At 42.5% G+C, this 576,716-nt stretch overlaps 3 protein-coding genes and 1 long non-coding RNA gene across 7 annotated transcripts; 2 read left to right on the plus strand and 2 right to left on the minus strand.

The window, feature by feature from the left end:
• Positions 1-26,773: 26,773 nt before the first annotated feature.
• On the minus strand, positions 26,774-60,688 carry FUCA2 (alpha-L-fucosidase 2). Its single transcript, XM_089668640.1, has 7 exons — positions 60,435-60,688; positions 45,888-46,075; positions 42,519-42,858; positions 40,021-40,231; positions 37,012-37,202; positions 30,689-30,794; positions 26,774-27,337 (listed from the first exon to the last, which is right to left on the minus strand). Exons 1-7 carry the CDS (start codon positions 60,632-60,634, stop codon positions 27,182-27,184), a joined length of 1,392 nt encoding a protein of 463 aa, XP_089524766.1. The 5' UTR covers positions 60,635-60,688; the 3' UTR covers positions 26,774-27,181.
• Positions 60,689-79,168: 18,480 nt separating this feature from the next.
• Positions 79,169-81,859, minus strand: LOC149469832 (uncharacterized). Its single transcript, XM_089668526.1, has 2 exons — positions 80,265-81,859; positions 79,169-79,562 (listed from the first exon to the last, which is right to left on the minus strand). Exons 1-2 carry the CDS (start codon positions 81,857-81,859, stop codon positions 79,169-79,171), a joined length of 1,989 nt encoding a protein of 662 aa, XP_089524652.1.
• A 73,333-nt stretch (positions 81,860-155,192) lies between these two features.
• PHACTR2 (phosphatase and actin regulator 2) lies at positions 155,193-414,413 on the plus strand. Of its 4 annotated transcripts, none has more exons than XM_089668643.1 (14): positions 155,193-155,455; positions 332,515-332,682; positions 348,793-348,873; positions 350,523-350,672; positions 359,759-359,962; positions 363,256-363,450; positions 364,643-365,132; positions 376,045-376,235; positions 379,924-380,080; positions 385,981-386,036; positions 390,095-390,156; positions 395,140-395,277; positions 400,365-400,441; positions 403,538-414,413. In XM_089668643.1, the coding sequence occupies exons 1-14, from the start codon at positions 155,443-155,445 to the stop codon at positions 403,551-403,553; spliced, it is 1,998 nt and encodes a 665-aa protein (XP_089524769.1). In that variant the 5' UTR covers positions 155,193-155,442; the 3' UTR covers positions 403,554-414,413. The 4 variants fall into 4 exon arrangements, with proteins under 4 accessions (XP_089524769.1, XP_089524771.1, XP_089524768.1 ...); XM_089668645.1 differs by lacking the exon at positions 155,193-155,455 and adding an exon at positions 156,424-156,555; XM_089668642.1 differs by lacking the exon at positions 155,193-155,455 and adding an exon at positions 232,503-232,719.
• A 148,509-nt stretch (positions 414,414-562,922) lies between these two features.
• On the plus strand, positions 562,923-567,863 carry LOC149469834 (uncharacterized). The gene is made up of 3 exons (XR_016311513.1): positions 562,923-563,069; positions 567,440-567,505; positions 567,749-567,863. It is a non-coding gene; the product is annotated as an uncharacterized LOC149469834 (long non-coding RNA).
• Positions 567,864-576,716: the final 8,853 nt, after the last annotated feature.

Consider the following 576,716-nt stretch of genomic DNA (forward strand, 5'->3'; position numbering starts at 1 on the left):
ATCCCTGGTCCAACGAGCTAATAAGTGTCTGAAGTATGGCAGGGAAAGCTTGATGTCCCGTGCATTGTGACGAACATCTACTAGAGGAGGTGGATTAAGGTTGTCATACACATGGCATGTGAAAACCAGAGTATACCTGTAAGGACTAGCAAGTGTAAAATTCATGCTGTTCCAGGCTATAAGCCAGTTATCACACCCACAATGTACTGTAGTCCTGGTATAGTGGTGCTATCAGTATTGGTGGCAAACTAGGATTTTACTGTATGTATAAACTCTAATCCTCTACTAAATTGTTCTGGAGGAAAAGGCTAAACATCCGAGTTAACTAAGAACTGTATCCACAGCAAGGGTACATGACCTATCTAGTTTGATTACTTTTAATGGATTATAGACACAAGTAATGCTTATACACTATATTATTGGCGATCGACAATTTTACACCTACACCTTTTTAAATCTACTATATGGAGACAATGGTCAATCCAATCCCAGCGTGACTGAATGCAGAATTGGCCTCTTGGCAATCCAAAGATTCGATTTGAATTCCTAATGATCCAGTTACAGTATATGTAGCCTAATAATTTAGGACTTGTTTACAAATGCGACAAGGACTGCTGGCCCTCTGAAAAGCTATCTGCACTTGGATTGCTTTTCAGAGGCATTTGACAGGCATTGAAGAGGTGATATTTCACCTCCTCACCACCTGTTTTAACCCATAAATGCTACAGTGCCAAACATGCACATGGTTGGGGGCAGATGTAGCACGGCCCTATTTACTTGAATAGGTCGTGCTGGGCTGGCAGTAGTGCCCACCAAACATGATAGGGGGTTTAATTGTTCCTACAAAGTAATGCATCATGGTTGCAGCATGTGTACACCCCTGGCCACTTCCTTTTGAAGTTTAAGGGGGATTGATTGGGGGAACTGACTTCAGCGATTTCTAACTAACGGACCGTGTTAATTTCTACGTCAAATTTCCATCTAATTTTAGTCATAGTCTTTTGACTAAAATGCCAATTGTTTTAGTTTTAGTCCTGTTTTAGACGACTAAAATCACCAGTACAATTTAATTGACTAAAATGAAATTGGTTTAGTTAAATTGTAATTTAAGCATTTCTCTAGGATTTCCAAACTCATTATATACTCCTGGAGTAAAAATCTAACATGGTATTAGTTATGGTACTAAGGTTTGAACATGCCCTTCAGACACAGATTTAGCTGTTATATAAAGTATTTATAAGTAAAACCAAGTTTCGGTACAAGAAACGCCCCTCCCACACATTTTCGTTCCTTGACAAAAATTGAAATTGATTTTTGGCTTAGTTTTCGGCAATTGACAAAAGTTCGAATCGATTTTCGTCACTGAAAATATGCCGCTGATAAAAATTATACGAAATTAACTAAATTTACACTGCTCACTAATTCAGAATAGTTATGCATAAAAGTATATATAAACACTTGTCTTCTTATTTGTTTAAAGACTTAGAATTATAGTAATAGATTCAGCATGACAGCCAGGCAGCTATCATTTTGCACACTGAATCAGCAAAGGTACTTTACACATCTGTCTCAGAAAAGATTTATTTCAAAAATCTGGCTGCTGATTCTTTCTTTCTAATCCTGTATTTGAAGTATGTTTTTGGACGACTTTGTAGAAAAACTATAGTGCATATTCCTGTCCTGTTCTACAGGGTTTCTCTCTTTTCTTGTCCATTTCTTTCTTTGTAACAGGTTTCTGCAATGTTATAGGAGGCAAATTCCTATTAAGAGTATGCTGGAATCAAGTACAAAGAATATAGAGAAAAAAGTGCTGCGCTAACAAAATAAAAATGTTCAACTCAATATGTACATGGTGTAATAAATAAATGGCGTCCTTAAAAAAGAAAAAAGAACACAGGAATATAAACCGTATCCAGTGTATAATACAAGCACACAATAGGATCCTTCAGGATTGAGAGTGGGGGAAGGGTCCAGTAAACATGTCACATTTGCTAGCCCCTTTCCTGAATGAACACAATGAGTGATCGGTAGCGATAGCATAAGTAAACTTTGTTTTCTTTTGGGGCCCTGGCAGGTTGGCTGTATGGGGCCCCGTGGTTTCTAACATCAGCCCTGCATACACCCTAAAATCTGACCATAATATGAGGTATGCTCTGTGTAAGTTTATTACAAAGCTAATTTTGTTTCCAGGAAGCCCACAGAATCATACATGGCAACAGTATATAAAATTAGTTTATTTTAGTGCGCAGCTCATGTGGATATGTGGTTATGCTTTGTACTTTAACGGTAAAGGTCTTATGTGCTGCCACACAAAACAAATACAAACCTACACTAAAAATAAGAAACGAAAAAAAGACGAAGCAGCAAGCACCCGTCTATGTGTTCCTCCACTAAATGAATATAAAGAAAATAGTGTTGCGCTAACAAACAAAATAAAAATGTTCAACTCAATACATATATGGTGTAATAAATAAATACAGTCATGGCCGAAATTGTTGGCACCCTTGATATTTCTCCAGGAAATCATGTATTTCTCACGAAACGTATTGCATTAACACATGTTTTGCTATACACATGTTTATTCCCTTTGTGTGTATTGGGACAAAACAAAAAAAGGGAGGAAAGAAAGCAAATTCGACATAATGTCACACAAACCTCCAAAAATGGGCTGGACAAAAGTATTGGCACCCTTTCACAACTGCGGATAAATAAGAATGTTACAAGCATGTGATGCTCCTGTAAACTCACCTGGGGCAAGTAACAGGTGTGGGCAATATAGAAATCACACCTGAAAGCAGATAAAAAGGAGAGACGTTCACTTAACCTTTGCATTGTGTGTCTGTCTGTGCCACACTAAGCATGGACAACAGAAAGAGGAGACGAGAACTGTCTGAGGACCTGAGAACCAAAATTGTGGCAAAATATCAACAATCTCAAGGTTACAAGTCCATCTCCAGAGAACTAGATTTGCCTTTGTCCACAGTGCGCAACATTATCAAGAAGTTTGCAACCCATGGCACTGTAGCTAATCTCCCTGGTCGTGGACGGATGAGGAAAATTGATGAAAGATTGCAACGCAGAATAGTCCGGATGGTGGATAAGCAGCCCCAAACATGTTCCAAAGACATTCAAGCTGTCCTGCAGGCTCAGGGAGCATCAGTGTCAGCGCGAACTATCCGTCGACATTTAAATGAAATGAAACGCTATGGCAGGAGACCCAGGAGGACCCCACTGCTGACACAGAGACATAAAAAAGCAAGACTACAGTTTGCCAAAATGTACTTGAGTAAGCCAAAAGCCTTCTGGGAAAACGTCTTGTGGACAGATGAGACCAAGATAGAGCTTTTCGGTAAAGCACATCATTCTACTGTTTACCGAAAACGGAATGAGGCCTACAAAGAACAAAACACAGTACCTACGGTAAAATATGGTGGAGGTTCAATGATGTTTTGGGGTTGTTTTGCTGCCTCTGGCACTGGGTGCCTTGACTGTGTGCAAGGCATCATGAAATCTGAGGATTACCAAAGGATTTTGGGTCGCACTGTAGGGCCCAGTGTCAGAAAGCTGGGTTTGCGTCCAAGATCCTGGGTCTTCCAGCAGGACAATGACCCCAAACATACGTCAAAAAGCACTCAGAAATGGATGGCAAAGAAGCGCTGGAGAGTTCTGAAGTGGCCAGCAATGAGCCCAGATCTAAATCCCATTGAACACCTGTGGAGAGATCTTAAAATTGCTGTTGGGAAAAGGTGTCCTTCCAATAAGAGAGACCTGGAGCTGTTTGCAAAGGAAGAGTGGTCCAAAATTCCGGGTGAGAGGTGTCAGAAGCTTATTGATGGTTATAGGAAGCGACTGATTTCAGTTATGTTTTCCAAAGGGTGTGCAACCAAATATTAAGTTAAGGGTGCCAATACTTTTGTCCAGCCCATTTTTGGGGTTTTGTGTGACATTATGTCATATTTGCTTTTCTGCCTCTGTTTTATATTTGTTCCAATACATACAAAGGGAATAAACATGTGTATAGCAAAACATGTGTTAATGCAATACCTTTTTTGTGTGAAATACTTGATTTTCAGGAAAAATATCAAGGGTGCCAACAATTTCGGCCATGACTGTAGTGTCCTTGAAAAAGCAAACAGGAATATAAACAGTACACAGTGTATAATACACTATGATAACTGGTGTAAATGAGGTCCACAGAAATGAAACAAACCCGACATAGGGTATATACCGTAATGGACTAATAACCTAAACAATATAGAAAAAACACAGTGGATCATATAAATATTTTGAAATTCATTAACATGAATAAAGTACAATGTGACAGTCCAAATAAGGTGAATAGCAAAGGGTAAATAGTTCTGTGACTTCTCCTTTAACTAGTTGCCGAGCGCAGATAGCCGAATGACAGCTGCACTGTGGCCGGCCAGTTCTGGGAGGGCGTCATATGACGTCCTCCCAGAACACGCTCTCCTGCAAGGCCTCGGGGGTGCGCACCCGGCGATCTCCATGATCGCTGTGTCCTATAACACGCTGATCACCGGGAAATGCAATTGCCGGTTCTCGGCTGTCCTACGGACACAGCTGATCACGAGATGTGGTAAAAGGCCAATCACAGCAGCCTTTTACCAATGACACGCTGATCACCGGGAAATGCAATTGCCAGTTCTGTCAGAGCGTGAGGAAAGTACTGCTGAGAACCAGTAGTTGTCAGAGCACGGATCGGCACCGATCATCAGTGCCCTTATGATCAGTGCCTGTATGATCGGTGCCCAGTAGTGCCGCCCACCTGTGCACAGCAGTGTCGTCCACCTGTGCCACCCACCTGAGCCCAGCAGTGCTGCCCACCTGTGCCCATCAGTGCTGCCAGGCAGTACCGACTATCAGTGCCGCCTATCCGTGCCACTTCATTAGTGCTGCCTATCAGTGCAGCCTCATCAACGCACATCAGGGAAGGAGAAAAATTACCTATTTACAACATTTTATAATAGAAGCAAAGAAACTTTTTTTTTTTTTTTGCTCTTTTTTTTGTTTATAGTGCAAAAAGTAAAATACCCAGCACAAGTAAATACCACCAAAAGAAAGCTCTATTTGTGAGAAAAAAATGATAAAAATTTCATATGGGTACAGTGTTGCATGACCGCACAATTGTCATTCAAAGTGCGACAGCATTGAAAGCTGAAAATAGGCCTGGTAAGGGAGGGGGTATAAGTGCCGGGTAGGCAAGTGGTTAATATGCACGTGTGAAATCCAGCACCATCAGGCATGCACGCTCACCTGACCAATTGACCCACATCACATAGGTCAAAACATCAACACTCCAAGAAACTCCTTTTCCTGGATGTATCCTGGTCACTGGGAGCTCCACATCAGCGGTATCAGTACAGAAGGTATCATGTATAGATAAACAAGAAAGAGGGGCTCCCATAGTGCAGTAAAGGTAATTTTTATTAAAAAACATTAGAAACAAAAGAAATGCATTCACAAGGGAAAAGGGCTACAAACGCCCTCAAACAGCATGGTTTTCTTATAGACAAACATGGCGGCTATCATAGCCGTAACCAGAAATGATGTCATCACGCTTCCGTCCGATGCGTTGCGTCACGCATCACGTGACTTCATCAGGGATAAGAAGCAGGTGAGTAATACATCCATTTATATTAACCTGGTAACCAAGGTGACAACTAATTCCGGACTGTCGCCATTAGACTGGGGCCCCAAGCAACAACAGCAAAATAACATAAGACACATAAATAAAGAATACAGCAATAAGATATTCCAAACCTCAATATTACTCAGTGAATATATATGCATCCTAAGAACGCCATACTAAAAAGGCACTAGATATAAAACTATATATTAAAAAAAGTTGATGGATAAAAGGAAAAAGGACCCTCTGCTGATGGAAATGAGTCCTCATGAATAACGATCCACATAAAGGAGGACTCTCCATCCTAGATAAATATACACATTCTAATAGGGGCAGCAAGGGATAAGCCCAATCCCATATACACATCCCTCCTAAAAAATATATACATAATGAAGAAAATATGTTGTATATAAATAAAAGGGGACATAAATATGAAATAAAATCAGAGTATAAATTGGAAAATAAGTAAAAATAAATAAAAAGTATATGAAGGAAGCCCTACATAACAAACGCCTACATAAGCACAGGAGGGGCTAGAAATCACTAATAAAACAGTTAATATCAAACTCAACATTGCGACCAGAAGGTACTAAAGTCTGCATCTCATATATTCACCTCGATTCAGCTTGACTAAGGGCCTTAACTTTATTCCCTCCTCTCCAATGAGGGTGATATTTCTCAGTCCACCAGAAAATAAGACCTGAAGGATCCTGATTATGATATATTGCAAAATGCTTGGAAATACCATGTTTGGTAAAGCCCTTTTTAATACTCTGTACGTGTTCTCTTAATCGTTTCCACAAAGGTCTCTTAGTTCTGCCAATATACTGAATTCCGTAGGCACACTGAAGAGCGTACACAACATCCCTCAGTTCTGCATGTAGTTCAATCTTTAATTTGATATTGAATTCCAGTTGCATGTGATGTAAAACTGACTCTATTAGTATTCAGTCCCCTTGTGGCTGAACACGCATAGTAGCGTTTACAGGGGAAAAAAAACTTTTTGTTCGAAGAAGGCTAAGTGATGCTTTTTTAGGGGTTCAATCACATTCCTAGAAATCCTATGTCTACGTGTGGGCGCTTTTCTATAGATACATTTTGGATGGTTAGGTAGGAGATCCTTCAAATGTCTATCTGCTTTGAGGATTGGCCAATAATTCGTAAAGATCTCAATCTTCCTGTAAGGAAACATTAAAATCCAATATAAGGGGTATTTGGTCATTCATTTGTTCCTTTTTTTTTTGCATTATGTTCATTAGCTTCATCCTGTCGTAATTAGCAACCTCTTTAATCTTCCGATGAATGAAGAATTCTTCGTATCTCCTCTGTATAAACCAATGACTAATAGTCTCAGCCTGTGATCATAATCCACTCTCTTGGTACAATTCCTTCGTAAACAAGTGAATTGACCCTTTGGTATATTCATAAGCCATGACTGGTGATGACAGCTATCATGCGGGATATAATTATTCCGATCTACTATTTTAAAATGTGTTTTGGTCATAAATCTATTCCCTTTTAAACTTGTCTCCAAATCAAGAAAATTGATTCTCTCACTAACATATATCCAGGTCGATCGAATACCTCTCTCATTGGAATTTAAAGTGTGGAGGAATAATTCTAAACTCTCCTTACTCCTCAGATAATCATAATATCAATAAATCGTTTGAACAGTTTCAACTCTTTAGGTCTATCATGATAAATCACTTCCTCCTCCCACTGAGACATAAAAAGATTAGCTATACTAGGGGCAAAACGAGTTCCCATTACTATCCCCTTATTTTGTTTGAAAATCTGATGGCCATGCCAAAAATAGTTATGCGTCAGTCAAAATTCCAAACATTTTGATAAATAATTTATCTGTGTGCAATGAAGGCCACTCCGATCCCTCATTGCCCAGTTCATAACACCCAATGCCTCCTTATGTCCAATAATAGTATATAATGAGGACACATCGGTTGTAGCTAACAGTAAAGGTCCCTCATTCATCGGCGTACCTTCTAGTATTTGGATAAGATGTTTGGTGTCCCTCAGATAAGATTTGGTTTTCTGTGCAAGAGTTAAAAATCTATGCAAACGTGAAATTCTGCATGAAACCTGCATGCCCAAGTTTTTCGTCACCGGTAATGATCCTCAACATGAAGGACGGGTCATCCACGGTATGTTGACAGAATTCTTGGCAGACTTCGATGCGGTCATCCTTCTGCTTCTGGCTCAGAAGCCTGGGGATTAACTTGGCAGCAACACAACACATGTTTAAATCACACATGAGAATTGCCTAGACCAGGGGTGGGCAACTGTGGCCCTCCAGCTGTTGTAGAACTACAAGTCCCATGAGGCATTGTAAAACTGACAGTTACAAGCATGACTCCCAGAGGCAGAGGCATGATGGGACTTGTAGTTCACCAACAGCTGGAGGGCAACAGTTGTCCACCCCTGGCCTAGACTGTTTAGTATGACCGACATCGGCAGCAATGTCGTGGATTGTTCTACGACCATCATGCAAAAGTTTCCAAATGGTTTCAACATTTTCAGGAGTTGAGCTTATTGAAGGTCTTCCTGATCTAGTTTTCTTCTATTGATGCTCTTAAAGCGCGTGCTACTCAAACAACTCATTGCAGCATCGTCGCATACTTGCCAAATCTTGTCAAACGTCTCTGTGGCAGATTTGCCCAGTTTCACACAGAATTTCAGGTTTGTTCTTTGTTCTAACTTGCTGTCCAGGATGAAATAGCAGACAAGGTAACTCGTGATCAGAATAGCGCCAGCTGCATAACTCCCGATGTACACAGGAAGATATCTTTTGACACACTGACTTATGAAGGTCGGTGTTCCCTGTGATTGTGCATGCAGCCTAGTGCTGCCATCTATTGGTGTGTTACAAAACTAGTCTTGAAACTTTTTGATACCACCTCATAAAAAACAGCCAATATGTTGCTAGGGTTCAAAGGTTTCCCCCTTTTTCCGGGCTACAAAATAGATGTGAAGGCATATGAATATCTGTATTCTTTCATTTAAAGCTGGGATATATCATCCTCCGTATAAAAATGTATAATCATCTAAATACAAATATCATGACAAAATTCATAAAAGCTTATACGTATATATTCATGTATACATATATAATATAAAGATCGTGGAAAAAATCCATTAGAAAGGAAAAGAATGTTCAACTGTAACCAATTTTGAAGATAATAAAAAGTGATTATTGTTTTAAAATGGATAAAATAAATTGTTTTCATATAAAATGCTTTTCAAAAATATCTATGATAACACCATAATAAAATACATTATGAATGAATGAAATCAGTGTTAGCTGTGCACCTAGAATACTGAATGTTATCTTTATGTACCCGAGAGAATGTGATTGATGCAAAGGGAACTTTAACAAGGAACTCTATGTGTATAGAAAATACAAAATGGAGTCTACAAAGCATAACTCTAAGCAAGGACCACTTGCTCCATTTTCCTCTTTTTGCCAAATCCTGGACAATGGAAACTAAAATAATTCCTTTTTGAACATGGTAAAACAATTGACAGCTGAGCAATAATATAGTGCACTAGACTCTAGCATGGGGTGCACACCGGCCATTTTTTCAGATTACGCAGGCTGTACGGACTTGTGCTGATCTTTTTTGGGCACCTTTAACATGTTTCATGTTACACCCAATTTAGAGTGTAGCGTGAAATATGGTAGCATCCTTTAGCCCCCAAGCAATCCCCCCCCCCCAATTTTTTCTTTTGTATTCGGTACAGCTATGTATGCTCTACCCACACAGTTGATCATTCATTTACAGAGATCTGTGAATAGAAAGAATACAAGTCCCATCTGCCAACACAAATCCATGGCAGATCTCAATTAACCTAAGTCCTGTGACATCACTGCTCTGTAGCTGAATGTTTTATTCCTCCAGCTCCATAACAGAAGCTCTGTACCACCATATGCTCCTACAGACCTAGGACTGGGGAAAGTGTCTCCAAAAACCTGTGCATTGCAGCTGCAATACTCTGCAGGCTTTAATGCAAAAATGTAATAAATGCTAAGGACTTATTAATGCTAAGGAGCGATCTTAAGGCCAAAAGCAAATTTTCATTATATTGCAGCTTAGCAGTTCTTAGATGTGATGGTTGTATTAGTTTTCTTTTTTTAGGATTTCTTTCCTTTAATTTAACCAGACCAGTGTAAGCCAGCAACAGTGTTCTTGATTGTAGCCACACTAGTCCCCAGTGTCACCAGACCAGTGTAAGCCAGCAACAGTGTTCCTGATCACCACCACACAAGTCCTAGTGTCACCAGACCAGGATAAGCTAGCAACAGTGTTCCTGATCACCACTACAAAAGTCCCAGTGTCACCAGACCAGTGTAAGCCAGAAACAGTGTTTCTGACTGCTAGCACACCAGCCCTAGTGTTGCCAGAGCAGTGAAGGCCAGAAGCAGTGTTCCTGATCACTGCCACAGTAGTCCTAGTTTCACCAGACCAGTGCAGTGAACAACAGTGTCCCAGATTACCGTCACACCAGAGCAGTGTTGTCTCTGCCTGCCATCTGTACTGACCCTTGCCTGTTCATTTATCACTTTTCTGCCTGCTGCCTGGACCGATCCTTTGCCTATATGCTGACCATGTCTCTGCCTGCCCTCTAAACTGACCCATCCAGCCATCCCCTCCAGACAGCTGCACTCCTGAAACCACAAGAACTCTTTTATTCTTTTTTTCTTGAGCCTCCTGTACCTCCTTCAATAAAAAAGTCTCACGCATGGTATTGCCATACTCGAGAGGAGTAGCAGAATGTGTTTTAGGGTGAAATTGCTGTGTGTGAGAAATCTTATTAACCGCTTCCTGTCCGCCCTATAGCAGTAACACTGCTACAGGGCGGCATGGGTGTGCAAAATCATGTATATATATGTGATTTTGCGTTTCCAGGTGAGGGGCGCGCATGAGTCATGTACGTGCCCTACCCTATTTGCGGCCTCAGTTGTCAATCACCGGGTCCCGGCCGGTGATTACTCACCGGCAACTGGTGATCGAGGAGCATTACTGACGGAGGGAGAGAACTGTAAGTAAACAATACAGTTAATTCCCCTGTCAGCTCCTGCACACTGCTATGAATGACTTTGCATAGCAGAGCCATGCAAAGCAGTGTGCTTACAGTGAAGCACACACACAGCACACAGTAAAACAGCACACAGTTAACCCTTTGATAGCCCCACATGTTAACTTCTTCCTGCCCAGTGTCATTAGTACAGTGCCAGTTCTTTTTATTAGCATTGATCACTGTATTGGTGTCACTGGGGATGTCAGTGACACCAAATCATTTCCCCCCAGTGTCAGAATGCCCGCCGCAGTCCCGCTATAAGTCGCTGATCGCTGCCATTACTAGTAAAAAATTTTAAAAATTAAAAATCCCAGTATATATACCGCCATTTGTAAACGCTATACCTTTCACATAAACCAATTAATTTACACGTATTGGGATTTTTTTTTTAGCAAAGACATGTAGTAGAATACATTTTGGCCTAAATGTATTACGAAATTAGATTTTATAATTTTTTTTACTGGACATGTTAAATAGTAAAAAGTCAAAAATATTGTTTTTTTTCTCAAAATTGTCAGCACAAATAATTAAAACCGCACAGGCAATAAAATACCACCAAAAGAAATCTCTGTTTGTGTGAAAAAAAAAAGATATACGTTTTATTGGGGTGCAGCGTTGTATGACCGCGCAATTGTCAGTTAAAGTAACGCAGCGCCATAAGGCAAAAAATGGCCTGGTCAGGAAGGGGGGTAAATCTTCTAGAGGGCAAGTGGTTAAATTGACTACGTTGTGTTAATTCATTTTCATTTTCTTTTCACATTTTCTAAAAATTGGTAGCAAAAAAAAAAATTAGGTGTTCAAAAGACTCACCAGAAAGCATGAAGGTGCTCCTTGGATCTGGGGCTTCTCTATGTGGTTTCACACAGTGAAAATGTCTCACACTCACGTAGCACATTGTGTTTTGTGGTGTCATTTTAAGTATGCCCCTGCTGTGTGTTACAAATATCTTGCTAAGTGACAACTTTGTGTACAAAAATACATTTTAATTTTCTTTATTACATTTTCCAAAAACGTGGCAAAAAATGACATTTTCAAAAGAGTCACTATGCCTTTCAGGAAATACCTTGGGGTGTTTGCTTTTTTAAAATGTGGTCATTTTGTGGGTGTTTTTTCTGTCCCGGCAATTCAGGGTCCCAACAAATATGATTTTGGTTGTCAGAAAATGAGATGGATAATTTACACTTCTTGAAAGCCTAACAGTGCTGCTTGGATTTTGGGCCCATCTATGCATCTAGGCTGTGAAAAGTCCCACATATGTGGTATCCTCATACTTGGGAAGAGTAGCAGAATGTGTTTTGGAGTGTGACAAAAAAAATTACAGGTTCAAAAAACTCACCATGCCTCTTGCTAAATACCTTGGTCTTTCTGCTTTCCAAAAAGGAGGTATTATTATTATTATACAGGATTTATATATAGCGCCAACAGTTTGCTCAGCGCTTTACAATATAACGGGAAACAATACAGCAACAATACAGTTCAATACAAGAGGGTTAGGAGGGCCCTGCTCCTTGGAGCTTACAATCTAAGGGGGAGGGGCTAGTGGTACAAAAGGTAATAACTATGAGCGATGGACTGGTAGGAGGAATAGAAGATTCCATTGTTAGCAGAGGGCAGGATATGCTTCCCTGAAGAGATAGGTTTTCCGAGATTGCCTAAAAGTGAGCAGAGTAGGCAATAGTCTGATAAATTGGGGTAGAGAGTAAACAGTGAGTGAGTTACTGGGTGGAGGTGGAGAAAGTAGAGAGTTAAAAGTAGAGAAGAGACGACGAGGACTGGATGACAAGGTATTGATGAGAGTGACAAAGTAGGCTTGTTTGGCAGCATGGAGGGAGGAATTGTAGGTTAAGAAAGCAGATTTATATAGGGAGAATGCTTGCTGAGATTTGGTTTTACGTCACAATTGCTCCAATGCACGGCTATGTCACTTAAGATTTCTGGTGTTGTCAGTCTGCCACGGTTGTAATGGTCGGGCCTGATACTTTGTGTACTTAGGGGAGCAAGTGAATCTAATGTGGATGAAAGTGAACTGTTGTAGACAGCAGTGGCCAGGTCAGGGCAGGACAGGGGAGAGATTCTGTCATAGAGGAGGTCAGTTGCAGAGTGGAAAAGTGAAGGCTTAAAGTTGTGAAGGTTTTTGCGGGTAATTGTTTTCTTCTTGGTGGGATAGGTGTTTGAAGACAGGGACACTGTGAAGGTGATGAGATTGTGATCAGAGAGAGGAAAGGGGGTATTTGTGAGGTTATATGGAGTGCAAACATGGGAAAAAACAAGATCTAATGTTTTCCTATCAAAGTGAATGGAGGACTGTGTCCATTGTGTTAAGGCAAAAGATGAGGTTAGGTTGTAGAGTTGGGATGTAGCCGAGTTGTTCACATTAATGGGGATGTTAAGATCTCCAAGAATGATAGTGGGCATTTCAGAGGAGAGAAAGTAGGGTAGCCAGGTAGAGAAATCATCAAGAAAGCGGGACACCGGTCCAGGAGGCCAATAGATCACTGCAATCCTCAGAGAAATGTGAGAAAACAGCCGAATGCAGTGAGTCTTGAAAGAAGAGAAAGAGGGTTAGCGAGGGTTAGGGAAGACTTGAAAGGTGCTCAGTGGGGATAGAAGCAAACCAACTCCACCACCTTTCCGACCACTGGGTCTGGGTGAGTGGCTCCAGAGAAGGCCTCCATAGGAAAGTGCTGCCGGAGAAGCAGAATCTGATGCTTGAAGCCAGGTTTCTGTAATTGCTAGTAGGTTCAGGGAGCGGTAGACAAAAAGGTCATGGACTGAGGTGAGCTTATTACAGACAAAGCATTCCAGAGTGCACATTAAAAAGGGAGGGTGTTTTTTAGGAGCACAGTATGTATGTATGTATACCACAGTTTGTAGACTCTATAACTTTCACAAAGACTAAATAATACAATGATTTTTTTTGTTACCAAAGAAATGTAACATTACATGTTGGCCCAAATGTATGAAGGAAGATAATTTATTTGTAAAGTTTTCAGTCTTTAATAGTAAAAATTAAAAACCCAGCTGGTCAGGTATCATTTTATTGCATTGCAACCTCAAGCAGTTGTAGTCACTGTAGAATGGTTCTTAAATACCAATGTATGTAATCTTTTATTTAATATCCACATTTTGCTTTATTGATTTAGAATTTTTACATCTGTTATTTTTTCTTTGACAAATTCAATACATATACTGTACGTTGAAACGAAAAAGTAAAAAACCCAGATGTTAACAAATACCACCAAAAGACAGCTCTATCTGTCTAAAGAAAATGATAGAAAAATTAATTTGGATATAGTGTTGCACGACTGAGTAATTGTCATTCAAAGTGTGACAGTACTAAGAACTGAAAAATGGTCTAGACTCGAGGGGGGTGAAACAGTCTGGTCTTCAAGTGGTTAAAATATCGTGTGCTTTTTTGATACTTCGTCCTAAATTCCCCATGCCCATGTTTTTTTTTCATGTTACCGAATTGTACATACGGATATGGTGCAATTATCCTATGATGGCTGATCAAGCAGCACTGAATATTTATTTAGCCTTTGTTGAAAAAGTATGAATTATTCAATGTATTTCAGATGAATTTAGAAAGGATTTAAATGGGCCCACTAGTTCCTATGTTGTATGAAATGATCATAAATATGATTGATGGTCTGGCAGCTTAGACAATTAGAAATGCCACCTCTAAAACACCTGATTATAGCAGTTGTCTTTGAAACTGTCCAGTTTCTACTGTCAAAATTAATTTTACCGAAAGGTGGGACGGTCTTTGAGGCTTTAGAATTTGTTGGCAACTCCTTTTAAAGAAGATAAGTAATGAGTAGAAATGAGTGGGTACCAATGCTTTTGAGAAAATGTTCTTCATCATTCTATGTTGTCCATTATCCACTTTACCTCCGGAATGTTTTACCCCCTTCATGACCAGACCATTTTTTGCTATTTAACACTGTGATACTTTAACTGGTAATTGTGTGGTCATGCATTGCTGTACCCAAGCAATGCTATAAAACATCAGTAAATAAAATCGAATTTCTTCATAAATTTAGGCCAAAATGTATTCTGATACGTCTTTGGGTAAAAAAAATAAAATAAATGTACATTGATTGGCTTGTGTGAAACTTATAGTGTCTACAAACTGTGGTATATATACTGGAATATTTATATGTTTGTATTCTAGCAATAGTGGTGATCAGTGCAGCAGGCAATCTGACACCAGTGACATTAATACAGTGATCATCGATAATACTATGCTGTACACTGTCACTGTCTTAATGACACTGGCTGGGAAGGGGTTAACATGTCAGGGTTATCAAGGGGTTAAGTGTGTGTTTAACAAGTGTTTATGTGTGTATTATGTGCTGCTCTTTACTAAATATCTGTTTGTTCCTTCTCCCTGCTTTGCAGGGAGAGGAAACAAACAGATCAATTATTCCCTATGTACAAAGCCTTGTGTGTTTGTCAGCACAGGGCTCTGGGCTGTGATTGGATATAGCTAATCAGCAGGTGTCAGCCATGAATCATTGGCTGAAACCTGTTGACAAAATCCCACTGTGTCCAATCACAGAAGGAGATGGCCGGAACCCTAAAGACTCTACTAAGGTACAGGTACATGATTGTGCCTTTACGATCCGCCCGTCCGCAGTAAAAAGCGGATGGGCTGTTGGCAAGCGGTTATACTGGGTATATAAAAAAAAATGGAGGTATCTTATGTTGTTTTTAGTAGACACATCTCCTAAGATAGTTTACATGTTCCTTTCATAGCTCCCTTCACTAACTCCACTGGGTAATTCTTGCTGATAAAATGTTCTCTGACTATTTCTACTAGATCAATGTAGTCTATATGTAATGTGCAGTTCCTCCTTAGTATTTTAACTTGGCTGTAAGGTACATTATGTAGGTACAATTTGTAATAGCAGCTGACAAAAAAACTATTTAGACAGCTGCTGGTGAACTAGAACCATATTCATGCCTTAAAACGCGAAACCCTTAATTAGGAGAGGTCAGCACTATCTCATATAGGAAAAACAGAGCACTAGGGGTGGTACACTAAAATGTACTAAGGTCTCCTTTTGATTATTGTAATAATCTATTAAAATAAGGGATGTAGGGGCCAGGCCTGGCGTGGCTGACCACATGTCTCAAACCTTTTCAGATTTAGCAGGGCAGTTCCTATGTAAGAATACAAGATTTTCTTTGGATGGTATCATTTACTTGTGTTCTCCACTCAGTCATTGGGTGTGGAGACATCCATTTTTGGGTGATAAGCTTACAGGCCTGAAAAAGGACCCTAACAATTGGTGTAACAGTGTTTTCAGGCAAAGAAGACTCCTCTAGCATACTCAAAAGATACCAGGGTCTTACATTAAGTGGCACAGATAGATCAAAAAGCTGCGAGGAGATGCCTGGGGTGCGGGAGTCACTACGCTGTGATGTCAACGCGTTTCGCTCACTGAGTAACGTGAGCTTCTTCAGGATGCTGCGGCCATGCTATGGAGAACTTATATAGAGACCGATTTGTCACTGTAAACATTAAGTTCCCTGGGTGCCAAGGATTCGAGTCTAAATATCCACTCCTTCTCCTTTTGCAGGATTGTATCAAAATCCCCCCCCCGTTAAAGGAGAAGGAGTGGATATTTAGACTCGGATTGTTAGCACCCAGGGAACTTAATGTTAATTTACAGTGACAAATCGGTCTCTATATAAGTTCTCCATATCATGACCGCAGCATCCTGAAGAAGCTCATGTTACTCAGTGAGCGAAACGCGTTGACATCACAGCGTAGTGACTCCCGCACCCCAGGCATCTCCTCGCAGCTTTGTGATCTATCTGTGCCACACCGGACACGCCATCGCAATCTCATGCAGACCCACATTCCCATGGATTACTATATGGCATGCCACGCCATCCATACCACACAGTGGGAGGACATCGACTGATTCCAGTGACAGTGCTTGGAGGGGTGAGCGGATGACACTTGGACCAGGTTGTTATTACATTGGGGAGCTCCCATGAGACTCTGATTGCTCTGCTGAGCCCTACTTACCTGATGTCCTTACTCTGTCTGCTTGTATGCGCTGAACAGTATGGCCAAATGCCTATACTTACACACTTTCTGGTCACTGTATCCCTGATAGCTGTGCTCAGGATATCACCACTGCTCTGTTGCCCACTGTGTGACATTAGCTTGTCACTTAACTTGGGGATCATCCCTCATGGGATTATATGGGTCAGCATTGATTGTAATTGATCCTTTGGAGGACTCGTGGACTGTCTTAATGAACACTTTGACCTATATTTAGTATTTTCTTGGCCTTAATTGATGGACTATCACGTCTACTATTATTCCTCTATACTGTAGACCGTCTTTACCTTAGATTGATCTAATTGCACCAGCTCACTATTGGGCCTCATGGCCCCTGTTTAATTAATCTCCATATTTGTGTGTTCCATGTGAGTGGAGAGTATGCCTGTGTGCCCGGGCGGGTGTTTTTATTACATGGCAACGCTGTCATACTGTTTTATTGTGTAGGGTGGAGGGGTTTTTTGCTTTTTTGATATTTGGTACATGTTTCTCAATAAATACAATGGTTTTTAACCTGCAGACTTGTTCTCTTGGGGACTTCTTTCCTTGTGGGTTCATTATTGATACGTAACCTCGCCATAGGTTTGCTATATAAAAGGCAAATTCATGCTAAATATTTAGGGCCAATGCCAAAGGTGGAAAGTACTGCCCATAAGTACTCCCATTCCACACTATCAAATGATTTATGGGCATCCAGGGAGAGAATGGCTCTGGCACCATCTGCAGGTAACTGTATATTCAGAAAAAGTCAACGGATCTTCATGGCAGTTGCCCTAGTTTGATTGATCTGTGTGAATCAGAGTGGAAATACAGTTGGATAACCGATTTGGCAGAAACCTTGCCAAACTCTTGATATCAGAGGTGAGGATATAGGTGGTAGGATTTTGGTAATAAGGGGTCTTTACGCAGTTTTGGAAGCACAACTATTGTAGCTTCACTCAAGGTCTGGAAGTGTATGAGATTCAAAAGCTGTTTCCAGCATCTCTAAAAAGTTCAGGTAGAAGTTTTAGATTAATTTTAGTGGTATGTGCCATTTTTGAGCCTTTATCATCATCAGTTATATTTAGGGTACATTGTTACTGTATATAATTTTTTACATTTTCCTGCATTGTGAATGATCTAGTTCTCTTCTGTGTTTCTTTAGTATATTCATCTATAATATACATTGTTGCAATAGAGATTTAGTTATTCAGCAGTATTAGTGCAAACATTACATATTTATTACAGACACAATTCAGTTTCAGTTATATAAGAATCTCCATTATCAATGTTAAAAGTTATCCTCTGCGTTTGTGTATCCACCTACAAAATATATATTGTTGCAGTAGACATTTCAGCGGCACTCAATGCAAATATCATCTATCTATGTCAAACCGTAATCTCTTTCAGTTATTTATGGAACTCCATTATCAATCCCAAAGGGTTATTTATGTTTTTGTTTTAGGCTATTGCTAAGATAACGGATCTAGCACACTATATTATTGCTCATCTGCCATTTGTTGCACTATAGAGTTCAAATAGGCACCATTTGTTCAGTTTCCATGTATCTGCAATTCATTTTTGTTTTAATGAATTCACATTGTATTTCATTATAGTATTATCATGGGTATTTTAAAAAATATATTTTATCCATTTTAAAGTACAGTGGACATTGCTTACCTTCAGTGTAATGTGCCCCTGCTGTCTTCTTATTCAGTAGTAATCTTCGTTCTTCAATGGTTAGAACTGAGGAGCTGTCTCAGGTACTCATCGAGAGTGTAGGACTATATTAGCCCTTTCTGTTCAGCTCCTCCATTCGTACAAGCCATACTACAGCTGTGTCATTTATAGAATCTATAGTATGTGTTCTATGAATGGAAGAGTTGAGCTGGAAGGGCAGGCATAGTCAGGCACTCGTGATGAATGCCTGTGTAATCTCCTCAGTTCTTTTAGCCCCCACCCACAGCAGAAGATTACAGCATCTTGGGGGAACGTCAGAGGAGGGCGATAACTACTGAACCAGAAGACAACAGCACAAGATATATCTCACACTGAAGTTCCCTTTGGGCTGATTTTAGATTTCTTGTTGTTTAGGTAAACTTAGACTTGAACCGTTTGCTGCCTACAGTAGTTGTACTACAAGCGTGCGGCAGCTCTAGGCCAAATGACTATAACATACCTGGTGATGGAGGCCAATGGAGAGAGGGCTTCCCTTGCAGCTAAGTTCTAGACTCCCCTGAGAGTGGGACAGTGGGAGTCTTGCCCAAAGTAGCACAGGTCACCTGTAGGAGTGCTGGTTGGTGGTCCACTCAGAAGCACAGCTGGTGCACGGAGATAGGTCTGCAGATAGGAGGCGCCTGTACGTGGTATGCAAGCCCTTTTGGGAATTGGATGTTTACTGGGTAGTTGGTTCAAGCCAAGGTACCAGGTGGGAATCAGAGTGGTCTTAGTCAGATGGCATAGCCGAGGTCATTCACAGAGGAGCGAGAGAGAGCATATCTGTAAGCCAAGCTGAGGTCAGATCAGGGGTAAATCAGAGTAGACAGGTCCAGGAGCAAGCCGAGTCGGTAACAGGAAATCACAAGTCAGAATCACAGGAAACAGGAACCAGGTCCGCGCGTCTATCCGTAGACGCCAATCCAACTGAGTAGCGAGCAGGATAAGGTTCTCCAAGGAGGAGGGAGCTTCCACCCTAGCTAACTCGTCCTTGAGGGACTTGGACAGACCGAGGTGGAACTGGTACTTCAATGTTGCATCGTTTCAACCGGTGTCTGCTGACCATTTACGGAACTCCACTATGTAGTCCTCCACAGGCCGCCGACCCTGTAGTAGAGCATGGAGGGCGGACTCAGCAGTGGAGGTCCTCTGGGGATCGTTGTAGAGGGCAGCCATGGCTTCAAAGAATTCACTCACTGAATTAAGTGCTGGGCTCTTTTGTTCCAGAAGACCATGTGCCCAAGACTGAGGTTCTTCAGACGAGAGAGATGATGAACCCGACCTTGACGGCTTCCAGAGAAAAGGTCCTGGGTTGCAGAGCAAAATATAGTTCACTATATTTATGCATATGCATTTTTGAAAGCTCTGAACTTACGTCGATCCCCGTGAAAATGTTCAGGAGTAGGAACTCTGGGTTCCAGAGGTGGTAACGCTATAGCAGGAGTGGTGGCAGGAGACTGACTGGCATGTGCGGCTACTGGATTGGAACTGGCGAAGGGATCCTGGTCCGTGGAAGTAGAGAGGGAGTGAAGATGCCCTTCTAGCTGGAAGTGTCCTTGCTGTAGATCCTTCACTGCTTGGGTAAGTGCTGTCATCTGTTGGCACAGGGCCTCTAGTGCGGAAGCGCCTCTCTCGGCCTCGGATATACTGGCTGGATGATACTATCACGTACATGGTGATGGAGGCCAATGGAGAGAAGGCTTCCCTTGCGACTAAGTTCCAGACTACCCTGAGAGTGGGACAGCGGGAGTCTGGCCCAAAGTTGCACAGGTCGCCTGTGGGAGTGCTGGTTGGTGGTCCACTCAGAAGCACAGCTGGTGCACGGAGATAGGTCTGCAGACAGGAGGCGCCTGTGCATGGTAGGGTAGCCAATCAGCCTCTAGCTTCAGCTTGTTTATTTAAGCTTTAGCAATCAAACCTGCAAGCTCATTGGTTTCTAAGCAGACCTGCACCAGATTTTGCACAGTTTTAGTATCTCAACCCCTATAACTTTTGCACCAACCACTTAACATACACCGTGTGCTCAATTATTAGGCAAGTGAGTATTTTGACCAAATGATCATGTTCTATGCCTATTGTCCAATTCCAAGCTGTATAAACTTGAATGCTTATTGGATTTAAGCATATTAGGTGATGTGTATTTGTGTAATGAGGGAGGGTGTGGCCTAAGGAGATCAACACCCTATATCAAGGTGTGAAAAATTATTAGGGAGCTTCTTTTCCTCATGCAAAATAGGCCAAAAAAGAGATTTAACTGACTTTGAAAAGCAAACAATTGTAAAAAGTCTTTCAGATGGATGCAGCACTATTGAAATTGCTAAGATATTGGGGCGTGATCACAGAACCATCAAACATTTTGTTGCAAATAGTCAACAGGGTAGCAAGAAACGTGTTGAGAAAAAAAGATGCAATTTAACTGCCAAAGATTTGCAAAGAATCAAACATGAAGCTACCAGGAACCCATTATCCTCCAGCACTGTCCAGAAGTGCAACCTACCTGGAGTGCCCAAAAGTACAAGGTGTTCAGTGCTCAGAGAGGTGGCCAAAGTAAGAAAGGCTGAAACCCGACCACCACTGAACAATACACATAAGTTGAAATGTCAAGACTGGGCCAAGAAATATCTGAAGACAGATTTTTAAAAAGTTTTATGGACTGATGAGATAAGTGACTCTTGATGGATCAGATGGATGGGCCTGTGGCTGGATCAGTAATGGGCACAGAGCTCTACTTCGACTTAGATGCCAGCAAGGTGGAGGTGGGGTACTGGTATGAGCTGGTATTATTAACCATTAGCCGCCCGGCCAATGGCTGTTTGGCGGCCGCAAAAGCGCTTTAGCTTTCCGGGAGCACGCCATTTTGCGTGCTCCCGCACATGCGCAGTTCGCGCAGTTGCAGAGCCGCGCATCGACGCAATCTGTCACCAGCTGTGTACCTCGGACACGGCCGGTGACAGATCTGAGTACTGGCCCCCGTTGCTGGTACCATGTGACCTGCTGTGACCAATCACAGCAGGTCACATGACAGTTGTATACAATGTATATATACGAAAAATGCAGCGCTATTAATATATCATGAATGGTAATGATGAGACACAGTCCAATAAAAGGTGCTCGTTGATTCCCGGTGCAAATGATAGGAATGCACACTAACCAGAAGCGTATAGGTAATACGCATGTGAATAAATATCCTGAAGATTCCCCTCTCCTTTCTGGTCTGATCACGGGAATAGCTGGAAAGAATGAAGATCAAGCGCCCTCGTGTGGTGGAGATGTGGTCCAGCAGGTCAGAGAAATCTCTACCAAGATATAGTTCCCCCTCTCAGGAGCTGACACAGGAATCACTCGGGGCTGTAAAGGTTGAAGAAGCTCCTCGCAGGAGACACAGGAATTAAATCCCTCCTGAGTATTCGGTTCTGAGAGGCTGGAAGGAGCTAGAGCCGGAGGAGAGGCGCTGTGTATCGGTGAGTGGTGTCTTCTGTCAGGACAGCCTCAGCCATGAGCCGGCCACACTGTATGTACGTGAGCTAGGCCAGCTCATGGCTTAGGCTGTCCTGACAGAAGACACCACTCACCGATACACAGCGCCTCTCCTCCGGCTCTAGCCTCAAGAAATTAGATTGGCTGTCAGTACTTCAGGATTGATCAATATTCAGATCTATACCATAGTTTGTGAACTCTATAACTTTCCTACAAACTAAATAATACATCCTAATTTGGGTTATTTTCACCAAAGACATGTAGCAGAACACATCTTGGCCTAAATTTATGAAGAACAATTATTTATTTGTAAACTTTTATAACAGAAACAAAGAAAAACGTGTTTTTTTTTCAAAATTTTTGGTCTTTTTTTGTTAATTTAGCAAAAAATAAAAACCCCAGTGGTGATTAAATACCACCAAAAGAAAGCTCTAGTTGTGTGAAGAAAATGATAAAATTTTAGTTTGGGTACAATGTTGTATGACCGTGCAATTGTCATTCAAAGTGTGAGAGCGCTGAAACATGAAAAATGGCCTGGGCAGGAAGGTGTAAAATTGCCCGGTATTGAAATGGTTAAAGCTGAGCTAGGTGGACCTTTTTGGGTTGAAGATGGACTCAGAATCAACTCCCAAACCTACTGCTAGTTTTTAAAAGACATTTTCTTCAAGAAGTGGTACAGGAAAAAGCCTGCATTTTTCAAGAAGACCATGATATTTATGCAGGAAAATGCTCCATCGCATGCATCAAAGTACTCCACTGCATGCCTAGCCAGTAAAGGCCTTAAAGTTGAAAGTACAATGACAATGGCCCCCTTCAGGATTGAGGTTTATTAACATTTTGGATTGACAGAGAATACTGCAGTTGTTCAATAATTCAACTAATCCTCAAACATACAACTTCCCTAATAATTGTGCACATTGTACACTTATTGGCATTTCTTTTACCAAAGACATGTAGCAGAATACATTTTGGCCTAAGTTTATGAAAAAATGGATTTTTTTAATATTTTATTGAATATATTTTATAACACAAGTATTGTTTCTGTATATTTTTTTTTCTAAATTTTCAGTTTTTTTTCATTTATATCACAAAAAATAAAAACCCAGTGGTGATCAAATACCACCAAAAGAAAGCTCTATTCATGTAAAAAAAAAAGATAAAAATGTAATTTGTGTACAGTGTTACATGACCACACAATTACCAGTTAAAGTAGCGTACTGCCTAATAGCAAAAAATGCTCTGGCCATGAAGGGGGTAAAACCTTCTGGAGCTCAAGTGATCAAACAATAATCACTTTTTATCAGTATTATTAGTTACAGTTGACTGCTCTCTTCTGATTTATTAAATGTCATTATTTTTATATTTATACATGAGTTTATATAAGCTTTTCTGAATTTTTTGTGATACTTGTATGTAGATGTTTATACAATTATATTGAAGCTAAAAGATCCCAGATTTAAATGAACAAATACAGCCATTCATACAGTATCTGTTCATATCAGTTTTGTAGCCCCGAGGGAGACCTTTTAGCCCCCTAGATCTGCTATTTTATTATTTATGAACAGTACTAATATTAAATGTTTCTGGACTCTCCAGACTGTTGATGCTCTCATAAGACTTTATACAAGCACATCTTCAAACCTGCAGGGCCCCCCCTACCCCTTTGAGGAACCCCACATTTTTGTCAACAGTGCCCTCATCAAAACCATTGTGCCCTATTAAATTCTAACCAGTCTTCTGATAATTCAAATCCAGCAACTCATATCTATATGTTCCAGGTTTTTATTGATGTCTGTGTTCCCCTTACAGAGATTAACCCTCTCTAGTTGTCCTGATCACCAATGTCACAGTGAGTAAAAGTAAGGGTAAATCCAAAGTTTGGGTTGCTACTGGAAAAGGAATAGATTGGAAACCTTCCTACAGTGACACTTGTTTTCCTGACAACTATCTAAGAAGGGAATTTCTCTACACCTGTAAGCTATCCTCCCAATTCCTGTTATGTCTACATGACAGAAAGTAAAAGGGAAATTTCCCTAATCTATTCAAAAGGAAAGTGTTGTCTTTAGATATACTTTAATTCAAGTAACCTCAAATTCTAAGTTTTTATAGATGCCTCTTACCTATAACAATGCCTCTTAAATATAAAACAATCATTCACTGAGCACTTTTGCTAAAGCCCAATTCAATCAAAACTTTTTGGCCTCTAAATCTGAAGACTCTTTAGCATGAAGGGACACCCCCACTTTCCAAAGTGTGGGGATATCTGTTGGCCTATGTTCTGGCCCCTGTCCTAGTGTTACTATGCTACCAGGGTGTTCCCATTGTGGAATACCTAGATGTCCTCTATTGAAGGGAATAGTCAATCCAAATACTGACCAACAATGTAGTGCAGACAGTCGAGACCTTAAAAAGGTTTGGTTGGGTCCTGAACCTTCAGAAATCTGCACTGGAACAGACATCGCTTTGAATATTTGGGTCTTGTCTTAGACAAAGCTCCAGTGTGAGTTTTTCTTCCTCAAGAAATACTTACTCTCCGCTCTTAGATTCTACAGTCCAGGAGCCATCCAAATTGGTAATTATGCACAAGAGTTATTAGTTTTATAGTAGCCTCGTTCAAGGCAGTTCCATTTGCCTAGTTCCACTTCAGATCCCTACAACAAAACATTCTGTCATCGTGGGACAAATTGATTCAGTCTCTGAACAAATCGATTTGCCTGACACTGAAGCAAGCTTATCTCTGGTCTGGTGGCTCAGGCATCTAGCTGTGTACTCAGCAAAATCCTTACTGCCGTTGTCTTGGAAGATTCTAACAATGGATGTCAGCCTGTGAAGGGCTGGGTGAAGAGTTTTGGACACCCTGTCAGCTAAGGGTATGTGGTTGCCAGTGAAGTCTTGTATCCCAATCAACATTCCAGATCTCTGAACAATTTTGTCAGATCAGGGTTTAGTTGGATAAAGTCACAGCAAATCTCATCTGCCAATTAATATTCCAGAGCTGAGCCATTTTGTTGTCCCTGCAATGCTGGGCACTCTGTCTAAAGGGCCATCTAATCAGGTTTCAGTCCAACAATGCCACAGCTGTGGAGTAGCTTAACCATCAAGCAGAATCCAGAAATATGGCTGTGGCAAGAGAGGTACAAAGTATTCTACCCTGGGCAGAACTCCACATTAAAGCGGTGTCTGCTGTTCACATACAAAAGATTGCTAGTCCCCCATTCATTGGTCAGGATTTTTGTGCAAGGTGTCTCATGTTGTTCTTTCTGTATAGCTTCCTGTGGTTCCTTGGTTATTTAACCTTGTTCTGTTGACTGTTCAAAAACCACCATTTGGACTTATCAGGGATTTTCCTCTGTCCACTCTCACTCACAATGTTTCATTCCTTGTAGCTATCACCTTTGAGTGTGTGTGAGCTGCACTCTCCTAAATCTGTGTTTCTTGAGCTTTTAGGCATCAAGTGATTTTCTCATACTTTCATACATCGTGGCTATCTGGTCCACACTTTCTCTAAGTTTTACCAGGTGGATGTTCAGGCCTCAACTGATGTAAGTTTCAGGAACAAGGTCCCTCAGGCAGCTCTTTTAGCTGCAGGCTACCTCTGCTTTATGGTTTTCTTTTTTTTATATGGACCTGTTATTGAGCTGTTATGGTTGCCCACTCCTCAGCTGGACTGCTTTTTGATGGCAAAAAAAAAAATCTCTGAATACTGAATTCTGTTTCACTTAACCACTTGCCCTCCTGAGGATTTACCCCCAATCCTGACCAAGCCATTTTTTTCGTTATGGCACTGCGTTTTGTAACTGACAATTGCGCGGTCATGCTGTGCACAGCCATCCAGAGCAGTGTGCCTGAGCCGACTGGGAGGAGGACTGTTAGTAAACAAAGCAGCCCTCCTCCCCATCGGAGATCCTTGGTAATCACCGGGCACCAGCAGGTAATCACCGGTTGGGACCTGGTGATTGACAGTCGCCACCGCAGGTAGGGCACGCGTGCCCCCCTACCCGGAAATGCAAAATCACATATATATATACCTGATTTTGCACACCCCTGCCACAGTATATCTGCTATAGGGTGGCAGGGATGTGGTTAATGAACAAGAAGGAAAACAAGATTTTTGTGATCCATTCCTAAACACTGCTTTTCTACAAAACTGAAGCATGATGGGAGTGGGTGAGGCTATACCTGGATGGCCAACTTTTTTTTTTTTTTGTCAGTATTTAAATTGTGTAGAGATCAGTATAACCCAATTGTTTTTGAAGATTGAATTCTGTATCCCTTAATGAACGTCAGGAAAAATTTACAGTAAAAAACACAAATCTTGTTTAACAAACATGTTTACTAAACTTCAGATGGAGATCTATGAGAGTTTGAAAATGTTTACTTACTGGTTCTAGGTTATCTTATATAACTATTTTGGTGGCAATTAATAAAGATAGAACACTAACTTGTCCACCAAACTACCACTTCCTGCAATTGCAGTATATAGCTATAAGAAGGTACTATGACAGAAATAGATTTATCCATCAGCAATCCCTTTCATGAAAATTAGGCTTGTACAGGTCATGTCTGATAATTTTTTTCATACAAAAATATCAATCAGAGGTTCCTGTGATCATGCTTGTTATGTTATATAAGCTTCCTAATGAAGCTGAACAGCAGCCATAGGTCAATCATAAGCAGAATGTCAAATGGAGTCATTTAGACCAGCAAATGGATGCAGAAGAAAGAAGGAACAGTTCTGTAATACAATGGCTGGCTTTTTTAAACAAACTGCAATTATTCAGTTAGTATTTTAAGGTTACTTTATTGTAAATACATAAAATACCTTTTTTTTTTTAAAGTCCGTTTTATTCATTTTGCTAACAAAGTAGTATTTGTTTTTTAAATCAGATATTTTTCATTAGAAACCAAGCAGGTATTTATACAATTTTGCATACAAAACTAATACAGCGGCCAAATAGGTGCAGGTTAAAAAAAGAAAATTAAAAAAAACCACAGTCTTAAGTAGCATGATCATAAGGCAAATTCTTCATTATGAAAAAGTAAATCCCACTTCCTTTGGAAAAATCAGAAGACCCGATGCAGCATCATAAAATCTTAACTTTTTTTATTCCTGAATTGTAACTGCACAAGTGGAGTGCATTTATTTTAGCTGGTTTAAACATGTACAGTTCTTCCAGCTGTGTCCACAGCTATGTGGCTTTTACTACAATTTCATTCAGTTTGGATATCTTGAGAGCCCATCCCCAAGGAGGAGTTGCAGGTCCAAGTCTGGGTAAAATGACAATCATTCCTTGCCTTCCAAGCGCTACCCATTCAAGTTGTTTTTCATACCCTAGCAAGTAAACCTGAAAAGAAAAAAACATTTTAATGTACATCAGTTTACTAGACCAATCCTAATTTGTCCATCAAAAAACCTCAGAAACACATGAAAAAAATCAAAATGACCAAATAAATAACATCTTTGTCATCATTAAGTGATGATTGGTAGTTACTGGAGGTCACATGTTTTCTGTCAAAATTAAAGCTCCAGTCTGCAGCTAAACGCCTATCCAAGGTTTTTCAAGCCTCAGATAGGCTTCTGGCTGCAGACTGGAGCTTCAATTTTGACAGAAAAAATGTGACCTCCAGTAACTACCATTCATCACTTAATGATGCAGTTTCCGCAAGAAAACAGTAACCAGACCACCTAAAGGCCATAATACAAGCCTTTTAAGGTGGAAACATCCTCTTTTGAGCTATTTTTGTCCGGTGGTGAAGAAGTATTAGGGAGCTGTTCCTGTATACTGAGAAGGTCCTGTGAGTGAGGTCTGGAGTTATGCCTTGTATGCTGTCTGTGTGCCAGATGATTCCTATTCCTTGCCTGAACCCAGATGACCACAGAGGATATTATATACACATGCGCAATAATATTGAGCTTCTGGTGAGTGCAATCACACTACTGATCCTTATCACGGAAGTCACGTGCACGGATTTCACAGAAAAATTGGACTGTTACGTTTTTTCCAGATTTTATTGATTATATGTCATAATTTCAGCAATTATACACAGAAGTCACGATGGTTTTATAAGTGACTATTTATTACGTCAACTCATGATGGTACACTTGATTTATATTGTTATCACTTTAGCGCAATATAGCGCTCACACTTGATGCGTCAGTCACTTTATGAATTTTCAGCGCTGCATTATTTATCAATTTCAGAATAATGTTCCTCAACATAAAATTGCAAACACTTTAAATATATAATATCAAAAGATCCTGAGAACCTGGAGAAATCCCTGTGTGTCTGGGACAAGAGTGAAATGTAATATTGGATGCCCACAACCTTTGGGGCCTCATATGGCATTACATTAAAAAAAACAGGCATGATTCTGTGATAGACATTACTACATGGGTTCAGGAATATTTTAAAAAATCTCTGTGACTCAAATGTCTATGAACACAGTTCTCGGTGCCATCCAAAAATGCAAGGTAAAGCTCTATCATGCAAAGAAGAAGACACATCTGAACATGATCCAGAAATGGCACCATCTTCTCTGGGCCAAAGATCATTTAAAATGATCTGTTGCACAGTGGAAAACTGTTCAGAATTTGACATTCCTTTTTTGCAACCATGGGTGCCACGTCCTCCATACTAAAGAGGAGAGGGACCTTTCGGCTTTTATTCAGGCACTCAGTTCAAAACTTGCATCTCTGATGAAATGGGAGTGCATCAGTGCATATGGAATGGATAGAGTACATTATCAATGCTGAAAAATATATCCAAGTCTTGGAGCAGCATATGCTCCTATCCAGACAACATCTTTTCAGGGAAGACCGTGGATATTTCACCAGGACAATGCTAAACCATATATTACACCTAAGACAACAGCATGCCTTTGTAGTAGAAGAGTCCAGGTGATTAACTGGCCTGCCTACAGTCCAGACCTTTCACCAATCTAAAATATTTTGGTGCATCTTGAAAGGAGAAATACAACAAAGATGACCCAGGACTGGTGAGCAGTTAAAATCCTATATCAGACAAGAATGGGACAACAATCCTCTTTTCAATTTCCATGAACTGGTCTCCTCAGTTCCCAAATGTTTACAGAGTGTTGTTAAAAGAAGAGGGAATGCTACACCGTGATAAACATGGCCCTGTCCCACCTTTTTTTGTGACATGTTGCTGCCAGAAATTTCTAAATTACCTTATTTTTATGTAAAATGGTATCCTCTCAATTTTAAATATAAAAATTTTAAAATAACAGGTTTTCTATGTTCTCGTGAATAAAATATAGGACTATGAGATTTGCAAATCACTGCATTCTGTTTTTATGTAGATTTTACACAGAGTCACAGCTTTTTAGGAATTGGGATTGTAGTAGATGCACTTTTGGTAGTAATTACAACCTTATTCTGTGTTGATGGGAATCTATCAGCTTTCACTGGACACTCCATTTTTTCCCCCATTCCTCTTTGTAAAACTGCTCAGGCTCTATCAGGATGCATGTGGATAGTATTCAAAACAGTCCAGCTACCAATTCCCCAGATCTCCAGAACAAACATTGTTGTTTTAAGTACAGTAACTGTAGTTGTGGCTTTAGGCTTGAGGTCATTGTCACATTTTCTTCCTCCACTCAGGATTCTTTTAGTCAGAATCAAACTTTCTTAAAAGGTTTCTTTGTATTTTGCTGCATTCCTTTCACACTAACAAATCAAAGCTAAACCTGGAAGTGCTGTCAGTGCTTACCAACGCGTTGCGTCATGATCCACGTGACTTTAGGACCCTGAAGAAGTCACGTGCATCGTGACACAACGCGTCGGTACACACCGACAGCACTTCCGGGATGCGGTGACGCAGTTTCCGCCATGGGCGCCATTGTGGAGCTGCATATCAGCATCAAACCCATGATATGGGAATAAGGCATTTTTATGCATTTTTAATGAGAGTGGGCAATTGGCTTTGGTTGTTTTATATTAATAAAGGCAGGATAATACTATGGAGCATTTTTTGTTTTCATTAATATCCTGCTATGATCACCCATATCTGAGTATCCCTGAGTCTGGAGAAGGTCCAGAAGTGCTAAGCGCGGGGTCCTAAGTGTTCCAGTCCTGAGGAGAGTCATCTGGAGTACACGTGGGTTACCCACACAGTGTTTTGGCCCTAAGGGTCTAAAGCAAGGAGGTGAGGAGCCAATTTGGCCATTTATGGATCTTTCTGCACACCGTGTGGCACTGTGATCACCCCACGTGGCTTGCTGTGTTCTATGTAGTGACCACCGAGTTTGGAATCGACATATTATGGACTTTCACACAGCATGAACTGTTCTATTTGAGCACTTGCACATCAATAATATATGTCACCATGTATTCCCCTTTTATGGGGACTTGTTATGCATGTGTGTAGTGGTTCAGTTAATATTGTCTTTATGGTCTCTAGCTGAATAGTGAATACTGATTAGCATTGTATTATGCATGTCCCTTAGTCAATATTAGCGCTTCACTATTTTACTTTTGTTGTTTTTTCATCCACCTTGTGGTTAAGGCAAGTGTGAGCTGCTTAGTAGTAGGACATCCATTATAGTGCAGGAGGTCTCTCCAAAAATTCCAAGGGGTTGAATACTTTTTATAGGCACTGTAGCTAATGTTTTCACTGAAGAAAAAAAATAAACAAGTGAAACCCACATTACATACATTGTTGAAACAAGCTACTAACCTCTGTTAGTTCAGAAGCCTTGGGTTCTCCTAGTATAATATTCCGGTTGGTGGGCCACTTCAAAAATACAGCAAACACAGCTTGTTCTTTAGGCTTGCATGTATACCTGTTGGGCACAATTTCCTATTAATATGATGTATATTTTCATTTACCCTATTATAAAAGTGGTTATCAATTTACTCTTTATATGGGGCCTCAAGTACAGCTCCTGACATGACAAAGGGCTGCACATAAAAATCAGAGATTGTAATCCTAGAGAAACCTGGCAGAGATTGCAGACAGGCAACAGGAGATGGTCAGAGACTACAGAAATGCTATAAGAGATGGTGACAGGCTATAGGAATTGTTGGAAACTAAAGACATGTGTCTGCTGTCCATGACAGTCTTTTGAAGCATGAAACTGCTAGAGATCACTGCTCTACAATTTAATGCGTCCACATTTATACTCCACATAACACACAACTACTTGTGCCACATTTGTTAATACACTCTTAAAGATCCACTATAATGGAAAATAGGTAAAAAGGATGGACAGCACAGAAAAAGTAAGAGCATGAAACACTGTAAAACAAACCATTTAACTACTATAATGCCATGTAAAGAATACTCACTTCACTGGCTACTGTGAACCAAAACACTGTAAAAGGTCTACAGGGGCCCCAATGGTTACACAGTAAATGCCAATCAGCCACAAGTTGAAACTGCATCAAGGGTGAGGGTCAGCCAGCTGCCCTTTCTCTGTGTGTATTATATACATGATTTTTTTTGTGAAGAACAGCCCAGCAGGATTGTATTCAGGGAAGAAGAGAAGATGGCTTCAAGGAACACTTACTGCTGGGTTGGAGTAGAGAGAAGATGGTATCTAATGGGTTTAAATAGCAGTTTCTGAAGTATGAAAAGAGCCAAATTCAGATCCCACAGAGTCAAAGGGTGAGTTACATCAGGGATTCCCTGTACAAGGGTTTTGATCATGGAATGAGAAACCAAAAAACTCTCTGAAACAAGAAAGAAAAGAAAACTGACCTCCAATAGTGCGAAGGGCCAAACACTGCTCATTGTAGGAAGGGGAGGATTCACCCCACACAGAAACTCCTAGGATGGAAGCCACGAGACTTACACTAAAGTGACGTATACCTTCCATTTTTTACACAGCAGAGCTGAAGACAGGAAGTCAATCCTCCTAATTCGCTAGCAAATATCTAAAATTCAGTTGTAGTAGGAAGGGTTATCCTGGGCTGCCCTACAGTTTTTTAGTTGCTAGTGCCCAATCCTTCTATAGGTGGCTATAGCCCAAAAGACAGTGAAGAGACAGTGAATAGATTGAAACAACCTTTTTGTATTCTCTAAATCTTATGCCTGGAGATTTTGTAGAGCTTTGGGTGGAATACCGAAACCCTCATTTGCGGATCCACATCTTACCAGGTAGCCGAAATTTATTTGTCTCAGATTTGCAGAAGCCTTTATATATGTACACTGACTGATGCTCAGGTATCTCTCCCTCTATCTGCTGTGGAACCCTGATGCAAGGTGAAAAGGCTGAGTGCAAACAAAACACTGAAAAAGGAACAAGTGTTGCCTGTGTCAGGAACCTGTTGAGGGCCCCCTGGTAGTCAGGAACTGAGCGGAGTTTAGTTAGTAGCTTGGATAAGCAGATGTTTTGTTTTATTTATGCTATGGACTTACTGTAAAAACCCATCCTTCATTTAAACTGTTTGCCAGCTGCCTGACTGAATAAAGTGCAGAACAAACAGATCTTAGGAGTCCCATGCACAGTTTACCACTGCCAACTCTTACTGAGCCTATGCGCCTTACTACACACATTTATATTAATGGATTGTAAACTAGAAAATGTTTTTATGCTTCTCTATCAGTTCACTAAAACTACCTCCACAGTCCGTGCTCCATGCAAGGAATCCTGCTAATTAACTGCTCAGAAAATCATGATAGGATTTTAAACTGTTCTCTAGCAAGAAAGCTTTCTCTAACTGCAAGTTACACAGTAAGTCTACAATCCTGGGTGTGGGAGTGTGGGCTTTGGGGATAGGCTTTACAGACTGCTAAAATCAAACAATCAGCAATACTGGATGCAGCATCTGAGTTGCCCACTTGTACATGCTGAGGTGTCCCCAGAATGTGAACCGCTGGTCTAGGTTATCTCTTTATCAAGCAGTCAAAGTATGCAGTATACATGTGTGAGGTAGAGTGTGAAACCGGAAACAAATATTTCCTATCTACATATAAGGTTTTATTCATCAAAAATTTGATTGCTATAGCATAGTCGACTTCTTCCATTTTCACACTTGAAATTGAAAACAAAGGAAAAAAAACAAGCTCTTGAAAATTTGGTAAATACACATTGATAAACAATGTCTTATAACATACTAACACCACCTTAATCAAGTTACACTCCTTCCATGTTGAACTATGTAGGGTAGAATGACAGACAGAAATAGTATTGCTGTATATAATTTTATATACCATAAAAAAGGGACCAAAAATGTAATGTAAAGCAGGTAAATATGAACTACTGACTGGCATGTGGAGCAACAGGCTCCTTTTCACAAAGGCTCTTGGTTTATTTCCTTCATGAAAACATTTTTTTTTTTTTTTTTTTTTTTTTTAGAGAACCCAAAAGCTCAAGCTGAAAATGTACACACATAAGTGGTTAGTGGATGAGTGAACAGAAAATGGGACACATTCCTCTATCCAAAGTTTCAATCAGACAAAGTTGGGGTTATTTACGAAAACTGGAGAGTGCAAAATCTGGTGCAGCTCTGCATAGAAACCAAGCAGCTTTCAGGCTTTATTGTCAAAGCTTAATTGAACAAGCTGAAGTTAGAAGCTGATTGGCTACCATACACAGCTGCACCAGTTTTAGTAAATCTACCCCAGTGTGTCTCAAGGCAAGTTGCTTCTGTGGTGCTATCTCATTAACTTAAGCCATGGTGTTCTAGAAATTGTTTGTCATAGATTGTATTCAGGTAGTAAAAATAAAAATACAAACAGTTTAAAACTCGTGAACTTAAAAAAAAAAAAAAAAAAAAAAAAAAACCCCACACACCACAAAACTAACCCAAAACCAAGCAAAAGGCCTCCTTGGACCTATGTACTATGGTAATGTGTGTTTATTGTTTTGACACAGAGTAACACATGGCACTTTGTCCAGTGCCATTTATATAGAATGGCACCCTAACACACAACTGTAGAAGGTGCTAAAAGACTTGTTACAGCAAACCACAATGCAAATTACATGCATTGCAATGCTCTGTTTTAGGCCTCATTCATATTGGATGTAACTATTTGGCCAGCCATGCAAAGGGCCAGTTTTGCATGGGATGAACAGGTGTTCTGAGTATCTGCATACAGGTAGTCTCATTCATGTCTATTAGGATGCAGCAGCTACTGCCCCGGTCCCAATTTGGCAGCCTGTGTTGCATCTGATATAAAAATATGTCTGTTTTGTTTGATTTGTTTTTTGTTTATTTTGATTTATTATGATTTGTTTCTCAGACATGAAAGGATCTGTTTGTTTGTCATAGAAACAGAAGTCAGGTTACTTTTGAATGTTTAAGTGGACTTCTCAAAAAATGCCTTGGTAACAATTATACAAGCTGTCTTCTACATCAATGTGAACTTAGATACCATTGTTGTATGTTGGGCTCTTCTATTCCACGTTTAAATTATGTAACTGAAATCAACAAGTCAAGTTAATCAAAGGTTAATAGCTTGACCTTCTGACACACATGACCTATGGCATGTATGATACAACAGTTCCATCTAGGAGGTCAAATTGGGGAAGGATTCTCCCATTGAAACAGAGTATTCTGAAAGGAGAAAACACCCTATGTGGATGGTAAAAATTTCCAAATAAAAGCCAACAACAAAGGCTGAAAAGCAGGACTCTATGATGACTGAACATCGGAGGACTCTATGATGACGCAACACCAAGGAAGATCTGCCAGAACCTGAAGATGCTTTTAGCCCAATCTCCTGCAACAGTTTTAGAGCAAGCCTGGGGTCTAAGTTGCCTATGGAGAGTGTGAAGCCTCTAGAAGTAACTTTTACTATTGTAATCACAGAACATAATTTTGCTAGGAAGTAGGTAGCATTTTGTGTGTTTTATGTATATCTGCCAGTTTTGTATTTTATTCCTAAATTTGTAATTGTTTCAATGAATTTTGTTTAGTAAAAGCACATTAATATACCACAGAGGTCTATGCTTCTTAGCTTTTAAACACAAAGTAACCTTAACTAGACACCAAAGCAAAACACAACTGTGTGTGTGGGTGTCCCTGAACACAGTATTCATTCATGGACACGCTCCAGCATGGCTGTTAAACTAGAGCCAACAGCTGTGTCTGTGAAACCATTATGGCCCAATAGACATGAATGGAACTAGTATTTACCAAAACATATTCAAGCTATAGTTATAGAATGGATATGGGCTGAAAGTGCACACTCTCAGGTTTAATTTGAGGGTATGTACATCCAAATTGGAGAAAGGGTTTAGGAATTACAGCTCTTAAAAATAGCCATCCCCCTTTTTCAAGGGACCAAAAGTAATTGGAATTAAATTAAAAGCTGTTTCATGGCCAGGTGTGGGCTACTCCTTTGTTATTTCTTCACGAATTAAGCAGGTAAAAGGTCTAGAGTTGAGTCTAAGTTTGGTATTTGCATTTGGAATCTATTGCTGTGAACCTACATCATGTGTTCAAAGGAGCTGTCGATGCAAGTGAAACAAGCCATTGTAAGGCTTCAAATACTAAACAAATCCATCAGAGAGATAGCCGCAACATTAGGAGTGGCCAAATCAATAGTTTTGTACATTCTGAGGAAAGAAGAACACACTGGTGAGCTCAGCAACATAAAGCATGGATGTTCACAGAAGACAACAGTGGTGTAGGATCGCAGGATCCTTTCTAAAGAAAAACCCATTCACAACATCCAGACAAGTTAAGGACACTGTCCAGGAGGTGGGCATATCATTGTCAAAGTCTACAATCAAGAGAAGACTTCACGAAAGCAAATACCGAGGGTCCACCACAAGGTGCAAACCATTCATAAGCCTGAAGAATAGAAAAGCCAGATTAGACTTTGCCGAAAAAAAATCTAAAAAAGCCAGACCAGTTTTGGAAAAGCATTCTTTGGACGGATGAAACTAAGATTAATCGGTACCAGAATGATGGGAAGAAAAAAATGTGGAGAAGGCTTGGACAGCTCATGATCCAAAGCACACAACATCTGTAAAACATGGTGGAGGAAGTGTGATGGCATGGGCATGGATGGCTTTCAGTGATACTGGGTCATTGGTGTTTATTGATGATGTGACAGAAGACAGAAGCAGCGGGATGAATTCTGCAGTGTTTAGAGATATACTGTCAGCCCAGATTCAGCCAAATGCAGCAAAGTTGTTTAGACGGCACTTCACAGTACAGATGGACAATGATCCAAAACACACTGCAAAAGCAACCCCGGAGCTTTTGAAGGAAAAGAAGTGGAATATTTTGAAATGGTCAAGTCAATCACCTGATCTCAACCCAATTGAGCATGCATTTCACTTGCTGAAGGCAAAGCTAAAGGCAGAAAGAACCACAAACAAAGAACAACTGAAGACAGCTGCAGTTCGAGCCTGGCAAAGCATGAGAAAGGAGGAAACCCAGTCTTTGGTAATGTCCATGGTTTCCAGACTTCAGGCAGTCATTGCCAGTAAAGGATTCTCAACAAAATATTAAAAATGAACATTTTATTTATGATTATATTCATTGTCCAATTCCATTTGAGCCCCTGAAAATGGAGGGACTGTGTATAAAAATGGTTGCAGTTCCTAAAATTTGTACTTGATATTTATGTTCAACTCCTTGAATTAAAGCTGAAAGTCTGCACTTCAAATTTATTTGGATTGTTTCATTTTAATTTATTCTGGTGGCATACAGAGCCGAAAGTATGAAAATTGTGCATGTGTCCAAATAAATACGGACCTAACTGTATATATTAAAGTAAGCTGTATATAATAGAACCCAATAAACTGAAAAAGTCAGGAATGCTGCATGTGTTTAAACTTAACCACCTTAATAGCTATATTACTGCTTAGCCATTAAAAAAAAATACATGCATTGTTATTGGATAAAGCATATAACTGTTCTGTGGATAAACTTTTATCCAGTTTGCACAATACAGTTTCTTAGCAATGGGGAAAAGAGAATCTATTTAGGAAACAAACAAGGAAAAAAAACCACACCACACAAAGACATGCACCACTCTTAACAGAACAAATATATAAGAGGTTTGTTGTACTGATTTATGTAATGTGTTCTCATTCTCACCAGACTCCTGGAGTCACTGAATCATTTTGTGCTTTCCAAGGCTTTGTGCTGTAAATAGCTTCTCCATTTACTTCAAGCCATTTACCCATCTGCATCAAGCGCTCCTCGAATACTACAGGGATTCGACCATCATGCGTAGGACCAATGTTCATCAGCATATTCCCACCACAAGATACAGTTTCAACTAACTCCTAGAAAGTGAGAAAAACAGTTATTAAACACCAGTATACTACTACATAGTGACACATACATGCCAGCACAAAAAGTTATATTATCAAATCCAGCATTTCCAAAGCTGAAAAAGAACAAAAACTGTTAGTAGTGTAGGGAGTGCTGGGTTCAGTTCCCATCTACCCTTTTGTTCTCCCTGTTTTTGCAAAAAATTTTTTTTTTTTTGCTAGCTCCAGGGTAATCCCCGATAGGTTACCTGGCCTTATCATACTCACCCTCAAGTGAATGTGTGTGCCTTATTATTGCGTTATTAAATTCTAAACTCCTCTGGGTCAGTAAGTAATTTCAAGGCTTCAATTGCTGTTGCCATTAGAAAACATTAAAAACACTGTTCAAAAAAATTAAAGGAACACTTTGAAAACACCTAGCAGATCTCAATGGGGAAAATATCATGCTGGATATCTATACTGATATGGACTGGGTAATGTGTTAGGAACGTAAGGATGTCCTAACGTTTGATGGAAATGAAACATCAATTTACAGAGGACTGAATTCAAACACAACCCAAAAATCAAAGTAAAAAAATGATGCTGCAGGCTAGTCCATTTCGCTGAAATTTCATTGCAGCAACTCAAAATGGTACTCAGCAGTTTGTATGGCCCCCATGTGCTTGTATGCATGGCTGACAATGTAGGGGCATGTTCCTAATGAGACGAAGGATGGTGTCCTGGACCAGGGCATCACTGAGCTCCTGAACAGTCTGAGGTGCAACCTGGTGGCGTTGGATGGACCGAAACATGATATCCAAGAGGCGTCCTATTGGATTTAGGTCAGGCAAGAGTGGGGGCCATTCAATGGTATCAATTCCTTCATCCTCCAGGAACTGTCTGCATACTCACAACATGAGGCCAGGCATATTTGTGCACCAGGAGGAACCCAGGACCCACTGCAGCAACATAGGGTCTGACAATGGGTCCAAGGATTTCATCCCCATACCTAATGGCAGTCAAGGTGCCATTGTCTAGCCTGTAGAGGTTTGTATGTCCCTCCATGGATAAGCTTCCCCAGACCATCACTAAGCCACCACCAAAATGGTCATGCTGAACGATATTACAGGCAGCACAACGTTCACCACGGCTTCTCCAGACCCTTTCACGTCTGTTACAAATGCCAATCAAGCTCTATGGTGCAGGCCAATGAGCACATGGCCCACTAAAGGACGTTGGGCCCTCAGGCCACCCTCATAAAGTCTGTTTCTGATTGTTTGGTCAGAGACATTCACAGCAGTGGCCTGCTGGAGGTCATTTTGTAGGGCTCTGGCAGTGCTCATCCTGTTCCTCCTTGCAAAATGAGCAGATAACAGTCCTGTTGATGGGTTAAGGACCTTCTACGACCCTGTACAGCTCTCCTAGAGTAACTGCCTGTCTCCTGTAATCTCTCCCATGCTCTTGAGACTGTGCTGGGAGACACAGCAAACCTTCTGGCAATGGCACATATTGATGTGCTATCCTGGAGGAGTTGGACTGCCTGTGCAACCTCTGTAGGGTCCAGGTATCGCCTTATGCTACCAGTAGTGACACTGACCCTAGCCAAATGCAAAACTAGTGAAAAACAGTCAGAAAAGATGAGTAGGGAAAAAAGTGTCAGTGGCGTCCACCTGAAAAACCATTCCTGTTTTGGGGGTCGTCTCATTGTTGCCCATCTAGTGCACCTGTTGTTAATTTTATTTAAACACCAAAGCAGGTGAAACTTATTAACATACCCCTCTGCTACTAACTGACCAAATCAATAGCCCAAGAGTTTAATTGACTTGATACTATACTCTGATTAAAAAGTGTTCCTTTAAATTTTTTTGAACGGTGTATTTATAAGTGCCTTTAAAATAAAAGTGTGTATCTTAAACCCTCTTTATCTTGGAGACAGAAAATAAGATGAAATCTCTTAAACAAGAGAAGTTTCCTTTTGAGATAGCTGTCACTAGAACAGGCATCCCAAGTTTTCCCCTCATTCTATGTCTGGTGATGTTAAAAAAAAAAATGTTTAATCTTCCCATCACTTTCTGCCCTGGTGGCAGCAGTCATCATGACAAACATGTATCTGGTGAAGGTGGGCATGGATTCTAACGCTTCCATGTGCCATCCAAAAACTTAAAAATTTATATTTTGCTATAGATACACTTTGGGGTTGATATGCTAAAGACAAATAGTCTGTACACTGCAAGTGCAGTTGCTCTAGATGTGAGGGCAAGCGATACTGATTTCGATCATCCAATCACTTGCAAGTAAAAATGCCATTTTTTAAAATTTGCCTTGCATGTGATTGAGTATTCTTTGCAAAGTAAGGCTTTACCTCATTTACCAAGCTCTGGGGCAAGTGCACTGTATTTCTGCCTGTAGTAAATCAACCCCTTTGTCTTATTGTTCTTTTATGTAACACACAAGCCTCTGTTCTCCTAATGCACGCAGTATTTTATAACTGTACATTACTTGTTAATTTACAGATCAAACTTCACAGCATGTGCGATATAGTAGTGAGGGTTTTTTGTAGGAAAAGACAATTAGGTTTCCTACCCAAAATATCTTCTGGCTAAATTTCTGTGAGGCGTCTATTGAGTCAAGCAGAAAAATGAGTTGCTTGAATTGGTGATAAATAACTACTTATGAAAAGTAACAGCTTTCTATAATTAAATGTTTGTTTCATGTGTAGAAAATAATAATTCCACCTTGGTGTACTATTTGTGATGTGAAAATTAGGAGACAAAATAACCAACACTTGTAATATAACTTGTGACTTTGTAAACTGACCCCACAGAGTTGCAGAAGGTTTGTGAGAACCCACCTGTACCAGCTCTTCAATGGTCAGCATTTCAGAGATTAAAGCATTCCTCCTGTATCCCCAGGAACGTTTGTCAATGGTCATGCAGTTCTCCCATTTGTGAGGTAGCAGATGCCCAGGATTGTAACGATCACTACATGTGTAAAAACCACCATGTTTACAAATGCAGTCATATCCCCATCGGTCATTAGTTACAATGATGTCCCGAACTGGGCTAAATTATTAAAAAAAAAAACCGAAAAAAAAAAGGAAATATGGTTAAGAAATGCTCTGTGGTCAGTCACAACAGAAGACTAACCAGCTATAATAAACATGGTAATGTGTATTGCAGTATAAACACTCTTCAATATTCAGTGACTGATCGTGATTTTTTTTTGGATGCCTGGGGTTGTTCCTTCAAAAGTGTGTAACTTTGATCATTCAGTGCAAGGTGACAGGTATTCTTGAAAGCCAATTCCCCCAACCACTGACCTTCACTATGCTCACCAGGTTCTCTTTTTATCCGCTGGAGCCCTTGCAAATACTCAGACTTTCTGGGTTATCTTCTCCCACTCTGGCTGAAATGCGTTAGAAGGTCTGTTATGTTAGATTTTAACCTGATGTGCCAATAAATTGATATAGTATATGTATGGAAGATCCTGTGGTGCCAACCTTTTTTGACAGACATGTTACTGGATGGCGTACAGGGGCAATAGTTTGAGCACTGGTGTTCCTCATCTGTCGGATTGGGTGAGGGGGTAGAGTGCAGCCGATTTCAATATTAATCATGGAAAGCAGCTACCTCATGCTGAAGCGGCAACAGAGGGAGGATTGTGTGCCCATGACAGCCCAACTAGTGATGCAGCATTTAATTACCCAGAGTGTTAACCTTTTTTGTGGAAACTAAAGGAAAAAAGGGTTAATGATGGTGTTCAATGTACCAATAATGTAGTTGTTCCTGGTGCTCAGTGCACTCATTTTAGTGTCTTCAGAGACTGAGTCACAATAGAGAATGTGCCATGGCTCTGGACCTGGACAGTACTCTGTGGCGAATTAACACAGTACCCTAATTGAAAATATAGTGCCGCTCCAAGCTCCACTAACTCAGATACCCAGTGATTCAACAGCTCCACAGGGCTCATCTTGCCCGACTGTCAGGAACATACAAAGGAAAAGTGGAAGTGCACACGGAAAGCCACTCAATTTTAAATATGACAGGAAGGCTTTAGCTCCATCCCCACACCACTGAGCCATGCCCCGCTAACACATATCACCCATCTGGGCATGATCATAGAGGCCTACAGTTAAAGCGTTACTAAACCCAGGACCCTGCATTCACTATATCTGGTCTCCCACAGTACACAGAACATGGAAGTGCAATTATTTTAGTAAATATAAATTGCTAAATAGCTTTTCTCATCAGCAGTTAGAGCAGTCTTGTGACTTCAGCAGAGCACTGGTTAAAACTTGTAGAAGGTGTTTTCTTTCTGATCTAGGAGGATGTGAAACCTCTGACCCTCTATTTGGACAGTGCTGATTGGCCCTGTGCTGATCATATGCACCCTCCCAAGAAAAAAAACAAAAAAACCTCTCTAGCAATACACACCAAACTGAGCATGTGCATGTGTCCACAGGTTCAGTCTGTATCCGGAGGTCATTTCAACAAGAGGAGGGGCAAAGAAGAAAGGATCAAACATCCTTTTTACACAATGCAGAGTATGTTTTACTGCATATACAGACTGATTTTACTGTTGTGGGTTCAGTAACACTTTAAGCCCATTATGGGTGAAAGGCAATTGGGGGTTTTGGTTCTTTAGTATATTACTAATTAACACAGTACACAAAGATCTGAAAAGCTCTAAAAGCAGAGCCCAATGCTCACAGATCACATTCAAAGCAGGCCCCGCAATCCTGTGTCCCTTAATGAACTAGAAAGAAAAGATTTTTTTTTTGCACCCTTACTCATGGCACAACTTGGTATCAATTCCTACACAGCAATGTGAAAACTCGTACAGGAGTTTTCACACAATTGGTTCTTACACAATCTGGATATAATGACATTATGCCTCCTTTCCTGGTTAGCTGGAACTTTTTTTCCTCAACTGGAAAAAAAAAAAGATTTCAGCATATGGGGAAATGTGGGACAAAGGAAGGGAACATGAAAGGAAGTAAAGTGGATATTTGTACAGAATTTCACAGCTAATATAGAGGTATTATGAGAGATCTGTGACATGAGAAAATGTGCAATGAAGAGCCAACAGCAGCCCATATGCACAGGTATAGTTAGATGTGATAGCAAGAGGAATGCAGATGTAAACCAAATTACCAAAATCGCATATGAGCTATATCTGCAGCTTTCATTATCTTTATGATACTGCCATGAAGGTCCTGGAGTGGCAGTGCATGAGCACAACTGGAACACAGTAGTTTTCCAGTTGTGCTCATGCACTGGCACTCTAACATGGGCTCTTTAAAACTCACAACAGTTTTTCACTGCATGTTTTAAATAATGGTTATCATACCTTTCATTATAGAGCCAAGCCAAAAAAACAGTACTGTTCCAGTATGTGTCTGGGGCATCACCATCTCCATCTGACCACAGAATTTCTGGCTTGTATTTCATCACAATTTCATACAGTTCAGGCAAGGACTTTGCATTTGGAAAAGTGCTTGTTTTAAAAGAATTGGATTTATCAGAAAGGAAGAGAGGGTTGAACCACTCAAATAGAGAGTGATAGAGTCCAAAATGCAAGTCTGTGGTATTCCTGATGGCCTCAGCCAGCTCTCCAACAAGGTCCCGCTTTGATCCCACATCCACAGAATTCCAGTTCCATGAAAATTTAGATCCCCACAAAGTGTATCCTAGATAGTGAGATAAAAGCATGTAAATGACTGTCTCTAAAGCCAAACAGGGTAAAATAGATCATTTTTACAAATGTATGAGTATGCATTAATGTAGGATTGCCTTTGTCTCACCCCATACAATGAGCTTAGGGTATAGAATGTCAACATCTGTTAGGTATGCCCATGGATATGGTTGCTAAATCTTTATGGTGTCCTTTTATCATGCAGTGGTAAATGACCGCTGCTCAGTTCTCCGGCATTCTCGGAGAAAAGTTCTCCTCTGAATGCCTTTTTATGAAGCGGTGTAGATCAGTTCTCCAAATGAAGGGAGAAGCGATCTACAAATGCTGGAAAACAGCTGATTTTACTACAATATCGCGAGATTACAGTAAGAGATCAGTCAAACAATGTTTACCAAGCAGCTGTAAATTATCGCTGCTTCATTTGCGGTTCCTCCGATTCTCCACCACTGGGCAGGAGAATCTGGAAGGAAAAAACACAGATCGCCAGGGAAGGGCTGACATCGCTCCTTCATACACTGGCCATCTGTGTGCTGAAATGATCAGTGGAGAACATGTTCTCCCCTGATCATCTCTGTTTCCTAAACCTCAAATGATCGGAGATCAGCAACGATCCTCAGGATCACCGCTGATCTCTGTTTCATAAAAGGACACATATAGCTGCATTCATAACTCTGTGTGAGAATGCCGTTTGTTTTTTTAATGCAATTCCAACATGCCTTACCATTCATCCCTATAGAAAGTGCATTTTGCTGGAAACTTCAACAAGCAGGATTTTGTTTAATACACTGCAATGTATCAAAATGCAGAGGCAACCTTACCTTGCCTTTTTCACATGGGCCTGGGTAGCTGTAAGCAGCAGCTGGTCCACAGTTAGTAGGTGATTGGGAGTTGATATGCTGCCTCCCGAGTGCCTACTTAACCATTTGAATACCGGGCAATTTTACACCTTCCTGCCCAGGCCATTTTTCAGGTTTCAGCGCTCTCACACTTTGAATGACAATTGCACAGTCATACAACATTGTACCCAAACTAAAATGTTATCATTTTCTTCACACAACTAGAGCTTTCTTTTGGTGGTATTTAATCACCACCAGGGTTTTTATTTTTTGCTAAATTATCGGAAAAAGACCGAACATTTTGAAAAAAAAACACGTTTTTCTTTGTTTCTGTTATAAAAGTTTGCAAATAAATAATTGTTCTTCATAAATTTAGGCAAAGATGTATTCTGCTACGTCTTTGGTGAAAATAACCCAAATTAGGATGTATTTTTTAGTTTGTAGGAAAGTTATAGAGTTCACAAACTATGGTATAGATCTGAATATTGATCAATCCTGAAGTACTGACGGCCAATCTAATTTCTTGAGGTCCAAGAATGTCAGAACAGTACAGATATCCCCCAAATGACCCCTTTTTGCAGAGTAGACAGTCCAACGTACTTCATAAGAGGCATGGCGAGTTTTCTGAAGTTGTATTTTTTTGTCATAATTTTTCGGAAAATGAAAAAAATGCAAAAAATTATTTTCACTATTTTTTTTTTTTACATACTGTCACCAGTGAAGTACAGCGTCTTCATATAACTGGCATGGCGGTGATCAGGGACACTGACTGGTGACAGTATGAAAAAAATATATATATATTATTTTTTTTTTAATTATTTTTAATTTTTTTATTACATTTTATTTTTTTTTTAAGATTTTTTTTTTCATATTTCCCTATGTCCAAAGTAGTACAAGGTTACCATAGTAACATTGTACTACTTTGGGGAAGTGATCAGTATTTTTTTTTTTTTGTAACACAATTTGCTTATAGCAAAGAATTACTTTGCTATAAGCAAGCATTTACTTGAATGACATCGATTAATTCAGGGTTTTTTTTTTTTTGTGCTTAGCTGTGATTTGGCCACAGCTAATCACATGGCATGTGCATGTGATCGCTGTGACCATTCACAGCTAGACAGTAGTATACAATGGATGGCATGGATTAAGCCATCCATTGTATACAACTGTCATGTGACCTGCTGTGATTGGTCACAGCAGGTCACATGGTACAGGCAACGGGGCCGATACTCAGATCTGTCATCGGCCGTGTCCGAGGTACACGTCCAGTGACAGATCGCGCCGCTGTGCGGCTCTGCAGGAGTGCAAACTGCGCATGTGCGGGAGGACGCCATTTGGCGTCCAACCCGGAAATGCAGTACATTTTGCCGGCCGCCTTTTGGCTATCGTCCGGGCGTGTACTGGTTAAAGATGAATTTCATGCTTAAGCCCCATTCAGTATGCAGGCGATATGCCTACCAAAAATATGACATCCTTTTTTTTTTCCTGTATACTGTAGCTTTGCACTTGTGGCAATGTGTATACGGCTGTCTGGCAGCTGTTGCCTGGCTTTGACAGACAGCTAGAGCACTCCTCAACCCCCTGTTATTGCTGCCTGACTGTGCCCACGTTTAAGTAATCGACTTCCATTTAAAAGATGTCGGAGTTCCTCTCCAGGTGATTTTGACCCTCTTTTAGGCTGCAGCAAGTGGCTTTTGCACTCCTACTCACTATAGGGAGCACAGGAACACAGTGCACAACAAGCCAGAACCAAGCCAAACCATAGAAACTACTGGTGAAATGTCCTTTGCCCTATGCCTGCCTTTTTTTGGGCACAGCTTCCAGAATTCAGTCCCCTTTAAGAAAGCAAACAAGAATCCGTAATTGTTTTAAGACAGCTAGAACTGTATACAATAAATATGTTTTTGATATAAATAATTTCACTGTATGCATATAGATATGTGCGTTTCCATCCACATGCCATAGACAGACATTCTGGTAGGTTGATTGGCTCCTATCTAAATTGGTTAGGGACCTTTAATTATTGTAAGCTTCTTGAGGGCAGGGACTGATGTGAGTATACAATATGTTTATGTAAAGCACTGCATAAATTGACAGCGCTATACAAATACCTGTTATAAATAAAATAAATATGTAGGTGCATTGTAAATAAATGCGAATAACAAACAAAATGTATCCTCAGATTTACCTTCATGGTGTTTTGAAGTAAGAACAACATACTTGGCACCTGATGCCTTTAATGTATTTGCCCACTGCTGTGGCTCATAAAACTCTGCTGTGAACTGGGGCCCGAAATCTTCATAACGAAAGCCAGGTGGATAATTTTTAGTCATAAAATTAACATAAGGCTGCGACTTTGATCCCTGCCAATACCACCTAAAAAAGATGAAAAGCAAAAAATAGAAAATTACTTTTTGTACTTAAAATTTTGACGTGCTTGATCAGATATTAACATATAAAATAGAGATGCATTATAATGAAAAACCAAAAAATATACAGTTGTGGCCAAAATTATTCAACCCCCACTGAAATTGAGTGTTTTGGCCAGTTTGACATTGCTTTTGATCATTCAGTCATCTTGCTTACATTTACATTAAAGAGGCACTTGTAGGTCAGACAAATATAACATAACAGTTATAATGAAATAACCACAAATGTCTTTTCTGTGCTCACAGCATTATCAGTTTTATTCAACCCCCAAGTGACATTCAATCTTAGTACTTAGTACAGCATCCTTTTACAGTTATAACAGCTTTTAAACGTGAAGCATAGCTTGACACAAGTGTCTTGCAGCGATCTACGGGTATCTTCGCCCATTCTTCATGGGCAAAGGCCTCCAGTTCAGTCACATTCTTAGGCTTGCGCACTGCAACTGCTTTCTTTAAGTCCCACCAGAGGTTCTCAATCGGATTTAAGTCTGGTGACTGCGATGGCCACTCCAAAATGTTCCAGCCTTTCCTCTGCAACCATGCTCTAGTGGACTTGGAGGTATGCTTGGGATCATTGTCCTGTTGAAAGGTCCAACGTCTCCCAAGCCTCAGGTGTGTGACGGACTGCATCACGTTTCCATCCAATATCTCCTGGTACTGAAGAGAATTCATGGTACCTTGCACACGCTGAAGCTTCCCTGTACCTGCAGAAGCAAAACAGCCCCAAAGCATGATTGACCCTCCACCATGCTTCACAGTAGGCAAGGTGTTCTTTTCATCATAGGCCTTGTTCTTCCTCCTCCAAACATAGCGTTGATCCATGGGCCCAAACAGTTCTAATTTTGTTTCATCAGTCCACAGAACACTATCCCACAACTTTTGTGGTTTGTCCACATGGCTTTTGGCATACTGCAGTCGACTCTTCTTATTCTTTGGAGACAGCAAGGGGGTACGCCTGGGAGTTCTGGCACGGAGGCCTTCATTACGCAGTGTGCGTCTTATTGTCTGGGCTGAAACTTCTGTACCCACATCTGACAAATCTTTTCTCAGTTCCTCAGCAGTCACACGGGGACTTCTCTCCACTCTACGCTTCAGGTAGCGCACAGCAGTCGAAGTCAGCATCTTCTTTCTGCCACGACCAGGTAGCGTTTCAACAGTGCCCTTTGCCTTGAATTTGCGAATGATGCTTCCTAAGGTGTCTCTTGGTATGTTTAACATCTTTGCAATCTTCTTATAGCCATTGCCCTTCCTGTGAAGAGAAATCACCTCTTCTCTTGTCTTCCTGGACCATTCTCTTGCCTTCACCATGTTTGTAACCACACCAGTAAATGTCTAGAAGGAGCTGAGTATCACAGTCATTTTAAAGCTGCCTAATTGGTGCTTATTATGCTTGATTGCTGCTCGGTGACATCCACAGGTGTTTTCAATACCTGATGGAAAGCACCTGTATGAACCTCTGTTCTTCAGAGTGGTAGTCTTTAAGGGGTTGAATAATTGTGGCAATGAAGAAACCACATAAGAACCATTTACTACTGTATTACATAAACAATTGATGTCATTTTAGTTGCATTTGGGTAGTTACAACGTCCTTGTAGGATTTGATTCTGAATACAATTCCAAATGTACACTATAGTCCCTAAACCCCTTTACAGCATTGGGGGTTGAATAATTTTGGCCACAACTGTAGTATATGGGATCTGAAAACAAACATTTAAAAGGCTAGGCTATTTTGAAATACTATTAGGCGTATCCTGCATAAAATGTATTTCCTTTTATAGAGACGATGTTTTCATATTCCTTTCTCAACAAAAATCCCTTTGATCTACTTCATTGACTAAGATGCTGGACCACAACACACATATTTCATAACACATAAAGTGATATTAAAGGCTACATTTTTTTTGTGTAAAGATGAACGCTGCTCAGACTAACTCCCAGTCAGAAGAACAGTGTGTAATGAGTGGCCTCATCTGTCACTCGGGCTTAATAAAAAAAAGATGGTTTATGTACCTGCTCTGTGCAATGGTATTGCACAGAGCGGTCCCTTAACTCCAATTCCAGCGCAGTCCAATTGCTTCTAAGCAAGTCCATAGACACACACAGCTCCACTAAACCACAATCCCCTGCTCCCACCTCACATGACTTTTACTGACAGCAGCAGGAGCCAATGGCTTTGCAGCCCTCAGCATCTCCTGTGAGTTCAGAAAGAGGAGAGCATGCTGAGACTGGGACGCTGTTGAATCGCTGAGAGTAATCGGGTGTTTAGGTATGGGGGAAGGGGAACAGTTAATGGGGCTTTTCTTTTTCCTCTAAAGTGGTTGTAAACTTCAGACATGAAGTATGAACAAAGCATATCCCTCTATATTTACTTGTCTCAATTAAGAGCACTTAGTCTTCATGCACACTGGACATTTTTACAGCTGCTGTTTTTGGCTTTTGGAATTTTTTTCTACATTCAGTAAACCCCCCAGCATGTTATCCTATGTTTCCATTCACACATAGACTGTAATCAGTGTTTTTTGGCAGGAGCGTTTTTTGGCTGGAAAAAAAACCCCCAGAAAAAAACCCTAGTTTCTAGAGGAGTTTTTTAACGCTGAAAAACGCGGCAAACCAGCATTTTTGGATTTTTTGGACAAAACTAAAAAAATTTTTTTGGTCAAAAATAAAAGCTAAGAAACGAAAATGTGAAAAAAAGCGGCTAAACAGTAATGCAAAAACGCTAAAAAACTCACATTATTAACGTGACTCTACACAGCAAACATTACCAGCGTTATTAAACGCCAAGTGTGCTTGGAGTCTAAATGTCAATTGTCTGCTGCTTTGTTCCTCTGCTATCAGCATGAATCACTTCTCACAAGGGGGGGTCCCTTCCCTCCCATCAGCTCTCAGAACTCCTCACTAAGCTCTGTAGAGTGTAACTTCAGCTCTTCGCCCCGTTTTCTGAATTCTCAGACAAGCTTTGTAAATTCTGGTTTTTGCACGGATGTAGAGAAGAGAAGAGTGCAGATGGACAGGTACAATTGAAGTAGGAGGATTTGTATCACCTGTGGCCAGTCATTTCACTGGGTATATGTAAAGGTTTACAACCACTTTAATGCAGAGAATGCATTAAGGTAAAAAAACAGATTGAAATTAGAATCACATAAACATGCTACTACAGGTTCTTAACTTGTTACAATGCATGATCTGAATGTGGACAATTAAGTACAAGATCCAGCACCCCCCCCCCCCTCCCCCCACTAAATGAAATCTGTAATTATTCCAAGAGGATCAAAGGACAAAGTAAACCAAGTAATTCAGGATTTTTATGACTGTAGTCACGTGAAAATGGTGCTGTCATTCTCCCTTGCAATACCAGTTCAAACCTGACAATTACTTAATTGTTCCACTAACTTCAACCAATAAGTTCCTCCTTACACTTCATGGTGGACAGATCTCAGAACTCCAAGGCAAGAGTTGACATGCTCCGATACAATTTCACACTTACACTTGAAAGAGCTATTGAGGGAAGTGGTACGAAAGGTTTCCATACTGCTAGAGCACTTCACATGTCTGTTTGCTGATTTACTGTATCTCCAGCTATTGTGTAACTCACAAAGTTGTTTGTGCGCTTTCTGCATTGCACAATAGCCGGTAAATAGAAAATATAGTGAAAATGAAGAATCCAAATGGAAACGATTACAAAACCCTATATCAAAATGCACACCCTCAATGGACATGGCTCAGTGTTACAAAAGTAATAAGCACTGGTGGCTTCAATCACTGGTCTCCACCAAGGATTTTGACTTAATCACCACTTTTGTCATTTCAGGATAAAGACAACAACAGACACATCATCTACTGTGACATTTTAGGCAATTAACTAGTTCCAGTCCGGGCAAATTCTGACATTCCTCTCCAACACGTAAAATCTGCATTTTCTGCTAGAAAACTACTTAGAACCCTCAAACATTTTATATATATCAGGGCTTGAAAATTCCACTTGTCAGCTCGCCAAATGCGAGGGAAAATTCCTTTCTGGCTAGAACAGTAATGCCCTGCACATTTGTTGATGGAGCGGGTGGCTTGCAATGCGATCCCCAGGCCCTGGGGATCGATTTTCATTCCACTTGCGCTCCAAGTCTCGTGTTGAAGCTGACTTCTGGTTTCCGACTTCTGGCTTCTTCTTCGGCACCGCCATTACACTGGCAGCGCCGCTGAGGGGACAGGTGCAGGAGAGGTCCGCTCCCCTCCGCTGAGGGAGACACGAGGAGAGGCCCGCTCTCCACCACCGTGGGGTACACGTGAAGAAGAGACCCGCCAATGGTGCACATCCCTACACCATCATGGACTCTTTAATTACATAAGCTTCAAGGGGGCGTGATTGGGGGCGGGGTTGGAGGCGGACTTGGGCAAGGTTTGGTGGGACAACTGGTGGAGAGTAAGGTTTTTGCCTGGCTAGTAGATCTAGACTTGAAATTTTAAGCGCTGATGTATATATATATATTTTTTTTTTTTTTAATTTATTTATTTTTTAAGCAACGGCCCTAGAGAATAAAATGGTGGGTGTTGTTATGTTACACAATATTTAAGCCATGTTTTTTTTTTTTCAATACACTTTAATGAATTTTAATGCACACATACACAATTGGCCATTTTTTGTGTTACAGTGTTGCATTATTTAACTGACAATTGCACGGTCATGCAATGCTACATCCAAATTAAATTTACGCTCTTTTTTTTTCCGCACAGATAGAGCTTTCTTTCGGTGGCATTTGACCACCTGTGTTAATTTTTTGCGCTATAAACAAAAAAGACAATTTTGTGTAAAAAAACTATATTTTTAACTTTTTGCTATTAAACATGTCCAATAAAAAAATTTTAAAAATCTAATTTCGTCATAAACTGCGGCAGCCATTCTGATACTGGGGGGGAACTGACTTGAAGTCACTGACATCCCCAGTGACACCAATAATGGCACTGGGCAGAAGGGGTTAAAATCTGGGGCAATCAAACAGTTAACTGTGTGCTGTGTGTGTTTTACTATGGGGCTGGGTGTGTGCTTTCCACTGTAAGCACACTGCTTTGTATGGCTCTGCTATTCTGCCATACAAAGCAGTGTGCATGAGCTGACAGAGGAGAGAACTGTATTGTTTACATACAGTTCTCTCCACCCATCGGTATTACTTGGCGATCACCAGGTGTTGGCAAGTAATCGCTGGCCGGGATCTGGTGATTGGCAGCCGAGGCCATTAATGGTGGCGCAGGTAGGGCACCCTACCTGGAAATGCAAAAGCCCACCCCTGTTGCTCTGTAGCAGTATTTCTGCTATAAGGCGGTGTAAAGTGGTTAAAGATTTGGTATTTAGGTGTGAATCACTTAGTGTTTAGCTGCTCTTGTAAAGCTTGGTACACATGTACAGGTTTTTTTTTTGTTCAACCCAGCGGGCTAGAAAAAAAAAAAAATTAAAAAAAGCCAGATCACTCTACTAACACAAGTGATGTTAGTTCACTCAAATAATTACCGCGCTCTAATACTAACAAAAAGTGCAAAGTGAAAATAAATATATAATATATGATGTCTGATATAAATAAATAATAAAATTAAAAATAAATTAATATAGTGATGACCTAATAACAAATCACTGAATGTGCAATCCTCATGCAAATGTGCAAATGTTCCATATATAAACCACAGAGAAATTCATAATGAGATTACTAAAAAATATAAATAATGTATATAATTAATGATGTGATTAATAAAAAATATAAATAATTAATATAAATAATATATAATGTAGAAATGCAACGATACTGTCCCCAAAGTGACTGTACAAATGGATATCCAGCCAAGGTAGATGTACTCTCCTTCAGTATAAAGATAAGACCTTTGCAATAGTGCTGTGAGCCTGTGTAGCTGCAGGGCTGTGAGGGAACTCCCTCCTTTAATCCACTCCTTAGTCCTCTGTCTTTATATTCCTCGTATATCTCATGCAAAAGAGAAATAAAAAATATGGTGCCTTATCCCAGAGGTAAAAAACAGCTTTAATGTGCTTCCATAATGCACTCACATGTAATACAATTAATTTGCGCTTTGAATATGCCAATATCCCTGGCTTGCAGTTTAAAACAATGCGGAGGGTGTGTGACACATCATCCCCCGGACGAAGCTACGAAATCCCTGTAGCGCAACGTGTTGGGGAGGGGCAGTGACGTCACCGCGCATTCCATTCACTATACGGCGAGTATTGAAGGTGTGTGGACATCACTATATTAATTTATTTTTAATTTTATTATTTATTTATATAAAAGATATCATTTATTATATATTTATTTTCACTTTGCACTTTTTGTTAGTATTAGAGCGCGGTAATTAATTAATTATTTGATTGTTGTTAAACGCACATTTTATGAGAGTGGGCAAATTAACCAGCGATCTAATACACATTTGTTAGTATACCTCAGTGGCTCACAAGTTAATTAGTAATTTTTATTGATGTTAGTTCACTGATCTCCCCACCCCCCACTTGAACACACTGATCAACACTTACAGCCGTTTAGATGCTGATTTTCCAGCATTTCCAGCATGTCCCGTGGACAAAAGCCAGTTGTTAGACAGGCTCCTGTCTGAAAGATAGCCGTACACACTGACCTAACCTCAGCTGGTTTAACAAGATATTCAGCCCGTAGGTACAAAGCCTTAAGTCCCGTACACACGATCAGAAAATCGTACAAAAAATACCACTTTCAAAGCAATCGTACGATAATCTGATTGTTCGTACACAGCAATCATTCAAAATTACTCAAAAGGGACAAGCATGAAAATATTTGGCGTACGACACCAGATCGTACGATTTTCGTTTCACCAGTACAGTTTTCATCTGAAAACACAATATAAATACATTACAATACATTATATCACGTATAAATTTTTATTCTGTCGTATGAGAATTTCTGTAACTTTAGTAGCCTCTTCACTTTTGATGTGAGACTAGCATGCAAAAGAAACCAAAAAAAAAAAAACAAATGATCAGCACAGTGGCTAAATGGTTAGCACTTTCGCCTGGCAGTACGAGGGTCATTGGTTCGAATCCCAGCGACGGCACCACCTGCCTGGAGTTTGCATGTTCTCCCTGTGACTGCGTGGGTTTCCTCCGGGTACTCCGGTTTCCTCCCACACTCCAAAGACATGCTGGTAGGTTGGATCCTGTCTAAATTGGCCCTAGTATGTGTATGTATGAATGTGAGTTAGGGACCTTAGATTGTACACCCCTTGAGGGTTAGGGACTGATGTGAATGTACAATATATATGTGAAGTGCTGCGTAAACTGACGGCGCTATATAAGTACCTGAAATTAATGATCATTTGTCAGATATTCTCAACGTGTGTAGGCTGCAGGGTTTAACTCCTTGGCGCTGAGTGTACGCAAACATGCATCCTCTCAGCAGCTGGGCCTTGGCATGGAGGGGCTACATATTTGTGTGCCCAATGTAAACAAAACGTGCTGAGAGCACGCACCTAGCGCGCTCCCGGCACCTCACAGAAACCTCCACCCAAAAATAAACAATTTATCCTACTCCTGGTGTTCATGGTGACACCATATATGTGTATTATCATTTGCTGTTTGTATCCATAAAAAGGGCATAGAAACAACAGTGCACATTTTGCTTTTTTTTAATCTTACCGAAACGCATTAACAACAAATATATATATATTTTTTTTTTAATCTACCTAAAACATCCCTGATACTATCCTGCATCAAGCCCCATTGTAGCTATTTTATTACTATTTATTTTACACAGATTTTTTTGTCTACATTCTTCTTTGGCTAGAAGAAAAAGATACAATGTATCTTTTTCTCCATTTGGATGAGAAAGTACAGGGGTGGGTTTCAGGGCCAATTCCTACTATGTTGCGGTGACAGATGTTTTATCACACTGTAAAATGTCTGTCACTGCAGAGATACACAGGAAACGATTGTTTCCTATGTGTCCTAATCACGCTGCAGTGTGCTGCGATAATACAGTCAGGTCCATAAATATTGGGACATCTACACAATTCTAACATTTTTGGCTCTATACACCATCACAATGGATTTGAAATGAAATGAACAAGATGCACTTTAACTGCAGACTGTCAGCTTTAATTTGAGGGTATTTACATCCAAATCAGGTGAACGGTGTAGGAATTACAACAGTTTGCATATGTGCCTCCCACTTGTTAAGGACCAAAAGTAATGGGACAGAATAATAATCATAAATCAAACTTTCACTTTTTAATACTTGGTTGCAAATCCTTTGCAGTCAATTACAGCCTGAAGTCTGGAATGCAGAGACATCACCAGACGCTGGGTTTCATCCCTGGTGATGCTCTGCCAGGTCTCTACTGCAACTGTCTTCAGTTCCTGCTTGTTCTTGGGGCATTTTCCCTTCAGTTTTGTCTTCAGCAAGTGAAATGCATGCTCAATCGGATTCAGGTCAGGTGATTGACTTGGCCATTGCAGAACATTCCACTTCTTTCCCTTAAAAAACTCTTTGGTTGCTTTTGCAGTATGCTTTGGGTCATTGTCCATCTGCACTGTGAAGCGGCGTCCAATGTGTTCTGAAGCATTTGGCTGAATATGAGCAGATAATATTGCCCGAAACACTTCAGAATTCATCCTGCTGCTTTTGTCAGCAGTCACATCATCAATAAATACAAGAGAACCAGTTCCATTGGCAGCCATACATGCCCACGCCATGACACTACCACCACCATGCTTCACTGATGAGGTGGTATACTTAGGATCATGAGCAGTTCCTTTCCTTCTCCATACTCTTCTCTTCCCATCACTCTGGTACAAGTTGATCTTGGTCTCATCTGTCCATAGGATGTTGTTCCAGAACTGTGAAGGCTTTTTTAGATGTCGTTTGGCAAACTCTAATCTGGCCTTCCTGTTTTTGAGGCTCACCAATGGTTTACAGCTTGTGGTGAACCCTCTGTATTCACTCTGGTGAAGTCTTCTCTTGATTGTTGACTTTGACACACATACACCTACCTCCTGGAGAGTGTTCTTGATCTGGCCAACTGTTGTGAAGGGTGTTTTCTTCACCACAGAAAGAATTCTTCGGTAATCCACCACAGTTGTTTTCCGTGGTCTTCCGAGTCTTTTGGTGTTGCTGAGCTCACCGGTGCGTTCCTTCTTTTTAAGAATGTTCCAGACAGTTGTTTTGGCCACGCCTAATGTTTTTGCTATCTCTCTGATGGGTTTGTTTTGTTTTTTCAGCCTAATGATGGCTTGCTTCACTGATAGTGACAGCTCTTTGGCTCTCATCTTGAGAGTTGACAGCAACAGATTCCAAATGCAAATAGCACACTTGAAATGAACTCTGGACCTTTTTTCTGCTCATTGTAATTGGGATAATGAGGGAATAACACACACCTGGCCATGGAACAGCTGAGAAGCCAATTGTCCCATTACTTTTGGTCCCTTAACAATTGGGAGGCACATATGCAAACTGTTGTAATTCCTACACCGTTTACCTGATTTGGATGTAAATACCCTCAAATTAAAGCTGGCAGTCTGCAGTTAAAGCACATCTTGTTCGTTTCATTTCAAATCCATTGTGGTGGTGTATAGAGCCAAAAATGTTAGAATTGTGTCGATGTCCCAATATTTATGGACCTGACTGTATGTAGACATGCTGCATTTTATCGCAGTGGAATGGCCCAAATCACACTCCAATGTCTGGAAGCACATCACGCTGCCAGACATTGCAGTGAATGAAGTATATGTTTTGTACACTTCAAATAAACTTCATAAAAAAACAATTAAAAAAAAAGAGGCAGTGCGCAGAATTGCACACCACAATGTCCCGCAGAGCAGCTGGCAGCGCAGAGCAGCTGGAGCAGTGAATCGTTCTAGCTGCTCTGCAATTTGACAACTGCATATTGTGAAGTCACACTTAAGGCACAGTCACATGAACTTTTGTCTCTGAAGAGCAATCTGTATTTGGATCTCTCTTCAGAGAGCATTTAACATGTGGTGAGAAGGTGTTGTATAATCGCCTTACCTCCTAGTTTTAACCCCATGATCCCTGCTCTGCTGTTCCTCAGTCACTTGTGTGACCAAGCCCTTGCGGAGTTATCACTGTGATAGTCAAGCACAGGCTATCACAGCAATCATGTGATCAGGAGCCAGTCTTCCCAGTTCCCAATCATTACTACAAAACCCCTGGAGTTGGTGACAGCTTGATGTCTGTGCTGGAAGCATGCTTTGGAGCACACACATTGGTGAGCACATATGCAGCTGCTCAGAAGGCTCACCTCCTTGACTCCGCATATGTGTTACGCCAGCATCACCAGGTAAAATGGAACCTTGGGAATATGAAATAAACTACCCTTACGTTGAGGCTCCCCCCGACCCCCACAATACTTAAATTTTGCCTTGGGTAAAAGCACATTTAAATACCATATCTCTTAGGCTATGTTCACACTAGCTCTGTCAGCAGGAGTCAGACAGGCGTTTTGGGAATTGTTTTTAATGCTTCCCAAACGCCTCTGAAAATTCTGCACATGGCAGCACACAGTGCTGTTCACATGGAAGCGTTAGCGTCGCCTCAGAATGGACGCCTCTGGACGAGTCAGGAGGAGTTGAAGCCTCCCATTCAAATCTATGGTGCCGCTCCGCAAACGCCTGGCCGGCATTTTGACATGGTTGCAAGGTGTTTGTGGAACGATAATACCATTTAAACTTCATTATAGGCGTTTGTGGTGTGGTTTTAACGCTTGGCAACCGCCTATCAACCTCCTCAAAACCACACATAGGGCATTTTGGGAACGTTTGCGGAGCGTTAAAAACGCTTCACAAATGCCTGTCTAATGCCTGTCAAACACTATAGGGGCGTTTGGCAAGAGTTAGAAATAAAGTCAAGTGTGAACGAGCCCTTACTCCTCCGGCAGCCTCTCGTCTTCTTTCCGATGCCCCAGGTTATGGGCAGGCCCTTGACGTCCTCCTAATGCAGGATAGAGGATGTCACAGATGTGACCACCAGACCGTGTGCCAGAGAGAAGAGCCAAACTTCTGCAATTCTTCCTCAGGTGAGAAAAGTAGCAGTGGGTACGTTAGAAAAACTTTGAAAAGTGGTAGAGGAGGATGATGAGCAGAGCTTTCACTTTTAAGTGAAATTCCTCTTTAAATGGACCCAGGGGTGGGTGGACATACAGTGGATATAAAAAGTCTACACACCCCTTTTAAAATGTCAGGTTTCTATGATGTAAAAAAAATGAGACAAAGATAAATCATTCCAGAACTTTTTCCACCTTTAATGTGACCTATAAACTGTACAACTCAGTTGAACAACAAAGTGAAATCTTTTAGGTGGAGGGAAGTAAAAATAAAAAACTAAAATAACATGGTTGCATAAGTGTGCACACTCTTAAATACTTTGTTGAAGCACCTTTTGATTTGATTCCAGCACTCAGTCTTTTTGGGTATGAGTCTATCAGCATGGCACATCTTCACTTGGCAATATTTGCCCACTCTTCCTTGCAAAAACACTCCAAATCTGTCAGATTGCGAGGAGATCTCCTGTGCACAGCCCTCTTCAGATCACCCCACAGATTTTCAATCAGATTCAGGTCTGGGCTCTGGCTGGACCATTCCAAAACTTTCATCTTCTTCTGGTGACGCCATTCCTTTGTTGATTTGGATGTATGCTTTGAGTTGTTGTCATGCTGAAAGATGAAGTTCCTCTTCATGTTCAGCTTTATAGCAGAAGCTTGAAGGTTTTGTGCCAATAGTGACTGATATTTGGAACTGTTCAGAATTCCCTCTACCTTGACTAATGCAGGCCATAGATGGGTCGAAAATCGGCCAAAAATAAAATCGGCCGATTTTCGGATCGTTAGTGGGCTATTTGTTCGGCCGTTTTTCTGTATTTTGGCAGATTTTTTTTATCGGTAAAGTTGGAAAAAAAAATCGGCCGATTTTCACGGCAATGATGGGCAAATCAGCCGATTTTTACCGATAAAAAATCTGCGCATGAGCAGTGACCTGCAAGAGGAAGACAAAAAGAAGAAAAAGAAGAAGAGGAAGAAGAAGAGGATGAAGAAGAAGAAGAAGAGGATGATGATGAAGATGAAGAAGAGGAGGAGGAGGATGAAGAAGAAGGATGATGATGAAGAAGAGGAGGAGGAGGAGGAGGATGAAGAAGAAGAAGAAGAGGATGAGGATGATGATGAAGAGGAGGATGATGATGACGAAGAAGAGGAGGATGATGAAGATGAAGAAGAGGAGGATGATGAAGAAGAAGGATGATGATGATGAAGAAGAGGATGAGGATGATGATGAAGAAGAAGAAGAGGATGATGATGAAGAAGAGGATGATGAAGAAGAAGAGGATGCGGATGATGATGAAGAAGAGGATGAGGATGATGAAGAAGAACAGGATGATGATGATGATGATGAAGAAGAAGAACAGGATGATGATGAAGAAGAAGAAGAGGATGATGATGATGATGAAGAAGAAGAAGAGGATGATGATGAAGAAGAAGAAGAGGATGATGATGATGAAGAAGAAGAGGATGATGATGATGATGATGATGATGATGATGAAGAAGAAGAAGAGGAAGAAGAAGAAGAAGGATGAAAAATAAGAGGAATTCCAGTCCTGCAAAAAGTGTCCCTGCAGAGAGCTCCGCTATTTCTTTGACAGTTCTTTGACAGTTCCTTGACATTTACAGCGGTTGCAACATTGTATCTATTTGTTTCCGAATAAAAACATCTGTACCCTAAATGGATACAAATAGATACATTGTTGCAACCTCTGTAAATGTCAAAGAACTGTCAAAGAAATAGCAGAGCTCTCTGCAGGGACACTTTTTGCCGGCTGTAGACGGGATGAAAATCGGCCGTTTTTTTTCTACCATTGCTGGTAACGTCGGCCGCTTGAACGACCGATTTTTCGTTTTTTAAAAGAAAAATCGGCCGTTTTTCTCCCCGTCTATGGCCTGCATAAGGCCCCAGTTCCAGCTGAAGAAAAACAGCATCAAAGCATGATGCTGCCACCACCATGCTTCACTGTGGGTATGGTGTTCTTTTGGTGATGTGCAGTGTTGTTTTTGCGCCAAACATATCTTATGGAATTATGGCCAAAACGTTCAGCCTTGGTTTCATCAGACCATAACACATTTACCAACATGCTTTTGGGAGACTTCAGATGTGTTTTTGCAAAATTTAGCCAGGCTTGGATAATTTCTTGGTAAGAAAAGACTTCCATCTTGCCACTCTACCCCATAGCCCAGACATATGAAGAATGCAGGAGATTGTTGTTACATGTACCACACAGCCAGTACTTGCCACATATTCCTGCAGCTTCTTTAATGTTGTTGTAGGCCTCTTGGCTTCCTCCCAGACCAGTTTTCTTCTCGTTTTTTCATCAATTTTGGAGGGACGTCCAGTTCTTGGTAATGTCACCGCTGCGCCATATTTTCTCCACTTGATGATGACTGTCTTCACTGTGTTCCATGGTATATCTAATGCCTTGGAAATTCTTTTGTACCCTTCTCCTTTTAACAATGAGATCCCTCTGATGCTTTGGAAGCTCTCTGCGGACCATAGCTTTTGCTGTAGGATGCGACTAAGAAAATGTCAGGAAAGACCTACTAGAACAGCTGAACTTAATTTGGGGTTAATCAGAGGCACTTTAAATGATGGCAGATGTGTACTGACTCCTATTTAATGTGAATGTGATTGTTTAATTCTGTACAGTTACATCCCCAGTTATAAGAGGGTGTGCACACTTATGCAACCACATTATTTTAGTTTTTTATGTTTACTTCCCCCCCTAAAAGATTTCAGTTTGTTTTTCCATTGAGCTGTACAATTTATAGGTCACATTAAAGGTGGGAAAAGTACAGAAATTATTTATTTTTGTACATCACAGAAACCAGACATTTTAACAGGGGTGTGTAGACTTTTTACATCCACTGTAGGTGGACGTGGGCCAATTTACACATTTTGATCTGTTTTTTTTACCTAAGAATGCACAGAGGGACCAACTAGTGCAATGGGAGCTCCACCACAAGAGTTGTCTTTTCATATTTCCAGGGTTCAGCTTTAACAATGGAGTAGGGGGGGGGGGTTCAGGGCAGGAAGGGTGCAGAAAGGTGAAGATGGTCTTCCAAACAAACTCATGTCTGAGACTCCCCTTCAGTATGATCTTCAGTAGGACTTCCTGCTACACAAACAGGTGGAATTTGCTCTCAGGTAAGATAATCTGAACCCCGATTTCCTGATCCTGTGACTGTAGTGGTCAGAGCCCCACACTCCCTCCCAATACACTCACCAGAACCACTCGCTTCCGAAGCTGGGCACAGAAAACACCCCCCAATGGATGAAGATCCCGAACTTAACGTCATCGAACCAGTCCGGGATGGGTCTGGAATCCACAGACTCCCACGTGGGCTCATACTTGACTCCAGCCCACCCGAGCTGTGCCCCCAGGAGGAGTATAAAGGCGGCCTGTAGAGGGAGCGCTCCTTCCATTGCCGACCCCCGGACAGCCGGCGTCTGGCTTCTTCCTGGACGGTCACATGACACGGAGAGGGGGCGTGCTGATCACTCATCGCTAGACTCTCCCCAGTGTACGGATCACAGCGCAGCTTTCCACACGCAGAGCTCTGTACAGGACGGCTGACCGCTACTACGCATGTACTGGTGCCCAGACAATTGTAATATTGCTAGGCGTTGGTCGGAACTTTGATATCTTGGCTATGTGTTTGTTGGTTTAGTGAGCTTCCTTCTAGTAATCCCACTTGGGTGACATACCTTAGTGCTCAGTTCATGTGTGGACCCAAGGCTAAAGGAAGTTTCCTTTCTGTTCCTCCCAGGGCCAGGTCACACCACAAAAATGCAGACCTGTTCTTGATGTGTTCATGAATGCATATTTTTCATGCATTTTTGATATGTTCCGATGCATTTTTGTTGCATTTCTAGATGCATTCCCGATGCTTTTTTTCATTGTCCTGGGGTCCAGTGAGTTTCCGATGCAGAAAAAGAAACCACATTGGACTGCATATGGCGTGAGCTGGCCCTTAGGGCAGGTTCACACTATGCCCTGATATGAATAATAAAATAGTGCAGCGCTTAGGAAACCAAAAACTGAAAAAAATGAAATGCACATCAAATAATGGAGATTCTTATAAATAGTCTGTATAGTATTAATTGTGCCAGGTGACTGGTAATCAACGGTGGTGCTCCGTGGAAAATAGCAGAAATGCGTACTCACCAGAAAGTAAATAAAAGCGGTGTATATCATATCCCGAGGATCCTCATCAGGAAGAAAAGGGTCTGGTCAGAATGGGTAATCCTCCCTCCGGGTTGCATTCAGAACTCGCCCAAAAGATGAACCAGATCCAGGTAACCAGAGGTCTCCTAATGTGGGATGGATGGAAGGAGCTGCCTGTTTACAGGGGGCCTTCCTCCTCTTGGTGCCTGGATCGTGACAATGGGCTCTGCAAATAAAACTCCTTTCAAAGAGTCAGGGAAGGACGCCCATAGTGTAGTAATGTTGAATAATAGCTTTATTATAGACAAGGTAGTGGTATGCAAACATAATAATAAAAGGTCATCAAAGTATAGAGAGTGAACTAACCCTAGGCAATTCAAATATGGCCGCCAGGCCTCCATGTGGCTCCGGCGGCATAGCGTCACGACGTCCGGGCTCCTGACATGAATTGCACAGGAACGCTTTGTGGGTTCCTGTGTGATTCATATGTGGTGCAATTTCATGCCCGTTCATTGGAATGGGATGAAATCGCACTGTGCTAAAAGTAGTACATGCACTACTTTTTTTAAATACATGACATGATACTTTGTACCACGCGGTTTGGTGCGGGCTACATTTGCAACCTGCGTTTGGGGTGTTGTTAACTTTACCTGACCCCCGAAGCAGATCGCATTGCAATCGGAATGCGGTGCGGGAAGCCGCAGGGGAATGTGGCTCTCCCGCACCGCGTTCTGGTATAAACAAGCCTCGGGAAGCCGCAGGGGAACGTGGCTCTCCTGCGCCGCGTTCTGGTATGAACAAGCCACGGGAAGCCGCAGGGGAATGTGGCTCTTTCGCACCGCGTTCTGGTATGGGGAAGCCGCAGGGGAACGTGGCTCTCCCACACTGCGTTCTGGTATGAACAAGCCTCGGGAAACGCAGGGGAACATGGGTCTCCCGCACCGCGTTCTGGTATGAAGAAGCCTGGTGTCAGGGCTCCCAGGTATGACCAGAGATGTGTGACTGATGCAGGGAAACGCAGACTTCAGAAATGTGATAAACAATATAATTTATTAACACTAACCATACAAACATAAACGCAGTGCAATACTAAACATAATACAGTGCAAACAAACCAAACCAACCACCCACAGATAACAGTACATACAAGCAAGCGTCGTCAGGCAGGCCGGGTCAATATCAATTGGGCAGGTAGGTACGGGGGGAGCAAGCAGAGAATGGTCGGGGTCACAGGCCAGGTTCAGCAGGTAGCAAGCAGCGAGGTACAGAGGGTCAGACAGAGGGGTGGTCAGGGTCACAAGCCAGGATCAGAGCAGGAGAAGTCAGCAGCAGTTCAGATCAGGGTCAGCAAAGGAACAGAAACAGGATGCAGGACAGATACAGGGCCCAGGACAAACACAACACCAAGGCAGAGTCTGCAAGTCTGGCCATCCCTTAAATACCCCAGTATCATCAGTTCCAGGTGTTAGCTGGCTGAAAGGTTGAGTCTCTGATTGCTGGGAGCACCCGCTGGCCAGCCCTGGTACTGCAGATCAAAAGGCAGGTGAGTCCCACCATTGCTGGCCAGTCCATTCCTAACAGTACCCCCCCCTCAAGGAGCGGCCTCAGGACGCTCCAAACAGTCCTAGCTGGGCAAAATGTTCCACCGCCCGGGTCTGGCAACTGGCGGGATAGCAAAGACTGGCACACCGGGCAGGACTCCGGGCAGCGGCACACCGGGCTGGACTCCGGGCAGCGGCACATCGAGCAGAGGCACTCCGGGCAGAGGCACACCGGGCAGAGGCACATCGGGCAGGACTCCGGGCAGAGGCACATCGGGCAGGACTCCGGGCAGAGGCACATCGGGCAGGACTCCGGGCAGAGGCACATCGGGCAGGACTCCGGGCAGAGGCACATCGGGCAGGACTCCGGGCAGAGGCACATCGGGCAGGACTCCGGGCAGAGGCACATCGGGCAGGACTCCGGGCAGAGGCACATCGGGCAGGACTCCGGGCAGAGGCACATCGGATTACCAGGCGAAGCAGCAGGCAGCGGGCCACCAGGCGGAGCAGCAGGCACCGGGCCCCCGGGCGGGGCGACAGGCACCGGGCCCCCGGGCGGGGCGACAGGCACCGGGCCCCCGGGCGGGGCGGCAGGCACCGGGCCCCCGGGCGGGGCGGCAGGCACCGGGCCCCCGGGCGGGGCGGCAGGCACCGGGCCCCCGGGCGGGGCGGCAGGCACCGGGCCCCCGGGCGGGGCGGCAGGCACCGGGCCCCCGGGCGGGGCGGCAGGCACCGTGCCCCCGGGCGGGGCGACAGGCATCGTGCCCCCGGGCGGAGCGGCGGGCGCCGGACCCCCAGGCGGAGCGACAGGTCTCGGGCCCTCAGGCGGAGCGGCGGGCGCCGGACCCCCAGGCGGAGCGACAGGTCTCGGGCCCTCAGGCGGAGCGGCGGGCGCCGGACCCCCAGGAGGAGCGACAGGTCTCGGGCCCTCAGGCGGAGCGGCGGGCGCCGGACCCCCAGGTGGAGCGACAGGTCTCGGGCCCTCAGGCGGAGCGGCGGGCGCCGGACCCCCAGGCGGAGCGACAGGTCTCGGGCCCATAGGCGGAGCGGCGGGCGCCGGACCCCCAGGAGGAGCGACAGGTCTCGGGCCCTCAGGCGGAGCGGCGGGCGCCGGACCCCCAGATGGAGCGACAGGTCTCGGGCCCTCAGGCGGAGCGGCGGGCGCCGGACCCCCAGGTGGAGCGACAGGTCTCGGGCCCTCAGGCGGAGCGGCGGGCGCCGGACCCCCAGATAGAGCGACAGGTCTCGGGCCCTCAGGCGGAGCGGCGGGCGCCGGACCCCCAGGTGGAGCGACAGGTCTCGGGCCCTCAGGCGGAGCGACAGGTCTCGGGCCCCCAGGCGGGGCGGCGGGCGCCGGATCCCCAGGCGGAGCGGCGGGCGCTGGACCCCCAAGCGGAGCAACAGGTCTCGGGCCCCCAGGCGGAGCGGCGGGCACCGAGTCACCAGGCACGACAGTGGGCTCCGAGTCAACTGGTATGACCGCAGGCACTGGGTCAGACATTGTATGGTCTGGCTGGACAGCGGGCATCGGGTCACCAGGCATCAGGTCATTTGGCTCGACAGCGGGCACCGCGTCATCTGGCAAGGCAGTGGGCTCCGAGTCAACTGGTATGACCGCGGGCACTGGGTCAGACATTGGATCGTCTGACCGGACAGCGGGCATCGGGTCACCAGGCATCAGGTCATTTGGCTCGACCGCGGGCACCGCGTCATCTGGCAAGGCAGTGGGCTCCGAGTCAACTGGTATGACCGCAGGCACTGGGTCAGACATTGTATGGTCTGGCTGGACAGTGGGCATCGGGTCACCAGTCATCAGGTCATTTGGCTCGACAGCGGGCACCGCGTCATCTGGCAAGGCAGTGGGCCTCAAGTCAACTGGTATGACCGCGGGCACTGGGTCAGACATTGGATCGTCTGACTGGACAGCGGGCACTGGGTCACCAGGCATCAGGTCATTTGGCTCGACAGCGGGCACCGCGTCATCCGGCAAGGCAGTGGGCTCCGAGTCAACTGGTATGACCGCGGGCACTGGGTCAGACATTGGATCGTCTGACTGGACAGCGGGCACTGGGTCACCAGGCATCAGGTCATTTGGCTCGACAGCGGGCACCGCGTCATCTGGCAAGGCAGTGGGCACCGGGTCACCAGGCATTGGATCGTCTGGCTCGACAGCGGGCATCGGGTCACCAGGTATGACAGCGGGCACTGGGTCACCAGGCATCAGGTCATTTGGCTTGCCAGCGGGCACCGCGTCATCTGGCAAGGCAGTGGGCACCGGGTCACCAGGTATGACAGCGGGCTCTGAGTCAATTGGCACGACAGCGGGCACTGGATCAGGTACCGGATCATCTGGATCAACAGCGGGCATCGAGTCAACTGGCCTAATAGGATCGTCGGGCTGGATCAGTTCATCAGGCTGAATGCAGGCATCAGGCTGAATGCAGGCTTCAGGCTGAGGAGAGGCATCCGGCTGAGGAGAGGCATCCGGCTGAGGAGAGGCATCCGGCTGAAGAGAGGCATCCGGCTGAAGAGAGGCATCCGGCTGAAGAGAGGCATCCGGCTGAAGAGAGGCATCAGGCCGAGTAGAGGCTTCAGGCTGAGTAGAGGCTTCAGGCCGAGTCACGGAAGGCAGGCTCACCGGTTTGGATACTGGCAGGATGGTATTGGTTGGAAAGAATTTTCGCTTTTTTCTGGTTTTAACTACTGGAGCACTGCAAGTAAACGCAGGTCTGCAAACGAATGGAGCAGCTGGAGACAGAGAAAAACTGGAGGATGGAACAGGAGAGGGAGCAGTTGCTACAGAGGGCTCTTTTACAGGGTTAAAGGCAGGATAGGTGCAGCGAGTGGGAACAGGGTACTGACATGCGGTAGATAGCAGGGCAGGAGGAGCTGTTGGGAATGCAGGAGTAGAGTTAGAAGCAGGACTGGGTCTTTGTAAGCTGACTGAGGCTGGGTGCAACAAATCTGTCCATGTCTGCAGTAGGGGTTGAACAAAGCTGAGCTTACACAAAGTCTGTCTGGTCAATGACTGCACTGCGTTGATACAATCTCTTAGTGTCTGTGGTGAACATGTGGAATAACGCTCCAAAAGGTAACCCACATCATCCTCTAATAACCACACCAGGGACTCTACCTGGTCTGCACTAAATGGTGGCAAAAATTCATCCCTGCATTCGGGGGAACCAGATGAAACCAACTCAGCACAAACCTCAATCAATGGCTGCACCTCAGAGAACACTGTGCCCTGATCTACTAGAACATGAGCGAGCCGTATACATTCTAGCAATTCATCCCGGGTATACTCCTTCAGAGTTTGATAAGCATACTCCCTGTCATCAAACACTAGCAGATATAAATACTCAACCTCATCAAGATCCATCCTTCCCATCAACAAGCCAAGATGGCTTCCCTGTGCAGCCACTTCTGGTCAGGATTGGCCTTGGTGTAATGTCAGGGCTCCCAGGTATGACCAGAGATGTGTGACTGATGCAGGGAAACGCAGACTTCAGAAATGTGATAAACAATATAATTTATTAACACTAACCATACAAACATAAACGCAGTGCAATACTAAACATAATACAGTGCAAACAAACCAAACCAACCACCCACAGATAACAGTACATACAAGCAAGCGTCGTCAGGCAGGCCGGGTCAATATCAATTGGGCAGGTAGGTACGGGGGGAGCAAGCAGAGAATGGTCGGGGTCACAGGCCAGGTTCAGCAGGTAGCAAGCAGCGAGGTACAGAGGGTCAGACAGAGGGGTGGTCAGGGTCACAAGCCAGGATCAGAGCAGGAGAAGTCAGCAGCAGTTCAGATCAGGGTCAGCAAAGGAACAGAAACAGGATGCAGGACAGATACAGGGCCCAGGACAAACACAACACCAAGGCAGAGTCTGCAAGTCTGGCCATCCCTTAAATACCCCAGTATCATCAGTTCCAGGTGTTAGCTGGCTGAAAGGTTGAGTCTCTGATTGCTGGGAGCACCCGCTGGCCAGCCCTGGTACTGCAGATCAAAAGGCAGGTGAGTCCCACCATTGCTGGCCAGTCCATTCCTAACACCTGGGGAAGACGCAGGGGAACTTGGCTCTTTCGCACCGCGTTCTGGTATGGACAAGCCTCGGGAAGCCGCAGGGGAACGTGGCTCTCCCGCACTGTGTTCTGGTATGAACAAGCCTCGGGAAACGCAGGGGAACGTGGCTCTCCCGCGCCGCGTTCTGGTATGAACAAGCCTCGGGAAGCCGCAGGGGAACGTGGCTCTCCCGCGCCGCGTTCTGGTATGAACAAGCCTTGGGAAGCCGCAGGGGAACGTGGCTCTCCCACGCCGCGTTCTGGTATGAACAAGCCTCGGGAAGCCACAGGGGAACATGGCTCTCCCGCACTGCGTTCTGGTATGAACAAGCCTCGGAAAAAAACAGGGGAACATGGATCTCCCGCACCGCGTTCTGGTATGAATAAGTGTTGCTAAAGGCAGAATTTTTTTTTCAACCACTTGCCCTCCAGAGGATTTACCCCCCATCCTGACCAGGCCATTTTTTGGCACTGCGTTAGTTTAACTGACAATTGTGCAGTCATGCAATGGTGTACATAAATGAAATTTATGTCCTTTTTTTTCCTTTTTCCATTCTTTTGGTGGTATTTGATTATCTCTATTTATTTTTTGCGCTATAAACAAAAAGGTTTGTTTTGAACAAACAATTTTGGAAAAAAAAGCGATATTTTTGACTTTTTGCTATAGAGCATATCCAATAAAAAAAAATTTAAAATAAAGTTTCTTCAAAAATTTAGGCCAAAATGTATTCTGCTGCATGCCTTTGCTAAAATAAACCCCAACATGTGTACATTAACTGGTTTACACAAAAGTTAAGGCGGTATATATACTGGAATTTTTATTTGTATTTTTGTTATACTAGTAATGGCGGTGATCAGCGACTTATGGCGGGACTGTGGCGGGCATTCTGACACACTGGGGGGGAACTAACGGCCCCTGACATCTCACTAATACAGTGATCAGTGCTAATAAAAAGCATTGACTGTACTAATGGCACTGGGCAGGAAGGGGTTAACATCTGGGCTAATCAAAGGATTAACTGTGTTGTGCTTACACTGTGTGATGTTTTTACTAGGGAGACTGCTGTTCGCTGACAGGAGAGAGATCTGTGTTGTTTACACAGAGATCTCCCCTCTCATCTTTAGTGGCAAACACCAAGTGCCGGCCAAGAAATGCCGGCCGGGACTCAGTGATTGACATCTGCTGCAACCAATGGCAGCGCAGGTAAGGCGGAACTGCACAATCATGTATATTATACGTGATTTTGTGCAGAGCGGTCACCCTGTAGTAGTATATCTTCTATAGGACAGTAGGCAAGTTGTTAATTAAAATTACGTGTTCTACTCACCTGCTCTGTGCAGTGGTTTTGCAGTCACCCTGATTCTTCTCGGGTTCCCTGCCAGTGCTCCTGGCTCCTCCTCTTCTTTGTATGTCTCCATAGCAAGCCATTTACTATGGGGACAAATGATGCATGTTTGCGCCATGCTCCTTAGACACACACAGCAGGATTTATGCCCCACCCCCCCATTTTCTCTTCATCGCACTTGATTGACAGCAGCAAGAACCAATGGCTCCTGCTGCTGTTCGAGTTCCTGTGTGAAGAGGAAGCGAGAAGAGAATCACCTGTGCACAGTGCTGATCTCTTCTCCCCTTTCTTTCCCTTCACACAGGGAAGGGGGAGCACAGGAAACTTTAAAAATGTTTCTTTTTTACCTTAATGCAAGCAATGCATTAAGGTAAAAAATGTTTTTAGGTTTAATATCACTTTAAAGTGGAACTGAACCCTCATCCTTTTCAGCCAAGGATGCTGACATCTTAAAGTTGAACTTCACTCTCTCAATCTACAAGGACACTTTTTAATCCTTATGCTGCTAGCATTAGTAAATGGGGGAGTATAATATTTTTATTTGTTTTAAACTTTTTTTTAACATTTCATCTACTTCTTGGTTTCCATGCCTAGCCAAATGATGTCATGCATCCCAGGAGTCTTCAGGGGAGGGGAGGAAGTGTTTTCTCAGCTAAACACACCCTCCTGTGTGCATTTCTGAGCTAAGGGGGGTATTTGGGGACGATTTATGTTGGGGGTGGTGATTTGGGGGATGGGATATGTAGTTGGAGAGGGGATTTAGGGGAGAGGATTTTTACTATGAGGGGGGATTTGGGGGAAGGATTCGTACTAGGAGGGGGGATTTTGGGGGAAGGATTTGTACTAGGAGGGGGGATTTTGGGGGAAGGATTTGTACTAGGAGGGGGGATTTGGGGAGGAGGATTTGCACAGGGAGAGGGGATTTAGGGGAGAGGATTTGTACTAGGATGGGGGATTTGGGGGAGGATTTGTACTAGGAGGGGGGATTTTGGGGGAAGGATTTGTACTAGGAGGGGGGATTTTGGGGGAAGGATTTGTACTAGGAGGGGGGATTTTGGGGGAAGGATTTGTACTAGGAGGGGGGATTTTGGGGGAAGGATTTGTACTAGGAGGGGGGATTTGGGGAGGAGGATTTGCACAGGGAGAGGGGATTTAGGGGAGAGGATTTGTACTAGGAGGGGGGATTTGGGGGAAGGATTCGTACTAGGAGGGGGGATTTTGGGGGGAAGGATTTGTACTAGGAGGGGGGATTTTGGGGGGAGGGATTTGTACTAGGAGGAGGGATTTTGGGGAAGGATTTGTACTAGGAGGGGGGATTTGGGGGAAGCATTTGTACTAGGAGGGGGGATTTGGGGGAAGGATTTGTACTAGGAGGGATTTTGGGGGGAAGAATTTGTACTAGGAGGGGGGATTTTGGGGGGAAGGATTTGTACTAGGAGGGGGGATTTTGGGGGGAAGGATTTGTACTAGGAGGGGGCATTTTGGGGGAGGATTTGTACTAGGAGGGGGCATTTTGGGGGAGGATTTGTACTAGGAGGGGGGATTTTGGGGAAGGGTTTGTACTAGGAGGGGGGATTTAGGGTAGGAGAATTTGTACAGGGAGAGGGGATTTAGGGGAGAGGATTTGTACTAGAAGGGAGGATTTGGGGGAAAATTTATACTAAAAGGGGGAATTTTGGAGGAGAATTCACGCTAGGAGTGGGGATTTGGGGAAGGATTTATGCTAGGAAAGGGAATATGGGCGAGACAAATTGTTCTAGGAGCAGGGATTTGTGAGAGGATTTGTGCTATAAAGTGGAGATTTTGTGGAAGGATTTGCGCTAGGTGTGGAGATTTGGGGGAGAGGATTTGTGCTGGATTTTGGGGGGGAAAGGTTTGTACTAGCATTTCTGTTGAGACATGTTGCTCATACATTGGGAAAGGGGGGTGCTCAGTTCGTCACCTTTGCCGTGGGCGCTAAATGACCTTGTCCCAACACTGCCCACACTATACTCAAGGCACTCAAGAGATCTCCTCCACCCCACATAACACATAGCTGAAATCAAACTCCCTTACAGACACAGCCTTGATCTGCACAATGTGTAGCTGGCTGCTGTGTTGCAGTTCTGACCTGTGAAATTTCCTGACTGGATTGGCAGTAGCCAGTTGCACACTGTGTGGTGGGATACCGATCTCAGTTGTGTTGTGTGGGGATAAGGAGATATCTTGAGTGCCCTGCCAGCAGTGACCCTGTCATCAACTCTGCTGACCATGGTCTTCTACCCTGCTGACTCTTGTCCTCTGAACTGCTGACCCCTATCCTTTGTCCTGCTGACCCCTGTCCTCTACCTTGTTAACCCACTATATTGTGGAATAGACTCCCTCAAGAGTTGTTTCTGGCCAGCTCAGTGGATTGCTTCAAAAAAGGCCTGGATTCTTTTAGATACACAGAATATAACTGGTTACTAACATTTATAGGTAAAGTTGATCCAGGGAATATCTGATTGCCTCTTGGGGGATCAAGAAGGAATTTTTTTCCCTGCAGGAGCAAATTGGATCGTGCTTTGCTGGGTTTTTTTTCTTGCCTTCCTCTGGATCAACTGTGGGTATAGGATTGTAACTTTTTTTTTTTTTTCTATGGTTGAACTGGATGGAAGTTTGTCTTTTTTTCATTTGGATTAACTATGTAACTATACACTGCTCTATAAACCAATGGCTTCTATGCACTACCCTATAAAAATGCCAACCCTATCCTCTGCCCTACTAACCCTCTGTACACTGCCCTCCTGACTCTTGGGGCTCATGTACACTGCAGCTGATAAACTCACGTTTAGGAGCTGTTCAGCGTTTTTTCAGCAGCCCCTGAACCCTATGTGTCCATGTACACATTATCGTTTAAAGGCATTTGAGTTTAGTCGTTTTTTGAATGCCCTGCCAGGTGGCCTTAATGACTCACTCCACCAGACACCTTTTCCCACCCTTGGATGTTAATGAGCAACTCACGCCTAAGCTATTCTCAGAACATACTGCTGTCTCTGCTTCTACTCTCTGTATTTCTCTGAAACAGTCTGCAATAAATAATAATTTGCCACTTTTCAGTGCATTCTGGGCATTTGGGAGGTTCTCCTGTGCTTATCTTTAAAAAATGCTTCTAAACGCGTTATGCAAACGCAGCCAAACCGAAGTTTAACCTACATTTTCCAGCAGTCAGTTTCCATCGTTCAGAAGTGTCCCGTGTACACGGGGCCTTATACACTGCCCTATTAATCTCGCAACCTTTGCCCCCCTCCCACTTTTTTTTTTTACTGCTCCCCAAAATCAGACAGGCTAGATCCGGCACTGCTACCCCCTTTACTGGCCTCTTCCCTGCGATTGGGGAACCTAATAAAGATGCCACCAGCGACTTCAGTTTCCCTGATCACAGTGAGAGGAACTGAGATTGTAAGCTCGAAAGAGCAGGGCCCTTGACCCCCTCATGTTTTGTTTTGTTACTGTATTGTCTCATGTACTGTCCCCCACTATAATGTACAGCGCTGAGCAAACCTTTTAGCTCTATATAAATACTGTATAATAATAATAATCTTGTTCCTCCCACTGTATGACTGGGAAGTGACAGGATTTCATCACTTCGGTTTTTGTGTTTACAAGTCATTTCTGGAATGTGTACCAGCAGATCAATACAATCTCAGTTTTATCTGCTGCGTTGGAGGATCTGTCATGGCTCATGCTATCACAAGTGATGTTTCCTTGTGAGAGCAATAAAAGTGATTTAAAATGTAAAAGTACTGTCTACAAATTAAAATAAATGTGTTATATATTTCTTTTTTTAAAGCACCCCGTTCCCTTGTGTTTGCATGCAAAGGCGAATGTACGCGCATAGATAAACCGTGATCAAGCCACACATGTGAGTTATCACCGCAAACAGAGGAAGAGCAATAACTCTAGCACCAGACCTCTTGTGTAAATCTAAAGTGATAATTCATCTTTTTATATTTTACAAACAAATTGGGTATTACATTGTGTTTGTGAGCAGTAAAATTTATTGCAGCGTACTTTTTATTTTTTTTTAAAGTGTATATTTTCAGAAAAATGTCCGTTTGAAAAACCTCTGCGCAAATACCTCATGACATAAAAATTTGCAACTCCCACCATTTTATTCTCTAGGGCCTCTGCTTAAAAAATATTAACATTTGGAGGTTCTAAGTAATTTTCGAGCAAAAGAAATCCTGATTTATACATGGAGGAGAGGAATGTCAGAATTAGCCTGGGGGTCAAGTTGTTAACCTCTGCTTTATTTTGCAGAAGGAAGTATGAAGAATAGTTCACTTCCCCTATTGCACAGCATAAACCGTCTAATTCAACAAAGAGCAAAATGGGCTTACCCCTAGTAGTCATTCAAAATTAATCTTTCATTGATTTAAATGCATTAAAATAATCTGATTAATTATTTAGTTCTGCTCTGTATCATACAGCTCTCTTCACTTCTTTATTAAATAAGCCTTGTAATTTGCAATATTTGTTGGCTTTAGATGATATTAGTGATGAGAAAATCTCTCGGCAGAGCATGAGATATGCCTTGTTGGTTGGACACCAGCAATCCACTTGGCATTTCAAAAACTAGCAAAAGGGTCCCTTTGAACCTCTTATTAGTTCTCTCAGGGTGCCAGGGTCAGAAATTTACTGGAGTCTTGCTGACACGGGGTGAATGGGATCATGTTGTTGTATTCCCTGCTCCCTTTGAAGTTATTGGCCTCATAGGAACGTACTCTGTGTCCTCATTTAGTCCTTATTTAGATGGTGTGTTGGCTTTACAACAATAATAAATCAAGCTGGTTTCCCAAGAGCAGACTGGGATGTGTAGGCTACTTAGTGATTGGCAACAGACATCTGCTTCCTGTAAATTGGCCCAATCATGTGCAAACTGATTCAGTCAACCAATCCACTCATTGCTATTGAGGATACAGTATTGCAGCGTTCTGTTAACCAATCCTCTTGTAATGTTCTGCTATCAAAGAATTATCAAACCTCAGAAAAGAAAAAACCTAGGTAATGGCAGATGTGTATAATTAACTGGAGATTGAAGGATTTATGAATATAAAAGCAATTTCACCATCACTGACAGTTCACAAAATGTTACAGGCTTATTGGTTCCTTTATTTTATGGTTGCCCTTTATATTAATCCAATTGAAAGAGCAGCTGTTGCAGAGTTGTTTGCATCTACATTTTGTGCATTATGATAGATGTATTGGGTGTGCATTTAAAAAAAATGAGGTCTTTCCAGCATAGCCCAAAGTTATTCTGGGTGCGGAATCATAATGGCAAAAGAGTATTTTCTGACAATTTTGAATAAGTAATTTTTTTTTCAAAGAGTTTAATGGCTTTGGACTACTGATATTAAAATTGTACATACATATAATGTATGTACAGTTCTAAACCTATGTTTATACATCTAGATCTTACATAAAACAGTTGTTCCAAGGTCAGCCCAAGGTTGTTTGAGCACAAAAACTGGCAGTGGAGTATATAGGGAAGCAATTTTTTTTCTATTCTCAACAGGTAACCACGGCATTCAAGTGGCCAAATTATTTAATGTGTAGTGGGCATACATAAGTAAATAGTAACACACATAGAGTTAAGTTTCCAGGCTGACCCAAAATGGTGTTCGTATAAAGGTTAACAAGATAACATTTCCTGCAAAATGAATATCTCTATTTCACAATATTTTTATTACATTAAACTAATCCTTATATTTTAAGGAGGTGACAAGCTTCATTGTTGCTTCAAAACTGCTTCTCTCCTCTACAAATCTATGGATTTACAAAGGCAGCTTTAGGCAGGTCAACTGAACAATCCCAGAAGTATCTCAAACTGTTGTCAAATGTAAGCTGCCTTTGCCCATTAAAGCTCATGACTCGTTCCTCACTTTCAGTCCCAGTGGCAGTAGTCACCAGGACAAATAGAGTTAATCTCCCCAGCAGAAACACAGACAGCAATAAAAAACCTGAAAGCTGTTCTAACCCATCACTACTCTATACAAAAAAAAAAAATAGGAATGAGTTATTGGGTGTTAGCCTTAACAAGGAGAACAGAAAAGTTATGTAACATAACTCTTCTACACTGTCTCTTATATTCCTTGGCTGGCTTAAAGATATTCTAAAGTCTCGTTTTCTTTCCCAAAAAAAAAAAAAAAGTTAAACTTACCTGTTCTGTGCAAGGATATTGCACAGAGGTATTTTACCTCATTTTCTGGGGTCCCCCATCAGCGCTTTGTGTGTCACATGCACGCATGTGTGCCCCCATAACAAGCAGCTTGCTTTGGGGGTACACATGCGTGCATGCGACACGCAGAGTGGCTTGACCCTGCTCCCTCCTCACAGGATTTGATTGAAAGCAACAGGAGCCAATGGCTGCCTGTGAGAGCAGGAAGAGAGACCTGGAAATTAAAAGATCCATACAGGACCCAGATACAGTCAGGTCCATAAATATTGGGACATCAACACAATCCTAACATATTTCCTAACAGTTGTTTTGGCCACGCCTAATGTTTTTGCTATCTCTCTGATGGGTTTGTTTTGTTTTTTCAGCCTAATGATGGTTTGCTTCACTGATAGTGACAGCTCTTTGGATCTCATCTTGAGAGTTGACAGCAACAGATTCCAAATGCAAATAGCACACTTGAAATGAACTCTGGACCTTTTATCTGCTCATTGTAATTGGGATAATGAGGGAATAACACACACCTGGCCATGGAACAGCTGAGAAGCCAATTGTCCCATTACTTTTGGTCCCTTAACAAGTGAGAGGCACATATGCAAACTGTTGTAATTCCTACACCGTTCACCTGATTTGGATGTAAATACCCTCAAATTAAAGCTGACAGTCTGCAGTTAAAGCACATCTTGTTCGTTTCATTTCAAATCCATTGTGGTGGTGTATAGAGCCAAAAATGTTAGGATTGTGTCGATGTCCCAATATTTATGGACCTGACTATGTATTGGGTTGGGGGGGGACAAATAGTGGACGGTTCTTTATTCTAATGCAGGTTTTGTGTTGAAGTGATATTAAAGGTAATTAAAAAACAAACATGGTATATTTACCGGCCCTGTTCAGAGGTTTTGCATAGAGCAGCTATGATCTTCCACTTCTTGGGTCCCTCGCTGGTACTCCTGGCCCCTACCTCCTGTCCAGTGCCCCCGCAATGGGGCTCAGGTATTAGGAGGGCTGAGGGGGGAAGCTGCACACAGAAGTTTTTTTTTATTTTCATGCGTAGAGTGCCTGAAGGTCAAAAATCCTTAAGCCTTTAAAGCTGATTCACACGTGCGGTGTGGATTGAAGCTCAGGTTTCACAGCTAATTGACACAGTAGTTGTTTAGTGGTTCATGTTAAATTTACATCAGGTTCAGGACAGGATTAGCTCTGGATCTTATCCTGTTCACACGTGCTGTTTAGAAATGGTTTCCCTAGAAGGCAATAGCCTGTAATCCACATTCCACACCTGAACCTGAAGGCACTGCTCAGAAATCATACTTGACGCTTTTTCAAACTGCACTGAATCTGCACCGCCGGTGCACCAGACAAATGTGAACAGGCACCAATGTTTTTCCACATGTCATGCTGGTTGGATGCGGTTCAAACTGCATCCAATCCGCATATTTGCGAATCAGCACTTAAAACCACTTTGTGTCTCGTGGCTGTGAGGCACAGACCTTGACTGTAGGTCTGTCCCCATCGCTCTCTTCCCAGGACTGCCCTGATCTCTGCAGATTTGCCAAGAAAAACCAGTGAACCTCTTGTGACGATCACGTCGTCAGACCCCAGCCCTTCTCACCAAACTTGTGACCGAAGAACTAGCCAATCTAAAACCGTGCTGTCACGTGCGTAACAATGCCACGCCCAGCTTCACTCTGCACAAAGATTTTCCAGCTAATGGACCACAATCTGTGTATCTGCAGCTTGGGAGCGATTATTACGGGGTCAGGTTAATTACGCAATTAACCCTTCACACTGCCACCACCTCCTTTTTGTCCAGAGAAAGAGGAAACTCGGCAACATCAGCAATAACACTGATGTTTGAATAATCGTCTGTATACCACTGTCACCGCAGGCAGGTTATACAGAGGTTTAAACACACAGTAGCGCTCTTCAGAGACTGGGGTTCTTAGTTTGCATTAAAGAGCTTTAGAAACAGTTCAACACTGAGAGCAATAACACAGCAAAGAAATAACAGAAAGAAGTGTAGAGGAATAAAGTACTTGCCGTCAGCCTTGGTTTAAGCAGCTTTCAAGTGACAGAGCAAAAGAGCTTTTATCTCCCAAAGTTGGTTCCGATGTTACAAAGCATAATTTTCAACTTAGCTCAACTCAGCTTAGCCTAACTCCAAGCATAACAGCCTTTTTCTAGGATCTCAGCAGGGTGTCTCCCTGAAGCAGAGAACCAATCGTCTCATTTGGGGAGGGAGTTGTAGGCAGGGAGCTCTGACCAAAGCCCTCACAAATTATACTATGGTCCATAACTTACTCTCAGGGCATTTAGCAGCCTTGCCACTAGTAGATTAATACACAGAATCATCTGCTGAACGTCTAGATATGAAATATGACATACCTGCTGGGATGGTTTAGGAGATATCATTTTCTGCTCTCCTGTTGATGCCAGCTAGGGCATGTTATATATCAGACTTGTATTAACGAGACTGATCTGAATATATGCCTGGTTTTTATGTACGTCTTTCATAGTCCAAGATATGTAATCATAGGGGAAAGGGGATGTTTAAATGTGAGTCTGTTTTACGACTACCTGGAATGTCTGAGCTCAGTGAAGGACTTGGTTTATGGTTTTACCATCCCTTTCCAAGCAAGATTCTGCAGACATACGGGGGCCAGGCTAATTCGGGTTTATAACCATGACTCCTTCCCAATGAGTTTGCTGCCTTTGATCTCTGCATCAAACAGACCACATGCCTCTCAACAGAGAGGGAGGGGGGATTTTGAGGAAGCTGATTTGGGAGTAGAAAATGATACAAGATGGAGGCCTTTGCCAAAATGGAGGTTCGCATCCATCTTTGTGTGCACGATTGCTACACCTCCTCCCTCAGGTGGTTGCATGGGAGGGAACTGCAATTTCCCTCCTGACGCAACCGACTTCTGCTGGCTCGACCTGTCTCGATAACCCATCAGCATTGCCATGGGTGCTGCCCTTCTTATGCTGTATGGTGTAATCGTATTGCTGAAGAATTAGGCTCCACCGAAGTACAGTAGTTTGCCATTCTCCCCAGCAACACAATTTAACCAGCTCATAGGATTGTGATCAGTGATCACTGTGAAGTGCCGCCCATAAAGGTACATTTGCAACTTTTGGAGAGCCCACATGATCGCAAGACACTCCTTTTCAATCGTGGCATATGCTACCTCCCTGGGAAGCAGCTTCCAGCTCAGGTAGAGGATGGATGTTCCTCTCCTGCACCATCCACCTGGCTCAGGACTGCACCCAATCCATATGCAGAGGCATCCGTCTGCACCAGGAAACTGTGGGTGAAGTCTGGAGCCTGTAGCACAGGGGCGCTGGCCAGCGCCTCCTTCAAGGCCTTCTCACAATCGGGTGTCCAAGACACCACCTTGGGTAGTGTCTTCTTGGTCAGGTCAGTCAAAGGTTTCGCCAGGCTACTATAGTTACATACAAACTTCCTATAGTAACCGGTTGTCCCCAGGAATGACATGACCTGTTTTTTGGTTTGCAGGGTAGGCCAGGCCAGGTTGGCCTCCACCTTCCCTGTTTCGGGCCTCAGGGTGCCTCCTCCTACCTGGTGTCCCAAATACTGGACATCTTTCATGCTTATCTGACACTTACGGGGTTTGACAGTCAGATTGGCGGCTGTCAGTTTGTCCAGAACCTGTGAAAGATGCACTAGATGTTCTTCCCAGGTGGGGCTGAACACGGTGATGTCGTCCAGGTAGGCAACTGCAAATGGTTCCAGCCCCTCCAAGTTAATTCATGACTCTCCTGGAAGGTAGCTGGGGCATTCTTCATCCCAAAGGGCATGACTGTGAATTCGAACAAGCCGAATGGGGTGTTGAAGGGAGACTTTTCCCGGGCCTCAGGTGCCAGAGGAATTTGCCAGTACCCCCTGCTCAGATTCATGATTGTGATATAGCGGACAGCCGCCAGCCTATCCAACAATTCATCGATCCGTGGCATGGGGTAGGCATCTGCAGTGGTGATGGCGTCCAATTTCCGGTAGTCCACACAGAACCTGGTCGTCTGGTCCTTTTTGGGGACCAAGACTACAGGGGATGCCCAGGCACTGTGGGACTTCTGAATCACCCCCAACTGCAGCATTTCCTCAACCTCCTTTTTCATATCAGCCAGCACCTCCAAAGAAATGCGGTAGGCTGATTGTTTAACAGGAGGATGGGCCCCTGTGTCCACTTTGTGGGCAGCGAGGTGTGCTCTTCCAGTCTTCCCAATAAACCTACTCCCATATACTGCCAGCACTCTCTCCAGCCAAGGTACCTGAGAGAGTGCTGGCAGTATATGGGAGTAGGTTTATTGGGAAGACTGGAAGAGCACACCTCGCTGCCCACAAAGTGGACACAGGGGCCCATCCTCCTGTTAAACAATCAGCCTACCGCATTTCTTTGGAGGTGCTGGCTGATATGAAAAAGGAGGTTGAGGAAATGCTGCAGTTGGGGGTGATGCTGCAGCTTTGGGGGTAAGGTGGGGGTTGATCGGGAGGGCTGAATCTACTTCCCTAATGTCAGCGTGTAGGTCTAGGAGGGGGTCAGCCTCCTGGCTGCAGACTGGCATGACATAGGCCGTACGCTCATGGTGGGCTTTGATCATGTTAACATGGAAGGCCTTCTACCGCCTGCTCCCTTCCCCCAACCTGTCCAGATAGGTAACATTGTTCAGGCGCTGGGTGATGGAGTACGGGCCATCCCAGGCAGCCTGAAGTTTGTTCTGCCACAAGGGGAGCAGAACATACACCTGCTGACCAACGTTGTATGTCCACTCCCTGGCATTGCGGTCATACCAACGCTTCTGCCTGGTCTGGGCCTGGGCCATATTTTCCCGTACCATCCCCACCAGCGTCTCCATTTTATCCCTGAATTTTATCACGTAATCCACCACAGAGACCTCAGGGTCAACAATTTTGCCCTCCCAGGTCTCACGGATTAGGTCCAGAGGCCCTCTCACCCTCCGCCCATACAGAAGTTCAAAGGGCGAAAACCCGGTGGACTCCTGAGGCACCTCTCTGTAAGCGAATAGCAGATGAGGCAGATATCATTCCCAGTCCTTTCCTTGGGATTCCACAAAGGTGCGCAACATTTGTTTCAAGGTGCCAACATTCGCACAAGCCATTTGTGGATGGTAAGGACTGGCCATGATGTGTGTCATCTGTATCTTCTGACAGAGAACTTTCATCAGGTCTGACACAAACTGGGGTCCTTGATCGCTAATGAACTCGGCTGGAAACCCCACTCTGGTGAAGATCCTCAGCAGAGTATCCGTAACCTTGTCCGCCTGGAGGGAGGAGAGAGCCACAGCTTTGGGATACCGGGCGGCATAGTCAACCACTGTCAGGATATAACTTTTGCCTGAGCTGCTAGGGATGGCTAGAGGCCCCATGATGTCTACTGCCACCCTCATCAATCACAGGCAGAAGTTGTAATGGGGCCCTGTGCACATCTCCTGCCTTGCCAACTCGCTGGCAGGTAACACAGGAACGACAGTAATCAGCTATGTCAGAGAGGATGGTAGGCCAGAAAAATTTGTGAACCAATCGGGCTCTGGTCTTAGTGATCCCGAGGTGCCCTGCTAAAGGAATTTCATGAACTACTTTCAGCAGCTGTCCCCTAAATGGATTAGGCACAACAAGCTGTCTCCTACCAATGTCAGCCCCACTTCCCTCGGTGGGCAAGCCCTCCCTATACAGCCTTCTCTATTCCCAGTAGACCTTTTGTTTGTCTTTCTCTGCAGGTGGGCGATTAGCCAGACTTCTGAGCTGCTCCAGGGTCTGGTCTGTCTGCAGTGCTGCCTCAAAGGTGGAACCACAAGAGCCAGCGGTTCTATAGCAAACAATGACAGCTGCTGAGACTCGATGGAGGCAGAGTCCACTGTGTCAGAACAAGGGGAGGGGTCAGAGATATCCTCCTGCTGTTCCGAGACCAGAGCCTGTGTCTCAGCTGCCCTTGCAGCACTGCGGGTGACCACTAATATTGGTAATGCATCATTAGTATCATCATGACCATCATCATTGACAGTATCAACATTATCATCATCATTATCAACAGTTAAGTTTATAACATCAATGACACAGGAGTTCATTACCTCCCCCTTCAAGGGGTCTCCTCTCCTTCTCCAGGCACTGGAGAATTCTGCAACCCCACTCCACTCCCAACCTCCTCCCTCTGTCCATCCATAGGTTGCCCAGATATTACCCCAACATCTGCACACAGTACATTGGTATGGTCCAGAGAGTTCCAGGGGGGCATCTGGGGCATCCTTAGCAGGTGCATAGTAAGAGATAAGAGTGCCCAGATCAGCACCCAGTAGAACGGCTGTGGGGATTTCATCCGAGTCTCCCACCTCCCTCATCCCCCTCCCTGCACCCCAATCGATGAACACATAGGCACAGGGTATGCGGGAATGGGTTCCCGGCACTCCGATGAGGGTAAGGAACTTCTCTGGGATGATGTCCTTGTCCTCTATCACCTCTGGTCGAACTAAGGTGACTTCCACTCTGGTGTCACGGAAACCAGTTACGGTCCGGTTGCCGGCTATGACTGGCTGTAGGTTGGTGCTGGTTCCCCGAGGTTTACCACTGGCCAACAGCACGGAGGAAGAGTTGCAGGCCAGTTGGCCCGGTGATGTCATCTTCTTCTGCTCAGGACACTGCATCCTGAGATGTCCGGTTTTCCCACAGGTGAAACATCTGTGATTGTCAGTCAGGAATGGCTTGGCCCCAAGTGCTGCAGGTGTTGGGTGAGGGGGAGCTTGACTCACCGGCGTAGGAGGGGTTGCTATGGGCAATTTCCCTCTTTTCCAGCCATTTGGAGGAGCCTTGCGAGGGTCAGACACCCGCGTGTGGACATAGGTATCTGTCAGATCGGCTGCAGCTTTGGCAGATGCTGGCTCTCTTTCTAAGACAAACTGTCTGACGTATGCAGGGCAGATATGCAGGAGCTGATCTTGTATCATGAGATCCTCCAAAGACTTGTAGGAGTCAGCTTTCAGTCCTTTAGCCCACTGCCGGAATGTGGTGCGTAAGTGACTCGCCACATCCGTGTAAGATTCCCCAGGTCCCTTTTGCAAGGACCTAAACCACTTGCGGTACACTTCCGGGGTCATCTGGTACTTCCGGACGATGGCATCTTTTAAAGCTTCATAATCATTGTCCTGCCCCTCTGGCAATTCAACAAACGCATCCAGGGCCTTGCCTCGTAGCCCTGGTGTCAGGTACTGAGCCCATTGTGCTTGGGGCAGATGGTACTGATGGCAAGTTTTTTCAAATAACAGTAAATACATGTCAATGTCACTATCTTTTTCCATCACTGGAAATTTGGCTGCTGTGACCACGGCCAGAGAGGCGTCCCTATGCTCTAGGGATCCGAGGTTCTGAACCTGTCGCTGCTGCTGGAGCCTAACCATTTCCAGCTCGTGCCGACGATCAGCTTCTCTCTCAGCCTGGCATTCCCCTCTGGCAGCCTCTCTTTCAGCCTGGCATTCCTCTCTCTCAGCCTGGCATTCCGCAGCTTCTTTGTCAGCCTAGTGTTCAAGGAACCGCAGTTATGCCATAGGCTCCGTCTCCTTGATGCGTTCCATGGCTTCCTGCATCTGAGGAGAGTTTCTGCTGGCTACAGGCACTCCGGTGCTGGCCTGCTCGGGCGGTGGTGTGAAGTTAACATTCGGTGATACTCCAGTCTCTGTATGCCCATCCTGCGAGGCCGTCTTTGAGCCACTGGGATCGGAGGTAGCGGGAACCCCTTCATGGTCAAGTTCCCCCGAGTTCTGGTATGCTTGGCTATCATGCTCCTATAGGTCATTAATCAAATCTTTGTGAGTTTTGCAACCGACGTCAATGCCTCGTGAGGTACATTCCGTACTCAAATAACTTTTGCTCATTTTCCTGTATTCTGCATCAGCAGGCATAATTGCAAGCAAAGATAGAATAGAAAGTAGAAAAAGGAAGGAGCTGTTGCTATATGTATATGTGTGTGTGTGTAAAAAAAAAAAAAAAAAAAAAAAATATATATATATATATATATATATATATATATATAAAATATGCACCACTTGTTTCTAAGGACTGTTTCCACAAAGGTCACACTCCTTCAGTGCAGAGCTAATTCCTAACAATGCACTGAAGCTCTAATGCAGAACTATCCCACGTACACTGCCAGCCAATATGTGACGATCACGGTGTCAGACCCCAGCCCTTCTCACCAAACTCCTGACCGAAGGACTAGCCAATCTAAAACTGCGCTGTCACGTGCGTAACAATGTCACGCTCAGCTGCACTCTGCACAAAGATTTTCAAGCTAAAGGACCACAATCTGTGTATCTTCAGCCTGGGAGCGATTGTTACTGGGTCAGCTTAATTACGCAATTAACCCTTCACACTGCCACCACCTCCTTTTTGAGCAGAGAAAGAGGAAACTCGGCAATATCAACAATAACACTATGATGTTTGAATAATCGTCTGTATCCACTGTCACCGCAGGCAGGTTATACAGAGGTTTAAACACACACAGTAGCACTCTTCAGAGACAGGGTTCTTAGTTTGCATTAAAGAGCTTTAGAAACAGTTCAACACTTTCAGAAAGTAAGATTTATTGCTAAAAGGTCAAAAGGGTGCAATAAAAATATTTACAGAAAAAAGATGTAGCGCATATATATATATATATATATATATATATATATATACAGAGAGCAATAACACAGCAAAGAGAAAACAGAAGTTTAGAGGGATAATGTACTTGCCGTCAGCCTTGTTTTAAGCAGCTTTCAAGTGTCAAAGCTAAAGGACTTTTATCTCCCAAAGTTGGTTCTGATGTTACAAGGGAGAATCTTCAACTTAGCTCAACTCAGCTTAGCCTAACTCCAAGCATAACAGCCTTTTTCTAGGATCTCAGCAGGGTGTCTCCCTGAAGCAGAGAATCAATCGCCTCATTTGGGGAGGGAGTTGTAGGCAGGGAGCTCAGGCTCTGACCAAAGCCCTCACAAATTATACTATGGTCCATAACTTACTCTCGGTGCATTTAGCAGCCTTGCCACTAGTAGATTAATACTGAACGTCTAGATATGAAATATGGCATACCTGCTGGGATGGTTTAGGAGATATCATTTTCTGCTCTCCTGTTGATGCCAGCTAGGGGATGTAATATATCAGACGACTTGTATTAACAAGACCGATCTGAATATATGCCTGGTTTTTATGTACGTCTTTCGTAGTCCATGATATGTAATCATAAGGGAAAAGGGGATGTTTAAATGTGAGTCCGTTTTACGACTACCTGGAATGTCTTTGAGCTCAGTGAAGGACTTGGTTTGTGGTTTTACCATCCCTTTCCAAGCAAGAGTCTGGAGACATATGGGGGCCAGGCTAATTGGCTAATCTCTGTCACTCAACAGAGAGGGAGGGGGGATTTTGAGGAAGTTGATTTGGGAGCAGAAAATGATACAAGATGGAGGCCTTTGCCAAAATGGAGGTTTGCATCCATCTTTGTGTGCACGATTGCTACACCTCTCTTCCTCTAACTGCAAGGATTTGTGGGCATTGAAGTACACAGAATATTAGCCTCCTTTTAAGAGGAGGGAGTGGGAAAAAATTTAGAGCCTGCTTTACACAGATCCTGGGGGGGGAGGGGGTCGAGATCTGACAAGACATATTCCACTCTCCCCTACTACAGCACAGCCGCTGATTCCATAACACACAGTCTTGATCTTCACAGCAGTAGGGAAGAAAGAAAGCCTGTAGTGTGTCAAAGATTATAGATTGTCCAACAGTTGTTGGGTTAAGGAGTATGTAAACCCTTACCTTCTAAAACAACCCATTCAGTTTAAAACAGAAATGAAAGGTAAACAATTTGTGTATAAATACAAAAAACATTATAAATACCCTTTTTTGCCCCTTTTTGATAAGTGATCATGTAGCCTCTGTTCTTACAGCACAGAGAGGTGAGGGAGGAGAAACAGCAGGACACTGGTCCTCTCAATGACAGTCTGTGGGGGGGGGGGCAATGCTAGCAGAAGTTTGATCATTGGAGGAGTGCACACTAAGTTCTCAGCACAGCTAGAGACCTGACCACACTGTCCTCTCATGCCTAATGTAGACAATTTTTAATAGGAAAGTAGAGTGATTGGAAGGAACACCAGGGATTTCACACATATGAAAAAGAATCCTGTTCTCTTTATATTACTTCATTTAAGGCACATATCCGGAATATGAACATGAATTGTTTGGTTTACATATTATTTAACCACTTTCTGACTGTGGTATAGCCAAAAGACAGCTACAGTGCGATCAACTAGTTCTGGGAAGGCATCCATGGATATCCTCCCAGAACCACACACCCCTGCGCGCACACTGGGGCATGCACTGTGCGCGATCTGTGATCGCTGTGTCTTTTCGACACAGCTGATCACATGTCCAAGCAGGGGGCCAAGCAGGGCCACCTTTTACATGTGACCACATGTAAACAGGAAATGCTGGTTTTCGTCAGTCCTCTCCTCACATTGACAGCGCTTTCTCGGGGGGGGGGGGGGGGGGGCATCTACACTGATCATCTGTGCACTGATGATCAGTGTAGCCCATCAGTGCCCATCTGTGCTGGCTATCAGTGCCTCCTCAGTGATGCCTGTCAGTGTCTCTTCTTTAGTGCAGCCTCATTGGTGCACATCAGTGATGGAGAAAAATCACTTATTTACAAAACTTTTTAACAGAAACTAAGAAAAACTTTTTTTTCCAACATTTTTGGTCTTTTGTTTAGCAAAAAATAAAAACCCCAGTGGTGATCAAATACCACCAGAAGAAAGCTCTGTCTCAAAAAATTATAAAAATTTAGTTTGACAATTGTGCAGTCATTCAACACTGTACCCTGCAACAGCACTAAAAATTGGCCTGGGCAGTAAGGGGGTAAAAGTGCCCAGTAGGCAAGTGGTTAAATGACAATTTGATCTGCAGGTAGCCATCACAGGGTACTTCTCTGCTTAGATGCCCTGGACATTTAAACCTACCAACTTTTGCAGAGCCATGTACTTCAATTGCTCATTGTAGAACTCTTGGGTCGGTAAAGTCACTTGAGCACCCGAGTTGAGGAGAGCTCTTGTGTAGATCTCTTCATCCCCTTTCCCTTACATTCACGATTGTAATGGCCTACACCTCCACAATTGTTACAGACCACTGAGTCTGTAGAGTGCTCATGAAGCTCTTAAGCCCTCAGTGATTCTCTGTTTCTGAGCCGCAGAAATGTCCTATTCATTCAAGGCTTTTATGGCTTGCTCCAGCAATTCCTCAAAACCTTCTTCAATGGTAGGCACTGGTTACAGTAGTTGCCTCAAAAGACACTCAGCTTTTGGTATCCGGATCAAGTGTTTATTGGGCTACTATTATGACACTTTGCCACAAACTCTCCCAGAGCAGCAATAAATTTGGGCCCTATCATGGCCCCTGGTGCTGACATTAGGGCAGATTAGCCTCTTGGAAGCAGACAGGAATTCCCCTTATCCACTCTAGTACGACATGGGTGAAAGAGGTGGCTTGATTTGCTCTCATGCCCAGTATGTATACTTTTTGGTCAGAAGCTAGCGCAGTTGTGACTTGATGGATCTGCTCTTCTGTCCAGGTACTCTTGAGGATTTCGACCACCACACCTGACTTCTGATTGGCTATTTTCCTTCTCACACCACTGGGTTGTGGCAGAAGGATCCATGTTGACTGTCTTTGGCTCATAGTCTTGGTAACTTGCTTGCACAAAAGAGGTATCCTGGACGAGCCCCGCAGGAGCCACTGATGAGGATGGGTCCTCTGCTCTGCAACGACTCTCTAAACTGCTCGGTTCCCACTAACACATGCTCATATACTAAAGACCATTTGCACCTGTGGATTTAAGGGTTAGCAGGCCACCACTAAGAATGCACAGGGAAGAGGCCACAAGAGCATGGCAGTAAATCAACTGACTGTATCAAGGAGAGGATTTGACAAGACACATCCCATCTCTCCCATGCTACAGCACAGCCACCAATTCCACAACACACAGAGTCTTGATCGCTGTTCAGCGGTAGGCGGGAGATAAAGAAAGCCAGCAGACAGATGAAAGGAGAGGCCCCCCCCCATGACTGTTCATAGCAGGAGAGAAATCGGCTGCCCAGCTATAGGTGTATATTAATTCATCCCTCCCCCATCAACAAATAGTCAAAAATCAGTTAAGAGACAGGAGCACAAGTGACTGGAAGCTAGGATACCAATTAAACTATTATTCTCTGGTTAATAATGTATTTGACACTCATATGGTTCCTGAATGAAACAGACAGCTAAAAAGGTGAAAGAATGGGGTAGGTTTGCATAGAAAACAATAGAACAAAATTATTATGGCTATCATAATTCAGAGAAAAGCAGTGATGAAACTAGAACATTGAATTTGATAGTTGAAAGATGAATCCACATTAGTTGCTTGGGGACACTGAATTTTGCCTTGTTGCATAGTCAAATATGCATATATTCATTTGTATGCTTTTAATACAGTAAACATTTTGGAAATGCAGGAACCTACATGAAGATTTACCACAACACCGTTTTTTAAAATTCACTTTACATCTAAGTTGTTCAACATGATTTTAAAGCAGTTTGACCTTTGTGGAGGAAATTGCTTTCACACATTCAGTGTCAATCACCAAAAACTAGACTGCTCTTAACTTCCTGGGGAAGAAAAAGATGTGCCAGCGAACTAGGACAAGATGTTCTGCTTTACAGCCTCTCAAAGCTTCAGTTATAATAGAAGGAAACTTGCAAAAAAAAGTGATGGCATAAATTATTCAATTAACCGTATTTCAGAGGTGCTGAGCTTGTATTAAGGCGTTACAGCAAGTGTTAAAATGTTGTACTTAATTTTCAGCGTCAAAGTACTTTTGTAGTAGATGGAAGGTGCATGGAGCAGGCTTTTCTATAGAAAGGATAAGGAATTAAGTACTTCTTTTTCTCTTTCTCCACTTTTTAGCGAGTCTGTTAAAGTGGTAGTAAACAACAAAAAAAATCTAAAAAACTTCTCCCTAGTATGCACAGCATACTAGCACGTTATGAGACTTACCTGAAAATGAAGCCTCCAGCAGAGTGCTGTCATGACTCCCCAAGGCTTCCATCTTCACCCGATCTTAATTCCGAGTTTGTGGGCAGTGGCCGAGCCACAATGACATCACTCACGCACATGCGTGCAGAAGTTTTGGCCGCGGAACACTCTCTCAATGGACAGAATGCCAATCATTGAGAGTGCAGTGTGCATGATCCGGTGAAAAAGGTGCATGTTTAGGAGATATTTACAGTACCTACATGCAAGTCTTCTTAACCTCTTGCCAACTGCACTATTGCCAAATGACAGCTACAGTGCGGTTGTCCAGTTCTGGGAGGGCATCATATGGCATCCTCGCAGAACACGCCCTCCTGCACTGCCCCAATAGCGTGCACCCGGTTTTCTCTGTGTCTTATGGACACATCGGATCATTTCAAGAGGTAGAAGGCCAATCACAGTGGCCTTTTACCACGTAATCAGCTGTGTCCAATGACACAGCAGATCACCAACTAAATACAGTTGCTAGTTGCAGCACTTTCCTCACGCTGTCACAGCACGCTGTCATAGAACAGATCGGCACAGATGATTAAATACCACCAAAAGAAAGGTCTATTTGTGTAAAAAAATATATAAAAATGTCATATGGGTACAGTGTTGTATGACCCCGCAATTGTCATCCAAAGTGTTACAGCGCTGAAAGCTGAAAACTGGCCTGGGCACGAAGGGGGTAAAAGCAGTGGTGTATTTAGGTTTTGTGCTGCCTTAGGCAACACTACAATCGTCTGCCCCCATGGAAATGACAAACACCCCCCCTTCCCCCTCCCAAGGAGAGAGCCTGACATTGACCAACAACACCCCTGCCCACTACCTGGAAGAACCTTCCACTATGCCCCTCCAGGTGATAGAAAGACACCCATCTTCACAGCTCCGGACATCCCAGGGAATGGAAGTCAGGCATACACCATTAATCAGCCCGCAGCCTCTCTCGGATCCCACCTGGTTCCCATAGTGCGCATGTCCCTTCTTCCATCCCTTCTTCTGGGGGAGGTGGGGCCCCCTGAAGACTGCCGCCCTAGGCAAGTGCCTTGTTTGCCTTGTGGTAAATACGGCTTACTTGTAGTAAAACGTAAAAATAGGGTTAACTTCCACTATGAAGGAAACCTGTATTGAAAAACATACAGTGTCTTGAAAACGTATTCATACCAGGGGCGTATCTACCATGAGGCAAACAATGCGTTTTTTGCCTAGGGCGGCAATTTTTAGGGGGACCGAACCGCCCCCTGGAAGAAGGGACTTTTTGAGCAGTGGCAGACAGCAGGAAGATCGATGTGGTGGGGAGTGGGGGAGGGTAGTTGCAGAGCAATGGTCATGTATCTCTCCCTCCAGCAGCTGATGAGCCAGGACCACGGGACAGCCTGGAGCAGGGAGAGGAGAAGTGGCGGAGATGAAAGAGTTCGGAGGAGGTGAGCTGTGTTGTGTTCTGTGGGCTCTCCCTCCTGTCATCCATCCAGCACATGATACACTGATGGATCGTATGAGACTGTACACACCTCCCCCCCTTCCTACTGCTCAGAGATCAGCAGCCATTGGAGGAGGTGTGTGTGTGTGGGGGGGGGGGTAATCATACTGTGTGTGTGCAGTCCCATATGATCTGAGAGGGAGGGGGGAAAGAGAGGGAAGCGAGAGATTGAGGGGGGGAGAGAGAGAGGGAGAAAGATGGGAGAGAGAGAGAGTGGGGAGAGGAGAGAGAGAGAGGGGGAAGAGAAAGAAAGGGAGAGAGAGAGAATCATATATACATACACACACTTATTGAACTCTCTCATTGGGGAGAAGGGGGGGGGGCGCAAAATGTTTGTGTTGCCTAGGGCAGCACAAAATCTAAATACGCCACTGATTCATACCCCTTGAAATTTTTCACATTTTGTCATGTTACAACCAAAAACGTAAATGATAAATGGTTTTCAACAGTTTTTACAAATAAATATCTGAAAAGTGTGGCATTTATATTCAGCCCCCCTGAGTCAATACTTTGTAGAACCATCTTTTGCAGCAATTACAGCTGCAAATCTTTTTGGGGATGTCTCTACCAATTTTGCATATCTAGAGTGAAACTTTTGCCCATTCTTCTTTGCAAAATAGCCCAAGCTCTTTTAGATTGGATGGAGAGAGACTATAAACAGCAATTTTCAAGTCTTGCCACAGATTCCCAATTGAATTTAAGCCTGGACTTTGACTGGGCCATTCTAACACATGAATATGCTTTGATCAAACTATTCCATTGTAGCTCTGGCTGTATGTTTAGGGTCGTTGTCCTGCTGGAAAGTGAACCCCCACCCCAGTCTCAAGTCGTTTGAAGACTCCAACTTGTTTTCTTCTAAGATCGCCCTGTATTTGGCTCCATACATATTCCCATCAACTCTGATCAGCTTCCCTGTCCCTGCTGAAGAAAAGCATCCCCACAACATGATGCTGCCACCGCCATGTTTCACAGTGGGGATGGTATGTTCAGGGTGATGTGCAGTGTTAATTTTCCTCCACATAGCATTTTGTTTTTAGGCCAAAAAGTTAAATTTTGGCCTCAGCTGACCAGAGCACCTTCTTCCACATGTTTGCTGTGACCCCCCCCCCCATTGCAAACTGCATATGGGACTTTCTTTCAACAATGGCTTTCTTCTTGCCACTCTTCCATAAAGACCAGATTTGTGGAGTGCACGACTAATAGTTGTCCTGTGGACAGATTCTCCCACCTGAGCTGTGGATCTCTGCATCTCCTCCAGAGTTACCATGGGCCTCTTGGCTGCTTCTCAGAATGCTCTCCTTGCCTGGCCTGTCAGTTTAGGTGGACGGCCATGTCTTGTGCCATACTCTTTCCATTTTCAGAAGATGGATTGGACAGTGCTCCATGAGATGTTCAAAGCTTGGGATATTTGTTTATAACCTAACCCTGCTTTAAACTTCTCCACAACTTTATCTCTGACCTGCCTGATGTGTTCCTTGACCTTCATGATGCTGTTTGTTCACTAATGTTCTCTAATTGGTTCCACTAGATTTTAGTTAGGGGTATCAGAGTAAAGGGGGCTGAATACAAATGCACGCCAGACTTTTCAGATATTTATTTGTAAAAATTCTGAAAACCATTTATCATTTTCCTTCCACTTCACAATTATGTGCCACTTTGTGTTGGCCTGTCACATAAAATCCCAATAAAATACATTTACGTTTTTGGTTGTAACATGACAAAATGTGGAAAAGTTCAAGGGGTATGAATACTTTTTCAAGGCACTGTTTCCTGGGTATAGTTATGGGCATCTTGAAAAATGCTAATTGTCAGATGGTTTCAACCCTTTGACTCACTGGCCTGGAATAAGCATGCAGCAAGAGAAGTCAGTATGAAGACAGAACACCCATCAGTTCAAGTTTCCTTTAAGCTAAATAATTAAATAAGTAACAGAATAGGAAAATATAGGACTAGGTTATCAAGCTCAGTGTTGCATTGCTCAAAATTAGACAGTGATGTTTTTATAGGTGCACCCTTAGCAAATGTATGTATATGCACAAAACCCTCTGGTAATCAAGTACAGAGCGGAGCATCTGTTCCTAAAGCCACTTTCCATATATTTTCTGGTATATTTTATGGAGATATGGTCTATAACTTTTACAATAGAGTTTTTAAATCCTTTGCAGTCAGATTGGCATAAAATCATACAAAGGAAAGTGAAGGTTTTTACAACAGACAGACATTTTTTTTTCTTTGCCAGAAACTGCAAATGAGAAAATGTGTGTCTGAATGTACATGGAATCTATGACAAAAAAAAATACTGCTTCTACAAAATGTTGATAGAAATGATAGGCTTCTATGTTTTTGTGCAATGTTCCTTTATGCAGCTTATTTCACCTTGCTCATTGCCTGTACAATGTCTGAACATACAATCCTATTTTCCCTATTCATCAATTCACTGCTTTTAATGTGGTAGTTCCAGTGTGACATATACAGTGAATAGTTAAGTTTCATGAGCAATGGGCCTGAACAATTTACCTACCATCATGGTGAAGAGCCTTAGCTCCAAACTGTCCCTTGTTTGGAAGGAATATCCTTTGTTGTAGCCAAATCACTATGTACCTCTTGCCTCCTCCGTCTCTCTTTTTGGTCTGATGCAGACTGCTATAAAAAATGTAGTATAAAACTACCAGAAGTGATATACTGCACTAAGCTTTCTTCTAAATTATTAAATATGTCAATTTGAAAAGCCATTTTAAACGATCTGGCAAAGTTTGTGTTAAGTTGGGAGACGTATGTAAATAGCACTTGACATCACTCCTGTATTGATTAGCTGGTCTTTCTGCTTTCCCAAACTAGTAGTTTGGCAACTTTGGCAGTTGACAGAAGGGTTGGTAATTCCTTTTGGAGTTTTGGCTTTATGTGAGCTCCTGTTGGTTCACTTATGAGATGAAGAGGTTTACATAGGCTCTTCATTTGATTTTGCAGAACTACACTGAGATGGTAGTAACACCTATATTTTGAATTACTTGTATCTTTCCAATGGACTTGGGAAACATTGGTCCTGCACATAAATTTTGGCTGTTTAAAGTGTTACAAAACCCAGGACCCTGCATTCACTATATCTATCTGGTCTCCCACAGTACACAGAACATGGATGTGTAATTATTTTAGTATATAAACTGCTAAATACCTTTTCTCATCAACAGTTAGAGCAGCTTTGTGACTTCTATCAGTGTCCAGCAAAGCACATGTTAAAGCTTGTAAGAGTTTTTTCTTTCTGATGTTGTGGGATGCAGAACCCCTGACCTCTGTCTGGACAGCACTACTGATTGGCCCTGTGCTGATCACATGCACTCTCCCAAGAAAAAAAAAAACCCTCTATAGCAATACACACCAAACTGAGCATGTGCAGAGTGACTCCACATGGTATGTCTTATCAGGAGATAAGAGGGGATTAACCCCTTAGGTTCCACAGTGAGTATAACAACCATGCTTTACTGCATATACAGACTGATTTTACTGTTGTGGATTTAGTAACACTTTAAATTCAAGGACTACTTTTTTGTGTGGCAAATCGATGGCATTCTTCATGGGTCTATTTGTCATTTGGGAGTGCTAAGGATAGTAAAAGTGGCACAGGTAATATGTCCACGCCTGGTCTGGATTTTACAGTCATCTCTATTTCATGTGCCAAGAGACTAGGGCACTAAAGTTGGAATTAGAAAGGTAGTAAAAGCTACAGTATGTAAAGATATCCATGACTTCCTTGTAACATTGGTAAACCTAATAGAAGATTATATTATTTTATTTATGCAGCTGTATACGCCTCTTCATACACCTGTACAATCTTTCTGTAACGATATATCATTTTTATTATTAGACCTGTCTGTAAAGTACTGAAGTTTTTTTTTTTTTTTGCACGACTGACAAATGAGATACGTACAGTGTATCTAAATCTATATCCAGCCTTTAACATTGTTGCTATAGTGACCTTAAACACATACAGCTACAATATCTGGATCTAGTTCAGTTTTTATTAAATGTACCGTACACCAGTAGGCTCTAACATAAAATTCTGGTTGCCTAGCAACTGGGAATTATATATTTTTCATTACTGTTTATATTGGCTGGCATTTAGTACATCCCTTTTGCACTGATCCCAAGAATGTCAAATTGTTCTAGATCCTTACTTCTTATGTACAGAAATACAACTGTGTACTGTATTAATACCTGTAATTAAGAAGGTCCATTTGCCATGCAATGTATTTCATTTTACTTGTATTATTATTATTACCATCTGCATGTATTTTTCAATTCTGTCAATGAATAACTTTGGAACGTGGGTGCAAATTTAGTTGAATCAGATATTTAGCAAAAGAATACTTGTAGGAAAATCATATTAAATAATTTAAGTGAAAAACATAGATGGAATTCACATATAATCATAACAATTTTAGGAATGCTATGTTTACTTGGATATCTGTATAAGTTTAGCCATTTATAAATGATTGTAATCCTTCCAAAGTCCAAATATGGTAGCCCCTAATTTGTTAAAGCATTGCCTGTTAGAAATACAGTACATCATGCCATAGCACTCTCTATAAACTGCCTTTATAAAATGTGTTTGTGTGCTATAATGGGTAAACAGAAAACCGCTGTCATCTGTGGCAACCAACCAGAATGATTAATTTGGTTATCTAACCTCAGTAAAATAAAATGTGTTTGATCACTCTGGTTTGCCACATTTTGCCCTGTTGAGTAAGCCTAATCCTATCCACAGCTTTTGACTAATGATTTATGTTGGTGTATTGTGTACTTGAGGCAGCTAGAAATGAGTGGGTAGGGCCTTCTCCTCCTCTTCCTATTCTGTAAAAAGCCAGACTGAATCTAATCTTGAAGCTTTACTGACAAAACAGGGTGGGTGAAACTACTGGGAAAACCAAATGTGAAATACATACAATCAATGTATGAAACATACAAACACAATGAAATAATTAGGCTGCAGATGGCAATAACTCCATGCTCACCAGTGATGCTGCCTGTAGGGGATGTACGTTCAGTCCACAACATGCTGCAGAGAATTATGGTTGGTTTCTTTTACTCCCTAAAATGCAGTCTGCGCTCCCATGATGCATCTGTTTCCTTTTCATAGAATGAAGGATGACGGGAGCTTTTATTAACTAAACAGTTTTGGTTTCTAGCAAACAGTAAATTTATTCTGGGCTTTTGGTCAAATTCAGTATTGCAGGGAGAACACCTAATACATCTTTCTGCTGAAGGCAGAACAAGTATACACCATTCTTAGATACAAAATGGTACCAAACATGTGGCAATAAAATAGTAACATATATTATTTGCTTGCCCTAATCATTCACCGTTTTAAACTGTATGGTGGGGTTGTTAGACAGATGTGATTAGTACTTTCTAACCACCAACCAGTAAAAGAGTTCTTGATTTATACTTTGTAACACTGTAACCTGTGGTGTGCTTGTACAATTTGTCATGAAAATGACCATTGTCGAAACTATGCATTCAATATCCCCAACCCCCTACTTAAAGGCTGTCGTGGTGGTGGTTGGAATGGGTGCTCGGGTGAGCTCCAGTTTATCCTTTTTCTCTTCATCTTTCTTTTTTCTTCTGGCTTCCCTCTCCTTATTGATGATTCTCTGATTGCTCTTCATTGGATAAAGGTCATTTTGTATAAATTCATGAGATCCATTCCCATGTGGTTGAGCTCGTTCGCAACTCTCAACTTCCGTAAACAATACTGATGATATCTTTGACCTATGTTTTGATTTGTTTATACATGCAAACATCCCTCATCCAATGTTTCTTTCATGTTTTTCTGATGCTCATCCCACCTGTGGTACTTTGAAAAACTTTATTAAAAATATTGAAACAGAAAATTAACATTGCCAACATATTTTCTTTTATATATTTTGGGGTAATCCATAGAATTTTTCATGTAATGGGTTATATCATTGAATCAAAACTAAATCAAGGTATATGCAGTATGTGGCAGTTTTACAAGGGACAAACGCTTTGTGCCATTGTGCTGGGGTAGTGCATTGTGAATGGCACCACAATGTATCTTCCTAATGCATTTGCATTGCACAGCACCACAATGTGTGGTAGTGCACTACTGTGTACTGCAGTGCTCCGTGCTAGTTAAACTTGCTGCAGAAGTGATTTTTTTTTTTGTCCATGTTGGCACAATAGGTAGCCTATTCAGATGCATAGGCTGCCTTTAATGCAAAGCATGTTAACCACTTGACCTCCAGAGGATTTACCCCCTTTAATGACCAGGCCTCTTTTTGCTACTTGGCGCTGCACTAATTCAAATGATAATTGCGCGGTCATGCAATGCTGCACCCAAACTAAATTTACGTCCTTTTTTCACACAAATATAGCTTTCTTTCGGTGGTATTTGATCACCTGTGCGCTTTTTATTTTTCACGCTATAAACAAAAAAGGCCAAAAATTTTGAAGAAAAACAATATTTTTTACTTTCAGCTATAAAAAATATATAGTAAACTCAAAGTTGGTTATAAATTTAGGCCAAAATGTATTCTGCTACATGTTTTTGGTAAAAAAAAAAATCCCAATAAGTGTATATTGATTGCTTTGTGTGAAAGTTATAGCGTCTACAAACTATGGTATAGATACTGCAATTTATGCCATTTTTTTGCTATACAGCGCTGCGCTAGTTTAACGGACAATTGCGCGGTCATGCAATACGGTACATAGATAAAATTTACATCCTTTTTTCCCCACAAATTGAGCTTTCTTTTGGTGGTATTTGATCGCCTGTGCGGTTTTTATTTTTTGCGCTATTAAAAAAAAGGCTGACAATTTTGAGGAAAAAAACTATATTTTGGACTTTTTGCTATAAAACATGTCCAGTAAAAAAAATTTAAAAATCAAATGTAGTCATAAATTTCTGCCAAAATGCATTCTGCGACATGTCTTTGCTAAAAAAAAAAACCCAATACGTGTAAATTAATTGGTTTACGTGAAAGTTATAGCGTTTACAAATGGCAGGAAAGATACTAGGATTTTTCGTTTCTTTTCATACTAATAATGGCGGCGATCAGCGACTTATGGCGGCGATCAGCGACTTATGGCGGGACTGCGGGACTGTGGCGGACATTCTGACATTGGGGGGTACAGACTTGGGGTCACTGACATCCCCAGTGACACCAATACAGTGATCAGTGCAAAAAAAACCACTGACACTGTACTAATGGCACTGGGGAGGAATGGGTTAACTTTATTTTTCAGGGAAGGGTTATTTGTGTGAGGGGGAGTGTTTTACTAGGGGGTGGGGGGTGTGCTGGATGGGGACAGGCTGATCGGGAGAGAGAAACTCTTCTGTCCCGATCAGCTTGTCCTCGAGCTGTCAGGGAAGTGACAGAAAGCACAGCTACTGCAGCTGTGCTCTCTGTCACTGATTGCCGCTGATCACCGGCAGATAGCCGGTAAGGACCGGCTGTGACCCGGCGACTGACATCCACGGCTGTGGTCGGCGGGACAGGTAGGACGGCGGCGCGCCTCACGCATGCCCCCTACCTGTTTACAAAACACACATTTTAAAATGTGGTTTTGCCTGCCCGTACCGCCCTGCCGCCGTATTTATACAGTGGCTGGCCGGCATGTGGTTAATGTGCGACAAAACATCCATAAATTACAGGCACTATAACAGTTGTAATGTGCGTGGTTAGCAATGGTAACATTTCAAATGATGTATCATATTATTTGACTTGCTGGTAACATTGGTTGAAGAGCATAGCACAGTGGGTAAATGGTTAGCATTTCCACCTGGCAGTACTAGGGTTGTTGGTTCAAATCCCAGCCACGGCACCACCTGCCTGGAGTTTGCATGTTCTCCCTGTGCCTGTGTGGGATTCCTCCAGGTACTCCAATTTCCTCCCACACTCCAAAGACATGCTGGTAGGTTACTTGGCTCCTGTCTAAATTGGCCCTAGTATGTGTATGTATGAATGTGAGTTAGGGACCTTAGATTGTACACCCCTTGAGGGTTAGAGACTGATGTGAATGTACAATATATATGTAAAGCGCAAAGTAAATTGACGGCACTATACAAGTACTTATAATTAATAATAATAGTATTGTAGCTGAAACTCAACATTTACAACAGACTCCATATTTTAAGAAACTACTTCACACAAAATGTATTTCTCCATCTGGTTAGGCATGTTTTCACCCTATCCAAAATGGCAGTAAGGAGATATCATCCATTCTATCCACGCAAAGTTACAGGTTTGATTTTGTCCTCTTCCACCAGCAGCACATAAACATCTTTTCTTCACTCCCCCACTGCTCCATTCTGCGTAAGAAGCAAATAAAATTACCAGAACGTCCAAATATGAAGGAGCATGGTACATCACTCTCAAAGCTGGGTTAACAGTGCCAAGCACCCAGCACTGAAAGTTAATTTACTAATTTAGTCATATATTAAGTTTGTGACTTAAACATAAAATAATATCAATAAAACACCAGGAAGGGCAAAGGTACTACCTTATGTATAAATTAATGTGTATTTAAAAGATTTAAGATTTTTTTAGTTCTAGGTTAAGTCCCGCATAATTAATCTACTTTAGACGAGTCTGTTTTGTGGTTATTAAATAAAGAATAGTTCAGGCAGGGATGTGGTTACTTCCTGTTCTTCGGCTATGAGCTGCATGTTATTTGTGCACTGTGTCTTGGTATTTGATGTCTTTTACTGTGATAATGTGTTTGTAGCCTTCTCCACTGGCCCAGGATAATGACATATTTCTCTATTAATGAGGACCGTAATGAACTACTGGAAAACACTGATACTTGCTTACCAAAGACAGCAAGTTGGAAATCCAAGGCAAGACGAGTAATGGTGACACCAGGCATGCAACGGTGGAGTCCAGAATTGTCACCAATTATGTATCATGATAGTTCCTTCCAGGATCTCTTTACTAGAGCTCGGTCTAAAAGTGACACTTCTTCATTTGCACAAGTCAAACTGCTGAGGGTTAGAGTTGCTGGATCAGGTAAAAACAAACGTATTAATTAATTTCTGCAGTTTCTTGTAATGCTTATACTGTATTAGGCATTAATCAGAAGAGAAGGGATGAGATATGACCGTGGGAAACAAAAAACCTCAGTCAAACCTTGGTACTTGTTAATGCTTTTCCATAGTATAGTGGTGTGGTCACATGATCCTATTTAAACTTCTCCTTTATCCTTGCCCTCATCATTGAACTGTTTGCTGTGTAATAATAATGTTAAATCCTCAGTATGTATTGACAATATTAATATTACACATATTCAGTTTTGCAACAAAAGAAAGGGGCAAATAGATGGAGTCTTACTATTTATGGTGAGCAAACTGATTTGCAAACTAGATACACCTGCTAATTTGTTTATTCTACTGCACATATATTTGTCTGGTTTGCAGAGTCATTCTATTTATTGATAACAACTGCCTGGATTCCTAAAATGTAATTTACGGAAGATCAGATAGAAGGTCATGCAAATATTCAGAATTAAAAATAACATAGAAAGCAATGAATCAGCTAAGCAGATCCATTTTTTTTATCCATTTTCCTATTCAATCGCCTATGAGGCAGTTTAAACTACCTTTGTTGTTTACCCCAGAATTCTAAAGCATCCACTGGAACAGGAGACTGTGAATAATTATGGTACTTCTCTGGTAGGCAGTGAGTCCAAACTCCTCCATGTTATAAAACTGCAGCCTCCACCAAGTCTTCAGCATTCAAACCTTCGGGAGTGTCAAATGTTTGCATCGCCCACTAAAATATGTGGTTCCTCTCTCCACCCTCCACATTACTGCTGAATCCAGTAGTGGCAGGGATCTGTGAAATGGACCACACCAGGGCCAGGGCCAGAGCATGCAGGTACTTGACACTCCCAAAAGTGTCAAATGTTGAAGGTTTTACCAAAGACTGCAGCTCTAGGAGGTCAGAGCTGTTCAAACTTGCCACCCAACAGAAATGTAAGTATTCACAGTCTTCTGTTACCGTAAACTCTTCTTTACAGTTCTCAGGGGAAGTTACAGTCATTCAACTCACACCAATCTGACACATTTCATGCAAGTATGGTTGCAGTAGAGAGAGTCTCCTGTAAACCTGGAAGTATGTGGTGGTTATGTTTATTTATTGAAACCAGTTATCTGTCATCAAAAAGTTACCACAAGTGGTAATACGTATGACTTGTTAGGGTTGCAAAGCTATGGTTGATTTTTTTGACACTTGAAAACTTCAATCAAAAGATAATTAAAAAAATATAAAAATTATTCTATTAGTATATCACCTGCAAAGTGTTTCTTGACTGTTAGGCAACGGCATTTCTAATAAAAAAAACCTAGTTGAAATAAGCTTCAGTAATTTAAGAATTTATAGTGTTTTGTGAAAGATTTTAGTAATAAGCTATTAATCTCCACTGAATATCTCATGGAGTATCTGTCTTTGTGCTGGGAGCGTACCGGGGGGTCTCACTGGGAGCCTGTACTAACAATCAGGATCTGGAACTCCTGGTTCCGGGTCATCTGATTGCTGTGATAGCCTCTGATTGGCTATTACAGTGTGATCAGTCACTGTGAAGCCTGTCCCCATATTTTCTCTCTCTCTGAATGGAGGAAAGAGATACGTTGTATCTCTCACTCCTTGAAGAGAGAAAAAATTTGTTTAAAAAATAGTATTAATAATATTAGAAAGAATAAAATTTTAAAAAATGCCTAGCTCAAAGTTTGAGCTGGATCAGTGCAAGGGTTAGCGTTCGGGTCAAGTAAATGTCAAAGGTCAAGGGCAGGGTAAAATGTCAGGGTCCTTTTTTTTATTTTTGTTAAATTTGTATCAGTGTCCGTTTAATGTCAGTGTGTTTTAGGTAGGATAAAAAAAAGCAAAAATGTGCACTATTGTTCCTGGGCTGTAGTACAGGTACATACAACAACTAACATACACATATGTGGTATTGTTGTTATCATCACGAGTGGGAGAATTTATTTTAGGTTGTGTTTTGGTGGTAGGTTATGGTAGTAGCAAGAAATATACAGCTAAATTAAAAAAAAAATTACTATTTTGGGTCAGTATTCCTTTGATAATGAAAACAAAAATCAGGAGATAACCATAACCATTTACCACCAAATTAAAGCCCAATGTGTCTTGAAATAATAAGGTATAATCCAATGGATGCACAAAGTAGTTGTGATGATATGCACAAATTTACTAACACATGTTAAGGTTGCAAAATTGTGCTTAGGCAATAACATTTATTTTACCCTTAGGCAGGAAGGGGTCAATTAAGGAAGGTGATAAGCTCTTTTTAAAGCTGAGGTCCAGCCAAATAACTGAATACATAAATGACACAATATATGGGTGGTATTTACATTTGCAATAGGATTTGTATTTGTGTCCATCTAGTCCTGATATTTACACAGCCCTGCCTGGCAACAAAGCCAGGTTTATGGCATCACTTACTGCCAATATAAGTTCAACAGTACAACTAGGTCATCTCCATGCTGCAGACTGTGAATGGCTAATGAAGGAGCAGCAGCTTATTCCACTGCTCATTGTACATGCAGGGCATCGGTGTTCGCTTTGTATCTTTTAAGGTTGCTTTGCAGTAAACAATACACAACATAGAGTATTGCAAAATATACATACAATATACACATGCACAAGCTACCTATCCTTCTTAGCAAATGAGCATGGACAATGTATGTGATAGGGATGCACTAAAGTAATGGTTTCCAAACTGCGGCCCTGGGGACAGATGTGGCTCTTTGCTTGTCTTTTTCCAGCCCTTGGAGCCTCCCATGGATACAACACACTATTCTGCAACTGATACCAACAATGGGACACCATTTCTCCCACTGACAGCAATGATGGGACACTATTGCTCCCACGGATACTAATGATGGCGCACTATTCCTCCCACTAACATCAATGATGGAGCACTATTCCTCTCACGAATACCAATGATGGGGCACAATTTCTCACACTGACACCAATGTTGGCACACTATTCCTCCCACCAATATCAATGATACCAATGATGGGGCACTATTCCTCTCACGAATACCAATGATGGGGCACTATTCCTCTCATTTCTCCTACCGATGCCAGAAAAATCTCCACTCCCGCTGGCCACAGTCCAGCCCCCCCCCTAAAGTCTGAAGAACAATAAACTGGCCCTTTCTTTAGAAAGTTTGGAGACCCCTACACTAAACAGTTATTTAAGTTGAGTTGTAGCTTTAGTGTCTTCCCCAGGTGAAGATCTTTCCTTGCACAGACATTCTTTGGTCTTATGGAGTCCCCATCTTTCTTTTTTATGGAGTAGTTTTTCATCTACCCAGAATCACTTCCTGACTACTCCTTGCTTCTCAGAATCCTTAAAAAAATGAGTTTAGCTTCAGCACATGGCTGTGTTCTAGTTCTTTGTTCTCTCCCCCTAGTTCCTGCCACATCACTTTCTGTTCTATGAGCTCCATGAAACCAGTCAAATGGGGAATTAGCATATACAGTTGCAAGAAAAAGTATGTGAACCCCTTGGGATTACATGGAGTTTTGCATGAATTGGGCATAAAATGTGCTCTGAACGTCATCTAAGTCACAACAATAGAAGAACACAGTCTGCTGAACATAATACTACACAAACATTAGATGTTGCCATGGTTTAATTGCACATAACATGTAAACATTCACAGTGCAGGGAGGAAAAAGTATGTGACCCTTTGGACTTAATAACTGGTTGACCCTCCTTTTGGCAGCAATAACCTCAACCAAACGTTTCCTGTAGTTGCAGATCCGACCTGCACAACGATCTGGAGTAATTTTGGACCACTCCTCTTCACAAAACTGTTTCAGTGTAGCAATATTCTTGGGATAAAAGAAAAATAAGAAAGTGAGCGCTTTCACAACAGCAGCCAATGCACCCAAGGCAATCACAGCAAAACCTTCGAAAATACACAGAAAATATGAAAGGTGCGACGCTGATAGATATGACATAAGATCTATAAACCCATATATGTCTCAGATGATCTGAAAGCACACTGTGATGTATAACAGAAATAGTGACCAATATTTAAGATGAATAAGTAGTAATGTCCAGGCGAATAAACGCAGGATCTTGCATAGAAACTAGTAAGCCCAGGATCAAACGGTAAAATTGCGCACTCACCGGACACGCTATATAAAAGTGCATAAGTAGTATGACCCCTGGAAATCACTCATCAAGCGGGTACAGTGGGTATCCGGGAGCAGGCGATCTTGGTAAAATGGACAACATCCAGATCCAGAGATCCTCTTTAGATTAGGTGAATAATGGACGAGGAACTCCCTCCGGTGGCCAAAATAGGTAAGATGTCCTAAAAATTAGTTAGCTCCAGGTAGGAGCCAAAAAAACCTCATAGTGTAGTAAGTGAGTAAAATCAAGAACATTTATTCCAAAATAGTATAAGACAGGGCAGAAAACACTGAACCAGTGAATGATAAAAGTTGTGTGACTGACCAAAAGTAATATGGCCGCCGGGCCTCCTCGTGGCTCCGGGCAGCTAAGATGTCACGCTCTGCTGGCTCCTCCTAAATATTCTTGGGATGTCTGCTGTGAATCGCTCTCTTAAGGTCATGCCACAGCATTTCAATCGAGTTGAGGTCAGGACTCTGACTGGGCCACTCCAGAAGGCGTATTCTGTGCTGTTGCAGCCATTGCTTTGTTGAATTACTTGTATGCTTTCGGTCATTGTCCTGTTGCATCACCCATCCTCTGCGGAGCTTCAGTTGGCGGACAGATGGTCGTACGTTTTCCTGCAAAATGTCTTGATAAACTCTGGAATTCATTTTCCCATCAATGACAACAATCCGTCCAGGCCCTGAGGCAGCAAAGCAGCCCCAAACCATGATGCTCCCTCCGCCATGTTTTACAGTGGGGATGAGGTTTTGATGTTGGTGTGCTGTGCCTTTTTTTCTCCACACATAGTGTTGTGTGTCCTTCCCAAACAACTCAATCTTGGTTTCATCTGTCCACAGTATATTTTGCCAGTAGTGCTGTGGAACATCCAGGTGCTCTTTTGCAAACTTCAAACGTGCTGCAATATTCTTATTGGACAGCAATGGCTTCCTCCGTGGTGTCCTCCCATGTACTCCATTCTTGTTTAATGTTTTCCTTATTGTAGATGTGTCAACAAAAATGTTAGCATGTGCCAGAGATTTCTGTAGGTCTTTAGCTGACACTCTGGGATTCTTCTTTACCTCACGCAGCATTCTGCGCTGTGCTCTTGCAGTCATTTTTACAGGACGACCACGCCTAGGGAGAGTAGCAACAGTGCTAAACTTTCTCCATTTGTAGACAGTCTGTCTTACCGTGGACACATGAACATCAACGCTTTTGGAGATACGTTTGTAACTCTTTCCAGCTTCATGCAAGTCAACAATTCTTGATCGTAGGTCTTCTGAGAGCTCTTTTTTGTGAGGCATGGTTCACATCAGACAGTGCTTCTTGAAACCAGTAAACCCAAAACAGGTGTGTGTTTTTTAAGGGCAGGACAGCTGTCAGCAACACATCCAATATCATCACACTGATTGGAGTCAAGGTTGGCTCACTCCTGGCTCCAATTAGCTCTGGGAGAAGCCATTAAGCTAGGGCCTCACATACTTTTTCTTCTCTGCACTGTGAATGTTTACATGTTATGGGCAATTAAACCATGGCAACATCTAATGTTTGTGTAGTATTATGTTCAGCAGACTGTGTGTAAGGGACCACCAGGCGGTACCACTAGCACTCCACTGGCCAGGCGTCCCCAGCGCACGGTATCTAAGCCCCAGGGTACGTGTTCACCAGAGCCCCTGATGGTGGGGATGGACTTGAAGTACCCCGAGACCAGGTCGTAGCTACTGAGCACGCCTGTCAGTGGTAGCGGTATTCGCCAGGGGCTCCCGCAGGGAAGAGCCTGATGTGAGGAGGTCGGGTGATCCCGTCGGGATGGATGGATGGATGGCTGAGCAAGTGCGGGGTCAAACGGGCCGGGTCGGTAACAGTGGGGACGGAGCAGTACAAGGCAGCGGGCAGAGAGTAGTCGGGTCACACGCCAGGTCAGCAACGGAAGGTCAGATCCAAACGGGGGCATTCAGGAGAGAGGTCAGGCAAAGCAAGGGTCTGGGCAGGAGAAGGCAACAAGGTCAGGTACAATCCGGGTCAATAACTTACTTAGAACAGGTTCGCAGATACAGGATACAAGGAAAGACCAGAAGGCACTGAATGACAGCTCAGGGCCGTTTAAATATCCCGCCCTGCGCTGCCATTGGTGCCACGCGCGCGCCCGCGGTCCCTACTGCGCATGCGCAAACTCCCTCGCCGCGGACGGCCAGGTCTCAGTGCCCGCATTCTGACACGGGGCAGTGCACTGCGCCTGCGCCGAGCTCATCGTAGCGGGGATTCCTGACATTGCCCCCCCCCTACGGGCAACCTCTGGGTGCCCACCCGATCTCTCCACCACGGGTGATCACGAAGGAACCTCCGGACAAGTCGGGGTGCATGGACATTATGGGCTGATTCCCATGAATTATCCTCAGGGCCATAGCCCTTCCATTTAATAAAAAATTGGGTCTGACCCCCCCTCCTTCGGCACTTCAGGATTGTTTCCACCTCAAATTCTTCTTCTCCTTCGACCGTTATGGCCTCCGGAGGTCGAGATTCTCGTTCTGGGAAGGCATCAGGGATTACTGGTTTCAGCAAGGACACATGGAAGACCGGGTGTATCTTGAGTGTGTCAGGGAGGACAAGTTCGTATGCCACCTCATTGACCGCCCGCTTTATGCAAAAGGGGCCTATGAACTTTGGTCCTAATTTCTTTGATGGACATAGCATTTTCAAGTTCGTTGTTGCCAACCACACTTTATCCCCGGGCTGCAGCACCAGGTCCCCTCTTCGTCTTTTGTTAAACGCCTTCTTGTAGTCCTCCTGGGCCCGAGCAATAGCCTCCTGTAGTATCTTATTGTTGGAGGAGAAGAAAGCTAGCGTGTCCTGTGTCGCTGGAACTGGGCATTCAGGAACCAAGTCAGGGAGAAAGACAGGGTGAAATCCGTAGTTTGAAAAAAACGGTGATTGCCCTGTTGCGGAATGGTTGGCGTTGTTGTACGCGAACTCCGCCAGGGGTAGGAGTGGTAGCCAATTATCCTGTAGGAAGGATGTGTAGCAACGCAGGTACTGTTCTAGGGTCTGGTTGGTCCTCTCGGTCTGTCCATTGGTCTGGGGGTGGAACGCAGAGGAGAGGGATAATTTGATATCCAAGGCCTTACACAGTGCCCTCCAAAATTTAGACGTGAATTGGACCCCTCGATCCGAGACGATGTCCTCCGGGATTCCATGTAGTCTTACAACTTCCTGGATAAAAATTTGCGCAGTCTCGGCTGCTGACGGAGTCTTCTTTAACGGTAAAAAGTGAGCCATTTTTGATAACCGATCAATGACTACGAGGATCGCGGTGTGGTCTTGAGACGGGGGGAGCTCGACTATAAACTCCATTGCGATCCTTTGCCAAGGTCGCTCGGGGATCGGCAAGGGCCGCAGCAGCCCCCAGGCCTTGTTCCTCGATGGCTTGTTCTTCTGACAGATGGTGCAAGATTTTACGTAGAGCCTGCAATCCTTGGCCATGTTTGGCCACCAAAAGGAACGTTGGAGAAGTTCCAGGGTCTTCGCTGGGCCAAAGTGTCCCGCCATTGGATGGTCATGACACTGCCCCAAGACAAGGGTTCGGACCTCTTCGGGTACCATGATCAATCCTTCCTTCCAGAGGAGTCCCCCCTTGTTTTGGAGGGGTACCCCAGCTGGGGTCACTGTGGTCGTGGATGCATCCATTAGTTTGGACCGAAGGTCAGTTTGGAGAGCCAAGAAATTCCCTGAGGACAGAATAGTATCAGGTACCGGTTCTTCTTTGGAGTCTTCGAACATGCGTGATAGCGCATCGGGTTTTGTATTTTTGGACCCAGGCCTGTAAGTGATATGGAATATGAATCTGGAGAAAAACAGTGCCCATCTTGCCTGCCGCGGACGTAACCGTTTGGCAGTCCTCAGGTACTCGAGATTTTTATGATCAGTGAAGATCAAGATGGGGTGTGAGGCCCCTTCCAGCAAGTACCTCCATTCTTCCAGTGCAGTTTTGATGGCTAACAACTCCCGATCACCAATATCGTAGTTCTTCTCGGCTGGGGTGAGCTTCCTTGAGAAGAACGCTATGGGGTGGAGTAATTCTTTGGTGCCTTTTCTCTGGGACAGGATGGAACCCACCGCATTCTCAGATGCGTCTACCTCCAGTATGTAGGGCAGGGAAGCGTCTGGATGGCCCAAAATGGGTGCCGTGGTAAATAGTTTTTTCAAGGCCTCAAAGGCTTCCTGAGCCTCCGGCGTCCATCTGAAGCGGGTTCCAAGTTTGGTTGGCTGAGTTATGGGGGAGACCAGACCCGAGAAGTTCCTAATGAATTTCCGATAGAAATTCGCAAAGCCTATAAAGCGCTGGATGCCCTTTTTGTCTGTGGGCACAGGCCAATCCAAAATTGCAGAGACCTTCTGAGGGTCCATTGCGATTCCCGTGGTGGAGATAATCAACCCCAGAAACACAATGCTGGACTGCTCGAAACTGCACTTATCTGCTTTGGCGTATAACCCATGCTGGCGCAATCGACCCAATACCTTTGTCACGTGTATTCTGTGATCCTCCAGAGAGGATGAGAAGATCAGTATATCGTCTAGGTAAACTATTACAAAAACGTCAAGGTAATCCCGGAAAATGTCGTTTACAAAATGTTGGAATGTGGCTGGGGCATTGCACAGTCCAAATGGCATTACCAGATATTCGAAATGCCCAAACCGGGTACGAAATGCTGTCTTCCACTCATCCCCTTCCCTTATGCGAACCAAGTTGTAGGCCCCCCTGAGATCTAGTTTAGTAAATATTGCCGCAGCCTTCAGGCTCTGAAATAATTCGGGTACCAATGGCAGTGGGTAACGATTTTTAATCGTGACTCTGTTCAGTTCACGATAGTCAATGCAGGGTCGCAGAGATTTGTCTTTTTTCTCTACAAAGAAGATCCCCGGTCCGGCTGGTGAAGTAGAGGCACGGATAAACCCCTTCTGGAGACTGTCCTCTATGTATTCCTTCAGGGCCCCCAATTCTAGCTCAGACAGGGGAAAAATCCGTCCAAAAGGGATCTCGGAGCCGGGCAACAGATCAATTGGACAGTCATACGGGCGGTGCGGGGGCAAGGTGTCTGCCCCCCGCTTACTGAATACATCTAAGAATTCGTGGTATGCTGCGGGAATAACCTGTTTCAGGTCGGAGTCTCCCTCGGAGCACAGGAGGACCTGGGGGGCTGCAGAGCCCACAGTGTGACAGTGTTCCTGACAATACGGGGATGGAAACAAGATAGACCCGGTTTCCCAGTCAATTTGGGGGTTATGGGCCCGCAACCAAGGGAGTCCCAAAATGACTGGAAAAAGAGGTGACGCAATGGCATCTAGGCGGAGGAATTCCCGATGCTGGTTAGCAATGGTAGTGGCGATAGGGGGAGTTTCCTGGTTAACTACTCCTGACTTTATCTGGGAGCCATCTGCCAGAAATATGTTAAAGCCCCGCTTTCTGGGCTGGAGGGGAATCCCCTGCTGATGAGCAAAATCTAAATCCAGGAAACAACTGCATGCCCCTGAATCAACTATGGCCGTCACCTCCACGGTCCTTTCTGGAAGCTGAAAGGAGAGGGGCACCACTAAGTATTGGGACGGACTGACCTTGCCAATAGCCAGAGAAGAAAAAGAGGTGCACTTACTCATTTTCTGAGGGCAGGATCGTACCATATGATCGGCTTCACCGCAGTAGAAGCAGAGGTTCAGAGAGCGTCTCCGCTGGCGTTCTTCTGGCGATAATTTAGGCCGAGCCAGGCCTAGTTGCATTGGTTCCTGCGCATCTCCTGGAAGTGGGTTCCGGATCTTTGTTCTGGTTTGTTGGCTGGGGCCTGGAATTGGACCCCATGCATTTCCGTGACCCTGGCCGGACCTCTCCAACCTGCGTTCCCGCAGTCTACGGTCTATTTGAATCGTCAGGGCTATTAGGTCTTCTAGTGACTCGGGAACCCCCACTCGGGCCAGCTCATCCTTCAAGGGCTCTGACAGACCCATACGGAACTGGTGTCGCAACGCGAACTCGTTCCAGCGTGTGTCCCCCATCCAACACCTAATTTCAGAGGCGTATTCTTCTGCCGCCCGGCGGCCCTGTCGAAGCGTGGATAACGTTGCTTCAGCAGAGGCTGCCCGCTGTGGATCATCATAAAGGATGGCCATAGCTTCAAAAAAAAACGCTGACCGTTCCCAGGTGAGGGTCATGGTTTGCCCTTAACCGATGGGCCCAATCTTGGGGTTCACCCTGCAATAGTGAAATTAAAAATCCCACTTTCACTGATTCCGTTAGGAAGGTGCGGGGTTGCAATTCAAAGAACAGGAGGCAGGAATCCCGAAAAGACCTGAAGCGTGTCCGGCCCCGTGAAAACGCTCAGGTAATGGTACTCGGGGTTCAACCCTCGGTAGAGGAGCAGAGGCCCCTGAAGCTGGCCCCAGAGCTTCTTCTACCGGGAGAGCGGAAACAGGGGCCTGTGGAGCAGGGCCAGATGCAGAGCGGGTCTGGAAACGGTTTTCCAGGTGCGTGCATTTGTCCTGCAAGGTTGCCACAGCCTGTGTCAGGGCTGATAGGTGCCTGCAAATATCTCCCAGCGGGGCTGACCCTCCTCCAGGCTCAGTCATGGCCTTCTGGTACTGTAAGGGACCACCAGGCGGTACCACTAGCACTCCACTGGCCAGGCGTCCCCAGCGCACGGTATCTAAGCCCCAGGGTACGTGTTCACCAGAGCCCCTGATGGTGGGGATGGACTTGAAGTACCCCGAGACCAGGTCGTAGCTACTGAGCACGCCTGTCAGTGGTAGCGGTATTCGCCAGGGGCTCCCGCAGGGAAGAGCCTGATGTGAGGAGGTCGGGTGATCCCGTCGGGATGGATGGATGGATGGCTGAGCAAGTGCGGGGTCAAACGGGCCGGGTCGGTAACAGTGGGGACGGAGCAGTACAAGGCAGCGGGCAGAGAGTAGTCGGGTCACACGCCAGGTCAGCAACGGAAGGTCAGATCCAAACGGGGGCATTCAGGAGAGAGGTCAGGCAAAGCAAGGGTCTGGGCAGGAGAAGGCAACAAGGTCAGGTACAATCCGGGTCAATAACTTACTTAGAACAGGTTCGCAGATACAGGATACAAGGAAAGACCAGAAGGCACTGAATGACAGCTCAGGGCCGTTTAAATATCCCGCCCTGCGCTGCCATTGGTGCCACGCGCGCGCCCGCGGTCCCTACTGCGCATGCGCGAACTCCCTCGCCGCGGACGGCCAGGTCTCAGTGCCCGCATTCTGACACGGGGCAGTGCACTGCGCCTGCGCCGAGCTCGTCGTAGCGGGGATTCCTGACACTGTGTTCTTCTATTGTTGTGACTTAGATGACATTCAGAGCACATTTTATGCCCAATTCATGCAAAACTCCACGTAATCCCAAGGGGTTCACATACTTTTTTTTTGTAACTGTAAATAGAGGAAGCCACTTTATTAGGTACACCTGTTCCATTGCTTAGTAACACAAATTGCTAATCAGCCTGATTTGCTGATATGGCAGCAACTCAATGTATTTAGGCATGTAGACGTGGTGAAGACGACTTGCTGAAGTTCAAACTGAGCATAAGAATGAGTAAGAAAGGGGATTTAAGTGATTTTGAACTGGCATGGTTGTTGGTACCAGACAGGCTGGTCTGAGTATTTCAAAAACTGCTGATCTACTGGGATTTTCACACACAACCATTTCGAGCGTTTACAAAGAATGCTTCAAAAGAGAGAAAATATCCAGTGAGCGGCAGTAGTGTGGATGAAATGCCTTGTTGAGGTCATAGGTCAGAGGAGAATGGGCAGACTGATTGCTGCAACATTCAGATGGTAGGGTCAGAATTTGATGTAAATAACATGAAAGCATGGATCCATCCTGCCTTGTGTCAATGGTTTAGGCTGCTGGTGGTGGTGTAATAGTGTGGGGGAGATTTTCTTGACACCAGCAATATGTACCTAATTACTGTAAGTGGCTGGTGAATGTATTTATGCTATAACAAATCCCTACAATAGCCATAGCAATACAATCAGAATAGCACCTAATGCTGATCCTACCTCTCTTAGGGGTCAATTCACTAAAGGTCACCACATGTGATAACACTGTCACATGACTCATTTGCATAAATAAATGCATGCGGTAAAAAAATGTCCAATTCACAAAAAAAAAAAAGATTTAGCGTATTTAATGCAAAATTAAAAGTGTGTCGGTAAATACCGCAAAAAAAAAAAAAATGTGGTAAGCTGTTAAGTCCAATTCACAAACAGAACAGAAAGTTAAAAAAATGTGATATTTACCATCAGGGTTTTGCTGGTGGCATCACATGCAGTATTTTTTCAGATGCAGCGAGGGGGTCCCCGCCCAACCCCTAGGGGTATGGTATGGATATTAAGGGGAGAAATTTTAAGAAAAAATGGCGTGGGGGCCCCCGCAGATCCATACCAGACCCAAAATCCCTTAGCATTGTGAGGGGGCCCGCATGCCTTTTTTTTTTTTTCTCATTTTGGTGTGAGGTTCCCCCAAAAGCCATACCAGAGCGTTTTTTGTTTATTTTGGTGTGGGGTTGTTCTTTAACCACCTCCCGTCCATCCCATGTATTTAAACAGCCATACGGTGGCAGTGCAGGGTTGGGTGGCCGTTTATAAACGGCCTCCCCGCACCCTGCTTGTGCCCGCTCCCCAGTGGAACACCGATCGTCGGACGGGACCTCTGTGCGAGGTCCCTGTAGCAATCGTGCACACAGAGACGGATGCGGCCCTCCATTTTGTTAAGAATTTTCCATGTTGTACCATTTCTCACTTATGGGCCATAATATACAGGTGAAACTCGAAAAATTAGAATATCGTGCAAAAGTTCATTTATTTCAGTAATGCAACTTAAAAGGTGAAAATAATATATGAGATAGACTCATTACATGCAAAGCAAGATAGTTCAAGCCGTGATTTGTCATAAATGTGATGATTATGGCTTACAGCTCATGAAAACCCCAAATCCACAAGCTCAGAAAATTTGAATATTGTGAAAAGGTGTAATATTCTAGGTTAAAAGTGTCCCACTTTAATCAGCTAATTATGCCATAACACCTGCAAAGGGTTCCTGAGCCTTTAAATGGTCTCTCAGTCTGGTTCAGTAGGTATCACAATCATGGGAAAGACTGCTGACCTGACAGTTGTGCAGAAAACCATCAGTGACACCCTCCATAAGGAGGGAAAGCCTCAAAAGGTAATTGCAAAAGACGTTGGATGTTCCCAAAGTGCTGTATCAAAGCACATTAATAGAAAGTTATGTGGAAGGGAAAAGTGTGGAAGAAAAAGGTGCACAAGCAGCAGGGATGACCGAAGCCTGAAGAGGATTGTCAGTAAAAGGCCATTCAAAAGTGTTGGGAAATTTCACAAGGAGTGGACTGAGGCTGGAGTCAGTGCATCAAGAGCCACCACACACAGACGGATCCTGGACATGGGATTCAAATGTCGTATTCCTCCTGAACAACAAACAACATCAGAAGCGTCTTACCTGAGCTAAAGAAAAACAGACCTTGTCCGTTGCTCAGTGGTCCAAAGTCCTCTTTTCTGATGAGAGCAACTTCTGCATGTCATTTGGAAACTCGGTCAGTAGGGGGTCCCATGAGATGATCCTGGTACCTTTTTTCATAGGCTTTTTTGAGTTTGGGCAAGGACACAGGGGCCCCATGATCCCCTATTGCCCGGGGGCCCCATGAGTTGTCAGTCTGCCCCTGATAGTAAGCAAGATGCCACTTCTGACATCATTGCTTACTACATTTGAAATCTGTGAATGATCACATTGGTCACATGGTACAAGGCTATTCACAACAGCCTTGTACCATGTGACAAGCTGTGACCAATCACAGCTCACACAGTCGTTCTCAATGGCTGCAAGAATGCAGCAAGAGAAAAGGAGAAATTATTGCTTTTACAGCCTTTATGGGTGTAAAAGCAATCAGGGAAAAAAAAAAAAATCTTCATCACCCCCACAAATAGTACAGTGTCACCATGGTGACACTGTACTGCTAGGGTGACAGTATGTAAAAAAAACACACATAAATAATAATATAAAAAAAATTTAAAAAGTTTAAATATTATAATTTTGGTTATAAACTAATTTCGGTTATTTTCTTTTTTACTAAAAATATAACGGAGTAAATAGTGGCCAAGATTTATGATGAAATACTATTTATTTGCAAAATTTTATAAGAAAAACACTTTTTTTCAAAATTTTTGGACTTTTCATTTACATAGCAAAAAAAATAAAAATCCCAGTAATGAATAAATACCACCAAAATAAAGCTTTATCTGTCTCACAAAAATGCTAAAAAATTCATATGGGTACAGTGTTGCATGACCGCGCAATTGTCATTCAAAGTGTGATAGCACTGAAAGCTGAAAATTGGCCTGGACAGGAAGGGGGTAAAAGTGTCTGGACTGGAAGTGGTTAAAATCCATACCAGACTCAAAGGTCCTGGTACGGATTGGGGGGGGTGCAGCCCCACACTGTTTTTTCATCATTTGTAATTGTTGGCATGTTATGTTTACATTAAGCTGTCAGTGGGACACCAGTTGACAGCTGATGAGTCATCCATTGTTAAGGATGTGGCTGCTGGCATCTTTAACAACCAGCTACCATGCGATAATTACCACAATAACGATGTTTTACTGCATTAATTATTTACCGCAAAATTCTTAGTGAATTAAAAATTTGCAAAAAAGTTACAGCATGTGTTATTTTACCGCAGTTTTTCAGTCGTTATTTAACTCTTAGTGAATTGACCCCTTAGTCTGAGTGTTGCTGTGCAGGCGATTGAAGGAGACAAATACCAAAGTAAAATTTGGATATCTGCATTGGTTGCATTTTTAAATACATTTAATTACTAATATTTATTATAAAACCAGAATAATTGGTGATTTACATATGTAACTGGAGCTGAGATTTTAAGATAATAAAACAGTATTAAATCAACACTTATTACATTCTCATATATTGACTTCATTACCTTCAATTCAACTTCAAGATTTCACCTCTAATGGAGTATAATTGCATATTTTATGCACACTGCAAGTTGGCGCTAAACAGATGGGTATAGTGTTCTCAGTTTAAAGCATATATATTATCCCATGTGTAATAAAGAATGTGCTTTTAATTCTAATGGTATTTGCTTTAGAAAGAAGTCAATAGGTTTTAAAACTAATAGTGCATGAAGACATTAGATTTTTGTATGTACTTGGCGTAACTGCAATATAATTGTCTTTCTGTCCTAAACACATATAAAAACTGTGGATGGACCCCACATCTATGAAATATAACTATAACTATTGCTCATGATGACTTTTCTGCTGCAGGTCAGTTTACAAGATTATTAGGACTTATTAGACTCTCAGAATGTGCTCTTATTTCCTGTTGTTTTAGCATGGGAAACATGTTAACAACAATCAGGCTTTTTTGTGGTCAAATAGATAACAAAAACAAAGCCTTCTTATTTAACAAAGTGTAATGTATTCCCACTGAGCCCACATTTCCAGTTTTTATTGCAGTGTTTTCCTTAACCACTTCAGTCCTCATACCCTTAATGGAACAAAGCGGTTTTTACATTTCAGCTTTAAGCCCAAATGAGCCCATTGAGTCAGAGATAGATTTAAGTAATACAAACTTTTTTTTTTTTAATCCTTTTTTGGAAAAATATGCCTTTCTCTTGGCAATATTTTAGTGGAATAATTGTTTTTATCGTTACAATCCATAGATAAAAAAAAGTTATAAAATGTAAATTAAAAAAAAAACTCTTTTTTTTTCTACTTTCCTTAGTGTTGTTGTTAAAACATTTGGCATATTTATAAAATTATACATGTGACACTGCAGGTGAATCCTCTTGGTACATTTGTTTAAAATTACAAGGAATGATTAACCACCTGTGAATGTTTGGTGAATGTACAGCTTTATAAATATTCCCCTATTGCTATTAGAAATACATTTATTCTATTTTCTTTGTTTATGATAAATTATGTTTTTTTTTTTTTGTGTTTTGTTTTTTTACAAAGCATGGTGACATTATCTACAAATGAAATAAAGCATTTTTTTTTAATTGGGCTGGTTCTTTAGGAAATCTGTTTTTAAAAAATTAAGGAACAAAAAAATCAGTAGTTACTTGGGGCTACTTAGGGCTAATAATGGTTAATTAGAAATACGTTTTATTTTTTAAATAACCTCAAAGGTTACCCCTTATGAATGAACCAGGGTAATTGCAATGACATTACGCTAAGATGGTGGGGGATTATGATTAATGACCCTGACAGAGCCATTATATGGGTTTTAGTACATGTATGATGAGTTTAAAGAATTTTCATATAATAAAGTTTATTCTTTTTTACATTAATGTATGCGTGGTATAGTTTAAGCTGCATTAAAGTCCCAAGGGGGGATTTTCTCGTTGAATTAATGTAGTTTGGGGATGAACAGCCGATATTCTAATTTATGTTTTCTTGTTGGGTAATTACAAGAAGATCGGGGCATCCCACGCATGCTTTAAGCAATACTATTAACTTTTTGTAGGGAGTATGTAGTTCACCTGAAGTCTACAAATGACAGATTTAAGCTGAACTCCAAGCAAACTATAAAATACAAAATTTAAATACCTATAAAGCCCATTTCAGTTTTTTCAGGCGGACCTGATTGGGCCCTCCATTCACCCTTGTGGACCAGCAGATGTATACGGTCTTTTGTCTGTTTCCACCCGCCTACCTCCAATCCGATCCGGTCTGCTAGAAAAAAAAATGGAAGGGGATCTGTCTGGTGGTGATAGGTTTAGGCCTCTCTGTAAACGCAAGGTTTATTGGATCTTTCATTTGCGTTCCAGAAGGGTTAAAACTATGAGTGGCACCTTTCACATTTTCATGAATAAACAAGGGGTCTGTTAGTGTTATCTGGAGGATGTGTTGGTTTGTACCCTTGTATGGTGGCTTGATACATAACACAATAATGCATCTCAGTTTGAACACTTTTATTAACAGACTTTATTGTACTGATATTTGTCTATATCACACCACACTTGCTTGATTTATTAAGTTTTGTATCACATCTGTGTTTTGTTCAGACAAGGAGATGTCCTTCTTTATCCACCTGTACCATTTCTCCTTTATCCAATGGTACAGTTTCTGTATAGTGGCACTGTTTTTTTTTAATCTTTTATTCATAATTTGTTTTTGTTTGTTTTTGAATTTTTAGGTATTTTGTTTCATTTAACATATTTTGTCATTTCCAAATGGTCACATAATTTTTATAGATCAACATTGGTTGTCTGCCGTGCTGTGGATGACTTGTTGGCTACATAGCCTGTAAGAGAAGGAAAGGACATCATGTGTATTTCTCATATTGTGACATTATGTGAGGGTGTCCTGCTGTAGTTTGCTGACTGTCTCCTTCCCTGTGCTCTCCTGTATGGTCATCCAGCAGTTTCTGCTGGATCTGTGTTGGCCGGTGACAGGTTGGAGGAGATTTGTTTGGATTTTTCTACTTGTGATTTAGAGCTGTTTTTTGATTTATGTGTTATATGACATGTTAGTATGAGAAGGAAAATAATGTAGATTCTCTCTAGTGCAGTTGGAGTGCATTTCTAATTGAATTATTAGCTAATTGATTAACTGTTCAGTTGCTGAACCATGCTTACTTGTGTCATGCATGTATATATAAATTGTATGTGTATATGAGGTTTGAGTAAGCGCTGAATTTAACGTGAAATGCTTCACTTTATTATGTTCCTGTCATACCTGTGATGTAATTTTAAAGTGTTACTAAACCCACTACAGTAAAATCGGTCTGTATATGCAGTAAAGCATGCTTCTTATACTAACTGTGGAACCTAAGGGGTTAATCCTCTGCATTGTGTAAAAAGGATCTTTGAGTCTGCCTTCTCTGATCCTCCCCTTCTTCTACTGTCTCCAATATATCTTCTGACAGAGCCTTGTGGGCAAGCTGCACATGCTCAGTTTGGCATGTATTGCTAGAAAGTGTTTTTTTTTTTTTTTTTGGAGAGTGCATGTGATCAACACAGGGCCAATCAGCACTGTCCAGACAGAGGGTCAGGGGTCCTCATTGGGGAGAATGAAAACTCCTCCAATAAGCTTTAACCAGTGCTCTGCTGGACACTGATAGAAGTCACAAGACTGCTCTAACTGCTGATGTGAAAAGGTATTTAGCAGTTTATATTTACTAAAATAATTGTGTTTCCATGTTGTGTGTTCTGTGGGAGACCAGATATAGTGAATTATGGGTCCTGGGTTTAGTAACACTTTAATGCTTCAATAAAGATACCAAGGAGTGCAGTAATATTCCGGATTTGTGTATGTTACTGGACAGTAGAGTCTGTTTACACCTGCTGGCCCATAGAGCAGAGTGAGCTTTGTGTGTGTCCGTTCTGCATAAACTGAGTGGACATGGGCCTGTCATTCACTTACTTTCTTCTGCTCAGAAGAGGATCAGTGGGCAGACCTGATAATCATAACTGAGTCCTCCCCGTGTGAAAGGGGCCTAAGGGTCCAAAGGTCCATTTGCCAAAGATTTGTTTTTCTGTCCAATTACTCCTGACATTTACAGACCCCTGATAGACAGCTTTGACATTTCCTTGTTGTGCTTCAGCAACACTATTAGGTCAGCCCCCTGACTCCCACCTGTTCCTGGATAGGAAAGGAGCAGCAACAGGCTGATTAGGTAATTTCTCTGATCTCCTCTGCTGGCAGCATGTTTCTTGCCAACGCAGGATATTTTACAGCCCCCCTTCTTCCACCAGCATGTAGAGGTCACCAGAAGGTAATAGGCAGCAGCACTGGATGCTGTTTATTGGCAATTTTTTTTTTTTTTATCATGATTACTGTTATGCTAATGAAGATTCCCCACTCCTGTTTTCTTGTTGTTTGAGTTGCTGTGGATTAACCCGGGTCCCCTCTGGAAGCTGCAGGACTCTCCTGTCACGGATTCCGAGTGAAATCTACATCTTGTTGTACACTTTTGTTGGTTTGTGGATTTACTTTCATTCTTTGCTCTGACTCAAATGTTATTTGTGATCCCAATTTAGTAACTTTTTCCAGTGGGGCTATCTGCTATACTTCAACGGAACACAGTCTAAACTGGCCATACACTGTGTGAATTTTGTAAGGAACTGGATAGAATGCACTTTGTGGGTGGCCCTGTTGACCACCTCATACATGACATCATTTGAGTGAAAATCAAAGGAGCCAGAAAGCACACTCAGAACCGAACAGGGACTGCATCTAATCAGATGCAGCAGCCATTCTAGGATTCTGACAGCCACAGCCTGCTGTACAAGTTTTCTTCTTTTTTGGCTTTTTTTCTTATATTTTCATCTTTTGTTCCATTATTTTCATATAGTGATTCAACCAGTAAGTTTGTTTTTAAACTTCCCAGCAAGTTTGACTGTTAACGCAAATCATTTACCACTGGGGAGCTTACAATGATCAGTTTTTTACTAATTTATGTAAAACCAAAAATGCTGCTGTAACTGCTTAAAAAGTGTTAGCTACAGTTTGTTATTATTTGTTAGTCAAGTCCAGTCAAATTTGCTAGTGCATCCAATACTTCCCTCCCCACACTAAAATTGCAATTCCAGTCAAAGCATAGTCTAAACCTGCTTCCACTCCCATTCGAAGCCTATTTTATTTAGATTTATTTATCTATCCTGAAAAAGAAAAGATGCCTATACATATCTATGCTGAAGTCACTCTGGTCCAGGTACATGATTGGGTCCCTGCACCGGCTTCAGTGTGGCGGATGGACAGCTGTCAAAAGGATGCTCCATGGTAAGTTTATGGTGGATGTCATCGTATAAGCTCAGCAGTCATTGTCTGTGATCTCTCTTGTACAGTGAAGCCGGAACTGGAGAGATCATGTGACCGGACCTGAAGGACTTCAAAATAGGTAAGTATAGGCATTTTTCCTTTTACACAGTAGATAGAATAGGCTTAGAATATGGGTGGGAGTAAATTTAAACTTAGCTAGGTTTTGAGATGGTAAGCTGCAAAATGTAAAATGTTTGCTTTTGGGTTTAGATACTCTTTAATTGCTGGGAAAACAAAGATGTGCGCAGGAATGCACTGATTTTAGTCTGTTGTGTGACTTATGAACTTTGCAGTCTAAGGCTTCTCTCATACGGGAACTGTCAGGTGGCAAACCAGGCATGAGGTGCATTTACAAATTGCCTCAGTCAGCTATCAAATCAAGGCAAAGGCTCTCAAACAATCCCATACACATTGTCATGGCCACAAAGCTGCCATCATGCCCTATAGAGCTGAATGGGGCTGCAACACAACCACAATGCATTCGTGTCCAATGTACATGGTTAAGGCATGGTCAACATGCTAATGATATTTTTAAATAAAACCATTCTCTATTCATAACATACCTTTTTTTAAACCCCCATATCTCTGTGCTTCTCTATGTGGTATAGGCTAGAGGAAGAGGCCAGCAGGGTGCTGTACATATTTTCCTGAAAACCTTTCAGCACCAGCCTCAGTACTCTTCTAAAGAGAACTCAGCCCTGATAAAAGCAGCGGGCTGGCTTTTGGAAGGAGGTATGCAATTGTGCCTATGTATAATGCTTAGCCTTCATAATTAAAAGGACTGAAATCCAATAAATAAAAGAGAGTTAGATGATGCTGGACATCCTCAAGCCCAGAAATAAGGTGGACTCTATCTGACTTGCGATAGCAAGTCTGATTTAAGCATTTTCAGTACAGGACCCTTAAAGCCTGTGTCAGTATTGAATGTGCTAAGGACCTGGTATCTATCATCAGTTCACCACTCTTGAGCGCAGGGGAGTTTTGTTTTTCTAGTCTCCATGTCCAAGGCTAGAGCTAGGCTGGAGTTCAGCATTGATGCCCAATGGAACCCTTGTAATGGTATTACTGTAGTGCAAACAGGCTACATATACAGTAGTTATTATGTCTCTTTTTGGCTTTTTAAGCTTCTATGTGCTGCAGAAAACCCTGTGTGATGGTAGCGCTAGAAGTATCCTATTCTGACTCTCACAAACAAGCAGTAGCTCAGATATCCGAAACTATATAGTTCAGGCGCTAAAATGTAACAATATGCTATATATCATAAGTAAATAGTCTGTAGTCCATATGTCCAGTGTATTTCTCTCAGCACAGCTGAAGTATAATCATTAAAGACTGAGTTTATTGGTTAGTAAACTGGTGGTAGAAGTAACCGGCAGGTCATAACCAGATACAAGAAGAAGGCTTTTCCTGCAGTGTGTCCCAAACTTTGTATATGCCATCAGTACAAATTATATAGCTCAAGCAGTGTCCAAGTACCATAAAATAAGGGAGAGAGAGCCTAGTGCATTACCTGGGAAGTAACTTTATTGATTCAAAGTAGATGTGTACACGCAAACAACTGTAGTAACAAAGGCATATCAAAATCCAAAGCGACCTGGTCACCAAGTTAACTCCCAAATGCGAGAGGGCCCTCCAAATGGCTTGCGTGTTTCCAAGGGCAACCCCCTCTTCTTCAGAGCCAATACTGAGCCAATATATTTTCCCCAACCCTTAAAGGGCAGCAAAGCCTGTGCCAGCATTAGATGTACTAAGGACCTGATATTCATCTATCACCAGTTCACCACTCTTGAGCACGGGGGAGTTTTGTTTTCCTAGTCTCCATAGTACCATATGTATTATTGAAAGATAAGCCAAATTTACCTACACTGCTGTAGTACTTTTTTTTATCTATACTAGTTGTGCATCCTTAGGCTTGGATAGAAACCTAAAGACAAATTCACCTTTTTTTACCACAGTGTGAGATACATTCTTCGTGTATACATACTTATGTACACATCCCCCCAGTAAATCTATTTATTACTAGAGCTACACATATCACCCTTGAATTGATTGTAAAGCATTACGTTTTTTTTTTCATTAAAATGATAAACATGTCATACTTTCCTTTTTCTGTGCAATGGTTTTGCACAGAGCAGCCCTGATCCTCCTCTTCTGGCGTCCCTGGTGCTCCTGGCTCCTCCCTCAAACAAAGTGCTACTGAGGAAACCACTTCCTATGGGGGCACTCATACAGGCTCAATCCCGAGCCATGCTGTGTGCCTGAATAGCGCCCCTGCTCTCTGCTCACAGGTTTTGACTGACAGTAGCAGGAGCAAATGGTTCCCGCTACTCTCAGCCAAGCCTGTGAGACAAAGGAGATGGGAGAAGAGCTGCTACAGACCTAGATTGAAATCAGGCTGAGGTGAGTATTTAGGGGAGGCAGGGGGAAGCTACTATTTAAAGGTTTGATGCAGAGAAAAATATTTTTTGAGAGTCTATTAGTTTTTTTATTGTGTGTAATCTATCATTGTCTGTCCCTAGCCAAGAGGGGGCCATCACTAGTTCTGCTTTATGTAGCTATCACCAGTTCAGTCGGAAGCCTTCAATAGACTTGCAACCAGCAGCTGTATATGTGAAGCAGTATGTATATTATTCTAAGCTATGAGTCAGATATTGCCTTTTCTTTATATAGATCTGAACAGTGTGCATGGAGCTACTAAAAGCCAGCTACCAATTGTTCATGTTCCTTTATCCTTGATGACTGGTTATTCTGACACTTGGTTATGAACTTCCTGCTGGGCACATTAACACCCACTCTATGGATGTCAACCTTCCAGCATCTACACTCACTGCTCCTTTCAGCCTTCAGCATTCTATCACAGCAAGTGATTCAGGGTAACATGTAATTGTATATTTCTCACATATTTAAATGGAATTCTTTAAATTTGCCTTAAAAGGTTGCTGGTACAAAAATTCCAGAAACAGTGCAAAGGTCAGAATGAAACCATCCTCAATCATTCAGTGGAAATGGTTAGATCAGAGACAAAATTATTGAACTGGTATAAATGGAAAGTGAAACATCCTAAAGTTGAATAAGCCTGGGTTCACACATGTGCAATGCAATTTCCAAGTCCGTTTTCAGTACAAATGTCCAAAGTAGTTGTTCAGGGTTCATCTGGGGTAGATGCAAAATTTTCAAGAGTGGTTAGGAGCGGACGGCTGCTGGCGTCCTTAACCATAGCTGGTTGTTAAGGAGTATGCTGGCAAGCCGGTGCCATGTCTTTGACAACCGATGACTTGTCAGCTGACTATAAACAAAGGAATTGCTGCCAATAAAAATTGAGAAAAGAACAGCTTTTGGGTCTCCCTAAATCCATACCAGGCCCTTTGGGTCTGGTATGGGTTTTAAGGGGAGCCCCACATCAAAATTATAAAAAAAACGCGTGGGTGGTGGCAGTGGCTTTCATTGTGATTGACATTGGATTTACTTTGGAGGACTTTGTTTTGTACATTTTTAACCACTTGCCCTCCAGAGGATTTACCCCCCTTCCTGACCAGGCCAATTTTTGCAATACGGTGCTGCTTTACTTTAACTGACAAGTGCACGGTCATGCAACGCTGCACCCAAATGAAATTTATGTCCTTTTTTCTCCAAAAATAGAGCTTTCTTTCGGTGATATTCGATCGCCTGTGAATTTTTTAATTTTTGCGCTATAAACAAAGACCAACAATTTTGAAAATAAAAACTATATTTTTGACTTTTTGCTATTAACCTGTGCAGTAAAAAAAATTTAAAAAATCAAATGCTTTGCTAAAAAAAATCCCAATACGTGTAAATTAATTGGTTTACATGAAAGTTATAGCATTTACAAAAGGCAGTGTATATATACTGGAATTTTTTTTAAAAAACGTTTTGGATGGTGACAATCAGCGACTTATAGCGGAACTGCAATGGGCATTCTGACACTGGAACCCCCCCAAGTTGAGAGCATGTGGCTCCCCCCCCCCCTTCCTGACCTGCCAAGCTGTATGCTTGGATTTGGGTCTGGTATAGCTTTTGGGGGGGACCAGTGCCATTCTTTTTACATTTTTGGTGTGGTGTTCCCCTTAAAATCCATACCAGACCCGAAGGCCCTGGTATGGATTAGGGGGGGGGGGAATTCCTGTTGTTTTTGCAGGCAATTATTTTGTTTACATTCAGCTGTTAGCAGATTAGTCATCAGTTGTTATAACTAGCTATAATGCAGGAGAGGAAAGAGAAATAGAAAAAAACAGCCTACAATCGTGTTCACAACTGATGACGTGTGAATTAGAAACATTCCCATACTAGTCAATGAGCCTGTAATTCGCACCAGATACTCACCGCAGTGCTCAAAAAACGGACAGGACTCTTGTACAATTCGCACTGAGGAAGCGCCGGATAAATGTGAACAACCATAATAGAAACCAATGTTATTTCACATGTCATACAAATCGGAAGCGGTTCAAACAGATCCAATTCACATATGAACCGGATCTAATGCAGATTTGAACTACACGCTTTGCAGTGTTTGATCTGTATAACAGAAGGGTATATTATATTATATATCCACTTAAAATGTGAAAGATTTTACTCCTTTCATGACTAGAGCATTTTTGCTATTAAGCACTGCTTTAATTGGCAAGTGCTCAGTAATGCAATACTGTGAATTGTTGCGATATAAATGAAAAAAGACCAAAACTTTTGAAAAAAAACAGTATTTTCTACTTTCTGTTATAAAACAAATCCAATAAAATCAAATTTCATCATAAATGTAGGCCAAAATGTATTCTACTACATGTCTATGGTAAAAAATCCCAATAAGTGTATATTAATTACCTTGCGTGAAAGTTATAGCGTCTACAAACTATGGTATATATTTTAAAATTGATCAGTTCTGATGTGCTTATGGTCTATCTCAGTTCTTGAAGCCCTAAAATGCCAGGACAGTACAAATTCCTCCCAAATGACCCCTTTTTGGAAAGTAGACAGTCTGAGACATTTAGTAGAAGGCATGGCGAGTTTTGCAAAGTTGTAATTTTTTTGAAAATTAGGAAATTTATAAAAACATTTTTTAAAAAATTTTATTTTACATACTGTCACCAGTGCAGTACAGCATCATCATGTGATTAATGTGGTGGTGATCAGGGACGGAGTGGTGGCAGTATGTTAAAAAAAATTATCATAATTTTCAATACATTATTTAAACTTTTATTTTTTCATTTTTTAACATACTTTCATCAGAGTAGTTCAGTTTCGCCATAGTAACACTGTACTACTCTGACGGGGTGAACATGCTTTTGTATTCCAAATAAAGTGCCTTGAAACACAATCCCACCTGAAGCATGGATTTTTAATCAATTCCATCTCTGTGTTCTTCATCACCAACCACACCACCTGCTCACCAATAAATTTTGACCTATACTGGTAAATAGGTCAAACTGCGCCTTGCCCTTTAATTATGGCTTCAGATCTCCTTGGGATTCTCCAAATGTAATAATTGATCTATTCTATGTAAATAGACCTCCAGATCTCACAGATACACCAGCCAGCCACCATTAATCCATATTGCTCAGAAGATACAAAAAGCCATCATCGTGCAGTATACTTAGGTACCACACACTTTATTGGCCATAAAACAATAAAAATCAAAGAAAATGTACTCACAAATACACAGGGCCGGCTCTAGACCATTTTGCACCCCAGGCAAAAGCAGCTACTTGCAACCCCCCCCCCCCAAAAAAAAAAATAGAACTTCAAAATTGTTAGCCTGTGCAGGGATGATTTCCCACCTCCTAGCCAACGTTAGCTACATGTGGAGGAAGTGATATTGCACACAGCACATTTTAATGGATTATTTCCACCTGACAGCCTGTCATATTTACGCACACTCAATGAGATGCTTCCTGTTAGTTTTTATTGACAGTTGTGATTGAGGGACATGAATGGTTGAGGGATGGTAAAAGTGTGGCTCAGCTGCACATGTTTAATGTCCCTCAAACACAAGTGTAAATAGGAACTAACAGGAAGCTGTGCTTACTGTTAATTCTGTGCTTAAGTGATCGTCATCATTATCATGATGATCATCACACAGTACAGAAGGTGCTGTATGTCTGTGTGTATACAGTGCATGTCTGTGCCTCAAAAATCAGAAATTGTGAGCTTGCTTGTGCACTGGGGTTTCATTGCTGCCTGTGTCCTTGGTCACCTCTCTGTTGAATCACCTCCTGCCACCAAGCTACAGCCTCGCCTACCGACCTCCTCAGCCTGCGCACAAGATTAAAAAATTAGTCTCTTTCTCTGCTTCTCAACTCCTGGGCCCCTCTGGTGAACTGATGGAGTCCAGGGAAAATATAATTAGTGTTACAACAGGGCTGGCTGTACTGCCCTAACAGTGGCCCTGGGCTTGGCTGTGCCCTAGGTGGCTGCCTAGTATGCCTAGTGGTAGCACCAGCCCTGCAAATTCAGTGCACAACTATCCTGTGCACTGAGAATAGTTTGCCACTTTAAAAGTACATTGGCCTCTTAAGACATAATATCAGCATCATCTCCACATAAAAAAGAACCTCACCTCCAGTTTCTGGGTAGACCGTGATGACGTCACGTAGTTCTGCCCCGGATGCATTTTGCCACGCCCATGTGGTTTACTCTTGGGGAAAAAACAGATGGGTACTTGCAGTAACTGCAGTGGATGGTGTAGTGCAAAATCACAGTAGAAAGATGAGACTTCAATAGCACTTGATGCAATTTTCATCAGGCAAGGTGACATGACCATAGTGAATCACTATGTCGCCTTGAGGAAGGGACCCTGCACACCCCTGTGCACACTTTGACTATAGCTGACTTATGTGATGTTTCACTAATAAACGTGTGAAAATTGTAACAGAGTGCTGGGCAGTTTTTTTTTTGTGTAATAAATAAATTCATCTTCTAGCTTTTAACCTTTTCTTTCCTGTTTCAAATCAATGATGGAGCCGACTTCACACACAGCATGCAATTAGACTAATGGCCAATGTCACATCTGTAAGTCTGGCTTGACCTTGTTCCATCCATTGTTCAAATAAGAACAAGCAGTCTCTGAAGACATCAAAAGTCAACAGAAAATTCTGTCTGTTTTTTTCACTCCATACTTCCCCCGCTGAGCACATTTATTATATGACGATAGCCCTGTTTGTTTCCTCCAAATCAGCACTTGTTTGAATCGAAGTATGAATTAGGGAAGACCGGGTTAAATTCAAGGAAAATAGATACTACAGCTCTGCCTGCCAGTGCACTCCAATCAATAGGGTGCCAGATTACATTACTAATTATTCTTCTAGTTTTTGATTCTAGGTTTACTAATGAAAAGTGGACAAATGTTCACCCTCTTTTCCCCTAGCTTTAGCATGCTTTGTGTGGTTAAAAGAGTTCTATAGTTATTGCATACACTTTTTTTTTATAACATCAGCATTGCAATAGCAATACAAACAATAGTTATTTTTGAAAAGCAAATACAAGTTTACTGGAAAAGAAAAACTCCTTTCATGTAGTAAGTTCTACCTGTCTGCTGGCCACCTCTTTCCACAACTTCCTGTTCATTCCATGCTTTGTAGCTTCTCCTTTGCTCATTCCTATGGTTTACTTCAATTTATAATGACTACATATCCAATGGTACCTTGCTGTCTGCAAGTAGTGATTCCTGTACTGACTCCGCCTCCTGAAACTCTTCCTTTCAGCACCTCTTTAGTAAAGAAGGCAGGATCTGTGAAATATGTAACACGGCATTGGCTACTCACAGGACATAGTGACTACGTGTCACAGAATTCAAGGAAGTAAGTATGTTGGATTTTTCACAAAGTAAGTTTTAAAACTTTAAGATTGCCCAGATTAATTGAGATAGGCTAGAAATATTTGAAATACAAGGTGGAAATGAATATATGAGTTTTACATTTTGAAAATAGATATGCTCTAAGATTCTGTTTGTTGTGCAAGTTGGTTGGTAAGTTGAGCTGAGAGTTCTTCTTTTTATTGTTTGACATGCGTTGCCCTTCCATGTGCTTCTTGCTGTGAAGGCCAGTTATAGATTGGGGCAGTGGCCACTTGTTTGTACTGTTGACTTGTTGGTGAGGGGGTGCACTGTACACATTGGCTGCCATTGTACTACATGCTGGGTCTCCAGTGAACCCCTGTGCCTTTAAGGAGGGGTGGGCTCCCTCAGGCTCACCTGCCCTCAGTCTATCCATTAAGTACATGTGCCTCTACTATGGAGGCTCTCAAAATTTGTAGTGTTAGAAACTACAGAATATTGGGATGCCATGACGAGGCTCTCCATCTAACGCATGTATTTGCAAATGTGTGCTAACTAAACCCCTGTTTTTAACGCAAACTGTTGGACAAGACAATTTGGCTTGTTGTGCAAGCTGGTCAGAAAGTTGATCTGGAAATTTTTCTTTTTATTGTTTGACATGCGTCGCCCTTCCATGTGCTCCTTTCTGTGAAGGCCAGTTATAGATTGGGGCAGTGGCCATGTGTTTGTACTGTTAAATTGTTGATGAGGGGGCGCACTGGACACCTTGGCTGCCATTGTGCTATATGCTGGGTGTCCAGTGCTCTCCTTTACCTTTTAAGTAGGGGTGGGCTCCCTCAGACTCACCTGCCCTCAGTCTATTAATTATGATGCATGTGCTTCCACTAAGGAGGCTCTAAAAGTTTATAGTGTTAGGAACTGCCAAATAATGGGGTGCCAGGAAGAGGCTCTGCAGCTTACGCATGTCTTTGCTAATATGCGCTAACTAAACCCCTGTTTTTAATGCAATCTGTTGGACAGGACCATTTGGTTTGTTGTGCAAGCTGGTTGGTAAGTTGAGCTGGGAATTTTTCTTTTCTATTGTTTGACGTACATTGCCCTTCCATATGCTCCTTGCTATGAAGGCCAGTTATACATTGGGGCAGTGGCCATTTGTTTGAACTATGCTCTAAGATTTGTTTGATGTTATTGGTGTACTACTTGGTCAATCCTTCAGAATTGGCCAATAGAAGGAGCTAGAGGCTACGAGCACGTAGCCTGACTTTCCCACATCTGTGCTCTTCCTCCCCACTGACCCTATTCCTGTGATGTCACATCCTGCCGGAGTGTTCCATGCTGGTTACTAGGCTCCTTCCTGCACAAACGCTGCTGGAACGACTCTACAACACCACCATTCTGAAGGACTGACCATCTCCATTAGCCCAGCTGCTATTGCTCCAACCACCAGTGGCGCCTGCAGGATGTTTTGAGGATTGGTTATCTCTCATATACACAGATGAGCTTGTTTTATTACTTCCTTTGTGAGTGGTTTTAATCCTTTGCTATTAAATACATTGTTATTACTACACTCAGACGGGCGCCTTCTGTCTCTTTTCTTCTGACCCTGCATACAGAGCTGGCTTGCTCAGAGGATGGCTGCCGTCTTTTTTTGCTAAAAAGATTCCAGGCAAATTGCCTGAGAGACTCTTATAAGGACTTATTGTACATCTATGCATTTACATACCCTGTTTTAGTACTTGTATGCCAATATTACCATTATCATCTTTTACTTCTTACTTTATAAATTTTATCATTTTTATCATTTTCACCCTTACACTACTTTACTCCTGTGGGCCAGAGTTACTCGTTTTTTACTATATGGAAGCAGAACAAAACAGTTGGATCACTGAAGTATAAACCCGGCCATGCTGGCTTCTAGCCATGTTTAGTCCATGGTAGATCTTCTATTGGATTAGCAGTACATCAGTACTTGGGCATTTAAAGTGGTTGTAAAAATCAGACATTAAATATGAACAAAGCATATCCATTATAGTGTGTACTTGTTTCAATTAAGAGCACTAAGTGCCATTTCCTTCTGCTGCTTTTTTCCTCTGCTATCCGCATGAGTCACTTCTGACTAGTTTTCATGTCACCAAGAGAAAAATGGTGACGGGGAGGGATCTCCAGCAGAGTGACAGCCTCAACTCTGTTCCTATATGCTGTGTGGAGGGGGGGGTGTCTCTTACTTCCAATCAACTCTCAGAGCTCTCCTCACTGAACTCTGCAGTGTGTAACTTCAGCTCTACACCCCTTTTTTTCTGAATTCTTAGACAAACGTTATGAATTTAACACTTTGAACTGATGTAGAGAAGAAGAGAAGACCACAGATAAACAGGTACAGCTTATATAGGAGGATGTGTTTCTTTTCTCAGTATCACCTGAGGCCAGCCACTTCACTGAGCATATGTAAGGTCTTACAACCACTTTAAGCTAAATGCCACATTCAGTGTCAGATATTGTGTTCTGGGCACTGAGCTGATAAAGACAACCTTGACTTCCTCTATACTTCCTCTAATGTAGCTGATAACATGAATACATGAATCATCAGTTGCCTTCAAACACTTTTTTATTATTTTAACATGCAACTCTGGAGCAGGGGCAGACTGACCGTTTGGAAACTCGGGCACTGCCTGAGGGTCCAGGGTCAGTAGGGGGCCCCATGAGATGCCCCTGGTACCTTTTTTCATAGGCTTTTTTGAGTTTGGGCAAGGACACAGGGGCCCCATGATCCTCTATTGCCCGGGGTCCCCATGAGTTGTCAGTCCGCCCCTGCTCTGGAGCCCTGATTTTAACTTTGAGAGCTCATTCACTCCAATGCCAATATGTCATAGCCACCTGAAAATTCAGACATGCACCAACTTTGGCACACTGCATGATATACTAATGCATTACGCTGTATTGTAGTGTTCTGGAAAGCAAGTTCATTGGGAAGAAGCGCTGAAGTTCCATGCACAATGTACCAACACATGTAACATGCATTACCAGAATGCCCCGTTGTTAATGGGCCCTTAGTAAGAATTATGTGCTGCTTTGCCACCTACTGCCTCCTGCAAATTCATATTGGAGACTAAAGCTGCCCATACACTGTTGGCTTTTTTTAACCCCACTAGTGGACTGAATTGAAAACAAAAAACAGATTTCTCAATCCACAAAATCAAAGTTGATGAAGGAATCTCCTTCACCAGGACATTGTATTTTGACTGGCTGCAGCCATTGATAGATAAAAACTTTCCAGCATGTCTCTTTAATAGAAGTCGATTAAACAATCAACTTCTGTTAAGCTGGGGAGCCCACACACTCCCACAAACATTGTATGGCCAGCTTAAAGAATTCCAGGTATGGTATATTTTGCTATAGCTTGGACCGATGTAACTACTAGGTGGTATTAAAGAGTTTTGAGACTTGTTTTGTAACATGCCAACAGCTGGCAGCACAAGGCTGCACGCACAGTCACCCGGAGCAATGACTTAAGTCAGTGTGCCAAAAGACATCACCCTGTGTACATCGGGAGCTGTGCAACTGGTGCTATTGTGGCCATGTGCGTTACCACGTCTGCTATTTCATCATGGATGGCAAATTAGAACAAAGAGCAAACATGAAATTCTGCGTGAAACTCGTACAGCCAAATTTTGTCGCCAGTAATGATCCTCGGCATGAAGGATGAGTCATCCATGCCACGCTGACTGTGTTCTTGGCAGTATATGATAGGTGCAGCGCTAAAAATAATGAACCTAATAAAACAAGTATATTGCAGCAATTCCAGTTCATAAACAGGTCAAAGAAGTGATAAAAGTGCTCTTTAAGGTGCTTGCTTCCTAGAGACCGGTGACTGTGCAATAATGATAGAAAATGCGCACTCACCGGATGCGCATATATGATGCACCTGTATCAGTAACTCCAAAGAACATCAGAGCAAGCCAGGAATGGGGATGTCTTCCCACTAAGGGGTGGGTTATCATCAAAGGGATCACAAGGTTCTTGAATGGTGATCCACATATGCCAGAGTTCCCCCAAGGGGTTAAACGGGTGCTGCTCCCTGGATGGGAGATCCCCTCTCTGGATTAAAGATGGCCGGGTGTCTGAAAATTGAAACTCCCCCGGGGAGTTAAAATAGGGACATACCCATAGTGTAGTAAGATTATAAAATAATTTTATTCCAGTAATGATAAAATTGATGCTTCGAGATATGTAACATAAAAGCATGTGTACAGGACTAACCGTCCGAATTCTAAGATGGCTGCTGGAGCTCCATGTTGCTCCGGCGGCGTGACATCATGGCGTGATGTGGCTCCTCCTAATGCATTTCATGCGCAGGCACGTCTTCAGAGGGAAGCCGCCAATCTTGGCAGACTGACGCAGTTTTCCTTCTGCTCCCTGGGTCAGCAGCCTGGGGACAAACTTGGCAGCAACATTGCACATGTTCAAATTACACATGAGAATTGCCTGGACTGTTCCGTATGACACACCGACAATGGCAGCAATGGTGTGGATTGTTCTTTGACGATCATCATGCACAAGTGTTTTTGACATTTTCTCTGTCCTCGGGCCCCTTCTCTTCTCCATCTACACCTCCTCCCTTGGCCAACTCATACACTCTCACGGCTTCAACTACCACCTCTATGTGACGACACACAAATCTATCTCTCAACCCCCCACCTCACCCCCTCGGTCTCCGCCCGAATCACACACCTACTGAGCGACATATCAGACTGGATGTCGCTCCACTTCCTTAAACTGAACCTCTCCAAAACCGAGTTTCTTGTCTTCCCCCCAGCCCGGACACCACCCCCCATTGACTTCTCCGTCACATCCAACAACACCACCATCAAACCCGCCCCGCAGGCCAGAGTACTTGGTCTCATTCTGGACTCCAACCTATCCTTCCAGCCCCAAGTCCAATCTTTAACAAACTCGTGCAGACTCCACCTCCGCAACATTGCCAAAATCCGCACGTTCCTAACCCCAGAAACCACTAAACAGCTCATCCACTCCCTCATCATATCACGACTCGACTACTGCAACTCCCTCCTCACTGGCCTGCCTCGCCGCTGGCTATCCCCACTTCAGTTGATCCTGAATACGGCTGCCAGACTCATTCACCTTTCCAACCGCTCCGTTTCCGCCACCCCCCTCTGCCAATGCCTCCACTGGCTTCCGATTGCGCAATGGATCAAATTCAAAATCCTAACACTGACGTACAAAGCTGTCCACCATACTGCCCGTACTACATCACTGACCTAATATCCAAGTACTGCCCAGCACACACACTCCGCTCCTCACAAGACCTCCTTCTCTCTAGTTCCCTGGTCTCCTCCTCCCATGCCCGCCTCCAGGACTTCTCCAGGGTGTCTCCCATCCTCTGGAACTCCCTTCCCCAACCCATCAGATTATCACCTACTCTCCTCTCCTTTAGGCGCACCCTGAAAACCCACCTCTTCAGGGAAGCCTACCCCACCCCCTGCTAACCTGCCGACCTCCTCCACTCTTCCTACCACTCCATCCCCCACAGCTATCTCCTCCTGTGCCACCATCCCCTCCCTCCTAGATTGTAAGCTTGAAAGAGCAGGGCCCTCAATCCCCTCATGTTTTGCATTGTATTGGTATTGTTCTGTCACATGTTCTGTCCCCCTTTGTAATGTACAGCGCTGAGCGAACCATTGGCGCTTTATAAATACTGTATAATAATAATAATAATTGAACAATAATAGATTGTGGGAGGCAAGTGCTCAATGAACCCTTTTGTTGGAAACATTGTAGCATTAAACTATTTTAAAAGGGTACAAATTAGCATTAGGAATAGCTGCACTTTGAAGGTCTGTGAGTTTGTTGTCTCCTTCTGTTTAATTATCCCCATCTCTGCAAAAGTCATGTAACTTCCTTACAATTCATAATGCAAATTCTGCCTATGATGCATCTCCTTTGTATAAATAAATACAAAGGGAAATTAAAACAAAAGCGTGGAATCAATGGCATGTTTGTCAACCCATGATTAAAGTACATTTGGTGCATTTTATTACATCTGAATGAGCTTTTTAAATATACTGTATTCTCCTTTTTTCATGATGCACACAATTTAGCACTCCAACAGCGTGAAATGATAATTACATCTCCCTGTGGTGCAGCAATCAAATAACGTAATGTATTAAGGCATGCATTATCACAAGATAGACAAATCCAATGATGCCGTCACTGGTAATATGCAATTGTGGACAAGCAATTTGACAGGTCCTATGATTTACAAAATGACAAAGGTACAAAGAGGAGCAAGCTTCATTTGTGAATGTTTTCAGATCAAACACCCTTATGTTTTTACATTCACATGTTTTTTTTAAGAAACAGTTCCTTGCTGCCTGCCTAAGCTGAACGTTTTTCTCAGTCAACGTGTAATGCCTTTTGATAAGGTATGTAAATGATGAATACTGCAGGTATTAATAACAATGAAAACATGGAATAGCATACCTGTCTCTATAGAACCTGGACTATAGATTCATATAAGAAGTTACTTCATGTTGAAAGCCATGAGCTTTATAAATCATTAAAGTGGTTCTAAAGGCTGGAGGTTTTTTTTTTTTTTAACACATTCTATGCATGAAGGTAAAAAACCTGAGTTCAGCATCCCCCCCATCCCCCCTTATACTGACCTGAGCCTGATCTCAATCCAGTGCTGTGTATAAGAGCAGCAGCTCTTTCCCCACTTGTTGGCTCAGAGACAGCAGCTAGAACCATTGGCTCCTGCTTCTGTCAATCACAGCCAGTGAGGAAAAAGTGGGGGTTGGGGCTGAGCTGCGCTCTGTGTGTCTATAGACACACAGAACCAGCTCAGGACTAAGACTGCAGGAGTGCCCCCATAGCAAGAAGCTTGCTATGAAAGCATTTGGTGGGGGTGGGAGGAGTCAGGAGCACCAGCGGGAGAACCGAGAAGAGCTGCAATGTGCAAAACCACTGCACAGAGCAGGTAAATATACCACGTTTGTTATAACATGCATGATAACAAAAATATATAGCTTTACAATCACTTCAAAGCACGACTCCAGGTTTTGTTTAAAAATAAACCTATCATTTATTTACCTATAGATAGTGGAATGCTCACACTTTTTGTTAAGTATTTTGTGTTATCCTGATTTAATTTTCCTTTGATTATTAAAATTATAATTTTAAAAAAAAGATAGTGAGTGCCCATTCTTATAATATTTTGCCTTGGGCCCACTTGTGCCTTAAAATTATTGTAAACCCTTACCTTGTAAAACAACCCATTCAGTTTAACATAGAAATGAAAGGCAAAACATTTGCATATACAGTGCCTTGAAAAAGTATTCATACCCCTTGAAGTTTTATGTGATAGACCAGGAGTCTCCAAATTTCTAAACAAAGGGCCAGTTTACTGGCTTTCAGACTTTAGTGAGGCAGACTGTGGCCATTGGGAGGAGAAATTGTCCTGTGCCAGTAAACATTGCATCTTTGGCATTAGGGTGAGGAATAGTGCCCTATTCTTGGTGTAAGTTGGAGAAGTAGTGCCTCATCGTTGGTGTCAGTGGGTAGAATAGTGCTCCTTTGTCAGTGTCAGTGGGAGGAATAGTGCTCCTTTGTCAGTGTCAGTGGGAGGAATAGTGCCTCATGGTTTGTTTCAGTGAGAGGAATAGTGCCCAATTATTGGTGTAAATGGGAGGAATAGTGCCTGTTGTTGATGTTAGTAGCAGGCCCCAAGGGCTGGATAAGGACAAGCAAAGGGCCGCATCTGGCCCCCGGGCCGTAGTTTGGAGACCACTGTGATAGACCAACACAAAGTGGCCCATAATTGTGACATGGAAGGAAAATTCAAAATGTTTTTTGCAAACAAATATAGTGTGGTGTGCATTTGTATTCAGCCCCCTGAGTCAATACTTTGTAGATCCAGCTTTCACTGCAATTACAGCTGCAAGTCTTTTTGTCTCTACCAGCTTTGCACATCTAAAGTGACATTTTTGCCCATTTTTCTTTGCAAAATAGCTCAAGCTCTGTCAGATTGGACGGAGAGCATCTGTGAATAGCATTTTTCAAGTCTTGCCACAGATTCTCAATTGGATTTATGTCTGGACTTTGAATGGGCCATTCTAACACATGTAACAATAAAAAATGTGCACCACAGGAAAAACCAAAAGAAACCAAAAATATAGAAACATATATGAGTGTGATTATGGCTGCTGCAGTCTTCAAAATGTGTCTAACTTCCACATAAATGTGTATATAGACTGTGCTGCCAAAAATGTGAACCAAAATTACTTAAAGCGGAGTTCCAGTGAAAATAAAAAAAATAAAAGTCAGCAGCTACAAAAACTGTAGCTGTCACTTACAAAAATGGACATTTACCTGTCCCTTGATCCCGCGGTGTGTCTCCTGCAGCCCTTTTCATTGGCCACCCTGTGTTCCCGTTGCCGGCATTTTCAGAGTGGGCACCCAGCTGTGACATCCTCTGGCTTCACAGCCGGATGCTCACTGTGCATGCACTTTGTGAATGGTCCCATAGTCTTCTGGGACCTGTCACTTGTCCCAGAAGACTACATGGAGGGAGAGGTGAGGACAACTTCCATTTCCAATCGCATAGGTGATCGTAGTAGACAAGGTAGCCGATACCTGTCAATTTTGGGTATCCGCTCCCCAAAGGTGCCAATCCTAAACGGGGAGTGGGGGACCAGTCCTTAAGGAGTAACTTCTCCTTTTGGGTGGAGCTCCACTTTAACAATTTGCCACATGTGAAAATGCAAAAAATTGAAAAATTATATAAATGTACAACACAAGAAAATAAATATAATGTCCAATGTATCAGTAAGTCGCATTCAAATAGTAGTTGCTTGAAAGTCAAAACATAGGTGAACAGGTGCTGGTGCCATTAGTAACAGAAAAACAGGTGACACCAGGGCAGGAACACCGGGGCTTTCACACAAAGGAAACAATACCAAGAGAGCAGGATAATTTTTCATACAAGTACATGGTGCAGCAGGCACATATCAGGAATATGAAATGTTGGGTTTACAAGAGGCTCAAATAGACATTAGATTTCTGTTTGCACTATGTAAGTAAAGTCTATAGCAGGGGCAGACTGACAGCTCATGGGGCCCCCGGGCAATAGGGGATCATGGGGCCCCTGTGTCCTTGCCCAAACTCAAAAAAGCCTATGAAAAAGGTACCAGGGGCATCTCATGGGGCCCCCTACTAACCCCGGGCCCTCGGGCACTGCCCGAGTTTCCAAATGGTCAGTCCCCCCCTGGTCTATAGTATATAGTTCTATAAAATAACAATATATATTTTTTTTATTCAAGTATATGCTTCCATGGGGGCACAGTTTCACTAGCATTCTGGTGGGCATACCCTTGGCATCATTATCTTTGAAATCGCTATTGATGTCTATATAGTAGATTTCCTTGGTACATTTATTTTCTTTGCTATTATTTCTAAAAAACATAAAGACATAAGGCATTGATAGCAAGATAAAACTAACCTTGAAGATTACCTGTAACTGCTGCATTTGTTGTTCAACACACAGGTCAAAATCGTAAATGCCCAGCATATGATACCAGTGACAGCAAACAGAAACTTCAACCTGGCTGCATTAGAATTTTAGATTTTTATTATTATTATACAGTATTTATAAAGCGCCAATAGTTCGCTCAGCGCTGTACATTACAAAGGGGGACAGAACATGTGACAGAACAATACCAATCCAATGCAAAACATGAGGGGATTGAGGGCCCTGCTCTTTCGAGCTTACAATCTAGAAGGGAGGGGATGGTGGCACAGGAGGAGATAGCTGTGGGGGATGGAGTGGTAGGAAGAGTGGAGGAGTTCGGCAAGTTAGCAGGGGGTGGGGTAGGCTTCCCTGAAGAGGTGGGTTTTCAGGGTGCGCCTAAAGGAGAGGAGAGTAGGTGATAATCTGATGGGTTGGGGAAGGGAGTTCCAGAGGATGGGTGACACCCTGGAGAAGTCCTGGAGGTGGGCATGGGAGGAGGAGACCAGGGAACTAGAGAGAAGGAGGTCTTGTGAGGAGCGGAGTGTGCATGCTGGGCGGTACTTGGATATTAGGTCAGTGATGTAGTTCGGGGCAGTATGGTGGACAGCTTTGTACGTCAGCAATAGGATTTTGAATTTGATCCGTTGCGCAATCGGAAGCCAGTGGAGGGATTGGCAGAGGGGGGTAGCGGAGATGGAGCAGTTGGAAAGGTGAATGAGTCTGGCAGCCGTATTCAGGATCAACTGAAGTGGGGATAGCCAGCGGCGAGGCAGGCCAGTGAGGAGGGAGTTGCAGTAGTCGAGTCGTGATATGATGAGGGAGTGGATGAGCTGTTTAGTGGTTTCTGGAGTTAGGAACGTGCGGATTTTGGCGATGTTGCGGAGGTGGAGTCTGCACGAGTTTGTTAAAGATTGGACTTGGGGCTGGAAGTATAGGTTGGAGTCCAGAATGACACCAAGTACTCTGGCCTGCAGGGCGGGTTTGATGGTAGCGTTGTTGGATGTGATGGAGAAGTCAATGGGGGGGGGGGTGTCCGGGCTGGGGGGAAGACAAGAAACTCGGTTTTGGAGAGGTTCAGTTTAAGGAAGTGGAGCGACATCCAGTCTGATATGTCGCTCAGCAGGTGTGTGATTCGGGCAGAGACCGAGTGGGTGAGGTGGGGGGTTGAGAGATAGATTTGTGTGTCGTCGGCATAGAGGTGGTAGTTGAAGCCGTGAGAGTGTATGAGTTGGCCAAGGGAGGAGGTGTAGATGGAGAAGAGAAGGGGCCCGAGGACAGAGCCTTGAGGGACCCCAACAGAGAGGGGGAGTGAGAGGGAGGTGGTAGCATTATAGGTAACGCTGAAAGAGCGTTGTGACAGGTAGGATGAGAGCCAGGAGAGAGCAGAATCTCTGAGGCCGAGGGAGTGTAGTTTTTTGAGGAGGAGGGGGTGGTCAACTGTGTCGAAGGCCGCAGAGAGGTCAAGGAGTAGGAGCACTGAATAGTGGCCATTAGCTTTGGCGGTTAGCAGGTCATTGGAGAATTTGAGTAAGGCAGTTTCGGTGGAGTGTAGGGGACGGAAGCCAGACTGTAGATTTTTACATTTTTAAAAAGGGCTTTATGTTACTTTGAACCACAGAGACTTCCTGCAATTGAAGCTGGTTTTCATGTGTGCCCTGGTAAGCCAGGTTTCTCAGGTTTGCTCTTTCCATTGCTCATGTAAAAATGTGTGTATAGTTTCATTATTTGCAATGGGGCCACACAGCAACGTTTTCCACTCTTGTTTATCTATTTAATAGCAATTGCCTCACTAAAAAAATCCCCTGTGTTATTCTAAGACTAAGAATCTAAGTTGTTAGGAGTTCATTCACATGGGGTGCAATATGACATGCGGGCGAAGGTCCCTGAACGCACACAGGGTGAGTTCAGGGCCCTGCATCTGTATAACATGTTGGGATAGCGGCTTTGTCCAGGCACCCATGTGTCCAAGTAGATTTCTATGGACTGCCAGTACGAAGATGCATGCCACACCTACCAAGAAAAAATGGACCTGCATGGGGCACACTTTCTAGCTACTTTCAGAAATTTGTTAAGCATACCCATCCCCTAAACTATCTATGTGTGCATTTATTTCAAAATAATTTGCTCTTGCTGCTTGGATAAAACCTTATGTACACCCAGTAGAGGGGTCCACTTTCATTCCTAGCAGCAACACTTGACACTGATCGTAATCGATGAAAATATTTATTTATTTTTATTGGAAAATAACAAACATGCTATACTTACCTGCTGTGTAATGGCTTTGCACAGAGAATGCATGAAGGTAAAAAAAACCTTGAGCCTTTACAACCACTTTAATTCTTTAGCCTCCTGACCTTTTTTCTATTAGCATAACCTTAAACACATTAGCCTTAGCCTAAATCAGAAAGCCCTACTCCAGGCTGATACATTTACAGTGGGGTCCTCCCAACAATGCATGGGTTAAATGCTCATATGGAGGAAAGGAATAAGCACAAATACTTACTACTTTCCTTGCTCCTGCAGGCTTCCTCCTTGCCATACAACCAGTTCCCCAAAGCACCTTGACTTCACTGCCCAGCTGGTTTTAGCTCTCTGACATGAGCACCAGCAGTCCTGCCCACATCCCGGGAGTATTAGACAGTGTAGTAAGGTATAAAGTTAGTATTTGTAATTTTTAATTATTTTCCCTCCCGTGAAATGAAGATTTAATCCATGCAGGGTGCAAGGTGGCTCTTACTGGTAAATCAAACTGCAGCTTGGAGTGGGGCTTTAACCATGCAAGTGTTTCAGAACACCATTTATTCCGTGTTTTATTGCACGCTGCAATGTCAAGGGTATAATGGATATATTGCCACCATGTCCCCAGTAGCTTAACATCTAACAAATACTTCTACACTACAAAGAGGATGAACTAAACCTGATAGAACTTTTAAGATGTGTGATCTCTCAAAGAAATAGTTACTTGCACATATATTAAAGCGATACTAAAGGCTTAAAGCGGAGATCCACCCAAAAAGGGGAAGTTCCGCTTTTAAGGACTGCTTCCCCGCTCTCCATTAAGGATTAGCACCTTTGGGGGGCGGGAGGGGAGCGGGTATCTAAATTTGACAGGTACCCGCTCCCATTTCCGGCCCGATTGCCTAGGCGAACGGAAACGGAAGGTGTCCTCTCTCCCTCCCTTCCTGTAGTCTTTTGGGACACGTGACAGGTCCCAGAAGACTACAGGACCATTCATGAAGTACAGTGCTACTTGCGCATGCGCAGTGGGTACCCGGCTGTGAAGCCGCAAGCTATCACAGTCGGGTGCCCACTCTGAAGATGCCTGCCTCCTGGAATCCAGGACGGCTGGTGAAACGGGTATTGGTGTCACTGGGGATGTTAGTGAGACCAAGTCCGTTCCCCCCAGTGTCAGAATGTCCGCCACAGTCTCATTAATTGCCACCATTACTAGTAAAACTAAAACTAAAATTCCAGTATATATATTTGTAAACGCTATAATTTTCACGTAAACCAATAATTTAATTTGGATTTTTTATAGCAAAGACATCGCAGAATACTTTTTGGCCTAAATTTATTACGAAATGTGAATTTTTTACTTTTTTTTACTGGACATGTTTAATAGCAAAAAGCCAAAAATATTGTTTTTTTTTTTCTCAAAATTGTCGATCTTTTTTTTTTTTTTTTTTTGTGATAGAAATGAAAAAAGGCTGACAATTTTGAAAAAAACATTTATTTCTACTTTCTGTTATAAAACATATACAATAAAATCTAATGTTTTTAGGCCAAAATGTATTCTGCTTCATGTCTTTAGTAAAAAAAAAATCCCAATGAGTGTACATTAATTGGTTTGCGTGAAAGTTATAGTGTCTACAATCTATGGTATATTTATTTGAAAATTGATCAGTTCTGATCTCATTTCTTGAGGCCCTTAAATACCAGGACAGTACGAATTTCCCCCAAATTATCCCTTTTTGGAAAACAGACAGTTTGAGGCATTTGGTAAGAGGCATGGCAAGTTTTTTTGAAGTAATGCTTTGTCATAATTTTTTTGAAATTGAAGAAAATGAATAAAATTTGTTTGTTTTTTCCACAATTTTTTTTAAATACTGTCACAGTGCAGTACAGCGTCATCATATGACTGGTGTGGCGATGATCAGGGACACTGATTTCTTTCTTTAATTTTTACTGCTTTATTTACTGTTACAATGAAGATCATTGTAACACCAAAGTTTTCAACTCTGAATGTGTTACATTAATGACAGCTGTGACCTCTAGTGATCTGTGATTGGCTACATGGTACAGGTCGCAGCGATTGGCCTAGGTACCATGTGACAGCTGTGGGCCAATCACAGCCTAATAAAAACATGTTATGAATTAATTCATTCATAACAGCTTTTTTGACACTGTGACATGTGATCGCATAGCGAGAGAACTGGATACTTTTTTGTACTAGTACATGGTACATCAGGCACATATCAGGAATATGAAATGTTGTTTTTTTTAAACTATAATACAGGATACAGAAGGCGTAATATAGAAACATAAAAGTATAGAAAAGCGACAGTAGAAAAAGGACCATTCAGTCTTCCCTTTTTTATTTATTGTATTTTTGTTTTGTATTTTTTTTCTTTAGCTTTTTTTGTCTGAGTGTAGATCTATGTTTGTCCCAAGCATGTTTGAAACAACTTACTGTTGACTGACTCATGACCTCTGCTGGAAGTCTATTCCAAGCATCAACTACCCTTTCAATAAAATATTACTTTATAAGATCAGTTATGAACTTTCCTCCTGTTAGTGTGACGTGTCCTCATGGTCTTGATTTTGGTTTCTCTTAAACCTTATTCACCCCCTTGATGTATGTAAATGTTTCCCCTTTCCCCTCTTTCCTCCAGACTGTACATATTAAGTTCCTGATGTCTGACCTGATATGTTTTATCCCTCAGATCTTTCACAATTTTTGTTACCAGTTTCTAGACTTGTTCTATCTTATCAAAATCTTTTTGTAAGTGAGGTCTCCAGAACTGGACATAGTATTCTAAATGAGGTCTAACTAAAGATCTATATAGGGGAATCAGGACCTCCTTCATCTTGCTGGTGACCCCTCTAACGATACATCCTAGAATTCTATTTGCTTTCCCGCTGCCTGGCCACAGTGTTTGTTCATTTTGCAATCATCAGAAACAAGTACACCAAATCTTTCTTTCTCTAGAGCTGGCCAACACTGTGCCTCCAATGTTGTACTCTTTCAAGGGATTATTTTTTTCTAGGTACATTATTTACATTTAGAAACATTGAACTGCAGTTTCCACTGCTTTGATCAATCTTCCAGCAATGCCAATCATGTTCCATGTTACAGACACCTCCCTGGATATCAACCCTATTGCACACCTTCGTGTCATCAGCAAAAAGACATACCTTACCCAACAAACCTTTTAGTTATATCACTTACATATAGGTTACATAGAACAGGACCTAGTACAGAGCCTTGTGGTACCCCACTAGTGACTGTTCTTTGTTCCAAATGAACCCCATTTACAACCACACTCTGGTATCTATTCTTTAGTCAGCTGCATATCCACTGAACACACAAGAGTTAAACCCTAGCTTCTACAACTTTTGTATTAGATCATTATGTGGAACTGTATTAAATGCCTTGCTAAAATCAAGATATGCTATGTCCACAGTACCACCCTGGTCCAAAACTTTGGTAATATAGTCAAAAAATCCAATCAGATTAGTCTGACATGATCTGCCCTCAGTAAAGCCATGCTGTTTTGGATCCAGCAATTTGTGTTTTTAAGTGATCAATGATCGTTTTTTTCAGGAGTGATTCCATTAACTTGACTATAACCGATGTTAAACTCACTGACCTGTAATTGCCAGATTCCATATTGCTGCCTTTTTTGTGGATAGGTACAATATTAGCAGTCTGCCAGTCATGGGGAACTTCTCCTGTTAGAGGAGATTGATTAAAAAGATCAGTTAATGGTGCAACAACTATACCTCAAAGTTCTTTTAGAACTCTGGGATGAATACCATCAGAGCCCATTGCTTTATTTATCTATCTTTAACCAAGCCAGTTCCTCTCCTACCTCTGTCTCCAGAAATCCTAAAAATGAACCTTATAGCCTGATACATATTGCATTATATTAGGGTATAAAGAAGAATTCAGTGGGTAGGGGAGCTTATATTTTGTTCAGGTATAATAGAGGCTACTGAATGTGGAAGAGCATACCAAATATTAGGGAAGAATAAACAAAGAATAAACAAAGAGGCAGAGCTTACACTCTGGGTATATCGAGTACTATAAAAGCAGAGGATCGGGGATTAACCACTTCATGTCCGGACACTTTCACCCCCTTCCTGTCCAGGCCAATTTTCAGCTTTCAGCGCTGTCACACTTTGAATGACAATTGTGCGATCATGCAACACTGTACCCGCATGGATTTTTTAGCTTTTTTTTTAGACCGATAAAAGTTTATTTTGGTGGTATTTATTCACCACTGGGATTTTTATTTTCATTTTGCTATGTAAATGAGAGTCCAAAAATTTTGAAAAAAGTGTTTTTATTATAAAATTTTGGAAATAAATAATCTTTCTTCATAAATCTTGGCCAAAATGTATTCAGTTATATTTTTTAGTAAAAAAAATAACCCAAATTAGTTTATAACCAAAAATTATAATTTTTCAAAACAGGTCCCATACAGTGATTGGTGTTCCGCTATGTCCTCCGGAGACAGCGGGCACTGGATCGCAGTGCTGCGTGCTCCCAGGAAGCGCGCATAGTCCAAAATGGCAGGCGCCGTTTATGAACGGCAACCCGCCCCTGCACTGCCCCTGTCCGGCCGTTTATATACATGGGCCGGATGGGAAGTAGTTAAAGTGGATCTAAAGGCTCATTTTTTTTGCATGAAGGTAAAAAACCTTTTGTGTGTGGTGGCTCCTTCAACCCCAACCCCCCCCACCAATCCTTACCTGAGCCTCCTCTGATCCAGCGACATTCTCGACAGCCTCTGCTGTGTGAGGACTCTTCCTCCTCATTGACTGAGACAGCAGCTGGAGCCTATTGGTTCCCACTGCTGTCAATCACAGCCAGTGAGGAGAGGGCGAGGAGGGGGGACACGGCTCTATGTGTCTTATGGACAAATCGCTTTCCCTGGGGGCACTGCTCGAGGGCGAGGAGACAGGAGCACTGGGGAGACCCAAAAAGAAGAGGATTGGGGTTGCTCTGTGCATAATCACTGCACAGTGCAGGTAAGTATAGATATGTTTATTTAAAAAAAAACAAGCTTTAGTGTCACTTTAAGGCAAGATAGAAAAGGGCTGAAAGTTGACAGTTTATTAAGGCCTAAATAAGCAATAGTACATATCTAGAGCGAATGGAGACTCTATACCGAGAACTGGATCTCAGAGTCCATACACAGTCCACTAGAACTCTCTCTAATGCATTTTGCCCACATAATGATTAATAGATTAATTGTCCTTTATGATTTAGCTCTATGTGAGCAAATAGTTTAGAAGGGGACTTTGGAGGACTGTACATGAACGCTGAGATTTAATACAGTTTTTACAGCAAGATTCTTAGGGGTTGATTCAACAAAGGCAAATTTTCTGTTCACTTTGAATGGGAATTTTCACTAGAGCTTAGTGAATAAAGTGAAGCTCTGCTGAATTCCAACATCCAATCATATGGAGGCAAAACTGCTGTTTTTTTTTGTCTTGTGATTGGGTATTCTTTGCAAAGTAGAATTGTACCACAAACCCCCCCCCCCAAAAAAAAAAAACCAACAACTTGTTTTAGCTAATGGACTTATACAACCCCCAGAATAATACCTGTTTACTGAAATAAGCTATGGTGTACTCTGCCTTATTGTCCATGGAATGCAGACTTATTTATTGTAATGCACTGTATATAGGAGTTGTCACCTGCACTATCACAAATATATAATGCACCAAAACTATTTCAGTATACGTTCTGTGACAAGAATATGTGCAAACCAAATGCTGACTTTAACCTCTTCGCGCCGACACCTCCCGGCCCATTAAGGGTTTCAGAAGCCGGGAGGCAGGACGGGGTTTAGGGTCATGTGAAATGATCGGGAAAGGTCCCTATCGAAAGAGGAGATCGGGACCTTTCCGTGAGTACCGGACATGTGTGCTGGGAGCGCGCAGGGCGCACGCTCTCAGCACATATGTTCTTTTTTTAATAGAACACAAATGTGCGGCAGCTCAGCGTCTAGGCCCAGAAGCCAGGAGGCTGCACATTGGTGTTTGGCCGGCGTGAAGAGGTTAAATGGATAATAAAAATAATTTATTTACTAATGTCATTACATCATTAGGAGTTTATATGCTAATGCTAGGTTCTTTATTTAATAACAGGTCCGCTTGCTAGAATGTCTTTTGTACCCATTTTACTAAAACTAGACTAAGTGGAAAGTTATCCTGAAGAAGAGATGATCAGATCTAGTAACTTTCTAAGTCTGGGGTAATTCCAACAAATTGGCACTATAAAAATCCCATCATTATAGTTGCATTTAGGGTCTCTACTATGGAAGGAGAGAGATTCTGTATGCAGTGATATCATGTTTAGTTTTGTACCTTGTAATTTTCTACTACTTTTTTGAAAATCAATAAAAATGATCGAAATAGGAGGAGACAGATCCAAAGTAACACAAAACCAGTGGGTCCCAAAGGAGATCCCTGTGCCTCAGCAAAACATTTATGGCCTTTTCCATATCTTTTTCTATCCCTGCCATAGTCCCAGTTGGTGTGAACAACCTAGGAGATGTTCCTGCTACAATTGCCCAAAATTTTAGGGCTCCCAAATGTAACACACAACAGAAATGGAGAAAGGATGGGGGTGCAGAACTGAAGTTGGGGGAGCACCCCTATATCTGTACCTCCCTTTTCTGGACAAAATCCAGTAGTTGAATAGAGTTGAACTGCCTTTTGAGATTTTTGGAAGTGATTTTTTCCTTGTCTGGTGAATATGGGGATGGCACAAAATGTACTACCCTAGCCACCGAACTGTCAATACAAGCACCCAAAGTTGGTTTGGAGGACAAAGCCACATTACTCCCAGAGAAAGAAATATTCCAATTATAACTTGGCCGCTTAAGCACCTGAGCAGTGTTTTGGTTAGCAAGGTATGCGGTTAGTGGTTTCCTAGAAACATGCAGAGGATTTCATAGATTTATCCCATTCGGTTGCCTCTTTATTTGTCATGTCAATTGTTCCCAGATACTGTAGTACTGATGTGGGGTTATTTAAGGATTCCGCTATGTGAAGGTGACTCTAAAACCTGGACTTTAACCACCTTAGGTGCCACAATATAAAATACATATAGTGAGCGCTCTCATAAATGTCAGCAGCTGGAACACTTTAGGCAACCATAATGCCTCAAACACAAACAATCAATCTCAAAACAATAGAGTGCAGCGCTTAAAAAGATGAAAAGTCAATAAGGTGATAGTGTAGTATCCACAATGGTATACTGTAGATATACGGATTCCCACGGCCTCCACTCTGTCAGAATAACAGAAATGCGCACTCACCGGAAACGCATGGGTTATGCGCATGTGTGATCATGCATCACAGGCAATGGGTACATCAGAAGCCAGGCAGCCAGGCATCTCCCTCATGGTGGGTCATCACAGACTCCTAAGACAGGTCCAGGGGGTCCCCTTAAGGTCAGCCAGGTGCCCAGTAATGATGGCCGCCGGGCCTCCTCGTGGCTCCGGCGGTGGAATGACGTCACGCTCTGCACAGTTCCTCCTAAGGCCACGAGGAGGCCCGGCGGCCATCATTACTGGGCACCTGGCTGACCTTAAGGGGACCCCCTGGACCTGTCTTAGGAGTCTGTGATGACCCACCATGAGGGAGATGCCTGGCTGCCTGGCTTCTGATGTACCCATTGCCTGTGATGCATGATCACACATGCGCATAACCCATGCGTTTCCGGTGAGTGCGCATTTCTGTTATTCTGACAGAGTGGAGGCCGTGGGAATCCGTATATCTACAGTATACCATTGTGGATACTACACTATCACCTTATTGACTTTTTATCTTTTTAAGCGCTGCACTCTATTGTTTTGAGATTGATTGTTAGGTGCCACAATGCCCACTCTTTAGACAAGAGGTGGGAATTGAACTATTGATATAAGCATTTCTGACTAAGACAATACATATAGTCAAAGACCAACACATCCAGCCAGTAAAAGGGCAAGGAAAATATGTTTACAGGTTTCTGCAGCATTTCGGGGTGTTGAATCAGGTGAGACAATCCTCTTGTGCAGTAGTGCCTGGACCCCATACATTGCTTCCTATGATTCCAAAAAGCACAAAGGATTTTATGGTATTCAATTTGTGTAATGCTATCTTTTTCAGTCCCTTAGTTGTTTTTTCTTTTCAACTTTACCTTTAAAGGCAGCTTATCTCGACATGATTATGTCAAGCCCAAGTAGCCCATCTGAATTTTCCCAGGAACTGTCAAATGCCGGATGCAAGGTCTCTCTGACTTTGAGCTGATTGCTGGCTTTAGGTGGCTTTAGGTGCCCTAGTGGGGACTCAGTGGAACTGCATTTGCTATATCTGAACTTAGGCAGGGATCTGCGGTCATGTGAAATGAAAATTAAGGTAGATCTCCCAAACTTAGCATGTAGCGCTTGCACAGTTAACCTAATCAGTGTGAAAGGCAAAACAACAAAGAAGGCACAAACGCTCAGTGTATTATCTCCAGCACTTTGATAATGAATATATAAATACATATTATGGCACCAATGCTCTGAGGAAGGGGCAGACTCCCAAAATGTGCAAGATGATTCTGTCATCTGTTGAGGTTGTAGAGCGATCTTCTGGGTTATGTGTTTTATGCCTTTTATCCTTCTTTGCTTGTGAGTATAACACATATTTATACACTGCTCAAAAAAATTTAAGGAACACTTTGAAAACACATCAGATCTCAATGGGGAAAAATATCATGCTGGATATCTATACTGATATGGACTAGGTAATGTCTTAGGAACGTAAGGATGCCCCATAATTTGATGGAAATGAAAATTATCAACCTACAGAGGACTGAATTCAAAAACACCCCAAAAATCAAAGTGAAAAAGTGATGCAGCAGGATAGTCCATTTTGCTAAAATTTCATTGCAGCAACTCAAAATGGTAGTTTATATGGCCCCCATGTGCTTGTATGCATGCCTGACAATGTCGGGGAATGCACCTAATGAGACGATGGATGGTGTGCTGGGGTATTTGCTCCCAGATCTGAACAAGGGCAACACTGAGCTCCTGGACAGTCTGAGGTGCAACCTGGCGGCGTCGGATGGACCGAAACATGATATCCCAGAGGTGTTCTAATGGATTTAGGTCAGGAGAGCGTGGGGGCCATTCAATGGCATCAATTCCTTCATCCTCCAGGAACTGCCTGCATACTCATGCCACATGAGACTGGGCATTGTCGTGCACCAGGAGGAACCCAGGACCCACTGCACCAGCGTAAGGTCTGACAATGGGTCCAAGGATTTCATCCGGATACCTAATGGCAGTCGGGGTGCCATTGTCTAGCCTACAGAGGTCTGTGCGTCCCTCCATGGATATGCCTCCCCAGACCATCACTAACCCACCACCAAAACGGTCATGCTGAACGATGTTACAGGCAGCATAACGTTCTCCATGGCTTCTCCAGACCATTTCACATCTGTCAAATGTGCTCAGAGTGAACTTGCTCTCATCTGTGAAAAGCACAGGGCACCAGTCGTGGACCTGCCAATTCTGGTGTTCAATGGTAAATGCCAATAGGGCTCTATGGTGCCAGACAGTGAAAACAGGGCCCACTAGAGGACATGGGGCCCTCAGGCAACTCTCATGAAGTCTGTTTTTGATTGTTTGGTCAGAGACATTCACACCAGTGGCCTGCTAGATGTCATTCTGTAGAGCTCTGGCAGAGTCATCCTGTTCCTCCTTGCACAAAGGAGCAGACACCGGTCCTGCTGATGGATTAAGAACCTTTTGCAGATAAAAGCAAAAGACACAGTGCTTCTAAGTGTAGACTGTACAACAGTTTATTAATTAAAAGGTAAGTATAGCAACTCACATCTTCATATAGTAAACAGGCTCATAGGGATTAGGTGCAGTACATCTGTCGCCAGATGTAAGGACTGCTTCTGGAGAAGAGGAACCTGGTCGGTAAGCAGGAGGCACTGTAATAGGTAAGGCGTAGATAACGTCTGGCTGGGTCTCCAATATGTCTGGAGTTAGTGGCGTTGGGCATCTGACGTCATCAAGATGCAACGCATTTCTGAACAGGCGTGGGAACCAGCGTGGGCTGGCGCACTCTTTCATCAGGCATAGGTGGAGCATAGGAACGTGAGGGGAGAGGGGAAGCCCTAAATAGAGCGACAGGGGATGATGGACAGAGCCGGGGGGCAGGGAGACAAAGAGGGAAAATGTATGAAAAGACATCAGAACGATGTCTGTCTACGGGACATAGTGAATCCAATGATAACAAATCACAGTTGAGTTTAATTGACTTGATACTATACTCTGATTTAAAAGTGTTCCTTTAATTTGTTTTGAGCAGTGTATATCAATTATTGGAGTACTTGAGATAGTACACCAGGCGTTTGCACCCTCTTTGTTATTTTGTTGTTCATGCAGTACTGGATTCCCTGATCTGAAGAAGGCTGCACCACCTGTACTTTCCAGCCTGGGTCACACAGTGGCCTTGTTACTTGTCTTCAATAACAGGCGTCCCTGCGATTTCTGAAGCGCTGAAGTGTCAAGTTTTTTTATTTTTTGTGTGGTCTACATAACCAGCAACCAGCTTGTTACACTATTAACACTAAGCACTCCAGATTCAGCTACTTGTTAGAAAAAAATACTTCCCAGGTGTGCAGCATTTAGGGATCGGTAACTCAGAGCCTGTACCGGTCTCCACCAACCAAGCATTTCCTGTCACCTCACCCAATGACATGTCAGACTGCTGTTACTAGATTCAATCTCTGCATGCTCTTTAATGTAACTTCATGTTTGTACTCTCCCGTGACTTCCAAGCTAGGTCCCCTGGCACTCTGCGCCATATGGTTGTTCCCAGTGTGGGTGGGGCACTGGTTGTCATTGAAGGAGGGAAGCATACCATCCCTTCATTAGCAAAGTAACCATCACCCTTGCCAAATCACCCATTCCCTGGCTGGTTGACTGCCTTTAGCAAAGTTACATGTATGGCTGTCTCTAGCAACAGAAATATAGCCTACACTAGACAGCATCCTACATGTTGAACTCTATGTACTATACCCCTCTAACTCTTTAGTCCCCTGATATAAGCCCTTTTCTTTTGATACACTGTGCATGCACCCCTTTAGAAATGCTTTAGAGCAGGTATTAAATGAAAGCAAAAATGTCTTTACTGTAATAGTGCACAGCATACAGGAACAATTCCTCCAAAGCAACTTCACATACATTCCTGTACAGAGTTCTTTAAGTGCCCCAAAAAGTGACTCCACCTTAGATAGATGGCAACTTCATTCAGGCAATCCTTTCAAGGCAAGAGTCCCTTAAGGCAAATAATCCACAGAAGTAGCAAGCAGTTCTTTAACGTCTGTGGACAACTGTCAGATCATAAAGGCAATAAGTCCATAGCTGATGGCTAAGAGTCCATATGAGTCCATGTGATTACATGACCAGTGATTCACAGGCCATATAAGTGAATGGACCAGGTGACATCAGTGGTTGATAAGAACACAGTGGGTGCATCCACCTTTATTAAAACAAGGGTTATGCCTATGGCAACAAATCAGTTACTGTGGCTTGTAATTAAAGAGGAGCTGTTGCCCACAGTGACCAGTCAAATTATAGTTGTGATTTTTCCAGCACAGTTACTTCCAATACATTTTTATTCAATTTGCAACATAAATACAGGAGATAACATGTAGTTCTAATAACAATGTATCTGAGAATTGATTTCCAGCAGAATATAAAAAAGTAAACCAAACATATGTCCTTTCTAAGGCACTGCTACCACTGGAAGAGCAGTATCCAATATTGGAAGAATAGCTTGAATCAGGAAAATACAGCATTATGGAATCTAGCTGAAGCTGATGGAGCTGACAAAAAACATTTTTTTTCTATGATCATCTAGTGCCCATAATGCAGTATTTTCCTGATTCACGCTAATCTTATGAAGGAAGAACATATATGACCTGAAAAGAAAATAGTCTAGTAACATTCAATTTTGTTGCTATTCGCACCGAATAAATGTACATGCAATTTCATAGGATGATTTTCTCTGCAATTTTTTAATGAATGCCCTCTTATGTGTTTTTTATGTCACTCTAAATTTTACATGAATGTGACAGTTTATTGCCATTACAAGATGTCCACTATTACAAATGATAATGGTTAGGTTATTGGATTTCTGTAATTGTATCTGCTGTAGTGATGAAGACGTATATGTGGTAATGGGGTGCTAAGACTTTTAGACATTAGGAGTTTGATATTGTATCTGTTTTCCCATCTCACTATGCTATCTCATATGTTACTAGTGATGTATAAAATGTACATTTGTTTTACAGATAAATACATATACAAGATCAGCTTTGTACAGGTAATCTCATAAGGGCATTAGTGTTTTGAAAACCTTATTTCTTCTTAAAGGCTAAATTGACATGGATAATGGTCAATGAACGCATGGGCGCCATTCTCCACGATAGGATGGCCTACTTCGAGAAAACTTGGGATCCCTGGATAAATATCTCTCCAGTACCCCCTTTTAGGGATGCAGGGACTCATACATAGTGAATGGAGGGTGCACACCTTCACTTCTACTTTCCTTCTTCTCCTCCCCCTTTTGCCTATCCCCCCCCCACACATCCTTTTACCTTCTCTATTTCTTTTTATTCTCATTGAATATCTTGGTAACTAATGGCCCTGAGAGATTTCCCTCCCCCCACCATGGAGGGGGGGGTTGGTGGGAATCCACAGGACCATACAGGCCATAGTTGATTATATTATATGACTTGTTTGTTTTGTCATTTGCTTAAATAATGTTTACCTCAGACTGTTTGTTGTTTCTTGCAACCTATTTGTAATCTTTTCTGATTAGCCACAGTTGTACCTTTTCTGTAAAATCTTCTTTTGATAAAACCAATAAAAATTATTGGAACAGAAAACCTTATTTTCCGATTGGCCACAGTTGTACCTTTTCTGTAAAATCTTCTTTTGATAAAACCAGTAAAAATTATTGGAACAGAAAACCTTATTTTTGGGAATATGTACTTTAGAGGTACATGATGACAATAATATTTGCTCATATCATGTGCAGGCTCTGCTTCCTTCATTGTTGTGCCACTCCTTGATTATTTTTAGTAGAGATTAAGTCAGCTTTAAAAGAAATGTATTTTCTTTATAATTATTTTTTTTAAATGCACATGTATTAGAGATCAGGTTGACATTGATGTAGCACTACCCCCTTAGGAGTCGCTGAATTTTTGGGTCCCCCTATAGTTCTGCACAGCCAGGCAACATGCATTTTCTTCACACTTGCACAATGGAGTCAGTAAACAGTCTTTGAGCTTGTTTTTTGTTTGGATTTTATTAAGGGGTATTGAACTTGGATGGGGTTGAGGGGTGCATTGGATGCCCAAGGAACTGTGAACATGAGGACAGACTCCTTAGCAACTACAGTACATACAGTGAACCTGGCTGAACCTGGCTGACTCATTCCAGTCTGACTCACACCAGACTGCTGAAAACCCACCTAGCTCCCCCTAACTAACTAGAGGGGTGCTACATTGATAATCTTGTTAACTTGATCTTTCATAAAACCTTGTTTCTATGTATAATTTATAATTATATTTGTATATGGGGGAAGCCATATTTACTCATTACTGTGTTCCACTTTTTTTCTCTGCTGCAGTTCTGTAAAACTTACATGTCCACTCCCAGCCAGTGACTGTACAGTGAAAGGAGAAGCTGCTTGTACTGCAACACCCTGATTGGCTGTTTGTGCTGCTTCCCCCTTTCATAGTCTGGACGCAGCTGTGCAGGGCCTGCAGAAGGATTTAAGAGGATCAAATGCAGGTACTTACACTGCTTTCATTTTAAGAAAGTGCACTTAAAGTGGAGCTCCACCCAAAAGAGGAAGTTCCGCTTTAAGGGCTCATTACCTGCTCCCCTTTAAGAATTGTCACCTTTGGGGAATGGGTACCCAATTTTGACAGATACCCGCTTCCACTTCCGCCCCGACTGCCTAGGCAATAGTAAGCAGAAGTTCCATCCTGCAGTCAGACAGACAGTGCAGAGGCCACTAGTCATTCAACCAACAGTCCATCCATTCCGGCTTCAATAAACAATCTAAGGTTTGTCTTTTTATTTATTGCTTGTTGAACTGGGGATGAGGGAGGTATGAAATACTTGCATGCTGAATAGTAACCAGAGGGCACCCTTGACTAGGCTGGTCTTCAATGAACAGCCTTTCTGCGAAGGGTTCATAGGAATGGACAGAACTGAGACCCTGTAAGAGATGTCTCAGAAAGAGCTACTGCTGCCACTTATCCCGCAAAAACTCAGTCACTTTGAACTTGAGCTCAGGTCTATTCTCACACTTTTCTGTCCAGGACAGTTGAACTCCCCTCCAGTTTCTTTCAGACATCTCTATCCATCCAAACAGCTCAGTGCCTAGCTTCCACCAGACACTCTTCGCTGAGGGGGAGGTTAATACTCACAGTACACACTTTCCAGCTTCCACCAGACACTCTTCGCTGAGGGGGAGGTTAATACTCACAGTACCACAGGAATAGTACACACTTTCCAGCTTCCACCTGACACTCTTCAGTGAGTCCTTCAGACTAGAGCCTTAGGTGGGATTAGTGGCTAGCCCCATAGCTGATTAAAAATAAGTCACTCACCTCTGCCACAGCTGGATCCCTCGAACTGCAGCAACTCCAGCAAACCACCTCAAAGGGGCAATAGCACTTGAGGCTTGGAACTACTCCAGCAGAGCTGCTCCAGACCCAAGTCTATTTATGTGCCCCTTCCCCCCCATCACCTACTGGGTACTCCTCCCCAGGGATGGGCTGGCACAATAAATAATCAAGCTGCCCATTTGACTCTCCCAGCCCTCTATGTTCTGGAAACCTCCAAAATGCACGGTGAAGCAATCAAATCTGCAGCTTGTGAGATCTAGAATAGCCCAAAGATGTCAACAGCTCCTCCAATGATTACAAAGGAGCAACTAACTAAATGTACCTATCATCTTAGCAACCTATCTAGGAGGGTGCCATATAAAGCTGCGTTAATTTGTGTCTTTTATGCCTGCCTGGAGTTTCTTTTTTTAATGAGTAATAAAAGCATCTAAAAAGTGATTAAAAAATGAATTAAATGAGTTCTATGGTCATGGCTATCAGTATTGTATTAGCAAAACAAAAAATAGTTATTTTTGACAATCCGGAGTTAGCGTACTTGCAAAATCTCCTTTCATGTTGTGAGTTCTACCTGTACAGTAATTCTGTTGCTGACTCCACCTCCTGAAATTCCTCCTCTCAGCACCTCTGTAGTTCAGAATGCAGGCTTTGTGAAACGTGTAACCTAATAGCAAAATGCAAAATCTCCTGTGCTTTAGAAGTGGGCCCCATTGATCTCAGGTGTCTATCTGCTGATCCAGACTTGAATGGATATGCTTCACCTTCTTCCCATCTCAAGACTGGGGAAGTCTGGATACACTAAAACTCTAAAACAAAACAGAGTGCACTGGCCTAGTGCATTATCCTCACAATATATTGTTTTATTGATAAAATGGTGGTAAGTATTATACTCATAAACCAGCAGACACATTAAGTTTTGTCACATTAAAACAGCAACTTCCAGTCCACGATATATCATAATCCAATAGGTTAACATGACTTTCCTCTCCCTCAGAGACACTCCAACACAATCCACACAATAATAATTATTGAGGAGGGGGTTAACTCCCACCCATGGGGTGTGTCAGATACACCCCCATTTGACAATAGCTATGTCATTTTATTATTTAAGTGTGGATGTAGGACATGGTCATGTTGGCTCTGACAAAAAGGAAAGTCCTCGGAATGTGTTAGCTCACTGGATTTCCATATGTCCCATTAAGTGATGTGATATATATCGTGGGCTGGAAGTTGCGACAAGCTTTTATGCATCTACTGGTTTGTGTGTATAATACTTACCACTGTTTTATCAATAAAAATATATCTTGAGGACAATCCACTAGGCCAGTGCACCCTCTGTTTTGTTTTATGGTTTCTGTGAAATGTGTGACACAGCAGTACCTACTCACAGGGCATAGTGAATACGTGTCATAAAATTCTAGGAAGTAAATGTGTGGGGATTGTTTTGTTGCAAAATAAGTTTAAAAACTTCAACATCATTCAGACAAGTAGGACTAGGCTAGAAATAATTGAATTACAATGTGGAAATGAATATATGATTTTACATTTTGACCATAGATACGCTTTAAAGGTAAACACTGCAATAATGGATAAAAATATAAGCTCCCTTAACCACTTCCCGTCCTCCCTATAGTAGATATAGTGCTACAGGGCAGAACAGGTGCGCAAAATCACGTATAAATACGTGATTTTGCATTTCCGGGTAGGGGGCATGTGCGCAGTACCCGCACTGCCATTCGTGGGCACAGCTGTCAATTATCTGGTCCTGGCCAGTGATCACTCACTGGTGCCTGGTGATTGCCGAGTGTCTCTAATGGGGGGGTAAACTGTTAGTAAATAAAACAGTTCTCCTCCCTGTCACACTGCAAAGCAGTGTGCTAACAGTGAAGCACTAACACACAGCCTCTAGTAAAACAGCACACAGTTAATCCTTTGATTGCCCCACATGTTAACCCCTTCCTGTCCAGTGCCATTAGTACAGTGTCAGTGCTTTTTATTAGCACTGATCACTGTATTGGTGTCACTGGGGATGTCAGTGACACCAAGTCAGTTCACCCCAGTGTCAAAATGCCCGCGGCAGTCCCGCAGTCCCGCTATAAGTCGCTGAACATCGCCATTACTAGTGAAAATTAAAAAAAAAAATCCCAGTATACATACTGCCATTTCACGTAAAACGATTTACATGTATTGGGATTTTTTTTAGCAACGACATGTAGCAGAATACATTTTGGCCTAAATTTATGACAAAATTTGATTTTTTAAAAATTTTTTACTGGACATATATATATTTTTTATAGCGCAAAAAATTTAAAATGCACAGGCGATCAAATACCACCAAAAGAAAGCTCAATTCATGAGAAAATAAGGACATAAATTCCAGTTGGGTACAGTGTTGCATGACAGCGCAATTGTCAGTTAAAGTAACGCAGCGCCGTAACACAAAAAAGTGACCTGGTCAGGGAGGGGGGTAAATCTTCTAGCAAGTGGCTAAAATGCAGTATATGTTCAATTTATGCATAGGACAAAAACCAGTGAATGTCTAGGTAAAAAATGTTATAGAAGGCGTGAAACACAAGCATTTTATCTTCATTATTTCACTTTGTCTTCATCGTGTTCTGAAATCACAGTCCTCACCAGCAATTTAGATTTCTGTCTCTTCGCACAGCCAAGCAGCCTGTGATTGATTGCTTTTCTTTTTCATCCTCAAACCATTAGGCGTTCATGTTTTATCCGTCAGATACCTATGTTTAGAATCGACTTCTCTGTGATAATAGTGAGGACTGGGAGGCAGACTCCTTCAGCTCCCCCCCTCCCCTACTATGTTAGCTCAGAATAGATCCGAATCCATGGGGCTTCAAGTACCTCCTCAATAGATTTAGCCTGCCTTAGTCAGCCTATAATGGAGCTAATGGCTGTATTGTCATCCTTGGAGCTCTAAATTTCCTTGTGGCGTGTCTGCTGCTGCTGAAGCAAGAAGTCTGTGCGCCGTCACCAAGGAAGGGCAGGAAAGGGCAGTGAGACCACTTAGAGGCATCTATTCTGCACATCTGGGATACTTGACAACGCAGGCATATGGAAGAAACTGGTAAGTGCAAGAGCGGAATGTGCATGCCAGGTGACAACGCCACATGCTGTACAAGTGTGTGGAAGACCGTTTTCTCCACTTTCACATTTCACACCTTAAAAGGAATTTATTATAGTGTCAGTAAATGAATTCATCATAGTGTCAGTGTGGTAGCGTTGGACTGTTCTGTTTTCAATAGACAATTTAGAGTGGCTTATTTAGTAACACCACGATCAAATTGCAGTAACCTGTAGCAACCAATTAGCAATGATCCTTCCGATGAACAGTTATATCTTTTTTTTGGACGCTACAGCTTAAGTAGGTGAACAAGCTCTAACTAGCAATATTGCCGTATGGTAAATTCAACCTTAACACACACAAAGTATTAAAGCTCTGTAAATGCTACTTTGAGTTTGCAGGGCATTAATCCTAGCCAGTGGGTATTATACGCTTCTCCACTTTGCACAGTTCTTGTTAAATAAGCCGGTATGCTCAGAACAATATTATACAAAATCAGTTTGTTTTGCATGTAGTACATTAACATTGCAGCTCTTCGTGAGGTTTATGGGTTTGGAAGACATTCTGACATCAGCTGGAACATTTTCTGCATAGTGTGTCCAGTAATTGCAAATGTATATGTTTTGAGAAATTCCTGTAACACAATAAGTGCATAGGTTAACACCAAAGGCTCAATTCACAACGCTGACACACTAGAATAAAGATCTGTATTTTCAAAAAAGTGACAGTTATTTTTAGCTGATTCCGATTAGATTTGCAATGAGATTTCCAATGAAAATAACAGTCACAATATAAAAAAATTTGTCCATATGTTAAAGCTTTGTGATTTCAGCCGAAAGAATGCCTGACAATCTTTTCTGTTATTCTTTACGGTAATATATGCCATTCTACAAATGGTTTGGGACCCATATTTTGTGATGTGTCAGTGGGATATAATAAGCAGATACTGAGCATGATGGGAGGCTGGGAGCACAGTGCCAGCCGCACTCTATGTCAGCCACAAAGATGTTAATTGTCAGAGTAATAGGGATGGGGAGCTCTTACTTGTCACAGATGTGATAGGGAGAAGAAAGCTTCATACATGCTTCATACATAGAAACCAGGTAAGCACAGAATGTCATAGGAGAGATTAATCTTTTATTCATACAAATGATATTATAATTTATATTTTACATGGTTGTGTGGGTGGGGTTCATTGCTACAAGTTTAGCTTCCTATTTCTGCTCTGATACGGTTGGGATGGGAGAAATTTCACCACCAGTATAATAATTCTTACCCATGGAAAATTCAGTAGGTGTAAGTTTAAATGGTGTTGTTGGGTCTATTCAGCAGAAAATCACTTTTTTTGTGTAGCTGGATCCCTGTGCTTCTTCATCTATAGCAATTAAATTTGTCATGGATAATAATATGTGTGTGTGTATAAAGCCATGTGCTTTTGTCAGCTTCTCCTGTTCTCTGCAGTGATTCTTTTCTGTGCTCCCTTGTATAATGAACGCATGCTGTTTGTTCTTATAGAAGGCGTTATGTGGGAAGTTGGTGACATTTGTGACCACGTACTGTGTTCTTGCCAGCAATAGGACATATATTTTTTTTCTGTTTGCTTCTATTAAAGTAAAATACACCATTCAAACCATAAAAGGACTGGAGGAAAAGTAATTTTTTTAAAGATGTAGGAAGGTGTTTTTTCATTCCTGATGGGGCTGTTCTCATTGCTCTTTGCAGTGTCATTAGTAAGCATTCAGCTGCATGTTATAATGAAAGCAGAATTACAATATGACCTAGACCAATTATCAGCCATTTGATTATACTGTTTTATTCAATTCAGTGATCAATGAATTAGATTTAAAAAAAAGGGGGGGGGGCATAAAGGAAAATACACTTCCACCTATCTCCTTTATGTTATGCATTCAATTTGTACAATCCACAACATTATATCTACAATGTTGTGCAAGTATTTCAATATTCAATTAGTCAATAATGCATAAAGTAGAACGTTTATGCATTATCCACCAAAACCTTTATTGCTTTTAGGTAGGAGATTGTTAAGATTCTTTCGTTTGCTCATGTCCTTTACGTTGTCTGTGTGACCACACCCAACATCCATCCTCCAGCTTTGCTATGTTAGCCAGGTCTAGAGCTAGCCATACACCAGTGGAATTTTGTTAGGAAATCTACATTTTTGTAACATTTGTTTGATATTCTATTGATTAGTGAAGTCAAATCAACAATTGTTTTAGAACAGGGTTTCTCAACTAGGGTTCCTCCAGAGGTTGCTAGGGGTTGCTTGAGCAATGAGCAATTCCTGCCTTTCAGAAAAGTGCCCTCTGACACCATGGGGTTTATTTACTAAAGCTGGAGAGTCCAAAATCAGACTCCCTTCTGCATAGAAACCAATCAGCTTCTAACCTCAGCTTGTTCAATGAAGCTTTGGCAATGAAACCTGGAAGCTGATTGGTTTCTATGCAGAAGTGAGTCTGATTTTGGACTCTCCAGCTTTAGTAAATAAACCCCCATTTGTCTTTTTAGCTATCTATAATTTGGTAATTCTTCCCAATGACCACAAGTGTAAGGATAATTCTTCCCACTGACCATCACACTAATGTATCATGAGTTGTTTTTATAGTAATTTTTAGCAGGGATTCCCTAAGACCGGAAACTTATTTCAAGGGTTCCTCTGTGTTAAAAAGTTGAGAGAGGCTATTTTAGACTGTGGCAACAAGAAAAAATGAAGGATGAAGATTGAACTTTTTTCTCATATGAACAAATTTCTAACTATGAATTGGGTTTTTTTTGAGGGAAAAATCGTACATATTGTAAAATCTATGTGCTAGGCACATATGAAACCTGATTAACATGTCTGGAATTCCATTTACTTAGCAGGACTGGCTGAAAATTTTGAGGACTTTATTTGACTTATTGATGGCAAGATCAAATACTCTGACGAGATTTTTCAGAATTTCCATACAAACTTTTTAAATAAATTCTAACATTAAATCATGGCAAAGTGCCTCTTCAGCAGTTTTAGAGTAAACATATTTAGTACATTTACTGCGGTCACCTTTGATATATTTATACATTGTAATCATGTGCCCTCCTAAGTGCTTCTTCTCCAGAATGGAGAATTTTATTGATCTTCATAGCTGAGGTCCTCTGCCCATTTTGTTGCCCTTCACTGAATTATTTCTAAATTTAGTATCATCTTTCCTGAGAACTGGTAACCAAAAGTGAATTGCATATTCAAAATGAGTTTGAACCAATGTTTTTTAAAGGTAGAATTATTGATTTATCTCCTGAATGTATGTCCTGTTGCTGGCTTTACATTGCATGTATTACTAAGTGTGTGATCTATAAGGACCCCCTGATTCTTGTCCATCACAGATTTTCCCAGGGAATCCTCCTAATGTGTATTTTGCCTGTGTATTTTTGCACCCATGCGTGTAACTTAAAATTTTTCAGTACTGAATCTCATCTGCCATTTAGCTGCCCAACCCACTATATTGTCATATTCTTCCTGTAATGATACTACATCCTCTGATGAAGTTATTTCCAGGAATAATTTGGTATAATCAACAAACACTGAAATTGAGCTCTTGATTCCGACCTCTGTATCATTAATAAACAATCTGAACAGCATTGGCCCTAAGACAGAACCCTGGGGCACACCCCTCACAATTTTAGATCATTCAGAGAATGAGTAATTTTTACTACTGTCTGGACCTGTTCATATTTTCTATCTATGTACATACAAGTTCAACTCCAACAAACCTTATTTTATAGATTTAACCTTTTATGAGGTACAGTAACAAATGCAAGATCTGCATAAACTACATCTACTGGACATCCATCATCTAATTTCTTACTTCCTCATAAAGCAGCAATCGGTTGGTCTGAAAAGAACATTCTGTGATCACTCTCCGCTGGTTGTCACCTATGATACTACTGGTGTATGACTAGCGTATGAGTTGAAGCCCTGGATTCTTTCTCAGAAGTGCATTTTCCATATACACATATGAAAAATCCATCTGGGGTCCAGTGACATCATATTGGCAGTGCCATTGGCTCTTTTGTGTATTCTTCATAAATTTAGAATACACTCCAGTGAATGGAAACATGAAAGAAGGGTCAACCAAAAGCCTGGGTTTTATGGCCAGACCTCCCCACCACTGTCATTGATCAAACTCACTTGTGGAGATATCAGTTTTGAACACATCTCATGTCAAGCACTGCTTTATACAGGGTTTTTTTTCTCAAAAAATAGGTGCAGGAATTCAACTGTGAGCCCCTAACCCATCTTTCCCCCTCCCCCCCCACACACACACTCCAAACCTCATCAAATAGTGGGTGTGGTCAAATTTCACCAAAAGTTAAAGGGTCTTTAAAGGGGCATTAAATACCAGGAGTGCATTTCATACCGAGTGCAGAGTTCAGTTTATGTGCTGAATTTGAGCATGCGCTATGTGCATAGTACAAAGCTCAGGGGTGTGCTACACACAGAGAACAAAGTTAAGGGGTGTGTTACACACAGAGTGCAAAGTTCAGGGGTTTGCTACACACACAGTGCAAAGTTCAGGGGTGTGCTACACACAGTGCAAAGTTCAGGGGTTTGCTACACACACAGTGCAAAGTTCAGGGGTGTGCTACACACAGTGCAAAGTTCAGGGGTGTGCTACACACAGTGCAAAGTTCAGGGGTTTGCTACACACACAGTGCAAAGTTCAGGGGTGTGCTACACACAGTGCAAAGTTCAGGGGTGTGCTAAACAGAGTGCAAAGTTCAGGGGTTTGCTACACACACAGTGCAAAGTTCAGGGGTGTGCTACACACAGTGCAAAGTTCAGGGGTGTGCTAAACAGAGTGTAAAGTTCAGGGGTTTGCTACACACACAGTGCAAAGTTCAGGGGTTTGCTACACACACAGTGCAAAGTTCAGGGGTGTGCTACACACAGTGCAAAGTTCAGGGCTTTGCTACACACACAGTGCAGAGTTCAGGGGTTTGCTACACACACAGTGCAAAGTTCAGGGGTGTGCTACACACAGTGCAAAGTTCAGGGGTGTGCTACACACAGTGCAAAGTTCAGGGGTTTGCTACACACACAGTGCAAAGTTCAGGGCTTTGCTACACACACAGTGCAAAGTTCAGGGGTGTGCTACACACAGTGCAAAGTTCAGGGGTGTGCTACACACAGTGCAAAGTTCAGGGCTTTGCTACACACACAGTGCAGAGTTCAGGGGTGTGCTACACACAGAGCGCAAAGTTCAGCCCTCTTCCACAGCTGCTTACCTCTGCATTCCTCAACCACATCTCACTTTCAGCCCTCTTCAGCTTTGACCTGTGCATGCAACCCCCCCCCCCCATCTTCTCCACCCCCCTCCTTAAAAGCTTCACCATCTTCCACATGTCTTACTTTTGTTGCTGTATTAATCTGAAGCACTCAGCAAGCTCTAGTACCTCCCCACTGTAGGAGGCTCCACCTTTCTCACTTGCAGTGAGATCATGCAGTGGGAGTGTCAGCATCTGCACTGCACCCAGGGGCGGACTGACAACTCATGGGGCCCCTGGGCAATAGGGGATCATGGGGCCCCTGTGTCCTTGCCCAAACTCAAAAAAGCCTATGAAAAGGGTACCAGGGGCATCTCATGGGGCCCCCTACTGACCCCGGGCACTCGGGCAGTGCCCAACTTTCCAAATGGTCAGTCCGCCCCTGACTGCACCCCAGGTACCTGCATCTCCCTTGTCCCCATTCTGCATTCAATAGGAGCCATGCCATTGGAAGGCAAGCTGTCACTTGTAAACACAGAAGCTGGAATTCTGCGTGTACAAGTGATAGTGGTGAGCAGGGGGCAGGGGGCCTGAGCCATAAAAATCCATATACTATATTACTGTGTATAAGCAGGAATGCACACTGGACTTCCAAGGTTGGGTGTATCATGCTCAACAACAATGCTGTTGGATGATGGGTGTCCACACAGTGCAGAGTAAGGATGTGGATCACATTAATGTTAGATAAACAAAAGTCCCACATTTTTTAAAATTTGTGTTTTTTGGTTTGTGGTGCAGTGTAGTTCCGCTTTGATGGATAACAAGAAAATTCAGCCTTCTTAATATTTGTTCTACTTCTAAGTATTAATCATAATATACAATGTATACTGAAAACAAGGATTAAATAGTATGTAAACCCAACATTTTATGCTCCAGGTATATTCCGGTTGCACCATGTACTTTTATGAAAAAGTATCCTTTTCTCTTTGTATGGCTTCCTTTGTGTGACATCCCTGGTGTTCCTGCCAGTACCTCTACTGTCTTATTTGAAAATGACCACACTAGCCATGAGAGCAGTGTGGTCAGTTTTCTTGCTTTCCTCCAATGATCAGACTTCTGTCACACGCCGCACATGCACAGCCATTCAATGGAAAGTTCAGTGTACTGTGGTTTTCCCTCCCCCAGCTCTCTGCTCTCAGCTGTATAAGGAGTTTAGAGGGTATGTGATCACTTATGAAACAGGGGAATAAAAGGTATTTATAATGTTTTTAATATCTACAGGAGACGGGGAGCAGAGATGCAGGAGGCTAAAGCTGTGCTGCATTTTGCAAAGTTTAATTTTTTTTTATTTGGGGGGGGTACAATTAGGTGGTCTTGCCTAGGGCACAAAATAGTCTAGCAACAGCCCTGGTGGTGCCATATACAGTCATGGCCGAAATTGTTGGCACCCTTGATATTTTTCCTGAAAATCAAGTATTTCACACAAAAAAGGTATTGCATTAACACATGTTTTGCTATACACATGTTTATTCCCTTTGTATGTATTGGAACAAATATAAAACAGAGGCAGAAAAGCAAATATGACATAATGTCACACAAAACCCCAAAAATGGGCTGGACAAAAGTATTGGCACCCTTAACTTAATATTTGGTTGCACACCCTTTGGAAAACATAACTGAAATCAGTCGCTTCCTATAACCATCAATAAGCTTCTGACACCTCTCACCCGGAATTTTGGACCACTCTTCCTTTGCAAACAGCTCCAGGTCTCTCTTATTGGAAGGACACCTTTTCCCAACAGCAATTTTAAGATCTCTCCACAGGTGTTCAATGGGATTTAGATCTGGGCTCATTGCTGGCCACTTCAGAACTCTCCAGCGCTTCTTTGCCATCCATTTCTGAGTGCTTTTTGACGTATGTTTGGGGTCATTGTCCTGCTGGAAGACCCAGGATCTTGGACGCAAACCCAGCTTTCTGACACTGGGCCCTACAGTGCGACCCAAAATCCTTTGGTAATCCTCAGATTTCATGATGCCTTGCACACAGTCAAGGCACCCAGTGCCAGAGGCAGCAAAACAACCCCAAAACATCATTGAACCTCCACCATATTTTACCGTAGGTACTGTGTTTTGTTCTTTGTAGGCCTCATTCCATTTTCGGTAAACAGTAGAATGATGTGCTTTACCGAAAAGCTCTATCTTGGTCTCATCTGTCCACAAGACGTTTTCCCAGAAGGCTTTTGGCTTACTCAAGTACATTTTGGCAAACTGTAGTCTTGCTTTTTTATGTCTCTGTGTCAGCAGTGGGGTCCTCCTGGGTCTCCTGCCATAGCGTTTCATTTCATTTAAATGTCGACGGATAGTTCGCGCTGACACTGATGCTCCCTGAGCCTGCAGGACAGCTTGAATGTCTTTGGAACATGTTTGGGGCTGCTTATCCACCATCCGGACTATTCTGCGTTGCAATCTTTCATCAATTTTCCTCATCCGTCCACGACCAGGGAGATTAGCTACAGTGCCATGGGTTGCAAACTTCTTGATAATGTTGCGCACTGTGGACAAAGGCAAATCTAGTTCTCTGGAGATGGACTTGTAACCTTGAGATTGTTGATATTTTGCCACAATTTTGGTTCTCAGGTCCTCAGACAGTTCTCGTCTCCTCTTTCTGTTGTCCATGCTTAGTGTGGCACAGACAGACACACAATGCAAAGGTTAAGTGAACGTCTCTCCTTTTTATCTGCTTTCAGGTGTGATTTCTATATTGCCCACACCTGTTACTTGCCCCAGGTGAGTTTACAGGAGCATCACATGCTTGTAACATTCTTATTTATCCGCAGTTGTGAAAGGGTGCCAATACTTTTGTCCAGCCCATTTTTGGAGGTTTGTGTGACATTATGTCGAATTTGCTTTCTTTCCTCCCTTTTTTTGTTTTGTCCCAATACACACAAAGGGAATAAACATGTGTATAGCAAAACATGTGTTAATGCAATACGTTTCGTGAGAAATACATGATTTCCTGGAGAAATATCAAGGGTGCCAACAATTTCGGCCATGACTGTATTTTCACTTGAAATGCTGCATTCCTGGTTTTAATCCATTCCTGTGCATTGGGAGCCCACTCAAGTGAGTTGCCATTGCATGTTATGGTGTGGCACTATGCACATCCACCCAGATGCCTGAACTGGTAGCCAGCTTATCCTCTTCGTGAGCCACTGCGAGCCTGAACCAGCCACTCCCTCCACAGCAGGTGAGCACTGGAGGGGCAGAGCAGACAGACGGAGACTGACACTCACTGGCTCTCTTCAGACTGAATACCGAGAACTAAGCCATCAGTAGGCTTTGATCACTCAGTTTTTGGGGTGGAGCAGGCAGTTTGCAGCTGCAGCTGGGATCAGTGCTGCAGCCATCTAGGTGAGAATGATTTTTGTTTTTTTCTATTCCCACTTTTCTCCATTAGGGCCAGTTCACACTACATGGGTTTCAGTTGCTTTTTTTTTTCTGCATCCAAAACTGACAGAAAGTAGGTTATATGGTTGTCAGTGTCATAGTTCACATCAGTGCTTGCAGTTCCAGTGCGTTCCGGTTGCAGAAAACAAAGTAGAACATGATGCATTGTTTCTGCACAGAACTGTACTGGAACGTGGTAAAAGGCATCAAAAATGCACCGGAACACACTGGAACGCACCAAAAAACTAACTGGAATGCACATGTCCCTATTTAAATTGAAGAAAAAGATGGGGAAAAAATTAACTGGAATAAATGAAAAACCTATAAAAAACGCACCAGAACACCTCAAAAACACGCATGCGGAAACGCATCTGGACTGCGCTTCTATAGTGGGAACTGACCCTTAGGGCCAGTTCACATTACATGCATTTCAGTTGCTTTTTTCCGCATCCAAAACACACAGAAAGTAGGTATATGGTTGTCATTGTCATAGTTCACATCAGTGCTTGCAGTTCCAGCGCATTCCGGTTGCAGAAAAAAAAGTAGAATAGGCTGCATTTTTTTTGCACAGAACTGTACTGGAACGCGGTAATACGCATCAAAAACGCACCGGAATGCACTGGAGTGCACCAAAACGCACTGAAATGCACATGTCCTTATTTAAACTGAAGAAAAAGAGATGGGGAAATTTGAACTGGAATGCATGAAAAACGCATGCAACGTATAAAAACGCACCGTAACGCGTCAAAAACGTGCATGCGGAAACACATCCGGAATGTATCTGGACAGTGTTTCTATAGTGTGAACCGGCCCTTAGGGTCGGTTCACTTTACATGCGTTTCAGTTGCTTTTTTTTCTGCATCCAAAACACACACAGAAAGTAGGTTATGTGGTTGTCAATGTCATAGTTCACATCAGTGCTTGCAGTTCCAGTACATTCTGGTTGCAGCAAAAAAAGTAGAACAGGCTGCATTGTTTCTGCATAGAACTGTACTGGAACACAGGAAAACACATCAAAATCGCACTGGAACACACATGACCCGATTTTAAATGGAAGAAAAAGAGAGGGGGAAAAAATGAACTGGAATGCATAAAAACACACTGGAACACATTGAAAACGTACCAGAATGTGTCAAAAACACGCATGCAGAAACGCAGCTGGACTGCATTTCTATAGTGTGAACCAGCTCTTAGGGCCAGTTCACACTACATGCATTTCAGTTGCTTTTTTCTGCATCCAAAACGCGCAGAAAGTAGGTTATATGGTTGTTAATGTCATAGTTCACATCAGTGCTTGCAGTTCCAGTGCGTTCCGGTTGCAGAAAAAAAGTAGAACATGCTGCATATTTTCTGAATAGAACTGTACTGGAATGCGGTAAAACACATACAAAATGCACTGGAATGCACCAAAAATGCACTGGAACGCACATGTCCCTATTTAAATTGAGAAAAAATGAACTGGAATGCATGAAAAACACACTGCAACATATAAAAAGCACAAAAAATGCACCGAAACGCGTCAAAAACACACATGCTGAAACACATGCTGAAACGCATCCGGAACGCATAAGCACTACATTTCACTAGTGTGAATGGCCCTTAAGAAGCATTTCCCTAGGGGTTTTAATTGATTGTGCTTGCTGGAACAAACCTTTGGTGCATCACTTTTAAGAGAGCATTTGACAGGTGGTGAGGAGGCAATATGCTGATTCTTCACTGTCTGTTCAAAGCTGCACAGCTGCAATGTAACCATCTGCAGGCTCAGTTGCGGCACAGCCTCATTCACTTGACTTGTCTTCATGTAATAGCACATAGGACTCATTCATATTTGCTGCATCCTTTGTCACCCCTCTGAAAAGTGATCTTCTGTTGATCGGCTTTCGGAGGGTGGTCGGCAAGCAGTTGGGAGGTAATTGGTCTCTTCCTCCCTGCCTGTTTTAACCGTGGAGAGGCTGCACCACCACAATGCAACCACTTGCACTGCACGCAGTTGCAGGGTGACAGCAGCGCAACCCCATTGACTTGGATGGGTCACATCAGGTGGTGGTAATAGCTGCTGAACGTGACAGAGGGGTAACTGTGGCCATGCAGCAGCATTTGTAAACCTCTGAATGGCTGGGGGTGTAAAACACAGCTCAACAACCTGTCTCAACCACAAGTGTAAACTAGTCCTAAGGCTGGGTTCACACATACGCAGTGCGGTATATCGCATGTGATTCGCACAGGAACCGCACCGTATTCCTGTGCAAATCACATGCGAATTGTGTGCGGTGCGATTGGAGCCATGCATTTTGTGTGGCTCCAATCACACCGCATCCACACCAAAAAGGTGCAGGACCCTTTTTTTGGTCCGCATTAGAATCGGATCACATGGGTATTCACACCCATGTGATCCGATTTTGCCCATCGAACCATGTTCTGCTGACTGATTTCGGCGTGTTGTTAACCTTTTTTGTTTACAAACGTTTTTGTTGGGAGCTAGAGCACCACTTCATGAAGTATAGCATACATCAAGAAAAAGGCACAAAAGTAAAAAAACTGTATTATAAAACAGAATCATAGAAAAAAAGTTTGAGTACATGAATGAGGTAGGCAGTAAGATATGCAGAACAACTACACAACCAACAAAGATACAATGCCAATAAATCTATGATAACCAGGGGCGGACTGACCATTTGGAAACTCGGGCACTACCCGAGGGCCCGGGATCAGTAGGGGGCCCCATGAGATGCCCCTGGTACCTTTTTTCATAGGCTTTTTTGAGTTTGGGCAAAGACACAGGGGCCCCATGATCCCCTATTGCCCAGGGACCCCACGAGTTGTCAGTCCGCCCCTGATGATAACTCATTAATCTAACAATAAATGCCGAAATGCCTTCCAACCATCCCATTTTCTGTTGAATATTTGCATCCTATCTAACAAAGTATATTGAATGCGATCCATGAGCATAACCATATCAACTCTCCACAAAACAGAAGACAAAGGCACTACTGGCGACTTCCAATGAAGGGCAATGGCCCATAGGGTAGAGACACAGATAGTATGAATTAGCCTCATTACATTGGTTGAGATCCCTGAAATGGGAGCTCCCAATAAACAATTTTGCAATGACAAATTTACCGGAGTTTCGGCCAAGGGGTGTTGTTAACTTAACATACACACCTGCAGCGGTTCGCATGAACTGAGTGCGATTGTGATGTGGTGCGGAATTCGCGCAAAAAAACGCTGTAAATTCAACACCGCATTAGTCTGAACCAAGGCTAATAGTCTAAAATGTACCTTTTCTGGTAAGTGGTCCAAGCTGAAGAGGAGACTGTGAAATAATTACAATATACCTGAGAAAGAATAATGTACATCTTCAAATGAATACAAAATGATGGCGCATATTTATATAGTAGTGAATGTGACATTCCCCATATATTCATTGCAGGTGAATCTTCCGGGTGCATGTGGCTTGTGGAATGTCACCTTCACTGCAGTACAAATATGCTTGATAGACAAATTCAGTTCATTTTTCACAGGTTGTTATAAAAGCTTTTAGCCGAATTCTATGCAATACTGTGGAATGGAAAATGTCTAAGTGGTGAGATTGGATTATAGAGGGTGATTGCAGGGTCAGAGAGCAAAGCATTGATTTTGTGTGACCCTGGGTGTCCTGGACCACTTTGTCTAGACCAGATAAGCATACCGGAAACATTTGTCTTTTGCAGCAATCCTTACTGAGCCTACCATTTGAGATTCTGCTTTGCTGTGTCATCTGATGCGGCATTATTTCAGGAAACAGTTCATGTCCTTCGCAGTTCAAATATGATTTAAATACATTCTTGAGAAGGGCCAGATGGAAGACCTGGTTACATTTTTTTTCATTACTGAAAACCATAAACACTGCCAGGAAGTATCCTCGTATAACAGTTTATTGGAAAGCTAGAAAAGTATTATGCTGACTTGAGGGCTCGTTCACACCAGCAAGTCGTCAAGATGGCTGGAAGACAAAGTCCTGATGCACCAATTGTGGTACATTGCAACGTTGCTGAAAAAGAACGGAATGCAGCACTCTTTTTCAGCGCACACTACAGCACCACTGTGTCTTGAACTGACACCATAGGACACAAACATTTCCCCTTGCTTTTAATTAGCCTTTTGCACTCTGCCTTAAATATGGAGTTACAATTGACCTGAATTCAAAAAGTGAATATTTTCTATTTTATAGGAAATGGATATCTCTGCTCCTTCTGCTCTCTAGCTCCCTTGTCTCCTCCTCTCATGCTCGTTTCCAGGACTTCTCCAGAGCCTCCCCCATTCTCTGGAACAGCCTTTCTCAACCAGGGTGCCTTGAGGTTTCTTCAGGGGTGCCTTGGCAAAATGCCTAAAAAAGCCAGCAGGTGGAATAAGCCTGCCTTTTAGTTACACAAAGTCACAGGTTTTCAATGTGCACCATTACCACCTTCTAGCCCCCGGCGTCCTGACAATCATTGACATCATCAGTTTATAAGGAGGGTGTCAGCTGCCTGCACAGCACCCTAGTTTGACCCTCCCCTTCCCTTCTTCGTCAATTAGCTCAGTGATGGAGAAAAACTGAGGGAGAAGAGAAACACCAGAATACTACTCAGTACCAGTGTGAAAAAATGTATTTGCTTTGGAAGAATAAATCACTTCTAATGTTGGGTATCCTATATGTGTAGATGTTGCTGTGTTATATAAAGCTATTAGAATAGTTTTTCATATTTTAGAATGGGGTGCTCTTTTAAAATTATGGACAGTCTTGAGGCATCCCATTTTAGAATGGGGTGCCTCAAGACTGTCCATAATTTTAAAGGGTGCCTCGGGACTGTCCATAACCTTAAAGGGTGCCTTGACTGAAAAATGATTGAGAAACACTGCTCTGGAACTCTCTACCCCAATCTATCCGACTATCACCTACTCTGCCAACTTTTAGGCGATCTCTGAAAAACTATCTCTTCAGGGAAGCCTATCCTGCCTTCAACTAATAATGGAATCTTCTATTCCTCTTATCAGTTCATCCCCCACAGTTATCACCTTTTTGTACCACCAGCCCCTCCCTCTTAGATTGTAAGCTCCAAGGAGCAGGGTCCTCCTAACCCTCTTGTATTGAACTGTATTGTTGCTGTATTGTCTCCCATTATATTGTAAAGCGCTGAGCAAACTGTTGGGGCTATATAAATCCTGTATAATAATACTAATAATAGATAGAAATGTTAGGCCCCTTTCAGACAGGGCGGATCTGTCAGTGTGATCCACCTGCTCAGCGGGGGATCTCTCTGCTGATCCCTGCTGAGCAGGCAGATGACAGGTCTTTGTCCGCTCTGCTGCTGCATAGTGGACACAGACACTGCCTGCTGATTTCAATGGTACAGTCGGATGGAAATGGACCGCTTGTCCGCTTCCACCTAATTGTCATCTGATCCGCTAGATGGATGGAGAACGGATCCCCAATCCTGTTTTTGGCATACAGGATCGGATGCCGGCTGGTGTCAGTGGACTATTGTCCACCCGCCACTCCATAGAAGTCTATTGATGGACCGATCGGGTCCATCTAAAAAACGGACCGGCGGACCCCATCGGTCCAATCGTGTGAAAGGGGCCTTAATTGCATCTAAGAAGTAACCTGAAAAATGTATCTTCTGTCTTGAGTTCCTCTAGTAAAAAAAAATAGCAGTGCACTTTCTTATACATTTGTGCCTACACCTTTGTAGCTTTACTGTATATCTGCTGTGTGAGATCACGTGAGGCACTGCTGTCTCTGACTCCTAGTCTCATGAGATTTGGAAGGAGATTTGATAATGTCACCACTATGCTGCCCACTGTTCCGCTTGCTGGAGAGGAAATCAAGGACTAGGGATGAACTTCAAGCTCAGGTTTGACATTGGTTTGAGGCAAACCCAAGTTGTTTACAGTTCATTGTCCCAGTGAACTAATGAGGCAAGTAGCCCATCTTCTATTAACAGTAATGATAATGCAGTGAAAGAGCCTTTGAAATTTGGTGAGCTGCCATAAAAGAGAAGTACGGTCAAAGCTCTTTTGTCTCTACTTCTCCTGTGGGTCTCAGGAGTGCACTTTGTTTTGCACTACAGTGACCCATATTCAACCAACAGTCAGCTGACTGAACGGTCTTTGATCGCTCAGTTCTTGGTCTTAGAGAGGGCAGGGGAAAGATGCCGCATCGGACCAATGCTGCATCCATCTATATGAACATGTAAGTGTATTTTTTTTATTCCAGAACATCTCCTTTAAGTTGGCTGTACACTTATAGAAGTTTGTACAATGCTTCGATTTGTCTAATTGTTAGTGGGGTCAAATCAACATTTGCTTTTGACCATTGTCATGAGAAAATTCAAAGGAGCAGGATGAAAATGTTTTCTCAAATGAATTTCCAACAGTGAATGAGATTTTCTTTCAGGAAATTACATTTATTTCAAAACTGAATGTTACAAGTAAACAAAAATTTTAAGCACTTTAAGCATTCATCAAGTCATCGACTGTACTGAGAATTTTCGCACAAATGTCTGCAAGATTGTTTGTTCGGAAATCTACTGTACTGTTCAGTTTTCTAATGACCAATGGGTGTTTTTGTATCTTGATTTTTGATTTATGTTGATGGGCCCTTTTTTATTTTTGTGGTGCTCAAAGTGCAGTATTCACTTAAAGTGGTTATAAAGGCTAACGTTTTTTTACCTTCATGCATTGTATGCATGAAGGTAAAAACCTTCTGTGTGCAGCAGCTCCAGCAGCCTCCTCAATACTTATCTGAGCCTCATCACAATCCAAGGATGGGAATGACAACCTCGGTTGTCCTGGGTCTCTGCCTTCTCATTGGCTGAGACATCAAGCGGGAGCCATTGGCTCCCATTTCTGTCAATCACAGCCAGTTAGCCAGTGAAGAGAGGTAAAATAAAAGTTAGGCATACACCAATTAGGATCTATATCCCTATTTAACACTGTCCTGTTACTGGCCAATTTTACACTACTATACCCTCTGCAGAATCTTAATTCTCACTTATTCTATTTATTTTCAATAAAAAAACATTATGAAGAATTGCAGCACCCTGTGTCAATTGCACTGTTGCAGCTTATCAGGCCAATATGACAGTATTTTAGATACTGAATAATTTGTAGTCATCTATAAACCATATTATAAAAGAAAATGACCATGTACAGTACAACAGGCACTAAGCTGTGATACAGTTTAGCTACAGAATATTCAGTGACAGTGACCACTGTTTTTTACAAAAATATAAGCTGTCACAGAGATAATAAAACCTAAGGGAACTAAGAAAGTGAATAAAGATATAAAAGGAAATGACAAAATAATAAAATTAAAAAGATACAGAGACAGACAAAAAGAAAAGGTACTTTAAAGGACCAGAAAGCCCCCTTCGACATATGACCAGACTTATCTCAAATGGAGAGTGAAATGTTCACATATTGGGCCCAGGGATCCCAGACTTTCTCAAACTGCTTCTTGGTATCATTCCCAATACTAGCAATCTGTTTATGTACCATAATCAATCTGATTTTTTTGCTTAGGATGGGACAGGGACTCTGTCAGCTTCTTCCAATCTCTGGCAATAGTCATTTTGTCTGACAAAAGCATAAAAAAGTAGTTGATTATAAAAAATGGTTGCGATCCTCAAGTAATGCGATTTGTTGAGATTTCTGTACAGAAGCCCCAGTGTCCCTTCATATCAAAGCAAAAATTCCATTCCAAAACTCCCTAATCCAAGGGCTCTCCCACCAAATATGATAAATAGTACCTAAGTGATAACATCCCCTAAAGCAGGGGTGTTAAACTGGTGGCCCTCCAGCTGTTGTGAAACTACAAGTCCCATCATGCCTCTGCCTTTGGGAGCCATGCTAGTATCTGTCAATCTTGCAATGCCTCATGGGACTTGTAGTTTGGCAAGAGCTGGAGGACTGCCAGTTTGACACCTATGCCCTAAAGCATAGAGGAGAGGAATTTGGATATCCTTTCAAAAGGCGTTATGGGGCTAAATACCATCTTGTTAATACCTTGAGTTTAGCCTTGATTAATGATACATTATGCCCACAAAGTAGGTAAGATAACATTTATGCTATTGCTCTATAGGGGTATCATCCGAGAGGTCCTTGTCCCATTCCGCAATATCCAAAAGCTTAGTAGGTATACCGAGTAGTAGCCCATAAATGATAGAGATACCCTCTTCTGACCACGATCCTGAAAGCACCATTTCTCGTAGGGAGTTATGCTTGGGTTTTCAGACTGGTAGGGGCATAGAGAATGTAAAACGTGAGATATTGGGGAAAATGGAGGGTTTCTGATGATGGCATTTTAAACATGCCTTGTCAATGTGGCCTTGTTCAGCCTTAACATCTAAACCCAGTGGAAACAGGGAATTGTTAAAAAGTTGGGCCAATGGGCAAAAGGAGGAAGTGAGGTTCTCATTACACAATAGCTTATCCCACAAAGCTAAAGAATGCAACATTTTTGGAGCTAGTACAAGGGGCTTCTGTTTAGTTGATTTCCATTTTGCAAAATCTATTGTAAAAAGAGGAATTGCCTGCCTTTCCAGCATGACCCAATCAAGTTTCTCTCTTCTAGAATAAATCGGCGATAATTGTGTCAATTGGGCTGCCTGATAATATAGCAAAAAATTGTGTAACCCTAAATCCCTGTGAGACTTGGAGAGAAATAAAATGTTTTTAGATAGCCTATCCCCCATTCCTAAATGTGACGAATTGCCTTGGATTGGAATTTCACCAAATCTAAATGTTTGATTGCAATGGGTAAGGAGCTTAAAAAATAAAGGATTCTAAACAAGAAATTCATCCTAATTGTATTCTCCCCATCCAGGAAAGATCATGAATAGACCATTTCTGTATATCCCCCTCTAATTTTTTAAACAGGGGGATAATTACATCTGTACAGATCACCTACCATAGACATAAGTCAAATGCCCAAATAAGGTACAGAAGTATCTACTTATAATTCTCATAGTAAAACCGCTACCTGTGATTTTTGTCTGTTGTAAATTTGGGTCTTATATTGCTATTTAAAATTGTCCTGCTTATGGTCGATATTACAGTGCTGTATCCTCTGCAGTCTCTTCATTCTTCCAATTAGATACAAACAGTCAGAGCTCAAGTGGAAAGAAGATACAATCTTGCTGCAGGGAGATTTAGTGTCTTTTCCAGGTAAAAGTTCTCTTATAATTGCGATTGCAATACAGGTATCCCTTGCTTAACAACCTACCCGTTTGATGAATTTTTGCACTTACGACCGTTTATTTCGTCTCGGACTTACGACATGCCCTTGGACTTACGACCTGATTCAATTTCCTTTCCTCGGACTTACGACCCGCTGTTCGGACTCTCAACCCTGCTGGGGAACTTATGATGGAGAAACTGAGCAGAAGTGCTGCCTATGGTGGATCTTCTTGTGAAGTGGCAGTACGGCCTATGGTGACTTGTTTGTGGCCTAGGGTGTCTTTTCCAACCTATGGTGGCTTCTGTGCAGTCTATGGTGGCTTCTTTAGTGGCTTTATCTACTCCACAAATTCCACAGATTTCTTGGTGAGTACTGTAATGTCTTCAGTATTTACTGTACTGTGACAGTACTGTACAGTATGCGCATGCCTGCCATTCTTAGCCACCCTAGGCATTGCTGTATCTCTGATGTTTAGTCCAGGTGGTACCATACTTGCAAATAAAAGCAAAGTCATCAAGTTGGAGTTTTCTTTGTCCATTTCTTTGTTCTGAATATTGTAATGTACATACTAAATACAATTGCTCGTTTAACAACCAAACTCGCTTATCGACCGGTCTCCCGGAACGTAACTCGGTCGTTAAGTGAGGGATACCTGTATACAGTATCCAAAGCTTTGTTGCTACCTAATACACATGGCTTTGCTGTTTCTTCCAGACTGAGAATATTGATAAAACAATATAGAACAAACAGCACATGAGCATCAAGTGACACCTTCATAAAACATTTATTAAAAATAGTAAAATCACAATGTTCTTTATAGACTTGCTCTCTCTGACCAATTGCAAGCGTGAACCTGCTTTATTAGAGCTACTACTACAGGCATTTCTTCTGTGCAGTGAGTGTCGAGCAGGTCTCTTCCTGGATGCTATTTCATGTAAAATAGCAAGTCTATAAAGAATGTTTTGCGAGTTCCAGATTGTACTTTTTTAATGGAAGCATTTATGAATGTGTCAATGCCAATATTGAAGGACCAGGGCCTTCTATCCACATCTTGTCCCCCTAAAAAAGATGTGGGGATTTGTGGGGGATTTTTAGGAAACTGAAAACCCTCTGTATAATAAGGATTCAATTATCAGTCATGCTGTACAGCAATGTAAATCCACTGTCCATCATGATGATCCCCTGCTCACTGATATTTCCCCAAAGCCACAATGACCCGCCCCCAGGCAATGTTTCCCTGCTGCACAGCCATTGCTAAATGACAGATCCCAGGCTGCTGCAGTAATGTAAATACTGTACAGGGCTGGGGAACCTTGATGACTTCATTGACCATATTTGGGGACAGGATATAGAAAAGATTGGCACAAGGTGCCAAGGATGGAAGGCTTTCCTGCCACCCCTAACGTACCTCCAATATCAGAAGGTATTTGGTATTTAGTATGGTTGCATACTTGATGTCCTCTCTATTCTGGCCACTCAGGCTGCATGCCTGGATAAGGTTGTATTTATCATCTTACAGGGAACCATGTTTTGTTTTTTTACCCCTTTTTGTTTTTCTTTAATGTCACTGCAGGACTGCATTGTACTGTTCCATAATAGCATGTGCAGCTTTTAGGCATCCCCCAAGCATGTTATTTAACTCTCTTGCTGCCAGGTTCTACACATACACTCCCGGTGGCGGCAGTGTAAATCTGACAAGCAGACTGCTGTCTGTCAGATGAAAGCAGTCCAGCGCCTCTGGCATCCCCGCCATGTATTCTGGGCTCTACTTGCCCATCTACGGGTCCAGGACCAGCATAGCGGGTGCCACCAGGTAGAGGGGAGGGAGCTGAGCGAACATATGTCAGTTCTCCTCCCCTTCTTGTTGCTGACCTGGAAGCAACATGTAAAACGTTATTTCTGGGTCCCCCTGTCACTTTCTCTGGCCACTGTGCCCAGGAAAGTATGTATTGCAATGCAATCTGCCTTGCATTACATTTAGTGGCACACAGGGGAGACATCAAGGGTCTTTTAGACCTGGAATCTGTCACCAAAAAAAATAATTACATAGAGGACTTTTTGTCCCCAGTGTGATGAAAAAATAAAAAAGTTTGGTACATTTTTTTTTCTTAATTGTAAAGAATTTAAGTTACACCCAAGCATATAAGATCCCCCTAAAAAAAGTTTCTTGCCATTTCACGGGCACACACAAATGTAATGTTTGACATGTCGGGTATCTATTTACTTGGTATAACCTCATCTTTTATGTTTTACAAAAATTTTTTTGCAGTGATACAGGTCTCCCATGGCAGTGCCTCATGCTCATTTGTTTTTCAAAATGCCTTCTGACTAGTCTTGAAAGTGGCAAAAAATTAACAATAAGGTTCGGTGCTAAGTACTGGAATTGTGGACTTCATGCTGTTTCACGATCCTCCTGTGAAATGAACCTGGGACCCTTCTCTCATCCACATTGAAGACCTGTAATATAAGGATCACCCTGTTTCTCCATATTCCACTATGGGTAGAAGGAAAGAAAATCTCTTGATTCCTGTATCACAACAGTCAGTGTTGGTTACATAGTTACATAGTTAGTATGGCTGAAAAAAGACAAAAGTCCATCTAGTTCAACCATTAAAAAAAAAAAGTTATAATCCTACACCCACAGTTGCTCTACCAGAACTCCCAGATCCTTCTCCACCATTGATTCCCCCAGTTGAACTCCCCCTAGTATGTATGATGCAGAGGAAGGCAAAATCCCCCAGAGAGGATTTTGCTCACTTTAGAAGCTGCAGCTTGGCATTGCATGCCATTATTAAGCTTGTGATCTACCAGAACTCCCAGATCCTTCTCCACCATTGATTCCCCCAGTTGTACTCCCCCTAGTATGTATGATGCAGAGGAAGGCAAAAAACCCCAGCAAAGCATGATCCAATTTGCTTCTGTAGGGAAAAAATTCCTTCCTGATCCCCCGAGAGGCAATCGGATATTCCCTGGATCGACTTTAGCTATAAATATTAGTATCCAGTTATATTCTGTGTATCTAGGAAGTAATCCAGGCCTTTTTTAAAGCAATCCACTGAGCTGGCCAGAACAAACTCTTGATGGAGTCTATTCCACATTTTCACAGCTCTCACTGTGAAGAAACCTTTCCATGTTTGGAGATTAAATTTCTTTTCCTCCAGACGTAAAGAGTGCCCCCTTGTCCTCTGTGATGACCTCAAGGTGAATAACTCTACACCAAGTTCACTATATGAACCACTAATGTATTTATACATGTTGATCATTTCCCCCCTTAATCTCCTCTTCTCAAGAGGGAATAAATTCAGTTCCTCTAATCTTTCCTCATAGCTGAGCTCCTCCATGCCTCTTATCGGTTTGGTTACCCTTCTCTGCACTTTCTCCAGTTCCCCAATGTTCTTTTTGTGAATTGGTGCCCAAATTTGAACTGAACTGCATATTCATGATGAGGTCTTACTAATGATTTGTACAGGGGTAATATATCTCCCTCTCTCAAGTCTTGAGAACGCCCTGTGGGTGGGGCGAAACGCGTTGACGCACTTCCGGTCTGCCGGCATCTTGGCCTACGTCACTTCCGGTATTTGGAAAGCACGCCGACTTTTGCGGTTTAAGTGGCCAAACTTGTTCCTTTGAAGCCTTTGAGGCTATTAAACAAGGCCTGTTATTTTATTGAAACATGTGAGTGTCCTTATTCTATCGATTTATATGGTATTGAGTGGCAGTATTACACTATGTAGCCTTTCTTTCCTTGCACATTATTGAGGATTCCATGGAGAAGTAGAGTGGAGTCGATTGCTGTATCTAAGCAGGGTGAAGAAGGCGATTTGAGTTCCTCCTGGGGGGCTATAGGATCCCTTATATCCTATGAGGCTTATTACTCACCTCCATCTGGTGAGTGCGGTCAATATTATTTTTCACATGGTGATTAGGTGGAAGCACATTTTGGAACATTGTTTTGAAAATCCTTTTGGGAAAATAAGAACTTATGCTTGAAATATTATATATATATATATATATGTATATATTTTTGCACGGACATTTATTTATTTGTGATTATTTTTATTTATTTAATTTTTTGCGCTGTTTTTTGTGTTATTCATTATTGGTGGTTTTCACTGGTGCACAGCTGCATAATTGTATACTTTCTTTGATTGGCGCTGGGATTTTTTAGTTTGTTTATGAATGGGGTTAAGATCACATATTTATTTTTATTTTGAATTTTAATACAAAACTATTTCTGATGTATTTCACCAAGTGGAATGGTATTCCAGGAACCATTCATTTGATCAAATTTTCCATGTACATTTAATAATTTTTTAAATAATTTAATAAGTATGCAAGTCCTATCTTGATTTGACTTTCCTGATTTCAATTCCATCAGTTGATTGTTTCTTAAGTACGAGAGCAAAGGCTTGCATAATCTTTTCCTAACATCCTACAGTTATTCAGCCCACCTACAGTTTATTTGGATTACACTGATGTACTGAAGTAAATGCCAAGCTGAAACATTGCAACAGCATTTGCCCAATGAATATGCTTCTGAATTGCCCCTGAATTGCACCCATCATCCCTTCTTAAAATGTGAGTCTTGTGAGAAAATCTTGTAATGGACTACAGCCATGATTTCACCTTGACTTGAAGGTATTGATAACCATTGATTACAAAATTAACTAAGTAGATTCATTTTCCAAGTTTACTACGGAAGGTTGCAATTACTGAATGAGAGGACTATAGTGCAGCCCGATGCCATAAGCTTGATTCTATGTGGCATATTTAAGCACATTCTACTACCTGTGGAATCAGTGGATCACATTTTTTTTAAAACCGGATGTGTACAACAGAGAGTTACATGTTCAGAAGGCAGGAATCCCTCACCAGGGTATCACTTTTGATGGCACTTATTTGCAGAAACAAGCCAAATTATTCTTTGTGATCACTTACAGGTTTACAGTGAATGACTTTGCACTGCATTTTGAACACCATAGGACTCTGAACTGTCAGTCTTGGTCTTTTAAAATTATATTAAGGGGGTTCTGGATGTATTTACAAAAGATAAACGTCTACTAATGACCTGAAAGAATTACAATATTAGTCTTCTTTGAGGCCAATTTTGGAACTGTTCAAGGATTCACTAATTGAAAAAATTTGACTTATGAGGATCCTACAATTTCGTCTATAATAATGTCTTCCTGGATTATTTACCAGCATATTACAGGTGTACTTCGGTTTACGAACACCTCGGTTAACGTAATTTTCAGTTTACGAATGAAAATCCATTGAAAATAATGGCTCGGTTTACAAATTCTTTTCACAATACAAACGGATTAACTGGTTTTCAATGCATTTATGATTTTTTTATTTTAACCATGTACCTGTACAGTAATATGCCTTTAACGTGCTCTTTATAAAGAGTTTTGAAGATATAAGACTTTTTTTTACTTTTTTCTGACCTTCGGAACGGATTAATGGGTTCTCAATTAATTTATTAATTCATTTTTAATAATGTCCTTGTACAGTATTTATGCCTTTATAGTGCACTTTATAAAGAGTTTTTTGAACAGATAAAAGACTTTTTTGTTACTTTTTTCTGACCTCTGGAACGGATTAATTGGTTTTCAATGCACTCCTATGGGAAACCATGTTTCGTTTTATGAATTTTTCACAATACGAAAGGTCCTGCAGAACGCATTTAATTTGTAAACAGAGGTACGCCTGTATAACCTGTCTAGTTGATAATTTAGCTTTTTCTTCTGACTTGGATTATCTTCATTGCTATGTGAGATCTGTTCTCCAGCAGCTCCACAAAAAGTATGCATCCACCAGACAGATGATAGGTGTAAGGTCCTCATTGACTTGTCACTGTAAGCAGATTGAAATATTTGGATTGTCCCTGTTTCAATAAGCCGGGATTCTTAAATCTAACTAGAAATCCAGTCTGAACGTGAACTTCTTTCATACCATGTTCCCAAACTGTATATGCCTTACTTTTTATTCTGTTGATTTTTAACAACTGATGTTTGCCAACATGTAGTTTAGTTCTCATTTGTCTGCCATATTTAGTTACTTATACATAATGTACATGTCTAGTCCCTCTGTAGACATATAGGAACTATGTGGTAAAAACCTTTTGGATTTGCAGTCCAAAGAGCTTCTTCAAAGCTTCTATTGAATCTCTCAATCTCTTCAATTGCTTTTGAGATATTAAACTAATAATTTTCATTGAGCAACATTTCTCTCTCTCAGGAAGGATTCAGATTCAGGTGAAACAAATTGTGGTACATTGTCGAACACTAGTTTCTTTGTTACCTTCCACAATGAGGACTATGAAGAGAAATGTATTTACAGATACTATATTTGAGAAAATTAAAATTTTTTGGCCATTTACTGTAATAATCTATTTGATATAGCAAATCAGCAGTCCACGGACAACTCTATGAAGGCACCTACAATATCAATAGCAAGTGTCTCCCAAGCAAAATCAGGAAATGGCACTGGCTGGAGTAGTGGATTTGTGTGACTGCAGATTTGCCATCACTCTTGTCAAGTAACACATAAGATAAAATGGCAGTTAGCATCCATGCCTGGCCACCAGTATAGTACAATATTTTGCATTTTTTGCTTTTGTTTTTACAATTTCTTGGTGATTCTTGAGCAAGTTGAATAAGGTGCTCTTTAAAAGTCTCTGATACTAGTAAGCAATAAGAACCATAGACAATACAGTTGTCAACTAAGGACAGGTTATGCTAATCCTATAGTAAGGTTACAGGGTTCAATTCATTTTCTGAGTTTGTGGAATGTTCTGTAATTGTACTTGTACCAGGCAAGCAAGGCACGCTTGTTCTAGTAATTTTGTAAGCTCCTGGAAAACAGTTTCTTGTACAGAGCATTTCTGGCACATTAATTTCACAAATGGTTGCACCTTAAGTTTGTGTAGATAGTTATTTGCACTTCCCAAAAAGCATAAACAAATAGCCCATTCATGTGATATCCCACATGGAAGAAAAATATATTGTAAATCTATTTTAAAAATATTCTTCTCAAATATATTGACATATATTTGAAATGCTACAATTTTGGCCATATTCAATATATTTCACTAAATATATACATATATATATATATATATATATATATATATATATATATATATACACAGGTGAAAATTAGAATATCATGCAAAAGTTCATTTATTTCAGTAATGCAACTTAAAAGGTGAAACTAATATATGAGATCGACTCATTACATGCAAAGCAAGATAGTTCAAGCCGTGATTTGTCATAATTGTGATGATTATGGCTTACAGCTCATGAAAACCCCAAATCCACAATCTCAGAAAATTTGAATATTACATGCAATCAATAAAACAAGGATTGTACATAGAACAATATCGGACCTCTGAAAAGTATAAGCATGCATATGTACTCAGTACTTGGTTTGGGCCCCTTTTGCAGCAATTACTGCCTCAATGCGGCGTGGCATGGAAGCTATCAGCCTGTGGCACTGCTGAGGTGTTATGGAAGACCAGGATGTTTCAATAGCGGCCTTCAGCTCTTCTGTATTGTTCGGTCTCATGGCTCTCATCTTTCTCTTGGCAATGCCCCATAGATTCTCTATGGGGTTCAGGTCAGGCGAGTTTGCTGGCCAATCAAGCACAGTATCATTTAAACCAGGTTTTGGTGCTTTTGGCAGTGTGAGCAGGTTGCCAAGTCTTGCTGGAAAATGAAGTCAGCATCCCCATAAAGCTCGTCTGCGGAAGGAAGCATGAAGTGCTCCAAAATCTCCTGTTAGACAGCTGCGTTTACCCTGGACTTAATGAAGCACAGTGGACCAACACCAGCAGATAACATGGCTCCCCAAATCAACACAGACTGTGGAAACTTCACACTGGACTTCAAGCATCTTGCAGTGTGTGCCTCTCCATTCTTCATCCATACTCTGGGTCCTTGGTTTCCAAATGAGATGCAAAAGTTGCTCTCATCAGAAAAGAGGACTTTGGACCACTGAGCAACAGACCAGGTCTGTTGTTCTTTAGCCCAGGTAAGACGCTTCTGACGTTGTTTATTGTTCAGGAGCAGCTTGACAAGAGGAATACGACATTTGAAGCCCATGTCCAGGATCCGTCTGTGTGTGGTGGCTTTTGATGCACGGACTCCAGCCTCAGTCCACTCCTTGTGAAAGTCCACAACACTTTTGAATGGCCTTTTCCTGACAATCCTCTCCAGGCTGCGGTCATCCCTGCTGCTTGTACACCTTTTTGTTCCACACTTTTCCTTTCCACATAACTTTCTATTAATGTGCTTTGATACAGCACTTTGGGAACATCCAACTTCTTTTGCAATTACCTTTTGAGGCTTTCCCTCCTTATGGAGGGTGTCAATGATGGTTTTCTGTACAACTGTCAGGTCAGCAGTTTTTCCCATGATTGTGATTCCTACTGAACCAGACTGAGAGACCATTTAAAAGCGCAGGTAACCCTTTGTAGGTGTTATGGCATAATTAGCTGATTAAAGTGGGACACTTTTAACCTAGAATATTACACCTTTTCACAATATTCTAATTTTCTGAGATTGTGGATTTGGGGTTTTCATGAGCTGTAAGCCATAATCATCACAATTATGACAAATCACGGCTTGAACTATCTTGCTTTGCATGTAATGAGTCTATCTCATATATTAGTTTCACCTTTTAAGTTGCATTACTGAAATAAATGAACTTTTGCACGATATTCAAATTTTTCGAGTTTCACCTGTGTGTGTGTATATATATATATATATATATATATATATATATATATATATACTGTATGTTGAAATGCATTTTTGTACAACATATATGAAAAATATTTTTAAAAATACATTTTCAAATAAACTGTATGTCTTTAAAAATACAAATATACATTTTTGGAATGCATTTACAAATATATGTAAAAATATATGTTAAAATTATTTTTTTATATGTTAAAAAAAATCTTAAGAATATATTTAAAAAATATATATTTTTTAAATATATTCTTCAGATTTTTTTTAACATATAAAATATTCAATTTAACATATATTTTTCCATATATTTGCAAAGGCATTCCAAAATGTAGATTTGTATTTTTAAAGACATACAGTATATTTGTATTGTATTTGTATTTTCATATATTTTGTAATAAAAAAGCATTTCAACATGCAATATATATATATATTTATTTATTGAAATATATTTTAAAATATATTGAATATGGTCAAAATTGTAGCATTTCAAATATATGGCAATATATTTTGGAAGAATATTTTTAAAATATATTTAAAATATATTTTTCTTTCATATGGGAAGGACTACAGAAGACACCATTTCCACTTCTCCATAAATTACAGGGGCTGTTTTCTGTAGTCCACAGAGAAAATTAAGAACAGTGCTAACTGATAAGCCAGCACAGGCAGAGCATAGGAAGTTATCAGCTCACAAGATTTCTGGCAGGATCAGGTACACTTTATATGGTATATTTACCAGATCTAACGGGCTTTCATACTCTTAAAGTAAAAAAAGTGGTTTCAATAAAAAGTATTTGTATTTAGGCCCCCTCCCCCCAATGCCTTTTCTACCTAGCTAGTGTTTTTCACTAATGTTATTACCGGGGTTCATTTTATTGTTGTAAAAATTAAAAAACAATACTGACTTACTATTATTAGTTGAAAAGGGGAAAAACAAGTTTTTTTCTACTTTTGCTTTTTCTTTGCCTTCAACATTTTAAATAAAATTACATATTTTTATCTTTGAAGATAAATGCAAACAAAAGGAAGTCTTGTTTGCCCCTCCTTTTAATATCACTAAAGCTAAAATAAAATAAATTAAGCAATTTGTCAATGAATATATCAATAGTGCTTTGGCTTTTGGCATTTGCCTAGTGTTCTTATTTAATTATTTACAGCTATTTAAGTAAATTTAATTTACAGCTTCTGTTTTCAATGTAGTCTCCATAAGGCGAAAGGCAGGTTTGATGGGTTAAAGAATTCTACATCATATTGTACCAAATCCAAGTATTGGAAAGATTGTGATAAATATGAAAGCACAGGCAATGAATGGGACTTCACATAATTTAAACAACACCCTAAAGGAGGTGTCCGCAAGCAAACAGAGAAGAATAAAGCTGGAGTTCTGAAAAACCTAGAAAAGCAGTAGTCCTATACAGACAATGCATGAATCTATTCAAAAATTACTAGTGTTTCTCCACCATCAACTACAGCAAATGAGATTTGTCACACATTTGTAAAATGTGTTTTTTTTTTCGAGACAGTTGATGGTCTACCAAATTCACCGACTCACATTTATAATACATGTTCCTATGCAAGGGCATGCAGTAAGCTTTCACTAATTAGCACTAATGTTATTTATACAATTTCTATTTTCTCACAGAAATATGTGATATAATTAGTGATTGCACATTTGGTGGTAGCTTCTTTCAACTGTTAGATTGGTTTGCTTTTCAATTCAGTTTTTTTACTTATAATATCGCGATAGGGTCTTTTTTTAATTTAATTTAATTATTTTAAATTGTGAAATATTAATTGATTCTTAGGTTAGTAAACAGTTTTTTTCTGATTTGCTGGAACCTACCTTGCTAGGATGATATTTTTATATTCCAGGGACTGTGCATCTTATCTTAAAGTGAGGGAGAGTGCAGATCTGTTGTGTGGTTGCAACAACTGTACTGACTGGTATTATCTAAGAAAGGAATGCTACTTGTGACTGAGCTGACAAACCTGCTGTGCAACACAAAGTTGGAATGGGGTCCATGTTGTTAGGGTGGTTGACCGTATATGTAAGTTTCATTAGATTTTCAGCAAAGGATCTTAATATCGTGAATCGTAAACCATTACAATATAGTATGTCTAGCAGTATGTTGGTTACTTTTGACAATTAAAATTTAATTTAATCTGCCCAATTACATATTTTTCCATTTTTTGCAACTTCAGCATGTGGTGTGGGCCCAGTTTTCAACATTGAGTACACTAGTTTCAAACCCTATAGAACAGTTACTAGTGTTGGATACCCTGACCAAACCACTATCTGCCTTGTATGTTACTCTGGTCCTGGTACACATATCTCATATGGCTTTCCTTTTTACCAAATGGCAGGAGGACATTTCTACACTTTCTGAAGAAGATTGGGATGTATGTTTACAATAGTACCTGATGTTCCCCTGTTGCAGCTAGGGATTGGTATATTCAACACAGAGTTTTTCATCATTTTACATGTGTATTATACCCCTCATAGGCTGTCTGTCAATTACCCATTGGAGAAACCTAACACATTACCCTTGATGCTTTATTGTAAAAGATAAACATAAAATATACTCACAAACATAGTGAGCTAAAGGCATATAAATGCATAAAACACACAATGGAGAGTCCGCTCTCCACCTCTGCCTGGAGACAGGATGACAAAAAGCAGCTGACGCTTTTCAGAGGCCAGATCCCCTTCCTCAGGCTGGTGTCTTCCAAACTTCAACCTCCTTAAATAGCATAATTTAATTAGACATCCCACCTGACATCAGGGGGTGGGGAATGTAAGAGAAAGGAGGTAGTTCTTTAAAGGAGACACTTCCTGCTGATTTGTTCTATGTACAGATGTTTTATAGCATGATACCAGCATAAAATACACAATTGACTGCATTCAATCCAAAACAGGTAATATCTATACATTCAATTACATATCATTAATGCTAGATCTTTATCCAATAGATGGTGGTTGCTTTTATTCATTACTTTTAGACCCTTGAGAGGTACATTTTAGTGTAAATCAAGATACATATACATTTAGTTATTAATTTATTAATTTTTTATTTTAGTGATAACTTCCAATTTTCTATATGGCAGGACCATGTAAATAGTTTAAGCTTCTCCTTTTTTCAGCTTTTATCCATAAGGCATGACCCAGCACGATGTTAATAACAATAAAGATAAAAACAATACCACTCTTTGGTATTGCACCCCTATCAGATAATCATCCAGGTAATTTGATATAGAAATCCGTCCTTTCCAGACCTCCAGTGCTGAGAGAGTCCCCTATGATGCACTTCCAGTCCCGAGCTTCTGGCTCCAGTGGGTGCTTTTCTTGTGGAGTTGACGTGCGTTCCAAGATGGATCCGAAGCATGCCGCTTGGATTGTCTACTGACCTGTTATTGATGCTTGTGGGATGATTTAATCCTGTTCAAGGGACACATTTGGTGGAGGTAACATTTTGATAGGAATATGAGAATTTTTTCTTTAGAGAGGATTACTGATAATATTAACAGGGATCTCCAGGAAGAATAGTCTGATGAGCTATCATTTGACATAGAGCACAGTGTGGGAATACTATACTATGGTACTAATAATATTTCTCACATTAATTATCATTGATATGCTTTTATTGCCATCATCTGTGTCCTTATTGATTTTTATTGTTTTGGATTGTATGCGGTCAATTGTGTATTATATGCTGGTTTTATGCTATGAAACTTAGTACATAGAACAAATCAGTGATCAGTGTCTCCTTTAAGAAACTCCCTCCTTTCTCTTACATTCTCCACCACCCCCTGATGTCAAGTGGGATGTCAAATAAAATATGCTATTTAAGGAGGTTGAGGTTTGGAAGACACCAGCCATAGCTCTGAGGAAGGGGACCTGGTCCCCAAAATGCATCGGCTGCTTTTTGTCATCCTGCCTCTAGGCGTGTATTGTCAGCGTTTCATCTAGGAATGTTGCACCCTCGTGGATTTTCCTTGCCCTAAGTGTGTACTTATTACTTTAATATACACATTGTTAAACACATGTTGATAAAACATATCTCATCCCCCCCTTACCATGTTAATGTCTCATATTTATATTTCCCTCTTCATATTTGACCACTGCTATAGCTGCCCTTCTTTAACTGTGGTCTACTACCCTTTGCACTGATAATGTAAATGGATTTCAAAATGTGCCTTTTTTCTGTACCCAATTTTACATAGTAACTGGAAGCCACTACTTGTTATTGTATTGGTTATTCCAATGTATGCTGTATGATGTACTACTGTCACTATCTCTACCTGTTTCTCTAAAATTCTCACACATGCATTCTAATTATATCATACAGAAAGAGAAAGAAAGACCCATAAAAATGGATTTAGCTGGGATTGAAGAATTTTTTGTTGATTATTATAATTGGTTGTAATTGCCAGCAAAACCACATACATTTGTAAAAGCCTAAATATGAAGTCAATGAACATTAATTAAAATGGTATATTTTTCCCTACTGCAGTGTTTCTGGTTCATGCATTATGATTTATTAACAAGTATAGTCAAGGTTGCTATGGAAGATATAAAAAGTGTTCCATGAACCTCAACAGTGATTTCTTAACTTAATATGATGTAAATGTGAAAGGGCAAAACACAATAAAATAAAGATTTAATAAAAACCGCTAACAATTTAATGCAGTTACATAAACATATTTCACGGTCAGACTAATTTGTAATATATCACATTAGTCACAGTTTTGAAGAAAACAAATAGAGCTGTGGGTTAATAAATCTAGCTGAAAAAAAATCTCTGTTAACTGATCTAACTAATCTAATCAATTGGATTTCCAAAATAAATAAATACATTGTGCTACTTTTTTCTCGATGTAGATGCCTTGGTTCTGACCAGGTCTTTCCAATAGGCAAGGTAGTATTCTTGTCTTAAGTGACACCCTTTAGAGGAGGCTTGAGATGGGGTTCACCTATGCCCTCATCTGCTTCCTGCAGCTATCTACAATTTTTATTGTTCTCCATGTGTCTGCAAAAGAAACAATGTGTTTGGTCATTTTTCAGTGATGCTTGGTAAGTGAACAGGGGTAGCTGTGATTTACTGTATAATTGCTGTCTGTGCCACTGTATGAAATAAAAGTGTTTAATATTAAAGTTACTGTATAGTTGTTGTGTATTTATATAGGTTTTCTTTCCAACCTGGACCAAAAATAAAATGTTAATTTTATTTTGTTAAACTGGTAGAAATGACATAGTTCACATTAGTATTATGCATTCTCATTTATTACCAGCTGGAGGCTCCTTTTCATGTTTTCCCATATTTCCTTACCTCCTGCTAAAAAGGGCGGTTGTTTACAGAGCTCAATAACTCAATCTGAAATTTAAAAACACAAACAACTGAATTAGGACAATGACTGCTCTGCTCTTTCTGAATGGCTTGGTTAGAGGTCTCAGTGAGAATTAAGATGCCTGAAAAGAAATAATTACTGCTATACTCTATCTTCAGATAAGCATTGGTGCTCTGGATCTCCTTTGATATCTGTTTAATTTTTTCTTGATTTGTCTCCAAAGCAGTGATCAAGCTCAAGAACTTGATATAGAAAGGATTAACTACAGAGAGTCTTTCAGCAAAGCAGTAGATGCATTTGCTGTATGTGAATAGAAAATATTTATCCATCTGCTATAGAAAACAAAAATCGTCTGTCAAGGTCACTGAATCACACTTGTCATAAAACGTATCCTTCTGCCAAATAAGCTTTTAGGTTGTTGGTAGTTCTCCAGCAGAGAATACTGCTAATAAACAAAGACATGTCTTTGCACACAATTAAAGTAATTGGCTGTGTTCAAACAGTTCGCACAAGTGTGTAATGTATTTTTTACCAGAAGTTAAGGAAGCGCCTTGATGATCTGAAATCAATGTCAGAGTATTTTTTTTCCATCCAATGTAGGCCTTCAGTGTCCTTGTGATGGCAGTTGTCTTCATGTGCTTTCTGTCAAATGTCAATAACCTGGCCTTAACAATGTGAGAGTCCCTCTGTAATTGCAGTTTTATGTGTTCTTGTAAAAGCCTTTCCGGGAAGAACAATGAAATATTCATTTAAATTCCTAATACATAGCATGTCAAGGCCATTTTGAAAATGTATAGAAATGTAAAGGTTGCTGTACTGTTTTAAGTTGATGTTTGCAGTTATGTTTTTTGCATATATTCGAATTTTTCATTATGCATTCAGCAAATAATTTATATTCATTCTAGAATCTTGACTGTACAAGTACAGATTGCTTTTCCATTCACATTAAACTCAGCCATAGCAAGATCACAGCAGACTGTTTATCATTCATATCCAAGCTGCAGATGCAGAAGTAAAGGGAACCAGTTATTATACGCGTGTTATGTATAATGCAATATCACAGCCAATGTATAGATGGAAAATTGTGCCAGAGTTTACTACATATTCTAGTGCCATAGTCTAAAGCAGTGGTTGTCAATTTATGAGCTGAAGAGGGCCTCAAACCCTACCCCTGACATCACCCAAGGGCCACAGGTAATGTTCAATATATGTAATGCTTGGGAGGACTGTCAGAAACTGCAGACCTAAGGCCCCTTCCACATGAGTGGACCGATCGGGTCTGCCTGTCTGTATTTCAGGTGGACCTGATTGGACCACCCACTCTTACACCCGCCTGCATCCTATCCAATCCGGTCTGCCAAAAACAGTCGGATGGGGATACGTTCCCCATCCATCTAGTGGATCGGATGAGAATCCCATAAAGAACAGTGGGCTGTGTCTGTGTCCGCTCTGCACAAGCGGAGCAGACATGAATATCTCATCTGCCTGCTCTGCAGGGATCAGTGGACAGATTCCCTCCTGAGCAAGTGGATCATTTTTTTTTTTTTTAAATTGTATTTTTATTACTGTTAAATACATTATACATATACCATTACATTACTAACATAAATCAACTAATGTTCATAAAAAATGTTATTTACTTTCCCCTCCCTTTCCCCCCACCCCTTCCACCCCTTCCCCCCCCCCTTTCCCCCCACCCCTACCACCCCTTTTCCCCCTACCCATTCTGTTCTTATTTCACAAATACTCCCAAATTACAGTAACCTCTTTTCTCCTCATTCCTCCCTCTCCTTATTCTCTTAACCCTCTTATTCCATCAGTTCAGCAAATCTCGTGTGATCCTAAATTCGCACCACCTTTTCCATCTTTTCATGAACTTCTCCTCTTGTACCAAATTGTATTGTAACTGTAATGTCTACCTTCAATTTGTAAATCGCTGCTCAAACTGTTGGCGCTATATAAATCCTGTATAATAATAATATTAATTTTATCTTCTCCACTATGTTATAGCTCCTCCCTCCTATAGATGTATTCTACTCTCTTTATCCAGTCTTTAACTTTAGGTATTCTTGAGACTTCCAAAATGTAGGGATCAATCCTTTTGCTGCATTGAGTAAATGAAACACAATCCTATTTTTATATTGTTTCACTGTGAGATCGGTATTATGAAACATACATGCCCATGGGTCCTTTATTATGCTTTTTCTCACTATTTCTGATATTTGTTGTAATATCATCTGCCAGAATATTTGTATTTTGGGGCATTCCCACCATATATGTACCAGTGTATGCTCTCCCCCACAATCTGTCCAACAAAGTGAGTTCTACGGGTGTTATTTATGAGCTTTACTGGGAGTAACATACCATCTTGTCAGAAGTTTATAATTCATCTCAACTGTATACTTATCCGTTACTCCCTGTACAATCCTAAATATTTTCTTTTTCTGTTGCTCATTCAATTGTGTTCCCAAATAATTTTCCCATTTTTCCACGTACCCTAATGGGGTCGATTCAGAAATAATAATAAGTGTCTTGTTCATACATGAAGTGCAATGTTTTTGTAACCCCTCTAAACTCATTAGGTGCTCTAATGGGTGCAGGTTTTCCGCCCCTCTTATAGGTTGTGGAAGAGTTACAAGGAAATGTTTTAGTTGATAATACCACCATTCGTCCATCAAAAAAAGTATCCTTTTTATATTTCAACTCTTGTAAAGTGCATATTTCTCCCGCTTTCATGATATCTTTTAAGCATATCTTATCTTTTATCCACTTCCCTGAAATAATACTCTTTCCCAGAGTAAAATAATTTGTTCCTACTAATGGTGTCATTGGTGAATTATATTCCCACCCCATTTGTTTATAAATGAAGTCCCATATCCTAAAGACATTTCGTGTCAAAGTGCTAGTGCTTTCTACGAACATACGGTATTTTTGTGGAATCCAAATAATTTTATCTAATTACACTTCACTCATTGTTTTTTCAATCTTTACCCAACTTTTCCCACGCTCATTATATGCCCAATCCATTATTCATGATAAAACTACTGCAAAATAGTATCTTTTAAAATCCAACATATTTAAACACCCTTCTTTTTTATCTTTACTTAGGATCTCCTGTTTTACCCTAGGTTTTTTATTTGCCCATATATATCTCATTATTATTCTTTTCAGTGTCCCAAAATACCCCCCTCGCAGATAGATCGGCAAAATGTGAAACTTATATAAAATTTTAGCTAATATCACCATCTTAATCATATTTATTTGGCCTATCCAGGAAACTTATCCTCTTGACATTTTCCTCAATTCTTCTATTATCTCATTTATTAACGGGATGTCATTTGCGTGGTATATTCCCTTCAATGACGAAGTTAACTTAACTCCTAAATAGTTTAATTCTTTATGCTGCCAGATAAAAGGGAAATTCCCTTGAATCGCCTGTCTTTCTCTCTTAGATTAATATTCAATATCTCTGACTTCAGAAGGTTAATCTTAACGTTTGACAGCTCTCCATAGTGTTTTAAGGCTCTCATTAAATTTGGTAGTGTCAATCTAGGATTTACCACATAAAATAATATTTCATCTGCGTACACAACTACCTTGTGCTCTATATCTCCAATTTGAATTTCTTTTATATCTACACTATTTTGTATAGTAGCTAGCAGGGGCTCTAAATATAATATAAACAGGAGGGGTGACAGTGGCTACCCTGCCTTGTTCCATTATACATTGTAAACGGTTGTGATAATGTACCATTAATCTTTACAGCTGCAGAGGGGTGGTTGTATACATTTTTTATCCATAGCATCATTTTATGTCCTAATCCTAATATTTCTAATACTGCCCCCTCTCCCCACCTCCACCCTCCATCCCACACACCTCCCTCCCCCCTCCCATCACCCCCCCCACTCATATGGTTCTTATCCAACCCTTGGTTCTGTTGTGGTTCTAACCCCATCCTTGATCCCTCTTATTGGGATTGGACTCTATCCATAAACGCCTCCCACTGCCCTTTCTTTCCTTCTTGAGTAGTGAGTTTCTGAGCATGATAGATCTCCCTGTCCCCCGCCATTAATTAATCTTTCTTCTTATACCATTACATTACACAAATTGCCCCACCCACCCTCTCTCACCCCCCCCCCCAACCGCCCTGTCCAATTCCCCACCTAGAATCCTCCTCCCCTCAGACTAAACACCGGATAATAAAAAAGGAAAGAAAAAAGGGGGGGAGGAAGCGGGGGGCAGAGGGGGGGGGGGACAACACAAGACGGGAAGGAAAGGCAAGAAAATCAAGTCCATTTTATAACTATAAAAAGAAAGGGGAATTTTTCTCTAAAGTCTCTCCAGTGTCGTCTTTCCTCCCTCTTTCAACATTTTTTCCATTTTTCTTCTCAGTATTCTTCTTCTTTTCTTCCTACTTAATTCATCTCTGTTTTAGTCCTTTTTCCTTGAAATTAAATGCCATCTCTGCTTTTCCAGTCCCGTTTCCTCCCTCCTTCCCTCTGTCCAACTTTGGATATCAGGTACTTGTATATCCAGTCTCTCACAGAAATCCTGCAGTTCTTCTGGAAATATCACTCTAGCTGACTGTCCATCTTTCCTTCCAATCAGGCATGCAGGAAATCCCCACTTATATAGAATATTTTTTGTTCGCATCTGTTCCAGCAGTGGTCTCAACCAGGGGTGGACTGACAACTCACGGGGCCCCCGGGCAATAGGGGATCCTGTGTCCTTGCCCAAACTCAAAAAAGCCTATGAAAAAGGTACCGGGGCATCTCATGGGGCCCCCTACTGACCCCGGGCCCTCGGGCAGTGCCCGAGTTTCCAAATGGTCAGTCCGCCCCTGGGCTCAACACTCTTCTTCTCGCCAATGTTTCAGGTGCTATATTTGGAAATATTTGCAAATTCACTTCTCCAAATGTTATTGCTGACATCCATTTCATTTTCTCCCATATTCTTATTTTATCCACATAATAATGAAAGTGTACTATCACGTCTCTTGGAGTTCCTGTAATCACACCTGGAGGACTCTTTATCCTGTGGATTCTATCAATTTTCAGTCGTTCCATTATAGGTCTGTCTTTTAGTGGATTAAATACTTTTTATCATTACATCTCTTAGATCATCTTCTTGAGGTCCTTCTGGTAGCTTCCAGATCCTCAAATTATTTCTTTTATTTCTATTTTCCTGATCTTCCATCTTATAAGACAGTCTCCTCTGTTTGAGTCGCATGTTCTCCAATTGACTTTTGAGCTCTGTTATTATTTGACCCTGCTTATCCAGCTTTCCTTCCAATTCTTCAATCCGGGACAGCACCTGCCCCAGATGCTTGTGTATTATTGCCATATAATTTTTTAACGAATGTTCTAATTTTCCGAACATATCTTATATTTCTTTTTTTGTGAGCATCAGAGTTCCTGCTCCTTGTTCTCCTGAATTCATTATTTTCAAATTCACTTTCCGTGTTTAAGGTTTCTTTGCCTTGGTTTAGATCAGTTGTTTCAACTGATAATCTGGATTGACCTCTGCGACGATCGCGGCGTCAGACCCCAGCCCTTCTCACCAAACTCGTGACCGAAGGACTAGCCAATCTAAAACCGCGATGTGACGTGCGTAACAATGCCACGCCCAGCTGCACCCTGCACAAAGATTTTTCAGCTAATGGACTACAATCTGTGTACTGGCAGCCTGGGAGCGATTGTTACTGGGTCAGGTTAATTACGCAATTAACCCTTCACACTGCCACCACCTCCTTTTTGTACAGAGAAAGAGGAAATTCGGCAATATCAGCAATAACACTATGATGGTTGAAATAATCGTCTGTATACCACTGTCACCGCAGGCAGGTTATACAGAGGGTTTGTCAGGGATCTCTCCGATCCCCGCCGCGATGGTCCCGGCGCAGGCGCAGTGCACCGCCCTGTGCAGGGACACGGGCACTAGGTCCGGGCCGGCCGCGGCGTTCGAGTTCGCGCATGCGCAGTAGAAGCCGCGGCCGCCCGCTGGGCACCAATGGCAGCGCAGGGCGGGATATTTAAATGGCCCTGAGCTGTCATTCAGTGCCTTCTGGTCTTCCCTGCATCCTGTGAACCTGTGAATTGTAAGTTGTGACCCGGATTGTACCTGACCTTGCTGTTTTCTCCTATCCTGACCCTGGCTTTGCCTGACCTCTCTCTTGAATGCCCCTGATTGGATTTGACCTGCTGTTGCTGACCTGGCGTGTGACCCAACCATTCTATGCCCGCTGCCTTGTACCTTGCCGTCCTCTCTGTTACCGACCCGGCCCGTCTGACCTTGCTCATCCATCCATCCATCCCTTGCAGTGGGGTCCAGAAGGCCCCGGGCCGGCCGCGGCGTTCGAGTTACTGTAAGGGACCGCCTGGCGGTACCACTAGCACTCCACTGAATAGGCGTCCCCAGCGCACGGAATCTAAGTCCTAGGGTGCTTGTTCACCAGAGCCCCTGATGGTGGGGATGGACTTGGAGCCCCCCGAGACCAGGTCGTGGCTACTGGGTGCGTCCGGCAGTGGTAGTGGTATGCGCCAAGGGCTCCCGCGGGGAAGAGTCTGATGTGAGGAGGTCAGAAGACCCCACTGCAAGGGATGGATGGATGGATGAGCAAGGTCAGACGGGCCGGGTCGGTAACAGAGAGGACGGCAAGGTACAAGGCAGCGGGCATAGAATGGTCGGGTCACACGCCAGGTCAGCAACAGCAGGTCAAATCCAATCAGGGGCATTCAAGAGAGAGGTCAGGCAAAGCAAGGGTCAGGATAGGAGAAAACAGCAAGGTCAGGTACAATCCGGGTCACAACTTACAATTCACAGGTTCACAGGATGCAGGGAAGACCAGAAGGCACTGAATGACAGCTCAGGGCCATTTAAATATCCCGCCCTGCGCTGCCATTGGTGCCCAGCGGGCGGCCGCGGCTTCTACTGCGCATGCGCGAACTCGAACACCGCGGCCCGCCCGGACCTAGTGCCCGTGTCCCTGCACAGGGCGGTGCACTGCGCCTGCGCTGGGACTATCGCGGCGGGGATCGGAGAGATCCCTGACAGGGTTAAACACACACAGTAGCACTGTTCAGCGGCAGGACTTCGTGTTTGCATTAAAGAGCTTTAGAAACAGTTCAACACTTTCAGAAAGTAAGATTTATTGCTAATTGGTCAAAACGGTGCAATAAAAATATTTACAGAAAAAGATGTAGCCAATATATATATAAAAATATACAGAGAGCAATAACACTGCAAAGAGATTACAGAAAGGAATTTAGAGGGTTAAAGTACTTGCCAGTCAGCCTTGGTTTAAGCAGCTTCCAAGTTTCAGAGCCAAAAGGATGCTTTTGATCTCCCACTGTTAGTTTCGATGTTAAAGCAGGGAGACCTTCAACTCTCTCACACAGCTCAACTCAGCCTAGCTTTTCTAGCAAATCCACAGGGTGTCTCCCTGGAGCAGTAACCCAATCGTCTCTTTTGGGGAGGGAAGTGTAGGTGGAGACCTAAGTCATAACCAGAAACTCTCATAGCTTATATTTTGGCCCATAACTTTTCCTAGGTACATGTAACATTCCACCCACTGGTAGAATAATATGCAGAATCGTCTGCTGAAGGTCTACATATGAAATATGACGTACCTGCTGGGATGGTTAAGGAGATTTTATTTTCTGCTCTCCTGTTGATCTCAGCTAGGGAATGTAATATACCAAACGATTTGTATTAACGTGACCAATCTGAATATATGCCTGGTTTTTATGTAAGTCTCTCATATTCCAAGATATGAAATCATAGGGGAAAAATGGATGTTGAATGTGGTGTATTGTTTTATGCCTTCTTTGGAATGTCTTTGAACTACAGTGAATTGGTTTACACTCTTACGATATCCCAGATTACACAGCTACCAGACAGCTAGGCCCCAGCTCTGTTGGGGGTTTTATACCTCAGAGCTCTCCTGCTGTGCCTTGCCTGCCTGTGACCTCTGCCATCACCCAGACCACATGTCACTCAACAGAGAGGGAGGGGGGATGATTGAAGGGGAAAGCCTGCTTTGGGAGTGATAGATGGTACAACATGGAAAATTCTTAACAAAATGGAGGACCGCGTCCATCTCTGTGGGCACAATTGCTACAACCTCCACTATTTTCTGATATTTGTCCTCCACCTATCCCCTGCTGTCTCTCAGGGTCTGCTTCCCCGGACTTTTGTCCTACGGCGGCATATATTTTTTTATTGTACTATTATTCGTCTTAGGAGTTTTTGCCCCTCCACTTTTTACTGATTTGTTGTTCATATTGTTATTTCTTATTTCCACCCAAACCGTACTTTCCGCACCTCACAAGACCTCCTACTCTCTAGCTCCCTTGTCTCCTCCTCCCATGCTCGTCTCCAGGATTTCTCAAGGGCTTCACCCATCCTCTGGAACTCCCTACTCCCAGCTATCAGGCTATTGCCTACTCTGCTCACCTTTTGGGTGCACTCTGAAAACCCATCTTTTCAGGGAAGCCTACCACTCCATCCCCCACAGCTAATTACCTCTTGTACCACTATCATCTCCCTCCTAGATTGTAAGCTCCAAGGAGCAGGGCCCCCTAATCCCTCTTGTATTGAACTGTATTGTTACTGTACTGTCTCCCTCCATAATGTAAAGCGCTGAGCAAACTGTTGGTGCTATATAAGTCCTGTATAATAATAATCAGTGACTTACACTGTCTTTCTCCTCCCTCTGATTCTGCTCTCAGGCAGTATAGAATGTGGGCAAATTTGGAACACAATGGCAAATAATATCCTTCCTCTTGTAGATAGACAATTTCTGTAATTTCTCCAGGTACTGTCTCCTCATTTAATTTTCGGCGGGTGCCTCGGAGCTCGCTTCACATGCTCCCTGTCGGCGCCATGTTTAGGCCATGCCCTCTCAGCAAGTGAATAATATTGATGGAGTCCGCCCTGTGTGAAAGGGGCCTAATAGAGAAAATGAGGGTCAGAAAGTGTGGACATGCTACATTTTTGGCTGGGGATATGCTGCAGAAGACAATATGAAACTGGGAACATGTTACATGAGGCTAATAGAGATCAATGCTATTATCCTAAGCAATGTTCCCACTACAAACTGCTGAGGTGTAAGGGTCGTATATCATATACCAAAGGGCCACAGGTTGGGCACCAAGAGTTTAAAGAAAATATGACATTTGGTGCTAAAGTAAATGGAATAGTCTGATGTATTTTTGAAGTCCTAACATATTTCTTCTTTAAGAAAAGTATGGGCTTATTACCTTACAAGTCTGTTTACTATTCCTACTAAAGCCCTGTACACACAATGAGAATATTGGATGAATGATCGTCCATTTTATTTATTTTTTTTGCATGCTAGTCCCATAACAATGAAGAAAAGATTACAAAGGTTAAGAAAATTCTTGTAGGACAGAATAAAAATTCAGGAGTGATGCCATGTATTGTAATGTATTAATATTGTATTTTTGGATGAAAGCTGTACTGATTAAACAAAAACTGTACGATCTGGTATTGTACGAATAAAATTCTCTTGCTTGTCCCTTTGAATAATTTCAGACGAAGGCTGTGTACTAACGATCAGATTATCTTATGATCACTTTAAAAGCAGTGTTTTTTGTATGATTTTCTTATCGTGTGTACTAGGCTTAAAGGTTTCATATTTACCATAACATGATGCCTATGCAAGATAAGTGTATGATAAGATGAGTGTTTGAAGTATTGATTGTTTTTGTCAGACAGAAATTTCAAAAAGCATTTCATTCTGAATTGTAGTAAGGATCAGCAGTTTTCAGATCTGATTCTGAGAGCTATCAGATATTGGTGCAGGAGGGTGAGTTTTTAGTGCTGATATTTACTGCACGGGACAAAAATGCAGATATTTGAGGGGTTCGCCTAATCTTGGAGAGTACGGTAGGAGCTAAGCTTATGGCTTTAAAGTGTATGTACAGGCGTACAAGCCAAATTATATAATTTAGCTTTTGATAGAGTTGGGTTTTTACTGCTGTGTGGAGGTCTGCTGGAGAGATTTCCCTTTACTTACTGTCTTGTTGAGAGTGGTTTCACCCTTCCTATCCAACACCAACTTGACTGAGGTTACACTTGAAATTGTTACTGGACAGTAGGTGAGAAGAAATCTTTCAATGGGACACCCATTCAGCTGTCTAACGGGGAAGTTGCTCTCACTTTGTTTTGTGTGTCTATAGACACACACAGCCTGGATCAGGAGTAGGCCCTCAATGTCTGCCCCCATAACAAACGGCTTGCCATGGGGGCAGACACAGAAGAAGGTTCGGGCCGCTCTGTGCAAAACCATTACACAGAGTAGGTAAGTATGACATTTTTGTTATTTTAATTAAAAAAAATATTATCTTCAATAACGCTTTACTTTTTAAGCAGTCTCCCCACCTTCTCCCAACACCAAAGGCGAATTAAAAAGAAAACACTCCTTGCCACCAGCTGGTAGACCTGCAGTGCTGCTCTCTGCTTACATTGATTCAAAATTGATTCTGTCTAAGACACTGTGAGCTACCCATATATTATCTCATGCACTGGCAGCCCCTAGATCTCTATGTAGATGACTAGCACAGGTGCATATACTTTCTTAGCCAGCCTACAGGTCTGAAGGTCTGGTAGAATGGAGACCAAGAAACCTCAGACTTTCTGAACGAAAGCACACTCTCCTTCGGACTTTGGGGAGGTGGGGAAGCCTGTGGTCAGTGAGAGTAGAAAATAGAAAAATGTCCCTGCATCTTTGGTGTGGGAGGAATTATGGCCTGTTGTTCTTGATGGTAAGTGAAATTGCACCCCAACGTGTGTGTCAGGTGGTTGAAATAATTGGTCTCAGTGGAAGAAATTGTGCCTCAGCATTGTTGTCAATGGGAGCAATAGTTTCCCATCATTGTCAGTGAGAGGAATACTGTCTTGTCAATGGTGTCCATGGAAGGAATTGTGCCACATCAATGTGAGTAGGAGGAATAGTGCCCCACTGTTGGTGTCAGTGGGAGGAATAGTTCCCCATTTTTGGTGTTAGTGGGAAGAATAGTGCCTCATTGTTGGTGTCAGTGGAAGGAATAGTACCCTATCAATTGTGTCAATAAAAGGAATTGTGCCCCTTCATTGCTATGTGTGGGAGGAGCAGTGATCATTGTTTGTGACAGTGGTAGGAACAGTGCCACATCATTGATGTATGTTGGAGAAATAGGGTTCCATTGTTGGTATGAAGGGCCAGTTAACAGCAAACGAGGGTCACAGCTTGAGGACCACTGCTTCAAACTGATGTCTACATTTTCTTAACACATTCATTAGAACCTTTAAAAACATTTTATGCAGAAAATAATTTTACTTTATAGTTTCAAATTGTATTACCTAAACTGAAATTCATAAAACACTCAGTGTAGGCGTACCTTCCTGGTGCATGTATTTCAAATTACAGTGACTGATTTGCCTGCAGTTTAGAGAATATTACATTCAGTGCTTCATAAATATAGCCCAATTCCCAGCAAAGCTGATATATCAGTTATGGGTAGGCAGTGGGCCCCAATGAGCTGAATCATCTGACGGATATATCCATAAAGTAGTTTTTGTGTCTTCCTCCTCCTTCCAAGAGACCAATAGGAGATGTCTCTGTCTAGCAGCAGCAATTGTATTTATTCATCATTACAGAGAATCTATAATAGAAGTACGACACCATCATTTTAGCTTTGTAATTGCTGCAGCACTTGTGTGGAACTGGGAATTGTTCCATTTCTCTAAATTTAGCAATGTCATCACACTAGGCAATAGAGAGGACAATGATAAATTCACAAGAGTGAACTAGTAATAGACAACAAAGCTATTTGAGTCTGTCTTGATTGATGCTTTTAACTTCTATAGTAACTCCTCTTGTGGTCTTTATATGAAGAAGTTGTTTGGAAATTATGTTGAGAGCACCTGAATGTTATTTCTAACTGAAGCTACGGAAGAATGACATATACAGTTGCAAGAAAAAGTATGTGAACCCCTTGGGATTACGTGGAGTTTTGCATGAATTGGGCATAAAATGTGCTCTGAACGTCATCTAAGTCACAACAATAGAAGAACACAGTCTGCTGAACATAATACTACACAAACATTAGATGTTGCCATGGTTTAATTGCACATAACGTGTAAACATTCACAGAGCAGGGAGGAAAAAGTATGTGATGCCCTAGCTTAATGACTTCTCCCAGAGCTAATTGGAGCCAGGAGTGAGCCAACCTTGACTCCAATCAGTGTGATGATATTGGATGTGTTGCTGACAGCTGTCCTGCCCTTAAAAAACACACACCTGTTTTGGGTTTACTGGTTTCAAGAAGCACTGTCTGATGTGAACCATGCCTCGCAGAAAAGAGCTCTCAGAAGACCTACGATCAAGAATTGTTGACTTGCATGAAGCTGGAAAGGGTTACAAAAGTATCTCCAAAAGCCTTGATGTTCATGTGTCCACGGTGAGACAGACTGTCTACAAATGGAGAAAGTTTAGCACTGTTGCTACTCACCCTAGGCATGGTCGAACTGTAAAAATGACTGCAAGAGCACAGCGCAGAATGCTGCATGAGGTAAAGAAGAATCCCAGAGTGTCAGCTAAAGACCTACAGAAATCTCTGGCACATGCTAACATTTTTGTTGACACATCTACAATATGGAAAACATTAAACAAGAATGGAGTACATGGGAGGACACCACAGAGGAAGCCATTGCTGTCCAAAAAGAATATTGCAGCACGTTTGAAGTTTACAAAAGAGCACCTGGATGTTCCACAGCACTACTGGCAAAATATACTGTGGACAGATGAAACCAAGATTGAGTTGTTTGGGAAGAACACACAACACTATGTGTGGAGAAAAAAAGGCACAGCACACCAACATCAAAACCTCATCCCCACTGTGAAACATGGCGGAGGGAGCATCATAGTTTGGGGCTGCTTTGCTGCCTCAGGGCCTGGACGGATTGTTGTCATTGATGGGAAAATGAATTCCAGAGTTTATCAAGACATTTTGCAGGAAAACGTACGACCATCTGTCCGCCAACTGAAGCTCCGCAGAGGATGGGTGATGCAACAGGACAATGACCCAAAGCATACAAGTAATTCAACAAAACAATGGCTGCAACAGCACAGAATACGCCTTCTGGAGTGGCCCAGTCAGAGCCCTGACCTCAACCTGATTGAAATGCTGTGGCATGACCTTAAGAGAGCGATTCACACCAGACATCCCAAGAATATTGCTACACTGAAACAGTTTTGTGAAGAGGAGTGGTTCAAAATGACTCCAGATCGTTGTGCAGGTCTGATCTGCAACTACAGGAAACGTTTGGTTGAGGTTATTGCTGCCAAAGGAGGGTCAACCAGTTATTAAGTCCAAAGGTTCACATACTTTTTCCTCCCTGCACTGTGAATGTTTACATGTTATGTGCAATTAAACCATGGCAACATCTAATGTTTGTGTAGTATTATGTTCAGCAGACTGTGTTCTTCTATTGTTGTGACTTAGATGACGTTCAGAGCACATTTTATGCCCAGTTCATGCAAAACTCCACGTAATCCCAAGGGGTTCACATACTTTTTCTTGCAACTGTAATGGGGAACAACTGTGTTACTTTATGCAGCCTACAGCAGGCTTCAACCACATGTATGCCATTTGCTTTCTTTAACTGAAGAGTCATTTGCCAACAATAGGAACAATGGCAGTTATTTAGTAGCTTTACAGATTCATTGTGAACGTTACCATAGGAGGTGTTTTCACAGTTTACCTATGTGTTGTATATGTTTTTCAAGGAAGATGGTAAAACAGAAAAACTATAATCTGACCGTAATCTGCAATTTATATAGCCAAAGTGTTAATACTATTTGGTATTTTCTTAAATAGCTCAAATATGTCAAATTAATGAGCTGTTCTCTAATGAGTACTTTGTAGAAGCAGACACATTTGTTTTCTTTATGTAAAATCTGTAATTTGTTTTGTAATACAGTAGAAAGAGCATAAACTTGCTTTTATTTCACTCTTTTAGGAAAAAATTAATCCCAGCTTGAATAAAGAAATCCTAAAAGAGTAGATGCAAATCTTGCCAGTTTAAATTTCTTGTCCTTCCAAGTTGGTCTGTTGCTATCTAAAGCTGTATAGGGAATGTTTCCCATAGACATACAGCTTGATTCACTAAAAGGTAAAATTAGTTTGCATGTCTTTTTTTTTTTCAGTCGAACCTGATTTACTAAACCTTTAGCACTCTGTTGACATTTGGCAATTTGGTTTTCGCACAAGCAAAATTTATGTGGAAAAAATAAAAAAATCTAATTTGCAAATTAACACATACCATTTACTTTTAGCAGCTGATTCATCTGCTTATTTTGGGAGTTAAATTGGGTGTATAAGTGCAAAACTGAGACAGCTAAGTATCTCCTCTTCAAAGCAGGTGATATTTATTATTATGGTACTTATATAGCACTGTCAATTTACACAGTGCTGTACATACATATTTCACATTCACAACAGTCCTTGTCCTCAAGGAGCATACAATCTAAGGTCCCTAACTCACATTCATACATACACACACATACTAGGGCCAATTTAGACAGGATTCATTTAACCTACCAGCATGTCTTTGGAGTGTGGGAGGAAACTGGAGTACCTGGAGGAAACCCACGCAGGCGCAGTGAGAACATGCAAACTCCAGGCAGGTGGTGCTGTGGCTGGGATTTGAACCAACAACTCTAGTGCTGTCATGCGGAAGTGCTAACCATTTAGCCACTGTGCTGCCCAACCTGCTGAGCAACCTGATGGAGTCTTTTATGGAAATGTGGAAAGTGTTGTGGTTGTACTGTTGGTTGGTGTATGTTTTTGCCTGTATTCCAATACAAATTCACTGTTAGGCTAATTTGCCACTAAAATGCTCCTAAATATGTGCCGTTTACTTTTTACTGGGAGACCTTTCAAATTTTATGTAGTCCAAGATAAACAAGGTGGCCTGTGCTGCACGGACATAAGCCATTTTTGTCAGCAAAATGTAATTCCATTTTAAAAGTTCTGTTAGCATTTTTGGCCATCTGTGTTCCGACTTTTATTCTATTTCACTTATTTTGTTAAGGAATGGATAGGATCCCTGCTTATCTTGGATGCTGTCTTGACTACCTGCACCGAAGTCTAGCAATCAACCTGCAGGAACACTTGCCTCCCTGTTATTGATTGACTTTGTACATTTTCTGACATTTCAGCACATGAACGTTTGTGCAGTTTTTGCAGCAAAATGTTCACACCTAAACTATATCAGTAAGGGAATTCACGCGGGCATCATACTGGTGCATGTAAAAACAGCAATAATGTTCATGCATGATTTTTTCCACTACATTCAAACTTCTATACTTTTCAGTTAGTGAATCAGGCAAGCATTCCATTATGTTTAGAGTTCCCAAATAGCAACATGCACAGTTTAAACATTTCCTCGAGGGTAAAATGGATAAGGGGTCAGATATGTTGCTTCCTTTAGGTAAGGTTGTGCTTAACAACTTGGAATGTCAAGTGTGTCTTTTTCAGTATCAGACAAAAAGCTAGTTAGTTCCTGCCACTGTGGATTGTCATGCAAGCATGGACATGTATCTTTACATTAGATTGTTCTTAGTGAAATATCTTTTTGTCTATGACCAACCTAATACTCATATAGCTCTAACATATAGAAAATCTTCCAGAATGATCTGACAGGGAGTAATGGTAACTTGCAGTTTACTAAATAGGTGCAAAAATGGAAAACAGGTTCATGATAGCAAAAAGATGCATAAACTGCAGGATAATACAAAGCAGATTATGAAAGCTGCACAAACATGGACATCTAAAAGCAATGTCTCTGTAGCTCGATTAGGGTACCATATGTTTGCATACAGTCTCTATAAGATTTTATAACAATAGAGCATATACTGTAGATGGGAATCACTACTTTAATAAAACAGTACTGAACACAAACAGCTACTAGTGACTATACTCATAAACAGCATCCTGCTCACTGAAGTCCACAGTACCTTTGGTAACACTGGAAGACAGCTGAAGGGATCTAAGGCAAAGGGCCCCTCCACTGGAACTGGCATACTCTGAAAACAATCAGAGAGAGGCTCCCCACAGTAGCTGGGTTTTCCAGAGAAGTCACGTGCCAGTAGGCTCCTGATTGACCCCCGCATACTGGTTTTCATAGTGGAGGGCCTCTCACCTGGCTGCAGATAACTCTAGCTCATTAAACATACCTCCCAACTTTTTGAGATGGGAACGAGGGACACCTTTTAGAAAAAGTATGTAGGCATAGGACATACCCCCTGCTACGCCCCTTTAAAGGAGAATTATGCAAAAAAAGATTAGATAAACCTGCAAGTACCGTATTTTTCGCTCCATAAGACGCACTTTTTTCCCCCAAAAAAAGGGGGGAAAATGTCAGTGCGTCTTATGGAGCGAATATAAAGCGGCCGGTCCGGTATTTCTGCCGCCACCATGTCAGAGTACCGGGCCGGCCGCTCAGCTGTTCTGTCCTGCAGGGCCTTACCTGTTCCTTGCTCCAGCGCTGCACAGTCTTCCCGCACTGGCTTCTGTGACAGCCGGGTGCCCACTGCGCATGTGCTGCGCTTTGTGAATGATCCGGTGTCTTCTGGGACACATGACAGGTCCCAGAAAGCGCCGGGCCATTCACAAAGCGCAGCGCTTCTCGCACATGCGCAGTGGGCACCCGGCTGTCACAGAAGCCGGCCCGGGAAGAAGAGGGAAGGACAACTCCGCGGAAGTGGGAGCGGGTACCTGTCAAATTCAGGTACCCGCTCCCCCTCCCTCCCCAAAGGTCAGTAGTCTCTGGTCATTCCCTGCACTGTCTGCAGTCTCTGGTCATTCCCTGCACTGTCTGCAGTCTCTGGTCATTCCCTGCACTGTCTGCAGTCTCTGGTCATCCCCTGCACTGTCTGCAGTCTCTGGTCATCCCCTGCACTGTCTGCAGTCTCTGGTCATCCCCTGCACTGTCTGCAGTCTCTGGTCATCCCCTGCACTGTCTGCAGTCTCTGGTCATCCCCTGCACTGTCTGCAGTCTCTGGTCATCCCCTGCACTGTCTGCAGTCTCTGGTCATCCCCTGCACTGTCTGCAGTCTCTGGTCATCCCCTGCACTGTCTGCAGTCTCTGGTCATCCCCTGCACTGTCTGCAGTCTCTGGTCATCCCCTGCACTGTCTGCAGTCTCTGGTCATGCCCTGCACTGTCTGCAGTCTCTGGTCATTCCCTGCACTGTGTCCGCAGTCTCTGGTCATCTCCTGCTCTGTGTCCGCAGTCTCTGGTCATCTCCCGCACTGTGTCCTCAGTCTCTGGTCATCTCCCGCACTGTGTCCGCAGTCTCTGGTCATCTCCCGCACTGTGTCCGCAGTCTCTGGTCATCTCCCGTACTATGTCCGCAGTCTCTGGTCATCTCCTGTACTATGTCCGCAGTCTCTGGTCATCTCCTGTATTGTGTCCGCAGTCTCTGGTCATCCCCTGTACTGTGTCTGCAGTCCATTGGTTCAGAATATTTTTTTTTCTTGTTTTTCTCCTCTAAAACCTAGGTGCGTCTTATGGTCAGGTGCGTCTTATGGAGCGAAAAATACGGTAACTTTTTTTTACCACTACTATTCCTTTTTACGGGCAATTTAGAAATTGGATGAAAGGTTTAGCACTGGAAAACACTTTTTGAAAATAAAAACTATAGAGATCAGACCAAAATGAGGGTCAAATGAAGAGGAATGAGGGACAGAGGGAGTTTGTTCCAAATCAGGGACATTCCCTCGAAATGAGGGACAGTTTGGAGCTATGCACTATATCTGACTTTTCTGAGCTACTGAAGAAGTTACCTTCCGAGGGCATGTCCAAGAACTTACGGAATTTGTGAAAATGAAGTTAAAGAACTCTGCTCCTGTATCTGAGTAAATGGGCACTTTGCTTCACTTATAGGCATAAATGAAGTACAAATGAAACAATGCTTCCCTAATTTGTGCCAATATATATGCCTCATCTATCATTGTCTTTGTGCTCTAATAAATGCTTGCACTTATACTGTCCACTTAACAGAATGATGAGGGATGACTCATCTTGGATTACTTAAGTGTAATCTATCAAACAGTCAAGCAATAGTTTTCTTTGATTTGTTACCAATATATAACAGAATTGGCTTTTAGATTGTGTGGGTAATCCTCGTACCGTATGAAAGTGTGCAGTTACAATCAGATCAAATCTTCATCACTATGTAAATCAAATCATCACTATGTAAATGCACCCTTGTTCCCCTTTAACAGCTAAAAGGTCCCTACCTCCTCTGACATGCCGAATGACATTTTATTTCATTACTCCTACATTACACTAAATAAACCGAGAAGATGTCATATAAGTATGTCCCTTGTCATTCTTCTCACATTATAAAGAAATGTTACTGGGAAAATTGTGCAGTGATGAGCAAGGCTCAATTCACTAAACTGTAGTGGTCTTTAATGGCATTGATGACAGGGCCGGGACAAGGGGCTCTGTTATGGTACATGGGCCAATTACAGCACCCTATACCATGTGATTAGCTGTATCCAATCACAGATCACTAGTATTTTAAACTGTCATAAACTTATGACAGTTCAAAGCAAGCATTGCATTGCAGGAGTGATAATCGTTGTTGCTCCTGCAATGCAAAGTATAAAAAAAAAAGAAAGAAATCCCTCATCACCCCCTCCCCCCAGAGTAGTACAATGTTAAAGTGTATCTAAACCCACAACAGTAAAATCAGTCTGTATATGCAGTAAACTCACTGTGGAATCTATGCACATGCTCAGTTTGGTGTGTATTGCTAGAGAGGTTTTTTTTTTTCTTGGGAAGGTGCATGTGATCAGCACAGGGCCAATCAGCACTGTCCAAACAGAGGGTCAGAGGTTTCACATCCTCCTAGAGCAAAAAGAAAACTCCTCCTACAAGCTTTAACTTGTCCTCTGCTGAGGTCACAACACTGCTCTAACTGCTGATCAATTAAGCAGTTAATATTTACTAAAATAATAGCATTTCCATGTTGTGTGTACTGTGGGAGACCAGATATAGTGAATGCAGGGTCTGGGCTTTAGTATCACTTCAATATAGTAACTTTGAACTACTCTGATGAAAGTGTTTTTGTAAAAAAAATTGTAAAAAAAAAGTGACAAATTCTTACATCGCTTTCTATTTCTGGGGTGTGAGTGTGCATGCGTGCGCCCCCCACTCGCTACACCCCTTGTCGGTCCAGGGAGAGAAGAGAGAACACCACATTGTGAGTAAAAGCACTACATTTTACACACACGTTAGATTAGCACATTTAACCATTTGATTGCCTCTATTAATCCTTTGATCACCCTGTCACCTAGCCAGTGCCATTAGTACAATATCAGTATATAGAATTTTGCAAGCGTCTGTCCAGTGTAAACAGAGATTGCACCATGCGTATGAGATATCATCGTGAACTTCAAATTGAAGGCAGTAATTCTAGCACTAAATTTCTTGTGTAAATCTTAAGTGGTAACTTGTAAAAGCTTTTAAATCGTCGCCTATGACTATTAAAAATGTATGTAGTTTGCCGCCTTTTTTGTGTTTTGCAGGGAATGTGTCAGATTTTGCTTTTTGTTCCTCCACTTTTGTGTCATACCAATACAAACAAAATAAATAAAAATGAGTGTGTTGAAACATTTGTAATTTCAACAATTTTCTTGGCGAAGTGGCGATATTTATGGCCATGACAATACATGATATAAATTTGAATTGCATGTTTTGATTAGAAATGTATTGTGAGATAAGATAGAAAACTCAGTTAAATAACTGACTTAAATTACCTTAGTTATCAGATGTCTCTACCAATAAAAGTAGTATACTTAACATTATTATTGGCAGGTATTCTGTACCAATGCAAGATGCTGAAATCTGCTGCATATGTTGATTATTGCCAGTAGAGGGAGTGAGAAAACCAACTAGAACAGAAGCTCTAGAAAACTAGAATACCCTGTAAGAAAGTTCCTTTGTCATTTATATGTATAATTTATGAGCACTAGATGGCCAAGGAAATTGACGAAGCAATGAGCATGAAAGCATGTTTGCTATCAAATGGCCTTCTATGTATCTGAAAATGTTGTACCTTTATCTATAAAAACACAGATACAGATTCTAATATAAATATAAAGCTGGTAGTATATGGCAACCTTTTTCAAACTCTTTACCCCAAAGGAACACTTTTTTCAGGTCTTGGGGAATGCTTGATAAAAATAAATATACTTTGTAATTTGTAGTACATTAGTGCGATCACTAAAATGTAGGATGTTTTAAATCTAGGAATAAATAAAATGTCATACCTTGCTTGTTAGACACCCTGGGCAGATCATTTTAAACACTCCTGCTCTATATAACAACTTTTTTTTACTAATAATATTGGATTTACATGAAAAATAATAACAGGTAATAAAGTAGACAGTAAAAATGGTGGTGTCTTCTAACATTAGTGGTCAGCGTAATAGTGTTCCCTTTCATTGATGGCCAGTGTAGGGAGGAGATCCTTTTGCTGTTGCTCATCAATCAAGGAACCCCTGGCAACCTCAGGAGGAACCCTAGAATTCCATGGAGCTATGGCTGAAAAAGGCTAGGATAGTTGTTACAATGTACTCCCCAAATTCTCCTGGTTTGGAATGACTGTCCCTATATTGGAATAAGCTCTTTTTGTCCTTCGTTACTCCTCAAATGTCCCTCTTTCTGATCTGCGGTATAGCTCTATTAAGAAAAACACTATAGGGATGCATTTATAAAAATGTGCAGACCTATTCATCCTGTAAAACTACATGTGCATATATTCTGTGAGAACAGGGACACAATGAAATGCTGCTAAGCTATTTTCTCTCTCTCAAGTTGAATGTTAGACCTGATTGAAGCTCAGGTTTCCCAGCTATTTGACACAGTAGTTGTTCAGTGGTTCGGGTCAGGTTTAGCACAGGATCAGCTCAGGATTATCCTGTTGTGACATGTGCGGTTTAGAAACAGTTCCCATAAAAGTCAATAGCCTGTAATCTGCACTTGAACCGGACTGCACTGCTCAGAAATTGTACATGACTCTTTTTCAATCCGCAACTCCAGTGCACTAGACATATGTGAACAGGCACCATAGGAAGCAATGTTATTTCACATGTCATGCGGATTGGATGCAGTTCAAACCGTATTGTATGTGAACCGGCACCTATTAATTAAAAAAAGAATAAAATCAGTACGCAAAATATTGCAATATGGACACTAGATGGAGCTGATGACCTTTCTAAATGAGAATTTATTCACACTGAATATCAGCTCCATCTAGTGACCATATTGTGGTGTTTTCCTGATTCACTGTACTCTTTATGATTGATTAACATTTATTCTGGGATAAAAATAGTCTAATTACATTTGATTTTGCCCCATTTGCACAGAACAAATGCACAGGCCAGATGAATAGCTCTGTGCATTTTTTATAAATACACCCTGTGTACTACTAAAAGCGTTAGACTGACCTAAATTAATTTTTTTATTTTTTTAATGCGTTCATTCTGCATGTTCTGTGTCTCTGGGGGTATAGCAGAGGGTGTGTCCCTTGCCTACATACTGTACTTTACGCTAAAGGGGTCGCTCTTTGCCACCTTGAGAAGTATGCTTTAAATATTAACAGCTTTTATAATAAATCTGCCATATTGGGGATTAGATCATGTCCCCACGTCTTGTTCAGTCTCCTGTTTACGCTCTATTCCTGCGTGTCAGCCAATCTGAAGTAAATAAATAAGTGGCTCTGATACCGTGGCACATTGTATAGGGGACAGCACTTTTTCAGCATGTGTTTGTCGCATGATATGACTATAGTGCAGGTGGTGGTGGGGTGTATTAAAATGCTAATCATTGATATTATGTTGTTATTGGAACTTTATGCCAATAGTGTTTTAAAGAGCTAGTGCTTTTACACTTGCAAAACATCCACATTTTGGCCACGCTCACAGTTCATCACTGCCATTTAAGAAGAATGGTACCCTGTACATTTAGCATGCTCGCAACCCCCTTGGAGGGTAGATTAGCGGCCCACAGTACAGTCTTTCTTTCAGTGCCGTTCCAGCACCTGGCACCCCTCTGCCACTCTCCTATCTGAATGGTGCCCAATAGCACACGGGTTGCATGCAGAAGGCCTACTGACCATGTGCTAGGCACCAGGGTGGTCTGCATACGGAGACTGACAACGCTGATGCTAATTTAGAAGTGGCTTAATGTTGTTACAAAATGATTTGCTTACAAAAACTTTATACAGTAAGGCATGATGCTGATTTATTGACTAAAAAAACATTTTGCATGTATAAATTTATTGTAACTGTAATGTCTACCTTCATTTTGTAAAGCACTGCACAAACTGTTGGCGCTATATAAATCCTGTATAGTAATAATATATACTTCAAATTAATTTGAGCATTTTTGGCTTTTTGGATTGGATGTATTTGGTGCAAACAAACACTTGGGAACATCAGCTGTTTCAAGCCGGCCAAAGATGGTTTGAGGCTCGGCTGGTTCAGCAGCCAAGGTTTGATCCGTGAATGGGCAGACTGATTGTACATAAGTCAATCCATCGGCACAACCAGTATGTTGGATTTCTAGCATGTGATTATTGCTAACAGCTATAGCCACTAGCAATAATCATTGTGTTCTTCTTGCACTCTCCTGGCAGGAGAACAGAATAGCTTCACAGGAAGGATTCCCCCATCAACACAGTCAGTGACTTTCTTTCCTGCAAGCTGGTTGCAAGAAAGAAAATCACATCAACTATCGCCTTCCTTATGTTAGGCTTGTCTCATTAGGGGGAAACCAGAAACCAAAACTGGAGCAGCTGTACATGGCAACCAATCAGCCTTTATTTTCAAAGCTTAACCCCTGGTTCACATATCTGTGTTCCTGCGGGCCGCATTTTGCGCAGACACGACAGCCCATTCATTTGAATGGACTCCCATGCCCCGGGACACAAAGGGAAGAAGTCCCTGCACTTCTTTGGAAACTGCAGCCCGCACGGGAACCTCGGTTCCCAGTGCGGTTGCCATTTCCAGTGCAGGCAGCGTGCCATTAGGATTTTTGTGTGGATTTGCAGCGGCACCACCCGCACATATGTGAACCTAACCTTAGGCTGGCCATACACTATTCACTTTTCTGTCCAATTTCTGCCCAATTTCCTTTAGATTTACCTTCAACTATGTAGTACAAGACCCTGCCTAATTGGATACAATTGAAAGTGTTGTTAGGTTTGACCTCATATTATATGATTTTTGGTAAATCTAAACCAAAAATCTCAAGAAAATTGTATAATGTATGGCCAGCCTTACTGAACAGGCTAATTACAGAAGCCGGCTACCATGCACAGCTGTACCAGATTCTAGCTGTTCCAGTTTTGATAAATGGCCCAGTTGTGTGTATCTGTGCCTTTAAAGAGACCCTGTCACCAACTTAAAAATTGCAGATAAAAGCACATAAAAATCAAGTATTTTCAAAGCTTACTCCTTTCATTACCCTAGGTTCACACTTGAGAAGGTGCTTGTGGGATGCAATTCCCAAACCCGCAACCACCCTCAGCCAATTCGTGCTTCACAGTAGAGACACATGTGGCTGCCATTAATTCTTAATAGCACCCCCACACATCTCAACTCACAGTGCGTTTGCGGGAACCACAGGGAATTCATATGGTGCGAAAGCACCATGAGATTTCCCTGTGGCTGCGTTTTTCAAATGGTGCATGCACCTTTTTTTTGCAAGAAATGCATGCATAGCAGCCCATGTAAATAAATGGGCTGCTGTGCCCATGCAAAAGCTGACCAGAAACACACTCAAGTGTGAACCTATTCTTAATTTACAATGTGCCTTTGAAGTTGCTGGAAACTTTGACAACTCCAGGAATAGAAAATTACCTAGCACAGCCCCCCTCCCCCCTGCCATGACATATCCCTCTCCACTTCTAGGAGTGTCTAATCACGGTCTGTGCTGACCCAAATCCTCGACCCCCCCCTGTCTGCTGGGGCTGATGACATTACATCCAAGATGGCAACACTCAGGATCAGTCACAGGATTTTTGGATATCTACAGGGTTAATAAGATGCCAAAAAACATTAAATGGACATTTAGGGCTTGATTTACTAAAGACAAATAGACTGTGCACTTTGCCCTCTACAAGTACAGTTGCTCCAGAGCTTAGTAAATAAGGTAAAGCGTCACTTTGCAAAGAATACCCAATCACATGCAAGGAAAATAAAAAACCACAGCATATTTGCTTGCACATGATTGGATGATCGAAGTCAGCAAAGCTTCTACTCATTTACTAAGCTCTGGAGTAACTGCACTTCCAGAGTGCAACTGCACTAATTGCCTTTAGTAAATCAACCCCATAACCTGATGGGGAGATTGTTGTTAATATAAATAGTCTGGCAACAGGGTCCCTTTAAGGAGGATGTGGCTCCCTCCAATGTAAGCCTACTCTATGTATCCATTGCCATATGTCCCCGTTGAACCAGCCAAATTTCGATTCATGTATGGCAGGTTTAGTTTGTGATGAGTCAGAATTTTTTTTTATGCAGAACATTTGTGGGCATTTGTTTTTTTACTTTTAAAACAACTATAAAATAGTTTTCACAACAAAAGCATCCATTGTTTATGGAATTTTCTAATTACACAGTTCATAAAGTTGAAGAAGGAGAAAACAAATTCTTAAATTGCTAGGCTATAATTTACTCTTATAAAAAGATCTATGACGCGTTTCTGTTGCAATTTCAAAATTCATAAATGATCATTTGAAAACATTATGCAATGTTTCTTTATAAATATCTTCCATGTATTTTTTTAACACGCCTACAGAGTATTAAAGGAGAAACAAAGGGAAAATTTCCTGCGCCAACTAATAGACTTATTGATAGTTCTCAAGTCTGTTGATTAGCTGATATCCTTCAAGTGACACCACCAATGAAAAAAATATGGGGGTTGTCATTGCTGGCCCTCTATTGAAAATGCTGCTCACCTGGCTGTGCCTGGCCTTAATACTTTTAAGGCCTCATGCACACTGGTTTATTGTAAAACGCTGTTTCTCCTGACAGAGGAGAATTAAAAACTCACCCAAGCTGCTTTTTTTCAAACCAGTTTAGCAAAGTTTAGCAGAGTTTGGGTGTTAATTTTTGCCAGAATTTTAATTTATTCTGACTATTGAAATGAATAAATGCTGAAGGGCAAACTACGCTTAGCATTTATATGCGTTTAGCAGCTTCAAGCATTCACATCAATTCACTGTGCGGGCCACGTTTTGCACTGGCACGAGAGCCCATTCATTTGAATGGACTCCTGTGCCCATGACACGCAGGGAAAGAAGTCCCTACACTTCTTTGGAAAACGCAGCCCGCATGGGAACCTCGGTCCCCAGTACAATTGCATTTTCCAGTGTGGGCGGTGTGCCATTAGAACTAATAGCACCCGCCAGCGGGTCCACATTTCTCTGTGCGGGTGGTGCAGCTGCACGGATTTTCGTGCGGATCTGCAGCGGCACCACCAGCACAATTTGTGAACCTAGGGTGAGTAGACATCCTGTACACAGATGTCAATAAGGTCTTAGTTTCTGAGCCATGCTAGTGTTCCTTTGAATCCAGTACCTGGCCGCCCTTTCACTGATCTCCTATCTTATGGTAGTCATACAGGCTGTGATAAATTTATTTTACAAACGATCTATAATCGCTCTAGAGACAACATCACATTTGTTTTATATACCATGGGGAAGTAGATGTTGATCGATAGTTAAGATGTGATTTTAGCGCTTACCCCCTTAAGAGATGGTGAGTATTTTTGGGCTCCCTGTCTGTTCTGAGCCTGATTTGGAAGCACAGCCCCTGCTGACACCACCGTAAGACCTTGACCAGGGGAATCTCCTGGCCTTGAAACACAAACTAATCACACAGTTTAAGCTGAACCAGTACTCTGATTGTATTGAGATCAAAGTAAAAAATTGTACAAGCCCAAAAGAAATAGTAGTAAGCGTGTTCAAAAGTTAAAGGATAAGTTCATCTTTTTGACAAAAATAATAATGCACAATTTTTGCAGGTAAAAAAATTTGCATTTATTATTTTTCTCTGCAGGACCCTGGAAAGCATTGCACCAGCGATCAGTAGATTTCTGATGGTGCCATGCAGGTCTCCTGCAGACCTGTCATAATATTTGCTTGCCGTACGGGATGTACGACCAAGCAGATATTCTGACAGGAAGCTTCAATGAACTACCATGGAGCTCCACAGCGCCATGGTAGTTCATTGAAAACTACAAGCCGACAGCCACTGAGGCTGGCGGGACTTGCAGGCACTTATTCACAGAACTCTGTGAATGAGTGATGTGGCCATGTGGGAGGAACCCCGCATGGCCGCACTGTTTTCAAATCTGCCAGATAGTACAGATAGTGGCAGAGGGAGGGATGGCGGGCGCGGCAGCGGCTATGGGAACATGTTACATGTTCCACCCTAAAAACGGGTGGAATATGTAACATATTCCCAAAGGTGAACTTATCCTTTAAACACTCTGTAAAAACTTAAGCCAAATGATCAAGCACAGTACCACAGTAACGCAACCCAAAATGTCCTGCAGGACCAGAGTTTAATTTCTGAACTGAGATATCTTTCCCAAAATGAGCTGAAACAGGCTATCAAGAATTTGGGCTAACTCACGTGTGGGTTCTTAATCACTGGGAACAGGGTTTAACTCAGAAGATGGATATGTAGGTAATAATGTCCCCTTTAGTATCACCTCAGAATATAAAAACAACTCTTATGTGCACTTGTTGGGGCCCTAGTTGGTGCACATTATGGTTGAGGTCTTTTTTATTTGAAAGCAGAATTTATTGAACAAGAAAAGGTACAGTAGTAGGAAAACTTCCCCTGATTAGTGATAGCAGAGCTAGAAATGGTCCCTTTGTGGAAGTAAGTGAAGGCAAAGCTTGATATAGTAGGGGAAGGGGCAGGAGTAGACTCCAGTAGAATTTGTATTCTAATAAGTAGGGAATTGGCTTGATGAAGCAAGTTCCTTTACAGCTGTAAAGTATTAAACTTGAGGTAATAACAGTGTTACTGTTCCCCAAAACACATGTGCTGCAGGAGGAATCCTGTATTCAGAGCAACGGAGGGGGAAAAAGACACTAAAGCTATAGGCCGTAGTACTGAAAAAGTCTGCCTTTCAAGTGGTAGACTGTGCTGCAAAGTGTACTGAACTGAAATAACTGAGAACACAGCACGATCTCCTTTTGGTCCCTCTGGGAGGAAAACAGTACTGGTCACAATTCCAAAATCTGCCTGCCTGCAGGGTCTACTCTCCTGCTTGACAGCAATATCAGTGATCTATAGTCCTTCCCTCCGGCTCTCCGATGCGACTTGATCTGAATTGGGTCCTCTGAGTCCCACACCACCGTCCAGCACACATCCTTACCATCACACAGACTCTCTCCTCCCTACAGGAAGCACCTGGGCTTTTGATTATATAGGTCCCTGCCCCTTTGCCATCTCTTCTGGGAAACGTAGTCTGCTTTCCGTCTGTCCAGGCACAACAGTCCTGCCTTCAGCATACAACTTCAACAATGCTTTGCTGTACTCGTCTGTAATAGCTAAATTGCGAAACCCTGCCAACTTGTGGTCAGTCAACATCCTGAAAACAGTAACAGTGCAGTGTGTTACACGATTATAATTTACAATCCAGGGGCGGACTGACAACTCATGGGTCCCCGGGGCAATAGGGGATCATGGGGCCCCTGTGTCCTTGCCGACACTCAAAGCACACCCAAAATAAGCCTATAAAAGGTAGCAGGGGCATTTCATGGGGCCCCCTACTGACCCCAGGCCCTCGGGCAGTGCCCGAGTGCTCAAATGGTCAGTCCGCCCCTGTTACAATCATAAATTAGCAAATGCTTCTCTGTTTCCACCATGTAATCTCATAATCTGATTGATTAACCGCTTCCCCGCCATCATATAGTAGATGTGCTGCTACATGGCGGCACGGCTGCACAAAGTCACGTATATATGTGATTTTCATTTCCAGGTAGGTTCGCGGCCGCGAATGTCAATCACCGGGTCCCGGCCGGTGACTACCCGCCAGCGTCCGGTGATTACCGACAATCACCGACAAGGAGGAAGACTGTTTTGTTTACAAACAGTCTTCTTCCTTGTCAGCTCAGGCACAATGCTCTGGATGGCTGTGCACAGTTGCAGTCTCCCAAAAGTTGCTGATCGCCGCCATTACTAGTAGGAAAAAAAAAATCCCAGTATCTATACTGCCATTTGTAAACGCTATAACTGTCACATACAGTCAGGTCCATAAATATTGGGACATCGACACAATTCTAACATTTTTGGCTCTATACACCACCACAATGGATTTGAAATGAAACGAACAAGATGTAATTTAACTGCAGACTGTCAGCTTTAATTTGAGGGTATTTACATCCAAATCAGGTGACCGGTGTAGGAATTACAACAGTTTGCATATGTGCCTCCCACTTGTTAAGTGACCAAAAGTAATGGGACAATTGGCTTCTCAGTTGTTCCATGGCCAGGTGTGTGGTATTCCCTCATTATCCCAATTACAATGAGCAGATAAAAGGTCCAGAGTTCATTTCAAGTGTGCTATTTGCATTTGGAATCTGTTGCTGTCAACTCTCAAGATGAGATCCAAAGAGCTGTCACTATCACTGAAGCAAACCATCATTAGGCTGAAAAAACAAAACAAACCCATCAGAGAGATAGCAAAAACATTAGGCGTGGCCAAAACAACTGTTAGGAAAAATGTTAGGATTGTGTTGATGTCCCAATATTTATGGACCTGACTGTATCTGGGTCCTGTATGGATCTTTTAATTTCCAGGTCTCTCTTCCTGCTCTCACAGGCAGCCATTGGCTCCTGTTGCTTTCAATCAAATCCTGTGAGGAGGGAGCAGGGTCAAGCCACTCTGCGTGTCGCATGCACGCATGTGTACCCCCAAAGCAAGCTGCTTGTTATGGGGGCACACATGCGTGCATGTGACACACAAAGCGCTGATGGGGGACCCCAGAAAATGAGGTAAAATACCTCTGTGCAATATCCTTGCACAGAACAGGTAAGTTTAACAAAACTTAGTTAGCAAAAACATTAGGCGTGGCCAAAACAACTGTTTGGAACATTCTTAAAAAGAAGGAACGCACCAGTGAGCTCAGCAACACCAAAAGACCCGGAAGACCACGCAAAACAACTGTGGTGGATGACCGAAGAATTCTTTCCCTGGTGAAGAAAACACCCTTCACAACAGTTGGCCAGATCAAGAACACTCTCCAGGAGGTAGGTGTATGTGTGTCAAAGTCAACAATCAAGAGAAGACTTCACCAGAGTGAATACAGAGGGTTCACCACAAGATGTAAACCATTGGTGAGCCTCAAAAACAGGAAGGCCAGATTAGAGTTTGCCAAACGACATCTAAAAAAGCCTTCACAGTTCTGGAACAACATCCTATGGACAGATGAGACCAAGATCAACTTGTACCAGAGTGATGGGAAGAGAAGAGTATGGAGAAGGAAAGGAACTGCTCATGATCCTAAGCATACCACCTCATCAGTGAAGCATGGTGGTGGTAGTGTCATGGCATGGGCATGTATGGCTGCCAATGGAACTGGTTCTCTTGTATTTATTGATGATGTGACTGCTGACAAAAGCATCAGGATGAATTCTGAAGTGTTTCGGGCAATATTATCTGCTCATATTCAGCCAAATGCTTCAGAACTCATTGGACACCACTTCACAGTGCAGATGGACAATGACCCAAAGCATACTGCAAAGGCAACCAAAGAGTTTTTTAAGGGAAAGAAGTGGAATGTTATGCAATGGCCAAGTCAATCACCTGACCTGAATCCGATTGAGCATGCATTTCACTTGCTGAAGACAAAAGTGAAGGGAAAATGCCCCAAGAACAAGCAGGAACTGAAGACAGTTGCAGTAGAGGCCTGGCAGAGCATCACCAGGGATGAAACCCAGCGTCTGGTGATGTCTACGCATTCCAGACTTCAGGCTGTAATTGACTGCAAAGGATTTGCAACCAAGTATTAAAAAGTGAAAGTTTGATTTATGATTATTATTCTGTCCCATTACTTTTGGTCCCTTAAGAAGTGGGAGGCACATATGCAAAGTGTTGTAATTCCAACACTGTTCACCTGATTTGGATGTAAATACCCTCAAATTAAAGCTGACAGTCTGCAGTTAAAGCACATCTTGTTCGTTTCATTTCAAATCCATTGTGGTGGTGTATAGAGCCAAAAATGTTAGAATTGTGTCGATGTCCCAATATTTATGGACCTGACTGTAAATCAATTAATTTACACGTATTGGGATTTTTTATAGCAATGACATGCCGTAGAATACATTTTGGCCTAAATTTATGATGATTTTTAAAAATGTTTTACTGGACATGTTTAATAGCAAAAAGTCCAAAATATAGTTTTTTTCTCAAAATTGTAGGTTTTTTTTTGCTTACAGCGCAAAAAAATAAAAATCGCACAGGCGATCAAATACCACCGAAAGAAAGCTCAATTTGTGGGGAAAAAAAGAACATAAATTTCATCTGGGTGCAGCATTGCATGACAGCGCAATTGTCAGTTAAAAGTAACGCAGCGCTGTAACGCAAAAAATGGCCTGGTCAGGAAGGGGGGTAAATCCTCTGGAGGGCAAGTGGTTAAAATATGTTCTTATTCACGAACAAAGTATCTCAGTTCTGATGCAAAACAATCAATAGTTTTCTGTCCCTGCCGATCGATTAAGTTTGATCTGATCAAAATCGATTGAGTCTAAATCGATCAGAAGGGAAGTTATGGCTATTCGATTGTTTGCAGATTTGATAGTTTTGTTCATATTGTACATTGATAAAATCAAAGTATGTATGTCCAACACTCCTCTGTTGCCCCTGCCTCCTTTTCCATTGCACACCATCATCAGATCACAAATTTCCTTATGCTCCCATGCTTGCTGAGCCCATTTTGCCAGTATATAATACACAATACTCTGACAATTCAGTTATCCATTACTATACCTGATAGAAATGATTTTCTACAGGACTGTTCAATGAAAACAGGGAAGGGCCCTCTGGGGGCTGCATTTGACCACTAGATGGTGATAAGTATCATAGGAATTTTCTCTGATGCTTAGCACCATCTAGTGGCCAAATTAAGCATTTTCCATTTTAAATCAATGAAACACAATCTACCATCGCAGGAAATAGCCTAATAACATTAAATTTCTTCCCATGAGCACAGAACAAATGCACACGCTCTTTCACTGGGTGAACTGCATGCAATGTTTTAAATAAATACACTTCATGATATTCTTTTTCAATAAAAACCCTGCATGTTAATAATTATATCTATTTATTAAGTAAAGTTATGTTATAAATAAGTAATTATTGGTGGAGTGGGTTATAATTCTGTAATTGGTGATGATACATTTTTAATAATTCTTAGCACTGGGTAATATTACTGTCTTAAAAATAAATACTCATTGTGGTCACACCAAAATTTTTGTTGGCGTTTCACGAGCACAGTCCCCTAGGTTGTCCCAGATCTTTTAGGATGTTGGAATCCTCTCTGTGGGAATCTATACTTAACCCTTTCATCTGTCACTTAAAATAATCAACAGATTTCCATGAGAGGCATTTCATGTATTTGTTCTTGAACAACATAAGGGTTTGGAGTGTCAAAAATATTAGCATATCAACAAGAACATCTTGGCAGGCCTGCTCTTCTATTCTTACATATCACACTTGCTGAGCTCACAGAGCAGTCTTTGTTTAAAGGCTGCTGGTATGAGAACAAGGGAAGGAGAAGTGAGGGGAGAAAACGAGTGCTAGCAATAGCTTGGAGGGAGCGATATTAGGTAAAGGTGACAATATGGTGGCCATACATACTTTCTGATGATGAATGATTTATTTTCCGATCATTCTCTCCTGATTAAAATCATTGATCCACAGTTGACAATGGACTATTGACTTGACACACACGGGAAGGTGGCTTTCAAATAGTTTTATTTATTTTAGATATTTATATAGCGCTGACAATTTATGTAATGCTTTGTATGTATTGTACATTCAAACCAGTCCCTGCCCTCAAGAAGCGTACAATCTAAGGTCCCTAACTCACGATCATACATACACATACTAGGGCCAATTTATACAGGAGCCAATTACCCTACCAGCCTGTCTTTGGAGTGTGGGAGGAAACCCACACAAGCACAGGGAGAACATGCAAACTCCATGCAGGTAAAGTCATGGTTGGGATTAAAGATTTAGGAGTTTAAACATCCTACAGACTCATCTCTATTTGAACATCAAAATCACGTTTTGTTTTTTTTCACTCCAATCAGCAGTGGTCTGAGTCATTCACATGCAAACTAAGGGACAGGATGCTGATGATGTTGGTACCTGTAAGCTAAGTTTACACTAGCTTTAAAATCAGGGGTTTCATGAGCATTTTTGAAGCTCCACGAACACCTGTCAAATCTGTGTGTATTGCAATGCCCAGTGTTGTTCACATGGTTGTGTTAGCACCACTTCGCATTGGCTCACACCAAAATTGACCCAATATGTGTCTTTATCAGGCTATGCTGCTTCCCAAAGGCTTCCTTTGATGTCAATGCAAGTGCTCTGCAAATGCACTACAAATGCATGACAAATACTCCTGTGGCATTTACAGTGCTCTTGAGATGCATTTAGAATGCTTTACTAGATGAGATGATGATACAAAAATCCATACAATAAAAAACTAACTCAGAGGGGACATTTGGCAAGCGTCTCTAAAGACAAGCATAGGTGTCCCCCAAACTCATCTCTAGCCACTTGAAGACCAGGCCTTTTCTGACACTTTTTGTTTATACATAAAAGTCAATATTTTTTGCTAGAAAATAACTTACAACACCTAAAGATGATATATTTGTAAAGCACAGGCCCCAAAGAATAAAAAGGTGGGTGTGGCAATTTTTTATTTCACACATTTTGCTTGATGTGATTGTAGCCGTATTAGTGCATTTGCGACAGAAACAATTGAGTACTGTCCGTGATACTTTTTTTATCTGCACTAACATACAATTTTGAGGACAAGCTTACGGTAAGTGTCCCCTTCTTCAAGGTCCAAGGTCAAGGTGTATAGTACTGCTTGGACCTTGAAGAAGGGGACACTTCCCGAAAGCTTGTCCTCAAAATTGTATGTTAGTGCAAATAAAAAAAGTATCACGGACAGTACTCAATTTTATTTCACACAGTAATTGTGCAGCAGTCTTTCAAACCTAATTTTGTTGTGAAAAATACACTTTTTTTTACATTTCAATGCACAAAAACACAATATAATACTCAATTGTTTGATAAAATATAAAAGATGATGTTACATTGAGCAAATAGATACCAAACATGTCATGCTTAAAATTGGACATGCCCGTGCAACTGTGACAAACTACGTACAGTTTATTATCCATAGCCAATGTTTTAAAAGCCTTTAGGGGTTATCACTTTAGATATACACCGGAGTTCTGGTGCTAGAATTACTGCCCTTAATCTGACATTCGTGGTGTTACCCTATATGTGTGGTGTGATCGCTGTTTATGTATGCGTGTGGGACCAACACGTACGTTCGTGCACGAATACATGGGGACAAGGGCACTTTAAAACATTTTTTTTATGTTATATGGTTGTCAATGTCATAGTTCACATCAGTGCTTGCAGTTCCAGTGCCTTCCCGGATGCAGAAAAAAAAGTAGAACAGGCTGCATTTTTCCTGCACAGAACTGTACTGAAAAGCGGTAAAACACATAAAAAATGCACTGGAACGCACTGGAAAACACAAAACGCACTGGAATGTACATGTCCCTATTTAAATTGAACAAAAAGAGAAGGGAAAAATTAACTGGAACACGTAAAAAACACACCGGAATGTGTCAAAAATGCACCAAAAACACATTAAAACACATTACACAGGGACGAGGGCACTTTAAAACATTTTTTATGTTTACAATGCACCTTTAAATTTTTTTTTTCGCTTTTATTGTTATCACAGGGAATATAAATATCCCCTGGTATAGCAATAGACAGTGACAGGTCCTCTTTACTGAGAGATCTGGGATCTATTAGACCCCAGATCTCTCCTCTGTCCTTAAAGGATTCGGGTCATACCAAGACTGGTATTATCTGATGCTTTTTTCAAACCCACATTACACGGGGACGAGGGCACTTTAAAACATTTTTTTTTATGTTTAAAATGTACCTTTAAATTTTTTTTTTCGCTTTTATTGTTATCACAGGGAATATAAATATCCCCTGGTATAGCAATAGACAGTGACAGGTCCTCTTTCCTGAGAGATCTGGGATCTATTAGACCCCAGATCTCTCCTCTGCCCTTAAATGATTTAGGTCATACCAAGACTGGTATATTCTGATGCTTTTTTTCAAACCCCTAAAGGTTTGTTTGCAACCAATGAAACCAGAAGTGATGAAATGCTCATCGCTTCTGGTTTCTTAGACAAGTGGCCTCCAAACTGCGGCCCGAGGGCTGGATGTGGCCCTTTGCTTCACTTTATCCAGCCCTTGGGGCATTATTCACTCAGTGTCAGCAACAGTGAGGCATAGTTCCGCCCACTGACACCAACAATGGGGCACTATTCCTCCCACTGACACCAGTGATGGAGCACTATTCTTCCCACTGACACCAATGATGGGTCACTATTCCTCCAACTGACACCAATCACAGGTCACTATTCCTACCACTAATACCAATGATGGCGAACTATTCCTCCCACTGACACCAATGATGGAGCATTATTCCACCTACTGACACCAATCATGGGGCACTATTCCTACTGCTAATACCAATGATGGGGCACTATTCCTCCCACTGATACCAATGATGGGGCACTATTCCTCCCACTGCCACCAGTCACGTGGCATTTTTTACTGCCACTGACTCTAGGACTTTTTCTACTCCCGCTGGCCACAGTCCGGCCCCCCTAAAGATTGAAGGACAGTAAACTTGCCCTTTATTTAGAAAGTTTGGAGACCCCTGTCTTAGACCATAGAGCTGATCGGAGCCGTTCTGGTCTTCAATCAGCTCTATGGTCAGCTGGCGGAACCGCTGGCTGAACACTCGGGTCTTCTAGTGGGAAGGGAGAGCCCGGGAGAGCAAAAGGCAGTGGTGGGGGGGATATCCCTTCTCGCTGCTTGTAAAAGCAATACAGCGGCTAGTTAGCTGCTAGAATTGCTTTTACAAAAAAGCTGACTACTAAGTGACGACGATACTAAAAAAAAAAATACCTGTATGATGCCTGCAGCTGTCCAGCGATGTACGGGCACATTGCTGGACCTTATGTGGCAAACTCATACTCTTACAGTGAGCTGTATATCGGGTCATTTCTGCCACTGTTTATGTGAGCTGCGGGGCAGGATTGACCTGACCTACAGCTCATTGTAAGAGTGCGAGTTCAGAGTTTGGCTAGAAATGAGTTCTGAGGATGCACAATATCATCTCTACTAACCACTATGCCACTGTGCTGCTCATTTGATCACCTAATCAGATTGATCGCAAGTTTCTTAAAAGATGAAAAATGTTTACTTATGTGGAAAGCAAACGATCGATTGAACTTGACAATTTCTCAACCCACCTTCCCAAATCAACTGTGAGAGAATTGATTGGGAAAGCTTGGTGTCTTATCTTCAGTCTGGTGCCAATTTGGTGTTATTGCCCATGGCTCGTTTCTTTTTATTGATGTGTTTGGCCACCATTATATACAGTATAAGGCTTAGTTTACACCTGCATTGCTCTCCGAGAAGCGAACCACAGTGGTTTGCCTTTCAGAGAGTGCTGGGAATGCACTGGTTTTTTTTTCAGCCAAACAGGTTTTTCAATTGGAATATCATCCTAGTGTTTGACTTGCCATTGCAGCATGGCCCTATTCACTTGAATGTCTTGTGTTTGCTGGTACTGCCCGCTGAACATGGCAGGGGGTATATTTTTCTTTTGTCACATGTGAAGCAAAGCACTATCACCAGTTGATTAAAGTGGAAGTAAAGGCAAAACCTAACTGTAAACCTACTCTCAGCCACATTCTAAGTCTAATCTATCTAGCCCTGTAAAGAAAGAATCGCTATACCGTACTTACCTGATCTGCAGCTGCTCCGGTCTGGTCCCAGGCTGAGCTGTCAGCAGTGGCTTCAGTGTGCAGGAGAGGCAGTCGACAGAGGAAACCCTATAGTAAGTTTATGGCAAAATGATAAAATAAGTGAGCGCTATAATAATCATGAGCAGCCAATGCACCAAAGGTAAACCAAAAACCTCCTGAGTATCAAAGAAAAAGTAAAAGGTGCGGCGCTAAAGATGGCTAAAATCCAATATAAATACAATATAATAGCATACAGTCAGGTCCATAAATATTGGGACATCGACACAATTCTAACATTTTTGGCTTTATACACCACCACAATGGATTTGAAATGAAACAAACAAGATGTGCTTTAACTGCAGACTGTCAGCTTTAATTTGAGGGTATTTACATCCAAATCAGGTGAACGGTGTAGGAATTACAACAGTTTGCATATGTGCCTCCCACTTGTGAAGGGACCAAAAGTAATGGGACAGAATAATAATCACAAATCAAACTTTCACTTTTTAATACTTGGTTGCAAATCCTTTGCAGTCAATTACCACCTGAAGTCTGGAACGCATAGACATCACCAGACGCTGTGTTTCATCCCTGGTGATGCTCTGCCAGGCCTCTACTGCAACTGTCTTCAGTTCCTGCTTGTTCTTGGGGCATTTTCCCTTCAGTTTTGTCTTCGTCAAGTGAAATGCATGCTCAATCGGATTCAGGTCAGGCGATTGACTTGGCCATTGCATAACATTCCACTTCTTTCCCTTAAAAAACTCTTTGGCTGCTTTTGCAGTATGCTTTGGGTCATTGTCCATCTGCACTGTGAAGCGGCGTCCAATGAGTTCTGAACCATTTGGCTGAATATGAGCAGATAATATTGCCCGAAACACTTCAGAATTCATCCTGCTGATTTTGTCAGCAGTCACATCATCAATAAATACAAGAGAACCAGTTCCATTGGTAGCCATACATGCCCACGCCATGACACTACCACCACCATGCTTCACTGATGAGGTGGTATGCTTAGGATCATGAGCAGTTCCTTTCCTTCTCCATACTCTTCTCTTCCCATCACTCTGGTACAAGTTGATCTTGGTCTCATCTGTCCATAGGATGTTGTTCCAGAACTGTGAAGGCTTTTTTAGATGTCGTTTGGCAAACTCTAATCTGGCCTTCCTGTTTTTGAGGCTCACCAATGGTTTACATCTTGTGGTGAACCCTCTGTATTCACTCTGGTGAAGTCTTCTCTTGATTGTTGACTTTGACACACATACACCTACCTCCTGGAGAGTGTTCTTGATCTGGCCAACTGTTGTGAAGGGTGTTTTCTTCTCCAGGGAAAGAATTCTTTGGTCATCCACCACAGTTGTTTTCCCTGGTGTTCCGGGTCTTTTGGTGTTGCTGAGCTCACCGCTGCGTTCCTTCTTTTTAAGAACGTTCCAAACAGTTGTTTTGGCCACGCCTAATGTTTTTGCTATCTCTCTGATGGGTTTGTTTTGTTTTTTCAGCCTAATGATGGCTTGCTTCACTGATAGTGACAGCTCTTTGGATCTCATCTTGAGAGTTGACAGCAACAGATTCCAAATGCAAATAGCACACTTGAAATTAACTTTGGACCTTTTATCTGCTCATTGTAATTGGGATAATGAGGGAATACCACACACCTGGCCATGGAACAACTGAGAAGCCAATTGTCCCATTACTTTTGGTCACTTAACAAGTGGGAGGCACATATGCAAACTGTTGTAATTCCTACACCGGTCACCTGATTTGGATGTAAATACCCTCAAATTAAAGCTGACAGTCTGCAGTTAAAGCACATCTTGTTTGTTTCATTTCAAATCCATTGTGGTGGTGTATAGAGCCAAAAATGTTAGAATTGTGTCGATGTCCCAATATTTATGGACCTGACTGTATATACCCAAATGGTGGATATAAAGTGAAAACGTGCACAATGTAAAATATAAGTGATATTGGTGAGCACTGTCAATGTGCTAGGTGTTCATGATCAAACACAGTTCTATAAATAGTTCATAAAGTGCTTATGGAGGTGAAGATCCATCTGGGGAAGTCCCAGATCTGTGCACCTTACAACATTCTGATGACGTGCCCTGAAATTGTTAAAAATGCGCACTCACCAGATGCGCAACCTTTATGCGCATACGTGTATTAAGCTCCAAGGATGTCTGCTGAAAACCTCCTTCAGAACCGGGTCAGCCAGGTTTGGTCATAAACCGCTGTGGATCCCCTTCCCCTGGGCAGCTAGCAGCACCTAAGGCCTCTCTCCGGGGTGGGCTCTATGTAAGTAACCGCTCACAAGGAGCCTGCTCATTCCCCACAACCGATACCTCCACGGCCTGCACTCCTCTTCCTGTGTCCCCAACCACTAACTACCTCCTACGAGGAGGACACAGGAAGAGGAGTGCAGGCCGTGGAGGTGGCGGTCGTGGGGAATGAGCAGGCTCCTTGTGAGCGGTTACTTACATAGAGCCCACCCCGGAGAGAGGCCGTAGGTGCTGCTTGCTGCCCAGGGGAAGGGGATCCACAGCGGTAAGCACTTTATTCACTTTTTATAGAACTGTGTTTGATCATGAACACCTAGCACATTGACAGTGCTCACCAATATCACTTGTATTTTGCATTGTGCATGTTTGTCACTTTATATCCACCATTTGGGTATATATGCTATTATATTGTATTTATATTGGATTTTAGCCATCTTTAGCGCCGCCCCTTTTACTTTTTCTTTGATAGTAAGTCTATGGGTGACATCACTTCCCAGGCATTTCACAGCCGTTGTCAGCTTTCTCCTGCACATAGAAGGTGTCATTGGAGACCGGACCAGAGCAGCTTCTGAGTAGGTGGCTGTAGTGGTTTTTTTCTTTACAGAGCTAGAAAGATTAAACTTAGACTGTGACTGAGAGTATTATCAGTTAGTAAGTTTTTGCCTTTACTTCCACTTTGAAGTATAACAAAAGGCAAAACTTTTTTTTTTAGGTTTTGCATAGAATAGTGAGGGTTTAGAACATCAGTCGGGTTCCTTATTGGTGTCTGGGCCCCCTTTGTATGGGCTTTTTTCACATGGGAGGCCAGAGAGTGGTAAAAACAGGCAACTGAGGCACAGTTTTACTGCCCCCTGACTACTCAACTAAATTCTTCTATTAAACTGTAAAAAAAGAGCGCTAAGAGAAAAACCGGGGAGCATCTAGCACAAATGGTGAACTCACTCGATATCACAATAAAACATAACAAAAGTGCTGCGCTATATGAGATTCTACTATTGCAGCTGTGATGATCTGCTTCACAGGCACGGCCATCTTAACCCACCTTACTGAGGTTGACAGGTGGCACTGCCTTTCAAATGGACCTATTAAGGCCAATGGGAGCTCATCTTTACAGTGAGCCAAACACTTGTCTTGTGGTTGTAGCACACTATTGTAATACAAAATCCCGTTTGGGATTGAAAAAAACAAACAAACATTCAGAGGGTGACACGATCACCTCCTCATAGCTTGGCAACTACAGCTTTACTGCCCTCTGAAAAGCAATCCATCACCCTATGTGTCCTGTTATTACCAAAGGTGAAAGTAAAAGAAAAACAAAATTTGGGTTGTCACCAGAACAGGAACAGAGGGGAACTACTCCAAGGTGGTAGCCTTGATGACAATCAGGTGTTCTCTCACTTTAGACAGTCTTCCTCTCACTTGCTGTTGTGGCTATAGGACAAGTAGTGAATGGAAATCTTCCCAAAGGGACATGGATGGCAAAAAACTGACAGGGGTTACAACCCTCCCTTAAAGCAGTAGTAAAACCTACCATTTCCTTTTTTTTTTAACCTGGCCCCCTGCAGGCTCATGCCACAGTGCTAGTATGTACTGCATACATTATGAAAATTTACCTTTAAAATGGAGCCCTCCAGCAGCACGCTGTTGCCGCTGACAGGGCTTCCAGGTTTACGATATTTAACCATTTGAATGGCCGGACTGAGATGACATCACTCCCGGCATGTGCATAGGAGTCACAATTGCGCACAGCGCTCTCTGCACTTATGGCACACTCGGTGTACCCTGAATACAGAGTTACTGCGCATGTGCCAGTGACATCACCAGTTACAGTTACAGTAAGGTTCCATGCACATTAGCGTTTTTTTAAGCTCCTAGAAGCTGTTAATAGCATTCCTTTTCTGCTCCTAGGAGCTAAGTGGTGTTATCCTATGTGTCCATGCACACTACTTTAGGCTAGTAGCGTTTTTTGAACTTCAACTTCTAAAAGCAGAAAAAAAAATTGTTTTTGTACAGTTTTGTTGGAGCGTTTTTCCAGCAGAAAACACTACTAAAACGCTACTAACAGATTTTTTCTAGCTTTTTCTTTTTTTTCTACATGTACTATAAAAACGATAATAAAATGCTAGCGCTCCTAAAAGCTATAATCAGCATTTTTTCCAGTGTTTTTGTGGTGTGCATGTAGCCTAAATATATTCTCCAAGGCACACGTTTACATGATAGAAGCTTTATTATAAGCTTACCTGTAGGTACAAGTTTTAAAAAAAACCTTTACTACCAGTTTAAATTGGCCATACATTTAGAGCCGTGGAAAGGGGGTACTACCAGTCCTCCTGTACGGGGCCCAAGCCACGAAGGAGACCCAGGTGAATTGGATGTGGGCAGGGAGGGTGATCCGGGTGGGCAATTACTGAAACTGATCCCCTGTATGGCTTTTCTGCAGCAGCTGAAAGCCGGCTTTATCTCCTATCCTTCCTACTGGCTTTCAGCTGATGCAGCGAGAGCCATACAGGGGATCGGTTCCAGAAATTGCCTCCCACTGCACCCGATCACCCTCCTTGTGCACCATATCTTTCCCCCTGCTGCCCAGGCCCCCCTGTGTGCCCCCACCTCCACAGTGCTGCCAGTTTCCCTCCTCTTCTTCTCACCGGCAGCTGCAAGCACTCAAAATGATCTTTCAGGATGGGGAATGGGGAAGTGTCTGGTAAATATGTAACATTTACCAGCCCCTTCCTTTACTGAATGAACACAATGAGTGATCCATACCGATCACTGACTATGTTCTTTCATAACTGTGTGGGGGTTTTTTTTTGGGGGGGGGGTTAACTGTTAGGTTGGCTGTTTGGGGCCCCATGGTTTCTAAAAGCAGCCCTGCATACACTAGTGGATTTTTAGAAGAACATTTATATGAAGTTTGTTATCGGTACATTGGATGATATGATGAATGTTGTTTGAAAGTATTTGCTTTAACCTTTGATTTTGGAATGAATGGACATTCCTTAACCAAAAACACAGTTGATGTTAGAAATTTGAGAAAAAAAATTCAATTTTCTCATCACTTCGGTTGAAAATGAACATGGTTTTGACCCCACTGATGATTCAAAAATTGAATGATCTTTCTTAAAATGAACTTTTCTATTAAAATTCTACTTGTGTATATCCGGCTCTAGGCATGTGAAATTTATCTTTCCTTTTGGCTGCATTTGTTCATTGAATAGTTTTGTTTGTTTTATTCGTTATGTTGAACTGATTTGTTTTCGGAATTCTTCTGATATCTTCAGCATTTGTTTTGTATATTTGTTGGTCCTGGGTGGATTCGAAAAACTTTGAAGTTTTTTAGTGAAGATTGCTATATATTTCAGATGGATTCTTTATTCATATGCCCGTCTCCAGGACTTCTCCAGGGCCTACCCCATCCTCTGGAACTCACTACCCCAATCCATCAGACTGTCACCTACCCTTCTCACCTTTAGGCGCACCCTGAAAACCCATCTATTCAGAGAAGCCTACCCCGCCCTCACCTAACTGCTGATCTCCTCCGCTCTCCCCACCACTCCATCCCCCACAGCTATTTCCTCCTGTACCACTCTCCCCTCCCTCCTAGATTGTAAGCTCCAAGGAGCAGGGCCCTCAAACCCCTCGTGTATTTTATTGTATTGTTACTGTACTGTCTCATGTATTGTCTGCCATTGTAATGTACAGCGCTGAGCAAACTGTTGGTGCTATATAAATGCTGTGTAATAATAATAATATATTGAAACTATTCGGAAGGATTCAATGTGTTAGAACGTAACAGAACAAATAATGCAACATTCGGCAGCCCGTTTTTTTTTAAAGAATTGCATTAGACTGTGAAACTGAACTGACTGACTGTGACCATTACAAATTAAATTTAAATCAAAAATGCACTTGAATATGAATTATCTTATGAGTTTAAAAATGTACTTCATTTCCCCATATGCCCGAACTACTATCGCCTCATGTGACGCCATCCAAATGACATGAATGCATTCGTTAACCACTTCCCGCCTGTAGGATGTTAGATGACAACCTGGACTTGAAGTGGAGATATCGGGATGATGTCTGCAACTATAGGCATCATCCTGGTATCTTTTTTTCCACCTAGCAATTCCCTCAAATGTAAAAGCCATCCTAGAGGCTGATTAGCTGCTGGATTTCTTTTACAGGCAGTGGGAAGGGACATCCAACTCCGATCTGGTGATGCTGCCGGGTTGTCATAGAGTTGGCCGTGTACCGGATGGTCCTCAGCCATCTCTATGGTCCTGGGATGTCACTTCTGGTTCTGGCAGATACTGCCATTTCTTTCAGTGGAGCTAGGGATTATTACTAAGTGGGGGATCAGCAGAGCTGGGGTTACTACTGAGTGGGGGATCAGCAGAGCTGGGGGTACTACTGAGTGGGGAATCAGCAGAGCTGAGGTTACTACTGAGTGGGGGATCAGCAGAGCTGGGAGTACTATTGAGCGGGGGATCAGCAGAGCTGGGGTTACTACTGAGCGGGGGATCAGCAGAGCTGGGGGTTACTACTGAGCGGGGGATCAGCAGAGCTGGGGGTTACTACTGAGCGGGGGATCAGCAGAGCTGGGGTTACTACTGAGCGGGGGATCAGCAGAGCTGGGGGTCACTACTGAGCGGGGAATCAGCAGAGCTGGGGGTCACTACTGAGCGGGGTATCAGCAGAGCTGGGGGTCACTACTGAGCGGGATATCAGCAGAGCTGGGGGTCACTACTGAGCGGGGGATCAGCAGAGCTGGGGGTCACTACTGAGCGGGGGATCAGCAGAGCTGAGGGTCACTACTGAGCGGGGGATCAGCAGAGCTGGGAGTACTATTGAGCGGGGGATCAGCAGAGCTGGGGTTACTACTGAGCGGGGGATCAGCAGAGCTGGGGGTTACTACTGAGCGGGGGATCAGCAGAGCTGGGGGTTACTACTGAGCGGGGGATCAGCAGAGCTGGGGTTACTACTGAGCGGGGGATCAGCAGAGCTGGGGGTCACTACTGAGCGGGGAATCAGCAGAGCTGGGGGTCACTACTGAGCGGGGGATCAGCAGAGCTGGGGTTACTACTGAGCGGGGGATCAGCAGAGCTGGGGGTCACTACTGAGCGGGGAATCAGCAGAGCTGGGGGTCACTACTGAGCGGGGTATCAGCAGAGCTGGGGGTCACTACTGAGCGGGATATCAGCAGAGCTGGGGGTCACTACTGAGCGGGGGATCAGCAGAGCTGGGGGTCACTACTGAGCGGGGGATCAGCAGAGCTGAGGGTCACTACTGAGCGGGGGATCAGCAGAGCTGGGGTTACTACTGAGTAGGGATCAACAGAACTGTGGGTACTACTGAGCAGGGGATCAGCAGAGCTGTTGAATGAAGGTACCAATGAGCTGGGGATCTGCTGAACAGGGCTACTAATGAGCTGGGGATTTGCCAAGTGGGGGTACTACTGAGCCCTTTAGAGAATAAAAAAAAAATCAACACACACAGGGCATTTGCCAAGTTTTCTTAGAGGAGAAGTACACCTAAAACTTTTTTGGCTGTACTTCTGTGGTTCAAAGCAGTGCAGTTCGTTCTGAAGTCTGCTGTCAGCTGAAGTCTCGCAGCCAGTCCAGGCTGGGGAAAGATCCCGACTCAAAAGTCAGGATCCACCCCAGAGTCTGGAGTGGCATCTGGCTCAGCCTCTCAGCGAAGCACTGAGGGTCTGAGCCAGCTGCTCCCTCCTCCTCCAACCCAGCATTCCAGTGAGTGCGTGGGGGAAGGGGGCCAGAGCAGAGAGCGGTGACTGACAGTCACCGCTCTCTGCTCAGTGCGGAGAGAACTCAGGGATCAGTGGCCATGTGATCGATTCGATTGACGCATGTTGGCCATACATGCTCCAATTTTATCTGATTATCAATATGTTGCTGATTGATACAAAACAATCAATACTTTTCTGCCCCGACTGATCAGCTCAGATTGATTGTATCCGTTTGAAATGATATCTAAAATGATCAGAAGGGACGTTATGAGTAATCGTTTGCAGATTTCATCGTTTGGATCATTATGGTGACCATACATGATAGATTTCTGTTAGACAACCCATGATCGATATTCCGCACACAGGAAAGATGATTTCAGTCTATAGGTAAGGTATGATTGTAACTTATGATTGAAAATTGTCGCTGGCTTCTTTGATTCCACCATGTCATTTAATATCTTGATCGATGAAAATACCATCAAATTCGTGAACAAAGGATCTTAGGGCTGCTGATCGATGGAAGATGATCGATAATTTTGGACTCTTGCTGGTAGATCTAGGTTGATCATACATTCTGATTGTATTGTAACTATCGTTTGATATCAACTTCCCTATGTGAGGCACGTGGATTGACTGGGGTTGGACTGCAGATGGATTAGTGGGTTCAGGAAAGCCATGGATGATGAGTGCAGTGTGTGGCCCCCCATAGAAGTCTATGGAGAGAAGCAAGCTCGCCGTGTGGAGGGAGGAGAGGAGATGTATGAGGAGGAGGAGAGGAGAGGCGGGAGGAGGAGGAGGAGAGGGATGTGACCTGTGACCCGCACTAATCTCCGCCAGGAATGACAGGCATTCAGTGCAGAACACAGGAGCTCCGGACACAGCACGGAGGACACACCGGAGGACGGGAATCCATGGGGCGAGGACTGCTGCTGGCAATGGACGGCCAGGGGAGACTGACGGACTGCCGACTGTGAGGGGCCCCTCCTGGAGGCTGACAATGGGCCAGACCTCCGTCTCTACTCTGTCCGGGCAGGCGAGCAGCGGTGAGTACATGTGTGTGGAATAATGCCTCTACTATTACAGCAAGCCCAGCACGGGGCATGGGGACAGACGTATGTGTGTACTATGAGGGGTGACTACAGCAAGCCCAGCACGGGGACAGACTTCTGTGTCTACTATGAGTGGTGACTACAGCAAGCCCAGCACGGGGACAGACTTCTGTGTGTACTATGAGGGGTGACTACAGCAAGCCCAGCACGGGGACAGACTTCTGTGTGTACTGTGAGGGGTGACTACAGCAAGCCCAGCACGGGGACAGACTTCTGTGTGTACTGTGAGGGGTGACTACAGCAAGCCCAGCACGGGGCACGGCTACAGACTTATGTATGTACTATGAGGGGTGACTACGGCAAGCCCAGCATGGGGCATGGGGACAGACTTATGTGTGTACTATGAGAGGTGATTACGGCAAGCCCAGCACGGGGCATGGGGACAGACTTGTGTGTACTATGAGGGGTGATTACGGCAAGCCCAGCACGGGGACAGACTTCTGTGTGTACTATGAGGGGTGACTACGGCAAGCCCAGCACGGGGACAGACTTCTGTGTGTACTATGAGGGGTGACTACAGCAAGCCCAGCACGGGGACAGACTTCTGTGTGTACTATGAGGGGTGACTACGGCAAGCCCAGCACGGGGACGGACTTCTGTGTGTACTATGAGGGGTGACTACAGCAAGCCCAGCACGGGGACAGACTTCTGTGTGTACTATGAGGGGTGACTACAGCAAGCCCAGCACGGGGACAGACTTCTGTATGTACTATGAGGGGTGTCTACGGCAAGCCCAGCACGGGGACAGACTTCTGTATGTACTATGAGGGGTGACTACAGCAAGCCCAGCACGGGGACAGACTTCTGTGTGTACTGTGAGGGGTGACTACGGCAAGCCCAGCACGGGGACGGACTTCTGTGTGTACTATGAGGGGTGACTACAGCAAGCCCAGCACGGGGACAGACTTCTGTGTGTACTATGAGGGGTGACTACAGCAAGCCCAGCACGGGGACAGACTTCTGTATGTACTATGAGGGGTGTCTACGGCAAGCCCAGCACGGGGACAGACTTCTGTATGTACTATGAGGGGTGACTACAGCAAGCCCAGCACGGGGACAGACTTCTGTGTCTACTATGAGGGGTGACTACAGCAAGCCCAGCACGGGGACAGACTTCTGTGTCTACTATGAGGGGTGACTACAGCAAGCCCAGCACGGGGACAGACTTCTGTGTGTACTATGAGGGATGACTACAGCAAGCCCAGCACGGGGACAGACTTCTGTGTGTACTATGAGGGGTGACTACAGCAAGCCCAGCACGGGGACAGACTTCTGTGTGTACTGTGAGGGGTGACTACAGCAAGCCCAGCACGGGGCACGGCTACAGACTTATGTATGTACTATGAGGGGTGACTACGGCAAGCCCAGCATGGGGCATGGGGACAGACTTATGTGTGTACTATGAGAGGTGATTACGGCAAGCCCAGCACGGGGCATGGGGACAGACTTGTGTGTACTATGAGGGGTGATTACGGCAAGCCCAGCACGGGGACAGACTTCTGTGTGTACTATGAGGGGTGACTACGGCAAGCCCAGCACGGGGACAGACTTCTGTGTGTACTATGAGGGGTGACTACAGCAAGCCCAGCACGGGGACAGACTTCTGTGTGTACTATGAGGGGTGACTACGGCAAGCCCAGCACGGGGACGGACTTCTGTGTGTACTATGAGGGGTGACTACAGCAAGCCCAGCACGGGGACAGACTTCTGTGTGTACTATGAGGGGTGACTACAGCAAGCCCAGCACGGGGACAGACTTCTGTATGTACTATGAGGGGTGTCTACGGCAAGCCCAGCACGGGGACAGACTTCTGTATGTACTATGAGGGGTGACTACAGCAAGCCCAGCACGGGGACAGACTTCTGTATGTACTATGAGGGGTGACTACAGCAAGCCCAGCACGGGGACAGACTTCTGTGTGTACTATGAGGGGTGACTACGGCAAGCCCAGCACGGGGACAGACTTCTGTGTGTACTGTGAGGGGTGACTACGGCAAGCCCAGCACGGGGACAGACTTCTGTGTGTACTGTGAGGGGTGACTACGGCAAGCCCAGCACGGGGACAGACTTCTGTGTGTACTGTGAGGGGTGACTACGGCAAGCCCAGCACGGGGACAGACTTCTGTGTGTACTGTGAGGGGTGACTACAGCAAGCCCAGCACGGGGCACGGCTACAGACTTCTGTGTGTACTATGAGGGGTGACTACGGCAAGCCCAGCACGGGGACAGACTTCTGTGTGTACTATGAGGGGTGACTACAGCAAGCCCAGCACGGCTACAGACTTCTGTGTGTACTATGAGGGGTGACTACGGCAAGCCCAGCACGGGGACAGACTTCTGTGTGTACTATGAGGGGTGACTACAGCAAGCCCAGCACGGGGACAGACTTCTGTGTGTACTGTGAGGGGTGACTACAGCAAGCCCAGCACGGGGCACGGCTACAGACTTCTGTGTGTACTATGAGGGGTGACTACGGCAAGCCCAGCACGGGGCACGGCTACAGACTTCTGTGTGTACTATGAGGGGTGACTACAGCAAGCCCAGCACGGGGCATGGGGACAGACTTCTGTGTGTACTATGAGAGGTGTCTACGGCAAGCCCAGCACGGGGCACGGGGACAGACTTCTGTGTGTACTATGAGGGGTGACTACAGCAAGCCCAGCACGGGGCACGGGGACAGACTTCTGTGTGTACTATGAGGGGTGTCTACAGCAAGCCCAGCACGGTGACAGACTTATGTATGTACTATGAGGGGTGACTACAGCATGCCCAGCACGGGGCACGGGGACAGACTTCTGTGTGTACTATGAGGGGTGACTACAACAAGCCCAGCACGGGGCATGGGGACAGACTTCTGTGTGTACTATGAGGGGTGACTACGGCAAGCCCAGCACGGGGCACGGGGACAGACTTCTGTGTGTACTATGAGGGGTGACTACAACAAGCCCAGCACAGGGACAGACGTATGTGTGTACTATGAGGGGTGACTACGGCAAGCCCAGCACGGGGCACGGGGACAGACTTCTGTGTGTACTATGAGGGGTGACTACAACAAGCCCAGCACAGGGACAGACTTCTGTGTGTACTATGAGGGGTGACTACGGCAAGCCCAGCACGGGGCACAGGGACAGACTTCTGTGTGTACTATGAGGGGTGACTACAGCAAGCACAGGGCATGGGGACAGACCTCTGTGTGTACTATGAGGGGTGACTACAGCAAGCACAGGGCATGGGGACAGACCTCTGTGTGTACTATGAGGGGTGACTACAGCAAGCCCAGCACAGGGCGGGGGGACAGACGTATGTGTGTACTATGAGGGGTGACTACAGCAAGCCCAGCACGGGGAATGGGGACAGACTTCTGTGTGTACTATGAGGGGTGACTACAGCAAGCCCAGCACGGGGAATGGGGACAGACTTCTGTGTGTACTCATTACTGCCTGTCAAACACCTCTGAAAAGTGATCTACTGTGCACCACTTTTCAGAAGAACAGCAAGCACTGTCATACGTGTGTATGAGCCCAAAAAGGAACTTAAAGTATAACTAAGGGCTCAATCACATAGGTAGCCAGAGGGATGGCAAAAGCAGGCGGCTGACCCACAGTCTAACTGCCCCCCTAAACCCAGACATGCTTTGGGCTGTACGCATGAGGCACAAATGAATCCCCTTGCAGTGATAGCTGCATGTCCGAATGAGCCAGGAAGGCCAACTTTATTTTTTGTTTTGGATGTAATGGAGAGGGGTTAGAACACCTGGCAGGTTTTCATTGCAGTCTGTACCCTGTTAGGGAGAGTCACCCTCTTTGTTTGTCCAGGTGACCATTATCACTGAAAGTGAAAGAAAATCCCAAATGTCACCAGAACAGGAACAGAGGGGAAATCTTCCAATGAGGACACTAGTTCTGGTGACAACTAGGGATTTCCTCTTGTGGTGCTGGGACAAGCTGATTGGTTGACATACACAACCGCCGTAGATTCTGTCTGCTCCAGTTTTATCATAACTATACACTCTTCAATTTATTATCCCGTTGATGCGTATTTCAAGACGATCGAACGATAACTTTCCTTCCAATCGATTTAGACTTCATTTTATATTGGCTTCAATCAAACTGAATCGATAAGCCAGGGTGGAAAATTACCAATGATCTTGCATCGATTTCAGCACAAAGGTGTTTTGTGCAAAAATGTGATGGATCAGATTATGAGAATGCATGTGGAAAACAGAGATGCTATCGATATCTTGTGATCATATCTTCCAACTATCGATCAAAATCCACTTCCCTTTGTATGTCATATCAATCGACTACAGATAGATTATTTCTACCAGAAGAAATTGTTTGGAACAGAAATCCATCATTTATCAAAGTGTGTATGGCCACCATTTGTAAATTGCTGTCAATGTATACAGATCACATGACACCGCTCTACTGTAGTCTGTACTGGCAGGTCTTGCTGGGACTTGTAGTTCTCCATTATCTGGAGAGCTCTGGCTTACCAAGTCATTGTATAAAGTAGGGAAAGTTTGATGAGTATTCAAAATGATGGCCAGGCAGCTATTAATGTGGTGTACTTCATCTGACCCAGCATCTCTATTGATCTGTGCTGGCTAATGAGCAGTGTGTGCATAAGATGCACCCGTGCTCTCTGCTGATGTAGGGGAACATATGTGATGTGACAGTATGTGCAAATCTATGCCTGAGGTTGTGTTGTCCTTTGAAATTTGAGCCCAATTTGGATTGCTCTTTTGTTTCCCCATAAAGCACTGCTTTTATATTTTCTGAGCCTTTTTTATTTATGTTAATACTGCGGATCTCCTCCTGCCTCTTTCAGACACTTCAGGGGAGATTTACTAAAACTGGCGCACTCAGAATCTGGTGCAGCTGTGCATGGTAGCCAATCAGCTTCTAACTTCATCTTGTTCATTTAAGCTTTGACAATAAAACCTGAAAGTTAATTGGTTTCTATGCAGAGCTGTAGCACATTTTGCACTCTCCAGGTTTAGTAAATGCACCCCAGCAAAAGTCTTTGCTCCGGACCAGTTTTCTGACAGTGACAACAGTGGACCATGCTGGTGTGTAGTGGGGCTACTTGTAGTACATGAGTAAAACTGGGGGACAGTTGGCTCTCTATAGCAGGAAGAGCCGGAATAGAGATCTTTATGGCAGGATCATCATGCATTATTTTACTGAAAGAGTGAAAGCAATTCTTAAAATGACACTAGCATGTTTGATGCAGAAAAAGAACGCACTGAACTGCGTCTGGTGTGAACTAGCCCTAATTCTACTTGATGGCCAGTTCACCACACATGCAGGCCAGTGCATTTTGTTTGGATCAAAAATACATGGAAAGTAGGTTATTTAGTTTCTAAAGTCATAGTTCACACCAGTGCTGTCAGTTCCAAGGCGTTCCAGTTTGAAAAAAAAAAAGAACATGCTGCATTTTTCTTGCATTAGACTGTACTGGAACTTGGTAAGGGCTCTTTCACATCATAGAAATGCAGTCCATATGAGTTTTTGTATGTGCTTTTTTGATGCATTTTTTTATGTCTTCCAGTATGTTTGTTTTTTTTTAATGCATTTTTTGATGCATTTTGATGCATCAAAAATGCACCAGACACCAGTACAGGGAAAAAAACATCCAGAATGCATCTGGAAATGCAACTAAAAATGTGCATGCGGAATGGATCTACAGTGCGTTTTTGTGGTGTGAACTGGCCCTGAAAGCCCAGCTCCAGGATTTAGAAAAAAATCTGTCCTTGCAGTGGAGCCACCCCACACTGTAAGGGTTAAATGTTCATTGTGTCTAGGGGTACAGGAACAACCAGTATTACTTCCCATATCCCCTCTTCCCTTATCTCCCACAAAGCTCCAGCTTTGGTGGTTGGTTTCTTGCCGTCATCATGTAACCTGCACTCTACGTGGAGCAGGCATGTGATTGCTTCTGGCAGCGGCTTAGAGAAGTGGCCATAGGGGCCCCTGCTTTAGCGTGGAATAGTGTATGGTTCCTTGTCTTAGACCCATGCACATGGAATAGGGTATGGTTCCTTGTCTTAGGCCCCAATTTCATAGAATAGGGTATGGTTCCTTGTCTTAGGCCGCATGCTCATGGAATAGGGTATGGTTCCTTGTCTTGGACCCCATGCTCATGGAATAGGGTATGGTTCCTTGTCTTGGACCCCATGCTCATGGAATAGGGTATGGTTCCTTGTCTTAGGCCCTATGCTCATGGAATAGGGTATGGTTCCTCGTCTTGGACCCCATGCACATGGAATAGGGTATGGTTCCTCGTCTTGGACCCTATGCTCATGGAATAGGGTATGGTTCCTTGTCTTGGACCCCAGGCTCATGGAATAGGGTATGGTTCCTCGTCTTGGACCCCATGCACATGGAATAGGGTATGGTTCCTCGTCTTGGACCCCATGCACATGGAATAGGGTATGGTTCATCGTCTTGGACCCCATGCACATGGAATAGGGTATGGTTCATCGTCTTGGACCCCATGCACATGGAATAGGGTATGGTTCATCGTCTTGGACCCCATGCACATGGAATAAGGTATGGTTCATCGTCTTGGACCCCATGCACATAAAATAAGGTATATGGTTCCTTGTCTTGAACTTCATCAGGAAACATGGTAACATTTAGGCGAATTTTAGCCATGTGGCTTTCAGTGCTGCGCTTCTGAAAAGAAATCTGCAATAGATTGCTTTTCAGAGGCTTTTTTTAACCTTGTAAATGATGCACCACCACTGATGTTGAAGCATGTCCCCATTCATTTGATTGGGTCACTTTTGGCAGGCATTAAAGGGGGTATAATTTTGTGTACACCCCCATATGGCTGCATTTGCCTGTTAACCGCAAGTGTAAATGAGCCCTAGGACATGATATGCATTTTTTTTTTTTTTTTATTGCTTGTGTGTTTTGTGGATACTTTATTGCTAGAGAGCAGGGATAACAAAAGTGCCCTCTGTTAATGGCAGAGAGAATGGAGTATCCTGCTGGGACTGCTGTTTGTTTGTTGACATTCAGGCTAATTCAGTCCATATCGTTTTGAATGTTTAGTGGTGTAGTGAACAATGGCCTGGAAATTGGCCTTGGAAATTAAGGTGACACATTGTATCCCAGAAGTAACAGTCATATAAGTCCTTTCCAGAAGGTTTTCTATCTTGTAGAGATCAGCTAATGTAAATAAGGTATGTAGGGAGGGACACTGACATACTGTATACATTCCTATGAGGTTTACTCCTACCTACTAGGGAAATTTAAAAAAAAAAGGCTGTTGTTGACACCTGATATATTTCCATCTCGATTATCAGTGTTTACACCAGATCCATGTACTAGAACATGAATCTGTTGGAGGATGACACTGAGGACAGGGTGTCTATACTGGATGCTCCTTCCTCGGTGTGCTCCTTCCATGGCCCCTGCACCCATCACAGTGACAGGCATATGATCAAACAGTTTTGTAGTGGGTGGGAGGAGCCTAACAGGGAACTGACAGACTAGTTCCCAATCAGGTCCACCTTGCATGTGATGACAGCCCACAGCAGTAGCCGCTTTTGAATCTATTCACTGTCAAGCGGACCTGATGGTGAACTAGTCTCTCAGCTCCCCGTCAGGGACTGTGGCCATAAAGACCAGTTCCTCATCAGGTCCGCTGCCTCTATAGTTCAAGTTATTTTCAAAATATGGGCATCGCCATTTATGGGTAATGATATCACCAGTATCCCCGCCCCTGTGTTCACATTTAGACCTCATGCAAACTTTCTGCCTCTAAACACCCCTGCATGTTGGTCTTTGTGTCCATGCATACACAGGCATTTAGAGGCAGAAGGAAAAACCCACTGTCAGTGCATCTTTGGCAAAAAATAATGCTTGACGTGGCTAAACGTGTCTAAACCCGCTTTTAGTGCTTGAGTGTTGCTTCATTTCAGTGGGCAGAAAAAATTATTTTGGCCACTGAAATGAATTATTCCCTAGTATCTTAGCGTGTATAAAAACATTTATATGCGTCGTGGTTTTTCTGCCAAAACGCTGCTTCCAGGAGGAAAGGCATCTAGGAGAGATGGACAAACACCCTGTGTGCATGAGGCCTTAGCTTTGGCTCCAGGCCAATGAATGAACGGAGCCCAGGATAGAACATTGTGCTCCAGGAGTCTATTACTTCCCAGTACAGACATGCCTACTCTGAGAACTAATATCTCTGTACACCAGATCTGAGCTGGTCTTGAAGCGGAACTACACTGCAATGAGCACCACAAACCAAAAGCGCTATTCAATTCATTTTTAATATTCAAAGCAAACTCACTCATCAATCCATGTCTCCATGCTTTATCTTGCTTATAAATCACCCCCTAACAGATCTGGCTATGGCCATCCTGAGTAAGGGCAGATGATTCATGTAGCATTCACTTCCTGGAATCCATCTGCCCTTAGCTCAGGCAGGAGGGTGTGTTTAGCTTAGGCAGCTCCTCCTCCTCTCCTGAAGACTCCTGGGATGTGTGACATCATTTGCTTAGACATGGAAACCAGGAAGTAACTAAAGAAACGTAGAAAACAGTTTAAATTGGCTAAATATGATACTTTCCTATCTATTTACTAATGCTAGCAGCATAAGGATTCAAAATAGTTAATGTTGTTTAAAAGAATGAAGTTCGACTCCGGCCATAGATGTAAGTATGGGCAGGCTGATTGTACCCAATTCTATTGTTGTATGACTTTGGTACAACCAGCTTATCAGATTTTTCATGCGATTATTGCCAGCGGCTATATCTGCTAGGAATAATCACTGTGTTCTCCCGGCAGGGATGGCACATTCCCACTGGGAGAACACAGTAGTTCTGCGGGAAGCATACCCCCTTCAACACTGACTGCGTTGACGGAGAAATTGAGCAATTCTCTTTCCTGTAAACTGTGGTCGCGGGAAAGAAAATCACATCATCTATGGCTGTCTTTAATTACTGCCGCTTTCCTAATCTGTGAACTGGCAGTAATTTTTAGGAATAAGTCACTGGCATAGGGTCTGGGTCTAAAGTGGGAATATGAATTACCTGAGAAGTGTCATTTAATGCTTTATTGAAATCCCCAGACTGTGTGGTGTGAACTGAAAAACTGTGCAGATTTTGCTGATGATTTCATAGTCCAACATCTAGCACTTACTGTATGCTACCAGATCGCTTTGACTGTGCAGAGTGTAAATGGATTTTCCAGTGATATAATCAGGAAAACCCCAAACTTCACCAGGCAGAATAGACTGTCAATGCTTTGGGTGGGATCTACACACAGACATAACACAGCAAGTGGTGTACAAATATTGTACATATTCAGCTTCATTTCATGTGCCCCTCTCTGTTTTCCAAAATAGATTCAACAGATTCTTTATTGTGTAAGTCGTTTCTGATTGCTAGAGTGAAAAAAAAAATATTTTATTGAAAATTCAGTGCTAAACGGATTTGGCTTTTGTTGTACGTTTCTTACTTGTGTTAGATTAGGAATTCACTGTGAGCTGTCTGGGTATCACAATTGCAGCTACGTTATCCTGCCTGTTGCTATCAAAAATAATAAATTGCAGATGTCTGCTGACGGTTAAAAAAAAACAAGACTACTTTTAGTTCCAGCGCTTTGATTATGAACACCTCTGGTGCTGGCAGTACAGCTGTCATTTTTCCTTTTTTTTGTAGTCAGATATTGCAGAGGCCTCTAGACTTCCTCTCCAGCTCGTCGACCAAAATGCTCTTGATAAACTTTCCACTAATCAGAATGTGCTACCCACTGGTAGATTTCCTGTTCAATATAGATTGTGACGTTGATATAGCACAGCTATGTTCCTGTAAAGACTTTCAGAAGTTCTTACAGTTGCAGGACAATGTACTATCTTTTGATGTCTTTTTTTTGCAATATAAGAAGGAAGGAAGTGGCCTTCTGGCACAGAAATGAACAGCAGACATAAAGCTTTTCTGTGTGCCTTGATTGTTTAACCTAGTGTAAGACATTTATGAGGTGGTTTTCCGAAGGTTACCAAACATATTATTAAATTATTTTAGGCAGTCTCTTATGGTGGATTTCCTAAAATGTAAAACGTATGAGTTAGAGTGGCCTTTCTCAACCTATTTACAATGGGTCTTGGAGAGCCCCTGCACAAACCTGATTCAGCCCTTTTTGGTGCTGTACAGTATACATTAATTAAAGTGTAAAGTATTCAAGTTTTTCACCTTAATGCATTCTCTGCCTTCTGGTGAAAAAACCTTTTATGTGCAGCTTTCCCCCAACCTAACCTCAATACTTACCTGAGCCTGGTGTCGATCTCTCTCTGCCTCCTGCTGCTGTCAATCAAATCTAGTGATGAGGGAGCAGGGGGTGGGGCCAAATCATACTGTGGGTGGCAACAGATCCCCACAGTGCGGCTCGGGATCAAGCCCACGCGTATGCCACCGTAGGAATCGGAAAGGAAGAGGAGCTCGGAGCACCGCCACAGGACCCTAGAAGAGGAGGATCTAGGCTGGTCTGTGCAAAACCTTTGCACAGAATAGGTAAGTATGACCTTTGTTATTTAAAAAATAAACCTTTTCCATCACTTTAAGATAATTTATTAAATGCTATACCATCCTTCATTCCTTTTGAAGGTACACCTTCAATTATAAGAAGAAAACCCATACAATAAGTAGCCTGCATGCTAATGTATTAGTATAAAGGTGCGTCTATAGATAGCCATCCATGTTTGGCCTTTTTGGATAACAATATAATAACCCTTTAACCTTGGAGAAACCCTTAAAATAAATTTTAGGTCTCTTGGAACCCTGTATAAAAATGATTTATACCTACAGCTCACAATTCATTGGCACGATCAGTATGTTATAAAATGTTTTATTACAATGGCATACCTTGAGTATTAAATGCCCAGGGCAGATAATTTTTAAACATCAACATGCTCTTTGGGACAAAATTATTTTCAGTAATATTCTTGAAATAAAATGAATAATAACAGAAAAGAAGCTCTGTGCGAATTGTGGCATTCCCTCCTACTAGTGGTTAGTGTAAAGGTAACCTCTTATGTTGGTAGCCAGTGGAGAATTGCTGCCTTGTATTGGTGGTCACTGTGGGTGGAAGAACATTTTCCTGCTGCTCACACTCAAGGAACCCTTTGCAGTTTCTAGAGGAACCCTGGTTGCAAATGACTGATCTGTTGTCTGTGAGGTACTTGACAACCATGGCAGTCAAGTCTTCTCAGAGAAAATGGCATTTGGGCGAGCTAGAAAGGAGGCTGCAAGACAGCCAACTGCTGTTGGAGATGAGATCACACAAAAGGGTTTGAAGACCTTGACTGATTGCTGAGGTTCCTTTTTGAAATAGGTGACACGGAGATGTTTGCCCTTTTCTTCCTCCTATGTACCATTTTCTCTCTCCATTTAGTTAGACATGTAAGCTTGGAAAGTAGAATGTACATGTTTAGGAACCTGCTCACCAATAGATAAAGTATGCCTTAAGGTTGTAGATTTTGATACCTTGAAATTCTATTCCCATCTTAAGGAGAAGGATGTTATTGAACATTTTGTTTTGGGTTTTTCATGTGGTTCCACCCTCGATTTTCCTTTGCATAAGTAACTATTTGACAGCAATCAGCTGTTAGCAAATTCACTGTTTTACAGTAATAAAACAAATGACAGGTCTTGAAAAGCATTAAGACATCAAGAAACCTTTCCATAAATGACAAGCATCTGGTAAATGACTAAGCCTGAAACTATGATGTGTAATAGTTTAGGATATGCATTTCAGATTGTACTGGTATAGTAGTAAGTAAATCACAATAGCAGCCGTTCATGTTTTTTAATCATCAAAAGATCAGGAAAAACCCAGCAGTCCTTTTTAATTCTGTTACTTTATTAGCTGTAAGTTGATTGGCTGTAAGCTGACTCTAGTCACATAGATGCAGATTAGCTAATAAGGCAGCTATAGATATTACATACTTCATTATGTGTGGCTAGAGCAGGTTTGTCAAACTGAAATAAAAAAGTGCCACATTGAGCGAGGGAACTCTTCAAGGGGCCCCAACAGATTTATTGATAGCACTTAAAAACTGCTAAAGAACTTCACTTACATTGTAATGGTAGTAAAAACTTGCTCCACAATATGTACTGATATCAAACAAGAAAATTGGAAATCATTTTATGAAGCATTTTAACAGTAAAGTTACTGTGTGCAAGGGAAGTATAGGCTTTTTACTAGGTCTGGGACTTTATTAAATGAAAATGAACAAAGGGAACAAAAATGTTGTCAGGGGCTGGAAGTGTCCTAATATCATCAGTTTGGCATATCTAGGGTAAGGTGACATTCAGGGGAGCTACGGGCGTCTATTGACACTAGTAGACTCTCAAAGGGTGGGCAAGTCCATGTGCTGGGTGTGTTTTTTTTTTTTTTTTTTGGTTTTTTTTTTTTTTTTTTTTGCTAATCGCTTATGTAACCCTTAAGGTGTGAATGAGGCCAGGAGAGTCTGCATAGAAGATAATGTTTCAGGGATATAGATTTGAATACTGGGTTGGCTGTTGAAGATGTCTTACAACCATCTATTGGCCATGCTATGTATCCAGAGCCATCAGATTGAACTATCCTATGACTATCTGCAGACCAAAAACTTTTTTATGATGTAATACTCTTACTCAATTACTGAGAGAGAACCTAGATCTTTGTCCTTAATTGTGTGTTGATTGATGAACTTTTTTTTTTTTTTTTTTATAGTAATTACATTGAATTTGTCCATGTGTCCATTTGTGGACAGCTGTAACTCAAAGACTGGATGTCTGGCTCACATGAGCAATGTTTTTCTAAATGTTTGTAATCTTTATTATAGTGTGGAAAATATTCTCTTGTAGATGTATTCCATTCATATTTAATATATTTGTGAAAGTCCTACTTTTTTTTTTTTTTTCCCAACATACAGTATGTTTACAGGAATGGAGAACTCTTTACATGCAGGTGTGCCCAGTAAAATCGGAGCTAAGCGTAAAGGGCACATGTCATAAATGCCAGTCACTCTCTAAGGCAGACAAGCCTTTTTATTTATTTATTAACAGTCGAGCTGGTTATGCAGTATTGAACTTTTTTCTAATCGCATCGTTTATGGAATAAGGCCATTTATTATTTTTTTTCAATGGAAAGGTTTTTTTTTTCTAAATTTCTGAAAGATAATGGTGAGTCCAAGAAAGATGCATATTTTTAAAGTAGAGAATGTGACTTTCACTGTAGGAGAATAAATCACTTTAATTTATAACACAATGTACCAGTAAGATTCACTGATTAATAATTATACTTTTGGGTGTGTTAGCGTTTAATTACATCTGTATAATATTCTTCTTACTGTTTTTTTTTGTTATGTTTTACAATCTTCAAATATTGTCTTGTTTAGGGAGATGAATTTCTCCAGAATGTGGGTGTTTTTTTTTAAACAGTAGTCAGAGGTGACTTCTGTTCCTAATCAAGTGACTGGGGTTATGTGAGCAAAGGCACCTGGCTGTTCTGTATGTAAGGACATTACAAGGTGTGAAGGACACTACAGATATTACTGAGACTGTGGAGACATATACTATATACTGTATTGTAAAACAAAAAAAAAATAATCATGAAATAGATTTAATTGTATAAGCCAATATTTAAAGTAGAAATTCGCCCAAAACTTACCTAACTCTAAACTTACTCGCTGCCACATTCTAAAACGAATCTATCTAGCCCTGTAAAGAAGATATCACTATGCAAAACTGGTCTACAGCCGCTCTGGGCTGGTCCCGCACTGAGCTTTTAGCGGCAGCGGCTTCATGCACACTAGCATTTTTCTAAGCTCCTAGAAGCTGTTATCAGCATTTTCTTTTCTGCTCCTAGAAGCTACTGTTATCCTTTGTGTTAAAGCACACTATTTTAGGCTATTAGCATTTTTCAAGCTTCAGTATTTAGGAGCAGAAAAACAATTGTTTTTGGGAGCGTTTTTTCCAGCAGAAGAAAATGCTAAATGCTACTAAACACTACTAGAACGCTCCTATCAGCTTTTTTTCTAGCTTTTTTTAAAAAAAGGCCTTCATGTACTGTTAGGCTCCATGCACGTTAGCATTTTTTTTAAGCTCCTAGAAGCTGTTCTTAGCATTTTTCTTTCTGCTCCTAGAAGCTAAATAGTGTTATCCTATGTGTCCACAGGGGTGTGGAAATGTTTATAAAAGCTACTTGTCCATGGACTAAATCAGTGCACAAATCTACTTGTCCTTCATGACAATCTACTTGTCCAGATAAAAAAAATAAATACATTTTAACCAAAACTGTATTTAAATTGGAGGTGATATTAGGAATGCATGGGGCTTTTAAAAACAAATGGGGCTTTATGGCGACTTAAACGTTTAATATTTTTAACATTGTGCTGTTTATCTCCTCCTCACCTCTCTGCCTGTCTCCAGCACCGCAGCCGGGGACTAGCAGGGAGGGGAGAGACCTTGCAGTGTAAGGAGCGCTGATTAGCTGCTCCTCAGGAAAGGGTGGGTCAGGGCTTATCCTTTTATCCCTTTCGATGTCAGAGCTGTTTTTGCATTTTTTGCACAAGTTTAAAAAATCATTTTAGTCCTGAAGATTACATAATACTCCAAAACATTATATATTTTCTGAAAGCAGAGACCCTAGAGAATAAAATAGTGGTAGTTCCAATTTTTTATGTCGCATGATATTACCGCAAAATTTCAGTAAAAAATAAAGTTAATTTTAGGGCACAAAAAAAGCAATAAATGACTGTATTTTTTTGTAAAATATAAACTATGAGGTTGCACTGAGTAAATACCCAACACGTCAATCCTTAAATTTGTGCCCGTTCGTGAAATGGTGATGAACTTCATTACCTTATATTTTCTAAAGGTCAACAGTTTTAAAGCTTCTTTTATAGGACATCAGTTTAGAGTTATGGAGGAGGTCTCATGCTAGAATGATTGCTCTCATTCTGTCGTTCGCGGCGATATGTGACATGTGTATCGCAATCAACGGTTTCAGGCGTAGGCACACTAGCGTGTGCTTTTACGTTTGTATGTGCGTATATGTGGGGGTGGGGGATGGTATGTGCTTGGGTGTAACTTTAATTTTTTTTCCCCTATGTGATGCTTTTTTGATGACAGCATCTCTTTATTGAGACATCCAGTGTCTCCCCTGTACTCCACTGAATGTAATGCAGTGCACATCGCACCGCATTACATTCTTTCCCGGCTTCCATGGCTGGGAATCTCTCAATTGGGACCCGTAAGTGACATCATAACGTCACTTCTAGGTCAGGGAAAGATGGGGAGCTGACGTCTCCGCTCTCCTCCCTCCCTTCTATGCGATGACGGTGAGCTGGTCCCGGGCCCGCAGACGGGCAAGCAGAGCCCGGGAGAACTTACTGGGGGAGAGGCTGGCAATGTGTGGAAGCAATCGCTTCCACCTGACAGGTAAGCCCGCTGCTTGCCTGCAGCAGGGCTAAAGGTAGAAAAAAAACTACCTACCCAATGCCCGGAACTACATGTCCTATTAGCATTTTTTGAGCTTCAGTGTCTAGGAGCAGGAAAAAATAATCGTTTTTGTAGAGTTTTTTTGAAGCTTTTTTCCTGCTAAAAGACTGCATGGAGCCCTAGTGTGTAGGCATGTGCAGGAGAAGCAGCCGATAATGGAAGCCGTATAGTAAGTCTATGGGTGACGTCACTTCCCAGACATTTCACAGCCACTGTCGCTTCTCTCCTGCAAACAGCATCCACTGCTGGAAAGGTATGTGTAACAATTTCTTCTTTTCATAGCTAGCTAGATTAGTTTTAGAATGTGGCTGTGAGTAGGTTTTGAGTTATTTAGGTTTTGGGTGAACGTCTACTTTAAGCTGGCTGTATTTATTGGTAAAATTTTATATAAGAATAGAATGCAATCATCTTTTAAAATGTCTTTCTATTCCAAATCCTAAAATATATGATATGTTGAGTGATTATAACATTTAAAGCCTGTTCAACATCTGTTGCCTGCTGAAAGAAAATGAGCTAACAACTGATTGGGTGCTATGAGCAGCATTTGTATATTTCATGCACTCCAGTTTTTACAGATGAGGCCCACTGTGTGCCAATCCCGATATTCAACAAACACAATAAGTTACTAGATAGAAAGTAATAACAGGCTGTTGTGCAATCCGGTATGTGGAGTTTACATCTTTGGCTATTCACCTTGGACCAGAAGGAGTCAAATCTTGCCATAGATGCAGCTGCATTGGACATTTGTCGTTCTTTGGTTGCCATAGTCAGCTGCATCATGACATCATCAAGTCCATTATGCGGAAGTAGCTTCTGGTGAGGTGCACTTAGAGGAGCTTTTTCCCACAGAGGAACGGCTCGTGCATCTGAGTCTTCATTATCCCAGGCTCCCTGGAGGAATGATAAGGAAATTGTAACTCTTTATACTGTAAACATATTTTAAAAGCACTTTCATTTTTTTTACAAATGGCCATAACCTTAGGAAGTTTCAAGCGCTTTACTTTTAAATTTTGCACAAAAGACCATTGAAGGTACCATCAGAAGTATTCTTTGTCGATCTGTTTTAGTATTGATTGACTGTATCCCTATACTTGCTGTTTTCATCACTGCGTATTTTCTCAACAGATCCATGTAATGAGCCTTCATATTCTGCATATTACTCTTCATTGGCACAGAAGATTTGACTGTATTGTAAATGTAGATGGGTGTTTTCCACTGGTTTAATCCTTGTAGATGACTGTATAATTACTAAAGGAGTCTATAAATGTGTGTTGCCTCTTTAGTAGGGCGTGATCACTGCAGGCTGTCACTTTGTAACATAATAATAACATTTGTAATACTTGTTCTGAGAATTTATTTGTGCAACAATGTCAAATGAATTGAAATTTAATGTGTACAAAATAAGCACACAGGATTTTGTGTACCTATGGAAAAATAAGTTAGGATGGCATGGCTGTCATCAACTTTGCTAAGGTGGGTTGTCATCAGCTTGTCCTCAGGATCACAAGGGCCAGGATTTTGTGGAACATAAGTGCCTTATCACTTTCCTTTCCCCCCTATGCAATCCCTGTGCATGATATGAAACACTTTAGACAGACTGACTTCTGATTGTCATAGGCAATGCTAGCTTTGTTCCTTCTAACCTTACACCAATGACTATTCCCAGTGGACATTTCTTTAAGTATGACAGTCCCTTAAGTACAGTAGCCTGGAAGCAAATTACCTGCATGACCTCCTTTTTCTGGGAAGGGGAATGAGGTCATTATGGGTTTTGGTGCTGTAAATGGACAGTGTGGCATTTGGTGATTAGAGCATGGTCAGAGAAGGTGGTCACAGGCACTTACTTTTGTGCACAAATTGCTTAGAGGGTAAATATTAAACTATATTCCAAGTGTACATTTCCATGTACAAGCATGATTAAACAGAAGTTCGTAATGGTAGTTCATCCTGGAGACTTTTTTTTATTCCTTTTAATATTTGGTGGGTATGAAAGCAAATTAGCAATTAAATTATATAATTGACATAGATCTATTGTTAAAAGGAACACGTCAACATAATCAAATTGATATATTGGTATGCAAAAATCATCTTGCTGTGAAAAAAAACTACTTCAGCTTATACTAGGCTTAGATCAAAATGATCTTTGGCTACCAGGAGCCTTGTAGTTGTTTCATAACATTAAAGACTGCAGAGAGTCTGTTGTTTAATGGACCCTGCCTGTAAAGGATAAGTTCACCTTTCTGAACATGTTATATGTTACGCCCATATTTAGGGATCAGACCCCCAATCTCCCCTCTCCTTGTAGCTGCGAGCCGGGGATCTTCTCCCCACACTTTCTGCCATAATTCAAAGAGAGCGTGCTGGTGTGGGGCTCCGTCCACATGGCCGCGTCATTTTTTTCACAGATCCCTGAATGATCCCTATGAACTACAAGTACCGACAGCTTTTGCAGTTGTCGGCTTGTAGTTCTCCATGAACTTCCATGGCGCTGTTGAGCATTGTGGTTGTTGATTGATTCTTCCTTTCAGTGTAAAACTGTCTGCTCATACCATGTACAGGCAGACAGCTTACACTGACAGTCTGCAGGAGACCTGCATGATACCAGCAATCTGATGATCGTTGGTACAATTCTTTCCAGGCTCCTAAAACAAAAAATAGTAAATGCACATTTTTTTTTTTACCTGCAAAATAAGTGCATTTATTATTTTCTGTTAAAATATGAACTTAAACTGGCTGTACACTGTTAGGTTTTTTTTTTTTAAGTTCAGCCACTAGGCTGAATGGAAAAAATGAACAGGTTCCCCCATCCATGCAAAGAAGTTGGATGGATGAATAAACCCCCCCTACCCACCACTGTCAGAATACATTGATCAACGGTTGTATCCACTGATCAATCAAAGTTTTCCAGCTCGTCGCTTCAACAGAAGTCAATAAAACAATCAACTTCTATCAAACCACACACTGATCAAAATTCAACCAGTCAGTGCTTAAGCGGGTGAATTTCTATCAGTGTATGGCCAGCTTTACAGTGACAAAAGAGGATCAGCAAGACCAAACCATTACAGTTGCCCACTTTTTACATACTTTAACAAGACCTATGCATAGAAACAAGGTATCTCCCCATCTATCGTGCTTGTAGAAATATCTGCCATCTATAGTCTTCTTACCAAGAAATTAAAATGTTTCATATAGCAACAGGGCTCAACAACATGACATTTTACATTTTCAACCTTGTTTAGTCCAGCACCACTCAGTATGTTTTTTGAAATATAACTATTGCATATGTCTCTTTATATACTTAAAGTGGTATTAAACTCAAAACCAATAATGTAATATATTTCAGCTTACCAGTCATTAGATTAGTGGTGGCTGCATTAGTTTTCTTTGTCTTCACCTGGTGATCTGACCAGTAACTCTGTAAATAGCAAAGTTTTTTTCCTTATGGGATAAACGTTTTACTTGAAAAAATAAAAACTGATCATTTTATTCATCCCTGCCAGTGTTAAATAGTCTGTCTCATCCATGTAAACTGATATATTCTGCTGGAGAGCTTGTTCTTTGGGAAAAAAAAAACAACTGACTTATTGGCTGGATCATCAGATGAAAATAGAAGAAAGCCTAAAAAAGAAAAAAAAATGCAGCCATCACATCTAAGAATTGGTAAGCTGCAATACAAAAAATGCTTGCTTTTGGGTTTAATACTGTTTGAATTTTGTAAATGTAAAAGCGTTTGGCTAAGTTTGTTTTCTTTTTGCTGCCTGTAGATCATTTGCAATCAAAAGCTGCATTATAGGATACTGATATCCTTTCAATAATAAAGATTTCATCATGCTACGGAGGGGCTTTTTAATTTTTTCACAAAGTGATTTCTTTTTTTCAGAACAATTCTTTCTGAACTGGCAGTAGTGGAGACATGATTTTCATGTAGCTGCTTTCATGTCATATCAACCAAAGTTCATTTTATTAAAATGAATGTCACTTTGAAGTATGGGCAATTGAATCTTTAATTGGACTTGGTAAGGAAGCTCTCTCACATAACTGTCTGATACTGTAAACTTGAATTCAGTAGAGAGTGGTAAACTTGCCATGGTAAAAATGGCTGAAACAGCTTTTTACAGAAATTAGAACAAACCTCTTTCCCTGTTAGATCTGAATTGTGTTGTGAGCATTTTGAAATCAAGATATTCATTATGCACAAAAACTAAGTTTTATTTTGTGATAGTCCATGCAGGACAAATTAGGGTCACTTAACCAACAGTACATATATCTCCCTCTCGCAAGGCTCTGTTCAGCCATCAGGGAAATAAATATAGCTTTTGTGAGTCCTGTGTCAGCTGCATACCAATAGGACTATGTATTCCATATCTTGCCCCATGTGACAGCACTGGGCCAATCACGAGGCATGTGGCGAAGGGGGATTAGGTCACATGCTTACCCATACCCACAAGTACCAGGTATACTAGAATACCGCATGCAGGAGTGAGGAAAGGTTTGTGTATATGCTGCTAGTGGTGTTAACTGGCTCTTTTGTGCACTTCATGGGCAAGGGAAAGAGACACTTTATTGTAAACCATTGAAAAACATCAGGCAATTTAGAGTAAACATCTCCTAAAAGGAGCCCCACCCATATCTTCCAATCCTTGAACATTGAGGTATAATTCTCTGGGGGAGGGGGTCTGATGGACTCCCAGCCTTAATGTATTTGCATCTTTGTTCCTCCATTTCTTCAAATATTTTCAGACTTGTTTGTGACCAGCATTAGGCCAAGTCCAGCCAAATAGGGGAAAGATCTGACTATTTTTCCTGCAATAATTCTCCATCCAGCTGATAATATAGAATTTGGCATCTGTGCAGTAAAATTATATTTCCTTCTCTCCTATAAATAAGAATGCTGTGACCATTCAGATGCTATTTGTAGCATGCTGGAATATCTAGGACAGCGGTACATTATTAGTAAAGAGTAGGTATTATGACAATATGAGCTGTAAAAAGGGGACACCCTCCTAATACCCTGGAATTTGAAGGGGAACGCACATAATGAACCAGCATGTTTTTGCCGTGTCATGCTGCCTGGAATGTTGCCTGCGAAGTCTGCATAGTACCAGATGCTCCAAATAAGCTGCATCCCCTCCCCAGATGTTAACATTAAGAAGCTGGTCAAAATGCTATCAATAGTCACTTATACGTCTAAGGTTGCCCAAACAATAGTCTTTTTTTTTTTTTTTCTTCATTCACCATCGGGTTGAATTAAAAAAAAAAAAAAAAAAAAAAAAAAAAAATCTGATTTCCCCGTCCACACACTTGATGTGGATGGGGAATCCTTCCTGCTGAGCTATGGTATTCTGACAGCAGGGAGACGTCCACACAGTCAGAAAACACTGATCATCACTGCAGGCTATAACCAACAGCACTGACTGAGCGGTAAGCACCTGACACGGTGGTTGTACAGAAGTCAATCAGTAGATCAAGGTCTGTACTACCAGCCTATCCATACATGGATCCTAATTCGGCCAGTCCCTGCTGAACTGGCTGATTTTCAATCCATTTGTGGCCAGTTTAAGTCTGTGTGAGCACATCCTTAAAGGGAATGTATGTTTTAAGTTAATGAACAAAAACAACCAAAAAATAAAATGCAAAAAAAAAAAACAGACGCACACAAAAGGCAGACTTGATGGACCACTTGGTCTTTTTTTTCTGCCATCACTTTCTATGTTTTTACTTTTTGTGCAGATAAGCATGTAAAGGAGATCATGTGATTCAATTAATCTTAGTGAGCTTTCATTTTTTTTTAAAACCTTGTTTCTGCATTCGGTGGGAACAGTGGTATTTGTTCTCTGTGTATGTAGATCCTCATCCTCCTACCAATCATATACCGGGGAATGGTGAGAACTCCAAATCTTGTGTGAAGATGCTGCAAGCACAGTGCTATGATGGTCTTCTCAGCAAGATTTGGAGTTCTCTACATTCCCCAGATCTAGTCGGAAGTAGAATGGTATCAATATTGACTAAGCACAGCAGGTTATTATACTATATATCTTTTTCCCCAATGTTTTTGAATGTTTTTTTTTTTTTACTTTTTCTGCATAAAAAGGGAACCAAGTCTGCTTTAAGGACCAGTTCACACTAGAACACGTGTTCCAGTTATGACAGCACATTCATTGCAGGTTGCCCTGCAGTACTATGTGTTTTGGTGGCCACAAATTTTCTGTGTTTGCAAGATGCGTTTGAGGTGCCATTAACAATTGATGGCACTTGCACAGGTCTCACAAGGGCAGAACATTCACATGTGGTGAAGGAAATGTGCACAGAACTTGCCTTTCCTACACCGTGTTCCATTGTGAACTGGCCTTCCCTCCTACCAATTAGGACTGTCAGAACTTTTAGATACTTCTTGGTATGACATTTGTTGGCAAACACCATAAATGTGTGCTGCACATACATGTAGGTAATACATTTTTTTTTTTTTTTTTTTTTTAGATTTTTGAGATTTTGTAGTAGTGGAAGTAATTTACAGGCAGCCCAAAGAATTCAGTAGCACTCATGGGGCAAGTGTAGCACTGCATGCATAGCCAGATCAGAGAAATTATGGGCTGGAAGAAATTGCTGCATATGCTCATTTGCTTTGAGGTCTGCATTCTTATTTAATACAGGTGTTTGGGAGGACAAAGGGGGGCTGTAAAATTATTCTGCGTATACATTTATTATCACTGTAAATGCTTAGATCCCCACAAATTCTTTAAAGATATTCATACAAAGAGGAATGATAACAAGATTTTCCCCTGGATTCATCATGTACTTTCACTAAAAACAAAGGTTGAAAAGCAGCTGGCTATTTGTTTGCTGAACATGGCTTCAGATTTAAATTCCCAACCAACTGGATCCCTTGCAAAGCTGGCACCAGTCTACTGAGGTCGTTTTTGTAGTCTTTCTCACTGAATAGAGTGGGAAGTTCTCATGTGATTGCTCCAAAAACATTCAAAGCATGCATCTTGTGTTGGTTATTTTTAAAATTTTTACAGAGTTACAACCTCTGTTGGGTTTTTATCACTTGGGATAGTAACAATAAAAGGGACAAGGGAATGGATAGGTTTGACTATTAGGTTTGGTAAAGTATTTTTATTGAAACTTTATGTCCAATGTGTTTCAGAGGGTGACTTCAAGAAAAAGAAGGAAAAAAAAGATTTTACTATCTGATCCAACCCTCTGGGGTTCATGTATACTATTTAAGGACCCCCAGTGGTTGTTGGGTACCTGTGGCCTTAGGATTAGCCTATATACTACACTTCTGTCACAATATTGTCTTTCTGTCCACCACTACATCTTATTAGAACCTACTTTACTTCAGATCCAGCACCACCCCCAAAGCCTCCTTTTTTTTAAAAAAATTTTTGTTGTTGTTTCTCTGGAATGGAAGCATGAGGATATGTCAATGGGGACAAGGTGTGTGTGTGTGTATATATTATACAGTTGTGTTCAAAATAATAGCAGTGTGTTGAAAAAAGTGAATAAAGCTCAAAATCCTTCTAATAGCTTTTATTTCCATACACACAAATGCATTGGGAACACTACACATTCTATTCCAAATCAAAACATGAAGAAAAATATATCAAATTTGTGTTGTTCCTCTAAAAAAAAAATTGAAGAAAAGTGAATATTAGACTGTTCAAAAAAAATAGCAGTGTTTGTATTCTTCTTTACAAACTCAAACATTCACTATATAAACTGAAAAATGTTTGAAGATTTTGCTTTCCTTTGAATCACTTAATATTTAGTTGTATAAGCACGGTTTCTGAGAACTGCTGTACTTCTGTGTTGCATGGAGTCAACCAACTTCTGGCACCTGTGAACAGGTATTCCAGCCCAGGATGATTGGACTACATTCCACAGTTCTTCTCTATTTCTTGGTTTTGCCTCAGAAACTGCATTTTTGATGTCACCCCACAAGTTTTCTATTGGATTAAGATCCGAGGATTGGGTTGGCCACTCCATAACGTCAATCTTGTTGGTCTGGAACCAAGATGTTGCACGTTTACTGGTGTGTTTGGGGTCATTGTCTTGTTGGAACACCCATTTCAAGGGCATTTCCTTTTCAGCATAAGGCAGCATGACCTCTTCAAGTATTCTGATGTATTCACACTGATCCATGATCCCTGGTATGCGATAAATAGACCCAACACCGTAGTATGAGAAACATCCCCATATCATGATGCTTGCGCAACCATTCTTCACTGTCTTCACAGTGTACTGTGGCTTGAATTCAGTGTTTGGGGGTCGTCTGACAAACTGTCTCCGGCCACTAGACCCAAAAAGAACAATCTTACTTTCATCAGTCCACAAAATGTTGCACCATTTCTCTTTAGGCCAGTCAATGTCCTCTTTGGCAAATTGTAACCTCTTCAGCACATCTTCTTTTCAACAGTGGGACTTTGCGGGGGCTTCTTGCAGATAGTTTGGCTTCACATAGGCGTCTTCTAATTGTAACAGTACTCACAGGTAACTTTAGACCTTTGATCTTCCTGGAGCTGATTGTTGGCTGAGTTGTTGCCATTTTGGCTATTCTTCTATCCATTCAAATGGTAGTTTTTCGCTTTCTTCCATGTCTTTCAGGTTTTGGTTGCCATTTTAAAGCATTTGCGATCATTTTATCTGAGCAGCCTATCATTTTCTGCACTTAATATATATATATATATAATCACAGGTGGTCTCTAACCTTTACCCACTGTTTCCAAGACTGGAAATAGAAAGTTTTAGTTGCAGTTCCCCTTTGCAATGTACCACTAGTCTACCAAAAATTCTGAAGTCTGAAAGTCATCAGCAGGTACCTGTAGTGCCTATTTTTATGGTAAAATAGCATGCAACTTGTGTCCCTTCCTAAACCTGATCGGCTCATAGGTTCCTCAAAGGTTCAGTTTGTTGAACATCTAAGAATGTCAGAGGTCAAACTTGTCCCTCGTGGACCATTAACAGTGCCTAATTATAGTTATTGTCAAAAAATTTCATGTAAACAACTTACAGCAACATCCATATTTTCACATTCTTACACTGCATATCTTTTCTTGTAAGTCATCCTGCAGATCAGTCTCCTCCATAGCTAGTGGAGGTTTGCTCTTCAACACACAAAACAGCCAGTAGGCCCACAGGGATTACTTGTAATGGAGAAAGAAAATCCAAAAATAAAATAAGATTAATTTACTTGAGCTCCGGAAGGTTCTACCCCCTTCATGACCAGGCTGTTTTTTCCTTTTTAGCAATGTGCTACTTTAACTGGTAATTGCACCATTATTCAGCACTATAACCAAACAAAATTTCTGTAATTTTTTTTTTATAATGGCCCGGGTGCAATGCATGAAAATTTACGTAGGGTATGCAGCAGGCAGTAAGTTCAGTTAATGGGATTTGCAGCAGGAGGTATTTTCCAAATTGGTTTAAACCATGTCAGCATTTAGGCGGAGGACAGGCCACCTTCCTCAAGATGAGTGCAATGTTATGTACTGTAGGTAGGACTAAATCAGAACTGTATTCATGGCTACTGATAGTTTTCTGTACTCTGACTTCCTGTAACTGGTGAAGAATACACAAGTCAGCTAGAGCCTAGTCTTGTGTAAAGCAAACTTAAAAGCTATGTTTGGTAAAGTTTTGAATCTTTGACTTGTTATGGTGTTAACAGCTACATCTAACTTGGTTTTTGGTTTACCTTAATAATCTATAATCTACCTTTCTCATGATAATCATTACTTACAGCGGCGTGATTTTGTGTGGGGTTTTTTTTGTTTGTTTTTGGGGTTTTTTTTACCTCTTAATTTGTGCTTATTGCTGAAAATGATTGTTATGGCAGATAACTATAATTTCAGCTGAGTGATTTTTTTTTTTTGGTATAAACACTAACAATGATCTTATTTGCTCCTTTTTGGCTTGTTAAAGCTAAAGTTTGGCTAATAAAGGGAAAAAAAACATACTGTTTTCAGCACATCACTCATCTGTAATGAAGTATGTCCCATGTTGTGTAGGCAGCTGGATCCCGGAGAAATCTACTCTGCAGGGAAGTCTGTCCTCTTCCTGGCTCTGAACTGGTTACACTACCTCCAACGCGATCTGCAAATGGGGAAAAAAATCCTGACATCCTGATCGGAATCTCTCCTGTTCACAGATTGTTACAGGCAGTATAATCAATGAAAGATCTTTCTCAGAGAAGGAAGGAGGGCATGTCTCTGTCAGACCATCTGTTCTGCTGTTCTGCCTGAATACCTGAGTCTGTTAACTTCCTATTGGAAGTTCAGAGACAGGAAGAGAACGGGCATCTCTGCAGTGAAGAATTGGGTTTTTTTTTGTTTTATTTTTTCCCAAACATTATCTTTAATATACAGTTTAAAAGTGTTTTGATACAGCTTTTTGATATGTGCAAATATAATTTCTGTTTTTCCTGTCAGAAACATTGTCAGTGAATAATTTTTTTTTCATCTGGTGATCCAGAAGATACAGAAAGGGGAACGCCTGAAAAAAATTTTTTTTATTGTTTACTCTTTAAAGGCTAATAAAAAGGATATTTGATTCTAGATTTGGGTTAATGTGGAAGGATTAAAGCTACAGTATATCAGATTTGCTTGTGTCTCTATTGGAGAGTTTCTCTTCACTTCTGTGTTCCAGAGGAAATCACTCCAATGAAAAAAATAAAAAAAAAGGAAAATTCCTAGATCTGCTCACTCATTCAAACTTGCATTAAACACTTGCCTATTATCTCCTAGATTGTAAGCTCGAAAGAGCAGGGCCCTTGACCCCCTCATGTTTTGTTTTGTTACTGTATTGTCTCATGTTCTGTCCCCCACTATAATGTACAGCGCTGAGCAAACCTTTTTAGCTCTATATAAATACTGTATAATAATCTACAGAGGGATGGTTGCTGCTCTTGTGCAGTCACCTCTCAGTAAGTCAAGCTCCATTGTGCAGTACCACTAAGCAGGAAGCAGAGCCTGCTGATCACATCCACATATAGTATATATCTAAAATAAAGGGAGACTGGCCTTTTACAGTTTTTCTACTGTAGTTCCTGGTGGGACTTTTTCTCACACACATACACAAAAAAAAAAAATCTCATTGATGTCTTATCATTAGTACAGCTGACTGGGTAAAGGAAACGATAGACGCTCCCCGACATACAACTAGTGGAACCAGAAACACGTGTTTGCTCCAAGTGAAGTATTTGTCAGATGAGGTGATAATTGTGTCATGGGGTATATGGGAATGCACCAAACTTCACAATGATAGTATAATTCAAAGAAGTGTTATGACATACATTCCACAGAAACTGACTTCAAAATCAGAAAGTACCATGAGCAACCAATCAGGTTTTTATTTTCATATTATAGCAGAAATGAAACGTTCTGATTGGTTGCTGTATTCATTTTTATCTCTTCCTTTTTTCACACTTTTATAAATCAGTTCCAATGTCTAACAACCAAAAACTGATTTGATGGCACTATATGAATCCTGTATAATAATATACACAAATCAGTATAGCTCAGTAATTGCTAATGCATTGTTAAATGTATTAAAGTGTCATTAAACCCATTCAGATATCTTTATATGGGTCTTCTGCAAAATGTACCAATAAAAGCAATGCCTTATAGCACTTTTCAATATATTTCTTCCAAATACCTGGTTTCCAGCACCATATACTGTAGTCATGTGACATGAGAGCATTGCTCTCCACCATATTGAGACATGGGGGGAAGAGCAAGCAGAAAGGCTGAAGCTGCAGATGTACAATATGTGCTGATGTCACTCCTAGAAGTTGTAATGATTTTGACTTGGCCACAGAGGTCCCAATGGCATGTGGAAAAAAAAATCATGGAATGAAAATCATTCTATTTATTGTGGGGGTGGAGTTTTGTGTAGATGTAATCATCCCCTGCTGGAACCTGCATCAAGACTGATACCCAGTCATGTGGGGAGGATATGTCATTCTACATGCTGGAGCCACTCCTCAAGCTGATGAAAATAGTCCTAAATACCTTATTTGTGGAGATCCAGTCTCTACTGCCGGTCCCAGCCTCCACGCCCGGTCCCAGCCGCCTAGGCAATTTCATCATTATGCATTCCCTAGGGCTTCTGGGATATCTGCATTATTTATCTATCTCAGGAGTCCTAGGGAATGCTTAATAGTGGTATCTCACATTATTACATGACCGATCATGGGGATTTCGGCAACATTTTTGAACAAGAAAGGATTCCGGGAGGAGATGTTGCCAGTACTGTGGATTTAAGCCAGGCGCTATGGATGTAACCTGGGGGAGGTCTGATGCAGGCACCTGTTGTAAATTGTGCCACACAGTGTCATTACTGCGATGTAATGATGAAAAGCTTCTGCTGAATGGTACAGATAATACTTTTAATTGGTTTCCGCCCAGCTTATTGCTGAGTGACGGCTGGGCGGGACCTCTCTAGTTCTGGGAGGGCATCCTATAATGTCCTCCCATTCATGCGCGGCGATTGATGGTTAACTATGTCCCTCAAACACAGCTCATCACCAATTACCTCTTTACCAGGTGACCAGCTCTGTCCAATCACAGCTGATCACATGTAAACAAATGCCAGTTATTGGTATTTCCTTTCCTCAGAGCTGACACAGCGTTGAGGAAAGTAAAGCCAATAGCTGGCTTTCCTGTGACAGGGGCATTTATCATCAGCTAATCAGCTGATGATAAATCAGCTAATTATCAGTGCAGCATATCAGTGTTGCCTGTCATTGCAGCCTCATCAGTGCCGCCTCATCAATGACCATTAGTGCAGCCAGTCGGTGCAGCCTTATCCGCGCACATCAGTGAAGAAGAAAAATTACTTATTTGCAAAATTTTATAACAAACGAATCAAAGATTTTTTTTTTTTCCCAAAATGTTCAGGTTTTTTTTGTTTATTTAGCAAAATATAAAAAACCCAGTGATGATTAAATACCACCAAAAAGACATCTGTTTCGAAAAAATGTTGCATGACTGCGCAATTGTCATTCAAAGTGCGACAGCACTGAAAGCTGAAAATGGCATGGGCAGGAAGGGGGCGAAAGTGCTCGGTATTGAAGTGTTGAAGTAACTGTGGAAAACACAGTACAAGGAACCAATCAGTGCATGTACTGTCAAGAAAAGTAACAGAGATGAGCTCATCACTCTTTGCTTCTTCTTACACTGTCCAGTCACAGGCTGGGGCGAGTCCAGGACAACCTGGGCTCAGAGGTAGTGGATTGAATGCTGTTGGTAATCCTTCTTTTTTTTTTTTTTTAATTTTTGGGCTATTTTTTTTCATCCTTTTGTTTCTGGCTGGAGTTCTGCTTTAACTGCCTGTCCTTGTGCATCTATGAAATACAATGCAGAAAAGAGAAAAGGCTAAATTATTATTATTATACAGTATTTATAAAGCGCCAATGGTTCGCTCAGCGCTGTACATTACAAAGGGGGACAGAACATGTGACAGATCAATACCAATACAATGCGTAACATGAGGGGATCGAGGGCCCTGCTCTTTCGAGTTTACAATCTAGGAGCTAAAGAAGTTTGAGACAAATGATCCTTTTGTTGATTTAAGCTAAAAGATAAAATCTTTGGGTAGACACACATAGGTTGCACTAGCTGGTGTCCCATTTGATCCTACTTGGAATAAAAGTTCCAATGACAAAAACCCATACATATGCTGCCTTTGTTTCAATATTACGGCATAGCGTATTCGATATTTTGACATGCCATTTTGCTTGGCACATGAGCATTTCCTTGCTTAGTGAGTCAGTCAGATAAGATTTTTTTTGTTAGCTTAATTTTTCAGAAAGCTTTTGCTGTGTATAGGAGCAGAAGGCACAAGAATATTATTTGGATGTTCAACTTGCACAGAAAATTAGGACCACACAGTGCTCACTGAGCATTACTGTTCAATCTGTTTAATAAGTTCAGAGGTCATAATCTCTATATTCACTTTGAAAAGGGTGTGCAGACCCTTTAAGTGTGAGCATTTTTTTCCACCTGTGATGATGTTAGCTCACTAGGCATTGTTTTTGCACAGTGATGTTGGCTGAGTATTCCTATGGAAGGGCAGTGACTAATGCTTAATGTTTCCTGTCTCACATAGCAGGCCGTTCCCAGTGGTCCAGCTGGGAGTGGTAAAGGAAGTCCTCTTGGTACGACAATGATAAGCACAGGACATTTGTTTTCATGGAAGGAGGCCATAAACATTTTGATTAAGGAAAGGAATTTTTTAGTATTTCTTCAATCCTACTTCGAGACCCTCTCGCAAGATCGTTCGTTTCAGCAGGAATCTTCCTTTGAGATTACCATATATGTGCATTTAAAATATTCTTGGTTTTTTTTTGCATATAAAAGCCTCTCTTGTGTGGATATCCAAAAGCCATGAGACTCCTGCTGGATGCTGCCATCTTGGATGCGATGACAGCAGCTTCAGCAGACTCGGCGCTATCACTCAATGATCCTCTATGGTTTTCCCTTTCACTCTTTCCTGGCTGCTTCATACAAATGTCATATAGGAAGGTGGAGGGAGGGGCAGAGATGCTTGGTTAGCACAGACAGTAATTAGACACACCCAGAAAAGAAGAGGTCTATGACATGTGAGGGAGGGGGCTGTGCTAAGGAATCGACTCTTCCTGAATTAGTCAGATTTGCTAGCAAGTTCAGAGACACAGTGTAAGTTAATAAAAATTGTTTATGGAAAGGAAAAGAATGCAAGTAAGCAGTTCAAGTACCCTATTTGTTGTGCTTTTACCTGCATTTTTAAAGTTTTTTTAAACTCTACTTTTATGGAAGAAAATGGCAAATAAAAATAATATAGCATATATAATTGCTACAGAAGTCATATTGTAATTGAATGCTATTGAAATTTCATTTCCTTTTCAATCTGCAGCTCTGTAATTTTCTGTAAAATACAATGTAACATGGAAACCTGGAGGTGTTCTGTATACAGATGGTGTACGGAACACCCCCCAGAAATATCGTTTCCTGTTTATGTGATTGGCTCACTGATTTTCCTAGAAGTCTGTTCTAAGATGCAAGTCAGAATTTGGGCATTCTCTGCAATAAAAATTTAATTTTTGGTGAGATACTCCCAAAAGGAAATCATGTGTAAAGGGATGCAGACCCTGCCACTTTCCTCAGAGCCCTGCAATTACAGCAGCAAATTGATAAATATAAAATCACTCCCATTCACATCCACTTTTGCACATGGACACAGGTAAACAGCTATTTCTTCAGGTAGGAATCTGCAGAAAAGTTTGGCAAAATCCAATGCAACGTACATAGATCAGCCAGTGGGAATGTTTTTTTTTTCTTCTAAACAAATGTGGAGTGACTATTAAAAGTTGGTGACAGGGTCTCTTTAAAGGTAAATATGCACATGAGTAAAGCTATTACATTGCCGCATGCAACATCTGAACACTTGTTTTGTGCCACTTAAAGTGGTCCTGTGTTTTTCTGCAGGGTAAAACACCAGGATTCTTGATCATTCTTTCACCCCCTTCCCCACCGGTTACATTCTGCCATCATGCTGTGATTTCCAGCAGGTGTATAAGCATCTTGTGTGGATGGGGCAAGTACTCACTGCTGGAGAGAGTTACATTGTGTGGTATGGCTAGCATTAGGCATCATTTTTTGCATATGTTCACATTCATTTCGTGGAACAGTGCTTTTTCTTCCAAAGATGCATCAGTGACATTTGGTGCCCCTCCTCTCCCTCTCAGAATGTGCCCATACATGACCTGTACATTGCAGTTCTGGCTAATCTTGCCATCTCAATTTGTCTTTCTTACTGGTTTGTATTGCTGCTATTGGACAGCTTGGTATCCTTTTATCTGTGGGTGTCTTTAGCATTTGTCTAACTGGTATTTGTAAACCACAAGAGACATACTATCCATTTAGTTAAACCTGCCACATGTTTGATTACTATGTTAGTAAATATCCCTGTAACTTAGTGTTACTAAACCCAGGACCCTGCCTTCTCTATATCTGGCCACAGTACACACAACATGGAAATGCAATTATTTTAGTAAACATAATCTGCTAAATACCTTTTTTCTTATCAGTGGTATATAGCAGTCTTGTGCTTTCTATCAATGTCCATCTGAGCACTAGTTAAAGCTTGTAGGAGGAGTTTTCATTTTGCTCTGACTGTCCTTTGAGGCTGCATAACTTTTGACCTTCTGTCTGGACTGTGTTGATTGGCCCTGTGCTGATCCCATGCACCCTCCAAAAAAAAAAAAAAAAACCTCTCGTGCGGAGTGACTCCTAGCGCTCTATCAGCAGATAGATTGGAGACAGTAAAAGAAGGGGAGGATCAGAGAAGACAGGATCAAACAGCCTTTTTACACAATGTGGAGGATTAACCCTTTAGGTTATATAGTGAGTATTACAATCATGCTTTACTGCATATACAGACTGATTTACTAACGTGGGTTTAGTAACACTTTGGAGTGTGACAAAAAACGACATCATTAAAGAACGATCAGTAATGCTGTATTACATGCTGTTCATGCTCACTCAGACACTATGGGATTTGTTTTCTGTATTCTGCAATAAAGCAGGTTGATCTTGCTGTTCTCTATCTCCCCTTTTGATCATAAGCCCAATGCAGTTGGGAATTTTGCAGAGCAGTGTTTTGCAGGTACTGCACATGCTCAGTTTTCAGTCAGATTCTATGCTGAGCATTTCCTTTCTATCACATATGATCAACTCATATGACTATAGAGTCACACATGTGGGTGTATACACAATGACAAATGACTGCTCCCTCCCTCTTCCTCCTTTTTCCTCCCTTCCCACTAACTAGGTAAACACTATGGGGGGGTGGGATGTTACATTTTGATTGATGGAGGCTTTACCTCTTTGTTGTTCTAAGACACAGGCTGGAGGGGTGTGACACAGTCTGTGACTGGCAAAAATCTGCTATGCGATTGCCAAAAAATAATAAATACTTGATTTCAAATATACAGTTAGGTCCATATATATTTGGACACAGGCACAATTTTAGTTTTTTTCAGGTATGTACCAAAACATATTCAAGCTATAGTTACAGTCAGGTCCATAAATATTGGGACATCGACACAATTCTAACATTTTTGGCTCTGTACACCACCACAATGGATTTGAAATTAAACGAACAAGATGTGCTTTAACTGCAGATTGTCAGCTTTAATTTGAGGGTATTTACATCCAAATCAGGTGAACGGTGTTGGAATTACAACAGTTTGCATATGTGCCTCCCACTTGTTAAGGGACCAAAAGTAATGGGACAGAATAATAATCATAAATCAAACTTTCACTTTTTAATACTTGGTTGAAAATTCTTTGCAGTCAATTACAGCCTGAAGTCTGGAACGCACAGACATCACCAGACCTGACTGTATATAATCGATATGGGCTGAAAGTGCACACTCAGGTTTAATTTGAGGGTATGTACATCCAAATTGGAGGAAAAGTTTAGGAATTACAGCTCCTAAGAGTAGCCAGCCCCCCTTTTTCTAGGGACCAAAAGTAATTGGACAGTTGAATATAATCATAAATAAAATGTTCATTTTTTAAAGTTTTTTGGGAATCCTTTACTGGCAATGACTGCCTGAAGTCTGGAACCCATGGACATTACCAAAGACTGGGTTTCCTCCTTTTTGATGCTTTGCCAGGCTCTAACTGCAGCTATCTTCAGTTCTTTGGTTATGGGTCTTTCTGCCTTTAGTTTTGCCTTCAGCAAGTGAAATGCATTCTCAATTGGGTTGAGATCAGGTGATTGACTCAGCCATTGCCGATTATTTGACTTCTTTTCCTTCAAAAGCTCCTGAGTTGCTTTTGCAGTGTGTTTTGGACCATTGTCCATCTGTACTGTGAAGAGCCGTCCAATCAACTTTGCTGCATTTGGCTGAATCTGGGCTGACAGTATATCTATAAACACTGCAGAATTCATCTGGCTGCTTCTGTCTTCTGTCACATCATCAATAAACACCAATGACCCAGTGCCACTGGAAGCCATACATGCCCATGACATCACACTGCCTCCACCGTGTTTTACAGATGACGTTGTATGCTTTCGATCATGAGATGTTCCAAGCCTTCTCCATACTTTTTTTCTTCCCGTCATTCTGGTACAGATTAACCTTAGTTTCATCCTTCCAAAGAATGCTTTTCCAGAACTGGTCTGGCTTTTTTAGATGTTTTTGGCAAAGTCTATTCTGGCTTTTCTATTCTTCAGGCTTATGAATGGCTTGCACCTTGTGGTGAACCCTCTGTATTTGCTCTCGTGAAGTCTTCTCTCGTGAAGTCTTCTCTTGATTGTAGACTTTGTCAACGATACGCTCACCTCCTGGAGAGTGTCCTTCATTTGTCTAGATGTTGTGAATGGGTTTTTCTTTGCCATAGAGAGGATCCTGCGATCATCCACCACTGTTGTCTTCCGTGGATGTCTATACCTTTTTTAAGTTGCTGAGCTCACCAGTGCATTCTTCTTCTCTCAGAATGTACCAAACTGTTGATTTGGCCACTGCTAATGTTGTTGCTATCTCTCTGATGGATTTGTTTTGTTTTTGAAGCCTTACAATGGCCTGTTTCACTTGCATGGAGAGCTACTTTGAACGCATGATGTAGGTTCACAGCAATAGATTCCAAATGCAAATACCACACTTAAAAGCAACTCCAGACCTTTTACCTGCTTAATTGATGAAGAAATAACAAAGGAGTAGCCCACACCTGGCCATGAAACAGCTTTTGATTCAATTGTCAAATGACTTTTGGTCCCTTGAAAAAGGGGGGATGGCTACTCTTAAGAGCTGTAATTCCTAAACCCTTCCTCCAATTTGGATGTACATACCCTAAAATTAAACCTGAGAGTCCACACTTTCAGCCCATAGCTATTATATAACTATAGCTTGAATATGTTTTGGTAAATACCTGACAAAAAATAAAATTGTGCCTGTGTCCAAATATATATGGCCCTAACTGTATATTTGTATGACAATTTAAAACAGTTTATTGATACTATTTATTTTAGTATCCCAAAGGCTGTTTTTTTATTTATTTATTTTTTAACGCGACCAGCAGCAGAGGACTAGAAGCTTCTCTTCCAACTGTTTCCCTCCAGACAGGCTGGGAAACAGCTTGGTCATGTGACAGCTGTATATCGATTAGGAAAAATGCACTGTAATTATTTTAATACAAAAAAAAAAACTTGCAGTGCCATCATACACATACAGAAAGAGAATATAAAGGAAGGACAATGTAAATGAAACAGGGTGTTTAGTATCGCTTTAATATTGTTATAGTATTTTAGCAATTGAATTGTAATCATGCACAAACAAGGTTGGACAAATCACTAGGTCATGTCAGGTTATACATACAATGTATTGTAATGTATACTGAATTGACTAACAGAGCAGGTTATGCTGTAAATCAGAAAACTGATAGCTAGGGCATAATCTACAGATCTGGTTGCATATTTCTAACTGCCTTATCTATCCCTTGTATTTTTGTTGTTTTATATGCCACCAACATCCATTGGTTACATTGCAGAAATGCCTTCTTCCACATTTTCTACATTCCATCTCTTGAACTGAACACATTTCTTACATAGTTCTTTCAAACAAATGTGTATTCGGTATAAGCATGAAAAACTGACTACTCACCTTAGATTCATGTGGACAGCCTGTGTATGTATAAGTTTGGACCTTAAAGGGAACCTGTCATGTATAGGAATATAGGAGCTGCCCTTGCTGACTTATTTTAAAAAGCATATAACCAAGGCTGTGTACATTTATCCCTTGTTCTTTACCTAAAGAGTCACTGGCCAGGAACTTTCATATGCCTGTTAAGTGTCTGACACCTAAAATACTCATGCTTGTTCTGGGTCCATGATTCCCCAAATAGTAAAGAAAGGATAAAGATAACAAGTGTTTTGCAGGTAGCAGCGTATTCCACTTCCTGACAGGTTCCTTTTAAACATTACAACTGCCCTGTTTTAGTACTGTTTTTATGCAGTACAGGGTATCTTCTGTCCTTGCATTCAGTAGCTTCATGTGTGTATTATAGTTCTGGACTGATAAAAGTTGAACTGGTTCTGATGGATATACAGTCAAGCGCATTTTCCTTCAAGGAAGCAGATCTGTGATAACACTTTACTGTGGGTGGACTTTTTCTGGTCCTAGGCTGCTACCTCTTTGATTGTGACAGCAGGCAATAAATACTTGGTTATATGCTATGCAACATCTGGTACAAAAATTAATTTCACTTAAGCCCCGGTTCAAATCAGTGTTGATTTAAAGTCGCACGTCTTTGACAGCCAACTATTCTGTGTCTTCATTGAGGCTCGGATTGCTTTTCAGAGGTGCAGTAGAGATTGCCACCAGTGTGTAATGAACCTTATGCTCATTTGTTTTAGGCTTTAAAAGGCATTCCAGCAGGATCTTTTTTGTTTCTGGAAAAAAAAAAACAGGAAAATTTACCCGTATTTCCTGTCCTATGACTATTCTCTCCAGGGCAGTATGGTAAGCAGAAATCCCACCACTGATAGCTTTGGATTCTCAGGCAAATGTTTTGCTTGATGATCTTCATTTTACTTTTAAGAGGGTTAGGATCTGGCATATTTCCTACTACATACATATTTGGCCTAATACTGTTTCAGCAGCTAACCATACCTTTGTACACAGTCTGAACTGTTATCCTGCTGTGAGAGCAGGCCTGATCAATTCTTGTTGTAGGTCATTAAAGCATGGACTATAAAGTGAGACATTTGCTCATCTGGCCAAGTCACTTTTAAGCTGTAACTGAAAAGGCTAACAAAGGCTAATGAGAGAAAGAGATTTGCTGTTACCGTGTGGAAATAAACACTGAAAGGATTAGTAGTGTCTCCAGGAATTTGCTGAAGGTGCTTTAGTAGCAGATGTGTAATATACTGTATTGTGCTGCATGTGAAAAGTCATGTGATTGTGCGTGCTTAATTCCTGTTTAAAATGTCTTGTGATTAGTGTAAAACAGACACTTCCCTTTGGAATGGTGTATAAAGAGAATGCCATTAAGTTACTTTGATTGTGTTTCATTTATGTAAAGGAAAACTATATAAAATATGATCGGCTTAATGTAAGTAACCAGTATGTGTTTAAGCTCTATTCAAATATTAGAGGAAAAAACTTGTAGTTGTTAACATGATTATTTGCATGTAAATTACACTATATTGGGACTCCTGCCTTTACACGCACATGACCTCTAATGGCATCCCAGTCTTAGTCTGTAGGGTTAATATTGAGTTGGCCCACCCTTTGCAACTATAACAGCTTCAACTCTTCTGGGAAGGCTGTCCACAAGGTTTAGGAGTGTGTCTATGGGAATGTTTGACCATTCTTCTAGAAGCGCATTTGTGAGGTCAGGCACTGATGTTGGATGAGAAGCCCTGGCTCGCAGTCTCCGCTCTAATTCATCCCAAAGGTGTTCTATCGGTGTGAGGTCAGGACTCTGTGCAGGCCAGTCATGTTCCTCCACCCCAAACTCGCTCATCCATGTGTTTATGGACCTTGCTTTGTGTACTGGTGCGCAGTCATGTTGGAACAGGAAGGGGCCATCCCCAAACTGTTCCCACAAAGTTGGAGCATGAAATTATCCAAAATGTCTTGGTATGCTGAAGCCTTAAGAGTTCCCTTCACTGGAACTAAGGGGCGAAAAACAACCCCACACCATAATCCTCCCTCCACCACACTTTACACTTGGCACAATGCAGTCAGGCAAGTACCGTTCTCCTGGCAACCGCCAAACGCAGACACGTTCATCGGGTTGCCAGAGAAGTATGATTTGTCACTACAGAAAACACGTCTGCACTGTTCTAGAGTCCAGTGGTGGCGTGCTTTACACCACTGCATCTGATGCTTTGCATTGCACTTGGTGATGTAAGCCTTGGATGTAGCTGCTGGGCCATGGAAACCAATTTCATGAACTTCTCTACACACTGTTGTGCTAATCTAAAGGCCACATGAAGTTTGGTAGTCTTTAGCTATTGACTCTACAGACAGTTGGTGACTTCTGTGCGCTTCAGCATGCACTGACCCCCGCTCTGTCATTTTACATAGCCTACCACGTCATTGCTGAGTTGCTGTTGTTCCCAGTTGCTTCCACTTTGTTATAATACCACGAACAGGTGACCGTGGAATATTTAGTAGCAAGGAAATTTAATGGATGGACTTATTGCACAGGTGGCAACCTATTACAGTACCACACTTGAATTCACTGAGCTCCTGAGAGCGACCCATTCTTTCACCAATGTTTGTAGAAGCAGTCTGCATGCCTAGGTGCTTGATTTTATACACCTGTGACCATGGAGGTGATTGGAACACCTGAATCCAATGATTTGAAGGGCTGGCCCAATACTTTTTGGCAATATAGTGTATGTTAGTATAAGAAGAGAAACTACAGTAGTTTTGGGTAAATTTTATTGCATTATTTTTGAAAGTTCTTAACCTGTTTGTATATATACGTGATATTGTATTTCCGGGGGGGGGGGGGGGGGGGTGTTCGTAAATAAAACAGTTCTTCTCCCTGTCAGCTAGCTCATGCACTTTGCTTTGCCCCACATGTTAATCCCTTCCTGCCCAGTGTCATTAGTACAGTGTCTGTGCTTTTTATTAGCATTGATCACTATATTGATGTCAATAGGGATGTCAGTGACATCAAGTCAGTTCCCCCAGTATCAGAATGCCCGCCGCAGTCCTGTAGTCCCGCTATAAGTCACTGATCGCTGCCATTACTAGTAGAAATTAAAGAAAAAAAATCCCAGTATATATACCGCTATTTGTAAATGCTATAACTTTCACGTAAACCAATTAATTTACATGTTTTGGTATTTTTTAAGGAAAGACATGTAGCAGAATACATTGTGTCCAAAATTTATGACTAAATTTGATATTTAATTTTTTTTACTGACATGTTTAACCACTTGCCAACCGCGCTATAGCCGAATGACGGCTACAGGGCGGTTGTCTAGTTCTGGCAGGGTGTCATGTAACGTTCTCCCAGAATGTGCCTTCCTGTGTGCCCCCGGCAGTCTCCATGATTGCTGTGTCCTACAGCCGGGAGTACTTGGTTGCCGGCCTACGGACACAGCTGATCACATGATGTGGTAAAAGGCCAATCACAGCAGCCTTTTACCATGTGATCAGCTGTGTCCAATGACACAGCAGATCACCGGGTAAATGTAGTTGCCGGTTGTCTACTGCACTTTCCTCACACTGTCACAGCATAACGGGCAATTGTCAGATAACCGCTCAACACTGATGATCAGTGCCACCCATCTGTGCCCATCAGTACCTAGCTGTGCCACCCACCAGTGCCCATCAGTGACGCCCAGCAGTGCCACCAATCAGTGCCATCAGTCAGTGCGACCCATCAGTGCCGCCTGATGGTCTCGCAGTCTTCTGGGACCTGTCAAGTGTCCTAGATAGCTGTGGGGGAAGGAGGGAGAGCCAAATTTCTGTCTCTGATCACCATAGCGATCTGACCTGGAAGTGGGTACCTTTCAAAACCAGGTACCCGCTTCCCCTTCTCTCCTAAAAAGTGCCAAATGTGACAGTGGATGGGTAGAGGATACAAACAGGTGGAACTTTTGGGTGAAGTTCTTCTTGAATTTCCTTTTTTTTTTTTTCTGCGCAGAAAGTTTCTCCAGGATCTAGGTAGTACAGTAAGTAATGTCAGTAAAGCTGTGGAGCAAAGCAATCAGCTAATCCTCAGCTTTAAAATTTCATGGCAACAAAAACCGCAAACCCAAACTCCTGCGCTTGGAGATGGACACAATATGGTCTATGACCACATCTTGGATGTCCTGGAATGTGCACTCCTTGCTGCCCTCAGAGGACTGGGGAAGTCCAAATGTACTGTATATAAAGAAAACAAACAGAGGGCGCATCGGCCTAGTGCATTACCTTAAAAAAAAACATTTATTAAAGCAATAAAAAAAGGTATTGTACTCCCAAACGACAATAATGTCAAAGGCACATCATGAAAGAACAGCGCTGTCCAATCCACACTATGGGTCTGTCCACAATGGAAACCCTGGACTTCCAACAGGCTAAGGCGTTTCGAGGACTTGCCTTTTCCTCAGAGCCCAGGGTTCTAAATGGTGAGCCCTTCCGCCTGGCAGTACTAGGATCCTTGCCTGGAGTTTGCATGTTCTCCCTGTGCCTGCGTGGGTTTCCTCAGGGTATTCCGATTTCCTCCCACAATCCAAAGACATGCTGGTAGATTAATTGGATCCTGTCTAAATTGGCCCTAGCATGTGTATGTATGAATGTAAGTTAGGGCCCTTAGATTGTATGCCCCTTGAGGGTTAAGTGCTGAGGTAAATGTATCTGTAAAAAGCGCTGCACAAATTGACGGCGCTATATAAGTACCTGTAATAAATAAATAATATTTGAGTTACTATGCAATAACACATGAGAATCTATTTTTCAAAATATTTACACTCACCGGCCACTTTATTAGACCTTGCTAGTGCCAAGATAATATCCCCCACCACCACCAGCCTGAACTGTTCATACAAGGCAGGATGGAGCCATGCTTTCATGCTGTTTATACCAAAAAATTACCCTACCTTCTGAATGTTGCAGCTAAAATCGACACTCATCAGACCAGGCAATATTTTTTCAATCTTCTATTTTCCAATTTTGGTGAGTCTGTGCGATTGTAGCCTCCGTTTCCTGTTCTTAGCTGACAGGAGTGGCACCGGTGTGGTCTTCGGCTGCTGTAGCCCGTCTGTTTCAAGGTTCGACGCGTTGTCTATTCAGAGATGGTATACCTTGATTGTAACGAGTTATTTGAGTTACTGCTGCCTTTCTATCATCTTGAACCAGTCTGTCTATTCTCTTCTGACATCAACAAGGCATTTTCGTCCACACAACTGCCACTCACTGGATATGTTCTCTTTTTTGGACCATTCTTTATAAACACTAGAGATGGTTGTGCGTGAAAATCCCAGTAGGAGTTTTTTAAATACTCAGACCAGCCCATCTGCTACCAACAACCATGCCATGTTCAAAGTCACTTAAATCCCCTTTCTTCCCGATTCCAATGCTATGTTTGAACGTCAGAAGGTCGTCTTCACCACGTCTAGATGCCTAAATGCATTGAGTTGCGGTCATGTTATTGCTTGATTAGTAATTTGTATTACCAAGCAATTGGACAGGTGTAACTAATAAAGTGGCCAGTGAGTGTATATTGCCTCTGCTTTTAAAGTTGAGCTGAGCCCAAGAAGTAAGGATTTGTTATAGTATTAGGGACATCTTGAAGTGTTTATTTGCCGAATCAGTACCCTGACAATGTGTTTTTTTTTTTTTTGTTTGTTTTTTTTTCTTTTTTTTTTCTAGAATTTCTTTAAAAATAGCAGCGCACATCCTGGTATGCAAGTGTACTTAGGCACTCCCAGGCCTACAATCTCCTAGCTGTAGTTTGAGGTCTAAGTCATCTCTGCCTTGGTCTCAGGAGATTTGGTGATGTCAGTACAGTTCTCCTCACTATTCCACTTGCTGGAGGCTTTGACATGAGGAAACAAAGCCCTGCCTCCAGTAAAATTGGTTATCGCCACACAGAGAAGCATAGTGTAGAACAAGGCATGGTAAGTCAGTAAGGGGGAAACGATCAGCTGCAAGGAGATAACAGGCAATGCTAGTGACTAGCCCTTTGCCATCTTCTTTCCTTATTTGGACACATCATCCAGAATTCAGTTGCCGTTTAATGAAATTAAAATAGACCTGCAAACCTCCTCAGATGCATGGGATGTTTTATGTCTCTGTTGTGTTCTGGCATCTTGTGAAATGGGCCAGGTCCAGGATAGTGCTAACTGCAATGACACATGGTGACATCTTCACTAGTTCCTGCAGTTGACCTAGAGCTTTCCTGATCAGTGCAATAACAATTTTTCATTGGTGTCCAATCATGTCTCATAGTGTACGCAAACCTTTTGCTGTCCAGTTTAGCCACTCATTTTCAATAAATCTGTATAATGTCACCATTTCCATTCCATATAAGATTGATAGAGCTCATGGCAGATAACACAAGGGGAATGTGAAGGAAAAAGAAATTCTTCTTTAGACTTTACAGAATGTAATATGAGCACACCACACAGTTCATGGCCCTGTGAAAGCCTTTTTTCAATTGAGTTTAATTGACTTTATAATTGTTTTTATCGTTCAATGTACACGCATTGTTTTACACCACAAAGACAGCATTTTACAGAAAGAGACATGTTTCCATTTAGTTGTCCGATCCTAGGAAAATGCCTCGAAGCTAGAAGGAAATTGCAGTTGTAGGTGTATTAAAGGACTATGTTCAGCCAGGCAAACATCTGTTTTATCATCTTTATTGGTTTCGTTATTTTTCCTTATCTCCCATGTCCTATTCATAAATCAAGTGTGTCTGCAGGTAGTCCTGCACCCACTGTTTATAGTATGTAGATGGAAAAGTCATCATAAAGCAGTATAGATTAATCACATACACTATTTAATAGATTTTATTATCCACTGATGTTTGTTGGTAATTGGACTGTAATCTGACTAGCAAGCAGTCTTTTGGACAATTGCATGTACAGTTGTGTCCAAAATTATTCAACCCCCACTGAAATTGAGTGTTTTGGCCAGTTTGACATTGCTTTTGATCATTCAGTCATCTTGCTTACATTTACATTAAAGAGGCACTTGTAGGTCAGACAAATATAACATAACAGTTATAATGAAATAACCACAAATGTCTTTTCTGTGCTCACAGCATTATCAGTTTTATTCAACCCCCAAGTGACATTCAATCTTAGTACTTAGTACAGCATCCTTTTACAGTTATAACAGCTTTTAAACGTGAAGCATAGCTTGACACAAGTGTCTTGCAGCGATCTACGGGTATCTTCGCCCATTCTTCATGGGCAAAGGCCTCCAGTTCAGTCACATTCTTAGGCTTGCGCACTGCAACTGCTTTCTTTAAGTCCCACCAGAGGTTCTCAATCGGATTTAAGTCTGGTGACTGCGATGGCCACTCCAAAATGTTCCAGCCTTTCCTCTGCAACCATGCTCTAGTGGACTTGGAGGTATGCTTGGGATCATTGTCCTGTTGAAAGGTCCAACGTCTCCCAAGCCTCAGGTGTGTGACGGACTGCATCACGTTTCCATCCAATATCTCCTGGTACTGAAGAGAATTCATGGTACCTTGCACACGCTGAAGCTTCCCTGTACCTGCAGAAGCAAAACAGCCCCAAAGCATGATTGACCCTCCACCATGCTTCACAGTAGGCAAGGTGTTCTTTTCATCATAGGCCTTGTTCTTCCTCCTCCAAACATAGCGTTGATCCATGGGCCCAAACAGTTCTAATTTTGTTTCATCAGTCCACAGAACACTATCCCACAACTTTTGTGGTTTGTCCACATGGCTTTTGGCATACTGCAGTCGACTCTTCTTATTCTTTGGAGACAGCAAGGGGGTACGCCTGGGAGTTCTGGCACGGAGGCCTTCATTACGCAGTGTGCGTCTTATTGTCTGGGCTGAAACTTCTGTACCCACATCTGACAAATCTTTTCTCAGTTCCTCAGCAGTCACACGGGGACTTCTCTCCACTCTACGCTTCAGGTAGCGCACAGCAGTCGAAGTCAGCATCTTCTTTCTGCCACGACCAGGTAGCGTTTCAACAGTGCCCTTTGCCTTGAATTTGCGAATGATGCTTCCTAAGGTGTCTCTTGGTATGTTTAACATCTTTGCAATCTTCTTATAGCCATTGCCCTTCCTGTGAAGAGAAATCACCTCTTCTCTTGTCTTCCTGGACCATTCTCTTGCCTTCACCATGTTTGTAACCACACCAGTAAATGTCTAGAAGGAGCTGAGTATCACAGTCATTTTAAAGCTGCCTAATTGGTGCTTATTATGCTTGATTGCTGCTCGGTGACATCCACAGGTGTTTTCAATACCTGATGGAAAGCACCTGTATGAACCTCTGTTCTTCAGAGTGGTAGTCTTTAAGGGGTTGAATAATTGTGGCAATGAAGAAACCACATAAGAACCATTTACTACTGTATTACATAAACAATTGATGTCATTTTAGTTGCATTTGGGTAGTTACAACGTCCTTGTAGGATTTGATTCTGAATACAATTCCAAATGTACACTATAGTCCCTAAACCCCTTTACAGCATTGGGGGTTGAATAATTTTGGACACAACTGTATAGACATGTACACTGCATGCTTGTTTTCTTGATCTACTAACAAACCATGGACCACACTTGTCTTGGGTAAAAAAAATCATCTGGCCAAGACCGTCTGAACAGCTAGCAGACCTTTCCACTTTTTTTAAAACCTTTGTTGCATAGTATCTTAGAGGTCCTGGCAGTAACAGTGCTTCCTGTTGCAGGCTGACATCACTAAGCCACTGCCTCACAATTAGGAGCAAAGTTTCAGACTGCCATGTACACCCCTTCAGTTTATTTTTGGGATTCCTATCTTTTTTTTTTTTTTTTTCGGACGGGCAGCCCATTGTCCAAGTGAAGAAACTTGCATTGCAGTCTGACAACATTACTGCTGATTGTGAGACAGTGGCTAGGGCAGGCCATACATGACGCAATTTTTTTTTCCTGCAACCACAGATTGCAGGAAGGAAAATCGCTTGATTCCCCCAGCAACACAGTGTTGCTGGGGGAATCTCTCCCACAGAGCTATTTTGTTTTCCTGGTGGGTGGGGAGCCATCCTCTCTGGGAGAACACGGTGGTTACTGCTAGTGGCTATAATAGCCACTAGCAATAATTGCATGTAAAATCCAATATGCTTGTTGTACCCAAGTTGTACAACAATCAACTTGAGTACAGTCAGCCTGTCCATAGATGGTTAGAATCTCGGCTAGTCCCTGCTGGACCGACCGAGATTCGAACCATCTATAGCCCACTTTAGCTTCGCCAGTCTGTAAAAACATGAAAACTTTTTGTGGTAGATTAACAAACAAAAATGAAAATTGTATACAGATAGGCATGATTGCAAAGATTCTAAGACTTTGTAAGTAGATAAGTAAATATACCTTGAATTTCCTTTGAGAAGGGATTGACCAGTAGTTATAACAGTTCTAGAACGTACAGTATTGTAAGGGGGTATTATATTAGGTATTACTGGTCAAAAATGAATACAGCTACTTATTTTCTAATAAATTACTTTTACATTCCCTAACCTAGAGATTGTCATTACTGTTTAATATCAGCCCATGTTTAATTGGCCGTCTTCATGCATTAGTTTCTTGTTTTCTATTACTGGAAGAAAAGAAATCTCTCCAAGAAAGAAATCATAGCTTAGCCATTGTTACCCACAGGAACTAACTATGAAACTAGTTCAAAATGTGTACATAGTTCCAGCTTACTTTCAAAAATTAAATGTATTATAGCTTTGTTAAGCTTTACCTGTGCTGATACTTTACTAGATACTAGTATACAAACACACTTGTAGTCCATTGATACCAAAAGTATAACTAAAGGCAAAACTTTTTTTAGTTTTGGATAGAGTAGAGATGGATTTGAACATCTGTCAGATTGTATTGCTGTCTGTGTCCCTATTAGGGAGATTCATCATCTCTATTTGTCCTGTTTACCAACATCACCAAAAGTGAAAATGAAAGAAAATGTCAATTTTTGGGTTCTCGGACCTGCAATAAAGGGGGAATCGTCCAATGGGGACACTAGTTCTGATGACCCGTGTGACAATGGGGTATTCCCTCACTTTGGATGGATTTCTTCTCACTTTCTGTTTTGGCTATAGAACAGGAAATGAAGGCAAATCTCTCTAATGATGCACATATGGCAGAAAAAAACTGAAAGGGATTATAACCCTTCCCTACTCTATCCAAAATGAAAATAAAACCGTTTTTCCTTTAGCTCTACTTAAGTCCAACCTCATAACTGAAGATCTGTACCTCAGTATAGACCTGCATTGAGATGGTGACAGGATCAGGAGCTATCGACAGATGGTGGTTGCAATGCTTTGCATGTGCAATGCCTTGTGAACGAGGAACAGAAAATAATTTCTATTTCAAAACTTCCAAACTTTTGGACGCTTAAGTTTTTGCAGGACTTCTACTTTAACTGAGGTTATACCTGCTGCTACCCCCATTCTAAGCCCTCTACAAACTACCCTATAAACGAAGGATGCTTATACTTGCCTAATCTAAGAAAGCTGTGGTCCAGTCACATCTCTTCTGGCTTCAGAGGTGAGTAAAAGCTACAACTGCTGCAGAGTGTGGGCGGTTATGTCATCCATTGACTTACTAAGGGGTATCTGTTGTCAGCTTTCCCTTCTTTCCTTTGAAGCCGGCACTTGGAGACGATCACATGGCAGGACCCGAGCACCCTTAGATTAGGTAAGTCTACACATCTTTCCTTTTACAGGGTAGGTAGTATAAGCTTTAGAATAGGGGTGGGAGCAGGTTTAAGCTTAGCTAGGATTTGGGCAAAATTCCACTTTAACAATTGGGTGAATTTCTGAAGGTGGCCACAGATGGGAAAATATTTTCCCAGAATCAGAAACAATTAGTAAGTTGTTGGGGTGCTGGGACCTGCCACAATTCTCACCTGATGATGACATTGGTGTATGCACAGTCCTTTCTCCCTTTTTTTTTTTTTTTTTTTTTTAATTGCAGATAGTATAATGAACATTTTCCTCCTGCACCCATGGAATGTCAGTGGGAGGGAGAGAAGCAGAAGCCAGCTTTCCGCAATTGCAGAAGGAAAATGAAGAGGAATGGCTCCTGTATATGCCTCCCCCACTGCCCCTCTTGTTGCAGTGTAAAACAGACAGGGAGGTCGCACAGGCCTCCTGGAGCATGGGTCGGGGTTGCCATTGTGACCCCTGCTGCACCAGAGGTTGGAGGTGTGTGGTGAAAATCCATATCAACTATGGGGTTTTACTGCCCCCAAACTGCAAATGTAAACAAGCCCTTACTCTTCTGGAACCCCTATAAGGATGCTTTTACACTGATGGGATGCTTCTATTCTATCTTGCAGGTGTGGTGAACTTTCATAACGTGCACCAAACCCACATGCTATAATAGAAGTGCACTTCCCTGGTTTGAGGTCGGGAGTCGCAGGCTGAGCACCCCTGATATGTGGCATGTTGTGGCAGTGGAGTCCCTTGGATCCTCTTTGTTCTGACCCTTCAGTACAGCAATGGCTTTCTTTTGCAGGTGTTAGGTGTCATGTTGTGTTATAGACCAGCAGCATCACATTAAGTTTTGAAAGCTCTAAAGATATGTTGCCAGAAAATGGGGGTCTGATTGTAGGCACTGCACCTATTGCCATTTGTCAGAAATATTGCTTTATGAGGGCAAATTATGGAAACAGCTATGTTGATGAAACCTCTAACAAAGAAAAGGAAGTCTCGTGCTTAATCCAGCAAACAGCTTGAGTCACAAATATTTAAGCAGATTTACAATGTTCTTGCCAAAGGCTGTATTTTCTTACCACAGCAATCAATGTAACTACAGCTTCAAAGCATGTGATGATGTTTAAGGAAATGTTCTAGGATCTCCTCTTACAACAGCCTGAGACATGCTACTCCAATAACGGTATAGATAGAAGTCTGATTGTTACAGAAGATAGCCATAGTTCAAAGTATGACTTCACAAGTCTTTGCTTTGTTGCTAGTGCAGAAATGTAGTAAAATAGCAGGAATGGTCACAGCACTATAAAAAAATTTTTGGTATGAGTTTTGATTAGATGTTAGGCCATTCACCATCGAGTTCTCAGATCTGCCCATTTGCTGCAGTAAATACAAGGCTATCTAGCTATATAGTTGTTTGTCTATTTTTCTGTTAAGGAGATTGTGGTAGTATGATACTGATGACTAAAGCTGGCCATAGACTGTTCGTATCTCGGCCAGTTCAGCAGGGACAAGCCGAGATTCAAAACGCATACGGGCAGGCTGAATGTACCCAAGTTAATCAATCTATCAACTTGGATACAATCAGCCTGTTGGATTTTACATGTGATTATTGCTAGCAAATATTATAGCCGCTAGCAGTAATCATGGTATTCTGCTGGCGGGGATGGCACCCCTAAATTCCCCCCCCCCCTTTTGCCAGGAAAACACAATGGCTCCTCAGAAGGTAGACTGACGGTCAACACTGACTGTGTTGCTGTGCGAATCAAGCAATTTTCTTTCCTGCTACCACATCATGAATTGCTTGCCTTAGCCACTGTCCCACAATTGGCAGTAAAGTTGTCCCTGTGGCTGCAGGAAAGACAATTGAGCCATCTATCGCCAGCTTAAAACAGAAGGGTAAAACATTTTGGCAAAAAAAGGAAGCCAGAAACCTGCCCTCTAGAGATGGTGGCCATGATAGCCAAAGTTCACTCAAAACAGAAATTACAGGTTTAGATGGACAAGATGCAGCCATTGTTGACCTCTTCAAAATATGCAATTTGACTGGCTTTCTGAGTCACTGACCCCAGACATTTATATGCAGATCAGGATTTCTGACTTCACTTTGCTGATCGGCATGATTATTATAGGCCAGTAACTCAAAAAGTATTGAAGCTAGAGAGAGATGGGCAACTAGTATTTCCAGAAAAAGAACAGCAAAGGTAACTCGTGCATTTCTCTTTGAGTTTCTATTTAAATTTACTACTTTTTTTTGTCTTGTGTATACTGGCCTTGTCAGTTTTACGCCACAGTTGCTTTCAGTTGAAATGAAGACAGTAGCCTTTTTTCATGGTTTACATAGTTTATAAGGTTGAAAAAAGACACTAGTCCATCCAGTTAAACCTAGGCGTGTGTATACATGTGTGATTTTTATTCTCCAAAAATTCTCATAGCCTTGTATATTCTGTATCCTGAGAAAGACCTCTAGAAGTCTTCAATCCTTTTAGCTGGTACCACTTCCTGGGGAAAGGAGATCCACATTATTCCTAAACAACCCTTTCCTCAGTCTAAGGTTAAACCTCTTTTCTTCTAACCTCAGTTCGTGGCAATGTATCTTACTGACCTTAAACAGTTTATTACAGTTATTGAAGTCACCTTATATATATTTGTACATTGTAACCATATCCCCTCTTAGGGCCTCTTCTTCAGAATGAAAAACTGTAATCTGTGTAATTGATCCTCATAGCTGAGGTCATCCATTCCCGTTATTCATTTTGTTGGCCTTCGCGGAACGCTTTCTAATTTACCATTGTCGTTTCTGAAGATGGTGGTTCCCCAAGGAGTAGCAAGTGTAAGCCATCCAAATCTGGTGATTTGTTAACATTAAGTTCTCTTGTGCGATGCTGATAATTCTAATGAAAGTGGTGAGCACAACACTCGTGCCACATACTATATATCCACCTATACAACAGTGAATATTAATTATTCAACCAGTGTCTGGTTGGGTTTGAAAGAAAAACAAACTGGACTTGTAGAAATGTTACCACTTTTTTCAAGTTTTGTCTAGCATATATGGTCATGTAGTTTAAGGGCTCATGCACACGGGGCGTTTGGAAAACTCTTCTGAACGATGGAAACTGACTGCTGGAAAACGTAGGTTAAAAAAGTGAGTTTAGCTGTGTTTGCACACCTAGTTTATGTGTGTGTGTTTGAGTGTTTGCGGGTTTAGAAGCGTTTTTAAAAGATAACCTCAGGAGACCTTCCCAAATGCCCAGAATGCACTGAAAAACAGTAAAAAATTAACTATTTCAGACATTTTGAGAAAAATTGAGAGAGCTGAAGCAGAGAGAGCAGTATTTGTTGAGATTAACTGTCTTTTCTGGTTGTATTCACTATGGATCCCATCATGAGCATAATGCTGCATGTTCTACCATTTTTTCCTTCACGCAAAACCTGGAACTGACTGCGCTGGTGTGCTAGGTCTGATGATAAAAAAAGGCTCTGGACAGCAGCTGGACATGGAACAGTTAAAAAGCGCTTCTAAATGCAAACGCTTATAAACGCGTTGGCGTTTCAAACGCTGATAAAATCTACTCCTGAATGCAAGTTTGGTGCGTTCAAAAAAACGACTGTAAACTCTACAGTCGTTTACAGGCAGTTGAGTTTACGGTCGTTTACAGGCAGTTAACGACATAGTGTACATGGACACATAGGAAAACATTAGGAAGCGTTCAGGGGCTGCTGAAAAAAAAAAAACCCGCCGAAAAGCTCCTGAACGTGAGTTTATCAGCTGCAGTGTAAATGAGCCCTAAAACTGTGGCTGTGCAAAGAGGTATTCTCATCCACTATAGCATATTACAATAGTGCAAAGTGATTGACTATGCTTGTGTTTGACATCTTTATTGCAAGTGAGAATACCTCACACAAACTGTCACCTGAGTGTGTTACACAAGCTTAACCCTAAGTCCTCATGCACATTGGACATTTTTACAGCTGCTCTTTTTGGCTTTTGGCATGTTTTTTTTTTTTTTTTTTTTTTCTACAACCAGTAAACTTCCCAGCATGCTATCCTATGTGTCCATCCACAGCTAGACTGTAATCCAAGTTTTTTTGGCTGGAAAAAAAACAGAACTAGTGAGTTTCTAGAGGAGTCTTTTTAGCTGTAGAAACATTCTAACGCTGAAAAACACAGTAAAACGCAGTAAAATAGCATTTTGGGGCTTTTTTTCCAGCAGATTTTTTTTTTCTTTTGGTGTAGAAAAAGGTGGCTAAGTGCCAATGCAAAACCTCTAAAAATCGCTGAAAAACTCATGCTTTTAACGTGACGTTACACAACTAACGTTACCAGCTTTATTAAAATGCTCAGTGTGCATGGGACCTTACTCTGTATATTGTACATTTTCTTAAATATCTCTTCTTTTTTTTTAGTAAAAAAGTTTTGAAGACCAGTTATTTTCCTTTCCGCTTCAGTTATGTGCCACTTTGTGTTGGCATATCACATAAAATCTCAATAAACTACATTTATGTTTTTGGTTGTAACAGAACAAATTGTGAAAAATTTCAAGGGGTATGAATATTTTTTCAAGGCACTGTAGCCACCCTCTCTTGCTCTCTCCTGAGATGATCTAGGGACTATGGGATTGTAATTGGCATAGAGCAGTGTACTTGTCTGCAACTAACATGCACTGCTCATTCCAAACAGAAGGGGGAGCTCACAAAGGATGTTACAAGGAGGCAGCAAAACACTGTAAGAAACTATTTTATGAAAAATAGATTACAGAACCATCAAGTAAGACGTTTTTAAGTGTTGCTTTTAATAGGGCAGCACAGTGGCATTGAGGTTAGCGCTTCTGCTTGCAGTCCTCAGTTCAATTTTCAACAAGGACACCACCTGCATGAAGTTTACCTGTTCTCTCTGTTCTTGTGTGGGTTTCCTCTTACATTTCCAAAAAACTCTGCTCAGTTAATTGGCATTAGAATGTTTGTGCATGTATTGTATGTATGTATGAGACACTTTAACCTTAAATTATTAGATACTCAAGGATCCTTGAGGGCTGGGACTAATTTAGAACAAAGCGTAAATTGTCAGTATAGTATTATTATATTATTACTTCACTTTGTAAAGAATTCCCAATCAGGTACAAGAAAATTGTTTAAAAAAGTGAATTTTTGCTTGCAAACGATTGGATGAAGCAGAGCTTCACCACATTCACTAAGCTCTGGGGAAGAGGAGTGCAACTGCGCTTGTAAAGTGCATGGTCAATTTGCCTTTAGATCAACCTCTGTGTTTACCATATTGAAGTAGTGGCTCTTTACGTTTCTTGTGATACAGTAACATAGTGAGCTGTTGCACCCTCACCTATTACAAAGGGTGATGTCGCACACAAGAAAATAAGAAAAAAAAAAAGCATAATTCTGCTTGCACTCAGTTACATGATTAAAGAAGAATTCTGGGCAAAATTATTATTTTCCCATGCAGTAGGGCCGTGTCCACACTGCATGGGCTAAATGCTTGTTTTTGACTAGGGGCTTGGAGAGCAAAGATATCCTTACCTAATCTGCCAATCCTTCGAGCGCAAGACCGGTCCCCACTGCTCCTGCACTTGCACACTAGCGGTCTTGTGAATGGGGCCATTCCTGACATCATCATGCCCATAAACCAGCTCCGAACGGGAGAACGGCAAGAATAGTCCACTGCTGGATGTGGGGGAGCGCAGTTTTCAGGAGGATCGGATGAATGGTTAAGTAAATCTTTTCCCTGAGCCCCTGAACAAAACGAACGCTTAACCCATGCAGTGTAGGCACAGCCCCACTGCATGGGAAAATAAAAGTTTTGACCGGAGTTCTGCTTTAAAGAAGTCTGCACAGTTTTACCTTAATCACTAAGCTAAAATATTATCTCTTTGCAAAGGTGCATTAACACTTAGTAATTTGACATTTTGCCAAGTTCATTCAATAAAAAAAATCCTTTTTTTTTTATTATTTTCCTTGCACCTTATTAGGTATTCTATGAAAGTGAATTTTTACATAGTTTTACCTTATTCGCAAAGATAAGGGAAAATTAATTTAGAAAGAAAGTGAACATGCTATATTCCTGTTAGTATATCAGAGTCTGTATGTGTGAATCGCATCAAATGCATGTTGCTTGTTATATGATCACCAACATTATTGGCTAATGAAGAAGTGGTCCCGGTGTGATGATAAAATTCTCAGGTCATCGACATAGAGCTATTATGAAGAAGACTGAATACTTTTCTCAGATGTCTATACTTGTGCTGCCTAATCTGACCTGTTACAAAGTAGCAGTTTCCTGGAAAGGAACATGCAGGTGGGCTTTGATCATTATCCCCCAGCAATAGGTTTGCTGCTACCGATTAGCAGAGCATTATCTACAGGAATGCCTAAAGGCTTAATTGTAAAAAGATCATCAAAGAGAGATGTAAAATACACGCTTCTTTATTTTATAGCATTGAATCAAGTTGCTGAGTTTGTTGCACTACAAAACTGAACCAGGTCTATTAAATAGTTCTTCGCTTTTAATGAGCATATTCTGTATAACTTTCCATAATTATAACAATATTTTAACAAAATGTTTAGCCTTCTAGTATAAGGCGGTTTATGATAGCCTGCATTTTCTTAACCACAGTTTTTTTATGCAATTTTTATTAGAGACTAAAAAAAAGACGGTTACAAATATCACAAGGGTAAATGTAATAAAAAAAAAAAAATAACGATCCAATGGAAACAAGTACAGTTATGTAACTGAATCTTTGTAACAAGCTTAAGCAAAACAAATCTCAAATGGCCAAGAAGTGCCTTCACCTCAGTGTTTTCTCACCAGAGAGAGATTCATAGTGATATGTTGGGGCTTAGAAGGATGTGTTTAGTTTGTGATGAGAACAATCTAAGATGAGAAGCAAGGAAAAGGTCAGAAAAACATATAGATGAGAGATCTAGGGAAGGCTTAAGGAGAACCCATTAGCAGCCCAAAGCTTGCATAGTGTTAATGTTTTATAAGGGTATTGGAAAGTTAAGTCATGAGATTGACTGACATAGTCACATCAAGGCTTGGAACTCATTTGTGTCCATGAAAAATATCCATGGAATCCATCTATTGCAGAAGAATTTATATGTGTCATGTCAGTGAGCTGTCATTTCTCCCATCCTCATTAGTCGGTACAAATTGGCCGCCCACTTTGGAATAGTCAGAACAGTGTTGGTGTACCAATGTCTCAATATAAATGCTCTGACTGCAGAAATAAAGAATCTACTTGGAGATCTCTTTGTACCACATATTAAACCTGGGCATCTTGAAAGGATAACTAGGTTGCATTCCCACTTGAGCATTTTGTAGCTTTAAGCGCAAAGCTATAAACACACTAAAATTTAAAAAAATCAATTGTTCTTTGTGGTGCCTGTTCACACTTGATCTTGCAATCAGGTGTAAACAGGCACCATAGAGAACAATTGATTTATTAAGATTGTTTTTGTAGCTTTGAACTTCAAGCTACAAAACGTTCAAGTTTGAATGCAGCCTAAGACCAAACACTGCTGATCGCTCAGTTCTTGGTCTTCAGCCTGCAGAGAGCTAGTGACTTGTCAGGCACCAGTTCTCTGCTCTGCCCCACCAGTGGGGTCACTGGAGTCGTATAAGTATAGTGAAGCGCTGCGATTTGAGTGAATATAAAAATAAATGAATATGCAACGTTCATGGAATCTTCATAAATATTCAGAATCTGAAAAGGACTTGGAGTGAAAGTCTTCCTTAAATTAAATAGGTGACTGGAACTGTGTAGAAAAAATGCGCACTCACTGACCGCGCATTAGATATGCGCATGTATATGATCATCAATCCAGGTAATCAGCAAAACACACCATACATCTCTCACAGGTAGATCATCAGCCTTGGGTGTAGTAATATACAGCAGGACTCAGAAAGCACACTGAGTGTGCTTTCTGAGTCCTGCTGTATATTACTACACCCAAGGCTGATGATCTACCTGCGAGAGATGTATGGTGTGTTTTGCTGATTACCTGGATTACCTGGATTGATGATCATATACATGCGCATATCTAATGCGTGGTGCACATTTTTTCTACACAGTTCCAGTCACCTATTTAATTTAAGGAAGACTTTCACTCCAAGTCCTTTTCAGATTCTGAATATTTTTGAAGATTCCATGAACTTTGCATATTCATTTATTTTTATATTCACTCAAATTGCAGCGCTGCACTATACTTATATGATTTATGTTACAAGGTTTTGGCGATTTCCTTTGAGCTTTCTAGCAGCTGAATTTATGAGCGCTCGCTATATTTCTATTATATTCTAGTGGTCATTGGAGTGCTGAGCTGTAGAGGGGCAGGGAGTGGCTGGCTGAGATGCTGAGCCAGTTGCTGGACCAGGCTTTTGGGCAGATCTTGACCACAGGGTCTTTTTGGATCCTGGGCTGGCTCTGACATCAGCTGACAGAGGACTTTAGTCGGCTGTTGGCTTAAAAGCCTTTTAAATTGCAAATAATCTCATTTTCACTGTGCTGTGGAAAAGCGATCCTGTGATGTCCCCAAACATTAGCCTGTGGTGCATCTTGCTAACACAATGTGTGCTGGTGAAGATCCTTATTTTCGTAATCTGTTTATCTTTTTGGTTAGTTGGAGTCTTGACCAGGAATGTGACCACAAAGGACCTCTCTGCCCAACCTCCCTAAGGGTGGTAGTGGGAGTAATAGTGCCCCATCAAGGGTATCAATGGGAGGAATAGTTCCCCATCACTGATGTTAGTGGAAGGAATAGTGCCTCATCATTGGTGTCAGTGGGAGGAATAGTGCCCCATCATTGGTGTCAGTGGGAGGAGTAGTGCCTCATCATTGGTGTCAGTGGGAGGAATTGTGCCCCATCATTGGTGTCAGTGGGAGGAATAGTGCCTCATCATTGGTGTCAGTGGGAGGAATAGTGCTCCCTCATTGTTGTCAGTGGGAGGAATAGTGCCTCATCATTGGTGTCAGTGGGAGGAATAGTGCCCCATCACTCATGTTAGTGGAAGGAATAGTGCCTCACCATTTATATCAATGGGAGGAATAGTGCCTCATCATTGGTGTCAGTGGGAGGAATAGTGCCTCATCATTGATGTCAGTGGGAGGAATAGTGCCTCTTCATTGGTGTCAGTGGGAGGAATATTGCCTCATCATTGGTGTCAGTGGGAGGAATAGTGCCTCATCATTGGGGTCAGTGGGAGGAATAGTGCCTCATCATTGGGGTCAGTGGGAGGAATAGTGCCCCATCATTGGTGTCAGTGGGAGGAATAGTGTTTCATCATTGGTGTCAGTGGGAGGAATAGTGTTTCATCATTGGTGTCAGTGGGAGGAATAGTGCCTCATCATTGGGGTCAGTGGACAGAATAGTGCTCCATTGTCAGTGTCAGTGGCAAGAACTGTGCCCCAGTGATGGGAATAATGCCCTAAGAGCCAGATAAAAGCAAGCCAAGGGCCACAGTTTGGAGACCACTGACCTAGTACAATATGTACTGAAAAAGAATCTTAATTCTCTCCTTTCTACTCATCTTCTGACCCCCTTCCCTACCTAAATATCTTGATTGCTAGAATTGCCAGAACTGTGTACTTGCTACACTAAGATGAAGAAACTGTTATAATTGTGTTTGCGCACACTGAATTTCTAACTGCAGTAGCTACTAACTTTTTTGCAGTGGTATTTGCATGTACAGCTTTGTAATCTTTTCTTGCTGAACCTGATTATCCGCCCATATGGCTATGTACATGTAACCCACTTTTCTCCAGTCCAAAGAAGAAACAAACAAACAAAACAAAATGTGTATATCGCTTATGTATTCCTTCAGAACCTCTGAAATCATTTTGTAACCAACCCGGTGTAACAACCTGAATTCTGTGGTTATGCTAAGTTGCCGCACATCGGCTGAAAGTTTAAATAAGCACAGAGTGGGAGTTGTTCTGCAGGATAAGTAGTTGCTTAGTTTGACCACACTGAAGGAACAGACCTCAAGGTGGAAACCACTGGTATGTTTGTGTTTACTATAGTCCATTGTGTCATAAGACTGGGTAATGGCACAAAATCTGCAGAACAGCCATGCTCTTGAAAAAGTGCCCTCACTGTCCTCATGTAACACATGAAGGATAGGTAGATTGTTAGACTATGTACATTACTTTACAGATCTTTTTTCTGGCAGTTAGAACATTTCACATTCGTGGTACATTATGGTGTTTCCCTTTAAACTGTTAGAGGCAATTATGTGAAATGTGGTTAGCAAGCTTATGTAAACACAAACAGAACATGTATGCAGATAGTATACCCGATTAATAATATTGGGTATCATTTTCTTTTCTTAGCAGAAACATGCAGATGCTAAAACAAAGGGTGTATCTCGTGACATTTTTTTTTTTAAGTTTGCAGAAACTTGTAAGGTCTGCATGTAGCACCAATGAGTCCTATTTCCTCATTTTGAACATCTTCTAGATATGGCATTAAAAATCATCATCTGAATGAAGAATGTTAATTTAACTTCATTTCTATATATCAAGGACTGCAGTGTCTTTGTTGCCTACATATTTGAAATTGAGATGATTTTCATAGATGTGGTATGTCAATGACATATCTGAAACAAAGATGTCCATATTTTTTACTTATTAAAGTGTGAGTAAACCCCAAATCTACTGTTCAGAAGGTTGGACCTCATTTCTCTCTGTATACAGTTTTCTTTAGCAAATATTTTTTTGTGGATCTGTTGCAGTATTTCATACCAGGGGATCCTGCCAGTAACTGCACTTCCTGTTGCAGACTGACAGTGCTAACCCACTGCCTCACAATGAAGAGCGTTGTCAGTCTATGCTGTAAGCCCTCTCAGTTGGCCGTTGGGTTGCCTGTCTTTATGTGCTGCACAATCTAGTAGAGAACAGGAAAGCAATAAGGTATATAACAACAGTTGCCCCCTCCTCATAGTATCCTAAAGCTGGCCATAGATGGATTGAAATTGCTCCGGTTCAGGTACTTGCCAAATTTTGATCCATGTATGGCTGTTTGGGCTTTTTGGAAAATTTTTCTCCCTTAGCGGCTGCAGCCTCCTATCAGTGTATTGTGACAGCAGAGAATCCCCACTGTCAGAATACAATGTCTTAGCATGGAAGGATTCCTCTATCCACCTCAATTGTGTGAATGGAGGAATCTGGGTTTTTTTTTTTTGGCCCTCTGGCTGAATGAAAAAACAACGATCCATCTATGGCTAGCTTTAGTCTTGGTTCATCATATAACAAGTTTAGAATATGTGAGAAGGGACAACCATGGAACCAGATCAAATAATACGGAGGCCGGAAAGCATTCCAGAACAGATATTTGCTCGCTATTGATTATGCTCAGGTTTCTGTAAAGTTCCATTCCTTCCTCACGGTAGCACTCCTTCATTTGCTTCTGATGAAGAGGGTTCAGCCCTTGAAACGTATCAGCTTGCAAGTCTAATGCCTGGGTCATGCTGATACATATTCATATCCTGACCTCTCTGTCACATCATCTGTCCAATCATTCACATCACTTGTTTGTCTAAGGCAATGTGTGAGTATGCATTTGGCAGTACTTTTTATTTATACAAATCTTATTGAAGATCCCCTTCCCCAGCGCTGTTAGTTCAGATAGAAATTTCACTTTGGTGCCTGACACTTCATGGCTATGGCTTGCCACAGAGAGACGTGCAGACAAAGACAGACAGGAAGATGTCTGGACAGGAGCTGGTGTTGAGAAGGTGGCAAGGCCTATTATGTTTGCTAGCAATGTGCTGCCCTGTTAAATCAAATGAGTCGGCATATCAGTAAGTCCTGTGTACACATATGACAGTACATGCGCCACAGGTGACCTGCATGAAGAGGGTCCAAAAATTCAATATAATTTCAGCTTTGAAAGGGTTAATCTTTAATAGCACCAGAATATTGCTGCTCTCACAACCAGCGGGCACTGGAAACTGTGAACACACAAACAAGTGAGAAGAGCGCTCAGGATCTGGTGCAATACCCTTTATTTTATAATAAAAACTAGATACAAATGCAGTCACAGGCAACAATTAATCTGAGCTTATCAATCATATCTCCCCTCCATGGTACTGTGCACCAAAGTCCTCTCACTGGCCTTGAAAGGAGCTCCAGCTGACAGTGTGGATATTGCAGCAGTCCTGGACCAAATGCAGTCATGGTTGTGCTTGATCTGATGAAGGCTGACAGTTCACTTGCACAGGAAGCTGTGCTTGGGGTCATGTGATGCGAGCAGCTGGCTGCTGATGGGGTGTGTAAGCTGTTGCTACAACAACATGTTTTGGAGGGTGTAGCCTCCTTTATCAAGTCCACCCAGCACCATTGTAGACATCTGTAAATAGCCTGATTTGGTATTGATGGATTAACCCTTCACAGACCCACGTGTGGCCAGATACTGACAGTGGTTCACAGTACCATGGCGAGGATATGTGATTGATAAGCTCTGATTCATTTTTGCTTGTTTTTATAAAATAAAGGGTCTTGCACCAGAGCCTGTGCACTCTTCTCTTTTGCTTGTGTGATATCAAAGGCATTCCTTTTTAATGGGCTGCATTTTTCTTTTGGGCTCCTGAACAGGCTGTACACACACTTTGGCCACAGAGCTGTCTGTAGAGCTACCTTTATTGAGTTGGAGAAGATGGAGTAGCTGTAGAAGCATGCTCTGTAAAACGTAGATCACTTTCTTTATTAACTCTGGGATTAGCAGTTTCTCAATTAAGTTCTCTGCGCAGATTACAATGTAAACCAAGGTTCGTATTTAAATGTAAGGTCACATTTTTATGAAGTTTCAACTTCACTTATGCCAGCCATCCTTTGAACAGAGCAAGCTATCACATGTAAATATCCCTTTTTTTAAATCCTGCAGAGCATAGTTTTTAACTGCAAATGACTGACCTGGCCAAATTCCCCAAGCCTGCTCAAAGAATGCTGGAATCTTTGATTGAACTCCTTGAACAGGTTGGTTTTCTGCCATCTAGCAGACCTAAAACAAAATTCCTTCTGCGAAGCGCAAATGTATAGCTGCATACCTAACATTCCTAAGTGCACAGACCAGTATGGGTTTATTTATTTTAGTTTGTTAGGCATGAGATAATTGTAGCCGTATTAGTGCACTTGCTACAGAAACAATTGAGTACTGGTGATACTTTTTTTATTTGCACTAACAAACAATTTTAAGGACAAACTATCGGGGAGTGTCCCCTTCTTCAGGTCAAAGCAGTACATGCAGTTTGTTAGGCAGATGACTGAATATATTCTTCTTATTCATGTGCACATGTCATACAACATGCTTGTGCTCAGCATACTGTGAAATATTTTTTGAGCGCTCACGTTTCCCTGCAGGTAGCAGGGTGGTTTATACTTTTACAAGACCACAGTGCCAAGGAGGACTGGTCGAAGCTTTTCATAAACAAATAGCTATTGGATGTCAGGCTGGGACAGAAGTGGGGTATTCAGGATCCCTTAGTTCCAGTTCAGTTAATACAGGATGCTTTACAACAGTGGCCCTGCTTAAACAGGACTTCATCAATGAGGGAAATTCACTTGGCTGTGCAGAAAGAATAGGTATCTTATGACATATCATGTGCTTTGATATGTTGCTACCTCAAACACTTCTCTACACGTCTCTTTATGTGCTACCATACGAATTCACAATCCAAAACTACAATGCAGGAAGTTAAAGGGCAGGGGATAATGGTTTTGATTGGGGGGGCTTATACACAGTTCAGAACATTGATTTTTAAGTAAGTATAGAGGAAATAATACACAGAAGAAATGAGCATTATTTACAATGTTATTAAAGATATCCACACCCCACCCCCCCTTTATAAAATGGCTCATAGTATGCGCACGTGAAAACATAAACAGTTATACTTGTCTATGTCTATATGACTCTTCATCAATTTTCCTTCTGCCTCTGTGCTTCCTGGGCCCTATCCTCTCACACCACCATTTTTAAAAATGTATTTTATGATTTTGCTAGTAGTATTGTTGGATGGCGCATGCACGAGCTGAGCACACGACTAGCGGTGCACTGAAATGAAAACAATACAAAAGATTTCAGAATGCACGTTGCCGAAAACCAAAATGTCTGCATATGTGTAGATGGGGAGGCTCAAATTTTTTTTGTATTTTTTTGTTTTTACTTTAATGTGTATTTTTATTTATTTTTTTTAACTTATGATTTTATTGCTATCACATAGAGGACCAATAGTCCCCCATGTGATAACATATGAGTGACAGGTCTTCTTTTTAGGGGTGGTGTGGGCAGTGTGTGCAAGGAAAGGGCAGGAGAGGAGCAGTGTATACAGTGAAGGAGCAGTGTATACACTCAGGCTCCCTCACTGGCTCCCCCTGTCACTGACAATTTTTAAATGTAATTACCAGATTTTTTTTCCCTTCACTATAGCTCCAAGAATGGGCTGTCATTCTCCCCTCTGCTAAAGGAAACTAAGGGGCGGGGTCACTGGGTAATGTCACTGGGTGACCCTGTCCCTTACTTTTCCTTTATATAGTGAATAGTTATATAGCTATAGTGAAGGGGAAAAAAAGGCTGTAATTGCACTGAAAAACAATGCTGGTTTTTGAAATATAATTGCTTTTTTTTTCCCTTCACTATAGCTCCGAGAATGAGCTGTCATTCTCCCCACCGCTAAGGGAAACTAAGGGCAGTGACATTACCCAGTGACCCCGCCCCTTATTTTCCTTTAGCAGAGGAGAGAATGACAGCTCATTCTTGGAGCTATAGTGAAGGGGAAAGAAAGTCGGTAATTACATTTAAAAACCGTCAGTGACATTTAACGGTATCTCACTATATACATTGCTCCTCTCCTGCCATATGCAGTACACTCAGGCCCCTGTTGGCACCTTTATCAGATAAAATTTTATTATCGGCAAAATGCTGATAGGGCTATTTTCGGCCAGTGTGTTTTGTTCAACGAAATTTCAGTGCATCCCTACACACAACATAATGTGCCTCATCTTATGCATACACCATTACATGCAACTGAATAAAGAAAAAAAAACTCTTCATGCTCGTTCACATATATGCGGATTGGATGTGGTTTGAACCGCATCAAATCCACATGACATGTGAAAAAGCATTGCTTCCTATGGTGCTTGTTCACATATGTCCAGTGCACTAGTGGTGCGAATTCAGTGCGGTTTTAAAAAGAGTACAATTTCTGAGCAGTGAGGTGCAGTCGGTCCAGGTGCAGATTACAGGCTATTGATTTCTATGGGAACCGCATATGTGTGAACAGGATAATCTTGAGAATTTATCCGGTCCTGAACCTGATGTAAACCTGATGTGAACCTGTGAATGACTACTGTATCAATTAGCTGTGAAACCTGATCTTCAATCCGCACCAGACATATGTGATTGAGCTTTTCCTTGGAAGAAGGATTTTTTTTTCCCTCACCAGCAGAATGTAATTTCATATAGTGCATACACAAGATGAGGTGCGTGCATTACATCATGTGCTTCATCTTGCACATGCGCAGTATGACAATAGTGCGAGATCTCGCAGTAAAGATTCAAGATCTCCCTGAAGGCAATGGTGACATTGCCTTTCCAGGTAGCATTTGTGTGGCCAGGCTACATCACCAGTGCCTGTGCATTCACGAAAACCAGGAAGTGGAAACAAAAAAAGGGAAGTAAAAACAAAAACGTTACTGGTGTTAGACAATGCTATAAACAAAAAAAAAATCTGACAAGTTTTAAAAATAAAACAATATTTTTGACTTTTTTGCTATAAAACATATTCAATAAAAAAAATACAATTTCTTCATAAATGTAGGCCAAGATGTATTCTGCTACATGTCTTTGCTAAAAAAAAAAAATCCCAGTAAGTGTATATTAATTGGTATGTGTGAAAGTTATAGCATCTACAAATGGTGGTGTATATATACGGGAATTTTGTATTTAAAATAGTTTTTTTTTTTTTTTTTTTTTTTATACTAGTAATGGCAGCAATCAGCGACTTATAGTGGGACTGCAGCGGGCATTCTGACATTGGGTGTGAACTGACTAACTAACCGTGACTTCGCAGTGACACTAATACAGTGATCAGTGCTAATAAAAGCACTGACACTGTACTAATGACACTGGGCAGTAAGGGGTTAACATCCAGAGTGATCAAAGGGCTAACTGTGTGCTGTGTGTGTTTTTACATTGTGTGCTGTTTTACTGCTGTGTAGAGAGATAGAAAGTAGCACGTCCATGCTAACAGGAGAGAGATCTGTGTTAGTTACACACAGATCTCTCCCCTCTCAGCTTCGCTGATGATCAGAGTTCTGGACGGGACTCACCAGCCGGGACCCGGTGATTGACATCCTAAGGAACCAATTGTGGCATGGGTAGGGAGGCATGCGTGCGTCCCCTACCCGGAAATTCAAAATCACGTATATTTACATGATTTTGCACAATGTGGCCACCCTGTAGCAGTACATCTGCTATGGGGTGGTCATCAAGTGGTTAAAGAGGAATTTTAATCTCATCTTAAAAATTACCAGAATGACACCTTAAAACTGGGTACACAGGGGCCAAAAATCGCCCAAAGACCCTTGATTCAGCAGGAACTGGCCTACTTTCAGCCCATGTGTACAGCTCCTTGTCCAGCGCATGCTAGAAAACTAGCATCCAATGGCTGTGAGCACTGATCCGTGTGTCCTGGCAGGGGCTGTCCCGTCAGTAGCCAATAGCTCAGCAGGGAGATCACCACACTAACATCAGATGTGTTAGTACGGCGACCTGTAAGGTTTTTCAACCTAGCAGGCTGACCAAAAAAAACCTTCCTGTGTGTAACCTTCATTAGACATGTTTAGTAATCGCAACCACAAACAGACACTTATAGATAATCAAAAGCATTTTATTCTCTGCATATTGTTTTTTCTTGCCCATTGTTCTCATGGTGGACATTTTCACTTGGGGCCGATGAGTCTATCTCCCCTTACTTCCTAAAACTCTGGAACATATTATAGTTCACACCATCTAAAGGGGAAGGCACTGGTGATGTGGCCTTTCTAAGATGCTTCTATGAGGCCCTGGATACATCACCAGAGCCTCACTGAACCAGGAAGTGGAAAAACAGTAATTGCAGGTTATAGCAAGAAAAGTTTAACCAATGAATGTAAGATTGTTTCTGAGCAGCATACTGATATGATTTTTGGTAAAAGAAGGGAAAAGGATTCTCTTTAAATAAATGTTTATAGCACAATCAGTCCTGTAAATTGCCCTATAAGCCCCTGCTGAAATAGGAAGTTGCAGTATTGTTGGCCCATCAGGCTTTGTTCCCTTGCACAGTGCTGTCAATCTAACACAAACAACTTGTGGATAGAAGGAGAAGGCAGAGGGATGGTTTCATTAATACACTGATGTGCTTTCAATTTCCAGTTATAGGCTGGGGAAGGTTCATGACCAAGCTTTATTACTTAAACCGCAGTGTGGAAAAGTGAGATAGCGGACTTGACTATACTGTTTGGCAGGAGTAAGTAAATATCAAGACTGATTGAACAGACTATTATTATTATTATTATTATTATTATACAGTATTTATAAAGCGCCAATAGTTCGCTCAGCGCTGTACATTACAAAGGGGGACAGAACATGTGACAGAACAATACCAATACAATGCAAAACATGAGGGGATCGAGGGCCCTGCTCTTTCAAGCTTACAATCTAGGAGGGAGGGGATGGTGGCACAGGAGGAGATAGCTGTGGGGGATGGAGTGGTAGGAAGAGTGGAGGAGGTCGGCAAGTTAGCAGGGGGCGGGGTAGGCTTCCCTGAAGAGATGGGTTTTCAGGGTGCGCCTAAAGGAGAGGAGAGTAGGTGATAATCTGATGGGTTGGGGCAGGGAGTTCCAGAGGATGGGTGACACCCTGGAGAAGTCCTGGAGGCGGGCATGGGAGGAGGAAACCAGGGAACTAGAGAGAAGGAGGTCTTGTGAGGAGCGGAGTGTGCGTGCTGGGCGGTACTTGGATATTAGGTCAGTGATGTAGTTCGGGGCAGTATGGTGGACAGCTTTGTACGTCAGCGTTAGGATTTTGAATTTGATCCGTTGCGCAATCGGAAGCCAGTGGAGGGATTGGCAGAGGGGGGTGGCGGAAACGGAGTGGTTGGAAAGGTGAATGAGTCTGGCAGCCGTATTCAGGATGGACTGAAGCGGGGATAGCCAGCGGCGAGGCAGGCCAGTGAGGAGGGAGTTGCAGTAGTCGAGTCGTGATATGATGAGGGAGTGGATGAGCTGTTTAGTGGTTTCTGGAGTTAGGAACGTGCGGATTTTGGCGCTGTTGCGGAGGTGGAGTCTGCACGAGTTTGTTAAAGAGTGGACTTGGGGCTGGAAGGATATGTTGGAGTCCAAAATGACACCAAGTACTCTGGCCTGCGGGGTGGGTTTGATGGTGGCGTTGTTGGACATGATGGAGAAGTCAATGGGGGGTGGTGTCCGGGCTGGAGGGAAGACAAGAAACTCTGTTTTGGAGAGGTTCAGTTTAAGGAAGTGGAGCGACATCCAGTCTGATATGTCGCTCAACAGGTGTGTGATTCGGGCGGAGACCGAGGGGGTGAGGTGGGGGGTTGAGAGATAGATTTGTGTGTCGTCGGCATAGAGGTGGTAGTTGAAGCCGTGAGAGTGTATGAGTTGGCCAAGGGAGGAGGTGTAGATGGAGAAGAGAAGGGGCCCGAGGACAGAGCCTTGAGGGACCCCAACAGAGAGGGGGAGTGAGAGGGAGGTGGTGGCATTATAGGTAACGCTGAAAGAGCGTTGTGACAGGTAGGATGAGAGCCAGGAGAGAGCAGAATCTCTGAGGCCGAGGGAGTGTAGTTTTTTGAGGAGGAGGGGGTGGTCGACTGTGTCAAAGGCCGCAGAGAGGTCAAGGAGTAGGAGCACTGAATAGTGGCCATTAGCTTTGGCGGTTAGCAGGTCGTTGGAGAGTCTGAGTAAGGCAGTTTCGGTGGAGTGTAGGGGACGGAAGCCGGACTGTAGGGGATCGAGGAGGTTGTTGTCGTTGAGGTGAGAGCATAGGCGGGCGTAGACTAGGCGCTCGAGGAGTTTAGATGTAAATGGGAGCAGGGAGATGGGTCTGAGGTTGTTCGGGTCATTGGGGTCCAGGGAGGGCTTTTTAAGTATGGGGGTGATGTGTGCATGTTTCAGAGGGGAAGGGAAAGTGCCGGAGGAGAGGGAGAGATTGAAGATGTGGGTGAGGGAGCGTAGGATGGAGGGGGAGGGAGGTTGTAGGAGTTGTGAGGGGATAGGGTCAAGGGGGCAGGTGGTGAGGCGGGCATCAGAGAGGATCTTGGAGACTTCTTCGATGGTAGTAAGGTCAAAGGTGCGGAGTGTTGGGGGAGCTTCAGTATGAGGAATGTAGGGTGGGGTGGGAGAGGAGGTCAGAGCAGTGGTGGGGCCGTGGGAGAGGGGTGTAGAGGGGGTAGCTGAGTGAGGGGGAAGGGGGTTGGAGGGAGTTTGAGCAGCGACGAAGTCCCTGTGGGTTATGTCGAGGGGGAGGGGGGATGAGGGGGTAGCTGTGTGAGAGGGGACGGGTTGAGAAGGCGTGTGAGTTGCGTCAATGTCCTTGCGAATTGTGTCAATCTTGTTTTTGAAGTGATTGGCAATCTCAAGGGCAGTGAGTGAGGTGCTGGGTGGAGGTGGGGGTGGCGAGAGTAGAGAGTTGAAGGTGGAGAAGAGTCGGCGAGGATTGGAGGAGAGGGCCTTGATGAGGGTCAGGAAGTAGGCTTGTTTGGCAGTATGGAGGGAGGAGGTGTAGGTGTGGAATGCAGATTTGTATCGGGTGAAGGCTTGTTGGGATTTGGTTTTGCGCCATAGTCGCTCCAGGGCACGACTGTGTCGTTTGAGGGTTTTGGTGTGATCAGTCTGCCAGGGCTGGAGCGGTCGGGGTCTGATGTTGCGTGTGGTTAAAGGCGCTAGTGAGTCAAGGGCTGTTGACAGCGCATTGTTGTAGGCTGTATATTCTTTGACAGGTTTGCATAGGTTTACTTCAATTTGTGTATTTACTTGCTTGCCTAAAAATCTGCTTTAATTTCCTCAAACTTATAACCTCTTTAGGACCATAAAGAAGAATTCCAGATACTAATATATATTTACAGTTACATCGGTCCAGCATGGACCAATCTAACTATATGCATATACCAAATATGTGGGTCCTTCTAGGAGCTTGAAACCATAGTAGACATTGCTACTTCAGTGACCTCCACTAGCTTCTGGGCCCTGTGCCATGCAACCACCCTGTTGCATTGTGAAAACAGTAGGTCGGTTGCTTGGAACAGTCTCCATTCAGAGGTCACTCCTTTTTTTATTTTTTTAATAAATGCAAAGCATTCTCTGTTCAGACAAGGTGGACAAGTGGGGCAGTGACGACACTCTACAGCTCGTCCAATGAGATAATGCTTTGCATTCATTTAGAACAGTGGTTCTCAACCTTTCTAACGCCGCGACCCCTTAATACAGTTCCTCATGTTGTGGTGACCCCCAACCATAAAATTATTTTCGTTGCTACTTCAGAACTGTAATTTTGCAGTGGGAGGAATAGTGCCCCATCATTGGTATCAGTGGGAGGAATAGTGCCCCATCACTGATGTCAGTGGGAGGAATAGTGTCCCAACGTTGGTATCAGTGGGAGGAATAGTGTCCCGCCATTGGTGTCAGTGGGAGGAATAGTGCCCCATTATTGGTATCAGTGGGAGGAATAGTGCCCCATCATTGGTATCAGTGGGAGGACTAGCGCCCCATCACTGATGTCAGTGGGAGGAATAGTGTCCCATCGTTGGTATCAGTGGGAGGAATAGTGCCCCATCGTTGGTGTCAGTGGGAGGAATAGTGCCCCATCATTGGTATCAGTGGGAGGAATAGTGCCCCATCATTGGTGTCAGTGGGAGGAATAGTGCCCCATCATTGGTGTCAGTGGGGGGAATAGTGCTCCATCATTGGTGTCAGTGGGAGGAATAGTGTCCCATCATTGGTGTCAGTGGGAGGAATAGTGCCCCATCATTGGTATCAGTGGGAGGAATAGTGTCCCATCATTGGTGTCAGTGGGAGGAATAGTGTCCCATCATTGGTGTCAGTGGGAGGAATAGTGCCCCATCATTGGTGTCAGTGGGAGGAATAGTGCCCCATCATTGGTGTCAGTGGGAGGAATAGTGCCCCATCATTGGTGTCAGTGGGAGGAATAGTGCCCCATCATTGGTATCAGTGGGAGGAATAGTGCCCCATCATTGGTGTCAGTGGGAGGAATAGTGCCCCATCATTGGTATCAGTGGGAGGAATAGTGCCTCATCATTGGTATCAGTGGGAGGAATAGTGCCCCATCATTGGTGTCAGTGGGGGGAGGAATAGTGCCCCATCATTGGTGTCAGTGGGGGGAGGAATAGTGCCCCATCATTGGTGTCAGTGGGGGGAGGAATAGTGCCCCATCGTTGGTGTCAGTGGGGGGAGGAATAGTGCCTATCATTGGTGTCAGTGGAGGGAGGAATAGTGCCCCATCGTTGGTGTCAGTGGGGGGAGGAATAGTGCCTATCGTTGGTGTCAGTGGGGGGAGGAATAGTGCCTATCATTGGTGTCAGTATTGGGAGGAATAGTGCCTATCATTGGTGCCAGTGGGAGGAATAGTGCCGCATCGTTGGTGTCAGTGGGGGGAGGAATAGTGCCTATCGTTGGTGTCAGTGGGGGGAGGAATAGTGCCCCATCGTTGGTGTCAGTGGGGGGAGGAATAGTGCCCCATCGTTGGTGTCAGTGGGGGGAGGAATAGTGCCCCATCGTTGGTGTCAGTGGGGGGAGGAATAGTGCCCCATCGTTGGTGTCAGTGGGGGGAGGAATAGTGCCCCATCGTTGGTGTCAGTGGGGGGAGGAATAGTGCCCCATCGTTGGTGTCAGTGGGGGGAGGAATAGTGCCCCATCGTTGGTGTCAGTGGGGGGAGGAATAGTGCCCCATCGTTGGTGTCAGTGGGGGGAGGAATAGTGCCCCATCGTTGGTGTCAGTGGGGGGAGGAATAGCGCCCCATCGTTGGTGTCAGTGGGGGGAGGAATAGCGCCCCATCGTTGGTGTCAGTGGGGGGAGGAATAGCTCCCCATCGTTGGTGTCAGTGGGGGGAGGAATAGCGCCCCATCGTTGGTGTCAGTGGGGGGAGGAATAGTGCCCCATCGTTGGTATTAGTGACACAAATGATGGGGCACTATTCCTCCCACTGACACCAATGATACTTACCTTGCTGACCCCTGCTCCAGCCTGGGCTCGCTCTCTCCCTCTCCCATCTACAGCCTGCAGAAGCAAAATTTGCACTTACCTGTCAGCTGTCTTCCTTCTCTGGCCTCTCTCCTCTTCACTCGGTCCTGCAGCTCCCTCGATCTTCTTCGATCTGCGCGCTCTGCCGCTCGGCTCCTCCTCTCCAAGCTCCACCTCCTCGCCGGTGATTGGCCGCCTGTGTGCCTCTCCTGAGCTACAGTTCCAGTGGCCAATCAGCGGCGAGGAGGCGGAGCTGTTGAGTGATCCCGGAGGTGTGGCCAGGTTACAGGGGCAGCATATCATCCCGCCCACAGATCGCGAGACAGAGCAGCGGTGTCTCGGTTCCTAAGACCATCGGAAATATGTTTTCCGATGGTCTTGGGCGACCCCTGGGAAATGGTCGTTCGACCCCCAAAGGGGTCGCGACCCCCAGGTTGAGAACCGCTGATTTAGAAGATGTAAAGCATTCACTGAATGGTGCCCATTTTATTTATTATTACAGGTACTTATATAGCACCGTCAATTTACACAGTGCTTTTACATATATTTATGCCTCCTCCCCCCCTCCACTGCCATATTTGGCACCTTTTGGGGGGGAGGGGGGAGCAGGTACCTGGTTTTGACAGGTACCCACTCCCACTTTCGGCTCAGTTTGCCATGGCAAAGTGAGCTGGAAGTTTGGCCCCCTCCTCCTCACTCCTACTCCTGGGAACCTTCACAGGTTGCAGGAGACTGCCGGACCAATTAGGAGGCGTAGCGCGACTCACACGTGTAGTGGGCATCGGGCTGTGAAGCCACAGTTGAGATGCCGGCGACGTGGAGGAGAGAAGGGGACGGTGCGGATGAGACCATCACTGGACTCTGGGACAGGTAAATGTGTTTATTAAAAGTCAGCAGCTACAAAAACTGTAGCTGCTGACTTTTAATAAACACAAAAACACCTTTATATAAAACTATCCATACCTAGAACTCTTCTTTAAGCTTTCTATCCAAGTTTTCCTGCTCTGTTATTTAGGCATGGGATGTTAATGGCTGGAGTAAAGTTCACTTGTGTTAATAAGCACCTAAAACAAAAGTGTGGGTATAAAAGTGCTAGTAAGCCAATCTGCATTATAAGACACAATGTAAAACTAGCTATTACTCATTTACAATAGTAATACAAAGGGCATTATGAGACCAAATGTGAATGATAACTGCAAACCTTATACAGAAATGGTAGGAATTGAGTATACTAGATGTGTGTGTTTGTTTGTGTATATATTTATTTATTTCAGGTACTTGTATAGTGCCGTCAATTTTACGCAGCGCTTTACACATATATATTGTACATTCACATCAGTCTCTAACCCCCAAGGGGTATACAATCGAAGGTCCCTAACTTACATTCATACATACACATACTAGGGCCAATTTAGACAGGATCCAATTAACCTACCAGCATGTCTTTGGAGTGTGGGAGGAAACCTGTGTACCGGTAGGAAAGCCACGCAGGCACAGGGAGAACATGCAAACTCCAGGCAGCTGGTGCCGTGGCTGGGATTCGAACCAACGACCCTAGTACTGCCAGGCGGAAGTGCTAACCATTTAGTGTGTGTGTGTGTCTGTATATGTGTTGTTTATATATAAGTGGCCCTGTTCTGTTTTCTCTTTCATTCCCAGATAAGTACAGGCGGGTAAAAAAAAAAATTATCAAAAAATTTGCTGTGTATTTTAAAATCTGAAGTGCAAGAACCTTTTTTTTGCCTTGGTACCAGCTTCTTACTATCCCCTCTTTAACAGAGCTCAAGAGAGAGCAAATGAGCACACAGAGTGATGATGTGTTAACAAGAAACATACCATCAATAGTAGAGAGTAGAGGAATCAAGATGAGCTCACCAGTCTGCTGCTTCTGCTTCACAGTCCAGTTTGAGGTTGGGGGCGGGGACAAGTCTTTGTTGTATTGCTTTACAGCAGTAGGGGACATTTTGGTCTCCAGGATGGCTGTGCTGTCTGGTAGGGCTGTGTAAAGCTCAGGGCTGGATGAAATGCAAATCTTTCAGCTCTGGGGTTCATTCACAACAGACATTTTACTGCAGGCCCCATGCAGGTCCATGTCTTCCACAGAGCACGGGGATGTGCAGGTGTTGCGTGCATCCCTGTGTCGGTGTCCCATTCATTTCTAGTGGACATGTGACTACACAGACACAGGCGTTGTGTCCTAATGACATGCGGGTGAGTGCAGGTGAACGTGTAAAACACCCTATATGATCCTTTAATATAGAACTATAGATAAAACTCTTTCATTTTGCATAGCGTAAGGGAGGGTTATGACCCCTGTCAGTTTTTTTTTCTGCCATCTGTGTCCCATTGGGAGATTTCCCTTCACTTCCTGTCCCATAGCCAAAACAGGAAGTGAGAGGATCCCTGGAAATTAAGGGAATCCCTTAAATTCACCAGAACTAGTGTCCCCGTTGGAATATTTCCCCTCTATTTTCACTTTTCTGGGGCAACCCAAAAAATGGGACTTTTTACTTTCACATGATAATGGTAAACAGGACAAATAGAGAGGGTGAATCGCCCTAATGGGGGGGGGGGGGGGGGCAGACTGTAATACAAACTGGCAGGCATTCTAATCCATCTCCACTGTGTCTAAAACATAACAAAAAGTTTTTGTATTTTGTTATACTCTTCCCGACCGCCCTATAGCAAAATACTGCTACAGGGCGGCAAGGGTGCGCAAAATCATATATATACGTGATTTTGCATTTCCCGGTAGGGGGCGTGCACAAGCTCTACCCGCACAAAGACATGTAGCAGAATATATTTTCGTGTAAATTTATGAAGAAATTAGATTTTTTTTACAATTTTTTTACTGGACATGTTTAATAGCAAAAAGTCAAAATTATTGTTTTTTTTTCTCAAAATTGTTGGTCTTTTTTTTTTTCTATAGCGCAAAAAATTAAAATGCGATCAAATACCACAGAAGGAAAGCTCTATTCGTGGGGAAAAAAAGGATGTAAATTTAATTTGGGTGCAGTGTTGCATGACCGCGCAATTGTCCGTTAAAGTAATGCAGCGCTCTGGCGCAAAAAAATGGCCTGGTCAGGAAGGGGGTAAATCCTCTGGAGGGCAAGTGGTTAAAAAGACAGGCTCATGTGTATGACTTAAAATATGAGGAGCTGTATATTGTCACTCCATAGCATGTCACAGCTAAGTCAAGTCTCATGTAAGCAACACTTGTCCTATGGTGATGACACTTGTATACCATATTGTATCTTCAGAACAGCAGCATAGCCACTATAGGACTAGATTACTAATGCCCTCCCCCTCTCTAGTCCTCACAGAATGTTATCAGTTGACTAGGTTTCTGGCAGGATCAACAGACATTGTTTGCACTTATCAAAAAGATATAGCAGTGAAGTTTTAATGGTGTATTTAACAAACCAAAGGGACACAGAAATGTATTATTAGGGTTTACATACTGCTGGCATTGGACACTATAAAAAGGTTTCTTTTAGACCTGTGTTCTACTGTCAGGGCTCATTCAGACAGGCACTCAGCCCCATATACTGTGTAGAGCGCTTTGTTTATTTTTCTGTTCTTTGGCTAAGCTGCGTGCAGACAGCCCATATTAGTGAATGGACAAGCATCTGTAATATGGACTCACCTGCATAGCCGAGTTTGACAGGTATGCAGGGACAAGTGCACAGACCTCAACACAGAGCCAGTGCATCCAGGTGACTTGTCCCTGTGTACCTGGTAAACCCAGTCCGTACAACCGATGCCTGTCCATTCACTAATATGGGCTGCCTGCATGTATCTCCGCGCCAGAACAGAAAAATAAACAAGGAATCTTCATTCTGTATGGGTCTCTGTACTCGTGTGAATGGGCCCTAACTCCGTTACAAGTTGGAAAAGGAAAAACTCTTGAACATTGGTTTACGGAACATAAACGAGGTACAGTATAGTCCGTTTTTCACTGCTGTAGGGAAAGTGCATACAGTGTCATCCCTGCCTTGTTCAGCTTACAGCAATGTTTGGGCTCAGTGCAGCAGACGGTCTAGTGAACTAACCAGAAGCAGACAAAAAAAAAAAATCCAGCACACACATACATGTGCACGCACACACAGGAAACCAACTGAAGTTAAAGAAACATTTTACATCATCTTGCAGTAACCTCTTCTCTAAGTTGCAAAATATTGGCAGACACAGTGGAAAAATATTAGTCTTATAAAACATTTGGAGTTGCCATCTTAAAATGGCTACAAGTTCACCAAAACCACAATGAAACAAAGTTGGTATGTAAAAAGAAATTTTAAGCAGTCCATTGTTAAGGATAGGTTTTATTTAGCCACAGCCACAGGGCTTAACTTGTGGTTTTTAAGTATAAGCCTAGAGCTGCAGTAAGAGTAATAGGACAAGATAGCAGCTACTCCTGGATATATTATGTTGTGTTCATTTCATCATTTCACGGACTGTGCAGAATATCTGCATAACCATACTGCCTGTAGCTGTTTACTAGATCTTCCTATGGTTTAACTGCCTAGTTTCACCTTATGAATGCTTTCTGCATAGTTAAGTAAGGTAACACTTCTTTTTTTTTTTTTTTTTTTTGATAGGGAGAGTTATCACATTTGTCAGGTTTTTTTTTTGGGGGGGGGGGGGTTGCCATTTTGTTCTATTGGGGAGATTTTCTTCACTTCCTGCCCCATAGCCACAACTGGAATTCAGAGGAAATCGCTCTAAAGTAAGGGAATTCCTGGGAGTCACGAAAACAGGGGTCCCCATTGAAAGATTTCCCTTCTATTGCTTTACTGGTGACCACTGAAGATTTTGGATTGTCTTTCACATTCAGTGATAACGGTCACCAGAATAAAGAGAAGGTAAAAATCCCTAACGGGCACAGGCTTCAATAAAACCCTGACAGGTGTTCTAATCCCTCAAGATTTTCTTTGCTTTTCTGGACAGGTCTTCATTTCAAAAGTTTAGTATAGCAATGTAGTTGCTTTAAAGTAGACCCAGCATCATATTTGTCTTCATGTTATGTGCATGCTTGCTACGTAATGTGTAACACTTTGAGGCATGTACTACTTCTCACAGAGATCATAGAACCCTTATGAAATGAACTTTTCTAGAAAGACTTCACCATTTTTGTTCAGACATCATTCAGGGTCTGCATCTACTTCTTGGTCCGATATCTTACATGAGAGATGACAGTAATGTAAGCCCAGTGCCTTTTGTATTCATGAAAGTCTAAAGGCCAGTTCACACTGGCACGTGCACGTTCCTGGGTGATCCCATGCAGTGTGGCTTCGACAGCCCATTCATTTGAATGGGCTGCAAAAAGCACTGGAAAGAGGAAAAAGTAGTGCAAGCACAACTTTTTCAGAATGCACTGCTCCAAAATGCATGGTAGTGCGGTACCATGTGGTTTGGTGACTGCAAATGCACTGCGTTTATAAGATGCATTTAAAATGCCATTACCAATTCATTGGCACCCACATGCCTCTCGCAAGGGCAGCTTGTTCATCTGCAGTGCAGAAAATGCTCATGGAACATACCTTTCCCATACCATGTTTTGCTGTGAATGGGCCCTGGGGCAGATCAGTCTTTACTTCAGCCTTAAGCCTTCAAAATAAGGATTGAAATTTCTGCTTAACCAGCCAACTTTTGATCCATCTATGGACAGGCCAGTTGTAGTGAAGTTGATCTAGTCGACAGTACAACTATTGATCGACTTCAGTACAACCAGCATGTTGGGTTCTGCTTGTACAATCACTGCCGCTGGCTATAGCCAGCAACTGACACCTGTAAAAGCTGCCTATATAATGTATGTTGAAATGGTCACTTGTCTTTGTTGGAAGTCCATGTGATTGATTGATAATACAGGAGAAGGGTTGGTAAAGCAGAACAGAGTGTTTTGTCATCCTATAACAGGAAGTGCCTTAGCAAGAACATTTATGGTAGGATCACTAGGTATTTAATAAAAAAAAAAAGTGTAGATTTTAAAATTAAAAGACTTTTGAAATAACATTTTGTTGAAGCCTTTATGTGATTTTTAGTAATGAGGTTTGTATACACGTTAAGATTCCTAAATAACAGTGCTCATGAATATATGTCAGATAGCAGTTTGTAGCCATTTGTCCTCTTTTCTCAATTGAGTTTTCTTCACTATCAGTTAGGCTGGCCATACATTTAGGTACGATTGATACTCTTGAATGCTCCCAGTCACCTCACAGATAAAGCTGCTATACACGGTTAGACATTGTTCACATGGTGTACACCCTGCAAGGGCTGTGTTTACCCGCACGGGAAAGCATAGATTTTCCATGCAGCTTCGTGCAGGCAGTCCCATTTATGTCAATTGGGATGCAGCATATGCTACATGGATGGCAAATTGGGAGCAGCAAGCTGAATGAAAGAACACTTGCAGATTCTTCCATGTAGTAACAGAAGATAGCTGGGAAGGCTGGTAATGTTTAAAATTTCAGATCAGTAAACATCCAACATCGCAAGTATCAGGCCATCACCATCAAACCAGCGGATAAAGGGGGAGCAGTTGTTGTGATGCATACAAACAAATACATACAAGAAGGCCAGAGGCAGCTGGAAAATTCCATCTACTATAAAAAACTGGATTATGATCTGACCCAGGACTTTACAAAGCAATTAAAAGATCTCAATAAAACACTTCCAGCCCACCTACATTCAGAACCTATAAATGCGATTCCGGATCATGCAGAAATCGGGGACTTCTACATGCTGCCCAAAATCCTCAAGCCAGGAAATCCAGGCAGATCCATCATAACAGGTATTTATTTATTACAGGTACTTATATAGTGCCGTCAATTTATGCAGCGCTTTACATATATATATATCGTACATTCACATCAGTCCCTAACCCTCAAGGGGTGTACAATCTAAGGTCCCTAACTTACATACTCATACTAGGGACAATTTAGACAGGATCCAATTAACCTACCAGCATGTCTTTGGAGTGTGGGAGGAACCAGAGTACCCAGAGGAAAGCCACGCAGGCACAGGAAGAACATGCAAACTACAGGCAGGTGGTGCCGTGGTTGGGATTCGAACCAATGGCCCTAGTACTGGCAGGCGGAAGTGCTAACCATTTAGCCACTGTGCTGCCCCAGGTATGAACACACCAAACAAATCTCTGGCTTTGTAGAAAATATTTTAAACCATTAGTCAAGAATACTGCTAGTTTCCTGCAAGACACAATTGACTTTCTGAACAAGATCATAACATACAGCAATTACCATCTAATACACTTCTAGTCACTATGGATGTAGTATCCCTGTATAGTAACATCCCTCACAAGGATGGATTAGCTGCATGTCACAGATCCTTATCATCCTCACCAAACCATAAATACACTGCTGAGGATGTTACACAGCTCATTGAATTCATACTTACACACAACTACTTTGCTTTCAAAAAAGACCTCTATCTTCAATGTTTGGATACTGCTATGGGAAGTAAAATGGCCCCCCAATATGCCAATTTTTTATGGCTGACATGGAGGAAAAATTCCTGAACAGCATGGAACACAAACCATACAGATACTATTGCTATATTGATGATATTTTCATCATATGGACAGAAGGTGAAGAAAACCTAAAACCATTTTACTCATTGATCAACACTTTTCATCCATCAATCAAACTAAAAATGGAATACTCAAACACGTCAACTTCCTAGACACCACAGTATACATCAGGGATGAAACGCTTCACACCTCAATATACAGGAAACCCACTGACAGATGCAACTACCTCCACAGTTCTGGCTCCCACCCCCAACACACAAAACGTGCCATCATGCACAGGCCATTGGATACCACTGAATATGTTCTGACCCAAGAGACAGAGATAAACATCTCGGGACACGAGCAGACTGCTTCCATAAGAAAGGTTACAAGGACAAAATTATCAACACCAGCATAAACACAGCCTTGAGAGGCCAAAGAGAAAATCTACTTCAGTACAAAGAGAAAAAAAACAAACAACCGTGTACCTCTAGTAACTACATACAACCCAGCACTAGAAGAAATAAGAAAAATAATCAAAGATTTACAACCCATCATAACAGAGGATGGAACTCTGAAAGAAATATTCCAGCAACCACAAATACTGGCCTTCAGACAACCCCCCAACCTCAGAAATAAACTAATCGGTAGGAAACTTCCTTCTGATTATGATGTCACAAATACTGGAAGCAAACCCCGCAATAAGAAACGCTGCAAACTGAGCAACCAAATCAATCCATCAAAAAGTGTCAGACACTCAAAAGGGATCTTTAATATCTCCGGATCATACAGCTGCACCTCCAGTAATGTTGTGTACCTTATTCTGTGCAGAAAATGTAGCAAAGGATCTTATGTTGGCGAAACAGGGCAGAAGTTTCAAACAAGGATGAATATGCACAGACCATCAAAGAACATAAAGAAGATGACTTCTGCACACCTGTAGGACACCATTTCACACAACCAGACCACACAATGGGAGACATCAATGTTTTAGTTCTTAAAGGAAATTTCAAAACTTTACAGAAAAGGAAAACTTTTGAACTAAGAATGATATTTCTATTTGACACAAGAGATAATGTCCTTGATTTGGACATGGGATTCCTCATTCATTATACAACAGTTTTACGACCCCCTCTGTGAGTGTTGTCCCCCCCCCCCCCCCCCAGTCTTTGCTTTTGCTCTGTCTTATCTCTAGTCTAATCCTAGTTTTAAAACCATTGCTGTGTACATTTGTGTTTCTTTCTGGGGGGTTTTTTTCTCCCCCTTTCAACATCTCTTTTAACATGCTGCTAAAACTTTGTGAAGTAGTACTGCCTGGACCTTGAAGAAGGGGACCTTCCCCCGAAAGCTTGTCCTCAAAATTGTATGTTAGTGCAAATGAAAAAAGTATCACGGACAGTACTCAATTATTGTTTCTAGATCAGTACACAGGAATTTATAAGGACTCAAGTTTTCTGGCAAAATTAACAAGTATTTTCCTGCGCTTGCTGAAAATGTTCTGAACATGGAAAAATAAAACTAATGCAGCCACCACATATGAGGGCTGTTAAGCTGCAATGTATTTCATGTTTGTTCTTCAGCTTAGATAGCAGCAGTGGTTACGTTCAGATTTTACTAGCTGAACTTGCAAACCATTCCTAGTGTGAATCAGAAAACAACTATTTGTGTGACTATGTCCCACACCCCTGGATCTTCTTCAGAGGTCTATTTTCATACCACAGATGGCATGAGAAATATAAATGAGGAAGCTTGTTTTCATAGCAGCTGACTGAATGGACACTGAAATTAGGTTAGGCAGGGGATTTTCTGCTGTATCAGTATTTTGTAAATACATTAAGAAGCTTTTTTGATTAACAAAAAGTTCTACAGAAAAGTAGAGAACTTACCCATAGTGACAATTGTGTTGTCAGAGAATAAACAATTAAACTGACTGGTTGCTATTGGGAAGGTCTCAATTTTCGCACAGAACATTCATTTCTCATATTTTTATAAATATGCCACAGTTGACTTGCTAGGTAAAGACATGTCTGAATTATTTCATTACAAAATTATATTACTGTTGCCATTATAGAAATGCAGAAGAATAAATATGTGTCCTATCACGCTTGCATTGTTGGAGGTGGTTTGAGGAGGGAAAAAGGTTTGTCTAAACCTCCACAAGACTGGTAAATAAAACTGGGACAGTCTCTTAGGCCCCTTTCACATGGGCATAGCTTCTGACTCATAGTCCATGGTGGGTCGATTTCACACTGCTTCTTTCACACTAGCAGCAGTACCTACTGGCCTTCAAAAAGTGAATTCCTGATTGGGTTGGTAACAAACAGCAGCTAGCCTGGGATCTGAAACTTAGTGGAAGTAGCGCTACTACCGCAAAAGGACAAATAACTTCCCAGCTGCTTTTCGCAAACAAACCTGCTGGGGATCTGTCATTTAGCAACCATTGTGCAGCAGTAGTGTTACTAACACAAATGACAGATCCCTGATCAGTTGCTGTTTGCAAACAAACCAGCCAAGGATCTGTCATTTAGCAGCGATAGCACTACAGCCACGCAATGCATACTAAATGACAGATGATAGGCTGGATTGTTAACAAAGATTAGCTGGCTGGTCATCTGTCCTTTATTGGCAGTAGTGCTACCTTCACTAAATGATAGATCCCAAGCCAGCTGCTGCTTGTAAACAAACAAAAATTACATCTTTAGCTGGCTGGCCAGGAATTCCTGGGTGACATCATTTACCATTTGTGATCATAGAAGTCACCCAGGATTCTTGGCCAGCCAGCTAAAGATGTAATTTTGTAGCCATAGTGCAGAGGGACAAGATGGTTCTAAGGACTCTAACTCCCATTCATATATAAACATACTAGGGCCAATTTTAGACAGGAGCCATTTAACCTACTAGCATGTTTTTGGAGTATGGGAGGAAACCGGAGTACCCAAAAAAACACACACAGGCACAGGGAGAACATGCAAACTCCAGGCAGCTAGTGCCATGTTTGGGATTCAAGTCAATGACCCTACTGCTGCCAGACAGAAGGGCTAACCATTTCGTCATTCTGTTGTATCTAGGGACTCTCAAAGATCGCTTTGCCACTTCCTCTGCTTTTTACCATCTTGATTTTAGTTATTGCATAACAAATCCTAATGATGTGAAATATCTCAGATTCCATCAAAATATGTAAACTTCTAAATACATATTTGTAGAAGCTATTAATAGCTTCTTTGACAGGCTGTGGCCCTTTCATATATACAGATTAATGCATGAGACCAGAGAACACATGGTTTGCTGTATTCAAGATGGGAAATATGAGTGACATTAGAATTCAAAATAATTAGATATTAGGTGTCAAGAATTTGTTCTTGAAACCCCTCTTTGCTCTTGCAAGCCCAACAGATCATAAGGTAGTGTGCATTTTGGACCTGGCTTTAACTGCATGAGATGTGCAAGTGCTATAGCACAGTATAACATTTCTTGTAGTATAACATATTGGATGCATTACTTCAAATGTAAATTCAGGGCTGGTGAAGAATTACAATCCTGCTGAATGATATATTGCAGCCATATGACCCTTCATTTTTTTTCAAAGGCTGAGAAAATAAAATTCTCTGTGTTCATGCATAGACCACAAGTAATGGTATTGGTATTTAGTAACTACTCAAGGTGTAAGTAAAATCAAACTGTTTGAATATAGCGGAGAAGAGTTAGGGCTCATGTACACTGCAGCTGATAAACTCACGTTCAGGAGCTGTTCAACGGTTTTTTTCAGCAGCCCCTGAACTCTCCCTAATGTTTGTGTCCATTTACACTATGTCGTTGACAGGCAGTTGAGTTTACAGTTGTTTTTTTGAACGCACCAAACTTGCATAAAGGAGTAGATTTTATCAGCGTTTCAAATGCTTGTAAACGTGTATAAAAGCGGCTAACCACATTTATAAGCGTTTGCATTTAGAAGCGTTTAACTGTTCCATATCCAAATGCTGTCCAGAGCCTTTTTTCATGCTCAGAAATGCATGCAAACTGTTTTCCATGTATTCAAATGGACCTAGCACACCAGCACAGTCAGTTCCAGGTTTTGCATGAAGGAAAAAATGGTAAAACGTGCCGCATTATGCTCATGATGGGATCCATAGTGAATATACCCAGAAAAGACAGGTAATCTCAACACATACTGCTCTCTCTGCTTCTGTTCTCTATTCCTCTCAAAATGTCTGAAATAGTTAATTTTTTACTGTTTTTCAGTGCATTCTGGGCATTTTGGAAGGTCTCCTGATGTTATCTTTAAAAAACGCTTCTAAACGCAAACGCAGTATGCAAACGTAGCTAAACAGACGATTTTTAACCTACGTTTTCCAGCAGTCAGTTTCCATCGTTCAGAAGTGTTTTCTAAACGTCCCGTGTACATGGAGCCTTAGACCCTCTGCCAAGTTTTAATTTCAGTCTGTAACTCAAATACAATTGGCTGAAACAAAAAAGAAAAACTATCATCCGGGCATCATAAAAATGCAGATCATATCTGAAACTGCTGTTTGCATTTGCTACGTGTATGAGCTTGAGTAATTGTCATCTAAGATTTGTGACAAAAGTAACAAAGGCCTAAAGAAATATTTACTCATAATAGAACGCATTGCCCCTTTATTTTAATGCGCTAAGCAAGGGAAAATCCTAAATTTTAGAGTTGCCATGAGAGCAAGGGGAGGGGATATCTTCCAATGGGAACAAAGGTTTTGGTGACAAAGGTTTAAGATTGGAATACAGCCCACTTAGGTAAGATTTCCTGTCACTTCCTGTTGTCTTAACCACCTCCCGATGGTAGTGCAGGGTTGGGTAGCCGTTTAGAAACGGCCTCCCCGCACCCTGCTTGTGCGCGCTCCCTGGGAGCGCGCAGCACCGCGATTCGCTGCCCGCTGTGCCCTCCGGACACAATGAAACACCGATCATCGGATGGGACCTCTGTGCAAGGTGCCAATCATGTGATCACTGATTGGCCAATCAGTGATCACATGCAAAGTAGTAAGCAAGATGTCACTTGTGACATCATTGGTTACTACGTGTGAAATCTGTGAATGATCACAGAGGTCACATGGTACAAGGCTATTCACAACAGCCTTGTACCATGTGACAAGCTGTGACCAATCACAGCTCACTCAGTAGTTCTCAATGGCTGCAAGAATGCAGACAGAGAGAAAGAGAAATGATTGTTTTTACATCCTATATGGGTGTAAAAGCAATCGGTGTAAAAAAAAAAAATCTTCATCTCCCCCCACAAGTAGTACAGTGTTCCTATGGTGACACTGTACTGCTAGGGTGACAGTATGTAAAAAAAAAAAAAACGTAAATAATATAAAAATGTAAACAAAATGTTTAAATATTATAATTTTGGGTTATAAACTAATTTGGCTTCTTTTTTCTTTTTTTTTACTAAGAAGATAACGGAATAAACTTTGGCCAAGATTTATGATGAAATATTATTTATTTGCTAAATTTTATAAGAAAAACACTTTTTTCAAAATTTTTGGACTTTTTCATTTATATAGCAAAAAAAATAAAAATCCCAGCGGTGAATAAATAACACCAAAATAAAGTTTTATCTGTCTCAAAAAAGGTAAAAAATTCATATGGGTACAGTGTTGCATAATCGCGCAATTGTCATTCAAAGTGTGATCGCGCTGAAAGCTGAAAATTGCCCTGGACAGGAAGGGGGTAAAAGTGGTTAAGACTGAAATTTTGCACCATTAGTGGGTTCATGTGGCCATCGAATTTGAGTGATCAGGCACGTTGGAATTTTTTTAAAAACTAAGGAATTTCTAATCAATGATGGGAGAATCATATGGGAAATATATATAAAAGTGATGCAGCGCTATAACTAGTAATAGTAATAGCGCTGCATCACTTTTATATTTATTTGTACGATAGTTCCTATTTGGTATAGGTTAGATGCTGGCTGCTTTTTAGTTGAGTCTAGTATCTACCATAAAAGCACAGGAGGACATTTTTATATTTCATATGGGAAATACAACTGAAAAAGAAATAAGCATGAACTGTGACCTGGAAAGAAAAGGAGATGAGATTCCCAGCCACGAAAAAAGGCTTGGTTAGTCGATTTTCGAAATCAACGGTGGCACTGTCGGATTACAAAATGCACAAAACAGATTTTTTTAAAGAAAATTAATTTAGAATTTGACCCATGTATGGCCTGGCCTGCCTTAGTTTTGAAGATTCGTTGTTAATTGCAGGTTGCAAGATGTGCATTTCTCCATGTAGTCAAATTACTCAAATTCAAAATTCTTCACTTCCTCCCTGTGTGGCTTCACACTTTACAGTGCAGTTGAAACCATTGCCTTATGTTTCATGTTGCTATATTTAAAATGCATTTTAAAGCAAGTATCAAAATGCATTATGAGTAAATATTTCTTTCCTGTGTCAGATTTCTTTAGGCCTTTTTGTTACTTTTGTCACAAATTTTGGATGACATGGGGGTTTATTTACTAAAGCTGGAGAGTGCAAAATCAGGCTCACTTCTGCATAGAAACCAATCAGCTTCCAGGTTTTATTGCCAAAGTTTAACTGAGCAAGCTGAGGTTACCAGCTGATTGGTTTCTATGCAGAAGTGAGTCAAATTTTGCAATCTCCAGCTTTGGTAAATAAACCCCATAGACTCAAGCAAATACAAACCACTATTACGTATATAATCAGTGTGTTCTGCTATTTGGATGATAGCTTTTTTCTTATAGGTTTCAGCCAAATTTTTATGGGTGTCACTTTTGCTACATTCATAGATATGAGTGAGATCTTTAGTACATTAGCCAGCTGAACAGCAATAGTGGAAGGAAATTATTATTATTATTTTTTTTTTTAAATCTGTCTTTTTCTTTCTATTTTTTTTTTGGCTGAGTGAATTCATGTTTGCTTAAACATAGGGAATTATACCTGAGGTAAAAGTAGTTATAAAATGTCAACGTGTGTTTTAAAAAGTAGTATTGGTTTGGGTTGTTGGATGAATAATGGTTTAGAAAGTTTATATGACTCATAATCTGTATCCTAAGAGATTATGTGAAAGATTATGTTTAACCTGATGAGAAAATTAACCACCTGACCTCCAGAAGGATTTACCTTCATGACCAGGCCATTTTTTGCTTTTAGCACTGCTGTATTTTAACTGCTAATTGTGCGGTCATGCAGCACTGTACCTAGATGAAATTTATAGCACGTTTAACACAAAAATAGCTTTTTTCCTCTATTTATATAAAAGGAAAAAGACCAAACATTTTGGGAAAAATATTTTCTGTTATAAAACATATCCAAGAAAAAAAAATCATAAATTTGGACCAAAATGTATTCTGCTACATGACTTTGGTAAAAAAAAATTAGTGAATTATGATTGGTTTGTGTGAAAATGATTGTGTCTACAAACTATGGTGTGTATATATACTGGAATTTTTATTTATACTTGTATTGGTGGTGATCAGTGACAATCTAACACTGGCTGGGAGGTACACTAACTGACACAGGCATGACCAATGACACTAATACAGTGATTAGTGCTAATACTATACACTGTCACAATAATAATGACACTGGCTGGGAAGGGGTTAACATCTAGGGGCGATCAAAGGGTTTACTGTGTGCCTAACTGTGTAATATGTGCTGATTTTTACTAAACATCTGTTTTTTCCTTGCTTTGCAGGGAGAAAAAACAAATAGATTGTTCCATCTGTATAGAGCCCTGTGTTGTTGGTCAACACAGGGCTCTAAACTGTGATTGGATACAGCCAATCAGTAGGTCTCAGACAAAAATCATTGGCTGAAACCTGCTGACTAAATCCCCCTATGTCCAGTTACAGCAGTAGTCGGCCAGGGGGCACGCACACACCCCGAACCCAGAAGCCAGTGCTGACGTACAGGTGCATGATTGTGCCTCTATGAGCCGCCCATCCGCAATAAAATGCAGACAGGTGGCCAGCATGTGGTTAATAAGAAAAAACAGCAATAGATAGCATCATAGCTCTCGACTGTCCCTCATTGAGACTAAATCCTTCTTTCCCTCATCCTGCCTCAGCTGTCCCTCTTTTTGGTCTGATTCAAAATCTTTTCAAAATCTGATTCAAAGTCTATTCAAAATCTTATTACCAAGAGTGTCATTCTGCACTAAATGTTTCATCCAACCTCTATACTACTGCTTTTGTTATTTTGAAAAGCTGATATAAAGGAAAAATAGAGATTAAAGAAAACATTTGTGTGGTTTAGTCAATCATTTTCTGCATATTAGACCTTTGGGCTCCATATAACAGGGGACGTGGCAGAAACGTGTCCTTTGCCTACATACTGTGTGTTCAAAAAAAGTTGGGAGGTATGGATGAGATACTTGAGGAAATGTGCTATGCATCTCTCCTACATCTCACTGTAGCTTATGTTGCCAGCAAAGTAACTATGTAGTGGCTATGTAAGAAACTACTAAAGGAAAATAAGGAGAGGTTTTTGAAACAGAAGCAAGAAAGAGAATGGACAAAAAGAAGCTAGGAGAAGGGAAACACTTAAAGCCATGGTTCACACTGGTGCGAATTGTTATGCGATTTGACAGTTTCAAATTGCATGTTAAGTCGCACCCTATTGTCCACAATGGAACTGTTCAAATCGGTCTGACTCTGAGGGAGTCGGCGTTGCACCTATTTTGAAAGTAGTCCCTGCGCTATTTTTGGCGATTTTCAGGTGCGACTTGCATAGACATCTAAGCATGAAGTTGCAAAGATGTCTGCCAAGTCACACCTGAAGTCACGCTGCTATGCTACTTTGAAATTGTGCAACTTCAAGTGAAGTCACGTGATTTCAAAGTCAGATCCAGTGTGAACCAGGGCTAAGGGGTTTAGTGAATATAGGGAGGAGAGGAAAGGAGAAAAAAGTGCTGGGCACTGCTGCCAGCCAACTATACTCCCATTCACCATCTAGACTGTAACTATTGGATCAATATCTTCTCAATACATGTTTTTTATCCAGAAGTATACATGACAGCTTCTCATTCACCTTAATTTAATGCAGGCCTTTCACCATGTATTTTACTTTGTCATTCCGTCCCTCCCCTGTTATTCATTTGCTAAAAATTTTAGTAATTTGTGACATGTATATAGTTTTATTGCCCCCCTTCTCCCTCCTACTTCCTCACTTTTTGCCTAGGTGAGAGTGACATACCTACAGCTGCCCATAGCCTCCTGGGATATTCATATTACTCATGCAGGGAGGCTGCAGGTCTGTAAATGCTGTATCATCGCAAAATGTCTCAGGTGATTTCTCAAATCCATGCCATGTAAAATCACTCTAACTGAACACCTCGTTTTGCTGTTTTGGTCTGCCAGCCATTTGACTACAATCACATGGGGGTACATTTACTCAAGCTAGAGACTACAATCACATGGGGGTACATTTACTAAAACTAGAGAGTGCAAATCTGGTTCAGCTCTGCATAGACACCAATCAGCTTCCAGGTTTTATTGTCAACGCTTGAACAAGCTTAATTTAGAAGCCATCCAACTTAGCTTCTAAGTCAAAATTGATAATTGTGGGTGCTACTGTTGTTTAATGTGTAATAATATAAAAAGATCAATGACTGTCCAGTGGTTTTATTGCCTCCTGGCCACCCACATGAACTATCCCAATACAGCAAAACTGAGCTGTCCATATATCGCAGCCACAAAGCTTTGCTTCATGGCTGCGGCATTTTTGACGTGGTGTGCACAGTTTGATGGGATACTGCCTCTCATGTCTTGGGGGCCCATCACTGTAATAGGTGGTTTTACTTCACCAGTAGTGAGACTTGAGAGGTAGGAGGGGGAAGTCCAGGGACATTGATCACAAGAGCTAGAAGTTGTTTCATTTTCTGAGGTCCAATCGAAATGTGTAAAAATTTAAGCACATGTCCACAGACAGCAGGAGTTGGGAACTATCCTATGCAAGTGTAAAATGTCTTGTAAATGTGGTAGCAGGTTCACTTTAAAGGTTTTTTCATAAACACATTTTAGACTTGCATTTCTGTTATTTTTGTTACCACTTCTGCTTTTGTTTTAACTTTACATTTCTCTTTATCATTACAGTCTCCCTGAGGGAATAGTTACCAAGGAGGCTTTCATTTTGATTTTTGTTTTGGTCTGAAAATTGGCTTGAGCTTTTAAGAAATGTTTTTGCAGCTGCATGTTGTCCCCTGTGACGGGCACATACTTATGCTCCACTTTTCATTTTGTGTCTCACACAGGGACATTAAACATGACTATATTTTAACAATTTGTATAAATTACCAGCTCTATACAAAAGACGTAGAAACTGGTATCTCCTGTATCTTCAGTTTATTGGGTCATATCATTTATATAATAATGTCATGCATGATTGTAAGAAAATAATCTTTTCACCAACAAAGATTTTGTCTGTGGTGGATAAGAAGTTTGGGTACACAGTCTAGGACTGCCTTTCTCAACCGGGGTGCGGTGGAACCCCAGGGTGCTGCCAGACGTCTTCAGGGGTGTCATGGGGAGAATGGCTGTCACTTGAGCCCGATCCCCAGCCGCACTGTACGACGGCACTGGGATTCATCAGACCACTGAGCAAAGTGAAAGCAAAGGGAAGGGGAGTGTCTTCTGTGCTCTCTGCTTCCCCCCTAGAGTGCAGTACCCGGTTGTGTGATGGAAGCTAAGGTACTGTAACTTTTCCTAATGCTGCATACGTGTTTGTGTTTGTTTTTATGTGTGTATATGTATTTTACCTTTTAACCACTTGCCCTCCTGAGGATTTACCCCCCTTCCTAACCAGGCCTCTTTTTGCTATTCGGCGCTGTGTTACTTTAACTGACAATTGCGCGGTTATGCAATGCTGCACCCAAATGAAATTTACGTCCTTTTTCACACAAATAGAGCTTTCTTTTGGTGGTATTTGATCACCTATGCGCTTCTTATTTTTTGCGCTGTAAACAAAAGACTGAAAATTAAAAAATATATATTTTTTTTACTTTCAGCTATAAAAAATATGTAGTAAACTCAAAGTTATAAGTAATAAATGTAGGCCAAAATGTATTCTGCTACATGTTTTTCGTAAAAAAAAAAAATCCCAATAAGTGTATATTGATTGCTTTGTGTGAAAGTTATAGCGTCTACAAACTATGGTATAAATACTGCAATTTATGCCATTTTTTTGCTATACAGCGCTGCGCTAGTTTAACTGACAATTGTGCTATCGTGCAGTACTGTATATAAATGAAATTTATGTCCTTTTTTTTTCACACAAATAGAGCTTTTTTTGGTGGTATTTGATCACCTCTGGGTTTGTTTGTTTTTTGCGTTATATACAAAAAAGACCAAAGATTTTGAAAAAAAACTATATTTTCTCATTTCTGTCATAAAAAATATCCCAAAAACTCAAATTTCATCATAAATTTAAAACAAAATGTACTTTGCTACATGTCTGGTTAAAAAATCCCAATAACTGAATATTAATTGGTTTGTGTGAAAGTTATAGCATCTGCAAACTATGGTATAGATAATGGAATTTACACAGCTTTTGCTTTCTGACTGCCTATCACATTTCTTGAGGTGCTAAAATACCAACCCAGTACAAACACCCCTTTTTGGAAAGTAGACACCCTAAGCTACAGTCAGGTCCATAAATATTGGGACATTGACACAATTCTAACATTTTTGACTCTATACACCACCACAATGGATTTGAAATGAAACGAACAAGATTTGCCTTAACTGCAGACTGTCAGCTTTAATTTAAAGGGTATTTACATCCAAATCAGGTGACCGATGTAGGAATTACAACAGTTTGCATATGTGCCTCCCACTTGCTAAGGGACCAAAAGTTATGGGACAATTGGCTTCTCAGCTGTTCCATAGCCAGGGGTGTGTTATGCCCTCATTATCCCAATTACAATGAGCAGATAAAAAGTCCAGAGTTCATTTCAAGTGTGCTATTTGCATTTGGAATCTGTTGTTGTCAACTCTCAAGATGAGATCCAAAGAGCTGTCACTATCAGTGAAGCAAGCCATCATTAGGCTGAAAAAACAAAACAAACCCATCAGAGAGATAGCAAAAACATTAGGCGTGGCCAAAACAACTGTTTGGAACATTCTTAAAAAGAAGGAACGCATCGGTGAGCTCAGCAACACCAAAAGACCCGGAAGACCACAGAAAACAACTGTGGTGGATGACCGAAAAATTGTTTCCCTGGTGAAGAAAACACCCTTCACAACAGTTGGCCAGATCAAGAACACTCTCCAGGAGGTAGGTGTATGTGTGTCAAAGTCAACAATCAAGAGAAGACTTCACCAGAGTGAATACAGAGGGTTCACCACAAGATGTAAACCATTGGTGAGCCTCAAAAACAGGAAGGCCAGATTAGAGTTTGCCAAACGACATCTACAGTGGGGATCGAAAGTTTGGGCACCCCAGCTAAAAATTTGTATTAATGTGGATAAAGAAGCCAAGGAAAGATGGAAAAATCTCCAAAAGGCATCAAATTACAGATTAGACATTCTTATAATATGTCAACAAAAGTTAGATTTTATTTCCATCATTTACACTTTCAAAATAACAGAAAACAAAAAAATGGCATCTGCAAAAGTTTGGGCACCCTGCAGAGTTAATATCTTGTACTTCCCCCTTTGGCAAGTATCACAGCTTGTAAACACTTTTTGTAGCCAGCCAAGAGTCTTTCAATTCTTGTTTGAGGTATCTTTGCCCATTCTTCCTTACAAAAGTCTTCCAGTTCTTTGAGATTTCTGGGCTGTCTGTCACGCACTGCTCTTTTAAGGTCTATCCATAGATTTTCAATTATGTTGAGGTCAGGAGATTGTGAAGGCCATGGCAAAACCTTCAGTTTACGCCTCTTGATGTAATCCCTTGTGGATTTCGAGGTGTGGTTAGGATCATTATCCATTTGTAGAAGCCATCCTCTCTTTAACTTTAGCTTTTTCACAGATGGCATCAAGTTACCATCCAAAATTTGCTGAAATTTTATTGAATCCATTTTTCCTTCTACTCGTGAGATGTTCCCTGTGCCACTGGCTGCAACACAACCCCAAAGCATGATTGATCCAACCCCATGCTTAACAGTTGGACAGAGGTTCTTTTCATTAAATTCTGTGCCCCTTCTTCTCCAAACGTACCTTTGCTCATTCCGACCAAAAAGTTCAATTTTAACCTCATCGGTCCACAGAACTTGTTTCCAAAATGCATCAGGCTTGTTTATATGTTAATTTGCAAAGTTCAAACGATGATTTTTGTGGTGAGGACGTACAAGAGGTTTTCTTCTGATGACTCTTCCATGAAGACCATATTTGTACCAGTGTCTCTTTATAGTGGAATAGTGTACCACAACTCCAGTGTCTGCCAGATCTTTCTGGAGGGATCGTGCAGTCAAACGTGGGTTTTGAATTGTTTTTCTCACAATCGTGCGAGCTGTTCTGTCTGATATTTTTCTTGATCTTCCAGATCTTGCTTTAACTTCCACTGTTCCTGATGACTGCCATTTCTTAATTACATTCTGAACAGAGGATATTGACATCTGAAAATGCTTTGCTATCTTCTTATAGCCTTCTCCAGCTTTGTGAGTGTCAACTATTTTCAGTTTCAGTTTTCTAGACAACTGCTTAGAAGAACCCATGGTGCTGATTGTTGGGGCAAGGTCAGATGAGTCTGGGCATTTAAAACCTTTGAGATTGACATCACCTGGTCTTCCCAGACAATGATTGAGAACAATCCATGACACTGGCAGGTCTCAGCTTGGCAAAAGGGGCAGTGCATGCTATAAATTCTGCAGGGTGCCCAAACTTTTGCAGACGCCATTTTTTTGTTTTCTGTTATTTTGAAAGTGTAAATGATGGAAATAAAATCTAACTTTTGTTGACCTATTATAAGAATGTCTAATCTATAATTTGATGCCTTTTGGAGATTTTTCCATCTTTCTTTGGCTTCTTTATGCACATTAATACAAATTTTTAGCTGGGGTGCCCAAACTTTCGATCCCCACTGTAAAAAAGCCTTCACAGTTCTGGAACAACATCCTATGGACACTTGAGACCAAGATCAACTTGTACCAGAGTGATGGGAAGAGAAGAGTATGGAGAAGGAAAGGAACTGCTCATGATCCTAAGCATACCACCTCATCAGTGAAGCATGGTGGTGGTAGTGTCATGGCGTGGGCATGTATGGCTGCCAATGGAACTGGTTCTCTTGTATTTATTGATGATGTGACTGCTGACAGAAGCAGCAGGATGAATTCTGAAGTGTTTCGGGAATACTATCTGCTCATATTCAGCTAAATGCTTCAGAACTCATTGGATGCCGCTTCGCAGTGCAGATGGACAATGACCCAAATCATACTGCAAAAGCAACCAAAGAGTTTTTTAAGGGAAAGAAGTGGAATGTTAAGCAATGGCCAAGTCAATCACCTGACCTGAATCCGATTGAGCATGCATTTCACTTGCTGAAGACAAAACTGAAGGGAAAATGCCCCAAGAACAAGCAGGAACTGAAGACAGTTGCAGTAGAGGCCTGGCAGAGCATCACCAGGGATGAAACCCAGCGTCTGGTGATGTCTATGCGTTCCAGACTTCAGGCTGTAATTGACTGCAAAGGATTTGCAACCAAGTATTAAAAAGTGAAATTTTGATTTATGATTATTATTCTGTCCCATTACTTTTGGTCCCTTAATAAGTGGGAGGCACATATGCAAACTCTTGTAATTCCTACACCGTTCACCTGATTTGGATGTAAATACCCTCAAATTAAAGCTGACAGTCTGCAGTTAAAGCACATCTTGTTTGTTTCATTTCAAATCCATTGTGGTGGTGTATAGAGCCAAAAATGTCAGAATTGTGTCGATGTCCCAATATTTATGGACTGTATCTGCTGAGAGGCATGTTTGAGTCTATGGAAGATTTATTTTTTTGCCATAAGTTTTTGGAAAATGACAAACTTTTTTTTTTTTTTACACAAAGTTGTCATTTAAATTATTTATTTCTCACACAATCCATGGGTATATGTGGATTTACACCCCAAAATACATTCTGCTACTTCTACCAAGTATGGCGATACCACATGTCAGACTTTTTGGGAGCCTAGCCACATACAGAAGCCTGAAATCCAATGACCACTTTGAAAGCCTGAAGGTGCTTAACTTCCTCATTTCACTTCCTCACTACCTATCACAGTTTCAGAGGCCATGAAATGCCAGGATAGCACCAAACCCCCCCCCCCCCCCCCCAAATGACCCCTTTTTTTAAAGTAGACACCCCAAGGAATTTAAAAAGAGGCATGGTGAGTATTTTGCAGATCTTATTGTTTTTACATGGTTTTGAAATATAAAAAAAGAAAATAAAAAAACATGTTGATATTCTTTTCTTCATGTCATATATTCTTTTTTGAGAAATCTGGGGTCTATCCGACTCTGGATATCTCCTCTGCCTTTACATTATCTAATCTCATCAAGATCGGTGTGATCAGATTCTTTCACAATTTTCTATTTCAATGGTTTTTATTAATTTTTAAACAGTATAAAAGAGAGGCAATAAAACACGCCCACGCAGGGGCTATCAATTGCACAGATAAAAAAATGCAAAATAAAAAAAAAAGGAAAAACAGTGCTCTAATGCCAACAGGGCAAAAGGTACGCCCACACAGAGGCTATCAATGGCACATAAATTACAAAACATTACTGTAACTGACTATAACAACTAAATGCAGCAGGCCAGTCACACCAAACTTTCACAATTTTCAAATGGTGCTGTTTATATCCTTCAAAACTGAAGTGATGAAATTCTCATAGCTTTCGATTTCTTAGACTATAGAGATGAGTGGTGCCATTCTGGTCTCTAGTCAGCTCTATGATCATCTGGCAGAAACACCGGTTGCATTCTCAGGTTCCCCCCGATGGCACGGGACTGACCGAGAAGGCAGTGGAAGGCAGCGGGGGATGTGGGGGCATCTTCTCCCACTGCTTGTAAAAGCAATCCTGCAGCTAATTAGCCACTTGGATTGCTTTTACATGAAAGCCGATCGCCAGCTGAAAAAAAAATGGTACCAGGATGATGCCTGCAGCTGCTGGTATCATCCTGGTATAACCACTCAAAGTCCAGTGATGTACCAGTAAGTTGCTGGTCCTTGTTGGGTGTATATGCTATGTTCTTCTTCTTTCTTCTTCTATGCAGCCTGTGCGCTGAATGAAAAAAGAGAAGAAATCTGTGCCAGAAAAAGTGTGTGGTATGCCCACCATTAGAATATACCTCCCTGCAGCTACCCACTTCTTATGGTGGGCACACATGCAATGTGCCAATAAATCTAAAATTATATGCTGAGGCATAGGGGTCATCCACCCACCGGCCACCCCAGGTCCCCGTGCTTCGGTATATATGCTCTTTTTTTGACTGCGGATGAAAAAATCTCATCCAACAGCTCCACACACACCTACTTATTTAATTCTGAGAGAAATGTGAAGCCTCATTTTGATGCACAGGCACATCCTGGGCTCTACTTCCTGATCGTATAGACAGTTTGCTGCTGGATGTCCCACCTGGATCCTATTACACCACACGATGAGTCTTTTTAACTATGTATCTTATAAGTGAAATTTATCTGTTGTTTACTAATAAATTGTCAATACTGCACTTAGAGGCACCTTCCTCTCTTTTTCATGTTACTGCAATAGAGCCTTGCTTCCACTCTAAGAAGAGCTGCCTCAGTGTTACTGCTTCCATCCACCCTGATATCCATCTGGTACCTTTATCCTACAGCTACAGAGGTTGGGCTCTAACAAGCGTGCTCTATATTAGATACATTTTCCGTATAGTCTAAGAGCAAGACCCTGTTGCTGTCAGAATAAACAGTTAGGTGCTGCAGCTGAATGGTGTTCCTGTAAAGCAAACTGTTAACAATAAAACAAAGTAACAATAGAACTCAACTCAATAAATACTTTTTTTTTTTCTTTAACTTTTTTTTATAACAACCTCTGAGTTTTGGGTCTCTCAAAATGTGATGGACAGTTTCATGACTATCTAACTTCTTTTGAGACCCTTTGTGAAAATGGTGAATATGTGCCCTGAACTGTGCCGTGCTGTACCCTATACTAATACTCCACTATTGTATGGTAGCAACGGAAGCAGTCCTTTGTCCAGAGAACAGGTTGGCCAGGACAGGAGGGACAAAAAAAGCGGGTGTCGCATCTTATTCCGTGTTTGCTACAGACACAACATCTTTTTTGGGGTGACCTTTGGTTTGGGGTACCAGAGAGGACATCCAGAAAATGCCTCTTATGCAGCCAGCTAACTGCATCTAAATTTGGATCTGCATCTGGATTTGAGGATTGGGCCACAGCACCTTCTGGATACAAAAGGGTCCTGATGATCTCTTAACTGGAATTTTAGGAAGGATCCACTTGCTTTGTAAATTACAAAAGCGTTATATATAGCTAATTGAAATAAATATACATATTTTTGTACCAGTGTCAAGCTTTCCGGGAAACTAGGTACAGATTTATCATTTGGTCGTTGAATTCCATCCCTCCCATGTTAAGGTTATAGTCATGGACACGGAGGGGTTTCTCAACAACGCCAGATACTGAACTGTTAATTTGGACTGTCGCATCTGCGTGAATGGAAAACGGGACAAAAACATCCCATTTGTCCTTCCACTTCATGGCGAGCAATTCATCATTCCTCAAGCATACTTTCCCCCCTTTTCTAAGTCGGGTATTTACAAGCTGTTGGGGGAAGCCCCGGCGATTAGTTTGCACAGTGCCACATGAGTCAATTCCAATATTGTACAGATGTCTAAATAGTGGCACGCTTGTATAGAGATTGTCCACGTATAAGTGGTACCCCTTATGGAACAAAGACGACACCAAGTCCCAAATTATTTTGCCACTGCTCCCCATGTAGTCTTGACAGTTGGGGGGCTCTACTTCACTGTCTCTTCCCTCATAAACCCTAAATTTATACGTATAGTCTGTGGCCCTCTCACAGAGCTTATACAATTTGACCCCATATCTGGCACGCTTGCTGGGGATGTACTGTTGAATGCAAGGCGGCCAGTAAAGTGAATGAAGAACTCATCCAAAAGTCATCCCTGACCTTAGTTTTAATATTGCACCACACCAAAAACACCCCGCATTTGCCAATGTATGGGGTACTCCTGAAGAGCAGAGCATTTGTCTGCGTGTCAGAAATGAGTGTGATTTTGCTTGCGTTCCACGACACATAGTAATATAAACCTTGGACAGGGGTGCCTTGTGACTGAAAATACTTTTCAAGGGCGCCCGACTGGAAAAGCTTGAGAAACACTGGTCTAGAAGACTATAATTTGCCTTTTTCCCCAGCCTGTCTGTTTGTGGTATATATTGATTGGCATACACGTGAAGCCAGACTATTGCGACCAGGCACCTGTGCAAAGTGTGGTGGACATAAATAGCAGTGAATAAACAAAAGCGGGCTTACCTTGGAGTTGCACCGTCTTCCCTAAATGCACCACCACACACTAGGCCTACATTCACATCTGAGTAGAGCGTATTCCTGGTGATTTTGAAGCGGTTTATTCAAGCATTTTACTATTTTTATAGGCATTTTTGCACTTTTGTTAAGCTTCAGGAGTTTGTCTCCTGGGCTTGGCAAAGGGAGAAGAGCAGTCTTATAGATGGAGAAAAATTGTTCAGGCAAAAAAATGCATTCCCTGGTGCTTCCATTGAAGTTTATGGGACCAAAACACCCAAGTACGCTAAGAAAAAAAGCTCATGCACTTTGAGTGTAGGGCAACAGAGCATACGAGTGTGGAGATAATTAAAAAGAATGCGATTCTTCATGTTGAGTGTAGTCAGGCATAGGGAAACGAGCAGAAAAATGCTCAAATGTGAATGAGGGCTAGAGGTCCAGACTCGCTCAAGACCACTGAAGGCCCCCAGGGTATGTCTGTACCAAATCCAAGAAAGCAAAATTATGGCAGCCATTTGAATCAATGGAAAGGTGCAAATGGGTGGAGCAGTTCCAGAACATTAAAAAAGTTTCCCCAGCATTTGATCCAGCTGGTCAGCAGAGATCTTTCTAAACTTGTCCTAACATTTACATTAAAAACAGAGGTTTTGTCTACATTGTAAAAATCCCAGTCTTGGAGAACTTATGAAAACTGTGGTCCACTGCTGCAAGCTGGTGGATATAGCACATTCCCTGCAGAATTTTCTGGAGCCAGCAGCTTGTGGAGGTGGATGAGGTGCAGCAAAATAGTTATTATTATTACACAGGACTTATATAGCGCCGACAGTTTGCTCAGCGCTTTACATTATAGTTGAAGGGAGGCACTTACTGTATCTCATTATTTTATAAGGAGATTTTAACAGTGATGGCAATATAAAGTGCAGTAAACCACAGCAGTAATTTAAATTCGCTGTACTGTAGCAAGATTTATACATAATTTAGTCACATTTAGTTACTGCATTTGGCACATTGCTAATTACACCATTTGTTATACCTCGCTAGCACCCCCTTGCCAGTCCTTCCTCCAGTCTGAATACCCAGTAGCAGTAGTATGTGGGGCTGAAAACTTCCATTTGACAGGGAATTGTGTCACCCCTCCTTCACTGTCTGACACCAGCCTACATTTGGGATTTTAGTGCCAACTGTGAAGGAGTATTAGAAGGGTGGAAGTGAGTTAGAAGACTCTAAATAAGCAAGGTGATAGTGTCTCTTTAAATGGTACACTTTGTGGAGTTCTGGCTTACATGAAAGTTTCCACAGCATGACAAATTAATTTTGTATTTGCAGTCAAGATTTAAAGCATATCTAAACCCAAAGCCATAAAGGTAATATCTTGCATTTTTCTAATCCTTAGATGTTATGGCTGCATTAGTTTTATTTCTATCTGGCAATCCTCCACCTTAATTTCCTCTCTCTTCATGTCTATGATTTTTTCCCAATTGGATCTATGGAGGGAGCCATAATCGTTACACAGACAGAACATCAAACATTTCTGCTTTTGTTTGTCTTCGTTTTTCTTTTGAAAATGAAAAATCCATTTAAAGGACCACAAAAGGCAGATTGGTAGATCTTGCTTTCCTCCTTCATTCAAAAGACTTGTTTAGTAAACCCTTGTCCCTTTTATTCATCAATACCTGCTCTTTATTGCTGGTTGTTGATATGCTTGCCAACTCTGCTTTTTAAATTGTCCCATTTTTTTAAACTTTTTTTACGATTGGTATCAAGTCACATTTTACCTTAGTAGGCTAGTAAATTCAACATTCCTTTTATTGAAGAATGGATGGGATTAGTTACTGTAGGTATGTATAATGGGAAAAAAAATTGATATTAAATTTGCTTACAAATCTGAAACATTTACAAGAATATGGACTTGTTAAAAGTTATTTTCCACCACATCAAATTGTTGACTATTACCGGTATATCAAATATAGCTCTAATGGAATAGTCTGTTAGAACACTTTTTTAAAGATTATTCTGTAGTGCTTGTAGATTGGGATTGAACAATAAAACTAGTACCAGGGACTCCTGACATTTAAACATATTTAAAACAACACTATTGTTTGCCATAAAAGAATTTGAAAGTACTGCTTCTACAGTAAAAGACTGTCAATACTTATCACTCTGGTGGACATCAGAGAAGTGTGAAAGTGTATCACTAGAAAAAAAACTTTATTTTTAGTTTTGGGGAAGTGAGGAAGGGTTATGCAGGCCATAGATGGGTCGAAAATTGGCCGATTTTCGGATCATTAATGGGCGATTTGGTCGGCCATTTTTCGGTATTTTGGCCGTTTTTTTTTTTCGGTAAAGTTGGAAAAAAATCGGCCGATTTTGCCGATCGGCCGATTTTCGCGGCAATAATGGGCAAATCGGCCGATTTTTTACCGATAAAAAATCTGCGCATGAGCAGTGACCTGCAAGAGGAAGACAAAAAGAAGAAGAGGATGAAGATGATGAAGAGGAAGAAGAAGAGGATGATGATGATGAGGAAGAAGTAGAAGAAGAGGATGATGATGATGAAGAGGAAGAAGAAGTAGAAGAAGAGGATGATGATGAAGAGGAAGAAGTAGTAGAAGAGGATGAAGAGGAAGAAGAAGTAGAAGAGGATGATGATGATGAAGAGGAAGAAGAAGAGGATGAAGATGATGAAGAGGAAGAAGTGGAAGAAGAGGATGAAGATGATGAAGAAGAAGAAGAGGATGATGATGAAGAGGAAGAAGTAGAAGAAGAGGATGATGATGATGAAGAGGAAGAAGTAGAAGAAGAGGATGATGATGACGAAGAGGAAGAAGAAGAGGATGATGAAGAAGAGGATGATGATGATGAAAAAGAAGAAGAAGAGGAGGATGATGAAGCAGGAGAAGAAGAAGAAGAATGAAAAATTAGAGGAATTCCAGTACGGCAAAAAGTGTCCCTGCAGAGAGCTCCGCTATTTCTTTGACAGTTCTCTGACAGTTCCTTGACATTTACAGAGGTTGCAACATTGTATCTATTTGTTTCCGAATAAAAACATCTGTATCCTAAATGGAAACAAATAAATACAATGTTGCAACCTCTGTAAATGTCAAGGAACTGTCAGAGAACTGTCAAAGAAATAGCGGAGCTCTCTGCAGGGACACTTTTTGCCGGCTCTAGACGGGATGAAAATCGGCCGATTTTTTTTTTTTTACCATTGTTGGTAACGTCGGCCGCTTGAACGACCGATTTTTCGTTTTTTAAAAGAAAAATCTGCCGTTTTTCTCCCCATCTATGGCCTGCATTAGATCAAACCTGGGCAAGCTGTGGCTGCAGGGCCACACCCAGCCCTTTGGCTGCCCCTCTCTAGCCCTTGATGCCTCTCTGAGCTGGTCAGCAACCTCAAGCTGACAGGCTCAGAGAAGTACACTGACAAATGTCAATGTGAGGAACTGAAAGGAGAGAGCCTGAGAACCTGGTAAGTACAGCAGGGAGGCTCAGCTCTGGTGGGAGAGCTTTTTTTAGGAGACATACTGATGCTCTCCCACAACTCTGCTACCCAGCCAAGTTCTACCTGTGTTAGCACTTGCTTGCTGAAACCCCCTGGAGTCAAGGAGTCATGCAACTGTTCTTCACTACAGGTCAGGATCTGCAAAAATTCCCGCTGTATGGATCTCGAGCTCTCTCCTTCCAGTCACAGTGCTTTCAGAGGGCATTTGACAGACAGTGTTATATGAACTCCTTACTGCCTGATTTAACCCTATAATTTAACACTACTGCGCTGCAATCGTGTGCATTGTATGTGGTTACAGCACGACCTTATTGAGCTCAATGGGAGGATTTGACAAGCAGTGATGCCTGTCAAACTACAGCTCAAATAAAAAAGTTGCTTCATGTGAACAGCTTTGGCTGGCTGTTTTACACTTCAGGGGGCAGCCAAGCCGGGGAAGGGGGGTGGTGGTAAAAATTAAATCTATTTAATGAGAAGGTGTATCTATTATTCCTAGTATCAGGTGTTTGTTTTCTATATGTTTACGTACTTCTGGCCTTTCCAGGTTCAAAATGGTCCAAAATTAATATTGAGAAGAAGTAGTCCAGCCCTCTATAACAGACCCAGTTTTTCATGTGGCCCATTGGGAAAATTGTCTACCTCCTGGATTAGACCCTCTGTCACATTTTCATTGTTGTCTTCACTGGGGTGGGGGATTCACCCCCTCAATTTCTACTGGTGACCATTGCCACTGAGAAAGGAAGAGTCCAAAATTTTAGAGTTGTCCCCGAAACACCAAAGACGTGCTGGTAGGTTAATTTGCTCCTGTCTAAATTGGCTCTAGTATGTGTATGTATGAATGTAAGTTAAGGACCTTAGATTGTACACTCCTTGAGGGTTAGGGACTGATAGGTATTTACAATATACTATATGTGTTGTACCTGTAGTAATAATAATGACTAATCGCTAGGGGAGATTTTCCAATGGGGATATTTTTTTCGGGGTCAGCTGCTTAAGGCCGGCCAAACATGGAACAAAATTCAGCCAGTTCTGCAGGGTGTTGCCAAATTTTGATCCTTGTATGGGTAAGCTGGTTGTATACAAGCTGATCTATTGATCAACATGTGTACAAGCCTGTTGGGTTTTTCCCAAATGGTCAGCATCGCCCTCTATAGCCAGCACTATTGATCACTGTATTCTGACAGTGGGGAAGGCTCCCCGCTGTCAGAATACAATAAATCAGTGGGAAGGATTCCTCCACATCCAGTGTGCGGAGTAGAGAATTGTCTCATTTTTTCGCATGGCCAGCCTAAGATTGGATGTCCCTCTAATTTTAGAGATTTCCTCCAACTTCCTGTTACATCTCTGGGACAGGAAGTGAATGTAAATTTCCCCAATGATACAGAGACAGCAAACAAATAACTTTGCAGGGGGTTTAACCCTTCCCTAATCTATCCAAAAGTTTAAAAAAAAAACTTTTAATTCACCTTAAAAAATATCAGTAAAAAGAAACCAACTGCCAGTCAGTTTGTTCCCATACATGTTTGAGCAATCTTGTTGTCAGTTTTACAAAGCACACAATTTTATATTATCTAAGGCTGGACTCCTGTTAGATCCGGTGAGGTGAATTAACAACTGCATAATAGTTGCATTCTGTGTTAGAGCAACCTATTCAAATACATGAGCTAATAACGTGCTGGACTGGTACTATTTTTAGCAATGCAGCACACCACAGCACAGGCAGTGTGTTACCGCTTGTTGTGGTACATTGCAACACATGTGTTCCCTTAGTGTATTAGGGTGCCCATGAAAATTAGTAGTACCCCAATGCACTGGTGCATGTATGGCGCATTAAGCTGCGGTACCTATATGCATGGGTATGAATTTAGCCTTATTGTTGGCTGTATCAGAAATGCTGCAGGTGAAACTAAATATGTGTTCCAGACTTCAATAAAGATGATTGAAGGGTTCAACAGTGTAAAAATAGAAGTAAACTTTGTCAAAACAGTCCAGGATGTGCCTTGCAGATTACTTTAGATTTTAGATTACTTTATATTTAAGTATATAATAAAAATGTAAAATGATATTCAATTACCTGGTTCTTTCTTCAACAGTTGATGGGCTGGACAAAGCTTCCATTGCAAACTGTGATGCACCAAACTCAGGCAATCAGTCACCTCCCTTAAAGAGGAAAGGAAGGCTCTCCTCCATAGGCAAGATCTTCAAGCCCTGGAAATGGAGAAAGAAGAAGGCCAGTGAGAAATTTCGAGAGACCTCAGCAGGTGGGTACACATACAGATAAACTCTATTCTTCCGAGGTTCATCTTGGTATAACTGCCAGGAATAAATCCTAAGTATATATTCAAACTTTTATTAATTTTATTTCAACCACCTTCCAGACTGCTGGCTGTTTGTTGCATAAACATAGAAAACGTGTTAACTTGATCAGCCCTTGCTGAAGGGGTGTCTTCAACAATGACCAATAATAATCTGTATTCCATTCACGTTGTGATGCGGCGCCTGACATAACAAAATAACAGTAGAAGTGAAAGACCTGTGTATATGATCCCTTTTCTGCTGCAGCGTTTCAGGTTTTATCAAAGGTTCCGTAAGGAATCTACGCATTACGTCAACTGTTTAGATTTTCTTCTTTCAAGCTAAATTCCAGGAATTATTGGTATTGCATACTTACATTGGTCCATCTTGGCACATATACCTAATGGGCCACTGGGGAAGCTGAAAATCACCACAGTAGTCAGTGCTACTACAGTGATGGCCGCAATCTTCCAGGTCCTGCTTGGATGCTCTGGGATCGTCTTACCTTACGCACACTGACCAGAGGGGGTCAGTCACTTGGCACTGCCCATTCATAAAACAAGGTGTTCTCTGATGGGGCAAAGTAGGGATTTTGACATCACTACCTCTTGTTGTCCAGTTAGAGAATGCCTAGTATTTATTGAACAAAATACAAGGAATTCCATGAATGGCAGTAGTGTGGAATGAGCAAGCATCTCTGTTTTTTGCACAGAGGGTAAGCCACTAATCTTGAGAAGAACCCAGAAGAGTTTGGCTATCACTGTAGTAGTGCCAATTACAGTGAATTCCAGCTTCCCCAGGGGCCCATAAGGCTAAGGATATGCATACTTTCATTGTGCCATGCTGGACCAATATAAGTATGCAATGTAGATAATTCATGGAGTTTAGTTTTAAAAAAACGGTTTACATTACAGGCAACTATTTTGCACTGGTAAGTTCACTTTTCTACTTTGACTATGCTCTGCGCTTTTCCTTCAGATAAAGACACTGTCTCTTTAACAGCAGCTCAGACTTTGTAGGCTGATAGTATAGTGCTTATGTAAGACTATTTAACACGTTCTTGGACTTGCATAATGTTAGTCTGCTCTCTCTCTTACTATCCTGTCTTGTACTGCCTTCTGGAGACATCCACACTAGCCTTTTTCAACTGCCAATGGGTCCTTTCCACTAGTCTTCTTTCATCTACTTCTGCAGCTTTTGGGAGGCAGCACAAGAGGGGGTTTTCTGTGAGGAGCAAAAGTGGAATACCAGCATGCAAGGCAGATAAGTTGGTAAAATAGTCTTGCAGGAGCATTGTATGACCAACCTGTGTGTGTATGGTCATAAGAAATTGGTGAGTATCCATGCATGTGGATGCTATGATGTACAATGCAGTTTTTTATGCATTTGATTTGACTTTTTCAGCTCTGACATTGCCACTGCAGTAAGAAGGAATCACTTTTCTATTGCAGGCATACAATAGGTTGATTTTCCTTTTAAAATTACTGGCAATGGAGGTAAATTACCAAATGATGGGGATCTGAGAAGGGAGGGGCAGAGGAGGCCTTAGGTCCAATGAACACTTTGTCGCTAGCAAGTCTTTTATCATTAAAATTTGTACACTTTGTTATAATATTAATGGCAGGTGAGAACATTTAAAAAAAATAATGCTGTGCTAGAAAATGCCTTTTTCTGATTGCATTTACAAAGGTACCATGCAGTTACAAATACATGTAGAAACAGAACAGGTGAATAAAAAATGCATGTTTTCAATCCTTTTATAAGCTTTTCTAAGTTTTACAGTGATAAGAATAAGCAAATATAGATATATATAAAGAAGTGAGTTACTGAATGTGCGTATCCAGTAACACTTTTTAGATTTCCAGTAATATTATCTGATAATGATTTAACTACTGAATGGTCTATTTGGTTTAGAGTACAGATCATGTGCCATTTTCCCAGTACAGGCCATTTCCAGTAATTCTGTATTGCCCAGTTAATCCCACGCCATTAAGAGCTTACATTGTCAGTAGGTATAATGAATTGCAGAGCACAGATCACAGTTCAGCTATAAACAGATGTTAACATAGTGTGAAATTAGAAATCCTGGCACAGAAAAGAGATATTTGTTTCAATAGCTTATGTAAATGACATATTTATTTCCTATTTTACCACCCTTACATTTGAACCTTCCTTTGCAAAAGCAACTACTGTGTATCTTGGGAGAAACAAAATCTAAATAAATAACCTGTGCTACTGTATCCAAAAAATTCTATATATGAACAGAAATACTATGCAAATAAACGCTGCTACGCAAAGTGATATACACTAAAAATACTAATAACTAATAAACCACAGCTCATTCCAATATAAATCCTAGATCCATATGCCTCAGAGTCCTTGAGGATGTCATGTAGGAGAGGCAAAACGCATTGACACAATTGAAGGGCTGCAAGGGCTGGGACAGTGATAATAATGGGTGATTTTAACTAACCGGAAATTGACTGGATTAATGGTACTGCAGGAACAGTTAAAGGGCAAAAATGTGTAAACCTACTACAGGACAATTTTATGGTACAGTTCATAGAGGCCCCAACTAGCAATGATGCTCTTATGGACCTGGTAATCTCAAACCAGACAGAGCTTATTATAAATGTCCATATAAAAGAACATCTGAGTAGTAGTGACCATAACATTATTTAATTTATTCCATATATCTATAAATGTTGCGGTCCTATTATCCAACTATATAAAGTGTGTGAAATATACTATTATATATACAAACTGACAAAAAATGTTCAATATATCAATAAAGTGATCAGAATAAAAAACAAAAATAAATCTGTTTATCCAAAAAAAGTCCAAATTTGTGATAAAGTGATTAAAACATAATACAGTGACTTTCTGTGAAACCTTCTAAGCCTATTATACAGGCTTAATAAACTTTTGGTTCACATATCCTGGAACCTACTAGAATTGCTGCAGTATATGATGGATGTTGGGAACTTCTTGCAAACACCTTTCCCCTTTAAACTCTGTATATCCCTGCTGAGATTTCTCCCTCCTTCAGCAAGTTGGTGATTTTGGGAGCAATTACAAAATACAGGTGTGTGTAACTTGCAAGCCAAACAAAAAACCTTAGAGATCACTAACAATTAACACATACTCCAACTGTGCAATTTAAATCATATATCTATAAATGTTGCGCTCCTATTATCCAACTATATAAAGTGTGTGAAATATACTATTATATATACAAACTGACAAAAAATTTTCAATATATCAATAAAGTGATCATAATAAAAAACAAAAAAATAAATCCATTATCCAAAAAAAAGTCCAAATTTGTGATAAAGTGATTAAAACATAATACAGTGACTTTCTGTGAATCCTTCAGTGAAAATAGATGTGCGCTCACCTCCTTCTAAGCCTATTATACAGGCTTAATAAGCTTTTGGTTCACATATCCTGGAACCTACTAGGATTGCTGCAGTATATGATGGATGTTGGGTACTTCTTGCAAACACCCTTCCCCTTTAAAGGCTGTATATCTCTGTAAGGATTTCTCCGTCTTCCAGCTGCTTTGAATCACTAGCACAATCCTCCTTATACGTTCCTCAGTGTTGAAGGAGACAATAGGAACATAGTGCTTTATCCTTAAAACAGACTTTATTTTATTCCACAAATCTTAATCAATGCACTCACATTGTTAAAATAAAAAAAACGCTTTCAGTGATAAATGCCTGTATCAGCCGTTGGCATATGTACTTGCCGCTTGTTCTCTCTGAAACCGAGTGATCATGGGCTTATGGCCAAAGTTAAAAAAAAAGATATAGGTAATAAGAAAAAAGCTTTTATTAATTGTAAAAATGAAGGAATGCTGACATCGTTTAAACATTACAAAGAATATAACACAATATGCAAAAAGGAAATAAAGGCCACAAAAATTGAAAACAAATGACAGATTGCAATAGATAGCAGGACAAACCTCCAAAAATTCTTCAAATATATTAATAGTAAAAAGGTCTGGTCCGAGCATGTAGGCCCTGTACAAAATAATCTAGAGTGGGTGACTGTAGACAAAGAGAAGGCAAATTTATTAAATACCTTCTTTAGCTCTGTGTAAACAAAGGAGCATGGGGGAGCTCTTGTCCATAATGGGCATGGTATTGACACAGCTACAGATGATCCATATTGGCTCACAATTGATATGATCCAGAAATATTTAAACAGAGTAAAATTGAATAAAGCACCTGTACCAGATGGCATACACCCAAGGGTCCTTAAAGAATTGAGCTCTATCATTTCAAAGCCATTGTTTCTAATTTTTAGGGACTCTTTAATGACTGGCATAGTACCACTGGATTGGCGTAAGGCCAATGTAGTGCCTATATTTAAAAAGGGGTCAAAATCTTTACCAAGTAATTGTTGACCTGTTAGTTTAACTTCTATATTTTGAGAAGATACTGGAGAGTTTAATAAAAGACCACATAGATGAGTTCTTGCTGGAAAAAAATATTTTAAGCAACAGAAAGACAGAAGTTGTCAAACAAATCTGATTTCTTTTTATGAGGAGGTGAGCAAAACCTTGGACAGAGGGGTGGTGGTGGACGTGCTATACTTGGATTTTGCAAAAGCATTTGACACAGTTCCCCACACACGGCTAATGTGTAAGGTGAAGTCTACGGGCTTGGAAAAATCCATATGTACATGGACAGAAAACTGGCTAAAAGATTGTATTGAAAGAGTAGTGGTTAATGGTTCATACTCTGAATGGTCTAGGGTTGTCAGTGGTGTACCCCAAGGTTCAGTGTTGGGACCCTTACTTTTTAATATATTTTTAACGATAGAGGGTCTGGGATTAAAAATACCATTTCAGTCTTTGCCCATGACACTAAACTGTGCAGTGGAATAACGTCCTTACAGGATGTCTCCAATTTACAAACCGACCTCAATGCACTGTTTGATTGGGCAACTGTGGCAAATTATTATTATTATTATACAGTATTTATAAAGCGCCAACAGCTCACTCAGCCGCTGGCTCACAGGCAGTGAGGAGGGGGCGGGGCTGAGCCACGCGCTGTGTGTCTAGGAAACGCATGCTCTGTGTGTCTCATAGACGCACAGAGGTGGTTCGGGAGCGAACACGCACAAGTGCATACTCTGGGGGCACTCAGCAAGGGGGAAGGGCTTGGAATGCTGTCGGCTGGAGTAGGATCAGGCTGCTATGTGCAAAGCCATTGCAGAGAGCAGACAGGTATGATATGTTTGTTATTCTTAAACAAATCGGAACCTTTACAGTCACTTTAAGTTAAAAAAAAATTAACAGACTTACTGGCTGGATCGTCAGGTAAAAATACTATTGTTAACTGAGGCTTTGTGCAAATTAAGTTTTTAATACAATCTCCTTTAATGATAGTTGTGCATACCTAATACAATTTCCTGTATAGTATGCACATTTTAAAATGATAATGGCAGTTAGGAAAATATTATGGAATCACCATGCTTGCACACCTTGGTGAGCTGTTGCACCTAGCTGATTGACATGAATCATGGCTCCAACACGAGAGATGTCAGTTGAAACAAAGGAGAGGATTATAAAACTTCTTCAAGAAGGTAAATCCTCACATAATGTTGCAAAAGATGTTGGTTGTTCCCAGTCAGCTGTGTCTAAAATCTGGACCAAGTACAAATCAAATGGAAAAGTTGTAAAAGGGACGTGTTCTGGTAGACCAAGGAAGACATCAAAGTGTCAAGATAGAAAACTTAAGCAATATGCCTAGAAAACAGAAAATGCACAACAAAACAAATGAGGAACAAATGGGCAGAAACTGGAGTCAATGTCTGTGACCGAACTGTAAGACATGGCCTAAAGGAAATGGGATTACATAGAGAAAAGCCAAATGAAAGCCATCATTAACACCTAAACAGAAAAAAACAAGGCTACAGTGGGCTAAGGAAAAACAATCATGGACTGTGGATGACTGGATGAAAGTGATATTCAGTGATGAATCACGAATCTGCATTGGGCAGGGTGATGATGCTGGAACTTTTGTTTGCTGCCATTACAATGAAATGAATAAAGACTCCTAAAGAAAACATACAAATTTCCACAATTGTTGATGATATGGGGTTTCATGTCAGGTAAAGGTACGGTGGGAGATGACAGTCATTAAATCTTCAATAAATGCATGTTTATATTGAGATTTTGGACACTTTCTTCAATCAGTTGAAGGATGTTTGGTGATGATATCATTTTTCAGAATGATAATGCATCTTGTCATAAGACAAAAGCCTTGAAAACTTTCCTTCAAGAAAAACATATAGGCCCTGATTTACTAAGAATTGAGTCTACCAGCAGACGCTGAACATTCAAGCAGACTCAATTCAATCATTTAAGACCTTTTAGTGTTCAGAAAGGCGCCCAGCAAGTTGATTCAAAAGAGTCTAATTTCTAGACACTATCCTGTTCGTAAATACAAAACCAGCTTGGGTGTATTTCTAGACGCAATGCCGGATATGGTCACTAGGTGGCGCACAAGCGCGGGCACTGTCCCATTGGCATTTATCTGCCTGCATATGAGAATACTTATAATTTAAAATAAAAAGCACACCTATATTATATTTTTTTATTTTATTACTGTTTTGTTGCTGTTGCTCCAAAAATGATCGGCCAACTAATGCATTTCCTAATGAATGTCATACATCCTATTTTCAAATGTCAAATATTTTCAAACTTATATCTCAAATAATTTGAATGCCCAGTTCTAATTTCCCAATATAATTATATATCTTCATTCTCTTTAATCATGTAACTATTCTACATTCCAGCTCAAACTCTTGTCTGCTACAGTGGCTTAGTGGTTAGCACTCATGGCTTACAGCACTTTGGTCATGGGTTCTAATCCCAGTCATGGCCGCACCTGTCTGAAGTTTGCATGCTTTCTCTGTACGGGTGTTTTTCTGCCAACACTCCAAAGACATGCTGTTAGGTTAATTGGGCCTAGTATATGTCTGAGTTTCTGGCCTTAGATTGTAAGCTCCTTGACATTACAGACTATTGTGAAAGGACAAAATATGGAAGTCAATTTCCAAGGTGCTGTCAGTGTCAATTAAGATTTTGGCTTTTTGGTCAATGACTAGAAAGCAGAGAGGGAGTGAATCTTACCTGCATCCTGTTCTTCTGACAAGTTTGAAACTTTAAATTTTCCTTCTGTTTATATTTCATTGCAATTTTGTTTCTCTTCTCTTAAACCTCTCTCCTTATACAACTTGACCCCTCCCACCCCCACCCCCGTCATCACATGTTCCATCTGCAAATCTATGTATCACCACCCCACTCTTTTTATTTAACTATTTACTGATCTGTTAATGTGTCTCATTTCCTATCAGCTACAGCTCAGATATCACATTATTATAAGATTCCTAACTGTATCTCACCACTAGTCTGATTGAATTCACAATTCCTGGTCAGTCCCATTCCCTTACCTATAATAACCTTTAGGGCCAGTTCACACTACATGCATTTCAGTAGCTTTTTTCTCCATCCAGAATGTACAGAAAAAAGGTTATATGGTTGTCAATGTCATAGTTCACATCAGTACCTGCATTTCCAGTGCGTTGTAGGTGCTGCCAAAAAAGCGTAACAGGCTGCATTGTTTATGCACAGAACTGTACTGGAATGCAGTAAAACACCCTGGAACACACTAAAATGCACATGTCCCTAATTGAATTGAAGAAAAAGAGAGGGAAAAAATTTAACTGGAATGCATAAAGAAATGCGCTGGAACGCGTCAAAAACGCATCCAAAATGCACTGGAACACGCTAAACATGCATCAAAAATTGTGCATGCAAAAACACATCTGGAACACATCTAGACTGTTTCTATAGTGTGAACTGGCCCTTAGGACTTGTTCACACCATTTGTGGTGAAGAAACGCATGCAAGAGCACGCATTTTCCTGCACAGCAAAGAAATGCAATGCCCCTTGTAGATGTGTGCATGTATCATGATGCAAACTTAATTGCACCTCCACATGTCTAGTAAACACAGATGCATTCACAGGCACCAAAACGCATGGCACCACACTACTGTGTGGTTAGGTGCAACACACTTTTAAAATAATATGCCTGCAGTATTTTTGCATGTTCCCACACTCTTGAAATTAATGGGCTGAGGAAAAAAAATTCAAAAATGCCACATTCACACAGGTCCTCTGGCCTGTACAGCATGAATGAGTGGGTTGTTCATGTGGCTGGAGCCACCTGTTACACTATGGGGACACAGCAGCTGTATGAACACAGGTGTTAATCTGACAGGTGGGGAAGTGGCCCAGAATGCTCACTGTCTGTGTTCAGGGCTGTACACCTGCACCCATATGCTTGTCAGATTTAGGACCTGCAGCATTTCCATAGTGTAACATAGGTTGCCTGCAAATGGCGACAGCCACTAATTCACACTCTCCAGGCCATAGCACCCATGTGAATGAGCCCCAAGACGTCAGTTACACACACAGCTTTATTAACTCAGTACAGTTTTATCATTTAGATTTAACAGGAATTTGGTTGGGATTATGTCCATTAATGTTTTTAGTGTATTTTTATCGTAAATATAATTTGGATATTTTCTCTGGCAGTAGGGGGCTGTCAGGTAGGCTGCATGGGGCCCCCACAAAGCCAAAAAATAGATTTGCAAATTACCACTAAACTCTCCTAACTAAACTCCCATCCACTAACACTCCCCACTACCACTTTCGGGTGCGCGCGGACATCCTTCCTCTGCAAACATGATGATGTATTTCCGGAATGACAGCCGCTGTAGCGCCTCCTCCAACAGCTGTCTTGGCGTTTATTTGTGTGCCATAACAATTTTCCACGTGGCTCCATTGTGTATATGACATTCGCGAATATATGTTTGCAGCTCTATTGTGTATATGACTTTGTTCAATATATGTTTGCAGCTCTATTGTGTATTTGGCATTGGCGAATATATGTTTGCCGGTAAAGGCCCAAAGTCAACATAAATTGGGGGCCTAATTTATTACTGTTAAGAGGATTGTGAAAAAAGAATAGCCAGCTGCACATTGAACACGACCTGTTCATTGGTACATAACATTGTCTTGTGGTGCAATAGGGGGCTTTTGGTTTGTTAGTTTGGATATACTTGCATATGTGCGCTCTAACAAGGAAGATTTGGGGATATTATTATATAGGTAGCAAAAAATAAGTATTGGGGTGCTAGCATATTGAACTTGAACATGAAATAACCCCCCCCAAAACAAAATTGTCCAAACATTTATTGATCAAATACATATTCCACATTTATTTGGACAGCAGCAACAAGTAGGTATAGTCAACTTCTTGGTGGGAAAAAAATGTAGGATTGATGTTGCTAAAATAGAACATTCCTGCTCATAAAAGATTTCTAGAAGATACTTCTAATGAACAGTGCTTTCACAGGTTACAACAGAAAACAAATGGTTAATATGAATCAAGCAACATTTTCAGGGCCATAAAATTAACACACACCATCACTTAGTAGGATTATCTATCCACAAAACAGGCTCCAGATCAAAATATCAATATAATACATAAAGAGCCAAAATAACAAACACCTTGCCAAATCCCCCACACATACATTTCTGATCAGGTTTGTCCTAAAACTGCATTTCAGTCTAAATAAGCAAGCAAACTATAGCCAAGTGCAGATTTGGAAGAGCAGAGCAATTGACATGTGTTAGGATTACAATGCAAAGATAATAAACACCCAAACATTGTGCAATAATACACAAACATACTTTAGAAGGAAAAAAATGCAAAACGTTTACAGCCCAAATCAAAACACAACCTGAGTGGGGTCTGGGGGCAATTCAGCACAATATCTCTTCATCCCCCCCCCCCCCAACCACCACAGGCAAGCCCCACAAATCAGAGTCATTAAGAAAGCAACAGTGAAGTGTACCTGTGCAGCATACAACAGAAAATTGAACAGGGATGTGAAGGGGAACCCCATGGCAACATTTATTGGCACTATGGACACAATTCACTCCAGATTATCGCATGAGTTAAGTCAGTCACATGACCACATCTCACATGAAATACTTAAAATGTCAATTCACTTTTGCTAGTATGTGGTATTTCCCATAAATCGGAAAAACACTCATGAAATCAAACATAAAAAGACCTTACACCCCTGTCACATCAAAGCCAATTTGGAAATTGTGTGACTTACAGTGAAGTTGCCAATTTCCTTGTGATTTTCAAGACATCTGACACAGATGTCTATGGAAATCGCCACAAAAGTAGTACATGTACTACTTTAGAAATTGGTATCGGAAACGCACCCATGTGACCACTCTAATAGCGTACAATAGGGTGCGACTTGGCATACGATTTGCAAGTCACATATCATGCAAATTGCATGCCAAGTCGCACTCAATGTGACCTCTATTAGAGCATTCATATTGGTGTGGTTCAAATTTGGTCGGAGCCGCAACAATTTATAAAGTAGTGAATACACTACTTTTGGTGCGATTTGCAGAGAGATCTGTGTCAGATGTCTTGCAAATCGCACTTGAAATTGGCATCTCCCCGACTTTGAAATCATGCGAATTCACTGTAGGTCACATGTTTTAAAAGTTGGGCTTGATGTGACCGTAGTGTAAGTCGCACAATTTCAAAATCCGCTTTGATGTGACCGGGGTGGCCCCCAGTCACAGGTGCAATTTGGCATGCGATTTGCATGCCAGGCGACTTGCATATCGTAGGCCAAGTCACAACCTATTGTCCGCTATAGGCTCCGTTCACATCCAATCTGGTTTTGAAATCATGCGGCTTCACTGTAAATTGCCCGATTTCCAAATCGGATTAGATGGGATTAGATGGGACTGTGGTGTTAGCCCCTGGTCACATGTGGTGCAACTTTACATGCGATTTGTGAAGTTGCATCCAGGGTGCGCGATTTCAGGTGCAATTTGGGAATTGAAATCTTACCTGATATCGGATCTAATAAATGCGAATGTGAGTGTCTTAACATACACAATTTGCTGCAGCACAATTTCAAAAGTAGTTCTTGTCTAACTTTTTCTGCATTTTGTAGCGATTTCACATATAGACTACAATAGAAATCGCAATGCAAAACGCAATAACTCGGGAAATCTACAGAAAACAAAAAAAGTGAAATTGCCAACAAAGTGCAATTTTAAATTGCATCTAGTGTGAACCAAGCAGGCAGTTCAACAAAGGCAATACATCTTTGAAGGCATGCGGTATCTGCATGCTCAGATAAGGGTCTGTTATGGATTTGGGGGAGACTCTACACCATTATTTTAGTTAATTTTGGCATGGGGATTCCCCTCCAAATCCTTTTCTCTCTCGCTCGCTTTTCTCTTGCTCGCTCTTCTTTTGCTCGCTCTTCTCTCGCTCAGCTCTTGGCTTGACAAACCCTTCCCAAAAGAGGCGGAGTGCAAACCAGCAATATCAAATCAATCATTCGTCCAGGCCCTTATCTCATCCCATTGTTTGATTTTCACATAAGGTGCAGCTTTGAAGGTGTTTGAACAGACAAGACCTCATTCTAATTCACATTCTAGGGATCATATAGACAACAAAGATGCTGCCAGCACATCTATGTTAGGGCAGCCGCCCAGGGAGAACGTGCAACTTCATTGCCGTGGTTGGGATTCAAACTGACGACCCTAGTGCTGTGAGGCAGCAGTGCTAACCACTTATCCACTGTGCTGTGACACCCATACAGCCTGTATTTCTGTGTTGTGAGTCAACCTTAAGTCCCTGGGCAAGGTCAGTGCAACTAGCCAGATATCTCAAATGTGACACAAATGTTGTGCTATGTTGCCAATTCAGATGTATGTTGATTCTATGTATCCCAATACAAAGGATTGCAATACTAATACACAAATTTACGAATGAAAGTCCATTGAAAATAATTCCTAGGTTTACAAATGTTTTAATATTTTTTTTCGCTATACGAAGTATATGTCAGTGCTGATTTTTAAATGCAAATGCCAGACTTTTTATTTTCCTTCACTATGGTTCACAAGTTTAGCTGTCACTTTCCCCGGAGTTACAGGAAACTTTATTTCTTTTAAGAAATTAAAAGTAAGCATTGTTTCCTATAGGGAAATAAACGCAAAGAAAACTTTCTCTTTTAGCTGGGGGAAAGTGACAGCTGAATTTCTGAGCTATAGTGAAGAAAAAAAAAAAAGTGATAATTACATTTAAAAACCAGCACCATAATAAACAAAAAAACAGCGTGGGGTCCCCTTTCCCATCCATACCAAGCCCTGCGGGTCTGGTATGGATTTAGAGGGTAAGCCCCACGCCAAAATTAAAAAAAAAAATGCAGCCCGGCAGGTCAGGAAAGGGGGGGGGGGGGACGGGCAAGCGCCCCCCCTTCTGAACCATATCAGGCCACATGCCCTCAACATGGGGGGTGCTTTGGGGCAGGGGAGCTCCCCTCCCAAAGCACCTTGCCCCCATGTTGATGGGGATAAGGGCCTCTTCCCCACAGCCCTGGCCATTGGTTGTGGGGGTCTGCGGGCAGGGGGCTTATAGGAATCTGGAAGCCCCCTTTAACAAGGCCCCCCCCCATGTGAATGAGTATGGGGTACATGGTATCCCATACTCATTCTCAAAAAACAAAAAAAGGAGTGTAAAAAAAGACAGGACACGGTCTTCGACAAGTCCTTTATTAAAAGAAAAATCTAAAAGAATGTCCCTCGAAGTAGATCCAATGTCAATCACGATATATGCCGCTGCCGACCCAGAAAAAAAAAATTGTCCCGTTCCCGACGCTGGCTCCTGCCGTTTGACAACTCTTAAATATGTAAGGGGCGGGGCTACCCGGGGACATCATCAGTGACCCCACCCCATGTGACATCATTGATGTCATATGGGGTGGGGTCACATGTGATGTCCCCAGGTGGCCTGCCCCTTACATATTTAAGAACTGTCAAACGGCAGGAGCCAGTGTCAGGAACGGGACTTGTTTTTTTTTTTTTCTTTTCTTGGGTTGGGGGAGGCATACACCGTGATTGACGTTTCATCTACTTCGGGGGACATTCTTTTAGATTTTTCTTTTAATAAAGGACTTGTCAAAGACCATGTCCTGTCTTTTTTTACACAACACATTTTGTGTGTTTGAGTGAGTAGCGGTACCATGTACCCCTTACTCATTCACATGGGGGGGCGTGATCTGGGGGTCCCCTTGTTAAAGGGGGCTTCTAGATTCCGATAAGCCCCCCGCCCAAACACCCCCTCAATGACCAGCCAGGATTGTGGGAAAGAGGCCCTTGTCCCCATCAACATGGGGACAAGGTGCTTTTGGGGGGGAGCCCCCTTGCCCCAAAGAACCCCCCCACATGTTGAGGGCATGTGGCCTGGTATGGTTCAGCAGGGGGGGGACTCGTTCATCCCACCCCTTTTCCTGACCTGCCGGGCTGCATGCACGGATCAGGGTCTGGTAGGGATTTGGGGGGGACCCCACTCCATTTTTTCTTTTTTTTTTAATTTTGGCGTGGGGCTTCCCCTTTAAATCCATACCAGACCCGAAGGTTTTTTTTTTTTTTTTTTTTAATTGCCAACCTTTTTATTTTAAGATTCAGCTGTAAAAATATATATTACCTAGATCTTCAAAATATGTAAAACCATTACAGAAATAATTATAAAGGATAAGAAACAAAAATAGAATCAATAGAACTAAAGAAATCAAATTAGAATACATAAAGATATGCCTGGCTACAAATAGTGTTGTTTGTCAAACACAGTAGACGGGCTCGATTGCCGTCTTGCAGAGGACTCCACACAGAGATTTACTATTAAACAGCGTCTAAATGTCTTTCCCGTCTAAAAGTAGACGGACTCTAATGAAAAGACTTTAGCCCACGGAAATGTTTCTATGCACATTAGTAAATCAGGGCCATAATTTCGATGGCATGGCCTGCATATAATCCAGACCGCAATCCAATTGAAAATCTATGGTGGAATATAAAGAAAATGGTCCATGACACGGCTTCAACCTGCAAAGCTGATCTGGCAACTGCAATAACAGAAAGTTGGAGCTGGATTGATGAAGAATACTGTTTGTCGATGGTTAAATCCGTGCCTCAGAGAATTCAAGCTGTTATAAAAGCCTGAGGTGGTGCAACAAAGTACTAGTGGTGTACTGTAGTGTTTTTTTTCATGATTCCATAATATTTTCCTCAGAATTCAGTGATTCCAAATTTTTTTCCTCTGCTTGATCTGCAAAAACAGTTGCAACTGACTGCAGTTTTCTCTCTATTTTTTTACGGATTTCTTAAAGCCAGAAGGTTGGAATGTTAAATGAAAATAGTTTTGAGGCATGTCTGTGATTTAGTTTTTTTTCTACACAATCCAACGATTGAACATTTTACAAGAGTTGTGATTCCATCCTTTTGCCAGGGGTTGTAGTATGGCACCCTTTTTTTTGCCAAAGGAAACTTTGCATGTCTGTTTTACCAAAAAATTAAACTCTTTGCAATTCTTTAGCTGTGGGATATTTTGCTTTAAATGATAAAATGTAAGCAAGGGACTGCCAAAAGATTAGGATGCCACATGCTATACCATGCTTCACTCCTTATGTTCCTTATGTTCCCCTTTCAGTAACAGTTCAGAACTGTTTGTCCAATCGATGGAAATTAATACATTTCACAAATAAAGTAAAATACTTGTCCATGATCAGCAGCCCTGCTGGCTTCTTCTTTAGCTTGAGCAAGATGCTCAAAAAGTGCAAGTGACTATGTTTCTATCCCATAACAATCAATTAGAATACACTTTGCGAAAGTCAGAGCCATAAAAAATGAATTCTGATTTTGTATTGCACTTGAAGTATAACTAAAGGGAAAGTGTTTTTTTTAGTTTTGTATAGAGTGGAAAGGGATTGGAGAGGGATTGGAACACAGGTCAGGTTTTATTGCTGCCTGTGCCCGAGATTTACCCTCTCTTTTGGTCTGGGTAACTATTATCACTGAAAGTGAAAGTAAAAGAATATCCCGAATTTTGGGTTATCACCAGAGCACTAGTTCTGACAAAGCGACCCTCACTTTGGAGTAGGTTTCTCCCACTTCTTGTTTTGGTTATGTGACAGAATGTGATAGGACGTCTCCCCAATGGGACACAGATGGCAAAAAAAAAATCTGACAGGGATTGTAATCCTCCATTAGAGGAGGTACTTTTCGGAGTTATGAATATATACCAGGGATCTCCAAACTTTCTAAGCAAAGGGACAGTTTTTTGTCCTTCGGACGTTAGAGGGGCCAGACTGTGACTAGTGGGAGTCTCAACATCAGTAGGCATAAACAATGCCCCATCATTTGTTTGAATGGAAGGAATAGTGTCCCATCATTGGTTTATGGGAAGGAATAATGCCCCATCATTGGTTGAATGGAAGGAACAGTGCCCCATCATTGGTTTGAATGGAGGAATAGTGCCCCATCATTGGTTGAATGGAAGGAACAGTGCCCCATCATTGGTTTGAATGGAGGAATAGTGCCCCATCATTGGTTGAATGGAAGGAATAGTGCCCCATCATTGGTTTGAATGGAGGAATAGTGCCCCATCATTGGTTGAATGGAAGGAATAGTGCCCCATCATTGGTTGAATGGAAGGAATAGTGCCCCATCATTGGTTGAATGGAAGGAATAGTGCCCCATCATTGGTTGAATGGAAGGAATAGTTCACCTTGCTGTTATCAATAGGAAGATTAGTGCCCTATCAATGATGTTAGTGTAAGGAATAGTGCCCCTTCATTGGTCTCAGTGTAAGAAATAGTGCCCCTTCAATGGTCTCAGTGTAAGGAATAGCGCCCCAAGGGCCAGATTAAGGCAGCCAGGGGCCGCATTCGGCCCTTGGGCCGCAGTTTGATATATACTCAAATAGATTTTTTTGTTGTTGTTGTTTTGGTAGACTTGTGTTTAGTGTCACTTCAACTTTTATTATTGTTAACAAACATAAATTGTATAATGGCTTTTTTTAATGCTTTAAAACTGATGAATGTAGAGACTTGGGAGTGTTTCCTCTATTTTAATCAAGCAGTGTTTGTTTTCCATGTTGTTTTTTAGTGTTAGAACGTAAAATTTCCATGAGACAAAGTCGAGAGGAGCTTATAAGAAGAGGAGTTCTCAAGGAAATAACAGACCATGGTGAGTCTCAGGGGTGTTTTATACATAACACGTAAAAACTGAATTTACTCAAGAATGCTTTCATTTTATATCTTGATACTAGTTTAAGAATAGCAATAAAATTTCATAAGAACCTGACACTTCCAAATTAAAAATATACTAGTCAGTTTGAACCAGTGAGATATGAATAACAACTGATAGGAAACTGAAATGTTTGGTCTGGTGCATGTGTCCCTATCTTTTTACAAGAGTCCTATAAGTGCTTATGCTCACCATACACATTATTTACAATCTGGTGTACAGTCTACAGTATGTATGATCAACATCAGATTTACTAAACCCATGAGACTATTACAATACCATGCTCAAAAATATGTCCATAAATGTTTAACATATTACATTTATTCCTATTCTTAAAATACAATATTAGTGCATATTTTTAAAAAAAAATCAGGCCTATGCACAATAAATAGTACCACAAAATACACTACTTCCATTTGACAGCCCCATTAGTATAAGCATATTTCAACATTAATGTAGTAATTGGTGTTTACTGTAGGGGCTAAAATTCTTCTGTGTTTCTATATAGAGCAATTGCACACAATGCTGCATTCATAGAGAATAAAATAATTATACTTATTTTGGTATTATCAGGTTGTTCGTCACTTACAGGTGTGTTATATAGTGCCTAGCAGTGCAGGAAAGCTGTAAAGAAACTTGGTAAACACCCATATTGCAGGAAAGCCCTTGTAAATAGACTATCATTGTCACTCATATATTCCATTAATAATGTATAGGTAGAAGGTATCCTACCTGTTTGTCCAATTATCTACTGGAGTAAAATTAAGATTCTGTTCCTGATGGAGAGAAAATTACTGTGATCCAGTAAAAATTGGATAATGAGGTACTAGTCCAACTGTTCTATTTCTAGAAATAACACAGTGCATCATAATATTTTGTTGTGTTTGTTAGGTGCCAATGTGTAGCGGACACAGCACACTCTTCTTTCTTTACTGTGCCCCTCTAAAAAAAAACATAAAAAACAAAAAACAAAGAGCTCACGCCTGATGTGGCTGTGCAGGAAGGGGGCGAAGACTGTTGCCCAGGCAATCTGATGTTAAGCATTGGGTTGCCTGGGTTGCAGAATCGTGGCCAGTTTAGGTATATCCACCTAGGCAGAGGGAAATGGTGGGTAATTTTTCTTATTGAAGTCCCCCTGGATGCTACATATGCCTGTGAATACCTGAGACTGAGGTCAGGACTCCAGGAGCCACCTCTGCCACCTCTGTGCTCTCCTCAACTCCCGATTCACAGCAAGGGTACTCAGCGCTCCTCTCCCTCTTGCTCAGGACCCTTCTTCCTGCACACAGCACCTGGCAGCACAGCCCATTCACAAATTACAGGTTTCAGTGCCTATGTGCATAATGCCTAAGGATCCTAATTTTCAAAAACTGTCAGTTATTTTCAGCGAAGTCCAATGAGATTTTCAAATCTCAGATGGCTAAAAAAGAAAGATCCTTATCCTAGAATAAAACTTGATTTGGTCATGTATTAGTTACATGTCAAGTATGGTGTATATAATAATAAATGGCTTCATATAAAGCTTTGTGCAGGCCAGTTTTTAAGACTGATATGTTTTTATTTTAATTTATTATTATAACACTCTGTAGATGGTGAAATACCAATCAATATGGGAACATCAAATGGTCATACAGTGCCAATCAGTGAGGAACCACCAAAAGAACTGAAGCCTACAGCAGGAAATGGAGCAATAGCCTCAAAAACATCTGCATCAGAAGAAAAAGCTGAAGACAAGAAAGGTGAGATGAAGTGTGTGTGCTATTTTCCATTGCTCCAAAAATGATGTTTTACCAGCAGTAGACATTAAGGGTCTTTAGAGAATCTTTGAATGATTAATTACCCTTACCATTACCTGCGTCTTAAATGCAGTAAAAAGAAGAGCTGAGCATTTTACACAGTTTCCAAGGTCTAGTATTGGCAGCAAGGTCAAAAGCAGAAAAAACTTTTAGTTTAAAGCCCCTTGGCAGAAACATTTAGGGTTCTTTCGTGCCATACTGCAAATAAAAATTCACTGCAATATTGTAGTAAGAATGTGTCACATAAACCTTACTGTAACCTGTGTTAATCCGGTATGGTATGATTCTTTCACACCATACTGTACTTACTGCAACACCTTGAAATGCATGTGTGCATGTGCATTTAAAATGCATTTTGTTTTTACCCTTTAGTAAAAATGAATCTTCTTGAGCGTTGCATTTTTATGCATATTGGCATGCTCCCTGAATGGGTCAGAATACCAACAACAGTCTATTTTTTTGTCTTTACTTTCAGTTGCATTTACATGCACTTATTTGTGTTGCATTACATTCAAATGTAGACAGTTGTTCTAAGGGTCTGCTTCATGAACTTTTAACCAATGCTGATCACAGTTGTAATGGTATTTAAACCTAGAAGTGGTCACAGCAGAATTCAAAGCTACAGACCAATTCTACACTTAACTGTCACTAAAATGGGGAACAGTTGAAGATAATTAGGCAAGCTGAAAGATCATATATTGTCAATAACAGCCAGTCAAATATTAGTTTTAATATGTTGGAATCCTAGAAGAAAATATCATCTGGAACCTCCTTGGTTGCCATGGTGACCTCTATTGCTTTGTTTTTCTACTGCTTTGGTTTTGTCAGGCCCATATTTTTAATATACTTTTTATCCTTGGTGTTTTTAGCATGTCTTGGCTTAGAACAGTGTACATAAACACACAAAAGGAACTAAAGCAGGGATGTATTTGGCAGCATACTCTACAAAAGCCAGATAGATTTTCCTGTTTGCTTTGTGTTTTTATGTTCAATTATTCATTATATCTAGAGCAAGCCTTAAGTGACAAAGCAACTTTTTTTTTTCTTGTGGTAAGTCATCATTTGCTATACATACAACTTACAACATCTGCTCCTTCTTTATTAGCATTTCCTTAACTATGTAAATGAAGACAGTCAAGTGACTTGTATCATTGAGGTAGATTTACTAAAACTGGTTCACTCAGAATCTGGTGCAGCTGTGCATGGTAGCCAGTCAGCTTGTAAATTCAGGTTGTTCTATTAAGCTTTGGCAGTAAAACCTGGAAGCTGGTTTCTATGCAGAAGTGAGCCTAATTTTGTACTCTTCAGCTTTAGTAAATAAATTCCACTGCGTCTTGCAGGCTAGAGGCTTCCTTTGTTGGTATCAGCAGCTAATTTAGCAGAACTGTGCTATGGTAAATAGAACATATACAGGTCGTTGTAAATAATGGGATTTTGTTAGACAGGAACATAATAAACAAGAAGGCAAACGGGGACCCCGGGCAGTATAGCAAGGTACACTGAAAGAGGTCAGAGTGCCTATGTCCAGCTTCTCCAATACATCATGCCAACTGACAGCAAAGTTAATGCAGAGTCAGAGTAGAGGAAGACCCTTTTTCATCATTTCAAGATGAGCTGACATGGTGATTAAAAGCAGTAGCCATGCACAAGTGCTGACATTTTTGAATGTGCACTATTTTACCTAACGGATTCAATGATAAAAGTGCCATTAAAAGATTAAGCTTTTCGTACTTCTTATAGTTTTTCAGCTGTCATTTATTACGTTATGGTCTAATTTATATACAGTTAATGCTTAATTGAGTTTTTTGTTAATATGTGATGATAAATATTATATTATTATTATGCAGGATCTTGTATAGCACCAACAGTCCGTGCAGAGCTTTACAAAATGGAAGAAGTGTTGCACAGTTTATCAATTAAAATAGTGCTGATCTTGCAATGTTGGCACCACACATGTGCACTGATCTCTTCATTCATTCCCATGGATAAGGCCATGCTCATGGCAGATCCAGCCTTCCATTGAAGTATGGCCCTATCCACATGTCAAATGAATGTGGTAAGCAGTGCACATACACAGTGGACACAACACCCAGCTAGCATTATTTTGCAATAAAAAGCTGTTCCATGTTGAGCAAAGCCACACAGTGAAGAACTCCATAGCAGGCTGAAGGTACGTATTTCACATTGCTAATTACACTGAAGGGGAAAGCTACAGGACGCTATAAAGGACAGCCTTGTTTGAAAGTGAAGTTGTCTTTTTAAAGCCTAAAACGTCTAGTACATTACTGAAATTAATAAAAAAAACAAATTAAATAAATATCATGCAAATTTAGTAGTTATGTTCCTGCTGTCTCCCATTCTCTTTAATATGTTCTTTTTTGCCACTGCCCATGAGAACTGTACAGTCGACTTTTACTGTGTTTGTTTGGTGGCTTTTATGTGATGTTGATGAAGATACCAGGAGTTTTATACTTTTATAGGTACAGTGTGTATTTAGTTGTTTTTTGTAAAGTGCTTGGATGCATTTACCTGCATAATGTTCTGTTGGTTTGATTAGCAATCATTATAATCATTCAGTCTGCCTGGCACCATTGAGTACTGTTAGAAAAGCCCTTTTATATGTACTCACTCAAGTACATTAACTTTTTCACTGCTTCTTGTATTCAAAAACAACAGTTCGGACACTTTATTTCCATGTGTGTAGTGGCTGAGCTCTCCAGCACAGCAGCACATTGCCTGACTGCATGAGGCTGATTATACAAAAGGAATTGAGAATGTTCACACAATAAATTATTGACTTCAGTCAATCCTGTATAAAAAGCAGATCCTTGCTTACTTTTTTTTTTATCTGCACATGCTAGGATAACTGAAATGAATATTAATACAATTTATTGCGTGAACATTCTCCTCTTCTTTAGTAGAGCTCTGAAGCCTAGCTTTCCAAAGTCAGGATAACAATTATAAACTAGAAAAGCTACAATTTCTGGGGAAATTGTGTGAAGTGTTCTTGCCTCCACCAGTAGTCTACAACTGGAGTGGGTGGAGTAACTGGGTGGAGTGGGTTGAGTAACTGTTGAGTGGTTGGAGTAACTGTGAAAAGGTTGGACTGGGCAGAGTAACTTTATGGAATGGGCAGAGTAACTGTGTGGAGTGTTTGGAGTGAGTAAAGATAGTAAACATTACACTAACCAACTGATTGATCAAATTTAAAAAGTGCACATGGCAAGCTTGATAGAGTGAGAAATGCATTTCAACTTTTATTTTACAGCTCACACTCTAGCTTTTGTCACTCTGCTGCCTGCTCACACACCTGGGTTCCTATGGCAACTCACTCTACAGCAAGGGCAGAGAAGAGCAGTTGAAAACAAACTGCTCCAACTTGCTCACTTCACTGGCAGTTGCCATCTTCAAACAGTTGTAGTTTAAAAATTATAAATCCTACACCGAAGAGCTTTATATTGTGAGAATCACAAGACCCATACCTACATTTTGGTGCATAGTATGTCTCTGAAATATTACAAATGAAGGCACAGTTGCAGTTTAGAAATTGCCCTTCAAATTTGAGGTGGCTAGAGTGGAGTTTCAATGAATGTCAATGGGCGGCGTGAGTTGCAAACAAATGGTCATCTTGTGAAAGCTATCAGGACTATAGCTTAGCTGTGGACATTTTTAGTGGCAACAGGGATAGCTGAACGTTTTGATATAAGATTTGTGTAGGTGGGCTTGAAAATGAGGGAGTGATGGCAGTTTAGAAATCATGTCCTGATTTTTCAGCTCACACTCTAGCTTTTGTCAGCTTCCACTTTAGTTTTGAACATTCTGCCATTCATTCCTATGGGACCAATTTCACCACAAAAACGCTGATATTTCGCGAACCATTTGGCAAAACGTTCCACAAAGTAATAGCACACCAATCAGGAACAATCCGCACGTTTCGGTATATTACTGTCTATGTAGTGTAAAAACTGTGGGAGGAGTTAGGGTAATAAGTTTGGCTATAATAATAAGAATATACAGTCAGGTCCATAAATATTGGGACATCGACACAATTCTAACATTTTTGGCTCTATACACCACCACAATGGATTTGAAATAAAACGAACAAGATGTGCTTTAACTGCAGACTGTAAGCTTTATTTGAGGGTATTTACATCCAAGTCAGGTGATCGGTGTAAGAATTAAAACAGTATGCATATGTGCCTCCCACTTGTTAAGGGACCAAAAGTAATGGGACAATTGGCTTCTCAGCTGTTCCATGGCCAGGTGTGTGTTATTCCCTCATTATCCCAATTACAATGAGCAGATAAAAGGTCCAGAGTTAATTTCAAGTGTGCTATTTGCATTTGGAATCTGTTGCTGTCAACTCTCAAGATGAGATCCAAAAAGCTGTCACTATCAGTGAAGCAAGCCCATCATTAGGCTGAAAAAACAAAACAAACCCATCAGAGAGATAGCAAAAACATTAGGCGTGGCCAAAACAACTGTTTGGAACATTCTTAAAAAGAAGGAACGCACCGGTGAGCTCAGCAACACCAAAAGACCCGGAAGACCACGGAAAACAACTGTGGTGGATGATCGAAGAATTCTTTCCCTGGTGAAGAAAACACCCTTCACAACAGTTGGCCAGATCAAGAACACTCTCCAGGAGGTAGGTGTATGTGTGTCAAAGTAAACAATCAAAAGAAGACTTCACCAGAGTGAATACAGAGGGTTCACCACAAGATGTAAACCATTGGTGAGGCTCAAAAACAGGAAGGCCAGATTAGAGTTTGCCAAACGACATCTAAAAAAGCCTTCACAGTTCTGGAACAACATCCTATGGACAGATGAGACCAAGATCAACTTGTACCAGAGTGATGGGAAGAGAAGAGTATGGAGAAGGAAAGGAACTGCTCATGATCCTAAGCATACCACCTCATCAGTGAAGCATGGTGGTGGTAGTGTCATGGCGTGGGCATGTATGGCTGCCAATGGAACTGGTTCTCTTGTATTTATTGATGATGTGACTGCTGACAAAATCAGCAGGATGAATTCTGAAGTGTTTCGGGCAATATTATATTCAGAACTCATTGGACGCAGATGGACAATGACCCAAAGCATACTGCAAAAGCAACCAAAGAGTTTTTTAAGGGAAAGAAGTGGAATTTTATGCAATGGCCAAGTCAATCACCTGACCTGAATCCAACCTGACCTGAATCCGATTGAGCATGCATTTCACTTGCTGAAGACAAAACTGAAGGGAAAATGCCCCAAGAACAAGCAGGAACTGAAGACAGTTGCAGTAGAGGCCTGGCAGAGCATCACCAGTGAAACCCAGCGTCTGATGTCTGTGCATTCCAGACTTCAGGCTGTAATTGACTGCAAAGGATTTGCAAAGGATTTGCAACCAAGTATTAAAAAGTGAAAGTTTGATTTATGATTATTATTCTGTCCCATTACTTTTGGTCCCTTAACAAGTGGGAGGCACATATGCAAACTGTTGTAATTCCTACACCGTTCACCTGATTTGGATGTAATTACCCTCAAATTAAAGCTGACAGTCTGCAGTTAGAGCACATCTTGTTCTTTTCATTTCAAATCCATTGTGGTGGTGTTTAGAGCCAAAAATGTTAGAATTGTGTTGATGTCCCAATATTTATGGACCTGACTGTATATGTAGGATAACAGTAAGTGGGCTTGCCATGCAAGAACACTTAATTTAGCACTCTGCAGATATTAAACTGATGCTAATACTAGATCATAAAAACAAGGAAAGCAAGTAATGTGACCAGATTTTCTAGCAAATTATTAAAGGCTCAGTTCACCTTTTCCAGAAATATAGCCTATGCAGGCAAGGGCCCCCAAATAATATCATTTGTAAATGATTATTAATTCTATTGTTTTATCAGTATGTTACTTGGGTCCCTTCAAAAGCCTGGCTAAAAACTCCTAGCTAGCAACCCCCCATCCTGACTTGTTACTATGACGTGAAAACTATTGGATGCTCAACCCCAGCATTACAGGAGTGTAAGTGTATGATTTATGCGTCCTAGCAACAAGGCAGAAAAAGTGGCTTGTTAACTGGGAATTTTTTTGCCAAGTTTTTGAGGGGACCCAAATGGCCTACATGTAAAGCATAAATAGAATAAATGATCATTTTACAAAGCTGCAAATATTTTTAATATCTACTGGGACTCCTTGACCACACAGGGGAAAGGTGAACTTGGTTTTGAAGGGATTCTAAAGACTTTTTGTTTGGAAAAAATAACAAACATGTCTATACTTACCTGCTGTGTGCAGTGATTTTGCACAGAGCAGCCAGAATCCTCCTCCTCTTGGTTCACCTGCAGGCTCTCCTGGCCCCTCTTCCTGCCAGGTGCCCCCACAGCAAGCAGCTTGCTATGGGGGCACCCGCTGCTCCATGTATCCATTCACACACAGAGCCGCTGCTCGGCCTTGCCCCACCCCCTCTCTCCTCTTATTGGCTCACTGGCTGTGATTGACAACAGTGGTAGCCAATGGCTCCTGCTTCTGTCTCAGCTAATGAGAAGAGGAAGTCTCGGGATAGTCGAGACTCCAGTGCACATCGCTGGATCAAGAGGGGGCTTAGGTGAGTATTGGGGGGCTGGGGGTGATGCTGCACACAGAAGGTTTTTTTTACCTTTATACATAGAATGCATGAAGGTAAAATACCTTGAGCCTTTAGAACCACTTTAAGCACATCGCAAGGGACGGTTGGGACAGTTGCTATTTTTTGTGCACTTTAAGCACACTCAGCTCAGTAGTGATGAAGGAAATGTGAACAATCTAAATGCCCTTTGCTTGACAAAATATATAGAGAAATATGATTTTTGTACTCACTGTAAATCTATTTTTTGTAATTCATGAAGGGAAGAGAAAATAATTAACTGTGAGTTATACTGCTGCATAAAAGAGGATTGGACACTGGCAGGCAGAAAAATATTGTAGGCCAGCTCAGCATAACCCTTCCTATTACTAGTATGCCTCATTTTGCAGAAACCAATGCCACAAGCATGATCATGAACATAGAGGGGTGATACCTGTGTCAATCAATAGACTCCAAGAGAATGATTGTACCTTGATAGATAAATTCTATTTTCTTTCGAATTCATTGATGGGCACATAATCAACATAATGGGTGCAGGACGCTACTAAATTGTATTTTAATTCAGTTTTTAATTGTGTATAAACAAAGACAGTGTATTTTTTTTCTAACATAATTTGGGGTGGTGCCTACAAAGTCCATAGACCATAGTCCAATGTCTTTTTTGTTCATATCCAGTAAATAGTGCCACATTTAGTCCTCCTCAAATGGCCATAGGGTTCGCTTGGGGGAACAAAGAACCTGTCTGGGTGTTTCCAGTCTCCACAAAGGAAATCTTGAAACAGTTGGTACACTGAAAAGGTCTTGACAGTCCTAGGATCTCTAAAGGACCTCTGACTAGGAACAGTGCTAGTGGAAGCAGTGTGGCATGAACCACATCAATAAGTGCTGAAATGGTCTTTTTTAAATTGGGAATAATGGCAGAAGACTGCAAGTCTGGCAAGTTTGTCCCAAAAATGACTGTCCCTTTGGATCTATAATCAGATATGTTGCAAATGTGTGGCAAGGAAGCAGGATAGCTCAGGGTACCAGGCATAGCCTCAGGTTCTCACAAAACCCAACCTGGAATCAGGTAGGCAACAAGTAGTGGGCAATAAGTAGCAGGAAGGAGAGAGCACTGCACAGATGCGACACTTCACTTGATGATGACATACCTGCTTTAACTCCTATTATGGTAAAAATGGCAGAATATCCAATAACACCCAATGATGCAAATAACAAGGTAGCTCCCAGTGCTGAACTCTATCTTGCCACTTGCAGAGTGGGTCTTCGGAGATGGGGCTAGTGTATATGCAGTGTCATTGGCTCTGGACCTGAAAACTACTCCAAGGCTCCACTTGTTAATAAAACAGGATCTGGAAATTGTCTAATGCAGCAACCAGTGGTTGAAGATCACTTCCAAGCTAGCCCTGCAACATCCAGTCCAGTGAGGCTTAGGCACAGCACTCCAAAGCTCGGCTAAAGAAAGGCCAATCCAGATTTGCTGTTGTTGTACAATCTAGCTCAATCAGTAATGTAGCAAGAATATTAATAAGAAAAAAAATGCTAGTAAAAAAACCATGTTGGTCTTTTCCAGGCAGAGCTGACAAAAAGACATTCATTTTCCTGGGGGACTAGCAAAAAACTGAGGCATGATGGTAGTAAGAGGGGTTATCCTGAGCTGGCCTATAGTATTTTTTTCCCCCCCAACCTTACGTGGAGGGCAATAAAACAAACAATGAATGGCTTCCTGAGTCCCTCAACAGACAAGAAAGAAATGAATGTAAACTGAAAAGTGATATTTATCTCACAAACTTCTGTTTTCCATGAAACTGCACAAGCAGATGTTCTCTTCAGTGGAAACTGCATGCAAAAACTCAGTAGCTGTAGGCAGGTTAAATAATTTAAATACAAAGTTTCTTTCTCATATAATATGTATGTATTTTATTTTGTCTGTGTAGTAATCATTTTAAATGTGCAATGTGACTGGGAATGTCATCTTATTCATCTTTACTAGATTTTTATATAATAATCATGAACCTTCCAACAAACCTCCTGTTATATGGCCCTCTTTTATACATATTTGTATGTACAACATTTATACTAATCTGTAAAACTGGGTTGGCATGCTTTCTTCCAGAGAACAATTGGATTTAACTTGAACTTCTGTTAGTCACACAAAATGTTAGTGTATAGTATGAGCGAAAGTCATGCTTTAATAGGCCAGCTGACGTTATAACGTCATTTGTTGTGAAACAAAATTATGCTACCTTCATTTAAGTTTTACAATGTTGAGATGTACTTCTGTGTATTTTTTCTCTAAATTGTACATGGTGTGATTATTATACCTCTAACATGTTCTTTCTGTAAAAATATCTTGTTCTGAATAAGCAAATTAAATGAAATATGTGAGCAGGCCTCTCTGTCAATATTCTCTTCTTTGTAGAGAGGGTTCGTGTCTGCCCAGAACTTCCACCTTCAGCTCCACCTCCACCTCCACTTAAACCCCCTCACAAAAATCTTCCTTCCAAAAATGTAGCTGGCAGTTATAAGAAAAATGAAGCAGCTACAAAACAACTTGCGGTTAGTTCTAGTAAGCAGCCACCAGCCACCCTTCCCAAGCCAACAAATCGGGCAGCACGCAGCACTGGTAAGTGCGGCCATGCTTGATGGCTATATTGCATGTTTGTGCTATGCATCCCCAGGCATGTCTTCCCATAAGCCCTTATAGCGTCTCTCAGTATTCTGTAATGTGTAAAGCATTAGACTTGCTTTTAAAGTGGTTTTCTTAATTGTACATTATAGGACACAGAGTAAGTATTCAGGTACATAGGGCTATGCTGCCTTTAGAAGATTGTACACTGGCATCCAAGAGTCGTAAGAACAACCCACTGTAACCCCTCCCTCTCCCAGCATGTCTCAGTTTTTCTCTTCTCTGCAAGAAGCAAACCAGGTCCAACGACAAGCTGAGCATGTTTTTCTCCAGATATTTCCTTTGTTTCTATTCTGATGAAACCCCAAAATTTAGGATTTTCCTTCACTTTCACTCTCAGTGATAGAGAGGGTTAAACTTCCTAATGGGTAAACAAACGGCAATAAATACCTGACAGGTATATACCACAATGTGCTGTGCTTCACTTGAAATTATACATCCAGTTGTGATTACTTATATTGCATACCACCATAAATAAACAATTATATGAAAAGATGAATAACCATAATAAACCAGTGTCAATTTCCAATAAGTGTTCATATTTTTATAAAAAAAAATCCATATATAAGATTTCTTCAGACTTGCTTAGTTTACTTTAAAATATACTAACCCGTGTTTCTGAAATAAAATATTTTATGCGAAAAACTTGCATGGACGTGCTCCCCCACCGGTTGTGCTCTCACCTCAAGTATATGACCATATTGTTAAGTAAGGTTAAGATGATATCTTGCTGTTTGGGGTCCTTCTCCACTTAACTGATAATCTTCCCTTCCATGGAGGTTAATATAGAGGAATGGATCAAATCCTAGTGTATTATCCTTTAAAAACCATTTTATTAATAAAAGTAATGCACTCACATATACTCTGTATATAAAAGTGTTGTATTACGCCACCGGTCATGTGGCTTCATCAGGGGCAAATGATCATTTCTCCCTGATGAAGCCACGTAACCGGTGGAGTAACGCGTAGGGGAGGGGCTCTGACGTCACTGACACCAGCTGACAATTTTAGGTTTTTCACCATAAGAAAAGATCTGGAGGACACATTTTGTGAACAAATCGATTTTATATACAGAGTATATGTGAGTGCATTACTTTTATTAATAAAATGGTTTTTAAAGGATAATACACTATGATTTGATATATTCCTCTATATTAACCACCGTGAAAGGGAAGATTATCATTTGAGTGGAGAAGGACCCCAAACAGCAAGATATCATCTTATCCATACTCTGGCCCATTTAAAGGGACACAAGTGTTATATGATCTTGCTTAGTGGTTTGGTCATATACTTAAGGTGAGAGCAAAATCGGTGGGGGAGCACGTCCATGCAAGTTTTTCACACAAAATATTGTATTTCAGAAGCACGGGTTATTCTATTTTAAAGTGAACTGTGCAAGTCTGAAGAAATCTTCTATATGGACTTTTTTTGATAATTACTGTATATGGACACTGTTATTGAAAATTGACACTGGTTTATTATTTTTATTCATCTTTTCATATTTAATATAATTTTTTATTTATGGTGGTATGCAATATAAGTAATAGCAACTAGATGTATAATTTCAAGTGAAGCGTGGCACATTGTGGTATATATTATTGATTTAGCACACTGATATGAGTATGTGTTAGGTGCAGGCAATTCACAATTAGCACTTAAGTAGGTTTCATTACTCACATAGCAGCTCACAAGCTTCCACTTTTTAAAATACTTGACAGGTGTTCAAATCCTCTCCACTCTATCAAAAACTAAAGCTTTTCCTTTAGTTACTGGCTTTTAGATATTTAATGAGGACATTGTTTTACCATCTATTAGTCCTGCTTCGAAGCATCCTAAGGAGTTTTCCCTCCATTGTCTGGATGTGGTATGCAATGTTTAAGTCAGTCTTAGTTACAGTTCCTTTTAGCCAGTGTGACTCCCTGTTTGTTGCTGAAGGTCGCTAAAAAGGGACTGCCTGTTTCTCGTTCCACTATTGCATGATGAAGTCGACAGTTCAGCATTCAAGTTTATGACCTCAAGGGCAAGGTTCCAACTTTCTCTGTCAAGTGCACGCCACCAGATTGATTAGTGCTTCTTAGTGCTTCTCACATTTGCAACGCTACGACCTGGTGTTTGGTTCACACTTGTTACGTTTTACCAGGTGGACAGGTAGGCCTCAGTGGGTAATGACTTTGGTGATAAGGCTCTTCAGGCAACTCTATAAGCTGTTGAGCCCCCTCTGTTAACCTGTTAGTTCTTGTGGGCATGTAAGCCTTTATTTGCCAAGTTGTCCACCCCTCTGTTCAACTTCTTTTGTATGTCCCTATGTACTGTACCTACCTCTGTTCCATAATGTACAAATAAAAAGATAGGATTTTTGACGTTTTGTAAAATCCTTTTCTTGCAGTACATTATAGAACATAGGCCCCTCCCTTCTGTTTCTTATGATCCACTCCTACTATTGCTTGATACACAACCGAGCCATTCTGGGAGTGGGAGGGGTTATACTGAGTTGTCTATGCAGCTCTTTTTTGTCAGTGTTCAATATCCCAAAAGCAACTTGTACCTGAATACTTCCTGTATGTATCAAAATAAACACTAAAAGAAGGATTTTTTTGGTAAGTCAAATATCATATTTTACCTTTCATTGGAAAGTAGACCCCTTTATGGCCTTCTTCTGTGTGGCAGCCAAAAGGTCTTTCCATCCACACACTAAATTTCTTAAAAATTACATTGTGACTTACAAATGTAATGTGTGATTGGATGATATGCCTGAGCAGATAAATGCAGTCTGGAAACCCAGGTAATCAATCTGGAAGGACTACCAAGAACTGTGATTGCTTGGTAGAGAAATGAGGTGGCAGGACCTCTAGTTGATTTACTAAAGGCAAATTGGCTGTTAACTTTGCAAGGGAATTTGCACTTTGTAAGATCATTTTTCCAAGGGCTTGAATGTGTTGCAGTTTCATTTTGCAAAAAATACCCAATCATGTACAAAAGGAAATTGAAAAACAGCAAATCTGAGTGCGCTTGATTGGATAATGGTAACTAGCAGAGCTTCACTTCATTCGCTAAGCTCTGGGGATGATTTCCTTGCAAAGCTCAACTTCCCTTGTAAAGTGAACAGTCTATAGGCCTTTAGTAAATCAGCCTCTGTGTGTTCTATAACAGGGGTCAACTTTTCATGTAAACTGGAAGACCTTTTTATAGAGGCTGATTTATGGTATATTTATTTGGTCTTTTTTTGGTAGAGTCAACTGAGAAGAGTGTAGGAGTGCCTGAGTCAAAAACAAAAAAAGCTGTCACTTCAAAAATTTCTGCTGCTTCTGCTGGGCCAAGCCATAGAAAAGATGAGCCTTCCAGCAAAAAACCTGCCAAAAGCATTTCCAAACAGCTGTCTGCTCCAGCACTTAAAACAACAAGTCGAGCAAGCACACAGGAAAATAGTAAGTATATAACCGATTAAATTGTGTAAAAGTGATTTCAAAGACAACAAGGTGCATCCTTAAAATAATGGTGTTCAGAGTATAACTACTAAGGTTGCCTTTTAGAAGGTTAGTTTTTGCTTTGCTCTTGTGAACTACCTATATTCAATTGTTTCTCTCTTTGGTTTTGACCAAAGCATGCAATTTTGTGTACAGCGATGTTAATGTTCCATTCAGAGCAAAAAAGCCATATCACTTTAATGGGAGTATGGCCCAAACTCCTGAAAATATGGTGATTGAAGTCCTGGAGGACATGGCGCTTAAGCACAGTATCACCCTTCAAAACACATTGATATTAATGGACTTCAAAGTCAAGATTTGTGCCACTATTCCTGTTAGTGAAAATAAAATATTACCAAGCTCTTAGGGGTCACTACAGCAGGTTTCGGCAAGCTGTGCATACATTATGACCAGCATGCACTTTTAAACATTACATTTTCAGCAAATGAAATTTCCTACCTTAAATCTAAAAGCAAATTCAACATATTGGCTGTCAGATAGATGAGCAATTGTTTAACAAGACATAATACATTCTATAGCCAACTGATGACTTATTGTAGACAACCGGAAAGTAGTTCCACTGTTTTCCACAAAATTCTAATGCTGATACTAATGCAAACCAACGCTCATTAAACAATGCAACCCAGACACCCTCCAAGTAAATTTTTTTTATATAAATGGGAAGTGTTTTTTTCCCCCTTACTGATATTTTATAAACGCTTGTCAAGCATACCATAAACTCTACAAGCACATGCATAACGTGTTACCATAGACTTGAATGGAAGGCATTGACAAGTTTCAACTCCTCCCAGACTCCACATGTAGCATTATTTTTCCGCACAAAACTGCAAAGCAATTTAAGTGCTGTATTTTTTAAAGTGTGAACAGCTTGGTCCAATGCCCATATGATCCATTGAAGGCCACTTTAAGCATTCGGGAAGTGTCAAAAACATGCCCTAAACACCTGTTACTAATGCCAGTTTGAAGGAGGCCTAGCACAAGACAAGACTGGTGACTGATGGTGCACATAACCACAACATGCCAGTGAAAATAGCTAGACAACCCTGTCTCGCCTGAATTATTGTGTTTTATTTGAAGCAGAATTTGAATCACAGGTAGTTTTGCATAAGTTAATCACTTCTTTTCCTTTTAGATGCCTCTTCAAGTAACAGAAAAACAGCTGCCACTAAGACATCATCTTCCACACTGGCATCGACTTCCTCCAGGCCAAAACCTTCAAAAGAGCAGTTATCCAGCAAAGCTGGCATCTCAACCACTCCGAGAGCCAAAAAATTACCCAGCAAATCTTTATCTGTTGATCAACCTATGTTGTCGCATGCTAGTTCTGCAGGCCTAAGGAAACGGGACAGGACTGAGCCGGCTACTCAGCAGGTGGACTCTGACACACAAGAGACCAGTCCCATAGAAAACACTCCTGCTGAACAGCAGCAAAAGCCACTGTCCACTTCTCCTGCTGTAAAACATAATTTAAAAACTCAGTGCAATATATCTGATGCAACACAAGAGGAAAGTCAGAATGATGACTCTGCCACTGTTAGTGAAAGTGTGCAGTTACCAGAAAACAGATGCGCCAATAAAATTAGTCTGGAAATAACTGGTGTGAATGAAGAAAATACTGAAAGGTAAGTCAAAGTATAGTGTTCAACCATAGAAAGATTTGGCAGCATAAAGATAGATACACAGACTATAACTGTATGCTAACATTTATAGGTAAAGTTGATCCGGGGAATATCCAAATGCCTCTGGGGGATCAGGAAGGATTTTTTTTTCCCTGCAGGAGCAAATTGGATCATGCTTTGCTGGGGGGGTTTTTTGCCTTCCTCTGGATCAACTGTGTGTATAGGATTATAACTTTTTTTTTTTTTAAATGGTTGAACTGGATGGACTTTTGTCTTTTTTCAGCCAGACTAACTACATAACTATGTTATAAAGAAGTATAATATAATGCTCAATTTACAAAACTTTTAAGGAAAGGGATCTTTATTTTAGCCACTGACTGTAATTTTCCAATTTTTGGACTAATCTAAAATTAAAAGAGAAGTTTGTTTTTTTTCCCTCCAAACTATACTTACATAGGAGGATGCAGCATCAATCCAATGTTGCATTTGTCCCCCACTGGCTCTAAGTGTAAGAACGCGGCGAAAACGGGTCACAGGAGTGCAGAATGATCTGCACTCCTGCGATCCAGGAGAAGTACAGCCAAAAGAGCTTTGGCTGTAAGTGTCCTTTTAAGAATATTTTGTCTTGCTTGAAAATTGAGCTTTATGTATTACAAATATAATTAATTTTCAGATTGAAGTTTTGCTTGAAGAAATCACTGATTGTTGCTAAAATGGGAACAATTTTACTGTCCCAAATCTAATATACTAAAGAATAAAGTATTTACGAATTATAATTTCACAAAGTTAGTGGTCATCCACCTTATTGAATGTCATATATCGGACAATCATACTGTCCTTTAGGCCTCATCACAACATCAATGTCTAGGCACCAACACAATTCACACTCAAGGGGGTGCAAGTTCATCCAATACTTGTGCTGCTGTTGAAACCAACTGAGTCTATACCTGGAGAATAGGCTACAAACAAAAGAAAAAATAAAGTGCAGCAAAGTTCAGTGACATGGTATTGTGACAAATGCAGTAGACAACCATTGTTTAATTAGAATGCTCTAATGCATTCTCAAGAGCTGTGTCTCTGTATCCTCAAAAAAACTAATGATGTTATGGTGAACATGAAAAAATTATGAAATGTTCGCAGGGGATATACCACAAACAAAACGCAATGTCTCCTATTAGACAATACTACCAAGTTCACCTTTTGTATAAAAATAATAAACGCACATTTTTTTACCTGCAAAAAAATGTGCATTTATTATTTTTGTCCAAAGGAGCCGGTAAAGCATTGCACCAGCAATCAGTAGATCGCTGATGCCGTGCAAGTCTCCTGAAGACCTGTCAGAATATCTGTTTGCTGTACGGGATGTGCGAGCAAGCAGATATTCTGACAGGAAACTTCAATGAACTACCACGGCATTCCACAGCACCTTGGCAGTTCATTGAAAACTATAATCCCACAGCCACTAAGGACTTGCACTTTATTCATTCACGGAAGTGCGTGAATGAATGACACGGCCGTGTGGGCAGATTTCAAATTTGATAGATAGCACGGGGAAACTTCTCCCAGTACCATCTGTCAGAGGGAGGGGGGCTGGTGAGCACAGCTGCAGCTATGGGAACATGTTACATGTTCCACATTAAAAACGCATGTAACATGTTCCAAAGGTGAACTTATCCTTTCATTTATTCTGGCCATTAGAGTGCATTAAAATGCTTACGTGCATAAACATGCACATTGATGCATTCTAAGGGTCCATGTTTTTTTCTGCCCAAATGCTCCTCTTCTGAACACACAAGTAATGTTTTTCTTTTTCTTCTAAATGCTCCTCTTCAAATATGCCTGTAAAGGTCTATGTGTGCACGGACACATAGCATAACATGGAGGGGTGTTTAGAGGCAGACAAAATATGCCAGATGCCTCTAAAAGCAGTTTTTTTACTCCAAGTGTGCACGAGCCCTAAAAGTGAAAAAATATATTTGACTATAGTATGAATATATTTTAGTATAAGTGTCCTTTACTTAATCTCCAAATCAAAATCAGCAAATTTTCCCCATGTTGGGAACTTCATAGCACTTTGCGGTTTCCATGCAGCTGTGATTCTGGAAAAGTTGCAGGGACCTTTTCCCTGTGGTTTCCACAGGTATACCAGCCCGTTCAAATAAATAAGCTGGTGTGGCTACGCAAACGTGGCCACAGGGAAACAGCAGAAGGGTGAACCTAGCCTTAATCCATACTATAACATTTTTTTCCTTTATATATCATCCCCAGAGTAATAATATCAAAAATGGGATCAGAGAAATTAAAAAACTTTTTTTTTTGTTCCCTTAAAATCTAGAATCCATATCCCTCTAGCAGATTTGGTCATGTGGTTTCTGCCGAAGGGAAGAATCAGTACCCTATGACCTGCTATTCAGGACTTTGTCTGTGACTTTGTTCATTGCTTTTTTAACACTTTCTTCATTACTTAAAGTTGGGTACTTAGGCACTATGGGTATTTAGGCTTTTTGCGCTGGCAAAACTGAATGTACAGTGCCTTGAAAAAGTATTCATACCCCATTAAATTTTTTTACATTTTGTCATGTTACAACCAAAAATGTAAATGTATTTTATTGGGATTTTATGTGATAGACCAACACAAAGTGGCACATAATTGTAAAGTGGAAGGAAATGATAAATGGTTTTCAGAATTTAATCAAATAAATATCTGAAACGTGTGGCGTTCATTTGTATTCAGCCCCCTGAGTCAATACTTTGTAGAACCATGTTTTGCCACAATTACAGCTGCAAGTCTTTTTGAGTATGTCTCTACCAGCTTAACACATCTAGAGAGTGAAATTTTTGCCCATTCTTCTTTGCAAAATAGCTCAAGCTCTGTTAGATTGGATGGAGAGCATCTGTGAACAGCATTTTTCAAGTCTTGCCACAGATTCCCAATTGGATTTAGGTCTAGACTTTGACTGGTCCATTCTAACACATGAATATCCTTTGATGTAAACCATTCCATCTCGGCTCTTACTTTATGTTTAGGGTCGTTGTCCTGCTGGAAGGTGAACCTCCGCCCCAGTCTCAAGGCTTTTGCAGACTCTAATAGGTTTTCTTATAAGATTGCCCTGTATTTGGCTCCATCCACCTTCCCATCAACTCTGACCAGCAATAACTTTCCCTGCTGAAGAAAAACATCCCCACAACATGATGCTACCACCACCATGTTTCATGGTGGGGATGGTGTGTTCAGGGTGATGTGCAGTGTTACTTTTACGCCACGCATTGCATTTTGCTTTTAGGCCAGAAAGTTCAATTTTGGTCTCATCTGACCAGAGCACCTTATTCCATATGTTTGCTGTGTCCCCCACATGGCTTCTCACAAACTGCAAATAGGACTTCTTATGGCTTCTTTCAGCGATGGCTTTCTTCTTTCCACTTTTCCATAAAAGCCAGATTTGGGGAGTGCACAACTAAAAGTTGTCCTGTGGACAGATTCTCCCACCTGAGCTGTGGACCTCTGCAGATCCTCCAGAGTTACCATGGGCCTCTTGGCTGCTTCTCTGATTAATGCTCTCCCTGCGCGGCCTGTCAGTTTAGGTGGACGGCCATATCTTGATAGGTTTGCAATTGTGCCATACTCTTTCCATTTTCGGATGATGGATTGAACAGTGCTCTGTGAGATGTTCAAAGCTTGGGATATTTTTCTATAACCTAACCCTGCTTTAAACTTCTCCACAACTTCGTACCTGACCTGTCTGGTGTGTTGCTTGGCCTGCATGATGCTTTTTGTTTACTAATGTTCTCTAACAAACCTCTGATGGCTTCACAGAACAGCTGCATTTATACTGAGATTAAATTACAGTTGGACTCTATTTACTAATTAGGTGACTTCTGAAGGCAATTGGTTCCACTAGATTTTAGTTAGGGGTATCAGAGTATTTATATTTAAAATTTTTGAAAACCATTTATCATTTTCCTTCCACTTCACAATTCTGTGGCACTTTATGTTGGTCTATCACATAAAATCCCGACAAAATACATTTACATTTTTGGTTGAAAAACGACAAAATGTGGAAAATTTCAAGGGGTATGAATACTTTTTCAAAGCACTATAGCTGTAGTCAACACATTAAAGCTGAAGCTTATGTAGGTATGGCAGTTTGTGTGTGCCATACCTGTTGGGTGCCTGTGGTAGCTGGAAATCACTGTAGTACGCCTTGCTATTACAGTTATCTCCATTAGCCTCCAGGACCCATGCAGAGCAGCTGCCCTGCTGTATTCTGAGCACAGCAGTTCACCCACTCAGCATGGGCACCATGCAGGCAAGACTTTGCATTGCCTCAGTAAATGAAAAGCATTCTCTGACTGGATGAGATGTATTCATTGAGAAATGGAAAGTGTTCTCTTAATGGTGCCTGTGTTGAGCAGGCGATCTCCTACATTCAGTAATCAGCTGGGCAACCACTCGGCACAGCACCCAGAAGCTAGCGGCAATCACTGTAGTACTGTTGCCTACTACAGTAATTTCCAGCTTCCACAGGGAACCCACAGGTGTGGCACATACATTCTAACATTGGTCCAATCTGGACCAATGTAACTGTGTAAAAATTCCTATACCTAAATTTCAGCTTTAAAGCTGACTTTCAGGCAAAATAGATCAATGTAAGGGAGCAATGTTATCCTTCAAATGCTATGTTTAACTGTTCATCCAGTACTGAGATAGCAATAGAAAACCTTACAGAAAAGAGTTGAACATTTTTAGTGTAAGTAAAGCCAACACATTAATCTTAATCATACAAGACAAATGCTGAGTATTCAGAGACCCTGGGTTATAGGCTTGTACCTTCAGGTGACTGGTCACTGGCAAAGCTTTTGAGGACTTGCTCCCTTGACAACTTCCTTATATAGCCCTACCTCATTCTGTGCTAGTGTCCTAAAGTGAAGAACATTTTTTCCCTTATGAAGAAATCACTTTTAGCTTACTTTGTTTATCTTTGGATTTATCAGTTAACTCTCCACTGTCTTCCAATACCACAATGGAAGCACTGCATTCAGATCAGTGCACTCTTGGTAAAACCTTGGGAGCCTTACCTGGACTCCATACTATTGGGAAGGCCTGTATTGTTGCTTCGGGCACAGAATCCTGCATGTGTACTCGCCTCTGCACTTAAACTGATATTAAAAGCATCTTAAAAAAACTAAACAAACAAATCATACTTACCTGTTTTGTGCAATGGTTTTGCACAGAGCAGTCCCGATTCTGCTCTTCTCAGGTTCTCCACCTGTGCTCCTGGCCCCTCCCTCCTTCCAAGTGCCTCCAGCTTGCTATGTGGGCACCCATGCAGGCTCATGGGGTGTCCATTCGCATACACACACAGTCGTGGTTTAGCCCTGTCCCGCCCCTCTTTCCTCATTGGCTCACTGTTTGTGATTGACAGAAGCGGGAGCCATTTTCTCAACCAATAAGCAGGGAGAGTCTCTGGATAACCGAGGCTCTTGTGCACATTGTTGGATCCCAATGGAACTCAGGTAAGTATTGGGGGGGCTGCTGCACATAGAACATTTTTACCTTCATGCATAGAATGATGAAAAAAAACCTTGAGCCTTTACAACTATTTTATTTTAATGCCTGCAGTCAATCACTGGATGCTGTACACAGGTCCAGTGCCATGGTCCATCCCTTTAGAACCTAGACCCTAAAGAACCCTTGGGATGTATGCTCATCAGAACAGATGAAGCCTTAACTCTACATAGGGTCCAGTTTCATGGACAGGTAGGACAGAGTTGCGCTATATTTTTAACTTTTACTGTAAAACAGGGCTATGTGTGAAATGCATTCACTTTACAGTGTAAACTTTGCACATTTGGCTCTAAAACTCAACCACTCAGAGCTCAATCTCAGGTGGATAATCAGGTGTTAGATCACATTACTGGTTGCATACTTTACTGCCACTTCTGTCCAGAGTCCTTAATACAGCCATTGTTGGCTAGTGCTTCAAAAATGACAGGCTCCTTCTCATCTCTTCTCCAGCTTCTATTGGATCCTGATATGCCCACACCTAAGTGGACATAAAAGGGATTGAAGAGGACTTGGAGGCAGTTTTAGAGGAGACTGTTGAATATTTCTTACTCCTATACCCCTTTACACCTGAAGTTAAAGCTTCACGTAATATGTTAGCTAAAGTGGATGTGCCCACTTCTGCAGTGCGTAAAAGGTTCAGCATTGCCACACTTGAATCCATCTTGCCATGCCCTTTTGGGTGCAAAGAGACCTGCAAAATCTACAAAGACATTCCCTATTCATGAACAAATAGAATGGGTAATCTACGATGATTGAGTAACTTCAGAAAAGATTTTCACTCATTTGAACATCATTCATCCAAAGCTGAAGGGTGCAGTTCTAATGGCCACCACCTCCCAGCTGCCAGCTTTCCTAGTGCTTAGGCTCCCCCGATACAGGCTGCTGGGAAGGTATATAATCCCTCCCTTAATTGTTATCAAGGCCTCAGTATTCTGTCTGAACCATGTGCCTATCTGATCTTGTATCTTGTGACCCTCTTCCAGTACCCTGTATCCTGCGTCCAGTACCCTATATCCTGCTTCTCTTCCTGTGTTCCCAGTTCCAGTCCTGATCCTATCCTATCCTTGTGAGCTTCTTCCATTTTTGTACATAGCGTTTGTTAGGTTGTTCTGGGTTTACTGCATAGTCACGGTTATTTCTCACTTTTACATTTTTATGGTTTGTTGGTGTTGGAAGGGTGTTATTCTTGTTAATAAATTTTATTTAATTATACTTGGTCTGTTGTTTAGTTCCTTGAAGTGTAGCCCACTTCCACTGGTCATCCCTGCTGGGTACCTGTATCTCTTAAAGCACAGAATCTTATGGCTCAATGCGCCAACAGCTGATGCTGCTTGTAAGACGCCACACATGAATGCAGTTTGAAGAAAGATGTCTTTGTGGCAAGGAACTTGACATATTCCTTAAAGGATAAGGTCACCTCTTAACAAAAAATAATAAATGCACATTTTTTTTGCAGGTAAAAAAATCTGCATTTGCTTTTTGTGTTTTAGGAGCCTGAAAAGCATTGCACCAGCAATCAGAAGAGCGCTGATGCCATACATCGTGCAGGCAGTTTTACACTGACAGGAAGAGTCATTGAACTACCACAGCACTCAACAGCGCTGTGGTAGTTCATTTAGAACTACAATCTGACAGCCACAAAGGCCATTGGTACTTGTAGTTTATTAATTCACATGGATCTGGGAATCAGTGATGTGGCCATGTGGGAAGAGCCCCACACAGCTGCACTCTTTGTATTGTGGCAGGTAGTATGGGGAGAAGATCCTCTGCTCGCTGCCACAAGGAAGTTGGGGGGGGGGGGGGGGTAACATTTAAGATGGGTGTAACATTCAAGATGTTCAGAAAGATGAACTTATCCTTTTAAGATATCACAGGAGGGAAGGTTCTACTTCCACAGCAGAAGATTCTAAATCCCTCTCCTCAGGAGCCTCTACTTCTTCAAAACGCAGAGACCCAGGCTTCAACTTCAAAACCTTCAGTTCAAAAGTTTAGCCCTTCCTTTTGGCATAAGCCTTGGGCCACAAAGTCTTCCCTAAAGCCATATTCTCAAAAAAGGTTGGGAACATCTATTACAATTTGCCTCTCTCTGATTACAGATGTCTCAGACCTGTTGGCTCAATTGGTGGTTTTGAAGGAGTACAAAAAGAGTTGAAAGCTATACCCCCTCACCCTTCTCTCCTCTCAAATCATCTAAAATCTTCCCAAGGAGTCAGGTTTGCAAAATGCCCTGAACCATCTCCTGAGTAGTATTTGTGCCAGTACCCCTAGAAGACAGGTTTAAAGGATTCTATTTGTCTTATTATGGACTTAAAATTCCTCAACAAATACCTTAAAATGCCAAAACTTCCTGATCACTGACATATATAGACTTCTCGCTACAACTGAATCCCTCCCTTTCCATAAGCATAATTATCTGCTTAACTGAGAAAAAGCTTTAGTCTGCATTCTGGACTAAGGGCTCGTTCACACTTGACTGTTTTACCAACGCTTGCCAAATACCCCTATAGCATTTGGCAAGCGTTGGTCCGGCGTTTGCAGAGCATTTTTTAATGCTCGGCAAACGCTCCGCAAACACCGCATGCACAGTTTAGCGGCGGTTGCTAGGCATTTGCCGAGCGTTAAAAATGCCCCACAAACGCCTAGAATGAAGTTTGAATGGTATTACCGCTCCGCAAATGCCCTGCAACCGCGCCGCAAACACCTTGCAACCCCTCCTATTCTACTGTTCTTTTTACTTCAGTTATGCCTGTAACATTTTTGTTACAGCGCACATCCTTTATTTGGCTTCACCTATGCTGTGTCGCTGCATATGTTTGCTGTCTCACTATTTGTAACCTCAGGGTGATATCGATACCAATTTTACAAGATTTTTAACTTAAATGCTACTAAGTTTTACTGGAATGTAGTAATGTTACTGTACCACACATTGGATCTTTGCATGACAGTATGTCTTCCTGATTTGCTTTCGATGTTCTAGTATGTTACTAGAATGTTCTTTTAGTATGCATCGCTATGCACTATAAATTCATGCATTTTGTTTTTCCTTTAAAAGTCGTTCAATAAATAGAAAGTAAAAAAAAAAAATTCCAAAACTTCTTATGGACTTTTCAATGTTGATTATTGCCTGTATGAGATGAGGGGAATACCTGGCATCCATAGACACATCCACCACATCAGTGTTTTCTGCACTTTGCAGTGGAAGATGCATTTCCAGGTTGTTGCACTGCTTTTGGCCTTTCCTCTGCTCCCAGACTTTTCACAAAAGTCCTAGCACCTCTTCTGGCCCTTCTAAGAACTAAGGACATCCAGGTCATAGGTTTTCTGGACAACCTTCTCAGGAAGGACTCATCCACCTTTTGCTGCCTGCAAACATTCACAGGACAGTTCATGTGCTCCAAGCTTTTGGTTGGGTGATCAATTTCCAGCCTGTTCTACAGCCTTCTCTGCACGTGGAATACTTGGGTCTGGTCCTGGACACATCCCAAGCAAAGGATTTCTTTCCAGAGAAGTAAATCCTCTCTTTTTCACAGCTTATGCTTGAAAAGTGGGGTCATAGACCTCTCCAAATGAGATTCTTAATGAGAGTTCTAAGCCTCCTGTTCAAGGCTGTACCATTTACTGAATTTAATTTGAGGCCTCTCCAGCACATCTTGTTGACCTGCTCCTTCTCTCAACTTACCCGTGCACCTGTCCAGCGAAGCAAGGAATTCTGTGTGCTTCGTGGATCTTCAACCCAGTCCTAACAATGCAGCCTTGATGGAAGCAAGCCAGATTATCTCATGAATGAAGACTCATTGTCCAGCAATCTCTGTACTCCACATCCCAGAAGAGGACAACTTGAAAGCGGATTAAGGGTAATGGGCCCTTCACCCCAACTTCAACCTGATATATCAGAGATGTGGGACCCTGGATGTGGATATCCTGGCTTCCATATTCAGCAACTAGCTCTGTTTGTTACCAGACCAAGGACCCTCAAAGTTAATCCCCTGATTTCAGTTTAGACTAATTTATACCTTCATTCTAATGCTAATTCTACCTTGTCTGCTCCACAAAAATAGAGGAAAAAGAAGACACACCTCACACCAAACTGGCCCAGAGGACCTGACATACAAACATACTGATACTACAAGGAGACGGCCCTTGGCCTCTCCTGAGCAGGCCAAACCTGCTGTCTCAGGACCCCTGTTCCATCCTGCTTCTCAGTTGCTGACTTTAAGAGCATGGTTGAAAACCAGATCTTAAGAGACAGAGAGGTCTTTTGAGCCTGTCATTCCTACCTTGCTGAAATGAGGAAAAGCCACTTTCTATTATCGTATCTGGAAATCTTTTTTTGCTTGGTGTGTGCACAAGCACATAAATTCCAGAGTTTACTCTGTGCCTCACATTCTGGTCTCCTTACAATCAGGACTTGGCCTTAAGCACTAAGGATAGGTTTTGGGTTTTGTCATTCTTTTTCACAAACCTTTGGTTTTGCACTCCCTTGTCAAAACCTTTGTTCAGCATTTATCCTTGATCAGGCCCCCCTTTTAACACTCTGTGCTTCCTTGAGGCTTGAACTTGGTTCTCTCTACCCTGCAGAAACCATCTTTTGAACCCTTCAGTGATAGCGTCTATATTGGTTGCTGTCACCTGTCAGACTTGTCATTGCCTGGACATAGTCGAACCTAAAAGAGTCCACCTCGAAGCAACATCAGAGATCACAAGAGCTTACACTCCCAAGGAAAAATTTCTGCCTATGCTTTTATGCGCCCACTCTAGCCAGTCGGTGGGAGTTTTCTGTGCATTCTGGCAAACAGGCCTCTGTAGCCCAGCTTTGTAATGACACCACCCGGTGCTCTGTTCATGCCTTTTTAAAGTTCTACCAGGTGGACATCCAGTTTTCTGTTGCAGCTTCAACCTCAAACTGGGCCTGTATGCACAGTTCTGTTTGCCTAATTGTTGCCCACGCTTCTCATTCAAAGCTTGGGGACATCCCAGGGTCTATAAATACTCAGGCTGTGTGCTGTACTGTGCAACTCAAGAGGAAATTTACTTGCATAAAAAATCCATATCTCTTAGTACACTACACAACACTGGCCACCTATACCCCCTCCATCTTAATCCCTTTCTTTTTCTTGCTTACTCTACAATGCTTGCTACAAAACTGAGGACTTATAGAGTAAGTTGGGTTGTATAGGAGGTGCCCAGGGGTATGTCTTAAAAAGCATTGCCATTGTCTAATCACCTGAAGATGTGAGCCCAGGGTCTATGAATACTCAGCCGGTATCCCATACTGTATGTATTTAGAAGTGTTACACAATAACATTTTAGCATTTTTTTTACTTTTTTTTTTTTTGTCCTGTGTTACAGTGAAGTTTCTTTGAAAAGCCATGATGACACCTCAAGCCTTAAAAGCCAGGAGGTGACAGATGAAAATTGTGATACATCAGTCATTCCAGATGGAGATAGTGAAGGCAAAGAGAGCCAAACAAGTGATTCTGACTCGGATGGCCCCATCCTCTACACAGATGATGATGACGATGATGATGACAGCACAGAAAGTGAGATTTACTAAAATATCTACAGTAGACAGTGGCACTGATTAATTCACTATAAAAGCATTTATGACTTGCTGAATGAATTTAATAATATGCTAAAGTGACATACCTTAAGGGTAGGGTAGGATCACATATGTGTGGGTGACTGCTGCTGAGGGACCACACCTGTTCCCTCATCTGCACCACCTGTCCAGACAAATGGCACGTTGTGCGCACTGAAAATTGCTCCCGCACCGAGCACAGGACTGCATTTGCGGTTTCCGTGCAGGCTGCGATTCTAAAAATTGTACAGGGACCTTTTCCCTGCATTTCAGGAGGCATGGAAGCTGATTCAAAATAATGAGATACCGTGCCCACACAAACCGCTGCTCGCAGAGCTGCATCAGTGTGCACCTTGCCTAATGCTCAATGAGATGCCAGTTTATCATGCCTTAAGACAGGTTTCTAAAAGTGTAACTTCTCTTCTGGTTCACCAAGGCAGCTTCCTCTGTCAAGCTGCGTATTTGTTAAGCACGGTTCATGTTAAAAGATTTACTAATGTATACGGATTAATGTGTAAGAATTTTAGAAGAGTGACAACTGAAAAACATTTAAGATGAAGATGAGATATAGTGAAGATTTATTTTTCAAACACAAAGTTTATTTCCTTTCTTGTAATCCCATCAAAGATTTCTAACTGTCATCTTGGTTCCTCCTTTTGCCAAAAAATGCATCTAATGCCTAATACACATGATGATAAAATCAGATGAAAAATACAGAACAAAATGCTTTTGTACTAATGATAATCTGATCATTAGTACACAACTTTCAAGAGCCGATCATGCAGTTCATGTGAAATTCTCTGGAGTGACAAGCACAAACATTCTTTTGTACGATAACAGAATTAACAATTTTTATTTAATCAGTGCAGTATTTGCCTGTAAAAAAACAAAGTGACCAAGACTGCTCATGTTTGGAAACGAAAGAATACATTATGATGCAATACAATACATCATCGTGGGAATTTTCTTAAGTTTAGTGACCCATTCATTTTCTATATGAAACCAGCATGCGAACAAAAAGAAAGGGACAATCGTTCGTCCAATATTCTCATCGTGTGTCCGGGCAGGAAAGAGCAAGTTATATAATTGTCAGACATTTCAATTCCTGTAAAGATGATGTTACAGACCCTAAAGTGATATTAAAACCTCAGTTATTAAGCACGTTCAGCAGCTGATTTAGGGGTAAATTGACTAAGAGATAAATCTTGCATGAATTTTTCCATTAAAAAAAACACATGTAGGATCTTAGAAGCAGCCAATTCTAAAAAAAAGAGTTGATTCCCACATGCATTGATTGTTTGTTTTTTTTAACAGTTTTCATTACTTCTTATTTGACCGGCCGCAGCAGACAGTGAAACATTTAGCAGCACTCAATCAGTATGAACCACAGCCACTAGCCCACCAGGAAAACCAGCTGCCAGTCAATACATCCGATTCCTTTGCTTCCCTTGCTTCGAATGAGATCTCTGCATCTCTGCTGCTAATGAAACAAAGGGGCAGGGTCTCCCAGGTTAAATTCTTGACCAAATATGGACATGTCTATATATGAGCAATGGACTTGGGGATCCCCTTTAAAATTCGTACCAGACCTGCATGTGTTAAACTTAAGTGAATTGACACTTACTTGCAACTTTATCTTTAGTCCTTGCCTGTGTTTCAGTTTAAGCTGATGGCATGACTGATATTGTTTCAGGCTGGGTTCTTACTCTTCTAGTGTCCTATGGAGTCAGTCTTGCATACAGGGGCTAGAGCAGCAATGGGCAAACTGCGGGCCGTATACGGCCCGGCGGACCTTTTAATCCGGCCCGCGGAGCTAGGCTCCTCTCACAGTCCGCCCTGAAGACCGGTGTAGCATGAAAATCTATGAGGATCTGTCCCCCTCGACGTATCTGCGCATGTGCCGGAGATCGCCGATCGGCTGCTAATGCCTGAAACTGGCACATGCGCAGATACGTCGAGGGGGACAGATCCTCATAGGAGACAGATTTTCATGCTACACCTGAACGGCGTGGGAAGACGGCGAGAGGAACGCGCAGAGCAAAGGTAAGTGAATTGACACGGGGGGACTTAATATGGGGGATGAATTAATATGGGAGATGAATTACTATATGGGGGGTGAATTACTATGGGGGATGAATTACTATGGGGGTGAATTACTATGGGGGATGAATTACTATAGGGGGATGAATTACTATATGGGGGGTGAATTACTATGTGGGGGATGAATTACTATGGGGGATGAATTACTATGGGGGATGAATTACACTATGGGGGATGAATTACTATGGGGGATAAATTACTATGGGGATGAATTACTATATGGGGGATGAATTACTATATGGGGGATGAATTACTATGGGGGTGAATTACTATGTGGGGGATGAATTACTATGGGGGATGAATTACTATGGGGGATGAATTACTATGGGGGATGAATTACTATATGGGGGATGAATTACTGTGGGGGATGAATTACTATATGGGGGATGAATTACTATATGGGGGATTAATTACTATGGGGGAATATTACTATACTTACTATGGATGACACATACACATCATTCATCTACTCTTAGTCTGGCCCCCGGGTCCAATATATGAACCCATTGCGGCCCTCAAGTCAAAAAGTTTGCCCACCCCTGGGCTAGAGTTTTGTCTCCCTACACTTTGTGCATCAATAGAAATACACTGCCTATTAGTCTAGGATGGCAAGGTTCTCCCTTGCTGCTCCCTCCTCCCTGCTCTAAGCTAACAGACTGGCTGGAAGTTGCATTATTTGCTGTTAACTTTTTTCCTGTGAAGACCAGATGTTCAGGAAAGCAGCACTAAGAAACCAAGTTGTAAATTGCAAGTGCTGTGGTACACATTTTAACAAATAGCTTGCTGTTTATTATATTTTGCCCAATGTGTTAGGCTAAAAAACACATGGGGTTTAATACTACTTTAAAGAGCACCTTCACACACTTTTTTGGTGGACCAGTTCTAGTGATCTGAACAAGTCTGGCTACATGGGCCTGATTCTTCTACAGGTAAGAGGATTAAAAAAAAATGACAGGGCTACTTTAAAGTGGTTGTAAAATAAATAAATATAATCCCCTGTAAGGCAATGTCATAATGTGCTAGTATGCATTCCAACGGCACGCTGTCACCGTTGACAGGGCTTCCATCTTCACATGGTCCTCCTTCTGGGTTCGCGAGCTCTGGCTGTCTGACTGGCCGAGCCACGATGACATCACGGGCCATGGCACAGTGCTCTGAAAGAATGGCACAGATATGCCATTCATTCAGACTGCATGCTCCATCTCTTAAAAAGAGCTAATGTCTCCTAAACGGTGGACGTTTAGGAGATATTCATTTTACCTACAGGTAAACCTGTAGGTAAAAGTATTACAAAAAGAGTTTACTACCACTTTAAGGCAGGAAGAAAACCGAGGCAAAGATAAGGTACACAAGACTAAGATACACCTATGCCTAACTAGCTTTGAAATCCTAACTGGTTCTGAGCACAATTTATATAATATTTTATTCATTATTCTGCACTTAGCTGTTATTTTGCTAAATATGTTTCCAGTCTCAGTCTTCCAGGTTGTCGGAAAACTTCTGTTGTGATGCATTTCATGTAATCATCTCTCTGTGTATTCTGTTTTAAGGTACATTGGCAAGTAAAATCCGCCGTAGAGATACACTTGCTATAAAACTTGGGAACAGACCATCTAAGAAGGACCTAGAAGACAAAAATATTCTGCCACGTAATTCTGAAGAAGAACGACATGAGATGTGGCAGCAGATTGGAACAAAGCTAGTGAGGTATAAATGCTTCTTAAAGTGACAGTACACTCACATTCTTTACATCAATCATTCTAGGACAGGCTATAGATTATGCGATTTTCTTTCCATCCACTACGGGTGGAAGGAAAGAAAATTGCTTGATTTCCCCCATAAACACAGTGTTGATGAGGAAATCCTTCCCCAAGTGCTATTGTGTTCTGCCAGTGGGGAGCCTTCCTGGCTGGCAGAATACAATGATTACTGCTAGCAGCTATAACCGACAGCAGTAATCGCATGTAAAAAATCAGACAGGCTGGGTTTTACCCAAGTTGATTGATGGATCGAATCTTGGCTGGACTCTGCTGAACCAACCAAGAATCGATCCATCTATGGCCGGATTAAAATAACAAGTATACCGTAAAAAGTCTTTTACTGTCGATTTAGGCTTCTTTTTTGTCCTGTGCATGCTTCCTATCCTCCAATGATGCACCACACAGTTACTACTGTAGAGCGAGCAGGGATGTCACCTCTGGTTACATGCTTTTCTGTTAGCATACTTCAATGCCCATAGAACTGAATGTGTCTGCACATAGATGTGTAGTCCATCACAGGGGTGAGCAAGAAAGGGTGACTACTTTCATACACGAGGGGGACATGAAGAACAAACTTAACCCCCCTAGAACAGGAAGTCTGAGAATAAGAGGAAAAAAGCTTACATTTGAGCGATGACACAAAGGAAGAGAGAGGTAGAAGGTACATTCTACTTACATTTAAACATATTACCTTTATTTTGTAAAAAGAAAAGTGAGTTTAGTGTCACTTTAACCGCCTCCCACCCACCATATAGTAATATGATGGACGCAAGGCGGTTCTCTCATAGGACATCCTGCCATTCTAACCGTGCATGCGCGGCTCCCGGAGCGCGCACTGCAGCAATCGCCGGTGTGCTGTGTCCCTCAGATCCACAGAAAGAGCCGAAGATGTCGGCTCAGTCATGTGATCAGCTGTGTCTAATCACAGCTGATCACATGTAAACAGGGAAATGCCGGTTATCAGCATTGCTCTCCCCACGAGCTGTTACGCTGACCGCTCGTGAGGAGAGGAGAGCCGGTAATCGGCATTCCTCGGAGGGGACATGTACACAGATCATCAGAGCACTGATAAGTGTAGCCCCAGCAGCGCCACCTGTCAGTGTCCAGTACCAGCTCTCAGTGCTCATCCATGCCACCTGCCAGTGCCATATCAGTGCCACATTTCAGTGCCCATCAATGCCACATATCAGTGCCCATCTGAGCTGCCTTTCAGTGTCACCCATCAGTGCCAGTCAGTGCCACCTATCAATGCCAGTAAGTGCCACCTATCAGTGCTGCCAATCAGTGCCACCTATCAGTGCCAGTCAGTGCCGCCTATCAGTGACAGTCAGTGCCCTATATGAGTGCTGCCTTTCAGTGCCCATCAGTGATGCCTGTCAATGCCCATCAGTGCCACCTACCAGTGCCTCCTCATCAGTGCCCATCAGTGCCACCTATCAGTGTCCATCAGTGCAGTCTATCAGTGCCCATCAGTGCAACCTCATTAGCGCACATCAGTGAAGGAAACAAATCACTTATTTACAACATTTTATAACAAAAGCTAAGAAAAAATGTTTTTTTTTTTCAAAATTTTCAGTGGTTTTTGGTTTAAGAAAAAATAAAAAAAAACCCAGAGGTGATTAAATACCACCAAAATAAAGCTCTATCTGTCACAAAAAAATGAAAAAAATTTCATATGGGTACAGTGTTGCATGACCTCACAATTGTCATTCAAAGTGCAACAGCGCTGAAAGCTGGAAATTGGCCTGGGCAGGAAGGGGGTATAAGTGCCCTGTAGGCTAGTGGTTAATGATGTTTCACATTACATAAAGAGGGGAAAAGTGACAGATGTTATTAAATCAGTTAGAGCTGTCCCTATTCCAGAGCTTTCTGCCTACCAGTAGTTGCATTTTGTTGCACCCCCTTTTTTAATATGACTGTATGGGATCCACTGTACAATAAGCAGACTGGGCTAAGTAAATACAAAGAAAGTGAAAAGTAAATCTGCAAGTGAAAAAGCGTATATGTTCATATACAGTATGGTTTTTCCAATGTGAAAGCGGAACTAAACTGTGTCTGAGCACTACAAACTGAAAACGCTGTTTAATTAATTTTTAATGTTCAAAACAACCATCCATCAATGTCTTTGTGCTTTATTTTCTTGAGAAATCACTTTGAAACTCACCTCCCTAGCATTTCTAGCTGCAACCATCTTAAGTAAGGGCAGATGATTCATGTAGCATGTATTTCCTGGAATCCATCTGTCTGCTCAGGCATGCAGGCAGGAAGGTATTGAATAAATAATGCAGTGCTTCAATCTCTCAATCCAATATATACATACAATATATCAACACGTGGCAATAATTAAACAAAGTGTCCATACGTGAGTGATCATGCTCACAATAAAACAATATCCAATTGTGCTCAAAACGATATATCTGTATGTTTTCAAAGTGGGGAAAAAAGTAAAATCTGATTTTTTTTTTTTTCAGCACGACAGTGCACCTCCTCCCTCCTATACCATCTATAAATGTTCAATTATTATTCAGATATGGTGTTCTCAAATACCTATATAATACCCAAATGACCAAAGAACAACAAGATGCAAAACCAATACTGGTACTATAATGCACCTCCTCCCTTTTTCACAATCAGTAATGTTCAAAGTCAAAATTATAAAAGTCCTTTGCATGATATATGATATCTTTCCTTCAAGTAATGTGATACACCACCTTCTTCATGCTCTCCACTCTTCCCCCATATGTAAAAACACTCACCAGACTTTCAGGCCTCTTAAGATTTTAAGCAGTTTTGCAAACTCTTTCTTTAATTTATGGTTGGTCTCCTCTCTCCTCCTCTAGACCACAGACGTTGTGATTAAGTGATACTGGGTAACAACCATTTCTAACACCCTCATACCTCTATGATGTTACACAGTGGGTATAGAAAAGAATCACCCCCTTTAAAATCATATTTTGTTGCTTTGCAGCCTGAAATAGAGTCAGACAGACAGTTTTTGTTTTATCCAGCTGTATTTACTCATACAACATCCAAGTGAAAGATATAACCAACCTGACACCAACATGTCAGAAAAAAACTAAAATAAAAAAACAATCAGTGAGTTGGAAAAAGGATCACCCCCTTCTAAAAATAACTTGTAAACTCAATCAGGTGTAGCCAATCACCTTCTCGATGCCACACAAAGCCATTTGACTTTCAACTGTGATCAGCTGTGGTAATTTTGATTAGCTCAGCATGAAAAGAGCTTTCCTGGAACATTTCAGTCCCTGGTAGTGCAACTGAAGCAAACAAGCAAATATGGATGGCAAGGCACTGTCAAAAGATCTCCGGGATAAAGTTGTGGACAGGCACAAGTCAGGAGATGGATACAAAAAAAATTCAAAGTCTTTATCAATGCACAGTAAAGTTTATTATTAGCGGAAGATATTTGACACAACACAGACCCTCCTTGGATTAGGACATTACTCCAAACTGGATGAAAGAACCAGAAGGAAACTGGTCAGAGAGGCTACCAAGAGGCCTACAGCAACTCTGAAGCAGTTGCAGGAATTTATGACAAAGAGTGGTCATTGTGTGCATGTGACAACGATATCATGAATTCTCCACAAATGTGGCTTGTATAGGAGGGTTGCAAGAAAAAGTCAGTCCTTAAGAAAGGCCACATGCAATCACGACTGAGCTTTGCCAGAAAGGCACTTTGAAGATTCTGAGGCCACATGGAAAAAGGTGTTCAGATGAGACTAAATTATAATTGAATTATTTGGCCTCAACACTAAACGATATGTCTGGCGGAAATCCAGTATAGCACATCATTCCAATAACACCATTCCTACAGTAAAGCATGGAGGTGCTTCCTGTTATGCTGGTGTTTCTCTGCAGCAGGGACTGGAGCACTTGTTAGGATAGAAGGAAAAATGATTAGGGCGAAATATACTGTCATATTCTTGAGGAAAATCTGCTGCCCTCTGCCAGAAAGTTGTCAATGGAAAGAAGGTTTACCTTCCAACGTGACAATGACCCAAAGCACACAGCAAAAATGACCACACAGCGGTTGAAGGAGAAAAAAGGTGAATGTCCTTGCATAGTCTAGTCAGAGTCCAGACTTAAACCCCATTGAAAATCTGTGGAATGACTTGAAGACTACAATCCACAAACAGTCGCCATCAAATTTAACTGAACTTGAGCAATTCTGCAAAGAAGAGTGGCAAATATTGCAAAGTCTAGATGTGCAAAGTTAATAGAGACATGTCCCAACAGACTAAAGGCTGTAATTAAAGCAAAAGGTGGTTCAACAAAATATTGGCACAAGGGGGTGATCCTCTTTCCAGCGCCATGATTCTGTTTTTTATTTAGTTTTTTTTTTCCTGACTTGTTGGGGTTATATCTTTTACTTGGATGTTATAGGTTGCACTGAGTATATACAGCTGGATAGAACAAAAACTGTGTCTGTCTTCATTTCAGGCTGCAAAGCACACAATGTGATTATTTTAAAGGGGGTGATTCTTTTCTATACCCACTGTACTTCTTCTCCAGTAATTCAGTGGTCTTAAGGATAGACGGGAAAGTTCACAGTAGTGAAATCTAATATTTATTGTAATAGTTAAAAAATGGCATATGCACTTACATGATAACAGTGGTAAACACCGCAATCAACTCTCTTTTTCCTCCTTGGTGAGACCCATGGAACACAGGCGTACATTCTAATCAGCAGAAATGATGTAGCGGAAATGCCATCAGCAAGTCCCTCCCAATGCGTTTTGTTAATCAGTGGACATCAGGATCCACGTTTAGTTATGCTCATTGATTGATGAAACACATTGGGTTGGACTTGCTGACATCACTTGCTGCCTGTACCATGATCTGTGAATAAAGGAGAGTCTGATCAGTCACAGGATCCCCGCCCCCCCATTCAGAGGTCCTGTTACAGCCAGTGTAAATAGTGAAAGAACTTTTCTCAGTAGAGGAGAGGGCAGAAGGGGGCATCTCCTAGAAGATTGCAACTGAGTCCTGAGATCCAAAGTTGTTAACCCCTACAGCACCAGAAGTTCAGTAGCTAGAAGAGGACAGCTGCTCTGCTGTGAAGATTTCAACAAAATCCTGCAGCCTGACATTGTGGGACATTCTTCATTACAAGTAAATAAACTAAAGCTGTAGAGAAAGAGAAACTCAAACGTCAGCTTTAAAAACATTGATGGATGTTCCACAATATCTCTGCTAAATCCTGATCTCAGAGTACAGTAAATAACTTGTAGCAAGTAGTTCATATTTAAAGTGTTATTAAACCCACAACAGTAAAATCCATCTGTATATGCAGTAAAGCATACTTTTTATACTCACTGTGGAACCTAAGGGGATAATCCTCTGCATTGTGTAAAAACGCTCTTTGATCCTTACTTCTCTGATCCTCCCCTTCTTCCAATGTCCCCCTTTTATCTCCTGATAAGGCATATTGGGTGGAGTCACTCTGCACATGCTCAGTTTGGTGTGTATTGCTAGAGAGTTGGTTGTTTTTTTTTTTTCTTGGGCCATTCAGCACTGTCCAGACAGAGGTCAGGGGTCCTGCATCTTCCTAGAGCAAAATTAACTTTAACATGTTACAAGACTGCTCTAATTGCTGATGAGAAAAGGTATTTAGCAGTTTATTTTTACTAAAATAATTGCACCTCGATGTTCTGTATACTTTGGGACATGAGATATAGTGAATGCAGGGTCCTGGGTTTAGTAACACTTTAAGAGAAGAGTAGATGCTCTCATTTGTCCATTTTTTTTTTTTTTTTTTGCATTCTATCAGAGAAACATATTTTCTTCTCAGTTGCTGTATTAAAAAAATGTCCTAATGTTTTACAGGAGACTCAGTCAAAGGCCCACCTGTGAAGAGCTAGAGCAAAGAAACATCTTAAAACGTAATTATTTCTACTCAAAACGTATCTTTTTTTGTATGTAAAGAAAAACTGAATCATTTTCGACTGAAAGATGGTTCACTAAATAGGTGGATGTACAATAGTTAAGGATGGGTTTTGCTGAGAATACCTAATGTAGTCATAAACATTAACTTATACAGTGGTAGAAATAATTGCATTGGAGAATTGAAAAGGATGTCATCGGTGATATGCATGATGAGTGAACCCTCGAAGGATCTGATTATTCAGAAACACACTTGTAGCCAACCATACAGGAATAAATATTAAAAAGAGCAAAATCAACCAGGGGCACCTGCAAAACTAGTGCTATGGTATAAACGGCTGACTCACCACAGCTAGGGGTTCTCAGGACCTGCTAATTCATAATCAAATCAATAGAATCAATGCAAGCAAAGGGCTCACATTTAAAGAGGTCCCAAAGAGAACTACTGCGGCTTTTAATAAAAAATATACTTTTATTTGTAGTATCAAAAATGACAATCACTAGACTAAACAAAAAATACCTTCACTGAACACCAAATAAAAACAAAATGACAGCGTCCTATTAGGAACACAGCCCAGGGCTCACAGGCATACACTCAACGCATACAAGGGTGCTAGGAGTAATGCAATGTCAGCAGCAGTCTAGATGGGGTGGAAATTAGCAGCCGCATAAGTGATGAAATAAAACGAAACATCTATATAGCTAGTTAGCCCTAATTCCTGTGTGATTAAACAAAGGTTAGCTCCGTAAGATGGAAAATGAGCATATGCTAGCAGATCTGTATATTGGATGTCAAAAACACTCAGAGTATACAGTAGCTGATGTCATAATATATGTCAGTTGGTGACTAGAGTCTAAGACCAACCAGGCTTGCTAAAGCCTCAAGCTAGAAATTGATCAGCCATAGGTGGAGAGCCAGCCATCAAAGTATGATATAAATCAGTTAGACTATAGTGCTATTGCCCATCAAGAGCAGCATCACGGATAAGACCACATACAAAGCAGCAAGCAAGGGGGTGACATCAGTATAAAAGCAAGGAGCTGTGGGAGCCAGAGCAATCTTACATGCAATGAATAGGCTGCCTGAAGCATGAGATTCCTCAATGTAGTCACAGTCCCAGGAATCACTCCTGACATAGCCAGGTCTCAGTTCGTATCAGCCGCAGCTCACCGCTCCATGGCAGTCACTGCCCTAGGAGCTACTACCATTAGGGCCAGCACCCAATTGTGTAAGACACAGCTCACCGCTCCTGGTGCAGCAAGTCCAGAACAGTCCCCACCACCCAGTTGCCAGTGTTGGTGTCCAGTTCATTGTGTGGTGCTGCAATATAGGTCAGTCGAGGGGAAGAAAGATGGGGGTGGAAATAAGGAATAGAAGCTTACAACCATATCTGTCCACAGTTGTGGTAGGGGCTAAGAGAGAATTCGAGGACCTCATATTATTAGAGATACTAATGGGATAGATGAAAACATCAGCAGGGGGTAGTAGATGCATATTTTAGGGCTCCAAAAACACCTGTAGATGCAGCTCCATTTTGATTCCCCTCAGTGCCAGTGTCCCTAGTTTGAAAATCCATTCCTTTTCCTTCCGCAAGAGAACTGTATTAAATTCCCCACTGCGGCTTGAAAGGTTTATAGGTTTAAATAGGAATGAGGGCTGACTAACTATATTGATGTTTTGTTTATTTCATCACTTATGTGGTTGCTAATTTCTATCCTATCTAGACTGCTGCTTAGATTGCATTACTGCTAGCCCTGGGCTGTGTTCTTAATATGACAACGTTGTCATTTTGTTTTTATTTGGTGTTCAGTAAAGGTATTTTTGTGTTTAGAGTCTAGTGATTATCATATTTTTGATACTGCTAATAAAAGTATATTTTTTACTAAAAGCCACAGTAGTTTTCTTTGGGACCACTTAAAATGTGAGCCCTTTGCTTGCATTGATTCTGTTTATTTGATCGACCATACAGGAATCCATATTTGAGTGACTATTACAGGAATACAATTATTTTGATAGTATAGTACAACTGAAAATAAACCAGTCTTATTTAGGTTGGAGTTAACAGTGGAAATTTTGGCATACAGTATTTGATTTGAAATGTACACATCATTCAAGGCTTTCCTGCTGTAAGAAAGACAGCCTTCCTATGTTCTTGGTCACTGTCTTGTACTCCGTAACTGTACTGCTAGGCACAGTCAAGGGCATCTCTCTAAACGTCAGTTTCCTATGTGCCATGAAAACATATATGCATTGAATTTAATTTACTAATGAAGTAGAGAATGTTTACTTTGCAAAGTGAATGTTTACTTGGCTCATTGAATAAAGTAAAGGTATGTTCAATACCTAGTCATATGAAGAACGTTAGCTACTATTAAAGGATTATTTACCTTAATGCAGAGAATGCATTATTGTAAAAACCTTTTACCTTTACAACAACCACTTTAAGAAAATATAATTTTTTTTTTCTTGCACATCATTGCATGATTAGAGTGAAGACAACATTTAAAGTTAAAAAAAAAAATCCTCAAGTCCCTTAGTAAATCCCATAATATCTAACACAAATTCATTGTTTTAAATTAGGGTCACAGTTAGTAGTAGCAAATAAAGGCTGACTGGACGCAGACCACCATCCTGCAGAAGTTCCATGTACTTCAGTGCCTGTAAATGTTCTTACAGTAACAACTTGTTAATCAGGAAAAGAATACAAAGAGGGTAATAAAGTCTCTCTGCGATTTATAGTTGTCTATCTGCATCCAACCCCCCCCCCCCCCCCCCCCGTTCCATTCTCTACTACAGAGTGATAGACTCTCCTAATTAACAAAGGGATCATGGCAGTTTTCAGTATACAAAATTTCCTCAGATCCCCACCAGATCAGACCTGGAATGTGAAATATCTATCAGGAACCAACAAACACAGCGCTACATCAATCCCTCATTCTCCGCTTAGCGGGGTGCTGCCAAAGGAACCCGGATCATGCAGCTCCAGCTATCCTGCTCTCTATACCATGTCTGGCACAGAAACAGTATAGAAAACGGAGCAGATTGCTCCTAATTAAAAATGGCTTGCAGGCTCTGCTCCATTTTGCCAGTTTGGGTAAAAGTGATAATAAAGGCTTGTGGGTTTGTTTTTTTTAAATAACAAACATGTAATACTTACCTGCTCTGTTCAATGGTGTTACACTAAGCAACCCTGATTTTCTTCTCCTCTCTGGGCCCTCTGTTGATGCTCCTGGCCCCTCCCCCCGCTGAGTGCACTCATGCTTCCCAAGCCCTGCTTTGTGTGTCTTTAAAACCCACAGAACGCTGCTCAGCCCCGCCCCCATTCTCTGCTCATTGGTTGTGATTGATAGCAGTGGGAGCCCACTGCTGTGTCTCAGCCAATGAGAAGAGAGAGGCTTGGGAGAGCCAAGGCTCCCATATACAGCACTGGATCAAGATCAGACTCAAGTAAGTATAAGGGGTGGAGGGAGCAGCACACCGAAGGTTTTGTTCCTTCATGCATAGAATGCATGAAGGTAAAAACCTTCTAACTTTACAACCACTTTAATTCCCCCAAAGTATCCAAAGGTGCCTTGCATTAGTTAAATAGAAAGCCTGCAATGATATAATATGTTCCTGGGCTTCTGCCTCAAAATCCAGCTTTCAATGACAGGAAATCTCTTCCAGGAAAAGGTTTTGTAAACAGCTGAGTAAACAGACAAATGGAAAAGCTTCACAATGGTTCACACTCCAACCTGTTATTTTCAATAGAGATGAGTGCAATAATTTGCCAAGCACTACAAAAACTGATGTTGTTAATACAGGCTTCCTAAAACCTGGACTGGCTGGAATAACAGCTGAACTGAAAAATGGTTACATATACAGTGTATAAAGCATATGGGGATTTAATACATCCTTTTAGTCTATTCTATACTGTACCTTATACTTGGACTACGCTGTAGATTTGTGTTGACAATTTTATTCAGTAATAAGCATATGCTTTTAACATTTCAAGTTCAGAGATAATTAAGCTGTCTTACTCATCTTCTCAGTGTTTTTAATATCTTTGTCCCTCAGAAAAAAATGAAGAGGAGGAGCAGGAAGCGAGAAGAGAACTGAAACGAAGGCTTACACGAAAGGTTAAAAAACATTCATTTATCATTACAAAAAAAGTCCTAAAATATGAAAAAAAAGCTACCTTTAACAATTAAACCTAATAGAGTATGGGAGGTTTTAAGTTAAACACTTCACTGCAAGAGGTCTCATACTTCTCAGATGCCAATATGCCATACACTGGCCACTTGTACAGATTATTATATTCAATGGTTAGCCCACTGTTCTTTTTTTAGTTGTAAAACCGCCCCTGTGCCATAGCTTGGCTGACTCATAGCTGTTAAAATAGCTGTTCCCCTATTTTAAAGTGCAGATTTGGTCTTGTTAGAAGGTTTACTACCTTTTTTTCTCTCTTGCAATGCTGCTGATCTTAAGGAGCAAGTGAGAGAAGAATATAGTCATATTGGATAGTGTATGGGAGGGTTATAACCCCTGTTAGTTGTTCTGGGTTTTTTTTTGTTTTTTTTCATTTGGGTTCCAGGGAAGATTTCCCTTTTACTTACTGTCTAAGGCTAGGTTCACATCTGTGCGGGTGGTTCCTGCTGCTGGTCCGCACCTGTTGCCACAGCCACCTGCACAGAAAAACGCACTGGATGCATACAAGTGCCGTTAATCCTAATGGCATGCCGTGCACACTGGAAATGCTCCTGCACTGCAATGCAGTTCCCATGTGGGCTGTGTTTTCTAAAATGCTGCAGGGACCTCTTCCCTGCGTTTCAGGAGGGGCAGCACCACATTCAAATGAATGGACTACCGTGCCCATGCAAAACAAGGCTTGCAGAGCCGCATCAATGTGAACCTAGTCTTCTATCCAAAGCAGGAAGTTGTTTCCAAAGTAATTGAAATTCCCTCATAGACTAGCATTCCCATTAGAAGATTTCCCCTCTAATTCTATTCTGATGACAACTCAATTTTTTGCACTTTCACTCTCGGTGATAATGATCAACAGGACAAATGGAGAGGGTGAATCTCTCCAGTGAGGTGATATACAGCGGTATAAACCTGCATGAAGAGAAAGCTAGAACTTACTGAATAAACCTAAAAGACAATAGGTCATCACACAATTGTGATTGCTGGCTTTTACACACGGCATCACCATCTGCATCTGTGGCAGGAAGATGCTGGATGGATTTGTCTACAGTAATAAAGATCTGACCAGTGTTCTCATCCCTCTCCACTGTATCGAAAACTAACTGCACTTGAAAATAAGTGTCTGTGCTAGTATCTTTCAGACCAAAAAATATCTTTCAGAAGGTCAAGTTTAAGTTTGTGGGGGAGTAAAGCCATGGGTCAAATTCCAAAAGAATTTTCTTTAGAAAATCTTTAAGAATTTTTGTTCGAAATTCACACCACTAATGGGCCACAGTAATGGGCGATTTTTGATCCCCAATCGAATTTGAGTGATTGGGCATGTTGGACATTTTTTGAAAAACGAGCTAATTTCTAATCAATGATGGAAGAATCGTGCAAGAAATGTAATTGAAAAAGAAATGAGCATGAGCTGTGACCTGGAAAGAAAAGAAAATTCTTGGCCACGAAAATTCTTTTCTGTAGCAACAGGTGAAATTAAAAGCGCGGTTGGTCGAATTTCAAAATCAATGGTGGCACCATTGGATTACAAAACAAACAAAATTTCCGATTTTCTGAAGAACATTTGTTTGGAATTAAACCCATGTATGACCTGCATAAGTGTGAGGGGGCTTTAGGGTGTCACTCTGTGGCAAGTTTTGATCTCCTGGCACTTAATGCCAGTGCGTTAGAAAACCGTGCCCAAGGGTGACCCACATCTGCAAGCCATCATCCTAGCTTTGATTGCACCATACACCTATACTTATATTTTGTTACCGATTCACCATAAGTATTTTTTTAATTCAGATCAAGTTTAATGCATTTAACTTGATCTGAATTAAAAAAATAAATCACATTTATGCAGGCCATGAGGGATCATTTTGTCACATGTAATAATAAGTAAATTTGGTATCCAACAATTATAGTGAATTAAAATACCCTGTGTAGAACTCTAAAAAAAAAGTCACACTTTCACCCCTGAAAGTTAATTTATATAAAAACCTATTTTGTGCCAGTCAATGTGTGAAGTCCAAAAATACAGTCCAAATAAATTATTCCTCCATGTTCAACTTCAACATCCCCATAAATCCAGATAATTTGTGTACCTCAAAAAAATAGAGAACTAAATAGTGTATTACAGTTGTGTCCAAAATTATTCAACCCCCAATGCTGTAAAGGGGTTTAGGGACTATAGTGTACATTTGGAATTGTATTCAGAATCAAATCCTACAAGGACGTTGTAACTACCCAAATGCAACTAAAATGACATCAATTGTTTATGTAATACAGTAGTAAATGGTTCTTATGTGGTTTCTTCATTGCCACAATTATTCAACCCCTTAAAGACTACCACTCTGAAGAACAGAGGTTCATACAGGTGCTTTCCATCAGGTATTGAAAACACCTGTGGATGTCACCGAGCAGCAATCAAGCATAATAAGCACCAATTAGGCAGCTTTAAAATGACTGTGATACTCAGCTCCTTCTAGACATTTACTGGTGTGGTTACAAACATGGTGAAGGCAAGAGAATGGTCCAGGAAGACAAGAGAAGAGGTGATTTCTCTTCACAGGAAGGGCAATGGCTATAAGAAGATTGCAAAGATGTTAAACATACCAAGAGACACCTTAGGAAGCATCATTCGCAAATTCAAGGCAAAGGGCACTGTTGAAACGCTACCTGGTCGTGGCAGAAAGAAGATGCTGACTTCGACTGCTGTGCGCTACCTGAAGCGTAGAGTGGAGAGAAGTCCCCGTGTGACTGCTGAGGAACTGAGAAAAGATTTGTCAGATGTGGGTACAGAAGTTTCAGCCCAGACAATAAGACGCACACTGCGTAATGAAGGCCTCCGTGCCAGAACTCCCAGGCGTACCCCCTTGCTGTCTCCAAAGAATAAGAAGAGTCGACTGCAGTATGCCAAAAGCCATGTGGACAAACCACAAAAGTTGTGGGATAGTGTTCTGTGGACTGATGAAACAAAATTAGAACTGTTTGGGCCCATGGATCAACGCTATGTTTGGAGGAGGAAGAACAAGGCCTATGATGAAAAGAACACCTTGCCTACTGTGAAGCATGGTGGAGGGTCAATCATGCTTTGGGGCTGTTTTGCTTCTGCAGGTACAGGGAAGCTTCAGCGTGTGCAAGGTACCATGAATTCTCTTCAGTACCAGGAGATATTGGATGGAAACGTGATGCAGTCCGTCACACACCTGAGGCTTGGGAGACGTTGGACCTTTCAACAGGACAATGATCCCAAGCATACCTCCAAGTCCACTAGAGCATGGTTGCAGAGGAAAGGCTGGAACATTTTGGAGTGGCCATCGCAGTCACCAGACTTAAATCCGATTGAGAACCTCTGGTGGGACTTAAAGAAAGCAGTTGCAGTGCGCAAGCCTAAGAATGTGACTGAACTGGAGGCCTTTGCCCATGAAGAATGGGCGAAGATACCCGTAGATCGCTGCAAGACACTTGTGTCAAGCTATGCTTCACGTTTAAAAGCTGTTATAACTGTAAAAGGATGCTGTACTAAGTACTAAGATTGAATGTCACTTGGGGGTTGAATAAAACTGATAATGCTGTGAGCACAGAAAAGACATTTGTGGTTATTTCATTATAACTGTTATGTTATATTTGTCTGACCTACAAGTGCCTCTTTAATGTAAATGTAAGCAAGATGACTGAATGATCAAAAGCAATGTCAAACTGGCCAAAACACTCAATTTCAGTGGGGGTTGAATAATTTTGGACACAACTGTACCTTCAATATAAACAGGTATATACTTCACCAAACAATAAGTATATACTTTACGAATAAATATGTGCAGAAAAAAAAAGATTCAAATTGTGAGCAACACGTGAATCGTGAAATCACTCCATGTACACGATATATAAAATATATAAATATATAATATGTGTGTGTGAACATTCTGTGTACATTCATAAAAATGAAATAAAATAAAATTGCAAACACTTCTAAATAGCTGAAATGCATACAATTACCCTCAATAGAGTAATAGCATGCCTTTAAAGAGTACACTCTGGACTCACTCCAGTGTTGCTGTCACTCCCTGGACTCTCACTCCAGTATGTCACAGATAGGGTTCCAATCCTTAGGCAAACATCTCACATTTCCATCATCCTCATGAATAGAGAAAGAAGCCCATATAGTGTAGTATTATAGGTATTAAAACATTTATTTGTAGTGCTTACATATAGGGACTTATCAATCAGCAGCAAATTCCCATGATACAGCCTAGAGCAGCTTCCTGGAACGCTGCACTGCCGATTCCAAAAGCAACGATGGCTGCTCCGCCCCTTCCAGTTTGCGTATTACGTCAGACGGCACAGCTACTGATGCGTTTCGTCACTTCCGGACTTCTTCTGAAGGGATCCATATATATCTATAGTACACAGAGTGATTTCACGATTCACGTGTGCACATATTTATTCGTAAAGTACTTATTGTTTGGTGAAGTATAGAAGTATATACCTGTTTATATTGAAGGTAATACACTATTTAGTTCTCTATTTTTTTGAGGTACACAATTTATCTGGATTTATGGGGATGTTGAAGTTGAACACGGAGGAATAATTTATTTGGAGTATATTTTTGGACTTTACACATTGACTGGCACAAAAAAAGTTTTTATATATGTTTTGTCACGTGTTTAATAGCTTTATTCCATGCACATTTGAAAGGTACCCCAACCCCATACCATAGAGTCTATGTAGAACACCGATAAAGGGAATTAAGCGGCTACTATATTTAGATCAGTTATTGATTAATTCTTAGGCAGAACAGATTATATATTGTTACTAGACAGTTTACTGTGACCTTGTAAACCTTGTGTCCTGATTTTTAGCATAAAGTGTGGGTTTCTATCATATTTTATGGTGTTTGCTATAATAATGTTTGTTATCTCTCTGCTTTTTACTTACAGCTTAGCCTGAGGCCTTCAGTGGCTGAACTGCAGGCCAGGCGTATCTTGCGCTTCAATGAATATGTAGAGGTTACAGATTCTCTGGACTATGACCGCCGTGCTGATAAACCCTGGGCAAGGTTAACTCCTGCTGATAAGGCAAGGGCACATACTTTTTCTGATGGCAGTCTATGTCTAGGTGTTTCCTATGTTATTGAACCACTCTTCATACTACTGTATGTTCTCAGGTGCAGCCTTTCGTAGTGAGAGACTAATGTATGAAAAGAGGGATAATACCTAGACTAGAGCATCGTTATACATTACAATCCATAATAGATTTATTTTTTCATCAAATATGACATATTTAGGTCCTATGAAGCATGATATGATATCATTGTGAGCTGATCCTGATTATATTATCCAGAGCAAGTTATGGTCATGATGTCTGAGAGCAACCTTCAAAAGATAAAAAAAAATACTTTAGCACAGATAGATTTTTCAGGCCTGTAGGTATTCCACCAGGCCGCAGGAGTGTGTCTGCTGAATGAATAAACATACTCACATATGTGATGTAAGTAGATATTCTACTAGGCTATTACTAGTAGCAGGGGGGTGTCTACTGGATGCAGAAACATACACGCATGTGTGATGCAAGTAGATATTCAGCCAGGATATAACTAGCTCCAAGGAGTGTGTCTGCTAAATGTATAAACATGCACATATGCGTGATGTGAGTGGGTATTCCACCAGGATATAGATAGCAACAGTGGTATGTCTGGTGAATGTAGAAACATACATGTTTGCATGACACAAATTGTTATTTCAGTAGGATATAGATAGCGCCAGGGGTGTTTCTATTGAATGTATAAACATGCACATATGTGTGCTGTCAGTAGATGTTCTGCCAGGATATAACTAGCACCAGTAGTATGTCTGCTGAATGTATAAACATGCACACATTTGTAATGCAAGTAGATGTCCCACCAGGATATAACTAGCACCAAAGGTATGCTTGCTGAATTTATATACATGCACATATATATAGCACAGGGGTGTGCCTGCCCACATGTGTGAAGTAAGTAGATATTCCGTCAAGATATAATTGACACCAGGGCTGTATTTGATAATTGTATTAATATATTGATGAACTTTATCCTAACACCATACTTTATAGACTTCATTGGTGATATTTAAAGTGATACTAAACTTTGTTTTTTTTTTATTAAAAATAGAAAGATGTTATACTTACCCGCTGGCCAAAAATTCTTCCGGTATAACCTAGGGTGTGGTTGCCATCAACCCTATTTTTCTAATAAAACAGTTTATACCTTACATTTGGTGGGATTTTTAAGGCAACCTTGTTCTACAAGTAAACCAAACAGATTTTTATAAGAACGTTTTGACATTTTATTACATCAAATACATATTTCCCCAATAAAACATGACAATACCCGCTGTGCTCAGAGCGATCCATTACCTCCTCTTTGTCTGCCTCTGCCACTGTTGACATTTCCTCCTTTTTCGGACTGCCCACTTAGCAAGTTATGTGCTATATGGGGCCACCTGTGCAGGTGCGCTTCTGAGCCAGTCTATGTATGTCCATCAATGGTAAGCCATGCCCCCACTCCCTCCTCACAGGAGTTTGACAGCAGCAGGAGCCTATGGCTCCCAGTGCTCTTAGTTTCTCCTGTGAAAGCAGGAAAAGAACAGTGCATCTGCAGCCAGGACAGTGCTGGGTCGGTGAGAGGAGTCAGGTAAATGTTTGGGGACAGATGGAAGGATAGGTAGTGGATAGTTTGTTTGTTTTTACCTTAATGCAGGTAATGCTAAAACTATTTTGACTTTAGAACCACTTTAAACTTGTATTTGAGTCCCATATTATGCTTACTAAATAGCTCTGCCACCTCTGATCAGTAATAATTGGCACAGGACCTTTGTTAATAAATTTACTACTGTTTGCAACTTATAAAATATACGTATGTATTAACATGGTCAGTTAATTTTTGGAATAGGTTTGCTATGCATATTCACCGCTAAAACAGCATTGGCATTCTTCCCACTAATTTTACTATAGTAAAATTGAAATATGATTTGTTACTATGACAAACTGCACTTTTTGTGTCATTCTTTGCTATTTTTTGATTGAATTGATTTTGAAATGTTGAATTCAGAGTTTCTTGCATTGGAGCAGAAGATAAATATGTGCAAAATCTAGTCTTGAGAGAAGTAAGGGTTAGGGTGATGGTTCCTTGTCTTTTGTACCAGGAAGTAAGTACAGTAAGCTCCCGAGTTACAAACATCCAACTTACATACGACTCATACTTAAGAACAGAGGCAGCATGACATTACTCTGGTCATGGAAGCCAGCTGACGGACGGCCATCTTTCTGCTCACCTCATGCTGCCACCTACTGTCAGGCAGACCAGTCAGCAATCCCACATCACTACATTGCCAGTTAACCCTCCCCTATGCTATCCGAAACTTAAAAATATTTTTTTAGCTGGAGTTACACTTAAAAAATTTACCTGTTCCAATTTACATACAAAGTCAATTTAGGAACAAATCTACAAAACCTGTCTTGTTTGTAACCAGGGGACTGTCTGTCTTTTTTATTAGACATACAGCTATAAATGTATCAAGGTCAGCCAATCTAAAACTGGATTTAGTGTGATCAATAAAGGCTAACTCTATTGCAGTATCGACTCAGTAAATCATTACAAAGAACAAATCCAACAATTCCCCAACATCATGCAGCGCTTCGTAAATACTCGAACTATTTAGTTTTTGAGGAATCAGAAAAGAAAATAGGTCAGCAGATGGCACGCTTCTCATACAAAGAAAACAACACCAGGCTAGAATCAGCAGAGGATATAGACAGATTAAAGGTTCAGGAGCTGGTTATTGTGCTATCAATCCCAACATCAGAGATTATAACTTGTGTTAGTTTTATCAAAGCCCAGTCAGCCCTACTACACCTAACATTTTGGCAGCCCTGAGACCTGCACAGAGAGGAGCCTGCAGCTGCTAATTAGAAGGCTGCCTCCTCTTCTCTGTCTGTGCTCTTAAAGGATTACCAAATGTCTCTCTGTTTTTTCCCTCTAATTAAATGAGATGTTCTTTGAAATTATCCATCTGTTAACAAATTGCAATCCATTGAAACCATCTTACTTAACACAAAAATATTTGTTGCAACTCAGAACTGTGTTCAGCATGTGACTCCTAAAAACATGGATCTATTTCACAGCCAAAAAAAACAGAAGTTTAAAGTGGTATTACACCCAAAAACAAACATGTAATATATTGCGGTTTACCAATCCTTAGATGTGGTGGGTGCATTAGTTTTTTGGGTTTTTTTTTTAAGGCTTTGTTCCTTCATTTCACTATTTGATCCAACCAGTAACACACTTAGGGTGTCTGTGTTCTGAATGATGTAGTAAAGCAGACACCGTAAGCATATCCAGTCGGGGGGGGGGGGGGGGCATGGTAGTATTAGACTAGAAGAATTAAACTGGACATAGATGGATCGAAATTCGTCTGGCTCAGTAGGGACCAACTAAATTTCCTTCTATCAATGGCCATTCCTCCTTGATAGAAGTCGATCTAAGCATCAATGAACAGAACTGTTGGAAACTTCCATTTGATCTGCTGCTGCAGCGCTGATCAGTGTATTCTGAAAGCGAAGGAGTCCCCACTGTCAGAGAACAATAGCACTGCAGGGAGGATTCCTTCATCCACCTCGCTTGTGTGGTTGGGGGAGTCCATTTGTTTTGTTTTTTTATGATCATCCCTCTTTCTGATTGAAAGGCTGGTACACACGGGCCAAAATCTACTGGTTCAACAGAAACCAGACAACATTTGGCCCCTGTGTACAGCTGTCGAAGGTTTAACTTCTGTTGAATGGGCATCCTGGAAAACCAGTATCCAACCTTTCAGAGCACAATAGCTCTGCTCCAGACTTATCGCCTGGATCTCCAGGTGAAAATCTGGTGATCCTTATTAAAATAGAAACAATTGATAAGTACTCAATTGTTTCTGTCGCAAATGCACTAATACGGCTACAATCACCTTATTAAAATAAAATAATTTCTAAGTGAAAATGTTTCTATAGTTTCTAACAAAGTTGTTTAGACCTGTTGTATGCATTTTGTCTGTTTTTTAAGCTTTTGACTCTAATATGCAAATTAGCCGAATCCTAAAACGCAACAGTAATTTCTCAATTACTTGCCATTTTTCCAAATTACTGGGAGTCACTGGAAGGTGTGCCATGCCTTTGGCTGCTTTTACTATTGACAGCCAAGATAAGATGCAAGGATGACTGGCTCTGAATTATGTAATTTTTCCAAAAGTGTTTAATGGTTGGTGGCATCGAGACTCTATGGAGAAGATTTACTAAAACTGGTGAACTCAGAATCTGGTGCAGCTGTGCATGGTAGCCAATAAGATTCTAATTTCAGCTTGTTCCATTAAGCAATAAAACCTGGAAGCTGATTGGTTTCTATGCAGAGTTGCACCAGATTTTGCACTCTTCAGCAATAATCCTCTTAGTGTAATTACACTGGAATTCAATAAAATCTTCAAAACTAGATCTTCCAAATCTTCCATCAGTTTGCAGGCACTGGTATTCAAGAAGTATGTAATTCATTAATGAACATCAGACTTCTCATTGTGAATACGCCTCCCAGGAGAAAGTATGTTTGCTACCAGTCAAATGCACAGTTGTCTCCTCTGCATTGTCTTCCAGTTTTTTTCTTCGAGCAACATTTTTACAGAATTTAAAATCAAAAATGCATCAACAGAGATGAAATAAAGTGAATGTAAAATGGTCCCATTCCTATAGCTCTCCTTTGCTATGTTCAGTAGCCAGGAGACAGACCTGCATAAGCTCCTAATTACTCCTGCATGAGTAAAGATAGGAGTTAGAGGGGTGACTGTAAGGCCCTGGTGTCGACAGACTCTTTATCATGTCAGACCGGGCTTTGCACTCCCATACAAGTCATAGGGAGGTTACATGCACTTGTCAGCGATTTATGAATGATCTCCAAAGTGTCTTAAGCTAATGTTAAACTGATGCCAGCGACAAAAAGCCAAACTCCACCGATAACGGCCCTAAATCAGAAACCCTTTTCTCCAACTCTGCATACTCCTGGTTGATAGATTTGTGTGATGGTGCATTTATTTTATGGGCAAATAAGGCAGTATTGCTAATGTAAAATCATTTTTTATAACATTTTCTTATGTTTCTAAAGGCTGCAATTCGAAAAGAGCTTAATGAATTTAAAAGCACAGAAATGGAAGTACATGAAGAAAGTCGACAGTTTACAAGGTGACAACCTGTTTGTTTTTCCATCTTAAAGCTTTATCATGTGTCAGCAAATATTATTATATACCACATTTGTTTTCATTTACCACATTTTTTTTTTTATGGCATTGGACACTGGTGGGCATTATATACACTGCTCATGTTTTTCCTGGTCAAGTTAGGCTACACCCTTGTATACAAACCCTACCCACCCTACTGATACCCTCATCTGTGTTTAAGGCTTACATACATGTGGAGATGTTTCTTACAGTTCAATAAAGTCTTGAGAAACATCAGTTACATTTGTAACATTATATGTGTAATATGACCACACACTGATAGAATTGAGTTTTAGGTTAACTGATTTCTTTTTATTGTAAAATTTTTTTACTAAAGCAACTGCTAGTGTGAGTTACTATTACTTTGTTGCCTAATGCAAAGGTCAAATCTTTACTGAATACTATGAAAAATGTTCCCTTTTATGCAGGGTTGCCAACCCCAAATTAGATTATAAGTACAACTGCCCCAAAATCACTGACCGATAACATTTCTATTTATGGATACATAATGCAATACTATCACTTAACTACCTACATAATTAGTAGGATCTAATTTTCATCATAAATCTTTTGTAGCACCCTCTAGTGTGCTACTAGAATAGTGTAGGTAAATCGTGTATGACCCATGATAACTGTGTATGGCCCATGGTATCTGTGTGAGTCTCTGGTTAAGGTCGGGGTACTGCAGGTCAGGCTGGGTGGCTTTACAGGTTGGGACTCTTATCACCTCTACCTGGTTCTGGAGAATCATTGGAACTTTCCAGAACCCAGTGGGCGGAAGAGGTGGAGCCCTAATCTGCATGATTGTGGAAGTCCAACCAACCCCAGGTTTGGAGGCCCTGGTAGAGTGGTGGACCAGCCCATAAATATGGGAGAGTCAGGCTAGCTCAAGAGTCAGGTGGAAGATGGAGTGCTGAGGAGACAGTTGATGGCCTGGGAGGGGTCCCCTAGGTCTGGGGGGGGGGGGCTGGTCTCAGGATGGCTCAGGAGGATCCATTCAGCACCATGGCATGAACTGGATCAAGGCCTGGGAGCAGTGTGAGCAAGGAGGACAGAGCAAGTACATAAGCACCCCCAGGAATTCACAAAGGAAAGGACTGCCATATGTAGCAAGTTTTCAAAAGACAGCGCTGTGCTCAATCCTTTATCCCTGTCTTGGGAGATCTTCAGAGCAGCCAGGAGGGCGGGTAGTATATGTGGAGCTGGGAACAGTCCTAAAGGGAAGAGGAGACATCTCTGCATGTAGTTTAATAGTCAAGCTGATTTTCAGAGGTGGGGTTGCGAGTCCTTCGCCCGTAAGGGGCTGTTGTTACTGATCTGAAAAGACTGACCGCTTTCATGGAAAAGAACAGTCCAGGATCTGTTTCTGTAAATAGGAAGGAAGTTGTCCCCCATGCACTGTTTCAGTCAACTTGGGCATCCCATAATCCCTATTACCCAATCCAAGTTATATTCCCTAATAACAACACAAAAAATAAACTCATGAACTGTTCACTGACTGTGGATGAAAGTGTGGAAAATGATTGTTGCCTGGTTGTGCATAGCTTGGGGGTACCATGAAACAACGGCCCGCATGAGGGTAGCGCTTCACCTTTATAAGCAGTAGTTTACTAATAATGTCACAAGATAAAACTGTTGTGTGACAATACCATGCTGTATTGTCATTACCCTGTAGAGAACAATGCAACATATTGTCTGGTGAGCTAATACCAAATACATTTTCAACTGTGCCTTACATTTAGACGTAATAAAGAGAATTGAAAATGCTTGATACACAAATGCAGTATTAAAAAGCTTTTAAATGGTTTTCCAGATTTAATTTTTTTGGCATTATTTTAGGACTGTCCTTAATTTTCTGAATGGTTGGCAGCTGAGAAGAACAAAGCTTAAGAGTTGCAGCCCCGTCCATTTTTTATTCCTCAGAAAAGTTCTCTCTGGTCTGTTGAAAATCAAGCAATTTATGAATTATTATTATTAATATTATACAGGATTTATTTAGCGCCAACGGTTTGCTCAGCGCTTTACAATATAATGGGCGACAATACAGTAACAATACAGTTCAATACAAGAGGGATTTGAGGGCCCTGCTCCTTGGAGCTTACAATCTAGGAGGGAGGGGTGAATGGTACAATAGGTAATAACTGTGGGGGATGGAGTGGTTGGAAAAAATAGAGGATTCCAGTATTAGCAGAGGGCAGGATAGGCTTCCCTGAAGAAATAGGTTTTCAGTGATCGCCTAAAGGCAAGTAGAGTAGGTGATAGTCTGATAGATTGGGGTAGGGAGTTCCAGAGGATGGGTGGCGCCCTGGAGAAGTCTTGGAGATGAGCATGGGAGGAGGAGATAAGGGAGCTAGAGAGTAGGAGGTCTTGCGAGGAGCTGTGTGTATGGTTTGGGTGATATTTAGAGATAAGATCGGTTATGTAAATTGGGGCAGTGTTGTGGATGGCTTTGTATGTCATTGTTAGTGTTTTGAATTTTATCCGTTGGGCAACTGGGAGCCAGTGGAGGGATTGGCAGAGAGGGGTGGCAGATACAGAACGGTTAGTGAGGTGGAAGAGGAATCTACGCAGTCACAATTGTAGGATTGTATGACTCTGACAATTCTGCCTATATCCTGTTAAAAAAATAAATAAATAAATCACTATTTTTTGAGTCACCAAGTCGCCTGCTTTCCTAGTCTCTTTGCAGATCAGTAGCTGGCAATCCTGTTGAATGGGCCAGTCAGTGCAGCTAATTTATTAAAGAGTAGAAATGGTTACTTCACCTACTGGATAATGTGATGTGTTCAATTTACATATCCAATTATGTCCAGGTCAATTAAAAACAATAATAGGACTTTTCTCTGCGCATGATTAGATAATTGAAGTTTTCTTAAGTGAACATCCTCTACTCTTTAAGTAAAGCAACATCGTTTTGTCAACCTCTGACTTTATTCTAGGTGTATAATTTAGCAGCTCCTCAGTTTCCTCTGACAATCCTATAAAACGAGAGTGTTCACTAGATTCCAATTCAGTATTTTATAATCTCACCTTGAATCGTTTTTTTTTTCTTTTGGTATAGATTTCACCGTCCATAGGGAAACAAAGTAGATTGCAAGTTATCATGGAAGTTTATATTCAGGAAATGGGAATTTCCCAATAGATCATCATTATACTGAATCTTCTCAACATGGGCACATTTATGAATATCATGAAGGAAAGCAAAAGGATGAATTACTGGAAAAACAGCAGCCTTTGAATGTTCTAGATTCCCCATCATTGCAAAGGTGAACTTTGGCTAATATGATAGAAAATCTGAACTAACCATATAGCTAGGATTCATGTGTGCATTGTAGGGTTGTCTGGCATGAGGTTGGCTCCACCTTTTCTCTCCATTAAAGTGTTACATTGCTTCTGCCCAATTTGTCAAAGCCAACACTGAGCAGCTGTATTAATTACAGAGGTTTTCAATTTTGGCATATGTCTGCTACATGTAACATCAGTGAGAATAGCTGCCAGCTTATGTTTCAGAAGACAATTTACTCTTGGTAATCATAAGAAGGATTATCTCATCAGAGTAATAGCTGTAACTGTTTTCTTATTAATATTATAAATATTTCCTAATGAATGGATGAACAGATTTGAAGTATAAATTACTCCTGGAAATTTTAACGCATTTCTCTGTATAGACTTTGGAAGGTGCCCAGAATCATCTGCAATTGCACTGTGCCTGGAAGAAAATGAAGTTCTTAATGATTTTGAAAACTCAAAACATGTTCTTCTTAGCAAAAAAAGATGTTGTGCTGTAACCAATGCAGATCCGGTGTTTAAACTTGAAGACTAAGACAGTCTGATGACAGTCACTCCACACTACCAGGCTTATGGTAATAATGGCTGCTCTGTCTGAACCACAAGAATATCAGCACATGGATCAATAACTATCTCTGACATTCACTCCTTTCTGTAAAAATGTGAACTGAAGCATGTCTATGACAATGTAACTAATTTTATTTAATTGTATATTATGTATGTATTCCTTAGCGCCCTGTGGTTATCTGCAATGTTTACACTAAAAATATATGATACGATATACATAGCACTTAACTCTATTGAAGGGCAGAATAGATATAACTATACATACCATGTTTAACATAAAATGTGAACAGATATATTGCTGACACCTAAAGGAGGCCTATTAGTTTGTCCATTACCAGTTTTAAGTGTATATTCTTAAAAGAAAGCAAAGTTTATCCCAAGCATGTATTAGCTGAGATGCATCTTCTGGAAAACTGAAGAAATCCTTCAATAAAGCAGTTGATTCTAATGTTAGTTTTAGGTCCTGTTCACATTAACATGTAAGTAATGTGAAAAGTGCACTTGACAGGTGATAACTGAACAAATATTGAAGACAAAGTACAAAAAAGTATAGTAACCCCACAGCAACCAGTCAAATTCAGCTTGTATATTTGTATTGTAGCAATACAAATAAAAGCTGATTTGGAAAAACTAAGAGCTAGTTTCACTGTTTTTGGAAATGTGTGATTATAGTGGAACTCCTAGCAGATATAACATAATCACGTCTATTTGGGGTTATTTATCAATTATTACTAATATAAAATATGGCAATCTGCCTTTATAATATCATCCCACAATTCTCTGAATAACAGATATCAGATTGAGAGTGGGTAATTGTGCACTAAAAGCAAATTTGGCTCTGTGGCATTGGGCAGTGTTGTCAGTCTGTTATGTTTTTAAACTCTGCTAATACGTGACCCAGTGATCAGATAACTAAGAAAAGTGCAAAACTGCAATAAGTATTATTGGTGTCACCGTTGGTGGCTTGGCATTATATTTATGAAAATTACAAGTTACAAACTTCTTAGCAGGTGTAACTTTTACATGTATGTTAACAGCATATTAGCTGTTTGCCTGGAGTTCCTCTTTAAATGCACAGTTGTGTACTCTGTGACTAAACTGGATCAATATCTAAAAGAAATCACCCGAGCAATTAAAATCCCATTCATTTTATTACTTTTGTAGTGGCTCACAGAAAAGTGAACATGAAGCTAAATTCTACAGAACCTTCATTTTGTAGATTCTGCTTCTGAGCAGTTCTGTGTAACATACAGGTCTGCTTCAATGAAACAAGCATGCTTTACAGAGAGTGGGTAGGGTATGGAACACTGAAGAAATGTATTTAACAGCTTGAAAAAAAGCAGATCATGTTAAAGTGGAACTAAACCCATTGATTTAACAGTTTCAAAAACCAGTTAAACTGGCCATTCATTATACAATTTTCTTGTTCAATTTACTTTAGATTTACCTTCAACTATCTAGTGCAAGGACCTGTCTGAATGCATACAAATTGAAAGTGTTTAGGTTTGACTTCATGTGGTTTTGGTAAATCTAAGGATTCGTTCACATCAAGGCATTTTGTATTGTGGGCAGAATTGTAGTGATTCTGCCCGTGATCACAAATCACTCTGAAAAGCTGACAAATGGCAACACACTTGTTCAGATGCACCTAAATGCAGGTGCAATTCTGCCGCGATAAATCACAACAAACCTCAGCACATAAAGCTTGTCGCCAAAAAAAGGCGCAGGAGCTTAACGCAATGAAGTTTGAGAAATTCATCGTAACTATTGTGACAGTATTGTATTTTGAGTGCCATTGAAAATGAATGGCACCTGAACAGGCGTGGTGCGATCTGTCAGTTCTGCAGAGCGTTTTAGGATCTGCCTGCAATACAAAACGCCTAGGTGTGACTGGAACCTAATGGAGAATTGTACAAGAAAATTGTATACTTTATGGCCAACCTAACATTCAAGGCATGCCAGCAATGCTAACTGTCACATTTGCTTGTGCTGTCAACCAAATTGTCAAAAAACCTCAAATGACTGGAGTCATAACTGATCTCATGTGCAGCACAAAGGCAGTTGCAGATCAAACCAAAGCTAAGATGGCAAGTTCCTTGGCTTGAAAGAAAAAGAGGGTTTAGTTCTGCTTTGAGGGCCAGTTCACACTACAAAAATGCACTCTGGATGTATTCCATGTTTTTGCTTACAGTTAACACCACACGGAGTTCCGGTGCAGTTTTGATGCAGTTTGCCATGTTCCATTATGTTTCTATGCAGAAACAATGCAGCATGTTCTACTTCTTTTTCTGAACCGGAAACTGACTGGAACTGACTGCACTAGTGTGAACCAGGGCCATTGGAATTCATGGAAAACACTGTGCATACATTTTTGATGCAGAAAAAAAAGCGCACTGAACTGCATCTAGTGTGAACGAGCCCTAAGGGCTCGTTCAAACTTTGGTGCAGAGATGTCAGTTTTTCTACATGCGTTTTGCAGGGGCACAACTAAATCAGTTGTTATCTATGTGTCCTGTTCACACCACAACACTGGGATCATGTGCAGACTTTTTCTAGGGGGTTCTGCAGGGATCTGCAGCGTGTATAAAACTCATTGAAACGCGCATGAAAACTGATGTAAACTAATGTTTCTGCAAGTGAAACCTGTGTGTCCGTTTCAGTTTTTCTGCACGTATAGTGTGAACGAGGCCCAGGTCATCTGACATGCAATAGCTTTGCCATGACTTTGGGCCATTGAATCTACTGACAGGTGCTTTTCTTCAGCCTTTCACACCTGTACACTCTCTCAGACAGGTGGTAATGCTTACCGCTCTCTAAAAAGTGATTTGAGCTGGATTGCTTTTCATAGGGCAGTTTTGCCGAGCCTGGCAGGCATTCAGGAGGCACTACTTCTGCCCCCTAATGCCTGTTTTTGTTTTGTCTTTGTTTTTTAACTTTTCTACTTTTTAAATTGCCAACCTGCAAATTTTATATTGTGTGCCTGAACCGCAACTGCGAGCCAAACGCTTGCGGTGCAGCACCATTGATCTCAATGGGCGAGTTTAACTGTCAGTGCCACCTGAAATTCTGCAGAATTTCACTGGGCAGCTTGTTTTTACTGCTCTATGGCCACCAGTGTGAAAAGAGCCCTTACTTATGCGTTCCTGGTCGATGAAAGAAATTCTGACTTTAGAGTTTAGGCCTGCTTTATATCATTGCAGGTGTGTTCCACAGCAGCATTCAATGAGCCTTTGATATTGTAATGACATGTGGTAGATTATGAATAAACTCAAGTGAGTTATTACAGTAATCCATAGCAGTCAGATAAACATTTTCTGAATTGTTATAAATCACTATACTTTACACATCATCTTGGGATTGTCTAATTCAATAACTATTTTTTCTATATTCAAGTCACAGAGAAGAGGCAGTAGTAAATGTCTTGGAGTTTTTTAATTTTTTTTTTTATTGTAAAAAGCTTTACCGTTGTGCCATTTGCTATAAACATGGCCAGTTTATCTGTTTACCTGCCAAATTCAAATCAAAATCACAATGCTTTAACACTGTACAATCTGTGTCTTACAAACCATGCTAATGCCTGAATTATCAGTATTAGAATTGATTTTCTATTATGAGTATGTATATAAAGATGTAGTTAGTTGTGTTTTATTATTTTAAAGGATAAAAATAAAAAAAAAAAAACAAAACTAAAAGGTATGAGGCATTTTAGCCTTAATTACTGGCATTACCAGTATGCAAAATGATTGTGTGTTCTTACGCACAATGGAGAAGTGATTAAAAAAAAAACTTCTTTAAGAGATTCATGCACATGAGAAAAACATGACAATCTTCCTTGATGGTTTTAATTCTAAAGTATGACAAGGTATAGAACAGGGTATATAATTTATGACATCTGAGTACTATTGAAAGATCTATTTCTAAAATAGTCTCTGATTTGTTTGTTTCTTTAGCAAGATAAAAGTACAAAACATTAGTGACATGGAAGTCATTATACAACTGATATTTACTGAAATATTGATTTTGAACAAACTGCCTCCTACCTGAGTCGGTGTTTAGAGTGTCTTCATAGGTAGATGTATTTATGTTTGTGGGCATATTGATGTAATGAAACCAGTGACAGATCCACTGTATTTGCACAGCATGATTTCTAAAATATGCAGTTTGTTTTGAGTATTGAAATTGTACAGCACACAAAATAGCATGTAGACGTTAGTCAAGGTGCAGATGTTCCTGATGTTCTGTGTTATTGCCAGTTTGAAGGGACATGCTTATATGCCGCTTCTATGGTGTTGTCTTTTAAAGAAACATTACTGAAATGCAATACTTTATTTTTGATGGCTAACTAAAGTGGAGGGGGGAGTGAGTACTGGCTTTGATCGGTACCCACTCCCACTTCCCCAAGGAGAGGATAACATGCCTTGCCCTGAAACCTCCCACAGTCCTGCAGGAGCATTCACAATTCATCACAGGGATCCAACTGTGGTTCCTCAAGAATTAACAGCTGGCTCCCTTATCCAAGATGGTGATGCCAGGGACCCACAGTGGTAAGAAGAACCGGCTGCAGGAAGACAGCGCTGGACCCCAAAGCACTGGTAAGTACCTGATTTGTAAAAGTCAGCTGCTACAGTATATGTTGCTGCTGTTTAGGAAAAAAAAATTGTTCTGCTTTAAATAGGTTATTAAGTTTTTCTTTTCAGGACTTTGTCAGAAAGATGTCTGCCTATGAGTTCTCAGTTTGCCTACCTGCATTGAGCAATATGGGATGATTTCACTCCAGGTGAATTTAGAGAGAGCAGTCACAATGTTAGATCTTCGAGGTTTGGCTTTAAAATACCTGCAGTGCAGGTCTAAGTTAGTGATTTGGTTAGCTCTAATGGCTGTCACTGCTAGTTGTAAGAATCAAACTAATTCATGCTGCCAATGTCCATCCAAAACTAAAATCTTTTTTTTTTTTTTTATGGATTTGAAGTTTTGCAAAGTTATGCAAAGTCTTTGGTAGAATATATCTTCTGCATGAGTGGGTATATGCATTTTGGTAATTTTAAAGGACTATCTAAACAAAGTTAAATCTACGTACAAAATTATTTCTTCAAAACATTATAATCTGAATGTTAAAAAAAAGAGTGCCTTCTGCTTCCTCTTAGCTGGCGTTAGTCAAACAGGCATTTCCTTCTTGGCATAGGGACCAGTATTCTTCAAAGTATGATTGTAGTCCTCTGCTCTTGGCATGTAAAGATTAAGAATTAAGGCTGTTTTTAAAGATTCCCAAACTATATTTTATTAAAAAAGAGAATATAAGAGTCTTTATTGGATGCTAGAACGGAAAGGTTGATGATTTTTAAGGGGAAAAAAAAGGAGAACTAAAGCAATAAAGAAACAGGCTACACATGGAAGATCATTATTTGTATAGAAGAGAAGTATATAATATTACATTTTAATAAAACCCTTAATATCACAAAATCATCAGGCAATTTACAGGCATTATTGAAAAGTTTCACTTTTGTTTAAAACTTACAGACCTTATTTATAACACACAGAGTTAATAATTTCCTAGCAAAGACCTCCAGGATTGCCTGTTCGAATTAGTACAGGCTGCCATTTTGGTTATGTAAAGTTAGGTACATTTTTCACATATTTAAACCACGAAGGCCAAGGCATGGACAGAGCACAGACAAAGGAAGTGAAGTACCTTACTTGAAAATTTCAAAACACAATTGTAATAATAAACAATTTTACAGAAGCCTCAAAGCTTATAATTAAATTCTTGGTGGTGTGATTTGAAGATTTTACCTAAAGAATATAGGGAAACTTAACTCTGAATTTGCTCTGTTCTGGTAATAACATGTCTGCACTCTCTGTTGCTGCTTTAGGGCTCGTTCACACCACAATTTCAGCATTACGGTGGCATTTTTGCGTACGCATTTACTCATGTTTTTGATGCATTTTCAGTGTGTTCCAGTGCAATTCTTTTTTTCTTTTTTTGGCACTTGGAAAATCCTTATTTTCATTAAGACAACGTGTATTTGGTGCGTTAGCTTACGTTTTGATGCATTTTGAATTTAAAAAAAAGGAAGCAGGCTGTACTTTTGTTGAAAGCACTGGAACTGACAACACTGGTATGAACTAGAGCCATCAGAATACATGGCAAACACTGTGCCTGCATTCTGGATGCAGTTTAAAAATGGACTGGACAGCATCTGGGGAGAACCCTTGAGGCTCCATGCACACTGGCTTAAAAAAACACTGCTCCTAGAAGAGTTTAGTGTTTTACCTGTAGAAGCAACTATGTTATCCTATGTGTCCATGTACATTATGTACTCTAGAGGTGTTTTGTTTTTGTTTTTTTAGCTCAGCAGAAAAAAAACCCTTCTGTTTTACGTTTTTGGGAGAGTTTTTCTTGTGGAAAAAACGATAAACGCTCCTAAATACTGCTAACCGCTCCTAAATGCTAGTAAAATTAGGGGGGGGGGGAGAGTTCTGCCAGTAGCACTGGCATTTTTTAAGCCAGTGTGCATAGAGCCTAACAGCAGAATTTATAACTCCAGGCATCATCCTTTATCAGCCATAGGGTGGCCAGTGATAATTCAACTACCATGCTTGTGCCAATGATTTACATTAGGTTTCATTCTTCAGCATCTGTAAGATAGTGGAAGTGTACACTCCAGTGCAAAATGTGTATATTCAAATAAAAATCCTACATAAATATCAGTTCTACTTTACAGGCTTACAGTCTTTTACTTTGGGCCCTAATGTTTACATTACTGTTGTCAAGCCATGTCACAGATTTTAAATCTTTAAAAAAAAAATAATAAAACCTATAATGGTTCCTATTTCCCCTTGTCTCGGATTTAAGTTTTTAAATTCATAAGTAAGATGACAGTGTTTTTTAGATTGCGCAAGCCATTGGCAATAATATTCACATGCTGTTCAGCATGACTATATATGATTGTACAGAGAGTGAAATAAAGGACCAGCAGTTGGACATGGCATAAAGGAATTTTTTTTTAAATTCTGTTCTTTACCGTAATAACTTTCTGTTAACCTCGGTGTATATGATTGTATAGGAAGAAGAAACACGAAATAAAGAACCAACAACTGGGGAGGACATGCTATAATAATATTGTTTCTGACCAGGGTTATATGCTTTTCTGAGTCATAACGATATGTCTTTAAGTTTTGTCCCCACTGTTTAGGCTGTAAGCCTGTTATTAACGAGCAGGTCAAAGATAGTAAGAGTGATAGATTGCTATGGATAAAGTTGTTGAAACTGAATCTGAATGTGGTGATAAATGGCAGGTTATTTGGCAGGTCGAAGTAGGTCACATTCTGAGATTCTGATGTCTGCCTGGCCAATTGGGTGGTTTTTGGGAAGGTTTAGCAAATACTATTTGAATGTCATTTGTCAAAAAGATTTGAGTGAACTCTCAAGCATTTTTAGGGTAATTGGTTGTTTTTTCCAATCATTTGCTATTTGAACAGTAGCAGGTATATTTTCTGCTGCCAACAGGTTGGAATTTTAGCCTTACAATGCCACCCATCCCATTTCTCATTGGTTGTTTTTTGATACATAAAATGCTACAATGCAGTTTTGTTCATTAAATATTTAAAAAATATTTGTCAAATCTTTCCAAAACTAGCCAGGCTCGAGCCAACACATTGTTTGGGTTGAATGTTTTGGTGTTTTTTAGTAAACAGGATCTATTATAAGGAGTGTAGGTGAGGAGGTAGTGAACCTATATGGAAAACCTTAAAGGATAAGTTCACCTTTGGGAACATGTTACATGTTCCACCCTAAAAACGGATGAAACATGTAACATGTTTCCAATGCTGCAGCCACTGCCCCCCCGTGACAGAAGTACGGGGAAAAGTTCACTTTTTAAAAACCGCACAGCCGTGCGGGGCTCCAACCATAAGGCCGTGTCACTCATTCACAGTGTTGTGAATGAGTGAACTACAAGTCCCAACAACCTTAGCAGCTGTCAGCTTGTAGTTCTCCGTGAACTACCTTGGTGCTGTGGAGCATCATGGTAGTTAATTTAATCTTCCTGTCAGTATATCCCATATGGGCAAGCAGATATATTGACAGTTCTGTAAGAGAAATGCATGGTACCATGGATCTGCTGATCGCTGGTACACTGATTTCCAATCTACTGCAACCAAAAATAATGCACATTTTTTTACCTGCAAAAAAAATGTGCATTGATTATTTTTGATCAAAAGGTGAACTTATCCCTTAAGCAGGCATCTGACAAGGGTCCCTTAACTCAGTTTATTAGGACAAAACAATCATTTAAAAAATATACTGTTGGCAGTTTCTGATTAGAAGCAGCAAAGCATTTCTGCACATCTTCCATTGCCTAGACCCTAATACTAGGCTAATGCTGATTCACTTCTGTGAACCTGGAACAACTGTCAGAACCTTTAGTCATGTGACCTCACAGGAGCTTATCAGGGTTTCCATAATATAAATGCAATAAGATTCACAACTGTCTCAAACTGATTGAAGGGTAAGGTTGCCTCATTCTGCATTCATGTTAATGTCTGTGTTCTATCTTATATAAACTACGCAACCAAAGGAGCCTTTTTTTTTTACCATTAAGAAATATTACCCTATCATCATCATCATTTTGGAAACCGTAACGTTTAAAAGACAATAACAAAAATGTAAATTCTAGATCAGCCTTTGCTCAACCTTTTTACCACAAAGGAACTCTTGCAATAATTTTCAGGTTTCAAAGAACCCCTGCTAAGGTTAGTCCATTGGTGGTCATTGAAAAAATCCCTCCTACATTGTTGGTGTTAAGCGGGAAGAATGCCCGCTTTACATTGGTCATCAGAATTATGCCCTTCGATTAAAGCCATTCTCTTTGGACCTAGAACTATGCAGGGACCAACATATGGGAAATCAGTAAGCTGAAACTCAAGGAACCCCTAGCCACCTCATGAGGAACAATAGGGTTCCATGGAAGCCTGGTTGAGAATGGCTGTCCTAGATGCATGAGTCTGGATCACACGCAGTGCAAATTCCAATTCTGAGTGTTTATAAAATGAATACTTTTATTCCACTGTTTTTTGTCACCCAACATTGGAAATTGGAGCTTTGACTTAGATCCGATATGCAAATTCACACACTACTTTTACTTGCCTTGGCCACTTCTTGAGCACAGGTTTTATACCACTTCGTCAGCAGAAGCAATTTTCCCATATTTTGTTCCTGGAAGTCTGAAGCAAACCCTCTGGCAGGGCTGTGACTTCTCTGTTCCACATTAATTCTAATGTCAGCTGATTAAGTGGCAGCTAAAGGAAGAACATATAACTTTTAGAAACTTACCATCCAACATTCAGAGTGCTTCAAATTTCTTGGTGAATCAACAGGTAAATGCAGCTTAGATTGCTAAACATGCTTATTGGTTCGTTTTAGAGGAATTTTATATACTTATATGTAGATGTCAACAATGAATTGTATAGCATGGCCTATAAATAAATATATATAGATATATATATAAATGCTGAAAAATGACTGCATCAGGAATGCGTCTTTCTGCTTTTTCATTACAATAAACAGATTGCTGTATTTGCCTTAAAATGAATCATGTATACAGGGGAGTATCTTGTGGTTTCTTTGTGGACGTGATGAATTAGCGTGGCAGCTGTAATTGGTAGACGAAGATATATTTTGACTTGTAGTAATTAGTGATCGTTTGCTGTATGTAGGATGCACAGAGTATTTTCTGTGAATTGTAAATAACTGGAAATGTACACTGGTTAAAACCTAAAGGACAGTCTTTGTTCTTTATGTGTATTGTAACTCAATATGCATATATGTATTATATAATATATATTTTCCACTGATATAATCTGAAAGATAAAAATGTATTATTTTTTTTTATATTCCCTGTCATAACTTTATTTTGTGTTATATGCTATATTAACAATCACAGATGTGCTCTGTATACAGTCTTACTATATTGTAGAGTTCAATGCTGTGCACACTTTCAAGTGCCTTAGAACAATGTTTAGATCTTATTATTATATTATAAAAATACAATTGTTACCTCATTAAAAAAAGTTGGAAAAATAAATGGTGTATTTATTGTCATTATTAAATTAGAAGGTTTCTAAAGCTAAATTGAGCTCAACTCTTCAAAGGCCATCTCTGGGCAAAAAAAAAGTTCTCCCATGCAGTGGGACTGTGCCCGCACTGTACCAGTTAATTACTCATTTTTGCCTAGAGCAGAGAAGATATACTTACCTCATCCACCAATGCCCTTGCACAAGACCAGTCTGGCACCCCCACGCTCCAGCGTTCTTGAGGTCATCAAGCCTGGAACAGGTTTCATGGACCAGGAACAGTCCACCGCTGAACCATGGGGAAGCACCATTTTTTGGTGGAATGAAGGATTAGGTGCATATAAGCTTTCTTCTCACCCCTAGACAAAACTAGCACTTCCTTTTTGTGTGGAGTTGAGCTTTAAAGCTGAACTCCATGATGAACACAATTTTTACACCAAATTCCCTTTCCCATGGAGGAGCAGGAGGAATATGTGAGGTGTCCTGTGTCACATCCTGTGGATGTAAAGGATGTACCTCACAAATCTTTGGGACTGTAATTAATAGCGGTATGCAGATGATAGATGCTAGTAAACTGCACAGATGGCAATTTGCCCAGGTAATCAACTGCTGAGGGCAAGCTGGGTGGGAAAAGATGAAAGGAATCGGCAGCAATGAAGTAAGGATGATGGCTGTCCTGCAAGAACTGCAAATGGACAGTAACATGATCGGTTGCCTGGCTGAAGCAGAGAGAGAAAGGAGGTGGTTGACTGTCTTTCAGAACTGAAAACTGCATCCACTGAGACCTGTAAAACACAACTTTCAAGGGATATAAGACAAGGAAAGTTGATTTAGTCTACAAAAAAAAAAAAATCATCCAGATTCAGCTAAACTAAAGGTAAGATTACACATTTCACATTTACTATGTTTGGGGCAAAATACCTTGCGAAGTACAATGTCCTTTGCAAATTAAAAAGCCTTTTTGCTTTATAAACACCACTAATTTTGTAGTTTCCTTGAGATAACACAGGAAGGGTGCCCAGGACGGCTATATATTGGCACCCTGCATTTCTGTCAGATAATGCACCACTTCACCCAGAAAATTGTTGCAATTACAAATAATTAGGCATTCTCATGTTTATTTCTTTTGTTTGTATTGTTATGACACAAAGAAGTTGAGAAACAAAAAGCCAAATCTGACACATTCCACACAAAACCACAAAAATGGACTGGACAAAATTATTGGCACCTTCAATTTATTATTTGGTAGCACACCCCTTGGAATAAAAATAACTGAAATCAATCACTTCCTGTAACCATCAATGAGTTTCTTAAGCCTTGCTACTGGAATTTGGACCACTCTTCTTTCTCCAGGTTCCCCTGATTGGAAGGGTTCCTTTTCCCAACTGCTGTTTAGAGATCTCTCCACAGGTGCTCTATGGGATTGAGATCTGGACTCATTGTTGGCCAGCTTGGTACTCTACAGCGCTTTGCCTGTAACCATTTCTGGGTGGTTTTTGACGTGCACTGTGAGTCATTGTCCTTCTGTAAGACCCATGACCTCTGACGGAGACCCAACTTTCTGACACTGGGCCCTACATTGCACCCCAGAATAGTCTTCAGATTTCATAATGCCATGGTCAACACATCCAGCGCTTGAAGTAGCAAAGCAACCCCAAAACTTCAGTGAACCTCCACCATGTTTGCCTGTAGGGACTGTATTCTTTTCTTTAGCCACTTGCCCTCCTGAGGATTTACCCCCTTCCTGACCAGGCCTCTTTTTCCTACCCGGCGCTGCACTAATTCAACTGATAATTGCATGGTCATGCAATGCTGCACCCAAACAAAATTTACGTCCTTTTTTTTTCACACAAATAGAGCTTTCTTTCGGTGGTATTTGATCATCTGTGCGCTTTTTATTTTTAATGCTATAAACAAAAAAAGACTTTAAGCTATAAAAAATATTTAGTAACGAACTATGAAGTTAGTTATAAATTTAGGCCAAAATGTATTCTGCTACATGTTTTTGGTAAAAAAAAATTCCAATAAGTGTATATTGATTGCATTGTGTGAAAGTTATAGCATCTACAATCTATGGTATAGATACTGCAATGTATGCCATTTTTTTGCTATGCAGCGCTGCACTAGTGTAACGGACAATTGCGCGGTCATGCAATACGGTATGTAAATTAAATTTATGTCCTTTTTTTTCACACAAATAGTGCTTTCTTTTGGTGGTATTTGATCACCTGTGCCCTTTTTTATTTTTGGCGCTATAAACAGAAAAACTTTTGAAGAAAAAAAATGTTTTTGAAAAAAAACAATATTTTCTCATTTTGGTCATAAAAAATATCCAAAAAAACTAACATTTCGTCATAAATTTAGGCCAAAATGTATTCTGCTACATGTTTTTGATTAAAAAAATCCCAGTAAGTGTATATTTATTGCTTTGTGTGAAAGTTATAGCGTCTACAAACTATGGTATAGATAATGGAATTTACACCGCTTTTACTTTGACTGCCCATCACATTTCTTGAGGTGCTAAAATACCAGGATAGTACAAACACCCTCAAATGACCCCTTTTCGGAAAGTAGACACCCTAAACTATCTGCTGAGAGGCATATTGAATCCATGGAAGATTTATTTTTTTTCCACAAGTTTCTGAAAAGTGACAAAAACATTTTTTTTTTTACACAAAGTTGTCATTTAAATTATTTATTTCCCACACAAGCCATGGGTATATGTGGAATTACACCCCAAAATACATTCTGCTACTTCTACCGAGTATGGGGATACCACGTGTGTGAGACTTTTTGGGAGCCTAGCCACATACAGGAGCCTGAAATCCAATGACCACTTTGAAAGCCTGAAGGTGGGTAACTTCCTTATTACACTTCCTCACTACCTATCACAGTTTCGAAGGCCCTGACATGCCAGGATAGCACCAAACCCCCCCAAATGACCCCTTTCTGGAAAGTAGACACCCCAAGGAATTTTAAAAGGGGCCTGGTGAGTATTTTGAAGATCTCATTTTTTTCCTCACAAGGTTTTGAAATATAAAAAAAAATAGAAAAAATATGTTGTTGTTTTTCTTCTTCATTTTGCAAAAACTTGTGGCAACAAATGAGATCTGCAAAATACTTACTATGCTTCTTATCAAATTCCTTGGGGTGTCTACTTTCCAAAAAGGGGTCATTTGGGGGGGTTAGGTGCTATCCTGGCATTTCAGGACCTCCGAAACTGTGATAGGTAGTCTGGAAGTGTAATGAGGAAATAAAGCCCTTTAAAAGCCTGAAGGTGCTTATTGGATTTTGAGGTCCCATACTTGGCTAGACTGCCAAAATGTCTCTCACAAGTGGTACCCCCATACTCGGGAGAAGTAGCAGAATGTATTTTGGGGAGTAATTCCACATATACCCATGGCATGTGTGAGCAGTATATCATTTAAGTGACAATTGTGTGTAAAAAAAACTTGTGGTAAAAAAATAAATTCTTCTATTGATTCAACATGCCTCTCAGCAAATAGTTCGGGGTGTCTACTTCCCAAAAAGGGGTTGTTTTGGGGGGTGGGGGCATTTTATGCACAGCATTAGAAGTTTATACCACACATCACTCACTAACCACCTGAAAATCAAGCCTTTTCTGACACTTTTTGTTCTTCATTTTGCAAAAACTTGTGGCAACAAATGAGATCTGCAAAATACTTACTATGCTTCTTATCAAATTCCTTGGGGTGTCTACTTTCCAAAAAGGGGTCATTTGGGGGGGTTAGGTGCTATCCTGGCATTTCAGGACCTCCGAAACTGTGATAGGTAGTCTGGAAGTGTAATGAGGAAATAAAGCCCTTTAAAAGCCTGAAGGTGCTTATTGGATTTTGAGGTCCCATACTTGGCTAGACTGCCAAAATGTCTCTCACAAGTGGTACCCCCATACTCGGGAGAAGTAGCAGAATGTATTTTGGGGAGTAATTCCACATATACCCATGGCATGTGTGAGCAGTATATCATTTAAGTGACAATTGTGTGTAAAAAAAACTTGTGGTAAAAAAATAAATTCTTCTATTGATTCAACATGCCTCTCAGCAAATAGTTCGGGGTGTCTACTTCCCAAAAAGGGGTTGTTTTGGGGGGTGGGGGCATTTTATGCACAGCATTAGAAGTTTATACCACACATCACTCACTAACCACCTGAAAATCAAGCCTTTTCTGACACTTTTTGTTCACATGAAACAAATGTATATTTTTTGCTAGGAAATTAATTTAAACCCCCAAACATATATTTTTTAAAGCAAACACCCTAGTGAATAAAATGGTGGGTACTACAATTTTTTATAGCACATAGTACTCGAGCAGCAATTTTTCAAAAGCAAATTTTTTTAAAAAATACACTTTTTTTTTTACTTTTAATGCACAAAAACACAATATATTGGCCAATTATTTGGTAAAATATAAAAGATAATGGTATGCCAAGTAAATAGATACCAAACATGACATGCTTTAAAACTGCACATGCCCCATGCAATGGCGACAAACTGCATACATTTTTAATATCCTTAGGCAACGCTTCAAAAGCTACCATTTTAGATTTACAGAGGAGGTCTAGTGTTAGAATTACTGCCCTTGATCTGACGTTCACGGCAATACCTCACATGCATGGTGCAACCGCTGTTTACATACCGGCACAGGGTCAAGGCTTGTGCACACAGGTGTGCGCGCATGAGAGGGGCGATTTTTTTAATTATTTTTACACTGTACCTTTTTCGTTATTTTTTTTTTTAATCACTTTTAGTGCTATCACAGGGAATGCAAATATCCCCTATAACTTCAATGGGCATTGTCATATATTCTTTTTTGAGAAATCTGGGGTCTATCAGACTCTGGAAATCTCCTCTGCCCTTACATTATCTAATCAAACCAAAATCGATGTGACGAGATGCTTTCCCAATTTACAAATGGCGCTGTTTATATCCTGCGAAATGAAGTGATGAAATGCTTGTAGCTTCCGAATTGTTAGACTATAGAGATGAATGGCACCACTCTGGTCTCCAATCAGCTCTATGGTCAGCTGGCAGAAACACCAGCTGCATTCTCAGGTTCCCCCAATGGCACGGGACTGCCCAAAAAGACCGTGGAAGGCAGCGGGGAGGGGGGGCATCTTCTCCCGTTGCTTGTAAAAGCAATCCTGCAGCTAATTAGCCACTAGGATTGCTTTTACATGAAAGCCGATCGCCGGCTGAAAAAAATGATACCAGGATGATGCCTGTAGCTGTAGGCATCATCCTGGTATAACCAAAGACCAGTGATGTGCCAGTACGTCTCTGGTCCTTGTTGGGTGTATATGCTATGTTCGTTTTTTTTTTTGTATGCAGCCTGTGGACTGAATGGGGAAAAAATGAGAAGAAATCTCTGCCAGAAAAAGTGTGGTATGCCCACCATTAGAATATACCGCCCTACATCCACCCACTTCTAATGATGGGCACACATTAGGTCACACTTTGCTACAAGTGCCAGTTCCAAGATTGTACAAATACCTAAATAGTGGCACGCTTGAATAAAAATTGTCCACGTATAAGTGGTACCCCATATGGAAAAAGGATGACACCAAGTCCCAAACTATCTTGCCACTACTCCCCATGTAGTTTGGGCTGCGGGGGGCTCCTCGTGACTATCTTTTCCCACGTAAATCTGAAACTTATAAATATAGCCTGTTGTCCTCTCAGAGGTCTTCTACATCTTGACCCCATATCCGGCACGGTTGCTGGGGAGAAATTGTTTGAATGCAAGGCGGCCAGAAAAATTAATAAGGGACTCCTCAACGCAGATGTTTTGCTGGGGAGTATAGACATCTGCAAATTTTTGGTTAAGGTGATTTGCGAGGGGCTGAATTTTGTGGAGCCGGTCAAATTCTGGATCACCCCGAGGATGACAGTGTATTGTCATTGAAATGCATAAAACACATTATACTCTCATATCTATGCCTGGCCATGGCAGCAGAGAACACGGGCATGAATCGGGTCTGCGGACCAATACAACCGCAATTCATTTTTTTTAGTAATGCCCATGTTGAGGGTTAGGCCCAAAAAAATGTAAATTCGAAAACCGTAATGAGTTTCCATGCGACTGGTCTGGCAAGGTTTGAATTATGGTTGGCGGCGATAAATTGTTGTGCATATAAATTGCTTTGATCCGCAATCAACGCATACAGATATTCCGTGAAAAACAGCTCCAAAAATCAAGGGGAGTAGTTAAATTTGCTATTTCCACCTGAATTCCGGGTTGGGCAGTGAATGGGGGAAGTACGGGTGCTGCAGAATTTGTGGGCTGTCAATCGGGATTTGCAAGCACATCCGGAAGGATACTAGGAGCTCTACGGGCCGGTGCGCGAATTCTTGGTGGTTGCGGGACAATACTTGTGCTCACCACCGCACCAGCTTGTACTGCACTTATGGGACTTGCCACGTCGCCAAGTCATACTGCAGTGCTGGTATTATTATTATTATACAGGATTTATGGCGCCAACAGTTTGCTCAGCGCTACAATATAACGGGAGACAATACAGAACAATACAAGAGGGTTAGGAGGGCCTGATCCTGGGAGCTTACAATCTAAGAGATATGTGAAAGACCAGGATGTACTAGGCCACTAGTACTCGCCAGTTCACCAAAAGGTAGCGTGGCACTAGTACTGGCACTCTGCTGCATGTGAGAGTCATCAAAATTTACTGACAAGTGCTAACAGAGATCAGGCCTGATTCTGCGAACACTGCGTTTTTTTGTGCAATGTATCAAGTGACAGTGACCTACTGACACTGCACTTGCAGGGGGAGAAGGGGGGGGGTAAGCGTAGGGGCTAAACGTAGGTGCTGGCAGGTGCCGGGGCTGATCCCGCTAACACTGCGTTTTTGGGGATGCCATACTAATGTGAACGCTGGTATAGTGCTAATCTGATCAAAGATATTGATCCGTTCAGACACTATATTAGCAATGGAGGTGTATTGTGCATGAGCATGTTCCTGGCAATCAAGGGGTTAAATCTGATGACTGGTGTACTGACGGGCAATCTGATGCTATCTGGGAGGGGCGTGAACACCGCAGGAGTGCGAATCACACACACACATATATATATATATATATATATATATATATGTGTGTGATTTTGTGCACCCATGCCGCCCTGTAGCAGTATTTCTGCTACAGAGCGGTCAGGAAGCGGTTACAGAAGCGGTTTGTGTTACGTCGCTGCGTTACTTTAACTGACAATTGCGCGGTCATGCAACACTGCACCCAAATTAAATTTACGTCCTTTTTTCCAACGAATTGAGCTTTCTTTCAGTGGTATTTGATCGCCTGTGCATTTTATTTTTATTTAACCTTCCACTAGGGCTGCATCAATATTAGAAAGCTCCTCTCCTCCACAGGCAGTAATTCATATTCTCAGCATAAAATAAAACAAAACTAGACATCCTATAGTGTAAAACCATAGGAGCTTTACTAATGGGGTCAAACAATAAAATTGCCATTCACAAAAAAAGTGCCTGTCACTAGGTGTATTCAGCCTTGTTGTATATGAATGGAGGTTAAAATGGCTTCTGCATTCCAAATGGCAGAAGTGACGTCGGCGGAAGTTGCGTCATAAGCCCTCAACGTGTTTCGACCAATAGATCGTCTTCAGGAAGTGAAGGCACTTCCTGAAGATCTATTGGTCAAAACGCATCGAGGGCTTATGACGCAACTTCCGCCGATATCACAGGTCAGAGAAATGCATATGCAAGTGCACTCCTGTGAACTACAGGTGAATAGGGCCAAAAAAACTTTTGGCTCTACTCCTCCTTTAAGAGACTGTAACATACCACTCTTTTGCTAGAGGTGTTTGAATTTTAGTTTTAAAGTTCATGTTTGTTGATATATATTATTTAATATATACAGTAGGATATAAGTCACATTGCCACCATAAAATTATAGGTCTTTCTAAAAGGTATAGAATCTAATACAGCACACCACCCAAAAGGGGAAGTTCCACTTTAAAGACTACTCCCCAGCTCCCCATTAAGGATTGGCACCTTTGGGGGGCGGGGGGGAGCGGGTACCTGACTTTGACAGGTACCCGCTCCCACTTGTGGTCCAATCACCTAGGCGATCGGAAGCGGAAGGTGCCCTCCCTCCCTGTAGTCTTTTGGGTCACGTGACAGGTCCCAGAAGACTGCAGGACCATTCATGAAGCGCAGCACTACTCGCGCATATGCAGTGGGTACTGCACAGCCGGGTGCCCACAATGACACGGGCTGCGGGGGACACACTGTGGGACCAAGGGACAGGTAAGTGGCTGTTTTTTAAAAGTCAGCAGCTTTAAGCTTTATACTATAATGCAACATCTATGTGTACGCAAAGCATTAACTGTCTGTCATCTTTTACAATACCATTTACCAGATTAATATGCCAAAATCATTGGTCTTTGTAATGGAAAAATCAATGTTTGCCATTGGAAAACCAGTCTACTTAAAATATATACAGTATATATAGTTTTATAAATTACGTGCACCCCAACTACTACCAGATTAGGACATCAGGCTTGTATCAAGCTTGACGCAAATCTGTGGTCCCCTGCCATGCTGATCTCAGCTCTCAGGCTCTTCATAAAAGAGGACCATTTCTCAAAAATGGTGCACACCTCACAAAGCACTAGGTGTTCTGTTAATACAGGTGGGATTTTCCACATCACCGTCCAAGTGATGCCACCCCCCTGCTCCTCTGTGGGTCAATAAGTGGCCAACACCTTTTTGATTCTTTGTTTTTCAGATATGCACCTCTTAATCGTGCAAGTTTCTGTTAAAACAAAACTCCAGGCAAACACTTCTTTACATGTCCTTGTTGCTGATTTCCTAATTTTCACTGAATCTTCTGGTTCACTCAGTAGTTGCTCTGAAATAGCCTATTCATTTTCAAAGCAATCTGTTAATTCTTCTTGGTTTTCTGTTTGTAAGACCAGTGGCTGCTATGCCTCCTATTCCCCCAGCCACTGGTCTTGGCACTCCCCAACTGTAGTTCTTTCTCCAGGAAGCAGTGGTGTACTTCAGCCCCACTTGCACTGGTGGCAGACCGAGACTCTCAGACACATTCAACATGTACAGGCCTAGTGAACCCATCCACATTCACTAAAATTTCCTTTGATTGATGGGAACTGTAGTTTCCTTTTACTGTAGAGAGAGGATCTGATGTAATCCCTGCTGTTACACCTCCTCCTTGGCACCTTGGCAGAGCAGATGCTGTTATCTATTGAATTAGAGGGATGAAGTCATGAAAATGAATTTAGACTTTTCTACTAAATGGTAAGGATTTTCAACATTTTATTAACTGTTTTGTGTAGGGGGGGGTGTACTAATGGGTGATTATTTTTTTTGCCCATCCTGGAGTTCTTCTTTAAGAAATATGCTCCCTGGCTTCAAATACCTCTCTGGGGAAAGTGTTCAGTAAATGATTAAAGGAATGCAACAAGATCCGATAGAAGCAGCATAGCAATCTGTGCTTTCACATATGATTTATCACATTCCAGGGATATGTCCAAGTAATAAAAATTTATTAGAAAAGTTCATATTTAGGTTAAACATAAGGCAGCTAATACCTATAAAATAACTAGAACAAAGTAGCATCTAAATTAGTAGCTAAATAACCTGTGATAAACAGCAACAATGGGCCCTTGGGGTGGTGAAGGATGGGACATATCTGGTACACATGCTGTTATATTTTTTGTTATGAAAGGCATCAGAGAGAGACAGATTTAGGCACAGAAAGGTGGGTTCCTGGATTCCATACTAGTAAGTGTACTGCAGCTCAGCCAAGGGAAGAGTGGGCGGCCACAATTTCACAATTTAACCTCTTTGCATGTCTTTGCACTGCCTAGAAATGTATGGAGGTGCTGCTCATTTAAAAAAAATAAAATAAATAAAAAATATAAATACACAGTGTATATATACACTCTATTGCCAAAAACATTGGAACACCCCTCTAAATCAATGGATTCAAGTGTTCCAATCACCTCCATGGCCACAGGTGTATAAAATCAAGCACCTAGGCATGAAGACTGCTTCTACAAACATTGGTGAAAGAATGGGTTGCGTTCAGGAGCTCAGTGAATGCCAGCGTGGTCCGTGATAGGTTGCCACCTGTGCAATAAGTCCATCTGCGAGATTTCCTTGCTACTAAATATTCCACTGCCAACTGTTAGTGGTATTATAACAAAGTGGCTGCAACTGGGAATAACAGCAACTCAGCCATGACGTGGTAGGCCACGTAATATGACGGGGTCAGCATATGCTGAAGTCACCAACTGTCTGCACAGTCAATAGCTAAAGACCTCCAAACTTTGTGTGGTCTTCAGATCAGCACAACAGTGTGTAGAGACCTTTATGGAATGGATTTCCATGGCTGTGCAGCTGCATCCAATCCTCCCAACCACTGACACCCCAGACTGAAACCCATCTACACCCAACCACTGAAATTCATAACTGACACCCACCTACCCCCAACCACTGACACCCCAGCCTTAAACCCATCTACACCCAACTATTGACACCCCAGTCTTAAACCCAAATACTCCCAACCACTGACACCCCAGCCTGACACCCAAATACTCTCAACCACTGACACCCCAGACGGAAACCCATCTACACCCAACCACTGACACCCCAGTCTGACACCCAAATGATCCCAACAACTGACACCTACCCCCAACATCTTACTCCAACCAACCCCCAAACACTGACACCCCAGACTGAAATCCATCTACACCCAAACACTGACACCCACCTACCCCCAACCACTGACACCCACCTACCCCCAACCACTGACACCCCAGACTGAAACCCATCTACACCCAACCACTGACACCCCAGTCTGAAACCCAAATACTCCCAACCACTGACACCTACCCCCAACGTCTGACTCCCAGGTGCGATGGGAGGGCACCTCTGATTGCATATAAACGCAGGTGATGATGACAATGATTTTTATAATTAATATTCTAGTGTAAATCCCACCCTGCTATCTGGTCTGTGTGCGCAGTCACAACCGTGATGAACGGGACGAAGATAAGTCCCCTCTGATACGAAGGACAGATAGTTGGGGCAACCAGGGGCAGAGAGGGCTGTTTTTTTTTCTCTCACGTGACATAATCTCTGTGTCAATGTGTCAGAAAAGAGGCAGTATTGTGTGTTGCCTCCAGCCATCGTCTCTCACCTATGCCCGACCACTGACACCTACCTACCCCCAACCACTTACACCCCAGACTGATACCTACCTACCCCCAACCACTGATACCCAAGACTGACACCCATCACCCCCAACCACTGATACCCCAGACTGACACCCAAATACTCCCAACCACTGACACCTACCAACGTCTTACTCCCACCTACCCCCCACCACTGATACCCCAGACTGACACCCATCACCCCCAACCACTGACACCAACCTACCACCCCAGGACAAAGAGCAATAAACACTATACAAAGGAGAGTTCACTAGGTAACTGGTGTCGCTCGCGCTCTCCTCCTCCTGCCTGGGATTTACACTCTTCACAATGCCTCTATGTGCGATGGGAGTGCGCCTCTGATTGCATATAAACGCAGGTGATGATGACGATGATTTTTATTATTATTATTCTAGTGTAAATCCCACCCTGCTATCTGGTCTGTGTGCGCAGTCACAACTGTGATGAACGGGACGAAGATAAGACCCCTTTGTTACGAAGGACAGATAGTTGGGGCAACCAGGGGCAGAGAGGGCTGTTTTTTTTTCTCTCACGTGACATAATCTGTGTCAACGTGTCAGAAAAGAGGCAGTATTGTGTGTTGCCTCCAGCCATCGCCTCTCACCTATACCCGACCACTGACACCTACCTACCCCCAACCACTGATACCCCAGACTGACACCCCCAACCACTGACACCCCAGACTGAAACCTACCTACCCCCAACCACTGATACCCCAGACTTACACCCATCACCCCCAACCACTGACACCCCAGACTGATACCTACCTATCCCCAACCACTGATACCCAAGACTGACACTTATCACCCCCAACCACTGACACCCCAGACTGACACCCAAATACTCCCAACCACTGATACCCCAGACTGACACCCATCACCCCCAACCACTAACATCTAAAATTGAAACCCACCTACCCCCAACCACTGACACCCCAGCCTGACACCCAAATACTCCCAACCACTGACACCCCAGACTGAAACCCATCGACACCCAAACATTGACACCCCAGTCTGACACCCAAATACATCCAACTGCTGACACCCCAGCCTCACACCCAAATACTCTCAACCACTGACACCCCAGACTGACACCCACCTATCCCCTAACCACTCACACCCCAGACTAACACCCACCTACCCACAACAACTGACATCCCAGACTGACACCCACCTACCCCCAACCACTGACACCCCAGATTGACACCCACCTACTCCCAATCACTGACACCCATCACCCCAAACCACTGATACCCACCTACCCCCCTCCCCCAACCACTGACATCCAAACTGAAACCCACCCACCCCCAACCACTGACACCCCAGACTGACACCCACCTACCCCGAACTACTGAGACCCAAGACTGACACACATCTACCCCCAACCATGTACACCCCTGTTTGACACTCACCTACCCCCAACAACTGACACCCCAGACTGACACCCATCTACCCCCACCCACTGACACCACAGAAAGACACCCACCTACCCCCAAAAACTGACACCCATCTACCCCCAACCACCGACACCTACCCCAACATCTGACTCCCACCTACCCCAACCACTGACACCCACCTATCCTTAAGCAGTGACATCTCAAACTGACACCTGCCTACCCCCAGCACTGACACTCCAAACTGACACTCACCTACCCCCAACCACCGACATCCCAGACTGACTCTCCCCCCTTCTCCCACCTATCCTGTATAACAAAGATGTGTGTACTTACCTATTTTAAATGCACTCCAGTCACGTGATCCTGCAGCTCCAGCTCCCCTGTCTCAGTGACTGCCTGCTGCAGGAGAGAAGGCAGGACCAAAAATGGCTGGGCCATGCCTCCTGGAATTCACATCCATTACTGAGGGATCAGCCATTACACAGGGGAGTCAAAGTTGTGGGATCACATGGCCAGATTGAAAATAGATAAGTACACAGATCTTTTTTTTTTTTATATACGTGTTAGGCAGGATAGGTAGGAGGAGGGGGGAGGGGATATTTGTGTGAAAAGTTAGAGTTAGGCTTTTCTTCAACATTAAAGCTGAATTCCAGGAATTCATCCACGTTGTAGTTAGAAGGTCCCGCATCAGGCTCCCGGAACTACAGCCACAGCTGACTTCCCGGAGTTCTACAATCTGTCAGATAGAATTAATGATAGAGATTGGGCAGCACAGTGGCTACGTGGTTAGCACTTCCGCCTAGCACTAGGGTCGTCGGTTTGAAACCCAACCACGGCACTAGCTGCCTGGAGTTTGCATGTTCTCCCTGTGCCTGCGTGGGTTTCCTCCGGGTACTCCGGTTTCCTCCCACACTCCAAATACATGCCGGTAGGTTAATTGGCCCTAGTATATGTATCTATGTGAGTTAGGGACATTAGATTGCAAGCTCTTTGAGGATGGACACTGATGTGTAGATGGATGACTTGACCGTATGGGCGGAGCCCCGCAGGGCCATGCTCTTTTTCATCACAGTAGGTACGGGGAGAAGATCCCCGGATCGCTGTCACAGGGAGAGAGGGATCGGGGGGAGAGCTGCAGGAGTAGGCACATGTTACATGTTCCACCTTAAAAACAAGTGGAACATGTAACATGTCCTGGAAGAAGAACTTATCCTTTAATTCATTAGGCTTGGTCTTTAAAAGGACCATTCATAAAAGAATTCACACCATCTATTAAAGTTTACATATACTCAGATGGTAACAGTGTTATGTTAAAGCTGAACTCCAGGAACAAACACTTTAGGTATACTGTATTAAAGGTATAAATCTGCTTTGTCTGCTCCAAATCCAATTACCAATCCAGATATTACCTGGATATTCCCTCTCCTGGACCAATAAGCTCCCCCCTGTGACCTAACTAGCTCAGTCAGTAGAGCATGAGACTCAATCTCAGGGTCGTGGGTTCGAGTCCCACGTTAGGTGTATGACATTGCAAAGGTTTTCGTGGAGCTTAGTGGTCTGGGAAAGCGAGCTGGAGACAATGAGTGCTGCCTAAGTCAGCCATCCCCGAGGGGTGATTCTTACATAATTGTGGCATTGGTTCTCTGTTTACTGCAGGCACATCTCTTGTTCAATTTACAACGTGAATGCAATATTTTTATTTTATAAAGGAAAATAATCATTGAGCACTATGGAAGTTCTTCTTCCGAGCTTGAGGTTAACCCCTAGGGGACCGCCCACAGTACATATACTGCTACAAGGCGGCCCCTGTGCGCAGGATCACGTATATAAACATGATCCTGCATTCAGGGGTAGGGGAGCGCGCCATCGCCCTACCCGCGGCATCGATCGCAGCTGCGGGTGTCAATCACCTGGTCCCGGCCGGTGATTACCCGCCGGAGTCCGGATCACTGTATTGGTGTCACTGGGGATGTCAGTGACCCCAAGTCAGTTCCCCCCCCAGTGTCAGAATGTCCCGCCATAAGTTGCCGATCGACACTATTATTAGTATTAAAAAAATCCAGTATCTATACTGCTATTTGTAAACGCCATAATTTACACGTATTGGGATTTTTTTTTGTTTAGCAAAGACATGTCACAGAATACTTTTTGGATGAAAATTATGATGAAAGTTGATTTTTACATTTTTTTACTGTACATGTTTTATAGCAAAATGTCAAAAATATTGTTTTTTTTCCTCAAAATTGTCGGTCTTTTTTTTTTTTGTAGCGCAAAAAATAAAAAACATACAGGCAATCAAATACTACCAAAAGAAAGCCCAATTCGTGGGGAAAAAAGAACGTAAATTTGATTTTGGTGCAGCGTTACATGACCACGCAATTGTCAGTTGAAGTAAAGCAGTGCCGTAACACAAACCGTTTCTGTAACTGCTTCCTGAACGCCCTAAAGCAGAAATACTGCTACAGGTGCGCTAAAGCACATATATATACGTGATTCGCGTTCCCATGGTTTTCATGCCCCTCGCAAATGGCGTCAGATTGCCCGTCAGTACACCAGTAATCACATTTAAACCCTTGATTGCCAGGAAGACGCTCATACACAATAAACCTCCATTGCTAGTATAGTGTCGGAACGGATCAGCACTATACCAGCGTTCACATTAGTATAGTGTCCCCAAAAACGCAGTGTTAGCGGGATCAGCCCCAGCACCTGCCTTTAGCCCCTACGCTTACCCACCCCTTCTCCCCCAGCAAGTGCAGTGTCAGTAGGTCACTGTCACTTGATACATTGCACACAAAACCGCAATGTTCGCAGAATCAGGCCTGATCTGTTAGCACTTGCTGGTAAATTTTGACGACTCTCATGTGCAGCAGAGTGCCAGTACTAGTGCCAACGCTACCTTTGGTGAACTGGCGAGCACCAGCGGTCTAGTACATCCTGGTCTTTCACATACCTCTTATATTGTAAGCTCCCAGGATCAGGCCCAATACAAGAGGGTTACTCTTGTATTGAACTGGACTGTTCTTTATTGTCTCCCGTTATATTGTAAAGCGCTGAGCAAACTGTTGGCGCCATATAAATCCTGTATAATAATAATATGGTGTAGTAAATGGTGCCGCGCTTTTTTGGGAAATGTATGATTGTCTAAAACAATTATGATATAGCTATGAACTAAAATACAAGAAAACAAAAAAAATATAAAAAATACAATATTATTAAAGAGTGCTAAATAAATAAAAATAATAATAAAGATTGTCCAGAATAATAATACCAGCACTGCAATATGACTTGGCGACGTGGCGAGTCCCATAGGCGCAGTACAAGCTGGTGCGGTGGGGAGCACAAGTATTGTCCCGCAACCACCAAAAATTCGCACACAGGCCTGTAGAACCCCTAATATCTTTCCGGATGTGCTTGCAAATCCCGATTGGCAGCCCACAAATTCTGCAGCACCCGTACTTCCCCCATTCACTTCCCAACCCGGAATTCAGGTGGAAATAGCAATTTTAACTCCTCCCCTTGATTTTTTGGAGCGGTTTTTCACCGAAGATCTGTATGTATTGATTGTGGATCAAAGCTTTTTTTATGTACAACAATTTATCACCGCCAACCCAAATTCAAACCTTGCCAGACCATTCGCATGGAAACTCTTTACGGTTTCCGAATTTATATTTTTTGGGGGCCTAACCCTCAACATGGGCATTACAAAAAAAAAATGAATTGCAGTTGTATTGGTCCACAGACCAGATTCATCATATGTCCGTGTTCTCTGCTGCCATGGCCAGGCATAGATATGAGAGTATAATGTGTTTTATGCATTTCAACGATAATACACTCTGTCGTCCTCGGGGTGACCCTGAATTTGAACGGGTACACAAAATTCAGCCCCACGCAAATCACCTTAACCAAAAATTTGCAGATGTCTATACTCCCCAGCAAAAAATCTGCGTCGATGAGTCCCTCATTAATTTTTCTGGCCGCCTTGCATTCAAACAATTTCTCCCCAGCAAGCGTGCCAGATATGGGATCAAGATGTAGAAGACCTGTGAGAGGACAACAGGCTATACTTATAAGTTTCGGATTTACGAGGGAAAAGATAGTCACGTGGAGTTCCACGGATGCCCAGACTACATAGGGAGTAGTGGCAAGATAGTTTGGGACTTGATGTCATCCTTTTTACATAGGGGATACCACTTATACGTGGACAATTTTTATTCAAGCGTGACACTATTTAGACATTTGTACAATCTTGGAACTGGCGCATGGGACCTAATGTGTACCCACCATTAGAAGTGGGTGGATGCAGGGTGGTATATTTTAATGGTGGGCATACCACACTTTTTTTTTTGGCAGAGATTTCTTCTCTTTTTTTCATTCAGTCCACAGGCTGCATACAAAAAAAAAAAAAGAACATAGCATATATACCCAATAAGGACCAGCGACGTACTGGTACATCACTGGACTTTGAATGGTTATACCAGGATGATGCCTACAGCTGCAGGCATCATCCTGGTATCATTTTTTTCAGCTGGCAATCGGCTTTAGCCTAATAGCCTAAGAAATCAGAAGCTACGAGCATTTCATCACTTCAGTTTCGCAAGATATAAACAGCGCCATTTGTAAATTGGGAAAGCATCTGATCACACTGATCTTGGTTTGATTAGATAATGTAAGGGCAGAGTCGATATCTAGAGTCTGATAGAACCCAGATTTCTCAAAAAAGAATATATGACAATGTCCATGAAGTTATAGGGGGTATTTGCATTCCCTGTGATAGTAGTAAAAGTGATAAAAAAAAATTAAACGGGCAGTGTTAAAAATAATTAATTAAAAAAATCAAAATAACAAATAAAAAAAAAAAAAGTACCCTCGCCCCCCCCCCCCCTCCGTGCACGTGTGTACCTGCGTTCGTGAGCTTTGACCCTGTGCCAGTATGGAAACAGCAGTTGCACCATGCATGTGAGGTATCGCCACGAAAGTCAGATCAAGGGCAGTAATTCTAACACTAGATCTCCTCTGTAAAAAATGGTAGCTTGTAAATCGTTGCCTATGGATATTAAAAACGTATGCAGTTTGTTGCCATTGCACAGGGCATGTGCAGTTTCAAAGCATGTCATGTTTGGCATCTATTTACTTGGCATACCATCATCTTTTATATTTTACCAAGTAATTGGCCAATATATTGTGTTTTTCTGCATTAAAAGTAAAAAAAAAAAAGTGTATTTTTTTTCTACAAATTGCATTTGAAAAATCGCTGCGTGAGTACTATGTGACATAAAAAATTGCAGCACCCACTATTTTATTCACTAGGGTGTTTGCTTTAAAAAAATATATAATGTTTGGGGTTTAAATTAATTTTCTTGCAAAAAAATACAGATTTTTTTTCATGTGAACAAGAAGTGTCAGAAAAGGCTTGGTCTTTAGGTGGTTAGAAGAGTAAATTATGTGTGGCATAAATTTCTAATGCTGGGCCATAAAATGCCCCCACCCCCCAAAACGACCCCTTTTTGGAAAGAAAACACCCCAAACTATTTGAAGAGAGGCATGTTGAATCAACAGAAGAATTTATTTTTTTATTTTTTTTTTATTTTTTAGTTTTTGGAAAAGTTTTTGGAATTTTTTACAAAATTGTCACTTAAATGATTTATTGCTCACACATGCCATGGGTATATGTGGAATTACTCCCCAAAATATATTCTGCTACTTCTCCCGAGTTTGGGGGTACCACATGTGAGAGACGTTTTGGCAGTCTAGCCAAGTACAGGACTCCAAAATCCAATAACCACCATCAGGCTTTTAAAGGGCTTTATTTCCTCATTACACTTCCTGACTACCTATCACAGTTTCGGAGGCCCTGAAATGCCAGGATAGCACCAAACCCCCCAAATGACCACTTTTTGGAAAGTAGACACCCCAAGGAATTTGATAAGAAGCATGGTGAGTATTTTGCAGATCTCGTTTGTTGCCAGAAGTTTTTGGAAAATGAAGAAAAAAAACAAAAACATATTTTTTCTATTTTTTTTTTCTTTTTCAAAACCTTGTGAAAAAAAAATGAGATCTGCAAAACACTCACAATCAGGGGCGGGCTGACAACTCATGTGGCCCCCGGGCAATAGGGGATCATGGGGCCCCTGTGTCCTTGCCCAAACTCAAAAAAGCCTATGAAAAAGGTACCAGGGGCATCTCATGGGGCCCCCTACTGACCCCGGGCCCTCGGGCAGTGCCCGAGTTTCCAAATGGTCAGTCCGCCCCTGCTCACCATGCCTCTTTTTAAATTCCTTGGGGTGTCTACTTTCCAAAAAGGGGTCATTTGGGGAGGGGGGTTTGGTGCTATCCGGGCACTTCGAAACTGTGATAGGTAGTGAGGAAGTGAAATGAGGAAGTTACGCACCTTCAGGCTTTCAAAGTGGTCATTGGATTTCAGGCTCCTGTATGTGGCTAGGCTCCCAAAAAGTCTCACACACGTGGTAACCCCATACTCGGAAGAAGTAGCAGAATGTATTTTAGGGTGTAATTCCACATATACCCATGGGTGTGTGTGAGAAATACAGGTGAAACTCGAAAAATTAGAATATCGTGCAAAAGTTCATTTATTTCAGTAATGCAACTTAAAAGGTGAACCTAATAAATGAGATAGACTCATTACATGCAAAGATAGTTGCAAGATAGTTCAAGCCGTGATTTGTCATAATTGTGCTGATTATGGCTTACAGCTCATAAAAACCCCAAATCCACAATCTCAGAAAATTAGAATATTACATGCAATCAATAAAACAAGGATTGGACATAGAACAATATCAGACCTCTGAAAAGTATAAGCATGCATATGTACTCAGTACTTGGTTTGGGCCCCTTTTGCAGCAATTACTGCCTCAATGCGGCGTGGCATGGAAGCCTGTGGCAATGCTGAGGTGTTATGGAAGACCAGGATGCTTCAATAGCGGCCTTCAGCTCTTCTGCATTGTTCGGTCTCATGTCTCTCATCTTTCTCTTGGCAATGCCCTATAGATTCTCTATGGGGTTCAGGTCAGGCGAGTTTGCTGGCCAATCAAGCACAGTAATCCCACGGGTTTTGGTGCTTTTGGCAGTGTGGGCAGATGCCAAGTCCTGCTGGAAAATGAAGTCAGCATCCCCATAAAGCTCGTCTGCGGAAGGAAACATGAAGTGCTCCAAAATCTCTTGGTAGACGGCTGCGTTGATCCTGGACTTAATGAAACACAGTGGACCAACACCAGCAGATGACATGGCTCCCCAAATCAACACAGACTGTGGAAACTTCACACTGGACTTCAAGCATCTTGCAGTGTGTGCCTCTCCATTCTTCCTCCATACTCTGGGTTCTTGGTTTCCAAATGAGATGCAAAAGTTGCTCTCATCAGGACTTTGGACCACTGAGCAACAGACCAGGTCTGTTTTTCTTTACCCCAGGTAAGACGCTTCTGGCGTTGTTTGTTGTTCAGGAGCAGCTTGACAAGAGGAATACGACATTTGAAGCCCATGTCCAGGATCCGTCTGTGTGTGGTGGCTCTTGATGCACTGACTCCAGCCTCAGTCCACTCCTTGTGAAAGTCCCCAACACTTTTGAATGGCCTTTTCCTGACACTCCTCTCCAGGCTGTGGTCATCCCTGCTGCTTGTGCACCTTTTTCTTCCACACTTTTCCCTTCCACATAACCTTCTATTAATGTGCTTTGATACAGCACTTTGGGAACATCCAACTTCTTTTGCAATTACCTTTTGAGGCTTTCCCTCCTTATGGAGGGTGTCACTGATGGTTTTCTGCACAACTGTCAAGTCAGCAGTCTTTCCCATGATTGTGATTCCTACTGGACCAAACTGAGAGACCATTTAAAGACTCAGGAACCCTTTGCAGGTGTTATGGCTTAATTAGCTGATTAGAGTGGGACACTTTGAGCCAAGAATATTGCACCTTTTCACAATATTCTAATTTTCTGAGATTGTGGATTTGGAGTTTTCATGAGCTGTAAGCCATAATCATCACAATTATGACAAATCACGGCTTCAACTATCTTGAATCAATGAGTCTATCTCATATATTAGTTTCACCTTTTAAGTTGCATTACTGAAATAAATGAACTTTTGCATGATATTCTAATTTTTCGAGTTTCACCTGTATATCATTTAAATGACCACGTTGTGTAAAAAAAAAAGAAAAAAAGTTTTTGTCATTTTCCAGAAACTTGTGGGAAAAAAAATACATCTTCCATGGACTCAATATGCCTCTCAGCAGATAGCTTAGGGTGTCTACTTTCCGAAAAGGGGTAATTTGGGGGTGTTTGTACTATCCTGGTATTATAGCACCTCAAGAAATGTGATAAGCAGTCAGAAAGTAAAAGCGGTGTAAATTCCTTTATCTATACCATAGTTTGTAGATGCCTTTAACTTTCACACAAAGCAATAAATATACAGTTGTGTTCAAAATAATAGCAGTGTGTTGAAAAAAGTGAATAAAGCTCAGAATTCTTCTAATATCTTTTATTTCCATACACACAAATGCATTGGGAACACTACACATTCTATTCCAAATCAAAACATGAAGAGAAATATATCAAATTTGTGTTGTTCCTCTAAAAAAAATTGAAGAAAAGCGAATATTAGACTTTTCAAACAGTTTTCAGTTTATATAGTGAATGTTTGAGTTTGTAAAGAAGAATACAAACACTGCTATTTTTTTTGAAGATTTTGCTTTCCTTTGAATCACTTAACTAATATTTAGTTGTATAAGCACTGTTTCTGAGAACTGCTGTACATCTGTGTTGCATGGAGTCAACCAACTTCTAGCACCCGTGAACAGGTATTCCAGCCTAGGATGATTGGACTACATTTCGCAGTTCTTCTCTATTTCTTGGTTTTGCCTCAGAAACTGCATTTTTGATGTCACCCCACAAGTTTTCTATTGGATTAAGATCTGGGGATTGGGCTGGCCACTCCATAATGTCAATCTTGTTGGTCTGGAACCAAGATGTTGCACGTTTACTGGTGTGTTTGGGGTCGTTGTCTTGTTGGAACACCCATCTCAAGGGCATTTCCTCTTCAGCATAAGGCAGCATGACCTCTTCAAGTATTCTGATGTATTCAAACTGATCCATGATCCCTGGTATGCGATAAATAGGCCCAACACCGTAGTATGAGAAACATCCCCATATCATGATGCTTGCACAACCATGCTTCACTGTCTTCACAGTGTACTGTGGCTTGAAATCAGTGTTTGGGGGTCATCTGACAAACTGTCTCCAGCCACTAGACCCAAAAAGAACAATCTTACTTTCATCAGTCCACAAAATGTTGCGCCATTTCTCTTTAGGCCAGTCAATGTGCTCTTTGGCAAATTGTAACCTCTTCAGCACATGTCTTTTTTTCAACAGTGGGACTTTGCGGGGGCTTCTTGCAGATAGCTTGGCTTCACATAGGCGTCTTCTAATTCTAACAGTACTCACAGGTAACTTTAGACCTTCTTTGATCTTCCTGGAGCTGATTGTTGGCTGAGTCCTTGCCATATTGGCTATTCTTCTATCCATTCGAATGGTAGTTTTTCGCTTTCTTCCGCATCTTTCAGGTTTTGGTTGCCATTTTCAAGCATTTGCAATCATTTTAGCTGAGCAACCTATCATTTTATGCACTTCTTTATATGTTTTCCCCTCTTCAATCAACTTTTTAATCCAGGTACGCTGTTCTTGTGAACAATGTCTGGAACGACAGAATTCCTCAGAATTTCAGAGAGAAATGCACTGTAACCAGCATGTACATTTGCTGCCTTCCTTCCTTAAATAAGGGCAATAATTGCCACCTGTTTTTCAAAGAATGAATGACCTCACTAATGGAACTCCACACTGCTATTATTTTGAACATGCCCCTTTCAATTAGCGATTCAATTACACAGAATCAGCAGCATGCATGTCTGACTGCTAGTGATGTCTGTGATGTCTGACTGCTATTATTTTGAATACCTGCGCACAGGTGATCACATTCCACCGAAAGAAAGCTCTATTTGTGTGAAAAAGGGACGTAAATTTCGTTTGCGTACAGCATTGCATGACCACGCAATTATCAGTTGAACTAGTGCAGCACCGAGTAGCAAAAAGAGGCCTGATCATTAAGGGAAGGGGGGTAAATCCTCTAGAGGGCAAGCGGTTTAAAAAGTGTGGGACTTAAAAAAAACAAAAAAAAAAAAAAAAAAAACAACAACAACAACAAATACACTCAAACAAACATATAAGCATGCTCAGCTAGGTGGATGCAGCATCTTCCCCCGCCACCTCTGAGACTGAGAACTGGATGATCAAAGACTGCTGGTCGCTCAGTTCTCAGTCTTCAGTAAGCAGAGAGCTGGTAACTGTCAACAGGGGGCGGAAACGACTAGCTCAGGCTCTCAGTCGTGTACTGAGAGGCAGAGCTAGTTATCGGTCAAGCATACTTGGGATCCCTCCAGAGTATGGAGTGACGTCAACCAATAGTGGACTTTAGCCCGCGGTCAGCTGAATATGGGTCAAAATAGTGCAGAACTAAGTGCCCTCCTGTGACCCACAAAAGAAGTATAGCCAAAGAGCTTTGGACCTACTTCTCCTTTAATAAAGAAAAATAATCAGTGAGCACTATGGAGGTTCTTCTCTTTTGTTGAGCTTGAGGTTAGGAGCCTATGTGAACCAGTGACTATGAAAAGCAGTGAAATCATGACTGCTGTGCTGTGTGCTAATTGAATCCATCTGGCAGAATTGGAGATTCTGTGTCCTTCATGCGGGTCTGATCTTTGTATTGAATATCAAACTACAAGGTCAGAGTACACCTTTGGAGGATTGGTGTCACCCATCCTGTGTTCAGCTTATTGTGGTTTTTGTACCCAGAGCACTGGTTATGTCACAGACTTTGGTGGGCTTTGAGCACATTATTTTGTTGCAGTTTTATCACCATTTATTGTGCATTTTACTATTTACTGTGTCATCTTCACAAGCTATCAAACATAACTATATATATTCTAAATGCAATACCTACTGGGGATTATCCCAGATAATACATCTTACATGGGTCAATAAAATATATATTTTTTTAATTTGCATTTTATATGGGTTATGACTAAGGCCTGTTAAGCCGAAACGCCTACACCTTTGTACCTGTGATGTTTTTACTGTGGTCGATTTAATAAAACTAAGATTTTAGAGCAATGGCAGTAGTGCAGATCAATGTCATTTAATTCTGGAACAGATACGCAACTGTGGATCACGCACCTGCCCAGTTCCTGGGATGAGCATTGGGTGGGTAGTAGCGCTTTCTTTTCTTTTCTCACAAGAGATGGACAACATCACTTGTGATAGCATAGGCAGTGACAGATACTCTTTATTGAGAGATCTGGGGTCTGCTAGACTCCAAATCTCTCCTCTGCCCTTAAAAGCTTTGGACCAAACCAAGATCGGTTTGGTCCGATGCTTTTCCCAAACCAGTAACTATTTGTTTGCAAATGGGAAAGCCGGAAATGACTAAATACTTGTAGCTTCTGCTTTCTTACACCATAGAGATGATCATCCACTGAAGCTGTGGCGTAATTCCTCCCACTGACAGCAACAACGGAGCACTATCCCTCCCACTGACCCCAACGATAGGGCATTATTCCTAACTTTTCTATCATTTGTGGAGCAGAATGTAGAAGAATATTTGCATGATTTATGCACTGAGAATAGCATTGGATTTTTTTTATATAATCCACAATTAGTCATGTGTGTTTGTTTCATTCTGAATCGAATTTTAAATTTTTTTGTTATTCAGATGTATCAGAATTCCGAATGACCAAAAAAACGAGTTTAAACGCATCTGAATCAACGAAACGAAATTCGATTCGAAAACAAGTTTCGCTTAAGGACTGGTCCCCCGCTCCCTGTTAAGGATTGGCACCTTCGGGGAGCGGGTATCTGAAATTGACAGGTACCCATTCCCACTTCCGCTGCGATTACCGAAGCGGAAGCTGTCCTCCCCCCCTAAATCCCAGTAGTTCTCTGGGACACGTGACAGGTCCCAGAAGACTACGGGACCATTCACAAAGAGCAGCGCTACTGGCGCATGTGCAGTGAGCACCCAGCTGTGAAGCAGCAAGCTGTGACAGCCGGGTGTCCACACTGAAGATGCCGACACTGGGAACACAGGGCGGCCGGTGAAACGGGTTGCGGGGAGGACACCGTGGGATCGAGGGACAGGTAAGTGTCAGTTTTTGTAGCTGCTGCCTTTTGTTTATTTATTTTTTTATATTCACTGGAACTCCGCTTTAAACTCCAATTTGAAAACAAGAATACAACGAAGTAGCTTCTAGAAAAGGAAAGGAATAAAATAGAATAGAAAATAGTAGAGTAGTAAAGAATAGAGGAAAAGAAAAACTAATAAAATAGAATGCAAAAGAATATAACTTAACAGAATAGAAAGGAATAGAATCAATATTTTATAAGACAACAGAAAATCAAAGAATAGAATAGAAAAGATTAGAATGGAGTAGAAAATCAAAAAACTGTCACTGTACCAGCACCCCATCAACATTTGTCACAGTGTACCCCTGCACAAAAAACATCTCCAACAGTGCCCAAGAAGATCTGTCACAGTGCACCACAACACCACGCTAAAATTTACCAGTGCACAAAAAACTCGGTACTACTAATGTCCCATCAACTTCTTTTCTGCTGGCCATACACGTGTAGCTTTTCGGCCAAGAATATTCGTAAGAAAAGTCCTACGGAAATCCTTTGCACATTCACTGAATGGACGAATGTCATTTGAAAATTGTCTTTTGCTTTTAGCATTCAATTTTAAAATAAATGTCATTTCTGACAGAGAACCACATACACTGGCCGAAAATTCTTTTGATCGAGAAAAAAAAAGTTTTCCTTCCTGCCCCTTCGAATTTTTCCGACACTGCTGTCACAAACAAACATTGATTTGACCCCACTAGCGGTTGGAAAATCAGATGAATATTCTTGAAACTAATATTTTCGGATAAAAAGCTACACGTGTGTGGGCCAGCTTAACTTAAATTCGGTCAAATTTTTTCGAAATTGGTTGAAATGTTTGATTTCGAATGACTTTTGAAGTTTGTTGAATCAATTTCAAATTCGGTTGAACCAATTTTGAATGTGAACGACTTTTCAAATTTGACCGAAATGTTTTCGAATTGAATTCAAATACGAATTACCAAAACAAATCTCAAAAACAAATTTACCGAATCCAACTACATAAAAATGTGTTTGATTTTGAATCGAAACGAAACAAATTTTTTTTGTTTTGCTCATGTCTATCCACAATGCCATATTCTATAAGGTCTGTAATTTTCATGATTCTCTCATTTTTCCTTCATTGTCTTACTACATTATAACACATGCCAACGCAATCAAAAGCATTTAAGTGCATGAATGGAAACGTTCAGAAAGCAGCAATGACAATATACCAACGCTTTAAAAAAAAAACATGAAAACAAAGCGAAAATCCTTCTTTTATAAATTTAATCTAGCTTTGCTGGCCTTTTAAGGTGATAAATATACTCCCTAGAAAGATTAACCACTTCCAGAGGATTTCCCCCCCTTCCTGACCAGGCCATTTATTGCAATACGGCGCTGCGTTACTTTAACTGACAATTGCGCGGTCATGCGACGCTGCACCCAAATGAAATTTACATCCTTTTTTCCCACGAATTGAGTTTTCTTTCGGTGTTATTTGATTGCCTGTGCGTTTTTTAATTTTTGTGCTATAAAAAAAAAAGACCAACAATTTTGAGAAAAAAACTATATTTATGACTTTTTGCTGTTCAACATGTCCAATAAAAAAATGTAAAAAGTCAAATTTTGTCAAAATGTATTCTGCTACATGTCTTTGCTAAAAAAAATCCCAATACGTGTAAATTAATTGGTTTACGTGAATGTTATAGCGTTTACAAATGGCAGTATGTACACTGGGATTTTTCTATTTTTACTAGTAATGGCAGCGATCAGCGACTTATAGCGGGACTGTGGCAGACCTTCTGACACTGGGGGGGGACTTTCTTGGTGTCACTGACATCCGCAGTGAAACCAATACAGTGATCAGGGCTAAAAAAAAACAAAAAAGCACTGACACTGTACTAATGGCACTGTAAGCCATCCAAAGCAGTGTGCCAGAGCTGACAGGGTGGAGAACTGTTAGTAAACAAAACAGTTCTCCTCCCTGTCGGAGATCCTCGGTAATCACCGGGACCTGGTGATTGGCAGCCATGGCCGCGAATGGCGGCGTGCGCAGGGTGCACCCCTACCCGGGAATGCAAAATCATGTATATATACTTGATTTTGCGCATCCGTGCCGTCCTGTAGCAGTATATTTCTGCCATACGGCGGTCGGGAAGCGGTTAATAATATTAACATTTACACACACGAAGATCAGTATTTTTCAGTGCTGACGGGTTACTTTAGTAAAAAAAAAAAACAAAATAAACCCCATAGTGCTTTAACCAATAGCTGCCCGGCCAATAGCCGTTTGGCGGCCGGGAAAAGGCTGTAAATTTCCAGGTGGACGCCATATGGACATGGCCGATGACAGATCTGAGTACCGGCCCCCATTGCCGGTACCATGTGACCTGCTGTTACCAATCACAGCAGGTCAAATGACAGTTATATACAATGGATGGCTTCATTCATGCCATCCATTGTATACTAGTGTCTAGCTGTGAATGGTCACAGCGATCACATGCACATGCCATGTGATTAGCTGTGGCCAAATCACAGCTAAGCACAAAATAAAACAAAAAAACCTAAATGAATCGATGTCATTCACGTAAATGCTTGCTTATAGCAAAGTAATTCTTTGGTATAAGAAAATTGGGTAAAAATAAAAAATACTGATCACTTCTCCAAAGTAGTACAATGTTATTATGGTAACATTGTACTACTTTGGACATAGTGAAATATGAAAAAAAAATCTTTAAAAAAATAAAAAAAAATGTAAGAAAAAATTAAAAATACAAAAATAAAAAAAAAAATTTTTTTTTTCATACTGTCACCAGTCAGTGTACCTGATCACCGCCGTGCCAGTTATATGATGACGCTGTACTGCACTGGTGACAGTATGTAAAAAAACAATAGTGAAAATAATATTTTTAATTTTTTCATTTTCCGAAAAATTATGACAAAAAAAATACAACTTCAAAAAACTCGCCATGCCTCTTATGATGTACGTCGGACTGTCTACTTTGCACAATGGGGTCATTTGGGGGATATCTGTACTGGTCTGACATTCTTGGACCTGAAGAAATTAGATTGGTCGTCAGTACTTCAGGACTGATCAATATTCAGATCTATCCCATAGTTTGTGAACTCTATAACTTTCCTACAAACTAAAAAATACATCCTAATTTGGGTTATTTTCACCAAAGACATGTAGTAGAATACATCTTGGCTTGAATTTATGAAGAAAAATTATTTATTTGCAAACTTTTATAACAGAAACAAAGAAAAACATGGGTTTTTTTCAAATTTTTCGGTCTTTTTTTTTGTTAATATAGCAAAAAATAAAACCCCCCGGCGGTGATTAAATACCACCAAAAGAAAGCTCTAGTTGTGTGAAGAAAATGATAACATTTTAGTTTGGGTACAATGTTGTATGACTGCGCAATTGTCATTCAAAGTGTGAGAGCGCTGAAACCTGAAAAATGGCCTGGGCAGGAAGGGGTAAAATTGCACGGTATTGAATTGGTTCAGCACTTAAAATGAGAAAAAAACAGAGCAGCTCTCCTTTACCATCAAATGATTCCATATCCTTCTAGCCAAAAATAGGACAGCTCAATATGAAAAATGATCAATAAATACAATTTCATAAATCATATGGAATCAAACAGAAAAATGTGCTCGTGCTTTTCCCCCTCACTTCCATTTGTTTAGAACAGTGTTCTCCAAACTGTGGCCCTGGGGCCAGATCCGGCCTTATATTCCTCCCACAGCCACCAAGGATGGGGCATTGTTTCCTCCCACTGATCACCTCTTGAACCCCTAAAGTCAGAAGGACATAAAGCTGGCCCTTTGTGTAAGGGATAAGGATCGGAGAGCCCTGCATTATACAATGGACCTTTTCTAGGAATATTTGTGGGACGGAAAAATGAGGCTCTACTCCGTCATATGACAATGTCTAACCTTTTATTATGAAACAAAACAATCAACCAATCACAAGACAGATGTCAGCCGCTCATACTGGCCGTGTGTTCAGATAAAGCCGTGACAATGACAGGACTGGACTGAAGAGGGTTTAGAGGATAGAAAGTGGACCTGTCAGTAAATAAATCCCTGAAGGGTCACAATATACAGCAACAGGAAGCTGACAGGAGGACTACCTAGAGAAACACAAAGGTTTTGGTTTCAGATACACTTGATAGCTCTATCGCCCCTCCCCCTCTAACTCCCCTGCCAGGTGTTTGCTGGTTCTGGTTGGGCGAAGGAGATTCTTCTCACCTGAGTCCCCCCCACCCAGTTTCCTCACTGATGTTGGTCCTCTTTCACTGGGCAGCCAAAAAAGGGGTTGTCCTGGTTATGCAGGCAGTACCATGGACACCTAAAAGAAGAATCCCAGCAGGCAGTGCCCTGGACGCCTGGAAGTCTGGAAGTAAACAAGTGGAAGGACCCCCACACAGGTCTATAAAAAGAAGGCAGGACCTGGAGCAAAGGCACACAATGCAAAGGAGCATTCACTAAGTAACTGGTGTCGCTCGCGCTCTCCTCCTCCTGCCTGGGATTTACACTCTTCACAATGCCTCTATGTGCGATGGGAGGGCGCCTCTGATTGCATATAAACGCAGGTGATGATGACGATGATTTTTATTATTAATATTCTAGTGTAAATCCCACCCTGCTATCTGGTCTGTGTGCGCAGTCACAACCGTGATGAAGGGGAGGAAGATAAGTCCCCTCTGTTACGAAGGACAGATAGTTGGGGCAACCAGGGGCAGGGGGGCTGGTTTTTTTTCTCTCACGTGACATAATCTGTGTGTCAATGTGTCAGAAAAGAGGCAGTATTGTGTGTGGTTTGTCTGGGCTGCTTCACACCACATTATCCTTCATCTGCATCAGAAACGCATGGAAAAGAATGCATGGAAAAGGCACCAGAATGCACAGAAAAGAGGAATGCATGAAAACTGAATCAGCGCATCGGAATGCCGAAATGATGGTGAGAACTGGTCCTTATTGTCTGTATACCTCCAGCCATCTCCTCTCTCCTATGCCCGACCACTGACACCTACCTACCGCAAACCACTCATACCCCAGACTGACACCCATCTATCCCAAACCACTGACACCCAAATACTCCCTACCACTGACACCTACCCCCAACCACTTATACCCCAGACTGACACCCATCACCCCCAACCACTGACACCAACCTACCACCCCAGGACAAAGAGCAATAAACACTATACAAAGGAGCGTTCACTAAGTAACTGGTGTCGCTCGCGCTCTCCTCCTCCTGCCTGGGATTTACACTCTTCACAATGCCTCTATGTGCGATGGGAGGGCGCCTCTGATTGCATATAAACGCAGGTGATGATGACGATGATTTTTATAATTAATATTCTAGTGTAAATCCCACCCTGCTACCTGGTCTGTGTGCGCAGTCACAACTGTGATGAACGGGACGAAGATAAGTCCCCTCTGATACGAAGGACAGATAGTTGGGGCAACCAGGGGCAGGGGGGCTGTTTTTTTTCTCTCACGTGACATAATCTGTGTCAATGTGTCAGAAAAGAGGCAGTATTTTGTGTTGCCTCCAGCCATCGCCTCTCACCTATACCCGACCACTGACACCTACCTACCCCCAACCACTGATACCCCAGACTGACACCCATCACCCCCAACCACTGACACCCCAGACTGACACCCATCACCCCCAACCACTGACACCCCAGACTGACACCTACCTATCCCCAACCACTGATACCCCAGCCTGACACCCAAATACTCCCAACCACTGACACCTACCCCCAACATCTGACTTTCACCTACCCCCAACCACTGATACCCCAGACTGAAACCCATCTACACCCAACCACTGACACTCCAAACTGACACCAACCTACCCCCAACCACTGACTCCCCAGCCTGACACCCAAATACTCCCAACCACTGACACCTACACCCAACATCTGATTCCCACCTACCCCCAACCACTGATACCCCAGACTGATACCCATCACCCCCAACCACTGACACCCCAGACTGACACCTACCTACCCCAAACCACTGATACCCCAGCCTGACACCCAAATACTCCCAACCACTGACACCTACCCCCAACATCTGACTCTCACCTACCCCCAACCACTGATACCCCAGACTGACACCCATCACCCCCAACCACTGAAACCAACCTACCACCCCAGGACAAAGAGCAATAAACACTATACAAAGGAGCGTTCACTAAGTAACTGATGTCGCTCGCGCTCTCCTCCTCCTGCCTGGGATTTACACTCTTCACAATGCCTCTATGTGCGATGGGAGGGCGCCTCTGATTGCATATAAACGCAGGTGATGATGACGATGATTTTTATTATTAATATTCTAGTGTAAATCCCACCCGGCTATCTGGTCTGTGTGCGCAGTCACAACCGTGATGAACGGGACGAAGATAAGTCCCCTCTGATACGAAGGACAGATAGTTGGGGCAACCAGGGGCAGGGGGGCTGGTTTTTTTTCTCTCACGTGACATAATCTGTGTGTCAATGTGTCAGAAAAGAGGCAGTATTGTGTGTTGCCTCCAGCCATCGCCTCTCACCTATACCCGACCACTGACACCTACCTACCCCTAACCACTGATACCCCAGACTGACACCTACCTACCCCCAACCACTGATACTCCAGACTGACACCCATCACCCCCAACCACTGACACCCCAGACTGACACCTACCTACCCCCAACCACTAATACCCCAGATTGACACCCAAATACTCCCAACCACTGACACCTACCCCCAACATCTGACTCTCACCTACCCCCAACCACTGATACCCCAGACTGACACCCATCACCCCCAACCACTGACACCCCAGACTGACACTCAAATACTCCCAACCACTGACACCTACCCCCAACATCTGACTCTCACCTACCCCAACCACTGATACCCCAGACTGACACCCATCACCCCCAACCCCTGACACCAACCTACCACCCCAGGACAAAGAGCAATAAACACTATACAAAGGAGCGTTCACTAAGTAACTGGTGTCGCTCGCGCTCTCCTCCTCCTGCCTGGGATTTACACTCTTCACAATGCCTCTATGTGCGATGGGAGGGCGCCTCTGATTGCATATAAACGCAGGTGATGATGACAATGATTTTTATTATCAATATTCTAGTGTAAATCCCACTCTGCTGTCTGGTCTGTGTGCGCAGTCACAACCGTGATGAACGGGACGAAGATAAGTCCCCTCTGATACGAAGGACAGATAGTTGGGGCAACCAGGGGCAGAGAGGGCTGTTTTTTTTTCTCTCACGTGACATAATCTGTGTCAATGTGTCAGAAAAGAGGCAGTATTGTGTGTTGCCTCCAGCCATCGCCTCTCACCTATACCCAACCACTGACACCTACCTACCCCCAACCACTGATATCCCAGACTGACACCCATCACCCCCAACCACTGACTCCTCAGACTGACACCTACCTACCCCCAACCACTGATACCCAAGACTGACACCCATCACCCCCAACCACTGACACCCCAGACTGATACCTACCTACCCCCAACCACTGATACCCCACACTGACACCCATCACCCTCAAACACTGACACCAACCTACCACCCCAGGACAAAGAGCAATAAGCACTATACAAAGGAGCGTTCACTAAGTAACTGGTGTCGCTCGCGCTCTCCTCCTCCTGCCTGGGATTTACACTCTTCACAATGCCTCTATGTGCAATGGGAGTGCGCCTCTGATTGCATATAAACGCAGGTGATGATGACGATGATTTTTATTATTAATATTCTAGTGTAAATCCCACCCTGCTATCTGGTCTGTGTGCGCAGTCACAACCGTGATGAACGGGACGAAGATAAGTCCCCTCTGATACGAAGGACAGATAGTTGGGGCAACCAGGGGCAGGGGGGCTGGTTTTTTTTCTCTCACGTGACATAATCTGTGTCAATGCGTCAGAAAAGAGGCAGTATTGTGTGTTGCCTCCAGCCATCGCCTCTCACCTATACCCGACCACTGACACCTACCTACCCCCAACCACTGATACCCCAGACTGACACCTACCTACCCCCAACCACTGATACCCCAGACTGACACCCATCACCCCCAACCACTGACACCTACCCCCAACGTCTGACTCTCACCTACCCCCAACCACTGACACCCCAGACTGAAACCCATCTACACCCAACCACTGACACTCCAAACTGACACCAACCTACCCCCAACCACTGACTCCCCCCCTGAAACCCAAATACTCCCAACCACTGACACCTACACCCAACATCTGACTCCCACCTACCCCCAACCACTGATACCCCATACTGACACCCATCACCCCCAACCACTGACACCCCAGACTGACACCTACCTACCCCCAACCACTGATACCCCAGCCTGACACCCAAATACTCACAACCACTGACACCTACCCCCAACATCTGACTCTCACCTACCCCCAACCACTGATACCCCAGACTGACACCCATCACCCCCAACCACTGGCACCAACCTACCACCCCAGGACAAAGAGCAATAAACACTATACAAAGGAGCGTTCACTAAGTAACTGGTGTCGCTCGCGCTCTCCTCCTCCTGCCTGGGATTTACACTCTTCACAATGCCTCTATGTGCGATGGGAGGGCGCCTCTGATTGCATATAAACGCAGGTGATGATGACGATGATTTTTATTATTAATATTCTAGTGTAAATCCCACCCTGCTATCTGGTCTGTGTGCGCAGTCACAACCGTGATGAACGGGACAAAGATAAGTCCCCTCTGATACGAAGGACAGATAGTTGGGGCAACCAGGGGCAGGGGGGCTGGTTTTTTTCTCTCACGTGACATAATCTGTGTCAATATGTGAGAAAAGAGGCAGTATTGTGTGTTGCCTCCAGCCATCGCCTCTCACCTATACCCGACCACTGACACCTACCTACCCCCAACCACTGATACCCCAGACTGACACCTACCTACCCTCAACCACTGATACCCCAGACTGACACCCATCACCCCCAACCACTGACACCTACCCCCAACGTCTGACTCTCACCTACCCCCAACCACTGACACCCCAGACTGAAACCCATCTACACCCAACCACTGACACTCCAAACTGACACCAACCTACCCCCAACCACTGACTCCCCTCCTGAAACCCAAATACTCCCAACCACTGACACCTACACCCAACATCTGACTCCCACCTACCCCCAACCACTGATACCCCATACTGACACCCATCACCCCCAACCACTGACACCCCAGACTGACACCTACCTACCCCCAACCACCGATACCCCAGCCTGACACCCAAATACTCACAACCACTGACACCTACCCCCATCATCTGACTCTCACCTACCCCAAACCACTGATACCCCAGACTGACATCCATCACCCCCAACCACTGATAACCCAGACTGACACTCAAATACTCCCAACCACTGACACCTACCCCCAACATCTGACTCTCACCTACCCCCAACCACTGATACCCCAGACTGACACCCAAATACTCCCAACCACTGATACCCCAGACTGACACCCATCACCCCCAACCACTGACACCAACCTACCACCCCAGGACAAAGAGCAATAAACACTATACAAAGGAGCGTTCACTAAGTAACTGGTGTCGCTCGCGCTCTCCTCCTCCTGCCTGGGATTTACACTCTTCACAATGCCTTTATGTGCGATGGGAGGGCGCCTCTGATTGCATATAAACGCAGGTGATGATGACGATGATTTTTATTATTAATATTCTAGTGTAAATCCCACTCTGCTGTCTGGTCTGTGTGCGCAGTCACAACTGTGATGAACGGGACGAAGATAAGTCCCCTCTGATACGAAGGACAGATAGTTGGGGCAACCAGGGGCAGAGAGGGCTGTTTTTTTTTCTCTCACGTGACATAATCTGTGTGTCAATGTGTCAGAAAGTAGGCAGTATTGTGTGTTGCCTCCAGCCATCGCCTCTCACCTATACCCGACCACTGACACCTACCTACCCCCAACCACTGATACCCCAGACTGACACCCATCACCCCGAACCACTGACACCCCAGACTGACACCTACCTACCCCATACCACTAATACCCCAGATTGACACCCAAATACTCCCAACCACTGACACCTACCCCCAACATCTGACTCTCACCTACCCCCAACCACTGATACCCCAGACTGACACCCATCACCCCCAACCACTGACACCCCAGACTGACACTCAAATACTCCCAACCACTGACACCTACCCCCAACATCTGACTCTCACCTACCCCAACCACTGATACCCCAGACTGACACCCATCACCCCCAACCACTGAAACCAACCTACCACCCCAGGACAAAGAGCAATAAACACTATACAAAGGAGCGTTCACTAAGTAACTGGTGTCGCTCGCGCTCTCCTCCTCCTGCCTGGGATTTACACTCTTCACAATGCCTCTATGTGCGATGGGAGGGCGCCTCTGATTGCATATAAACGCAGGTGATGATGACGATGATTTTTATTATCAATATTCTAGTGTAAATCCCACTCTGCTATCTGGTCTGTGTGCGCAGTCACAACCGTGATGAACGGGACGAAGATAAGTCCCCTCTGATACGAAGGACAGATAGTTGGGGCAACCAGGGGCAGGGGGGCTGGTTTTTTTTCTCTCACGTGACATAATCTGTGTGTCAATGTGTCAGAAAAGAGGCAGTATTGTGTGTTGCCTCCAGCCATCGCCTCTCACCTATACCCGACCACTGACACCTACCTACCCCTAACCACTGATACCCCAGACTGACACCTACCTACCCCCAACCACTGATACTCCAGACTGACACCCATCACCCCCAACCACTGACACCCCAGACTGACACCTACCTACCCCCAACCACTAATACCCCAGATTGACACCCAAATACTCCCAACCACTGACACCTACCCCCAACATCTGACTCTCACCTACCCCCAACCACTGATACCCCAGACTGACACCCATCACCCCCAACCACTGACACCCCAGACTGACACTCAAATACTCCCAACCACTGACACCTACCCCCAACATCTGACTCTCACCTACCCCAACCACTGATACCCCAGACTGACACCCATCACCCCCAACCCCTGACACCAACCTACCACCCCAGGACAAAGAGCAATAAACACTATACAAAGGAGCGTTCACTAAGTAACTGGTGTCGCTCGCGCTCTCCTCCTCCTGCCTGGGATTTACACTCTTCACAATGCCTCTATGTGCGATGGCAGGGCGCCTCTGATTGCATATAAACGCAGGTGATGATGACAATGATTTTTATTATCAATATTCTAGTGTAAATCCCACTCTGCTGTCTGGTCTGTGTGCGCAGTCACAACTGTGATGAACGGGACGAAGATAAGTCCCCTCTGATACGAAGGACAGATAGTTGGGGCAACCAGGGGCAGGGGGGCTGTTTTTTTTTCTCTCACGTGACATAATCTGTGTCAATGTGTCAGAAAAGAGGCAGTATTGTGTGTTGCCACCAGCCATCGCCTCTCACCTATACCCGAACACTGACACCTACCTACCCCCAACCACTGATATCCCAGACTGACACCCATCACCCCCAACCACTGACTCCCCAGACTGACACCTACCTACCCCCAACCACTGATACCCAAGACTGACACCCATCACCCCCAACCACTGACACCCCAGACTGATACCTACCTACCCCCAACCACTGATACCCCACACTGACACCCATCACCCTCAAACACTGACACCAACCTACCACCCCAGGACAAAGAGCAATAAGCACTATACAAAGGAGCGTTCACTAAGTAACTGGTGTCGCTCGCGCTCTCCTCCTCCTGCCTGGGATTTACACTCTTCACAATGCCTCTATGTGCAATGGGAGTGCGCCTCTGATTGCATATAAACGCAGGTGATGATGACGATGATTTTTATTATTAATATTCTAGTGTAAATCCCACCCTGCTACCTGGTCTGTGTGCGCAGTCACAACCGTGATGAACGGGACGAAGATAAGTCCCCTCTGATACGAAGGACAGATAGTTGGGGCAACCAGGGGCAGGGGGGCTGGTTTTTTTTCTCTCACGTGACATAATCTGTGTCAATATGTCAGAAAAGAGGCAGTATTGTGTGTTGCCTCCAGCCATCGCCTCTCACCTATACCCGACCACTGACACCTACCTACCCCCAACCACTGATACCCCAGACTGACACCTACCTACCCCCAACGACTGATACCCCAGACTGACACCCATCACCCCCAACCACTGACACCCCAGACTGACACCCATCACCCCCAACCACTGACACCCCAGACTGACACCTACCTATCCCCAACCACTGATACCCCAGCCTGACACCCAAATACTCCCAACCACTGACACCTACCCCCAACATCTGACTTTCACCTACCCCCAACCACTGATACCCCAGACTGAAACCCATCTACACCCAACCACTGACACTCCAAACTGACACCAACCTACCCCCAACCACTGACTCCCCAGCCTGACACCCAAATACTCCCAACCACTGACACCTACACCCAACATCTGATTCCCACCTACCCCCAACCACTGATACCCCAGACTGATACCCATCACCCCCAACCACTGACACCCCAGACTGACACCTACCTACCCCAAACCACTGATACCCCAGCCTGACACCCAAATACTCCCAACCACTGACACCTACCCCCAACATCTGACTCTCACCTACCCCCAACCACTGATACCCCAGACTGACACCCATCACCCCCAACCACTGAAAACAACCTACCACCCCAGGACAAAGAGCAATAAACACTATACAAAGGAGCGTTCACTAAGTAACTGATGTCGCTCGCGCTCTCCTCCTCCTGCCTGGGATTTACACTCTTCACAATGCCTCTATGTGCGATGGGAGGGCGCCTCTGATTGCATATAAACGCAGGTGATGATGACGATGATTTTTATTATTAATATTCTAGTGTAAATCCCACCCGGCTGTCTGGTCTGTGTGCGCAGTCACAACCGTGATGAACGGGACGAAGATAAGTCCCCTCTGATACGAAGGACAGATAGTTGGGGCAACCAGGGGCAGAGAGGGCTGGTTTTTTTTCTCTCACGTGACATAATCTGTGTGTCAATGTGTCAGAAAAGAGGCAGTATTGTGTGTTGCCTCCAGCCATCGCCTCTCACCTATACCCGACCACTGACACCTACCTACCCCTAACCACTGATACCCCAGACTGACACCTACCTACCCCCAACCACTGATACTCCAGACTGACACCCATCACCCCCAACCACTGACACCCCAGACTGACACCTACCTACCCCCAACCACTAATACCCCAGATTGACACCCAAATACTCCCAACCACTGACACCTACCCCCAACATCTGACTCTCACCTACCCCCAACCACTGATACCCCAGACTGACACCCATCACCCCCAACCACTGACACCCCAGACTGACACTCAAATACTCCCAACCACTGACACCTACCCCCAACATCTGACTCTCACCTACCCCAACCACTGATACCCCAGACTGACACCCATCACCCCCAACCCCTGACACCAACCTACCACCCCAGGACAAAGAGCAATAAACACTATACAAAGGAGCGTTCACTAAGTAACTGGTGTCGCTCGCGCTCTCCTCCTCCTGCCTGGGATTTACACTCTTCACAATGCCTCTATGTGCGATGGCAGGGCGCCTCTGATTGCATATAAACGCAGGTGATGATGACAATGATTTTTATTATCAATATTCTAGTGTAAATCCCACCCTGCTATCTGGTCTGTGTGCGCAGTCACAACCGTGATGAACGGGACGAAGATAAGTCCCCTCTGATACGAAGGACAGATAGTTGGGGCAACCAGGGGCAGAGAGGGCTGGTTTTTTTTCTCTCACGTGACATAATCTGTGTCAATGTGTCAGAAAAGAGGCAGTATTGTGTGTTGCCTCCAGCCATCGCCTCTCACCTATACCCAACCACTGACACCTACCTACCCCCAACCACTGATACCCCAGACTGACACCCATCACCCCCAACCACTGACTCCCCAGACTGACACCTACCTACCCCCAACCACTGATACCCAAGACTGACACCCATCACCCCAACCACTGACACCCCAGACTGATACCTACCTACCCCCAACCACTGATACCCCAGACTGACACCCATCACCCCCAAACACTGACACCAACCTACCACCCTAGGACAAAGAGCAATAAGCACTATACAAAGGAGCGTTCACTAGGTAACTGGTGTCGCTCGCCCTCTCCTCCTCCTGCCTGGGATTTACACTCTTCACAATGCCTCTATGTGCGATGGGAGGGCGCCTCTGATTGCATATAAACGCAGGTGATGATGACGATGATTTTTATTATTAATATTCTAGTGTAAATCCCACCCTGCTACCTGGTCTGTGTGCGCAGTCACAACTGTGATGAACGGGACGAAGATAAGTCCCCTCTGATACGAAGGACAGATAGTTGGGGCAACCAGGGGCAGAGAGGGCTGGTTTTTTTTCTCTCACGTGACATAATCTGTGTGTCAATGTGTCAGAAAAGAGGCAGTATTGTGTGTTGCCTCCAGCCATCGCCTCTCACCTACACCCGACCACTGACACCTACCTACCCCCAACCACTGATACCCCAGACTGACACCCATCACCCCCATCCACTGACACCCCAGACTGACACCTACCTACCCCCAACCACTAATACCCCAGATTGACACCCAAATACTCCCAAACACTGACACCTACCCCCAACATCTGACTCTCACCTACCCCCAACCACTGATACCCCAGACTGACACCCATCACCCCCAACCACTGACACCTACCCCCAACGTCTGACTCTCACCTACCCCCAACCACTGACACCCCAGACTGAAACCCATCTACACCCAACCACTGACACTCCAAACTGACACCAACCTACCCCCAACCACTGACTCCCCTCCTGAAACCCAAATACTCCCAACCACTGACACGTACACCCAACATCTGACTCCCACCTACCCCCAACCACTGATACCCCATACTGACACCCATCACCCCCAACCACTGACACCCCAGACTGACACCTACCTACCCCCAACCACTGAAACCCAAGACTGACACCCATCACCCCCAACCACTGACACCTACCCCCAATGTCTGACTCTCACCTACCCCCAACCACTGATACCCCAGACTGACACCCATCACCCCCAACCACTGACACCCCAGACTGACACCCATCACCCCTAACCACTGACACCCCAGACTGACACCTACCTACCCCCAACCACTGATACCCCAGACTGACACCCAAATACTCCCAACCACTGACACCTTCCCCCAACATCTGACTCTCACCTACCCCTGACCACTGATACCCCAGGCTGACACCCATCACCCCCCAACCACTGACACCCCAGACTGACACCTACCTACCCCCAACCACTGAAACCCAAGACTGACACCCATCACCCCCAACCACTGACACCTACCCCCAACTTCTGACTCTCACCTACCCCCGACCACTGACACCCCAGACTGAAACCCATCTACACCCAACCACTGACACTCCAAACTGACACCAACCTACCCCCAACCACTGACTCCCCCCCTGAAACCCAAATACTCCCAACCACTGACACCTACACCCAACATCTGACTCCCACCTACCCCCAACCACTGATACCCCATACTGACACCCATCACCCCCAACCACTGACACCCCAGACTGACACCTACCTACCCCCAACCACTGATACCCCAGCCTGACACCCAAATACTCCCAACCACTGACACCTACCCCCATCATCTGACTCTCACCTACCCCAAACCACTGATACCCCAGACTGACACCCATCACCCCCAACCACTGATAACCCAGACTGACACTCAAATACGCCCAACCACTGACACCTACGCCCAACATCTGACTCTCACCTACCCCCAACCACTGATACCCCAGACTGACACCCAAATACTCCCAACCACTGATACCCCAGACAGACACCCATCACCCCCAACCACTGACACCAACCTACCACCCCAGGACAAAGAGCAATAAACACTATACAAAGGAGCGTTCACTAAGTAACTGGTGTCGCTCGCGCTCTCCTCCTCCTGCCTGGGATTTACACTCTTCACAATGCCTCTATGTGCGATGGGAGGGCGCCTCTGATTGCATATAAACGCAGGAGATGATGACGATGATTTTTATTAGTAATATTCTAGTGTAAATCCCACCCTGCTACCTGGTCTGTGTGCGCAGTCACAACCGTGATGAACGGGACGAAGATAAGTCCCCTCTGATACGAAGGACAGATAGTTGGGGCAACCAGGGGCAGAGAGGGCTGGTTTTTTTTCTCTCACGTGACATAATCTGTGTGTCAATGTGTCAGAAAAGAGGCAGTATTGTGTGTTGCCTCCAGCCATCGCCTCTCACTTATACCCGACCACTGATACCCCAGACTGACACCCATCACCCCCAACCACTGACACCCCAGACTGACACCTACCTACCCCCAACCACTAATACCCCAGCCTGACACCCAAATACTCCCAACCACTGACACCTACCCCCAACATCTGACTCTCACCTACCCCCAACCACTGATACCCCAGACTGACACCCATCACCCCCATCCACTGACACCCCAGATTGACACCCAAATACTTCCAACCACTGATACCCCAGACTTACACCCATCACCCCCAACCACTGACACCAACCTACCACCCCAGAACAAAGAGCAATAAACACTATACAAAGGAGCGTTCACTAAGTAACTGGTGTCGCTCGCGCTCTCCTCCTCCTGCCTGGGATTTACACTCTTCACAATGCCTCTATGTGCGATGGGAGAGCGCCTCTGATTGCATATAAACGCAGGTGATGATGACGATGATTTTTATTATCAATATTCTAGTGTAAATCCCACCCTGCTGTCTGGTCTGTGTGCGCAGTCACAACCGTGATGAACGGGACGAAGATAAGTCCCCTCTGATACGAAGGACAGATAGTTGGGGCAACCAGGGGCAGGGGGGCTGTTTTTTTTTCTCTCACGTGACATAATCTGTGTCAATGTGTCAGAAAAGAGGCAGTATTGTGTGTTGCCTCCAGCCATCGCCTCTCACCTATACCCGACCACTGACACCTACCTACCCCCAACCACTGATACCCCAGACTGACACCCATCACCCCCAACCACTTACACCCCAGACTGACACCCATCACCCCCATCCACTGACACCCCAGACTGACACCTACCTACCCCCAACCACTGATACCCCAGCCTGACACCCAAATACTCCCAACCACTGACACCTACCCCCAACATCTGACTCTCACCTACCCCCAACCACTGATATCCCAGACTGACACCCATCACCCCCAACCACTGACACCCCAGACTGACACTCAAATACTCCCAACCACTGACACCTACCCCCAACATCTGACTCTCACCTACCCCCAACCACTGATACCCCAGACTGAAACCCATCTAGACCCAACCACTGACACTCCAAACTGACACCAACCTACCCCCAACCACTGACTCCCCAGCCTGACACCCAAATACTCCCAACCACTGACACCTACACCCAACATCTGAATCCCACCTACCCCCAACCACTGATACCCCAGACTGACACCCATCACCCCCAACCACTGACACCCCAGACTGACACCTACCTACCCCAAACCACTGATACCCCAGCCTGACACCCAAATACTCCCAACATCTGACTCTCACCTACCCCCAACCACTGATACCCCAGACTGACACCCATCACCGCCAACCACTGACACCCCAGACTGACACTCAAATACTCCCAACCACTGACACCTACCCCCAACATCTGACTCTCACCTACCCCAAACCACTGATACCCCAGACTGACACCCATCACCCCCAACCACTGACACCCCAGATTGACACCCAAATACTCCCAACCACTGATACCCCAGACTTACACCCATCACCCCCAACCACTGACACCAACCTACCACCCCAGGACAAAGAGCAATAAACACTATACAAAGGAGCGTTCACTAAGTAACTGGTGTCGCTCGCGCTCTCCTCCTCCTGCCTGGGATTTACACTCTTCACAATGCCTCTATGTGCGATGGGAGGGCGCCTCTGATTGCATATAAACGCAGGTGATGATGACGATGATTTTTATTATTAATATTCTAGTGTAAATCCCACCCTGCTACCTGGTCTGTGTGCGCAGTCACAACCGTGATGAACGGGACGAAGATAAGTCCCCTCTGATACGAAGGACAGATAGTTGGGGCAACCTGGGGCAGGGGGGCTGGTTTTTTTTCTCTCACGTGACATAATCTGTGTCAATGTGTCAGAAAAGAGGCAGTATTTTGTGTTGTTTCCAACCACCGCCTCTCACCTATACCCGACCACTGACACCTACCTACCCCCAACCACTGATACCCCAGACTGACACCCATCACCACCATCCACTGACACCCAGACTGACACCTACCTACCCCAAACCACTGATACCCCAGACTGACACTCATCACCCCCAACCACTGAAACCCAGACTGACACCTACCTACCCCCAACCACTGATACCAAGACTGACACCCATCACCCCCAACCACTGACACCCCAGACTGAAACCTACCTACCCCCAACCACTGATACCCCAGACTTACACCCATCACCCCCAACCACTGACACCCCAGACTGATACCTACCTATCCCCAACCACTGATACCCAAGACTGACACCCATCACCCCCAACCACTGACACCCCAGACTGACACCCATCACCCCAACCTCTAACATCTAAAATTGAAACCCACATACTCCCAACCACTGACACCCCAGACTGAAACCCATCGACACCCAAACATTGACACCCCAGTCTGACACCCAAATACTTCCAACTGCTGACACCCCAGCCTCACACCCAAATACTCTCAACCACTGACACCCCAGACTGAAAACCATCTACACCCAACCACTGACACCTACCCCCAACCACTGATACCCCAGACTGACACCCATCACCCCCAACCACTGATACCCCAGACTGACACCCACCTATCCCCAACCATTGACACCCCAGACTGACACCTACCCCCAACCACTGATACCCCAGACTCACACCCATCACCCCCAACCTATCTACCTGACATATCAAATTGAAACCCAACTACCCACAACCACTGACACTCCAAACTGACACCCACCTATCCCCCAACCACTCATACCCCAGACTAACACCCATCTACCCCCAACAACTGACACCCCAGACTGACACCCACCTACCCCCACCCACTGACACCACAGAAAGACACCCACCTAGCAACAACAACTTACATCCCAGACTGACACCCACCTACCCCCAACCACTGACACCCCAGATTGACACCCACCTACTCCCAATCACTGACACCCATCACCCCAAACCACTGATACCCACCTACCCCCCTCCCCCAACCACTGACTGCTCAAATTGAAACCCACCTACCCCCAAGCACTGACACCCCAGACTAACACCCACCTACCCCCAACCACTGACATCCAAACTGAAACCCACCCACCCCAACCACTGACACCCCAGACTGACACCCACCTACCCCGAACTACTGAGACCCAAGACTGACACACATCTACCCCCAACCATGTACACCCCTGTTTGACACTCACCTACCCCCAACAACTGACACCCCAGACTGACACCCATCTACCCCCACCCACTGACACCACATCAAGACACCCACCTACCCCCAACAACTGACACTCCAGACTGACACCCATCTACCCCCAACCACCGACACCTACCCCAACATCTGACTCCCACCTACCCCAACCACTGACACCCACCTATCCTGAAGCAGTGACATCCCAAACTGACACCTGCCTACCCCCAGCACTGACACTCCAAACTGACACTCACCTACCCCCAACCACTGACATCCCAGACTGACTCTCCCCCCTTCTCCCACCTATCCTGTAAAACAAAGATGTGTGTACTTACCTATTTTAAATCCACTCCAGTCACGTGATCCTGCAGCTCCAGCTCCCCTGTCTCAGTGACTGCCTGCTGCAGGAGAGAAGGCAGGACCGAAAATGGCTGGGCCATGCCTCCTGGAATTCACATCCATTACTGAGGGATCAGCCATTACACAGGGGAGTCAAAGTTGTGGGATCACATGGCCAGATTGAAAATAGATAAGTACATAGATCTTTTTTTTTTTTATATATATACGTGTTAGGCAGGATAGGTAGGAGGAGGGGGAGGGGATATTTGTGAGAAAAGTTAGAGTTAGGCTTTTCTTCAACATTAAAGCTGAATTCCAGGAATTCATCCACTTTGTAGTTAGAAGGTCCAGCATCAGGCTCCCGGAACTACAGCCACAGCTGACTTCCCGGAGTTCTACAATCTGTCAGATAGAATTAATGATAGAGATTGGGCAGCACAGTGGCTACGTGGTTAGCACTTCCGCCTAGCACTAGGGTCGTCGGTTTGAAACCCAACCACGGCACTAGCTGCCTGGAGTTTGCATGTTCTCCCTGTGCCTGCGTGGGTTTCCTCCGGGTACTCCGGTTTCCTCCCACACTCCAAATACATGCCGGTAGGTTAATTGGCCCTAGTATATGTATCTATGTGAGTTAGGGACATTAGATTGCAAGCTCTTTGAGGATGGACACTGATGTGTAGATTGATGACTTGACCGTATGGGCGGAGCCCCGCAGGGCCATGCTCTTTTTCATCACAGTAGGTACGGGGAGAAGATCCCCGGATTGCTGTCACAGGGAGAGAGGGATCGGGGGGAGAGCTGCAGGAGTAGGCACATGTTACATGTTCCACCTTAAAAACAAGTGGAACATGTAACATGTCCTGGAAGAAGAACTTATCCTTTAATTCATTAGGCTTGGTCTTTAAAAGGACCATTCATAAAAGAATTCACACCATCTATTAAAGTTTACATATACACAGATGGTAACAGTGTTATGTTAAAGCTGAACTCCAGGAACAAACACTTTAGGTATACTGTATTAAAGGTATAAATCTGCTTTGTCTGCTCCAAATCCAATTACCAATCCAGATATTACCTGGATATTCCCTCTCCTGGACCAATAAGCTCCCCCCTGTGACCTAACTAGCTCAGTCAGTAGAGCATGAGACTCAATCTCAGGGTCGTGGGTTCGAGCCCCACGTTAGGTGTATGACATTGCAAAGGTTTTCGTGGAGCTTAGTGGTCTGGGAAAGCGAGCTGGAGACAATGAGTGCTGCCTAAGTCAGCCATCCCCGAGGGGTGATTCTTACATAATTGTGGCATTGGTTCTCTGTTTACTGCAGGCACATCTCTTTTTCAATTTACAACGTGAATGCAATATTTTTATTTAATAAAGGAAAATAATCATTGAGCACTATGGAAGTTCTTCTTCCGAGCTTGAGGTTAACCCCTAGGGGACCGCCCACAGTACATATACTGCTACAAGGCGGCCCCTGTGCGCAGGATCACGTATATAAACATGATCCTGCATTCAGGGGTAGGGGAGCGCGCCATCGCCCTACCCACGGCATCGATCGCAGCTGCCGGTGTCAGTCACCTGGTCCCGGCCGGTGATTACTCGCCGGAGTTCGGATCACTGTATTGGTGTCACTGGGGATGTCAGTGACCCCAAGTCAGTTCCCCCCCCAGTGTCAGAATGTCCCGCCATAAGTTGCTGATCGACACTATTATTAGTATTAAAAAAATCCAGTATCTATACTGCTATTTGTAAACGCCATAATTTACACGTATTGGGATTTTTTTTTGTTTAGCAAAGACATGTCACAGAATACTTTTTGGATGAAAATTATGACGAAAGTTGATTTTTACATTTTTTTTTACTGTACATGTTTTATAGCAAAATGTCAAAAATATTGGTTTTTTTTCTCAAAATTGTCGGTCTTTTTTTTTTTGTAGCGCAAAAAATAAAAAAACGTACAGGCGATCAAATACTACCAAAGGAAAGCCCAATTCGTGGGGAAAAAAGAACGTAAATTTCATTTTGGTGCAGCGTTACATGACCACGCAATTGTCAGTTGAAGTAAAGCAGTGCCGTAACACAAACCGCTTCTGTAACCGCTTCCTGAACGCCCTAAAGCAGAAATACTGCTACAGGTGCGCAAAAGCACATATATATATACGTGATTCGCGTTCCCATGGTTTTCATGCCCCTCGCAGATGGCGTCAGATTGCCCGTCAGTACACCAGTAATCACATTTAAACCCTTGATTGCCAGGAAGACGCTCATACACAATAAACCTCCATTGCTAGTATAGTGTCGGAACGGATCAGCACTATACCAGCGTTCACATTAGTATAGTGTCCCCAAAAACGCAGTGTTAGCGGGATCAGCCCCAGCACCTGCCTTTAGCCCCTACGCTTACCCACCCCTTCTCCCCCAGCAAGTGCAGTGTCAGTAGGTCACTGTCACTTGATACATTGTACACAAAACCGCAATGTTCGCAGAATCAGGCCTGATCTGTTAGCACTTGCTGGTAAATTTTGACGACTCTCATGTGCAGCAGAGTGCCAGTACTAGTGCCAACGCTACCTTTGGTGAACTGGCGAGCACCAGCGGTCTAGTACATCCTGGTCTTTCACATACCTCTTATATTGTAAGCTCCCAGGATCAGGCCCAATACAAGAGGGTTACTCTTGTATTGAACTGGACTGTTCTGTATTGTCTCCCGTTATATTGTAAAGCGCTGAGCAAACTGTTGGCGCCATATAAATCCTGTATAATAATAATAATATGGTGTAGTAAATGGTGCCGTGCTTTTTTGGGAAATGTATGATTGTCTAAAACAATTATGATATAGCTATGAACTAAAATACAAGAAAACAAAAAAAATATAAAAAATACAATATTATTAAAGAGTGCTAAATAAATAAAAATAATAATAAAGATTGTCCAGAATAATAATACCAGCACTGCAATATGACTTGGCGACGTGGCGAGTCCCATAGGCGCAGTACAAGCTGGTGCGGTGGCGAGCACAAGTATTGTCCCGCAACCACCAAGAATTCGCACACAGGCCTGTAGAACCCCTAATATCTTTCCAGATGTGCTTGCAAATCCCGATTGGCAGCCCACAAATTCTGCAGCACCCGTACTTCCCCCATTCACTTCCCAACCCGGAATTCAGGTGGAAATAGCAATTTTAACTCCTCCCCTTGATTTTTTGGAGCGGTTTTTCACCGAAGATCTGTATGTATTGATTGTGGATCAAAGCTTTTTTTATGTACAACAATTTATCACCGCCAACCCAAATTCAAACCTTGCCAGACCATTCGCATGGAAACTCTTTACGGTTTCCGAATTTATATTTTTTGGGGGCCTAACCCTCAACATGGGCATTACAAAAAAAAAATGAATTGCGGTTGTATTGGTCCACAGACCAGATTCATCATATGCTGTGTTCTCTGCTGCCATGGCCAGGCATAGATATGAGAGTATAATGTGTTTTATGCATTTCAACGATAATACACTCTGTCGTCCTCGGGGTGACCCTGAATTTGAACGGGTACACAAAATTCAGCCCCACGCAAATCACCTTAACCAAAAATTTGCAGATGTCTATACTCCCCAGCAAAAAATCTGCGTCGATGAGTCCCTCATTAATTTTACTGGCCGCCTTGCATTCAAACAATTTCTCCCCAGCAAGCGTGCCAGATATGGGGTCAAGATGTAGAAGACCTGTGAGAGGACAACAGGCTATACTTATAAGTTTCAGATTTACGAGGGAAAAGATAGTCACGTGGAGTTCCACGGATGCCCAGACTACATAGGGAGTAGTGGCAAGATAGTTTGGGACTTGGTGTCATCCTTTTTACATAGGGGATACCACTTATACGTGGACAATTTTTATTCAAGCGTGACACTATTTAGACATTTGTACAATCTTGGAACTGGCGCATGGGACCTAATGTGTACCCACCATTAGAAGTGGGTGGATGCAGGGTGGTATATTTTAATGGTGGGCATACCACACTTTTTTTTTTGGCAGAGATTTCTTCTCTTTTTTTCATTCAGTCCACAGGCTGCATACAAAAAAAAAAAGAACATAGCATATATACCCAATAAGGACCAGCGACGTACTGGTACATCACTGGACTTTGAATGGTTATACCAGGATGATGCCTACAGCTGCAGGCATCATCCTGGTATCATTTTTTTCAGCTGGCAATCGGCTTTAGCCTAATAGCCTAAGAAATCAGAAGCTACGAGCATTTCATCACTTCAGTTTCGCAAGATATAAACAGCGCCATTTGTAAATTGGGAAAGCATCTGATCACACTGATCTTGGTTTGATTAGATAATGTAAGGGCAGAGTCGATATCTAGAGTCTGATAGAACCCAGATTTCTCAAAAAAGAATATATGACAATGTCCATGAAGTTATAGGGGGTATTTGCATTCCCTGTGATAGTAGTAAAAGTGATAAAAAAAAATTAAACGGGCAGTGTTAAAAATAATTAATTAAAAAAATCAAAATAACAAATAAAAAAAAAAAAAGTACCCTCGCCCCCCCCCCCCCCTCCGTGCACGTGTGTACCTGCGTTCGTGAGCTTTGACCCTGTGCCAGTATGGAAACAGCAGTTGCACCATGCATGTGAGGTATCGCCACGAAAGTCAGATCAAGGGCAGTAATTCTAACACTAGATCTCCTCTGTAAAAAATGGTAGCTTGTAAATCGTTGCCTATGGATATTAAAAACGTATGCAGTTTGTTGCCATTGCACAGGGCATGCGCAGTTTCAAAGCATGTCATGTTTGGCATCTATTTACTTGGCATACCATCATCTTTTATATTTTACCAAGTAATTGGCCAATATATTGTGTTTTTCTGCATTAAAAGTAAAAAAAAAAAAGTGTATTTTTTTTCTACAAATTGCATTTGAAAAATCGCTGCGTGAGTACTATGTGACATAAAAAATTGCAGCACCCACTATTTTATTCACTAGGGTGTTTGCTTTAAAAAAATATATAATGTTTGGGGTTTAAATTAATTTTCTTGCAAAAAAATACAGATTTTTTTTCATGTGAACAAGAAGTGTCAGAAAAGGCTTGGTCTTTAGGTGGTTAGAAGAGTAAATTATGTGTGGCATAAATTTCTAATGCTGGGCCATAAAATGCCCCCACCCCCCAAAACGACCCCTTTTTGGAAAGAAAACACCCCAAACTATTTGAAGAGAGGCATATTGAATCAACAGAAGAATTTATTTTTTTATTTTTTTTTTATTTTTTATTTTTTGGAAAAGTTTTTGGAATTTTTTACAAAATTGTCACTTAAATGATTTATTGCTCACACATGCCATGGGTATATGTGGAATTACTCCCCAAAATATATTCTGCTACTTCTCCCGAGTTTGGGGGTACCACATGTGAGAGACGTTTTGGCAGTCTAGCCAAGTACAGGACTCCAAAATCCAATAACCACCATCAGGCTTTTAAAGGGCTTTATTTCTTCATTACACTTCCTGACTACCTATCACAGTTTCGGAGGCCCTGAAATGCCAGGATAGCACCAAACCCCCCAAATGACCACTTTTTGGAAAGTAGACACCCCAAGGAATTTGATAAGAAGCATGGTGAGTATTTTGCAGATCTCGTTTGTTGCCAGAAGTTTTTGGAAAATGAAGAAAAAAAACAAAAACATATTTTTTCTATTTTTTTTTTCTTTTTCAAAACCTTGTGAAAAAAAAATGAGATCTGCAAAACACTCACAATCAGGGGCGGACTGACAACTCATGTGGCCCCCGGGCAATAGGGGATCATGGGGCCCCTGTGTCCTTGCCCAAACTCAAAAAAGCCTATGAAAAAGGTACCAGGGGCATCTCATGGGGCCCCCTACTGACCCCGGGCCCTCGGGCAGTGCCCGAGTTTCCAAATGGTCAGTCCGCCCCTGCTCACCATGCCTCTTTTTAAATTCCTTGGGGTGTCTACTTTCCAAAAAGGGGTCATTTGGGGAGGGGGGTTTGGTGCTATCCGGGCACTTCGAAACTGTGATAGGTAGTGAGGAAGTGAAATGAGGAAGTTACGCACCTTCAGGCTTTCAAAGTGGTCATTGGATTTCAGGCTCCTGTATGTGGCTAGGCTCCCAAAAAGTCTCACACACGTGGTAACCCCATACTCGGAAGAAGTAGCAGAATGTATTTTAGGGTGTAATTCCACATATACCCATGGGTGTGTGTGAGAAATACAGGTGAAACTCGAAAAATTAGAATATCGTGCAAAAGTTCATTTATTTCAGTAATGCAACTTAAAAGGTGAACCTAATAAATGAGATAGACTCATTACATGCAAAGATAGTTGCAAGATAGTTCAAGCCGTGATTTGTCATAATTGTGATGATTATGGCTTACAGCTCATAAAAACCCCAAATCCACAATCTCAGAAAATTAGAATATTACATGCAATCAATAAAACAAGGATTGGACATAGAACAATATCAGACCTCTGAAAAGTAGAAGCATGCATATGTACTCAGTACTTGGTTTGGGCCCCTTTTGCAGCAATTACTGCCTCAATGCGGCGTGGCATGGAAGCTATCAGCCTGTGGTAATGCTGAGGTGTTATGGAAGACCAGGATGCTTCAATAGCGGCCTTCAGCTCTTCTGCATTGTTCGGTCTCATGTCTCTCATCTTTCTCTTGGCAATGCCCTATAGATTCTCTATGGGGTTCAGGTCAGGCGAGTTTGCTGGCCAATCAAGCACAGTAATCCCACGGGTTTTGGTGCTTTTGGCAGTGTGGGCAGGTGCCAAGTCCTGCTGGAAAATGAAGTCAGCATCTCCATAAAGCTCGTCTGCGGAAGGAAACATGAAGTGCTCCAAAATCTCTTGGTAGACGGCTGCGTTGATCCTGGACTTAATGAAGCACAGTGGACCAACACCAGCAGATGACATGGCTCCTCAAATCAACACAGACTGTGGAAACTTCACACTGGACTTCAAGCATCTTGCAGTGTGTGCCTCTCCATTCTTCCTCCATACTCTGGGTTCTTGGTTTCCAAATGAGATGCAAAAGTTGCTCTCATCAGGACTTTGGACCACTGAGCAACAGACCAGGTCTGTTTTTCTTTAGCCCAGGTAAGACGCTTCTGGCGTTGTTTGTTGTTCAGGAGCAGCTTGACAAGAGGAATACGACATTTGAAGCCCATGTCCAGGATCCGTCTGTGTGTGGTGGCTCTTGATGCACTGACTCCAGCCTCAGTCCACTCCTTGTGAAAGTCCCCAACACTTTTGAATGGCCTTTCCCTGACACTCCTCTCCAGGCTGTGGTCATCCCTGCTGCTTGTGCACCTTTTTTCTTCCACACTTTTCCCTTCCACATAACTTTCTATTAATGTGCTTTGATACAGCACTTTGGGAACATCCAACTTCTTTTGCAATTACCTTTTGAGGCTTTCCCTCCTTATGGAGGGTGTCACTGATGGTTTTCTGCACAACTGTCAAGTCAGCAGTCTTTCCCATGATTGTGATTCCTACTGGACCAAACTGAGAGACCATTTAAAGACTCAGGAACCCTTTGCAGGTGTTATGGCTTAATTAGCTGATTAGAGTGGGACACTTTGAGCCTAGAATATTGCACCTTTTCACAATATTCTAATTTTCTGAGGTTGTGGATTTGGGGTTTTCATGAGCTGTAAGCCATAATCATCACAATTATGACAAATCACGGCTTCAACTATCTTGAATCAATGAGTCTATCTCATATATTAGTTTCACCTTTTAAGTTGCATTACTGAAATAAATGAACTTTTGCACGATATTCTAATTTTTCGAGTTTCACCTGTATATCATTTAAATGACCACTTTGTGTAAAAAAAAAAAAAAAAAAAAAGTTTTTGTCATTTTCCAGAAACTTGTGGAAAAAAAAATACATCTTCCATGGACTCAATATGCCTCTCAGCAGATAGCTTAGGGTGTCTACTTTCCGAAAAGGGGTCATTTGGGGGTGTTTGTACTATCCTGGTATTATAGCACCTCAAGAAATGTGATAAGCAGTCAGAAAGTAAAAGCGGTGTAAATTCCTTTATCTATACCATAGTTTGTAGATGCTATAACTTTCACACAAAGCAATAAATATACAGTTGTGTTCAAAATAATAGCAGTGTGTTGAAAAAAGTGAATAAAGCTCAAAATCCTTCTAATATCTTTTATTTCCATACACACAAATGCATTGGGAACACTACACATTCTATTCCAAATCAAAACATGAAGAGAAATATATCAAATTTGTGTTGTTCCTCTAAAAAAATTGAAGAAAAGTGAATATTAGACTTTTCAAACAGTTTTCAGTTTATATAGTGAATGTTTGAGTTTGTAAAGAAGAATACAAACACTGCTATTTTTTTTGAAGATTTTGCTTTCCTTTGAATCACTTAATTAATATTTAGTTGTATAAGCACTGTTTCTGAGAACTGCTGTACATCTGTGTTGCATGGAGTCAACCAACTTCTGGCACCTGTGAACAGGTATTCCAGCCTAGGATGATTGGACTACATTTCACAGTTCTTCTCTATTTCTTGGTTTTGTCTCAGAAACTGCATTTTTGATGTCACCCCACAAGTTTTCTATTGGATTAAGATCTGGGGATTGGGCTGGCCACTCCATAACGTCAATCTTGTTGGTCTGGAACCAAGATGTTGCACGTTTACTGGTGTGTTTGGGGTTGTTGTCTTGTTGGAACACCCATTTCAAGGGCATTTCCTCTTCAGCATAAGGCCGCATGACCTCTTCAAGTATTCTGATGTATTCAAAGTGATCCATGATCCCTGGTATGCGATAAATAGGCCCAACACCGTAGTATGAGAAACATCCCCATATCATGATGCTTGCGCAACCATGCTTCACTGTCTTCACAGTGTACTGTGGCTTGAAATCAGTGTTTGGGGGTCATCTGACAAACTGTCTCCGGCCACTAGATCCAAAAAGAACAATCTTACTTTCATTAGTCCACAAAATGTTGCGCCATTTCTCTTTAGGCCAGTCAATGTGCTCTTTGGCAAATTGTAACCTTTTCAGCACATGTCTTTTTTTCAACAGTGGGACTTTGCGGGGGCTTCTTGCAGATAGCTTGGCTTCACATAGGCGTCTTCTAATTCTAACAGTACTCACAGGTAACTTTAGACCTTCTTTGATCTTCCTGGAGCTGATTGTTGGCTGAGTCCTTGCCATTTTGGCTATTCTTCTATCCATTCGAATGGTAGTTTTTCGCTTTCTTCCGCATCTTTCAGGTTTTGGTTGCCATTTTAAAGCATTGGCGATCATTTTAGCTGAGCGACCTATCATTTTATGCACTTCTTTATATGTTTTCCCCTCTCCAATCAACTTTTTAATCAAGGTACGCTGTTCTTGTGAACAATGTCAGGAACGACCCATTTTCCTCAGAATTTCAGAGAGAAATACACTGTAACCAGCATGTACATTTGCTGCCTTCCTTCCTTAAATAAGGGCAATAATTGCCACCTGTTTTTCAAAGAATGAATGACCTCACTAATAGAACTCCACACTGCTATTATTTTGAACATGCCCCTTTCAATTAGCGATTCAATTACACAGAATCAGCAGCATGCATGTCATGACTGTTGGGTCTGTTGGATTTCTATTACTCTACTACACCTGCTAGTAAATTATTTGCCTTGTAGAAATATAATTTCTACCAAAAACAGTGATTGATTAGGTTAGTGATGTCTGACTGCTATTATTTTGAACACCTGCGCACAGGTGATCACATTCCACCGAAAGAAAGCTCTATTTGTGTGAAAAAAGGACGTAAATTTCGTTTGCGTACAGCATTGCATGACCACGCAATTATCAGTTGAACTAGTGCAGCACCGAGTAGCAAAAAGAGGCCTGATCATTAAGGGAAGGGGGGTAAATCCTCTAGAGGGCAAGTGGTTTAAAAAGTGTGGGACTTAAAAAAAAAAACAACAACAAATACACTCAAACAAACATATAAGCATGCTCAGCTAGGTGGATGCAGCATCTTCCCCCGCCACCTCTGAGACTGAGAACTGGATGATCAAAGACTGCTGGTCGCTCAGTTCTCAGTCTTCAGTAAGCAGAGAGCTGGTAACTGTCAACAGGGGGCGGAAACGACTAGCTCAGGCTCTCAGTCGCGTACTGAGAGGCAGAGCTAGTTATCGGTCAAGCATCCTTGGGATCCCTCCAGAGTATGGAGTGACGTCAGCCAATAGTGGACTTTAGCCCGCGGTCAGCTGAATATGGGTCAAAATAGTGCAGAACTAAGTGCCCTCCTGTGACCCACAAAAGAAGTATAGCCAAAAGAGCTTTGGACCTACTTCTCCTTTAATAAAGGAAAATAATCAGTGAGCACTATGGAGGTTCTTCTCTTTTGTTGAGCTTGAGGTTAGGAGCCTATGTGAACCAGTGACTATGAAAAGCAGTGAAATCATGACTGCTGTGCTGTGTGCTAATTGAATCCATCTGGCAGAATTGGAGATTCTGTGTCCTTCATGCGGGTCTGATCTTTGTATTGAAGATCAAACTACAAGGTCAGAGTACACCTTTGGAGGATTGGTGTCACCCATCCTGTGTTCAGCTTATTGTGGTTTTTGTACCCAGCGCACTGGTTATGTCACAGACTTTGGTGGGCTTTGAGCACATTATTTTGTTGCAGTTTTATCACCATTTATTGTGCATTTTACTATTTACTGTGTCATCTTCACAAGCTATTAAACATAACTATATATATTCTAAATGCAATACCTACTGGGGATTATCCCAGATAATACATCTTACATGGGTCAATAAAATATATTTTTTTTTCATTTGCATTTTATCTATTTACATTTGAGTTGTTGTATTGGGGTATACCTTTTTGGTAGCTGCTAAGGGGTTTGTAATTTAATATTCACTTAGGAAATATACAAGGTGCAGGCATTTTCTCTCATTACATCTTAGATGGTATATAACCATCAATACAATACAATAATTACATTTTCCATGCCTGGCAATAACTTACGTTGGAGGGGAGGTGGCCATATGGGTTCTTTACTACATATGTTATGATCATGCCTGCCTGTAAGCAGTTATTGGAACATGGGATTCGGTCTTTTTGCTGAAGGTACAGGGTGTATTACAAAAGCCAATCATGAAATGGCAATCTTCAGAACAGGCAGAGACAACTTCTCCCCTACTCTAAGGCCCCTCATTAGGAATGTCCTTTCTGCAGCTAGATGAACCACTTGAAGAGCAAGTCTTTTCTGAATATTTTTGTTCACATGTAAAAAAAATATAAATTTTTTGCTAGGAAGCATTATATTTTTTTTTTAAAAGTGGAAGCCTTAGAAATTAAAACTGTGGGTGTTTGGGCAGTTTTTCTTTTTTTGGGAAAAAACTTACACTTACACTTCAGTAAATTTTAATGCATAAAAATACAATACCTAACTGGTAAAATATAAAAGATGTTACACGGAGTAAATAATTACTAAACATGCTATCACAAGAGATGGGTTATGACTAAGGCCTGTTAAGCCGAAACGCCTACACCTTTGTACCTGTGATGTTTTTACTGTGGTCGATTTAATAAAACTAAGATTTTAGAGCAATGGCAGTAGTGCAGATCAATGTCATTTAATTCTGGAACAGATACGCAACTGTGGATCACGCACCTGCCCAGTACCTGGGATGAGCATTGGGTGGGTAGTAGCGCTTTCTTTTCTTTTCTCACAAGAGATGGACAACATCACTTGTGATAGCATAGGCAGTGACAGATACTCTTTATTGAGAGATCTGGGGTCTGCTAGACTCCAAATCTCTCCTCTGCCCTTAAAAGCTTTGGACCAAACCAAGATCGGTTTGGTCCGATGCTTTTCCCAAACCAGTAACTATTTGTTTGCAAATGGGAAAGTCGGAAATGACTAAATACTTGTAGCTTCTGCTTTCTTACACCATAGAGATGATCATCCACTGAAGCTGTGGCGTAATTCCTCCCACTGACAGCAACAACGGAGCACTATCCCTCCCACTGACCCCAACGATAGGGCATTATTCCTAACTTTTCTATCATTTGTGGAGCAGAATGTAGAAGAATATTTGCATGATTTATGCACCGAGAATAGCATTGGATTTTTTATATATAATCCACAACTAGTCATGTGTGTTTTCACATTTTTTTGTTATTCTGATGTATCAGATTTCCAAATGACCAAAAAAACGAGTTTAAACGCATCTGAATCAACGAAACGAAATTCGATTCGAAAACAAGTTTCGCTTAAGGACTGGTCCCCCGCTCCCTGTTAAGGATTGGCACCTTCGGGGAGCGGGTATCTGAAATTGACAGGTACCCATTCCCACTTCCGCTGCGATTACCGAAGCGGAAGCTGTCCTCCCCCCCCCTAAATCCCAGTAGTTCTCTGGGACACGTGACAGGTCCCAGAAGACTACGGGACCATTCACAAAGAGCAGCGCTACTGGCACATGTGCAGTGAGCACCCAGCTGTGAAGCAGCAAGCTGTGACAGCCGGGTGCCCACACTGAAGATGCCGACACTGGGAACACAGGGCGCCCGGTGAAACGGGTTGCGGGGAGGACACCGTGGGATCGAGGGACAGGTAAGTGTCAGTTTTTGTAGCTGCTGCCTTTTGTTTATTTATTTTTTTATATTCACTGGAACTCCGCTTTAAACTCCAATTTGAAAACAAGAATACAACGAAGTAGCTTCTAGAAAAGGAAAGGAATAAAATAGAATAGAAAATAGTAGAGTAGTAAAGAATAGAGGAAAAGAAAAACTAATAAAATAGAATGCAAAAGAATATAACTTAATAGAATAGAAAGGAATAGAATCAATATTTTAGAAGACAACAGAAAATCAAAGAATAGAATAGAAAAGATTAGAATGGAGTAGAAAATCAAAAAACTGTCACTGTACCAGCACCCCATCAGCATTTGTCACAGTGTACCCCTGCACAAAAAACATCTCCAACAGTGCCCAAGAAGATCTGTCACAGTGCACCACAACACCACGCTAAAATTTACCAGTGCACAAAAAACTCGGTACTACTAATGTCCCATCAACTTCTTTTCTGCTGGCCATACACGTGTAGCTTTTCGGCCAAGAATATTCATAAGAAAAGTCCTACGAAAATCCTTTGCACATTCGATGAATGGACGAATGTCATTTGAAAATTGTCTTTTGCTTTTAACATTCAATTTTAAAATAAATGTAATTTCTGAAAGAGAACCACATACACTGGCCGAAAATTCTTTTGATCGAGAAAGAAAAAGTTTTCCTTCCTGCCCCTTCGAATGTTTCCGACACTGCTGTCACAAACAAACATTGATTTGACCCCACTAGCGGTTGGAAAATCAGATGAATATTCTTGAAACTAATATTTTCGGATAAAAAGCTACACGTGTGTGGGCCAGCTTAAGTTAAATTCGGTCAAATTTTTTCGAAATTGGTTGAAATGTTTGATTTCGAATGACTTTTGAAGTTTGTTGAATCAATTTCAAATTCGGTTGAACCAATTTTGAATGTGAACGACTTTTCGAATTGAATTCAAATACGAATTACCAAAACAAATCTCGAAAACAAATTTACCGAATCCAACTACATAAAAATGTGTTCGATTTTGAATCGAAACGAAACAAATTTTTTTTGTTTTGCTCAGGTCTATCCACAATGCCATATTCTATAAGGTCTGTAATTTTCATGATTCTCTCATTTTTCCTTCATTGTCTTACTACATTATAACACATGCCAACGCAATCAAAAGCATTTAAGTGCATGAATGGAAACGTTCAGAAAGCAGCAATGACAATATACCAACGCTTTAAATAAAAAACATAAAAACAAAGCGAAAATCCTTCTTTTATAAATTTAATCTAGCTTTGCTGGCCTTTTAAGGTGATAAATATACTCCCTAGAAAGATTAACCACTTCCAGAGGATTTCCCCCCCCTTCCTGACCAGGCCATTTATTGCAATACGGCGCTGCGTTACTTTAACTGACAATTGCGCGGTCATGCGACGCTGCACCCAAATGAAATTTACATCCTTTTTTCCCACGAATTGAGTTTTCTTTCGGTGTTATTTGATTGCCTGTGCATTTTTTAATTTTTGTGCTATAAAAAAAAAGACCAACAATTTTGAGAAAAAACTATATTTATGACTTTTTGCTGTTCAACATGTCCAATAAAAAAATGTAAAAAGTCAAATTTTGTCAAAATGTATTCTGCTACATGTCTTTGCTAAAAAAAATCCCAATACGTGTAAATTAATTGGTTTACGTGAATGTTATAGCGTTTACAAATGGCAGTATGTACACTGGGATTTTTTTATTTTTACTAGTAATGGCAGCGATCAGCGACTTATAGCGGGACTGTGGCAGACATTCTGACACTGGGGGGAACTTTCTTGGTGTCACTGACATCCGCAGTGAAACCAATACAGTGATCAGGGCTAAAAAAAAACAAAAAAGCACTGACACTGTACTAATAGCACTGTAAGCCATCCAAAGCAGTGTGCCAGAGCTGACAGGGTGGAGAACTGTTAGTAAACAAAACAGTTCTCCTCCCTGTCGGAGATCCTCGGTAATCAGCGGGACCTGGTGACTGCCAGCCATGGCCGCGAATGGCGGCGTGCGCAGGGTGCACCCCTACCCGGGAATGCAAAATCATGTATATATACTTGATTTTGCGCATCCGTGCCGTCCTGTAGCAGTATATTTCTGCCATACGGCGGTCGGGAAGCGGTTAATAATATTAACATTTACACACACGAAGATCAGTATTTTTCAGTGCTGACAGGGGTTACTTTAGTAAAAAAACCAAACAAAATAAACCCCATAGTGCTTTAACCAATAGCCGCCCGGCCAATAGCCGTTTGGCGGCCGGGAAAAGGCTGTAAATCTCCAGGTACACTCCTTATGGCGTCCTCCCGCACATGTGCAGTTTTCGCGCTTGCAGAGCCGCGAAGCGGCGCGATCTGTCACCGGCCATGTACCTCGGACATGGCCGATGACAGATCTGAATACCGGCCCCCATTGCCGGTACCATGTGACCTGCTGTTACCAATCACAGCAGGTCAAATGACAGTTATATACAATGGATGGCTTCATTCATGCCATCCATTGTATACTAGTGTCTAGCTGTGAATGGTCACAGCGATCACATGCACATGCCATGTGATTAGCTGTGGCCAAATCACAGCGAAGCACAAAAAAAAAAAAAAAACCTAAATGAATCGATGTCATTCACGTAAATGCTTGCTTATAGCAAAGTAATTCTTTGGTATAAGAAAATTGGGTAAAAATAAAAAATACTGATCACTTCTCCAAAGTAGTACAATGTTATTATGGTAACATTGTACTACTTTGGACATAGTGAAATATGAAAAAAAAATCTTTAAAAAAAGAAAAAAAAGTAATAAAAAATTAAAAATAATACAAAAATAAGTTTTTGTTTTTTTTTTTCATACTGTCACCAGTCAGTGTCCCTGATCACTGCCATGCCAGTTATATGATGACGCTGTACTGCACTGGTGACAGTATGTAAAAAAACAATAGTGAAAATAATATTTTTAATTTTTTCATTTTCCGAAAAATTATGCCAAAAAAAATACAACTTCAAAAAACTCGCCATGCCTCTTATGATGTACGTCGGACTGTCTACTTTGCACAATGGGGTCATTTGGGGGATATCTGTACTGGTCTGACATTCTTGGACCTGAAGAAATTAGATTGGTCGTCAGTACTTCAGGACTGATCAATATTCAGATCTATCCCATAGTTTGTGAACTCTATAACTTTCCTACAAACTAAAAAATACATCCTAATTTGGGTTATTTTCACCAAAGACATGTAGTAGAATACATCTTGGCTTGAATTTATGAAGAAAAATTATTTATTTGCAAACTTTTATAACAGAAACAAAGAAAAACATGGGTTTTTTTCAAATTTTTCGGTCTTTTTTTTTGTTAATATAGCAAAAAATAAAAACCACCAGCGGTGATTAAATACCACCAAAAGAAAGCTCTAGTTGTGTGAAGAAAATGATAACATTTTAGTTTGGGTACAATGTTGTATGACTGCGCAATTGTCATTCAAAGTGTGAGAGCGCTGAAACCTGAAAAATGGCCTGGGCAGGAAGGGGTAAAATTGCACGCTATTGAATTGGTTCAGCACTTAAAATGAGAAAAAAACAGAGCAGCTCTCCTTTACCATCAAATGATTCCATATCCTTCTAGCCAAAAATAGGACAGCTCAATATGAAAAATGATCAATAAATACAATTTCATAAATCATATGTAATCAAACAGAAAAATGTGCTCGTGCTTTTCCCCCTCACTTCCATTTGTTTAGAACAGTGGTCTCCAAACTGTGGCCCTGGGGCCAGATCCGGCCCTATATTCCTCCCACAGCCACCAAGGATGGGGCATTGTTTCCTCCCACTGATCACCTCTTGAACCCCTAAAGTCAGAAGGACATAAAGCTGGCCCTTTGTGTAAGGGATAAGGATCGGAGAGCCCTGCATTATACAATGGACCTTTTCTAGGAATATTTGTGGGACGGAAAAATGAGGCTCTACTCCGTCATATGACAATGTCTAACCTTTTATTATGAAACAAAACAATCAACCAATCACAAGACAGATGTCAGCCGCTCATACTGGCCGTGTGTTCAGATAAAGCCGTGACAATGACAGGACTGGACTGAAGAGGGTTTAGAGGATAGAAAGTGGACCTGTCAGTAAATAAATCCCTGAAGGGTCACAATATACAGCAACAGGAAGCTGACAGGAGGACTACCTAGAGAAACACAAAGGTTTTGGTTTCAGATACACTTGATAGCTCTATCGCCCCTCCCCCTCTAACTCCCCTGCCAGATGTTTGCTGGTTCTGGTTGGGCGAAGGAGATTCTTCTCACCTGAGTCCCCCCCACCCAGTTTCCTCACTGATGTTGGTCCTCTTTCACTGGGCAGCCAAAAAAGGGGTTGTCCTGGTTATGCAGGCAGTACCATGGACACCTAAAAGAAGAATCCCAGCAGGCAGTGCCCTGGACGCCTGGAAGTCTGGAAGTAAACAAGTGGAAGGACCCCCACACAGGTCTATAAAAAGAAGGCAGGACCTGGAGCAAAGGCACACAATGCAAAGGAGCATTCACTAGGTAACTGGTGTCGCTCGCGCTCTCCTCCTCCTGCCTGGGATTTATACTCTTCACAATGCCTCTATGTGCGATGGGAGGGCGCCTCTGATTGCATATAAACGCAGGTGATGATGACGATGATTTTTATAATTAATATTCTAGTGTAAATCCCACTCTGCTATCTGGTCTGTGTGCGCAGTCACAACCGTGATGAAGGGGAGGAAGATAAGTCCCCTCTGTTACGAAGGACAGATAGTTGGGGCAACCAGGGGCAGGGGGGCTGGTTTTTTTTCTCTCACGTGACATAATCTATGTGTCAATGTGTCAGAAAAGAGGCAGTATTGTGTGTGGTTTGTCTGGGCTGCTTCACACCACATTATCCTTCATCTGCATCAGAAACGCATGGAAAAGAATGCATGGAAAAGGCACCAGAATGCACAGAAAAGAGAAATGCATGAAAACTGAATCAGCGCATCGGAATGCCGAAATGATGGTGAGAACTGGTCCTTATTGTCTGTATACCTCCAGCCATCTCCTCTCTCCTATGCCCGACCACTGACACCTACCTACCCCAAACCACTGATACCCCAGACTGACACCAATCTATCCCAAACCACTGACACCCAAATACTCCCTACCACTGACACCTACCCCCAACCACTTATACCCCAGACTGACACCCATCACCCCCAACCACTGACACCAACCTACCACCCCAGGACAAAGAGCAATAAACACTATACAAAGGAGCGTTCACTAAGTAACTGGTGTCGCTCGCGCTCTCCTCCTCCTGCCTGGGATTTACACTCTTCACAATGCCTCTATGTGCGATGGGAGAGCGCCTCTGATTGCATATAAACGCAGGTGATGATGACGATGATTTTTATTATCAATATTCTAGTGTAAATCCCACCCTGCTACCTGGTCTGTGTGCGCAGTCACAACCGTGATGAACGGGACGAAGATAAGTCCCCTCTGATACGAAGGACAGATAGTTGGGGCAACCAGGGGCAGGGGGGCTGGTTTTTTTTCTCTCACGTGACATAATCTGTGTGTCAATGTGTCAGAAAAGAGGCAGTATTGTGTGTTGCCTCCAGCCATCGCCTCTCACCTATACCCGACCACTGACACCTACCTACCCCTAACCACTGATACCCCAGACTGACACCTACCTACCCCCAACCACTGATACCCCAGACTGACACCCATCACCCCCAACCACTGACACCCCAGACTGACACCTACCTACCCCCAACCACTGATACCCCAGCCTGACACCCAAATACTCCCAACCACTGACACCTACCCCCAACATCTGACTTTCACCTACCCCCAACCACTGATACCCCAGACTGAAACCCATCTACACCCAACCACTGACACTCCAAACGGACACCAACCTACCCCCAACCACTGACTCCCCAGCCTGACACCCAAATACTCCCAACCACTGACACCTACACCCAACATCTGATTCCCACCTACCCCCAACCACTGATACCCCAGACTGATACCCATCACCCCCAACCACTGACACCTACCTACCCCAAACCACTGATACCCCAGCCTGACATCCAAATACTCCCAGCCACTGACACCTACCCCCAACATCTGACTCTCACCTACCCCCAACCACTGATACCCCAGACTGACACCCATCACCCCCAACCATTGACACCAACCTACCACCCCAGGACAAAGAGCAATAAACACTATACAAAGGAGCGTTCACTAAGTAACTGGTGTCGCTCGCGCTCTCCTCCTCCTGCCTGGGATTTACACTCTTCACAATGCCTCTATGTGCGATGGGAGGGCGCCTCTGATTGCATATAAACGCAGGTGATGATGACGATGATTTTTATTAGTAATATTCTAGTGTAAATCCCACCCTGCTACCTGGTCTGTGTGCGCAGTCACAACTGTGATGAAGGGGAGGAAGATAAGTCCCCTCTGATACGAAGGACAGATAGTTGGGGCAACCAGGGGCAGAGAGGGCTGGTTTTTTTTCTCTCACGTGACATAATCTGTGTCAATGTGTCAGAAAAGAGGCAGTATTGTGTGTTGCCTCCAGCCATCGCCTCTCACCTATACCCGACCACTGACACCTACCTACCCCCAACCACTGATACCCCAGACTGACACCCATCACCCCCAACCACTGACACCCCAGACTGACACCTACCTACCCCCAAACACTAATACCCCAGATTGACACCCAAATACTCCCAACCACTGACACCTACCCCCAACATCTGACTCTCGCCTACCCCCAACCACTGATACCCCAGACTGACACCCATCACCCCCAACCACTGACACCCCAGACTGACACCTACCTACCCCCAACCACTGATACCCAAGACTGACACCCAAATACTCCCAACCACTGACACCTACACCCAACATCTGATTCCCACCTACCCCCAACCACTGATACCCCAGACTGATACCCATCACCCCCAACCACTGACACCCCAGACTGACACCTACCTACCCCCAACCACTGATACCCCAGCCTGACACCCAAATACTCCCAACCACTGACACCTACCCCCATCATCTGACTCTCACCTACTACAAACCAATGATACCCCAGACTGACACCCATCACCCCCAACCACTGATAACCCAGACTGAAACTCAAATACTCCCAACCACTGACACCTACCCCCATCATCTGACTCTCATCTACCCCCAACCACTGATACCCCAGACTGACACCCAAATACTCCCAACCACTGATACCCCAGACTGACACCCATCACCCCCAACCACTGACACCAACCTACCACCCAAGGACAAAGAGCAATAAACACTATACAAAGGAGCGTTCACTAAGTAACTGGTGTCGCTCGCGCTCTCCTCCTCCTGCCTGGGATTTACACTCTTCACAATGCCTCTATGTGCGATGGGAGGGCGCCTCTGATTGCATATAAACGCAGGTGATGATGACGATGATTTTTATTATCAATATTCTAGTGTAAATCCCACTCTGCTGTCTGGTCTGTGTGCGCAGTCACAACTGTGATGAACGGGACGAAGATTAGTCCCCTCTGATACGAAGGACAGATAGTTGGGGCAACCAAGGGCAGGGGGGGCTGTTTTTTTTTCTCTCAGGTGACATAATCTGTGTCAATGTGTCAGAAAAGAGGCAGTATTGTGTGTTGCCTCCAGCCATCGCCTCTCACCTATACCCGACCACTGACACCTACCTACCCCCAACCACTGATACCCCAGACTGACACCCATCACCCCCAACCACTGACACCCCAGACTGACACCCATCACCCCCAACCACTGACACCCCAGACTGACACCCAAATACTCCCAACCACTGACACCTTCCCCCAACATCTGACTCTCACCTACCCCTGACCACTGATACCCCAGGCTGACACCCACCACCCCCAACCACTGACACCCCAGACTGACACCTACCTACCCCCAACCACTGAAACCCAAGACTGACACCCATCACCCCCAACCACTGACACCTACCCCCAACGTCTGACTCTCACCTACCCCCAACCACTGACACCCCAGACTGAAACCCATCTACACCCAACCACTGACACTCCAAACTGACAGCAACCTACCCCCAACCACTGACTCCCCCCCTGAAACCCAAATACTCCCAACCACTGACACCTACACCCAACATCTGACTCCCACCTACCCCCAACCACTGATACCCCATACTGACACCCATCACCCCCAACCACTGACACCCCAGACTGACACCTACCTACCCCAAACCACTGATACCCCAGACTGACACCCATCACCCCCAACCACTGATAACCCAGACTGACACTCAAATACTCCCAACCACTGACACCTACGCCCAACATCTGACTCTCACCTACCCCCAACCACTGATACCCCAGACTGACACCCAAATACTCCCAACCACTGATACCCCAGAAAGACACTTATCACCCCCAACCACTGGCACCAACCTACCACCCCAGGACAAAGAGCAATAAACACTATACAAAGGAGCGTTCACTAAGTAACTGGTGTCGCTCGCGCTCTCCTCCTCCTGCCTGGGATTTACACTCTTCACAATGCCTCTATGTGCGATGGGAGGGCGCCTCTGATTGCATATAAACGCAGGTGATGATGACGATGATTTTTATTAGTAATATTCTAGTGTAAATCCCACCCTGCTACCTGGTCTGTGTGCGCAGTCACAACCGTGATGAACGGGACGAAGATAAGTCCCCTCTGATACGAAAGACAGATAGTTGGGGCAACCAGGGGCAGAGAGGGCTGGTTTTTTTTCTCTCACGTGACATAATCTGTGTCAATGTGTCAGAAAAGAGGCAGTATTGTGTGTTGCCTCCAGCCATCGCCTCTCACCTATACCCGACCACTGACACCTACCTACCCCCAACCACTGACACCCCAGACTGACACCCATCACCCCCAACCACTGACACCCCAGACTGACACCTACCTACCCCCAACCACTAATACCCCAGCCTGACACCCAAATACTCCCAATCACTGACACCTACCCCCAACATCTGACTCTCACCTACCCCCAACCACTGATACCCCAGACTGACACCCATCACCCCCAACCACTAACACCCCAGACTGACACTCAAATACTCCCAACCCCTGACACCTACCCCCAACATCTGACTCTCACCTACCCCCAACCACTGATACCCCAGACTGACACCCATCACCCCCAACCACTGACACCCCAGATTGACACCCAAATACTTCCAACCACTGATACACCAGACTTACACCCATCACCCCCAACCACTGACACCAACCTACCACCCCAGAACAAAGAGCAATAAACACTATACAAAGGAGCGTTCACTAAGTAACTGGTGTCGCTCGCGCTCTCCTCCTCCTGCCTGGGATTTACACTCTTCACAATGCCTCTATGTGCGATGGGAGGGCGCCTCTGATTGCATATAAACGCAGGTGATGATGACGATGATTTTTATTATCAATATTCTAGTGTAAATCCCACTCAGCTGTCTGGTCTGTGTGCGCAGTCACAACTGTGATGAACGGGACGAAGATAAGTCCCCTCTGATACGAAGGACAGATAGTTGGGGCAACCAGGGGCAGAGAGGGCTGTTTTTTTTTCTCTCACGTGACATAATCTGTGTCAATGTGTCAGAAAAGAGGCAGTATTGTGTGTTGCCTCCAGCCATCGCCTCTCACCTATACCCAACCACTGACACCTACCTACCCCAAACCACTGATATCCCAGACTGACACCCATCACCCCCAACCACTGACTCCCCAGACTGACACCTACCTACCCCCAACCACTGATACCCAAGACTGACACCCATCACCCCCAACCACTGACACCCCAGACTGATACCTACCTACCCCCAACCACTGATACCCCACACTGACACCCATCACCCTCAAACACTGACACCAACCTACCACCCCAGGACAAAGAGCAATAAGCACTATACAAAGGAGCGTTCACTAGGTAACTGGTGTCGCTCGCGCTCTCCTCCTCCTGCCTGGGATTTACACTCTTCACAATGCCTCTATGTGCGATGGGAGGGCGCCTCTGATTGCATATAAACGCAGGTGATGATGACGATGATTTTTATTATTAATATTCTAGTGTAAATCCCACCCTGCTACCTGGTCTGTGTGCGCAGTCACAACCGTGATGAACGGGACGAAGATAAGTCCCCTCTGATACGAAGGACAGATAGTTGGGGCAACCAGGGGCAGAGAGGGCTGGTTTTTTTTCTCTCACGTGACATAATCTGTGTCAATATGTCAGAAAAGAGGCAGTATTGTGTGTTGCCTCCAGCCATCGCCTCTCACCTATACCTGACCACTGACACCTACCTACCCCCAACCACTGATACCCCAGACTGACACCTACCTACCCCCAACCACTGACACCCCAGACTGACACCTACCTACCCCCAACCACTAATACCCCAGATTGACACCCAAATACTCCCAACCACTGACACCTACCCCCAACTTCTGACTCTCGCCTACCCCCAACCACTGATACCCCAGACTGACACCCATCACCCCCAACCACTGACACCCCAGACTGACACTCAAATACTCCCAACCACTGACACCTACCCCCAACATCTGACTCTCACTTACCCCAACCGCTGATACCCCAGACTGACACCCATCACCCCCAACCACTGACACCAACCTACCACCCCAGGACAAAGAGCAATAAACACTATACAAAGCAGCGTTCACTAAGTAACTGGTGTCGCTCGCGCTCTCCTCCTCCTGCCTGGGATTTACACTCTTCACAATGCCTCTATGTGCGATGGGAGGGCGCCTCTGATTGCATATAAACGCAGGTGATGATGACGATGATTTTTATTATCAATATTCTAGTGTAAATCCCACTCTGCTGTCTGGTCTGTGTGCGCAGTCACAACCGTGATGAACGGGACGAAGATAAGTCCCCTCTGATACGAAGGACAGATAGTTGGGGCAACCAGGGGCAGAGAGGGCTGGTTTTTTTTCTCTCACGTGACATAATCTGTGTCAATGTGTCAGAAAAGAGGCAGTATTGTGTGTTGCCTCCAGCCATCGCCTCTCACCTATACCCGACCACTGACACCTACCTACCCCCAACCACTGATACCCCAGACTGACACCCATCACCCCCAACCACTGACACCCCAGACTGAGACCCATCACCCCCAACCACTGACACCCCAGACTGACACCTACCTACCCCCAACCACTGATACCCCAGCCTGACACCCAAATACTCCCAAACACTGACACCTACCCCCAACATCTGACTCTCACCTACCCCCAACCACTGATACCCCAGACTGACACCCAAATACTCCCAACCACTGATACCCCAGACTGACACCCATCACCCCCAACCACTGACACCAACCTACCACCCAAGGAAAAAGAGCAATAAACACTATACAAAGGAGCGTTCACTAAGTAACTGGTGTCTCTCGCGCTCTCCTCCTCCTGCCTGGGATTTACACTCTTCACAATGCCTCTATGTGCGATGGGAGGGCGCCTCTGATTGCATATAAACGCAGGTGATGATGACGATGATTTTTATTATCAATATTCTAGTGTAAATCCCACTCTGCTGTCTGGTCTGTGTGCGCAGTCACAACCGTGATGAACGGGACGAAGATAAGTCCCCTCTGATACGAAGGACAGATAGTTGGGGCAACCAGGGGCAGGGGGGCTGTTTTTTTTTTCTCTCAAGTGACATAATCTGTGTGTCAATGTGTCAGAAAAGAGGCAGTATTGTGTGTTGCCTCCAGCCATCGCCTCTCACCTATACCCGACCACTGACACCTACCTACCCCAAACCACTGATACCCCAGACTGACACCCATCACCCCCAACCACTGACTCCCCAGACTGACACCTACCTACCCCCAACCACTGATACCCAAGACTGACACCTACCTACCCCCAACCACTGATACCCCAGACTGACACCCATCACCCCCAACCACTGACACCTACCCACCAACGTCTGACTCTCACCTACCCCCAACCACTGACACCCCAGACTGAAACCCATCTACACCCAACCACTGACACTCCAAACTGACACCAACCTACCCCCAACCACTGACTCCCCCCCCTGAAACCCAAATACTCCCAACCACTGACACCTACACCCAACATCTGACTCCCACCTACCCCCAACCACTGATACCCCATACTGACACCCATCACCCCCAACCACTGACACCCCAGACTGACACCTACCTACCCCCAACCACTGAAACCCAAGACTGACACCCATCACCCCCAACCACTGACACCTACCCCCAACGTCTGACTCTCACCTACCCCCAACCACTGACACCCCAGACTGAAACCCATCTACACCCAACTACTGACACTCCGAACTGACACCAACCTACCCCCAACCACTGACTCCCCCCCTGAAACCCAAATACTCCCAACCACTGACACGTACACCCAACATCTGACTCTCACCTACCCCCAACCACTGATACCCCATACTGACACCCATCACCCCCAACCACTGACACCAACCTACCACCCCAGGACAAAGAGCAATAAACACTATACAAAGGAGCGTTCACTAAGTAACTGGTGTCGCTCGCGCTCTCCTCCTCCTGCCTGGGATTTACACTCTTCACAATGCCTCTATGTGCGATGGGAGGGCGCCTCTGATTGCATATAAACGCAGGTGATGATGACGATGATTTTTATTATCAATATTCTAGTGTAAATCCCACTCAGCTGTCTGGTCTGTGTGCGCAGTCACAACCGTGATGAACGGGACGAAGATAAGTCCCCTCTGATACGAAGGACAGATAGTTGGGGCAACCAGGGGCAGAGAGGGCTGGTTTTTTTTCTCTCATGTGACATAATCTGTGTCAATGTGTCAGAAAAGAGGCAGTATTGTGTGTTGCCTCCAGCCACCGCCTCTCACCTATACCCGACCAAATGACACCTACCTACCCCCAACCACTGATACCCCAGACTGACACCCATCACCCCCAACCACTGACACCCCAGACTGACACCCATCACCCCCAACCACTGACACCCCAGACTGACACCTACCTACCCCCAACCACTGATACCCCAGACTGACACCCAAATACTCCCAACCACTGACACCTTCCCCCAACATCTGACTCTCACCTACCCCTGACCACTGATACCCCAGGCTGACACCCATCACCCCCAACCACTGACACCCCAGACTGACACCTACCTACCCCCAACCACTGAAACCCAAGACTGACACCCATCACCCCCAACCACTGACACCTACCCCCAACATCTGACTCTCACCTACCCCCAACCACTGACACCCCAGACTGAAACCCATCTACACCCAACCACTGACACTCCAAACTGACACCAACCTACCCCCAACCACTGACTCCCCCCCTGAAACCCAAATACTCCCAAACACTGAAACCTACACCCAACATCTGACTCCCACCTACCCCCAACCACTGATACCCCATACTGACACCCATCACCCCCAACCACTGACACCCCAGACTGACACCTACCTACCCCCAACCACTGATACCCCAGCCTGACACCCAAATACTCCCAACCACTGACACCTACCCCCATCGTCTGACTCTCACCTACCCCAAACCACTGATACCCCAGACTGACACCCATCACCCCCAACCACTGATAACCCAGACTGACACTCAAATACTCCCAACCACTGACACCTACCCCCAACATCTGACTCGCACCTACCCCCAACCACTGATACCCCAGACTGACACCCAAATACTCCCAACCACTGATACCCCAGACTGACACCCATCACCCCCAACCACTGACACCAACCTACCACCCCAGGACAAAGAGCAATAAACACTATACAAAGGGGCGTTCACTAAGTAACTGGTGTCGCTCGCGCTCTCCTCCTCCTGCCTGGGATTTACACTCTTCACAATGCCTCTATGTGCGATGGGAGGGCGCCTCTGATTGCATATAAACGCAGGTGATGATGACAAAGATTTTTATTATTAATATTCTAGTGTAAATCCCACCCGGCTATCTGGTCTGTGTGCGCAGTCACAACCGTGATGAACGGGACGAAGATAAGTCCCCTCTGATACGAAGGACAGATAGTTGGGGCACCCAGGGGCAGAGAGGGCTGGTTTTTTTTCTCTCACGTGACATAATCTGTGTCAATGTGTCAGAAAAGAGGCAGTATTGTGTGTTGCCTCCAGCCATCGCCTCTCACCTATACCCGACCACTGACACCTACCTACCCCCAACCACTGATACCCCAGACTGACACCCATCACCCCCAACCACTGACACCCCAGACTGACACCCATCACCCCCAACCACTGACACCCCAGACTGACACCTACCTACCCCCAACCACTGATACCCCAGCCTGACACCCAAATACTCCCAAACACTGACACCTACCCCCAACATCTGACTCTCACCTACCCCCAACCACTGATATCCCAGACTGACACCCATCACCCCCAACCACTGACACCCCAGACTGACACTCAAATACTCCCAACCACTGACACCTACCCCCAACATCTGACTCTCACCTACCCCCAACCACTGATACCCCAGACTGAAACCCATCTAGACCCAACCACTGACACTCCAAACTGACACCAACCTACCCCCAACCACTGACTCCCCAGCCTGACACCCAAATACTCCCAACCACTGACACCTACACCCAACATCTGAATCCCACCTACCCCCAACCACTGATACCCCAGACTGACACCCATCACCCCCAACCACTGACACCCCAGACTGACACCTACCTACCCCAAACCACTGATACCCCAGCCTGACACCCAAATACTCCCAACATCTGACTCTCACCTACCCCCAACCACTGATACCCCAGACTGACACCCATCACCCCCAACCATTGACACCAACCTACCACCCCAGGAAAAAGAGCAATAAACACTATACAAAGCAGCGTTCACTAAATAACTGGTGTCGCTCGCGCTCTCCTCCTCCTGCCTGGGATTTACATTCTTCACAATGCCTTTATGTGCGATGGGAGGGCGCCTCTGATTGCATATAAACGCAGGTGATGATGACGATGATTTTTATTATTAATATTCTAGTGTAAATCCCACTCTGCTACCTGGTCTGTGTGCGCAGTCACAACCGTGATGAACGGGACGAAGATAAGTCCCCTCTGATACGAAGGACAGATAGTTGGGGCAACCAGTGGCAGAGAGGGCTGGTTTTTTTTCTCTCACGTGACATAATCTGTGTCAATGTGTCAGAAAAGAGGCAGTATTGTGTGTTGCCACCAGCCATCGCCTCTCACCTATACCCGACCACTGACACCTACCTACCCCCAACCACTGATACCCCAGACTGACACCCATCACCCCCAACCACTGACACCCCAGACTGACACCTACCTACCCCCAACCACTAATACCCCAGCCTGACACCCAAATACTCCCAATCACTGACACCTACCCCCAACATCTGACTCTCACCTACCCCCAACCACTGATACCCCAGACTGACACCCATCATCCCCAACCACTGACACCCCAGACTAACACTCAAATACTCCCAAACACTGACACCTACCCCCAACATCTGACTCTCACCTACCCCCTCCACTGATACCCCAGACTGACACCCATCACCCCCAACCACTGACACCCCAGATTGACACCCAAATACTCCCAACCACTGATACCCCAGACTTACACCCATCACCCCCAACCACTGACACCAACCTACCACCCCAGGACAAAGAGCAATAAACACTATACAAAGGAGCGTTCACTAGGTAACTGGTGTCGCTCGCGCTCTCCTCCTCCTGCCTGGGATTTACACTCTTCACAATGCCTCTATGTGCGATGGGAGGGCGCCTCTGATTGCATATAAACGCAGGTGATGATGACGATGATTTTTATTATTAATATTCTAGTGTAAATCCCACCCTGCTATCTGGTCTGTGTGCGCAGTCACAACCGTGATGAACGGGACGAAGATAAGTCCCCTCTGATACGAAGGACAGATAGTTGGGGCAACCAGGGGCAGGGGGGCTGGTTTTTTTTCTCTCACGTGACATAATCTGTGTCAATATGTCAGAAAAGAGGCAGTATTGTGTGTTGCCTCCAGCCATCGCCTCTCACCTATACCCGACCACTGACACCTACCTACCCCCAACCACTGATACCCCAGACTGACACCTACCTACCCGCAACCACTGATACCCCAGACTGACACCCAAATACTCCCAACCACTGACACCTTCCCCCAACATCTGACTCTCACCTACCCCTGACCACTGATACCCCAGGCTGACACCCATCACCCCCAACCACTGACACCCCAGACTGACACCTACCTACCCCCAACCACTGAAACCCAAGACTGACACCCATCACCCCCAACCACTGACACCTACCCCCAACGTCTGACTCTCACCTACCCCTAACCACTGACACCCCAGACTGAAACCCATCTACACCCAACCACTGACACTCCAAACTGACACCAACCTACCCCCAACCACTGACTCCCCCCCTGAAACCCAAATACTCCCAACCACTGACACCTACACCCAACATCTGACTCCCACCTACCCCCAACCACTGATACCCCATACTGACACCCATCACCCCCAACCACTGACACCCCAGACTGACACCTACCTACCCCCAACCACTGATACCCCAGCCTGACACCCAAATACTCCCAACCACTGACACCTACCCCCATCATCTGACTCTCACCTACCCCCAACCACTGATACCCCAGACTGACACCCAAATACTCCCAACCACTGATACCCCAGACAGACACCCATCACCCCCAACCACTGGCACCAACCTACCACCCCAGGACAAAGAGCAATAAACACTATACAAAGGAGCGTTCACTAAGTAACTGGTGTCGCTCGCGCTCTCCTCCTCCTGCCTGGGATTTACACTCTTCACAATGCCTCTATGTGCGATGGGAGGGCGCCTCTGATTGCATATAAACGCAGGTGATGATGACGATGATTTTTATTATTAATATTATAGTGTAAATCCCACCCTGCTACCTGGTCTGTGTGCGCAGTCACAACTGTGATGAACGGGACGAAGATAAGTCCCCTCTGATACGAAGGACAGATAGTTGGGGCAACCAGGGGCAGAGAGGGCTGGTTTTTTTTCTCTCACGTGACATAATCTGTGTCAATGTGTCAGAAAAGAGGCAGTATTGTGTGTTGCCTCCAGCCATCGCCTCTCACCTATACCCGACCACTGACACCTACCTACCCCCAACCACTGATACCCCAGACTGACACCTACCTACCCCCAACCACTGATACCCCAGACTGACACCCATCACCCCCAACCACTGACACCTACCCCCAACGTCTGACTCTCACCTACCCCCAACCACTGACACCCCAGACTGAAACCCAATTACACCCAACCACTGACACTCCAAACTGACACCAACCTACCCCCAACCACTGACTCCCCCCCTGAAACCCAAATACTCCCAACCACTGACACCTACACCCAACATCTGACTCCCACCTACCCCCAACCACTGATACCCCATACTGACACCCATCACCCCCAACCACTGATACCCCAGACTGACACCTACCTACCCCCAACCACTGATACCCCAGCCTGACACCCAAATACTCACAACCACTGACACCTACCCCCAACATCTGACTCTCACCTACCCCCAACCACTGATACCCCAGACTGACACCCATCACCCCCAACCACTGACACCAACCTACCACCCCAGGACAAAGAGCAATAAACACTATACAAAGGAGCGTTCACTAAGTAACTGGTGTCGCTCGCGCTCTCCTCCTCCTGCCTGGGATTTACACTCTTCACAATGCCTCTATGTGCGATGGGAGGGCGCCTCTGATTGCATATAAACGCAGGTGATGATGACGATGATTTTTATTATCAATATTCTAGTGTAAATCCCACTCTGCTATCTGGTCTGTGTGCGCAGTCACAACTGTGATGAACGGGACGAAGATAAGTCCCCTCTGATACGAAGGACAGATAGTTGGGGCAACCAGGGGCAGGGGGGCTGTTTTTTTTTCTCTCAAGTGACATAATCTGTGTCAATGTGTCAGAAAAGAGGCAGTATTGTGTGTTGCCTCCAGCCATCGCCTCTCACCTATACCCAACCACTGACACCTACCTACCCCAAACCACTGATACCCCAGACTGACACCCATCACCCCCAACCACTGACTCCACAGACTGACACTTACCTACCCCCAACCACTGATACCCAAGACTGACACCCATCACCCCAACCCCTGACACCCCAGACTGATACCTACCTACCCCCAACCACTGATACCCCAGACTGACACCCATCACCCCCAAACACTGACACCAACCTACCACCCTAGGACAAAGAGCAATAAGCACTATACAAAGGAGCGTTCACTAGGTAACTGGTGTCGCTCGCGCTCTCCTCCTCCTGCCTGGGATTTACACTCTTCACAATGCCTCTATGTGCGATGGGAGGGCGCCTCTGATTGCATATAAACGCAGGTGATGATGACGATGATTTTTCTTAGTAATATTCTAGTGTAAATCCCACCCTGCTACCTGGTCTGTGTGCGCAGTCACAACCGTGATGAACGGGACGAAGATAAGTCCCCTTTGATACGAAGGAGAGATAGTTGGGGCAACCAGGGGCAGAGAGGGCTGGTTTTTTTTCTCTCACGTGACATAATCTGTGTGTCAAAGTGTCAGAAAACAGGCAGTATTGTGTGTTGCCTCCAGCCATCGCCTCTCACCTACACCCGACCACTGACACCTACCTACCCCCAACCACTGATACCCCAGACTGACACCCATCACCCCCAACCACTGACACCCCAGACTGACACCTACCTACCCCCAACCACTAATACCCCAGATTGACACCCAAATACTCCCAACCACTGACACCTACCCCCAACATCTGACTCTCACCTACCCCCAACCACTGATACCCCAGACTGACACCCATCACCCCCAACCACTGACTCCCCAGACTGAAACTCTGACTTAGTTTCTCACGCTCCTGCACATCCCGCTCCCATGCCACCTTTCTCACCCTTCTCCTCCTCATAACCGCGGGGGACATCTCCCCGAATCCTGGCCCTCCACCACCTCCCTCACCCGCACAAAACCCTCCCGCCTCCACGTCCTGCCGCAACCCCCGCAACTTAGTATCTGTCCCCCTGCTCCCTAAAATCTCCCCCCCGTTTTCATGTGCACTCCTGAATGCCCGATCGGTGTGCAACAAGCTTACCGCCATCCACGACCTCTTTGTTTCCCGCTCCCTCAACCTCCTGGCGATTACAGAAACCTGGATCCAGCCCACTGACTCTACCTCCCCTGCTGCACTCTCCTACGGCGGTCTCACCTGGACCCACTCACCCAGGCCCAACGGTCGTAAAGGTGGTGGGGTTGGCCTGCTCCTGTCACCGCTGAGCACCTTCCGAGTCCTCCCAAACCCCCCTCCCTATCCTTCTCCTCCTTCGAGGCCCACTGCATCCGACTATTCTCCCCAACCCCCCTAAAGATTGCTGTGATATACCGGCCTCCTGGATCCATACCCCGCTTCCTGGAAGACTTCTCCTCCTGGCTTCCCTTCTTCCTCTCCTCTGAGCTACCCACTATCATCCTTGGGGATTTCAACATCCCTGTCAACCTCGACAACCCGGACACAGCCCGTCTCCTCCACTTAACCTCCTCCTTTGCACTTGCACAGTGCATACAATCCACCACCCACTCCGACGGTAATATCCTTGATCTTGTCTTCTCCAACCGCTGCGCTCCCCACAACCTCACTAACACCCCCTTCCCTCTCTCTGACCACAACCTGATTACCTTCTCTATCTCCTCATCCTCCAATGCCTACCCCTCCAAATGTCACACTACTACCAGCCGTAACCTCCGCAACCTTAACCCTGCCTCCCTCCACTCCGCAGTTGATCAACTCCATGACCGCATCCTCCCCCTGTCCTGCCCCGACTTGGCTATGACCGCCTACAACAATGCGCTGTCAACAGCCCTTGACTCACTAGCGCCTTTAACCACACGCAACATCAGACCCCGACCGCTCCAGCCCTGGCAGACTGATCACACCAAAACCCTCAAACGACACAGTCGTGCCCTGGAGCGACTATGGCGCAAAACCAAATCCCAACAAGCCTTCACCCGATACAAATCTGCCTTCCACACCTACACCTCCTCCCTCCATACTGCCAAACAAGCCTACTTCCTGACCCTCATCAAGGCCCTCTCCTCCAATCCTCGCTGACTCTTCTCCACCTTCAACTCTCTACTCTCGCCACCCCCACCTCCACCCAGCACCTCACTCACTGCCCTTGAGATTGCCAATCACTTCAAAAACAAGATTGACACAATTCGCAAGGACATTGCCGCAACTCACACGCCTTCTCAACCCGTCCCCTCTCACACAGCTACCCCCTCATCCCCCCTCCCCCTCGACATAACCCACAGGGACTTCGTCGCTGCTCAAACTCCCTCCAACCCCCTTCCCCCTCACTCAGCTACCCCCTCTACACCCCTCTCCCACGGCCCCACCACTGCTCTGACCTCCTCTCCCACCCCACCCTACATTCCTCATACTGAAGCTCCCCCAACACTCCGCACCTTTGACCTTACTACCATCGAAGAAGTCTCCAAGATCCTCTCTGATGCCCGCCTCACCACCTGCCCCCTTGACCCTATCCCCTCACAACTCCTACAACCTCCCTCCCCCTCCATCCTACGCTCCCTCACTTACATCTTCAATCTCTCCCTCTCCTCCGGCACTTTCCCTTCCCCTCTGAAACATGCACACATCACCCCCATACTTAAAAAGCCCTCCCTGGACCCCAATGACCCGAACAACCTCAGACCCATCTCCCTGCTCCCATTTACATCTAAACTCCTCGAGCGCCTAGTCTACACCCGCCTATGCTCTCACCTCAACGACAACAACCTCCTCGATCCCCTACAGTCCGGCTTCCGTCCCCTACACTCCACCGAAACTGCCTTACTCAAACTCTCCAACGACCTGCTAACCGCCAAAGCTAATGGCCACTATTCAGTGCTCCTACTCCTTGACCTCTCTGCGGCCTTCGACACAGTCGACCACCCCCTCCTCCTCAAAAAACTACACTCCCTCGGCCTCAGAGATTCTGCTCTCTCCTGGCTCTCATCCTACCTGTCACAACGCTCTTTCAGCGTTACCTATAATGCCACCACCTCCCTCTCACTCCCCCTCTCTGTTGGGGTCCCTCAAGGCTCTGTCCTCGGGCCCCTTCTCTTCTCCATCTACACCTCCTCCCTTGGCCAACTCATACACTCTCACGGCTTCAACTACCACCTCTATGCCGACGACACACAAATCTATCTCTCAACCCCCCACCTCACCCCCTCGGTCTCCACCCGAATCACACACCTGTTGAGCGACATATCAGACTGGATGTCGCTCCACTTCCTTAAACTGAACCTCTCCAAAACCGAGTTTCTTGTCTTCCCTCCAGCCCGGACACCACCCCCCATTGACTTCTCCATCATGTCCAACAACGCCACCATCAATCCCGCCCCGCAGGCCAGAGTACTTGGTGTCATTTTGGACTCCAACCTATCCTTCCAGCCCCAAGTCCACTCTTTAACAAACTCGTGCAGACTCCACCTCCGCAACATCGCCAAAATCCGCACGTTCCTAACTCCAGAAACCACTAAACAGCTCATCCACTCCCTCATCATATCACGACTCGACTACTGCAACTCCCTCCTCACTGGCCTGCCTCGCCGCTGGCTATCCCCGCTTCAGTCCATCCTGAATACGGCTGCCAGACTCATTCACCTTTCCATCCGCTCCATTTCCGCCACCCCCCTCTGCCAATCCCTCCACTGGCTTCCGATTGCGCAACGGATCAAATTCAAAATCCTAACGCTGACGTACAAAGCTGTCCACCATACTGCCCCGAACTACATCTCTGACCTAATATCCAAGTACCGCCCAACACGCACACTCCGCTCCTCACAAGACCTCCTTCTCTCTAGTTCCCTGGTCTCCTCCTCCCATGCCCGCCTCCAGGACTTCTCCAGGGTGTCACCCATCCTCTGGAACTCCCTGCCCCAACCCATCAGATTATCACCTACTCTCCTCTCCTTTAGGCGCACCCTGAAAACCCATCTCTTCAGGGAAGCCTACCCCGCCCCCTGCTAACTTGCCGACCTCCTCCACTCTTCCTACCACTCCATCCCCCACAGCTATCTCCTCCTGTGCCACCATCCCCTCCCTCCTAGATTGTAAGCTTGAAAGAGCAGGGCCCTCGATACCCTCATGTTTTGCATTGTATTGGTATTGTTCTGTCACATGTTCTGTCCCCCTTTATAATGTACAGCGCTGAGCGAACTATTGGCGCTTTATAAATACTGTATAATAATAATAATAATAACCACTGACACCTACCCCCAACATCTGACTCTCACCTACCCCAACCACTGATACCCCAGACTGACACCCATCACCCCCAACCACTGACACCAACCTACCACCCCAGGACAAAGAGCAATAAACACTATACAAAGGAGCGTTCACTAAGTAACTGGTGTCGCTCGCGCTCTCCTCCTCCTGCCTGGGATTTACACTCTTCACAATGCCTCTATGTGCGATGGGAGGGCGCCTCTGATTGCATATAAATGCAGGTGATGATGACGATGATTTTTATTATCAATATTCTAGTGTAAATCCCACCCTGCTATCTGGTCTGTGTGCGCAGTCACAACCGTGATGAACGGGACGAAGATAAGTCCCCTCTGATACGAAGGACAGATAGTTGGGGCAACCAGGGGCAGGGGGGCTGTTTTTTTTCTCTCACGAGACATAATCTGTGTGTCAATGTGTCAGAAAAGAGGCAGTATTGTGTGTTGCCTCCAGCCATCGCCTCTCACCTATACCCAACCACTGACACCTACCTACCCCAAACCACTGATATCCCAGACTGACACCCATCACCCCCAACCACTGACTCCCCAGACTGACACCTACCTACCCCCAACCACTAATACCCAAGACTGACACCCATCACCCCCAACCACTGACACCCCAGACTGATACCTACCTACCCCCAACCACTGATACCCCACACTGACACCCATCACCCTCAAACACTGACACCAACCTACCACCCCAGGACAAAGAGCAATAAGCACTATACAAAGGAGCGTTCACTAGGTAACTGGTGTCGCTCGCGCTCTCCTCCTCCTGCCTGGGATTTACACTCTTCACAATGCCTCTATGTGCGATGGGAGGGCGCCTCTGATTGCATATAAACGCAGGTGATGATGACGATGATTTTTATTATCAATATTCTAGTGTAAATCCCACCCTGCTACCGGTCTGTGTGCGCAGTCACAACCGTGATGAACGGGACGAAGATAAGTCCCCTCTGATACGAAGGACAGATAGTTGGGGCAACCAGGGGCAGGGGGGCTGGTTTTTTTTCTCTCACGTGACATAATCTGTGTCAATATGTCAGAAAAGAGGCAGTATTGTGTGTTGCCTCCAGCCATCGCCTCTCACCTATACCCGACCACTGACACCTACCTACCCCCAACCACTGATACCCCAGACTGACACCCATCACCCCCAACCACCGACTCCCCAGACTGACACCTACCTACCCCCAACCACTGACACCTACCCCCAACGTCTGACTCTCACCTACCCCCAACCACTGACACCCCAGACTGAAACCCATCTACACCCAACCACTGACACTCCAAACTGACACCAACCTACCCCCAACCACTGACTCCCCTCCTGAAACCCAAATACTCCCAACCACTGACACCTACACCCAACATCTGACTCCCACCTACCCCCAACCACTGATACCCCATACTGACACCCATCACCCCCAACCACTGACACCCCACACTGACACCTACCTACCCCCAACCACTGATACCCCAGCCTGACACCCAAATACTCCCAACCACTGACACCTACCCCCATCATCTGACTCTCACCTACCCCAAACCACTGATACCCCAGACTGACACCCATCACCCCCAACCACTGATAACCCAGACTGACACTCAAATACTCCCAACCACTGACACCTACCCCCAACATCTGACTCTCACCTACCCCCAACCACTGATACCCCAGACTGACACCCAAATACTGCCAACCACTGATACCCCAGACTGACACCCATCACCCCCAACCACTGACACCCCAGACTGACACCTACCTACCCCCAACCACTAATACCCCAGCCTGACACCCAAATACTCCCAATCACTGACACCTACCCCCAACATCTGACTCTCACCTACCCCCAACCACTGATACCCCAGACTGACACCCATCATCCCCAACCACTGACACCCCAGACTGACACTCAAATACTCCCAAACACTGACACCTACCCCCAACATCTGACTCTCACCTACCCCCAACCACTGATACCCCAGACTGACACCCATCACCCCCAACCACTGACACCCCAGATTGACACCCAAATACTCCCAACCACTGATACCCCAGACTTACACCCATCACCCCCAACCACTGACACCAACCTACCACCCCAGGACAAAGAGCAATAAACACTATACAAAGGAGCGTTCACTAGGTAACTGGTGTCGCTTGCGCTCTCCTCCTCCTGCCTGGGATTTACACTCTTCACAATGCCTCTATGTGCGATGGGAGGGCGCCTCTGATTGCATATAAACGCAGGTGATGATGACGATGATTTTTATAATTAATATTCTAGTGTAAATCCCACCCTGCAATCTGGTCTGTGTGCGCAGTCACAACTGTGATGAAGGGGAGGAAGATAAGTCCCCTCTGATACGAAGGACAGATAGTTGGGGCAACCAGGGGCAGGGGGGCTGGTTTTTCTTCTCTCACGTGACATAATCTGTGTCAATGTGTCAGAAAAGAGGCAGTATTGTGTTTTGCCTCCAGCCATCGCCTCTCACCTATACCCGACCACTGACACTTACCTACCCCAAACCACTGACACCCCACACTGATACCTACCTACCCCAATCACTGATACCCAAGACTGACACCCATCACCCCCAACCACTGACACCCCAGACTGGCACCTACCTACCCCAAACCACTGATACCCCAGACTGACACCTACCTACCCCAAACCACTGATACCCCAGACTGACACCCATCACCCCCAACCACTGATAATCCAGACTGACACCCAAATACTCCCAACCACTGACACCTACCCCCAACGTCTTACTCCCACCTACCACCCACCACTGATACCCCAGACTGACACCCATCACCCCCAACCACTGACACAAACCTACCTCCCCAGGACAAAGAGCAAGGCACACAATGCAAGGCAGCGTTCACTAAGTAACTGGTGTCGCTCGCGCTCGCCTCCTCCTGCCTGGAATTTAAACTCTTCACAATGCCTCTATGTGCGATGGGAGGGCGCCTCTGATTGCATATAAACGCAGGTGATGATGACGATGATTTTTATTAATAATATTCTAGTGTAAATCCCACTCTGCTGTCTGGTCTGTGTGCGCAGTCACAACTGTGATGAACGGGACGAAGATAAGTCCCCTCTGATACGAAGGACAGATAGTTGGGGCAACCAGGGGCAGGGGGGCTGTTTTTTTCTCTCTCACGTGACATAATCTGTGTCAATGTGTCAGAAAAGAGGCAGTATTTTGTGTTGTTTCCAGCCACCACCTCTCACCTATACCCGACCACTGACACCTACCTACCCCAAACCACAGACACCCCAGACTGATACCTACCTACCCCCAACCACTGATACCCAAGACTGACAACATTCACCCCCAACCACTGACACCCCAGACTGATACCTACCTATCCCAGACCACTGATACCCAAGACTGACACCCATCACCCCCAACCACTGACACCCCAGACTGACACCTACCTACCCCAAACCACTGATACCCCAGACTGACACCCATCACCCCCAACCACTGACACCCCAGATTGACACCTACCTAACCCCAAGCACTGATATCCCAGACTGACATCCACCTATCCCCAACCACTGACACCCCAGACTGACACCTACCTACCCCCAACCACTGATACCCCAGACTGACACCCATCACCCCCAACCACTGACACCCCAGATTGATACCTACCTACCTACCCCCAACCACTGATATCCCAGACTGACACCTACCTACCCCCAACCACTGATACCCAAGACTGACACCCATCACCCCCAACCACTGACACCCCAGACTGATACCTACCCCCAACCACTGACACCCCAGACTGACACCTACCTACCCCAGACCACTGATACCCCAGGCTGACACCCATCACCCCAACCACTGACACCCCAGACTGACACCTACCTACCCCAACCACTGACACCCCAGAATGACACCTACCCCCAACCACTGATACCCCAGACTGACACCCATCACCCCCAACCACTGACACCCCAGATTGATACCTACCAACCTACCCCCAACCACTGATATCCCAGACTTACACCCACCTATCCCCAACCACTGACACCCCAGACTGACACCTACCTACCCCCAACCACTGATACCCCAGACTGACACCCATCACCCCCAACCACTGACACCCCAGACTGATACCTACCCCCAACCACTGACACCCCAGAATGACACCTACCTACCCCAGACCACTGATACCCAAGACTGACACCCATCACCCCCAACCACTGACACCCCAGACTGACACCTACCTACCCCAAACCACTGATACCCCAGACTGACACCTACCTACCCCAAACCACTGATACCCCAGACTGACACCCATCACCCCCAACCACTGATAATCCAGACTGACACCCAAATACTCCCAACCACTGACACCTACCCCCAACGTCTTACTCCCACCTACCACCCACCATTGATACCCCAGACTGACACCCATCACCCCCAAACACTGACACAAACCTACCACCCCAGGACAAAGAGCAAGGCACACAATGCAAGGCAGCGTTCACTAAGTAACTGGTGTCGCTCGCGCTCTCCTCCTCCTGCCTGGGATTTACACTCTTCACAATGCCTCTATGTGCGATGGGAGGGCGCCTCTGATTGCATATAAACGCAGGTGATGATGACGATGATTTTTATTATCAATATTCTAGTGTAAATCCCACTCTGCTGTCTGGTCTGTGTGCGCAGTCACAACTGTGATGAAGGGGAGGAAGATAAGTCCCCTCTGATACGAAGGACAGATAGTTGGGGCAACCAGGGGCAGGGGGGCTGGTTTTTCTTCTCTCACGTGACATAATCTGTGTCAATGTGTCAGAAAAGAGGCAGTATTGTGTGTTGTTTCCAGCCACCGCCTCTCACCTATACCCGACCACTGACACCTACCTACCCCAAACCACTGACACCGCAGACTGATACCTACCTACCCCCAACCACTGATACCCAAGACTGACACCCATCACCCCCAACCACTGACACCCCAGACTGATACCTACCTACCCCCAACCACTGATACCCAAGACTGACACCCATCACCCCCAACCACTGACACCCCAGACTGATACCTACCTACCCCAGACCACTGATACCCAAGACTGACACCCATCACCCCCAACCACTGACAACCCAGACTGACACCTACCTACCCCAAACCACTGATACCCCAGACTGACACCCATCACCCCCAACCACTGACACCCCAGACTGACACCTACCTACCCCAGACCACTGATACCCAAGACTGACACCCATCACCCCCAACCACTGACACCCCAGACTGACACCTACCTACCCCAAACCACTGATACCCCAGACTGACACCCATCACCCCCAACCACTGACACCCCAGACTGACACCTACCTACCCCCAACCACTGATACCCAAGACTGACACCCATCACCCCCAACCACTGATACCCCAGACTGACACCCAAATACTCCCAACCACTGACACCTACCCCCCACCACTGATACCCCAGAATGACACCTACCTACCCCAGACCACTGATACCCAAGACTTACACCCATCACCCCCAACCACTGACACCCCAGACTGACACCTACCTACCCCAAACCACTGATACCCCAGACTGACACCTACCTACCCCAAACCACTGATACCCCAGACTGACACCCATCACCCCCAACCACTGATAATCCAGACTGACACCCAAATACTCCCAACCACTGACACCTACCCCCAACGTCTTACTCCCACCTACCACCCACCATTGATACCCCAGACTGACACCCATCACCCCCAAACACTGACACAAACCTACCACCCCAGGACAAAGAGCAAGGCACACAATGCAAGGCAGCGTTCACCAAGTAACTGGTGTCGCTCGCGCTCTCCTCCTCCTGCCTGGGATTTACACTCTTCACAATGCCTCTATGTGCGATGGGAGGGCGCCTCTGATTGCATATAAACGCAGGTGATGATGACGATGATTTTTATTATTAATATTCTAGTGTAAATCCCACCCTGCTATCTGGTCTGTGTGCGCAGTCACAACCGTGATGAAGGGGAGGAAGATAAGACCCCTCTGATACGAAGGACAGATAGTTGGGGCAACCAGGGGCAGGGGGGCTGTTTTTTTTTCTCTCACGTGACATAATCTGTGTCAATGTGTCAGAAAAGAGGCAGTATTTTGTGTTGTTTCCAGCCACTGCCTCTCACCTATACCCAACCACTGACACCTACCTACCCCCAACCACTGATACCCCAGACTGACACCCCCAACCACTGACACCCCAGACTGAAACCTACCTACCCCCAACCACTGATACCCCAGACTTATACCCATCACCCCCAACCACTGACACCCCAGACTGATACCTACCTATCCCCAACCACTGATACCCAAGACTGACACCCATCACCCCCAACCACTGACACCCCAGACTGACACCCAATTACTCCCAACCACTGATACCCCAGACAGACACCCATCACCCCCAACCTCTCACATCTAAAATTGAAACCCACATACTCCCAACCACTGACACCCCAGACTGAAACCCATCGACACCCAAACATTGACACCCCAGTCTGACACCCAAATACTTCCAACTGCTGACACCCCAGCCTCACACCCAAATACTCTCAACCACTGACACCCCAGACTGAAAACCATCTACACCCAACCACTGACACCTACCCCCAACCACTGATACCCCAGACTGACACCCATCACCCCCAACCACTGATACCCCAGACTGACACCCACCTATCCCCAACCATTGACACCCCAGACTGACACCTACCTACCCCCAACCACTGATACCCCAGACTCACACCCATCACCCCCAACCTATCTACCTGACATATCAAATTGAAACCCAACTACCCACAACCACTGACACTCCAAACTGACACCCACCTATCCCCCAACCACTCATACCCCAGACTAACACCCATCTACCCCCAACAACTGACACCCCAGACTGACACCCACCTACCCCCACCCACTGACACCACAGAAAGACACCCACCTAGTAACAACAACTTACATCCCAGACTGACACCCACCTACCCCCAACCACTGACACCCCAGATTGACACCCACCTACTCCCAATCACTGACACCCATCACCCCAAACCACTGATACCCACCTACCCCCCTCCCCCAACCACTGACTGCTCAAATTGAAACCCACCTACCCCCAAGCACTGACACCCCAGACTAACACCCACCTACCCCCAACCACTGACATCCAAACTGAAACCCACCCACCCCAACCACTGACACCCCAGACTGACACCCACCTACCCCGAACTACTGAGACCCAAGACTGACACACATCTACCCCCAACCATGTACACCCCTGTTTGACACTCACCTACCCCCAACAACTGACACCCCAGACTGACACCCATCTACCCCCACCCACTGACACCACATCAAGACACCCACCTACCCCCAACAACTGACACTCCAGACTGACACCCATCTACCCCCAACCACCGACACCTACCCCAACATCTGACTCCCACCTACCCCAACCACTGACACCCACCTATCCAGTGACATCCCAAACTGACACCTGCCTACCCCCAGCACTGACACTCCAAACTGACACTCACCTACCCCCAACCACTGACATCCCAGACTGACTCTCCCCCCTTCTCCCACCTATCCTGTAAAACAAAGATGTGTGTACTTACCTATTTTAAATCCACTCCAGTCACGTGATCCTGCAGCTCCAGCTCCCCTGTCTCAGTGACTGCCTGCTGCAGGAGAGAAGGCAGGACCGAAAATGGCTGGGCCATGCCTCCTGGAATTCACATCCATTACTGAGGGATCAGCCATTACACAGGGGAGTCAAAGTTGTGGGATCACATGGCCAGATAGAAAATAGATAAGTACACAGATCTTTTTTTTTTTTTTATATATATACGTGTTAGGCAGGATAGGTAGGAGGAGGGGGAGGGGATATTTGTGAGAAAAGTTAGAGTTAGGCTTTTCTTCAACATTAAAGCTGAATTCCAGGAATTCATCCACTTTGTAGTTAGAAGGTCCAGCATCAGGCTCCCGGAACTACAGCCACAGCTGACTTCCCGGAGTTCTACAATCTGTCAGATAGAATTAATGATAGAGATTGGGCAGCACAGTGGCTACGTGGTTAGCACTTTCGCCTAGCACTAGGGTCGTCGGTTTGAAACCCAACCACGGCACTAGCTGCCTGGAGTTTGCATGTTCTCCCTGTGCCTGCGTGGGTTTCCTCCGGGTACTCCGGTTTCCTCCCACACTCCAAATACATGCCGGTAGGTTAATTGGCCCTAGTATATGTATCTATGTGAGTTAGGGACATTAGATTGCAAGCTCTTTGAGGATGGACACTGATGTGTAGATTGATGACTTGACCGTATGGGCGGAGCCCCGCAGGGCCATGCTCTTTTTCATCACAGTAGGTACGGGGAGAAGATCCCCGGATCGCTGTCACAGGGAGAGAGGGATCGGGGGGAGAGCTGCAGGAGTAGGCACATGTTACATGTTCCACCTTAAAAACAAGTGGAACATGTAACATGTCCTGGAAGAAGAACTTATCCTTTAATTCATTAGGCTTGGTCTTTAAAAGGACCATTCATAAAAGAATTCACACCATCTATTAAAGTTTACATATACTCAGATGGTAACAGTGTTATGTTAAAGCTGAACTCCAGGAACAAACACTTTAGGTATACTGTATTAAAGGTATAAATCTGCTTTGTCTGCTCCAAATCCAATTACCAATCCAGATATTACCTGGATATTCCCTCTCCTGGACCAATAAGCTCCCCCCTGTGACCTAACTAGCTCAGTCAGTAGAGCATGAGACTCAATCTCAGGGTCGTGGGTTCGAGTCCCACGTTAGGTGTATGACATTGCAAAGGTTTTCGTGGAGCTTAGTGGTCTGGGAAAGCGAGCTGGAGACAATGAGTGCTGCCTAAGTCAGCCATCCCCGAGGGGTGATTCTTACATAATTGTGGCATTGGTTCTCTGTTTACTGCAGGCACATCTCTTTTTCAATTTACAACGTGAATGCAATATTTTTATTTAATAAAGGAAAATAATCATTGAGCACTATGGAAGTTCTTCTTCCGAGCTTGAGGTTAACCCCTAGGGGACCGCCCACAGTACATATACTGCTACAAGGCGGCCCCTGTGCGCAGGATCACGTATATAAACATGATCCTGCATTCAGGGGTAGGGGAGCGCGCCATCGCCCTACCCGCGGCATCGATCGCAGCTGCCGGTGTCAGTCACCTGGTCCCGGCCGGTGATTACTCGCCGGAGTTCGGATCACTGTATTGGTGTCACTGGGGATGTCAGTGACCCCAAGTCAGTTCCCCCCCCAGTGTCAGAATGTCCCGCCATAAGTTGCTGATCGACACTATTATTAGTATTAAAAAAATCCAGTATCTATACTGCTATTTGTAAACGCCATAATTTACACGTATTGGGATTTTTTTTTGTTTAGCAAAGACATGTCACAGAATACTTTTTGGATGAAAATTATGACGAAAGTTGATTTTTACATTTTTTTTACTGTACATGTTTTATAGCAAAATGTCAAAAATATTGTTTTTTTTTCTCAAAATTGTCGGTCTTTTTTTTTTTGTAGCGCAAAAAATAAAAAAATGTACAGGCGATCAAATACTACCAAAGGAAAGCCCAATTCGTGGGGAAAAAAGAACGTAAATTTCATTTTGGTGCAGCGTTACATGACCACGCAATTGTCAGTTGAAGTAAAGCAGTGCCGTAACACAAACCGCTTCTGTAACCGCTTCCTGAACGCCCTAAAGCAGAAATACTGCTACAGGTGCGCAAAAGCACATATATATATATACGTGATTCGCGTTCCCATGGTTTTCATGCCCCTCGCAAATGGCGTCAGATTGCCCGTCAGTACACCAGTAATCACATTTAAACCCTTGATTGCCAGGAAGACGCTCATACACAATAAACCTCCATTGCTAGTATAGTGTCGGAACGGATCAGCACTATACCAGCGTTCACATTAGTATAGTGTCCCCAAAAACGCAGTGTTAGCGGGATCAGCCCCAGCACCTGCCTTTAGCCCCTACGCTTACCCACCCCTTCTCCCCCAGCAAGTGCAGTGTCAGTAGGTCACTGTCACTTGATACATTGTACACAAAACCGCAATGTTCGCAGAATCAGGCCTGATCTGTTAGCACTTGCTGGTAAATTTTGACGACTCTCATGTGCAGCAGAGTGCCAGTACTAGTGCCAACGCTACCTTTGGTGAACTGGCTAGCACCAGCGGTCTAGTACATCCTGGTCTTTCACATACCTCTTATATTGTAAGCTCCCAGGATCAGGCCCAATACAAGAGGGTTACTCTTCTATTGAACTGGACTGTTCTTTATTGTCTCCCGTTATATTGTAAAGCGCTGAGCAAATTGTTGGCGCCATATAAATCCTGTATAATAATAATATGGTGTAGTAAATGGTGCCGTGCTTTTTTGGGAAATGTATGATTGTCTAAAACAATTATGATATAGCTATGAACTAAAATACAAGAAAACAAAAAAAATATAAAAAATACAATATTATTAAAGAGTGCTAAATAAATAAAAATAATAATAAAGATTGTCCAGAATAATAATACCAGCACTGCAATATGACTTGGCGACGTGGCGAGTCCCATAAGCCCAGTACAAGCTGGTGCGGTGGCGAGCACAAGTATTGTCCCGCAACCACCAAGAATTCGCACACAGGCCTGTAGAACCCCTAATATCTTTCCGGATGTGCTTGCAAATCCCGATTGGCAGCCCACAAATTCTGCAGCACCCGTACTTCCCCCATTCACTTCCCAACCCGGAATTCAGGTGGAAATAGCAATTTTAACTCCTCCCCTTGATTTTTTGGAGCGGTTTTTCACCGAAGATCTGTATGTATTGATTGTGGATCAAAGCTTTTTTTTATGTACAACAATTTATCACCGCCAACCCAAATTCAAACCTTGCCAGACCATTCGCATGGAAACTCTTTACGGTTTCCGAATTTATATTTTTTGGGGGCCTAACCCTCAACATGGTCATTACAAAAAAAAATGAATTGCAGTTGTATTGGTCCACAGACCAGATTCATCATATGTCCGTGTTCTCTGCTGCCATGGCCAGGCATAGATATGAGAATATAATGTGTTTTATGCATTTCAACGATAATACACTCTGTCGTCCTCGGGGTGACCCTGAATTTGAACGGGTACACAAAATGCAGCCCCACGCAAATCACCTTAACCAAAAATTTGCAGATGTCTATACTCCCTAGCAAAAAATCTGCGTCGATGAGTCCCTCATTAATTTTTCTGGCCGCCTTGCATTCAAACAATTTCTCCCCAGCAAGCGTGCCAGATATGGGATCAAGATGTAGAAGACCTGTGAGAGGACAACAGGCTATACTTATAAATTTCGGATTTACGAGGGAAAAGTCACGTGGAGTTCCACGGATGCCCAGACTACATGGGGAGTAGTGGCAAGATAGTTTGGGACTTGATGTCATCCTTTTTACATAGGGGATACCACTTATACGTGGACAATTTTTATTCAAGCGTGACACTATTTAGACATTTGTACAATCTTGGAACTGGCGCATGGGACCTAATGTGTGCCCACCATTAGAAGTGGGTGGATGCAGGGCGGTATATTTTAATGGTGGGCATACCACACTTTTTTTTTGGCAGAGATTTCTTCTCTTTTTTTCATTCAGCCCACAGGCTGCATACAAAAAAAAAAAAAAAGAACATAGCATATATACCCAATAAGGACCAGCGACGTACTGGTACATCACTGGACTTTGAATGGTTATACCAGGATGATGCCTACAGCTGCAGGCATCATCCTGGTATCATTTTTTTCAGCTGGCAATCGGCTTTCATGTAGAAGCAATCCTAGTGGCTAATTAGCTGCAGGATTTCTTTTACAAGCAGTGGGAGACAATGCTCCCCCCCCCCCTCCCCTGCTGCCTTCCACGGCCTTCTCGGGCAGTCCTGTGCCATCGGGGGAGCCTGAGAATGCAGCCGGTGTTTCTGCCAGCTGACCATAGAGCTGATTGGAGACCAGAATGGTGCCAATCATCTCTATAGCCTAAGAAATCAGAAGCTACGAGCATTTCATCACTTCAGTTTCGCAAGATATAAACAGCGCCATTTGTAAATTGGGAAAGCATCTGATCACACTGATCTTGGTTTGATTAGATAATGTAAGGGCAGAGTCGATATCTAGAGTCTGATAGAACCCAGATTTCTCAAAAAAGAATATATGACAATGTCCATGAAGTTATAGGGGGTATTTGCATTCCCTGTGATAGTAGTAAAAGTGATAAAAAAAAATTAAACGGGCAGTGTTAAAAATAATTAATTAAAAAAATCAAAATAACAAATAAAAAAAAAAAAAAGTACCCTCGCCCCCCCCCCCCTCCATGCACGTGTGTACCTGCGTTCGTGAGCTTTGACCCTGTGCCAGTATGGAAACAGCAGTTGCACCATGCATGTGAGGTATCGCCACGAAAGTCAGATCAAGGGCAGTAATTCTAACACTAGATCTCCTCTGTAAAAAATGGTAGCTTGTAAATCGTTGCCTATGGATATTAAAAACGTATGCAGTTTGTTGCCATTGCACAGGGCATGCGCAGTTTCAAAGCATGTCATGTTTGGCACCTATTTACTTGGCATACCATCATCTTTTATATTTTACCAAGTAATTGGCCAATATATTGTGTTTTTCTGCATTAAAAGTAAAAAAAAAAGTGTATTTTTTTTCTACAAATTGCATTTGAAAAATCGCTGCGTGAGTACTATGTGACATAAAAAATTGCAGCACCCACTATTTTATTCACTAGGGTGTTTGCTTTAAAAAAATATATAATGTTTGGGGTTTAAATTAATTTTCTTGCAAAAAAATACAGATTTTTTTTCATGTGAACAAGAAGTGTCAGAAAAGGCTTGGTCTTCAGGTGGTTAGAAGAGTAAATTATGTGTGGCATAAACTTCTAATGCTGGGCCATAAAATGCCCCCACCCCCCAAAACGACCCCTTTTTGGAAAGTAGACACCCCAAACTATTTGATGAGAGGCATGTTGAATCAACAGAAGAATTTATTTTTTTACCACAAGTTTTTGGAAAAGTTTTTGGAATTTTTTACAAAATTGTCACTTAAATGATTTATTGCTCACACATGCCATGGGTATATGTGGAATTACTCCCCAAAATATATTCTGCTACTTCTCCCGGGTTTGGGGGTACCACATGTGAGAGACGTTTTGGCAGTCTAGCCAAGTACAGGACTCCAAAATCCAATAAGCACCATCAGGCTTTTAAAGGGCTTTATTTCCTCATTACACTTCCTGACTACCTATCACAGTTTCGGAGGCCCTGAAATGCCAGGATAGCACCAAACCCCCCAAATGACCACTTTTTGGAAAGTAGACACCCCAAGGAATTTGATAAGAAGCATGGTGAGTATTTTGCAGATCTCGTTTGTTGCCAGAAGTTTTTGGAAAATGAAGAAAAAAAAAACATTTTTTCTTTTCGTTTTTCTTTTTCAAAACCTTGTGAAAAAAAAATGAGATCTGCAAAACACTCACCATCAGGGGCGGACTGACAACTCATGGGGCCCCCGGGCAATAGGGGATCATGGGGCCCCTGTGTCCTTGCCCAAACTCAAAAAAGCCTATGAAAAAGGTACCAGGGGCATCTCATGGGGCCCCCTACTGACCCCGGGCCCTCGGGCAGTGCCCGAGTTTCCAAATGGTCAGTCCGCCCCTGCTCACCATGCCTCTTTTTAAATTCCTTGGGGTGTCTACTTTCCAAAAAGGGGTCATTTGGGGAGGGGGGGGGGGGTTGGTGCTATCCGGGCACTTCGAAACTGTGATAGGTAGTGAGGAAGTGAAATGAGGAAGTTACGCACCTTCAGGCTTTCAAAGTGGTCATTGGATTTCAGGCTCCTGTATGTGGCTAGGCTCCCAAAAAGTCTCACACACGTGGTAACCCCATACTCGGAAGAAGTAGCAGAATGTATTTTAGGGTGTAATTCCACATATACCCATGGGTGTGTGTGAGAAATACAGGTGAAACTCGAAAAATTAGAATATCGTGCAAAAGTTCATTTATTTCAGTAATGCAACTTAAAAGGTGAACCTAATAAATGAGATAGACTCATTACATGCAAAGATAGTTGCAAGATAGTTCAAGCCGTGATTTGTCATAATTGTGATGATTATGGCTTACAGCTCATAAAAACCCCAAATCCACAATCTCAGAAAATTAGAATATTACATGCAATCAATAAAACAAGGATTGGACATAGAACAATATCAGACCTCTGAAAAGTAGAAGCATGCATATGTACTCAGTACTTGGTTTGGGCCCCTTTTGCAGCAATTACTGCCTCAATGCGGCGTGGCATGGAAGCTATCAGCCTGTGGTAATGCTGAGGTGTTATGGAAGACCAGGATGCTTCAATAGCGGCCTTCAGCTCTTCTGCATTGTTCGGTCTCATGTCTCTCATCTTTCTCTTGGCAATGCCCTATAGATTCTCTATGGGGTTCAGGTCAGGCGAGTTTGCTGGCCAATCAAGCACAGTAATCCCACGGGTTTTGGTGCTTTTGGCAGTGTGGGCAGGTGCCAAGTCCTGCTGGAAAATGAAGTCAGCATCCCCATAAAGCTCGTCTGCGGAAGGAAACATGAAGTGCTCCAAAATCTCTTGGTAGACGGCTGCGTTGATCCTGGACTTAATGAAGCACAGTGGACCAACACCAGCAGATGACATGGCTCCTCAAATCAACACAGACTGTGGAAACTTCACACTGGACTTCAAGCATCTTGCAGTGTGTGCCTCTCCATTCTTCCTCCATACTCTGGGTTCTTGGTTTCCAAATGAGATGCAAAAGTTGCTCTCATCAGGACTTTGGACCACTGAGCAACAGACCAGGTCTGTTTTTCTTTAGCCCAGGTAAGACGCTTCTGGCGTTGTTTGTTGTTCAGGAGCAGCTTGACAAGAGGAATACGACATTTGAAGCCCATGTCCAGGATCCGTCTGTGTGTGGTGGCTCTTGATGCACTGACTCCAGCCTCAGTCCACTCCTTGTGAAAGTCCCCAACACTTTTGAATGGCCTTTTCCTGACACTCCTCTCCAGGCTGTGGTCATCCCTGCTGCTTGTGCACCTTTTTTCTTCCACACTTTTCCCTTCCACATAACTTTCTATTAATGTGCTTTGATACAGCACTTTGGGAACATCCAACTTCTTTTGCAATTACCTTTTGAGGCTTTCCCTCCTTATGGAGGGTGTCACTGATGGTTTTCTGCACAACTGTCAAGTCAGCAGTCTTTCCCATGATTGTGATTCCTACTGGACCAAACTGAGAGACCATTTAAAGACTCAGGAACCCTTTGCAGGTGTTATGGCTTAATTAGCTGATTAGAGTGGGACACTTTGAGCCTAGAATATTGCACCTTTTCACAATATTCTAATTTTCTGAGATTGTGGATGTGGGGTTTTCATGAGCTGTAAGCCATAATCATCACAATTATGACAAATCACGGCTTCAACTATCTTGAATCAATGAGTCTATCTCATATATTAGTTTCACCTTTTAAGTTGCATTACTGAAATAAATGAACTTTTGCACGATATTCTAATTTTTCGAGTTTCACCTGTATATCATTTAAATGACCACTTTGTGTAAAAAAAAAAAAAAAAAAAAAGTTTTTGTCATTTTCCAGAAACTTGTGGAAAAAAAAATACATCTTCCATGGACTCAATATGCCTCTCAGCAGATAGCTTAGGGTGTCTACTTTCCGAAAAGGGGTCATTTGGGGGTGTTTGTACTATCCTGGTATTATAGCACCTCAAGAAATGTGATAAGCAGTCAGAAAGTAAAAGCGGTGTAAATTCCTTTATCTATACCATAGTTTGTAGATGCTATAACTTTCACACAAAGCAATAAATATACAGTTGTGTTCAAAATAATAGCAGTGTGTTGAAAAAAGTGAATAAAGCTCAAAATCCTTCTAATATCTTTTATTTCCATACACACAAATGCATTGGGAACACTACACATTCTATTCCAAATCAAAACATGAAGAGAAATATATCAAATTTGTGTTGTTCCTCTAAAAAAATTGAAGAAAAGTGAATATTAGACTTTTCAAACAGTTTTCAGTTTATATAGTGAATGTTTGAGTTTGTAAAGAAGAATACAAACACTGCTATTTTTTTTGAAGATTTTGCTTTCCTTTGAATCACTTAATTAATATTTAGTTGTATAAGCACTGTTTCTGAGAACTGCTGTACATCTGTGTTGCATGGAGTCAACCAACTTCTGGCACCTGTGAACAGGTATTCCAGCCTAGGATGATTGGACTACATTTCACAGTTCTTCTCTATTTCTTGGTTTTGTCTCAGAAACTGCATTTTTGATGTCACCACACAAGTTTTCTATTGGATTAAGATCTGGGGATTGGGCTGGTCACTCCATAACGTCAATCTTGTTGATTTGGAACCAAGATGTTGCACGTTTACTGGTGTGTTTGGGGTTGTTGTCTTGTTGGAACACCCATTTCAAGGGCATTTCCTCTTCAGCATAAGGCCGCATGACCTCTTCAAGTATTCTGATGTATTCAAAGTGATCCATGATCCCTGGTATGCGATAAATAGGCCCAACACCGTAGTATGAGAAACATCCCCATATCATGATGCTTGCGCAACCATGCTTCACTGTCTTCACAGTGTACTGTGGCTTGAAATCAGTGTTTGGGGGTCATCTGACAAACTGTCTCCGGCCACTAGACCCAAAAAGAACAATCTTACTTTCATTAGTCCACAAAATGTTGCGCCATTTCTCTTTAGGCCAGTCAATGTGCTCTTTGGCAAATTGTAACCTTTTCAGCACATGTCTTTTTTTCAACAGTGGGACTTTGCGGGGGCTTCTTGCAGATAGCTTGGCTTCACATAGGCGTCTTCTAATTCTAACAGTACTCACAGGTAACTTTAGACCTTCTTTGATCTTCCTGGAGCTGATTGTTGGCTGAGTCCTTGCCATTTTGGCTATTCTTCTATCCATTCGAATGGTAGTTTTTCGCTTTCTTCCGCATCTTTCAGGTTTTGGTTGCCATTTTAAAGCATTGGCGATCATTTTAGCTGAGCGACCTATCATTTTATGCACTTCTTTATATGTTTTCCCCTCTCCAATCAACTTTTTAATCAAGGTACGCTGTTCTTGTGAACAATGTCTGGAACGACCCATTTTCCTCAGAATTTCAGAGAGAAATACACTGTAACCAGCATGTACATTTGCTGCCTTCCTTCCTTAAATAAGGGCAATAATTGCCACCTGTTTTTCAAAGAATGAATGACCTCACTAATAGAACTCCACACTGCTATTATTTTGAACATGCCCCTTTCAATTAGCGATTCAATTACACAGAATCAGCAGCATGCATGTCATGACTGTTGGGTCTGTTGGATTTCTATTACTCTACTACACCTGCTAGTAAATTATTTGCCTTGTAGAAATATAATTTCTACCAAAAACAGTGATTGATTAGGTTAGTGATGTCTGACTGCTATTATTTTGAACACCTGCGCACAGGTGATCACATTCCACCGAAAGAAAGCTCTATTTGTGTGAAAAAAGGACGTAAATTTTGTTTGCGTACAGCATTGCATGACCACGCAATTATCAGTTGAACTAGTGCAGCACCGAGTAGCAAAAAGAGGCCTGATCATTAAGGGAAGGGGGGTAAATCCTCTAGAGGGCAAGTGGTTTAAAAAGTGTGGGACTTAAAAAAAAAAACAACAACAACAACAAATACACTCAAACAAACATATAAGCATGCTCAGCTAGGTGGATGCAGCATCTTCCCCCGCCACCTCTGAGACTGAGAACTGGATGATCAAAGACTGCTGGTCGCTCAGTTCTCAGTCTTCAGTAAGCAGAGAGCTGGTAACTGTCAACAGGGGGAGGAAACGACTAGCTCAGGCTCTCAGTCGTGTACTGAGAGGCAGAGCTAGTTATCGGTCAAGCATCCTTGGGATCCCTCCAGAGTATGGAGTGACGTCAGCCAATAGTGGACTTTAGCCCGCGGTCAGCTGAATATGGGTCAAAATAGTGCAGAACTAAGTGCCCTCCTGTGACCCACAAAAGAAGTATAGCCAAAAGAGCTTTGGACCTACTTCTCCTTTAATAAAGGAAAATAATCAGTGAGCACTATGGAGGTTCTTCTCTTTTGTTGAGCTTGAGGTTAGGAGCCTATGTGAACCAGTGACTATGAAAAGCAGTGAAATCATGACTGCTGTGCTGTGTGCTAATTGAATCCATCTGGCAGAATTGGAGATTCTGTGTCCTTCATGCGGGTCTGATCTTTGTATTGAAGATCAAACTACAAGGTCAGAGTACACCTTTGGAGGATTGGTGTCACCCATCCTGTGTTCAGCTTATTGTGGTTTTTGTACCCAGCGCACTGGTTATGTCACAGACTTTGGTGGGCTTTGAGCACATTATTTTGTTGCAGTTTTATCACCATTTATTGTGCATTTTACTATTTACTGTGTCATCTTCACAAGCTATTAAACATAACTATATATATTCTAAATGCAATACCTACTGGGGATTATCCCAGATAATACATCTTACATGGGTCAATAAAATATATTTTTTTTTCATTTGCATTTTATCTATTTACATTTGAGTTGTTGTATTGGGGTATACCTTTTTGGTAACTGCTAAGGGGTTTGTAATTTAATATTCACTTAGGAAATATACAAGGTGCAGGCATTTTCTCTCATTACATCTTAGATGGTATATAACCATCAATACAATACAATAATTACATTTTCCATGCCTGGCAATAACTTACGTTGGAGGGGAGGTGGCCATATGGGTTCTTTACTACATATGTTATGATCATGCCTGCCTGTAAGCAGTTATTGGAACATGGGATTCGGTCTTTTTGCTGAAGGTACAGGGTGTATTACAAAAGCCAATCATGAAATGGCAATCTTCAGAACAGGCAGAGACAACTTCTCCCCTACTCTAAGGCCCCTCATTAGGAATGTCCTTTCTGCAGCTAGATGAACCACTTGAAGAGCAAGTCTTTTCTGAATATTTTTGTTCACATGTAAAAAAAATATAAATTTTTTGCTAGGAAGCATTATATTTTTTTTTTTAAAAGTGGAAGCCTTAGAAATTAAAACTGTGGGTGTTTGGGCAGTTTTTCTTTTTTTGGGAAAAAACTTACACTTACACTTCAGTAAATTTTAATGCATAAAAATACAATACCTAACTGGTAAAATATAAAAGATGTTACACGGAGTAAATAATTACTAAACATGCTATCACAAGAGATGGGTTCTGACTAAGGCCTGTTAAGCCGAAACGCCTACACCTTTGTACCTGTGATGTTTTTACTGTGGTCGATTTAATAAAACTAAGATTTTAGAGCAATGGCAGTAGTGCAGATCAATGTCATTTAATTCTGGAACAGATACGCAACTGTGGATCACGCACCTGCCCAGTACCTGGGATGAGCATTGGGTGGGTAGTAGCGCTTTCTTTTCTTTTCTCACAAGAGATGGACAACATCACTTGTGATAGCATAGGCAGTGACAGATACTCTTTATTGAGAGATCTGGGGTCTGCTAGACTCCAAATCTCTCCTCTGCCCTTAAAAGCTTTGGACCAAACCAAGATCGGTTTGGTCCGATGCTTTTCCCAAACCAGTAACTATTTGTTTACAAATGGGAAAGTCGGAAATGACTAAATACTTGTAGCTTCTGCTTTCTTACACCATAGAGATGATCATCCACTGAAGCTGTGGCGTAATTCCTCCCACTGACAGCAACAACGGAGCACTATCCCTCCCACTGACCCCAACGATAGGGCATTATTCCTAACTTTTCTATCATTTGTGGAGCAGAATGTAGAAGAATATTTGCATGATTTATGCACCGAGAATAGCATTGGATTTTTTATATATAATCCACAACTAGTCATGTGTGTTTTCACATTTTTTTGTTATTCTGATGTATCAGATTTCCGAATGACCAAAAAAACGAGTTTAAATGCAACTGAATCAACGAAACGAAATTCGATTCGAAAACAAGTTTCGCTTAAGGACTGGTCCCCCGCTCCCTGTTAAGGATTGGCACCTTCGGGGAGCGGGTATCTGAAATTGACAGGTACCCATTCCCACTTCCGCTGCGATTACCGAAGCGGAAGCTGTCCTCCCCCCCCCTAAATCCCAGTAGTTCTCTGGGACACGTGACAGGTCCCAGAAGACTACGGGACCATTCACAAAGAGCAGCGCTACTGGCGCATGTGCAGTGAGCACCCAGCTGTGAAGCAGCAAGCTGTGACAGCCGGGTGCCCACACTGAAGATGCCGACACTGGGAACACAGGGCGCCCGGTGAAACGGGTTGCGGGGAGGACACCGTGGGATCGAGGGACAGGTAAGTGTCAGTTTTTGTAGCTGCTGCCTTTTGTTTATTTATTTTTTTATATTCACTGGAACTCCGCTTTAAACTCCAATTTGAAAACAAGAATACAACGAAGTAGCTTCTAGAAAAGGAAAGGAATAAAATAGAATAGAAAATAGTAGAGTAGTAAAGAATAGAGGAAAAGAAAAACTAATAAAATAGAATGCAAAAGAATATAACTTAATAGAATAGAAAGGAATAGAATCAATATTTTAGAAGACAACAGAAAATCAAAGAATAGAATAGAAAAGATTAGAATGGAGTAGAAAATCAAAAAACTGTCACTGTACCAGCACCCCATCAGCATTTGTCACAGTGTACCCCTGCACAAAAAACATCTCCAACAGTGCCCAAGAAGATCTGTCACAGTGCACCACAAAACCACGCTAAAATTTACCAGTGCACAAAAAACTCGGTACTACTAATGTCCCATCAACTTCTTTTCTGCTGGCCATACACGTGTAGCTTTTCGGCCAAGAATATTCATAAGAAAAGTCCTACGAAAATCCTTTGCACATTCGATGAATGGACGAATGTCATTTGAAAATTGTCTTTTGCTTTTAACATTCAATTTTAAAATAAATGTAATTTCTGACAGAGAACCACATACACTGGCCGAAAATTCTTTTGATCGAGAAAGAAAAAGTTTTCCTTCCTGCCCCTTCGAATGTTTCCGACACTGCTGTCACAAACAAACATTGATTTGACCCCACTAGCGGTTGGAAAATCAGATGAATATTCTTGAAACTAATATTTTCGGATAAAAAGCTACACGTGTGTGGGCCAGCTTAAGTTAAATTCGGTCAAATTTTTTCGAAATTGGTTGAAATGTTTGATTTCGAATGACTTTTGAAGTTTGTTGAATCAATTTCAAATTCGGTTGAACCAATTTTGAATGTGAACGACTTTTCGAATTGAATTCAAATACGAATTACCAAAACAAATCTCGAAAACAAATTTACCGAATCCAACTACATAAAAATGTGTTCGATTTTGAATCGAAACGAAACAAATTTTTTTTGTTTTGCTCAGGTCTATCCACAATGCCATATTCTATAAGGTCTGTAATTTTCATGATTCTCTCATTTTTCCTTCATTGTCTTACTACATTATAACACATGCCAACGCAATCAAAAGCATTTAAGTGCATGAATGGAAACGTTCAGAAAGCAGCAATGACAATATACCAACGCTTTAAATAAAAAACATAAAAACAAAGCGAAAATCCTTCTTTTATAAATTTAATCTAGCTTTGCTGGCCTTTTAAGGTGATAAATATACTCCCTAGAAAGATTAACCACTTCCAGAGGATTTCCCCCCCTTCCTGACCAGGCCATTTATTGCAATACGGCGCTGCGTTACTTTAACTGACAATTGCGCGGTCATGCGACACTGCACCCAAATGAAATTTACATCCTTTTTTCCCACGAATTGAGTTTTCTTTCGGTGTTATTTGATTGCCTGTGCGTTTTTTAATTTTTGTGCTATAAAAAAAAAGACCAACAATTTTGAGAAAAAACTATATTTATGACTTTTTGCTGTTCAATATGTCCAATAAAAAAATGTAAAAAGTCAAATTTTGTCAAAATGTATTCTGCTACATGTCTTTGCTAAAAAAAATCCCAATACGTGTAAATTAAAGTAGTAATGGCAGCGATCAGCGACTTATAGCGGGACTGTGGCAGACATTCTGACACTGGGGGGAACTTTCTTGGTGTCACTGACATCCGCAGTGAAACCAATACAGTGATCAGGGCTAAAAAAAAACAAAAAAGCACTGACACTGTACTAATAGCACTGTAAGCCATCCAAAGCAGTGTGCCAGAGCTGACAGGGTGGAGAACTGTTAGTAAACAAAACAGTTCTCCTCCCTGTTGGAGATCCTCGGTAATCAGCGGGACCTGGTGACTGCCAGCCATGGCCGCGAATGGCGGCGTGCGCAGGGTGCACCCCTACCCGGGAATGCAAAATCATGTATATATACTTGATTTTGCGCATCCGTGCCGTCCTGTAGCAGTATATTTCTGCCATACGGCGGTCGGGAAGCGGTTAATAATATTAACATTTACACACACGAAGATCAGTATTTTTCAGTGCTGACAGGGGTTACTTTAGTAAAAAAAACAAACAAAATAAACCCCATAGTGCTTTAACCAATAGCCGCCCGGCCAATAGCCGTTTGGCGGCCGGGAAAAGGCTGTAAATCTCCAGGTACACTCCTTATGGCGTCCTCCCGCACATGTGCAGTTTTCGCGCTTGCAGAGCCGCGAAGCGGCGCGATCTGTCACCGGCCATGTACCTCGGACATGGCTGATGACAGATCTGAATATCGGCCCCCATTGCCGGTACCATGTGACCTGCTGTTACCAATCACAGCAGGTCAAATGACAGTTATATACAATGGATGGCTTCATTCATGCCATCCATTGTATACTAGTGTCTAGCTGTGAATGGTCACAGCGATCACATGCACATGCCATGTGATTAGCTGTGGCCAAATCACAGCGAAGCACAAAAAAAAAAAAAAACCTAAATGAATCGATGTCATTCACGTAAATGCTTGCTTATAGCAAAGTAATTCTTTGGTATAAGAAAATTGGGTAAAAATAAAAAATACTGATCACTTCTCCAAAGTAGTACAATGTTATTATGGTAACATTGTACTACTTTGGACATAGTGAAATATGAAAAAAAAATCTTTAAAAAAAGAAAAAAAAGTAATAAAAAATTAAAAATAATACAAAAATAAGTTTTTTTGTTTTTTTTTCATACTGTCACCAGTCAGTGTCCCTGATCACTGCCATGCCAGTTATATGATGACGCTGTACTGCACTGGTGACAGTATGTAAAAAAACAATAGTGAAAATAATATTTTTAATTTTTTCATTTTCCGAAAAATTATGCCAAAAAAAATACAACTTCAAAAAACTCGCCATGCCTCTTATGATGTACGTCGGACTGTCTACTTTGCACAATGGGGTCATTTGGGGGATATCTGTACTGGTCTGACATTCTTGGACCTGAAGAATTTAGATTGGTCGTCAGTACTTCAGGACTGATCAATATTCAGATCTATCCCATAGTTTGTGAACTCTATAACTTTCCTACAAACTAAAAAATACATCCTAATTTGGGTTATTTTCACCAAAGACATGTAGCAGAATACATCTTGGCTTGAATTTATGAAGAAAAATTATTTATTTGCAAACTTTTATAACAGAAACAAAGAAAAACATGGGTTTTTTTCAACTTTTCGGTCTTTTTTTTTGTTAATATAGCAAAAAATAAAACCCCCCGGCGGTGATTAAATACCACCAAAAGAAAGCTCTAGTTGTGTGAAGAAAATGATAACATTTTAGTTTGGGTACAATGTTGTATGACTGCGCAATTGTCATTCAAAGTGTGAGAGCGCTGAAACCTGAAAAATGGCCTGGGCAGGAAGGGGTAAAATTGCACGCTATTGAATTGGTTCAGCACTTAAAATGAGAAAAAAACGGAGCAGCTCTCCTTTACCATCAAATGATTCCATATCCTTCTAGCCAAAAATAGGACAGCTCAATATGAAAAATGATCAATAAATACAATTTCATAAATCATATGTAATCAAACAGAAAAATGTGCTCGTGCTTTTCCCCCTCACTTCCATTTGTTTAGAACAGTGGTCTCCAAACTGTGGCCCTGGGGCCAGATCCGGCCCTATATTCCTCCCACAGCCACCAAGGATGGGGCATTGTTTCCTCCCACTGATCACCTCTTGAACCCCTAAAGTCAGAAGGACATAAAGCTGGCCCTTTGTGTAAGGGATAAGGATCGGAGAGCCCTGCATTATACAATGGACCTTTTCTAGGAATATTTGTGGGACGGAAAAATGAGGCTCTACTCCGTCATATGACAATGTCTAACCTTTTATTATGAAACAAAACAATCAACCAATCACAAGACAGATGTCAGCCGCTCATACTGGCCGTGTGTTCAGATAAAGCCGTGACAATGACAGGACTGGACTGAAGAGGGTTTAGAGGATAGAAAGTGGACCTGTCAGTAAATAAATCCCTGAAGGGTCACAATATACAGCAACAGGAAGCTGACAGGAGGACTACCTAGAGAAACACAAAGGTTTTGGTTTCAGATACACTTGATAGCTCTATCGCCCCTCCCCCTCTAACTCCCCTGCCAGGTGTTTGCTGGTTCTGGTTGGGCAAAGGAGATTCTTCTCACCTGAGTCCCCCCCACCCAGTTTCCTCACTGATGTTGGTCCTCTTTCACTGGGCAGCCAAAAAAGGGGTTGTCCTGGTTATGCAGGCAGTACCATGGACACCTAAAAGAAGAATCCCAGCAGGCAGTGCCCTGGACGCCTGGAAGTCTGGAAGTAAACAAGTGGAAGGACCCCCACACAGGTCTATAAAAAGAAGGCAGGACCTGGAGCAAAGGCACACAATGCAAAGGAGCATTCACTAGGTAACTGGTGTCGCTCGCGCTCTCCTCCTCCTGCCTGGGATTTACACTCTTCACAATGCCTCTATGTGCGATGGGAGGGCGCCTCTGATTGCATATAAACGCAGGTGATGATGACGATGATTTTTATAATTAATATTCTAGTGTAAATCCCACTCTGCTATCTGGTCTGTGTGCGCAGTCACAACCGTGATGAAGGGGAGGAAGATAAGTCCCCTCTGTTACGAAGGACAGATAGTTGGGGCAACCAGGGGCAGGGGGGCTGGTTTTTTTTCTCTCACGTGACATAATCTATGTGTCAATGTGTCAGAAAAGAGGCAGTATTGTGTGTGGTTTGTCTGGGCTGCTTCACACCACATTATCCTTCATCTGCATCAGAAACGCATGGAAAAGAATGCATGGAAAAGGCACCAGAATGCACAGAAAAGAGAAATGCATGAAAACTGAATCAGCGCATCGGAATGCCGAAATGATGGTGAGAACTGGTCCTTATTGTCTGTATACCTCCAGCCATCTCCTCTCTCCTATGCCCGACCACTGACACCTACCTACCCCAAACCACTGATACCCCAGACTGACACCAATCTATCCCAAACCACTGACACCCAAATACTCCCTACCACTGACACCTACCCCCAACCACTTATACCCCAGACTGACACCCATCACCCCCAACCACTGACACCAACCTACCACCCCAGGACAAAGAGCAATAAACACTATACAAAGGAGCGTTCACTAAGTAACTGGTGTCGTTCGCGCTCTCCTCCTCCTGCCTGGGATTTACACTCTTCACAATGCCTCTATGTGCAATGGGAGTGCGCCTCTGATTGCATATAAACGCAGGTGATGATGACAATGATTTTTATTATTAATATTCTAGTGTAAATCCCACCCTGCTATCTGGTCTGTGTGCGCAGTCACAACCGTGATGAACGGGACGAAGATAAGTCCCCTCTGATACGAAGGACAGATAGTTGGGGCAACCAGGGGCAGAGAGGGCTGGTTTTTTTTCTCTCACGTGACATAATCTGTGTGTCAATGTGTCAGAAAAGAGGCAGTATTGTGTGTTGCCTCCAGCCATCGCCTCTCACCTATACCCGACCACTGACACCTACCTACCCCTAACCACTGATACCCCAGACTGACACCTACCTACCCCCAACCACTGATACCCCAGACTGACACCCATCACCCCCAACCACTGACACCCCAGACTGACACCTACCTACCCCCAACCACTAATACCCCAGATTGACACCCAAATACTCCCAACCACTGACACCTACCCCCAACATCTGACTCTCACCTACCCCCAACCACTGATACCCCAGACTGACACCCATCACCCCCAACCACTGACACCCCAGACTGACACTCAAATACTCCCAACCACTGACACCTACCCCCAACATCTGACTCTCACCTACCCCAACCACTGATACCCCAGACTGACACCCATCACCCCCAACCACTGAAACCTACCCCCAACGTCTGACTCTCACCTACCCCCAACCACTGACACCCCAGACTGAAACCCATCTACACCCAACCACTGACACTCCAAAAAGACACCAACCTACCCCCAACCACTGACTCCCCCCCTGAAACCCAAATACTCCCAACAACTGACACCTACACCCAACATCTGACTCCCACCTACCCCCAACCACTGATACCCCATACTGACACCCATCACCCCCAACCACTGACACCCCAGACTGACACCTACCTACCCCCAACCACTGATACCCCAGCCTGACACCCAAATACTCACAACCACTGACACCTACCCCCAACATCTGACTCTCAACTACCTCCAACCACTGATACCCCATACTGACACCCATCACCCCCAACCACTGACACCCCAGACTGACACCTACCTACCCCCAACCACTGATACCCCAGCCTGACACCCAAATACTCACAACCACTGACACCTACCCCCAACATCTGACTCTCACCTACCTCCAACCACTGATACCCCAGACTGACACCCATCACCCCCAACCACTGACACCCCTGACTGACACCTACCTACCCCCAACCACTGATACCCCAGCCTGACACCCAAATACTCCCAACCACTGACACCTACCCCCATCATCTGACTCTCACCTACCCCAAACCACTGATACCCCAGACTGACACCCATCACCCCCAACCACTGATAACCCAGACTGACACTCAAATACTCCCAACCACTGACACCTACCCCCAACATCTGACTCTCACCTACCCCCAACCACTGATACCCCAGACTGACACCCAAATACTCCCAACCACTGATACCCCAGACTGACACCCATCACCCCAAACCACTGACACCAATCTACCACCCCAGGACAAAGAGCAATAAACACTATACAAAGGAGCGTTCACTAAGTAACTGGTGTCGCTCGCGCTCTCCTCCTCCTGCCTGGGATTTACACTCTTCACAATGCCTCTATGTGCGATGGGAGGGCGCCTCTGATTGCATATAAACGCAGGTGATGACGATGATTTTTATTATCAATATTCTAGTGTAAATCCCACTCTGCTGTCTGGTCTGTGTGCGCAGTCACAACTGTGATGAACGGGACGAAGATAAGTCCCCTCTGATACGAAGGACAGATAGTTGGGGCAACCAGGGGCAGAGAGGGCTGTTTTTTTTTCTCTCACGTGACATAATCTGTGTGTCAATGTGTCAGAAAAGAGGCAGTATTGTGTGTTGCCTCCAGCCATCGCCTCTCACCTATACCCGACCACTGACACCTACCTACCCCCAACCACTGATACCCCAGACTGACACCCATCACCCCCAACCACTGACACCCCAGACTGACACCTACCTACCCCCAACCACTAATACCCCAGATTGACACCCAAATACTCCCAACCACTGACACCTACCCCCAACATCTGACTATCACCTACCCCCAACCACTGATACCCCAGACTGACACCCATCACCCCCAACCACTGACACCCCAGACTGACACTCAAATACTCCCAACCACTGACACCTACCCCCAACATCTGACTCTCACCTACCCCAACCACTGATACCCCAGACTGACACCCATCACCCCCAACCACTGACACCAACCTACCACCCCAGGACAAAGAGCAATAAACACTATACAAAGGAGCGTTCACTAAGTAACTGGTGTCGCTCGCGCTCTCCTCCTCCTGCCTGGGATTTACACTCTTCACAATGCCTCTATGTGTGATGGGAGGGCGCCTCTGATTGCATATAAACGCAGGTGATGATGACGATGATTTTTATTATCAATATTCTAGTGTAAATCCCACTCTGCTGTCTGGTCTGTGTGCGCAGTCACAACCGTGATGAACGGGACGAAGATAAGTCCCCTCTGATACGAAGGACAGATAGTTGGGGCAACCAGGGGCAGGGGGACTGTTTTTTTTTTCTCTCAAGTGACATAATCTGTGTGTCAATGTGTCAGAAAAGAGTCAGTATTGTGTGTTGCCTCCAGCCATCGCCTCTCACCTCTACCCAACCACTGACACCTACCTACCCCAAACCACTGATACCCCAGACTGACACCCATCACCCCCAACCACTGACTCCCCAGACGGACACCTACCTACCCCCAACCACTGATACCCAAGACTGACACCTACCTACCCCCAACCACTGATACCCCAGACTGACACCCATCACCCCCAACCACTGACACCTACCCACCAACGTCTGACTCTCACCTACCCCCAACCACTGACACCCCAGACTGAAACCCATCTACACCCAACCACTGACACTCCAAACTGACACCAACCTACCCCCAACCACTGACTCCCCCCCCCCTGAAACCCAAATACTCCCAACCACTGACACCTACACCCAACATCTGACTCCCACCTACCCCCAACCACTGATACCCCATACTGACACCCATCACCCCCAACCACTGACACCCCAGACTGACACCTACCTACCCCCAACCACTGAAACCCAAGACTGACACCCATCACCCCCAACCACTGACACCTACCCCCAACGTCTGACTCTCACCTACCCCCAACCACTGACACCCCAGACTGAAACCCATCTACACCCAACTACTGACACTCCGAACTGACACCAACCTACCCCCAACCACTGACTCCCCCCCTGAAACCCAAATACTCCCAACCACTGACACGTACACCCAACATCTGACTCTCACCTACCCCCAACCACTGATACCCCATACTGACACCCATCACCCCCAACCACTGACACCAACCTACCACCCCAGGACAAAGAGCAATAAACACTATACAAAGGAGCGTTCACTAAGTAACTGGTGTCGCTCGCGCTCTCCTCCTCCTGCCTGGGATTTACACTCTTCACAATGCCTCTATGTGCGATGGGAGGGCGCCTCTGATTGCATATAAACGCAGGTGATGATGACGATGATTTTTATTATCAATATTCTAGTGTAAATCCCACTCAGCTGTCTGGTCTGTGTGCGCAGTCACAACCGTGATGAACGGGATGAAGATAAGTCCCCTCTGATACGAAGGACAGATAGTTGGGGCAACCAGGGGCAGAGAGGGCTGGTTTTTTTTCTCTCATGTGACATAATCTGTGTCAATGTGTCAGAAAAGAGGCAGTATTGTGTGTTGCCTCCAGCCACCGCCTCTCACCTATACCCGACCACTGACACCTACCTACCCCCAACCACTGATACCCCAGACTGACACCCATCACCCCCAACCACTGACACCCCAGACTGACACCCATCACCCCCAACCACTGACACCCCAGACTGACACCTACCTACCCCCAACCACTGATACCCCAGACTGACACTCAAATACTCCCAACCACTGACACCTTCCCCCAACATCTGACTCTCACCTACCCCTGACCACTGATACCCCAGGCTGACACCCATCACCCCCAACCACTGACACCCCAGACTGACACCTACCTACCCCCAACCACTGAAACCCAAGACTGACACCCATCACCCCCAACCACTGACACCTACCCCCAACGTCTGACTCTCACCTACCCCTAACCACTGACACCCCAGACTGAAACCCATCTACACCCAACCACTGACACTCCAAACTGACACCAACCTACCCCCAACCACTGACTCCCCCCCTGAAACCCAAATACTCCCAACCACTGACACCTACACCCAACATCTGACTCCCACCTACCCCCAACCACTGATACCCCATACTGACACCCATCACCCCCAACCACTGACACCCCAGACTGACACCTACCTACCCCCAACCACTGATACCCCAGCCTGACACCCAAATACTCCCAACCACTGACACCTACCCCCATCATCTGACTCTCACCTACCCCAAACCACTGATACCCCAGACTGACACCCATCACCCCCAACCACTGATAACCCAGACTGACACTCAAATACTCCCAACCACTGACACCTACGCCCAACATCTGACTCTCACCTACCCCCAACCACTGATACCCCAGACTGACACCCAAATACTCCCAACCACTGATACCCCAGACAGACACCCATCACCCCCAACCACTGGCACCAACCTACCACCCCAGGACAAAGAGCAATAAACACTATACAAAGGAGCGTTCACTAAGTAACTGGTGTCGCTCGCGCTCTCCTCCTCCTGCCTGGGATTTACACTCTTCACAATGCCTCTATGTGCGATGGGAGGGCGCCTCTGATTGCATATAAACGCAGGTGATGATGACGATGATTTTTATTATTAATATTCTAGTGTAAATCCCACCCTGCTACCTGGTCTGTGTGCGCAGTCACAACCGTGATGAACGGGACGAAGATAAGTCCCCTCTGATACGAAGGACAGATAGTTGGGGCAACCAGGGGCAGAGAGGGCTGGTTTTTTTTCTCTCACGTGACATAATCTGTGTCAATGTGTCAGAAAAGAGGCAGTATTGTGTGTTGCCTCCAGCCATCGCCTCTCACCTATACCCGACCACTGACACCTACCTACCCCCAACCACTGATACCCCAGACTGACACCTACCTACCCCCAACCACTGATACCCCAGACTGGCACCCATCACCCCCAACCACTGACACCTACCCCCAACGTCTGACTCTCACCTACCCCCAACCACTGACACCCCAGACTGAAACCCAATTACACCCAACCACTGACACTCCAAACTGACACCAACCTACCCCCAACCACTGACTCCCCCCCTGAAACCCAAATACTCCCAACCACTGACACCTACACCCAACATCTGACTCCCACCTACCCCCAACCACTGATACCCCATACTGACACCCATCACCCCCAACCACTGATACCCCAGACTGACACCTACCTACCCCCAACCACTGATACCCCAACCTGACACCCAAATACTCACAACCACTGACACCTACCCCCAACCACTGATACCCCAGACTGACACCCATCACCCCCAACCACTGACACCCCAGATTGATACCTACCAACCTACCCCCAACCACTGATATCCCAGACTTACACCCACCTATCCCCAACCACTGACACCCCAGACTGACACCTACCTACCCCCAACCACTGATACCCCAGACTGACACCCATCACCCCCAACCACTGACACCCCAGACTGATACCTACCCCCAACCACTGACACCCCAGAATGACACCTACCTACCCCAGACCACTGATACCCAAGAATGACACCCATCACCCCCAACCACTGACACCCCAGACTGACACCTACCTACCCCAAACCACTGATACCCCAGACTGACACCTACCTACCCCAAACCACTGATACCCCAGACTGACACCCATCATCCCCAACCACTGATAATCCAGACTGACACCCAAATACTCCCAACCACTGACACCTACCCCCAACGTCTTACTCCCACCTACCACCCACCATTGATACCCCAGACTGACACCCATCACCCCCAAACACTGACACAAACCTACCACCCCAGGACAAAGAGCAAGGCACACAATGCAAGGCAGCGTTCACTAAGTAACTGGTGTCGCTCGCGCTCTCCTCCTCCTGCCTGGGATTTACACTCTTCACAATGCCTCTATGTGCGATGGGAGGGCGCCTCTGATTGCATATAAACGCAGGTGATGATGACGATGATTTTTATTATTAATATTCTAGTGTAAAGCCCACCCTGCTATCTGGTCTGTGTGCGCAGTCACAACTGTGATGAACGGGACGAAGATAAGTCCCCTCTGATACGAAGGACAGATAGTTGGGGCAACCAGGGGCAGGGGGGCTGGTTTTTCTTCTCTCACGTGACATAATCTGTGTCAATGTGTCAGAAAAGAGGCAGTATTTTGTGTTGTTTCCAGCCACCGCCTCTCACCTATACCCGACCACTGACACCTACCTACCCCAAACCACTGACACCGCAGACTGATACCTACCTACCCCCAACCACTGATACCCAAGACTGACACCCATCACCCCCAACCACTGACACCCCAGACTGATACCTACCTACCTCAGACCACTGATACCCAAGACTGACACCCATCACCCCCAACCACTGACAACCCAGACTGACACCAACCTACCCCAAACCACTGATACCCCAGACTGACACCCATCACCCCCAACCACTGACACCCCAGACTGACACCTACCTACCCCAGACCACTGATACCCAAGACTGACACCCATCACCCCCAACCACTGACACCCCAGACTGACACCTACCTACCCCAAACCACTGATACCCCAGACTGACACCCATCACCCCCAACCACTGACACCCCAGACTGACACCTACCTACCCCCAACCACTGATACCCAAGACTGACACCCATCACCCCCAACCACTGATACCCCAGACTGACACCCAAATACTCCCAACCACTGACACCTACCCCCCACCACTGATACCCCAGAATGACACCTACCTACCCCAGACCACTGATACCCAAGACTGACACCCATCACCCCCAACCACTGACACCCCAGACTGACACCTACCTACCCCAAACCACTGATACCCCAGACTGACACCTACCTACCCCAAACCACTGATACCCCAGACTGACACCCATCACCCCCAACCACTGATAATCCAGACTGACACCCAAATACTCCCAACCACTGACACCTACCCCCAACGTCTTACTCCCACCTACCACCCACCATTGATACCCCAGACTGACACCCATCACCCCCAAACACTGACACAAACCTACCACCCCAGGAGAAAGAGCAAGGCACACAATGCAAGGCAGCGTTCACTAAGTAACTGGTGTCGCTCGCGCTCTCCTCCTCCTGCCTGGGATTTACACTCTTCACAATGCCTCTATGTGCGATGGGAGGGCGCCTCTGATTGCATATAAACGCAGGTGATGATGACGATGATTTTTATTATTAATATTCTAGTGTAAATCCCACCCTGCTATCTGGTCTGTGTGCGCAGTCACAACTGTGATGAAGGGGAGGAAGATAGGACCCCTCTGTTACGAAGGACAGATAGTTGGGGCAACCTGAGGCAGGGGGGCTGTTTTTTCTTCTCTCACGTGACATAATCTGTGTCAATGTGTCAGAAAAGAGGCAGTATTTTGTGTTGTTTCCAGCCACCGCCTCTCACCTATACCCGACCACTGACACCTACCTACCCCAAACCACTGACACCGCAGACTGATACCTACCTACCCCCAACCACTGATACCCAAGACTGACACCCATCACCCCTAACCACTGACACCCCAGACTGATACCTACCTACCCCAGACCACTGATACCCAAGACTGACACCCATCACCCCCAACCACTGACAACCCAGACTGACATCTACCTACCCCAAACCACTGATACCCCAGACTGACACCCATCACCCCCAACCACTGACACCCCAGACTGACACCTACCTACCCCAGACCACTGATACCCAAGACTGACACCCATCACCCCCAACCACTGACACCTACCTACCCCAAACCACTGATACCCCAGACTGACACCCATCACCCCCAACCACTGATACCCAAGACTGACACCCATCACCCCCAACCACTGATACCCCAGACTGACACCCAAATACTCCCAACCACTGACACCTACCCCCCACCACTGATACCCCAGACTGACACCCATCACCCCCAACCACTGACACCAACCTACCACCCCAGGACAAAGAGCAATAAACACTATACAAAGGAGCGTTCACTAAGTAACTGGTGTCGCTCGCGCTCTCCTCCTCCTGCCTGGGATTTACACTCTTCACAATGCCTCTATGTGCGATGGGAGGGCGCCTCTGATTGCATATAAACGCAGGTGATGATGACGATGATTTTTATTATTAATATTCTAGTGTAAATCCCACCCTGCTATCTGGTCTGTGTGCGCAGTCACAACTGTGATGAAGGGGAGGAAGATAAGACCCCTCTGATACGAAGGACAGATAGTTGGGGCAACCAGGGGCAGGGGGGCTGTTTTTTTTTCTCTCACGTGACATAATCTGTTAATGTGTTAGAAAAGAGGCAGTATTTTGTGTTGTTTCCAGCCACTGCCTCTCACCTATACCCGACCACTGACACCTACCTACCCCCAACCACTGATACCCCAGACTGACACCCCCAACCACTGACACCCCAGACTGAAACCTACCTACCCCCAACCACTGATACCCCAGACTTACACCCATCACCCCCAACCACTGACACCCCAGACTGATACCTACCTATCCCCAACCACTGATACCCCAGACTGAAAACCATCTACACCCAACCACTGACACCTACCCCCAACCACTGATACCCCAGACTGACACCCATCACCCCCAACCACTGATACCCCAGACTGACACCCACCTATCCCCAACCATTGACACCCCAGACTGACACCTACCTACCCCCAACCACTGATACCCCAGACTCACACCCATCACCCCCAACCTATCTACCTGACATATCAAATTGAAACCCAACTACCCACAACCACTGACACTCCAAACTGACACCCACCTATCCCCCAACCACTCATACCCCAGACTAACACCCATCTACCCCCAACAACTGACACCCCAGACTGACACCCACCTACCCCCACCCACTGACACCACAGAAAGACACCCACCTAGTAACAACAACTTACATCCCAGACTGACACCCACCTACCCCCAACCACTGACACCCCAGATTGACACCCACCTACTCCCAATCACTGACACCCATCACCCCAAACCACTGATACCCACCTACCCCCCTCCCCCAACCACTGACTGCTCAAATTGAAACCCACCTACCCCCAAGCACTGACACCCCAGACTAACACCCACCTACCCCCAACCACTGACATCCAAACTGAAACCCACCCACCCCAACCACTGACACCCCAGACTGACACCCACCTACCCCGAACTACTGAGACCCAAGACTGACACACATCTACCCCCAACCATGTACACCCCTGTTTGACACTCACCTACCCCCAACAACTGACACCCCAGACTGACACCCATCTACCCCCACCCACTGACACCACATCAAGACACCCACCTACCCCCAACAACTGACACTCCAGACTGACACCCATCTACCCCCAACCACCGACACCTACCCCAACATCTGACTCCCACCTACCCCAACCACTGACACCCACCTATCCAGTGACATCCCAAACTGACACCTGCCTACCCCCAGCACTGACACTCCAAACTGACACTCACCTACCCCCAACCACTGACATCCCAGACTGACTCTCCCCCCTTCTCCCACCTATCCTGTAAAACAAAGATGTGTGTACTTACCTATTTTAAATCCACTCCAGTCACGTGATCCTGCAGCTCCAGCTCCCCTGTCTCAGTGACTGCCTGCTGCAGGAGAGAAGGCAGGACCGAAAATGGCTGGGCCATGCCTCCTGGAATTCACATCCATTACTGAGGGATCAGCCATTACACAGGGGAGTCAAAGTTGTGGGATCACATGGCCAGATTGAAAATAGATAAGTACACAGATCTTTTTTTTTTTTTTATATATATACGTGTTAGGCAGGATAGGTAGGAGGAGGGGGAGGGGATATTTGTGAGAAAAGTTAGAGTTAGGCTTTTCTTCAACATTAAAGCTGAATTCCAGGAATTCATCCACTTTGTAGTTAGAAGGTCCAGCATCAGGCTCCCGGAACTACAGCCACAGCTGACTTCCCGGAGTTCTACAATCTGTCAGATAGAATTAATGATAGAGATTGGGCAGCACAGTGGCTACGTGGTTAGCACTTTCGCCTAGCACTAGGGTCGTCGGTTTGAAACCCAACCACGGCACTAGCTGCCTGGAGTTTGCATGTTCTCCCTGTGCCTGCGTGGGTTTCCTCCGGGTACTCCGGTTTCCTCCCACACTCCAAATACATGCCGGTAGGTTAATTGGCCCTAGTATATGTATCTATGTGAGTTAGGGACATTAGATTGCAAGCTCTTTGAGGATGGACACTGATGTGTAGATTGATGACTTGACCGTATGGGCGGAGCCCCGCAGGGCCATGCTCTTTTTCATCACAGTAGGTACGGGGAGAAGATCCCCGGATCGCTGTCACAGGGAGAGAGGGATCGGGGGGAGAGCTGCAGGAGTAGGCACATGTTACATGTTCCACCTTAAAAACAAGTGGAACATGTAACATGTCCTGGAAGAAGAACTTATCCTTTAATTCATTAGGCTTGGTCTTTAAAAGGACCATTCATAAAAGAATTCACACCATCTATTAAAGTTTACATATACTCAGATGGTAACAGTGTTATGTTAAAGCTGAACTCCAGGAACAAACACTTTAGGTATACTGTATTAAAGGTATAAATCTGCTTTGTCTGCTCCAAATCCAATTACCAATCCAGATATTACCTGGATATTCCCTCTCCTGGACCAATAAGCTCCCCCCTGTGACCTAACTAGCTCAGTCAGTAGAGCATGAGACTCAATCTCAGGGTCGTGGGTTCGAGTCCCACGTTAGGTGTATGACATTGCAAAGGTTTTCGTGGAGCTTAGTGGTCTGGGAAAGCGAGCTGGAGACAATGAGTGCTGCCTAAGTCAGCCATCCCCGAGGGGTGATTCTTACATAATTGTGGCATTGGTTCTCTGTTTACTGCAGGCACATCTCTTTTTCAATTTACAACGTGAATGCAATATTTTTATTTAATAAAGGAAAATAATCATTGAGCACTATGGAAGTTCTTCTTCCGAGCTTGAGGTTAACCCCTAGGGGACCGCCCACAGTACATATACTGCTACAAGGCGGCCCCTGTGCGCAGGATCACGTATATAAACATGATCCTGCATTCAGGGGTAGGGGAGCGCGCCATCGCCCTACCCGCGGCATCGATCGCAGCTGCCGGTGTCAGTCACCTGGTCCCGGCCGGTGATTACTCGCCGGAGTTCGGATCACTGTATTGGTGTCACTGGGGATGTCAGTGACCCCAAGTCAGTTCCCCCCCCAGTGTCAGAATGTCCCGCCATAAGTTGCTGATCGACACTATTATTAGTATTAAAAAAATCCAGTATCTATACTGCTATTTGTAAACGCCATAATTTACACGTATTGGGATTTTTTTTTGTTTAGCAAAGACATGTCACAGAATACTTTTTGGATGAAAATTATGACGAAAGTTGATTTTTACATTTTTTTTTACTGTACATGTTTTATAGCAAAATGTCAAAAATATTGGTTTTTTTTCTCAAAATTGTCGGTCTTTTTTTTTTTGTAGCGCAAAAAATAAAAAAACGTACAGGCGATCAAATACTACCAAAGGAAAGCCCAATTCGTGGGGAAAAAAGAACGTAAATTTCATTTTGGTGCAGCGTTACATGACCACGCAATTGTCAGTTGAAGTAAAGCAGTGCCGTAACACAAACCGCTTCTGTAACCGCTTCCTGAACGCCCTAAAGCAGAAATACTGCTACAGGTGCGCAAAAGCACATATATATATATACGTGATTCGCGTTCCCATGGTTTTCATGCCCCTCGCAAATGGCGTCAGATTGCCCGTCAGTACACCAGTAATCACATTTAAACCCTTGATTGCCAGGAAGACGCTCATACACAATAAACCTCCATTGCTAGTATAGTGTCGGAACGGATCAGCACTATACCAGCGTTCACATTAGTATAGTGTCCCCAAAAACGCAGTGTTAGCGGGATCAGCCCCAGCACCTGCCTTTAGCCCCTACGCTTACCCACCCCTTCTCCCCCAGCAAGTGCAGTGTCAGTAGGTCACTGTCACTTGATACATTGTACACAAAACCGCAATGTTCGCAGAATCAGGCCTGATCTGTTAGCACTTGCTGGTAAATTTTGACGACTCTCATGTGCAGCAGAGTGCCAGTACTAGTGCCAACGCTACCTTTGGTGAACTGGCTAGCACCAGCGGTCTAGTACATCCTGGTCTTTCACATACCTCTTATATTGTAAGCTCCCAGGATCAGGCCCAATACAAGAGGGTTACTCTTCTATTGAACTGGACTGTTCTTTATTGTCTCCCGTTATATTGTAAAGCGCTGAGCAAATTGTTGGCGCCATATAAATCCTGTATAATAATAATATGGTGTAGTAAATGGTGCCGCGCTTTTTTGGGAAATGTATGATTGTCTAAAACAATTATGATATAGCTATGAACTAAAATACAAGAAAACAAAAAAAATATAAAAAATACAATATTATTAAAGAGTGCTAAATAAATAAAAATAATAATAAGGATTGTCCAGAATAATAATACCAGCACTGCAATATGACTTGGCGACGTGGCGAGTCCCATAAGCCCAGTACAAGCTGGTGCGGTGGCGAGCACAAGTATTGTCCCGCAACCACCAAGAATTCGCACACAGGCCTGTAGAACCCCTAATATCTTTCCGGATGTGCTTGCAAATCCCGATTGGCAGCCCACAAATTCTGCAGCACCCGTACTTCCCCCATTCACTTCCCAACCCTGAATTCAGGTGGAAATAGCAATTTTAACTCCTCCCCTTGATTTTTTGGAGCGGTTTTTCACCGAAGATCTGTATGTATTGATTGTGGATCAAAGCTTTTTTTTATGTACAACAATTTATCACCGCCAACCCAAATTCAAACCTTGCCAGACCATTCGCATGGAAACTCTTTACGGTTTCCGAATTTATATTTTTTGGGGGCCTAACCCTCAACATGGGCATTACAAAAAAAAATGAATTGCAGTTGTATTGGTCCACAGACCAGATTCATCATATGCCCGTGTTCTCTGCTGCCATGGCCAGGCATAGATATGAGAATATAATGTGTTTTATGCATTTCAATGATAATACACTCTGTCGTCCTCGGGGTGACCCTGAATTTGAACGGGTACACAAAATGCAGCCCCACGCAAATCACCTTAACCAAAAATTTGCAGATGTCTATACTCCCTAGCAAAAAATCTGCGTCGATGAGTCCCTCATTAATTTTTCTGGCCGCCTTGCATTCAAACAATTTCTCCCCAGCAAGCGTGCCAGATATGGGATCAAGATGTAGAAGACCTGTGAGAGGACAACAGGCTATACTTATAAATTTCGGATTTACGAGGGAAAAGTCACGTGGAGTTCCACGGATGCCCAGACTACATGGGGAGTAGTGGCAAGATAGTTTGGGACTTGATGTCATCCTTTTTACATAGGGGATACCACTTATACGTGGACAATTTTTATTCAAGCGTGACACTATTTAGACATTTGTACAATCTTGGAACTGGCGCATGGGACCTAATGTGTGCCCACCATTAGAAGTGGGTGGATGCAGGGCGGTATATTTTAATGGTGGGCATACCACACTTTTTTTTTTGGCAGAGATTTCTTCTCTTTTTTTCATTCAGCCCACAGGCTGCATACAAAAAAAAAAAAAAAGAACATAGCATATATACCCAATAAGGACCAGCGACGTACTGGTACATCGCTGGACTTTGAATGGTTATACCAGGATGATGCCTACAGCTGCAGGCATCATCCTGGTATCATTTTTTTCAGCTGGCAATCGGCTTTCATGTAGAAGCAATCCTAGTGGCTAATTAGCTGCAGGATTGCTTTTACAAGCAGTGGGAGACAATGCTCCCCCCCCCCTCCCCTGCTGCCTTCCACGGCCTTCTCGGGCAGTCCTGTGCCATCGGGGGAGCCTGAGAATGCAGCCGGTGTTTCTGCCAGCTGACCATAGAGCTGATTGGAGACCAGAATGGTGCCAATCATCTCTATAGCCTAAGAAATCAGAAGCTACGAGCATTTCATCACTTCAGTTTTGCAAGATATAAACAGCGCCATTTGTAAATTGGGAAAGCATCTGATCACACTGATCTTGGTTTGATTAGATAATGTAAGGGCAGAGTCGATATCTAGAGTCTGATAGAACCCAGATTTCTCAAAAAAGAATATATGACAATGTCCATGAAGTTATAGGGGGTATTTGCATTCCCTGTGATAGTAGTAAAAGTGATAAAAAAAATTAAACGGGCAGTGTTAAAAATAATTAATTAAAAAAATCAAAATAACAAATAAAAAAAAAAAAAGTACCCTCGCCCCCCCCCCCCCCTCCATGCACGTGTGTACCTGCGTTCGTGAGCTTTGACCCTGTGCCAGTATGGAAACAGCAGTTGCACCATGCATGTGAGGTATCGCCACGAAAGTCAGATCAAGGGCAGTAATTCTAACACTAGATCTCCTCTGTAAAAAATGGTAGCTTGTAAATCGTTGCCTATGGATATTAAAAACGTATGCAGTTTGTTGCCATTGCACAGGGCATGCGCAGTTTCAAAGCATGTCATGTTTGGCATCTATTTACTTGGCATACCATCATCTTTTATATTTTACCAAGTAATTGGCCAATATATTGTGTTTTTCTGCATTAAAAGTAAAAAAAAAAGTGTATTTTTTTTCTACAAATTGCATTTGAAAAATCGCTGCGTGAGTACTATGTGACATAAAAAATTGCAGCACCCACTATTTTATTCACTAGGGTGTTTGCTTTAAAAAAATATATAATGTTTGGGGTTTAAATTAATTTTCTTGCAAAAAAATACAGATTTTTTTTCATGTGAACAAGAAGTGTCAGAAAAGGCTTGGTCTTCAGGTGGTTAGAAGAGTAAATTATGTGTGGCATAAACTTCTAATGCTGGGCCATAAAATGCCCCCACCCCCCAAAACGACCCCTTTTTGGAAAGTAGACACCCCAAACTATTTGATGAGAGGCATGTTGAATCAACAGAAGAATTTATTTTTTTACCACAAGTTTTTGGAAAAGTTTTTGGAATTTTTTACAAAATTGTCACTTAAATGATTTATTGCTCACACATGCCATGGGTATATGTGGAATTACTCCCCAAAATATATTCTGCTACTTCTCCCGGGTTTGGGGGTACCACATGTGAGAGACGTTTTGGCAGTCTAGCCAAGTACAGGACTCCAAAATCCAATAAGCACCATCAGGCTTTTAAAGGGCTTTATTTCCTCATTACACTTCCTGACTACCTATCACAGTTTCGGAGGCCCTGAAATGCCAGGATAGCACCAAACCCCCCAAATGACCACTTTTTGGAAAGTAGACACCCCAAGGAATTTGATAAGAAGCATGGTGAGTATTTTGCAGATCTCGTTTGTTGCCAGAAGTTTTTGGAAAATGAAGAAAAAAAAAACATTTTTTCTTTTCGTTTTTCTTTTTCAAAACCTTGTGAAAAAAAAATGAGATCTGCAAAACACTCACCATCAGGGGCGGACTGACAACTCATGGGGCCCCCGGGCAATAGGGGATCATGGGGCCCCTGTGTCCTTGCCCAAACTCAAAAAAGCCTATGAAAAAAGTACTAGGGGCATCTCATGGGGCCCCCTACTGACCCCGGGCCCTCGGGCAGTGCCCGACTTTCCAAATGGTCAGTCCGCCCCTGCTCACCATGCCTCTTTTTAAATTCCTTGGGGTGTCTACTTTCCAAAAAGGGGTCATTTGGGGAGGGGGGGGGGGGTTGGTGCTATCCGGGCACTTCGAAACTGTGATAGGTAGTGAGGAAGTGAAATGAGGAAGTTACGCACCTTCAGGCTTTCAAAGTGGTCATTGGATTTCAGGCTCTTGTATGTGGCTAGGCTCCCAAAAAGTCTCACACACGTGGTAACCCCATACTCGGAAGAAGTAGCAGAATGTATTTTAGGGTGTAATTCCACATATACCCATGGGTGTGTGTGAGAAATACAGGTGAAACTCGAAAAATTAGAATATCGTGCAAAAGTTCATTTATTTCAGTAATGCAACTTAAAAGGTGAACCTAATAAATGAGATAGACTCATTACATGCAAAGATAGTTGCAAGATAGTTCAAGCCATGATTTGTTATAATTGTGATGATTATGGCTTACAGCTCATAAAAACCCCAAATCCACAATCTCAGAAAATTAGAATATTACATGCAATCAATAAAACAAGGATTGGACATAGAACAATATCAGACCTCTGAAAAGTAGAAGCATGCATATGTACTCAGTACTTGGTTTGGGCCCCTTTTGCAGCAATTACTGCCTCAATGCGGCGTGGCATGGAAGCTATCAGCCTGTGGTAATGCTGAGGTGTTATGGAAGACCAGGATGCTTCAATAGCGGCCTTCAGCTCTTCTGCATTGTTCGGTCTCATGTCTCTCATCTTTCTCTTGGCAATGCCCTATAGATTCTCTATGGGGTTCAGGTCAGGCGAGTTTGCTGGCCAATCAAGCACAGTAATCCCACGGGTTTTGGTGCTTTTGGCAGTGTGGGCAGGTGCCAAGTCCTGCTGGAAAATGAAGTCAGCATCCCCATAAAGCTCGTCTGTGGAAGGAAACATGAAGTGCTCCAAAATCTCTTGGTAGACGGCTGCGTTGATCCTGGACTTAATGAAGCACAGTGGACCAACACCAGCAGATGACATGGCTCCTCAAATCAACACAGACTGTGGAAACTTCACACTGGACTTCAAGCATCTTGCAGTGTGTGCCTCTCCATTCTTCCTCCATACTCTGGGTTCTTGGTTTCCAAATGAGATGCAAAAGTTGCTCTCATCAGGACTTTGGACCACTGAGCAACAGACCAGGTCTGTTTTTCTTTAGCCCAGGTAAGACGCTTCTGGCGTTGTTTGTTGTTCAGGAGCAGCTTGACAGGAGGAATACGACATTTGAAGCCCATGTCCAGGATCCGTCTGTGTGTGGTGGCTCTTGATGCACTGACTCCAGCCTCAGTCCACTCCTTGTGAAAGTCCCCAACACTTTTGAATGGCCTTTTCCTGACACTCCTCTCCAGGCTGTGGTCATCCCTGCTGCTTGTGCACCTTTTTTCTTCCACACTTTTCCCTTCCACATAACTTTCTATTAATGTGCTTTGATACAGCACTTTGGGAACATCCAACTTCTTTTGCAATTACCTTTTGAGGCTTTCCCTCCTTATGGAGGGTGTCACTGATGGTTTTCTGCACAACTGTCAAGTCAGCAGTCTTTCCCATGATTGTGATTCCTACTGGACCAAACTGAGAGACCATTTAAAGACTCAGGAACCCTTTGCAGGTGTTATGGCTTAATTAGCTGATTAGAGTGGGACACTTTGAGCCTAGAATATTGCACCTTTTCACAATATTCTAATTTTCTGAGATTGTGGATTTGGGGTTTTCATGAGCTGTAAGCCATAATCATCACAATTATGACAAATCACGGCTTCAACTATCTTGAATCAATGAGTCTATCTCATATATTAGTTTCACCTTTTAAGTTGCATTACTGAAATAAATGAACTTTTGCACGATATTCTAATTTTTCGAGTTTCACCTGTATATCATTTAAATGACCACTTTGTGTAAAAAAAAAAAAAAAAAAAGTTTTTGTCATTTTCCAGAAACTTGTGGAAAAAAAAATACATCTTCCATGGACTCAATATGCCTCTCAGCAGATAGCTTAGGGTGTCTACTTTCCGAAAAGGGGTCATTTGGGGGTGTTTGTACTATCCTGGTATTATAGCACCTCAAGAAATGTGATAAGCAGTCAGAAAGTAAAAGCGGTGTAAATTCCTTTATCTATACCATAGTTTGTAGATGCTATAACTTTCACACAAAGCAATAAATATACAGTTGTGTTCAAAATAATAGCAGTGTGTTGAAAAAAGTGAATAAAGCTCAAAATCCTTCTAATATCTTTTATTTCCATACACACAAATGCATTGGGAACACTACACATTCTATTCCAAATCAAAACATGAAGAGAAATATATCAAATTTGTGTTGTTCCTCTAAAAAAATTGAAGAAAAGTGAATATTAGACTTTTCAAACAGTTTTCAGTTTATATAGTGAATGTTTGAGTTTGTAAAGAAGAATACAAACACTGCTATTTTTTTTGAAGATTTTGCTTTCCTTTGAATCACTTAATTAATATTTAGTTGTATAAGCACTGTTTCTGAGAACTGCTGTACATCTGTGTTGCATGGAGTCAACCAACTTCTGGCACCTGTGAACAGGTATTCCAGCCTAGGATGATTGGACTACATTTCACAGTTCTTCTCTATTTCTTGGTTTTGTCTCAGAAACTGCATTTTTGATGTCACCACACAAGTTTTCTATTGGATTAAGATCTGGGGATTGGGCTGGCCACTCCATAACGTCAATCTTGTTGATTTGGAACCAAGATGTTGCACGTTTACTGGTGTGTTTGGGGTTGTTGTCTTGTTGGAACACCCATTTCAAGGGCATTTCCTCTTCAGCATAAGGCCGCATGACCTCTGCAAGTATTCTGATGTATTCAAAGTGATCCATGATCCCTGGTATGCGATAAATAGGCCCAACACCGTAGTATGAGAAACATCCCCATATCATGATGCTTGCGCAACCATGCTTCACTGTCTTCACAGTGTACTGTGGCTTGAAATCAGTGTTTGGGGGTCATCTGACAAACTGTCTCCGGCCACTAGACCCAAAAAGAACAATCTTACTTTCATTAGTCCACATAATGTTGCGCCATTTCTCTTTAGGCCAGTCAATATGCTCTTTGGCAAATTGTATCCTTTTCAGCACATGTCTTTTTTTCAACAGTGGGACTTTGCGGGGGCTTCTTGCAGATAGCTTGGCTTCACATAGGCGTCTTCTAATTCTAACAGTACTCACAGGTAACTTTAGACCTTCTTTGATCTTCCTGGAGCTGATTGTTGGCTGAGTCCTTGCCATTTTGGCTATTCTTCTATCCATTCGAATGGTAGTTTTTCGCTTTCTTCCGCATCTTTCAGGTTTTGGTTGCCATTTTAAAGCATTGGCGATCATTTTAGCTGAGCAACCTATCATTTTATGCACTTCTTTATATGTTTTCCCCTCTCCAATCAACTTTTTAATCAAGGTACGCTGTTCTTGTGAACAATGTCTGGAACGACCCATTTTCCTCAGAATTTCAGAGAGAAATACACTGTAACCAGCATGTACATTTGCTGCCTTCCTTCCTTAAATAAGGGCAATAATTGCCACCTGTTTTTCAAAGAATGAATGACCTCACTAATAGAACTCCACACTGCTATTATTTTGAACATGCCCCTTTCAATTAGCGATTCAATTACACAGAATCAGCAGCATGCATGTCATGACTGTTGGGTCTGTTGGATTTTTTATTACTCTACTACACCTGCTAGTAAATTATTTGCCTTGTAGAAATATAATTTCTACCAAAAACAGTGATTGATTAGGTTAGTGATGTCTGACTGCTATTATTTTGAACACCTGCGCACAGGTGATCACATTCCACCGAAAGAAAGCTCTATTTGTGTGAAAAAAGGACGTAAATTTCGTTTGCGTACAGCATTGCATGACCACGCAATTATCAGTTGAACTAGTGCAGCACCGAGTAGCAAAAAGAGGCCTGATCATTAAGGGAAGGGGGGTAAATCCTCTAGAGGGCAAGTGGTTTAAAAAGTGTGGGACTTAAAAAAAAAAACAACAACAAATACACTCAAACAAACATATAAGCATGCTCAGCTAGGTGGATGCAGCATCTTCCCCCGCCACCTCTGAGACTGAGAACTGGATGATCAAAGACTGCTGGTCGCTCAGTTCTCAGTCTTCAGTAAGCAGAGAGCTGGTAACTGTCAACAGGGGGCGGAAACGACTAGCTCAGGCTCTCAGTCGTGTACTGAGAGGCAGAGCTAGTTATCGGTCAAGCATCCTTGGGATCCCTCCAGAGTATGGAGTGACGTCAGCCAATAGTGGACTTTAGCCCGCGGTCAGCTGAATATGGGTCAAAATAGTGCAGAACTAAGTGCCCTCCTGTGACCCACAAAAGAAGTATAGCCAAAAGAGCTTTGGACCTACTTCTCCTTTAATAAAGGAAAATAATCAGTGAGCACTATGGAGGTTCTTCTCTTTTGTTGAGCTTGAGGTTAGGAGCCTATGTGAACCAGTGACTATGAAAAGCAGTGAAATCATGACTGCTGTGCTGTGTGCTAATTGAATCCATCTGGCAGAATTGGAGATTCTGTGTCCTTCATGCGGGTCTGATCTTTGTATTGAAGATCAAACTACAAGGTCAGAGTACACCTTTGGAGGATTGGTGTCACCCATCCTGTGTTCAGCTTATTGTGGTTTTTGTACCCAGAGCACTGGTTATGTCACAGACTTTGGTGGGCTTTGAGCACATTATTTTGTTGCAGTTTTATCACCATTTATTGTGCATTTTACTATTTACTGTGTCATCTTCACAAGCTATCAAACATAACTATATATATTCTAAATGCAATACCTACTGGGGATTATCCCAGATAATACATCTTACATGGGTCAATAAAATATATATTTTTTTAATTTGCATTTTATCTATTTACATTTGAGTTGTTGTATTGGGGTATACCTTTTTGGTAGCTGCTAAGGGGTTTGTAATTTAATATTCACTTAGGAAATATACAAGGTGCAGGCATTTTCTCTCATTACATCTTAGATGGTATATAACCATCAATACAATACAATAATTACATTTTCCATGCCTGGCAATAACTTACGTTGGAGGGGAGGTGGCCATATGGGTTCCTTACTACATATGTTATTATTATTATTATTATTATTATTATACAGTATTTATAAAGCGCCAATAGTTCGCTCAGCGCTGTACATTACAAAGGGGGACAGAACATGTGACAGAACAATACCAATACAATGCAAAACATGAGGGGATCAAGGGCCCTGCTCTTTCGAGCTTACAATCTAGGAGGGAGGGGGTGGTGGCACAGGAGGAGATAGCTGTGGGGGATGGAGTGGTAGGAAGAGTGGAGGAGGGAGGCAAGTTAGCAGGGGGTGGGGTAGGCTTCCCTGAAGAGATGGGTTTTCAGGGTGCGCCTAAAGGAGAGGAGAGTAGGTGATAATCTGATGGGTTGGGGCAGGGAGTTCCAGAGGATGGGTGACACCCTGGAGAAGTCCTGGAGGCGGGCATGGGAGGAGGAGACCAGGGAACTAGAGAGAAGGAGGTCTTGTGAGGAGCGGAGTGTGCGTGCTGGGCGGTACTTGGATATTAGGTCAGTGATGTAGTTCGGGGCAGTATGGTGGACAGCTTTGTACGTCAGCGTTAGGATTTTGAATTTGATCCGTTGCGCAATCGGAAGCCAGTGGAGGGATTGGCAGAGGGGGGTGGCGGAGACAGAGCGGTTGGAAAGGTGAATGAGTCTGGCAGCCGTGTTCAGGATGGACTGAAGAGGGGATAGCCAGCGGCGAGGCAGGCCAGTGAGGAGGGAGTTGCAGTAGTCGAGTCGTGATATGATGAGGGAGTGGATGAGCTGTTTAGTGGTTTCTGGGGTTAGGAACGTGCGGATTTTGGCGATGTTGCGGAGGTGGAGTCTGCACGAGTTTGTTAAAGATTGGACTTGGGGCTGGAAGGATAGGTTGGAGTCCAGAATGACACCCAGTACTCTGGCCTGCAGGGCGGGTTTGATGGTAGCGTTGTTGGACGTGACGGAGAAATCAATGGGGGGTGGTGTCCGGGCTGGGGGGAAGACAAGAAACTCGGTTTTGGAGAGGTTCAATTTAAGGAAGTGGAGCGACATCCAGTCTGATATGTCGCTCAGTAGATGTGTGATTCGGGCTGAGACCAAGGGGGTGAGGTGGGGGGCTGAGAGATAGATTTGTGTGTCGTCGGCATAGAGGTGGTAGTTGAAGCCGTGAGAGTGTATGAGTTGGCCAAGAGAGGAGGTATAGATGGAGAAGAGAAGGGGCCCGAGGACAGAGCCTTGAGGGACCCCAACAGAGAGGGGGAGTGAGGGGGAGGTGGTAGCATTATAGGTAACGCTGAAAGAGCGTTGTGACAGGTAGGATGAGATCCAGGAGAGAGCAGAATCTCTGAGGCCGAGGGAGTGTAGTTTTTTGAGGAGGAGGGGGTGGTCGACTGTGTCAAAGGCCGCAGAGAGGTCAAGGAGTAGGAGCACTGAATAGTGTTATGATCATGCCTGCCTGTAAGCAGTTATTGGAACATGGGATTCGGTCTTTTTGCTGAAGGTACAGGGTGTATTACAAAAGCCAATCATGAAATGGCAATCTTCAGAACAGGCAGAGACAACTTCTCCCCTACTCTAAGGCCCCTCATTAGGAATGTCCTTTCTGCAGCTAGATGAACCACTTGAAGAGCAAGTCTTTTCTGAATATTTTTGTTCACATGTAAAAAAAAAATATAGATTTTTTGCTAGGAAGCATTATATTTTTTTTTTTAAAAGTGGAAGCCTTAGAAATTAAAACTGTGGGTGTTTGGGCAGTTTTTCTTTTTTTGGGAAAAAACTTACACTTACACTTCAGTAAATTTTAATGCATAAAAATACAATACCTAACTGGTAAAATATAAAAGATGTTACACGGAGTAAATAATTACTAAACATGCTATCACAAGAGATGGGTTCTGACTAAGGCCTGTTAAGCCGAAACGCCTACACCTTTGTACCTGTGATGTTTTTACTGTGGTCGATTTAATAAAACGAAGATTTTAGAGCAATGGCAGTAGTGCAGATCAATGTCATTTAATTCTGGAACAGATACGCAACTGTGGATCACGCACCTGCCCAGTTCCTGGGATGAGCATTGGGTGGGTAGTAGCGCTTTCTTTTCTTTTCTCACAAGAGATGGACAACATCACTTGTGATAGCATAGGCAGTGACAGATACTCTTTATTGAGAGATCTGGGGTCTGCTAGACTCCAAATCTCTCCTCTGCCCTTAAAAGCTTTGGACCAAACCAAGATCGGTTTGGTCCGATGCTTTTCCCAAACCAGTAACTATTTGTTTGCAAATGGGAAAGCCGGAAATGACTAAATACTTGTAGCTTCTGCTTTCTTACACCATAGAGATGATCATCCACTGAAGCTGTGGCGTAATTCCTCCCACTGACAGCAACAACGGAGCACTATCCCTCCCACTGACCCCAACGATAGGGCATTATTCCTAACTTTTCTATCATTTGTGGAGCAGAATGTAGAAGAATATTTGCATGATTTATGCACTGAGAATAGCATTGGATTTCTTTTATATAATCCACAATTAGTCGTGTGTTTGTTTCATTCTGAATCGAATTTCAAATTTTTTTGTTATTCAGATGAATCAGAATTCCGAATGACCAAAAAAAGAGTTTAAACGCATCTGAATCAACGAAACAAAATTCGATTCGAAAACAAGTTTCACTTAAGGACTGGTCCCCCGCTCCCTGTTAAGGATTGGCACCTTCGGGGAGCGGGTACCTGAAATTGACAGGTACCCGTTCCCACTTCCGCTGCGATTACCGAAGCGGAAGCTGTCCTCCCCCCCCTAAATCCAAGTAGTTCTCTGGGACACGTGACAGGTCCCAGAAGACTACGGGACCATTTACAAAGAGCAGAGCTACTGGCGCATGTGCAGTGAGCACCCAGCTGTGAAGCAGCAAGCTGTGACAGCCGGGTGCCCACACTGAAGATGCCGACACTGGGAACACAGGGCGCCCGGTGAAACGGGTTGCGGGGAGGACACCGTGGGATCGAGGGACAGGTAAGTGTCAGTTTTTGTAGCTGCTGCCTTTTGTTTATTTATTTTTTTATATTCACTGGAACTCCGCTTTAAACTCCAATTTGAAAACAAGAATACAACGAAGTAGCTTCTAGAAAAGGAAAGGAATAAAATAGAATAGAAAATAGTAGAGTAGTAAAGAATAGAGGAAAAGAAAAACTAATAAAATAGAATGCAAAAGAATATAACTTAATAGAATAGAAAGGAATAGAATCAATATTTTAGAAGACAACAGAAAATCAAAGAATAGAATAGAAAAGATTAGAATGGAGTAGAAAATCAAAAAACTGTCACTGTACCAGCACCCCATCAACATTTGTCACAGTGTACCCCTGCACAAAAAACATCTCCAACAGTGCCCAAGAAGATCTGTCACAGTGCACCACAAAACCACGCTAAAATTTACCAGTGCACAAAAAACTCGGTACTACTAATGTCCCATCAACTTCTTTTCTGCTGGCCATACACGTGTAGCTTTTCGGCCAAGAATATTCGTAAGAAAAGTCCTACGAAAATCCTTTGCACATTCGATGAATGGACGAATGTCATTTGAAAATTGTCTTTTGCTTTTAACATTCAATTTTAAAATAAATGTAATTTCTGACAGAGAACCACATACACTGGCCGAAAATTCTTTTGATCGAGAAAAAAAAAGTTTTCCTTCCTGCCCCTTCGAATTTTTCCGACACTGCTGTCACAAACAAACATTGATTTGACCCCACTAGCGGTTGGAAAATCAGATGAATATTCTTGAAACTAATATTTTCGGATAAAAAGCTACACGTGTGTGGGCCAGCTTAACTTAAATTCGGTCAAATTTTTTCGATATTGGTTGAAATGTTTGATTTCGAATGACTTTTGAAGTTTGTTGAATCAATTTCAAATTCGGTTGAACCAATTTTGAATGTGAACGACTTTTCGAATTTGACCGAAATGTTTTCGAATTGAATTCAAATACGAATTACCAAAACAAATCTCGAAAACAAATTTACCGAATCCAACTACATAAAAATGTGTTCGATTTTGAATCGAAACAAAACAAATTTTTTTGTTTTGCTCATGTCTATCCACAATGCCATATTCTATAAGGTCTGTAATTTTCATGATTCTCTCATTTTTCCTTCATTGTCTTACTACATTATAACACATGCCAACGCAATCAAAAGCATTTAAGTGCATGAATGGAAATGTTCAGAAAGCAGCAATGACAATATACCAACACTTTAAAAAAAAACATAAAAACAAAGCGAAAATCCTTGTTTTATAAATTTAATCTAGCTTTGCTGGCCTTTTAAGGTGATAAATATACTCCCTAGAAAGATTAACCACTTCCAGAGGATTTCCCCCCCTTCCTGACCAGGCCATTTATTGCAATACGGCGCTGCGTTACTTTAACTGACAATTGCGCGGTCATGCGATGCTGCACCCAAATGAAATTTACATCCTTTTTTCCCACAAAAAAAAGCATTCTGTGTGCTGCTCCCCCCACAGCCCCCCTAATACTCACCCGAGCACAGGGGGGGACTGCCAACTCATGGGGCCCCGGCAATAGGGGATCATGGGGCCCCTGTGTCTTTGCCCACACTCTAAAAAAAGCCTATAAAAGGTACCAGGGGCATCTCATGGGTCCCCCTACTGACCCCGGGCAGTGCCCGAGTGCTCGAATGGTCAGTCCGCCCCTGCCTGAGCCCAATCCTGATCCAGCACAATGCACAGGAGCAGTAGCTCTCCTGAGTCTCTCTCCTCACTGGCTCCCAATGCTGTCAATCACAGCTAGTGAGGAGCAAGCAGGCGGTAGGGAATAGGTGGTCAGGAGCGAGTGTGCATGAGTGCCCCCAGAGCAAGTGGCTGTGAGAGCACTCAGCAGGGGAAAGGGGCCAGGAGCGCTGGTGGGGGACCCAAGAAGAGGAGGATCAGGGCTACTCTGTGCAAATCCATTGCACAGAGCAGGTAAGTATAATATGTTTGTTATACTGTATATATAAAAAAACAAAAACTAATCTTTATTATCACTTTAATGGATAACAAAACACGTGGTTTTTTTCTTAGACATAACACTTTATCAAGGCTTAAGGGGGTAATCCCCTATATCGGTACTGATGTGGGATATACAGATTGGTTGATACAGGTATAGTAGAGACCTGCATACGTGTCTATCTCTAGTTTATAGGGATAACAGCTCATATATTTTGTGCACCTGGCTGGTATTTATTTGGGGGCGATATTCACTTTTTATTATTATGTTTGAAATAAAAATTTGAAAATAAAATATCTCAGGGTTCAGATATCGAAGTCTTGCATTTTATAAAGACAAAATGCTTGCTTAAGAGAAGTGCTGCATACTCTTTATTTTTTCCATAAATTAAAAAAACAATACCCAGGGAACAGCACACAACTCACTTTTTATTATTATGTTTGTAATAAAAATTGGAAAATAAAATTTCTCAGGGTTGAGATATCGAAGTCTTGCATTTTTTAAAGACAAGATGATTGCTTAAGGGAAATGCTGCATACTCTTTATTTTTTACATGAATCAAAAAAACAATACCCAGGGGTTTTTAACTCTGAGTGGAGAAGGGTTAGAACCTCAGTCAGGTTTTAAACGCTGTCTGTGTCCTGATTCAAGAGATTTCTGTTCTCTTCCTGTTCTTCTCTGACATCTGTCACCTGGCAATGGGTACGCAGAAAATTCTGATTGTGTTTTAAACAATCCTCGGTATACTAGAAAATGTGGTTTTATTTCTCCCTGTTGGGATGATTCTCTCTTACTTCCTGTTTATATCTGACTCCTGTAAAGTAGTCAAAAAGTGAAATGTCCCTTTGAATTTAAGCTATGCCAGTGAATATGACCTTGTCACAATAAAGTATTTTTGGAATGAAATGTTCAGTGTGACATTGGATTGTTTTTATAGGACAGTTCATGTTTGACACAATGCCCATGGTGAAGGTGCAGACCAATCAAGATATTGCTGAGGCATTGACTGAAGGTTTAGTAGAACTTGTTAAGGAGAAGCACGTAAGTAAATGAAATCTGTAAATGTGATAGAATCAATGATCCATGCTTTTCTTGTTTGTAAGTGGCAATTCTGCAGTTTTCATAGTAATGTTGCTGGCGTCTGTATCTAAATGACGCCTACTCTAATATAATGTAGTAATGCATTAATCCTTTACAGGGCATTTTACCCATTTTCTCATATTTTTTTTCCACTATTATTTGTGTCTAAAGGATGATCCACTGGAGTTCCTTTCCCTCTTTCTTTTAAAAAAATGTGGAAAAAACAAAGAGCTCAGGAACCAGTTGCTGCAAGCAAATACTGAGGAAACGCTATCAGCATTTCTAAAGGTGATAAAAGAATCGTAAAATACAGTCTTAAATATAACTTGTGTGTTTTCCAAGCCTTAAAATGGTAATAAACCCAAAAGCAAAAATGTTTTACATTGAAGCTCACCAATTCTTAGATATGGTGGCTATGTTGTTTTTTTTTTTTTTAGGTTTTTTTCTTTTATTTTTCACGAGCCAGTAAGTCTGTTGTTTTTTTCAACAGAACAAGCTACTCTGCATATATAGCAGTTGGAGTGTTGAGACAAACCATTTACTACTAACAGGGGTGCTTACAATGATCAGCTTTTATTTATGTAAAAGCTTTATCCCAAAAGGAACAAAACTGTTACTGTAACTGCTTATAAAGTATTAGCTGGAGTTTGGCTTCAATCTCTGTATCTAAATCAGCTAGTACATATAACACTTCCCTCCTCCTTGATGACAATGCGGCTGTCCATAGGTGCCCCTGTGTTCCTTCATCCAGAGTGGTGTCTGTAAAATACAGGTTGTGTTACTGGCCAGATCACCAGGGGAAAACAGAGGAAAAAAGCCTAAGAAAATAAAACTGATGCAGCCACCACATCCAATGATTGGTAAACTGCGATATATTACATTTTTGGTTTTGGGATTAATACCGCTTTATGGGCCAAGACACACTACCATTTCTGCTTCTCGGATGTATGTCTGCATATACATTTTTTTATGCATTCCAGTGCATTGTTGATGCATTTTTTCTTTCTTTTTGTTTTCATCTCAGGACATGTGCATTCTGGTGTGTTTTTGATATTTTTTGTGCATTTTTGATGCCTTTTGCCACGTTCCAGATGCATTCCATGCAAAAAAATGCAGCATGTTCTACTTTTGTTGACTGCCTTAGAATGTACTGCACTGGTGTGAACTACGGTCATTGGAATCCATGTGAAACACTTCATGTGTTTTTGATGCTGTATAAGAATGCAGTGAACTGCACCTTTTAGAGCATGTTACAAGCTAAACCCATACTTAGGGGGTAATATGGTGCCATGCCAAAAAACCCCACCATTTCCCAAACTGAGCCCCATTTGACATCCTGCATGGCTTCCTCTCCCCATGGCAGCTGACAATTTTAATTTGGAATTGCTGTACATGGCTCCCTCTGCCAGGTGACTGTGCTGACCAGTGAGAAGTGCTCGTGAGGCTTCTACCTGTAGTAAGTTGTCCCAGAAGAAAGAAGCACATCTCATTGGTCAGCGTGGTTACGCAGTTGTGCAGACCAATGAAAGCTTGTCATTCTGAAGTTTATGATGGATACGCACTCCTGGGCTGTGTATTGTGGTGTACAGATCGATACACTCGCAGCATGAGGCATTATGGCTCCTATGTGCAGGGGGGGATCCTGAGGGGTGGCTAGGATATTTGGAGTTAGTTCACCTTTCCATTTTTCATGAACCTTTTACCCTTTTACTGCCTCTGCTGTACTGTAGATACTACAGTGGTGACTTTGGGGGGGGGGTGTCTTACACACACTGCAGCCGCTGGGAATGTGTGTATAAATCTGACAAGCTGACTGTTGGCTGTCAGATGAAAGTGGTCCAGCTGATGGATTGCTTCCCCCTGTGACTTTTTGACCTCTACGTAATGAAAAAAATGTTTTTTACCCCTAATGCATTCTCTACATTAAGGTAAAAAACCTTCTGTGATCAGCTCCCCCAGCCTCACTTAATTACTTACCTGATCTTGATGCCAGAGCTATGGCCAAGAGTGCTCTCTATATCTCTCCTCATTGGACATGGAGGCAGCAGCGGGAGCCAGTGGCTCCCACTGCTGTCCATCATATCCTGTGAGGAGTGGGCGGGGCCGAGCCACGCTGTGTGTGTGTCAATAGATGCACAGATCCCAGGCTCAGGATGAAGCCCATACTGGGGAGCCAGGAACACCAGCAGTTGACTTCAGAAGAGGAGGTTTGGGGCTGCTCTGTGCAAAACCACTGCACAGAGCAAGTAAGTATGACACAGGGGCGGACTGACAACTCATGGGGCCCCCGGGCAATAGAGGATCATGGGGCCCCTTTTGTCCTTGCCCACACTCAAAAAAGCCTAAGAAAAAGGTATCAGGGGCATCTCATGGGGCCCCCTACTGACCCCGGGCCCTCGGGCAGTGCCCGAGTTTCCAAATGGTCAGTCCGCCCCTGGTATGACATGTTTATTATTAAAAATAAAAATCAAAACTTTAGAATCGCTTTAAAGTTACACCCAAGCACCTACAATCTCCCCACCCAAATGTTTGAAAGCCCCCAACCGCCATGTACGAATGTAAATGCATATGTGGGGGGGTGCTATACATGTTACATATCATCACGCACACCAAAGTGAGAGCAATAATTCCAGGACCAATAACCATAGTTAAATCTAACTTGATGACCTGTAGGGGTTTTTAGCCTATGGAAAATATAGCATACTTAAGTTTGTCGCCGTTTCATGGGCATACATAATTTTAATGTTTGATATGTTTGGAATCCATTTACTTGGTCCAACCTCTTCCAATATGTTTTAAAAAAACATTGGGTCATTTATTGCATTTGTGTGCCCATAAGATAACTTTAGTGTAATTTGTACTGAAATCTTGATATAACATTGCATGTGACATAAAAAATTGGAACTACCACTGTTTTATTCTCTACAGTATCTTCTTTTAGAAAATATATAATATTTTGGGGGGTTTCTAAAATCTTCAGACTTACAATGATTTTTTTTAACGTGTGGGGGGAAAAAAAGGTTCTGGTAGTGAAATAGATTAAAAAACTTCATAAACAAAATTGGCCTAGAACCATTATAGATTCCTTTTAATACACGTTATATATTACAGCAGGAAGATGATAATGATGATGTTGATGCCATATCTGAAAAGGCTGTTCTTTCTCCAAGTCGCTCTGAGTCTAGGTTCAGAAAACTTACTGTGCTGGTAAGTATGAGCACTGGGCTTGGAAAACTTAATCATTTATATGTTGTCCTTTAAGCAACCAAATCAAACCATTTTATACTGAACAAAGAAAACCATAAAAAAAATCTGCAACATACATACTGGTGCTGAACATTTCACTGATATCAAATTGTGGTAATTCAGGCAGAATTATTTATTTAGGAATTACTGTCTTTAGATATTTGAACTTTAAAATAATTGTGATGGTTTGATGCCTGGCTCTGCAGAGATATGCACATCCTTCATAAAATAGGTACATCTTTGGTAAGGATAGCGGATGTTTCTCCTAGCCTTTAACCCCTTCATGCCTAAGGGTAAAACAAATCTTAATGCCTAAGCACAATTTTGCAACGTTGGCATGCGTTAGTAAAACTGTAGTTATCATCACAACTACTTAGTACATCTTGGTGAATTAAACCTTTTTTTTTAGGGCAAATTGGACTTTCATTTGGTGGAAAACGATAATGGTTATCTCCTGATTTTTTTTTTATTATCAAAGGAAAACTGGCCCCAAATAGTAAAAAAAAAATATTTTTTTTTTATTTAGCTGTGTGTTTCTTGTTACAACCATAACCTACCACCAAAGAACAACCCAAAACAAATTCTCCAGCTCTTGACGATCGCAGCGATACCATATATGTGTATGTTATTTGTTGTTTGTACCCGTAGTACAGCCCAGAAACAATAGTGCATTTTGTTTTTTGTCTTTTTTTTTTTACCTAAAATACACTGACATTGACACTAACTGACCCTGATACCAATTTTTTTTTATCCTGACCTTTTACCCTGACCTTGACTCAAGCACTAACCCTGGCACTGAACTAGATCAAACTTTGATCTAGGTATTTTTTCTTTATTTTATTTTTTAATATTTATTAATTTTTTTTTTTTTACGAAAAATTGTTTCCCTCTATGCCAGGAGTTAGAGAGATACAATGTATCTCTCTCCTCCATTCAAAGAGAGAGAAAAAAAACAAGGGGGCCGGGCTGTACAGTGACTGATCACTGTGATAGCCAATCAGAGGCTATCACAGCGATCATGTTACCCAGAATCAGGAGTCCCGGGTCCCGATCATTAGAACGGGACCCGGTGCTCTCAGTGACACCGTGGTCTTTGTGCTGGGAACGTGCCGTGTGGCGTTCTCCCAGCACAGACAGTTATGCAAATATGCGGCCCCACGGAAAAAAGCCCAGTTCTGTGAGGCCTCATATTTGTGTTACATCTGCGTCAAGGGGTTAATCAAAGCCACACAAAGTAGAAATAAAATACTGTATATGCTTCCTGCCTGCTCTCTTATAGCCCTGAGAGTGTAGCTTCCTCCATGATGGTAGTGAAGGATAGATAATTGGCCCCTGGTCAAAAACAATTATGCTAAAGCACCTCACAGCTATATTAGCCCACTAGGCAACAAAAAATAAGCCCACAATCATTTTCAAATGAATTAAAGCATCATTAATCTATTTTACACCAGAGAATAAGGTGCCAAAAAGAAAAGCATAGGATAAGGTTAATGACATATGAAAGATTAGTTCATTACAAAATAATTTTCCCACACTTTCTTGCACAGCAGAAATCAGACTTAAGCTGGCCATAGATGATTCATTTTGTTCTTGTTCAGTCAGTGGACCCAAGAAAAGAGGACGATTGGGGCTGCTCTGTGCAAAACCACAGCACAGAGCAGGTAAGTATGACATGTTTGTTTTTTTTAAACAAAAAAAAAATCTACCTTTAACCGCTTCAATACTGGACACCACCTTCCTGCCCAGGCCAATTTTTAGCTTTCAGTGCTGTTGCACTTTGAATTACAATTGTGCGGTTATGCAACACTGTACCCGTATGAAATTTTTATAATTTTTTGAGACAGATAGAGCTTTCTTTTGGTGATATTAAATCACCACTGGGTTAAAAGGCCAAAAATCTGTTTATAAAATGTTGCAATACGGAATTTTTATTCTTCACTGATGGGCGCTAATGAGGCTGCACTGATGGGTGCAGATGAGGCTGCACTAATGGACACTGATGATCACTGATGAGGCTGCACCGATGGGCACTGAGACTGCGCTGATAGGTGGCACTTATGAGGAGACACTGATAGGCGGCACTGATGGACACTGATAGGTAGCACTGATTGGTACTGAAGGGGGCTGCACTGATTATCAGTGTAAACAATCTAAAGACAGCCTTGTCGGTTATTAGCTATCCTTTCCTCACACAGACACAGTGTGTGAGGAAAGGACTGCCAATAACTGGCAAGTCTGTTTACATGTGATCAGCTATGATTGGACACAGCTGATCACATGGTAAAGGGCCATTGTGATTGGCCTTTTAACGCGATCTGTGATCAGCTATGTTCAAATTACAAAGTGGTCACAGTGCACGTGCGCCAGGGGGTGTGTAGGATTCTGGAAGAATGTCCTTGGACACCCTCCCAGACCTGGAGGACTGCTCTGTAGCAGTCTTTTAGCTGTAGCATGGTCAGGAAGTTGTTAATATCACTTTATGCGATGAAGGTTATGCACTGGAAAACAAGCATAATGTTGCATTGCTCAGTGAGCTTGACATATGTTTTCAGGCACTGGGAATGGGGGTGTCACCCAACTGGCTGTGCAGTTTTGTAGGGGTGTGTGAATCCTGAGAGCGGCTGCACAGAATAACTAATATTTTGGCAGATTGAAGTGTTCACATACCTGTATTAAAACTTTGCTTCTGTTTGGTGTTTTAAACGTGATACCAGTAAATAATGTGTGCATAGCTAAAGCCACACATACTAGCGTGTAAAAACACAGGGGAGAGATTTACTAAAACTGGTGCAGACAGAGTCTGGTGCAGCTGTGCATAGTAACCAATTAACTTCTAACTTCAGCTTATTCAATTGAGCTTTAACAATAAAACCTGGAAGCTGATTGGTTACTATGCACAGCTGCACAAGAGTCTGTGTTTTATTTATTTATGTATTACAGGTACTTATATAGCACCGTCAATTTATACAGCAGTTTACATATATATTGTACATTCACATCAGTCCCTAACCCTCAAGGGGCGTACAATCTAAAGTCCCTAACTTACATTCATACATACACATACTAGGGCCAATTAACACAGGATCCAATTAATCTACCAGCATGTCTTTGGAGTGTGGGAGGAAACTAAAAAAAGCCTATGAAAAAGGTACCAGGGGCATCTCATGGGGCCCCCTATTGACCCCGGGCCCTCGGGCAGTGCCCGAGTTTCCAAATGGTCAGTCCGCCCCTGGTTCTATGTGCACAGCATGGTTGCAATGAGATCATTTAGGTCTTGATTCACACCTATGGGAGCATGAAGGCAGTCTATTCACTTTGAATGGACCCTGAACAAGTCTCAATGTACATAAAAACAAACCTGTTCTATTTTTGGAGAACACAGTGTGCCATAATGCATAAAGGACAGGTGCATAGCTTTATACCATACATTTGCATCAGAATGAATGCAAGCACACCACAGTGCACATGTACTGTGAGAATAGAGCCTGAGTTAAATTGATGCGAATGGAGCATAACTGAGCAGAAGGCCATACTATGGGCTAGAGCAGCTAGAGAGGAAGAGTTTTTGTAAATAAGCTCAATATCCTGGGGCCTTACCTGCTGTTTAGTTTATTTACTAATCATATCTGTTTGGTGATAGGAAAGTGTGCCGCATAACTTCCTGGCACCCACTAGTGACCATTATGCATCTCATTCACTCATTTACCCTCTCATTAACAACAGGGATGAGCTCGGGCATGTTCGGATCCTACTCTGGAAATCCACCCAGGCCATCTCGCCAGAAATCTGCCACTGCACATCGCCAATAATAAGCAGCCAAGCAATTCCCTGCCCCACAGCTGGGCATGTACAAGGGTTTGTATACGTATGGCTGTGGTCAGGAGATGCATCGGAAACTTATGATTGGCAGTGTGCTGTGACAGTTCCTGGTGGGATATCTCAGATGGGTTCAGACTAGGATCTGAACACGTCTGAGTTCATCCCTAGTTAACCACTTCCCATCTGGCCCATGTATATAAACGGAGCAGGTGGCCATTTATAAACGTCCTCCCTGCTCCCCACCTGTGCACGCTCCCTGAGAGTGTGCAACACCGCGAGGTGCCCGCTGTGTCCCCTGGACAAGTAGTTGATGCTTGGAATAAACTTCCAGCACAGGTAGTGAGCCAGTCAACAGTAAATAGTTTCAAACATGAGTGGGACAAGCATAGATCTACACTCAGACAAGAAAAGAAAGAAACAAAAAGAAACAACCCCCCCACCCAAAACAAACAGCAAGCCCCTACCCCCGAAAAACAAAAAAAACAGGCAGACTCGATGAACCACTCTGTCTTTTTCTGCTGTCACTGTTTTGTGTAGATTGTGTACAGAACCCCCCCCCCCCAGATATGTAATGCTTGTGTGATTGGCTCACTGATTTTCCCAGCAGTCTGCACAAGTCAGATTTTGAGCATCCCCTGCAACAAAAATTGAATTAATTAAATTGCAAATATGTCGTTGGATTAGCCTTTTAGGTGTGCAGCCTATTTCCTTTTGTCTTGGTTTTTGCAGCTGCAGGCATCATCCTGGTATAACCACTCAAAGTCCAGCGACATACTAGTACATTGCTGGTCCATGTTGGGCAAATATGTACCAGCAGAGAACATGGGTGAATTGGCTCTGTGGATCAATATGACTGCAATTTATTCTTTTTTGTAATATCCATGTTGAGGGTTAGGCCCAAAAAAGTTTTAAAGTCAGAAAGCGTGATAGGTTTCCATGCGAATTGTCTGGCAAGAGCTGAATTTGGGTGGGCGGCAATGTATTGTTGTGCGTATAAATTGCATCGGCCCACAATCAATTGGTACAAATCTTGTGTAAAAAATAGCTGAAGGGCAAACGCTAGTGCTGGCAGCAAACGGGGTTGATCCTGCTAACACTGCGTTTTTGAGGACACTATACTAAGCAGGCACTAGTATAGTTTTGTTCATGATCATTATATTGATCTGTACAAATGCTATACTAGTAATGGTGGTGATCAGCAACCTATAGCGTGAGTGTGATAGTTTGCGGGCAATCTAACGCTTGCTGACCCTGGCTGGGTGGGGTGCTTACTGACCCTGACATTATCTGATGTCACTAGTGGCATGAATGCAGTGATCAGTGAAAAATTTTATATACTGACTCTGTACTAATGGCACCGGCTGGGTGACGGGGCGATGAAAGGGTTAATAGGGGCGATGAAAGGGTTAATAGGGGCGATCAAAGGGTTAAATGTGCTAATCTAGTGTGTGTGTGCAAAATGTAATGCTTTTACTCGGTGCTGTGTTCACTCTTCTCTCCCTGGACCAACCGGGGGGGCAGCGGGTGCGCAGGAGTGTTCACACCCCAAAACAGGAAACGACGCAAGATTACAGCGCTTTGTCAAGAGCTGCTGCTCGCCCACAAAATGTGAGTAAGCGGTTGGCAAGTAGTTAAAAGAAGAAAAAAACTTAAAAATGTGTTTTTTTTTAAATTCTCAATATAGTAGTATTTATTTATTTTTAATACTTTTATCAACATAGTACAATGTTACCATAGTAACATTTATCCAACGTTGGGGGGTTGGTGGTGATCAGGGATTTTTTTTTTTTTTACACTGTACTTTGCAGGAGCCCCCCTGTGTTAGTACAGCCAGAGCGACGTAGCTTTGCCTGTAGCTACCGTCCGGCAGCAGTACATTGCGGGAAGCTAACACTGCTTCAATTAAATAAAAGCGTAAACATTTTTTTTTCATTTATCATGGGTTTTGATATACTTTGGCTATAGATTACATGGTGGATAAAATAATTTTTGTAAGATATTGCCAAAAGAATGCCCGATTTTCTCTCTTCCCCCATAACATTGGATGAAGCAATGACATGGTTATCACCAGATAAAAATTCTATAGTGGGAATGTAAACTTGGTCTGGTCTATAACAAGTATAAAGGAATAAGAGCTGAAGTGGTTAAAGTACACCTAAATGTTCCTGTATGACAGTCTAAACGGGACTCAAACCTAGTTATCATGTAAACCAGGGTTCCATGGAACTCTAGGGTTCCTCCAGAGGTTGCTAGGTGTTCCTTGAGCAATTTCTGCCTCTCAGATAAGTTTCCACTGACACCATTGATCTTTTTAGCTATCTGTAAGGAGGTAATTCTTCCCAATGACCATAAGTGTAAGGATCATTCTTCCCACTGACCATCACACTAATTTATCATGAGTTGTAGACATATTAATATCTAGCAGGGGTTCCCTGAGACCAGAAATGTATTTTAAGGGTTCCCCTGTGTTGAAAAGGTTGAGAAAGGCTGATGTAGACCAACACATGCATACTGTAAATGTGTCAGACGTGTTAAAATTCCTTATTTCTATACTTGTTTCAGGCCTTGGGCCTCAGGTATCATTGAAGCCAATAAATCTGTGTTACATCCAGGCAATTGGCATCTGCAGTAGAAATGATCAGCAATAGTAACCTCCTTGACTCTTTCATGACAAATTGCCTTTAAGCCATCAGACAGGCATTGTTTACATCCTGTCATTTGATAACTCGACAGTTGAACACACCAAATTTAATCATATAAAAATGCATGTTTTCTTTGGATTTAGGCATCTCTTAACAGAATTGATGAAAAGACTTGAAGAATGGGGACCTGCACAGTGCTTAGGAGATGTGTTCATGAAATTCGGATCAAAGCTGAAGACATACACCAATTTTTTCAACAACTACACTGTCATTCTAAAAACAATTGACAAGGTACCTATTAAAATACTTATGATGCATGGCAGCATGTTTGCTAGATCCTTTCTCTTTGGACAGGTACAGAGTTACAACATATTTTTGTGACTACATTGTTTTGCAAAATGTATGTGTTTTTCATTTAGATTTTCAATGTTTACTTGCTATCATTGTCATATACTGTATGTTTGTAATATTTCTAATATAATATAGAGAATTGTATTTTCTCTATACACATGCTAGACCAGCCTTTCTCAACCAGGGTGCCTTGAGGTTTCTTTAGGGGTGCTTTGGCAAAATGTCTAAAAATTGCCCAAAAATTGTATACAAGCCAGCACTTGTAAAAAGCCTGCCTTTTAGTTACACAAAGCCACAGGTTTTCATTGTGCACCATTACAACCTTCTAGCCGCCGGCGTCCTGACAACTTATGACATCATCAGTTGACAAAGAGGATGTCAGCTGGCTGCACAGCATCCTAGTTTGACCCTCCCCTGCCCCTCTCCATCAGTGCTGGGGTCACATTAGCTCAGTGATGGAGAAAAACTGAGGGAGAAGAGAAACCATGGAATACTACCCAATACCTGTGTGCAAAAATGTATTTACTTTGGAAGAATAAATCCCCTCTAATGTTGGGTGTCTTACATGTGTGGATGTTGCTGCATTATATAAAACTATTAGAATAGATTTTCACATTTTAGAATGGGGTGCCCTTTTAAAATTATGGACAGTTTTGAGGCACCCCATTTTAAAATGGGGTGCCTTAAAACTGTCCATAATTTTAAAGGGTGTCTTGACTGAAAAAAATGTTGAGAAACACTGTACTAGGCAGTAAATTAGTATCCTTGTAGAGCAACAGCTGCAAAAAGTAAACTACATAATAAATAGACAGTATTAGGGTTCATGAAAAGATGGCAGTCAGTTAAATCTTTTTTTTTCACTATCTCCCGCACCACCATCCCAATATATTTAGACACTAAGGCTCATGTACACTGCAGCGGATAAACTCACGTTTAGGAGCTTTTCTGCCTTTTTTTCAGCAGCCCCTGAACTCACCCTAATGTTTTCCTATATGTCCATGTACACATCGTCGTTTACAGTCCTTTACAGGCAGTTGAGTTTACAGTCGTTTTTTTGAACGCACCAAACTTGCGTTCAGGAGTAGATTTTATCAGCGTTTCAACACCAAACGCTTGTAAATGCGGCCAACCACGTTTATAAGTGTTTGCATTTGTAAAATTTTTTTAACTCTTCAATTTCCAGATGCTGTCCAGAGCCTTTTTTCATCATGAAAAATGCATACAAAGCGTTTTCCCGGTACTCAAATGGACCTGGTACACCATACTTTGAGGTTTTGCATGAAAGAAAATATGTTAGACACTGCTGCAATAATTTCTGCACAGAAATGAGCTGGAACACATCCAAACACCAAAAAAAAAAAGACAGCTAATCTCAACAAATACTTTTTTCTTTCTACTTCTGCTCTCTCTATTTCTCTTAAAATGTCTGGAATAGTTAATTTGTTACTGTTTTTCCGTGCATTTTGGAAGGTCTCCTGAGGTTATCTTTAAAAAATGCTTCTAAACGCAAACGCTCATAAACGCGGTATGCAAATGCGGCTAAACAGGCATTTTTTTAACCTACGTTTTCCAGCAGTCAGTTTCCATCGTTCAGAAGTGTCCTGTGTACATGGAGCCTAAAAAAATGTATAAAATATATTAGGATGCAAAGTGGTATGGGGAAAACAACACTTCAACACAGGATATACGGTTAAATACATAGTAACTAAACTAGAATACACAGGTTTGATAAAAAAGAGCAGTCTCCAGCATATACAGTATATCAACTGGTAGAGTTTATAACCTTCAAAATATAAAACACATATACAGTCTGTAAGTACTAATTTTAATTGAAACAACATATGTAATTAAGTTATTAGACTGATTTCACTGTTGTGGGTTTAGTAACACTTTCAAGTTTTAACTATATATTCTGTGTTGAGGTGCTTTTTTTTTTCCTCCACACCATTACATAATAAATACTCAGAAAACTCCTAGATGGTGACCAGACTGGGTGCAGCCTGAACTGAAATTGTTCTTCTAAGGCTACGTTCACACTAGCGTTGTGTGCAGGTGGCAGAGAGGCGTTTGGGAAGCATTTTTACCGCTTCCAAACACCTCAGACAATTCTGCACTTGCAGCACATGGTGCTGTTCTAACGGGAGCGTTAGCGTCGTGGCAAAACGGACTCCTCTGGTCGAGTCAGCAGGCGTTGAAGCCTCCTATTCTAGTCTATGGTGCCGCTCCTCAAACGCCCGCCGGTGTTTGCGGAGCGGTAACACCATTTAAGCTTCATTATAGGCGTTTGTGAAGCTTTTTTAACGCTCGGCAAACGCCTAGCAACCACCACAAAACCGCGCATACGGCGTTTGCCGAGCATTAAAAACCAACGCTTGCCAAGCACTATAGGGGCGTTTGGCAAGCGTTGGTAAAACAGACAAGTGTGAATGAGCCCTTAGAGATGTAACCACATTCAATGTAAATCTACTGGTAAAGCTGTCTAGAGACAGGTAGTTGTGTCATCTTCAAGGAATGCGTATCTCGGCTCTTTTATATGAAATTACTATTTCTGTTTCAATATACATATATAATGTCGATTTATGTATTTGCAGTGCAGGGAAGCGATTACAACTTTCCGAGCTTTCTTGAAGAGGCATGATCAAACTGTTGTAACTAAAATGATGAGGTAAGTAAGATGATCTCTTTTGTAAAAAAGCAGTGTACTTTTAATGTCGGATATATTATAAATAGCAGTGGTCAAATATGCTCAGGTTGGATACGCCAAGGGTTCAGTTAATCTTGCCTGAAATTAGGGAAACCTGAACTGAAAACAATAATGCAGCATGGGAGGCTGGAGTGCAGTCAGAACTCATGATTCTCAAAATTGTTCTGGGTTGGTGACTCATTGGTAACATTTTAAACCAGTGGAGGTAGGCACATGTCTATAATGTTCTCATTAAAAAATAAGAGACTGAAGTAGGATGCAAAAGTGTGCAGTTGGACTGATGGACATTTCTAATGAAGGATATTTGGCCGAAATGTATTAGAGAGAAAAAAAAAAAAAAGAGTACAAGCAGGTGTTTTACTACATGCATTAGGAGACCACAGATGGCACAAGCAGTGTAAAATTGGCCAGCATCATGCTATTTTTAGTGAACAAAGCCAGACAAAGCGCTCAGGCAAAGATTTTACTACAAGAATTATAATACTGCAGTGTATACAGCAGTGTAAATATATCTTTAAGCACACCAAACCTAAAAAGGCCCTATCAACATATAAAATAAAAAACTCACAAGAGAAATAAAAACTCCAAAATACCACCCCCAAAACAAGAGCCCACTTTTTGTAAAGAGACGACATTCTAAAAAATTTCTCCTGGATGATATGTACAAGAATTTGCCTGAACCTTGAACTTGCATTCAGCACAAACTCATGTTAGTGGCTAACTTGGGAGCCTCATCCCTAATTAATAACATAGTGACAAAAAATCCTCTGCAGTTTGCAGTTAGAAATACCAGCCATTGTATGAGTTACACCAGTATAACCAAGCAGCCTAATAGCCTAGTAGTAGAAAACAAGTTTTAGGAATTCTACTCCTATCTCAAAACTGTATAGGATATGACTTATAGGTTTCTCTTTGATAGAGGTGAATGTAAACGTGCAGCGGTCACTCACTGGTAAGTATGTATGAGGACAGGGGGTCGGCATTCTCCTCTCTTCTTCTAATAACAGAGGTTTAACTGTGTGTTTTATGTTGTATTAAGGGAAACCTGTTCTGAGCAAAATATGTAGGCTGCCATTGCATTTCTGAAAATTCTTGTTGCCTGGCATCAATATTTTGGCTCACTGGCTTAAAACAAATATGAAGAATGGTGAAAACTCCTGATTCTAAAATTGTTCTGGATTGGTGACTTGTATGTTTTTAAAGCCTAACTTCAGCTTTCAGTTAACTTTAGTTTGTTTGAACCAAGCTGGATCAACCAACTCTGCCCAACTCTGTCATACTTTAAACCCAAAATCAAAGATGTAATATATTCTGAAGCTTACCAATCCTTAGATGTGGAGGCTGCATTAGTTTTCCTTTTTTATTTATTTATTTTTTATTTCACCTGGTGATCCAGCCAGTAACACAGCTCTTGAACTCGGGTGTCTGCATTCTGGATGAAGTAGTAAAGCAGACAACTTTGGAGAGCAGAATTGACAGGGGGTAGTGTTAAACTAGCAAATTTAGATTGACATGACCAACAAATCAAAGCTGAACTACAGCTAACATTTTTTAAGCAGTTATAGTAACAGATTTTCTGTTCCTTCTGGGATAAATCTGATAAAGTGTTACTAAAGCTTTGTGTGTGTGTGTGTGTGTGTGTGTATTATTTTTTAAATAACAAACATGTCATACTTACCTGCTCTGTTCCCCTTCTTTTTGGGTCCCCTGCCAGTACTCCTGGCTCCTCCCCCTCGAGCAGTGCCCCCAGAGAAAGGCGCCTGCCCCGGGGGCACCACTGCACGCTCACCCCTGAGCTGCTGCTCTATGAATCCATAAGAAACAGAGCTGCAGCTTGTCCCCACCCCCCGCTCTCTCCTAACTGGCTCCCTGACTGTGATTGACAGCAGTGGGAGCCAATGAGGAAGAGTCCCCATAAAGCTGAGGCTATCACTCACACCACTGGATTTGGGGTTGGGGGGGGGAGGGGGCGCTGCATGACAGTAAAAAAAAAAAACCTTGAGCCTTTAGAACCACTTTAACATAAAAAACTTTAGATGTGTTTCTAGGCAAACACGACATACAGGGATATAGAAAACAGTAGACACGCACTCAAGTGGACTGGTATCTTTATTCAACCTTACCAGCTATATAACTATGTAACCTAAACAAATAAAAGCTGACCATTTTAAGCTGTCCTGTCAGTAGTGAATGGTTTGTCTGGACAGCATGGTCCGTTAAAGACAGTTGAAAAATAACAGATTTACTGGCTGGATCACCAAGTGAAAATAAAGTGGAAAAAAAGAAAAATGCAGCTGCCACATCTGAGAATTGAATAACTTTTTGCTTTTTGGTTTAAAGTGGTTCTAAAGGTTGAAGGTTTTTTTTACAGATACCCTCCCCCCAACCCCCCCTTATACTTACCTGAGCATGATGTTGATCGTGTGCTGTTCACAAGAGCAAAGGCTTTCTAGGCTAACTCCTTCCTCATTGGCTCAGAGACAGCAACTGTCAATTGCAGCTAGTGAGGAGGGATCGGGTTGGGGGGGAGGAGCTGAGCTCTGTATGTCAATGTACACAGGGGGGAGGACCCAGGCCAATGTGGGACACAAGAAGAGGAGGATATGTTTGTTATTTTATTTTTTAAATATGGTTGTACAATCACTTTAAAGCTGAAGTTTTATTTGCCTATATTTTTGCTTTCCCTGGTTCCTCTGTCTCTCCTCATCAACATGCTAATAACATTTCCAAATAAAATAATTTTTTGTTTTTTCATACATGCAATATTGAAAGTAAAGATGGGGTTTGTTTTTTAAATAGAACTAAAGTCTAATTAAAACATATTTATTTGTCTATTTCAATTAGTTTCCAGGAATTGCTATTATTCCCGTCTGTTCGATTTGAAGAGTATGTGAACCTTTTGTATGCTCTTCGTCTTCATACTCCTCCAGACCATCAAGATCGCAATGACCTAAACACAGCTATTACAGAACTGAAGCAGTACAAGGATTTTATTTTGCGGGTTGGTAATTTATGATACATCGGTAACAGAAAACAGTTAATAGTTTCTACAGTTATGCCTATAAAAAAGGAAGGAATTAAAGCGCATCTAAACTCAAGAACAAAAATATACTATATTGCAAGTTATAAGTCCTTAGATGTGGTAATTAGGATTTTTTCAACATAATTTTTTCTTTTATTTGACCTGGTAATCCTGCCAGTAACACACTTCCTGTTGTAGGGTGACAACACTTACTCATTATACTGTCACCTTAGGCTGCTCACTTCTACTTCAACAACAGAACATCTCCCTCACATCTCCATAACATAGGGGTGTTCTGTAGTTCACAGTGGTGAACTGGGGGAAGGATGATAACATTGCTTGACATTTCAGTGCGGCAGAGGCGGAGGAGCTCCTAGCTAGGCCAGGAAGTTAGGAACTCACTGGATTTTTGGCAGATCAATAAGTACATTGTTTTACTTGAAACACAAAAAATAAAAGCAAATCAAAACATGGGGAAATGTGTGTGTATTGCAAGATGGTATTGCATGTTTTTTTTTTATAATACTGCTCTGACATACATGTTTTTTGTACTTAGTTGCTAAATGTATGGATGCCAAAATTGCATTGCTTACACTTTATTAGGAAACAGTGATCATAAAGCAAATCAGTAAAAGGACACATATAGGGCACAAATGCCTAGTGCATTATCTTAAGCACTTTATTAGGTAAAGCAAATAAAAATATACTCACAACTCCAACATGTGAATGGATGACTGAGCCACCTGGCACTTTTGGGGAATTGGCCCCCTTACTTAGAGCTATGGCTGGGCTCTGAGGAAGAGAACCAGTACCCTGAAACGCATCAGATGGCTCAGTCATCCATTCACATGTTGGAGTTGGATAGCAGACTGTATTTCGTGCCTTGCGTGTTTTACATGCTTTCAGCCTATCGGGCTTGTGAGTATATTTTTATTTGCTTTACCAAATAAAGTGCTTAAGATAATGCACTAGGCATTTGCGCCCTGTTTGTGTTTTTTCTAGCATTGAATTTCCCTGATTCGAAGAGGGCTGCACCACCTACTTTTCCAGGTTGGGTTGCTTGACTCTGGCACAACTCTACAGCATAAGTGGGAGCCTCCACCATTTTTGAGCACTGAAGTGTCAAGTTTTTTGTTCATTTCCATAAAGCAAATCAGTAACCGACCTTTCCGGGTCCATTAGATGGTTTTATTGCTGGTTCGATTTACACAGTAGAACAGGGGTAGGCAACTGTTCAGAGGTTGAGATCTACCTGGATAACACGGAGGAAATTAAAGAACCCCACCGATGGGGGTTGTGTTGGCAGAGCGGTGCCCTTAAAAAAGAAAAACTATCAAGCTCCCAATAAAAAGACGTGTTACAGTAGTGTCCTCTACCCTCCTCCCCCTGCAGTAGTGGCCTGTATCCTCCCCCCCAAACTCAGCGCCCTCTGCCCCCTTCATATCACCTCCCCCCCCGTAGTGTCCTCTGCCCCCCCTTAGCAGTATCCTCAGCTCTCCTTCACATCACCCCCCCCCCACTGTAGTGTTAGTGTGATCTGCCCCCCCTGCACATCACTGCCGCCCCCCCCCCCCCCCCCACTGTAGTGTCTCTGCTTTCCTTCATATCACCCCCTCCCCCTTGTGGTGTCCTCTGCCCCTCAGTAGTGTTCTGCACCCCCCTTCCCCTACACACACAGCTCTGTGTGGGTAGCAGTCTCCTACCTGACAGCATGTGTACAGCAGAGCAGAGATTAGGAGACAGCTTAGTGCTGGATGGAAGGCAGGAGTGGGAGCTACTGGAGTTAACTTTTCATAATAACAAGCTGGTGATTGGTTGCTAGGACCGCAACCAATCACCTGCCGATTAATTTGAAAGGTTAACTGAGGTAGCTCCCGACCCTACCCTCCATCCAGCACTTTGCTGCCTCCCGCAGTGAACATGAGAGAGGCAGAGGATGGGGGGAAGCAGAGCTGAGTTCACCATCTACAGTTGTGTCCAAAATTATTCAACCCCCAATGCTGTAAAGGGGTTTAGGGACTATAGTGTACATTTGGAATTGTATTCAGAATCAAATCCTACAAGGACGTTGTAACTACCCAAATGCAACTAAAATGACATCAATTGTTTATGTAATACAGTAGTAAATGGTTCTTATGTGGTTTCTTCATTGCCACAATTATTCAACCCCTTAAAGACTACCACTCTGAAGAACAGAGGTTCATACAGGTGCTTTCCATCAGGTATTGAAAACACCTGTGGATGTCACCGAGCAGCAATCAAGCATAATAAGCACCAATTAGGCAGCTTTAAAATGACTGTGATACTCAGCTCCTTCTAGACATTTACTGGTGTGGTTACAAACATGGTGAAGGCAAGAGAATGGTCCAGGAAGACAAGAGAAGAGGTGATTTCTCTTCACAGGAAGGGCAATGGCTATAAGAAGATTGCAAAGATGTTAAACATACCAAGAGACACCTTAGGAAGCATCATTCGCAAATTCAAGGCAAAGGGCACTGTTGAAACGCTACCTGGTCGTGGCAGAAAGAAGATGCTGACTTCGACTGCTGTGCGCTACCTGAAGCGTAGAGTGGAGAGAAGTCCCCGTGTGACTGCTGAGGAACTGAGAAAAGATTTGTCAGATGTGGGTACAGAAGTTTCAGCCCAGACAATAAGACGCACACTGCGTAATGAAGGCCTCCGTGCCAGAACTCCCAGGCGTACCCCCTTGCTGTCTCCAAAGAATAAGAAGAGTCGACTGCAGTATGCCAAAAGCCATGTGGACAAACCACAAAAGTTGTGGGATAGTGTTCTGTGGACTGATGAAACAAAATTAGAACTGTTTGGGCCCATGGATCAACGCTATGTTTGGAGGAGGAAGAACAAGGCCTATGATGAAAAGAACACCTTGCCTACTGTGAAGCATGGTGGAGGGTCAATCATGCTTTGGGGCTGTTTTGCTTCTGCAGGTACAGGGAAGCTTCAGCGTGTGCAAGGTACCATGAATTCTCTTCAGTACCAGGAGATATTGGATGGAAACGTGATGCAGTCCGTCACACACCTGAGGCTTGGGAGACGTTGGACCTTTCAACAGGACAATGATCCCAAGCATACCTCCAAGTCCACTAGAGCATGGTTGCAGAGGAAAGGCTGGAACATTTTGGAGTGGCCATCGCAGTCACCAGACTTAAATCCGATTGAGAACCTCTGGTGGGACTTAAAGAAAGCAGTTGCAGTGCGCAAGCCTAAGAATGTGACTGAACTGGAGGCCTTTGCCCATGAAGAATGGGCGAAGATACCCGTAGATCGCTGCAAGACACTTGTGTCAAGCTATGCTTCACGTTTAAAAGCTGTTATAACTGTAAAAGGATGCTGTACTAAGTACTAAGATTGAATGTCACTTGGGGGTTGAATAAAACTGATAATGCTGTGAGCACAGAAAAGACATTTGTGGTTATTTCATTATAACTGTTATGTTATATTTGTCTGACCTACAAGTGCCTCTTTAATGTAAATGTAAGCAAGATGACTGAATGATCAAAAGCAATGTCAAACTGGCCAAAACACTCAATTTCAGTGGGGGTTGAATAATTTTGGACACAACTGTACCTCTCAGCTGCCTGCGGGTAACTGGTAGATAGCGGTCGATGGCTTGCCGATCCCCACAGTAGAACAATTTCAACAGAATTAGTGCCATCCTAAAGCTGCTCATAAGCTAGTAGAATTTTGCACAAAAAATATTTTTTAGGAACATTCGTTCAATTTCTCATTGGTAATGGGGGTCAAATCGATGTTCGTTTTCAACCATAGTGACAAGAAAATTCAAATAAACAGGAAGAAAAAGTTTTCTTGAATGAACAAATTGCCAAAAGTGTATGTTGTTTTCGTTTGAGAAAGTCTATTCACTCCAAAATCAAATGTATAAAAGAAAAAAAATTGAAGTACTTTAGAATGACATCTGTCACATCATTGAATGTACTCAGAATATTTGTACAAACGCTCATTTGAAAATCTGCTAGTGTATGTCTAGCTTTGGTCTGATTTCTGATACACATCTTTTTTTTTGCTAGAACCATGAAAAAAAATGCTATCAACAGCATGGCAATCATTATTCACGAGTGTATATGTAGGTATAGTAGGGAGGGAATCTCTGTTGGAGATATCTCCTGACTTCCTGGCCTGGAGGCAATGACAGTATTACTGGGACAGTGGCTTAGGGGGAAATCCTTCCAACAGTTAAGTAGACAGCAGTATCTAGCAGACAGATTTTCTAACCTTCCTTACTCTATTAAAAACAGAAATCAAGTTTTGGCTGGAGTTTTATATTAAGAACCTATTTTAATAATATGAATTTTAACATGTTTTAACAGGTGAAAGCTACCTTAGAAAAGGACACTGAGCTGACACATCTACAGAAGGCGATCCAAGGCTGTCCTGTAAGTTGTGACTACTTAGGTGGAAATATATTCCAGACCTTTTCCCATTCAAAATAGTCTCTTTTGGGAGATGAGGTGCAGATCTTTCAGTTTCATCTTTTCAGTTGATAGAGTAACCTCTTTTGAGTGCTGCCCTCTCAGTCATGATTTGAAGAGACCCTATAGCTAGAAGCATTGGTTTTAACAAAAAATCTTCCCATAATATTATATGTGCATATAATTCTGTTTGTTTTTGACCTGTAGAACACTCCCTTGTGTAAACAGCCAACAACCCTGAGATCGCTGCTAGGATGGATATGATGTCAGCAGCCCCAGCAGACAATCAGAACTGTCACTCAAGTGTACAGGGGAAGGGAGGGAGCTGGGCCAGCATGGAAAGTATTTGGACACTTCCAGAGGAGGAAAGGGAGTTACTAACAGTGAAACTTAAAGTGCACTTGTGTCCAGACTATGGTCATTAAACTCTTTACAAATTCTTAACAAGCATCTTGGATGTGATGTATGCAGCCCCAAATAGACTTAACAGTTATCAGTCAAGTGATACCTTATAGTATTCCCCATCACTTCTTTCCTGACATCTACATAGAAGGTTTTATAGGGAGGGGCAGGGAAACACAGATAGTAGTTAGACAGTCCCAGGAGGAATGAGGCCTATGATGTGCAAGGAGGGAGGGGGTTGTGTTAAGAAATTGACTCTTCCTGAAGCTGGAAACTGGTATATGAATTTATCGCAGAAGGCAGCCAGTGCTGAGACAGGTGCATCTGCAAAGGAGATTTGCTGTGCGCTTGGCAGAGCCTAATGAGGAAGTCTGAGAGACTAGTTTCCCATCAGGTCCACTTCCCTTGCAATTGACAGCAGTCAGTAGTGAAGGGATTCCACTACTGGGCTGTTAAACCACTTTATGTCCGGGGCAATTTTAAAATTTTTCAGCATTTTTGCTATATAATTGCTTAGAACCCCCAAAGATTATGTATTTGCTGAAGGCAGATGCCCTGTAGAATAAAATGATGGCAGTTGCAAACTTTTGGCAGGATATTTGTATAGCTGTTTATCAAACGCATATTTTTAGGGAAAAAAATACAGTAAAATGAATTTTAGTGCACACAAACATAATTAATACCCATTTTTTGTGTAAAATATAGAAGACCAGGTTTCTTTGAGTAAATAGATACCAAAAATGTCAAGACTCAAAATTGCACGAGGGGAATTAGGGAACAGATGTTACCGCTTTTTACCATGGTCCTGGGCTCCCTGGAGAAATGGAAGAGAATAGGAACCACTGCAGGCAGTGGTGACCCTTTTCAAAAGTGATCAGGCAGCTGTAGAGCCACCTGAATCACATTTACTGAACAGCCAATCGCCTGCTGAAACAAAATGACAACAAGCTCATAAACTAATGTAAATAAAAAATGGCATAACAAAGTTAACACGCAACCCCTCCCTTATCCCTAATCAGGGGTGGACTGACAACTCATGGGGCCCCCAGGCAATAGGGGATCATGGGGCCCCTGTGTCCTTGCCCAAACTCAAAAAAGTCTATGAAAAAGGTACCAGGGGCATCTCATGGGGCCCCCTACTGACCCCGGGCCCTCGGGCAGTGCCCGAGTTTCCAAATGGTCAGTCCGCCCCTGTCCCTAATAACGTTGAGCTGTCTCTGTACACCAAGCTACAGTTGGTTTTAGTTACCTCATGTTTCCTTATCTACAAACTGGCATAATTCTTTTTGAATTTGTTGCAGACTTAGTGACATAATGTTAAAGTGACGCAAAGAAGAACTATATGAATCTGTCACAGGTGTTGGAACGGGTAATGAAACTATCGCAAGGCTGTTATAAAATAAAATAGGTGCAGACTTTTCTAAAGGGCCAAACCACCAGAAAAGTGTTGCAAATGCTTTAGTGAATTGCCCCCGTTGTCCCATGAGTTATATTTTAGATGGAAAGGACAGTGAAACGTCTATTTTTCTGCTTCTCAAAAAACTCCTCTGGCTATGAGGTCTCCAAAACATTTTTGCTTTTTCAGAAAAGTAGTGAGCAAAGTGCAAAATACAGTACAGTAACCAAGCTGTCATCTTTTATTGTTCTTACAACTCTACACTGCTAAATGGTGACATCTGATGTGGTACTGCACATTATACATTATCACAGCTCTTTACGGTGTTATATAGCAATGACCCTGTGGTTTGTAGTAAAGTCCACTTTTTAATTTTGATCTAATAATATGTAAACAAACAACGAAAAGTACACCATTTCCACCTCTTCAAAAACACTGGTAGAGTATACTACCATGTTAGCCATCGATTAGTGCAGAAGGTGTGAAGTATAAAGTAGAGATCAGGTTAATACTAACTATTCTTAAAAATGTACCTATCCTGCATACACTTTATGAAAGAGATCTGTGTACTATTTTTAATCCACTCCAGTCCAGCTACATGATCCTGCAGCTCTGGCTCCCCTGTGTAAGGGAGCACTCAACAACCACTGAATTCCTGGAGCTGTGATGTCACCCATACGCTTTCATGGCCCAGCTGTTGGTGCTTCCCAACACATGATCAGACCAGATTAAAAATAGGAAAGTACACAGATCTTTTAATACAGGGTAAGTAGGATGGGTAGGAGTTAGGCGGGATGGAGGCGCATTTTTAAGAATAGTTGGAATTTGCCTTTACTACAACTTTAGGTGAATATTTATTGCAGCTTACCAATCCTTAAATGGTGGTTGCATTTTTTTTTTTAGACTTTTCTCCTCTTTCACTTTTACATTGCGATCTGGCCAGTTACACCCTTCTGTCTGTCTACTTCACTGAATGAGCAACAGGGACACCCTTGGACAGCAGCACTGTCAATGGGAAGGGTTTAGTGTTAGATGCAGTAGCACAGGGGTTAAAATTTCAAGTCCAGACCTACTAGCCGGTCACAAAACTTACTCTCCACCAGTTGCCCCACCCAACCTTGCCCAGGTCCGCCCCCCAACCGCACCCCTGACCCGTCCAAACCCCACCCCCGGCCTGCCCCAAACCATGCCCCCTTAAAGCTTATGAAATTACATTTTTCTTTAGAATAAATAGTCCAAAATATAAAACTGTACACAGTAATGTATATCCCAGCTCCCCTGTACTCCATTATAGTGATATGACATGTATACAGTAATGTATATCCCAGCTCCCCTGTACTCCATTATAGTGATATGACATGTATACAGTAATGTATATCCCAGCTCCCCTGTACTCCATTATAGTGATATGACACGTATACAGTATGTATATCCCAGCTCCCCTGTACTCCATTATAGTGATATGACATGTATACAGGAATGTATATCCCAGCTCCCCTGTACTCCATTATAGTGATATGACATGTATACAGTAATCATTACTGTATACATGTCATCACTATAATGGAGTACAGGGGAGCTGAGATATACATTATTGTATACATGTCATATCACTATAATGGAGTACAGGGGAGCTGGGATATACATTACTGTATACATGTCATATCACTATAATGGAGTACAGGGGAGCTGGGATATACATTACTGTATACATGTCATATCACTATAATGGAGCACAGGGGAGCTGGGATATACATACTGTATACATGTCATATCACTATAATGGAGTACAGGGGAGCTGGGATATACATTACTGTATACATGTCATATCACTATAATGGAGTACAGGGGAGCTGGGATATACATTACTGTATACATGTCATATCACTATAATGGAGCACAGGGGAGCTGGGATATACATACTGTATACATGTCATATCACTATAATGGAGTACAGGGGAGATGGGATATACATTACTGTATACATGTCATATCACTATAAAGGAGTAAAGGGGAGCTGGGATATACATTACTGTATACATGTCATATCACTATAATGGAGTACAGGGGAGCTGGGATATACATTACTGAGTAATGTATATCCCAGCTCCCCTGTACTCCATTATAGTGATATGACATGTTGTATACAGTACTTACTGTCCCCCCGAGTCCCCCGCGGCGGTGGAGAGGGTGTCTCTTCTCAGCGGAGGAGAGCGGACCTCTCCTGTGCCTGTCCCCTCGGCAGTGGTGCCGCAGAAGCCGGAAATCGGAAGTTGTAAACCGGAACTCGGCTTCACAATGAGGCTTGGAGCGTAGGTGCAGTCGCTCCATGCTTCATTTGTGCTCACCGCTCGCAGCCGCTCGCCACAGAGGAATTTCTCCTCGCATTTGGCGAGTGGCTTTTTCAAGCCCTGCAGTAGCAGATATTATGCCAATTCATGTCAATGCAACTCAGCACAGTGCAACTTTGGAAAAGGGTCCTGTACTACATTACCTTGAAAAAGTATTCACACCCCTTGAATTTTTCCACATTTTGTCATGTTTGCTGTGTCCTTCACATGGCTTCTTGCAAACTGCAAATGGGACTTCTTATGGCTTTCTTTCAACAATGGCTTTCTTCTTGCCAAACGTCCGTAAAGGCCAGATTTGTGGAGTGCATGACTAATAGTTGTCCTGTGGACAAATTCTCCCACCTGAGCTGTGGATCTCTGCAGCTGCACCAGAGTTACCATAGGCCTCTTGGCTGCTTCTATGATCTCCTTGCCCGGTCTGTCAGTTTAGTGGAACTAAGTGGAAGTGGAACTAAACGCCCAGAACCCCCACCTTCCAGTGATGCAGTGGTTACACCTCCAGATGCCAGGTTTTAGGCTTCTGGATTGGCCATTGTGGGGATATCGTTATCCTGCACAATAAACTAGTCATTTCATCTTCTGAATACCTTTCACAATTATGGAGGCCCTTGAGCACCAGGACAGTGGAAACACCTACAAAATCACCCCATTTTGCAGAGTAAAAACTCAAAGGTACTTTTTAAGAGGAAGGGTGTTTTGTTTTTTTAATACAAATTAGTTAATTTAATAAGATATTTTTCAAACACAGCACGGGTATACTTGGAATTTCACCCCAAAACACATTCTGGTACTCCTCCCAAGTACAGTTGTGTTCAAAATAATAGCAGTCAGACATCACTAACCTGATCAATCACTGTTTTTGGTAGAATTGATATTTCTACATGGCAAATAATTTACTAGCAGGTGTAGTAGAGTAATAGAAATCCAACAGACCCAACAGTCATGACATGCATGCTGCTGATTCTGTGTAATTGAATCACTAATTGAAAGGGGCATGTTCAAAATAACAGCAGTGTGGAGTTCTATTAGTGAGGTCATTCATTCTTTGAAAAACAGGTGGCAATTATTGCCCTTATTTAAGGAAGGAAGGCAGCAAATGTTGTACATGCTGGTTACAGTGCATTTCTCTCTGAAATTCTGAGGAAAATGGGTCGTTCCAGACATTGTTCAGAACAGCTTACCTTGATTAAAAAGTTGATTGGAGAGGGGAAAACATAAAAAGAAGTACAGAAAATGATAGGCTGCTCAGCTAAAATGATCGCAAATGCTTTAAAATGGCAACCAAAACCTGAGAGACGTGGAAGAAAGCGAAAAACTATCATTCGAATGGATAGAAGAATAGCCAAAATGGCAAGGACTCAGCCAACAATCAGCTCCAGGAAGATTAAAGGTGGTCTAAAGTTACCTGTGAGTACTGTTACAATTAGAAGACGCCTATGTGAAGCCAAGCTATTTGCAAGAAGCCCCCGAAAAGTACTACTGTTGAAAAAAAGACGTGCTGAAGAGGTTACAATTTGCCAAAGAGGACATTGACTGGCCTAAAGAGAAATGGCGCAACATTTTGTGGACTGATGAAAGTAAGATTGTTCTTTTTGGGTCTAGTGGTCAGTTTGTCAGATGACCCCCAAACACTGAATTCAAGCCACAGTACACTGTGAAGACAGTGAAGCATGGTTGGGCAAGCATCATGATATGGGGATGTTTCTCATACTACGGTGTTGGGCCTATTTATCGCATACCAGGGATCATGGATCAGTTTGAATACATCAGAATACTTGAAGAGGTCATGCTGCCTTATGATGAAGAGGAAATGCCCTTGAAATGGGTGTTCCAACAAGACAACGACCCCAAACACACCAGTAAACGTGTAACATCTTGGTTCCAGACCAACAAGATTGACGTTATGGAATGGCCAGCCCAATCCCCGGATCTTAATCCAATAGAAAACTTGTGTGGTGACATCAAAAATGCAGTTTCTGAGGCAAAACCAAGAAATAGAGAAGAGCTGTGGAATGTAGTCCAATCATTCTGGGCTGGAATACCTGTTCACAGGTGGCAGAAGTTGGTTGACTCCATGCAACACAGATGTACAGCAGTTCTCAGAAACAGTGCTTATACAACTAAATATTAATAAGTGATTCAAAGGAAAGCAAAATCTTCAAACATTTTTCAGTTTATATAGTGAATGTTTGAGTTTGTAAAGAAGAATACAAACACTGATATATTTTTGAATAGTCTAATATTCACTTTTCTTCAATTTTGTTTAGAGGAACAACACAAATTTGATATATTTTTCTTCATGTTTTGATTTGGAATAGAATGTGTAGTGTTCCCAATGCATTTGTGTGTATGGAAATAAAAGCTATTAGAAGGATTTTGAGCTTTATTCACTTTTTTCAACACACTGCTATTATTTTGAACACAACTGTATATGGATACCACGTGTGAAACGTTTTCAGTGTTTGGACTGATTATGTATCGGACATTGTATCTTGTGTATGACAATAATCAACTAATTTTATCAAAACCAGTGAATTGTAATGGTTGTCTCTGTACAAGTAGTCAGAGAATATACTTTGGTGTAGTACCACCTATAGCAGTCCCCATTCCTTTAAGCTAAGCAAGCCGAGGCTATTGGTACATGACTGCCCTCAGGAATGCCATGTTCACTGGCCAGGAAGTGGAGAAAGCTGAAGAAAAGAACAAAAGGATTCTTGTGGTTCCAGGAAGGCAGTTGTCCGCAGGGGAAGGCTGGGACTAGTTTCTTGCCAGAACGTAGTCAATGGGACATGCAGATGGGTCAAGTTCAGGTGGCAGGCAAAGACATGTTTTGCAAACAGGCAAAGGATTGTTGGAGATAGCAGGCAGCAACATGGTCAATAAACAGGTCAAGGTCCATACACGTGGCAGGCAGAAGCAACACTATAGTAGTGTGGCAGTGATCAGAAGAGTGTTGCTGGCTGTACGGGCTCTGGTGACACTACTGATGTGATGGCAATCAGGAACACTGTTACCCACTGCACTGGTCAGGAGACAATGTCATTGGTGTGGTAGCATTCAGGAACACTTTTGATGGCTTACACTGGTCTTGCGGTGATCAGGAGCACTCTTGCTGGCTTAGACTGGTTTGGTGTGGTGGCGATCAGGAACAATGGCTTACAATGGTCTGGTGACACTAGGACTTGTGTGGCATCATTTGGAAACGTTGGTTTTGGGATACAATTATCTGGTGCCATCACAAGTGGTGTAACGGTGAAAAGGAACACTGTTGTTGGCATACACTGTTCTGGAGACACTGGGACTGGTATGGTAGTGATCAGGATAACTGTTTCTGGCTGCACTGGTGTGGTATGGCAGCAATCAGGAACACTAATTCTGGCTCCACTGATCTTGCAACCCTGTGACTGGGGTGGTGGTGATCAGAGACACTGTGACTGGATGCAATATTAGGGCTTGTTCACACTTGAGGTTGGGGGATGGTAAAACCACGGTTTTACCACCCTTAACCTCTACCCCCTTTGCAGAGGCAGCAGCCAGGGGTGTGCAAATTTCACAGCTGCAGGCAGTGGCAGGAATTATACCCCTTGTTTTTAATCACCTAACTGGCGCATGTGCAGTGAGCACCCAGCTGTGAAGCTGCAAGCTGTGACATACGGGTGCCCACACTGAAGAAGCCGACACTGGGAACACAGGGTGGCCGGTGAAATGGGTTGAGGGAGGACACCGCGGGATCAAGGGACAGGTAAGTGTCTGTTTTTGTAGCTGCTGCCTTTTATTTATTTTTTTTTCACTGGGACTCCACTTTAAACTCAAATTTGAAAACAAGAATACAACTAAGTAGATTCTAGAAAAGAAAAGAAAGGAATAGAAAGGAATAAAATAGAATAGAAAATAGTAGAGTAGAAAAGAATAGAGGAAAAATGAAAAAAAATTACAAAATATAATAAAATAGATTGCAAAAGAAAAGAATAAAATTGAATAGAATAGAAAGGAATAGAATCAATATTTTACAAGACAAAAGAAAATCAAAGAATAGAAAAGAATAGAATAGAAAATCAAAGAACTGTCACTGTACCAGCGCCCCATCAACATTTGCCAGTGTACCCCTGCACAAAAAACATCTCCAACAATGCAACAGCGCACAAGACGATCTGTTGCTGTGCACCACAAATCACTGTAAAATTGTACCAGTGCACAGAAAACTCGGTACTACTAGTGTCCCATCAACTTCCTTTCTGATTTTGAAAACATCTTGATCGAATTCGAAATTCAAATTTTTTCCCCCCTGATTTAAGCTGGCCATACACATGTAGATTTTTCGGCCAATAATATTTGTAAGAAAAATCGTACGAAAATCCTTTGCAAATTTGACGAATGGATGAATGTTGTTCAAAAATTGTCTTTTGCTTTTAACATTCGATTTTAAAATGAATGTAATTTCTGAACGATAATCACATACACTTGCCGAAAATTCGTTTGATCGAGAAAAACGTTTTCCTTCCAGCCCCTTTGAATTTCTGCCACTGCTGTCGCAAACAAACATCAATTTGACCCCACTAACGATTAGAAACTCAAATGAATATTTTTTAAACGAAAATTCTCGAATGAAAATCTGTACATGTATGGCCAGCTTAACTATTAGAAAATCAAATGAATATTCTTGAAACTAATATTCTCGGCTGAAAATCTACATGTGTATGGCAAGCCTTAAGCTGGCCATACACGTTTAGATTTTCAGCCGAGAATATTTGTAAGAAATGTTGTATGAAAATTCTTTGCATATTCAATGAATGGACGAATGTCATTTGAAAATTGTCTTTTGCTTTTAACATTCAATTTTAAAATGAATAGAATTGCTGAATGAGAACCACATACACTGGCCGAAAATTCGTTTGATCGAGAAAAAAAAGTTTTCCTTCCTGCCCTGTTGAATTTCCTTCACTGCTGTCGCAAACAAACATCGATTTGACCCCACTAGCGGTTGGAAAATCAGATGACCATTCTTGAAACTAATATTTTCGGATGA

This window comes from Staurois parvus, unplaced genomic scaffold, assembly GCF_062004578.1.
Source record: "Staurois parvus isolate SC_StPar_1 unplaced genomic scaffold, SC_StPar_1.0 ptg000059l, whole genome shotgun sequence".
Lineage (NCBI taxonomy): Eukaryota > Metazoa > Chordata > Amphibia > Anura > Ranidae > Staurois > Staurois parvus.

Excerpts from the sequence above, each read along its gene's own strand:
- FUCA2 (XM_089668640.1), bottom strand. The coding sequence starts at position 60,634 with ATGGAAGGAGCGCTCCCTCTACAGGCCGCCTTTATACTCCTCCTGGGG. Across the intron at positions 46,076-60,434 it reads TTCGGAAGCGAGTGGTTCTG|GTGGTATTGGCAGGGATCAA; the intron begins GTGAGTGTATTG and ends CATCTTTTTTAG. Across the intron at positions 27,338-30,688 it reads AGGCTTCTGAACTAACAGAG|GTTTACTTGCTAGGGTATGA; the intron begins GTTAGTAGCTTG and ends TTTTCTTTTCAG.
- LOC149469832 (XM_089668526.1), bottom strand. The coding sequence starts at position 81,859 with ATGGAAAAAGATAGTGACATTGACATGTATTTACTGTTATTTGAAAAA. Across the intron at positions 79,563-80,264 it reads CAGAGAAAGACAAACAAAAG|AGAGGTGCCTCAGGAGTCCA; the intron begins GTCTACTGGGAA and ends ATTCGCTTACAG.
- PHACTR2 (XM_089668642.1), top strand. The coding sequence starts at position 232,674 with ATGGGCCAGACCTCCGTCTCTACTCTGTCCGGGCAGGCGAGCAGCG. Across the intron at positions 332,683-348,792 it reads ATTTCGAGAGACCTCAGCAG|TGTTAGAACGTAAAATTTCC; the intron begins GTGGGTACACAT and ends GTTGTTTTTTAG. Across the intron at positions 395,278-400,364 it reads GGTTAACTCCTGCTGATAAG|GCTGCAATTCGAAAAGAGCT; the intron begins GCAAGGGCACAT and ends ATGTTTCTAAAG.